At 38.0% G+C, this 565,700-nt stretch overlaps 3 protein-coding genes and 2 pseudogenes across 6 annotated transcripts; 4 read left to right on the top strand and 1 right to left on the bottom strand.

Annotated features, from left to right (window-relative positions):
• The first annotated feature begins 98,127 nt into the window (after window positions 1-98,127).
• On the top strand, window positions 98,128-98,824 carry LOC150002784 (proteasome subunit alpha type-2 pseudogene; annotated as a pseudogene).
• An 8,937-nt stretch (window positions 98,825-107,761) lies between these two features.
• LOC150002783 (ubiquitin-conjugating enzyme E2 variant 1 pseudogene) lies at window positions 107,762-108,110 on the top strand (annotated as a pseudogene).
• Window positions 108,111-121,422: 13,312 nt separating this feature from the next.
• GREB1L (GREB1 like retinoic acid receptor coactivator) lies at window positions 121,423-410,598 on the top strand. The gene is made up of 36 exons (XM_090285750.1): window positions 121,423-121,564; window positions 139,396-139,511; window positions 265,331-265,437; window positions 276,324-276,431; window positions 285,430-285,589; window positions 285,793-285,990; window positions 297,063-297,239; window positions 305,328-305,504; window positions 307,645-307,770; window positions 325,336-325,464; window positions 328,471-328,587; window positions 329,133-329,252; window positions 330,287-330,424; window positions 332,058-332,243; window positions 336,694-337,020; window positions 338,036-338,164; window positions 338,726-338,860; window positions 341,526-341,723; window positions 360,104-360,284; window positions 362,653-362,845; window positions 379,387-379,520; window positions 382,364-382,703; window positions 386,926-387,041; window positions 387,747-387,991; window positions 390,340-390,920; window positions 391,120-391,222; window positions 393,733-393,888; window positions 394,174-394,313; window positions 396,117-396,278; window positions 396,412-396,616; window positions 401,231-401,396; window positions 402,370-402,597; window positions 403,515-403,656; window positions 406,765-406,965; window positions 408,657-408,795; window positions 409,916-410,598. The coding sequence occupies exons 5-36, from the start codon at window positions 285,433-285,435 to the stop codon at window positions 410,077-410,079; spliced, it is 5,910 nt and encodes a 1,969-aa protein (XP_090141876.1). The 5' UTR covers window positions 121,423-121,564; window positions 139,396-139,511; window positions 265,331-265,437; window positions 276,324-276,431; window positions 285,430-285,432; the 3' UTR covers window positions 410,080-410,598.
• A 5,281-nt stretch (window positions 410,599-415,879) lies between these two features.
• Window positions 415,880-487,932, bottom strand: ESCO1 (establishment of sister chromatid cohesion N-acetyltransferase 1). 4 transcript variants are annotated; one of them, XM_090285746.1, is made up of 13 exons: window positions 487,597-487,925; window positions 474,391-474,505; window positions 471,479-471,617; window positions 459,646-459,747; window positions 457,276-459,397; window positions 452,121-452,235; window positions 450,705-450,765; window positions 448,435-448,549; window positions 445,650-445,781; window positions 427,589-427,678; window positions 425,145-425,288; window positions 422,799-422,986; window positions 415,880-417,168 (listed from the first exon to the last, which is right to left on the bottom strand). In XM_090285746.1, the coding sequence occupies exons 5-13, from the start codon at window positions 458,809-458,811 to the stop codon at window positions 417,021-417,023; spliced, it is 2,529 nt and encodes an 842-aa protein (XP_090141872.1). In that variant the 5' UTR covers window positions 458,812-459,397; window positions 459,646-459,747; window positions 471,479-471,617; window positions 474,391-474,505; window positions 487,597-487,925; the 3' UTR covers window positions 415,880-417,020. The 4 variants fall into 4 exon arrangements, with proteins under 4 accessions (XP_090141872.1, XP_090141874.1, XP_090141873.1 ...); XM_090285748.1 differs by lacking the exon at window positions 487,597-487,925 and adding an exon at window positions 487,387-487,562; XM_090285747.1 differs by lacking the exon at window positions 474,391-474,505.
• Window positions 487,933-496,723: 8,791 nt separating this feature from the next.
• SNRPD1 (small nuclear ribonucleoprotein D1 polypeptide) lies at window positions 496,724-510,315 on the top strand. Its single transcript, XM_090285745.1, has 4 exons — window positions 496,724-496,896; window positions 505,881-505,957; window positions 507,715-507,906; window positions 510,136-510,315. Exons 1-4 carry the CDS (start codon window positions 496,883-496,885, stop codon window positions 510,210-510,212), a joined length of 360 nt encoding a protein of 119 aa, XP_090141871.1. The 5' UTR covers window positions 496,724-496,882; the 3' UTR covers window positions 510,213-510,315.
• Window positions 510,316-565,700: the final 55,385 nt, after the last annotated feature.

The following is a 565,700-nucleotide window of genomic DNA, read 5'->3' as shown; positions in this document are numbered from 1 at the left end:
CTAGTAAGTTAATTAGCTGATTTTTCAGTAGAAACTTTGCCAGTCAGAAGAGAGTGGCAGGATTTATGTAAAGTGCAGAAAGAGAAAACTTTACAACTAAGTATACTCTATCCAGGAATGATGTCAATTAGAACTGAGGGACAGATTGAATTCCCCAGATAAACAAAAACGAAAGGAATTCATTACCAAATAAAAAATCCTTAAAAGAAATGTTAAAGGATTGTCTGGAAGTGAAAAATAATAGAACATAACTAGAAATAAGAAAATATATTGCCCTGGTCAGGTGACTCAGTTGGTTAGAGTGTCCTCCTGTACACCAAAATGTTTTGGATTTGATTCAGCACACACACCTAGGTTGGGGTTTGACCCCTGGCTAGGTACATATGGGAAGCAACTGATTGATGTTTCTCTCTCTCTCTTTCCCTCCCTTCTTTTCTAAAAATCTCAATAAACATATCCTCAGGTGAGGATAAAAAAAATAATGAATAATAAATAAATAAAATAGATGAAAAATCTCAATAGTAAATGGAAGTATATAGCAAAGGCAGTGGATCAGCCATTTTAAAGATAGCATGAAGGTTAAAAGTCAAAAGTAATAAAATCAATTATAACTACAATAAGCAGTTGGGAGACACATAAAATAAAAAGATGTAAAATATGACATCAAAAACATAAAATGTGAAAAAGTTGAGTAAAAATATAGTGCTTCTAGAATGTGACCTAACTTAAGCAACATTCAGCTTTAAATAAACTGCTACATATATATAGGTTGATATATATGAACCTCATGGTAGCCACAAACAAAAAAACTACATTAGATACACAAAAATAAAGTGAAGGGAACTCAAACATAATACTAAATAAAATCATCAGTAAGAAGGCAAAAAGTCAAGACAAGAAGAAAGGAACAGAGAAAAACTACAAAAGAAGCAAAAAAACAATTAACAAAATGGCAATAAGTACATACCTATCACTAATTAATTTAAATGTAAATGAACTGAATGCTCCAATCAAAAGACCTAAGGTGGCTGAATGGACAGAAAAACAAAGACCTATCTATATGCCACCTACAAGAGATTCACTTCAGATCTAACAACACCTAGAGACTAAAAGTGAAGAGATAAAAAAGATATTCCATGAAAATATAAACAAAAAGAAATCGGGGATAACAACACTCATATCATAAAAATTAGACTTTCAAATGAAAACTGTAACCAAAGACAAATAAGGGCATTACATAATGATGAGGGCCCAATCCAGGAAGATGGTATAACATTCATAAGTACTTATACATCTAAGATAGGAACATCGAAATATGTAAAGCAAATATTAACAAATATGGGAAATTGACAGTATTACCATATTAGTAGGGGACTTTATACCCCATTTATATCAATAGATAGATCATCCAGACAGAATATTAATAAGAAAACATTGGTCTTAAACAACACATTATATCAGATGCACTTAATAGATATATACAGAATATTTTATTAAAAAATGCAGACTAGGGAACGTGAAAGGTGGCAGCAGAGTAGGTAGCAGTGTTGTCTGCTTGTTCCCAATGCGGAAGGACTTGGAGTACAAACACGGAGTGGAGTGACCAGCCAGCGAGAAAAGAAGATTTGAAACCCATGCAATTTTGACCAGGGGTGGATCCAGAAAAGGAAGACAGCGCCCAAAGCATCTCCACAAAAGAACTCAAGACAAGGTAGGCAGAGAGACTCTCAATCAACTAGCCAGAGGGAAGGTTCCACCAAAGAGTAACTAAAATACAACCAGACAGCTTAAACAAATGGCATAAAGGGCATTCCAAGATCATCAAGCTAAGGAGATCAAAGAGACTGCACCACTGAATCCCCCAGGTCTCCTATACAGAATTTTATACCATGAAGGTGAGAAATCAAAGCAGATAAATCTAAGAAACAAAAACAAATAAGAACCACCCAACATGGGGAGACACAGAAATAACCTCCCAATGAAAGGAAAAGAGGAATCCCCAGAAAGAGAGCTAGATGAAACAGAGGTAGGCAAACTATCAGACATGAAATTCAAAAGAATGGTTATAAGAAAGCTCAATGAATTTGACAAACACAGAGAAAACTACAACAAACTCCAGGGGAATTACAAAGAACTCCAGGGAAACTACAAAGAATTCCAGGAAAGCTACAAGGAACATATGGAGAACTACACCAACATAAAAAAGGACACAGAAACTATCAATAAGAACCAGGAAGAAACGAAGAATACAATTTCTGAACTGAAGAACACAATAGAATCACTCAAAAGCAGGCTAAACGAAGCAGAGGATCAGATCAGTGAGTTAGAGGACAATGTAGAAAAAATTCCCAGACAATACAACAAAATGAAAAATATTTAAAAAGAATAAAGAGGGTTTAAGAGAGCTGCAGGACAACATGAGACAAAAAAATATTTCTATCATAGGGATACAAGAAGGAGAAGAAGAGGAGAATGGGATAGAAAACCTGATTGAAAAAGTAATAACAGAAAATTTTCCTAACTTGATGGGAGAAAAAGTCATGCAAGTCCAGGAAGAACAGAGTCCCAATGAAGGTGAACCCAAAAAGGCCCACTGTAAGGCACATCATAATTAAAATAGCAATATTCAAAGACAAAGAGAGAATCCTAAAGCAGCAAGAGAAAAACAACAAATAACATACAAGGGGGCTCCAATAAGGCTATCAACTGATTTCTCAACAGAAACACTATAAGCCAGAAGGGAATGGCAAAAAATATTCCAAGCAATGAAAAACAAAGGCCTACAACCAAGGCTACTCTACCCAGCAAGGCTCTCTTTCGAAATGGAAGGTGAAATAAGGAGTTTTCCAGACAAAGGAAGATGAAAAGAATACATCTCCACTAAACCAGCATTGCAAGAGATGCTAAAGGCAATGCTTTAAGAAAAAGAAGAAAAAGAGAGAGGGAGAGGAACACAGGTACAAAGGGAAATGAATAAATACTTGCCAATAATAACCTTAAATGTAAATGGATTAAATGTTCCAATTAAAAGACATAGGGTAGCAGAATTGATACAAAAACATGACCCATGTATATGCTGCCTACAAGAGACACACCTCAAAACAGAAGATTTACACAGACTGAAAGTGAAGGGATGGAAAAAAAGTATTCCAAGCAAATGAACATGAAAAAAAAGATGGGGTAGCAATACTTATATCAGACAAAACAGATTTCACAGCAAAGGCCATAAAAAGAGACAAAGAAGGGCATTTCATAATACTGAAGGAAATAATCCATCAAGAAGATATAACCCTGGTAAATATGTATGCATCCAACATAGGAGCACCCAAATATATAAGGAAAATACTAGAAGACTACAAGGAGGATATCAATAGTAACACACTCATAGTAGGGGACATTAACACCCCCTTATCAACAAGAGACAAATCTTCAAAGCAAAGAAACACCAAGGATATTGAGGCACTGAAAAATACAATAGATCAAATGGATTTAACTGATATATATAGAATTTTTCACCCCATAGAAGCAAAATATACATTTCTTTCAAATGCACATGGGACATTTTCAAAGATAGTCCATATGGTAGTACACAAAACAAGCCTCAACAAATTCAAGAAAATTGAAATTATATCAAGCATCTTCTCAGACCACAATGCCTTGAAACTAGAAATCAACCTCAAGGAAAAAACTCAAAGACATTCAAACTCATGGAGAATGATTAACATGATATTAAATAATGAATGAGTTAAGAGTGACATCAAGGAAGAAATCAAGGAGTTTCTGGAAACTAATGATAATGAACACACAATAGCCCAAAACCTATGGGATACAGGAAAAGTATTCCTGAGAGGAAAGTTCATAGCAATACAGCCTACCTGAAAAAGATAGAAGTATCTCAAATAAAAAGTCTAACCCTACAGCTCCAAGAACTAGAATAAAACAACAAATAAAGCCCAGGGCTAGTAGAAGGAAGATCAGAACAGAATTAAATGACATAGAGACTAAACAAACAATTAAAAAGATCAATAAAAGTAGGAACTGGTTCTTTAAAATGATAAACAAAATTGACAAGCCTTTAGCCAACCTCGTCAAGAAAAAAAGAGAGAGGACACAAATAAACAAAATCAGAAATGAAAGAGGAGAAATCACAACCGATATCACAGAAATAAAAAAGATTGTAAGAAATTACTATAAACAACTGTATGGCAAGAAACTTGACAACCTAGATGAAATGGACAAATTTCTAGGAACATAGAATCTTCCAAAACTGAATCAAGAAGAAGTAGAAAGCTTGAACAGACCGATAACAAAGAGTGAAATTGAAACAGTAATCAAACAACTCCTGGCACACAAAAGCCCTAGACCAGATGGCTTCACAGGTGAATTTTACAAAACATTGAGGGAAGAACTAATGCCTACACTTCTTAAACTATTTCAAAAAATCCAAGAAGAGGGAAGACTCCCAAACTCTTACTATGAGGCCAGTATTACCCTAATTCCAAAACCAAGTCAAGACACAACAAAGAAAGAAAACTACAGGCCAATATCGCTGATGAACATAGATGCTAAAATCCTCAACAAACAGGATCCAGCAACACATTAAAAAGATCATACACTACGATCAAGTGGGATTCATCCCAGGGATGAAAGAATGGCTTAATATTCACAAATCAATAAATGTAATACACCACCTAAACAAAATGAAAGACAAAAATTACATGATCATATCAATAGGTGCTGAAAAAGCATTTGATAAAGTACAACACCCATTTATGATGAAAATACTCAGCAAAATGGGAATAGAGGGAGCATACCTCAACATAATAAAGGCTATATACAAGAAACCTGAAGCCAACATCATACTCAATGGACAAAAACTGAAAGCATTCCCCCTGAGATCAGGAACAAGACAAGGATGTCCGCCCTCTCAACTCTTATTCAGTGTAGTGTTGGAAGTTCTAGCCACAGCAATCAGACAAGAAAAAGAAGTAAAAGGCACCCAAATTGGAAAAGAGGGAGTAAAACTGTCATTATTTGCAGATAGTGTACATAGAAAACCCTATAGACTCCACTAATAAACTACTCAACATAATAAGTGAATTTGGCAAAATAGCAGGGTACAAAGTCAATATTTAGAAATCGAAGGCATTTCTCTACACAAACAATAAAATGTCAGATAGAAAGTAAAAAAAAAAAAATCTCATTTACTATAGCAACAAAAAAAATAAAGTTCCTAGAAATAAACTTAACCAAAGAGATGAAAGACCTGTACTCAGAAAACTACATAACAATGAAGAAAGAAATTAAGGAAGATACAAATAAATGGAAGCATGTACCATGTTCATGGATGGGAAGAATCAACATCCTTAAAATGTCCATATTACCCAAAGCAATTTATAGATGCAATGCCATCGCTATTAAAATACCAATGACATTTTTCACAGACCTAGAACAAATACTTCAAAAATTTATATGGAACCAAAAAAGAGCCCTAACAGCCACAGCAATTTTGAGGAAGAAGAACACAGTAGTGGGAATAACAATACCTGATATCAAACTATACTACAAGTCCACAGTAATCAAAACAGTCCGGTACTGGCATAAGAACAGACAGATAGATCAATGGGACAGAATAGAGAGCCCAGAAATAAACCCAGGTCTATATGGTCAACTAATATTTGACGAAGGGGAAAGGAACATAAAATGGAGTGGGAAGAGCCTCTTCAACAAATGGTGCTGGGAGAACTGGACAGGGACGTGCAAAAAAAAAAAAAATCTAGACTACCAACTAACACCACACACCAGAATAAACTCAAGATGAATCAAAGACTTAAATGTATACTGTTACACCATAAAGTCCTATAGGAAAACATAGGCAAGAAAATTTCAGATATCCCACGTAGCAATATTTTCACTGATACATCTCCTAAGGCAAGGGTAATAAAGGAAAGAATAAACAAATGGGACTACATCAAACTAAAGAGTTTCTGCTCAGCAAAAGAAAACATCAGCCAGATGAAAAGGGAACCAACCATATGGAAAAACATATTTTCCAAGGATACCTCAGACAAGGGATTGATCTCCAAAATATATAAAGAACTTACATATCTCAACACCAAGAAGATCGACAGCCCAATTAAAAAATGGGCAAAGGACCTGAACAAACATTTCTCCAAGGAGGATACACAGAGGGTCCATAGGCATATGAAAGAATGCTCAACATCACTAACCATCAGAGAGATGCAAATAAAAACCACAATGAGATACCACCTCACACCAGTCAGAATGGCCATCATCAACAAATCAACAAACAACGAGTGCTGCTGAGGATATGGAGAAATGGGAACCCTAGTGTACTGTTGCTGGGAATGCAAACTGGTGCAGCCACTATGGAGAACAGTATGGAATTTCCTCAAAAAACTGAAAATGAAACTGCCTTTTAAACCAGCGATTCCACTGCTAGGATTATACCCAAAGAATCCCAAAACCCCAATTCAAAAGAACTTATGCACCCCTATGTTCATAGAGTGTTGTTTACAATAGCCAACTGCTGGAAACAGCCTAAGTGCCCATTTGTAGATAAGCGGATTAAAAAACTGTGGTACATTTACACAATGGAATACTATGCAGCAGAAAAGAAGAAACTCCTGCCATTTGCGATAACATGGATGGAACTAGAGAGAATTATGCTTAATGAAATAGGCCAGGCAAAAAAAGAAAAATACCATATGATATCACCTAATACAGGAGACTAATGAACAACACAAACAAATGAACAAAATTAAACAAGGAACAGAAAAATTATCAGGGATGGGGAGAGAAGGGGAGTAAATAGGGGAAGGGTCTAGTAAAGGAAGTAGTATAAATAACCTATGGACATCCAAATCATAGGGTTTCCAGAAGTGAAGAAGAAGAACTAGAAATTGAAAAATTATGTGAAAAAATAATGAAGCAGAACTTCCCAAACTTGGGGAAGGAAATAGACTTACAGGTCTAGGAAGCACAGAGAGTTCCAGAAAAACTGGACCCAGGGAGAACCACTCCAAGACACATTATAATCAAATTGTCAAAAATTAAAGATAAAGAGAGAATCTTAAAAACAGCAAGAGAGAAGAAAAGAATCATGTACAAAGGGGTCCCAATTAGACTATTAGCTGATTTCTCAAGGGAGACCCTGCAGGCAAGAAGGGACTGGCAAGGAACATTCAAAGTAATGAAAATCAAAAACCTACAGCCACGAATACTCTATCCAGTGAAACTGTCATTCAGAATAGAAGGGCAGAGAAAGTACTTCCAGGACAAAATAAAACTGAAGGAGTTCATTAGGTCATAACCACTGTTATATGAAATGTTAAAGGGACTTGTTTAGGAGAAAGAGGATCAAAACTTTGAACATTAAAATGAAAACTGCATCACAAGAACCAACAACAGAAGCTAGGGAATTGAAGCAAAGGCAAACTAAATAGGCAATGAGAGTGGAAAAATAACTATAGGTATGGGGAACATACTGGGGGGAGGTCAGCAGGGAGGAGAAAGGGGGAGAGGGAGGGAGATGGTACAGAAATTAAGAAGCATGGTAGGAGGGAATAGAATAGACCGGAAGAGGTTGAGAAGAACTATATGCACAACCAATGGACATGGACTAAAAGGAGGGGACAACTGAAGGGAGGGGGGCCACCGGGTGGAGGGGAGCACAGGGAAGGGAAATTGGGACAACTGTAACAGCATAATCAATAAAACGTATTTTAAAAAAACAAAAAAAATAGTATTGTACTGACATAAAAACAGAGATATAGACCAATGAAACACAGTAGAGAGCCCAGAAATAAACCCGTGTATTTATGAGGGGGAACTCAAATAACCCAGAATTTATTTATAAAAATTGTGTATTTATTCTCACATGTTTAAACTTCAGTCACCTTCAAAGTACTCTCAATGTACTAGACCTATTGAGATGTTTTTCCACAGCTCAAAAAAGTTTTTGAACTTGTCAATTTTGATGCCTTTTAGTGATTGTGCTGTTTTTTGTTTCACCTCTTCCACATCAGCAAGACATTTCCCTTTGAGGACTTTTTCATCTGGCGAAACAAAAAGTTGCTCAGGGCAAGATTGGGTGAATAGAGAGGATGGGGTCATGCCATTTTTGGTCAAAAACTGCTGAGCACTCAGCAGTGTGGGCAGGTGCACTTGTAAAAACCCATCATGAAATGGGCAAATGCATTGAAAGAGTCTTCAAAAAAATTCACTGTAGCCAAACACAGGCTCTCACAAAAATGCCAGCTGGTATACTGATCCAGATGGGTTCCTAGACACTTATCTAGTGGGGGAAGCCTGTACTACAAAAGACCTTCCCTCCAGAGGATCATTCCAATTTTGGGGTCCTCATATGGTCAATTAATCTATGATAAAGGCAGCAAGAATATACAATGGAAAAAGAATAGTATTTTCAATAAATTATGTTGGGAAAATTGGACAGATATATACAAAAGGATTAAAATGAATCACTATCTTACACCATATACAAAAATAAGTTAAAAATGGATTAAAGACTTTAATCAAGACCTGAAACCATAAAATTTGTATAAGAAAATATAGGCAGGAAGCTCTTTGAATTAGCCTTAGCAATATATATTTTTTGGACCAGTCTCCTCAGGCAAGGGCAACAAAAGCTAAAGCAAACAAATGGGATTACATCAAACTAAAATGCTTTTATGCACATCAAAGGAAACCATCAACAAGTGAAAAAGGAAACCTCCTCAATAAGGGAAGATATTTGCAAGTCATCCAAAAAAAAATAAAATAAAAGAGTGAGAGGACATAAAAATAAAATAAAAATTGAAAAAGGAGAAGTTGCAACTGACACCACAGAAATACAAAAAATTATCTGGTAAGGGGTCAATATCCAAAATATAAAGAACTTACACAACTCAATATTTTCAAAACCTAAACAACCCAATTAAAAAATGGACAGAAGACTTGAAGAAATAGTTTCCAAAGCATATATGCAGATGTCCAACAGGCACATAAAAAGGTATTCAATATCACTAATCATTAGAAAAAGGCAAATCGAGACCATAATGAGATATCACTTGATACCTGTCAGAATGGCTATTAATCAAAAATGTAAAAAATAACAAGTGTTGATGAGAATATGGATAAAGGGAACCCTCATGCACTGTTGGTGGGAATGTAAAATGGTGTAGTCACCACAGAAGACATTTTGAAGTTTCCTTAAAATTAAAAATAGAATTACTATAAAACCCAACAATTCCGTTTCTGGGTATTTATCCACAGAAAACAAAAACATTAATTTGAAAAGATACAGGAAGTGAGGTAAGATGGCGGAGGAGTGAGGAGAGGTTGCGGTTTTAGGCTCCGGAGACCCGTCTGCAGTTTGGACTAATTGCAGACAGAACATCTTAGTGAGCAGCTGGACATTGGCGGGAGTTGAGCCAAGGCACTGCTGGATTAGAGAAAATCCATCTGGGAACAACCTGTTTAGTGAGGATAGCGGAGAAAAAGGGGACGAAATGGGATTCCTGACTGGGGCGGCTGCCCGGGCTGCGGCGGGAAGCACACAAAGGATTTTTGGCGACCACAGGCTGCCCCGGAGAGGAGTCAGGCGGAGAGCGGACCTCTGCCCACTGGCAGAGACGGGACTCGACCAAGTGGCATTGGTGCTGAAGGACAGGAGACAGCGTGCTGCCGGGCAAGTGAGAACATGATTCTCCTTTATATTTTTCTCTAGTGGACGGTGGAGAGGGGAGGAAAGTTTGGGGGTGGTAGGCCGTTCTGGAGGAGCCCAGGTGCAGAGGCGCGCTCATCCACTCCCCAACCCTACCCTTGGGTCGCGGGGGCGCACATAAGGAAGTGCTCTCACTTACTGGCCCAGGTGCGCGGGGCGTGAGTCCAGGCGTCCCTCGGACACTCCCCAACGGACATAAGATCAGTGCCCCTACGGGCACAGGGAGGGCCCACTGAACAGGCAGAGAACCGTGCACAGACACCCCTAGACAGCTCCCTTGGGCGCAGCGCCCCAGGCCGGAAAGCAGACCACTAGCGCAGGCTCTGTTTGTGCCCGCCCAGACAGGTGAGGGAAGGCGGGCGGCTGCAGCACGGGAACAGCGGGAGGCGGCGACCCACGGATGCTCGCTTCCACTGAGCACAAGTGTCCCCGGCCCCACCCTAAGAGGCGAGAGACCAACTCCCGGAGCTTGGCTCAGCGGGACTGAGGGCACAGGGCGGCGCACGAGTGCGAAAGCACCTCAGCCCGGGGTCAGTGGGCGCCAATCCCGGGGAAAGCTCTCGGGCCGCCCACGAGTGCAGGGACGCGCGCAGGGACACCTCGGCGCGAACGCGGAACCGCCGCGGCCCAGCGACAGCAGGTGCCAATCCCGGTGAAAGCTCTCGGGCTGCCCGCGAGTGCAGGGATGCGCACAGGGGCACCTCGGCGCGAAGGCGGAACCACCGCGGCCCAGCAACAACAGGAGCCAATCCCGGGGAAAGCGCTCGGGCTGCCCGAGCGGGCAGGGACACGCGCAGGGATACCTCGGCGCGAACGGGGAACCACCGCGGCCCGGCAGCAGTGGGCTCCAACCACGGGGCAAACTCTCGGGCTGCCCGAGCGCACAGGGGCTCGCGCACAAGGGCACCTCAACTGGCTCCAGCGGGCAGCAAGGGAGCGCGCCGTGCCGGCAACCGCGGGCGCGCACCATAGCGGCAACCGGGGGCGCACACCAGTCCTGCAAAAAACAAGAACCTCTGACCTGCCACACTAGACCAGCTGCGGACCCAGAAAAAGAAGGCAACACACCAAGGCTAAAACGGAGTAAAAACATCGCTTTTTTTTTTTTCCCAATTTTTTTCTCCCTTGTTCTTTCTTTCTTCTTAATTATTTCTTTTCTTTCCGTCTTTCTTTATTCTTTTCCTGGGTTTTTTTGGGGGGGTATATATATATTTTTTTCAATTTTTTTCTCTCTTTTTTCTTTCTTTCTTTCTTCTTTATTCTTTCTTTCTATCTTTCTTTGTTCCTTTCTTTCTTCCCTTTTGGGGTTTTTTTGGGGGGGGGTTTTGTGGTAAATTTTTTATTTTCTTCTCTTTCTCTCTTTCTTCTTTTCTTTCTTCTATTTTCTTGGGGATTTTTTTGGGGGGTGTTTTTCCTTCTCCTCTTCCAATAATAACAAACTTTATCTCTAACGTGTTGCATATAACCTCTCCTTCTCATCCTTTCTCTTTAATCATTGTTTATTCGTTTGTGTGTCTAGCTTAGTTCCCCTATCACTCTAAATAATATAATATAATTACTATATAAACCCAAATACAATACAATCCCACTTTCTTACTATATTATGTATTTTTCTATCCTTTTTTTCTATTTTTATTAACATACAATGTAAATATTACTAACTGGCTTGCACAGTCTCAACTATTATTAATCTATCACCCCCTCTATCAAAAATTATATTTTTCCTCCCCCAAAACAACTCTTATTTATTCTTCTTATAGTATAAAAGCTCAAATCTCTTTACATTTATATTAATACGGGCTAGTTGGCTAACGATAGCAGGATAGAGTGGGGGATACTTTTTGAGGGTGTGGGTCTCCTGCCTGGGCTGTGTGTTTATGTCTTTAACAGCATATCCACAAAAGAACTCAAGACAAAGCGGATAGAGTGACTCTCAACCAACTAGCCAGAAGGAAGATCCTATCAAAGAACATCTGAAATATAACCGAACAGCATAAACAAAAGACATAAAGGGCAACTCAAGAACATCAGGCTCAGGATATCAAAGAGACTGCACCACTGAAACTTCCAGACCTTCGATAAAGAATATTACTCCACAAAGGAGGGAAGTCAAAGCAGACTACCCCCCCCAAAAAAAACAAATAAATAAATAAATAAAAACAAACAAAAAGAATCCAACATGGTAAGACGCAAAAATAACCCCTCAATGAAAAGAAAAGAGGAATCCTCAGAAAGAGAGATAGATGAAATAGACATAGCCCAAATGTCAGACATGGAATTCAAAACAATGGTGGTAAAGAAGCTCAATATACTCGACATCCTTAAAATCAACTATGACAACCTTCAAGGAAGTTACCAGCAGCTCCAAGAAAATTACAGGGAACTTGCAGAGAACTACACCTGCATAAAAAAAGACATAGAAATAGTTAACAAGAACCAGGAAGAACTTAAGAATACAATCTCTGAACTGAAAAACACAGTAGAATCAGTCAAAAGCAGACTAAACGAAGCAGAGGATCGGATTAGTGAGTTAGAAGATAATGTAGAGAAAAACTCCCAGACAATACAGCAAAATGAAAAACGATTGAAAAAATATGAATAAGATGTAAGGGAATTACAGGATAGCATTAGGAAAAATAATTTAAGGATCATCGGAATATGAGAGGGAGAAGAAAAGGAACATGGAATTGAAAATCTGATAGGAGAAATAGTGACAGAAAATTTTCCGAACCTGATGAGAGAAAAAGCTATGCAAGTCCAAGAAGCACTGAGAGTTCCAATCAAGAGGAACCCCCAAAAACCCACTCCAAGGCACATCATAGTTAAAATGGCAACATTCCAAGACAAAGAGAGAATCCTAAAAGCAGCAAGAGAAAAGCAGCAAATAACATACAAGGGAGCTCCGATAAGGCTATCAACTGATTTCTCAACAGAAACATTACAAGCCAGAAGGGAATGGTCAAAAATACTTCAAGCAATGAAAAACAAAGGCCTACAACCAAGAATACTCTACCCAGCAAGGCTCTCATTCAAAATAGAAGGTGAAATAAGGAGTTTCTCAGACAAAGGAAGACTGAAAGAATACATCTCCACCAAACCAGCATTGCAAGAGATGCTAAAGGGAGTGTTATAAGAAAAAAGAAGAAAAAAACAAGAGAGGAGAGGAACAGAGGTACAAAGGGAAATGAATAAATACACGTCCATAATAACCTTAAATGTAAATGGATTAAATGCTCCAATTAAAGGCATAGGGTAACGGAATGGATAAGAAAACAGGACCCACATATTTCCTGTCTACAAGAAACACACCTGAAAACAAAAGATTTACACAGACTGAAAGTAAAGGGATTTAAAAAAATATTCCAAGCAAACGGACCAGAATAAAAAAGCCGGGGTAGCAGTTCTCATATCAGACAAAATGGATTTCAAAGCAAGGACAATAAAAAGAGACAAAGAAGGACATTTCATAATACTTAAAGGAACAATCCATCAAGAAGATATGACTTTGATAAACATATATGCACCCAACATAGGAGCACCCAAATACATAAAGCAAATACTAGAAGACCACAAAAAGGATATCAACAACAACACACTCATAGTAGGGGACTTCAACACTCCATTATCAACAATAGACAGATCATCAAAGCAAAGAAACGCCAAGGGTATACAGGCATTGAACAACACACTAAACCACATGGATCTAACTGATATATATATAGAACTTTTCACCGCAAAGAAGCAAAATATACATTCTTTTCAAGTGCACATGGGACATTTTCAAAGATAGACCACATGATAGGTCACAAAACAAGCCTCAACAAATTCAAGAAAATTGAAATCATATCAAGCATCTTTTCAGATCACAATGCCTTGAAACTAGAAATCAACCTCAGAGAAAAAAATTAGACACCCAAACTCATGGAGATTGAATAACATGCTATTAAATAATGAATGGGTTAACAATGACATCAAAGAAGAAATCAAGAAATTTCTAGAAACTAATGATAATGAGCACACAACAACCCAAAACCTGTGGGACACAGCAAAAGCAGTCCTGAGAGGGAAGTTTATAGCAATACAGGCATATCTGAAAAGGCTAGAAGAATCTGAAATAAAAAACCTAACCACAATGCTACAAGAACTAGAACAACAACAACAAACAAAGCCTAGGGCAAGAAGAAGGAATGAAATCATCAAGATCAGAGCAGAACTAAATGACATAGAGACTAAACAAACAATCCAAAAGATCAACAAAACTAGGAGCTGGTTCTTCGAAAAAATCAACAAAATCGACAAGCCTCTAGCCAGTCTAATCAAGAAAAAAAGAGAGAAGACCCAAATAAACAAAATCAGAAATGAAAGAGGGGAAATCACGACTGATACCTCAGAAATACAAATGATAGTTAGAAATTACTTCAGACAACTGTATGACAAGAAATTTGACAATCTAGAAGAAATGGACAAATTTCTAGAAACATACAACCTTCCAAAACTGAATCAAGAAGAAGTGGAAAGTCTCAACAGACCAATAACAAAAAAGGAAATTGAAACAGTAATCCAAAATCTCCCGGCACACAAAAGCCCTGGACCGGATGGCTTCACAGGCGAATTCTACAAAACATTCAGGGAAGAACTAACTCCTATCCTCCTCAAACTGTTCCAAAAAATCCAAGAAGAGGGGAAAATCCCAAACTCTTTCTATGAAGCCAGTATTATCCTAATTCCCAAACCAGGTCAAGACACAACAAAGAAAGAAAACTACAGGCCAATATCACTGATGAACATCGATGCTAAAATCCTCAATAAAATATTGGCAAACAGGATCCAGCAATACATCAAAAAGATCATACATCATGATCAAGTGGGCTTCATTCCAGGGATGGAAGGATGGTTTAATATTCGCAAATCAATAAATATAATATATCACCTAAACAGAATGAAAGACAAAAATCACATGATCATATCAATAGATGCAGAAAAAGCATTTGATAAAGTACACCACCCATTTATGATGAAAACACTCAACAAAATGGGAATAAAGGGAGCATATCTTAACATAATTAAGGCTATGTATGAGAAGCCTGAGGCCAACATCATACTCAATGGACAAAATCTGAAAGCATTCCCCCTGAACTCAGGAACTAGACAAGGTTGTCCACTCTCTCCACTCCTTTTCAACATAGTGTTGGAAGTCCTAGCCACAGCAATCAGACAAGACAAAGAAATAAAAGGCATCCAAATTGGGAAAGAGGAAGTAAAACTTTCATTATATGCAGATGACATGATAGTATACCTAGAAAATCCTATAAACTCCACTAAAAGACTACTCGATATAATAAGTGAATTTGGCAAAATCGCAGGGTACAAAATAAATATACAGAAATCTAAGGCATTTCTGTACACCAACAATAAAATAGCAGAGACAGAGACAAAAAAGAAAATACCATTTACTATAGCAACAAGAAAAATAAAGTACCTAGGAGTAAACTTAACCAAAGAGATAAAAGACCTGTACTCTGAAAATTACATAACATTGAAGAAAGAAATTAAGGAAGAAACAAATAAATGGAAGCAAATACCATGTTCTTGGATGGGAAGAATCAACATCATCAAAATGGCCATACTACCCAAAGCAATTTACAGATTCAATGCAATCCCTATTAAAATACCAATGACATATTTCACAGACCTAGAACAAATACTCCATAAATTCATATGGAACCAAAAAAGACCCCGAATAGCAAAAGCAATCTTGAGACAGAAGAACACAGCAGGAGGAATCACAACACCAGATATCAAACAATACTACAAAGCCACTGTAATCAAAACAGTATGGTACTGGCATAAGAACAGACATATAGATCAGTGGAACAGAATAGAGAGTCCAGAAATAAACCCAGGCCTCTATGGTCAACTAATCTTTGATAAAGGAGGAAGGAACATAAAATGGAGTGAGAAGAGCCTCTTTAACAAATGGTGCTGGGAGAACTGGATAGGGACCTGCAAAAAAATGAAACTAGACCACCAACTTACACCACACACAAGAATAAACTCAAGATGGATCAAAGACTTAAATGTAAGCCGTGACACCATAAAAGTCCTAGAGGAAAACATAGGCAAGAAAATATCAGATATCTCACATAACAATCTCTTCACGGATACATCTCCTAAAGCAAGAGAAATAAAGGAAAAAATAAATAAATGGGATTACATCAAACTGAAGAGTTTCTGCTCAGCAAAAGAAAACATCAGCAAGATGAAAAGGAAACCAACCATATGGGAAAATATATTTGCCAATGACATCACAGACAGGGGACTGATTTCCAAAATATATAAAGAGCTGATACGACTCAACATCAAGAAAACAAACAACCCAATTAAAAAATGGGCAAGGGACCTGAACAAACACTTCTCCGAAGAGGACATACAGAAGGTCCATAGACACATGAAAAAATGCTCAACATCATTAGCCATCAGGGAGATGCAAATAAAAACCACAATGAGATACCATTTTACACCAGTCAGAATGGCCATCATCAACAAATCAACAAGCAACAAGTGCTGGCGAGGATATGGAGAAACGGGAACCCTACTACACTGTTGGTGGGAATGCAGACTGGTGCAGCCACTATGGAGAACAGTATGGAATTACCTCAAAAGATTAAAAATGGAACTGCCTTTTGAACCAGCGACTCCACTACTAGGATTATACCCGAAGAATCTTGAAACACCAATTCAAAAGAACTTATGCACTCCTATGTTCATTGCAGCACTGTTTACAATAGCTAAGTGCTGGAAACAACCTAAATGCCCATCTGTACATGAGTGGATCAAAAAACTGTGGTACATTTACACAATGGAATACTATGTAGCAGAAAGAAAGAAGGAACTCCTGCCATTTGCAACAACATGGATGGAACTAGAGAGAATTATGCTTAGTGAAATAAGCCAGGCAAAGAAAGAAAAATACCATATGATATCACCTAATACAGGAAACTAAAGAACAACACAAACAAAGGAACTAAATAGAACAAAGAGCAGAATAGCAGTCAATAGGGGGGAGGCGAGAGGGAGAGAATGGGGATAAGTAAGGGAAGGGTTTAATTAAAGAGCCTGTATAAAAGACTCATGGACATGGACAACGGGGAGGGATATGATTGCGGGAGAGGGGGTGGGTTGAGTGGGGGAGAGAAATTAGGGGAAAAGGGGACAACTGTAATTGAAAAACCAAAATAAAAAAAAAGAAAAGAAAAAAAAGAAATATATCCTCGGGTGAGGATTTAAAAAGAAAAAAAAAAAGAAAAGATACATGCACCCTTGTGTTTATTGCAGCATTATTTACAACATCCCAGATATAGAAGCAACTAAGTATCCAGCAGTAGATGAATGGATAAAGAAAATGAGAATATATACATATATATATATATATATATATATATATATATATATATATATATATACACATATATAAATGGTACATTACTCAGCCATAAAAAAGGATGAATTCTTTCCATTTTCAACAGCAGTGATGAACCTAGAGGGTTTTATATTAAGTGAAATAAGTCAGACAAAGACAAATACCACATGATTTCACTTATATGTGGTATCTTAACAAGATAATACAAAACAGAAACAGGCTCATAGATACAGTATGAAAACTGCTGTTTACCAGAGAAGAGTTTATGAGATGGACAAAACTGGTGAAAGGGATAAGAGGTAAAAATTACAGTTATAAAATAAATCATAGAGATGTAATGTACAGCATAGGGGATAAAGTCAATAATATTATAATAACTCTGTATGATGATAGATGGTAACTAGACTTACCATGAGAATTATTTTATAATGTATATAAATATTGAATCACTATGTTTGATATACACCTGAACTAATAGATACTGTATGGGAACTGTACCTCAAAATTTTATTAAGAAAGAAAAAATTCTTAAGACTTGCTAAGAAAAATCGACACATCACATATAGGAGAACAATGATGTGAATAATGATAGTGGACTTCTCAACAGAAACCATGGAGGCCAGAAGACAATAGAACATCTTTAAAATAATAGGGGAGAATTGTCAACCCAGCATTCTATATCCAGCAAAGATATCCTTCAAGAATGAAAAAGAAATAAAGAAAGTCTCAGGAAGCATTTGAGATCTTGCTCCTTGGCATATGTTATCAGTTTGGCTCAAATAAATCTTCATTAAAAAAATAAAAACAACAACAAAAGAGAAATTCTCAGATGAAAGTAAACAAAAAATATATATATATAACTAAAAGAAATGCAAAAGAAGTTCTTCAGACTGAAGAAGAATAATAACAGGTTAAATTTGGAACTTCATGAATGAAAGTAAAACAAAAGCAATAATATCTGGGTAAACATAAATGACTGTTTTTGTTTAAGTTTCTTTAAAATATGTTTAATTGCTGAGAAAAATTTCAACATGTGTCTGATGGATTTTTAATGCATGTGATGATTATAACATAGAGGGGTGAGATCAAGGGACTTACATGGCTGTAAAGTTTCTATGTGATACTTAAAATAGTAGCACATTACTCTAAGTAGGCTTTTAAATGTTAAGTATCTCTATTATAATTTCTAAAGCAGAGGTTTTCAACTTGGGGTGATTTTGCCCACCAGGAGATGATTGACAATGTCTGGAGACAATTTTGACTACCATTTTTGGGAGAGGGTTGCAACTGGCACTTAGTGGGTAGGGATCAGAAATGTTGCTAAACATTCTAGAGTGCAAAGGACAGCTGTCCAGAACAAATAATTATCTGGTCTGAAATATCAGTAGTATTGAGGTTAAGAAACTTTTCCCTAGAACCATAGAGAGAGCCAAAAAGCAATAAAGTAGAATAAACTATCCAAAAGAAGACAGGAAAGGAGGAACAAAAAAGCAGATTGAACAAACACAAAATGTATAGCAAAATAATAGAAAGTCAAAGTAGTCATATTGAATTTAAAAATCTATATGCTGCTCTCAAAAAAGCTAGTTTAAGTATAAGGACTTAGGTTAAGAATAAAAGAATGGGAAAATATATGAACCATGCAAAGAAAGCTGGAGTGGCTATTTTAATATGACAGAGTAGACTCTAGGACAAAGAATAATATGTATTAGGGATACAAAGGACATTATAGATTTATAAAGAGGTCATTTTACCAAAAAGACATGACAAACCTAAGTGGGCATGTACCTAATAGTAGACTTTAAATAAAACACATGAAGCAAAAACAAACCTTGACAAATTTAAATAAATTAAAACACACAAAGTATGTTAATTGGCCATAATAAAATTACATTATAAGTGAACAACAGCTAGACAATGCTATTTCAGTTTTGCATATGGATGTCAAATTGTTTGATCATGAGTTGCTAAAAGACTATTTGTTCACCATTGAATTTCTTTTTCACCTTTGTTGAAAATCAATTGACCATTTTTGTTTGAGTCTATTTCTGAACCTTTACTCTATTCAACTGATGTAGATGTTTGTCTTTACCAGTATTACACTGTCTTGAAAACTGTAGCTTTAAAATGAGTTTGAATCAAGGGTTTTACGTGTCCTATTCTGAAGCTGTTTTGGTTATTGTAGGCCCTTTATCTATGGAAATTTTAGAATCACCTTGTTAGTATCTATAAAATACTCTACTGAGATTTTGATTGAGATTATGTTAAATCTATAGATAGATTTGGGGAGAATTGACATAATAATATTAATTAAGCCTCAAATCCATGAACATTATAGTTTCCATTTATTTGGGTCTTCCTTTATTTCTTATATCAATAATTTATAATTTTAGCATACATTTTGTTAAAGTATATCTAAATATTTTATATTTTATACTATTGCATAAATTATTTGTTTCTTTTTTCAAATTTCAAGTTCTAAAAGCTCTTGCAAGTTTATAGAAATGCAAATGATGTTTGTATATTAATCTTGAATCCTGTGATTTTCCTAATTCACTTATTAGTCCCAGTACCTGTTTTCTATATTCTTTGGGGTTTTCTATATATTGCCAGGGAAGAATGACAGATTTATTTATTTATTTTCAATCTGTATTTATTTCATTTCTTTTTATTGTGTTTTGCACTAGATAGTTTTTTCAGTACAGTGTTGGATAAGAGCAATGTGAATGGACACCCTTTACTTATACCTGGTCATAGGGGAAAGCATTCAGTCTTTCACCATTATGTTAGTTGTAGGTCGTCGGCAGCCGTCCGTCTCGAGAGACTATGGTGTAGCTTCTTAAGAGTCTATCTGCACCGCCGAGAATGGCTGTGCAGTCCGACTCGGGAGTGACACGGTATCTGTCTCCTCCCGTGTTGAATCGACATCTTGCGATGACGCTGGAGTGTCCTCTCCAGTGAAGCTGAAGCTACAAAGCCTGGGCAGGGTGATATGGAGGGTCTGCTGTTGCCCATGCAGCAGACCCCCCCTCTCTTCGCAGCTGAAGGATCCAAGGGAAAGACGGAGTCAATACAGCTTGGCTTCAGGTGCGCCGCAGGAGTTGCCGGTGTTGACTACAACGTCGAACCGCCTTAGGGACTCCGGCTCCGGATTTTCTGTCGGGGTTTACTCCCTTAGCCTTTCCCCTGAAGAGGTATGCCGCAAGGCAGCGGAGGTTTTTTGGAGTCAGAGTTTTCCTTCTCTGTAGTTGTAGGTGCCCTCTAACTAATAAGACCAGTTGTTAATAGAGGTTCCTTTTTACTTTTATTTTTATTTATTTATTTATTTATTTATTTTGGACCAAGTCTTTGACTGGAATGTCAAGCCTAAAGGAAACATACTTGGGCTCAGAATATTACCAAAAAGCCCTGAGGAACTGGGAATGACTCTCAAAGGTAATAAAAACCCATGAGATAAAAGGCCTGGTACCATGGTTGGTTGTGCGGTCCACAGCAATCTTTCCAGGGAAGGAACGAAGGTTGTTTTCCTGAAAGATGGCTAGAAGGGACCTTAAGACACAATGAAAAACCAGAAAGACTTGGAAAAAACAGGTGTGTACAGGCAAGGATGAATGCCAGATATGTGGCTCAGCTTCTGTGCCCTGAAGAACAGACTGAGGGTCACCCCAAATAATCCTTGGGTATGTTCCAGCAAAGCAGAACTAAAGATCATAAGTGATCATTTGCTGCTCTTGTTATGTTTATGCAAACGAACAGGATAAATTAAAAATGGACTTAATGTAGTCCCTTTAAAGACAGGGAGGGTAACCTTAGGGAGAAAAATTATTATTCAAGGAAAATCACAATGATCAGTAGTAGACTATAAAATAGGGCAACTAACCGTCTTAAAAGTTTCTTTTCATTTAAAATATGATTTCACTTGAAAATTAAACCATGTCTGTGATATCATCAAAGTTGATAGGCAAATAGAATTTCAAGTGCCTTGCAACTGGATGTCTTCCCAATAAGACAGTCTTACAGATTTAGAGACTTGTTTGTGGGTTATGTTACATAAATTAACACGTGTTTTTTGTTTTCAAAGGACATAAGCCAATGATCGCATTACCTGAGTGATTGTCTGAACGCATAAGCCTCACTTAATCCTCTCTGCAGCGCTGCCTCCTGAGACTCAACGGTTTGGCTGAACTAAATGGCTGGGTTGGGGAAGAATGGGGTGGTCTGTGGACTTCACTTTAAAACTGGTTTCTCTTTTCTATCCTAATGGCTTGGACAGAAAAGGCCCAGAGGTCTGAGAGGGGGAAAATCTAAACTATTTACCTCAGCCCAAACTAAGTATAATGGGCAAAAGGGTTTTGGACAGGTGAGATGTGCCTAGCATACCTTCTTACAAAGAAGCCCCCCCCTTTTTTTTTTCTTCCTAATATGGAACATTGAAAAATTAATCCCTGCCTTTTGTCATCTAGTGGTTGTGGAGTGAATGATGTCTTTTAACCTTTTTCGCCAAATCTGTTGCCCCCAGAACACAACAAGGACACCAACCTGTTAAACCAAGCACGCCGTTGACTGGAGACAGCCAACTGACCTGGAGTCTGCACGATCCTTCCCCACGTGGGAAGGCCACCCTCCCCTCCACACTCCCACTCTTATTAGGGTTTTCTGGACCCAAGGGTAGGTAGGACGACGACCATGTCCAGCTTGAAGCGGCTAGAGGAGCTTGAGACCTTCGCCCATTGTCCATTACAAAATTACAAAGGGTCCTAATATTTGAGAGGGGGGGGATAGTTAATTTTTACGAACCATGGGTATGGACTTGGGGGGGATTGCTGAGGGAGGGGGGTGCTGGGTGGAGGGGAGCAAGGGGGAGAAAATTGGAACTGTTGTAACAATATAATCAATAATTTAAAAAAAACATGAACATTTCTTTCTATTCTTGGTTTGCTGAGCTTCTTAAAAATTAAAATATGGATGCTTTTATTGGCATCTGTTAATGTATTGTGTGGTTTTTCTTTTTTATTCTGTTGATATGGTAAATTATACAGATTTAAAAATTTTAAACCAATATTTCATTCCTTGGATAATGCCTCCAACTTATCATGAAGTATTAGCCTTTTTATATATTACCAGATTCATTTTGCTAGCATTTTTAAAGGTTTTTGTGTGTGTGTGCACATGTGCACACGTGCATGTGTGCACGTGCATGTGTGCATGTGTGTGTGCTTATATTTATGTTATTTTTCTTTTTCCTTTTTGTTTGTTTTACTATCATGTTTGTTTTGCTAGCCTCATAAATAAGTTGGAAAAAAATTTTTTCCTCTACCATTTGCTGGTAGAGTTTGTATAAAATTGTTATAATATCTTTAAATGTTTGGTATTACTCACTAGTGAAACCTGGAGTTTACTTTGTTGGAAGTTTTAAGCCATGAATTCCATTTCTTTTGTACATATTCAAGTTATTCATTTCTTTTTGAGGGAGCTTTTTTAATTTGCATCTTTCAAAGAATTGTTCTATTTCATCTAAGTTATTGTATTTCTGGAAATTAATTTTTATTATACAGTTGTTCATATAAAAAATAATACAGTAATTAATAAATAATAATACAATTATAAACCATGTTTCATGTATTCATGACAGTAAACCTACTTTAGCCCCACCCTGTATTTTTCTATTGTTCTTGTAGTGTTTGTAATGTTTCTAGTTCATTCTTAATATTGGTAGTTTGTATCTTTTGTCCTTTTTCATGGTCAGTTGGCTAGAGGCTTATAAACTTTACTCAATTTTCAAGGAATCAGTTTTTTGTTTCATTGTTTTTTTTCTATTATTTTTCTGTTTTCAAATTTATCGATTTCCATTCTTACTTTATTATTTTCTTCTACTTGCTTTGCATTTAAAATTTGCTTCTCTTTTTCTAGATTCTTAAGCTGAAAACTTAGGCTATTGATTTTAGACCTTGGTACTTTTTGATATAAAACATTCAGTTCTTTAAATTTTCTTCTAAGTACTGATTACATTCCATAAATTTTTATATGTTGTGCTTTCATTCAGTTCAACATATTATCTAATTTCCCTTGAGATTTCCTCTTTGGCACATGGCTTATTTAGAAATGTGTTGTTTAATTTCCAGATACTTGAGGATTTTCCTGATATCTTTCTTTTGTTTTGTTCCTCAATTCTGTTCTGGTCAGATAACATGTGTATGGCTTTTTTTTCCCAATTAATTAATTTTTTATTGCAGTAAAATATACATAAACATAAAATTTACCATTTTAAACATTTTAAATGTACAACTCACTGGCTTTAAGCACATTCACAATGTTGTATAACTATCACCACTTGCTACTTCTAGAACTTTTTCATCATTCCAAATAGAAACTCTTCAACAATTAAACAACAAGTCCCCTTTCCCCCGGCCCCTGTTAACCTCTGTTTGACTTTCTGTCTCTATAAATTTGCCTATTCTCTGTGTGTTTATAATCTTTTAAACTTGTTAAGATTTGTTTTATAGCCCAGACTGTGGTCTATCTTGGTAAATGTTTCATGTGCATTTGAAAACTTTGTATATTCTACTGATGGTGGAATAGTTTGTAAATGTAAATATGGTCAGGTTGGTTGATAATATTATCTTTTTATACCACATGGATTTTTGAATTATTCTTTAGATTTCCAAGAAAGAAGTGTTGATGTCTCCATTTATAAATTTAGATTTTCCTTTTAGTTCTATTAGTTTCTGCTTCATATATTTTAAAGCCCTATTGTTAGGTACATACACACTTAGGATTGTTACATCTTTTTGATGAGTTACCCATTTAAAATTATGTAATGTCTCTATCCGTCCTAATACTTGTTTTTTCCAAATGTCCTTCAGATTTATGAAATGGAAGTATTCCATCTCACACTCCCCAGCCACATATCTTAATCTAAATTTGTCAGATAACTACAGTGGTTTACATGTTTCTAAAAATAGAACTATTTGGCTTACAGAATAAGTCAAGGGCTGTATAGTGACTAAAACAAGGCAATCTCACATTAGCAAAGGAGAAAATTTAAGAAAGCCTTTTATGGTGGTCAGTTGAAATAGTAGACTGAATGAAATTTGAAATCCTGTATGGAACCCTCTATTGCATTTTTCTTACATTTTGGGACCTCTAGCCTATTTCCTTGTCCTGTACTCCCCACAAACTATTGTTCTAGTAAATATCAGTGGGACTGAGCATCAGAGTGACCCTTAATGCCAGAGTACACAACTCCCACTCCCTACATGCCAACCTAAATTCCTGGGGGAGCCAGGATGGACTTGATATCTATTTCTGGATCTCAGAATAGTGGAGAGTTTTGTTAGGTTGTTTTTAGTCCTAACAAGGCAGCATTAGCCAACACAGCTTGCAGTGTCAATGGTGGAAGAAATAGTATAAACTCGCCATCTATTCTTGACTTACTTTCCTGGCATAAGACTTTAAAAAAACAACAACCTACAAACCAGAAAACAGCTCGTACTGCTTAAAGAAAGGGAACTATCTTCGATGTGATTTAGCAGAAAAGTTAAATTATGAAAATGAGGAGTAGCCTTTCTTAGTCTCAGATTTCTCATCTGGAATATGAGGATGCCGGCTTCAGATTTTTGCTGTGAGAAATGAAGATAATTGATAAAAATAATTGAATAAGCTGTAAAACTCTAATTATTAGAAATTAATATTGCCTTTTATATGAACCAATAAGATATATCATCTTGCCCTGGCCGGGTAGCTCAGTTGGTTGGAACAACATCTGGATATGCCAAGATTGTGGATTCAATCCCCAGTCAGGGTACATATATGAAACAACTAATGAATGCATAAATAAGTGGACAACATTTAAAACCATGTCAGGCAGTGAGACATCATCCTGGGTTGGTCTAGCCAAATCAGAGGAGCCTTTAAAAGAATATGAAGCATTAGAGACCACACTCCCACTGGCCTGGGGCTTATGGGTGCCCTCTGGGACATGGAAGTGGTCCCAGACCAACAACTAGCAAGAAAGCAGGAATCACTGTCTTACAACAGCAACAAGTGAATTCTGCCAATAACCTGAATGATCTTGGAAAAAGACTGCAAGCCTCAGATGAGAACCATTGTCCCAGCCAACACCCTCACCTCATTTCAGCCTCGTGAGACCCTGAGCAGAGGAACCAGCTACACTATACCTGGACTCCTGACCCACAGTAACTGTGAGGTAAACTTACTGTTGTTTTAAACTGGCACACCAGCCAGGGCTGTGCATAACATCTTAAAACCATAATTTCATGTATTTTGTCTGGTTTTTCAGTTGGTTCAGGTAAGAGGATAAATCTGGTTCCTGTCATTTCAGTTTGGCTATAAGAACTCCAGTGTCACATTGTGTACTTTTAAATCTTCTTGGTTCTGTTCACCATGTTGTTTCTTCTAGATTCTCCATCTGGTGAACTTCTTATGTGCCACGGCCAGCTTAAATGTTACCTCCTCTGTATAGCCTAATTCAAACCTCCAAAAAGAAATTAACCATCTCTTGCTTTGTACTCCCATGGGTCTCATTGCATCGCATTTCTGCTGTAAGATGCATCACATTATATCCTAATTGCTTGATTAGGTGACTTACTTTCCTTTTGGAATGTGAAAGGAAATGGTTTTCATTCAATGGATGTTGAGGCTACAATGATGAAGAGAAATGTTTTGTACTATTAAGAAATTTAGGTCAACAAACAATCGCAATTCCATAAGACGGCAGGTTACACAAAATGCTGTGAACTGTGTATAGAAAGAAAAATCACAAAACAGGAACCTGCCCAAGCATTACAGGAGTGTATTCCTCTAGCTGAACCTGAGGGGCAAGTAGGAATCTGCAGGTAAAAGTGTTAGTTAAAAGAAATTCTACACTGAGTAACCATGGGTCAAAATCCAGAGATGTAGATAGAGAACATGGTATGTTTGATTAACAGTGAGTAGTTTTAGCGTGGGTATTTCAATGCTGTTTTTACTTATTTACATTTGCAAATGTTCAGAAAAAGTAAACCAAAGGTCCTTGATCCCTCAATATTTGTTGAGTGCCTATTATATGCCATGCTCTGCTGGATTCTAGGGCTGTAATAATAAGCAAAAAGAGGTCCAATCCATGCTCCTACGCAGCTAATGGCCAATATCAATTGCTATATTGCCTAATACAGGATGCACATGTTGAATAAAATAGCATTTAATGGTCTTATCAAGGCCTGCAATATAGTTCTTATGACGCATACACATTAAGCAAAAACTCCAGGTTGAATTTTTTCACCACTCTATTTGTCCACTTCTCATTACTAGTGGCCTAGGCATCTGCCCTACACTCAGAGATACAAACTAATGCTAATATTAGCTTCCTCGGCACACAGGAATAAAGGATAGAGGAAGGAAGAAAAGAGGAAGGAAGACAAGTCTGCCGCCCCCAAGATAATGAAAAACTTTTTTTTTACCTCCTTTATTTTGTAGTACCCATGCTACTCTTTTCATTAGTCTATTATATTTAGCTTTGTTAAATAATGGCCTAGAGTGATATTGAACAGACTGTGCTTCACATCACTGACTTTCTCTTCTAGCTATAGAGACCTGTATTCATGGAAAGTGGGTTTCTCATGGGAAGTTATTTGTAGTTTGATCAGCAACATGGCTTAGTCAATCAAAAACAGATCTAGAAGAATAAGGGGCCAGGTGTTAGGGATGGGAGAATCTGTTGGACCTTGTCACTAAAGAATTTCTGTTTTCTAAGCATTACATGTGTGTTTCAAATAGATCTCAAGAGGAGTTTGTATGTCATTTTTCAAAAAAGGAGAGGGAGAATAGTTTGATACTAACTTATGGCCCTGATCTCACTGAGATGCCTTTTTCTTTTTTTTTTTTTTTGGTCTACTGTATTCTTCCTCAAAAGGGCAGAATCCAGGCCTGATGCAGTGAGAGAGAAGAGGTTAGTCTGTTCTATAAACTGTTAGAGAGATTTAAAAAATAGGCAATCTAATTGACTCATACATGGCTCATGGCCATTTAAATGCTTGCAAAATTGCTTCTTGCGCAGTAGTAGTGACCACAGAGAAGCAGAAGTAAAATGCAAGTGAGATGAGAACTCTTAGGAAATGTTTTGCAGGACTTTAAAACTTCTTCTGTTAAACCTCATATTTAACCTTGTATACAACTGTCTTTTGGAAAATTAAATGCATTTCAGAGAGCTTACTGCAAGTCAAAATTCACATACTTTGCCAACAAAATAATACCTTTTTGGTTTCTACAAATACATTGTCTTTCAGAAGCAAGTGCTGAAGAGAAACCATTATTTTTTTCAAAAACTACGGCTACATCATTTCTAGGAGATTGGTAATCTGTTTTAAACATGTTGCTAAAATAGAAGTTGACATAACTACTGCGTTTGCTATTTACATTTAATTAAAGACATTATTTAAAATATATTTATTTGGCTGTTTATTTGAGGTATCAGCAACATGCAGATGTGTTACTTTCTATATAGTCACTTTTAACAAAAATTTTCTCTTGCTATTTTCTTCAAGACTCTACCCTTACATTGATTGGCTTCACTGTGGTTATTTCCTAGATTCACCTGATGCTCTGTAGAAACTCACCTCATGCCATCACTCAGCATCATTTGTTTTTCCTTGTTAATCATACTCCAAAAAAAAAAGAAAAAAATTCTTTTGTTTGTGTTTTCTCTTACTAATTAAATGTAATCAGCTTAAATATAATGTAATTGATTTATAATTTTTGTCTCTAAATTGGTTGGTTGGTCACCAACTTGAAGGTAAGAAATTATTTCCATCTGTGTAAGATTTCATTCTAAAAGTCTAAGTTGTCATAATAACAACAATATAGTTACTCACCATGTTCTTTGTTATAAACAATTATCTCCCTGGTTTCCAAAGACATTTTTTTCAGGCATACACTTGAATTTTGACACTAATGTTATAATTTATTTTATTACTCTTGTTAGTTTTCAAAAATATTAACTCACTAGAACTGTATGATATCATTTTGAGTCAAAATAAAAGACTGAATTTCCTTTAGAAACTAAGAGCTGAGATTCATTATTCAAGTGATTTGGGGGGGCTTCTGGTAATTTAGTTATGAAAAATTTCTCAACATTTTGTGTATTATGTGTGAATATGTCTTACTAGACAATGATATCAACTAAATAAGAGTCTTATTTAAGTATTCAATTTTTATGCAATCATTAAAATTATATATCTATATATGAGCATATACATATAAGTATATATAAACACTTTCAGCTCTGGCCTCAAAAAACTTGCCCTATATGCTATGCCATAGCTAGTTCCAATAATTTCAGATTTCCTATGGGGCTCATGAGATATTTTGAACGTTTTTTTTTTTTTTTTCAGATCAAAATATTTCAACTATTTTTATAGAATTTAGGGATTACAATTAAAATATGTGCAAAAAGAAAGCTACAACCTTCAAATCACTACCAGGATATGTTCTGACCTCTTTCCCCTAGTCTTTATGGCTTAAAACATAGAAGCAGAGGTCAAAAGAAGTGTGAGGAAAATACTACACTTCTTAACCCAAAGAAGGCAGGGGGAACAGAGCCCTAAGTCATAGCTTTAGCCACTGCCAACACATTTTTAAATCTTTCCTTTAGAAGAGCCAACAATTAAAAAAAGAAAGTTATGTCTAGCCCATGTAGAGAAAGAGTAAATGTAAGTAAATGTAACTCCTACATTGTTGTTCCTTAAGCTTCCAAATTCTAACTGCTTGGCAGAATGATCCAGTTTCTCCTCCACTTCCAGGTTTACGTATGCAGGTCTAGCTTTACTCTGAAACGGAAAGGCTGTCACTTCAGTTCTGCGGATAAGCCCTTTACCTGTGTTGACAGAGTTCCACAGGGCGGGCCAGGCAAATGAATGTGCTCGTTGCTAGGACACAGGGCTGTTTCCAGGGCAGCAGGCCATTGCTATTTGCTATTCTTCTGACTACTAACACTACACCTGTTCCTTAATAAAGGTTTGTTTTCCTTCATTATAAAGCAAACACTTAGTGGGAAATGTCATAACTGCTTGGTTGCAACTTCTCTGTAGATTTCAAGGAGGAATATAATACACCAAATACAATTTGATTATGGAAGGAGGATTCACATATCCATCCAACACCTAAGTCTTTGTATGTAATGACATGTTTATATGATTGTTTGAGTCACTGTTATGTTTATAGTCCACTATGTGCCATAGAAGATGTGAGGCAATAATGCACATTCTTCTCAGGCCACCCACGATTTGTCCTATATGCGCTCATGAGGTGCTTATCTTTTTATGAGTTTTTCAAAGACTACACATGATGCCTTCTTATGGAATTCCCCTTTTTTCTCCTATCAGCTTCTTGTTGTCACCAACATGGCCATCACTGCTGTCTATGACTGCTAACCAGGGCTACGACTAGGGTGCCTCAGCACAAAATTTAAGGAGGCCCCCACTTTCAGGGTCATGAAAGTGCCCTGCTGCCAACATGTACCCAAAGGTGGTAAATACTTGAGTTAAGGATGCCAAGATCAAGAGCAAGTCCCCTGTTACTGATGAAATCAGTAATTCCAAGGGCCCTTAATTATTACCAAACCACAAAGGAGTTTGGCTGCCTGTTGCCACAAAAGGTAAACTCAAGAGACAGAGGCTGATGAGAAAGGAAAGAGGCTTTATTTGGATGCTGAACAATCTAGGAGAATGGGGGATTCCCTGTCTCAAAGCTCATCTCCTTTGCAAAAACCAGTCCAAATCCAGCTGTTCTCATCAAGAACAACAACAACAAAAAAGCAGTGCCCAGAGTTCAAGCTCCATTTTAAAGTGCCATCCTTTGGAGCCCACAGGCAGCTGCTAAGTGGTCATCCAGGTAGCTTAGCTTGTTCCCAGATGCTGTCTGCCTTCAGGCTCCCTCCTGGAGGCTGCACGTGGAGCTAGCGTGGCCATGGCAATACAGCTGCTAGGGTTGCAAGGTCATGTGCTTCCACATGAAAGAGCATGTGAATACACTAGGGAATGCTCCACTGAGAGAGAGAGACATAGAGAGAGACAGAGACAGAAAGGCACTCCCTCTTGGAGGCCATGGGCCATGTGACTGCTAAGGCCATGGAGAGGACAGGCCAGTGCACCGTTTGAGTGCAGATCCCAAGCAGCTAGAGGAGTAAGAGGGAGTTTCTTTGTACCTCTGGGACTCTATTTGTTTTGGGTGTGGGACAGGTCAGGTGTTTCCTCAAAAATGACCAATTAACTTCCCACGTTTTCATGTGCTTTGGGTAGGTCCACCTCCCAACCAATCTCTTCTTTCCCCAGGCTAAACTGACAGACTTCTTTTGTCCAGAACCTTCCCTGCCACCACTGACTTCCACTACACGTATGTCTGCCTTCCCCTAGTCCCACCCCTCCATCTGCTATTGGAGGGGGGTAGGAGGGCTTTTTTCTTTATCCAATTACTGTCCTAGCCATGTTCATGCTCAGTATAAAAACCTCCCCTTGCTGCCATCATGGCCGATGGGGGAGATTCCTGTGGTGCTCTGTCAACTCCACACCTCCCATACCCTAGTCCCTGTAAGCAGTGAGTTGCCTGCACTCGAGGCCCACTGGCAGAGAATGATGGAACCAAAGGCCTATGTAATCAGACCCTAGAAATTCCATGGGTGCTCAGGAAGTGCCTGAGGATCGCCTCCCCAGGAGGGTCAGGGCATCTGCAGCCAGAAGCAAGACCTCTGCACTGGGGGTGGAACATCCGCAAGACACAAGCAGGATTACTCTGTAACATGGCCTCCCAGTTCCAGAGAAGTGTAGCCAGGCATTGTGAAACTCAATGTCCTTGCCATGACCCAGGGTGGCATTCCTTGTCCAGCTGTACACCCTCATTACTGGAACCTCCAATCTCCAACCTCTGTCCCTGAGGAGCATGGCTCAGTGCACAGGTGGTTCCCAGGTCTCATTCCCATATTCTAACTATCCCCCTGGCAGTCCCTTCTGTTTCTTGCCCTCAGCCCATTCACAGCAATCAGGACAGGCTAGGCTGTTTATCGGTGTCATAATCTCCCAACTCAGTTTTAATTCCATCCTTCAAGCCTAAGTCTGTGAAAACTGCTGGAGGAGAATTTAATTGACTGACACTGCCTTATGCAGAATAATCCCTCTTCCCCAACACTGGGAGTCCAGGAAGGATCCTTGGTCCTCCATGTAAACAAACTTCTATGGGCCAGATACTGTTTCTTGAAACATGCTTGTATATTCATTCACCTTGGATTCTAGGTGAATATGATTCAGGTTCAAGATGAAAATTCAACATCATATAATGTTCACTTTTTGGAAAGCAGCTTCAGTTGATACAGTATCAACTTAATGTGTCAGTAAAAGCTGTTGATTATTAGGATATTGATTAGGTAACTGAGTTTGACCCAGTTGACAAGATTATATAGCGAAACAGAAGAGATTGGGCCCCAGCTGGTATGGCTCAGTGGATTGAGTTCCAGCCTGCTGCAAACAGAAAGGTCACAAGTTTGATTGCCAGTCAGGGCACATGCCAGGGTTGCAGGCCAGATCTCCAGCTGGGGACATGTGAGAGGCAACCCATCCATGTATCTCTCACACATTGATGTTTCTCTCCCTCTCTTTCTCCCTCCTTTCCCCACTCTCTAAAAATAAATAAATAAAACCTTTTTTAAAAAAGGGAGAGAAGAGATTGGAAAGATATGATGATCATTTCAGAGAGAAATAATTATTCTTTCTCAGAGGGTCTCTGCAGTGCCTGAAATAGAGCTCAAAAAGCTTCCCTTCTCCTTGCCCAGTAAGTTCATCTTTCAAATATTTTATTCTTGGGGTACTCTTAGCTTTTCTTACTCTGCTTCAATCAGGGGCAAGACTTGCCTAAAGGCATCTGGACTCCTTTCCCAATACAAATAAGAGGCCCTCTGGTTTGTCAAGGAGGTATAGCAAAGGGTGTGAACACTGTCCTTACAATAAGGGTTGATCCATCTGAGTAGTTAGTGCTGATCCATCTGACTTTGACTTGACCCAAGAATTGCGCTTGCTCCATTTACATGACTACCCAAACACGACATTCTAATTTAGTTTCTTATTATCTCTTACTATACTGATGTGACAGTGCAGTTTTTTTTCATTCTAATGTAACTAACATTATGATCAGATCACCACCCCTTTTAAAAAACATGAAATGATTTCCTAATGCAGAGGCTGACAAACTATCACTAGTGGAGCAAATCCAGCTTCCTGTTTTAATATGGCTTGTGAACTAAGAATGGTCTTAACACATGAACATTTGTAATTCATTTGTTGGTAGGTACACTAACTTTTAGCCCCAATTAAGGAAAATCTGATCCCCCAAAAGAATTTCACACAGTATACCTATATTACAAAATAGTTCTTTTTCTTCTTCTTTTTCTTCTTCTTCTTATTATATTTTGAATTCCATTATGAGAATATGTTTTCTCTCTTGTTGTATAAGTACTACTTAGAAAATATCCTTGATTTTGTCTCTTGGCCTGCAAGACCTAAAACATTTTCTATCTGGATATTTATAGAAAAAGTTTGCTGACCTGTGCTTTATTTAGCACATTCAGAGTAAATTCATATCCTTTAACCTGAGGTTCAAGAATCTGCCTGACTTCCTCAGCCTCGTTATGGTCACACCCTTGACCCCAACCTGTGCTTTCACTGATCTATTTATTATTCTACATTTTCCTGCCTGTTTTCTTTGTGTTGTTCTATTTCCCTGAATGTCCTTCCTCTCCTATCTCTTGATACTGAAGCCCCCCCTTTTCTATAAGGTCTTCCACAGTTCCCAATGTCTAATTATATATTCTCCTTATTTGTTCTATTGCATAATATGACTCAAGTATAATCAGTTCTCAGTTAATTAGGGTAATAATATTATATGTGTAGAGCTCTGGCTAAGTAGTTCAGTTGGTTAGAGCATCGTCTTGAGACCTGATATGCCAAGGTTGTGGGTTTGATCTCCAAACATGCAAGAAGCAACCAGTGAGTGTATAAATAAGTGGAACAACAAATCAATGTTTCTCTCTGCCCCCCATTTCCTGTCTCTCTCTAAAAATCAATAGATAAGATTAATTTTAAAAAAGACTGTGTATTTAGGGCAGGAGTAGAGGAAGAAAAAATATAAGCGGTCACAGTCAAAATATGGTTTGAAGTAAATTTAATGTAATCTTATTGTGCTACAGTTACATCTGGTGAACAGAGAGCACATTTATTACTTACCCTTCCAGCAGCCTTTCACCCGTCTTCTAACCAGTCTGGTTTCCAGTGTCAGGTCACATGACCTGAGAGGAGCTCTGCTCTTGGTCTACGGTAAAGTACATGACCTTGACTTAAGCCAATCAGCGCATTACATATCCTTTGACAAAGTAGTCAGGGTGGATATATGACCAAGGCTGATACAGAGTGAATCTTGGGATATTTACTTGGAATACTTGGAGTTACAAAGTGGAATATGCAGCCCCAAGGCAACCACTTTGTAACAATAAAGTCAGAATAAAGGAAGTGAAGCCAGAATTGGATAGAGAAAAAAAGAAACCAGATAACACTTTTTGGTCCTCTATATCCAGCCACATATGAAACTAGACTTAACTATAGACTTTAAATTTAGCTAGCTATTTAATTCCTTTTTCAATATTAATCTATATTAGTTTTACATGTACAGCATACACCATAGTTTAATTCCCTTTCTTGATTAACTAGTTTGGGTGGGGGTTTTGGCCACTAGAAACCTTAAAATCCTGATAAAAGAACATATTTATCAGTTTTTAAATGTCATTCAAAAGTATGACAAGAATACAAATACAGTTGTCCAGGTGAGAGCGTAACATCAGTGCATCATGTGGGACACTGGCTGTGGTACTCATGCTTCCACCGTTCTATTACTGCCAATTTTTTTCTCTACTAAGCAAACTTCCACTGTCATGCAAAAGCTGACAAAATAAATTTATTGTTTTTAATTTAAAAACAAATGAATCATTTGACCCCCATTCCACATGAAATTCAAGATATCATTTATCTACATATAATTAGAAAAAGATGGATTGTTACTAAGTTGACATAATGTAGCAAGCATTGTAGTTCATTACAACATGTAAAGGTCCTCCCTGAATCATCAGTATTTTCACGCTTTTAAAATATAGATATACATGCACACACATATGTTGATCATGATTAATTTTAAACTGGTTTAAGCCACTGCTGACTTATGGAGAATTAATTGTATTGTATAGAACTGGCCATGGTGGTAATGGGAATAATAGGAAATACTCTTAAAACTAGTACTTATTCTTCTAGCCATAATGCAATAACAGACACTAGATTTACCCTCCTATTTTAAACAATTGGAAAACTGGATAAAATACATAAAACAATGTTTTTCAGATGTTAGAGAATAGGCAGCACAAAACAGCAGCCCTCGAGATAAGGAAACAATTGAGGTGAAAGCTCAAAAAGTACCCTAGCTCACAGGCCATGAAGCAGGGAGGAGAAACAAAAGTCAAGCCCAATAGCTTGACCAGATTGAGGAGCCAGAGCTGAGAGCTTGAGGAGACCAAAGGAATTATCATGTATGAGGCAAAGCATCAGAGCGGATAGAGCTTCATGCAAATCATCATTGGTCTCAGAGATTTTGCAGAGAGGTCCTCTTGAGCTTTAAGCTAAGAGTGAGGAAACTGTGAAGCTGAGGATAGAACCACAAGAAAGGGACAGGAGGAAAAAACCCCTAGAGGGTTATTTGCACAGGGCTGAGAATAGTTCATGTTCCCACAGGCATGGAGTAAGGTCCTCAGAAGGACACTGAGCAAGAGACAGGAGCAATTTATGTCTCATTGCATCAAAAGTAATGAATGCAGTACAAAAAGGGGGAAGAGAGAAGGTGATGGTGGCATTTTAAAACATATTGTATTTATTCAAAGTATTCCTTCCCCTTTTTCATAGAATATTTTCATTCTAAAAGGAGAAAAATATAAGGGGACCTATTTAAACATCCAATTTGTAGCATTAAAAAAACTAAATTCTTCTCAGAAACCAGGACATCTACCAAAAAAAAATCAGAACTATGAACTCTAAAATGACAACAAACTCACAACTATCAATAACTGAATCTAAAAAATAAAAACAAAATCCAACTAAGTAAACCAGAATAGGAACAGAATCATAGGTATAGGGATTATTTGGAGGGTTATCAGCTGAGAAGGGGAAGAGGAGAAATGGGGAAATGGTGCAGGGATTAAGAAGCATAATTGATTGGTACAAAATAGACAGGGGGCAGTTAAGAATGATATAGGAAAGGATGAAGCCAAAGAACCAATATGCACAACCCATGGACATGAACTAAGGGGAGTGGCATTGCTGGAGGGAAGGAGGGTACTGGGCGGGGGGAGCAAAGAGAAAAGAAATTGGGGCTACTGTAACAACATAATTAATAAAATATACTTTAGAAATAATTGATGACTATAATATCATGATACATGATTGGTATTCTATATAAATTTCAATCAATATTAACAGACATTATTCATTTCTTTACTACTTCAGGACAAGATTTGTGTGTTTTTGGTGGCAGAAGTAATTCCATCTTTTTAAATGACTTTTGCCCATAATTATGCCCTATTTTTATTTAGTTCACATAAAAACAGTTATTTTTCTTAGTTTTATTTTCCCCCAAGAATTTAGGGTCAGAGCAATGTTATATTTGAAGTATTTTTTAATGAGTTTTTCTATGTGTGTTTTGATTAAGACCTTAATCAAAGGCAAGATGGGACTGCCAAGAAGTATTCGATTTGTTGAAAGCAAAGAACTACAAACAAGGATACTCTAACCAACAAAGCTATTTTGTACCAGCCAATTATGCTTCTTAATCCCTGTACCATTTCCCCATTTCTCCCCCTTCCCTTTCTCAGCTGATAACCCTCCAAATAATCCCTATACCTATGATTCTTTCCTATTCTGGTTTACTTAGTTGGATTTTGTTTTTATTTTTTAGATTCAGTTATTGATAGTTGTGAGTTTGTTGTCATTTTAGTGTTCATAGTTTTGATCTTCTCTTTCTTAAATAAGTCCCTTTAACATTTCATATGATAATGGCTTGGTGATGATGAACTCTGTTAGCTTTACCTTGACTGGGAAGCACTTTATCTGCCCTCCATTCTAAGTGATAGCTTTGTTGGTTAGAGTAATCTTGGTTGTAGTTCTTTGCTTTCATCAAATCGAATACTTCTTGTCAGTCCCTTCTTGCCTGCAAACTTTCTTTTGAGAATTCAGCTGATAGTCTTATAGGCATCCCTTTGTGGGTAACTCTCTGCTTCTCTCTTGCTTTTAAGATTCTCTCTTCATCTTTAACTTTTGGCATTTTAATTATGATGTGTCTTGGTGTGGTCCTCTTTGTGTCTAGCTTGTTTGGGACTCTCTGTGTTTCCTGGACTTGTATGTCTATTTCCTTCATGAAATCTGGGAAGTTTTCCTTCATTATTTTTTCACATAAGCTTTCAATTTCTTGCTCTTCCTCTTCTCCTTTTGGCACCCCTATGATTTGGATGTTGGCACATTTAAAGTTGTTTCAGATGTTCCTAAGCCTCTCCTCGTTTTTTCCAATTCTTGTTTCCTCATTCTGTACTGGTTGACTGTTTTTTTCTTCCTTATTTTCCAAATCATTTATTTGAACCCCAGTTTCCTTCCCTTCACCATTGGTTTTGTGTGGATTTTTCTTCATTTCACTTAGCATAGCCTTCACTTCTTCCTTTCTGTGTTTGCCATACTTCAGCATATCTGTCAAGTCTGTGAGCATCTTTAACACCAGTGTTTAGAACTCTACATCTGTTACATTGGCTATCTCCTCATCGCTTAGTTCTACCACTGAAACCTTGATCCATTCCCTCTCTTGGGCCATACTTCTCATACTTTTTGGGCGTGCCCTCATTTGATAGGCTCTTGTGTTTGTTTGCCTCTGTCTTAGATAGAGCTGTCACACCTATTATGTTTGAGGGGTGGAGCATTAGGTATTCATCAGTACAGGGCGACCCGTTTCAACACGTTGTGGTGCTTGTGTGTGGGGGAGGGGAGGAGTCTGAGAGGATACAGTGCCACTTGTTTAGCACTCGCCCCTTTTCCAGGTACTTCTCCTGCTTCCCATATAGGACTGGTGCCCCTCTAGCTGTTGCCCTGGTCATCGTTCCCTGAGTGGGTGTGTCTGTGGACATTCTAGAACTGTGGGGGCCCTTTAAACAAACTGACTTTGCTTAGAGACTGGCAGTTTCTTCCTCTGCCCCAACCCCCACTTGTTTTCACAGTCAGAAGCAATGAGGCTTTATTTTCCCTGGTGCTGGTACCATGAGCTGCATGGTGTGTTCTGGTGCTGGGAGTGCTTCCCAGATGTCCCTCCCTACTTTTTAAAATGTGTGACTATGTTTTCCACTGGCCTGCCACTGCTGCCACCACTGTCACCACTACCACACTGCTTCCTTTCTGCCCAACTCTGCCCCTCCTACCTATCTGGATGAGTATTTTTTTATATCTTTGTTTGTTGGACTTCCATGCAGCTCAATTTTCTGGAACTTTGGTTGTCTCTAGTTTTGAGAAAGTTGTATTCCTTCTTAGTTGTGGAGGGAGATGTAGCATGTCTATCTAGGCCTCCATCTTGGCTGGAAGTCATCATGAATTCTTTGACAGTCATCTTTCTCTTGTGTTTTCACTTAGAAAAATTTCTGATACACCACTTTTTCTATACTCTACCCCCACCCCTGCCTCCCTGCTTTCCTCTATTCAGAGAAAAACAAACCCAACTTAATAAACTAATTATCGGAACTTTAAAAATGTCACCTAGTAAAGCTGGAGAAAAGAATTGAAAGGAAGGTTAGTAAAAGAAATTGGGAAAATCCATTTCACAGAAACTGATCCAAATGCATTAATCCTTAGCAATGCTATCTATTCAACCCATGTATGCCAGGAATCTTACTCCCAACACCTCTGCACTAGTGGTCTTTGTATTCAGACTCCACACACATTTGTTACCAGTTCCTTATCTTCTGGCAGAATAAACATGGCTGGCATCAGACCCTTGCTATTCTATCCTGTGCATTTCTGGTCTTTTTCTCCCTTCAGTTTTTCACTTTTTTTTAAGGGAAAAATCCATGGTAAAGTTGCTAAAATTTTGGCAGGATTCCTATTGAAATTAGGGGAAAAAAATAGGATAACTGGGACTATTCTAGTCAATTTTAGTAAAGTTAGTTTGAAATATATTTTCTTTATTAGGACTTATTCAACTTTCCCACTTATTTACATAGCATTAATTATGCTATGTACTATGACCTAATAAATAATGAGATAAGGAATATGTTATAATTCACTTTCAAATCAGTTTGCCTCCGTGTCATCTTTTTTGTCTTCTCTCTTGCTTCATAGAATTATCAAGTAAATGAAGTCGCTATAAACTTCAGATGTTATACATCAAAATATTGAAAATAAAGGCTAAAGGTATCAGGGCTTAAAAACAAAATGAAACAAAACAAAAACAACTAGTGCTCTGGATGGTGTGGCTCAGTTGCCTGGAGCTTCATCCCATAACCAAAAGGTGGCGGGTTCAATTCCCAGTCAGGGCACATACCTAGGTTACAGTTTATATCCCCAGTCCAGGTGCATATGGGAAGCAATCAATGTTCCTTTCTCACATCGATGTTTCTCTCTCTCTCTAAATAGCAATGAAAAAATGAACTCAGATGAGGATAAAAAACAAACAAACAAACAAACAAACAAACAGAAAACCTAGAATTTAGTTTTAAAATAAAAACTATTTCAATGTTGCTCAGTTGATCCCAGTATATTTAGCAACTTAGCCTCTTGGCTTAAATGTCGTTATATGCATATATGTATATATAACATTTAAAAAAATCTTCACTTGAAGATATGCTTTTCTTGATTTTAGAGAGAGAGGAAAGGAAAGAGAGAGAGAGAGGATCATGGATGTGAGAGAGAAACTTTGATAAGTTGCCTTCCACGAGGTCTCAATTGGGGATTGAACTCGCAACTTAGGTGTGGGCCCTGACCAGGAGTCAAACCCATCACTTTTTGGTGTACAGGATGATGCTCCAACCAACTGACTAGGGCATGTAGTTATATATTTTGATACCTCATGTCAACTACCCAATAAACTATAATTATGGAATTCTTTGATACATCCATGGTCTGACTATAGGCACATCAGACCATACAGGCAGGAATAATCTTATATGCAGTTAGGCAACCCTACTTCATGGTATATTTAAGGAGTTCCAGGAAATGTAGTCCTTTTTGAATACCTTCTCCATATGTTGGTTGATGCTTGAAATCCCATTATCCTAATAGTAAGCAGTGGTAGTACTAGTAGTAGCAGTAGCATTAGTAGAAGTAGTGATCACATATTAAGCAACTACTGTGTGCTCGACTGATGTTTTTTATACATTTTGTAATTTAATCTAAAACATTTTCAAAGCAGAGATTATTTACCCCCAATTTACAGACAAGGGAAATTAAGCTCAGGGATATTAAATAACTAGCTCAAGCTTACTCACCAATGGGGGGCAAAGCTAGGATTTCAGCATGTATGTGGCACTCTAAAACTCTTTCCTCTGATTCATCTAGCCTTGCAATAATTAGAATGTCTTTGTCATCTAAAGATACAAACAGGTAGCTTGCAGATGTATGCAACTTGCTGATATGTTAGGCTCAGCCCTCAAACAGTAGAGTCCAATTTTTTTAAACTGAAAAATTTCTCAAAAAATCTGAATTGTAAACAAAATGTCTGAAGATCTGGGAATACTGGAGCTCACACTCCCACTTGGCAACAGTGGGCAGGAGCTGGGTGCTTTCTCTGACAGATTCCTGTGCTCTCCTTTGTCTGGGTCCTGTTACTTCCCTGCTTTCTTTAATGGCCACCTGCTTTGCTCATTTACATCACCTGTCCAGCCCCTGTAACATTTGATTTGATTACCACTGCTTTTGGTTTAGGTTTGGATCCCCTAATTCCTCCCATGAAGGAACATGTGAAGCCATTTTGCCATTTGTATTTCATTGGGAGTATATCTGATATATTCCTGAGAACAGAAAGGAAGAGACTGTCGGGATTAACAAATGGAAAGGACGAGGACCAGAACTAAGGGAAGGGGAGATTATTATGTCAAATACAGATTGTCTCCTTCACAAATATGCCAGAAGTTATTTGTACAAGGAACAGGATTTTTCTCTCTTTTTTTTTTTGGAGGACAGGTGGAATCAATTGTCTGTGACAGCCCAAGCACAGAGCTCTGCCTAGGCTCCTCACTCCTGACAAAGCCATGCCTCCAAATCTTCCTCACTCACATTATTAATAACCTTGAAAAATTACATTAGTAATAATTCCTTACATTTATATATCGCTTCACAATTTGAATACACTTTCACTTTCATAGCTCAATTAATGTGGTTCTCTCAACAACTCTGGAGGTAGGCAGGTAGACTCCCATATTTCAGGTGAGGAAAACATGTCAGCGAGTGAAGTAACTTGTCTAAGATAACACAGCTAGTAAATGATGGAGCTAGGACTAGACCCTAGTCTCCTGATACGGGGCCTGGCTGCCCTTTTGCATTTTACCATGTTGCCTGCCCTGCCTCCTCCCCAGCACAATAATGACCATTTCCTCTCTTAAAAAAATCAGCCTGGTAGAGAGTAATTATACCTATAATATTTACTGGTCTTGCTTTTCCAAAAATTTGTAGCACTTTTTTTCTAAAGAACCTCAACCATGAGACATTTTTCTTGGCGCTGCACTCTTTTTCTCAGGTCATTATCTCGAAGATGAAAAGCACTTGTGTTAAATTTTGAGAATTCTTGTCTACACAACCTCAATAACATTATTTCTGGTCTTAAAAATGTTCTGCAAGTTGAGTTTACTGCTTAAAAGGTTGAGGTCTGTTTTTGTTGTTTGTTGTTTTTTTTCAAAGCTTGTCTCTATCTATCCCAGTAAGATTTTAGAAGCACTCAAATGATGAAGAGGGAAATATGATGGCAACACAGCATAATATGCCATAGTGTATGTGAATGCAAGCCATATGAAAGCAGCTTAATTTCCTAGGATACCTTGTATGGAAGGGAAAGTCAATATAATTTGCTCTTTGAGGCTTTGTTTCCATTCCACACGACAGGCTCATCAACACATTAGAAAAATTATCTGAGCAATGGGGAAGGGTGGCTCAAACATGAATCAAAGCTTATGAGCCTGTGTTAGAAGGAAAGAAAACAGATTTCTCACAGAACATTAGATGCATGGAGTATGCAGGAAATGCCTTATGATAATATTAGATTATATTATCAGGAATTCTATTAGAATTTCTTTAGTTTGGGGCTTTACAATTTAGGAGAAATAGGGAGAAACTTGAAAGTATGGAGTAAAAAGTAAAGACTAAACAAATAGAATTTAGAAAGACGAGGATATGGAATGTTATGGAAGACTGAAAGGCAATTGAGATGGATTCAAAACAAATAGTCACTATAATTAGTAGCCCTCTACTAATATTTGATCTATGAATTTTGTGACAATCAGAGTGACAGGTTAGTACATGTTAAAGTGATATTTAAACATAGTTTTAGAAATTATGCTGCTAAACACTAGTTACTGATTAGACTTAGGATCTATAACTTAGGGTCTGCTACCAGTGATAAATGGTGGAAGATTGCTTCTCAGCCTCTAAAGAAACAGTTATCTTCATACTTTTTTAATTCATTTTTTATTTTGCTATTCTGATTGGGTGTTTTTTGCTTCTTATATTCAAAATAGCTGATTTGATTCTTGGCTTCATCCATTCTACTGTTGATTTCCTGTAAATTATTCTTCATTTCAGTTAGTGTACCCTTCATTTCTAACTGATGCTTCTTTATTGTTTCTATGGGTTTTTTTTTTTTTCATGCTGTTGAATTTCTCACTAAGTTCCTTGAGCATCTTTATATCCACTGTTTTAAACTCTATATCTGGTAGTTTGCTTTCCTTCATTTCATTTAGTTCTTTTTCTGAAGATTTCTTCTGTTCTTTCATTTGGGACCTGTTTCTTTGTCTCCACATTTTGGCTGGTTCCCTATGATTGTTTCTATGTATTAAGTAGAGCTGTTATGTCTCCTGGACTTGGTAGTTTGCCTTATGTAGTTGGTGTCCTGTAGGGCCTATTGGCACAGCCTCCCCAATCACCTGAGCTAGGAATTCCCAGTGTACCCTTTGTGTACACTGTCCTGTTGTAGTTGAGCCTTGATTACTATTGTTGTCACTGGAGTGGGGGGCGGGGGGGCATAGATTGATCCCCAGGCCAATTAGTTATGAGGACTGGCTACAACTATAGAAGAGGAGCTGCTGTGCAGGAGTCAATCCTACAGGGTGGGACTTGCTTCAGTGGGGCTTTGGTGCTCACTGAGTACACACCTTGAGTGTGTTGCTCATGTAGGTGGTAGGGGTGTAGTCCGCTGTGGTCTGAAGCTGTCCATGGGGTTCACTGGCTCTTGGGCCTCTGAGAAGGTGCAAAATCTGCCACTAACTGTGCCCTGGCTGAGGCCAACCACATGAGCTACAGAGTTATCTGAGTCTGGCTGCTACTTGTGTTTGGTTTGGAGGTGCCCAGACAAGGCCACACTGTGAACCAAGGCAGGCTACCACTAGTGCTGGACATAAGGACTCTTAACAAGAGGTAGGGGATACACAGAGACCAGATGCTACTTGTTTGAAAGATTTTAGTAAAGTCTGGACATGAGGCAAGAGAAGTCAGTTGTATGGAAAAGCCACTGGAAATTGTTTGGAAGGGCCCACAAGTAGAGGAGAGCAGGGTCTCAGGGAATCATCAGGATTGGGCAAACAGTGTGAGCCAGTTACTGGAGACTCAGTTATGGCACCCACCTGTCAACTCTGTGAGGAGTGGGGGAATCTCAGAAAAGGAACAATGGCCTCTGTCAGCACTTGTGTCTGGCAGAAAGCTGTCCCCCCAGCACTTTCTCTGATGCCAAACAATTCAGTTCCTCCCCATATGTCTCTGGTTCCTTTCAAGCTGCTGCCATAGCACTAGAGCTCAGAGGGAATGAGTCCAAGTAGGTCCATGTGCGGACCTTTAAGAGGAACTGCTTGGGACTTGAGCAGCCCTCCATCTCACTCAGCCACAACCCCGCTGCCTTACACAACCAGAAGTTATAGGGGCTTGTCTCCTGACACTGGAACCCTGGACTAGGAGTTCTGGTGTGGGGCTGGGACCCCTTGCTCCTCAGGGATGACCTCCACAGCCAAGGTATCCCTCCTGATTTTAAACTGCCACACATGGGTGTGGAACCAGCCCATTTTGTATCTCCACCCCTCTCACCAGTGTCGATGTGGCTTCTTTTTAAATCCTCAGCTGTAGGACTTTCATTCAGCTAGATTTAAGGCAGTTTTGAATATTGGCTGTTCTGTAGTTTAGCTGTGTTTTTGATGTGGTTGTGGGAGGATTTGAGTATTGTATTTACCTATGCCGCCACCTTGACCAGAAGTCCTCAATAGCCAGATGAAGAGACATAGGGCAATGTTCTGAACAAAGGAGTATCTGCCTTCATGGACTTTGGGGCCTGGCTCAGTGGCACATGGAAGCATTCTAATTCCCTAATCTGGAAACTCCAATAAAGTTTTTTTTTTAATTTTGTAATATTTGGTTTAGAAAAAAAACAGCAATTCAGAGAGAAAAGGCACAGTTTCATCAGCCCATCATTAGATGGAGAGTTTCACAATAAGACTAACAATGATAGATTACTATCATGGCTGGAATAAATTTTCCATCAGCAAGAATTATATTTTACTGGTTCGATTCCCAGTCAGGGCACATGACAAGGTTGCATGTCAGGTCCCCAGCTGGGGGCGTGAGTGAGAGGCAACCACACAGTGATGTTTCTCTCCCTCTCTTTCTCCTTTCCTCTCTCTCTAAAAACAAACAAACAAACAAACAAATAAATTACTTTTTAAAAAAGAATTATATTTTACATATAGAAAAGCAAACTCCAACTTTTAAATTTTTGTACACTTTAATTCTTATATTCTTCAGGATTTGTGCACTAAGACATCTGTTGGAATGTTCTTGGGGGACCACAATCTTTGTATACTCCATGACATCCAGTTTACTCATTCTTCAAAATCCAAATCAAAGAAAACATGTAAGTGTAAGAATTCTCTTCATAGTATTACCTATCATAAAAGAAAGTTCGAAATAAACCTAAATATCCTACAGTAGAGGACTAATTAAATAAGAGACGATATTTTCTTATTCTGGAGTACTATATAGCCATTTTTATTGCTTTTGATAGTTAACAATATGGGAAATGTTCATAATGTAATGTTGATTGAAAAGAATGGACAACAAAACTATATATACTCATACTATGTGAACTCAGTTCATATACCTGCACACAAAAAAATACTGCAGAAAGTTAACAGTGGTTTTCACTGGGTGGTGAGGTGTAAATGAGTTTTATTTTCTTATATAGAGTTCTATATTTTAAAAATTATCCACAAAGAATTTGTTACTTTAACAATTAAAAAGAAAGATAATAAATAATATTATAAATTTGAAAGGCTCCAGCTCAAATGTTTCCTCTCTGAGGCCTCACTAACAGGTATTACTTGTTCCCTTTCCATGTTCCCATACCACTCAGTATATATTCCTCCTAATCACTCTCCCCTTGTAGAAAAAATGATCTTCCAAAAAAGGAAGTATTATGACCCAGCAATTCTTGCCCTAGATACTTAAGAGAAGTAAAAACATATAACCATTCAAAACCTTATGCACAAACATTCATAGCAGCATTGTTTATAATAGCCAAAATCTTGGGCAAAACCTGAGACAAATAAAAGGTGATATATTTTTACAAGGGGTGGTAGGCAAGCCGTTGTATTACTATATCTACATCCTAATCCCCAGAACCTATGAATATTTTATACTGCATGCCAAATGGGGAATGAAAACACAGATAAAATTAAGATTGTTAATCAACTGACCTTAAAATAGAGATTATTTTGGATTATCCATGTGGCCCCAATATACTCACAAGGGTCCATAAAAGTGGAAGGAGGAGGCAGAAGGAAACATTGGAGTTATGTAATGTGAGGACAGCCTGCTGTCATTGGTTTTGAAGATGGAGGATGGAAACCACTAGCCAAAGAATACAGACAGCCTTTATAAGCTGAAAGAAACAAGAAAGTTGATTCTCCTCTAAAGCTTCCAAAAAGGAATGCCTCCTGACCAGACCTTGATTTTAACCTATGACACTGTAAGATAATAAATTTGCATTGTTTTAAGCCATCGAGTATATGTTGAATTGTTATAGCAGCAATAGAAAACTAAAACAAATAGATTATTCAACAATAAAAAGAAAAATACTGATACATGACACAACATGGTAAACTTTAAAAACATTAAGCTAAATGAATCAACCCAATCACAAAGACCACATAATACATAATTCCATTTATATGAAATGTCCAGAATAAGCAAGTCTATAGAGACGAAAAGACTAGTGGTTGTGTAAAGCTGGTGGTGGGGAATGGTGGGATGTGACTGTTAACGAGTACAGAGTTTCTTTTTGAGTGATGAAATGTTTTAAACTTGATTACGTTGATGGTAGCACAATTCAGTGAGTATACTAAAACCTGTAATGTTATGTGAATTTTATCTCAATAAAGTACATATATACACACACATATATATGTATGAAAATATGTGTATATATGTATTCTTTAATGAAAAGCCTTCAATGGTTTGAATAAAATGCAAATGCTTAGAACAGCACACACAGCCCTTCATTATCTGGCCTCGATTCATCTTAGCCACATCTCTTGCCACTTTCCAATGTGTACCCAAGGATTCAGACATACTAAATGATTGTCAGTTTTCTTGATCTTTGTACCTTTGCAAAAGTTGTTTTTCTGCCTAGAACACTGTTATCCCTCTTCTTCCTCCTCCTCCTCTTTGTTTTTCAGAACTTAGTTTAAATGTCACCTATAAGGAGCTTTTCCTGTACCATCCCACAAAGTTAGGTTAGGTACCCTTTGGTATTTTCTTGTGTGTTTGCCAGTGTTCTCTGTTAAACCAGAAACTCTTAAAATCTTATGTCTTATTCCTAATAGCTAGTATAGGGTCTGACACATGCTGGCAGTAAATTCATTCAAAAATATTTATTGATGAATTAATATCTCAATAATAGTACCCCCTATATTGAAATATAAGTTGTTTTTTCATCCTTGTCTCTTTGATAGATTGCGAGCATCTCATTCTTATTCATCTTTATATTCCTCAGGCAACACAATTCCAAGTATATAATAGATACTTTATAATAGAATGAATGAATGGATATTATACATAGTCATTTTTAGACACCTTAGTAAATTTATCAGATGTGACTACCCAGAAAAGTTACACCTTAGCTATGGTACTATTTTGCTTAAAAAATATTTATTTATTTATTTATTTATTTGTTTATTTATTTTATTTTTAGAGAGAGGGGAAAGGAGAAAGAGAGGGAGAGAAACATCACTGTGTGGTTGCCTCTCACTTCCGCCCCCAACTGGGGACCTGACGTGCAACTTAGTCATGTGACCTGACTGGGAATCAAACCAGCGACACTTGGCTCACAAGATGACACCCAATCCACTGAGCCACAGCAGCCAGGGTTTTGCTTTTTAAAGACACATTTCAATGACTGTATATGCTGCAAATGTGATTTACATATAGAGCAATTTATTGATAATTCAGTTTACCTAATTTATAAAAGAAAATTTTATTCTACAGAGAAATATTATTTGCAAAGTAATAGGCTCAAGTTGAAGAAAGCTCACACATAATTCAAGTATTATAATTTAACCATTGAACATCTTTGCCCAACAGACACTAATTCAAAACAATCTGTCTTTGTTTGTAGGATATGATCAAATCCTCAGCAGCAAATAGAATTCACTGGCTCATTATATTAACACAAAGGCTGTGAGAATGTGTATGCCTGGTGAGTATTAAGCACTGCCATTCAGGGGTCGGGAACAATAGTGTTTTATAAAGTCAGTCAGTCTTTATTACAGAAGCAGTAACAAATACTTTCACATAAATAATCTCCATGCTCATCACATCACAGAGAGTTCATATAATTCAAATCTGAATGGCCACATTTGAATGATCAAATGTATTTTCCATATGTAATTTTGACAGCAATGCAAGAAGAGTTGATTCAGGAAGATTTATGGGAAATAATGATATTATATAGCCATTTACAGGTGGAGAAACCAGGGCACAGAAATGCTAAATGACTTGCTCAAGGGCACATTAGTAAAAAGTGGCTAAATCTAAGCTACTGCCAAAGTGATTTGGCTTTAAATTCAGGGTTCTTTTCACCATACCATGATGCCTACATCTTTTCAAAACATGCATTGGGGATCCTAAGTCATATGAACTGAAGAGATTATAAAAAGGGTGTGTGGACACCCCACCCCATCTCACATCTGTTGTTTTAGAGTCCAATGACCAACCGTCTAACTTAATGATATTAAGTGCCAGAGTAAATGGACAGCCCTGTACTTGGATTTCACAGACATTTCTTCCTGACCTCATGGACTGAATCAGGCCTCTTTTCCTCCTTGACTGTCAATGGCACTGCTTGCAGACACTCAGAATTGAGTGATAAGGTCTTAAAGGGTGTGCTGCCTAGAAAAACATGTTGTTCCTCCTGACTCTTTTAGACTGGCTAAATTCAGAGCACATATACTAATTTACTGAGCACTTAGTGTGACCAGTCATTTAGTAAGAGTTTTACACATTTACTTTATTCCCACAATAATTCAGTGAACCATGTACCATTTCATTTTACAGATGAGGAAACTAAAAGTGAAGGGAAGTTAAGTAATTTAATTTGCTCAAGATCATGAGATACCAAGAGTAGGATGCAGAATTAAATCTTAGAAAGTAAGACTCTAGAGCCCAAGCTATTTACTCTCTTGTCTTTGAACATGAACATCTTTGAGGCAGTTCTGTGGAGAAGTCCCACCCTCACTCCTTCAGTCATTGAACCCAACAGTTAAGAACTCCACAGAGGTCTTGTGTGGTTTCAACCTAATATGTTACAAACAAATAGCAAAAGTAAAATATACATTTTGGACTTAAATGTTTTTCTAATGTTTATCATGATAACAGTATCATTCAGCAATAAAAATAAATGGACTACTGACATATGCAACAACACAAATGAGTCTAAAAACCATGTGTATGCTAAGTGAAAGAAATCAGGTTCAGAAGACTTAGCATATGGTTTTATTTATATGACATTCTAGAAAAGGTAAAATTATAGTGAGCAGAAGATGTATTAGTGGTTACTCTTGGTTAGAAATAGAGTGAGAGTCTAACTACAAAAGAGAATGGGGAGCTTTTTGGGATGATGAAAATATTGTGTTTACATATGTCAAAATTGTAATGATGTGCACCTAAAAGGGTGAATTTACTGTGCATGAATTATAACCCCATAAACCCAATTTTAAGCAATAAGTGAATAAATACAGTCTCTAAAACAGTGTTTTTCATATCTCCATTAGTAAGACATAAACCATCAATGAGTTGTGAACTCCATTTAGTGGGCTCTGGCTGGCATTTAAAAAAAAGTGAAATAGAGTCTTGGCTGAGTAGTCCAGTTGGTTTAAGGTTTGATCCCCCATCAGGGCACATAACAAGAATCAACCAATAAATGCATAAATAAGTGGAACAACAAACCAATCTCTCTCTCTCTCTCAAAAAAAAAATTAAACTACATAAAAATTAATAATAAAAAGTGAAATAGAATAGGAAATATCAGAGTCACTGCACACAGTAGAAGAAATATTGTTAATGAACCATTGGCTTTAGGAAATTAATGTATCAGGAAAACAGAAACCATTGTCAGTATAATTTTAACAGAGAGAATTTAGTACAGGAACTGTTTACACAAATGCTGAAAAAGTTGAGAAGCCAAATAGGGGAAGGTGAGGCAACCCAGAGGTCAGCAATGACAGAAATCACTAACGTCTTTATAAATTGGGGGGATAAAGGGAGGTGACAGTGTTGCTGGATCTCAGATCTGGGATCATCCAGCAAGAGATCACTGGGGGCCTTTTAGCTGGTGCTGGAACCAGAGAGGAGACTCAGCTACTGTCAAAGATGCACACAGGCAGAGGAAGATGGGGAGAATCACCTTAGTTTTTCATTTTTCCATCCTCCAGTGTCATAGCAGGGTCACACATGGATGGGACCTAGACAGAAGTCGGTTAACAGAAGCTGGGAGTCTCAGAAATACAGTCTCTTGGGATCTGCAGAGAACCGAGCAGGAAATGGATTTGAGAGCCAACAGGCTATGGGCAGACATAGCTGTGAAGTTAAAACCTATTTCTTATTGAGGGTCAGATTCTAAAAGGTTTAAAAGGCATTGCATTGCTTTAGAGGGTAAAGCTACTCTCTATTTTATGCTATTCTCTCTATATATAAAAAAATAAAATCACACATTTGACCATTAGAGGATGCCAAATTATTCCCTACTTTATGTGATTTTAGAAGGCAGTTTGAACAAGAGGTTCAGATTGGGAGGCAGACCCATTTCTCTCATTAATTTTGGAATAGTCATACAAAGTTCTCTCAGTAGAGAAAATAAAACTCCTAGCAGATGTATGTGAAATTTAGTCTAGAAACTACAGAGCAGGAAAGAAATATACAAGTGGCAAATATGTAAGCAAGGAGACTAAATGCTTCTCTCTGATAGCATACAAGGAAAATAACTGGAGTTAAAATTGATAAGCTGGGTACCAAATCGCAGCTATTTGTGTGACAGCTGTATAAAATTGCCTGGATCCACAAGGAACAGCAGCCAAATTTCATTAATACCACCTTATTCTCGACTCTGAAGATGATTTACTTCCTCTAGTTCCAAAACTTTGACCTTGAATCATTTGGGGTTTCTGATCCCAAGAAATGGCTGTCAAGGCTCCCTCATTGAATCAAACCTAATGCTTGATCCCTGTGCTTAAAAACATGGCAGTGCCTACTTTTGGCCTTCTCCATCTATACCAGTTGTGCAGGAGCAATGTACTTCAATCTTTTCTGTCTTGTTTTCTTCAGTTATTTTAAAATATATTTTGATAATACTGTTTTAAACCCAATTATACCAATATCAAAAGTTCTTTTTAAAGACAATAAATATTTGTTGGATGAACACATGTTTGGATCAACAAATGAATGGATGGATGAAAGGATGAAGGCAATGTGAATGAGTCTTAGTTCTAAGTTTTAGCCAGGCTGATGGGGGGAGTCCTCAAGCCAGTTTCCTGGTTCTGGTTGTCCTGTAGACCACCAGAACACCACTGTGCTGCCATCTAGTGGTAGCTTAACCTACTTGTAAGAAAAGTATTGTAGAGAAACAACCTTGAAAGCAAAACCAAAGTATCACAATTCTTTTTCTTATTCCAGCTGTTTATGATTGCATCTCCTCATTTGGCTATCTTTGCTAGTAATCACTTTTCACCTTGATTGTTTAGCACGTGTACAAAGAACGTTCACAGGATTATATAAATCGATGTCACTAGCTCAGGCACCATATTGTGGGGTAGGTCTTCCTTTGTACAATAAATGTCAAAGGTCTGTGTGTATTTTGAAACAGTCAATGGGCCTATTTTTTTTTAAGTGTGATAAACATCTGTTTTTAAGAGAAAGCACGATAATAGTTTTATTGCTTCCATACTTCCGTTTCAATTCGACAACTCCCGTAAAGGACATACTTTTTTTATTCCTGTGTAAACACTAACGTCTTAGTTGGTAGAAACCACTTATCTCAAAACATAAATATATAAAAATAAAATAAAACAATAGCTGAGTTTACATAACCAGGACTATAAAATAAAGACTCTGTAAAAATAAACTATATTGTATAATAAAGTTGGTTAAAGAGATTTGAGATTGAGACAAGCTGGCCTGAGATGATAGGAAACACATCTATCAAGGATCTTATTTTTACTCTCGGTGGGATGTTTGAGACTGTAGAACATGTACCCAGGCATATTTCTACATTTGAATGAAGCTCAGGAGTCCTGTGGGAAAAGAGTTGAACTCCTTTCATAATGAGATATGTCTGATGGACTTTAGGATTAGGAGAGAAATATCACAGAGACCAGATTATGAAGAAGGTAAAAAGCCCCTAGGGGAATCCTCATGAGTATTAAAGAAGTCTAGAGGGACCCTGGCTGGGTAGGTAGCTCAGTTGGTTACAGCATGATCCTGACATGCCAAGATTGCGGGTTTGATCCTTGGTCTGGGCACATATAAGAATCTACCAATGAATGCATAAATAAGTGGAACAACAAATATCTCTCTTTCTCTCTTTCTCTCATGAATAAAAAAAAAATTAAAGAAGAAGTCTGGAGGGTGGGCCAGGCTGTGCATCAATCTATTCAGGACTTCAACTGATTAGATGAGGCCCACCCATATCATATTATGAAAGGCAACATGCTTTACTTAGAAAGCCCACCACTGTAAGTGTTAATCTGATCCTAAATGCCTTCACAAAAACACCCAGAATAATTTTTGATCAAGTATCCTGTTTAGATATCCTGCAACCTCGCCTCATCAACACACAATGTTAATCTTTGCATGTGCCTTGGTGTGGGCCTGTTTTAATCCACTGTGCTGTGTTTTCAATGGACTCTTAATTTGCAGACTCATGTGCTTCAGACCTGAGAAATTTTATTGAATCTTTTCTTTGAACACTGTCTTACACATGTTCTTTGTTCTATATTTCCTGAGCTCCTATTATTAGGATTTTAGACTTTCTAGCTGGACCTCCAATGTTTCTGTCCACTTTTCTTGTTTTTCATTTGCTTGCCTTTACCTTGTTTTCTGGAAGATTTCCATAATTTTTCTTTCAATCCTTTTATTGAGTTTTAATTTTTGCTATCATATTTTTAGTTTCTAGAATTTTTTTTTCTTCACAAGACCTCCACCCTTTTAAAAATAGTATCCTGTTCTTGTTTCATGTGGCAATACTTTTCCTTATCTCTCTCAGGATATTAAAGGCAGCATTTAAAAAAAAGTATTTTTTCTTTTGCAAGGTTTGATTCCTCTAAGTTGGGTTTTTTCTTTTTCTGTTTATTTCTTTGGTTTCTTCCTTTTATATTGGAGACTTCCCTTAGATGTATGGTACTTCTTGGTTGTTTTCAAATCCTTAAGAGTAGGGAAGGGGGATGTGGGGGGGGGGGATGTGTTGAATGTGACCTTCACAATAGGGTGAGCTGGTCAGATTCCGTTGCTGAGATGCAATATGTTTAGATCTGTTTTACTGGGCTGGGCAGATTCCTCAAAGAAAACTCTTCTGGTCTTCTTTCTTAAGGACAGGGCTTCTGGTTGCTGATGTGGAGAAGAGGCCAAGGTATCTCAGGATGTAGGTGTAGACATTTCCTAATTCTCTGTTTTCAGTACTATATGCTCCAGTTTTAGTTATGCCTGGTTCCCCTGTTTTAATCTCTCCTGAGAATAAACCTCCACAGTTTCAGCAGGTTCTTACCAGTTGCCCAGCTGCAGAGTGTGGAAGAGACCTGGGGTCCATTTACTTTAACAGTCTCTCTACCAATCATCCTATCTGCAGCCTCTACTCACTCCACTTCCATACTTTCACATGCTGCCATTATCTGAGCCCAATGGAGACAGTAGAGTACATTGAAATGGGTGCAGCTTTCTCTTCTGCTGACCTAATATTCAATTTTTGGGTGGTTTACTAAGCCATTTATTTATGTTTTCTAACTTCAGAGTCTTGCTCCTATTGCTCCTTTCCCTTTTCTCTGTCCTCGTGGGTTTATGCCTTTATGACAATCACTTCTCTGTGGTTTTGGTGTGGGTGGTGAGAAGGAGCCAAAGTAGATGCCCAAGTGTAATCTACTTTGGTTAACTTAAAGTTCTTCTGTGGGACCTTTAAAAATAATTTCTGTTTATGAAGTTTCTGTTAATTTAAAAATTCTTTAAATATTTTTAAAGTACACATGTTGAGTGAGGTTTTTTTTTTTTGTTTTTTGTTTTTTTGTTTTTTGGTAGTCTAACATTAACTTTGTGTGTATCCTTTCCTTCATTGTTTCAAAACATAAGAAGTCTTTTTTTCTGTGTTGAGATTAGGTAAATATTTACTTAAATTTGTCCTAAGTAAACCTGTCAAGTAGCCATGGGTTTTTTTTTTGTTTGTTTGTTTGGTTTTTTTTTTGCACCAGCTCCTAATCTTCTATTGGTGATAATGTCCTAACCCTACTTCTGGAGTGTCCCCAGGGCCTTTCAGAACTCCCATGATGGCATCTGTTCACTAACATTCTCAGCTAAGACCTTTCTTTCCTTTCATGGAAGCTCCCTGTACTTAGGCCTTTCCCAATACCTTCCATTTCATCAGGACTTAACTTTCCAAGGTCTTATATCATATTTTGCTCTTTCTTAGCTAACAAAAGATATCCAGAACTGTTTTAGAAGAACTTTACATTCATTATTGATTTAATCCTTACAATACCCCTGTGTGATAGATATTACTAGTCCCATTTCATAGATTAATACATGAAAACTAGAGAGGTTAAGCCTCTCTTGTTCAAGATCACTAGTCTGGTAAGTCCAAGAAGGTCTATACTATAGTTCATCAGCTTTTAACCTCTGCATACAGTCTCCTTATACTAGAAAATATTTACTGTGCTAACTCACATAATAAAACATAAAAAATTTTTAATGACTACTTTTAAGACAATATTTTAACCCAAATAGTGAGTCTAATAGTGAAGTTTTCAGATACAACAAAAATTTTAGGCAGTGGAGCCGTTCACTGCCATTTAGGGTTACCTTTCTCCTCCCAGTCGCCCCAACAGAAAGCAGAATTGATTTGGTATTTTTAACATTGTAGCTAAAGATTGTAAAAATAAAGCCATCTATAACCATGAAAAGCTCTGCAGGAGCTATGCTATAAACTACAACACTCAGCCGAGAAAGACTAGTTTTTAAGCACTGTATTTAGATATGTTGATGTGTTACTAGACACATACTTGAGCCCATTCTTCATTTCACCCCTGCATTTTTCAATTCAAAGAATAATTTTTATTCTTCAAGGAAACGAATGATATCAAAATTACAAGGCATCTTCTCTGATTATTTCCATCTAAGGTTATATAAACACATAGCATTTATATTTAATATACATTTTTTATCCTTACTGAACTAAATAGCTTTCCAGAAAGAATAGCAGAGTATTTTTTAGATCTTCTCCAGAGATTCAGTGGTATTTCTCTTCTAACCCAGAGCACTCAGTTCTTCACCTCCAACACCACATTGTGCAGATTCCCATTTCTCCACACAGAGATACACACATTATAGGACTACTATGTGCATTGTATGTGACATAAAAACAATAAGGCAATAACCCTCTCTTCAAAGAGCTCATAGTCAAGAGCAGTGATTTTCAACCAGTGTGCCACATGAATTTTTAAGGAGCTGGAAGCAGGGCAGAAGAGGCACTTAGACTGGTGGGGGCTCAGTGCTGCCCACAAGATGTTCGTGTGTGTGTGGAGGGGGAAGTATGGGGGAGCAGGCTATGGGGGACATGGAATATTGCTGCAGGTGCTTGCCATGAGACACTTCAGGTTTCCCTTACTATGATAACGTGCCAATTCTTTGTGTGTGTGTGTGTGTGTGTGTGTGTGTGTGTGTGTGTGTATTTTATTGATTCTATTGTTACAATAGTTCCAAATTTCCCCCTTTGCTCCCCTCCACTCAATACTCCCCTTCCCCCAGCAATCCCACCCCCCTTAGTTCATGTCTATGGGTTATGCATACAAGTTCTTGGCTTCACCCTTTCCTATATTCTTCTTCTTTTTAAAAATAATTAGTTAATTTTTTATAACAATAAAAAATAACAATTCCCCCCTCTCAGACTTAAGACACTTTATAATCTTATAAAGGACAATGGGCAAAGGTCTCGTGCTCCTCTAGCTGCTTCAAGCTGGCCATGGTCTTTGTCCTACCTACCCTTGGGTCCGGAAATCCCTAATAAGAGTGGGGGTGTGGAGGGGAGGGTGGCCTTCCCACATGGGGAAGGATCGTGCAGACTCCAGGTCAGCTGACTGTCCCTGGACCAGAGTGTGCTTGGTTTAACAGGCTGGCATCCTTGTTGTATTCTGGGGGCAACAGATTTGGCAACAGGGTTTAAAGGCATCATTCATCCGTAGCCACTAGGTGACAAAAGGCAGGGATTAATTTTTGAATGTCCTATATTAGGGGGAAAAGAAAGGCTCTTTGGAGGAAGGTGTGCCAGGTACATCTCACCTGTCCAAAACCCTTTTGCCCACTATACTTAGTTTGGGCTGAGAGAAATAGTTTAGGTTTCCCCCCCTCTCAGACCTCTGGGCCCTTTCTGTCTAAGCCTTTAAGACAGAAAAGAGAAACCAGTTTTAAAGTGAAGCCCACAGACCACCCCATTCTTCACCAACCCAGCCACTTAGTTCAGCCAAACCATTGAGTATCAGGAGGCAGCAATGCAGACAGGATTTAGTGAGGCCTCTATGTATGGACAATCACTTAGGTAATGAGATCATAGGCTTATGCTCTTTGAAAACATAACACACATGTTAATTTATGCAACATAACCAACAAACAAGTCTCTATATCTGCAAGACTCTCTTATTGGAAAAACATCCAGTTGCAAAGCATTTCACATTCTTCTTGCCTGCAAACTAAGCATCTTTGATGATGCCACAGACCTAGTTTAACTTTCAAATGAAAACAAACTTTAAATGAATATAAACTTTAAAGACAGCGGCACTACTTTATAGTCTACCACTGAGCATTGTGTTTTCCTTGAATCACAATTTTTCTCCTTAAGATTACTGTCCTTGTCCTTAAAGGACCGCATTAAGTCCAGTTTTAATTTATCCTGTTCGTTTGCATAAACACAAAATATGCAGAAAATGATCACATATAATCTTTACATCTGCTTTGCTGGAACTTACACAAGAAATCTTTAGGGTGATTTTCAGTTTGCCCTTCTGGGCAGAGGAACTGAGCCACATACCTGCCATTCACCTTGCCTGTAAACACCTGTCTTTTCCAAGGCCTTTGGGTTTTCAATTGCACTTTAGGGTCCCTTCTAGCCATCTTTCAGGAAAGCAACCTTCATTCCTTCCCTGGAAAGATTCCCATGGACCACACAACAAAACAAGGTACAAGGCCTTTTTCCTTGGGGGCTTTTATTACCTTCGAAAGTCAATCCCAGAGAGAAACAAGATGGTGGAAGAGTAAGTGGAAGCTACACTAACCTCCTCCCAGAACTAGCCTGGATTTACAACTTAATTTTGGAGAAATCATCTGGAATAACGAACCGAACACTAGCTGGAGAGAAGTCTTATAACCACGGAGAGACAGAAAAGGCCGCTACATCACAACGTGACCGGTAGGGAGTGCAGCGATGCGGAAGGGCTGGCTGGGCTCACACGGGTGGCAGCTGAAGGGACTGAGAAACAGCTCAGCAGCTGGGTGTTCCCCCTGAGAAGGGCAGGGTCTAAACCCCCAGCTGAGCTTCCCAGCCTACAGCAACAGAGTGGAAAGTAAAATAGTAACCAGCTGTGAAAAGCGAAAAGCCACAGGGTTTCTTGCTAGCTGGAGAGAAACAGCTAGAAAAAAAAAGAGCTTTTAAGTGGATCACGTATGAAAATATTTTGGCATCCACTTGCCCTGGGCTCGAGCGGAGTGTGGGTGGAGAGGGCTGGGGATGCTTGGGGAGGGTTTGGTGTGGTGGCTTTGTGGGGAGAGCTGGGGAGGCGGCCGACCAGGAACCACTGCTGGCTTGTCCCCGGTGCTGCAGGCAGATCATTCCCCCACCTCCAAGTGGCATCAGCCTGAGGGGAAGCAAAAGCCCTGCCTGCAGGAATTAAGCTGCCACACCCACGGTCCTTAAGCCTGACGGCTAATCACAGATTGAATAGACTAACAACTGAAGAAGTCAGACAAAGGCAGTAGATCCTTGGAAGTCTCCAACAGGCTGCCTAGGCCCAGACTGGTACAGGATCTGATGCCACCAGGGGCAGATCCAGGAAGTGCAGATCTTTCTAAGAGCACCAACAAACAATAGGAGTCACAAAAATGGGGAGACAGAGAAACAACCCCCCATTGAAAAGAAAGATAGAATCCCCAGAAAGAGTGCTACATGAAATAGAGGGGAGCAAACTATCGGATATGGAATTCAAAACATGGATTATGGAGAAGCTCAATGAGCTCAGCGGAAACTACAAAGAACTCCAGGGAAACTACAAGGAACTCCAGGGAAACTACAAGGAACTTACTGAGAATTACACCAGCATTAGAAAGGGCATAGAAGCTATCAATAAGAGCCAGGAGGAAATGAAGAATACGATCTCTGATTTGAAGAACACAGTAGAAGGAATTAAAAGCAGGCTAGAGGAAGCAGAAGATCGGATCAGCGAGCTGGAAGACAATGTAGACAAAAACTCCCAGACAGTGCAACAAAATGAAAAAAAGACTGAACAAGACTGAAGAGACTCTAAGACAGCTGCAGGACAACATGAAATGTAATAATATCCATTTCATAGGAATTCCAGAAGGAGAAGAAGAGCAAGCGATAGAAAACCTCTTTGAAAAACTAATGACAGAAAACTTCCCTAACATGAGGAGAGAAAGAGTCACGCAAGTCCAGGAAGCACAAAGGGTCCCAATGAAGATGAACCCCAGCAGGCCCACTTCAAGACACATCATGATTAAAATGGCAACATTCAAAGACAAAGAGAGAATCCTAAAAGCAGCAAGAGAGAAACAACTAATAACATACAAGGGAGCTCCAACAAGGCTATCATCAGATTTCTCAGCAGAAACACTACAAGCCAGAAGGGAATGGCAAAAAATATTCCAAGCAATGAAAAACAAAGGCTACAACCAAGAATACTCTGCCCAGCAAGACTCTCATTCAAAATGGAAGGTGAAATAAGGAGTTTCCAAAACAAAAGAAGGCTAAAAGAATACATCTCCACCAAACCAGCATTGCAAGAGATGCTAAAGGGTCTGCTTTAAGAAGATGAAGAAACAGAGAGACAGAGAGGAACACGAGTACAAAGGGGGAAAATGACAATGAATAAGTACTGAAAGAAAGAAGGAACTTCTACCATTTGCAACAACATGATTGGAACTAGAGAGAATTATGCTTAGCGAAATAAGCCAGGCAACGAAAGAAAAATACCTTATGCTATCACCTACTACAGGAAACTCATGAACAACACAAACAAATGAGCAAAATTGAACCAGAGGTATGTAAACAAGGAATAAACTAACAGTAACAAAGGGGGAGATGGGAGGGAGAGAAGGGGATAAGAAGAGGAAGGGTCTAGTCAAACAACATGTATAAATGACCCATGGACATGGACAACTAGGTGGGGACTGAATGTGGGAGAAGGGAGGGGCAGCGTGCAGGGAAGCAAGAGGGGGGGGAAAGGTGGGACAACTGTAATGGAAAAACAAAGAAAAATATTTTTAGTGGAGGAAAAAATGAAAAAATAAAGAATGGAAATGCAAGTTCAGTGAATATTAGAAGGACAAAGATTTTCCTTCACACTCTATATTTTTCTCCCTATCTGATTCCTCCAGAGTTTGGCATTCTAAAAAAGTAAGTAATGACATAAGTTTCTTTGCATAAAACTAATAAGACCAGTTGTTAATAGAGGTTTTTTTTGACTAAGACTTTGACTGGAATGTCATGCCTAAAGGAGACATGCTTGGGCTCTGGTTGTTACCAAAAAGCTCATTTGTTTGTGTTGTTCTTTAATTTCCTGTAATAGGTGATAGCATAAGGTATTTTTCTTTTCTTGCCAGGCTTACTTCGCTGAGCATAATTTACTCTAGTTCCATCCATGTTGTTGCAAATGGTATTCCTTCTTTCTTTCTGCTACATAGTACTCCATTATGTAAATGTACCACAGTTTTTTGATCCAGTCATCTACAGATGGGCACTTAGGTTGTTTCCAGCACTTGGCTATTATAAATAGTGCTGCTATGAATATAGGGGTGCATAGGTTCTTTTGAATTGGTGTTTCAGTATTCTTCAGATATAATCCTAGCAATGGAATTGCTGGTTCAAAAGGAAGTTCCATTTTTAGTTTTTTGAGGAAATTCCATATTGTTTTCCACAGTGGCTGCACCAGTTTGCATTCCCACCAGCAGTGAACCAGGGCTCCCTTTTCTCTACATCCTCACCAGCACATGTTATTTTTGATTTGTTGATGATGGCCATTCTGACCGGTGTGAGGTAGTATCTCATTGTGGTTTTTATTTGCATCTCTCTGATGGCTAGTGATGTTCAGTATTCTTTCATATGTCTATTGACCCTCTGTATGTCCTCTTTGGAGAAGTGTTTGTTCATGTCTTTTGCCCATTTTTTAATTGGGTTGTCTATCTTCTTAGTGTTGATAATGTGCCAATTTTGACCTATCCTGATTCAGACACCGTGCTCCTCTGCTTCAACATTAGCAGACCTAAAACACGACAGTGTCCTCAAGAAGTAGCAGGGGGAGGCTCAAGAGTTTTGCTTCAATGACCAGGTTGTGCTGATTGGCTGTAAACTAGACATGTGGATGGACCTAGCCACACTGAAGGAGCTGTCCAAGCAGCGGCTTACCCATTACACATGAACAGGGCAGTGTGCTAGCCTAGCAGGTTGGGGACGTGTCCTACCTGGAGTGCTTCTCCCTGTCCTCTGAGTGCAGCATTGGGAATGTTTTCCATGTGGCCAGTGGCCTCTCTGAGCCATGGCCATAGGTAGCTTCGCCCTACTGACTCCGCTGGGGACTGCAGCGATCACCTCAGCAGGCAGCTAGACTTGGGGAAGGGGAAGGAAGGCAAGATACACAAGGGTGGAGCCAAGCACTGCAATCTCATGTGAGGAGCCTGAGAGGGGCAGAGTGTCAGAAGGGGTGGTGAAGGGCACAATTGTTCCCCTGCCTGCACCCTGGTTTCCTGACCTCTGGTTTCTGGCCAGGACTTCAGGGCAGGCTAAATGAGCAATTCTTCCAGGCAAGGGGCCCAGAGGCAGAGGGTGCCACCATTCTGCACATCTTCATGCCCTCCTCTCCACAGGAAGTTGGGGGAGCTAGCAGGGTAGGCATCTGGGCCAGGGGCTGGGCTAGGGCAGGGGGGTTGGGGAAGCTGGCATCAAATAGTGACCTTGGCTGAGTGTCAGTATATGAAGGGTGCCTCCCCCCTCACCCCATCCCCATATCCTAGTCCTGGCTTCCTTCCCTAAGGAAAGTATTCATTCAATGACCTTCCCTTTTCCTCTCCTCTCACTTCTACAGCTGTTCTCACTCATCCTCACCTCCAGGCAATAGGCACTAAATTAAAAAGCAAGATTATAAGACCCTCCCCCCATATATCTATCAGTCCTAGCTCCTCCTTCTCTTCCCCCAACAGGTCCCCAAATAAAGCCCATGTTCATGGCGAAAAAAAAATTTTTTAAAGCAATACCTGACTATTTAGTCAGGGACACTGACCTCACTTCCCTTAAATTGTCAAATTAAAAAATGGCAACAGCCAACACGACAATAACCATCTGGTGTGAATAAATTCAAATTATACCTATTTTTTTCAGGTCACCAAAAAAGATAAAATATTTATTTTTTGGTTGCTGCAGAATTTTAGTAATTAGTTTATGTGTGCCATGAGATGAAAAGGTTTGAAAATTGCTGGTCTAGAGAAGTGATACATACAATATACAGTAAGAATATAAGAAAAAATTTCAATCCATTTCTAGAAGGAGAAGAATATAAATTTTATCTTTTATACTTTCAGGCAAAGAATGGAGGTTCTAGACATTTGCTCCCCCCAAACAACCCTAAATCTTTTCATTGACCCTGTCTTTTCTTCTCAATAAATGGCATTCAGGCAGTTTTTCAGGCCAAAAACTTCTGCTTTTTATCTTAATGTTCATGTCTGTCCCTTTTTCCCATCCCAAATCCAATCTATCAGCAAGTACTGCCAGTTCTAGCTCCAACATGTATTCAGCAGCCAACTGCTTCCCATTTGACTGCTAATGCACTAATCTAAGTGCATTATTCTCATTTAGACTGCTGCAATCCTTCCTGAATTGACTCTGCTTCCATTTCTTCCATTTTTGCTTCACAGAGCAGTCAGAGAGCTTATTTATGTACTTATGTATGTATTTATTTAGTTATCCTGACCCAAGAACGTGCTTAGAGAGGGGAAGGGAGGGAGAAAAAGGGAGAGAAACATGTGTGACTTGGTTGGTTGGAGTGTTGTCCAGTGAACTGAAAGGTTGCAGATTGTATACCCGGGTTGCGGGTTTGATCCCCATTTGATGTCTCTCTCTCTCTCTCTCTCTCTCTCTCTCTCTCTCTCTCTCTCTCTCTGTCTGTCTGTCTCTTTCTCAAAAGCAATGAAAAAAATGTTCTTGGGTGAGATTAACTTAAAAAATATATAAGTAAAAGTGCATACTGCCTTCTGTTTCAGCCATAATGGAGCAACAGGGTCTGGATTTACCTTCTCTCATAACTAGAAAACAGGACAAAATGCTATATTTAACAACTACCTTCAGATATAGGACAACTGGCAGCACAGGACTGTTATCACCAAGAAAGAAATTAAGGTGAACCCTGTGGTTGTTCCCAGTTACCTGAGGTAGTGTTCAGGCTTCATGCAGGCTGTGGAAACCCAGACATATCTCAGAAGTTTTACTGAATAGAACACACAGAGATGAGAGGTTAAGGAGGACAAGGCAGCTAGAATTTGTAGAGCATAATTTTTTAAAGAGACTTTACTTTTCAAATCAAATTATCTTGGCACTGTGTCACAAGTTAACTAACTATATAAGTATGGATCTATTTCTCAGCTTTCAGTTTTAGTTTTCTTTACTTATTGATCATCATATTATTACCACAGTCTTAACTACTACCACTTTATTTTTAAGTATATTTTATTGATTATGTTGTTACAGTAGTTCCAATTTTTTCCCCCTTTGCTCCCCTCTGCCAGGTACCCCGCTTCCCTCCAGGTATCCCCCTCCTTTAGTTCATGTCCATGGGTCATGCATATAAGTTCTTTGGATTCATCTTTTCCTATATTATTCTTAACTTCCCCTGTCTATTTTGTACCAACTAACTATGCTTCTTAATCCCTGCACCATTTCCCCATTTCTCCCCCTTCCCCCTCCCAGCTGATAACCCCTTAAATTATCCCCATACCAATGATTCTGTTCCTATGTGAGTTTGCTTAGTTGGATTTTGTTGTGTGTTTTTTTTTTTAGATTTAGTTATTGATAGTTGTGAGTTTGTTGTCATTTTACTGTTCATAATTTTGATCTTTTTCTTAAATAAGTTCCTTTAACATTTCATATAATAATGGCTTGGTGATAATGAACTCTTTTAGCTTTACCTTGTCTGTGAAGCACTTCATCTGCCCTTCCATTCTTTTATTTTTTAAGTATATTTTATTGATTATATTGTTACAATAGTTACAATTTTTTTCCTTTGCTCCCCTCCACCCAGCACCCCCCCTCCCTCAACAATCCCCGCCCCCAAGTCCATGCCCATGGGTCGTACATACAAGCTCTCCTGCCTCAATCTTTCATATATTCTTCTTCTTCTTCTTTTTAAAATAATTAATTAATTAATTATTTTAACAATAAAAAAGAAAAATCCCTCCCTCTCAGACTTAAGACCCTTTATAATCTTATAAAGGACAATGGGCGAAGGTCTCGAGCTCTTCTACCTGCTTCAAGCTGGACATGGTTATCGTCCTACCTACCCTTGGGTCCAGAAATCCCTAATAAAAGTGGGGGTGTGGAAGGGAGGGTGGCCTTCCCACATGGGGAAGGATCCTGCAGACTCCAGGTTGGTTGGCTGTCCCCGGACAATGGCATGCTTGATTTAACAGGCTGGCATCCTTGCTGTGTTCTGGAGGCAACAGATTTGGCAACAGGGTTAAAAGACATCAATCAATCTATAACCACTAGATGACAAAAGACAGGTATTAATTTTTCAATGTCCCACATTAGGGAAAAGAAGGGCTTCTTTGGAGGAAGGTGTGCCAGGTACATCTCACCTGTCCAAAACCCTTTTGCCCATTATACTTAGTTTGGGCTGAGGGAAATAGTTTAGGTTTCCCCCTCTCAGACCTCTGGGCTCTTTCTGTCTAAGCCATTAGGACAGAAAAGAGAAACCAGTTTTAAAGTGAAGCCCACAGACCACCCCATTCTTCACCAACCCAGCCACTGAGTTCAGCCAAACCATTGAGTCTCAGGATGCAGCGATGAAGACAGGATTAAGTGAGACCTATACGTACAATCACTCAGGTAATGAGATCATAGGCTTATGCCCTTTGGAAACAGAACACACATGTTAATTTATGTAATATAACCCACATACAAGTCTCTAAATCTGTAGGACTGTCTTATCGGAAAGACATCCAGTTGCAAGGCATTTGACATTCTTCTTGCCTGTAAATTAAACATCTTTGATAATACCACAGATATAGTTTAACTTTCAAATGAAAACAAACTTTAAATGAAAAGAAACTTTAAAGACAGTTAGCTACACTACTTTATAGTCTACCACTGTGCATTGTGATTTTCCTTGAATCACAATTTTTCTCCCTAAGATTACCCTCCTTGTCATTAAAGGAACTGCATTAAGTCAATTTTTAATTTATCCTGCTCATTTGTATAAACACAACAAGAGCAGAAAATGATTACTTATGATATTTAGTTCTGCTTTGCTGGAACTTATGCAGGGAACATTTAGGGTGACCTTCAGTGCACAGAAGCTGAGCCACATACCTGGCATTCAGCCTTGCCTATACACACCTGTCTTTTCCAAGTCCTCTGGTTTTCCATTGTGCCTTAAGGTCCCTTCTAGCCATCTTTCAGGAAAACAACCTTCACTCCTTCCCTGGAAAGATTGCCATGGACCGCGCATTGAACCAGGGTACCAGGCCTTTTATCTCGTGGGCTTTTATTACCTTTGAAAGTCAATCCCAGTTCCTCAGTGCTTTTTGGTAACAACCAGAGCCCAAGCAAGTCTGCTTAAGCATGACATTCCAGTCAAAGTCTTAGTCAAAAAAACCTCTATTAACAACTGGTCTTATTAGTTTTATGCAAAGAAACTTTTTTTTAAAGTATATTTTATTGATTATGTTGTTACAGTAGTTCCAATTTTTTCCCCTTTACTCCCCTCCACCCAGTATCTCCCTCCCCCAGCATCCCCCCCAAGTCCATACCCATGGTTCATAAAAAATAACTATCCCTCCCTCTCAGATATTAAGACCCTTTGTAATCTTGTAAAGGACAATGGGTGAAGGGTTCAAGCTCCTCTAGCTGCTTCAAGCTGGACATGGTCCTCGTCCTACCTACCCTTGGGTCCAGAAATCCCTAATAATAGTGGGGGTGTGGAGGGGAGGGTGGCCTTCCCACATGGGGAAGGATTGTGCAGACTCCAGGTCAGTTGGCTGTCTCCGGACAACGGCGTGCTTGGTTTAGCAGGCTGGCATCCTTGTTGTGTTCTGGGGGCAACAGATTTGGCAAAAAGGGTTAAAAAGCATCATTCAATCCATAACTACTAGGTAACAAAAGGCAGGGATTAATTTTTCAATGTTCCACATTAGGAGGGAAAAAAAAAAGGGGGGGGGCTTCTTTGGAGGAAGGTGTGCTAGGCACATCTCGCCTGTCCAAAACCCTTTTGCCCATTATATTTAGTTTGGGCTGAGGGAAATAGTTTATGTTTCCCCCCTCTCAGACCTCTGGGCCCTTTCTGTCCAAGCCATTAGGATAGAAAAGAGAATTCAGTTTTAAAGTGAAGCCCACAGACCACCACATTCTTCACCAACCCAGCCATTTAGTTCAGCCAAATTGTTGAGTCTCAGGAGGCAGCGCTGCAGAGAGGATTAAGCGAAGCTTATGCGTACAGACAATCACTCAGGTAATGCGGTCATAGGCTTATGCCCTTTGAAAACAGAAAAGACATGTTAATTTATGTAACATAACCAACAAATAAGTCTCTAAATCTGTAAGACTGTCTTATTGGGAAGACATCCAGTTGCAAGGCACTTGACATTCTACTTGCCTGCAACTTGAATCTCTTTGGTGATATTACAGATATGGTTTGATTTTCAAGTGAAACCATTTTTTAAGTGAGAAGAAACTTTTAAGATGGTTAGCTGCCCTACTTTACAGTCTGCCACTGATCATTGTGATTTTCCTTGAATAATGATTTTTCTCCCTAAGATTACTCTCCTTGTCTTTAAAGGGACTACATTAAGTCCATTTTTAATTTATCTTGTTCGTTTGCATAAACATAACAAGAGCAGCAAATGATCACTTATGATCTTTAGTTCTGTTTTGCTGGAACTTACCCAAGGAACATTTAGGGTGGCCCTCAGTCTGCTCTTCAGGGCACAGTAGCTGGGCCACATACCTGGCATTCATCCTTGCCTGTACACACCTGTCCTTGCCAAGTCTTTCTGGTTTTCCATTGTGCCTTAAGGTCCCTTCTAGCCATCTTTCAGGAAAACAACCTTCGTTCCTTCCCTGGAGAGATTGCTGTGGACCGCACAACCAACCATGGCAGCAGGCCTTTTATTTTGCGGGCTTTTATTACCTTTGAAAGTCAATCCCAGTTCCTCAGTGCTTTTTGGTAACAACCAGAGCCCAAGCATGTCTGCTTAAGCATGACATTCCAGTCAAAGTCTTAGTCAAAAAAAACCTCTATTAACAACTGGTCTTATTAGTTTTATGCAAAGAAACTTATGTCATTACTTACTTTTTTAGAATGCCAAACTCTGGAGGAATCAGATAGGGAGAAAAATATAGAGTGTGAAGGAAAATCTTTGTCCTTCTAATATTCACTGAACTTGCATTTCCATTCTTTATTTTTTCATTTTTTCCTCCACTAAAAATATTTTTCTTTGTTTTTCCATTACAGTTGTCCCACCTTTCCCCCCCCTCTTGCTTCCCTGCACGCTGCCCCTCCCTTCTCCCACATTCAGTCCCCACCTAGTTGTCCATGTCCATGGGTCATTTATACATGTTGTTTGACTAGACCCTTCCTCTTCTTATCCCCTTCTCTCCCTCCCATCTCCCCCTTTGTTACTGTTAGTTTATTCCTTGTTTACATACCTCTGGTTCAATTTTGCTCATTTGTTTGTGTTGTTCATGAGTTTCCTGTAGTAGGTGATAGCATAAGGTATTTTTCTTTCGTTGCCTGGCTTATTTCGCTAAGCATAATTCTCTCTAGTTCCAATCATGTTGTTGCAAATGGTAGAAGTTCCTTCTTTCTTTCAGTACTTATTCATTGTCATTTTCCCCCTTTGTACTCGTGTTCCTCTCTGTCTCTCTGTTTCTTCATCTTCTTAAAGCAGACCCTTTAGCATCTCTTGCAATGCTGGTTTGGTGGAGATGTATTCTTTTAGCCTTCTTTTGTTTTGGAAACTCCTTATTTCACCTTCCATTTTGAATGAGAGTCTTGCTGGGCAGAGTATTCTTGGTTGTAGCCTTTGTTTTTCATTGCTTGGAATATTTTTTGCCATTCCCTTCTGGCTTGTAGTGTTTCTGCTGAGAAATCTGATGATAGCCTTGTTGGAGCTCCCTTGTATGTTATTAGTTGTTTCTCTCTTGCTGCTTTTAGGATTCTCTCTTTGTCTTTGAATGTTGCCATTTTAATCATGATGTGTCTTGAAGTGGGCCTGCTGGGGTTCATCTTCATTGGGACCCTTTGTGCTTCCTGGACTTGCGTGACTCTTTCTCTCCTCATGTTAGGGAAGTTTTCTGTCATTAGTTTTTCAAAGAGGTTTTCTATCGCTTGCTCTTCTTCTCCTTCTGGAATTCCTATGAAATGGATATTATTACATTTCATGTTGTCCTGCAGCTGTCTTAGAGTCTCTTCAGTCTTGTTCAGTCTTTTTTTCATTTTGTTGCACTGTCTGGGAGTTTTTGTCTACATTGTCTTCCAGCTCGCTGATCCGATCTTCTGCTTCCTCTAGCCTGCTTTTAATTCCTTCTACTGTGTTCTTCAAATCAGAGATCGTATTCTTCATTTCCTCCTGGCTCTTATTGATAGCTTCTATGCCCTTTCTAATGCTGGTGTAATTCTCAGTAAGTTCCTTGTAGTTTCCCTGGAGTTCCTTGTAGTTTCCCTGGAGTTCTTTGTAGTTTCCGCTGAGCTCATTGAGCTTCTCCATAATCCATGTTTTGAATTCCATATCCGATAGTTTGCTCCCCTCTATTTCATGTAGCACTCTTTCTGGGGATTCTATCTTTCTTTTCAATGGGGGGTTGTTTCTCTGTCTCCCCATTTTTGTGACTCCTATTGTTTGTTGGTGCTCTTAGAAAGATCTGCACTTCCTGGATCTGCCCCTGGTGGCATCAGATCCTGTACCAGTCTGGGCCTAGGCAGCCTGTTGGAGACTTCCAAGGATCTACTGCCTTTGTCTGACTTCTTCAGTTGTTAGTCTATTCAATCTGTGATTAGCCGTCAGGCTTAAGGACCGTGGGTGTGGCAGCTTAATTCCTGTAGGCAGGGCTTTTGCTTCCCCTCAGGCTGATGCCACTTGGAGGTGGGGGAATGATCTGCCTGCAGCACCGGGGACAAGCCAGCAGTGGTTCCTGGTCGGCCGCCTCCCCAGCTCTCCCCACAAAGCCACCACACCAAACCCTCCCCAAGCATCCCCAGCCCTCTCCACCCACACTCCGCTCGAGCCCAGGGCAAGTGGATGCCAAAATATTTTCATACGTGATCCACTTAAAAGCTCTTTTTTTTTCTAGCTGTTTCTCTCCAGCTAGCAAGAAACCCTGTGGCTTTTCGCTTTTCACAGCTGGTTACTATTTTACTTTCCACTCTGTTGCTGTAGGCTGGGAAGCTCAGCTGGGGGTTTAGACCCTGCCCTTCTCAGGGGGAACACCCAGCTGCTGAGCTGTTTCTCAGTCCCTTCAGCTGCCACCCGTGTGAGCCCAGCCAGCCCTTCCGCATCGCTGCACTCCCTACCGGTCACGTTGTGATGTAGCGGCCTTTTCTGTCTCTCCGTGGTTATAAGACTTCTCTCCAGCTAGTGTTCGGTTCGTTATTCCAGATGATTTCTCCAAAATTAAGTTGTAAATCCAGGCTAGTTCTGGGAGGAGGTTAGTGTAGCTTCCACTTACTCTTCCGCCATCTTGTCTCTCATGCCCTTCCATTCTAAATGATAGCTTTGCTGGATAGAGTAGTCTTGGTTGTAGGTTCTTGCTTTTCATCACATTGAATACTTCTTGCCAGTCCCTTCTTGCCTGCAAAGTTTCTTTTGAGAAATCAGTTGATACTCTTATAGGTACCCCTTTGTAGGTAACTCTCCACTTCTCTCAGGCTGCTTTTTGGATTCTCTCTTTATCTTTCACCTTTGGCATTTTAATTATGATGTGTTTTGGTATGGTACTCTTTGGGTCTAGCTTCTTTGCGACTCTCTGTGCTTCCTGGACTTGCATATCTATTTCCTTCGCCAAATCTGAGAAGTTTTCCTCCATTATTTTTTCACATAAGTTTTCAATTTCTTGCTCTTCCTCTTCTCCTTCTGACACCGCTATGATTTGGATGTTGGCATGTTTAAAGTTATCCCAGATGTTCCTAAGCTTCTCCTCATTTTTTCAATTCATGTTTTCTCATTCTGTACTGGTTGACTGTTTTTTTCTTCCTTATTTTCCAAATCATTGATTTGAATCCTGGTTTTCTTCCCTTCACTATTGGTTTTGTGTGGATTTTCCTTCGTTTCACTTAGCATAGCCTTCACTTCTTCCCTTATGTATTTGTCATACTCAAGCATATCTGTCAATCCTATGAGCATCTTTATCACCAGTGGTTGGAATTCTGCATCTGTTAGGTTGGCTAACTCCTCATCTGTGAGGTTGGCTATCTCCTCATCGCTTAGTTCTCCAATTGGAACCTTGATCCATTCCCTCTTTTGGGCCATACTTCTCTGTCTCCTCATCTTGACAGGCTCCTGTGTTTGTTTGCCTTTGTGTTTTATGTAGAGCTGTTTCTCCTGTTATGTTGTAAGGGCGGAGCCTTAGGGATTCGTCAGTACAGGGTCACCTGTTTCACCACATTGTCGTGCTGTATGTGGGGGAGGTGTCAGAGAGGGAACAATGCTGCTTGCCCAGCACTCGCCCCTTTTCCAGACACTTCTCCCACTTCTGTATGGGACTGGAACCCCTCTCTCTGCTTCCCTGGCCATCGTTCCCAGAGTGGATGGGTCTCTGGATGTTCTTGGACCATGGGGGCCCTTTAAACAATTGGTCTCTGTTGAGAGACCGGCAGTTCTTCCTCGACCCCCACCCCTACTGGTTTGCGCAGTCAGAAGCAATGAGGCTTTATTTTCCCCGGTGCTGGGACTGTGAGCTGCATGGTCTGGTGAGGATCTTGGAACGCTCCTCAGGTGTCCCTCCTGACTTTTTCAAGTGTGTAACTGTGCTTTCCACTGACCTGCCACTGCAGCTACTGCTGCCACCACCACACCGCATCCTCTCCACCCCATCTCCACCCATCTTACCTGTCTGGATGAGTAGTTCTTCTTTATATCTTTGTTTGTTGGACTTCTATGCAGCTCAGTTTTTTGGAACATGTGATTATCTCTACTTTTGCGGTAGTAGTATTCCTTCTTTGTTGTGGAGGGAAATGCAACATGTCTGTCTACGCCACCATCTTGGCCGGAAGTCACTACTAACACTTTAAACAGTCTTGTTATAAGGTAGCATTCAGTTTCAGCTTAGTTCTTCTTTTGCACTTCCAGAAAAATGTTAGAGTCAGCTTGTCGATTTCTAGAAAAAAAATGTGTTAGAATTTTGGTCAGAATTGTGTTGAATTTACGGATCATTTTTGGAAGACTATTAATCTCCATGAGAGTGTGTCTTCTAATCTATGATCATGATAAAACTTTTCTTTATTTAGACTTTCTTTAATATCTCATCAATGTTTCATATTTATCACTGTCAAAGTCTTACACAATTTTTGTGAATTTAGTTTTAAATAGTTTATAATTTTGATGATATTGCAAATGGTATTTTAAAATTTCACTTTCCAATTATGTGTCAATAAACAGAAGTATAATTGATTTTTGTATACCAAAATTACATTGTATGACCTTGTTAAATTTACTTATTAAAACTACTAGTTTTCCAGACAAGATGGAGGTGTACGTAGACACACTTTGCCTCCTTCCACAACCATAAGAAGGATTACATTTATCTCAAAACAAAAAACAACCAGAACTACCGGAAAATAAAGCTGCATGAAAGTCCAACAACAAAAGAGATAAAAAAGCAATACTTATCTAGACTGGCCGGAGGGGTGGAGCCAGGGTGGAGAGGATGTGGTGTTGTAACTTTGGCGGTGGTGGTAGCAACCATGGCAGCATGGCAGTGGCTGTGGCCAGCCATAAGAAAGAGCAGTCACACATTATAAAAGTTGGTAGAGACACCTGGAGAGCGATCCCAGTGCCAGGCCAGACCACCCAGAACACAGTTTCAGTGCTGAGGAAATAAAGGTGCATTGCTTATGACTGTGCAAACCAGTGGGGACTGGGGTGGTGGAAGAAACTGTCCATCCCTCATTAGAGTCAATTAGAGGCCCCCCAGTACTATAATGTCCAGAAACCCACCCACTCTGGGAACCATCACCAGGGAAATAACTAGAAGGGACACCAGTTGCATATGAGGAGTGGGTGAAATGACGGGAAAAGGGACGAGTGCTAAGAAAGCAGCATTGTTCCCTCTCAGATCCCTCCACCACATATAGCACAACAAGGTGGTAAAATAAGACATCCCCCATTGACAAATAGCTAAGGCTCTGCCCCTTACAACATAACAGGTGCAACAGCTCTACCTAAGTCACAGAGTCAAACACAGGGGGCTGTCAAGTCGAGGAGACAGAAATGTATGGCCCAAAAGAGGGAATAGATCAAGGTTCCAGTGGGAGAACTAAGCAACAAGGAGACAGCCAACCTAACAGACTCAGAGTTCAAAACACTGGTAATAACAATGCTCACAGATTTGACAGGCATGATTGAGTATGACAAACACATAAGGGAAGAAATTAAGGCTATGCTAAGTGAAATGAAGAAAAATCCACAAGGAACCAATGGTGAAGGGAAGGAAGTTGGGGTTCAAAGCAATGATTTGGAACATATGGAAGAAATAAACAGTCAACCAGTACAGAGTGAGGAAACAAGAATTGAAAAAAATGAGAAGAGCCTTAGTAATCTCTGGGACAACTTCAAATGTAACAACATCTGAATCATAGGGGTGCCAGAAGGAGAAGAGGAAGAGCAAGAAATTGAAAAAATAATGAAGAAAAAGTTACCAAATTTGGTGAAGGAAATAGACATACAAGTCCAGGAAGCACAGGGAGTCCCAAAGAAGCTAGATCCAAAGAGGTCCACACCAAGACACATCATAATTAAAATGCCAAAAGTTAAAGATGAAGAGAGAATCTTAAAAGCAGTGAGAGAAAAGAAGAGAGTTACTTACAGAGGAGTTCCCAGAAGACTGTCAGCTGATTTCTCAAAAGAAACTTTGCAAGCAAGAAGGGACTGGCAAGAAGTATCCAAAGTGATGAAAAGCAAGGACTTGCAACCAAGATTACTATATCCAGCAAAGCTATCATTTAGAATGAAAGAGAAGATAAAGTGCTTCCCAGACAAGGTAAAGCTAAAGTTCATTCATCACCAAGCCCTTATTATATGAAATGGTAAAGGGACTTATTTAAGAAAAAGAGGATCAAAACTATGAACATTAAAGTGACAACAAACAACTGTCAACAAATGAATCTAAGAAAAAAACCCCAAAACAAACTAAGCAAACAACTAGAACAGAAACAGAACCATAGACACGGAGATCATATGGAGGGTTATCAGTGGGAAGGGGGAAGGAAGATAATGGAGAAAAGATGCAGGGATCAAGAAGCATAATTGGTAGGTACAAAATAAACAGGGGGATGTTAAAAAGAGTAAAGGAAACGGAGAAGCCAAAGAACTTACATGCATGACCCATGAACATGATTTAAGGGGGCAGAATTGGTGGAAGGAAGGAGTGTACCAGATGGAGGGGGTAAAGGGGGAAAATTGGAACAACTGTAATAGCATAATCAATAAAATATACTGAAAAAATGATTTGCTTTACATATTTAGGTGCTCCTATGCTGGATGCATAAATGTTTACTAGGATTATTGCCTCCTGTTGGATATTTCCCTTTATCTTTATGTAGTGTCCTTCTTTGTCTCTTACTATAGCCTTGGTTTTAAAGTCTATTTTGTCAGATATAAGTACTGCTACCCCAGCTTTTTTTCTTTTCCATTTGCATGAAATATCTTTTTCTAACTCTTTAGTTTTAGTCTGTGTGTATCTTTCAAGATGAGATTGGTCTCTTAGAGGCAGCATATAGGTCTTGTTTTCTTTTTTCTTTTTTTAATGTTTTTTATTGATTATATTGTTACAACAGTTCCAATTTTCTCCCCCTTGTTCCCCTCCACCCAGCACCCCCCTCCCCCAGCAATCCCCCCCAAGTCCATACCCCTGGTTCATAAAAATTAACTATCCCCCCCCCTCAAATATTAGGACCCTTTGTAATCTTGTAAAGGACAATGGGCGAAGGTCTCAAGCTCCTCTAGCTGCTTCAAGCTGGACATGGTCGTCGTCCTACCTACCCTTGGGTCCAGAAAACCCCAACAAGAGTGGGGGTGTGGAGGGGAGGGTGGCCTTCCCACATGGGGAAGGATCGTGCAGACTCCAGGTCAGTTGGCTGTCTCCGGTCAACGGCATGCCTGGTTCAACAGGCTGGCGTCCTTGTTGTGTTCTGGGGGCAACAGACTTGGCGAGAAGGGTTAAAAGACATCATTCAATCCATAACTACTAGATGACAAAAGGCAGGGATTAATTTCTCTATGTTCCATATTAGGAAAAAAAAAAAAAAAAAAAGCTTCTTTGTAAGAAGGTGTGCTAGGCACATCTCGCCTGTCCAAAACCCCTTTGCCCACCACACTTAGCCTGGGCTGAGGTAAATAGCCTAGGTTTTTCCCCCTCTCAGACCTCTGGGCCTTTTCTGTCCAAGCCATTAGGATAGAAAAGAGAAACTCATTTTAAAGTGAAGCCCACAGACCACCCCATTCTTCCCCAACCCAGCCATTTAGTTCAGTCAAACCGTTGAGTCTCAGGAGGCAGCGCTGCAGAGAGGATTAAGTGAGGCTTATGCGTACAGATAATCACTCAGGTAATGCGATCATTGGCTTATGTCCTTTGAAAACAAAAAACACGTGTTAATTTATGTAACATAACCCACAAACAAGTCTCTAAATCTGGAGAAGAAACTTTTAAGACGGTTAGTTGCCCTGTTTTATACTCTACTACTGATCATTGTGATTTTCCTTGAATAATAATTTTTCTCCCTAAGGTTACCCTCCCTGTCTTTAAAGGGACTACATTAAGTCCATTTTTAATTTATCCTGTTCATTTGCATAAACATAACAAGAGCAGCAAATGATCACCTATGATCTTTAGTTCTGCTTTGCTGGAACTTACCCAAGGAATATCTGGGGTGACCTTCAGTCTGTTCTTCAGGGCACAGAAGCTGTGCCACATATCCGGCATTCATCCTTGCCTGTACACACCTGTCTTTTCCAAGTCTTTCTGGTCTTTCCTTGTGCCTTAAGGTCCCTTCTAGCCATCTTTCAGGAAAACAACCTTCGTTCCTTCCCTGGAAAGATTGCTGTGGACCGCACAACCAACCATGGTACCAGGCCTTCCATCTCACGGGCTTTTATTACCTTTGAAAGTCATTCCCAGTTCCTCAGGGCTTTCTGGTAACAATCTGAGCCCAAGTATGTTTCCTTTAGGCTTGACATTCCAGTCAAAGACTTGGTCAAAAAAAAAAAAAAAAAAAAAAAGAACCTCTGTTGACAACTGGTCTTATTAGTTCTATGCAAAGGAACTTATGTCATTACTTACTTGTTTAGAATGCCAAACTCTGGAGGGATCAAATAGGGAGAAAAATATACAACGTTAAGGAAAATCTTTGTCCCAACATTCACTGAACTGGCATTTCCATTCTTCATATTTTCATTTTTCCCCCACTAAAAAATTTTGGTTTGTTTTTCCATTATAGTTGTCTCACTTTTTTAGCCCTCTTGTTTCCCTGCACCCCGTCCCTCCCCTCCCCCACATCCAGTCCCCACTCAGTTGCACCTGTCTGTGGGTCATTCATATATATATATATATTTTTTAACTTGACCCATCCCCTTACACCTTTCTTTTCCTCCCCCCCGCCCCCCTTGTTACTGTTAATCTACTTCTTGTTTACATACCTCTGGTTCAATTTTGCTCATTTGTTTGTGCTGTTCATTAGTTTCCTGTAATAGGTGACAGCATAAGGTATTTTTCTTTTGTTGCCTGGCTTATTTCACTAAGCATAATTTTCTCTAGTTCCATCCATGTTGTCGCAAATGGTAGAAGTTCCTTCTTTCTTTCTGCTACATAGAATTCCATTGTGTAAATGTACCACAGTTTTTTGATCCACTCATCTACAGATGGGCATTTAGGTTGTTTCCAGCACTTGGCTATTGTAAATAGTGCTGCTATGAACATTGGAATGCATAGGTTCTTTTGAATTGGTGTTTCGGGATTTTTTGGATATAATCCTAGCAATGGAATTGCTGGTTCAAAAGGCAGTTCCATTTTTAGTTTTTTAAGGAAATTCCAAACTGTTTTCCACAGTGGCTGCACCAATCTGCATTCCCACCAGCAATGCACCAGGGTTCCCGTTTCTCCGCATCCTCTCCAGCACAAGTTGTCTGTTGATTTGTTGATGATTGCCATTTTGACTGGTGTGAGGTGGTATCTCATTGTGGTTTTAATTTGCATCTCTCTGATGGCTAGTGATGTTGAGCATACTTTCATATGTCTATGGGCCCTCTGTATGTCTTCTTTGGAGAAGTGTTTGTTCAGGTCCTTTGCCCATTTTTTAATTGGGTTGTCTGTCTTCTTGGTGTTGAGTCGTATGAGTTCTTTATATATTTTGGAGATCAATCCCTTGTCTGAGATGTCATTGGCGAATATATTTTCCCATATGGTTGGTTTCCTTTGCATCCTGCTGATGTTTTCTTTAGCTGAGCAGAAACTTTTTAGTTTGATGTAGTCCCATTTGTTCATCCTTTCCTTTATTTCCCTTGCCTTAGGAGATATATCAGTGAAAATGTTGCTACGTGGGATATCTGAAATTTTCCTGCCTACTTTTTCCTCTAGGACTTTTATGGTGTCACGGCTTACATTTAAGTCTTTGATCCATTTTGAGTTTATTCTGGTGTATGGTGTGAGCTGGTGGTCTAGTTTCATTTTTTTGCATGTCCCTGTCCAGTTCTCCCAACACCATTTGTTGAAGAGGCTCTTTTCACTCCATTTGATGTTCTTTCCCCCTTTGTCAAATATTAGTTGACCATATGAACCTGGGCTTATTTCTGGGCTCTCTATTCTGTTCCATTGATCTATATGTCTGTTTTTATGCCAGTACCAGACTGTTTTGATTACCGTGGCCTTGTAGTATAGTTTGATATCGGGTATTGTGATTCCTCCTACTGTGTTCTGCCTCAAAATTGCTGTGGCTATTCGGGCTCTTTTTTGGTTCCATATAAATTTTTGAAGTATTTGTTCTAGGTCTGTGAAATATGTTGCTGGTATTTTAATAGGGATTGCATTGAATCTATAAATTGCTTTGGGTAGTATGGACATTTTAATGATGTTGATTCTTCCCATCCATGAGCATGGTATACGCTTCCATTTATTTGTATCTTCTTTAATTTCTTTCTTCAGTGTTATGTAGTTTTCTGTGTACAGGTCTTTTACCTCTTTGGTTAAGCTTATTCCCAGGTATTTTATTTTTCTTCTTGCTATGGTAAATGGTATTTTTCTTTCAGTCTCTATCTCTGAGTTTTTATTGTTGGTGTATAAAAATGCCTTCGATTTCTTAATATTGACTTTGTATCCTGCTATTTTGCCGAATTCACCCATTAGATTGAGTAGTTTTTTTGTGGAGTCTAAAGGATTTTCTATGTACACCATCATGTCATCTGCAAATAATGACAGTTTTACTTCCTCTTTTCCAATTTGGATGCCTTTTATTTCTCTTTCTTGTCTGATTGCGGTGGCTAGAACTTCCAAGACTATGCTGAATAGGAGTGGAGAGAGCGGACATCCTTGTCTTGTTCCTGATCTCAGGGGGAATGCTCTCAGTTTTTGCCCATTGAGTATGATGTTGGCCTCAGGTTTCTCATATATGGCCTTCATTATGTTGAGGTATGCTCCCTCTATTCCCATTTTGCTGAGAGTTTCCATCATAAATGGGTGTTGTACTTTATCAAATGCTTTTTCCGCATCTATTGATATGATCATGTGGTTTTTGTCTTTCATTTTGTTTATGTGGTGTATCACGTTTATTGATTTGCGAATATTAAACCATCCTTGCATCCCTGGGATGAATCCTACTTGATCGTGGTGTATGATCTTTCCAATGTGTTGCTGGATCCGGTTTGCCAATATTTTGTTGAGGATTTTAGCATCTATGTTCATCAGCGATATTGGTCTGTAGTTTTCTTTCTTTGTTGTGTCTTGACCTGGTTTTGGAATTAGGGTTATACTGGCTTCAAAGAACGAGTTTGGGAGTCTTCCCTCTTCTTGTATCTTTTGGAATAGTCTGAGGAGGATAGGAGTTAGTTCTTTCCTAAATGTTTTGTAGAATTCACTTGTGAAGCCATCTGGTCCTGGGCTTTTGTGTGCTGGGAGTTTTTTGATTACTGCTTCAATTTCACTAGCTGTTACTGGTCTATTCAGACTTTCTGATTCTTCTTGATTCAGTTTGGGCAGACTATAGTTTTCCAGGAATCTGTCCATTTCCTCTAGGTTGTCAAATTTCTTGCCATACAGTTGTTCGTAATAATTTCTTATAATTCTTTGTATTTCTGTGGTATCAGTTGTGATTTCTCCTCTTTCATTTCTGATTTTATTTATTTGGGTTCTCTCTCTTTTTTTCTTGATGAGCCTGGCTAAAGGCTTGTCAATTTTGTTTATCTTTTCAAAGAACCAGCTCCTACTTTTGTTGATCTTTTGAATTGTTACTTTAGACTCTATGTCATTTAATTCTGCTCTGATCTTGATGATTTCCTTCCTTCTACTTGATCTGGGTTTTGTTTGTTGTTCTTCTTCTAGTTCTTGTAGCTGTAGGGTTAAATTTTTTATTAGAGATTCTTCTAGCTTTTTTAGGTAGGCTTGTATTGCTATGAACTTTCCTTTTAAGACTGCTTTCGCTGTATCCCATAGGTTTTGGGTTGTTGTGTGTTCATTATCATTGGTTTCCAGGAACTTTTTGATTTCTTCCTTGATGTCATTGTTAACCCATTCATTATTTAATAGCATGTTATTCATTCTCCATGAGTTTGAATGTTTTTGAGTTTTTTCCTTGAGGTTGATTTCCAATTTTAAGGCATTGTGATCTGAGAAGATGCTTGATATAATTTCAATTTTCTTGAATTTATTGAGGCTTGTTTTGTGTCCTACCATGTGGTCTATCTTTGAAAATGTTCCATGTGCACTTGAGAAATATGTATATTTTGCTTCTTTGGGGTGTAAACTTCTATATATATCGACTAAGTCCATTTGATCTAAAGTGTTGGTCAGTGCCTCAATATCTTTGGTGTTTCTTTGCTTTGAAGATCTGTCCATTGTTGACAATGGGGTGTTAAAGTCCCCTACGATGAGTGTGTTGCTGCCTATATCTTTCTTGGAGTCTTTCAAAATTTTCCTTACATATTTGGGTGCTCCTAAGTTGGGTGCATATATATTTATAAGGGTTATATCTTCTTGATGGATTTTTCCCTTAAGTATTATGAAATGCCCTTCTTTGTCTCTTTTTATGGACTTTGCTGTGAAATCTGTTTTGTCTGATATAAGTATTGCTACCCCGGCTTTTTTTTCATGTCCATTTGCTTGGAATACATTTTTCCATCCCTTTACTTTCAGTCTGTGTAGATCTTTTGTTCTAAGGTGGGTCTCTTGTAGACAGCATATATGTGGGTCATTCTTTCTAATCCATTCAGCTACCCTATATCTTTTAATTGGAGCGTTTAATCCATTTACGTTTAAGGTTATTACTGATAAGTACTTATTCATTGTCATTTTCCCCCTTTGTACTCGTGTTCTTCTCTGTTTCTCTCTCTTTCTTTATCTTCTTAGAGCAGACCCTTTAGCATCTCTTGCATTGCTGGTTTGGTGGAGATGTATTCTTTTAGTCTTCCTTTGTCTGAGAAACTCCTTATTTCGCCTTCCATTTTGAATGAGAGCCTTGCTGGGTGGAGTATTCTTGGTTGTAGGCCTTTGTTTTTCATTGCTTGGAATATTTTTTGCCATTCCCTTCTGGCTTGTAGTGTTTCTGCTGAGAAATCTGAGGATAGCCTTATTGGAGCTCCCTTGTATGTTATTAGTTGTTTCCCTCTTGCTGCTTTTAGGATTCTCTCTTTGTCTTTGGATGTTGCCATTTTAATTATGATGTGTCTTGAGGTGGGCCTGTTGGGGTTCATCTTCATTGGGACCCTCTGTGCCTCCTGGATTTGCGTGACTCTTTCTCTCCTCATGTTAGGAAAGTTTTCTGTCATTAGTTTTTCAAAGAGGTTTTCTATCCCTTGCTCTTCTTCTTCTCCTTCTGAAATTCCAATGATACGGATATTGTTACGTTTCATGTTGTCCTGCAGCTGTCTTAGAACCTCTTCAGTCTTGTTCAGTCTTTTTTCATTTTGTTGCATTGTCTGGGAGTTTTTGTGTACGTTGTCCTCCAGCTCGCTGATCCGATCTTCTGCTTCCTCTAGCCTGCTTTTAATTCCTTCTACTGTGTTCTTCAATTCAGAGATTGTATTCTTCATTTCCTCCTGGCTCCTATTGATAGCTTCCATGTCCTTTTTGATGGTGGTATAATTCTCAGTAAGTTCCTTATAGTTCTTCTGGAGTTCACTGTAGTTTTTCTGGAGTTCTTCGTAGTTTCCGCTGAGCTCATTTAGCTTCTCCATTATCCATGTTTTAAATTCTGTATCTGATATTTTGCTCCCCTCTATTTCATGTAGCACTCTTTCTGGGGATTATACCTTTCCTTTTGATGGGGGGTTGTTTCTCTGTCTCCCCATTTTTGTGATTCCTTTTGTTTGTTGGTGCTTCTTGGAATGATCAGTTCTTCCTGGATCTGCCTCTGGTAGCGTCAGATCATGTACCAGACTGGCCCTAGGCAGCCTGTTGGAGACTTCCAGGGATCTACTGCCTTTGTCTCTCTTCTTTAGTTGTTACTATACTCAATCTGTGATCAGCCGTCAGGCTTAAGGACCGTGGGTGTGGCAACTTAATTCCTGTAGGCAGGGCTTTTATTTCCCCTTAGTATGACACCACTTGGAGGGGGATGGTCTGTCTGCTGTACTGGGGCTGAGTCAGCACTGGCTGGTCCTGGGAGGGGGTTAGTGTAGCTTCCACTTACTCCTCCGCCCTCCTGGATCTCCGTCTGTGTTGTCCTTGATGATATTTCTTTAATCTGTCTGGTTGAATTTCAGCTACTTTTTGGTGGATCTTTTTCTCTGGTTAGTTGATTGAGAGTCACTCTGCCCACCTTGTCTTGAGATCTTTTGTGAAGGTGCTGCTAAAACATAATTACACAACCCAGGCAAGAAACCCACACCCTCCAATGTCTCCCCCAAATACAATCCCACTATAGGCTGCAAATGAGCCCGTGTTAATATACTTGTGGAGATACTGGGACTCTTATTTCGTAGGAGAAACAGAAAGGAGTTGTTTTAAATGAAGGAAGGGTAATTTTTGAGCTGGAAGTTGATAGAGTATTAATATTAGCAATTGGGATCAAGGTTATATAAGAGAGCAATTAACACTTACACTGTCTGTTTGAAAAGGAGGGGAGGGTTACAGTGTGGAGTGTGAAAGTTGAAGTGTATAGTATTAGGATTATATAATCGGTATATACTCTATGATTAGCGTGGGAGGTAGGGTAGACACAACAGACATCCAGGTAGACAGACAGCTTGAAATTGAAAGAGAGAGCTGGGGAGGTTAGAAGGTAGGGAATAGATTGAGAGAGAATTTTTTAAGGATAAAAATACAGAGTAGAAAATAGCAAGACAGGAAGGGAGAGAGGAAAGAGAGAGAGAAAGTAGAGAAGAGAAGGGTAGGAGAGAGAACAAAAGAAGAAGGGGAGGTAGAAGAGAGGGGACTGGATTAAAATTCTTTTTAAAATTATATGTTATAAAAAAGATTAGGAGATTAAAACATGATATAAAGTTGCAAGATAGAGAGAAAAGGTGAATATAGAGAGAGAGGAATAGGAGATATGAAAGCAAGAGGATTTGGGAGGAAAAGAGCTCAGAGGAGGGAAGGAAATCAGGAGGAAGAGGAGATATTAGGGAGGGGAGGATTGAAATTGAAGAGTTGGCAAAAGATAGGATGAAGGAGAGAAATACAAGAGGTAGGGAAAGAAGTGGGGGGATGGGGTAGAAAAAGAGAAGGGGTAAGAATGGGAGAGTAAAGGGAGAGGGGGATAGATTAGAATTATAATTTGAATATTAAGAGATTAGAATATAAAGTGTAATAGGGAGAGAGAGAGATTATGTATAGGGAGAGAAGGAAAATAAAGACAAGAGATGAAAGAAAAATGAATGTAGACTGAAGGGGGACAAAATAAAGAAAGAAATTTAATAAAGTTGAAGGTGCGTAGCGCAGAGAAAGGAGAGGGTGAGAAAGGGAGAGAACTTAAAATTATAAAATTAACTGAGAATAGGATGCAGGGGAGAATGCTAATGGGAGAGAAGGGAGGGAAGGGGAGGGGAGAAAAGGAGCGAGAATAAGAAGGGACTGACGGTAGGGGTAGTTAGAGAGAGAGTGAGAGATAAAAGAATGAGGATTTTAACTCAATTTAACTTTTATGCACAGTCTCTGGGTATTTTTGGTTTGTTTGTTTTTTGGTTTTTCCTTGCTTCCTTCCTGAGTCTGCTCCTATTCAAAATTCCATGAGTTTCAAATCTTTTCTGGTTGGTTGGCTGGCTGTGGGAGGGTTCTGCTTGATTCTGGGGTTGCTAGTCTTTTTTTCGTGGGCCTACCACCGCTCTGCTGTGAGCTGCCTTTAGTTGTTCCCTCCTGAGGCAGCCTCAGCCCTCCTCAGGCTTGTCCAGCTACTCCTTCCCTCTGTTGGTCCAGCCTGTGCCTGCCAGCAATCCCCGCCCTGCCTCCAGTCCTGTCTCTATTCCCAGGCTACAGCTTCTGCTCTCTTCCCTGTCTATATGCCTGCGCACCCTACCTCTCTCCCTGTCTCAAGATCGCCCTTTTGTTCTGCAGGACTCTGGCACAGTCGGTCAAAGTGCCGGGCCCAGTGGCCCTTTCCTGCCCAGGGCCTCTCCCCTAGTCTGAAGCTTTGCAGTGGCTTTCCTGCCTGTGCTCTTCTCCTTGCCCCAAAACTGTCTCTATTCCGAGCTACCGCTTCCGCTGGCTTCCCTGTCTATCGGCCTGCGCGCTCTATCTTTCTTCCCGCCACAGCACGGTCCCTTTGTTCTGTGGGACTCTAGTGTGGTCGGTCAGCGCAGCACTCTCCTTCCCCAGAGCTCTCTGCCGGTCTGGAGCTTCGCAGCAGTCCTTCCCTGCGGCCCCTTCTCCTTGCCCTAAAACCGTCTCCCCTCCAGAACCTCCGCCTCCACTCTCTTCCCTACTTACACACCCTGCACGTCCTATTTCTCTCTTAGCCCCAAACCTGCCTTTTGTTCTGTGGGATTCTAGCTCGACTAAAGAGCAAACACTGATTTCAAGAACACAGTTCTCCCCCGGTCCGGAGTTCCGTAGCAGCTTTTCTGTGCGGCCCGGCTCCTAGCCCCAAAACTGCTCCTTTGTTCTGTAGGGCCCTAGCGCAAGTGCTGGGCGCGCCCGGGATGCCGAGCTTTCGGTAGGAGGTTGCAGCTGAGGATGTTTCTCTCTAGACACAGGTCACACAGTTTTTCCCAGTCCTGGTTGTTCACTGTTCTCTCCCTCCTCTGGCTTTTTCGGCCAAATCCTCTCCCTAGCTCCCTACAAGAATTCACTCGCGGCTAGTGAGCTCTCCGGCTTGATACTGCAAACTCACGGAGTCTCAGAATGACTCAGCCTGCAGTTTGTGATAAACCCCTCCACCCCCCTCCACGCTGCTCCCACGATCTCCTCCCCGTTCACGTTATCAGATATTCCCACTCACTCAGTCATTCCTCCCCGAGTTTGTTCCTCCTGGATTGTCTCCTTAACTGGAGCGAGCTGAGAACACTGTTCCTACTCCGCGGCCATCTTGGTCCCTAATCAGGTCTTGTTTTCTTATCCATTCAGCTACCCTTATGACTTTTGGTTGGAGATTTAAGCCATTTACATTTAAGGTGATTATTGATAGATACATAAGTAGTGCGATTTTATGGTTAAGTCTAACCATAAAGTCTCTCTCTCTCTCTTTTTTTTTTTTCTCTTTTTCTTTTTCTTCTTAAAGCAAGCCCTTTAACATTAGTTGTAGTACTCGTCGTCGGCAGCCGTCCGTCTCGAGAGACGATGGTGTAGCTTCTTAAGAGTCTATCTGCACCGCTGAGAATGGCTGTGCAGTCCAACTCGGGAGTGACACGGTATCTGTCTCCTCCCGTGTTGAATCGACATCTTGTGATGACGCTGGAGTGTCCTCTCCAGTGAAGCTGAAGCTACAGAGCCTGGGCAGGGTGATATGGAGGGTCTGCTGTTGCCCATGCAGCAGACCCCCCCTCTCTTCGCAGCTGAAGGGTCCAAGGGAAAGACGGAGTCAATACAGCTTGGCTTCAGGTGCGCCGCAGGAGTTGCCGGTGTTGACTACAACGTCGAACCGCCTTAGGGACTCCGGCTCCGGATTTTCTGTCGGGGTTTACTCCCTTAGCCTTTCCCCTGAAGAGGTATGCCGCAAGGCAGCGGAAGTTTTTTGGAGTCAGAGTTTTCCTTCTCTGATGTGCCCTGACTGGAAGATCGAACCAGCGACACTTAGCTCGCAGGCCGACGCTCAATCCACTGAGCCAAACCAGCCAGGGAGTTGTAGTACTGGTTTGGTATTAACTAACTCCTTTAGTTTTTTCTTGTGTGGGAAGCTCCTTATTTCTCCTTCAATTTTAAATGATAGCTTTGCTGGGTAAAGTACCTTTGATTGTAGGTCCTTGCTTTTCATCACCTTGACTATTTCATGCCACTCCCTTATGGCCTGAAATGTTTCTATTGAGTAATCAATCTAATTGGTGCTCCCTTGTAGATAAATCTCTGCTGTTCTCTTGCAGCTTTTAGGGTTTTCTCCTTTTCTTTAATTTGTCGTATTAATTATGATGTGTCTCCATGTAGGCCTCTTTGGGTCCAACTTGTTTGTGACTCTTTGGTCTTCCTGGACTTGTTTGACTTTTCCCTTTATCTAATTAGGGAAGTTTTTGGATGTTATTTCTTTAAATAGGTTATTGATGCCTTGCTTTCTCTCTTCTCCTGGTATTCCCATGATGTGGATATTGTTCTGCTTCTTATTGTCCAAAATGTTTCTTAAGCTCTCCTTATTTTTTAAAATTCTTTTTTCTTTCTGCTGCTCTGTCTGGGTGTTTTTTTTCTACCTTGTCTTCCAAATCACTGATTTGATCCTCTGCTTCACCTAACCCTACTGTTTATTCCTTCCACTGTATTATTAATTTCAGATATTTTATTCTTTATTTCTGAATGGTTGTTTTTTTATGATTTCTATGTCTTTTTTCATGTTGTTGAGTATCCTTATAATTATTACCCTAAGCTCTCTGATAAATTGCTTGCCTCCATTTCATCTAGTTCTTCTGGAGAATTCACTTGTTCTTTCATTTTGGGTCTGTTTCTTTGTCTTCCCATTTTGGCTGCTTCTTTTTATTTTCCATCTTAGTTGTTACTAATCAGCCGCTAAACAGATTCATTGTTAATCTAATCAATCTGTAATCAGCACCGGAGTTTAAGCACCACAGGTTGGGAAATAGTGAGTCCTGCAGACTGGGGTAATTGCTTCCCTCGGGCTGATCCCATTCAAAGAGGAGTGCTCTGCCTGAGAGAGATGGCTCCTACAGTATGGGGAATAACTCAGCACAGTGATCCTGGTGGCTGTTCCCTCAGTTCTCTCCCCAGAGACACCAACCCCAGACTCTCCTAAGTGTCTCTAGTCCACTCTGCCCTCCTTCTCCCAGAGCCCAGGGTAAGTGGCTGCAAACGAAATTTTGTGTGTTGGCCCTTTAAGAGGCTCTCTATCTCCAGCTCTCTCCCTATGGCAGACAGAAACCCTGCAGCTTTTCACAGCTGGCTGTTATCTGGTTTCCTTTCTGGCTCTAGTGCTGTGTGTAGGCTGGGGAGATCAACTTGGGGTTTAGACCCCACACTTCTCAGGGGGAAGCCCCTGGCCACTGAAATTTCCCTCTGGCACATCAGCTGCTGCCTATGGAGCCCAGCCAGCACTCTCACTTCTCTTCTGCATTCTGTACTAGTCACATTGTGGTGAAGTGGTTTCTTCTGTCTGTCGGTGGTTATAAGCTCCTGTCCAGTTGGTTATTCTGGGTGATTTCTCTACAATTTAATTGTAATTCTAGATTGGTCCTGGGAGGAGGTTAGTGTAGCTTTCACTTACTCTTCCACCATATTGGATCCTCCTCTTTCATTTCTTTTTGTCTGAATGCTTTTAATATAATTTATTTTTTTTAATCCTCACCCTGAAGACATGAGAAAGGACCCAGAAAACCAGAATTATCTTCTGGAGGGTGGGCCCCTTGTAGTACAGGATTTTCCTGCTAGGTTAGTGTTCTAGGAACCCATCTGTATCAGTGTACCAGCTGGCATTGTTGGAAGAGGCTGCGTTAAGCTTCAGTGAATTTTTTTGAAGACTCTTTGAACGTGTTTGCCCATTTCATGATGGGTGATTTACGAGTACACCTGCCCACACCATACTGAATGTTCAGCAGTTTTAGACCAAAAATGGCATGATCCCTCCATGCCCTACCCTTCTTATTCATCTGATCTTGCCTTGGCAACTTCTTTTTGTTTTCCCAAATGAAAAAAGTCCTCAAAGGGAAGAGATGTGAAAGAAATGCAACAAAAAACAGCAGAAGCACTAAAAGGCATCAAAATCAATTAGTTCAAAAACTGTTTCAAGCAGTGGAAAAAGTCTAATAGGTGTATTGCATCAAATGGAGAGTAAAGTTTAAACATTTAAGAATAAACATACAATTTTTAATAAGTAAATTCATTTTTTGGTGGTCCCCCCTCATATGTTTATTGATTTTTAGAGAAAGAGGGGAGGAGGGGTAGAGAGAGAGAGACAGATCAATATGAGAGAGAAACATCAATGGGTAGCCTCCTGTACTTGTCCAGACCAAAAATCAAACCTGCAATCTTTCTGGTGTACAGGATGATGCTCCAACCAACTGAGCCACCTGGCCAGAGTTCAATATAATTTCTTTATTTTAGTTTTTGGTAGCTGGACTACAATGTACCTAATAGATTTTCTTGTGTTTATCTTGCTTGGAATTTGTTGAGCTTCCTGGATAGGTAAGTAAATTATGTGAAATTTGTGAAAATTTCAACTATTTTTTCAGTCCTTTTTTGTTTCATTCTCTTTCTCTTTTCATTTTGGGATTCAGATTATACTTGTGTTAGATCACTTAAAATGTCCCATAGATTCTGAAGTTCTGTTCTTCATCTGCAATTCCATTTCCCTTCCTTTTCCGGAATGTAATGGTGTTTCTTCAAGTTCATTGATTTTGGTGGTCACAAGAATTGCTACCAGAAACATAACTGGCTGAGGGCCTGAGCTGCCATGCTATGAAACCATCACTATATTTGTGCTAAGGCCACACTTTTCACGGGCTGCTGACAGTGGAACACTGAGACTGGCAGAGGTTCTAAGGAATTATCTGATGGCTCACTTTGTCTTGATGACTCCTTGCTGGCCTTCCTGAACTTTCCTTAGTTTACATGACACCTAACTTTTCTTCCTTCTTTCACTCCAGATCAGAATTGCAGTGGGATATGATGACTATAAGAATTATTTCCCTAAATAAAAGCCTTTTACATTTCATCCAGTCTTAGTGTCTGCTTTGAGGGTGCTTCTGGACTAACACAGGTAAAATCAGGAGTGGTCTAAGAAAATAGGCAGCAAGACAAAAACTTGAGACTGGCTCTCCCACCACCTAGCAGGCAATTAGGATACGATTCTGTTGGCAGATGAAACAAGGGTGGTCCATGGAAAAAGACAGTAGCTAAACTGCTGAATATTTTAACTGGTGGTGAATTAGGAAAACTTATCAGAGAGCAATGTTGTGAAAGGTTTGACGACATAGACATACACAAAGACTATGCTGTGAAATCATTGCTGTATGTACATCAAAGGTAAATCACCATTAATGATAACAGGGAACTAAGCAAATCTTGCCCCTGGGAGACACAGGACTCCTCTGATGACACTTTTAATGAAGGACTCTTCATTGTCTTTTCCAAACCTTCCTTATACTGATAAACAGTTCATCCATCATCTTCCTTCCCTCTCTCCTTGACTCTGAGGCAGACCTGCATCACAGTCTGATGGCTCTCCCAGCCTTCTCCAGCTCCCTCCCCATTTTCTCCTCACAAGTGTTTCCTATAATAACATTCTTCCATGTTTGATCCCCTCTTGGTGTCTGCTTCTCAAAGACCCAGATGAACACATGGACCCTTCTGCTATCTCCAAGCTGTTAAGCTATTGATAAGCTATTAAAACAGTTTGGGGCAAGTGCTTTTGTACCTCTCATGTGTTGTCTATCTGCTGGCTCACCTCACTGGCCTGGCCCAGGCCTGCAATGCTCCACCTTCTCCTGCTTCTTCAGCTTTCTCACTCCTGGAGAGATGTGAGTTTAGTTTCAGGATGAAGGACACCAACTGCTTTACGCAGGACACCCTAAAATAAAATGACTTTCAGGAAGCTTTCTCCAGTGAGAAGATGTTCCTTTCACTGGGCTTCATAGTCTTTGCTTGTATTATAGTATCTACATTCTTCCTTGTATCCAAACTATTTATTTTAATTACTAAAGTACGAATCCCTGAATTAAACAACCTTTCCATGTGATTCTCAGAGGGCTACATAATATACATATGATTTTGCCTTTACTGCTATCATGGTGTGCCATAACCCAGGGTGACCAATCATAATATGTCATCATTCTGGACAGAGTGATTGGCTTAATGGACAGACACATGATTAAAGTCAAGCCATTCAGAGTTTTTTAACGGAGGTCAATATGAGACACTGAAGGGAAAGAGAGATTTGTTTGTTTTTTCTCAGTTGTCATTAGTTTTACATTCAAATTCATCCCACAATCGTTTTTTGCCTTTATGTGAAAATTAAGTCAGCACATAATAAAGTACCTTCTACCCAAGGAAAGAGACCACAGAAGACATGGAGTTTGGACTCAGCTGTGCCTGGAGCAGTCTATTCCCTGAGACTTCAAGTTACATGATAACATGGTAAGGAAGTCTTTTACTTATGCTAGTTTATGTAAAGTTACTTTTTAATTTAATTTAATTTTGCTGAATGAATCTATTTAATATAGTAAATAAATATAATATATATTCATTTGATACTACAAACTATTGTATAGCTAAACCTCAAAAAGCAACCTCTGAAATATTGATCCTTTCAGTGAGTTATACTTTGATATTAAAAAAATTGGATCCTTTCTTTCTAATATACTTTAAACAAACCCAACTCCAAATTTTTCTTTTTTTTCACTAAGCATTAGTGATGTCTTTTCTATCCATGCTCTTATTTTGTATTGTATAACCTTCCTAGGAAATCTTATCCACTTCCATTGTTTCAGCAACCATCTCTATGCTGATAATTCCCTCCTCAAAGAATCAAGAACAGAAAATTTAATTACCTGTTTGCATTGACACATAACTATTTCCCACGTTCCTCAAAATTAACATGTCATCTTTCCTACTAACTATATTATTTTTTTATAATTTAAAAGTATTAATTGATGAACATACAATTTATCTGACCTCTAAAAAGTGACATCCTTGACTCTTTCTTTGCCATTCACTGTCTACACACAATCAAACCATCAAGTCCAATTATTGATTTTGTCTTCCAATTATTTGTTAAACCTATCTTCTTACTATTATTATAATCTATTTCAAAAACATCCATTTTAGTCTCTACCCCCCCCCATTCGTGTACTTCTACAGCTTTATGTGAATCATAAGGCTGTGTGTAGGGTGGCTTCTCATTATGTACAATAGAAAGTACAAACTGTGCTTGATCATAGCTTTGCCTCCTTCTCCTGCTTCACTTCCAGACACTCAGTGTTTCTTGTTTTATGCTGGTGCAGTTGAAATTGCCTCACGATATCATTCATTGCTTGGTTTTCTACTTTGCCTCATGCTGCTATTTTTGTTTGCTTGTTTTGTTTTGTTTTTGGACAACAACGCTCTTCCCACCGTGTCACCTTGATTTTTCCCCTTTTCGTAGCAGTTCAGGAGATAATTACTTCAGGACTCTACTCCTCAGTTTCTGAAACCAGATTAGGGGCTCTAAACTCTCAGAAATATGTGCTTCTATTTTCAATCATTACTATGACTACCACGGTGACCTTTTTCATTTGTCTCCCTCATTTTATTTCTATGCTACATTCAATATCTGTAGGTAGGGTAAATTGATGAGAATAGTCAAAATTACAGATACTCCCAATGAACACTAGAGGTCACTGTTATCTTTTTTTGAACAAATGAGCGTCAACTCAGTTTTTAAATACTGTCTTTTTTTTTTTTTCCTGGTTAAATCATGGAATTAAAAAAAAAAATCTTGTCCTGAGGTTTTTTTTTTTTTTTTTTTTAAACAAAAATAACTTTTTAGACTTCCAGGTTCAACAATGGTTAAATTCCCAAATAAAAACTACTATAGTTTTTTTGTTTTTGTTTTTTAAATTTACCAAATAATGTTTTCAGTCAGCTTAGCATTTCCAGCCCAACTAATAGTGGCTGGCAATCTAAAACATTGATTTTAAAAAGTGTGTAATTAATTGTATTTATGTGAAAAATCATGGAACTTTGGGAAAGGGCTGAAAAATTGTTTTAATATTTTTTTCTAATCTTCACAAAACATAAACTCTTTTAGAATGAGTAATAAACATTTTATCATTTATTATGATTATCTGTAGAACTTTCAAAGCATTAAATAATTTAAGAGGTGTGAAGAATACACCAAAACCATACTGTACCAAGGGGAAAAAAAAATAGAACATGTTTCAAAGGCAAAGGCTTGATGGTGTTTTAATTTTTTTAAGTATTTAAAAATTTCTTATACACAGAAGAGTCACATAATATTAACTTTTATTATTATTTTTTCAGACCTTTCAGTTTACCAGCTTTGTAAATGCCTCCTATCTAATTATTCTAACTTAAAATTTGGTGGTCATCTTTGATTTTTCCTTTTAACAAAGTCTGTTGGTTATGTCTCCAATATACACCTTTAATCTGCCTACTACTCTCTCTCTCTCTCCTCTGCCACTACCCTGGTCCATCCTACTGCCTATTGTGACCACAACAATCTTCTTACCTGTCTCCCTGCCTAAACTGACAAGCCCTGGATCCCTTAACTCTTAGGGGTGAAAAAAGACCAACTCCATTCTAAATTTACTCTGTATGGAGCGCTAAGGAACAACCCCAGGTAGAAACTCCTTGAAAATTTGAACTAATCTAAGAAAGTTCACATGCTGATAAGAACTATAAAACACTTTAGGTGACTAATCCTCGGAACATCACATAGCCATCTAAGTCAGTGCTTAAGGAAGAGAATTCAGCATTGCTATCTTTCTATTACAGAATATGTTACTGGCAATGTTCTGTTCTTTGTTGGATTCTAAATGATCAGAACTGCCAAAATGGGGTTATTTATATTAGTGAAAGAACACTGAGTCTTTAAAGTATTTCTCTCGTGGTAATAATGCTTTTTGTTATACCATGAATGCAGTTTCTGAAAATAATTGAAACTTTTATCTTCTTATTTCAATCAAACAGTTCAGCCTCTTTGCAGTTCATTTTGTTGGAGAACATCTATTTGACAAGCCTCTGCTTCCAAGATGATTTATAGTGATTGAGTTAGAAACAGAGCAACATTTCATTCCTTTCCTCGAAGAGGAGTAATTTCTCTCATAAAATTTACAGGTTACAATATAAGGTTGGCCAATCTATTAAAATTTTCTGGAAATGTAATTTTGGCTTTATTTAACAGATCAACTTTGAGCCTGAAACTGAATAAAATTTGTATTTTGTTGCCTAATCTGACAGAGAAACCAAAAATCATATTTTAAGATTTTGGAATGAAGTGTTCCTGTCATCTTTAATTTTCCTTTGTTTTTGAGTTTTCTGAGCCTACTTCTTTTTTGCCATGTTCTTTGATTTAATATCTTTCTCCATTCTCAGCTTATCACAGAAAAAGAACATTAAATACATATAGCTGTCTGAAAATAATATTTAAGCACAATTTTTAATGCATAGAATGTTTGTTTCTAAATTAAAATTAACTTTTTTCTAATATTTGTGTAAAACTATTTTTAAAAAGCTTTTATCCTAGTAAAGGGGTGGAAAAAGTTATTTCATGCAACTGCAAACAAAAAGTTGGGGTAACAATACCTATATCAGACAAAATAGACTCTAAAACAAAGGCTATAACAAGAGACAAAGAAGGAACTAACAATTTCACTTCTGCATATTTAGCCAAAAAACCTCAAAACACTAATTTGAAAAGACATCTGCATCATAGCATCATTAATTACAACGGAGCAACATAAGCGTTCATCGGTAGACAAACGGATAAAGAAAAGGTGATAAACATATACAATGATATATCACTCAGTCATAAAAAAGAATGAAATCTTGGCATTTGTGACAACTTGAATGGATCTAGAGGGAATTATGCTAAATGAAATAAGTGAGACAGAGACAAATGCCATATGATTTCACATACATGTGGAATCTAAAAAACAAAATAAATGAACAAACAAAGCAGAAGCATATAAATATACAAAGAACATTTTGATGGTTGCCAGATGGAGTGGGGTTGGGGATAAGTAAAAAAAGGGAAGGAATTAAGATGTGCAAATTACCAGTTGTAAAAACATTCATGGGATTATAAATTACAGCATAGGGGATAGAGTCAGTAGGCAGCCGTCCGTCTGGAGAGACGATGGTGTGGCTTCTTAAGAGTCTATCTGCACCGCCGAGAATGGCTGTGCAGTCCAACTCGGGAGTGACACAGCATCTGTCTCCTCCCGTGTTGAATCGACATCTTGCGATGACGCTGGAGTGTCCTCTCCAGTGAAGCTGAAGCTACAGAGCCTGGGCAGGGTGATATGGAGGGTCTGCTGTTGCCCATGCAGCAGACCCCCCCTCTCTTCGCAGCTGAAGGGTCCAAGGGAAAGACGGAGTCGATACAGCTTGGCTTCAGGTGCGCCGCAGGAGTTGCCGGTGTTGACTACAACGTCAAACCGCCTTAGGGACTCCGGCTCTGGATTTTCTGTCGGGGTTTACTCCCTTAGCCTTTCCCCTGAAGAGGTATGCCGCAAGGCAGCGGAGGTTTTTTGGAATCAGAGTTTTCCTTCTCTGATGTGCCCTGGCTGGAAGATCGAACCAGCGACACTTAGCTCGCAGGCCGACGCTCAATCCACTGAGCCAAACCAGCCAGGGTGGATAGAGTCAGTAATATTGTAATAACTATGTATGTTGTCAGATGGGTACAAGATTTATCAGTGTGATCACCTCATCAGTAATATAAATGTCTAATCACTATGTTGTACACCTGAAACTAATATAATATCATATGTCAACTATAATTGAAAAATAAAAACATTATTTTTACGAAGTCTTTATCCTATTCCAAAAGTATTTTTTTAAGATTGGATAAAGGAGATAAGGAACCATTGTCCAGATTATAGTAGCCCACATTATAAATAAGAGTAGTACCTTAGGTATTTCTTCCCTTCTCTGTATTAGTATGTTTCTAATAATACTGGTTAGTATTAAATGTATTCTATGTGCCAGTTGCTGAATTTGGTACTTTCTGTGTTTTCTTACTTAACTTATTTAGTCTTCAATCAACCCTATAAGTTAAATATTACTATCCTGTTTTACAGCTGAGAAAACTGTGGTTAGAAATATTAAGTAACTGAACTCAAAGTATGTTTGCTTGTTTTTAACTACCCTATACTTTATTTTATGTCTTTTACCCCAAATATTCCCAAATAGATAATCACACAAATAACTTACAAGCTTCAAGTGTTTGGGAGATTTTGAACTGTGGGCATTTCTGTCATTTTTCAATGAGCTAGTCTAAAATGCAGTGAAACATGGAGGACTCACCTGAGTCAAGTGGAGAATTTTAGAAAGCACTTACTAGATTGTCTTTTGAAATACAAAACCAAACAAGACATACATACCATTTCTCAAAATTAACCTGAGAAATTAGGTATGCTTTTTAGTAATAAAAAAAATCCTTACCCATTATCTACATTCTGTGCCCATCATAACTAATATAAAAGACAAAATCCGGTAAAGCTTTCAGTTTTCATTGTGAAGTAGAAGAGAATTCTGTAGATGTCTAAGAACCTAACAAGACTCAAGTTTTGTTAGTCCTCTGCTCAGACTACCAGAGAAAATGCTGAAAGTTTACAATGATGGATACACTGTAGGAGCAGCACCTCAAACCCCAACAGAGACTAAATGCTAAAGGATGGATGACCACCAGGGAAGTAACTGGACCATGTGTTAAGGCCCAAAGAGGTGTTATACTGATTGATGATCAGGTCAATTTATGACTGTAGCTATTATCTTTAAAAAAAAAAAGAATATAAACATTAATGTACTGGCAATAGTTAATTCATTATTTTGCTTGCAGGACTTTACCCTTAATTCTGTTATTCTCTAGAAGTTTTGTTTATTTATTTAAGAAATGTTGGATATTAAATGAAAGTTTACCAAAAAATAAAATTATGTTCATTTAAACTGTGACCAGAATTATAGACCATATAACTTAATTTTTCATCTGTTATTTTATCCCCAAAGAAAATTTAAAAATAATATTTATGTTTGATCACCAAGAGTATCTTCACTATATTATCTGTGATATTCAGTCATAATCCTTCTTCCCAAAAAAACTCACAAACAAAACAAAAAACCCACTGAACACTTGAAAACTAGGTGCCACCCAAATTAAAAAGAAATTAATTTTGTCCCAATTATAACTTAAGTTTAGAATTTTAGATTATGCATTCTAAAGGCAAGATCTAAAGAACTTGTGATAACTATTTTGTGTTTCTAATGAGAGCAAATTAAAAACACTCCAAACCACCTAAGTAAGGAGGAAAAAATAGAACATGTAAAACCATAGGCCTCTAAGAAGTTAGAAGATTTAAGAAGGGAAAGTGTATAGGCTTAAAAATAATGGTTGAAACATTATTAAAGCTATTAAATGAGAATTTAACTTTTCCCTTCCCCTTCTGACCAAGCACAGCAGTGCTATTAAGGGAAGTAACACCTACTTAAAGGATGTTAGGAAAGTAAGATTTTGTTTTGTTTCACACGACTAGCCTAACATTGCAGCATGAGGCAGTCAGATGACACCTTCTGTAATTATGGTGGCAGATGCTGGTCTGTACCAAGTCCCAAGAGAAATTCAGGCTTGGTGCTTAAAATCTTGGTTTCTCTTTGATATGGAGGTCTTGAGAAACCTCTCCCCTTTCCCAAAATGCTTCATCTCACCATTCCTCTTCCACAATTCAGGTCCAGCGAAAACCCATAAAACTTTTTACTAATTCTCTCCTTTAATCAATCTTATTTCTTCCAATTTCATTTCTTTCTTTGTAATCTACTTTATTTTTCTTCATATTAGTCTTTACTCATATTCTTTTTAACTCTTGTTTTCCAATAATTTTTCAGCCAACGTGTAATTGTTTAGTAGTTATAGAGTATGTCTTAATTTAAAAGAGAATGAGTAATTTCTCATTCATATTACTTTTGTAATAGTTATGTCATTGGAACCTGTTAAATATTATAGCCCAGTCTCAGTCACTAACTGCTTTTTAACCTTATTTGGAAAGCCTTTAGCTATTTGTTTAAAGCTATTTTATTTTTTTAAATTGCTTTCCTAACATATATGGATTTTTTAATGTTGAAGTTTATTGATTAAAATTAGTTTTTTTGTCACTGTTTTATTTGAAAACAGTCTCAATGAACATTTATGTAATTTTCCCAACTGGCAACCAGTAAGAGAATATACACCATAGTAACACTTGAAAATAAAAGCAACAAGGGAAACAAACCTAAGTACTTAAAGTTACCTGAACAGACTATGACTTATGGAGATTGAGTATGCACTCAGTTGATTTGGATTTGAAAATGAATTGTACTTTGAACCTAACCCCAGCCTCATAGTCTATTCTGCCTCATCCTTGTACAGAGCTCAAATATTCTGGAAGTGACAGTGACATGAAAACCAAAGCTAAATAATTACCTGATAATTTCTAAGGTTCTGTGTGCTGCTAGGATGTTTTCTTCAGGTACAATGACCCCTTATAGACATAGATATTGTTATCATGATCTCTCCTTTTCTAGAAACTACAGACTGTCTATAAAATTTTGATAGTTAGAGAATCACTTTATGATTTCTGAGTGGACATATGTCCCTGATAGTGTACCCTAGAATCATTTTTCCATTCATTCCACTAGTGTGTTCTGAGATACAGGCACATGTGATATAAATGTGAACAAGACACCACAAGCCCCAATTTTACAAAAGGATTCATTCTGACTCTCACCTGCTTGGCAGCCACAAGAGACTTTAATCATTTTTCTGCTAGAGAATCCATCTAGAACCATCCTGAGTTATGCTTGCAATGCATCATCAAGATTTTGAGCCCTTTGAACCCATCCAGGTTCTTTCGAGTTCTGCTTCCATAAAACTGTCATTTTGATGGTTCATCCTTTCCTTCAGAAAACTCATCTTAACAGGCAAAAAAAAAAAACAAAAAAAAAAAAACCAAAAAACAAAGAAACAAAACAAAAAACCAATAACAATACAGAGCAAAGATAGTCTATTCAATAAATGGTGATAGGAATATTGGACAGATACACACAAAAAATGAAACTAAACCACCTCCTTACACCATGCACAAGAATAAACTCAAATGGGTAAAAGACTTAAAAGTTAGACTCAAAACCATAAAAATCCTAGAAAAAAATAAAGTCAGTAAAATCTCAGACATTTCTTTTAGCAATATTTTTTTTTCTGATATAACTTCTCAGGCAATGGAGACAAAAGAAAAAATAAACAAATGAGATTGCATCAAACTAAAAAGATTTTGCATAGCAAAGGAAACCACCAACAAAATGACAAGACAACAACCCCCTGAAGGGGAGAACTATTTGGCAATGGTACATCTGATAAGGGGTTAATATCCAAAATTTGTAAATAACTTATAAAAATCAACACCAAAAAAACCAAACAATTCAATTAAAAAATGGGGAGAAAATCTGAACAGACACTACTCCAAAGAGGATATACAGATGGCCAATAGATATATGAAAAGAGTCTCAGTGTCACTAATTATCAGAGAAATGCAAATTAAAATAACAATAAGATGCCACTTTACACCTGTGAGATGGCTATATCAATAAATCAACAAACAATGAATGTTGATGAAGATGTGGAGAAAGGAGAACCCTCATTAACTGCTGGTGGGAATGAAGGTTGGTACAGCCCCAGTGGAAAGCAGTATGGAGTTACCTCAAAACATTAACAATGGATATTCTTTTTGACCCAGTGACACCACTTCTAGGAATATATATGAAGGAACCAAAAGCATGAATTTAAAAGAACATAAGCACCCCTATGTTCATCGCAGCATTATTTACAATAGCCAAGATCTGGGAACAGCCCAAGTGTCCATCAGTAGATAAGTGGATAAAAAAGCTGTGGTACATTTATACATTGGAATACTACTTGGATGTAAAAAGGAAGGAAATCTTAACCTTTGTGACAGCATGGATGAACCTGAACATTATGCTAAGTGAAATAAGCCAGTCAGAGAAAGACAAGTTTCATATGATTTCACTTATATGTGGAGTCTAATGAACAAAATGAACTAACAAGCAAAATAGAGACAGACTAATGGATGGAGAGCAGGCTGACAGCTTTTTGAGTGGGAGAGCTAAGTGGAGGAGTGGAAGGATTGAGCAAAAAATAAAAGGAGAAAGAACTCATGGACATGGACAAGTGACTGCCTGGAGGAGGTTAGTGGAAGGAGATGGAGAAGGTACAGGGGGCATAAATGGTGATGGACAGATACTTGACTTGGGGTGGTAAACCCACAATGCAGCGCACAGATAATGTGTTGTAGAATTGAGCACCTGAAACCTGTATAATTTTGTTAACCAATGTCACCCCAATAAATTCAATAAAAAGGAAAAATACCTCACCTTAAACATTAATAATAATAATAATAATGTAATATAATAAAGGTGTCTGGTAATTAATGAGCATTTACTCTATATTCCAAGTATTGTGCAAAATATCTCACATGCATTTTCTCACTTAACCCTTAAAACAATCTATATAAGGTATATAGCGTTATTGTTATTTTCTATTTTACAAATAGTGAAACAGGCTCAGAGAGAATGTAAAACTTTGCCAAAGTTATACCCAGTAACTGGTAGAAAATTAAATTTGGACCTCTCTGATTTCCAAGTTCCAATTTTTCTTTTTTTCTATTTCCCCCTCTTCATTCTAAAAATGAACAGAGATGCTTTTTATCATCATGTGAATCACGAACACAACTATTTTAGCCAGGACTTAAATAAAATAAACTCTTGAGGAATAACTCTTTGATTTCTATTCCTATTCCCTGCCAAAAAGACCCAATTTGTTGATTGATTTTAATAAACACCTTCAGTTATTTATCTTCTCACTTAATGCACTACATTTTGTATCACCTTTGAGTCATGCCTCTCATTATATCATATGGTTTCTGCCTTCCACTGAAATATAGTTTGATCCTTTTCCTCCCCTATATTTTCCTTTTGAGGGAAGTGGGAAATTCATCCAAAGTAAATTTTTGATTTTAATTAATAAGGCAGTTCTCAGCAAATTGACCTGTTAATGACCCATTTGTACAACTACATCCATTTTACCATTCAGAGGGCCAGGTTCTCCTCCACAATCTATGTCCTCACTTTTCCCACAGTGACAGCCACCAAAGCTACTGTTCAGTTTTTGTCTGATACCTTGAGGCAGGAGTAGGGACAGGGATTCAGACAATATCTGAAGAGAATAGAATTAAAATATTTTTTACTTCTATGATGGTCAGTAAACATTGAAGCTAAATTATTATTACTTTTTATAAGTAAGTCATTATGACATAACTAAATTTTTTTTCTATTTCAAACTCTTCATAATGTGAATATATTTATCCTTAAAATTCATCAATGTCTAACAGCAGAGGAACAAAGAAAAAAATAAAGGATTAATTTAGTTGAGATGCCCTTTCAAATCTGCCTGCATCAAAGACTGAGGAGGATTCATTTGGTAATATTATTTTACCACAAGTTATACTTGCCATAATTTAAACCCTCCACTCTTCCAGATGCCACATTTTGCCTATCCACAGCTTTATGACAGTGTGTCAAAAATAAATACAATTAATCAGTTCAAGAAAATATACTCTTTTTTTGGTATTTAGAAGAGATTTTTATCGCTTTGACACTCCAGGTAAAGATGGCAGAGTGTGGTTACGGCTTTTCCTTGACTACATTCAGCCCATCTGGTAAACTGGTCCAGATTGAATATGCTTTGGCTACTGTAGCTATTGGAGCCCCTGCAGTGGGAATTAAAGCTGCAAATGGTGTGGTATCAGCAAGAGAGAAGAAACAGAAATCTATTCTGTATGATGAGGGAAGTGTACACAAAGTGGAGCTAATTACCAAATATATAGGCTTGGTATATAGTGGCATGGGCCCAGGTTATAGAGTTCTTGTGCACAAAGCTCAAAAATTAACTCAGCAATATTATCTTCTTTACCAAGAACCCATTCCCTCTACTCAGCTGGTACAGATAATAACTTCCATGATGCAAGAATATACCCAGTCAGGTGATGCCCATCCATTTGGAGTCTCTTTACTGATTTGTGGTTCGAATGAGGGATGACCATATTTATTTCAGTCAGCTCCATCAGTTTGCTTGGAAAGCCACTGCAATGGGAAAGAATCATGTGAATGGGTAGACTTTCCTTGAGAAAAGATACAATGAACATCTAGAACTTGAAGCTGTCATTCATACAGCTATATTAACATTAAAAGAAAGCTTTGAAGGGCAAATTACCAAAAATAACATAGAAGTTGGAATCTGTAGTGAAATTGGATTTAGAAGACTTACTTCAAATGAAGTCAAGGATTACTTAGCTGCAATAGTATAATGATAAAATGACTAAAAAATCTGGAATTTCAGATCATACTTAAACATGTTTAAAGTATGTTTTGTTTTGCAAACTTTTTGCATACTTATTTCTACATGATTTAATAGACTGATGTTTTTAAATGACATTTTTAAATCATAATAAACTGTTAAATTCAAACAATAAAAGAGATTTTATAATACTCTAAATGACATGGGAAATGGGACATGTATGGCAGACATTGGCTTTTCTTTCCTGCCCAGAATCATTTCCATTTCTTCAGGTAATGATGTCTGGATTTTCCTTTGGAAAAAGCATTCCTGTGCCATTCTCTGTCTGTGGGGTCTCTGTCTACATGAAACCATGAGACTGACCCCATCTCTCCAGTTCAAGACTTGATCATGTAACCCAGGCCTAATTAATACGAGTTTCTGTGGGGAGATCCCAGATGGCAGCAAAGTAGGTATAAATTACACTCACTTCATCCCAGAACCAAATCAATCCCCTCCACATGGCATTGGCTTCAGAAGATACACTGGCCCCACTTTCCTGATTCCCTATGATCCTGCCCTGCCAAGTTTTCACCTTGTAGAGGTTTTAGGTAGCTGTGGGCAACCTGGGTCCATAGTGCAGATTTTCTTAAAAGGTTCTCAAGGATGTCCAGGCAGACTCAGGGGGTGTCAGAGATGCACAGGGAAAGGCTCAGTTGTGCTGCTCTGGGGCAAAAGTCATTTTTCTTCCACGTGCTCTGACCAGTTTCACCATTCCTGTGCTGAATTCTCCCTCCACATAGCCAAATCTTAATCTGTTTTAGTCTGATGAAATCTATCGGTTTCATCCTGACAACTCCTTAAGATCCTGCACTACTGCGAAAGTCCACAGGCCCCAGGAGAGCAGGAGCTGGCCTTGGGGTACCATGTGACTTCTGCTGAGTGGCCACAGACAGAGCACTGACACTGAGTTTGAATCTGTATTAACCTGGTGAACACCACTCATCCCTACCTGGTGACTCAGAACCTGCCTCATGCAACTCACATACCACCAGAAGCTCTTTAAGTGGCTGAGCCTAATAGGCAGCCAGCACCAGCACTGTATCACAGGGTGCCTTAGGCCTTTTCTGACCTGCCCCAGGCTCAGTACTGGTGGAAGCTGGCTTCAGTATGCAGCCTGACCCCTCCCAAGCATACCCAAGCTCAACAGAGGCAGCCAACAACTGTAGATCTCTTCATAGCTCCTAACACATAGCCTAGGGCTGGTCATAGACAGTGTCTGACATTGACCTGCATTGGAGTTTCTCCAAGAGGATCCAGAACCAACACACCTGGTGGCTAATTGTAGACCATGTCAGAGCACAACTTGGTTAGCTCTACAAGTGGCATAATCAAAAGAAATTGCAGCAGAAACCAGACCCTGCTGGGTAAATTCTGTTTCATGGGGTCAGACCCCACAAAGCAGCTTATACCCTGTGGTTGGGGTAAATCCTCACAGCTAGCCAGCCTGAGTCAACCTCACCCATGGGTGGGCCAACAGCAGTCAAGACTCAACTATAATAACCCAAACAAGGAAAACTCCTGGAGCACCTAGCTCAGGAGATCAGGGAGATTGCACCACTGAGCCACCAGGACACCTATTACATAAGGCCACCGTACAAAGACTGGGAGACGTAGCAGATCTACCTAATACACAGAAACAAATGTAAAGGGGCAGCTAAAATAGGGAGATGCAGAAACATGCCCCAAATGAAAAAAAGAAAGAAAGAAAAAAAAAGAAAGAAATCCCCAGAAAAAAAAAAAAAAAAAAAAACTAAAGGAAGTAGAAGCAAGCAATCTACCAGGTATAGAGTCCAAAACAATTGTTTTAAGGATATTTAAGACAGTGAGAAGTTTAACGAAGAGATAGCAAGCATTAAGAAGGACATAAAAACAATTTTAAAAAAGACCATTCAGAAATGAAGAATACAATATCTGTGAAATGAAGACCACACTAGAAGGAATCAACAGCAAACTAGATGAAGCAGAGCATTGAATCAGCAATTTAGGAGAGATCCAAGATGGCAACAAGGTAGATGGAGGTTACATTCACCTCTTCCCAGAACAAAATCAAAATTACAACTAAATTATAGAAGTGTCAACCTGAATAACCAATTGCAGACCAGCTGAACAGAAGTCTTGTAACTAAGGATGTACAGAAGAAGCCACATTCATACTGGTATGAAGGGTGCAAATGCAAAAAGGCTGGCACTGCTCCCATGTGCAGCAGCTGAGAATCCGGAGGGATATCTCAGCTGCAAAAATCCCACCTCAGGAGTGAGGCTTCTCAACCCCATGCCAGGCTCTTTGACTCTGAGTGCTAGAGTGAAGAAGAGTAGCCACATACCATCTGGCTGTGAAAATCAGTAGGGTTACCACCCATCAGAGAGGAACAGAACTCCTAGAAACTCAGGCATTCTCTAAATGGCTAGTATAGTGTACATAAAATATTATTTGCAGGGTCTCATGCTGGACTTTTATGGAGGGATGATGGCTCAGAGCAAACTGGAGTCATACAGAAAGAAATTGGGTTGTGTGGCCTTTGGGAGAGGGCTAGAGGGACAGCTGCCGTTGTCCATGTGCTGAGTTCCTCTCCCACACCTTCCATAAACACCATCTTTCTTAGGTTGAGTATCCCCCTCCATACAGCATCAGCCTGGGGAATTGCATTAGCTCCACCCTACCAACTCACTTTGATCCCACCCTGCAAAACTTGTGACCTGCCAAGGAATCAGGTGTCTTCAGGCAGCCTGGGCCCGCTGCAGTCTTTCTGGGAAGGCTCTCAAGGAGGTCCAGGCAGATTCAGCGGGTGTCAGAGATGTACAGGTAGACTGAGTTGTGTGACTATGGGGTGAGGGTTCATTTTTTACCCTGCACAGCATGACTGGCACCATCATTCCTGTGCTGAGTCTTTCCTCCACATGGACAAATCTAATCTGTTTTAGTTTGATGAAATCTATTGGCTTTAACCTGACAATTCCCCAAGATCCCACATCACCACAAAGATCGACAGGCCCCAGGAAGATGGCAGCTGGCCCTAAGGTGCCATGAGACTTTTGTTAAGCGACCACAGACCCAACACTAGCACCAAGTTTGAACCTGTATCATCCTGGTGAACACCACCCGCCCCTACCTGGTGATTCACTGAGATCCAATTTGTATACCACCAGAGGCTTTTTCACTGGATGGGTCTAACAAGCAGCTGGCAGCAGAGCCAAATCATGGGGTACCTTGGGCTTTTTTTTTCCTGGCCTATCCCAGACTCAATACTGGTGGAAACTGGCCTCAGTATGCAGCATGGTCCCTTTCATGCACATCGAGGCCCAACAGAGGCAGCCATCAATTGTGGATTGCTTTGTAGCTTCTAAAAGATAGTTCAGAACAGCTCACTGGCAGCATCTGACATTGATCTGCAACAGAATACCTCCCAAGAAGCCCTAGGACCAACATACCTGGTGGCTGACTGCAGACCTGATTAGCTCCACAAGTGGCACATTCAAAGGGAGTTTTCGACAGACACAATACCCTGCTGGGGAATTTTTTGCTTTGTGAGGTCAGCCCCAAAAGCAGCTTGTACACTGTGGTTGGGTCAGGCCTCACAATCAGCCAGCCTGAGGGTCAACTTCATCCATGGATAGGCCAACAGTAAAGACTCAACTATGATAGAAGGTCTCACATAATCAAACAAGGGACATTCCTGGAGCACCTGGTTCAGGAGATCAGGGAGATTGCACCACTGAGCCACCAGGACACCTATTACATAAGGCCACCCTACAAAGACTGAGAGACATAGCAGATCTATCTAGACACAGAAACAAATATAGAGAATCAGCCAAAATGAAGAGACAAAGAAACATGCCCCAAGTGAAAGAACAAGAGAAATCACCAGAAGAACTAAATGAAATGGAGGCAAGCAATCTACCAGAGACAGTGTTCAAAACAATGGTTATGAGGATGCTCAGAAGACTTAGAGGAAGAATAGATAAAGTAGTGAGAACTTCAACAAGGAGAAAGTAAATATTAAAAAAAGACATAGAAACCCTAAAAAAGAACCAGTCAGAATGAAGAATACATTATCTGAAATGAAGAATAGGTTAGATAGAGGGAATCAATAAAGACTAAATAAAGCAGAAGTCAAATCAGTCAATGAGCAATTTGGAAATAAAGGTAGCAGGAAACACCCAATCAGAGTAACAAAAAGAAAAAAATGAGGATAGTTTAAAGAGCCTCTGGGAACAGCATCAAGTGTAACAATATCTGCTTCACAGGAATAACAGAAGTAGAAGAGACAGAGCAAAGGGATTGAGAACCTATTTGAAGAAATAAGGAATGCAAACTTCCTTAACCTAGTGAAGGAAAAAGACACTCAAATCCAGGAAGCACAGAGAGTTCCAAACAAGATGGCCCACACCATGTGCCCTAGTGAGAAATTGAAACTGTGACCTTTGGTTTAAGGGATGATGCCTAATCAACTGAGCCACACCAGCCAGGGCTCAAACATTTTTCATAACAATATTTTTTCTGATATATCTCCTTGGTCAAGAGTACAAAAGAATAAATAAATAAATGGGACTACATCAAACTAAAAAGTCTTTGCACAGCAAAGGAAACTATTGAGAAAAGGGAAAGACAATCTACTTAATGGAAGAAAATATTTGCCAATGATATGATACATCTGGTAAGGGGTTTATATCCAAAAGTTATAAAGAACTCCTATAACTCAATACAAAAAAAAAGAAAAAATCCAATTAAAAAATGGGAAGAGGACCTGAATAGCTACTTCTCCACAGAGAACATACAGATGGCCAGTAGACGTATGAAAAGATGCTCAACGTCACCAGAGAAATTCAAATTAAAACCACAATGAGATAACACTTCACACCTGTCAGAATGGCTATACCAATAAATCAATAAACAACAAGTGTTGGCAGGATGTGGAGAAAAGCGAACCCTCATGCACTGTTGGTGAGAATGTAGATCGATGCAGGCACTATGGCAAACAGTTATGGAAGTTCCTCAAATAATTAAAAATTAAAATTCCTTATGATCCAATGATTCCACTTCTGGGGACATATCCAAAGAAACTCAAAACATGAATTCGAAAGACTATATGCACTGTTATGCCAAGATATGAAAGCAACACAAGTGCCTATCAATAGACAAGTAGATAAAAAAAGTGGTGGCAATACTCAGCCATTAAAGGATGAAATCTTACCATTTGCAACAACATAGGTGAACCTAGGAAGTATTATGTTAAGTGAAATAAGTCATACAGAGAAAGACATGATTTCACTTATATACGGAATCTAAAGAGCAAAATAAGCCAAGAAAATAGAAACCGATTCATAGAAACAGAGATTCAGACTGATGGTTGCCATAGTGAGGGGTGTTGGGTGATTGGTGAAAAAAGTCAAGGGATTATGGACTACAAACTGGTAGTCACACAATAATCACAAGGATATAAATCATAGCATAAGGAATATAGTCAATAATATTGTAATAACTATGTATGGTGCCAGGTGGGCACTTGAAATATAGGGAGCACCACTTTGTAAAGTACATGATTGTCTAACCACTATGCTGTACACCTGAAACTAATACAAGATAATATTGAATGTAAATTTTAATTGAAAAATAAAATTCAAAAATAAAATAAATTAAAAAAAATAGTTTCTGTGATTGGTTCAGGTGTAAGTATATGACACTCTCCGGGCCAATGAGAGTCAGCCTTGGGTCTTTTTCCATAACAATGTAGAAAAATATGCATCCTTCCTGTTGAATTTACTCAATTATCTAGATTAAGTGCCCAAGTTGCTATTGGCCCCATTTGCTAATACTCATACTTTGCCTGAACTCAGTCTGTCAGATGAAATCAGAGCCAAACAATGAAGAAAGATTGATGACATTTGTGATGACATTAAACACCTAGGTTCAAATACACTTCTAAATCCCATTCTATCCATGGACTCTTTAAGCTAATTTGAATTTGGGTTCTGTCACTGCATCCAGAATAATTCCAACTAATGCTAGAATAAAGGTACATGACAGAGTTAACCTGTTCTCAAGGAAATAATTGTCTGCTTTGGAAAGGAAACATAGCAGAACATATATAAATAAAGCAGATACTTAAATGCCAAATTACATGGTGCAGACACTAAATGCTATATAACTTTAGCAAATGCAGAGATCAACCTTCTCTGAAGTACCTGGAAGAGGCGTAATGAAGAAGGTAGATGCTGAGTCAGCCTTAAAAGACAGGTAAGAATTTGAATAAGGGAAAAGGTCAAGGGAGGGAATTCCAGGAAGAAAATGTCTGAAAACAAAACACTGAGCAAAGGTGCATGTTGAAAATAGGGGATAATAAAGACATTAGCTAAACTGGAGAGGAGGTGTAGTGTTAGAGGTCACTGAAAGTAAAGATGGGGCTTGATTTTGAAGGCCTTGAATGTCCAGCAGAAAACTTGCAGTTTTGGGGACAGACATTAGGGAACCACTATACAAATTTGAATGAGCAATTGACTATTAGACAGGAACATTTATCTGACAATGTGAATGATGGGTAGATTGGGAATACTGTATAAGAGACTAAAGTCAGTGTGACTAGTTATGGTTAAAATATAATAGATTTGCCAATTTATTGTTATTTCTTAATTTGTTTTAAAATAATTTTGGCTCACAAGAAAGATGCAATGATGAAAAGTAAAGCATCATTAAGTTAATTTGAAGTCTTTAGTCAATGGTATAACAACTGCACATTAAAAAACCAACTGAAATAAAATGTAATATTGGAGAACATGAGCACATTAAGCATTTGTACCAAGATCAGAATGTTATAAAGCTTATTGACTAGTTGGCTTTTATATATATATACAAATATATAAGCTACAAATCACCATGATTTACTTGGCTCCCAATATGCCTACATTGCCAGTTAAAGCCAGCTACAGTTCCTATAAAGAATTTCCAACAGGAAAAAATGCAAAAGCAAATTGATAGTTTTTTTTTTAAAAAGAAAGTTTAACTGTTGTCTCTGAAATATCTCCCATCCACGGTTGCCTTCCAGTTTCCACAGATTATGCTTACGTCCAGACCCTCTTACCTCTGCCCTGGGTTATTGAATTGGGTTCCTTCTTATTTCCTTGTGTTCTTTTTTCCTCTTTGCAGTGTAAACCATGTATTGCTGTCAGATAATCTTCTTAAATTACAGCACAGATCATAACAATTCCCTGATAAAAAAAAACTTCATTTTCCATTGCCTTCCAAAAGCTTTCATGGGGTATTCAAGGTCATCCAAATATCTATCCTCAACTTCCCTCCCCAGCCTTGTTTCTCAGCCTGTCCTGCTTGCACTGCACACTGCATCAAACCAGATCGTTCTTTCCTCCCTGGAGAAGAACACAGCTTTCCTGCTCTGTGTGCCCTACTCACAACAACTCCTTTACCTGGGAGGCACACCACCAGATAAATTAGTCTCTACCTGCTAAAATCTCTCATTTTCTTCCAGACCTAAAATAAAACCTTTATGGAAAATTATTTATGTCTAAAGCCTGTATCTTCTCTCCCTTCAGGGTTCCCAGAGGTTTCTGTTTTAACTTTTTAGAGCACATGTCACATTCAGTCTCATACATGATAGTTTAGTGTCTCTCTCCCCCCAACCTGACAATTAAACAATTTTAGAGACCAGATCTTGTTTATTTTTCAATCCCCCATAGCACCAGTATGAACTTTGCTTTTACTTTTGTCAATATTTACATGTATGTAGTTTAAAGATCCAAAGTATTCTATAAGGCTTATTGGGAAAAAGTTACCCCCTCATTACTTCCCTTCTTATCTAAGAATTTTGCTATTTATCTCCACTTATCTAAATAATACACCTATACTGCTATTTTATGAAAATTACAATATAACTACATTGTGAGGATAGGGAGACAGAAAGAATCTAAGTACGTTGTGGGAACATGGAGGCAGGGTGATAGCTAAATTTTCTTTCATAATGGAGTTCCACTCATAATGTCTAAAATTGAAAAAGGTAATTTTTTGACATTTTCATATATATATATATATATATATATATATATATATATATATATATATATATAGCTCTGTTTTATCCAACTTTCTTTCCCTGTTTATTTGTTTTGGTTTTTATCTTTCATCTGAGACTTTTCTCTAATATCTGGTAGCCCTTAGCTATGAATTCACATTTAAGAGGAGAGCAGTAAGAAGCTTATATAAGTCTCTGAGGACATGGGTAGAACTTTAATATAGAATGATCTGACAAAGTCAATTTTGGAGGAATCTTGCCATCAGTACACTTAGGTCTTTCTTCTTGGAGTGGTTAGCTTTCCTCAGGGAATAGCTTCCAATTACCTTCCTAGAGGGTCGTGCCCAGAAGCTAGTGTTCTGTGTGCTCAATGGGGAAAGAGGCTTATAAGAATCAATATATAATTTACAAATGTTCCCTTAATACCCTGTCTTTAGAATAATACCCCCACCATAGCGTGCTTGGTATGCCCTAGGCCTGGGACTCTCTAATTCACCCTCTTCAAGAATAAACCTCTATTATTTCACCAGGTGAGAGAAGACTATTATCCAGCTATGTGGAACTGAGGAGTAGGTCTAGGAATTTAACTGCTTCACAGTTTCAGCTTAGCCTCCTATTTTGAGCCCCAACTTCCAACTATACCTAATGCCACCAATTTCCAAGTCTTTTGGAAAGTCCTTGTAAATTGAGTTGCTTCTAGGCTTTCCCCAGTGCCAGTATAGGAGTTAGGTTCTCAGATCTGCTAGATCAGTTGCCATACATCCACCACTTTTCAGCTCTTGAAGTTTTGTTCCTGTTGTCTCCTCTCTGGTCCTTTATGTCCTTATGAATTTCTGTGTTTAGAAAAAAATCCCTTCATTAGTTTTTTAGTAGAGTTTCAATAGGATGCAGAAACAAATGAATGAAAGGGGCCGGCCTTCAAGCTACAGTGACACAAGATGGCAGCCACCACAGTCTTGGACAATTTATGAACACCAAATATGCAGACTTAAAATATAATGTGTACCTAAATACCCAGAAGCACCTTCTTTTGTAAGATTTGCAACAAAAATTAATATAAATGGGGTTAATAGTTCTAATGGAGTAAGTGGACTCAAGAGTCATATCAGTACTAACAAAATGGCAGAATTCATATAACATCAAAGTTGTCCTGCAGAAGCTTCAGTGCCCAATGATGTCTAAAGAAAATATGAAACCCACTCCACCACCTGAAGGACAGTGTTACAGCAATTAATCAAAAAGAAAACCATAGGTGCTCCCCCCCACCCCCTTCAATTTAAGCAGTCTTCATTTTCCACAGTAGTAAATTTTCTAGACACATCTTGTAGACCTCAAAGTACTGTAAAGGAAGCTTCCACTCAGAGGCAATTTATCTTAATACTGTAAGTGATACTGGATTTTTGTTCTCTTGAAATATCTAAGTTATTTATAACAAAAATAAAGAGTTGAATTTGTCATTTTTACCAATAAATAGACTTCGTTTAAAATATTCTGTTCTCCCTAAAACTATGGTATTTTGTTGTTTGGTTTTTGTACACAACTAAATGTTGAATTTGGGATTTTCCACCAGTGACCATGCTTCATTTTATGGTATTAGATAAACCATTTATCTACCACTATGACTTGAGTTTGGGTTTAGTCAGAAATTTGGATATTAAATGCAATGGAGAAGGGAACATACAATTGGCTCTGACCCTAGACCTATTCTTCTAAACTTCTTTAACCTCCAAATTCTAGGATGCCTCTGAGAAAAGATATGTTCAAGTGTTGCTCTAGTGGCTGCAAATAAGAAGCTGGTAGTCTGGACTTCAGAGACCAGTTTTGTTATAGTGTGTTATGCCTTATACAAAGTCTGTTCAGAAAAAGTCCAACCATTGTTACTGTAACAAGAATAGTTTTCCAAACCTGGACAACCTGGCAGCCAAAGAGAGTGGACTGGAATGTGCATGCATGAATAATGACAACTTCACTGTATTAGTTAGTGGGGCGGTAGACGCCATTGAGTGAGCATGTGTACTGTGTGGCTGTCACATTCAAAATGACTGAGAAAGTAGAGCAACGAATCTGCATCAGATTTTGCATTAAGCTTGAACATTCTTCTGCAGAAACTATTTGGATGATTCAGATGGCCGCAGCTATGGGCCACTAATAATTGGCAGCTTCATCACAACAACATGCCCACCCATGAATCACGTCTTGTGCAGGGTTTTTTGGTGAAACATCAAATCACTCAAGTGACTCAGCCCCACTAATAGCCCAGATTTGGCACTCTGTGACTTTTGGCTTTTCCAAAACTAAACTCACCTTTGAAAGGGAAGAGATTTCAGACTGTCAATGAGATTCAGGAAAATATGACAGGGCAACTGATGGGTTTGGAAGAACTGTGTGAGGTTCCGAGGTGCCTACTTTGAAGGGAATGGAGGCATCATTGTCCTATGTACAATGTTTCTTGTAGCTTCTTCAATAAATGTCTCTATTTTTCATAGTACATGGCTGGATGTCTTCTGGACAGATCTCATATATGTTTTGCCTTATAGCATTCAAGAGTTGGGCCCTCTTACCCTGGCTGGTGTGGCTCTGTGGATTGAGAGTGGGCCTGTGAACCAAAGGGTGGCCAGTTCGATTCCCAGTCAGGGCACTTGTCCAGGTTGCAGGCCAGGTCCCCAGTTGGGGGCACACGAAAGGCAACAACACTTTGATGTCTCTCTCCTTTTCTCCTCACCTTCCCCTCTCTCTAAAAATAAATAAATAAAACCTTTAAAAAAAACCAACCAAACAAAAAGAATTAGGCATCTCAGAAAAGTAACAAAATGATGTTGCCTGAAATGTAATGGATAGCCTCAAATCTTGTCCCTTTTTTAATGTTAATCTCCTGGTCCATTTTCTTTATGAAATCTTTTTTTTAATGACTGAAACTCCCAGTACTTTCCTCCTTCAACAAATTTCTGTTGCAGTTAAAGTCCAAGGCCTCCAAGTCAGCACTGGATCATATATACCACCTTGTATTGTTCACAGGTGTTTTCAATGTTTGTCTTATCTTTAATTTAAATTGTAAATCCCTTGAAGTGGGTAATCTTACACACCTTTATACATCTTCTATAACCCCACAGTGTCTATAACAGTACTGAGAACATGGTACAACATAATGAACACACACTGATTTATTTATGGGCAAAAACAATGACTTAACCTGACAATATTGGTCCATATCAATCCGAGATATATATATAACAGAAGTTGTAATTCATAGGAACAGGAAAATATTCCACTTTGTGGATACTGGGTTTGTTTAAATCTTTTTAGTACAGCACTTGTCTTCTAACCATAGTTGGCCTGGATCATCGTTGACAGAGAAGGATAGGAAGTTTCTTTTTATTTCTTTTCAGCATCTCTAAGGTCTTGCTATAAAACAGGCTATAACACAATTAGGACTACTTTTACTCCAAGATCAGCTTTTCCTTGAGAAAAGCAATTTAACTGAGCATCAAAAAGCCACTGGACTAGTCATTTGTGAGTCAGTCAAAAGTATTTCTTGAGAATCTATTGTGTGTCTAAGGTGACTCAAAAGAAAAGTAAGAATTAGTTCTAGCAGTCTAGGAGCTTGCAGTCTGTTTAGAGATAAGATATACAGATCAGGTACATAACAAAAGAAGACAGAATTTGATTACATGTGGATCAGAAAAGGGCAAAATCATGGTGAATGGAAGTTTTCAGAGAAGACTTTTTAGGGTAGTGGAAACCCTATTGAATCTTGAAAAACCTGTTTACAGTGATATTTTCATAGTTAAGTCATTAACAGGTAACTTACCGTACTCCAAATAATTTAATTTACATCAGATGTCTAGTTACTTGATTTACATAAACCAATTTAAGAGTCAGTGAGGAGTGGAGCATGTAGTATTTGTCACTAAGAGTCTAGCTGCAGAATCCAAGACAAGTTTAGATTGCTTTTGCCTATAATCACTGATAGTTCAAAGCAAAATTTCCATAGGAAGAAATAATTGAAGTTGATTTTTAAATAAAAATACTATGTAGCTTACCTACCTATGTGTCTAAGTAAATAAAGGACTGTTTCCTTAAGCAATCAGTTTACCTCTGGGCCCTCACTTTCTATAAAAATGAGATTTGCTCTAGAACAGTGTTTCCCAAAGGGGTTCTGCAAAATGTTAATAAATATTATGCAAAAAAGGGCTTCATGATCATGTAAGTTTCAGAAACATTGAGTTAAACAAAGTTATAATGGGTTCTTACCATAGAATTCTTGCAGACTTTAATGTGATAATTGAATTATGCATTTTCAAGATGAAGGTATAACACATACCATTTCCCAAACTTATTTGACTATTGAATATCTTTTTAATGAAACATCATGTAGGACTGTATTCAGGAAACTAGATTTTGGAAAATAAAAATGTCTTTTTTTGGCTAAAAAGTGCTGTAATTCTACATTTGTGCATTAAATGTATAATTGTAGATCTATATGAAGCCTAATTATTTTGCTAGTGTTAATTTCACTTAGAATTTATAAGACCCATATGATTTTTATACACTGCAAACTTAAAGAACATGTTCATATTTTCCCCCTCAGGTAACCCAAACCAAATTGCAATTATGACTAAATCTGTATTATATTAATGTACTAAAATGATGCCAAGTACATAATTTAAGATCAATAGTTTTTCTTTTAGTATTAATTTTATAGTTTCTTGATTCTTCAGTGTTTTCTCCGAAGATACTGACTTAAAGACAAGTTTTGTTTTTAAATTTGTCTATTAAATTGGCTCTGTTTGCTATGTGATGGAGAATTATTTGATTAAAATAATAGTTAAGTTTAAGAAAAGTTACTTTTTATTAAATAAGATCTGGAGTTTTATTTAATTATGATTTTGCCATCTGATTACTACTGGAGAGATTTTTTTTTGAAGGAGAGAAAGAAAAAAAGCCAAGTCACATTTGTTTGTTTGTTTCAAGAATCTGCAAACACTCACTTTTACATTAGAAAAAAACTTACCCTGCACTGAGATATCATAGCCTCTGAGATTTTGTAAGACCCCTGCTGATTGACCCTACCCTTGACCTTAGCTCCAAAGCGCAATACCATTCTGGCATGCTGGTGTAGAGAATTTATTTATTTTAACAGTTGGGAGCTGGAATTCCAGGAGTATTCTTACAAAAGCCCCAAGATGTATTTACTAAATCTTCAACTCCACATGACTGGGAGGCCTCCCCTAACACACCGAATGGATAATAGTGAATGGTTGCTGTCAAAGGCTCCATAGATATAGGTCAGCTCTAAGCAATAGGACATAGAGGGGTGTGAAGAGTTTTGTTAGAAATTGCCTTTTTGATCATCAAGGAAAATTTAAAATAGAGATATTTTAATAGCAAAATCTTTTGGTAAAAGAGAGGAGGTCCTATAAATAATTCAGGTAATATTTATCAAAGCAAGGAAGCAGTCCTAGGGTCAATTCTCCATTTGATATGCCTGCTTCTATCTGTTAATTTCAATTCTCTCTCATGAATCCTACTAATTTTACAATAGGACTATAAAGTGAAATTTACTATGCATTTTTACTTTTTAAAAACTTTATTTTTTATTTGAATTGGATAACATGTTGTTTAAACATTTGTAAAATGCTAAAAAAGTACAAAAAGGAAAAAGTTACTCATATAATGTTAACCAAACACAGCTACTATAAATAATTTAATAAATATCCTTTAGTATTTTGGCAGGGGAGGACAGAGTCTCTTTTTATATATTTGTTCTAATTTTTATATACAATTTTCTTATGCTTTTAAAATACATTATATAAATATTCTCTCTATTATTAAATAATTTTTTCTAACATTTTATTATAAAACTTTTGAAGCATTTAGAAGAGTTGCAAAGTGTAGTGTAAACAGCTGCATTCTTACAATCAGATAGATCAGACAATTATCAGGTAAATGACCCCAGAGAAAGTATTAAATCTTTCTAAGGCTGTTTCCTCTTCTGTCAAGTGAAGAAAGTATGTATTACTTGTCTCATAGGGTAATTCTGAGAATTAAATAGCAGGTAAGCAATCTATCTGTATTTCATAAATGGAAGATTTCCCAAAACAATAGTTCCGTTAAAAATTCAGTAAAAAAAATCTCTTGGAGGATTTTCAGTAGGGGAGAGACTTGATCAGACCTGGATTTTAACTGGTTTAAGGGAGAAGAAGTTAGAAAAAGGTAGATTTTATTCACTTAACAAATGTTAGCTGAGTATTTATAAACAGCAAAGCACTATGCTAGATGCCTTGGGAATATAGAGCAGTGAAATCTTGATAGCTACCACAGACTTGTCATGGGTAAAACAATAATGTAAAAGAGCTATAAAACTGAGTAGAACTCATCTGCCTATCCATCCACTGAATATTTATTTTGCTGCTTCTCTATGCCAGTCACAGCTCTAGGTGCTGAAGATAAAGCATGGAAAGAAAGACAAAAGATCTTGCCCTCATATAGCACACATTCTAGTGGAGGAGACATAATATACAAATAAATGAACAACAAAATATAGATAGTAATAAGTTCCTTAAGAAAAGAAATCAATATAAAAAATAAAGCAGTGTAAACCATTGGTGACAATGATATTTATTTTTATGTATGTATTTACTTTTTATAAGAGAAGATTTATTTGTAGAAGTGAGCTGTAGAACAAAGGGCTCAGGAAACAAGTTAAAGAGGCAAAAGAAAGAGTCCTTGGAGCTTAGGAAAAAGAGAGAGGAGGAGTGCCTGGGGAAAGGGGTTGGGAAAGGCACCCATGTGCTCCATAGAGTCCCGAGGGTGTTCCTTTAGATAGCCTCTCTGAGAAACTGCTGTTTATGCAGAGAACTGGAAAAGATTAAGAAGTAAAGTATGTTGCTTTCTGAGTGAACAGATTTCCGGGTAGAGCCAAATGGAATGGAAAAGATAGACTGAACTCAGATAGGATCATTTAGGGCTTGGTCCTACCAAGGAGATTGGATTTTATTCTGAATAACACAGGAGAGCCAACTGAGGTTTTTGACAGAGGCGTGATGTGATAAGTCTCATCACATCAGTATAGACTGGGGCACGAGTGGGGTGTGTGGTGGAGCAGAGCTTGGGAGGGAGGCTAGTGAGTGGAAACTGGGAAGCTACTGCCATTGTCCAGGGTCTCAAAACAAGGTGGTAACAGTGCAGGAGTTAGAAGTAGTCAGACTTAGACATATTATTAAAGCAAAATCAAAATTTCTTGGTGGTTTAAATGTGAGGTGTGAAAGAATAAGCAGAATCAAGGATGAATCTAGATTTTGACATGGAGTGATAAGGGTGCTTGAGCTTATAGAAAAATGAGCAAGTTGTTATTGTAGCATATTGGACAAGCAATTATTTTTGACTGGGATCATCAAGAGACTCTAGATGAACACTGAAGTCTTGAATAGCTTTGTTGCACTTAATGGGCACAAATTTAGGGAGGCCTTCATGCTCAGGGTAGTGGAAACTCAGGGCCGGCACCGCAGTGTGAGTGCCTCCTTACATTTTGCACCCTAGGTGTTTTGTTTGCCTCACCCCTAGTACCAGCTCTGGTACTTGAAGAAGAGGTATGAGCATTTAGGCTGAAGAAACAAAGACAGGACATATAAGAGGCCCACAAAAGATTGCTGTGATTCTCTGGAGAAGAGAAGGTAAAGGTGTTAAGAAACCAGAGAAGCTTCTAGGCTCTTAGGCCCAAGAAGCTCCCTATCCTCTCCTTGTATTTATTTACAGTATTCCCTCACTTATCATGGGTATTACGTTCTAGACCCCCCCGCGATAGGTGAAAATCTGCGAAGTAGAAACCTTACATTTATTTTAGTATTTATATATATTATAAAGTTTTATAAGCCCTTCCCACACACTTATAAACTGTTCCCAGTCCCTTATTAACATTTTCCGCACTTTTATAAACACTACTTATGTTCTTAAACACATTCTACACTCTTAAACCTACATTACTCTAACAACATACATATACAGTACCGCAGAATTCCACAATATAGTGAAAAACCCGTGATAAATAATTAAATATAATATTTTTTAAAATCCTGCGATACAGTGAGGCTGCAATAAGTGAACCACAATATAGAGAGGGACTACTGCACTTATTTTGACAGGCCCCAAGGACAATCTTCTTTCCTTTCTTTTTTTATGTTGCCATTGTCTTTGCATCTGTCATTTCTTCCTCGAGAAAACTGGCTGTAAAGAGAAGCACAGTTTTCATAATTTCCTTCTTGTTCAAATGCACAAAAGAAAACAACTTGGCCCTTACATTTAATGATGTTTACCATTAATCACTAAAGAATCTAATAAACATAGAAAATTGCAAAGTTAAGAAATTCCTAATATCCAAAAAATAGAAAGTAGTTATACAACTTAATAGTAAAATACCAAATAATCCAATTAGTAAATAGGCAGAGGTTTTCAATAGAGAGTTTTCCAAAGAGGAAGCAGAGATGGCCAACAGGTACATGACAGGGTTCTCAACATCTCTAATCATCACGGAAATGTAAATCAAAACCAGATGAAATATCACCTCCACCTGTTACAATGCTTATTATAAAAAAGATAATAGACAACAAATGCTGTTGAAGATGTGGAGAAAAAGGAAGCCTTGTGCAGTGTTGGTAGGAATGTAAATTGGTGCAGCTACATGGAAAATAGTATGGAGGTTCCTCAAAAAATTAAAAATAGAACTACCATATGATCTAGCAATTACACTTCTGTGTATTTATCCAAAGAAAATAAAGCACTAACTCAAGAAGATATATACACCCCTCCATATTCACTGCAGCCAAGATATAAATACAAACTAAGTGACCATTGATGGATGAATAAAGAAAATGTGTGTGTGTGTGTGTGTGTGTATATATATATATATATATGAATATTATTCAACCATCAAAATGAATGCAATCTTACCATTTGTGACAAAATAAATGGACCTTAATGGCATTATGCTAAGTGAAATAAGTCAACAGAGAAAGACAAATACTGTGAAATCTAAAAAACAAAACAAAACAAAACAAAAAACCAAGCTCATATATATAGAATACAGACTGGTAGTTGCTAAAGGCAGAGGGTGGGTGGTGGACAAAATGGGTGAAGAGAGTCAAAACGTACAAATTTCTAGATAGAAGATAAGTAAGCCATGGGGGTGTAATGTATAGCATGGCGACTATAGTTAATAATACTGTATTGCATGTTTGAAAGCTGCTAAGAGAATAGATCTTAAAAGTTTACATCACAAGAAAAAAAATTCTGTGACTGTGTGTGGTGATGGTTGTTAACTGGACTTATTGTGGTGATCATTTCATAACATATACAAATAGAATCATTATTTTGTACACCTGAAACTAATATAATGTGGTATGTTAATTATTCCTCACTAAAAAAAAAGTACTGGCAAAAAATTCCTTAAAGTTTTTAAGTCTTAACTATGACTCCATGCTTGAGATGGTCATAGATATAAAGCCTCTTGAGAAACCTCTGTATTAGCCTGCACAGGTTGCCATAACAAAGTACCATAAGCTGAGTGGCTTAAACAACAGAAATGTATTGTCTTATAGTTCTGGAGGCTGAAATTCCAAATCAAGGTGTCAGGATGGTTCTTTCTGAGGGATGTTGGGGAAAATCCGTTCCATGCTTTTCTCATACTTTCTGGTAGTTTGTTAGAAATTTTTGGTGTGCTTTGGCTTGCAGATGTATTTCCCAATCTCTGCCTTTATCTTCACATGGTGTTCCACCATTGTGCTTGTCTGTGTCCAAATTTCCATTTTTATGAAAACTTCAGTCAAATTGAACTAGAGGCCCACCATACTCCAGCCTGGCCTCATCCTAACTTAACTAATTACATCTGCAACAGCCCTGTTTCCAAATAAGGTCACATCTGAGATACTGGGGGTTAGGACTTCAGCAAATTTGGTAGGACATAATTCAGTCCATAACAACCTCTGTTTGTGATTTTCCATTCCTGAAGGTATATCATCACATAGCCTCTACTTGACTATACAAGCCCATTAACTTAGTCTTTGTCAGAGGTAAAATGAAAGGAGTAGAGAAGTGATGGCCAGGTCACAAGGAAAAGGGCCTGTGACAGAGAAGCTTTACTGAGCACAAGACTATCTTCTTGAATGCCAAGAACTAAAAGGAGACACGCCTATGGGGAAAGGGTATATCAAACTTGGTGAGACTGCATTAATGACAAAAATAAAAATAAAAATAAATCACAGCTGGGACTGCCAAAATTTATCTTTAAAAAAAAATTTACCTTTCCTTATTCCTCCACACTATTCTTCAGCAAACAAAGGTAACTTTAAACAAAGGTAAGTAATGATAAAAAAAAAAAAATCATTGTGGAGCATGTATGTGTATTAAAAAAAAACTGGAAAGTAAGTAAAAAAGAGGAAAGAAACATAAGTGAAAAGATAAAAAGAAAAACCAGCTTCTCAGAAAACCTATCAAAGGCAACAGATGAAAATTCCAATAACTAGTTCTGCATAGTCTCAAAGAAATCATAGATTTCATGATCTTTCTACTAAAAGTATCTACAAAGAGATGCAAGAGTTTAAAGATGATATTATAAGCTAACCTAAAGAGCTTAAGAGCAATTTAGCATAATGCTCTCCAGGTTCATCCATGTTGTAGCATGTGTCATAATTTTTTTTCTTTTTAAGACAGAATAATGTTGTATTCTATGGCTATGCCACCTGTTGTTTATCCATTCATCCGTTGATGGAGATTTGGGTTGTGTCTACTTTTTGACTGCTATGGATAATGCTACTGTGAACATTCATGTACAAGTTTTTGTGTGAATATATGTTTTTATTTATTTGTTTGTTTGTTTATTTATTTATTTTTAGAGAGAGGGGAAAGGAGAAAGAGAGGGAGAGAAACATCACTGTGTGGTTGCCTCTCACTCGCGCCCCCAGCTGGGGACCTGACATGTAACCTAGTCATGTGCCCTGACTGGGACTCGAACCAGCGACACTTGGCTCGCAGGCCAACACTCAATGAATATATGTTTTAAATTATCTTGGGTATATATCTAGAAGTGAAATTGTTAGGTCATGTTATAACTCTGTTCAAGTTTTTGAGGAACTGCCAGACTGTTTTTCATAGTGGCTACACCATTTTACATTTACATTCCTAACAACAATGTGTAAAAGCTCAATTTCTCCATGTCTTTGCTAACATTTGTTATTATATATTTTTTAAAAAGAAGAAGGTATTTTAAACTGCTCAAGAAAGAAGTTTGGTTGTGACTATTGCTACATGAAACTCAGTGGAAGCAAGTAAATATGAAGTCTACTAAGTGTCTGAAGGAACTGTATGATGACCAAACCAGCCACAAACCTGGCCTTTAAAAACCTTTAGCCCTGGCTCGTGTGGCTCAGTGGATTGAGCACTGGCCTGCAAACCAAGGAGTTGCCGGTTCGATTCCCAGTCAGAGCACGTGCCTGGGTTGTGAGCCACATCCCCCGTTGGAGGTGCGTGAAAGGCAACCACATACTGATATTTCTCTCCCTCTTCCTCCTTCCCTTCCTCTCTCTCTAAAAATAAAATAAAACAAAATAAACCTTTGATAGTAAAAGAGCTTTCAGGATCCCAAACTTGTACCAGTAGGAAGTGGGCTGTGAAAATTACGGTCTTCAAGGTGGGCTTACTTCCCAATTCCACTTCAAATGTGGCCATGGAAGATAATGAACAAGGAAGAGTCTTCCAGAGCATGGAACCAAGGGCCACAGAAGTTTATGACAAAGGGTTGAGAGCAGAAGCAGGATATAATGCTAAAATGTCCCTCAGCAAGGCAGAGGAGCTTCACAATAATCACTTGGAAGGTTCTATTATTTATAAGGACCTTGACTGCCACGAGTCTCACGTTTTTCACTGAACTTGGATTCTAATGAAGGTTATCTATGGAGCAGCACTCGGGAATTACTGTTATGGGGAAGACTGGAAGGAGACAATGATAGCTGTTAATATTTTATAGTGTGCTAGGCACAATGCATTGTCTTAATCCACATAGTTTCTCCCTGAGGTATGTACTATTATAATGCTATTCTACAGATGAGGACACTAAGATAGGAGTCAAGTAACTTTATCAAGGTTATATAATAAATAAGTCTTGGAACCAGAATTCAAAATTGTGGGGCCTAACTACAGAGGTTTTACTCTTAACCCTATCAAATTTGATAATCACAGAAATCTGTTGGACATGATAGAGGACATGTAAACTGTGAAAATGACACAAGGCATATACACAAATAAGTTCAGGGCAAGGGAGTTGATTAATAAAGGAGACATTGAAATGTTTCAATCTACCAGAATATAGTAGACTACTATCACTAACTTTTAACCTTGTTAGGGGACTTGTCCTGTTTACCAGTTCCCACTAAACTATGTGGCTCACGGTAGGTGTTCAATAAATATTTGTTGATTGAATGAAGAATGAATACCAGAGTCCTGTAATATTAGTCTAAGGTCCTTGAGCAACTGTGCCAAATTTGCCTTCACATCTCCAGAGCCTAGTGTGCTTGGCACTCAACAACTGGTCCTTGAACTAAAGTGAGAGAAAACTGCACTGTGGTTTTACAATACGTTAAGGCTGTTCATTGTTTCCAGTTTTCTTATCTTTAAAGTGAAGGTGTTCCCCTCCCTAACTATACAGACCTTATGAAAGATTGGGTTTTTAAAAAGATTCTCACCTGCTTTAACCTCTTATGAGCTTAATTCATATTTAACAGGTAAACTTGAAATCTCAGGTTGCTACTATCTTTTCCACATATATGGCCAATTCCAACGGTGAGTCTGCTAACTGACATTGGATTCCTTTTCCATGTTTAACTATACTGCTATTCATCTGCATCTTTCTCTATTGTAGTCATTAAAAAACTATATTGATTTCATTTACTAAACCTGTATTGTGAACAACATCCAGAATTGTGGGAATACAACCCAGATTGAGAAAGCCGCGTTTCTTGCCCATGTGACCCATAAAAGTGTTTCTATGTGTTTTAAAAGACTGAACAATAGCAATTCAATTGCAAAACAAAACAAAAAAATATTTCTGCTCCTTATCCGCCCAAGGAACAAATTGATCTTTTTTTTTTTTTAATGGAACTTGAGTGTGTCTTCCCATTGGAGGAGAGAAGACCACCCAAACCACAAATAAATTGCTTACTTTGCTAGTCACAACTGAACTATGTCTTCGTTATTTTCTGGAGATTCCAACCTTCCAGTCAATTCCCTCTCTATCTACTGAAAGGGGGAGTTGTGCATTTTGATTCTTAAAAAAAACGAGAGGGAAAAAAAAAAAAACCAGGCAAGACAAGCACACACAAGGTATTGACTTAGCGATCATACGAGATCTATCTTAATTAAGGCTATTTTAAAACTATAACTGACAAACGACACAGTAACAATAGAATAATAACCAACCCGCCGAGGTAACATTCCCACTTTCAAGAACACTTACCCCAAAGACACTAAAAACAGATAAACTTTGGTATACCTAGACTCTTCCACCACACCTAGCAAGGAGTTGCTTCTTTCAGAGTGTGGGCAATCCAATTAAGGAGTTTAGTCTTATCTCTGGCAACAACAACAGTTTTTTTTAAAATTGGAGCTACATACATCTCTAACAAAAAAAAACACCAGCTGTGAAAAGTGAAGCTAACTCTGTCACTATCGGGCCGCAGCGTCTCTGGAGAACGTTAGTCTCTGCAGCGCCCTCCAAGGTCCAGGGTCCCCAGAAAGGGGCTGCCTTTGGGGCGGAGGCTCCCTTTTGGTTCGTGAAGTTCGGAACCAGCCGTGGAGAGTCGGCAGCCTCCCTGAGCGTGGGACCGGCGTGCTCACCCAGGAGGTGCAAAAGTCGGCTCAGGCCTGTGCTCGGGGCTCGGGGTTGTTAGGTTTTGTTCACGTCCTGCCCGTGCACTAACCCCCTTCACGCAAAAGGCCAGGGTTTTTGATCACCATTGACCAGGCGGAGTTCACGCTAAGGACTCTTGAGTCGCCGTCCTCTTGACAGAGAAAGCAGTCGCGCTATGAGGCGAGAGCACTCTGACTAAACGCGGGATCAGCGAGAAAACAATTTTTCTTCTTGGCTGTGCGCGTCAGCCGCACTGGGGGACAATCTCGCTTCAGAATACCCCCTCCACACCCCGCTGTGGCCACACCCATCATTTGTGCCGGAGAGTTTGGAAATGGAGGCGTGAAAACAGTAGACTGAAGGCACCACTGTATAAGTGGGGGAATTCTAGGAGGGGGCGGGTAAGGCAGTGTGCGCCCACGACTCTCGAGGACAAGGGAGCTCTAAAGGCGACTCACGGGCGCGGAGGCTGCAGGAGGCCGAAAGGCGGGGAGGGGGAGGAGATGCGGGGGTTCCCGCAGCGGAGGTCCTGGGGAAGCGGGAGGGGCAAGCACCTGAGGAATCCGCCTCCGGCCGCGGCAACAGTAGCCTCGCTCCGCCCCGGGGAACTGAGCGCGCGGCCAGCACGCCTGCCAGAGAGACGCCAGCCACCGGCGGCGCTAGCACCTCGGAGGAGGGCGTGCTCGGCGAGCGGAGGCACAGCGCTGGGACCCGGGCTGGGGGTGGGGAGACGAGCCCCGGCCGAGACGAGGGCCACCCCCTGGTCCTCTGCCCTCGCGCCACTCCAGGGCCAGGTGAGCGGCTGCGGGGACTCTGGGGCGCGGGCGCAGGGAGGCAGGAGGTGAGAGGTCGCGAGCCGGGCGCGAGCTCATGCCTCTGCCCGGGAGGAGCTGCCCTTTGGCGGGCTGTGGACACCCTGCCTGCTCTGGGAAGCGCTGCGACGGACTTATTCTGGAGAGGAGGACTTAGGAAGGCGGAACGGGGATGTGAGCTTGTCTGTTTGCCGAGGGCAGGAGCTGGTGCCAGCCCGGATCCGATCCCATTCTCCCCGCCGCCTCGCGTCAGCTCCCTGAGGGGTCCCAGCCCTTGCGGTCCGAGCTTGGAGGCCAAAGGCCTGTCACCCCGAGCTCTCCTCGCTGCCTTTGTGGCGGGAGCGAGGAAGCCCGAATGTGGGCTGAGGGAGGCTGCGGCGCGGCTGGGAGCTCCGAGGCGGAGGTTGGTGGGTGGCGCGCCCCGGACCAGTCTCCCGGAGCCCGAGGGGTTGTGAGGGGCTCGCGGGGACGCATGGGCAGCAGGTAGGGAGGCGCGGAGGTGACTGGAAGAGGGTGAAGAGAGCTCAACTGGGGAAAGTTGAGAGCGGTCGGCAGTAGCTGGGCGTTTGCTCAGTGTCCCTGGGTTTCTTCGCTCCACAGTAAATGTCACTTAGTCACGAGCGCACGCTCGTGTCTTCCAGTCATCATTTCCATTTTTCGGTGACTGGGTAAGGACCACTCACGCTTTCTGACTGAGACACAAAGGGTTGTGTTGACAGCTGCCCCTGACACAAGTAGGCAACGAAGGGTGTGTGCCCTGGCCGGGCGAGGGTGTGATGATGAGGCGGTTTGCTGAAGTGAATCAATTACTTCATTTTCTCGAGCTCCCTTAAAAGAAATTCTGCATAAATTCAGTTAGTGGGCTTTCTCAGTTAAATCGAGCCCAACCAAGTAAGGTCTAGAACACGATTCATCTGCATGGGAACTGCTGCTGAAGTGGACGCATCCTGGAGAAACTCTCAGTCCTGTTCCTTCCCTCTATGGATGTGACTGCTACAAGGTCCTCATGCACCCCGCCCCAGGCCTCTGTCCCCTGTTGAGAAGATAGAAACCAAATTTTAATTTCCATGTTTCACACCTTTAGAATTCCTTAAGATGGAAAATCTCACATAAATCTTTGAAAAACCTAACCATTTAAATATGGGATAAGATTTTCTGCAAAAGGTTTTTGAATTAAATGGCTCCTCTGCACATTTTCTTATACTTTAAATCCTGGAGTTCTGCTTTGAATTTTGTGACTGTGTTGGTTCTTCTTTTTGAATATATATCTGTGGTTTTACAAATTACAATACTAGAAACTTATTTAAAAGAGAAAAAATTTAAAATAATTGTTTTATTGAAAATATTTAGTAATAGAATTGTATGTATATAGGCATGTGTTTAAAGGGAAATTTTAAATTAATGTATATTGAAAAGTAATATGCAGAGAATAAAAGTTTCTAATTGTGTAAAGTAAGTCCCCTCTCTCCCATACTCCCAGTGCCCTGGTCCTCCTCCCCACAGTTCACCACTGTTATCAGTTTCTTGTATATCCTTCCATAAACTTCCTATTAAAATAGAATTACATTATGGAAATAAAAAAGGAAAGAAACTGAATATAAGTAAAGAATGAACTATGTGTTAATGGTAGCTATTAATTTGATATCTACTCATGATGACATTAAAACCTTTTATTTGGCCTAAGGCAGACTTATTACAGCTGAAGACCAGGTAGAATGCTAAAAATGAGCAAGTATCAGTAAAAAGCAGAACGATAAACTCTTATTCCACCCCATCTCCATCACCACTTTCTCTGCATTTGGTTTTTATAACCTTTGTGGATTTTTTCCTCAATTGGGGAACTCTTTGTGATATAGAGAATGAGAGCTATAATTTGTTCTGTCCAGTGCAGTATATATCTGAAGACATTGGAAGGATATACGTATGCTTCTGTTAACATGACATAATATAAAAATTTTAATGGTAAGGGAAAATATGAAGACCAAGTTTAAGACATTTGTTCACATCTCTTAGTTCCAGGCCTGGTTTGCTCTAGCTAAATGAAGTTACTTTTTTAGAAATGCTTTTGTTTTCCCCTCAGTTGTAGGATTGTGGGGCTTCTAAGGATCTTTCTAACTTCAAAATTCTGTGATTAAAATAGTAGTTTCTGTAGGTTTCCTAAGACTGGCTAAGGATAACTTTCAGTTGGACTTGTGGGTATGAGACAGTGGGGTGACAAAATAAATTCCTGAATAATAGATTCATAAAGAGGAAGTTATACATTTTTAAACCACATTGCTGCTCTTATGAGACTGATATTATTGGAGAACAGCTACTTCACTTTTCCACAAAATGTCTGTTTCGGGTACTGAAAGAGGCCAAACCCTGGACTAAATGGGCCTCTATGCATCAACTTGTGTGGCTATGGAGAGTAAATTTTCTTCACAGCTCATGGTATCATTTTGGAGGAATTACTCTTATGAAAATTTTACTTTTCTTTTTGGTAAAGTGGTAATAAAGTTCATTTACCTACTTCAAAGGGACTTGATGTGACTTAATTAGTAATTCTCAAAAGTATTTAGAATATGATATCCCTTATAGCTAAGATATTTTAGTTCGTTTATATGTATTCACTTAAAGATCGTGTTATTAGTAGAAAACTTTTCTAATCTCTAAAACACCTGCAACCTCTGGGCTAATGATTCCTTGATGGGTGCAGGGAGCTGAGGGGTCATTGCAAGGTTATGAGAGCAAAAAGAATTAGTTTATTTTAGTCAATGTATATGATCTTAATTAAGGGATTTCAAAAGAACAGTGTAAGTGGTGATTGCAAATATCACTGATATTAAGAGAGCTCATACTTTAAATCATCAGAATTAAGAGAGCTCATACTTTAAATCGTCAGAATTAAGAGAGCTCATACTTTAAATCATCAGAATGACCAATAAAGAGTGTTATGTAATTATTTTGAATAAATCTGTAATACAAATTATAGGGAAGTTTTAAAAATTATTATTGGGATGATAGGAATATGAACTAGAAGAATAGATTTATAGGGGTGCTTAATCTTGGTTGGTAAAACTGACGAAAGAAAATTAAGTACTAGTAGTGAAATTCTAAAATGGAATAGTTTTTATTTTTTCCAATTTTCTTACCAGTCTTGCCATATGAGTATATATTTTTACAGATGTGTTATCATATTGCAGATACATTTTTACTATAATTTACCTCCTACTATTTGTAATTAGTTTATCATACCGTAATTTACTTCGCCCTTCCTCTATTTTGAGATATTTTTTCTAATATGTTAAAAATATATAATGACCATTCTCATGAATGTAACTGTCTTCTCATTCTTTTAAAAAACTTCCTTAGGATTGTTTCCCTACAGAGGCAGTATAGTGTAGTTGTAATTCGGTGAGCTCTAAAATTAAGGTTCAGGGTCTAAAACCTAGCTTCATCACTTATTGGACATATTGGGCACGTAACTTACGTTCTTAGAGCTTTCTAATCTGTAAAATGGGTATAGTAATAGCTCTACAAAGTTGTTAAGATTTAAAAGCCACAATACATGAAAACATATATAAATGTTAGCTTTTATTTTTATTAGGAACTTTTTCAGTTTCTGGTAATAACCAAATTACTTTCCAAAAGGATTAGATAAACTTATACTCCATTAACAATCAGTGTGTGTGCTTGTTATTTTAAAACATTTATATTATTGTGGCTAATTTGTGTAATCAGTGTAAAATTTTATGCTTTTGATTTGATTTGTATTTCTTTGGTCTTGTGAGGAGTAAGAGGAATTTTTTTCTGCAGTCTAGCTATAGTTTTCTACATGGACTAGTGGAAGCTTCATCACCTCAGTCATTTTGAACTAAACTATAAGGTGAGCATACAGGACAGGTCAATTTCAGAGCCAAATTTTCTAATAGGTTCTTTCAAGTTAATTTTAGTTTTCTTATATTGTCATAAGTAATTTCATTAGTTATTATTTTTAATCTTAGAAAAGTAACTTAAAATTAATTTTAGATATCAATTCTATTTAAGTGGAGATGCAACCCTCTCTCTTTTCTCTTGAAAGGCTGACTTATAATTACCATTATTGTGATCATAATCTAGTGCATTTTTACTAGGAATGCTTCTCAGAACTTGGGGGGAAAAATCAGAGAGAAGGTTTCACGATTCCTGATTGTGTTATCTTTTGGCTACAAATGGATAATGAAGCTATGCCCTCTGACTTGAGTTCTTACATAGTCAAGGTAATTTAGACTACACAAAAGCATACCCTTGTAACTTCTGGAGTTCCAGCAGCCCTGATATTTCTGGCAAACACACACCCAACGTGGATAACAGCAGCTCTTTGTGCTGATGAGCCCCAGGAGGGCACCCTATTGTGTACTCTTCCTTCCCTCCCATTCTTGACTGACTGGCGATAGCAACTCCTCTAAGTCCAGATGTGAAGCTCCCACAGACTCTTCTACGCAACTCTCTTGTTTACTCCTACCACCCACTCCTTTAGCATATTTGCTTTTGTTTTATGTTGTAGAGAATTCACTAGCTTTTCAAGGTAATGGTTTCAGATTTTATTTTTAATCTTCTATGTTGGATGAATGTCCCTACAGTAGAGATTGTAGGCATGATTAGCATAGATTAACACATAATCAGCACTTGATAAAAGTTTGTTGCTGTAAAACATATATTATATGGTCTTCTGTGTTCCTGGGCATGGTTCTACTTTTATGGTACAAGTCTGGAGAAGCTAGCTGCAGTTGTGTCCTGGATTGCTGTGTTTGCCTATATTACCAAGGTTAGGACTTAGGAAATCTGTTTGTTCTGGCTCTTTTAGCTTCTGTGTGTTTAGGAGAGATTCTTAATTCCTGTACCTTACTTGTCTTCTGTAAAATGAGATTAACAATTACTGCTCTAATTATCAACCTTCTGCATAGGATTGTTGTGAAAATAAAGTGAAATAATTAATGTTGGGAAAAAGGGTGTACAAGTTTATATTACATCGTCAGAATTATACATTATCACTATACTTCGAGGAGTGTCCGCCTCCTTGAGAAAAATCCCATTTCATTGTGGAGCTGAAAATTCTTGGGGCCCAACTCAACCTATTTAATCAGAAACCTTGGGATTCGGGCTTACTGATCTGTATTTTAACAACCCTTCTGATGCTGAACCACTGCTCGGGAGGGTAGGAAATGTCAACAACAACTAGAAAATATTCTTCTGCTAGTTGAATATTAGTTTGAAAATAATCCAGACATGTCATAACATCACTTTTGAATGCTAAGTATGAAATGAAAGTTAAGTATTCTTGTTAGCTGCTGTTTATCTTTTAATCTCTCAAAATTTAATCCAGAGCTGGAATTGTAAACTCAGTTGCTTGTAGGGACCAACCAGGTAATCTGAGTGAGTGAAGCAGGAACTCTGTAAAATAATAGGGGATGATGAGTTCTGGTGGACAAGAATGTGTGAAGGTGGCAGAATTCCTAAGGTTCCACTGATGTTTGCCTGGTGGTAGTGTGGGTCATTGTTGCCAGATCATTTGATTTTTCAGTTGGTGCTGGAAATTTGTATTTTTATATGAATTTAAGTGTTGACATAAAATTGAAAGAAAACATATGGACCCAACAAATCTGGAAGCCAGGTATTTTCAGCCTCTCATTTAATTAATATGATGGATGAGAATATTTGCATTTAAATGAGTATGAGAGAAAAACAACCTTGTTCAACATTATTAATAAAGAAATGCTTATGAAAATCACACAGATATTCTTCAACGTTCAGGTTATAAAGATTCAATAGATTAATAATATCTAGTGTTGGCAGCATGTATATGTTTCTTATATCTTCTTCAATGAATGTCTCTATTTATCATGTTACATGGCTGGATACCTTCTGGACAGACCTCATATATACAACTAAAAATTCAGTTTCTCAGTTGCACTGGCTACATTTCAAGTGCTCCATAGCTGCATGTAGCTGGTGGCTACCATATTGGACTGTGAAGATAGAGAACATTTCCGTCATTAGAGAGTTCTATTGGACAGCACTGATCTAAACTCTTTGACACAGAAATTTCCTTTCTAGGAACTTACTAGAAAGAAATAGACAAAGACATAAAATAAAAACATCATCTGAAACATTATTTATGAGTAAAAAATTACAAATTAAACATCATGTTTTTATTAAAAATTAGGTTTTAGTAAACATCCATGACATATCGTTCAGTGAAAATATTCTTACTATAGAATCATTTGAGGAGATACCTTAGGTACATAGAGATTAGGGAAACAATTTTTTCTGATAAGTTCGTAGAAGTATAACAAAAACTTTCCCTTTGTAGCCTTAGCTGTTTTCATATAGTAGAATAGGTTGATTTTCACCAAACAATGAGCAGAGACACTTGCCAGGTCTCAAAGCTGCATCAGTATCACCTGGGTTTCTGTGAGAAATTTAGAATCTCAGCACAGTATTCACTCAAAGACCACTGACTCAGATCTCTTGCAGCACCCAGGAATCTGTTCATTAAGCTCTTCACTTACTGGCTATATACTACCTTCTGTCACTGAGTCTCTCAAGCTTAATTTGTTTGATCTTGGCCAAATCAAATCCTCGTGAACTCTGCCCAGGTACTGTTCTAGGTGTTTCAGTTGCTGCAGTGAAGAAAACTAGCAAAATTGCTGTTCTTATGGGAATCAAACAATATGAAAGAAATATGTTGTATTTGATATGGTGTGAGGTGCGTGCTAGAGAGGAAAATGAAGTAGCAAGGGGAATTTGAAAGTCAGATGGGAGTTGAGATTCTCTACAAAGCGTCACTGACCAGTGACACCTGAGTGAAGACCTGAGAGCCGCAAGGGACCTGACTCATTGGAAGATTAGAGGAAGAACATTCTTGACTATTGTGAGGGGAGGGGTAACTATGAGGCCAGTGCTGCAGCTGCAGAACAGAGAGGCAAGTGACAGAGTGAGTGGGGGATTAGGTCAGAGAGGTAATCTAGATCTTTTGACTTCAAAATTCTTTGTTCTCTCTAGTATACCACACTGCTCAAATTCTTTGGTTAATCAGTTTGTAAATAGATCAGACATCTTTACATTCACTGTTTTTCATTGTGATCTTCCAACACCTGCCTTATTTGCCTGGGGTGCTTGTTAAATGTGGATTATTGGTCTCTTGACCTGCTGAATAAGAGTTTCTGGGGTGGGACCCTGGAATGTGCATTTTAACAATCTATCCAGGTGATTTTCTTAGACATAAAAGTCTTAGAACCACTCCTTACATTTATCATTCTGTAAATAAAGTTTTTATAGAGCAGGTGTGCCTAAAATTGTCACCACTGCCTGTAGAAGTCATGCTGTAAAGAGAAGATATAATTGGTGTAATGTCTCACTTATTTCTTACAATTTAAATTGATTAAATTAACACTACTTATAGTAAATATATATCTCAGTATTCAGGGAACTGTGAGACTATTACTATAATTCTTACCCAAAGGTTGGGGGAACCTTTTCACTTGAGGGTTCTGTCTCCTTCTCATCTGGTCTGTTCTGTTTTTTGGAAAGGACAACTTTAAATATATTTGATATTTTTACATCATGTTTTCTTCTCTTTCTCTTTTACCTCCTGTTTTTGTTTTTGTTTTTCTTTTTTTTTCTTCATTTTTTCTTGAAATCTAACCATCCTAACTTAAAAACCATTAACTTTTTGGTGGACTCTTTTATGCATTTCTATGCATATTTATATATATTTACCAACACAAATAATTTTACATAATGAGATCATATTTTAAAAAAAAAAACAACTAATCACATCTTTTAAAAAATTTAGGGAGCCTAAATTTCCTCTTTACACTACATTGTCATGCCAACAGTGTGGCCAATCTGCAATTTATTTTGTTATAACTTTTTCCATGACCATGTAACCTTATATATATATTGTATATTCTCAGTATGTTATATGTAACTATCTTTTATATATATGTATATGTATAAGATGTCGATTCAACACGGGAGGAGACAGATACCGTGTCACTCCCGAGTCGGACTGCACAACCATTCTCGGCGGTGCAGATAGACTCTTAAGAAGCTACACCATCGTCTCTCGAGATGGACAGCTGCTGACGACGATATGTATAAGATGTGATACATATATAAAATCATCTTTTTTTCTCTTAGTAAATCACAAGGGATATATTTCTAAGTAAACTGGTATAGCTCTTATTTATTTTTTTAATGACTACATAATATTCTGTAGTATTCATTTTCCATAGTTAAATAACTGATTACTTTATCAAAGGGCACTTAATGTAAGAAACCAAGAAAATAGAGCTAAATATTAGAAGACAAACGTATCTGATTAAATAATTTAAAAACATTTTTGTAAAGCTAAAAAAAAAACCATAAACAAATACCATAGACAAATGATAGATTGGAAAAAAATCTCTACATATACAGAAAAAACACTATTATTTCTGGCTTTTGAGGAATGCCTAACAAAATGATATTAAAATATTTTATAAAATTTAATTTTTAAATATTTTGCAAATGATATGACTAGGTCATTCACAGAAGCACAATTCCAGATGGTCAGTAAATAAAAAAATGCTTAGCCTTATTAGTTGTTTGAAAATACAAGTTAAAAGTAACAATAAGCTATCAGTTGACACCCACTTGATGTTAATATAGAACCTTAATGCATAGTAAAATGTTCAGGACTACTTTGTTTATTCTATGAAAATATATACGGAAACTTTTTTTGAAAGTTGTTTTCAGAGAGTTTGAGGGAGACTCAACTCACATGACAAAGGATGAGATCAGGGCTTAGAAAATTAAACTTTGATGTCAATTGCATGACATTTTAAAATTCAAAGGCATTTCCTTCTATTTGAAACCAGAGATTGTTGCATTTTAGAGTTCTAGAGCAATCCATCCTAAGAAGAAAACAATGCGCCACAGGGTTTACTTGACTTCCCAAGGTCACCCAGCTAGTCCTGCATGCTTTCTGGTTTATCTTATTGTTGGTCAGTATCTGCTAAGACCTTTAATTGCAGCTAATACAGAAAAATAATATGTTAGTAATTTTTCTATTTTCAAAAAAGTATTGAATATACAACATTTTGAGAGACTATACTTTCTGTAATTTGTTTAGATTTTAAGTAGAATAACAGGAAAACAATATACTTGTATAAAATAAAAAAAAAACACCACTACAATCTTATTACCCTTACAACAAGAGCTGTTTCCTCAGTTTTGCTTCAGGTATTTATCTACATGCATTAATGATTTTACATAATAATAATGTTTCTCTAATTTTTCCAAAATCTTTTGGTAACTTTGACTTTCAGGACTTTTAATAAAGGTAGTCGGCTTGACTCTACCTTTCCTTTCTTCTGACATTTTTTTTTATGCATGTTATTTTTAAGCCTTGAACATTGCTTCATATGAGTCTCCAACCTTAAGAAAATGCCTTCAATGGCTATCAGTTGCATTTCCCAGAGGGTGTCTCCCTAAACATTAGTTTCCTGGTATAATGCTGTCAGCTCTATGGGGTAGAACAAAAAACTAACGATGTTAAACAGTAATGTCACCAAGGACCCAAGTTCTTTTGGTCCTCTGCCATCCTCAGCTTCTTAGGATTTGTCTTTCATCTTGTCTCTTCATATTCCCAACATGTCAACACTCCCAAACCTCACAAAGTTTTGACTAAAGTCAGAAAAAGGTTCTTTTTATTCAGGCTAAACACTTTAAAGATGTCCCCAGTCTTGCCAGAATTTAACACAGTGGCAGAAGTCAGCTACTGACAAGAAAAATAGATATGCCATGAGTGATGTAGAATAATCAAGGTTCACTCTCTTATGTGAGCATACAAAAGCTCTGGAGTTATTACTATTGAAGAAGAGAAGGAAATTGCTTGATTAGCCATCCAGCAATGTGTGTCATGAAGTGCAATTTCCTCAGTTCCCTTCAAGGCTCTCAATAATCTGACCTCATGATCATCTAATACAAAACCTCTATTCTAGACAAGCCAATCAGTTCTCTCTCTTGTTCATGTGCATTTCAATCTATGCCTTGGTCCATGTTTCTCCTAGAAATCTCTTGATATTCTCTAAGGCTTGCTGTGGCTATTTAAATTAAAACTGATCAAAGTTAAATAACATTAAAAATTCAGTTCCTCAGGTAAATTGATTGCATTTCAAGAGCTTTATTTTTTAATGTTCTTTTTTTTAAAGATTTTATTTATTTACTTTTTAGAGGGAGGGGATGGGAGAGAGAAAGAGAGGGAGAAAAACATTAATGTTTTTTGCACGCCCCCAGCTGGAGACCTGGCCTGCAACCAAGGCATGTACCCCAACTGGAAATCGAACTGGTGACCATTTGGTTCAGAGTCTGGCACTCAATCCACTGAGTCACACCAGCCAGGGCTGCATTTCAAGAGTTTAGTGGCCATATGTGGCTACTGTATTAGACCTCAGTTATGGAATATTTCTGCCATGGCAGAAAGTTCAGTTGAACAGCACTGCAGTAGGGACTCTTGCAAATTATACTTCTTATTTATCCCCTTTTTTGCCAAACTATGGGTCAGCTATATCAGAATCAACTGGAAATGCTGTTTAAATGCATATTTTGAGCCCTAGGAGTAGGACCCAGACCACCCAAAAGTTGAAGAACCATTGCTTTGAGGTCTAGTTTAGTTTATTTCCTTTAGGGAAATATACTAAATACTGGAGTTTTCATTAATTTTCTCCTACTCCAAACTTCTATAGCATTTATAGTTTATATATTACAGTTTTAGAATAATTATATTTTCTAATTACTTCAGAAAGCATTTGTTCTGAATATTAGAGTAAGCCCCTTGAAAGAAGGTACGACAGCATTTTATAGTCTGTATTTTCCAAAGTGTCTAACAGAATGTTGAGCACATAGTATATACAAAGTATCGGCTGATCAATTACATTTGACAGAAAAATCATAATTCTGTGTGCAGAATTGGAAATATAAGATGGATGATGGTAACAGTTTTTCTACAATATTTTTTCTCAATTTCATTTGTTGGAAATAAACCTGAACATTCTGGTTAGATTTCTAATAAATATTACATGAAGATGTTCCCCATAAGGTTTAGATTCGTAGCATTTTTAAAAATTGGCTATCTTATTATTTTGTTCATTTTAGTGTTTTATTGAATTTATTGGGGGTGACAGTGGTTAATAAAATTATATAGGTTTTCAGTGTACAATTCTATAATACATCATCTCTGTATTGTGGCGTGTGTTCACCGCTGAAAGTCATGTCTCCTTCTATCACCATTTATCCCTCCTTTACCCTCTTGTACCTCCCCTCACCTTCCTTCCCTTCTGGTAATCAAATACCGTTGTCTATGAGTTTTTTGTTGTTGTTTGTTTGTTTAATCCCTTCACTTTTTAAAAAAATTACTTATTTTTTTAACAAGGTTACTTTATTTTATTTTTTTAATCTGTTTTTAGAGAAAGGGGAAAGGAGAAAGAGAGGGAGAGAAACATCAGTGTGCAGTTGCCTCTCATGCGCCCCCAACTGGGGACCTAGTGTGCAACCTAGTCATGTGCCCTGACTGGGAATCAAACCAGCGACACTTGGTTTGCAGGCCATAGCAGCCAGGGCTCCTTCACTTTTTTTACAGTCCCACAACCCCACCTGCTCTCTGTCAGCTGTCAGTCTGTTCTCTGTCTATGAGTTTGTTGTTTTGTTTGTTAGTTTATTTTGTTCACTAGATTCCACATATTTGTGAAATCATATGGTGCTTGTCTTTCTTTGATTGGCTTAGTTCACTTAGCATGATGCTCTCTAGGTATGTCCATGCTCTTGCAAAGGGTAAATTTTCTTCTTTTTTAGGGCCGAGTAGTATTCCATTATGTAAATGAACCACAGAATTTTTTTTATCTGCTCATCTACTGATGGACACGTGGGTTGCTTCCAAATCTTGGCTATTGTAAATAATGCTGCAGTGAACATAGGGATGCATATTCTTTCAAATTAGCATTTTGGATTTCTTCAGATACATTCCCAGAAGTGGAATTGCTGGGTCATAAGGCATTTCCATTTTAAATTTTTGAGGTAACTCCATACTGCTTTCCACAGTGGCTGCACCAATTTGCATTCCCACCAACAGTGCATGAAGGATCCCTTTTCTCCATATCTTCGCCAATACTTGCTGTTTGTTGATTTATTGATAATAACCATTCTGATAGGTATGAGGTGATATCTCATTGTGGTTTGAATTTGGATATCTCTGATGATCAGTGAGTTGAGCATCTTTTCATATGTCTAATGGCCATCTGTATGTCCTCTTTGGAGAAGTGTCTATTCAGGTTTTTAAATTGCAAATGTATTCTCCCATTCAGTGAGTTATCTTTTCATTTTGTTTATGGTTTTCTTTGCTGTGAAAAATAGTTTTAGTTTGGTGTCATCCCATTTGTTTATTTTTTCTTTTGTTTCCCTTGCCCAAGGAAATATATTGGAAAAAATATTGCTACGAGAAATGTTGAGATTTTACACCTTTGTGTAATTCTAGGATTTTTGTGGTTTTGAGTCTAACATTTAAGTCTTTTTAAAGTATATTTTATTGATTATGCTATTACAGTTGTCACAATTTTTTTCCCTTCGCTCCCCTACACCCAGTACTCTCCTTCCCTCCAGCAACCCCACCCCCTTAGTTCATGTCCATGGGTTGTGCATGTAAATTATTTGGCTTCACCCTTTCCTATACTATTCTTAACATCCCCCTGTCTGTTTTGTACTTACCAATTATGCTTCTAATCCCTGCATCTTTTCCTTATTTCTCTCCCTTCTCCCTCCCAGCTGATAATCCTTCAAATGATCCCCATACCTATGGTTTTGTTCCTATTCTGGTTGTTTGCTTAGTTTGTTTTTGTTTTTATTTTTTTGATTCTGTTGTTGATAGTTGTGAGTTTGTAGTCATTTTAATGTTCATAATTTTGATCTTCTTCTTTTTCTTAAATAAGTCCTTTAAACATTTCATATAATAATGGCTTGGTAATGATGAACTTCAGAGAAGGAAAACTCTGACTCCAAAAAACCTCCGCTGCCTTGCGGCATACCTCTTCTGGGGAAAGGCTAAGGGAGTAAACCCCGACAGAAAATCCGGAGCCGGAGTCCCTAAGGCGGTTTGACGTTGTAGTCAACACCGGCAACTCCTGCGGCGCACCTGAAGCCAAGCTGTATCGACTCCGTCTTTCCCTTGGACCCTTCAGCTGCGAAGAGAGGGGGGGTCTGCTGCATGGGCAACAGCAGACCCTCCATATCACCCTGCCCAGGCTCTGTAGCTTCAGCTCCACTGGAGAGGACACTCCAGCGTCATCGCAAGATGTCAATTCAACACGGGAGGAGACAGATGCCATGTCACTCCCGAGTCGGACTGCACAGCCATTCTCGGCGGTGCAGATAGACACTTAAGAAGCTACACCATCGTCTCTCGAGACGGACGGCTGCCGACGGAATGATGAACTCCTTTAGCTTTACCTTGTCTGGGAAGCAGTTTCTCTGCCCTTCCATTCTAAATAATAGCTTTGCTGGATAGAATAATCTTGGTTGTAGGTCCTTGCTTTTCATCACTTCGAATACTTCTTACCAGTCCCTTCTTGCCTGCGAAGTTTCTTTTGAGAAATCTGCTGAAAGTTTTACAGGAACCCCTTTGTAGGTAACTCTCTGATTTTCTCTTGCTGCTTTTAAGATTCTGTCTTCATCTTTAACTTTTGGCATTTTAATTTTGATATCTTAGTGTGGTCCTCTTTGGGTCTAGCTTGTTTGGGACTCAGTGTGCTTCCTAGACTTGTATGTCATTTTCTTCGCCAAATTAGGGAAGTTTTCCTTCATTATTTTTTCACATAAGCTTTCAATTTCTTGCCCTTCCTCTTCTCTTTTTGGCACCACTATGACTCAGATGTTGGCACTTTTGGAGATGTCTCAGAGGTCCTAAACCTCTCCCTGTTTTTTTCAACACTTGTTTCTTCATTCTCTCCTGGTTGGCTGTTTATTTCTTCCTTATATTCCAAATCATTGATTTGAACCCAGGCTTCCTTCCCTTCACCATTGGTTTTGTGTGGATTTTCCTTTGTTTCACTTAGCATAGCCTTCACTTCTTTCCTTATGTGTTTGCCATACTCAAGCATGTCTTTCAAATGTGTGAGCATCGTTATCACCAGTGTTTTGAGCTCTTCACAAGTTAGGTTGGCTATCTCCTCATTGCTTAATTCTCCCACTGGTGCCTTGATTTGCTCCCTCTTTTGGACGATACTTCTCTGACTCATCATTCTGACAGGCTCCTGTGTTTGTTTGCCTCTGTGTCCCAGGTAGAACTTTCATACCTGTTGTGTTGTAAGAGGCAGAGCCTTAGGTGTTCTTCAGTACAGGGTGACCTGGTTCACCACGTTGTGATGCTGTATGTGGGGGAGGGGTTAGAGAGGGAACAATGCTGCTTGCCCAGCACTCGCCCCTTTTCCAGGCACTTCTCCTGCTTCCATGTGGGACTGGCACTTCTCTAGCTGTTACTCTGGTGATGGTTCACAGAGTGGGTGGGTTTGCAAACATTGCAGGACCATGGGGGCCCTCTAAATAGATGGACTTTGCTCAGAGACTAGCAGTTTCTTCTGCCGCCTCAGCCCCTACTGGTTTCACAGTCAGAAGCAATAAGGCTTTATTTTCCCCAGTGCTGGAACCTTGAAATATGCAGTCTGGTGTGGGGCTGGGATCACTACCCAGGTATCACCCTCCAGGCTTTTATAATGTGTCACTATGCTTTTTGCTGGCCTTGCTGCCGCCACTGCCACCACCACCGCCACCACTACACTGCATCCTCTCCACGCCAGCTCTGCTCCTCCTACTTGTCTGGATGTATTACTTCTTTATATATATATATATATTTTTGGCCTTCCATGCAGTTCAATTTTCTGATGGTTCTGTTTGTTTTTAGTTTTGAGGTAGTTGTTTCCTTATGGTTGTGGAGGGAGACAAAACATGTCTACCTATGCCTCCATTTTGGCCAGAAGTCTGACACTTAAGTTTTTGATATATTTTGAGTTTATTCTTGTGTACAGTGTAAGAAGGTGGTCTAGTTTCTTTCTTTTTTACATTTATCTGTCCAATTTTCCCAACACCATTTATTAAATAGACTATCTTTATCCCATTGTATGTTCTTGCCTCCTTTGCCATATATTAATTGACTATAAAGACATGGGTTTATTTCTGGGCTCTTTATTCTGTTCCCTTGATCTATGTGTCTTTTTATGCCAGTACCATGCTGTTTTGTTTAATGTGGCCTTGCATTATAGTATGATGTCAAGTAGTGTGATTTCTCCAACTTTGTTCTTGTTTCTCATGATTGCTGTTGTTATTTGGAATCTTTTGTGGATCCATATAAATTTTTGGAATATTTGTTCTAGTTCTATGAAATATACAATTGCTATCTTGATAGGAATTGCATTAAATCTATGGGTTGCTTTGTGTAGTATTGACATTTTAAAGATTTTAATTTTTCCTTTCCATGAATACAGTATATGCTTCTACTTATTTCCCTCTTCTTCAGTTTCTTTCTTCAGTATCTTATAATTTTCCAAGTACAGGTCTTTCATACCCTTGGTTAAATTTATTCCTAGGTATTTTATTATTTTTGATGCAATTTTAAATGGGATTGTTTTCTTAGTTTCTCTTTCTGATAGTTTATGATTGGTGTATAAAAATGCATTGATTTCTGGATATTTATTTTGTATCCTGCTACTTTACTAAATTTATTAATCAGTTCTAGTACTTTTTTGGTGGAATCTTTAGGGTTCTCTATATACAGTATCATGTTATCTGCAAGTAATGACAGTTTTACTTCTTTCTTTTCAATTTGAATGCCTTTTAATTCTTCTTCTTGTCTGATTGCTGTGGTTAGGACTTCCAGTACTATGTTGAATAGGTGTCTTGTTTCTGATATTAAGGTAAATGCTTTTAGTTTTTGCTCATTGAGTATGATCTTGGCTGTGGGTTTGTCATATATGGCCTCTATTCCTACTTTGCTGTGAGTTTTCATCATAAATAGGTGCTGGATTTTATCAAATGCTTTTTCTCTATCTATTGATATGATCATGTGATTTTTGTCTTCATTTTGTTTATGTGGTATATCACATTTATTGATTTGTGGACATTGTACCAACCTGCATCTCTGGAATAAATCCCACATGATAATGGTGTATGATCTTTTTAATGTATTGCTGGATCCAGTTTGCTAATATTATGTTCAGGATTTTAGCATCTATGTTCCTCAGGGTTGTTGGTCTGTAATTTTCTTTCTTTGTAGTGTTTTTATCTGGTTTTGGAATTAGGTTAAAAGGCTATTTTAAAAGTGTTCTGATCTCTTGATTCTCTTGTGGAACAGAAACAAATCAAACCTCTGGAGACTTAGCTGATAGAGAAACTTCTTGTTGCAACCAAACATCCCACATGAATAAGAATTTATTTCCAGGTAGCTATTCTACCTATTTTGATGATTTAATAATCACCTGAGAATTGCTGGAACAGGAGATTAAGGTCTTGGCATATTATAGAATGACTAGAGGAGTATCTTCACCAGTTGGAGCACAGGGAAGGATCAAGGTAGATTGATAATATTACTATTACCAATGATAGCAATATTAGTAACATAACATTACCAATAATAGTAATATTTATAATAGTGGTAGTGTGAGCATTAGCCTCTCACTTAGGACTAGCATAAGGAATGTTTCTCTTACATTCTCTTTTGCATAATTTCACAAATTGTGTAATTCTGTGGGTTGATGTGAAAACAAACTGCTACATTCTCTGGTAGGCTTATTACCTTATAATACAGAATCAATCTAATTATTTAAGAAATAAGACCTCTGTTGAACAAATAACTATTTTCCTCTGAGGCTCTTGATATGTATTTTTACTCTAAGACAGTTGATTCTTAATTTAATTCCAGAAAAGTCACATTTCTAAGATAATGGATCAATGTACCAAGCACATGATGCATACAAAAGACCCTCAGGAAATGTTAGTTCTTTTTCCTCATCAGACTTTCTACAGCCTTCAGACTTCACCAGAGAGTAACAATTAGTATGAAATTTTGGCATCTTAACTAATGTTACCAAGTTCTTCTTTACTAAGAAAGTTGGACCATGTAAAAATCACCCTTCATCCCCTTGTTTATTTAAATGAAACAACCTAATACTAAGTATGAAATTTTCATAGTATTCTTGATCAAAAGATGTATAAGGAATTATTTGATATTGGTAGGTATTAAATGGACCATCTTCACAATCTACTTGAAGCTTTATTGGAAGCAGGAAGTGTAGTGCCTGGGTTATGGTATTTCAGATATTCTAAATGCTTGAGGGTTTTTTTTTTTTTTTTGCCATCATAAAGACTCCTGAGTCAGTGGTATGCCTTATCTCAACTTCTGCCTCCAGAGCATGTGATGGATCTCTGTAATAATACATAGCACAGTTGCATATCTGGAATTTCAGAGAGAGTATGTATATATGCCAGAAAACGTGTGTATGCATAAAACATAGCCTTTCATATAAGACAACTATAAAGGTCTTTACGACTCATATATGCTTCTCTGTTTAGTCCTTTCCTGCTATTTAATACTTTAATTTATAGCAGTAATTAATAATTTAATTTAATAACCTAATAAAAATTAATGTACACTAGTTTAGGCATTGTATATACATCATTTCTAATGCTACAAGAGCCTTGTAAAGTAGGCATTATGATTCTCAATTTTTTAAATCCTCACCCAAATATATATTTATTGATTTTAGAGAGAGAGGAAGTGGAGGAGAGAGGAAGAGAGAGAAAGAGACATCAATGTGAGAGAGAAACATCAATTGGCTGCCACTCCAACATGTCCCAACTGGAAATTGAACCTACAACCTAGGTATGTGCCCTGACCAGGATGGAACCTACAACTTTTTTGGTGTATGGGACAATGCTCCAGCCAACTATTTCACCCAGCCAGGACTATGATTCTCATTTTTACAGCTAAGAAAACTAAGTCTTAGAAAGGTTTAAGTAAATTTCACAGGTAGTAAGCAGAGAAGTCAAAATTCAAACTTATAGGCTAACTGATTGCAAATCCTTTGTTCTTTCCTTTGTGTCATACTCTTGGGTACATGTCTTGTAACTCAACTGGATTGTAAGATCTAAATGTCAGGAATTGTACCTTATTCTTTACTCATATATTATCCAGCAAGATAACTTGCAGCAAATGTTGCTGCTCTTGCTGAAGGTGGTGTGTATAGGTGCTTTCTCTTTTTTGCTCACTACTCTATCTCCCCACCTAGAACAAGTACAGAGATGCTCTGAAATAAGTATTTTTCAATGAATGAGTGAATGAATGAATTACCTCTCTACCTGTAGGGACGTGTTAGCTTCTTTACATGCCTGTGGAATCCATCCTTAACCTAGGCCAAACTTCTTTCAGACCTAAGCCACTCACTCCAGGGGAGCTGGGAGAAGGGAGGTTAGGTGGAACAACATAAGCTTATCACCTCTACTGGAGATACCAGGTGAGGCCCAGATCCTTTAGAAGCTAGGTCAATAGTATTACCTTTTGAATAAAGGATATTAACAGGGAAAAATAAATTCCAAACAATTCTGTGGAAGAGATGAAAGGAGATACATTTAATTTTTATCTTTTTGAGCTTTACAAAATGATGTTTTTGTAATACTTCATGCATGTTCAGGTTATCATCAGATTTACTTATTTATAAGTTTACTTGCATAATTTAGGCCTATGAGCTTTAAATTTGCCAATTAATATATCTTAGTTAATAAAAAAAAAATGGAATGCCATGTATTTCTAGGATATACTGCATAGTGAGATAGACCCATGGAATTGAGAGTCTGGAAAAAGTGTCCTGAAAAATGTTAAATTTCTTGTGCTGTATAAATGTTACAATTCATTTTGCTTACTAGATTTTAAATTGATAAGACTTCCAAAATCAAAACAGTATGGGCTTACTTTTAGATACTGTTACATGAGAAATTACCAGACATCTGTATGGTGTTTACCCTTGGGAAGCTAAAGTTCATGTATTGCAAACAGACACCATAATTCTATCCTAGAGTAAAGTTTGTGTTTAACCTGTACTGATTTTTTTAAGGCTTTGAAGTAGTACTTGGCAACAGCAATTATAATATCAAACTGCTTCTTAGTCTTCTTTTGGATAAAAACTAATTAGTGCATCAAATACATTTGTCACTTCCTTAAAAATTATTTTTCTTTTCATAGTTTTCCTACTGAGCAAGAAGTTTATGTCCAGTGGGGATAATAGAATTCTCCACTGGGTAGAAAATTAACAATAAAAGTCAACTTATTAAGTCCTTATCAAGTACCTATAATTAAAATGGTGCTGTGGAGAAAGAGAAAGGGAAATAAAGAACTGTCCCTGATCATGGGGAAGCCTGCAATTTAGATAAAACATAGTTATGTGGCTTGTGGTTTTATAGATTTAGATCTTATTTCAACCATGTTCCTCAGATCATTACTAATGTAGTAAAAGATTCATATAATATGTAAGGATGTCATTTGTTCTGTTACCAAATACCAAAATTATGAAATAATTCAGTGTAACTGATATCTAATGGAGATTTAATGTCCATTTCATTTTTTAGGCTAGAAGATGCTTTTAACTTTGTTCAAAAGGCATTGAATGTAAAATTTCAAACAGTGCTGATGATGTTAAGGAAATCATGGTATGAACCTTAAATTTGTTAGTAACACTTCACATACATCAAAGTATCTATAAATAAAACAAAAATATTGTGGCATGTATATTTTGAGAGGGGCATATTAATTTCATCACAATTCAACTTAGATCCCCCCCTCTTTTTTTTTTTTTTTTGTCTTAGAGCAGAGACTAATTATAATAAAAAGCTCATTTTGAGACATTCTTTATTTGGCAAATTTAAGGTATGAGAAAATACCATTTAGACAGAAAATGAATGAAAGCTTATTTTGACCTTCAGTGTGTTTAAGATACATTTATAGTTATATGAAATTACTCAGTTTCTATATTACTATCTTACTAATGAATATAGAAATAATAAACATTTGAAGCCTAGATCATAGAGCATTTTTTATAGATCCAATTTACTCTTTAGACATTTGGATTCTCATCAATTTTTCATCAGTGAAGACTGTGTACACCCTGATTTGGCCCTTGATATATGTTTCTCATTATGTACAGTAATAAAAAATAACACCAGTCAGTGCCATATTTATCATAAACATGCTGTCTTTTTACAATTTTTTCTTTTATTGAATTGAATTAAATTTCCTACCTGTTTAGTGGACCACCAGAGAAAGGAAGATACATGTTAAGGAAAGAAAAATAAGGAGAGAAAAGGCCGGAAGGTTAACTAGAACTCAATACTTATACAGTACAATAATATTTTAGCTTTAAAGTCTGTTACTCCTTTATACTAGGGCTTAATAAAAAACAAGATCATAATTTAGTCTGCTGAATTCTAACTCATTACATTTAGGTAATTTATTGTTGTGAAGTTCTTGTTTTTATCTTATTTAAAAGCTGTTCTTTAAATTACGTTCATGAGAAGTCTGTTCTGAGTTGACTTTCATTAGTAAAATTCTGTTTTGGCCTGTTTAGAGATATATTTCCCTTAACTCTTATATTAAGTTAAATCATTAGCATATAAATCCTATTGCAGTGATATGTAAATAAAACTGACTGATTAAAAATAATTGTGTAGTAACAATTTTCTCTCTCTTAAGAATTAGAGATTTAAATCTCTGAAAACACTAATGTGTGTGGGATGGTTATGATAGTCCAGCTTTCTTTGTATGTCTTTCATTCAAATGTGAATTTATCCTAAAAACTAAGATGAGCTCAGAAGGTAGAGAATTTTAATTTGAATAGTCATTTTCTTCTTTCTCATGAACAGTGAAATAAAATCCTATTTTACACTAAGAAAAAAAAAAACAAAAAAGAAAACCTGTTTAAAAAGCCAGTATTCAACTACCTTATTTTAAATGCTCTTAATGTATTGTTAAGTTTTTCACATTAGCAGTTTTTCTGAGATATAATTATATCAAAAGAAACATATTCTGTAACAACAGTTCTCCAATTTCCAGTATGATGTTGAATATTGTAGTACTATGTAAAGGAAATCAGTAGTAGAAATGAGGTTGTAGAAATACATTTCAAATAATGAAATCTGAGATGTTACAAAAAGTATCAAAGTTAGCAGAAGCACACTGACATATATATTATAACCACATTTACATATCTAAATACTGTGTATATATTTAGACTATATTTTAAACCAGTGCTTAATACTTAGTTTGATACTGTAAATACAAATCAACTGCCAGGAACAATCTCTAAGGACAAGTTTTTGAAAAAGTTTTCACTTATCACTATTTTGTTTAATACAGAAGATCAAGATTCAAAGCTCTGTAATTTGGCTTCATTTTATGCTCACTTGTTGGCATTGTGTAAGCTACCATGAATGTTCTCATAACCTAGGTCACGTTGTATTGACTTGAGCAACTTTTTCTACTTCCCTACAATAAAACAGGCCATTTGTGTGAGTTGCTGTTGATTGCATATTTTGAAGTCATATTTGTCCTTAGCCATTGAATTACCAGCCTGTGATTATCTCTTGTAAAATAAACAAACAAATAGACAAAAATCTCTTTGATCTACCCTAACCTTTCTATATGTAAATTTAGGAACAGTGGCACTGTAGCATGCCAATAAATGTACTCCTGCATTGACATTTCCTAAGTAATTATTAAAAGGATTATAAAATTTACCAAAGGAATTGTTTGTTGTTTGATAAAATTTACTTTGGTAACATAAATGTAAATATTTCCCAAGCAACCACTGTAGAGTCAAGGGTTCTCTTCAAAGAAAAGACCTTTGTTTAATCTAAGTATCTTTATTTTATACAGTTAGAATAAGTAAAGGAATGTTTTCTGAATGCATTTATTGAGAGACCCTGAATTTTTATTTAGGACATTCTTTAATATGTATGTTTCCATAGTGTGCTTACAAATTTTAAGAAATAATTATGTATGTTTTGCTTTAATTTATGGTTACTGTTTAGAATTTAAAACTGAGTTTTATAGTACCCAATAGATTCTGTGATATGCGGTCAGACACATTGGTTTAAAATAAAAATCAGTGATTTCTTTTGTTGTTAGCTTATCATTGGTAAAAAGTGTTTCTGGGTTAAAAACCACAAGACTCTTTGCAAAGTGATGGCCCGGTAGTGAAAATGTAGAAACTGAGTGTCATAAATCAGTTTTCTCTGGGTTCATTTCCATTTTGTGTCATGGTGTGAGGAAAAACAATAGATGAGAACAAATTAATATGAATATTTTTAATCATTTCATTTGGCAAAACTCCATGTCATACCAAGAAGCAGACATTGAGTTTTTAGAGACATTTTCTTTTTAATAACTGCTGAATAACAATTTCTGTTTTAACTTATTATGAAGACTTTCTGTTTTAGTAAATTAGATTGTGTTGAGGTGGTGGGTGGTATAAATAACTATAAAAGGTTTATACCTTACACTCAGGGTTATCACCTAGTTACCAAAAATGCTGCCTGGATCCATTTTTGTAGTGCCAGGGAGGGTAGGGGGTGGGGAGAATGAAACTTGAATCAGTGACCATCTGGCCCAGATTTGGCTGATTTCCTTTGCACTGCCCTTTGTTTCAGCCAGACAATGGATTGTTCCCTTTATAGATAAGAACTCTGTTGATGACTTTGTGCTGAACCAGCAGGTTTGGTTTGGGATTTCAAGCATAGACTCATAATGAGGGGTTTTCTGCTGTTTTAACATCACTATCCTTATCTTAATCTAAATTAAAAAATATTTTTAAGGTCGTTTTCTATAGTTTAATAGTGGTGGGATTGCAGACAAGTCAAATAAAATAATGAGGAATGTAGCTTTCTGGTTTGATATTACCTATCTCAAACATTGAAATTTTCCTTGTCCTTAGTTTCCAAAATTAATATCTCCCTGATTTTGATTTTTGATGAAATTTTTTATAGACTCCTCTATGTCTGAACTTGAATTTTCTACTCAAACCTTTGATGATTTAAACTTAATGTTACCCTGAACATAGGCTAGGCTTTTATAGATGTGGTTATGTAAACATTAAGATTTCTGTGATATCTGTTGCCATATATCTGAAAATTACATCTTGGGATCTTAGAGCTATATTCCTTACTTTAAATGCTACATATTTAACATGAGACAGTTAAAAAAAAATGGTTATTGACCAGAAGCAGGGACCTTTGTTGCCTATTATTCTAAGAACACCAACCGTCAGTTTTAGTAGGTTAGCTCACAAGCTGTAGAGATCAGAGTGTGGTTAAATGTTACTTTTCCAGAAGAAAAGAGGAAATTTCAATGTTGCCATCTTATTATGTAGCCAAGAAACATAAAGATAATTATTTTTACTGCTGAGGTTTTACGAAGATTGTTGGCTGTTTAAGTCAAACTTATAGTTTAACTCATCTCTTTACAGCTGAATTGCCATCTCTCACTCCAATACAGAATTTTCTTCAGACAACTTTTTCTGAAATCACTTATTAACTTTGAAAGCCAGCATCTGATCACAATGGACTGCTTTGAGATCTACTATTGTAATTCTTTTTTGTAGATAAAGGAATGTTCTTTAGGTAGAATCAAGGGCACTGATCGTAAGAAAAAAGCTTCTTAGTAGTTCTACCAGGATCTAAGTATGTAGTAGATGGAACCACACAGTACAGTTCACTGTCACTTGATGTAATTAATTTTAGGTATGCGTGCAGTGTAAGTGAATGTCAACAACTGGCACAAAATCTTAGTTTGCATCCACATGGGGCACAGTCTATTCACATATGTTGCTCCCTTTCTCTTTAATCGACTGCTTGCTCTATTTGATGGTAATAGGGCCTTGGAATTACTTGTTTAGTTTAAATACATGGTTGTGAATTGGAATCAAACATTCAGATTTAGAGAACTGGTTAGTTAAATTGTAGAATAGACACAGGGAAAAACTACAATGACAATACCACCACTAAGACAAGTTCTACTCTACTTTCCTCCTTGCTTTAATCAGACACTAGTTCAGAGAACTAGTTTGAGGTAGAGAGGACGGTCTTATTCTTTTCTCCCCCTCCCCTGTCCTGTTCATCCTTTACCCCCCAACCTCTTACTCTCCTTCAAATCTCACTGAGGAATTATAGTCTCTACAGAGGCTTGGTTGCAGATGCCTGGAAAGTTTACACTGCAGAGAGTTGTTTTGTTTGGCATAGCTAATCAGGAGCCAGGCTGGAATTGCTCATAGCTGTCATTCAGGTTTTGTTTCAAAGTCCAAGGACCTGCTGGGAAAAACAAAAAGCTAATGAAAGCTGACTGTATTTAAGCCTCAAATCTGTGGAATCTGAAATGATGTCCTGACAGTGTATTCTTATTCTTCCACATTCTTGCTGTTACTAAGGTAACAGATTTTTAGAAGCTTTCCATCTTCATTATCAAGTATTTGCTACATTTGTTGTTTTTCAGATTAGAGCAATTCAGATTATCTCCTTTTGAGATGAAGGAAAAGAGAAAATAATGGAAATAAAATGTTTGAATCAGTTACCCTGAATGCTAGTAAGATCAGTTTTTTCCTCAATACCCTACAATTTTATGGATTCATAACACATATTAACATTTAGAACGAGATTAATTTCCCCAGGTTTTTGAGTGCTGTGTGTGTCTGTGGAAATCCCATTTCCTTGTGATGTAAAACAGTAGGTATTCATATAATAACTAACAAATACCTTTTAAGGGAAAAGGATAGTTAATGAAATACTTTGTCTTTAAGATCTTCCTTTTTGAATAATAAACCAAATTATATGAAACATTGATGTGCTTGGATTATTTTCTCTGAATGGGAAAATTAAATAACATGAGGAAAGGGACTTAGATGGACATATTTACCCCCCAAAATCAGACTTTTTATATTTTTTTCACAGGATGTTTTACCTCAGTGGCCTAGCTAGCACTCATATACCTGAAAATGCTCTTGTTTTTACAGCCATAAGATCGTAGGGGGCACATATTATGGGGTGATTTGATAAATGATAAACAAAAGATAATTTTTTAGAGGCAAGGTGTCCTTTGGGCATGCTTTAGATTTGAGATTTCCCAGGAATACTCCTCAGTAGTGTTATAATCTTTATGAATCTTCTTCTCAAGGTGTTGACTCATTGTAAGATGACAGTTTTTTTCTTTTATCACAGATCTACCAAACATCTTTACCAAGTACTTTTTCCTTATGTGGCAATAACTATAATATTGAAATGATCTAGTTTTAGTACTGATCAGATCATGTTCTGATCAGTACATTCATGGAAATAAGATCTGGCTTAATTTTCTTCTGAGAAATATAAGAGAGTGGGCAGCTGGCTGAATTGAAAGAAGAACCAGTAAGGACCTGGAAGGGAAGTCTTCAAAGTGTGTCATATGTCCTCATTTTAATTTCTGTACCTTTGTTCATGCTGACTTCCCAGCTTGGAATTTTATCTTCTCTTCTCTCCATTTATCTAAATACTACATTTCTCAAGGTCCAGGTCAGGTCCTTCTTCATTCACTAAGGCTTCTCCAACTTCTAGTGCTGTCCAGAGAGTAAGAGACACACAGTGTCCTTAGCTGATCACAGTACCTAAAGAATTGTATTCAGATAGGGTTTCTACATTTTTCAGGAGGAGAGTAATTTGGGATCGAGGAAATATGGAAAACAATGACATAAAGGAAATAAACAATTTTTTCTCCGCTTCAAGTTTATTTCTTTTTAAAAATAATTTTTGAAAGTTTTTAACTATACCTGACATACAATGTTGTATTAGTTTCAGGTGTACAAGATAGTGATTAGATATTTACATAACTTATGAAGTGATCACCCTGGTAAGCCTAGTATGCATCTGACACCATACCTAGTTACTACAATATTATTGACAATAAGGGAATAGACAGTTTGAAAGGGGCAAGTTTAATCCAAGATTTAGAAACAAGATAGCTATCTTCAAGGGCTGAGATAGATGTGCAGTTGGGATCAGATTTACTCTAATTACCTTAAAGCTCTTAAAACTGTTAATGTATCCTTAAAGCAGTGGTGTTCAAATTTTGCTCTGCAGAGTTGCAGGCTTTGTGTGGTGTGCCTTGTGCTCCTAGGAGATAGAGGAGAAGGGGCACTAGTTTTGAAAATCATTGCTCTCTAGAATAATAGATAGGTGAGAGTTTTGGTTCAGCGTAGGGATAAGAGACTTTGAAAAATTAAATGGACTGCTTGGTGAAATGTTAGTTTCTCAATATATAACAGGCACTTAATGACCCTGACAAGGATGTTGAAAGATTTTTGCTTATAGGGAGAGGTTGGATTTGATGCCCCCACCCTCTAGGTTTCCTATAGTTCTAGTACTGTATAGTTGATTTCTTATCTTATTGTTAGTATCAGGTGATTTGTCACTGAGCTGTTCTCAATTGGGTTTGGGGTAAACCCTATCTTCCCATTCAATCATGAGGCTCCAGAGAATAAGAATAATGTCTTTACTGCTTTTGGATTCTTCAGATCCCAGCATAGATGTAGGAGCTCAGTAAATACCTAATGATAGAACAAATAATTGCAAGAAGCATGTGCTTGATTACATTATGCCCTCTTCCAATTATAAAAGGTGATAAGGGAAGGCATTTGCAGGAATTTTTTCCTGCTATTGCTTTCTGCCCTCTAGGAGCAGTAGAAATGACAAAGGAGATTTAAGATAAGCCTTTATTATTTTTTTCTGGCCATGATGCCAGAATACTACTGTGTCTGAAAGAGTGGAAATGACCTCTTTCCAATTCTCCTTCCCACCAACCCCTCAACCCCAGGAATGCCTGACAGGTGAAACCTTGGATGTGGAAATCATGACTCCTTATACATATTGAGAAACTGAGACACAATAGAAGGGCAAAGTGAGGTTTTCAGGTATTCCAAATATAGGTAGGAAGATACATTTTCAGATGATCGCATCACCAACCTGGACTTTGTGAAGTGGGGGTGTGGTTTGCCTCAGGATTCAGTTGGTTCTGATATTATTGAGAACTGGAACTACAGGGTATGAATTACAGGGAAAAATTTCCAGGTGCAAGCTTGCAATCTAGTAATCACGATAGAATTGATAAAGGCAGACAGGTGCTTGATGAGCACAGTGTAATCTCAAGTAGCCCTTTCACACATAGGAGACCTTTTATACTTCTCTTTCTACTGGGTAGAAAAGAGCAAGGTTTTCCCCAGTTCTTGGCACATTGCCTTGTGTCTAGTAGACACTCAAGGAGTGCCTATTTAATTGAGCTGGATTTTATTAATGGGACTTTTAGAGCCAGTTAACAATTGTAGTATACGCTATAGCTGGTGACAGTAGTCATCATTGCTTGAAGTCTCCACTATACCTTTACAAACTCAGGAGAGTTGGAGGATGACAAGTTTCATGATATCAATATCTTATAGTTCAAATGGGGCAACTGATCACATATAAAACACAAACAGGCTTGTGAATGATCTCTGTCCAAATGGTTTGTTGTTGATAAATGACAAGGGGAATGCCTGGAGCCAGTGATGATTCCAGCATTAAGGAATTCTTATCATACCCCCAAGAAGAGGAATGTTTTTATTAGGTGAGTAGTTATAAATGCTAACTATGTGTGCTGTAATACCTGAGCACCTGCTGGAGTGAAGATGTCGTAAAGAGACAGAAAGCTAGATAGGGAAGGGCTCTCAAAACAAGTCAAATACCTATTATGTCTGTGTTACTGATGGAGAAGAAAGGGGGGGGCATAGATATTTAAAGAGCCAGGACTAGAACATAGGTTGTTTGATTCCTAAGATATGTGCTTATTCATAATGGTGGAAGAGTATATTTATCCATTGTGTAAATTTTTCAAAATACTTATGAATGGCCTTTTTTCTCAAGACTGTTTTGAAATTTGGGGTTCATGCATAATTCTGAAAAGTGTTACTATATCTGTAAAGCTGCTAAATGTGTCTTAGATCTTTAGGTAACAAGGAGGCACTGCAGGTGTCAAGGTCATCACAAAGCTGCTCGTGTAATATATGAGATAACATCAAAATGCCTTAGGCAACAAGTATCATGATAAAACGGGCAAAAATATCATAGAAGGCCTATGTAAAAATTTTAAAACAACCAAGACAACTGATTTGCAAAGTGTAAATAAAAATAAGTATTGTTTAAGCATATTAAAGCATGTTGGAGCCAGTTTTAAGTCATTTAAGAGAACATGTTACTTTTAAGGGACACAACAAACTTTAAATGATTCTTAGCAACAGTTCATTAAAATATCAATCTATCAATCAACATAGCTGAGTTACGCTGGGTAGTTCCAGAGATCAGAAATAGGATTGGGATAAGCATTTCACAGAGGAAGATTTAAGTAAATAACAAGAAAGAACTTAAAGCATATTTACTTGTTTAATTATTAAAGCAACCAAAGAGTCTAGTAGTGAAAGTTAGATCTTCTTCCACCTCTGTTTTCCAGTCACCCAAGCTCCCCTTCCAGAGATAACTCCAACTTCTTGGATACGCTTCCTGAGATATTCTGGGCATGTACATGCATATAGGGAAACATACTGAACATACTGTTTGGTACTTTGCATTTCACTCACTTCACTGTATTTTTGAGATTGATGAAAACCTTTCTGTTGACTAGCGCTCTTCCTCACTGGAACATTCTGTCTTGTGATGTAGCTGTGAAGTGTCAGTCAAGTGTTCAATAAAGGCTGGAGGATTAGCTCTGAGGAATAGCAAAGGGATTCTATCCTGGGTAGGAGTTGGCAATAGATGACCTCTAGGGCTCCCTTTCTCAAAATCTATGACATGTTTAAGTGCCTACCAGGTGCGGAGCACTGCCAGTCAAGGAAGAAGTGTAGGAACTTACATTTTAGTTGGGAAGATAAGATAAAGCTCATGTATGTACCATTAGTGTAAATGTGAAAAATTCTGTAAGACAAAATTAATGATATTGTAAGCTATATACAAATAGTTGTTGAATGAGCCAGGTAGGTGGCAGTAGTACTGAGTTAAACGAAGAATGGAGAAGTCTGAGGGAACTTTGCTTAGGAAGTGAGACTGTACCTAATCCTTAATTGAATTTGGATTCGTAGGGAAAAGATAAGGAGATCAATCTGGCACTGAGGAACAGTGAACATGAATGTAAGGGTAGTGGTAGAACAGTATGAAAGTGGTGGACATAAGAAGTCGATAGGGAGTAAAGTTGTTGGCTTGAGACTGTGTTATGGATTAGAATTCCAGGCACTGAAGTACTGTCTACATTTAGTGAGTAATGGGGGGCCTATTGAAAATTTCTGAACAGAAATTTGACAATGTTGCATTTTAGAAAGGAGAATCTAAGCTAGTGTATAAATATGGGCTCAAGGTAAAATGGACCTGAATATGAGTATTGGTGATAAAAGCGAAAGAGACTCAAAAATAAAATAAAAAGATCTATGTGACTGCTGATTGTTCTTTGGAGTCAAGGGAAAGGAATGAAAGACTGATGACTCCTTATTTTCTTAAAAAAAATTATTTTATTTTATTTTTAAAGATTTATTTATTTTTAGAAAGAAAAGAAGGGAGGGAGAAAGAGAAGAAGAGAAGCATGTGAGAGTCATCGATTGGTTGGCTCTGCACACCCCAACCAGGGACTTGGTCCACAACCCAGGCATCCCCCAGACTAGGAATGGAACTGGTGACCTTTCGGTTTGCGGGATGAGGTCCAACCCTCTGAACCGCACCAGTCAGGGCGATGACTCCTTATTTTCAAGCCCAATTGCCCCAGAGAAAGATGGTACCATTAAGAGAAATAGGGAAAATAGAACTTGGTGTTTTGGGGAGAGAATTCACGAATTTGATATTGCATTAAGGGTTACTTGATGGGAGACATTAAGATGAAAGTGTATTGTTAAAAAGGTGGGACTAAACAAAACTCTCAAAAAATTAGAATGGTGGATGGCAATATCCACAACTCTGTTCCTTGAGGCCCAGATTGCCCTGAGTGCTCCACTTTATGACCAGTGAAGGCAAGCTGTTTCCTTTAGCAAAACTCATATCAGACTCAGTTTTAGTGGGAGGGAACAATGTATTGTCCACTATAGGGAGATGTAAAAATGAATATACTTTTATTTTTTGACTCAGACATTACATTTCATCTCTATGAGATGTGCTTTGTTGTACTGTGAATGACATTCATTTAAATCCTTGCACACTATTTCAGCTTGTTTAATTCTGAAAAAGAAATCTAGGTGAGTTTCCCTCCAATATAGAATTATTGTTTCTTGTTCTTAATAAATGTACTACTTAGATTTAAGGAGTTTGAAATTAATGAACTCATTTATATCCTATGGCATATTTTACATGCCTCTCTTTTGGCAGTTTTGAGATTGAAATGTAATTATTTGAAACCTCTGTAACACCCCAAGGGAGAAAGTATGGGATACTTTAGGTAATATTTGCCCTGAGGAATTGGTATGCATCTTCTCTGTTGATAAGAGAATGTACTGATAAAAGATCATTGTGTTCCCATTTTTATTACCCTGATTTCCCAGGAGCTACATTTCATGTTGATCTTCTCTCTTCTAGCCCTGAACTTTATTTTAAGATTACATAGTGTATACATACTCCTATTGTAAGTGAGTGCACATCCTGTTTTGGAAGAGAGAAGGTACAAATAAATTCAATTTATTGTAATCATTAAACTATTCCCAAAGAATCAAGACTATGTTCCTTCAGTACATGGGATAATTCCAAGGTCATAGTAGATACTTGAAAAATGTTTTTTGAATGACTGAAGCTCAACAAAGGTTCAGAAAAGTCAGGCAGACTATTTGAGAAGATAAACTAGAGATGCTATCTTGAAAGAGGAGGTATTTATGTTAGACTGAGAAATGATAGGATTTTGACAGACTGGTGGGTTTTTTAGGGAAGGTAATCACATGAACAGAGATGTGGAGGCAGAAAAATGTGGGCTATGTCCTTGAAATGGTGAATAATCCATTTTGGAGAACCATGGGAAGGTGAATGGGGTGGCATCGGGGAGCCTGTTGTTGGGATTATCATCTGTAGCTTTACTTGTTCTTGTCTTTTTATCATCTTGTCTGGGGTGAGGCTCCAGAGTCCGCAAGCACTAGAGTTCACAGGGACAGGAGAGGGCACACAGCCCGCTCTTCTAGTGTCCTCTCTTATCCCGCCCTTGACTCTTAGTCATTGACTCTAATCCTTTACTTAAAACAACTTAGACATGATGTTATTTTAACCCTGCTTAAAACCTGAGGAGTCCAAAGGCTATCGGGCAACCTTATTCTTTGGTTTACTCACCAGGAGGCCCTGAACATAAAGCACACTTACACCCTTAGGAAACAAATACCCCCTCACAGACAATGGATTATTTAATTATTTAAAGTTGTATGGCTGAAACTTGGAGGTAATAAAAATAAATCTTATATTTATTATGTTGATATTATATTTATTAAGCATCATGTGCCAAACACTCTGGAAAGTACTTTATATTGATTGTGTCATTTAATCTTTACCACTGTCCTTAGCATCTGCTGTTATTACCTTTGGTAATAAAAAAACAAACATACAGAAGCTTAGTATCAGTTGTATTTACAAAGTAAGTACCAGAGCTGGCATCTGAATCCAGGCATTAGCCAGTACATTTGACTGGTTTAAAGAAGCACATTAAGAAAATGTGACAGATAAATACTAAATGGTGATGAAAAACTAAAAGTGTTAAATTAACATTTTAAATTTTACCGAGTAGCTATGTGCCTTTTGAGGACTTTATTTTGTCATGTCAATGTTAAATAAAAAATTATCTTTGAATGCCTTTAAATGGGGCATGCACTTTTCTTTTCATGGATATCCCATATCAGACCATAAATTTATGGCATTGGTGAATATGTTATATTATTTCAAAACGCAGCCCCAGTCATATAGGTTTGAGTCAAGAAGAGGAAAGAAGAGATGATGCAATCCATGTGGGTCCCCTTTTATCAGCAAAGGAAAACCTGTCCCAGGAACTCCTGCAGTACACTACCCTTAGGTCTCCTAAGCTAGAATGAGGCTGCTTGGCCATTCTTCACTGCCGGGAAAGCTAGGAAGGTGGGGAGCAGAATTTTTATGATGAGCTTAAACCAATAAGAATCCTTCTGGAACTGAATGCATTAACACCACAAACAAAATCAGGGTGCTATTAACAAGAAGTGGGGGGAATGGGTATTAGAGAAAGGACTGCCCTGTCCAGTGTGGCTCAGTTGGTTGGGCATCGTCCCACAAAGCAGAGGGTCGCTGGTTTGATTCTCAGTCAGGTTTGGTCCCTGGTCGGGGTGTGAGAGACAACCAATGAATGTTTCTCTCTCACATTAAAGTTTCTCTCCTTCTCTCCCTCCCTTTCCTTCTCCTTAAAAAAAAGGGGGTGGGGGGACTAAAAATAACTGTCATCATTGTGTTCTTTGAAATCCTGATTGACTACCTACTACCTTCACAGTGGAATTATTCATTAGGATAAACTAACTGCTGTAACAAATATTCTCAAAATTTCAGCAGTTTAATTAATTCCTCTCTCGCATTGTAGTCTCTATCACAGTGAGGAGCTTCTCCTTGCAGTGGCTCAGGAATCCAGACTCCTTTCATCTTGTTCTGCTATCATCTTTGAATTCCAGCCTACAAGATTGCTCTGGAAGGGGGAGAGAGTATAGGGAAGGCACACAACATTTAGCTGTTTTGGCCATCACATCAGTCACATTCCATTGTAAGAACTAGGAGATATTGTTTGGCCATGTCTCTAGGGAGAGGAAGTGGGTTTGGTGAGCATGTAGTCAGCCTCTGCCACACTGCAATTGAGTGAAATTTAGTTGTCATTGAAGAAGGTTGACAAAACAAATAAATATATGTTTTACAAAAAGGAAGAGTGAGTTTCATAAGAAGTTATAAATAAGAGTTACTATCTTTTGTAATTTCTTAGTTATTTCATTTTATATTCATCTTTATAATCAGTTAAAATAAGGACAGTAAAATCTCAAGCATATCATTTCCAAAAAGCCTTCCTTGACCTCTCCAGACGAAAAGCAGCTGACTGTATTTACTTAAGTGAGTGCTGCTCCTTGGCTGTAAACTGCTTGGATTGTATCTTACTTGGCTGTAAACTCTCAGAAGGCACAGACCATGTAGAATTCATCTTTCAGTTACCAGGGCTTAATGCCTAGAAGGTAGTCAATAAACATGTAATTAAATGAATGATTTGATAAATGCATGAATGAATGTGTTGACATTAGTAAAACTTCAATTCAGAGAGAGGGCTAGTTTTGAATTCACACAAATGTTGATTTATGGAATTTTTATAAAAGTATGTTTTTCTCTATAGCATAGCTGGTCATTTGACTAGCTGCTCACAAATAATTAATATATGTAGGAATAGCACCTAATTCTATAAAGTACTTATGAGGCAAAGATATTTTTTCATAAATAAATTAAACATATAGTTTAATGTTAGCTGCCTTAAATTTCACATCAGTGGAGAATAAGTTAGTGAGATTTTCATTTCACTGGTAAGATTCTTAATACCATTTTAATTTTCTATTCATTAATTCAGCCAATATTCAATGAGTTTCTACTCAAACAGAAGGTAGTATAAATACACTCTAGTCTGTAATTTTATAACTTTATGACTTTATATTGGAATGAGGGCTAGGAAGGCAAAGAGTAACAGAAAGTGCATAATTTATATTGCCGATTTAAGGAAGTTTTTGAGGAGGTATTGTCTCTGTTGAGATGAAAAGGAAGAGAGACAAAGCTAGAGGAGCGTTGGGGAAGAGTACTTCAGACTGTGTGTATGTTCTGAGGGGAAACTTGACATGTGGGAGGAGTTGAGCAAGAAGGCCAAGGCCACCAGGTTGGGGGGCATTAGAAGGAAAGCAGATCATAGGCCATGTTAAAGCATTGGACCTTCGCTTTAAAGCATTAGCTTATGTAATTTAAAAACAACAACAAAAAACCCTTGCTGTTTTAGATGGAACATATAATAAGCCTTACCTTTTAGCTACTGTAAAACATTTTGCAATAAAACATGTAAATACAAAATACAGTTGGTTCTTGAATAACATGGGTTTGAACTGCACAGGTCTACTTATATGCAGATTTTATTCAATAAATACCTGTACTCGATCTGCACTGGGGGGTTTGTAAATGCAGTGGGCTGACTATATGCATTGGTATACAGCATTTTATGTAGGGGTCTTGATCATTTGTGGATTTTTGTAACCACAGGGGTCCTGGAACCAATCCCCCATGGACACCAAGAAACAATATAAGTTTTGGGGGAGTCAAAAATTATACACAGATTTTCAGTGGCATGAGGGTCAACACTCCTAACCTCTATGTTGTTCAAGGGTCAACTACATGTAAATTCAATAAGTACAGTTTTTGTTTTTAAATTTAAAAATAACATACGTGTAGCCCTGGCTGGTGTGACTCAGTGGATTGAGCACCGGCCTGCAAACCTAAAGGTCTCTGGTTCAATTCCCAGTCAGAGCACACACCAAAGTTGTGGGCCAGGTCCCCAGTTGGGGGCATGAGAGGCAACTGATTGATGTTTCTTTATTTCTTTTCTTTTTTGAAGCGACTCAAGCCCTCACATTTTTATTACTATCTTAATGGTCAACCTAAAACTTCTTAGCCCCAGTTCCAACCACTGGTCTTGAATAAATCTATTCCTCAGTCAATAGCTGTGATGGCACTTCAAAAATATAAATTTCTGTGCCCATGCCTGATGTTATTGGTGTTATTGTTTGTTTGTTTTTTTAATTTTTTAAACTATATTTTATTGATTATGTTGTTACAGTAGTTCCAATTTTTTTCCCCTTTGCCCCTCTCTGCCCAGTACCCCCCTTCCCTCCAGCAATCCCACCCCACTTAGTTCATGTCCATCAGTCATGCATATAAGTTCTTTGGCTTCACCCTTTCCTAGATTATTCTTAACTTACCCCTGTCTATTTTGTACCAATCAATTATGCTTCTTAATCCCTGCGCCATTTCCCCATTTCTCCCCCTCCCCCCTCCCAGCTGATAACCCTCCAAATGATCCCCATACCTATGATTCTTTTCCTATCCTGGTTTCTTTATGGATTTTGTTTTTATTTTTTAGATTCATGCGTTGACAGTTGTGAGTTTGTTGTCATTTTAGTGTTTATTGTTTTGATCTTTTTCTTAAGTAAGTCCCTTTGACATTTCATGTAATAATGGCTTGGTGATGATGAACTCCTTTAGCTTTACCTTGTCTAGAAAGCACCTCATCTACCCTTCCATTCCAAATGATAGCCTTGCTGGATAGAGTAATCCTGGTTGCAGGTTGCCTTTCATCACATTGAATACTGCTTGCCAGTCCCTTCCTGCCTGCAAAGTGTCCTCTGAGAAATCAGCTGATAGTCCTATAGGCACCCGCCTATAGGCAACTCTTTGCCTCTCTCTTGCTGTCCCCAGGACTCTGTCTTTATCTTTCACCTTTGGCATCTCAATCATGATGCATCCTGGTGTGGTCCCCTCTGGGTCCAGCTTGCCTGGGACCCTCCGTGCTTTCCAGACCTGTATGTCCATCTCCTTCACAAAATTTGGGAAGTTTTCCTCATTTTTTTCAATTCTTCCTCATTCTGCATTGGTTGACTGTTTTTTTCTTTCTTATATTCCAAATCATTTATTTGAACCCCGGTTTCCTTCCCTTCATTGTTGGTTTTGTGTGGATTTTCCTTCGTTTCACTTAGCATAGCCTTCGCTCCTTCTCTTATGTGTTTGCCATACTCAAGAATATCTGTCAAGCCTGTGAGCATCTTTATCACCAGTGGTTGGAATTCTGCATCTGTTAGGTTGTCTATCTCCTCATCTGTGAGGTTGGCTATCTCCTCGTCGCTTAGTTCTCCCACTAGAACCTTGATCTGTTCCCCCTTTTGGGCCATACTTCTCTGTCTCCTCATTCTGACAGGCTCCTGTGTTTGTCTGCCTCAGTGTCTTAGGTAGAGCTATCGCTCCTGTTACGTTATAAGGGGCAGAGCCTTAGGGATTTGTCAGTACAGGGCGACCTGTTTCACCACGTTGTGTCGCTGTATGTGGGGAAGGGGTCCAAGAGGGAACAATGCCGCCTGCCCAGCACTCGCCCCTTTTCCAGGCACTTCTCCCACCTCTGTATGGGACTGGTGCCTCTCTAGCTGTTGCCCTGGCTGTCATTCTCAGAGTGGGTGGTCTGCAGACATCCTAGGATTGTTGGGGCCCTTTAAACAAGCGAACTCTACTGAGACCGGCAGTTTCTGCCTCCACCCCAATTCCCACTGGTCTGCACAGTCAGAAGAAATGAGGCTTGATTTTCCCCGGTGGTGGGACTGTGAGCTACTAGGTCCGGTGAGGAGCTGGGAACGCTCACCAGTTGTCCCTCCTGACTTTTAAAACGCGTGACTGCACTTTCTGCCAGCCTGCCAGTGCCACTGCTACTGCTGCCACTACACCACATCCTCGCTTCTCCGGCTCCGCCCCTTCTACCTGTCTGGATGAGTATTTCTTCTTTATATCTTTGTTTGCTGGACTTCCATGCAGTTTGATTTTCTGAAGCTCCTGGTTGTTTCTAGTTTTGAGGTAGTTGTATTCCTTTTTAGTTGTGGAGGGAGACACAGCTTGTCTTTCTACACCTCCATCTTGGCCGGAAGTCCTGATGTTTCTATTACACATCAGTGTTCCTCTCGCTCTTTTTCTCCCTCCTTTCTCCTCTCTCTAAAACTAAATAATAAATAAAATCTTTAAAAAGAACATACTTATGTTAATGAAAAAAATCTAAAAATGTTGGTCATGTTTCATAAAGGGAGAAAGGAAACAAAGATTGAGAGAAGTGTACTGGGAGATGGATTTAAATAAACGGGGGTGTAATAGAATTGGATCTTAATCTAACTTTTTATTAAAATTTTTTAAAAATTTTAAACTACAGTGGACATTCAATATTATTTTAAATTAATTTCAGGTGTACAGCATAGTGGTTAGACATTTATATAATTCACAAAGTGATCCTCCTGATAAGTCTAGTACCCACCTGTGGCACCATACATGTTTATTACAACATTATTGACTATATTTCTTATGCTGTACTTTACATCCCTGTGACTGTTTTGCAACTACCAATTTGTACTTATTAATCCCTTTATCTTTTTCACCCAGGCCCCAACTCTCCTTCCATCTGGCAATCATGTTTGTTCTCTGTATCTATGAGTCTGTTTCTGTTTGTTCATCCATTTTGTTTTCTTAGATTCTGCATATAAGTGAAATCATATAGTCTGTCTGACTTATTTCACTTAGCATAACATCCTCTAAGTCCATCCGTGCTGTCAGAAACAAAGAATTCCTTCTTTTTTTAATGGACGGGTAGTATTCCATTATGTGAATGTTACACAACTTTTTATTCTAATAGTCCATTGATAGGTACTTAATTACTTCCATATCTTGACTATTGTAAATAATGCTGCACTGTTCTGGATTTCTTCACACAAATACCCCAAAGTGGAATTGCTGGGTTATAAGGTAGTTGTATTTTTAATTTTTGAAGAACCCTCGTACTGCTTTCCATAGTGGCTGTCCCAATTTGTAGTCTCATCAACAATGCTTGAAGGCTCCCTTTTCTCAACATCCTTGCCAAACTTGTTTGTTGGTTTTTTGATAATAGTATTCTGACAGGTGTGATGTGATACCTCATTGTGGTTTTAATTTGCATTTCTCTGATGATTTGTTGAACATCTTTTCACATGTCTGTTGACCATATCTATATGTCCTTTGTTTTAAAGCCTATTTTGTCTAAGTATTGCTACCCCAGCTTTCCTTTTTGTGTCCATTTGCATGAAACTTCTTTTTCTGTCCCTTAACTTTCAGTCTGTTATGTCTTTTGATCTGAAGTGAGTTTTTTATAGAAAACATATGTATGTGTCTTGTTTTCTTATTCATTCAGCTATTCTGTATCTTTTGATTGGAGAGCATTTAATCCATTTACATGTCAAGTTATTATTGAGAGGTATGTAGTTAATGCCATTTTATTATTATGTCTTCCAATCAATCAATATTGTACATCTTTTCATTTATTTGGCATCTTCCTTAACTTTTTTACTTTAAATAATTTTTATCTTCAATTACAGTTGACCTACAATATTATGTTATTTTCAGATATACAACCCAGTGATTAGACATTATATAAATTACTAAGTGATTACCCTGATAAATCTAATACCCAACTGACACCATAAAGTTATTACAATATTATTGACTCTATTCCCTATGCTGTACGTTACATCCCTGTAACTATTCTGTAACTACCAATTTGTACTTCTTAATCTCTTCACCTTTTTTACCCCCCCCCCCGAACCCACCTCCCATCTTAAAAGAGACCCTTTGCCATTTCTTGTAATACTGGTTTGGTGGTAATGAACTTCTTTAGATTTTTCTTGTCTGGGAAATTCTTTATCTGTCCTTCCATTCTAAATGACAGCTTTGGGTGATGTAAGAGGAATAATGGTGTGAGAGATCCCCTTGGACTCTCCTCCTGAAATTTCAACAGTTTGAGCAGCTATAATTCAACAAGGGATTCTCTTCTCAATGCACAAACATGTCTGAGAAATACGCACATTGAAATATCTAAAGGTGGGCAAGTGGGAGCAACCAGGGAAGTGAGAAGTAAGGAAAGTTGAGACAAGCTATGGACACAGCCCTGCAGCCTGGAGGGCACTGCAGGTCTCAGCCCAGAGAGAGGAGGAATCAGGTTGTGGCTGGCACACCCTTCAGCTGGAAAGAGCAAAGAGATTCAGTGAGCATTTCTGCAGGAGAGGGCAGTACGAAATGTGGCTGAGCCCAGCGACCTGGGCAGGGACGAAGCACAAAGGTGAGACAACAGTTGTTTGACATTTGGCTTTCCAGACAGAGAAACAAAGCTATGGGCTTGGCCGCCTTCCCTAAACCTCTCAGAGCTTGCCTCCCCTCATGCTTCGTGTTGTGTTGCAGAGCGCATTATCTGCAAACCCAAGAGCTGGTACTATAGAAACACTTTTTTTCCTGATTGAAGAGTGCACTCTGACTAATCCCACGGTTGAGTGGAGGTGCAGGATGGACTCCTCAGAAGTCTGGGGTTACTTTTGCTGGAAGGGCAAAGCAACAAAGGAGGTGGCCACGTTCCCCCAGCTCATCTCATCCCCACACATTGTGGCTGCACTGTCAACAGCCTGTGGATGCATAAGGCAGCCCTGGGATTTCACAGATTTGGAGCCCCATGGCCTACCATGCTCCCCTGAGGGCCCTGTCCCCTGGGACCAGGGCCACAGATCACATGAGAGGCTCCCACCCTCCCAGGGAGTACAGGTCATTTTCTACCACCTTGCAGAGACCTGAAAAGCCAGAGAAGTGCAAGAGAGCTAAAAAACAAACCAACCAACCAAACAAAAAATCTTGTGATTCAGCGCCACCTACTGGAAAACAACAAAAGATGATTTCTTATCAATCTATTAGAGATGTGCCACTCATACATAGATGCCTAGACCAAGAAGGAATCCATCAAATACCATGAATAACCAAGGTAATGAAGCAGCTCAGAAAGAAAATGAAAAATCTCAAGAAAATAATTTAAAGACATGGAAATATGTGATCTAAATGACAGAGAATTCAAGATTGCAGTTTTGAAAATACTCAAGATTAAAAAAAACACAGGTAGGCTGTTTAATGAACTCATAAACAAAATCAACGAACAAAATGAGTACTTTACTATTGAAATTGAAACTTTAAAAAAAACCAATTAGAAATTCTGGAGATGAAGAACTCAATAAAACAGATAAGTAATGAACTAATGAGCATAGAAAATAGATTTGACCAGATGGAAGAAAGAATTAGTGTTATTGAAGATAGAAATCTAGAAATGGTTCAGAAGGAAGAAGAGAGAGACTTGAACATAATAAAAAAGAAAGAAATAAAAGAAAGAACTCTGTCACTTCATCAAAAGAGCAATATAAGAATAATAAACATGCTGGCTGGTGCAGCTCAGTAGTTTGAGTGCTGGCCTGCAACTCAAAAGGTCACTAGTTCTATTCCCAGTCAGAGCATACGTCTGGGTTGCAGGCCAGGTCCCCATTTGGGGGCACGTGAGAAGTAACCAGTCAGTGTATCTCTTGTGCATTGATGTTTCTCTCTCTCTCTCTCTTTCCCACTCCCTTCTCCTACCTCTAAAAATAAATAGACATACCAGAAGAAGAAGAGATGGAGAAGGGAGCAGAGAGCTTATTCAAACAAATAGATGATGAGAACTTCCAAAACCTATGGAGAAAGCTAGATCCTTGAATCCAGGAAGCAAACAGAACATCTATTTACCTCAATCTAAAAAGGCATTCTCCAAAGCACATTGTATTAAAACTGTCAAAAATTAATGACAAAAAAAGAATTCTCAAAGCAGCCAGGGAAAAGAGTAAAGTAACCCATAAAGGAAAGCTCATTAAGTTATTAACAGACTTCTGAGCAGAAACTCTACCAGCTAGAAAGAGAGTGGGACCAAATATTCAAACTACGGAAAGAGAGAAATTACCAGCCAAGAATAATATATCCAGCAAAGTTATCCTTTAGATATGAAGGAGACCTAAAGACTTTTCCAGACATACAGAAGCTGATGGAATTTATTGTCAGAAGACCTCTATTGCAGGAAATTCTCAGGGGGTTATTCTACCTGAAACAAAAAACAAAATGTCACAAAACTACAAGATTACCAACAAACTCCAGAGAAGGAAAACTCTGACTCCAAAAAACCTCTGCTGCCTTGCGGCATACCTCTTCAGGGGAAAGGCTAAGGGAGTAAACCCCGACAGAAAATCCGGAGCCGGAGTCCCTAAGGCGGTTTGACGTTGTAGTCAACACCGGCAACTCCTGCGGCGCACCTGAAGCCAAGCTGTATCGACTCCGTCTTTCCCTTGGACCCTTCAGCTGCGAAGAGAGGGGGGGTCTGCTGCATGGGCAACAGCAGACCCTCCATATTACCCTGCCCAGGCTCTGTAGCTTCAGCGTCATCGCAAGATGTCGATTCAACACGGGAGGAGACAGATACTACCATGTCACTCCCAAGTCGGACTGCACAGCCATTCTCGGCGGTGCAGATAGACTTTTAAGAAGCTACACCATCGTCTCTCGAGACGGACGGCTGCCGACGACGACGACGCCGACGACCAACAAACTCAACAGCATAAAAAGGGGTAACTTGTAACAACAAAAACATAAAAGGGGAGGGGGTAAAAATCTGAATTTGAAAAAGGGGATAGAGCTTTGATGCATTCAAAAGAAAAAGGACTACTGTATATATGAAACTTTCTTTGTTATAAACCTAATGGTAACCACACAAAAAAACAGAAAACTGAGACACATAACTTAAAGTGGAAATAGAGGAAAAAAGTATGGAGTACGACCAACAAAAACAATAGACAGAAACAGAAAGGAAAAGAATCAGTGGAGGCACAAAGCTCCCAGAAAACAAGATAAAATGGCTATATGAACTCCTTATATATCAATAATTACCATAAATGTAAATGGACTGAATTCACCAATAAGAAGACATAGAGTCTTAGACTGGATAAAAATGAAAAAACAAAACCCCAACCATATGCTGCCTTCAGGAGACACATCTAAGCTGTACAGACAAAGATAGACTCAAAATGAAAGGAGGAAAATGATCTTACAAGCAAATAGCATTCACAAGAATGTGAATGTAGCTATATTTATATCTGACAAAACAGATTTCAAGATAACAAAGGTAACAAAAGACAAATATGGACATTTTGTAATAAGGGGGATACTACACTAAGAAGACATAACACTTCTCAATATATATGCACCCATCAGGGAACACCAAAATATGTAAAACAACTACTAACAGAACTAAAGGGAGAAACAGACCAAAACACAATCATAGTTGGGGACCTAAATACTCCATTGACAACTATAGATAGATCGTCGAAACAGAAAATCAGTAAATATCGGCCTTAAGTGACATATTAGATCAAATGGACATAACTGACATTTACAGATCTTTTCTTTGCAGAACATCAAATTATACTCCAGTGTACATGGAATGTTCTCAAGGACAGACCATATGTTAGGACATAAAACTAACCTCAACAAATTTAAGAAGATTGGAATCATACCAAGCAGATTCTCTGAGCACAATGATTTAAAATTAGAAATCAACTGCAAAAAAGAAGTAAAAAAAAAAAACATAAATGTGGAGCTTAAACAACATACTACTAAAAAGTGACTGGGTCAAAAAATAAAAGGTGAGGTCAAAAGATATATAGAAACAATAAATGACGCATGGACATGGACAACAGGGTGTGAATTTACCATGGGAGTGGGGGGTGGGGGGCAGTGGAGAGCAACAAAGAAAAAATTGGGAAAACTATAATAGAATAACAATAAAAAATAAATATAAAAATAAAAAGATACATAGAAGCAAATGAGAATGACAATATGACATTGTAAAATTTCCAGGATGGACCAAAAGCATTATTAAGAGGGAAGTTCATATCATGACAGGCCTATCTCAAGAAACAAGAAAAATCTGAAGTAAATAACCTAACACTATATCTATAAAAAGAAGAACAAAAGCAGCCAAAAGTCAGCAGAAGAAAGGAAATAAAAATTAAGGCAGGATTGAACAAAAGAGAGTACAAAAAGACTATACAAAAAATTAATACAAAGAGTCGGCTCTTTGAAAAGATTAATAAAATTGACAAACCTCTGGCTAGTGTCACTAAGGAACAAAGAGAAAAGTCTCCAACAAAATCAGAAGTGAACAAGAAATTACCAAAGACATCACAGATATACAAAGGAATATACTAGAATACTATGAAAGACTAGATGCTTCCAAATTCAATAACCTAGAAGAAATGAATAAATTCCTAGAAATATATAATCTTCCTAGACTGAATCATGAAGGACTGGAAAATCGAAATAGACCTATAAACAGCGAGAGAATTGAAACAACCATCAAATCCATTGCCTCAAGTAAAATTCCAGGAACAGATGACTTTACTAGTGAATTCTACCAAACATTCAGAGATTTGATACCTGTTCTTCTCAAACTCTTCCAAAAAATTGAAGAAGAGGCAGTACTTCCTAACATGTTTTATGAGGCCAAAATAACCCTCATACCAAAAATTGGCAAGGATAATACAAAAAAAATAAAACTACAGACCAATATCTCTGATGACTACAGATGAGAAAAATTCTAAACAAAGTACAAGCAAATTGAACACAACAATACTTTAAAAAATAATACATCACAATCAACTAGTGTTCATTCTAGGGGCACAAGGATGGTTCACATACACAAATTGATTGATGTAATACACCACATCAACAAAAGAAAACATACAAATCATGTGATATTATCAATAGATGCAGAAAAAGCATTTGGTAAGATTCAATATCTGTTTATGATTAAAACACTCAATAACATAGGTATTGAGGGAAAGTTCCTCAACACAATAAAGGCCATATATGCCAAACCTCAGCTAATATATTAAATGGTGAAAAACTGAAATGTTTTCCTCTAAGATCAGGAACAAGACAAGGATGTCCACTCTCACCACTTTTATTCAACATAGTACTAAAAGTTCAAACCAGAGCAATCAGGCAAGAGAAAGAAATAAAAGACATCCAAATTGGGAATGAAGAGGTAGAAAGAAGTGTCACTTTTTGCAGATGACATGATTCTTTATATAGAAACCCCTGAAGACTCTGCCAAAAAACTATTGAAAACAATAAACAAATATAGTAAAGTTGCAGGATACAAAAATCAATGTACAAAACAATTACTGCATTTCTATATACTAACAAGGAAATTTCAGAAATAAAACAGCATGGTATTTGCAGAAAAACAGACACACAGACTAATGAAGCAGAATTGAGAACTCAGAAGTAAAATCACATGTATATGGGTAAATAAGTTTTGGCAAAAGAGCCAAAAACACACTGGAGAAAAGAAAGCCTTTTCAATAAATGGTGCTGGGAAAATTGGAAAGCCACAGGCAAAAGAATGAAACTAGACTACAGTTTTTCCCCATATACAAAAATTAATTCAAAATGGATAAAAGACCTAAATATAAGATCTGAAACAATAAATTACATAAGAAAAACATAGGTTCTAAACTTCTGTACCTTGGTCTTAGAGAAGATTTTATGAATTTGACCCCAAAGGCAAGGGAAGTAAAGGAAAAAATGAATGAATGGGACTATATCAAACTCAAGAGCTTCTGAACAGCAAAAGAAACTGCCAGTAAAATGAAAAGGCAACCAACTGAATGGGAGAAAACATTTGCAAACAACAGCTTTGACTGGGGTTAGTATCCAAAATACATAAAGAACTCATATGAATCAGCACTAAACAAACAATACAATTAAAAAATGGGCAGAGGACCTGAACAGACATATCTCCCAAGAAGACATACAAATGGCCAACAGATATATGAAAAGATGCTCAACTTCATTAGCTCTTAAGTAAATGCAAATCAATACTACAAAGAGATACCACTTCACAACTGTTAGAATGGTTATTATCGATAAGACAAGTAGTAACAAGTGTTGGAGAGGGTGTGGAGAAAAAGGAATTCTCCCTCACTGCTGGTGGGAATGTAACTGGTACAGTCATTGTGGAAAACAATTTGGAGGTTCCTCAAAAAATTAAGAATAGAGTTACTATATGACCCAGCAATCCCTCTTCAGTTTCTACTGGAAAATTTTGAGAACATTTACTCACAAATATATATGCACTCCTATGTTTATTGCATCATTATTCATGGTGGCTGAGACATGGAAACAACCAGAGTGTCCTTTGATAAAGGATTAAATAAAGAAGATGTGGTACATATATACAATGGAATACTACTCAGGCATAATAAAATATGAAATACTTCCATTTGTGACAATATGGATGAACCTTGAGAATATATGCTAAGCAAACTAAGTTAGTTTGAAAAAGCTAAAACTTATATGATTTCACTTATATGTGCAATATAAAACTGAAACTCTCAGACACAGACAACAGTATGGTGGTTACCAGAGGGACAGGGTGTGGGGGGTTATTAAAGGGTAAAGGGAGACAAATATATGGTGATGAAAGATAATTTAACTTTGGATGATGGAAACAATGCAATATACCAATCATGTATCATGAAACCTATATAATCTTATTAATCGATGTCACCCCAGTAAATTTAATTTTTAAAAAAGATATTAAGAGAGAGAAAACACTACTGTTTATTGGCAGGAAAACTTTGCCTTTTTAAAATAAAATCTTGTTTCATAAACTGTAAAAAAAAATAAATTATACCTTTGCTGGGCAGAGTAAATCTTGGTTGTAGGTCCTTGTTTTTCATCACTTTGAGTATTTCTTGCCAATCCCTTCTGGCTTGCAAAGTTTCTGTTGAGAAATCAACTGACAGTCTTATGGGAACTCCCTTGTAGATAATTAACTGCTTTTCTCTTGCTATTTTTAAGATTCTCTCTTTGTATTTAACCTTTTGCATTTTAATTACAATGTGTCTTGTTGTGGGCCTCTTTGGGATCATCTTGTTTGGGACTCTGCACTTTCTGGACTTGTCTGTCTTTTCCCCTCACCAGGTTAGGGAAGTTTTCAGTCATTATTTCTTCAAATACATTCTCAATTCCTTGCTCTCTCTCTTCTTCTTTTGGTACCCCTATGATGTGAATGTTGTTATGCTCAATGTTGTCCCAGAGGTCACTTAAAGTATCCTCATTTTCTTGGATTCTTTTTTCTTTTTGCAGTTCCAATTGGGTGTTTTCTGTTAACTTGATGTCTAGATAGCTGATTTGATCCTCTGCTTCATCTTGTCTGTTGTTGATTCCTTCTAGTGGATTCTTCATTTCAGTTATTGTGTTCTTCAGTTCTTACTGGTTCTTTTTGTGAGTTCTATGTCTTTTTTATTTTTATTATCGATTTGTTGAAGTTCTCACTAAGTTTTTTGAGCATCCTTATAACCAGTACTTTGAACTCTGTGTCTGATGGATTGCTTGCCTCCATTTTGTTTAGTTATTTTACTGGAGTTTTCTCCTGTTCTTTCATTTGGGTCATGTTTCCTTGCTTCCTCATTTTGTCTGCCTCTCTGTGTCTGTTTCTGTTTATTACATAGATCTTCTATGTCTTCAGTTCTGGTAGGGCGGCCTTATGTATTAGGTGTCTTGTGGGTCCAAGTGGCACAGTCTTCCTGATCACCTGTGCAAGTGTTCCAGGCTTGTCCCTGGTGTGCATTGTGTGTGCCCTCCTATTGTAGAAGAGCCTTGATTGCTGTTGGCAGGCCAGTAAGTGGGGTTGATCCTCAAACCAACTGACTACGAGTATTGGCCACAACCACAGAGTATGATCTGCTGTGAGGTGGTTGGCCCCACAAAGTGGGATTTGATCCAGTGGGCTCTGGTGTCTGCTCAGACCATCGTTTGGCTGTATTGATTATAGAGCTAATTGGATGGTACTTCATTGTGGTCTGAAGCTGGCCATCAGGTGTGTTGTTTGTGGGCACTCTTGAGAGGGGTTCTGGGCTCTGGTGCAGGCCAAAGTCAGCTGCTACCTGTAACTGGCCAGATGCTACCTGGTAGGAGCCACAAAGTGATCTGTGGTTGATTGCTGCCTGTGCTGGGTCTGGAGGCATGTGGGAAAGGTCACATTGTGAACTGAGGCTGACTGAAACCAGTACTGGGCCTGGGACTGCTTAGCAAAAGAGCACTGCAAGGCCTGCTGCTGCCTGCCAGCTGTCTGTAAGTCTCAGCCACTGAAAGAGCCTTGGGCAGTATGTGAATTGGATCTGATGGAGTCTGTGGGAGTCACCTGGGTGGAGAAAATGGTGTTCACTAGGTTAATGCAGATTTAGATTTGGCCGCATTGGGGGAGGGCTCACACACAAAAGATGACATCTGCCTACTGCCAATGTGGAAGGAGGGCTCAACACAGGGACAATGGCAGCTATCTCTCTTCCACTCACCCTGAAGCCACACAATTCAGTTTCTCCCTATATGTCTCTGGTGCTGTCCCTCCATTGGAGCCCAGGGTAAGTGCCTGAAAACAATTCTGCATGGGCCTTTAAGAGGACTCCTGGGTCTCCAGCAGCCTTTCATCTTACCTGGAAGGACAAAATTACTGATTTTCACAGCCAGTTGTTATGGGTATCCTCTTCCTGGCACTGATTCTCTGGACTTCAGAGCCTGGGTTGGGGCTGAGACCTCTTGGTCCCTTGTGGGGGACCTCTATAGCTGAGATTTCCCTTCCAATTCTCAACAGCCACATGTGAGTGAGGGTCAGTGTGCTTCAGATCTCCACCTCTCCTACCACCAGCCTCATCATGGCTTCTTCTTTATAGTCTTAGTTATAGAATCTCTGTTCAGCTAGTCTTTAGATGGTTCTTCAGGTTGATTGTTCTATAACTTAGTTGTAATTTTGATGTGATCATGGGAGGAGGTGAGCATAGCAATTACCTATTTTGCCAGCTTGACTAGAACTCATCAATCTCACTTTTTAAATCTAAATCAGAATACCTAAGCCCTGGCTGCTGTGGCTCAGTGGATTGAGCGTCGGCCTGTGAGCCAAGTGTCGTTGGTTCGATTCCCAGTCAGGGCACATTACTAGGTTGCATGTCAGGTCCCCAGTTGGGGGTGCGAGTGAGAGGCAACCACACAATGATGTTTCTCTCCCTCTCTTCCTCTCTTTCTCCTTTCCCCTCTCTCTAAATATAAAATAAATAAACAAATAAATAAATTATTTAAAAAATAAATAAATCAAAATACCTTTCAGATAACTTAAAAGAAACCACATAATAATAGTTGACACTTATTTAGCTTGTATTTAGCCCTGATTTAAACATTTTTTTCATTATAGTGTCCATATTTTACTCATTCAATTTTTGGAGCAGCCCTATAAATTAAGAGCTATTTTCCTCCCATTTTAGGGCAATGGATACTTTGAGAGATAATGAGTCGTGCTTCAGGCCCTATTAACGTAGGCATTCTGACTCCAGAGTATGCTTTGTCACATGCATACTGTCTCTAAAAGTTCTAGGAGGAAAAAGATAAATATTTATTGGTGTAGGGAAGATCATTCTAACCATGATTATAAAGCCAAAACCAAGGGAAAAGATTGATAAGTTTGACTACATGAACATATTTATTTAAACTTTTATATTTTCCCCAAAGATCCAAATATAAACAAGAAAAATACTGGCAGTGTATTTAATAGACAGGGTGTTAATATTATTTGTATATAAAGCTTGCTTATAATCAGTAAAAAAGAACAATTCCTTCCAAAAAATTGTCTAGGGCAAAGGTTAATAAACTGGTCTTGGACTAAATCCAATTCACCATCTATTTTTTAAAATAAAGTTTTATTAGAATATGGCCATTCTCATTTGTTTGCATACTGTCTATGGGTGCTTTTGAGTCACTACACATTGTCGAATAATGTGACCTTAAAGCCTTCAGCGTTTACTATCTGGTCCTTTACAGAAAAAGTTATCTGACCTCTGAATATCCATTTTGGTGGTTTTAAAAGACAATATGGAGTCTCTTCTCTTTGGAAGGCTTTGGATGGCAAAAGAAAGGATCAGTTGGCCTCTTGAGGTCAACTAACCTCCATCCTGTTTTGTCTTGAACTCATCTTAGGTCAAGTTAGTACACATGAATGTTTATAGGCATCTGTCCTCCTTTATATAGTTATTCCTGTGGATCAATTTCCTAGTGACCTATCTACCCTTTCCTTCTTCTGTAGCTCCATCTCTTCCATGGTAAACAAACTCCAGAGTCCTCAGTGTTTTCAAGAGACATTGTTTGGCCTTTATCAATAAGTGACTCACCAACCGTCTACTTTTCTCTGCTCTTGCAACCACGTTGATGACTTGCTGGAGAAATCCACACAACTAGGGCAATTATGATATAACTACATATAAGGCCTCTCAACTCTGCTAGGAACTCTGTCCTGAAATCCTATGTGATCCCAAATTTGCTCCTCCCCAATTATGTCTAATGGCTGTCCCACCAAAACTTCCTTCTCTTACTTCAGCATCCCTGTTTCCTTTCTAGCTCTTTGAAAATGAACTTGCCTTCTATTTCACTGAGGGAAAAAAGAGGTCTTCATGCAGTATATACTGAATCCCAACCTCTTCTGATTCCTCAGTGTGAATCCATTTGTGATACTTTTATTCTGCTTTACTTTCAACCTTTTTCCTTTGAACTATTTTTATTCCTATAACTTATAGACCAGTTCATCGCTATTATTTCTGAAAAAAAGGAAGGGAGAGACAAATAAGAGAAAAAGAAAGAAGACATAAAGACAGAGAGTGGAGGATTAAGGGAGGGAGGAAGGAAAGAAGGAAAAAAGGGAGGGAGAGAGGGAGGGAAGAAGGAAGGAAGGGAGGAAGAAAGAGGAGAAAGGAAGCGCTTTGGTAATGGTTTGGATCCTACATTTCACCCTTTGACAAATGTCTCTGGACATCTCTCTTTCCCTTCACAGCCCAGTTTCCCCCAACTACTTTAATTGAAAAATAAAAAACATTCTCCTTATTCTAGGGCCTGTTGGCAAAACACAAAAAAATCTCATGAAGTCTGTTGAAACTGATAAAACAGCTATGACAGATAACTTTTTATTTAATATTAAAGCCATTTAGGCTTGTAAATTATAAATACTGAGACTACCACAGCATTCTCCTCAAAACATGAAGTCTAGTAGTAAACCTTGAAGATTCTATATTTAGCACTTAGCATAGTTTCACTTAGTAACAATTCTTTGTACTCAGCTGTACTAAGAACACTTAGTGTAAAATGTTCTGGCATCAAGTGTCCTTAGAATGTTTAAGTTAGAATACTAATTCTCAAGCAATTCATAACACCAACTATAAAAATATGTGGGAGAGCCCTGGATGGTGTGGTTCAGTGGATTGAGCACCAGCCTGCAAACCAAAGGGCCATGGGCTCGATTCCCAGTCAGAGCACATGCCTGGGTTGCAGGCCAGGTCCCCAGTTTGGGGAGCGTGAGAGACAACCACACATTGATGTTTCTCTCCCTCTCTCTCTCCCTTCCTTCCCCTCTCTAAAAATAAATAAATAAAATCTTTTAAAATAAATAAATAATATGTGGGAGAGAAAACAGCAGTCACATTGTATTATAAAGAAATTATGATCTTCAGAGTACAGATTTGAATTGATAAAGGAGCAATCAGAAATCATATGCTATACTCAGACCAGAAACTGATTCATTATATACATAAAACTCAAATTGTCTTAATGCCAGTGATAATGTTTAATTAAAGAAAAAGTCAACTCGAGACTTTGGAAATTTGAAATTAATGAACATTGGAATATCCTAATAGTCACATTATAATAGTAATAGTAATACAGCTGAACACACGTCCTATAAAGTAATGTTATCTACAGCTAACTCCATGTTCCTCTGATTTTTTTGACAACTATTTTATTGTAAAAATAACTATTCGAGGTTCAAATCTTCCATAGGGCAAAAAGTATCATTAAGACATTATCAAATCCAATATTTATATTAAAGTAATACTAACAGTGTAGTTTGCCTCATCACTTCAAACTCCTTCCTTGTTTACATTTTAGAAAGTTTGGAAATTGAGAAAAAGAAAATTTATAGGACCACCAAATTCACAGCTTTTTACAGAAATGTATTTTTCAATAGTTGTAATTATATATATAATTTTGTAGTCTACTTTTAAAATTAGTGTTTCTTTAATATTTGTGATGTTACTAAATAATTCTGATTATAATTTTTGTAGCAGCATAATGCCATCTAATAATATATTATAATTTATTTAGTCATTTACATATTGGATAATTTAGATGAGATCCAATTTTTTACTAGGTGTTTATGGGTCCCTCCCCACCATACTTTGTACTTTTTTCTTATTGTAAATTTTTAAAAAAATTACTCACATGAAAGTTACACTTTTAGATACACGTTAGCATAATGGTTTCCCAAAGGATTCTTCCAATTCATAGTTCTCCCTGGAATGTAAGAGTGCCAATTTTATTGCTAGTTTAGCAAGTTTTAAAAGAATACTTCATTGATTGTTTTTTATTTGTTTCAGTTAAGAGACTTTATTTTTTGGAGTAGTTGTAGATTTACAGAAAAATAAAGCATAAAGTACAGAGTGCTGCCAGATAACCCCTCTGGCATACTTTTCCCCCTAGTTTTTTATATTATTAATATCTTACATTAGTGTATATTTGTTACACTTGATGAATGATTACTGATACTTTATTAACTAAAGTTCTTAGTTTACATTAGGATTCACTCTGTCTTGTACAGTTAAACATCTTGTGTTGACCATTACTGTATTATACAGAATAGTTTCACTGCCCTAAAAATCTCCTGTGTTCCACCTCTTCATCCTTCCCTCTCTCTTCACAAGCACTGGCACCACTGATCTTTTTACTGTGTCTGTGGTTTTGCCTTTACCCAAATGTTATATAATTGGAATCATATAGTATGCAGCCTTTTTAAACTGGCTTCTTTCACTTAGCAATATGAATTAAGTTCCCTCTGCCTTTTTGTAACTTGATAGCTTGTTTCTTTTTATCATTGAATAATCTTGAACTCCATTCACCTTTTGAAGAACATCTTGGTTGATTCTATTTTAGGCAATTATGAATAAAGCTGGTATAAATGTTTGTGTGCAGGTTCTTGTGTGTGTGTGTGTGTGTGTGTGTGTGTGCAAACATAAGTATTTGACTTATTTGACTCAAGTATATGTATATCTACCTGTTACTGTTTTTCATATGTATTCTCTTCTATCTCAGAATATGTTAATGAAATGAACACTTTTTCTCCATGCATGGTCTTTTTTTCTTCAGGTTGCTCTGTTTTATTAGTTTTGGTCTCTGTCTTCTATGTCTAAGATGTCCCTCAGTTGTCTGATGATCCTGGTTGTCTGCCTCTTACCAAAGAGCTGTGCCCCATAAAGCTGATAAGAAGTTCTGGTCCCCTGGTGAGGCTTGTCACTTGTGGGCGATTTCACTAAATATTGCTCACTGTTGGTATGTTAAGTCTTTTCTCTTGGGCTCATTAAATTCTCCAGAGAAGTCCTCAGATCTTCTGCCTTGATGGTATAGGATTGGTTACTATCTTTCTGGAAGCTGAGTTGGAGAAGAGGCCTGGAGGTGGGTAGACTCAGCTTTTAGTACATAAAATGTTCACTTTATTCTTCTGTTTGCATAATGATACCCTCACTCTTACCTGTGAGTGGCCAGCTTTCTGCAGAATCGGGAAGGTATAGTTACATGCTTGGACTTGGGGAAGGGATCTGGGTATTCATCCAATTCTTTAAAGATAATTTCAGGTAATTTTCTAGTTGTTAGCCTTACCTTTATCCTCATACCTAGAACCTAACCTGGAGGTGCCTTTGGGAGGTATGTGGTTTACTATGTAAACTGGTTGTGTCTAAGCTTGACTTGAGATTCAGTTTTCTCAATTTGCTGAGGTCATCTGCTTATCCATCTGCTTTCCAGTTTAAAATTTTTGTTGCTATTTTCTTTGCCTCTGACTTTTCTGTTTGAATACATAAACATGTGATTTTTATTTTTTGTTTGTGTCAAAAATACAGTTTTGTGTACAGCAATAGAAAGCAGATCATTGGGGAAGGGAGTAGGGATTGACTGGAAACAGGCTTCAGGGAACTTTTTAGGGTGATGGAGATGTTCTAAAATTGAACTGTAGAGATGGTTGCATAACTCTACAAATTTACTAAGAATTACTAATGAGTATGTTTTATGATACATAAATTATAAAAACAATTTTGCTTTAAAAATTACCTACTGACCAGCAAATCCTCTCAAAACATATTATAATACCATACATATCATACATCTTTGTTCATTTAAACATTTGTTGTGAGCACCTTTTATGTCAGCAAATTTAGACCTATAAAATAGAAATCATAAGTGTATAATTAACAAATTGTATTTTCCCCATTCTTTTTTGTTCATCTTATAAAATATCAGGTAACAGCCCTGATGGGGTAGCTCAGTTGGTTAGGGCATCATCCCAATACACCAAGGTTGTGGGTTTGATCCCCAGTGAGGGCACATACAAGAATCAACCAATGGATCTATAAATAAATAGAACAACAAATCTCTTTCCCTCTCTCTCTCTCTCTCTTTCCTCCCTCCCTCCCCTCTCTCCTCTTTAAAATTGATAAAAAATATATATGTATCAGATAAAATACCTGCTCATACTACATATTTTTGCTTGCCGTTTTACATTCTTGTTTATATGCTTACATATTGTTGCATAGTTGCAATTATTACATAATTTATCACTGTGGTTATAAAGCAGTCTCCTAATCATTTTCCTATATGCTACATAATTGTTGGCAGTTATATAATACTCCATAGGGCACATGTGTCATACACTAATTACAATACCCTTATGCTAGAACATTTAGGCTGTTTCAAAATTTATACTGCTAAAAATACATAAGATGTAATGCATTACTTTATGCATATAGCTTTTTTTCATTTTTTGTTGTTGATTATTTACTTAGGATACATTTCTAGAAAGCCTCTACTGCTCTTGAACAAACACAGTAACTTAGGAGCAAAACAAATGGGCTTTTATATAATTCTCTTTTAATGTATTTCAGAAGATTCCATATATGGGGAACCTATCATTTGTTACTATTACCTTTTAAGTCATTCTACATTATGACTGATATTTTGTTGAATGTACTTTATAAAAAATCAGATATGCTGATTTGAAGAAGTAAAGAAAGGCAGGAATTCTATGAAATAAAAAACTCTAGATATTGTTTTTTCCTGCAGAAAGGCAGCAACAACCTCACAGTATTTTTACTCCAGTTGAATTTTCCAAATGGAGTGGTATAGTACCCACCTTAGGTTGGGCAGCCTCAGATTTCTAATGCCTATTTATTGTAAATAACTGTCTGTGTGGGGATATCTCATCACTGTTTTGTAGCTGTGCTTTACAGGATACATGCTGACAAGCCTTCTTTTAACCCTTTGAGTGCCAACGTTGCTGTGAGCGACTCTTGACAAATTTTCCCAGAAGTGCCAGCTTCGCCTCCCAGTGACTCTTTTTTCGATGGCTATAAATGTAAATAACAATGGAATAATTCGTATTTTATGTTTTGTTCTCTTTTTTTTGTCCCTCAGGTTATATATTGATATAACTTTTTCTCATGTTGATCCAAATTTCAAATTATGCATGGCACTCAAAAGGTTAAACCAAAAACTAAATACTTGGCCGAGTGGGGAAGTGACTGTTCATTCTGGAGAAGTTTCCAGGAGTTCTCAGTATCCAGGAAGTACACCTCACTCTTTACACAAGCAGGTACTCAGGCCACCAGAGGCAGGGCGTTAGAAGGTTTCATTCTTCTGAAATGACTGGTCACCAGCAGGCTGAATTAACTGTCTTTAGGGCACCATGCTCAATGGACAAGTTAGGTGGTAAGCTTTCAGGAAGACCAAGGTCAGGTTAGTTCCTGAGAAACAACCCATGCTTCCTTCAACCTTCCCTGTACTTCTCTCTGTGCTCTAACCAGGGCATGACAACTGAGACCTTGTCACCAACACTTTAAAAGATAATTTTAAGATTGTCCACATTTTAAAGTTAGCTCCCTTCCTTGACAACAGCTTCCCTTTCTCTCCCCTCTTTAGTCCTTGGGCAGCCAGGAAAGCCCAACATTAGAGGCAGGAGCACTCCATTTCTTGGCCTTTTGTGTGTGTGGTACCTGTCAGCCTTTCACCTCCCCAGATGAATCAAGGGCCTGCTTTTTATAAACAGCTTTATTAAGATGTAATTTACATACCATAAATTTACTCATTCAAAATCTACTGTCCATAGAATAGTGCACTGTCACCGCTGTCAATTTTAGAACACTTCATCACCCCAAGAAGGAAATCCATACTCATTAGCAGTTACCCTCATTTCTTCCCAAATCCCCCAGTCCTAGGTACTCACTAATCTACTTTCTATCATTACAGATTTGCCTATTCTAGACTTTTCATATTTTAATTCCATGTTTTCAAGGTTCATCCATGTTTTTTAAATTTTAATTTCCAATGCTATTATTTTATATGAATATGCCACATTTTTCTTACCCATTCTTTAGCTGATGGATATTTGGATTGTTTCCTCTTTTTGGCTGTTGTGAGTAATGCTTAATGCTGCTACAGACATTTATATACAAGTTTTTGAGTAAATATATGTTTTCATTTCTCTAGGGTATATACATAGGACTGGATTTTCTGGGTCAAATGCTAACTCTGTTTAACATTTTAAGGAACTGCCAAGCTGTTTTTCGAGGTGGCTGCAACATTATGTTTCCACCAGCAATGTATAAGGGTTGCAATTTCTTCAACACTTATTATTATCTGTCTTTTTTATTTTATCCATCCTAGTGGATATGGTATAGTATCTCACTGTGGTTTTGATTTGCATTTCCCTTATTGCTAATGATGTTGAGCACTTTTTCATGTGCTTATTGACTCTATGTCTTCTCAGGAGAAATATCTGCTCAAATCCTTTGCCCATTTTTTGATTGGGTTATTTTACTTTTTTGTTGAATTGTAAGAATTGTTTTGTTTTTTTTTAACATCAAAATCAGTGACTTTTTATTATTTTTTAGTTTTTAGTTTTTATAGTTTTTTTTTTGTTGTTGTTCTATTACAGTTGTCCCATTTTTTTCCCCATTGCTCTCCACCGCCCCTCTCTCCCACTGTCAGTCCCCATTTAGTTGTCCTGATATGCCCGCACAGGGACCTGGTTCACCTGGTGTTGATTAGGATATTTGTCTGACTAGAATGAATTCTAAGGGGTAATGGGAGAAGATGCTTGTATCTTGAGGTGAGACCAGGTCAAAAATTGATCTTGTTCTTCATTCTGTAGAGTGAAAATTTCACATTTGAGCAGAAAAGAGAAGGCTGTAATGTAGTTCAAATGGTACCTTTGGAAATAATTTTCATATTTAAGGTTGATTGTAAGGGTGAAATAAAACAGTGAGACTTTCAAGAAATATGATGTGAGGCTATGGGATTGAAGATGGAACATCAGCAGAAATATTTACTGGGCCCCTATTATGTAGAAAATATAGGACTAAGCCCTTTATGTATGTTGTATCACTTAATCTTTATAACAATCCTGAGTGGTGGTATTATTATTATTTTTTTATTTTATTTTTTACAAATGCACCAAAGACAAGTTTAATACAAAATCGTTAAGGATCTTACTCTCAGTGACAGTAGCCCAGAACATCTACTGTCATGACTAACACTGTTCAGGCCTCAAGAAAATGCTGTTCTTCATCTCTTGTTCTGTGTCCTGAAAACACAAGATGATACTGAATGCTGGAAGGTTAGTGTGTCAAACGCTGTCATCATTAGAGTGCAATAAGGATATAAGCAGTTCAAGCATGGAGGTGAGAGAAAAGACAAATGAATTAACCTATCAAATCCTTCTTCTCAGCACGAATACAAAAGATTCTTCAAAATCTGAAGTGCTATTTTCCAAGACTGCCAAATGTCCATTTTCCTGATCTTCTTTGTGTTCCAACTGGTAGTTTTTCAGGTAGTCACAAATGAACATAATCAGTGTGTTCAATTGAAGGTCTACCTTGAGGCTTTCAGGACTATGTGATCCTGGCAGGGAGGGGTTTTCTCTCACTCCTGTCAGCCCCGTGGAGCCACAACAGCTGTAACTCTTGGGCCACAGGGGCTATAGAGAGCTGGAGTCTTGTCTTATTCACCGTGGAGTCTCTCTGTAATGCCTATGATAGAACACGAAGTTACTGTCCGGATGAGTATTTCTTCTTATACCTTTGTTTGTTGGACTTTCATGCAGCTCAATTTTATGTAACTTCTGGTTGTCTCTAGTTTTGAGGCAGTTGTATTCCTTCTTAATTGTGGAGGGAGACAGGCGCAGCATGTTTGTCTAGGCCTCCATCTTGGCTGGAAGTAAAAAAAAAAATCTTGAGTGGTGGTATTATTTAACCTTATTTTTTCAGATGGGGAAATGTGCTCCAAGAAGTTGAATAACTTGCCCCAAGGTCACATGACTCTCAAATGGGTGGAGTGTGTACCCCAGAATCCATATTTTTTGGCTCATAAATGAGTGTCTAAATATAGTAGTTTTTGATAAATCTTGCTTGGCATTTTGGGCCATGGACTTGAGAATTATCGCTGTTTTGGGATACTAAATAGCTTGTTAACCACGCTTCTCAGCCCTTCCACTGTTGTTTGTCTAAATTTTTTAGAGATTTGGCCTTGAATGAAAGCGATGAAATGGTTTGACAGGAGACAATTCTGAGGGTTATGGCTGAAGCAACATAACCACTTGAAGTGGATTGAACCTGGGTTGGATGCTAAGACTGGGCCAGAGATTCTTAATTCCAATTTTTCAGTAGCATTTTATAAATCTAATTCTAATCATGTATTGATAGTTTTGTAATTACTCCACTGTATATGATAAAGTATTTTATTTAGGTTGCTTTAAGCTCTATTGATGCCATGGTTTTCCAAATGAATTGACCCTCTAAAAACTAATTATATGAAACATATTTTTGGTGTGAGTTTTGTGTTTGTGTATTTAAGAACTAGAAAGAAAATATAATAGAGCATGTAATTAGTCAAACATGCTGTTTTTTTTTTTTCCTACACGAGAATTTAGAACAAGAACTTGAACACATTTTTTTCTGAAGAACTGCACACTCTACTTTTCTGTGGGTGCTCTGTAAGTGTTGAATAGCAACTCCTCAGGGAGGGGAAGTCTTTTATTAAAATGGAGTACAGAGTTCATTGCCATTTGAAATACATACTTTCTAGTAAGTGACCCAAATATTTGTAATTGTCTATTATCATACATTGAGATTTAGCCCTGTTACCCGCTCTTCATTGAAATTATTGATTTTTCTTACATATTACTAAAAATAAATTTTAATTTAAAACATAGAACTAGTATTTTTGTTCCCCGTAGCAGCCAGATATCTTTTATATCTTTTGACTCACTCCTACCTTTAACAAGAGAAACATTGCCCTTGATATAGTTCTATACCAAGCATGAGAGTCAAAAGTTACAATTTTTTTCATTTGAGTTGTTACTAGTCAAGTGAAGTGGAGGAAAGGTCTGTAATAGGTTTTAGCAGCCTTTTGATAAGAGGAAAAGAGTATCAAAATCAACTTAAACCTATTGCATGAAATAAGTTATAATTTATTTTAACTTATTAAAAGTCAGTTTAATATTACTGCCTTCTTTGTTATTGTTGTTATTATTATTATTTGGTGCATAAGACATTTTGGGTTGAGTTAGCTGAAAATAGTCCATAAGGATTTTCCCCCCAGATGAACAAGAATGCTATCCAGAAAAAAATAAAAGCTATAGTCTTTCTTCCACTTGGGGGAAATGGGTGTGTGTCTATCTGTGGAAAAAAAGTTCTGCAGATCCCTCACATCTCCAGTGATCGTATTTGTGCCTGCAAGGTTATGGCCAGATTGTTGCTTTTGGATCACATACTACTCCTCTGAGCTGACAAGTCAGAGCTGCATAATAATGAATGGTGGCAAGCTCAGCTTTGAAAAATGCCCATGGGGGTTATTGCTTCCTTTACAACATTAAATAAAAATGAAAAGGGTGTTTTTCATCTGAATTGAATATGATTGCATTCATTGTTTTTCTCTGAACATACATTTAGGAGATTTTTAAGAGCCTTTTGTATAGGTTCAAATTTTTAGATAAATTCTGAGGATATGTGAGAAGTTTATTTTAAGCAAAGAAGCTCTCCTCTACTTTTCTGGCATTCTCTGTATGACATTTTACCTGTCTTAACTTCAGCAGAGAGAATTACATTGTAAAATAGAACTTTGGGTAGTATTTAAGAGGTTGCTTTTTGGTCAGTAAATATTATAGCACTTATGTAAATGAACAATAATAATCACTATATAGTTATTTTTCAACAGTCAAAAATAACTACACCTGGCTGGTGTGGCTCAGTGGATTGAGCGTTGTCCTACGAACCAAGTGTCGCTGGTTCAATTCCCAGTCAGGGCACATAACTAGGTTGCATGTCAGGTCCTTAGTTGGGGGCACGAGTGAGAGGCAACCACACAGTGATGTTTCTCTCCCTCTCTTTCTCCTTCACTTTCCTTCTCCCTAAACATTTAAATTAAATAAAATCTTTAAAAAACAAAAAAAGCTTTAGATACGGAAATGTTTTAACTATGTAATACATACTTTGGGAGATTGATAAAATATAATGCCAATAATGATGAAATAAATGCCTGCTTCAAGACATTGTTATACTCATAAATAACATTTGAGGTGATGCCTTATAGTTCAAATAAGTTTTTACTTTAAGCTATTCCTCATAGCAACTCATGTGAAGTAGATATTATGTCCCCATATTCAAATGAGGAAACAGAGTCAAACTCAGCTTATCTGTAACAGAGCAATGATAGCTATGTCAAGCAAGTTCTAATTAAATAGAACACAAACACATGCCCATAATCTTCTGTGTCCCAAGACTGGAGTAATGAGGATGGTTAGGGCTATGTGTTAATATGAGAACAAGTTGGAAATATACCAGAAGAGAGGATAGACACAGCTTCTCAAATGGAAGGTACTCACTCCCACTTCTTGTCATTCTTCCTTCTTTCAGAGGGCAATGGATGTGGGCACCTTTATTCCCAGACTTCTTCCTCCTATTCCCAACTTCATATCAGGCAGGGATTTTGGGGACAACCCCTGATTTAAGCAGTTTGCCTTGATTTTAGAAATTACTCATTTTATTACTTAATGTGAGTCACCATAATTAATTTATGTAGCCTTAGTTTATGGTAGCTTCTTCCTGATGGAGAAATTGAAACAAGTGGCATAGAATTTTGTAAGACCTCCATACTTTCTTTGCCTCTCTTGTTCACTCTGCCAAGATCGAGGACAAGAAGACGAAGATTTTGCATCGCACCCTTCAGTAAGAGTTTAAGCCACCCAACTGTACATTGAAGGGACTCTGAATTATTGGAAGGAAAATATTAATAGCTGTCTCTCTTTTCTTCTGTTTCCCTAAAGTACAATGGTAAAGATTTCCTAGAGGGGAGCTTCAGTAAATATGCTTTTTAGTGTTGTCTTTAATATATGTACCTATTTGAATAGAATGTAAGTTACCATTTTGCTGATATTGGCTTAAATAATTATTTTGTGAAGGTTGATTTCACTTCATTTTGCATTCAGTCTTTCCCTTGATTTAACATAGAAAGGGGAATAATCCATGTTTATCCAGATGATAAAAGTACAGTCATTGTGATAACCTGGATTAGTTTCTACTTTATCTAGTCCATTAGAACAGAACAGAATATACTTGTCCATGGGTGATAGTTGATAGTGATATGCCATTAAGATAGCAACAAGATACAGTCCTGGTCATTACTAATTGTCTCCAAAATAAGGAAGGTTTTCCTGTTGACAATGCATAGTGTTTGTAGAAAATGCAAAAGTGCTCTATCAGAGCCACTTTATTTGGAACCAACAACTCACTGGCTACAGTAACTGAAACAGATCGGTTGTAAGAGTTGACCAGTGACTTACTGCCCTGTCTCTGTGACAGCTGACAAATGCTATGCTGCTAACTGGCTTCTGGGAAATGGAAATGGTAAAGTGGGCTTTGGCCTTGGAGTGTTTCTGTAGAAAAAATAATAGCATGATAACTTGGTTTTCTATCCTAGTTCTTCATTTAAACCAGATGGATCATTTTAATTACCTTCCAGCCAAAAACAAGAGTAGTAAAGAGGCTTCAGTCAATGCTAACTGCACTACCATATTACTTTCAAGGATAAAGTAAGTTTTTTTTAGCCTTTATTTTTTCATGTAAGTTGCTTTTATCACTCAGTTTGTTTTACCTCGATATCACAATGATATCTAATATAAATGTTGTTACTTTAAAAACTATAGCGTATATAAGTATTTATCTAATTCCTAACTGGTGGACAGATGGCTCCATTTCCCTTTTCTAAATTGTGATTTGGATTTTTCAAAAAAAAAGTTTATTTAAAGTAGAACATCTCAAGTTTATGGTGGAGCTTTACTGTAGGCTCAAGGTATGTTGACGCCTAACAGACCTGTACAAGTGACACCATTAGCTGTCATTTATATAAAGAGACTTTCTGTTTTGAAAGTGCTTTATAACAAGCAATATTGGTTCTGCTGTAGGATATTTTTTCTGTGCAAGCAATTTATTCTCTAAACAAGTAGCTTTATTATTATTTTTTATCATTCCACTGATATCATTAATTAAAAGTGATTTCTAGGCCAATATTCTTCATCCAAGTGGTCACACTTTATAATCTGGCCCTGTTTCACCTCCTCTCCCACGTCCCCAGGCTTTGCCCTAGCTACACTGAGTACTTGCCCCATTGTCCCTGAATCCCAAGCCTTCTCACATCTGAGTGACTTTGCACATTCTGTCCCCTCTGCTGACCTGGAATGTGCTCCCTGCCCCTGCTCTCACTGACTGTTTGCCTGAGGACAGCCTGGCTCAATTCAGCTCCAGTGTTACAGTCAGTGATGAAGCCTTTTCTGACTCACTGTCACCCCCATGTTAGGGACATCGGGGGCATTTCCCTGTTGGGCACATGTCTGTTTCACCACTACAGAGTAAGTCCTTTTCCTTTTTTGTGTTCCTGGTGCAGTAAGTACCAGGTACTCAGTGTATTTTGGGTAAATGAATACAGGGTGAGAGACAGCCAGCATCACTTTTATTCCTTTATACTGCTAAAGGAGAGAGGAAGGGAGGAACCCATGCTACTTGAAGATAATGTGAACATGATGGTGTTGTATTAAACAACATGCAGAAATTGTGAATTAGCCAAACCTGGACAAAACTGTGAAGTAGGTGAAATGGTTGGTCTCCTAGGCTTCCCTCATAAGGCTGAATTCATGCATTTCACTGGGGAATAAAACCTTAAAGAAAATACATTAGTTAAGAATAACAGAACCCACAATGTGATGTATGAGTCACTTGTCTACATAGTTTACTCTGAATATTTCTATAATATGAACTGTAAAGTATACAGGATGGATTTCGATGTTTCTTTCCGTTTCTTCTTCTCTGAGAAGTTAATAATACCCCTTACCAAGTAGCTAGGGAACATTCTCTGTCATGATCTGGGCTGAACTCTCTTTGCATCCACATCACCGACTCACAAGTCTGTGTGGGGGATGGTCTGCCCCTTGCTTGAGAGTCTTAATCACATCATTAATAGTAGAAAAGTCCTTGTCTTTTACTGATTGACTTGCTCGGAGGAGTCTCAAATACCATTCCCCCACACTAGATTTTTAGAAAGGCTGTCCCATGAGGTGCTTTGCCCAGTGCTAGTTGTTCACGTTATCATTTAATGGGGCTGCCCTTCTGTGCCTCTTTCTTTTCAGTGGTCTTTTGGTTAGATGCCTTTTTCCTCTGTGGGATGAATGTACTTTGTACACTGTGGCAATAGGAGTGGTGTTATAGCCATTTCTGAGTACAGTGCCATTTCCCATTTGTAATTCAAGTTGAAAGTGGATCCCTCATTGCATAGAATCGTAATATGTCCTGTTTGGCACCATTATACCTGCTCCAACAGCTCCTGAGCATCCTTGTTTAACTCTTCTGTGATCAGCACCAGCTTAAGATAGTATTTTTTTGGTATGGTGGAGACAGGTGGACAAGTAAAGCTATATTTGTACATTGGTTTTAACTGTAGATCAACATTTGAAAAATTAATTCTTTGCCAAGGCAGTTTTATGATAAAATTTCAAAAGACACAGAACTGAGGGGCTCTAGAGAAAAAGGTGAAAGCAACAGAATGAAAAGGAAACAAACTAGGGATTAATGTGAACGAAGACAAGGAGGGATGATTTACTTGGGAAACCTTGTTAGATACTACTGGGATCAATTAACTTACTCTATCCAAAGTGGTTTAACTAGTTTCCTTGAAGATATGATTTACAGTATTCCCTCACTTATCGTGGGTATTACGTTCTAGAACCCCCCTCAATAGGTGAAAATCCATGAAGTAGGAACCTTACATTTATTTTAGTATTTATATATATTTTAAGGCTTTATAAATCCTTCCCACACACTTATAAACCATTCCCAGTCCCTTATTAACCTTTCCAACTCCCTTATTAACCTTTTCCACACTTTTATAAACACTACTTATGTTCTTAAACATATTCTACATTCTTAAACCTTTGTAACTTTAACAACATATGTATACAGTTCTGCAAAATCTCTCGATATAGTGAAAAATCCACGATAAATAATTAAATATAATATTTTTAAAATCCCATGATACAGTGGGGCCATGATAAGTGAACCATGATATAGAGAGGGACTACTATACCTTCGATGGCTCAGAAACTTGTATAGAAAGCTGGACTGACAGTCAAAGGCAGAAACTTAGTTCTTTTTAAAATTGAGATATAATTTACTTACCATAAAATTCACATTTTTAAACTGTACAGTTCAGTGGTCTTTCATATGTTCATAAGGTTGTACAACCATTACCACAATATAATTCCTGGACATTTTCATCAACCCCAAAAGAAACCCATACCTGTTAGTTACTCTCCATTCCTGCCTCCCACTAGCCTCTGGCAACCACTAGAATGTTCTATCTCTATAGATTTTCCTATTCTGGACCCTTCATATAAATGGAATTACATAGTATATGGCCTTTTGTGTCTCACTTCATTCACTGAGCATAACATTTTCAAGGTTCATCTATGTTGGAACATGAATCAGTACTTCATTCTTTTTTATAGCTAAATTGAGAAACATTTGTTACTTTTCGCTATGGAAATTATTATAGTGTGAAATGAATGCCATTACAGGATAGGTCCAGAAGTTTGGTCCCAGGGAAGGACTGTGAGAATGCTACTGTAATCATAGTTAGGGTTATTAACTTGATGCAGCAAGGGACAGAGCACAGCAAGGGGACTGGGGGAGATCCAGTAAGATGAAGGGCTTTTTTGTAGTATTTGGACTTGTGCTGAATGATTCTAAGGAGGAACCAGGAAAGACACTGGACTAGGGGCATCATGAAGCAGTGGCAGTTTAGTAATTGGGTATCTCTGTTCAAGAGAGGCACAGAGACAGGCTGGGGAAGTCATTGGGAAGAAAGCAGGATTCACAAAAGGAGTGGTTTAGCAACTTTGGTTTGGCCTTGGGGGAAATGTTTTCTGTTGGCCATGCCGCTGGCTTTGTCTGAGTCTGTTTTTCCTGCTGTCACAGGAGAGGGATACTCTCTGGTTTGGAGATTAAGGGCCAAGTAGATTTGCCAAAACTAGGCAAGTGAGACCCTCAAGCTACCAAATAGGATTGACTGTTCATTCATGCATTGCAGTCAAGTCCCTTAACATGAAATCTTAATAATCTTCTGGCAGAATAATAACTATGAATTATAAGGAGACAAGGAGTTGGACCTCTCAACTCGCTCATGATGAACGCCTTTATTCATTGCCTGCCTTGTGATAGCCTTTGTGCTAGGTAGTTGAATATATTTTCTGTATTCCTTAGTAGGGTTTTATTTGTGTGTGTATATAAACTTGTTTATACAGTTTTAATTATTAAAATATACATTTCAAATTTCATTGAATACTCAAATGAGTTTGCCTGAGGTTGGAATATAAGCTTGATCTTTTCATGCAGCATATTCTTGGATTTATTTTTAGTTTTCCTTTCTTGTAGGTTTATATGTTAATGAATAATTAATTAACCATTTCTCATTCAGCCAAAAGAGTATGTATAAACATGCCTATATTTGTCGATATCATCGTTCATTTACAAACTCACTATGGTAAGTGCTGAGCTCTAGGAATGAATAAGATGTGGTCCCTGCCCAAGATATTGGACAGTGCTGTTCAAGAGAGTATCCAGTGATGACAGCAATATTTTGTGTTATCCAACACAACAGTCATAGTCATATGTGCCTCTTGAGCACTTGAAATGTGGTTCTTGGGACTAAGGAACTGAATTTTAATTTTTAGATATTTTAAAATTAATTTAAGTATTAATAGTAGCACATGAAGCTTATGGCTATCATGTTGGACAGCTTGGCTCTGGAAGGTCACCAATGAGAGAAAGAAACACAGGTGCTCACAATTCAGGGTGTAAGGAATACTTCAATACAGGTCCCTATAAAGTACTCTAGCAGCTCAGGAGACAGCCTCTGATGGCACAGGTGACCAAGCAAATACCTAGAGAAAAGAAAACTTAAATACAAAATAAGTGAGATTTAAAAATAAAATAAGAGAAACTAAGGAAATTGAGAGGGTTTATTCCAGGCAGAAGGCATAATATTCAGAAGCACTGAGGCATTAAAAACATGTATGCAAGTTCAAGAAAAGGTGTGTGGCATACTAGGGTCAAAGTGTAGGTTACTGTAATATTACCACTATATGACCTGGCTCTTATGGTAAAATCCTGACTAAAAACAAATTTAACATATTTAGCATTTACTGTATAATATACGTTGTTTGAAGAACTGCCACATTTATCATTTAAAATAGATTAATAAATTGTCATTTATGATCCCCATTTCACAGAAATAAAAACTGAGGCTTAGAAAGATAAAGGAATTTGCCTGATGACATACTGAATGGAGAGAGCATGGATTTGAATTCATACCTATTTGACTTCTGAGATCAATTCTTCATCAATGACTCTACATCTCCCAATATAAATTTTTTTTAGTTTGTAATTATGATAGATTTCCCCAGGTGTGTCTTCCATGATTTCTTCTGACCACTAGAAGTCTACTAGTTTTATTTTTCTTTTTAATCTTCTGATTGTATATTAAAAATGGTTTCTGGTTAAGAGACTGATGTTATAAGATAGTCTATTCTATTAACTAAACATTTCATGAACTCATGAAAATAGCTATATTGACAATTTCAATTTTTTCTGTATTTTTATGGTACTAGGAGCCTTTTATATCATATAATGGAATGGTTGGTGAATTAGTTAAATTGGAGTAACCAGTCCATTCATTCCCAGATTGAATGGTCTCCTGTGACCATCATGACCAGAGAATTCTTCCATGTGGAGGGGAATGGCTTGTTATTTGAGCCTCTCCACATCTTACCCTAAAGGTCACGACCCCAGACTTTGACTTCTTTCTTCCTTTTTGCCCTTTCCTAAAGAGCAAATCTTAGTGACTGGATGGAGGCTTTGCTTTTCTTAACCAAGAGGAACTAGATCTCTGCACCTGTTTGAGAGGCATGGTCAAGTCCTGAAATATCCCTTCCTGGCTGAGAAAGTACTTGTGTGCTATGGAGACGTTTTTGTTTTGTTCTGTTTCTTTTTGGACTCGAAAGAACTTACTTGCTGTTATTTGCTGAATTTCCTTAAACATCCATCTCAAAGTCATAACAATGTACTTCTAACATTTGTGTGTACTTGCCTTGAGAGTTTGAAGAAATACAATAAACAGTACCTGCTTCAAGAAGTGCACACTGCACTGCTAACGCAGAACAGAGAATCAAGAAGGGGACAGGCAGTACTAGAGGGTCTGAGAGGATGTCACCAGTGTTCAGAGTTGGTGATGTCTTCACAGAGGGAGTACTGGCATCAGGACTTAAAAGAGGGCAGGACTTAGGGAACAGAGAGGAGGCAGTGTATGTGTGGAAGGTACTAGGTAGTAAGAGAATGGTTTGGCTGAAGTAGAAAATGTGACATGGGCTGCACATGAAGGTCACCCGGAGATCTTTAGAAACAATTTTCCTAAAGATTCTGATTGTATTGAGGTGTAGCCTGGGCATCCAAGCTTTTTAAGTTTCACAGGAGATTTTAATGTACAGCTGAGGTTGAGGACCATTGCAATAGAGTCTTCTTGCTCATAGCATGGTTCTCAGACCAGCCTAGCACCACCTGGAAGTTTGTTAGAAATGCTGAATCTCAAGAATCAGAATGTGCCATTTCACAAGATCCCAAGTGGCCCATGTGCACAACAGAATTTAATAAGTACTGCAGTAGTGAAAAAATGAGAAATACAGTTGCAGAGGGCAGATCACCTAACCAGCTTTTTCTAGCCTTCGTGCTGGCCTAGGAATGAATTACATATTGTCAGTGGTGTTGCTGTCCCCTCAAGCCATTAGGCATGCTTTTTCTGTGCTTGTTAGCAGGAAGTTCCCTCTGGTTATCTGTGTGTGCTCCACAAGTATTCTCACATTTTTCTCTGGGTACTTTGAGGGAAGCACCAGCTAAAGTTGGACTGTACTCTCAGTTGCGGAGATCCCCTGAAGATTTTTGATTGAAGGATGTTATGTGTACAATTTTTGTGGTCTAGGAAGACTGTCCTGACAAAGTCATATAGAATACTGGGTTGGGGGTAGGGGGTGGTGTTATAGTGTCTTTGAGACATGTTAGAGGACAGTTGCAATAAGTCACACACAAGGTAAAAGAGACCAAGAGTAAAGACCATGGTCATGCTTAAGGATCAAAATTACATTAAAATCCCCATCCCCAGATCATCAGATAAAAGCTTGGAAGGAATTAAAAAAGATTTCTTTGTACCTTTTTGGAGACACCTTCTAACTTTTTGTTTTGTTTTAGTTTATCCTTGTGTGGCATTCCCTCAAAGAGTAAGGGGAGTTTCTGATGATTAGAATCTACTTGGCACAAATAAGGTCATAAACATTCAGCTCTCACTCTGCAGGATCCCTAGTTCTTGGTGGGTGGGATCATCTCACTTGAGGGTTATTAGTGATTTCAAAGGAGAAAGGAAAACAATGATGGTCATCATTTGGCGAATAGGCATTGAAGGAAATTTTCAGAAAACAGAGAGGTTAAAAGTCCAAGTATGAAAGGCTTGCTGTTGTAGGGGACTCAGAACCATACATTCTAGCTGGGGCAACATTTATAGGGGAACCTGTATATTCCAGAAGGTTATTTTGTTTTGAAAAAAAAAATGGAAGTATCAGTATGCTAAATTGCTTATTCTTCAAGGCCAAGCTTAAGTTGTCCCATCCATGAATTCTTCACACCTTAGTTTTATTTCCTCTCTCTCTTTCTTTCTCTCTCTGTATCCTAAAATTCTCTTTAAGTCAACAAGTATTTTTTTTTAGCCCTGACATTTGAAAAGTACTGTGGTATATGCTTATTTTCTAAAAACTCACTTAAGGTTTACTTACTTATTGGTGAATGTATCCTCTCTCCCTAAATAGAATATAAGCTCCTTAAGGACATGGACCCCATCTAATTCTTCTTTGTCTCCCTTGGGAATTTATAACTGTTTTCAGGGATGCTCATAATTGAATGAAAACAATTAAATAATATAATTTGCCATATAATTTTTGTTTTCCATGTTTACTGATGTTTTTTCTGCCCCCCCCCCAAAAAAAACAAGTGGTGGGGTTGATGGAACACGTACTGAAGTCTTTAAAAATACTGTGCGCGTTTGAAACTACATTCTGTAGTTTAAAATTAAGCCAAAACAATACTATCAGATAACTGTTAGAATTTTTATGTATTCAGTGATTCATTTCAAAAGAGGAGTTTTTAAAAAAAATTATAGCAAAATAATTTCTGTTTTCCTAACCTTTTTTATATGGTACCCATTTTCCTTAGTTGCTTTTCTCATCTTGCCATTTGGGTTTCTTTCTTTTTTTTTTCTCTCTCTCTCTCTGTTTGGAAGTGATACCATTTGTTGTAGGAAGGCAACTCCTGGCCATGTTTGTAGTCAAGAGTGTCAGTAGTCATCTGGATGTGACCTACTAACACATTTTAAACCATTACATTGTACTTACAGGAAATTTATTGAACTAAAGTGCTTTAACAATTTTACTTAGTTTCAAATCATGACATGCTATTTTTATGCCTTTTCTTGGAATTAGGAAACCTAGAGTTTTTCCAAATTCAAAAGATAAATATTTTGAAACTTGGGATACTGAAAAATAGTCAGTGTCACCTAACCTTGAGGGGAGTGAGAACTTATTTTAATTGTAGTCTGCCATGATATATGACATTATGGTGAAAGAAATCTGTATTACATATAGAAAACCAGCTAGATCTTGACCAAAAAGTGAAACTTCTTTATCAAGATTAAATTTTAAAAAATAAAAATAAAGCCTAACATGAGAAATTTTTTAAAGGAATTCCTTAATGGATCAATCAGTAGTTTGTATTCTTAAAGAATTTTTTATGGTATAATAATGAACCTTTATAGCAGAACAAAAATAACCCATTTCCTAACATTAGCCTCTGTGCCTACGGAGGTCATAAAACTTGTTAATGCAGATGAGGCTGCCTTCTGTTGTGTGATGCTAATAGGAAATGGATAATTGCAGTTTATGGGGCACTTAGCCATTTTGGTTCATGATAAATGACTGACTTCAAGTGACATTCCTTCACGGATTTCCCACTATTCATCACCTGAAAGAATGGAACCCAAACATGAAGTTGATTTTGAAGTTGTCAGGAGTTTCACTGTGGTGTAATTCCATCATAAGCCAATGTTTTAATTGATTTAGGAAGAAATTGTGTGAGTGAAAACACTCATAAATGTTTTATGCTCCCATTTTCCTTTGTTCAGCAGCCAGTTGAGTAACTCTATTTCACCCTGCTCTAACTTGTGTTGTCTCTTCCCCTCCTCCTCTCCAAACATTCTCCTCTGTTTTGAAAACTTTTTAGGTTTTATCTTTACAAATGCTTTGATGTAATTATGTTGTTTTGTTTTATAAAAGCATCCCAAAATAAACAAAAAGAATGGAACGTATTTTGAACTGGTATGTCCACCTATGTGCCAGGCATTATATAAAACCAGGATGGAAAACTTCTTTTACTCCTGTGTTCTTGCTATTATCTTTTTCCTTTTTCAGCTTTTCTTGAAATGCTACCTCTTAATTCCTCATACCCGTAGAACACACATCACTCCTGAGTAGGGAGAAAAAAGGCTATCTATTTGAATAAAATCACATTATCCTATAAGTAGGCTCCTGTTAGAAAATTATTCTCCACTTTATTTCAGGGAGGCCTTGCTGGCACTGTAAGGGTTACCCAAGTCATGCCTAATGTATGCCTAAAGGATGTTTGAGGCTTTCCTGTGTTGTCTCCACATTTGGAATGTAGGCCCTGTGTTTAATTTAGCACACAAAATGCTCTCCATGTTGCTGGTATTGGCTGTTTGGAAAATAAATGTAAATGTTTTTAGAATCATTTAGTGTAACTGAGATAATTTGCCATTTATTTCATTGGTTCTTAGAAAAGGAATTTTGACCTCCTTTATCTATATGTATTGTTAGAGTGAGGGAGACAACAGGTTATTTTGTTTGCTTTGTAAAACATAATAGAAGGAAGTGTATCCTTGGCTTTACTGGTGGTGCTGGTATCCTGGAAGGGAAGCCTGTGAAACTCTTTCCCAGACACTTTCCTTTGACACAGGTTTTAGTTCCTAGTCATTTCCCCTGAGAGCCCAACTACCCCTTTTAGCAAATGGTTGGCATATACCTTGTTCACAAACTTTTGCCCAAAGAATTGAAAGCATTTGAGTTATCTGAATTCTTTTCATGCTCTTGAACCCTAGACATTGGTGAAATTTGGGGAGAAAGCCTAAAAGTGGTGGAACTTAAATATTAATTAGGTCTCCTATGGTCATTTTCCTAAATAGTTCGTTTGATTGTGTGGTTTTAGAAAAGTCCTATCAGTCTATTTTAGCAATTGTGATATCTGATTGGAAAGAATAAAATAATTTTTTTGAGGTTGTTGAATGAGGAATCACTATTTGTGTAGCCTGGTTCAAACCAATCACCAAATCTTTAAAATGACCAATTCTAATATGCTACACTCATCTATTAAGACTGTTGAAACATATCCATAATTTTTTTTTGCCTGCTTTTGCACGGTGTGGCCATTGGTGGCATAGAGGCTGGCAATGGGAGGAGGTTGCTAAGGGGAGGAGAACAGAAGACAGGAGATTGGAGGAGGAACCTGCAAGAGAGAGACTGAGGATGGATACCCTGGTAGACAAACTTTTGACAGCATTTACCACTTCTTGACTCTGGCATATTAAACTGAACATTGATGGCCTTTTATTTTCCTCCTTCCCTTGTAAGAGCAGACTAAGATCTAAGATGCACAAATTTTCCTAGGAGGAGGAGGTGGGAGATTGGAAGAAACTTACCTCACCACCCAAAACATATTGTAGGAATGAATTGTAGTGCAGTATTATGCTTTTTTTTGAAGAAGGTGGGGGTTCTATATTCAGGGTGTTATAAGTATCACTTTCAGTCTAGCTGCCAACCCTTTTGAATGCAACGTGTTCTTGAGGTCTAGGTCTTCAAGGGGATACCGTTAAGGCACACCTTGAAGTGCTCATACACTTTATTCTCACCTCCCTGAATGCAGTTAGACTTGAACAGAAACCACTAAATAATCCCTCAGTATTTAACTAAAGGTAGAAAAAGAATTTTCTAAATGAAAAGTATTGTTCTTTGAGACTTTTTTATTCTGAATTTTATTGGAAATAAATTTTTAGAAGAACTAAACTATTAAGCATAAATAAAACATTTTTCAGGGACTTTCAAGTTGGTTTTGAAATTCTCACTAAAGAATAGGTTAGCTGTTAATGATTTTCTCTCTTCACTTACTGATTCAAAGGTGTGATGTTAGTTTTATCCTGTAGGCTGTTACTTTGCTTCTTTGCACTTCAAAAAGATCTGAGATCACTGATTATGACTTTGCCACTTCCTGTCATATTGTCCTTAGAAAGGGGTATTGTGGGTCTAGACCTTACTCTAAGGATATCAGCCTAACTAAAAATTCTTGATATTAAATTCAACAGGTTTTCTTTTCAGTTGAACCTGCTTAATTGTATAATTATAAGGTACTACTTACTGTGACATTAGTTTCTCTTATGAGAACTGAAATGCCTTTTGCCTTCCTTTTCTTACACGGATTGATGAATCATACAGCTGAGTAAGACAGCCAATCAACCAGGAGCTGGGACTGTTAAAGAACAATTCCTGGGAAAGTGTTTAAATTTCTATGAAATTTTGTTGACCTACATGCCCCCAACCAGTAAAAAAAAAAAAAGGAATTAGCACCTTTTAGTTAGTTACCCTTCATAAAATTTGCTCTTTTGATGTAGCAGTACTTACATACCTTTCCTGCAGTTGCCATGCCTCTTCAGAGACATCATCTGTGAGTCACTGTTCAGGTTTGAGTTAGCAAAGCAATGCATCTGGTTCTGAATTAGTGGAATATTTCACATCTTCATTAGCTAAGCTGCATTATTGTTTTCCTCATTGTGGTAATTCTCTGCTACAATTAATTGTCAGTCATATGATTTTTGGTAGAGGAATACTTGAGCTAAGTCGGTAGGAGCATCAAGCAAACAAATCAAAGATGATATTTCAGTTTCTGGTTTTATGGTTACTACTTCACATCATCCTGTGTTTCTTCAGCACTTCAGTATGTGAGGCATAATAGCTTACAGAGTAGATTAAAAGACTCAGTCCCTACTTCCCTTGAGAATATTTTTCCAGCAGTATTTTTCATTTGGATTTTAAAAAACATGTACCTTACCTTTCCCCAGAACTCCATACTACTCTACTTTATACCTCCATTTAGATATCTAATAGGTATCTCAAATATTGTATGTACATAACTTTCTTTCCTCCACATAACTACCCCCCCTACCTCATACCTGCTTTTCTGCATTTCTTCCCTCTTTCCATTAATGATAATACCTAGTTGCTTAGATAAAAAACCTAGGGTTTTTTTTTTTTTTCCTTCCCTGAACATACCCCCCATACACATTCAGTCTGTCAGCAGGCCTATCTCTGGAAAAGGTCCCTAATCTGTCTACTTCTTCCCACATCCATTTTCCCACTGTAGTCTGAGCCACCATACTCTCTTGAATGTCTGCAATGGCCTTCTCCCTCCTACAGTCCCTTCACCAGTCTGAGCCAGAGTGATCTTTTAAAATAGCGATCAGATCCTCTCCATCTCAAAACCCCATGACAACTTCCCATCACTCATGAAACAAAATCCAAATTCCTTGCCTTACAAGGCCCTGGATGGTCTGGTTTCTACCTAGCTCTGCTGTCTTATCTCCTATCATTTTCCTCTCAGTTACCAACTATCTGACTTTCCTCCAGCATCCCCAGCTTGTTCCCACCTCAAGGCTTTTACCTTAGCTCCTTTGTCCTGAAATGCTCTTTCCCCAGGTCTTCATGTGGCTGACCTCTTCCTGTTTAAGCCTTACCTAAAATGTCAGTGCCTCAGAGAGGCCTTCCCTGAATGTGTCACCTGAATTATGTCCTTCCACTCCTGTTACTCTTCATTCTATTACCTATTTTATTTTATTCCTAGCAAAGATCACTATCTTTATAAATGTCTTTTTAAAATATATTTTATTGGTTATGCTATTAGGTTGTCACTATTTTTCCCCTTTGCCACCCCTCCACCTGGTATCCCCCATTCTCTCTTGCAATACCCCCCTTAGTTCATCTCCAGGGTCATGCATATAAGTTCTTTGGCTTCTACATTTCCTATACTTTTCTTAACATCCCCGTCTATTCTGTACCTACCAATTTGTACTTGTTAATCCCTGTAACTTTGCCCCCGTTATCCCCCTTCCCCCACCAAACTGGTAACCATCCAAATGATCTCTGTATCTATGATTCTGTTTTCATTCTACTTGTTTGCTTAGTTTTTTTTTTAGATTCAGTTGTTGAAAGTTGTGAATTTATTGCCATTTTAATGTTCATAGGTTTGACCTTTTTCTTAAGTAAGTCCCATTAACATTTCATATAATAATGGCTTGGTAATGATGAACTCCTTTGGCTTTACCTTGTCTGAGAAGCACTTTATATGCCCTTTGATTCTAAGTGACAGCTTTGCTGGGTAGAGCAATCTTGGCTGTAGGTCTCTGCTTTTCATGACTTGGAATATTTCTTGCCAATCCCTTCTAGCCTGCAAAGTTTTTTTGAGAAATCAGCTGACAGTCTTATGGGGACTCCCCTGCAGGTAACTATCTGTTTTTCTCTTGCTGCTTTTAATATTCTCTCTTTATTTTTAATGTTTGGCATTTTAATTATGGTGGGTTTTGGTGAGTCCTCTTAGTGGGCATCTTGTTTGGGACTCTCTGTGCTTACTGGATTTGTATGTCTATTTTTTTTGCCAAATTAGGTAAGTTTTCTTTCATTATTTTTCAAATAAGTTTTCAGTTTCTTGCTCTTTCTCTTTTCCTTTCAGCACCCCTATGATTTGAATGTTGGAATGTTTGAAGTTGTTTCAGAGGCTCCTTAGCCTATCCTCATTATTTTGAATTCATTTTTACTTCTTGCTGTTCTGATTGAATGCTTTTTTCTTCCTTATGTCCCAAATCATTGATTTGATTCTCGGCTTCATCCCCTCTACTGTTGGTTCCCATAAATTTTTCTTTATTTCGCTTAGTGTAACTTTAATTCCTGCCTGGGTCTTTTTTATGCTGTTGAAGTACCCAGTGAGTTCCTTGAGCATCCTGATAACCAGTGTTTTGAACTCTGCATCTGATAGATTCCTTATCTCCATTTCATTTACTTTGTTTTTCTTGAGTTTTTTTCTGTTCTTTCATTTGGGCCATATTTCTCTGTCTCCTCATTTTGGCAGTATGAGGTAGAGCTGCTTTGACTTCCTGTCTTGGTAGCGTGGCCTGTTGTAGAAAAGTACATCCATAATTGCATAATGTGGAACCTTGGGTAATCACCAGGGTGGGGCAAGCCATGTGAACCAGGTTGATGGAGTCTCAGATATGGTGACTCTGCTCTGTGGCTCTGTGTAGGAGGCCCCGGAAAAGGGACACTGGCCTCTGCTGGGCCTCTGGGGTTTTGTCCAGTAGGAAGCTGTACTCTGGCACTCACCCTGATGCCAGCCACTTCTGTTTCTCCCCATTTGCCACTGCTGCTTTTCCAGCTGCTGCAGTGGTGCCAGAACCCAGAGGGAGTAAGTCTGCATAAGTCCTAAGTCCATTTCAGGCCTTTTAAAAGGAGATGCCTGAGAATCCTGCAGTTTCTTCCAATGCCTTAACCCCTACTGTTTTTTACAGCCAGAAATTATGGGGATTTATCTTCCTGGCAGTGGAACCCTGGGCTGGATGGTATGATGTGGGGCAGGGATCCCTTACTCCCAAGGTATCCCTCCCAATTTTTATCTACCACACATGGATGTAGGACTGCCCATGCTGCATCTCTGCATCTCCACCTCTTCTACCTGTCTAGATGAATGCGACTTCTTTAATTCCTTGGTTGTCACTTTCATACAGCTCGATTTTCTGATGATTCTGGGTGATAGTTGTTTTGTAGTTTAGTTGTAATTTTTTCTATAGTTGTGCGAGAAGGTGAGCTGTTTTTACCTATGCCTCCATCTTGACTGGAAGTCTAAAGCTCTTATTTATTTCCTCATTTATTTAAATTCATCATCTTCCCTATAATGTCAGCTCCATGAGGGCAGGGATCTTGTCTGTCTTGTTCACTGATGTGACCTCAGTGCCTGTAATATTGTCTGGTATGTGCAATAGGTGCTCACTAAATGTTTATAGTTGACACTTCCGGCCAAGATGGAGGCTTAGACGGACTCGCTCGGTCTCCCTCTACAACTAGAGAGGAATACAACTACTTCAAAACAAAAGATAACTAGAAATTCCAGAAAATAAAACTACATGGAAGCCCAACGTACAAAGTTATAAACCAGCGGCACTCTTTGGGCAGGTAAGAGTGAAAGCAGGCGGTGCTGTTTGCGGTAGCACCAGGGACAGCGGCAGGGAGAACAATCCCAGCTGCAGTCAAACCCCAGCAGTTCCCGACCCCAACGCTGGGAAGAACAACCACCACATCGCCGAATGGTGAGGCCCAGAGGGTGGGAGGACGGATCCCGGTCTCCTAGCGGAATAACTGCAGGAATCCATCTTGGACCCCCACCCCCACACAAAGCGCCACAACGCTGCGAAATAGGTTGCGAATCGCCACTGGTCACTGGGCAGTGACGACAAAGCACCACAGCGCGGTGAAAAAGGTTGCTGGTCCACCGCCGGTTACCGGGTAGTGACCACAAAGGGCCACAGCGCAGCGAAAAAGGTTGCGGATCTCTGCCGGTCACTGGGCAGTGATGACAAAGCGCCACAGTGCAGCGAAAAAGGCTGCAGATTGCTGCTGGTTGCTGGGTTGTAACGAGTACACAGGCACTACCCCCTATAGCCGGCCCAAGAAAACAAAACGCATCTGTCAAAATGAGGCAGACAACTATAGAAATCCCGGTGGCGCAGCTCACCAGGCAACAGATGAAGAACCTGACAGGTGAACAAATAAGAAACCTGGCAGAGGCTCAGTTTAGGGCTATTGTTATCAGGTGGCTTACAGAATTAACAAAAGATCTGGAAAAAGATGAGAAAGAACTGAAAAACACTCATACTGAAAGGAACAAAACCACATACAAGACAGATGGTGAGGAAATAAAATCCAGAGTTCAAATCAACAAACCAGAACATAGTGAAGGAACAAACAGTCAACCAGTGCAGAGAGAAAAGATGGGAAGCAAGGAAAATGATGAGAGGATCAGAAACCTCTGGGACAGCTATAAAAGACCAAACGTAAGAATAATTGGTTAGCCAGAGGGCGAAGAAGATGAACTAGAAATTGAAAAATTAAGTGAAAATATAATAAAGCAGAACTTCCCAAACTTGGGGAAGGAAATAAACTTACAGGTCCAGGAAGCACAGAGAGTTCCAAAACAACTGGACCCAGGGAGAACCACTCCAACACACATTATAATCAAAATGTCAAGAGTTAAAGATAAAGAGAGAATCTTAAAAGCAGCAAGAGAGAAGAAAAGAATCATGTACAAAGGGGTCCCAATTAGACTATCAGCTGACTTCTCAAGGGAGACTCTGCAGGCAGGAAGGGACTGGCAAGAAATATTCAAAGTAATGAAAATCCAAAACCTACAACCACGAATACTTTATCCAGCGAAGCTGTCATTCAGAATAGAAGGGCAGAGAAAGTGTTTCCAGGACAAAATAAAACTGAAAGAATTCATTAGATCCAAACCACTGTTATATGAGATGTTAAAAGGACTGGTTTAGAAAAAGGAGGATCAAAGCTATGAACACTAAAATGAAAACTGCATCACAAGAAACAACAACAGAAGCTAGGGAATTGAAACAAAGGCAAACTAAATAGGCAATGAGAGTGGAAAAGAACTATAGGTATGGGGAGCATATTGGGGGGAGGTCAGCAGGGAAGGGGAAGGGGGAGAGGGAGGGAGAGGGAGGGAGATGGTATAGGAATTAAGAAACATCGTAGGAGGGAATGGAATAGACAGAGAGAGGTTGAGAAGAACTATATGCACAACCAATGGACATGGACTAAAAGGGGGGGACAAGGGGAGGGAGGGGGGCCACCGGGTGGCGGGGAGCAGAGGGAAGGGATATTGGAACAAATGTAACACTGTAATCAATAAAACACATTAAAAAATGTTTATGGTTGAATCAATGAATAAGAATATTTAGGCCCATGAAGAATATAAACTACTGAATCAGTATAGATTGTATTTTAATGAGAATATTTCCACCAAATATTCCTGACAATTAAGTGGTCCAAAGTCAAATATTCCTGACAATTAAGTGGTCCACCGGGTGGCGGGGAGCAGAGGGAAGGGATATTGGAACAAATGTAACACTGTAATCAATAAAACACATTAAAAAATGTTTATGGTTGAATCAATGAATAAGAATATTTAGGCCCATGAAGAATATAAACTACTGAATCAGTATAGATTGTATTTTAATGAGAATATTTCCACCAAATATTCCTGACAATTAAGTAGTCCAAAGTCAAGGAAATGGATCTTTCTCTTCTAGTTGTCCCATTAACTTGTGACCTGGCAAAAGAAATTGGCAATTGTAGTCAGTTAGTTTTTGTTCTTGCAGTATCTGTGCATAGAAGCTGGTCATCATTTATCACTTGTGTATATCTTTTATTTTCAAATTGTTGTGAGTGTTACATGCTTGAACAATAGTACACAGTGTACTCCTTGCAGATAAGAGTCTGAAATTGTGGTAGGTACTCATTATGATGAGAACAGTCTGCACTGAACAGGCAGTAACCATGCATATGTCTCTCAAGAAAGAAAACATCAAATTCCAGACTGAATGTGGTAAACAGCAATTAATTCAACTGTAAAGATTTTGAGTATATAACGATTTTCAAAGGAATTGATGAACATATAGATAATGAAGATTTACTTATTTATTTCATGACTGTAAGTCTCTGCAAATCAAGTATAATGAGTTGGATAGATGCCTATGATGAAGACAGAAAAGAGGAGAAAAACAAAAAGATCTTTTTCTTTCCCTTACTGTGATGTAGTAATAAATGTCAATGGATCTCAGGCCATAGACTCATCAAAATTAAAAGATATAAAAATGTTTTGTTTTTGTTTCTTTTGTTTCTGAAGCCACATCAGAATTCTCCTTAGCCTCTTCCTTCTAGTATCCCATTGTGTTATTTTTTGTCATTTGATGGATGCTTTCCTTTCCACTTTCCTAGGAAAACTACAACCTTCAAAATTAAGAGCTTTTCTCACTGACTTTCATCATAAATTTCCCAGCCCTCAACTTTCTGTGTTGTACTGAATGGTAGTAATTTTTCCCTTAGGAGTTTGGGCACCTTTTCTTCCACCTATTCCACTGGCAAACCCCCAAATACTGAATTCTGTAGTAGTCTCTAACAATTGAAGCTTTAGTTATATGCACTGTTACATTATTCCTTTGATCAATTGCCCTGATAGAAAGAATCACCACCTTAACCTGTAGCCAGGAGTACAGAATTGGTGTATTTGTGGTTGACCTTCAGGTATTGCAGAATTAAAGTTCACAGTTTCTCCATTGTTTGTACTTAATCTCCTTTTAATGGGGATTTGATTTAAAATTCTCTTTAAATTGGAGTAGTAGTCCTAACACTCAGATTTCAGTCAATAGAGAATAAGATTTTCAAAATGATTCTTTTTCATTAGATCATAGATAAATTGATCATGAATTGGAATCTTAAAGATTTCCAAACACCACCACTTCAGGGATAGAGCTCACCTATCGTTAAGGGTTATCTTCCTTTTGTCCTTTCTAATCTATTCTCCACCCCTCTCTACCCTGCCTCTATTTTCCCTGGAGCCTGCCTGTGAGGACTACACAAGAGCTCTGTGCCCTCTGACTTCCTCCAATGGCAGAGTCCCAGCAGGAGTTCCAAGGGAAGGACAGAGTAAGGTCAGGCTATTCATTCTCCTGGCTCTCTCCTTGTGGGGTCGCCTTGGGCTGCCTGTGCCCCTCGACCTAAGGTCATGGTGCATCACTATAAGACTATCTCCTTTTGGGTTTTTGTAATCAATCCTTCCTCTCTTTCCCCTAGGAGTGGCAGCAGTGCCACTGCTACAAATCTCAGATTAATGCAGTATCCTTATAATTCCCCTGCACTGTGTCCATATCTTACAAACAGTCCCTTTCAAATAAGTCTTCTCAGATTATCCTAATTTGAATGTACCATCAATTTACTGTTGGAATCCTGTCTGACGCAGAAGTTATCATTTTGTGCATTTTGTATACTATCAACTGGTTTTGATAAAGCATAGGTATCACTTGGATAGGCAATTGAGTGGGCAAAAAATAAAAGAAAAAAGAACTGCTTTCTGGGAGATCTACTATGTGAGATAGACCTTTCAGTATTCAGACAACATTTTTGAATAGCTACAGTAAACCAAACAGAGTGTATGGGTCTCAGGCAAATACAAAGGGGAGCACTATTTGGTCCCTGCCAATATATAGCTTTATCTTCATTGTGTATTTATAGAACATTGTAGGTGTTCAGATAATTGTAATTCACAATCCTGGACTGGGCAAAGACGAAGTCCCTCCATCCCAGTCTCACACATTTGCCAGAATTAAATAATGGGTTAATACCACTACCACTACCATCATCATTGGTCCATAGGGAGCTGATCATGAGCTCAGAAAGGGGATGGGCTTTGCTTTACTCATCTCTAGAGCATTAGCACCACACAGTGCCTTGCTTCAGCCTGCAGGAGACTTTCACCCTGGAATTTGTTTTGTATTGTTGGGTCATACCACTAGTTTTGTAAACCTCTCTAATGTCCTGAATCCCTGTCATTATACTTTGTGGCCTGGACTGTGCAGGGAGGTATTGGCATGATTTTTGTGGCCCTACAGCCAGTGGTCCTGTAGACCTCACTGGTCCTAGAAGTCTCCTGCCCCAAGAGCTTGCTAAGAAAGCAGAATATCACCAGCCTGTCTGGTTGTGCTTGATGCCTGGTCCTGGCCTATTCTGTTCTTAGTTCCCACCAACTAGGTCTGTACAGTGACCTCTGTGATTCTCAAGCATGACTGTTCCCTGAGCCTATAACAGAACTTCTTTTGTGCTTTCATCTTTCTGTATGGGAATCCTGTAGAGTGTTGATGAAATCCTTCTTTTCTTTATATTAGCTTTGGATAAAACATACTCAGTGGGTGTACTTCAGGAGAAGGGGCCTATGGTTAAATAGATTTGGATAACAGTCTTTAAATTTTTTCTTTACTGTGTGACATGTCTTAGGACTGGTGGCTACATTTGGCAGAAACCTGCTTTGCATAGTTGAGTTGCATGCACTAGAACCTCAAGACTGTAGTAACTTTTCCCTAGTGTGCTCTCAATGCTTGCTGACCCTGAAGAGCTGTTAAAGTCAGAGGACACAGAATTTGGCAGGTCAAGAAAGATATGGCACTCCCTATCCTGTGCCAGGGGGAGGAATATGTGTGAGTGATCCTGTTAGGAGGGCCTCCTGGTTATCTATAACATCATTATGTGATAATATTTTGGCAGCCGGGCATTTGAATCGTAATGGGAGGCATCATCAACCTGCACAACAGCCAGAACTCTGTGATATTTTCAGGTTGTGTGGCGGGGGCATCATACCTTGTAATGACCCTGCTTGAGCATTCCAAGTGCTATGGGACCAGCCAGAAGAAAATTCACTGAACCTCATTAAAAGACTGGGACTTGTTATTTAAAAGTTGTAATAAATGGCACAATGGTTTTGTAGCTTCCTCTTACTCTCTGGCCTTCTTCTCATTCTATCTCCTACTCCAACTGTATGTCACCTCTTGCTCCAAATGCATCTCAACTTTTTTTTTCTTCCTTTTTAAAAAATCCTCACCCGAATATAGGGGAAAGGAAAAGAGGGAGGGAGGGAAAAAGGTAGAGAGAGGATATCTAGAGCCATTTTTGGTTGTCACAACTTGAAGAGTGCTGCTGACATCAGTGAGTAGAGGACAGGGCTAATACTGAACATCCTACAATGCACAGGATAGCTCTTTTTCCCCCCAAGGAAGACTCATCTGGCCCAAAATGTCAATAGTTCTAAGATTTAAAAAACCCTAATATAGACCCTAGTCTGTCAAGTAGAGCTTTCTGTGATGATGGAAATGTACTCATTACTATATATGGGCATTGAGCATTTGAAATGTAACTAGTGTGAATCTAGAACTGAATTTTTAATTTAAAGTTAAGTTAAATAGGTACTACACTATAATTAGAGGCTACCAGACTAGACAATAAAAATCTAGACCATAGGTTCTCTGTCCCTTGAATGACAAATGATAGGCAGTAATGGTTGGTACCCGAGAGGAGGAGGAGTGAAGGAATTTAGAGGGTGCTACAATGGGATTGTTTTCGAAGATGCCATGAGACTGATGGCGGCATTGGTCTCCTGTGGAGAAGACAAAAAGTTTGCAGAGGCCCCATCATCAGGAAGTTTATATGAAGCAGGGCGCAGAAAACCATGTGATGCCTTGGGTTGAAGATGAAGCCCGTATTTATTTCAGAATGGACAAAGAGTTGGAGGAAGAAGAAGCTTAAGTTAGTAAATTAAAAGAAATGGATGAAGGAACAGAAGGTAGTGGATAAAGTAAAGTGATCGGGAAAGTAGATAAAGAAACGTGGAAGGAGAAGGTAACTTAAGATGGAAGGGGGGCTGGAGGAAGAATGTGGCCGAGATAGGCGAAGGCATGTTTCATGGAGGAAAATTAATTATCTTCTCTTATTCTTCTTCCTTTTTCTCCTCTTTCCCTTTATTTAGTTTCACTGATTTTTTTTTTTTTCTGTACTATGTGTATCATTAAGGGTCCCAGCAGGAAATACATAATGTACTTAAATCGGAATGGTTTGAGTAGTTCATTAAGTGACTGTTTACAAAGGTGTAGGCAGGAGGTAGAGCAGCACAGGGGTGGTGCAGGACCTCAGGACTGGTGGCAGTTGGGGTGTGCTTACTAGCTGGAGGCCCAAAGTGCTAGCAAGGAGCCACTACTAGGACCCAGCACTGTGCAGAACTGAGGACAGGGCTTCCTGACAGGAGCTGTAACCTTCACTGGAGGATTCAGGCATCCATAAGAGATCTAACCCACAGGAAAATACTCTGACTTCACTCTCCCACTTCCTCTTTACAATCTCCCTCCCTCTAGAACTTCCCTAGGCCAATGCCAACCAGAAGCCAAAGCACAGGTAACCTTGGGGGATGTGGTACATACAGGTCAGCCTCCTAGCCCAGAGCTGTGCAGAGATGGTTATAGATTGGATCAAAGGGACAAACAGGAGATATCCATCATACCTCGCATATTCTTTTTTTCTTCAACCTTCTTCCCTTCTCACTGGCCCTACATGTAACATTTTTCTCCCACTGTTACTCAGCCTTCCCTTGTCTACCCCAATCTGTTCTTCCCAGCTAAGACTATTTTAACTCCAGCAAGTGTATGTGTAATATTGGTGTTATAACTCATTAGGATGATTTCTCAGTATCTCTGCTGTGCCTGCCTAGCAGCAGACTCAGGCTTTCTCGCATACCAAAGCTTTGCTTCTTCTTCCTGTCCCAAGGTCAATTTTTAATGCTGAACACTGCATCCATACCGATGACAAATGACAAATGACTACACAACAGTCTCCAAAAGAACTTTCCAAAAGTGTTATGTAATATGCAGTTAGGTGGCATTAGAAGTCATAGGGGTATTAAAAGGTGGTGGTTTTCAAATCACTGAGAACTTGAACTTTTTGACAAAGAGAAAGGATTTAATAACCTAGGACAGAAGTAAGAAGGCCAAAACTAGTTTGGAAATGGACAGGAGAGATACTAGTGATGTTTCAGAAATAGAGGATATAGTCCTGGGCTCCTAGGTAGAGCAGGGAGCAATGGAGAAGTGAAAGGTAGTCCACATTTGAATGTGATATCATTAACTAAGGAAAGACAACAGAATGAGTAACAGATTTACTTGAGAAGTTGAGGAGTTGTGTCTAGGGCATGTTGAGCTTGAAGTTGTGGCAAGATAGCTATGGAGGTATCATAGGAGCATTTTAAGATGTATGTCTTGAGCTTAAGAGAACAACTGAAGCTAGAGAAACAAAGAAGTATTTAGAATTTGGAAATAGGAGAGATCCCCAAAGGAGAAAGGATTAGAAGCTTCTCAAACTTAAGATCATCATAAGAATCCCCCTGAATATTAAAAAGTTGACTACCCACTCCAGAAACTTCAGTAGGTTTGGGGCAATACAACTGTCCTAGGAATATTCACTTTTAATAAGCACCCTGAGTGATTCTGATGCACTTTGAGAAGCACAGTATTTTAGGAGAGAAAAGTTTCGCAGACTAAATTAAAAGAGTGTTACTCTATCAGGTTAGAGGGAAAATGGGAGGGGTGAAGAATAAGGATGAAATAAGTAAAAGGGAATTCTGTGTTGTTCTGTGTTAGCCAAACCAAGAGTAGGCAGAGTGAGGGGGTGAAGAGGTAGGTGAGGGTGTAGAAGGAATATCAAGAATGTAGCAATTAACAGTGTTAAATGCTGTAAAGCAGAAGTTCCCAAATTATTATTATTATTTTTGTCTTATGAAGTCTTTACATTCTTAAAAATTATTTAGGATCCAAAGAATATTTAGTGAATTATATCCAGTGGTGTTCTGGTAAAGCAGTTCTCCAAAAACATGTAGCATTTGTTGATTTCTGTGGTGTACACTCCCACCATGGACTATTTCGAGTTATTAAGAGCTATGTTGCAAACTGGTAGGCGCCACATTAGTGTATATCTATTGAATTTACTGTAATGGTATTCAAATTTTTTTATTTTAACACAACAATAATTATTAATTACATGTTAATATAAATAAAATTCTATGGAAACCAGTTTTTCTAATACAAGAAGAAATTTAGTGACAAAAACATCATGGTTTTACACTTTAATGTCTGGCTTAATAGAAAACAACTGGGTTCTCATATCTATTCTGCTTTCAGTTTTTTGTAATATCACATGCCATGTAGTCTCTTGAAAACTCCACTGTATAATCATGAGAGAATGAGTGAAAAAGATAAGTTCCATCTTAGTATTATTATGAAAACAGTTTTGACCTTGCAGACATGCTGAAAGGATCTCAGATAACCCTAAGAGTCCCCACAGCCATTTTTTGATAACTATTGCTAAACAGGAGTGAACCCCCAAATTTTATTGATTACATGTAGTATTAATAAGCATTTGAGTAATTACTCCCCACTATATGGATATGTTGTATGCATTGTTAAAGATACACAAAATAAAAAAGTTTTAATTAAAAACATTAATGAAAGTTAAAACCATGACCCATTGTTATAGAGCAGCAGTTCTCAACCTGTGGGTCGCGACTCCTTTGGGGATTGAATGACCCTTTCACAGGGGTCACCTAAGACCATTAGAAAACACATATATAATTACATATTGTTTTTGTAATTAATCACTATGCTTTAATTATGTTCAATTTGTAACAATGAAAATACATCCTGCATATCAGATATTTACATCATGATTCATAACAGTAGCAAAATTACAGTTATGAAGTAGCAATGAAAATAATTTTATGGTTGGGGGTTACCACAACATGAGGAACTGTATTAAAGGGTTGCAGCATTAGGAAGGTTGAGAACCATTGTTCTAGAGGATAGTTTCCAAACTATCCTGTAAATCTAAGTATCATTTTCTAAACAAATTTGTATTTGGATATTTAACAAATGTCATATGGTACCCTGGCTGGTGTGTCTCAGAATGGAAATAAGACAAAGTCTGGTGAATGGAGTGCCTATGTTGCCAAACTTTGAGAAACCAATATTCCTGAAGTAGTGAAATATAACATTAAGGAGTGAAGGGAGTGAGGAAGGATGATGAAGTAGAGACAAACTGCTCTAACACATGGTGAGGGACAATTGATTTTCTTGGCCAGGCAAAGACTAGGTACTTTTATTGGGTTGGCCAAAAAGTCCATTACCTTTTCTTCCATAAAATAAGACACATTTTTTACTTTCACCAATAATTTTCTTGATTTGGATATTTTGAGTATGTTGTCTATCTCCCGCTATTGGCTTCTAGTGGGTGGAAGCCAGGGGTGCTGCTAACCATATTCCAATGCAAAAGACAGCCCCACAGCAAAGAATTATTTGACCAAAATGTCAGTAGTACCAAGAAAGTTTGTAAACCACTTTTGACACATTTGATCAGTCACAGCACCTTCTCTGTACACTGCACAAATATTTTTGTGTTTCAGTTGAGTTTTTACCTTTCTTGAAATTATAAAGTATAATATGCTGAAAATGATGCATATTTTCTTCCATCTTCAATATTAAAATGGCTGCACAAAAATTCACCGATTTTGATAAGTTTTTTTAAAAAAACGCATGCTGATACGACAGCTGTCACAATACAATCCAACAAAATTATTTTGAATGAAGTTAAAGACAACTAAGCACTACTAGAGCCATTGTACAGAAAAAACATAACAGATTTTTTGGCCAACCCATACATTTGAAGCCCTTGAAAAGAAGTTAAGCCATTTAGCAACGCAGGCATGAGTTATCATTGGCTCCTCTCATAAAAGCAGAATGAACGAAACAAAGTCCTTGGCAAATACTTAGGAGATTTTTTTGTAAACTGCTTTTTATTTTTTTTAATAGCAGAGGCAGACAATAGTTGTAAGGAGCTTTGTTTAATCTGAGTAGGTCAGAACAAGTAATTCTAATGATTTTGAGTTGGCATGAACAGGAAGGACTGGCCTCTCTTTTTGCAGATAGGTACTCCTCTTCAAAGATGAGCATATTTCCACAAATGAGCCATTGAAGATAATCCTTGGCAAAATTATAAATTGTGCCCAAAGTGATACCCACCCACCTGCCTGCTATATATTACTTTCTCTCCTCCAAGCACATGTGCTGCTCAACATAGGACCTTTATTCTAAAGACATGCTTAGCTAAATACCTCCTAATCCCCAGACAGGGCTTAGTTGATAACATATTAAGCTGTCAAGCATGTGGGAGGCATATGCATTTTTGCTGGCCACTCCCAACTCTCAGTGGGTGAGAAGATTTCAATAGCCAAAGGAAGACACCTCTGTTAGAGTTTTAGTGACTGTGAAACAAACATAGGAGCAAAGCAAGTAATTGCTAAGCCAAACCATGGAGGCAAGTATCTACCCTGCCAACATCAGAGCTGTTTTGGGACTTTACCATATATTGTATATTATAATGACAACAAAAATTATTTTATTCAATACCAACTAAATGTCAATAGTTCTGTTATGAACTGACTGAGGTTACCTTACTGAGTCCATGAGAGAGCACAGCAAACACAGGAAGGCAAGTGGTATTATCAACATGTTGCAGAGGAGGAGGCTCTGAGAACTGAGGAAATTTACACAAGGCTGTTGAGCTAATAAGAGGAGGAATGTAAACCCACAGATAATCTTTTCTCTTTTACCCCAGTGATATAAGGTAGCCACACCAGTGATGACCCAAGACAACAGAGCGAGTATTCAAGACATTTGCTTTTGTTTTGTAGTCTCCTAATATAACTTTTATAACAAATTAATTATGCCAACAAAAAGTGACAAAGTATCTGGATCGTAAATAATTTCTCCTCCCTTTTATCTTCCCACTAAAACTAAAACAAACAAACAAACAAACCTCCAATTTGTATCTAAACTGCATTTCTTAGAATCCTGTGAAGTACTTGGTTCAGGCTTATGTCCTCTCCCAAAGCGAAATTGCTGTTATTTCCCCTTCTTTATGGAGAGTGAAATAATAGCAATGGCTTCTTTGATTTCTCTCTTTCCTCAATACACACATATGGGATTTTTTTCATATATAGGAATTTTAATTTAACACATGCTCTTTACACAATGCATTCTTAGAATCTCAGAGGTGACAGAAAATGGTCTAGGAATATTGGAATGATCCCCTTGGCTTTGTGAAAGCTTGAACACACACATTTGGAAAACAGCAAACTTTTTGAAGCCAAAAATGAAGAATTATTCTTCCGTGAACCTGGCACAAGAACTGATAAAACATAGTAGGCACATTTATCAACTTCTTGAGTCCAGAAATGATCAGTAATTCTCCCATGAGCCAGCACTTAGTACAAAATCTGCTTGAGGACTTCTGGTCAAGATGGCAGTGTAGGCAGACATGGCGGGTTTTGAAAACATGAGAAATACCTTTAAATTATTATATTTTTAAATTTTTTAATATGCTTTATTGATTATGCTGTGACAGTTGTCCCAATTTCTTTTCCCTTTGTTCCCCTCCTCCCAGTGACCCCCTCCTTCCAATTGTCTCCCCACTTAGTCCATGCCCATTGGTTGTGCATATAGTTCTTTTCAACATCTTCCTGTCTACTCCGCTTCCTCCTACTATGCTTCTTGATTCCTGTACCATCTCCCTCCCTTACCCTCTTCACCCTCCCCCTGGCCTCCCCCCATAATGTTCCCCATACCTATAAGTCTTTTCCCATTCTTGTTGCCTACTTAGTTTGCCTTTGTTTCGATTCCCTAGCTTCTGTTGTTGGTTGTTGTGATGCAGTTTTCATTTTAATGTTCATAGTTTTGATCCTTCTTCTTCTAAACAAGTCCCTTTAACCTTTCATATAACAGTGGTTTGGATCTGATAAATTCCTTCAGTTTTACTTTGTCCTGGAAGCACTTTCTCTGCCCTTCTATTCTGAATGACAACTTCACTGGATAGAATACTTGTGCTTGTAGGTTTTTGCTTTTCATTACTTTGAATATTTCTTGCCAGTCCCTTCTTGCCTGCAGAATTTCTTTTGAGAAATCAGCTGATAGTCTTATTGGGACCCCTTTGTACATAATTCTCTTCTTCTCTCTTTCTGCTTTTAAGAGTCACTCTTTATCTTTAATTTTTAACATTTTGATTATAATGTGTCTTGGTGTTGTTCTCCATGGGTTCAGCTCTTTTGGAACTCTCTGTGCTTCCTACCACCTGTAAGTCTATTTCCTTCCCCAAGTTAGGGAAGTTCTGCTTCATTATGTTTTCACATATTTTTCAATTTCTAGTTGTTCTTCTTCACCTTCTGGCAACCCTATGATTTGGATGTTGGCCTGTTTATAGCTGTCCCAGAGGTTTCTGAGCCTCTCCTCATTTTCTTCACTTTTTGTTTCCTCTTTCTGCACTGTTTGACTGTTTGTTCCCTCTCTATGTTCCGATTTGTTGATTTGATCCCTGCTTTTTTCCCCTCATCACTAGTTTCATATGTGTTTTTATAGATTTCAGCATGACTAGTCTTCATTCCTTCCCTATCTTGTTTAAGATCTGCTGTTAGGTCTGTAAGCATTTGTATAACCAAAGCTCTGAACTGTGTCTAAGAAAGATTTTCTATCTGCTGAGACATTAGATTAGATATTTGCTGTCTGGTCAGTTGTGTCACCAGGATCTCTATCATGATCTGTGCCATCCTGACAGTTTTGTGTTTACCTTTGTTTCCTTGGCGGGGCTGTCACACCTCCTACACTATAGGGGGCGGAGCCCCGTGCACTCATCACTACCGCGTGACCCTTCTCACCACACTGTGGCGCTTTGTGTAGGGGCTGGGGTCCAAGATGGATTCCTGCCGTTCACTCTCCGCTGAGAGACTGGGAGCCTCCTCCTCTATCCCCACGTCCTCCAGCCCTCACAGTCTGAGACAATGGGGGTCTTCCCTTCCCTGGCATTGGAATCGTGAGCAGACGGGTTTGGTCTTCAGCTGGGGGTGCTCCCCAGGCACTTCTCAACTCCCCTTAAATATGGGTGTCTGTGCTTACCGCTGTCCCACCACCACCGGCACCGCCACCAGCACAGCTTGACCTCTCTGTCCTGGCTTCGCCCCTCCTACCTGTCCAGAAAAACACCACTTCTTTATAACTTCATACATTGGACTTCCATGTAGCTTTATTTTCTGGAACTTCTGGTTATTTCTGGTTTTGCAGTATTTGTATTCCCTCTTAGATGTGGAGGGAGATGGAGCATGTCAGTCTAGGCCTCCATCTTGGCCAGAAGTCCTTTAAATGATTTTAGATGAAAGAGGTTTAATAGTAAATATGCAGACAGATCTCAAATATGTGAAGAGAAAAAGCAAAACTAGAAAAAAAATTTCTGAAATTTAAAATATAATTGTCTCTGAGTGCTGAAATTAGAGTGATTTTTTTTAAATACTTGAGCCCTGACTGGTGTCGGTCAGTGGGTTGAGTGTCGTCCCACAATTCGAAAGGTTGCAGGTTTGATTCCCAGTCAGGGCACATGCCTGGGTTGTGGACCAGTTCCCCAGTTTCTCTCCTCTTTTATCCTCCCTGCCTCTTTCTCAAAAAATAAATAAAATCTTTAAAAAAGGAAGAATGATCTAAAATTGAACTTTAATTAAAAAAAAAACTTGAACTTTTACAACAACCAAAGCCCAAAGTGAGTAGAACAAATGAAATAATAACTATCAGAGCAGAAATAAAGAAAAGAGTCTAAAAAAAAATACAAAAAACCATTAAAACCAAGAAAAAAGAGAAAGGACCCAAATAAATAAAATTAGAAATGAAAGTGAAATAGCAACTAACACCAAAGAAATACAAAGGATTATAAGAAAATATTACAAATGACTATATGCCAACAAATTGAACAATCTGGGCAAAATGGATATATTTCTAGAAATATATAATCTTTCCATACAGAGAATGTGAATAGACAGATTACAACTAATGTAATTGAAGCAGTAATCAAAACTCCCAACAAGCAAAGTCCTTGACTGGGTGATTTCACATGTGAATTTTACCAAACATTCTGAGAAGAACTAACACCTCTTCTTTTCAAACTATTTCAAAAAATTCAAAAGGAGGTAAGACTCCCAAGCTCATTTTATGAGACCAGCATTATCCTAATTGTAATATTAGATAAAGGCACTACAAAGAGAGAAAATTATAGGCCAATATCCCTAATGAACATAGATGCTAAAATCCTCAACAAAATATTAGCAAACCAGATCCAGCAATACATTAGAAAGACCATACACCAGATCAAGTATGATTTATTTTGGGGGTGCAAGGTAGGTACAATATCTTCAAATCAATAAATGTGATAGACCACATAAACAAAATGAAGAAAAAAACAGCATGCTCATATAAATTGACGCAGAAAAAGCATTTGATAAAATTCAGTACCCATTTTTGATGAAAACTCTCAGCAAAGTGGGAATAGAGAGAAAATACTTCAACATAATAAAGGCCATATATGACAAACCCACAGCCAATATCATACTCAAAAGGTGAAAACTACAAGCGTTTCCTTTAAGACCAGGAACAAGACAGGTATGTCTGCTTTTACCACTTTTATTCAACATAGTACTTGGGTCCTAGTCACAGCAATAAGATAAAAAGAAGAAATAAAAGGCATTCAAACTGGAAAGAAAGAAGTAAAATTGTTATAATTTGCAGTTGACATGATACTATATACTTGTATAGAGAACCCTACAGATTCCACCAAAAAATTCCCAAAATTGATAAATTCAATAAAGTAGCAGGATACAAGATAAATATCCAGAAATCAGTTGCATTTATATACACCAATCATGAACAATCAGAAAGAGAAACTTAAAAAAAATTCCATTTACAATTGCACCAAAAAATAAAACAAAATACCTAGGAATAAATTTAACCAAGTATGTAAAAGATCTCTATGCAGAAAATTATAAGACCCTAAAGAAAGAAATTTAAAAAGATACAAATAAGTGGAAGCATATCCCATGTTCATGGATAGGAAAAGTTATCATCATTAAATTGTCCATGCTACTCAAAGCAATCTATAGATTCAAAGCAATACATATCAAGATACCAATAGTACATTTCACAGAACTAGAACAAATATTTCAAAAATTTATATGAAACCACAAATACCCAGATAGCCACAGCAGTCATGAGAAAAAAGAACAAAGTTGGAAGAATCATGCTACCTGTTATTCAGCTATACTACAAGACCATAGTAATCAAAACAGCATGATACTGACATAAAAACAGACATGTAGACCAATGAAACAGAATAAAGAACCCAGAAATAAATTAAAACCTTTACAGTCAATTAATATTTGACAAAGGAAACAAGCACATCCAATGGGTTAATGATAGTCAAGTCAATAAATGGTGTTGGGAAAATTGGACATATACGTGCAAAAAACAATGAAACTACACCACCTTCTTACACTGTACACAAAAATAAATTCAAAATAGATTAAAGACTTAAATGTTAGGCTCAAAACCATAAAATCCTAGAAGAAAACATAGGCAGTAAAATCTCAGACATTTCTCGCAGCAGTTTTTTTTCTGATATGTTGCCTCAGGAAAGGGAAACAAAAGAAAAAAATAAACAAATGGTACTACATCAAATTTTTGCACAGCGAAAGGAACTATTAACAAAATGAAAAGACAACTGAATGGGAGAATATATTTGCCAATGATACAGCTGATAAGGGGTTAATATCCAACGTTTATAAGGAACTTACAAAACTAAACACCAAAAAACAAACAATCAAATTGAGAGCAGGCTGACAGCTCTGAGGGAGGAGGTGGGGGGATGGAGGGATCAAGTAAAATAAAAGAGAACTCATGGACAAGGACAACAGTGTGGTGATTTCAGGGGTGGGGTCGGGAGGAGATGGGCTGATAGTGGAAGAGAGTATAGGGGCAATAAATAGTAATGGAAAAAATATAATAAAATAAAAATCTTGAAAAAAAATGGGTAAAGGACTTGAATAGACTCTGCTCCAAAGAGGACATACAGATGGCCAATAGATGTCAATGTCACTAATTATCAGAGAGATGCAAATTAAAACTACAATGGGATATCACCTCACACCTGTCAGAATGGCTGTCTTCAATAAATCAACAAGCAAGAAATATTGGCAAGGATGTGGAGAAAAGGAAACCCTTGTGCACTGTTGGTGCAGCCGCTATTGAAATCAGTATGGAATATCCCCCCAAATTAAAAATGGATCTGCCTTATGACCCAGTGATTCCACTACTGGGAATATATCTGAAGAAACTTAAAACACTAATTCAAAAGAATATATGCACCCCTATGTTCATTTAAGTATTATTGACAATAGCCAAGATTTGGAAACAGCCTAAGTACCCATCAGTAGATGAGTGGATAAAAATATATGGTACATTTACACAATGGAATACTATTTGGCCATAAAAAAGAAGAAAATCTTACATTTTGTGGCAGTATAGGTGGACTGGGAGAGTATTATGTTAAGTGAAGTAAACTAGTCAGAGAAACAAGTACCATATGATTTCACTTATATGTGGAATCTAATGAACAAACTAAACAAACAAAATAGAAGCTGATTCATAGATACAGAGAACAGACTGACAGCTGTCAGGGAGCAGGGTGGTTGGGGGGCTGGGTAAAAAGGGTGAAGGGATTAAACTCCCCCCCCAAAAAAAAAAACCTGCTTTGACACAGAAAAAGTTTGGTGATTACTGGAGTGAAAGTTGGATGGGGGAGATAGAAGAAGATGGAGGTGGAGTAATTGGTGTTAGAAGGAGACTTGACTTTGGGGTGGTGAGCACACAAGACAATATACATACAACTTAAACCTTTGTAATTTTATTAACCAATGTCACCTCAATAAGTTCAATAAAGAAAAAATGAACTTGAACACTTGAACTTTTTCTTTACTCACCATATTTCTCACAATGAGCATGTATTACACTGATAATCAGAAAAAAAGTAATATAAAACACCTCCTACAGTTTTGACCAAAAGTGTTAATAAATGCAGCATAATACTACAATAAGTGGTTTTCTTTATTGTAGTTTTCAGGAGGCTGAAAAAGATTTTTTTTACTCTCTTTTTGATCTTTAAAACAGCATTTATTGCCTTTCTTAGGATAAAAGTCTTCACAGTGAAGTTCATCCTAAAAATTGGTAGAGGAAGTCGGTGTAGGACAGTGAGGATAGATCTTGGTTTGGATTGCATCCTGACTATTTACTAACTGTGTAACATTGGGGAAATCTCTTAATTTCTCTGAATCTCGATTTGTTGTTGTTGTTGTTGTTGTTGTTGTTTAATGAGGGATAAAACAGCTATTTCCTAAGACACTGTGGGGTGTCATGGTAACAGCACAAAGACTTGGTATGCAGTAGGCCATTGGTATTAGTTTTCTTCCTACTAGTCCTCCTCACCCCCTCCACTGCCCCACCTTTCTATGACTTGTGAGCCAGCAGTAGAACAGATAGAAGTGCTCTGTCTCTTGGGATGTTTGCACATTAATGGAAAACATTTATAGCAGATATTGATGAGCTGAGAACAGTATTCAAACGAAGTACAAAGAGTGAAACTAAGGTGGATATATTTGTGGTTTGGGGAGCATTGTCAATTCATTTTTTTAGTCTGGTGAGAGTTTCATCCAAATGAATGATGTTTAAGAATGTACATTAAAATAACTCAAGCCAAAAAGTTGAAATAACTCAAACCAGACCTTCCCAGATGCTATACTTGGAGCTTTTATGATCTGGGAAACATTTGTTACCTGGATAGAAAGGCACGCATCATAGACAAATCATTTCAAAATTCACTTAGAGGCTTGGGTGGGGGATATATTAATTTTACTACAGAGTGGGTTCCTAGCTATAGTCTTCTTATTGCAGTAAGCCAGAGAAACATGTTTGTGACAAGCAAAAAGCAAATCTGCCCCCTTTAGCTCTGGTGTTATTGAAGGGGCATCGGCAAAACTAGGACATGAGCAATTTCCTTTTGTTAGTCTTTGTGTAAGTGACTGAAGAGAGCGATGTGGCTCAAATTACAGAAAGCCTGAAAAGGTGCAATATTATGTTTAAAATGCTCTTAAGATTACAGCTGACAGTTTTCTCCCAAATATATATATATATATATATATATATATATATTGCTGACAAATGACAGTGACTCATTTTGATGGTGGCTGAAGAGATAAGTTGAGATTATTGGACAGAACACCACATGCTTCTGTGTTCTTGGGACTTTCTGAGCTTGCTCTCTTCTGTTCTAACTGGCAGTAACAACCACATCTTGCTACTGGTCTCTTGTAAAAAATAGTAGGTAATGTTTCCAGAAGTTGCTTTAAGTTGTTGAAAAGACAGTGTCTACAGAAATACAAAATTATATTGTCATTATTGTTATCATTACTTATTATTATGACTTTTTAAAAAATTGATCTTGATTATTACTGTTTCTTAGCAACTTTTTAAAAGAATATTTTATTTATTTATATTTTTGAGAGAGAGGAAGGGAGGTAGAGAGGGAGAGTAACATCAGATGTGTGAGAACAACATTAATTGGTTGATCAATTGCCTATTCCATGCCCTCAACTGGGGACCTGGCCCGCAACCCAGGCATGTGCCCTAACTGGGAATCGAACTGGTGACCTTTCAGTTTGCAGGCTGGTGCTCAACCCATGGAGCCACACAAGCCAGGGTGCAACTTTTTAAAATAAAATATATATTTAATATAAGGGACGCACTTATCCTAAAAAATAATGTTGTCTATCTGAAATTCAAATTTACCTGGGCATCCTTTTTTTGTGTGTGCTAAATCTGGCAGCCTTGTTCCTGGCCCCAAAGGGCGTTCTCAGACAGCTCAGGTGGGATGTGTAGTGGCGCATCTTAATGAGGATTGAGTTTATTGTGGGGGTAGTTGTATTCCCCCTGCTCCGGTGAGAGACCCTAAAAGTTCACTCTGTAATCCCTCTGCAGCAATGGACTAGCTTCTGCCACAGGGTGAGGCAGGGGGTGAAGAGGCTGGTGTCTGGGGAGCACTCTAAGGAGGCAGGGCACCAGCTCTAGGGAGAAGGAACTTGGTCCTGGGGGTGTTGGCCTGGTCAGGACTTGTGGTCAGTGAAACAGCGGTGCCCAGGCTGCCCTCACTCTTGAGTGTCTGGGGCCTGCTCAGTGGCCATGAAAATGCTGGTGGAAGTCTTTTAGCAACTTTTTTGCTAACACATTTTAAAAATCCCCCTGTTCCAAATTGTATAATATTTTTTAATAATTGTAAACTCACTATACAATAATTTTGTAATTGTAAAACAAATATCAGTTTATCGGGTGTTTTTCATTCAGCTAAGAAGTTTGACCTTCTACTCATATTCCTTTCAGCTCTAAAGTAAAAAGCTATTGAGCCAATGTGGAGTCAGTTTTTGCTTTACTGCTTATACCTGGGTAACCTTAGTTAAGTCTCCAACCCATCCTATAGAAAATGGAGATAAATCATGTAAAAGCTAAATAAATGGTACCTGTGAAAATAGCTATTGCAGAACTTAGTTTGTCGTAAGCATTCAACAGATGTCTAGAGAAACTAAATCTGTTTGATTAGGCCACAGCTAAAGAAGGAAGTTAAGGCTAAAAACAATAAATAATAGTAAACTAGACCTTAAATTCAGATGAAGTCCCCATGGTCCCTAGGGTGTCTTATCAAGTTATTTGCTTTTGTTTTTCCCCAGATAAAGACAGCAGACTGACCTTAAAGGCTCTGCCTTATCCTTTCTAGATTATTTTAATTATATGCCTCTTATAAACTGGTCTAGATTGTTTCAAAGATCTAGTGTGATCTTGACCAGGCCCACATCTATGGATGGAAACCCAGTTATAATTGATCTATACCTTCCATATATAAGGTTTTGAAAACTCAAAATAATATAAATCTAATTAGTGTGAAATTCAGATACTTTTTCTTGCATATTCTGTTCTTTACCTTCATGTCAATGTTATAGATTTATTCCAAAAACAATTTGTGGGATGTGTCAGATTCAGATTATAGTGATAACTCTTTAAACCTCATAGGAGTAGCTAGGGCTCTTCATTCCATATGAGAAACATGCTCACCAGGTGCCTATGGACAGAACTGATGGCTGAATGGTCGTGGCTATAATCCAGTAGCCCAGGCATTTCCCTATTTAGGAGTTATTTATTTTTGTTCCCAATCATGTATTTGCCAAATGTTATTATAAATGCACAATTAATTAGACATTAAACAACAAATGAAATATAAATTTTAAAAAACTAAGATAGTTATTGTTTCTATAACAACTAGGGTAAACAATTTGGAAAAGACTTGATAAAGGTCATTTGCCAAAAACAATTCTTATTAAAATATGTGTGGTGAAAGTACTGTTAACGATATTTATAGAAGGAATCACGAAAATCTACAAGTATTCTGAACTTATTGTTTCATAAGTATTTTTAAATACTTATTTCGCTCTAAATAAATGACTCCTAGAAATTATAGATAATGCATTATGGATGTGGTTCATCAAAGGAACCTCCAAAAGGTTGACTTATACTCAAAAGAAAAGCCTTCATCATTCTTTCACAGATTAGCAAATGAATTCACATTTATATATTTTAAGTTAAATGTATAAATGGATCTTTATGTGTATGTGTGTGTGAGTCCCCACTTGATTCAGTCAGAGTTTAATCCGGGAAATAGAGGCACTATAAGTATGGGAATAAGGAATTTATTTTAGTAATTAGAAATTACACAAGTGTGGGAGGATTTGGGAAAATGAAGTTCTAAAAAGGGGGGAGTCAGGGGCTCATGAGGAGTCACCAGTCATTCTGAAACACTGCTGTGGTTACTGAACCTGGCCTGCTCTCGATCTGTTGGAAACTGTGACCTGGGTGTAGAGCTGCTTCTGTGAAGCCACAGCCAGTTTTGGATGGCCAGCCTGGAGTCACTCTTGGCCAGCAGTCAGGACAAAAAGTTAGATTTGGCGAGGAGAGTAAGAACAAGTGGGGATCCACTTTGCCACCTGTGACAGACTGCAGTGACAATCCTAGATGTTTTCATGAGACAATTCTATTAAACTTCTAAGACATAAAAAATTTAGTTTTATTTAAGCTATGGAAAGAAGGAAATCTTTAAAATTCTTATTATGACAGTGGTATCAAAACCCAACAAAGACAGCATATAAAAGACAACTACAGATAATTCAAAAGCATTTTAAAACAGTGACATACAATTACCAAGTGGGGCTTAGGAATTCTAGAATTACTTGAGTAATTTTAGGCATGAATGAAAAAACATAAGATCATCTTCATAGATGTCCAAAGGTCACTTTGTAAAGCTAACATTTGCCCTTGTTTAAAAGCTCCTTAAAAATTTCAAGAGACGGATATTTCCCTTGCATGATATACTGTTCCTTTGCATGATACACTATGTATCCAATCCCAACTCAGTATCATGCTTAATGGGGAAATATTAGAAGTATTCAAAATAAGGTTTTGTGTTATTAGCAACTTGATTTATCATCACTGTGGATTACTAGACAATGCCGTTAGAAAAGAGAAGAAGATAAAAATTTAATAGAAAAAGAAGAGGTGAGATTACTGTTTTGCAGATGTGATTATCTTTCTCATAAACTCATTAGAATCAACTGAAAAGCTGTTAAACAACAAGAGAATTCAGAAAGTGGCTGTATATATAATTTAAATGTGAAAGTAAGTAGTGTTTATATATAAAAACAACTAACTTAGGTGACATATTAGAGAAAATATACCATTTAGATTAGCAAGAAAAGAAAAAAACATGGTATTTAAACCTAAAGAGAAGTATGCTTGATCTATCTACATCAGTGGTTCTCAATTGGGGCTGACTTTGCCCCTGCAGGTCACCTGGAAAAATTTAGATACGTTTTTTATTATTCAATGTCAATAGTGCTGAGGTTGAGGCCTGATCCAGGTGCAGACAACTTTAAAGTGCTCCTTAGAACTTTAAAGGAAAGCTATTCCATGTTCTTGAGTAAGAAGCTCCAAAATGGTGAAATATGTATTTCACTAAATTAATGTATAAATTTAATAAGATCTTAATAAAATTTTTTCGAACCAGAAAAGCTGATTTGAAAGGTCATATATAAAGTTAAGCAAGAAATTCAAGAAAACTTCTGAGTAAGAATAGTAGCAGTGTGAAGGACAATTTCTGTAAAGTATTAAAACATGAGGTTATGACAAGTATAACATTGAAGTCATTATAAGAGACTGAAATACATACTGGAATTTAGACTATAGTAAAGACTTTTCAACTCAGAGAGAGAAAGACGCAGTCAGTATTCAGTAAATGGGCTTAAGGTAATTGGATGCAATTGGGAAAAAAATTATCCATGTTCCATATCTTATACCAAAATAAATTTAAAATCTATAAAAATTATAGTAGTAAATATGGGTTTTCTTCCTTAATCTAAGTTAGGAAGGACTTTTTAAAATATTCATTTTTAGAGAGAGGGGAGAGGAAGAAAAACATCGATGTATCAGAGAAACATCAATTAAGTGCCTCTCGCACACACTCAACCTGGGACCTGACCCACAACTCAGGCACGTGCCTGACCAGGAATCGAACCAGCAACCTTTCTGTATGCAGGCCGGTGCTCAATCCACTGAACCACACCAGCCAGGACAGGAAGGACTTTTTTTTAAATCATCACCCAAGGACTTTTTTTAAAGAGGAAGGAAGGGAGAGAAACATTGATGTGAGAGAGAAACATCAATCGGCTGCCTCCCCTACATTCCTGGACTGGGGATCGTGCGCACCTGGACCAGGGATGAAATCTGCAACCTAGGCATGTGCCCTGACTGGGAATTGAACCCATGGCCTTTTGGTGTATGGGACGATGCTCCAACCAACTGAGTCACACTGGCCAGGGCAGTACTTTTAAAGTTTAAAAATAAAAGATTGATAAATTCAACTACACAGAAATAAAAATTGCATCATAATATAGTTGAAAATGAGAAGACAAATGATAAACTGAGAAAAATATTTATAACATATCACAGACAAAATGGCTAGTTACATCAACAAAAAACAGGAAAATAGGCAAAGAACATAGACATTTGATAAGAAGGAGCTTAAGTGGTTCTTAAACTTGAGAGGATGTTTAACTTCACTCATAAATAGAGGAGTACAAATTAAAACTGCAGTGGGCTACTGTTTTTTCAATTTATTTTTTTTCATTTGAATTTCCAATGAAATAATACTGTGGCTTTTTTTTTCAATTCAACTTCTAATTAAATAATCAAAGATTTAAATGTTATAATTCTGGCTCCGGCTGGTGTGGCTAAGTTGTTTGGAATGTCATCGCATATACCAAAAGGCTGGAGGTTTGATTCCCAGTAAGGATACATAACTTAGGTTCAATCCATGGTTGGGTTCAGTCCCCAGTTGGGGTGCATATGAGAGATAACCAGTTGATATTTCTTTCTCACATAGATTTTTCTCTCCTTCCTTCTTCTCTCTCTAAAATCAATGAACATATTTTTAAAAATTGTAATTCTGTGCGTAAAGGTATAGTGAAAAAGGCTCTCTCATGCATTGTTGGTGGAAATTAATTTCTATGAAGAGCAATTTGACAATATCTATCAACATTTTATTTATTTATTTATTTTTCAGATTTAATGTGTTTTATTGATTAAAATATTACATTTGTGCCAATTTCCCTTCCCTTTGCTCCCCTCCACCCGGTGGCCCCCCTCCCTCCAGTTGTCCCCCCCTTTTAGATTATGTCCATTAGTTGTGCATACAGTTCCTCCCAACCTCTCTCCGTCTATTCCATTCCCTCCTACCTTGATCCCCAATTCCTATATCATCTCCCTCCCTTTCCCCATTCCCCCTCCCTGTTGACCTCTCCCCAATATGCTTCCCGTACCCACAGTTCCTTTTCCACTCTCGTTGCCTATTTAGTTTGCCTTTGTTTCATCTCCCTAGCTTCTGTTTTTTAAACCAGTCCCTTTAACATCTCATATAACAGTGGTTTGGATCTAATGAACTCTTTCAGTTTTATTTTGTCCTGGAAACACTTTCTCTGTCCTTCTATTCTGAATGACAATTTCGCTGGATAGAGTATTCGTGGTTGTAGATTTTGGATTTTCATTACTTTGAATATTTCTTGCCAGTCCCTTCTTGCCTGTAGGGTTTCCCTTGAGAAGTCAGCTGATAGTCTAATTGGGACCCCTTTGTACATAATTCTTTTCTTCTCTCTTGCTGCTTTTAAGATTCTCTCTTTATCTTTAATTTTTGACATTTTGATTATAATGTGTCTTGGAGTGGTTCTCCCTGGGTCCAGTCTCTTGGGAACTCTCCTTGCTTCCTGGACCTGCAAGTCTATTCCCTTCCCCAAGTCTGGGAAGTTCTCCTTTATTATATTTTCACTCAATTTTTCAAGTTCTAGTTCATCTTCCTCATTCTCTGGCAAACCAATGATTCTTATGTTGGGCCTTTTATAGCTGTCCCAGAGGTTTCTGATCCTCTCATTGTTGCTTCCCATTTCCTCTCGCTGCATTGGTTGACTGCTTGTTCCTTCTCCATATTCCAGTTTGTTGAAATGAACTCTGGATTTTTTTCCCTCACCATCTGTCTCGTATGCAGTTTTGTTCCTTTCGTTATGAAAGTTTTTCGCTTCTTTCTTATCTTTTTCCTGCTCTTTTGTGAATTCTGTAAGCCACCTGATAACAATGGCCCAGAACTGAGCCTCTGACAGGTTTCTTATCTGTTCATCTGTCAGGTTCTCTATCTGTTGTCTGGTGAGCTGTGTCACCAGGATTTCTATAGTTGTCTGCCACATTTTGACAGATGCGTTTTGTTTTCTTGGGCCGGCTGTCGGGGGCAGTGCCTGTGTACGCGTCACAAGTCAGCAACCGGCGCCTGTCTGCGACCTATTTCGCAGCCCTGTGGTGCTTTCTTTCTTTGGGGGCGGGGGTCCAAGATGGATTCACACAGTTATTCAGCTAGGAGACCGGGATCCGTCCTCCCGCCCCCCTGGGCCTCACTGTTCAAGGCGATGCGGTGGCCGGTCTCCCCAGCGCTGGGGTCGCGCACTGCCAGGGGCTCGACTGCCGCCGGGATTTTTCGCTGCCCCGCCGCTCCGCAAACAGCTTTGCCCTCTTTAACTCTTACCTGCCCAAATAGCACCGCTGGTTTATAACTTCATATGTTGGGCTTCCGTGTAGTTTTATTTTCTGGAATTTCTAGTTATCCTTTGTTTTGAAGTAGTTGTATTCCTCTCTAGTTGTAGAGGGAGACCTAGCGTGTCCGTCTAAGCCTCCATCTTGGCCAGAAGTCTCTATCAACATTTTAAATGCACATGACCAGCAATTCCACCTATAGAAATTTATCCTACTGAGATACATGTTTGAAATGATTGTGTATACAATTAATCATTGCATTATTCTTGGTAATAGCCAAAGATTTGATAGTGTTTAGTGACTGGTTAAACCAATTATGTAATACTATACAGCCATGAAAAAAAGAATGTGGAAACTCTTTACGTTCTGATATGTAAAGATCTCAAAGATTTATTGTGAAGTGAAAAATGTAAGCTACATTAGAGTGTAGTATGCTATGACTTGTATCAATGCATACATACATATATACACGTGTATATTTATATTACAATTATATTCCATCTTTCTTCAGAAGACTAAATATGAAACTGGTAATAGTGGTTGTTCCTAGGGAGGTGTACTGAATGCAAGAAAAGTTACTTTTCATTATATATATATATATATATATATATATATATATATATATATAGGCTGTGGGTGTACACTGCCCACTAACTTCTTTTAATTTTCAGGGAAATATACATAACCTACATCATTGGGGAATAAAGAGTGCCTGATTTTTTTTCAGAGAATCATGAATACATAGAATTTTTTAGTTGTATAGGACCTTTAAAATTTATTCCTGAGATGCTTAGGTTTTTAAAAAGTAACAATTTTATTAAAATCTTCCTAAAGGTGATTATAAATTAATAATTGCTTAGTACATATACCTTTATCTTGATTATTCTGGTTATTTTCAACATCTTAGTTTTGGACCAAACTATGGATTAGAACCATGTACTCCTAATATAAAATGGTTCCAGATTGTTATATATTTTTAATTCTCTTGTTCTTTTTTAAAATTATTTTCCTGTCTTCATTGTTAGTGTCAGATTTAAACTTTTTATTGTCATTGTCCTTGCCTTTGGCATCAGATCTAACTCCTTTTTATTTGTAAAAACCTTGGAATCATATAAGCAGATTTCTTTAAACTGACTAAAATGAGAGGAAACAAGTTTGGGCAAGTGACTGAGTGGCTCCTTTGGGTGAAGTACAAATAATTTTAAAATGAACTTTGTGGTGTCTATTGTGTCTGTTTGTATACTTATGTGCTTGCTTTTATTTTATTTTTTTATTTTTAAAAAACCTTTTATTTTGAAGTAATTGTAGACTCACATGAACTTGCAAAAACAGTACATGAGGTCTGTACCTTCCTCTAGCTTCCCTTAAAGGTAACAGCTTACATTACTACATATCGGTACATTGTCGAAACCAAGAAATTGACACTGGTACAACAGAACTAACTAGTCTACAATCTCTACTTGAATTTCACCCCATTTATATGTACTTATTATTTTTAAAAAATTCTATATCTATATAGTGATAGATGTAGATAGACATATATTCTACATATCTTTGCATATCAGTACTCTTACTGAGTTTATTTGGGTTATATTGGTTAATAAAATTATGTAAGTTTAAGGTGTGCAATTCCATAATACATCATCTGTATATTGTGTTATGTGTTCACCAACCCAAGTCAAGTCTCTTTCCATCCCATTTATCCCCCTTTTACCCTCTCCTGCCACCCCACCACCCCCATTTTCCTCTGGTAATGACCATTCTGTTGTCTGTCTATGAGGTTTGTCTTTCCTTCCTTCCTTCCTTTCCTTTCCCTTTCCTTCTTCCTTTCTTCCTCCCTCCCTCCCTTTCTTTCCTTCCTTCTTTCCCTCCTTCCTTCCTTTACTCCCTTTCTTTTCTTTCTTTCTTCTTAATCCCTTCACCTTTTTCAACAAGCCCCCTTATCCCCTCTACTCCATAGCTACAAGAAATGTCCAAGATTTTACTGCCTATGTTTCCTACTCAGATTTTTAAAAAATCCTTACCCAAGGATATGTTTATTGATTTTAGAGAGAGAAGAAGAAAGAGGGGGACGGGACATTGATGTGAGAGAGAAACATCAATTGGTTGCCTCCTATATGCACTCGAACCAAGGAATGAACCCTCAAACTAGGTATGTGCACTGACTGGAAATCAAACCCACAACCTTTTGGTGTACAGGAAGATGCTCCAACTAACTGAGCCACCTGGCTAGGACTTTTTAGGATTTCTGTGGTTTCAAGTCTAACTTTTTTTATCTCTAATCTATAATATTTTGAGTTTATTACGGTGTATAGTGTATGGTGTAAGAAGGCGGTCTAGTTTCATTTTTTTGCATGTATACATATCCAGCCATGTAATAAGAAAAATAGAGACACTGAAGAAGATACAAGAAGCATTGTATGTAGGACAATCACTCCTTCAAAGTAGGCACCTTGGGACCTCACACAGTTCTCTCAGCATCATTAGCAACTGCAGCACAATGTTCCTTATGCTCTGATAATAGAAGCTGCAGAACAAATTTTGCCACAACATGTTTCATGCCAAGATCCTGCATAAAAATTCCAGACACAGTAGTTTTTGAAATCCCCAGATCAGCTTCTACAAAGCTCTCACACTGTCAGTCGCCAATCTTTGTTGATTGCAGCCCTTACACGTTAAGCATTCTCAGGTGTTCTGCTTGTTGCAGCCTTCCAGAATGTGGATCACTTTCAAAATATTCTCAACCATCCTGAAGCATTTGTGCCACACCTTTATTTGTGCTGCACTCATTGCATCATCCCCAAAAGTCTTCTGCATCATCCAAATAGTTTCCATGGAGGAATGTTCAAGCTTAATGCAAAATTTGATACAGATTCATTGCTCTACTCAATCAGTCCTTTCTAAAAAATTCTTTTTCTATGACAGTTGACCCATTTTTCCCCTAATGCTCTCCCCTGCCTTGCCCACCTCCCCCCCTCTCCCACAGTCAGTCCCCACCTTGTTGTCCTTGTCCATGGGTCATTTATACTAGTTCCTTGGCTAGACCCTTCCACTTCTTTCCCCCCTTCCCTTCCTCCCCCCTTACCTTGGGTCACTGTCAGTCTGTTCCTTATATCCATGCCTCTGGTTCTATTTTGTTCATTTGTTTGTTATATTCATTAGTTTCCTATATTAGGTGAGATCATATGCTATTTGTCTTTTGCTGCCTGGCTTATTATACTCTCCAGGTCCATCCCTGTTGTCGCAAAAGGTAGGAGTTCCTTTTTTTTTTTTCTTTTATTTTTTTCTTTATTTTTATTTTGGTTTTTCAATTACAGTTGTCCCCTTTTCCCCTAATTTCTCTCCCCCACTCAACCCACCCCCTCTCCCGCAATCATATCCCTCCCCGTTGTCCATGTCCATGAGTCTTTTATACAGGTTCTTTGACTAAACCCTTCCCTTACTTATCCCCCTTCTCTCCCTTTCCCCTCCCCCCTATTGACTGCTATTCTGCTCTTTGTTCTATTTAGTTCCTCTGTTTGTGTTGTTCTTTAGTTTCCTGTATTAGGTGATATATGGTATTTTTCTTTCTTTGCCTGGCTTATTTCACTAAGCATAATTCTCTCTAGTTCCATCCATGTTGTTGCAAATGGCAGGAGTTCCTTCTTTCTTTCTGCTACATAGTATTCCATTGTGTAAATGTACCACAGTTTTTTGATCCACTCATCTACAGATGGGCACTCAGGTTGTTTCCAGCACTTAGCTATTGTAAACAGTGCTGCAAGGAACATAGGGGTGCATAAGTTCTTTTGAATTGGTGTTTCAAGATTCCTTGGGTATAATCCTAGTAGTGGAGTCGCTGGTTCAAAAGGCAGTTCCATTTTTAATCTTTTGAGGTAATTCCATACTGTTCTCCTTAGTGGCTGCACTAGTCTGCATTCCCACCAACAGTGCAGTAGGGTTCCAGTTTCTCCACATCCTCGCCAGCACTTGTTGCTTGTTGATTTGTTGATGATGGCCATTCTGACTGGTGTAAAATGGTTTCTCATTGTGGTTTTTATTTGCATCTCCCTGATGGCTAATGATGTTGAGCATTTTTTCATGTGCCTATGGACCTTCTGTATGTCCTCTTTGGAGAAGTGTTTGTTCAGGTCCTTTGCCCATTTTTTAATTGGGTTGTTTGTTTTCTTGATGTTGAGTCGTATCAGCTCTTTATATATTTTGGAAATCAGTCCCCTGTCTGTGATGTCATTGGCAAATATGTTTTCCCATATGGTTGGTTTCCTTTTCATCCTGCTGATGTTTTCTTTTGATGAGCAGAAACTCTTTAGTTTGATGTAATCCCATTTATTTATTTTTTCCTTTATTTCTCTTGCTTTAGGAGTTATATCCGTGAAGAGATTGTTACATGAGATATCTGATATTTTCTTGCCTATGTTTTCCTCTAGGACTTTTATGGTGTCACGGCTTACATTTAAGTCTTTGATCCATCTTGAGTTTATTCTCGTGTGTGGTGTAAGTTGGTGGTCTAGTTTCATTTTTTTGCAGGTCCCTATCCAATTCTCCCAGCACCATTTGTTAAAGAGGCTCTTCTCACTCCATTTTATGTTCCTTCCTCCTTTATCAAATATTAGTTGACCATAGAGGCCTGGGTTTATTTCTGGACTCTCTATTCTGTTCCACTGATCTTTATGTCTGTTCTTATGCCAGTACCAGACTGTTTTGATTACAGTGGCTTTGTAGTATTGTTTGATATCTGGTGTTGTGATTCCTCCTGCTGTGTTCTTCTGTCTCAAGATTGCTTTTGCTATTCAGGGTCTTTTTTGGTTCCATATGAATTTATGGAGTATTTGTTCTAGGTCTATGAAATATGTCATTGGTATTTTAATAGGGATTGCATTGAATCTATAAATTGCTTTGGGTAGTATGGCCATTTTGATGATGTTGATTCTTCCCATCCAAGAACATGGTATTTGCTTCCATTTATTTGTATCTTTCTTAATTTCTTTCTTCAATGTTATGTAGTTTTCAGAGTACAGGTCTTTTATCTCTTTAGTTAAGTTTACTCCTAGGTACTTTATTTTTCTTGTTGCTACAGTAAATGGTATTTTCTTTTTTCTCTCTGTCTCTGCTATTTTATTGTTGGTGTACAGAAATGCCTTAGATTTCTGTATGTTTATTTTGTACCCTGCGATTTTGCCAAATTCACTTATTATATCGAGTAGTGTTTTAGTGGAGTTTATAGGATTTTCTAGGTATACTATCATGTCATCTGCATATAATGAAAGTTCTACTTCCTCTTTCCCAATTTGGATGCCTTTTATTTCTTTTTCTTGTCTGATTGCTGTGGCTAGGACTTCCAACACTATGTTGAAAAGGAATGGAGAGAGTGGTTATATTTCAGATGTTCTTTGATAAGATCTTCCTTCTGGCTAGTTGGTTGAGAGTCACTCTATCTGCTTTGTCTTGAGTTCTTTTGTGGATATGCTGTTAAAAACATAAACACACAGCCCAGGCAGGAGACCCACACCCTCAAAAAGTATCCCCCAATCTATCCTGCTATCGTCAGCCAACGAGCTCATATTAATATAAATGTAAAGAGATTAGAGCTTTTATACTATAAGAAGAATAGATAAGAGTTGTTTTGGGGGAGGAAAAATATAATTTTTGATAGAGGGGGTGATAGATTAATAATAGTTGAGACTGTGCAAGCCAGTAGGTAATATTTACATTGTATGTTAATAAAAATAGAAGAAAAGGATAGAAAAATGCATAATATAGTAAGAAAGTAGGATTGTATTGTATTTGGGTTTATATAGTAATTATATTCTATTATTTAGAGTGATAGGGGGGCTAAACTAGACACACAAACGAATAAACAACGATTAAAGAGAAAGGATGAGAAGGAGAGGTTATATGCAACACGTTAGAGATAAAGTTTGTTATTCTTTTTGGGAGGGGAGAAAAAAAACACCCCCCCAAAAAACCCCAAGAAAATAGAAGAAAGAAAAGAAGAAAGAAAGAAACAAAAGAAAGAATATAGAAGAAAGAAAGAAGAAAGAGAGAAAAAAAAAACACAACCCCCCCCAAAAAACCCAAGAAAATAGAAGAAAAGAAAGAATATAGAAGAAAGAAAGAAGAAAGAGAGAGAAAAAAATAACCACAAAAAAAAAATCCCAAAAAAACCCAAGAAAAGAGAAGAAAGAAAGGAACAAAGAAAGAAAAGAAAGAATAAAGAAGAAAGAGGAAAGGGAGAAAAAATTTGAAAAAAAAAGCGATGTTTTTACTCCGTTTTAGCCTTGGTGTGTTGCCTTCTTTTTCTGCGTCTGCAGCTGGTCTAGTGTGGCAGGTCAGAGGTTCTTGTTTCTTGCAGCACTGGTGTGCGCCCGCGGTTGCCGCAATGGTGCGCGCCCGCGGTTGCCGGCACGGTGTGCTCCCTTGCTGCCCGCTGGAGCCAGTTGAGGTGCCCTTGCGCGCAAGCCCCTGCGCGCTCGGGCGGCCCGAGAGTTTGCCCCGTGGTTGGAGCCTATTGTTGCCGGGCCGCAGTGGTTCCACGTTAGCGCGAGGTGTCCCTGCGTGTGTCCCTACATGCGCGGGCAGCCCGAGAGCTTGCCCCGGGATTGGCATCTATTGTCCCAGGGCTGAGGTGTTTTCGCACTGGCGCGCCGCCCGTGCCCTTAGTCCCACTGAGCCGAGCTCTCGCCTCTTAGGGCAGGGCCGGGGACACTTGTGCTCAGTGGAAGTGAGCATCTGTGAGTCGCTGCCACCCACTGTTCCTGTGCTGCAGCTGCCCACCTTCCCTCACCCGTCTGGGCGGGCACAAACAGAGCCGGCGCTAGTGGTCTGCTTTCCGGCCTGGGGCCAGGCGCCCACTGGAGCTGTCTAGGGGTATCTGCGCACAGTCCTCTGCGTGTTCAGTGGGCCCTCCCTGTGCCTGTTGGGGCACTGATCTTATGTCCGTTGGGGAGTGTCCGAGGGACACCTGGACTCACGGCCCTGCGCACCTGGGCCAGTGAGTGAGAGCACTTCCCTATGTGCGCCCCCGCGACCCAAGGGTAGGGTTGGGGAGTGGATGAGTGCGCCACTGCGCCTGCGCTCCTCAAGAATGGCCTACCACCCCCAAACTTTCCTCCCCTCTCCACCGTCCACTAGAGAAAAATATAAAGGAGAATTATGTTCTCACTTGCCCGGCAGCACGCTGTCTCCTGTCCTTCAGCGCCAATGCCACTTGGTCGAGTCCAGTCTCTGCCAGCCGGCAGAGATCCGCTCTCCTCCCGACTCCTCTCCGGGGCAGCCTGTGGTCACCAAAAAGCCTTTGTGTGCTTCCCACCGCAGCTCGGGCAGCCGCCCCAGTCAGGAATCCCGTTTTCGTCCCCTTTTTCTCCGCTATCCTCACTAAACAGGTTGTTCCCAGATGGATTTTCTCTAATCCAGCAGTGCCATGGCTCTACTCCTGCCAATGTCCAGCTGCTCACTGAGACGTTCTGTCTGCAATTAGCCCAAACTGCAGACGGGTCTCAGGAGCCTGAAACCGCAGCCTCTCCTCACTCCTCCGCCATCTTACCTTCCTCCTTTTTTATTTCTGCTGCGTAGTATTCCATTGTGTAAATGATCCACTCATCTACTAATGGGCACTTAGGCTGTTTCCAGCACTTGGCTATTGTAAATAGTGCTGCTATAAACATAGGGTTCTTCTGCATTGGTGTCTCAGGATTCTTTGGGTATAATGGAATCACTGGATCAAAAGGCAGTTCCATTTTTAGTTTTTTGAAGAAATTCCATACTGTTTTCCATAGTGACTGCACCAGTCTGCATTCCCACCAACAAAAGGGAACACTAGGGTTCCCTTTTCTCCACATTCTCACCAACACTTATTTGTTGATGATGGCCATTCTGACTGGTGTGGGGTGGTATCTCACTGTAGTTTTAATTTGCATCTCTTTGATGGCTAGTGATGTTGAGCATTCTTTCATATGCCTATGGGCCTTCTGTATGTCCTCCTTGGAGAAGTGTCTGTTCAGGTCCTTTTCCCGTTTTTTAATTGGGTTGTCTGTCTTCTTGGTGTTGAGTCATATAAGTTCTTTGTATATTTTGGAGATCAAACCCTTGTCTGAGGTATCATTGGCAAATGTGGTTTCCCATACAGTTGGTTCCCTTTTTATCTTGCTGATATTTTCTTTCACTGAGCAGAAACCTTTTAGTTATATGTAGTCCCATTTGTTTATTCTTTTTTTTTTAATTTCCCTTGCCCTGGGAGATATATCAGCAAAAATATTGCTGTGTGAGATACCTGAGATTTTACTGCCTATGTTTTCTTCTATAACTTTTATGGTATCATGGCTTACATTTAAGTCTTTTATCCATTTTGAGTTTATTCTGGTGTATAGTGTAATTTGGTGGTCTACTTTCATTTTTTTGCATGCCCCTGTCCAGTTCTCCCAGCACCATTTGTTGAAGAGGCTATTTTTACTCTATTTTATGTTCCTTCCCCCTTTGTCAAATGTTAATTGACCATATAGACCTGGACTTATTTCTGGGCTCTCTAGTCTATTCCATTGATCTATATGTCTGTTCTTATGCCAATACCAGGCTGTTTTGATTACTGTAGTCTTGTACTATAGTTTGATATCAGGTACTGTGATTCCTTCTAGTTTGTACTTCTTTCTCAAGACTGCTGAGAATATTCAGGGTCGCTTTTGGTTCCAAATAATTTTTTGAGGTATTTGTTCTAGGTCTGTGAGATATGTCATTGGTATTTTAATAGGGATTGTGTTGAATCTATAAATTGCTTTGGGTAGTATGGATATTTTAATGATGTTAATTCTTCCCAACCATGAACATGGTATTTGCTTCCATTTATTTGTATCTTCCTTAATTTCTTTCTTCAGTGTTCTGTAGTTTTCCAAGTACAGGTTTTTTACCTCCTTGGTTAAGTTTATTCCTAAGTATTTTATTATTTTTCTTGTAGAAATAGTAAATGGGATTTTTTCTAGTTTCTATCTCTGATATTTAATTGTTGGTGTACAGAAATGCCTTCAATTTCTGAATATTGACTTTGTACCCCACTATTTTGCCAAATTCACTTATTAGGTCAAATATTTTTTTGGTGGCATCTCTAGGGATTTTTATGTACACTATCATGTTGTCTGCAAATAATGACAGTTTTACTTCCTCCTTTCCAATTTGGATGTCTTTTATTTCTTTTTCTTGTCTGATTGCTGTGGCTAGAACTTCCAAAACTGTGTTGTATAGAAGTGGAGAGAGTGAACATCCTTGTCTTATTCCTGATCATAGAGGGAAAGCTTTCTGTTTTTGCCCATTGAGTATGATGTTGGCTTCAGGTTTCTCATATATGGCCTTTACTATGTTGAGGTATGTTCCCTCTGTTCCCAGTTTGCTGAACATTTTTATCATAAATGGGTGCTGAACTTTATCAAATGCTTTTTCTGCATCTATTGATATGATAATATTGGTTTGCTTCATTTTGTTTATGTGGTATATATCACATTTATTGATTTTTGGATATTGTATCACTCTTTTACTCCCTGAATAAATCCCAGTTGATCATAGTGTATGGTTTTTTTAACATATTGCTGGGTCCAGTTTGCAAATATTTTGTTGGGAATTTTAGCACCTATGTTCATCAGGAATATTGGCATATAATTTTCTTTCTTTGTAGTATCTTTATCTGGTTTTGGAATTAGGATACTACTAACCTCATAAAATGAGTTTAGGAGTCTTTCTTCCTTTTGAATTTTTGGGACTAATTTGAGAAGTATGGATGTTTGTTCTTTGAATGTTTGGTAAAATTCTTCTTTGAAGGCAGAATTTTTGTTTGTTGGGAGTTTTTGATTACTGCTTCAATTTCACTAGTTGTAATCTGTCTATTCAGATTCTCTGATTCTTCCTGATTCAGTTTTGGAAGATGTTTTGTTTCTCAAAATTTTCCATTTTGTCCAGATTGTCTGATTTGTTGGCATATAGTTGTTTGTAATATTTTCTTGCAATCCTTTATATTCTATGGAGTCAGTGGTTACTTCTCCTCTTTCATTTCTGATTTTATTCATTTGGGTCCTTCTCTTTTTTTACTGATGAGTATGGCTAAAGTTTTATCAATCTTGTTTTTTTTTTTTTTTAAAGTACCAGGTCTTGGTTTCATTGATCTTTTGTGTTTTATTTTAAATTGTGTGTTTCATTTTTTAGGCCCTTATCTTTATTATTTCCTTTCTTTTACTCACTTTGGGCTTTGTTTTTCTTTTCCCAGTTCATTTAAGTGTAAAGTTAGGTTGTGTGTTTATTTTTCTTCTTTCTTGGTAGGCTTGTAATGTTATGAATTTCCCTCTTAGGACGGCTTTCCCTGTATTGCACAGATTTTGCATTGTTATGTTCTCATTTTCATTTGTTTCAAAGTATCATTTGATTTCTTCTTTCATCTCATGGTTGACACATTCATTGTTTAGTAACATACTGTTTATCCTCCATGTCTTTGTGTGATTTTTAGTTTTTTTCTTATGATTGATTTCTAGTTTCATACCATTATGGTCAGAGAAGATGCTTGATATGATTTCCGTCTTCTTAAATTTATTGAGACTTGTTTTATGTCCTAACATGTGGTATCTCTCAGAAAAAGTTCCACATACACTTGCAAAGAATGCTGCTTTATGGTAACATACTCTAAAAATATCATTTGAAAACATGTGCTTTAGTATGTCATTTAAGGCCACAGTTTCCTTGTCAATTTTCTCTCTGGGAGATCTATTCATTAATGTCACTAGGGTGTTAAAATCTTCCACAGTGACTGTATTGCTTTCAGTCTCTTTCTTTATGTACATCAATATCTGCTTCATATATTTAGGTGCTCCTGTGTTGGTGCATAAATGTTTACAAAGGCTGTGTCCTCTTCTTGGACTGCTCCCTTTATCATTATGTAGTATTGGTCTTTGTCTCTTACTATACAAATTGTTATAGCCTGTTCTTTCAGATAAAAATATTGCTACTCCAGCTTTTTATTCATTTCCATTTGCATGAAATACATTTTTCCATCCCTTTACTTTTAGTCTGTGTGCATTTTTTGTTTTGAGGTGGGCCTCTTGCACACAGCATATATATGGGTCTTCTTTTCTTATCTATCAGCTACCCTAAGCCTTTTGATTGGTGCATTTAAACCATTTACATTTAGAGTAATTATTTATAGGTGCATATTTTTTAAAGTAGATTTTATTGGTTATGCTATTACAGTTGTCCCAATTTTTCCCCCTTGCCCCCTTCCACCCAGTACCCTACTTCCCTCCAGCAGTTCCCCCGCCCCCTTAGTTCATATAAGTTCTTTGGTGAGGCGGAGCTGCCTCCAATGCCCTGGCTCAGTTGAAAACTACTCTGTCCAGCAGAGGTTTCATGACCACAGCGGAACAAATTTATTCAGGACACTGTATTTTATCTGGGGGGAAAGGGAGGTGGCTGATCCCTCTAGTGAAGAAAGTGCAAGATCTCCATTCCTCATGCTTTTTATTGAGAAGGGTATGTGTGGGAGATACAAGGTCAAAATTCATAAGTCATTAATAGCTTTTAGGCACCCAGATTACAGTTGACAATTACAGATTACAAGTATCAATGTAGAGGGAACAGTGACCAGTCTGTGTTAGGGTCTATTAAGCATCTTGATGCCACACTGGCATTAGGTGCAAGGTTTCATACATTCCTTGCTAGAGATTGTATATAGTTAACTAAGAGATAAGAAAAGCAGAGCAAGCTCCAAAGCATAATAAGCATTCTTTAAATCCAATTCCCATGGAAACCCCCTGAATGGCCTTTGGTCCTGTCTCTCACATAGCCTTCCAGTATTCTGTTGAGACTTAAAGACTTCTGGGGGTGGGGGACGGGGGGGGAGGGGAAGCCTGGCTCATAGCTGGGGTTTCAATTCTCAAAACCACTAGGAGCAGCTCCTCACACTTTGGCTTCCCCGTTTTCTTTACTATTCTTAACATCCCCCTGTCTATTTTGTACCTACCAATTATACTCCTTAATCCCTGCACCTTTTCCCCCATTCTGTCCCTTCCCCCTCCCTGCTGGTAACCCTCTATATGGTCTCCATTTCTATGATTCTGCTCCTGTTCTAGTTGTTTGCTTACTTTGTTTGTTTTGTAGATTCACTTGTTGATAGTTGTGAGTTTGTAGTTATTTTAATATTTTTGACCTTCTTTTTCTTAAGTAAGTCTCTTTAACATTTCATATAATACAAGCTTGGTGATGATAAACTCCTTTAGCTTTACCTTATCTGGGAATTACTTTATCTGCCCTTGAATTCTAAATGATAGCTCTACTGGATAGAGTAATTTTGGTTGTAGGTCCTTGCTTTTCATCACATTGAATACCTCTTGCCAGTCTCTTCTTGCCTGCAAAGTTTCTTTTGAGAAATCAGCTGATAGTCTTATAAGCATGCCTTTGTAGGTAACTCTCTGCTTTTCTCTTGCTGCTTTTAAGATTCTCTCTTTATCTTTAACCTTTGGCATTTTAATTATGATGTGTCTTGGTGTGGTCCTCTTTGGGTCTAGCTTGTTTGGGACCCTCTGTGCTTCCAGGACTTGTATGTCTATTTTCTTAGCCAAATTAAGAAAGTTTTCCTTCATTATTTTTTCACATAAGCTTTCAATTTCTTGCTCTTCCTCTTCTTCAGAAACCCCTATGGTTCAGATGTTGGCATGTTTAGAGTTGTCCCAGACGTTCCTACGCCTCTCATTTTTTTCAATTCTTGTTTTCTCATTCTGTACTGGTTGACTGTTTTTTCCTTCCTTATATTCCAAATCATTGATTTGAACCCTGGTTTCTTTCCCTTCACCATTGGTTTTGTGTGGATTTTCCTTCATTTCACTTAGCATAGCCTTCACTTCTTCCCTTATGCATTTGCCATACTCAAGCATATCTGTCAAGCCTGTGACCATCTTTATCACCAGTGTTTTGAATTCTGCATCTGTTAGGTTGGCTATCTCCTCATCGCTTAGTTATCCCACTAGAACCTTGATCCATTCCCCCTTTTGGGCCACACTTCTCTGTCTCCTCATCTTGATGGGCTACTGTGTTGTTTGCCTCTATGTCTTAGATAGAGCTGTCGCTCCTGTTACATTTAAGGGGCAGAGCCTTAGGTATTCGTCAGTACAGGGCGACTTGTTTCACCATGTTGTGGCGCTGTATGTGGGTGAGGGGTCAGAGAGGGAACAATGCTACTTGCTCAACACTTGCCCTTTTTCCAGGCACTTCTCCCACTTTCGTATGGGACTGGCACCTCTCTACCTGTTGCCCTGGCTGTTGTTCCCAAAGTGGATTGGTCTGCAGATGTTCTAGGACAGTGGGAGCCCTTTAAACGAACGGACTCTGCCAACAGACTGGCAGTTTCTTCCTCCGCCCCAACCCCCACTGGTTTGCACTGTCAGAAGGAATGAGGCTCTATTTTCCCCGGTGCTGGGACTGGGAGCTGCATGGCCTGGTCTGGGGCTGGGAAAACTCCCCAGATGTCCCTCCCCACTTTTAAAAATGTATGATTGTGCTTTCCACTGGCCTGCCACTGCCGCCGCCACCACACTGCATCCTCTCCACCTGAGCTCTGCTCCTCCTACCTGTCTGGATGAGTATTTCCTCTTTATATCTTTGTTTGTTGGACTTCCATGCAGCTTGATTTTTTGGAACTTCTGGTTGTCTCTAGTTTTGAGGTAGTTGTATTCCTTCTTAGTTGTGGAGGGAGATGCAGCGTGTCTGTCTAGGCCTCCATCTTGGCCAGAACCCTGTGGATACTTTTTTATTTCACTTAGTGTAGCCTTCATTTCTTCCCTTATGCCTTTGCTGTATTCAATGAGTTCTCTGAGCATTTTTATCACCAGTGTTTTGACCTATGCATCTGAAAGGTTGACAGTCTCTGTTTTGTGTAGTTCTTTTCCTGGGGTTTTGTTCTCTTCTTTTATTTGGGCCATATTTCTTTGTCCCCTCAATTTGGAAAACTCTCTGTGTTTGTTTCTGTTTATTAGGTAGAGCTGCTTTGACTCCCTGTCTTAGCCCACTTATTGAGTTGTATTGGGTGGAGCCTTAGGTACTCACCAGGGTGGGGCCATCCACCTCACTGCTTTGTGGCCCTATATGTATAGGAGAGATCAGAGAGGGGACAGTACCACTGCCTGGCTGCTGGAGGCTTGCTCAGCGCCCTCCCCATTTTGTCGCTTCACCCCCCCTTCCTCCAGGCAGCTGGCATGCTTCTGGCTGTTGCCCTGATGGCAGTTCACAGACTTGGTGGGTTTGGGTATGTTTTTGGACCATGTGGGCCCTTTAAATGGACTCTCCTGAGAAACTGGTAGTTTCTTCTGTCACCCAAATCCCTGTTGGTTTTTAAAGCCAGAAGTTATGAGGCTTCATTTTCCTGATGCTGCGATCCTGGGCTGTGCAGTCTGGCTTGGGGCTGGGATTGCTCACTCCCAAGATATCCCTCTCAACTTTTTATTCACCACACATGAATGTGGGACCACCCATTCCACCAGCTGCTGCCACTGCTGCCACCGCACTATGTCCTCTCCACCCTAGCTCTCTACCTCTGCCCCTCCTATCTGTCTGGATGAATATGGCTTCTTTAAACCCTTGGTTGTTTGACTTCAATACAGTTCAATTTTCTGGCAGCTCTGTGTTTTTTTGTTTGTTTATTTGTACTGAGGTTAGTTGTGATCTACCTATGCCTCCATCTTGACTGGAAATCTAAAGTTATGTATTTATTGCCATTTTAGTCTTTATATCTATGTTCCTCTTTTCTCCTCCTCCTCCTCCTCCTTCTTCTTCAAAAAGACCCTTTAAAATTTCTTGTAATCCTTGTTTGGTGGCAATGAACTCTTATAACTTTCTCTTGTCTGGAAAGCTCTTTATTTCTCCTTCAAATTTAACTGATAGCCTTGCTGAATAAAGTAGTCTTGGTTGTATGTCTTTGCTTTTCATAAGTTTGAATATTTCATGCCAGTCCCTTTTGGTCTGAAATGTTTCTGTTGAGAAATCAGCTGACAGCAAAATGGTAGCTCCCTTTTGGGTAACTAAATGTCTTTCTCTTGCTGCTTTTAAGACTCTTTGTCTTTTACATTTTACATTTTAATTATGATGTGCCTTGGTGTGGGCCTTTTGGGTTCATCTTACTTTGTAATTAGCTTCCTGGACTTGTGTGTCTTTTTCCTTCACCAGGTTAGGGAAGTTTTCAGTCATTATTTCTTCATAGGTTCTTGATCTGTTCTCTCTCTTCGCTTTTGAAACCACTATGATCAGATGTTGTTATGCTTCATGCTGTCCTAAAGGTCTCTTAAACTATCTTCAGTTTTTAAAAATTATTTTCTCTTTTTGCTGCTCTGATTTGGTGTTTTTTTGTTTTTTGTTTTTTTTACCTTATCTTCCAAATTGCTGATTTGATCCTCTCCCTCATCCAGCTAGTATTTATTTCTTCTAGTGTAGTCTTCATTTCAGATATTGTGTTCTTCATTTCTCACCTGTTCTTTTTCATGTTTTCTATGTCCTATTTTAAGTTTACTATCTCTTTAAGAAGACTTTATTTATTTTTAGAGAGAAGGGAAGAGAGGGAGAAAGAAAGGGAGAGAATCATCTGTGTGCAAGAGATACATCGATCAGTTGCCTCTCACACGTCCCCAACCCAGGGACCTGGCGCATAACCCAAGTATGTGCCCTGACTGGGAATTGACCTAGCAACTTTTCAGTTCTCAGGTCAGCACTCAATCCACAGAGTCACACCAGTCAGGGCTTAAGTGTAAGTTTACTATCTTTTGGGGTAAGTTCTCATTGATTTTATCCATTCTTCTCCTATGTCCTTGAGCATTCTTATAAATATTGGTTTGAACTCTATATCTGCTAAATTGCTTGCCTCCATTTCACTTACCTCTTTTTCTGGAGATTTCTCCTGTTCTTTCATTTGGGACATTTTTTTGTTTGTTTTTTGTTTTTGTTTTTCTTGTCTCCTCATTTTGGCTACTTTTTGTGTGTGTTTGTTTCTATGTGTTGGGGTGATTTTATGTAGCAGGTGGCCTGTGGTACCCCGTGACACAGTCTCCTTGATCATTAGTGCTGGTTGCTCCAGGAATGTCCCTTGTGTAGGTTATGAGAGTCCTGAAGCTGTAATTGAGTCTTGACTATTATTGGCCTTCACACTGGCTGACTGTGAGAATCCACCCTGACCACAGTGTACAAGCTGCTGTGCAGGTACTGACCACTCAGAGCAGAATGTGCCTCAGCTAGGTTTGATGACTGCTGAGATCTCTGTTTGTGTATGCTACTTGTGAAGCTATTGGATCCTGCCCTAATGTTGTCTGAAGCTGGGCACTATGTATGGTGGTTCTGGGACTCCTTGGGAGGGACTCTAGTGCAGCTCAATGTCATATGCTACCTGCAACTGGCCCTGGACAACCTTTTTGGAGCTACAAAACAATCCACAGTTTGTGGTTCCCTCTACTGGATCTGGGTATGAGCAATATGGACCTAGCTGCACACCAAGACTAGCTTTTACCTGCACTGGACCCAGGGGCAAGTCAGCAAACATCCCTAGGAACACCAAGTTCACCTCCACCTGCCTCTGCCTGCTGGCGGCCTCTCAGTCTCAGCCACTGAAAGAGCCTCTGGCAGTACTCACATTGCATGTAATAGGTTCTCAGTGAGTCACCAGTGAGGGGCTAAAGGTGTTCTCAAGATCTATATGGGTTCAATCTTGGTGCCAATGCTGGGTCTGCAAATGTCCCAGAATATACCAAGTCTAGCTGCCACCTGATGGGTGTTTGCACACCTTTGTGGTGGGGCGAGGTCTCAGGAAGTTGTCCAAATGAGGCCAGTGGAGTTTATCAATCCTGAAACGACCAAGATTTAGCCATGTGAAAGTAAGACTCTGCTCCAGTCGAGTGTGTAAGGGAAAAATTTCCCCTCTCCTAGAAGCACACAACTCAGTGTGTCAGATTCACCAGACGCCCAGTCTCAGCAGGGCAGGGACACTGGGAGTTGAAAGGAGAAGGTGCTGGTCAGGTTTGGCGGACATCGGGGGTGTGGCCCACGTCTCAGAGCCACAAGATTCAGACTGTCCTGGATTCTTCCCAGACCTTGGTAGGGTGGTGCAACCAAGAGTCAAGAGAGTGGGCTTCCAGAAGCTTGGAGAGTGGGGCTACCACATCTACCATGTGAGGGAGGTGCCAGTCAGGATCATAGGAAATTCGGTGGAATGGCCCCCACCCCTAAGCCAACAACTCAGTAATTGACACCCCTTGGGTCTGCTGAGATCTCTAGACCCCAGCCTGGAGCCACTGACTCCTTATCAGGGTGGAAGCTTCACAGCATTTGGTCTACAGGGAAACCAGAAAGTGGGGCAATTGCATTCCCTCACATTGATGCTGCATGGATGGGCATGAGTTCCACCCAATAAGGATGGCATCTGCGGTATGAAAAAATGACTCTGGACAGAGGTTCCCAGCAGTTGTCCTCTCAGCTTTCTCTCCAGATCCACACACTCCAGTCTCTCCTAGCATGCTTCTAGTCTGCTCTGCCAGAGCCCAGGGTGATTGGCTATGAAAGAGATTTTTTGCATTGGCGCTTTAAGAGAGTGTCTGAGTTTGTAGTGGACTCCTGTCTCTCCTTGGCAGACAAAAACCCCGCTGCTTTTCACAGCCATATGTTATGTGAGAGCCTCTTCCAGGCTCTGGTGCTCTGACTGGGAACCCAGCTTGGGCTTAAGAATTCATACTTTACTAGGGGGAACCCCTACTGCTGAGATATCCCTCAGGGACCTCAACCGCAGCCTGTGGAGTGGGGCCAGCCCTTTTCTCATCTCTGTCCTTCCTACCAGTCTCGATGTGGCTTCTTCTGTTAAACTTTTGTTATAAGATTTCTCTTCAGCTAGTCTTAAGTTGTTTATTCAGGTATATTGCTCTACATTTTAGTTGCACTTCCAGTTTGGTCCTGGGAGGAGGTGAGTGTAGGTTCCATCTCATCCACCACCATCTTGGAAAATCTTTAATTTACTGACTTTTAGATAATGGATTGTATTTCCAGAAGTTGAGAATTCTGAGTCAATGACTCCTAGAAAGAGAAGTTGTTACTGTATTTGAATTGTGGGGAAAATTGGGCCTGTATATACTTATGCTTCTTATAAATACAATTTAATAAAATGACTATACACTCAGCACATAGATATTTAATTCATGTTTACTGAACCTAACTAAAGAAGCCTTATATTATCTTATCATTCTGGAAAAGAGTGAAAGCTGAATTAGGGAGCTTAGTTTGTAGGAGGTTGAGTGCACGTGTATCCTTATTTCTGTGCTGTCATTTGGCTCATAGCAGAAAGTTAAATCTTGATTAAATATGAAAGGCATTATTCACACGATAAAATAACAGGTAACTGGAAGTTCTAGATAACTGGCAATTTTTGTGTCTCTATAAATCAATCAGAAAACAATTTTTGTTTTAGCCCTTATTTTGCAAATGTGCCTCAGGGGAATTACTCCACTCTTCTGCTCTAGAAGGAGACCATATCTAGGATAAGCTTATTGCTGCATATCAGGATTCCTCCTGGGTCCTAGGGTTACAGTTATCAACAACACTTCTCACTACATCATGATATAGTTGTATATTCTGATGACTTGATACACAAAACTGACTTTTCATCACTCTTAGGACACTCACTGGAAATTGAGAAAATTTTTGAATAAATTTATTGGTAAGAGCTTGTTTATTGATATTTATTTTATGTAAAGTTTAGACATAGTTTTATAACCTTTGAGCTTCCTAATGTCACCAAAGTCTTTTTAGTAGAGAACATTTACCTGTCTTATCTGTTTCTGCCCAATTAGGCAGAGAAGTTGCCATAGAGCTGATAAAGATAGTGTTTTTGGGGGAGTGAAACTTCTTTCTAGTCTGACACCTTTTGATAAAATGATAGTACATAACAACCTTACAATATAAATGGTAACATTTTTTTTTTTTGTAAAATGAAAGTAGAGTGGTAGAGAGATTAAAGAATTTTCCAAGTTTACATAACTAATGAGTAGCATAGCTGGAATTTGAACTTTGGTTATTCAACTCCAGAACTGTACTTCTCAAACACTTATTCTGTATCATTCACTGGTGACATCAAAAATAAGTGAAATGTGTTCACTGGGGGCAAATGTTAGTTAAAATAAATGTACACAAATGGCAACATTATCTACTATTCACCTTCGGTAAACAACCAAATATCTGCTTGTACCTCTCTTCTATAGTCAAATGCAACCTAGAAATTGAATTGAGTGAAATAATAGCTACACTGCTCAACACTACATAGCAGAGAATATTTATCATTCTGGCTTATTGTGAAGGTATAGCTGTATAATTTTTGGCCTACTATTAGCTAGTAAATTATAATAAATTGGGAGAGTCCACTGATAAGTAAAATTACTTAATAAATGTCTCCAAACAGAGAATTGGATATAAATTGTGGTGGGTACATTTATATTATAGAATTCTGTAATAGTCTTCAAAGATTGTCATACATTTTTTCTAGCATAAGAAAATACAAATTGGTAAATAAAGAACAATAGTGTATACAACATAATTTTTACTTTTGTGAGAGAAATTACACATACATATACCAAAACAACAAAAACTAAGATAATGTAGGGAAAAATGTTGAAAGGAGTTGTTTTTGTTAGAATTAGGTTGTACGTGGCTTCCATTCCTAAGTACACTTTATGGTCCAAGGCCAATAGAGCTCCAACCATCTTGTCCTCAGTCCTTTCTCATTTTCAGTAGTAGTTTTATATTCTTTTTATAAGAATGAATGTCCTGGGTAATCATGTACTTTAGTGAATAAATCATATTGCTTTTCATTAGTGTCATATTGATTTTATTTATATTTGTAATAGTTTAGTTAATTCTTAATGCAAATCATCTTTTAATCTGTTAGAATAGGTTCCCATAAAACAATAGTATGAGAATAAGACTGCTGCTATTTTCTAAAAAGGATTTTTGTTCTCTTGGACCTGATCATTAAAGTTCTTCCCATTTAGAAGCTTCCCTAGCAGTAAAAGAGTGGCATTAACCAGCCTGTTGTTTCTCTGAACATGCTCTCATTTCCCATTTGGCACATGGAGCCTTTTGGCAGATGTCTGCTCTTTTTTTTCTTTTTGCACCTAGCTGTCTCATACTTATAGACTGGTCTAGCCACAAAATCCAGTGAGCCATTCGGTTTATGAAATAAACATGAAACTTTGAAATTCTGGGCCAATTTTAAACATAGAGTTTGTAGTGGGTGTCATAGGATTCCTTTGAGAGGAAGTAGAAGTAAAAAAAAAAAACCTTATTAAAAACAAATTGAAAATCTTATTTTCCTAAGGTATCAATTTATTCTTAAATTCCCTCCTATGGGGTCCAGGAGTTAGTGACATAGCATTAAAATAAATAAATAAAAGACCTTCAGCCTGTGATTCTACAGGCTGTTTTTTAAGATACTTTCATTTTGTTCATGCATTATTTTCCTGATTTTCCTTAGTTGTCTGTTTTCTCTCGAAGTTCATTGAACTTATTTAAGATGGTCGTTTTTATTTTTGTCTCATAATTATTAGGTCTTCATTTCTTCAAGGTTGTTTCTGTGCTGGCTTAGGGGAGGGGCTCTCACGGGTGAAATAATTTTTTTAACCATTTTAATGTAGCTGGTTTTGGCTTTGCACTTTCCTGGGATATTATGACTTTTTAACTGGTTTCTGGAGTTCTCTTAAAGCGTTTTTAGACAGTATATTGTTAAGTTCGTGTCTCTGTGGAAGAACAAAGTGTGGGGCTTCCTATTTTTCTAAAGGATTGGGCTGGCCTGGCAGAGGGTCCCTGGTTTATTCGTTGGGTGCTCTAGAGGGAACAGGCTATGAGGCAGAAGCCTGTCATTCTTCCAAAGTTGTGTAGTTTTTGTATTTTATGCTGTTTTAGTTTGTAACTAGCCCTATAGAAATAAGGTGATTAAAACAGGGGAAATGATAGCAGGGCCCAGGTGTTAGAGTTTAGCCTTAATTGATAGGCTTAAGTAATTGAAGCTGTGACTGGATAGACTTTCTTTATCACCAAACCTTTGCTTCTGGAATTTTGTCTAGAGGGTGGCAGCAGGCAGCAGGACCCCAAATTGCTTTTCGGTAGCATAACTACTATTGAATCAAGATTAAAGCATTTCCATCTCCCTAAAAATTATCCTGTGTCTTGTTGTATCATCCTTTCCTCTAGCCCCATAGCCCAAGGCAACCAGTGATCTACTTTCTGTCTCTATAATTTTGCATTTTCTAGAACTTCATGTAGACTTTTATGCTTTTCTTCTTTCACTTAGCGTAATGCTTTTTGAGATTCATTTGTGTTGTTTTGTGTATCAGTATTTTGATCTTTTTTATTGCTGTGGATGTCTGTGACGCGATATTCTAGCGTCCGCATCGTTTAGAGCTGCGACTCAGAACATGGCGCGTTCCTAGAAGCCGCTTTCGGCATCAGTGGGCGGCGGCGCGTGGACTTGCAAGCGTGGGGCGCGGGACCAACCGACGCCACTTCGTGTTGGACAGTGGAAGCTGGAGAGCCGGGCTATTTGGACTGAGCCAATTGGTTTCCATGGATCTCAATAGTGCCAGCACTGTTGTTCTTCAAGTCTTAACTCAGGCCACCAGTCAGGATACTGCTGTGTTAAAGCCAGCTGAGGAGCAGTTGAAACAGTGGGAAACACAGCCAGGTTTTTATTCAGTGTTGCTGGTAAGTTGCTTAAAAATAGTTATTATTTTTAATAAAATGAGACACTATTCTATTGTTTTAAAAACCTACTTGTGTTGGTGGTTTACTTAGTGAAACTGATCCAAATGTTTGGCTGCCATTGCACTGCCATTTACTAATTCGAGGCATGGCACTTGGAGGACATTTAAGAGATGTTTATTGTTGGGTGAGTATACCCAAGCAGGGTATTGGTAGTATCTGCTTAGAAGGTTACACTGCCAGTTTTCTATTTTAGCCTGTAAATGCTGCCCTCAAGACTGTAAAGGAGGAAAGAGGAAGGACATCTCTAAAATCAGAGAAGGAAAACTCTGACTCCAAAAAACCTCCGCTGCCTTGCGGCATACCTCTTCAGGGGAAAGGCTAAGGGAGTAAACCCCGACAGAAAATCCGGAGCCGGAGTCCCTAAGGCGGTTTGACATTGTAGTCAACACCGGCAACTCCTGCGGCGCACCTGAAGCCAAGCTGTATTGACTTTGTCTTTCCCTTGGACCCTTCAGCTGCGAAGAGAGGGGGGGTCTGCTGCATGGGCAACAGCAGACCCTCCATATCACCCTGCCCAGGCTCTGTAGCTTCAGTTTCACTGGAGAGGACACTCCAGCGTCATCGCAAGATGTTGACTCAACACGGGAGGAGACAGATACCGGTTATAAGCTCATCCGATTGGCGAAGGAAACGAGCGCCAGGGGTCTCCTCTGACGGTGGGAGAGGTCATCGCACCTCACTGGACAGCTACCGTCTCGCCATGGCTCGCCTGCCCCACTGGGTGCGTGGGGATCAGAGAGGCGCCTCTCGAAAAGTGGGCCACAAAACACCCGCACCAGTTAATTCCAAGCAAACAACAAGAAAGAAGCCTCCGGCTCTTCGCCTCGCTAGCTGGAACATCAGGACCATGTGCCCCGGACTTACTGCAGACCTTCCGTGGATCAAGGGTGCCAGGAAAACCGCTGTCATCGATAGGGAACTGGCACGACTAAACATCGACATTGCGGCTCTACAGGAGACCCGGTTGGCCGACAACGGAACTATCAGAGAAACCAACTACACCTTCTACTGGCAAGGGAAGTCTCCGGACCAACCAAGACAGCACGGTGTTGGGTTTGCTGTGAAGAACACGCTTGTTAACTCCATAGAGCCACCCACAGGAGGCACAGAGAGATTACTTACCCTCCGATTGTCAACAACTTTCGGCCCAGTCAGCATTCTTAGCGCGTACGCCCCAACCCTCTGCGCCACCACCGAAGAGAAAGAACAGTTCTACCATGCACTGGACGAAGCGTTATCCAAGATTCCCAGAAGTAACGCTCTCTATCTCCTTGGAGACTTCAACGCAAGAGTAGGAGCCGACCACATGGCCTGGCCCACCCGCCTCGGAAACTTTGGGAGAGGAAAGATCAATGAGAATGGTCAGCGACTGCTTGAGCTTTTGTGTCACCACGGCCTGTGCGTGACAAACACATTCTTCAAGTGCAAAGAGATCCACCAGGTGTCATGGAGGCACCCCCGCTCCCGTCATTGGCACCAGCTTGACCTCGTCATCACCAGAAGAACGGATATTGGCAGCACCCTCCTCACCCGCAGCTACCACAGTGCAGACTGCGACACGGACCATGCCCTCGTGGTAAGCAAGGTGCGCATAATGCTGAAGAGGTTGCACCACTCCAAGATGAAGGGTCGCCCACGCATCAACACCAGTTGTGCCAGCAACCCAGTTAAGACCCAGCAATTCATCAACAAGATGGAAGATGCACTCGGCGAGGGAGTGGCGGCAGATGACATTATCGAATCCAATTGGCCACGTCTCCGCGACGCCATATACAACTCCGCCATTATTGCTTACGGGAAGAAAGAGCGGAAGAACGCTGACTGGTACGAGGCTCACTGGGAAGAAATGGAACCCGTGATCGAGGCTAAGAGGAAGGCCCTACTGGCTTACAAGGTCACGCCCACTCCCAGTACACTTCAAGCTCTACGGGCTGCCAGGAACAAAGTCCAGAAGACCGCCCGCCACTGTGCCAACACCTATTGGCTAAACCTGTGCAGAAGCATTCAGGAAGCCACCGATATAGGCAACGCACGAGGAATGTATGAGGGTATCAAGAAGGCAACAGGCCCAATCCCCTCCAAGATCGCCCCCCTTAAGTCCAAGACAGGTGAGGTCATCACTGACCAGGAACAGCAAATGCGGCGGTGGACCGAGCACTACCTCGAGCTGTACGCAACGAAGAACACCGTAACAGACACTGCTCTTAACGCCATCCCAGACCTACCAGTCATGGAGGAGCTAGACACCCCACCTACTGCGGCAGAGCTCGGCAAAGCCATCGACCGCCTCGCTTGCGGGAAAGCACCAGGAAGCGACGGAATCCCTCCAGAAATCCTAAAGAGCGGGAAACCAGTCCTGCTACAGCCGCTCCACCATCTACTCTGTCTCTGCTGGAAGGAGGGTTACATCCCCCAGGATATGAGAGACGCCAACATTATCACCATGTACAAGAACAAAGGAGACCGCAGCGACTGCAACAACTACCGGGGCATCTCTCTCCTCAGCATCGTCGGCAAAGTATTCGCCCGGGTCGCTCTTGCCCGCCTGCAGACCCTTGCTTCCCGCGTCTACCCAGAGTCCCAGTGTGGCTTCAGAGCTGGCCGATCAACAGTGGACATGATCTTCTCCCTACGCCAGCTGCAGGAGAAGTGTCACGAGCAGCATAAACCACTCTACCTCGCCTTTATCGACCTCACGAAGGTGTTTGATCTGGTCAGTCGAAGCGGACTCTTCAGCTTGCTACGGAAGATTGGCTGTCCACCACATCTGCTTGCTGTGGTCATGTCCTTTCACGACAACATGCACAGCACGGTGTCCTACAACGGCGCAACCTCTGAGGCCTTCCCAGTCAGCAGCGGAGTAAAGCAGGGCTGCGTCCTCGCACCTACGCTGTTCGGAATCTTCTTCTCCATGCTCCTCCAATACGCCTTTAAGGACTGCAGCGAGGGTGTCTTCATTCACACCAGATCCGATGGCAAGCTCTACAACCTGGCCCGTCTACGAGCCAAGACCAAAGTCAAAGAGGTGCTCATCCGTGAGATGCTCTTCGCCGACGACGCAGCTTTGACATCACACTCCGAAGAGGGACTCCAGCAGCTAGTCACTTGCCTTTCCCACGCATGCAAGGAGTTCGGACTAGCCATCAGCCTGACGAAGACGAATGTTATGGCTCAAGGCACGGGGACTCCCCCATGCATCACCATCGACGGATACACCCTGGAGGTTGTCAACGACTTCACTTACCTCGGGTCCACCATCTCGAGCTCTCTGTCAGTCGACTTGGAGGTCAACCAGAGAATCGCCAGGGCAGCCACAGTTATGGCCAGACTGAACCGGCGAGCGTGGAACAATTCCAGCCTCACTGAGAAAACCAGACTGCGCATCTACCAAGCCTGCGTACTCAGCACTCTCCTCTATGGCAGCGAGACGTGGACCACCTACGCAAGGCACGAAAGGAAACTCAACAGCTTCCACATGAGGTGCCTGCGACGCGTCCTGCATGTCGCCTGGCAGGATAAGGTCCCCAACACCGAGGTGCTGAAGCGAGCCAATATGAGCAGTTTGCATGCAGTTCTTAGCGAGAGACGCCTCAGGTGGCTCGGCCATGTCAAAAGAATGGATGCAGGCCGTATCCCCAAAGACCTCCTCTACGGCGAGCTAGCAGAAGGCAAGAGGATGACAGGGCGCCCAAAACTGCGGTTCAAAGACATCTGCAAAAAGGACATGACACAATGCTCCATCAATCTCAACACATGGGAAGTTCAAGCAGACGACCGCCTAGCCTGGAGGCTCGCGGTCAGGCAAGGTACGTCACGCGCGGAGGCTGCGCGCAACGAGGAGGCGGCCCAGAAAAGATCGAGGCGGAAGCAGCGTCAGCAGCAGCAACAACAGCCATCTGCCTTCACCTGTACCAAGTGCGGCAGGGATTGTCACTCCCGAGTCGGACTGCACAGCCATTCTCGGCGGTGCAGATAGACTCTCAAGAAGCTACGCCATCGTCTCTCGAGACGGACGGCTGCCGACAACGACGACCTTATATCTTATGTCTAGTGGGTCACTAAGTTCCATCATTTCAACATCCTACACAAGTCTTGAATAAATAGTCTTTCGTTATCGTTTGCCAGACCATTTAAATCATCTCCTTTCCAAGCTCTCTAATTTTTGTCTGTTCTTCTCTGTTCCCATTCCAGTGTGTTCCAGTTGGTCCAATGAATTATCTTTTTGAAAAACAAATTTGATCATATCATTCTTTTGCTTACACTCTTTAAGAACCCACTCACTATGTATTAACAAAAAACTTTTTTTTTAAAGTCTAATTGCCTTTCTTAACCTAGCTTCACTCTCCAGCCTGATTCCAGCCATTCTGCCTTCATTTACTCTAGGACTCAGGCATGCTAAGTGACATCTATTTATTTTGCCCCACAGTTCCTTTAGGTGGGATGTCTTCAGCCCCATCCTTTCTCTGTCATACAAACTTGTGTTCACCTTTGAAGTCCTAAGTGCCACCGCCAGCCACCTCACTCCCAGGCTTCTTCTGTGTTCTCTGTTATACTGTGTTCTCTAGTACATGGTATGTAGTTTTCACAGCAGTCCCTCTGAGCTGTGAACTTCAGGATGGTATAGTCTTATTCATGAATGTATCCTTGACATCTCTCAATGCTTGGCACCTATAGGAACAGAATAAGTATTTGTTGAATTCAGTGGCAATAAAAAGAACATATGTCTTGTGGATTCCAGTAAGACCCTAACCTGCAAATAGTGCCAAGACAGCCAGGAAACAAGGAGGTAAAGCTGAGTCAGAGGGGACAGAATGAGGTGCACACAGGCCGGCAGTAGTTTAAGTAGATGCTTGAGAGATGGTCTGTTTACAGCCCTTGTGTAACTCTGCCTGCTCTGTTCTTTGCTTTTTCTGCCTAATTTCCTCATTCTTTTTTGTCAATCACTCACAAGTGTCAATTTAGCTCAATCTATTAGGCCTGTTCCTTTCTCAGCACCCAAGACTCCCAGATTGAATGTATGTTTGTGCCAGGGCATTTGTGTGTTTCTCAAGAAATAGAGCTGGATGTTTCTGCTTAGAGAGTTGAAGTGGGGAGGGGCAACAGAGAATGAATAAGTAATCAGCTGCTATGTGCTGAGTGTTTGCCAAATGCCAGGATTTACATTTAATCCTTTACAACACCTTGCAAAGTGTACGCATGATTATTATCTCTACTTTACAGATGAGATAACTGAGGCCAAGGGAGATTGAATTTCATACCCTTTTGGAAGTGGAAAAGCTGGGATTCAGTCAATGCATGTCTTAATCCAAAGTAAATTCTATTAACACAATTATAAATATTTGTCATGGATCACATTACAACTGATCCTTTTCTTACAAAGATATCTCTGAAGGGCAAAAGAATGAAATGTTTTTTTTTCCCTGAGTTTTTGTGAGCAATAGTGGGTTTTATTTTGTTTTGTGTTAGGCTTTTTTGTTAAAGACTTAATTTTTTAGAGAAGTTTTAGATTTATAGCAATATTAAGAGGAAGGCATAGAGATTTCCTGTACACACTGTTGGGGTTTTCTCACCAAGGATTACTATAGGCAAGAGGATATTCTTTATTTTTTATATTTTTATTATTGATTATGCTTTTACAGTTATCCCAATTTCTTTCCCTCCTGCTCCCCCTCCCTCCACTTGTCCCCTCCCTTAGTCCATGCCCATTGGTTGTGCATATAGTTCTTTTCAACATCTTCCTGTCTACTCCACTCTCTCCTACTATGCTTCTTAATTCCTGCATCATCTCCCTCCCTTTTCCCCCTTCCCCCTCCCTGCTGACCGCCCCCCAATATGTTCCCTGTACCTATAATTCTTTTTCCTCTCTCATTGCCTACTTAGTTTGCCTTTGTTTCAATTCCCAAGCTTCTGCTGTTGGTTGTTGTGATACAGTTTTCATTTTAATGTTCATAGTTTTGATCCTCCTTCTTCTAAACAAGTCGCTTTAACATCTCATATAACAGTGGTTTGGGTCTAACAAACTCCTTCAGTTTTACTTTGTCCTGGAAGCACTTTCTCTGCCCTTCTATCCTGAATGACAGCTTCGCTGGATAGAGTATTCATGGCTGTAGGTTTTTGATTTTCATTACTTTGAATATTTCTTGCCAGTCCCTTCTTGCCTGTAAAGTCTCCTTTGAGAAATCCGCTGATAGTCTAATTGGGACCCCTTTGTACATAATTCTTCTCTTCTCTCTTGCTGCTTTTAAGATTCTCTCTTTATCTTTAATTTTTGGCATTTTGATGATAATGTGTCTTGGTGTGGTCCTCCCTGGGTCCAGCCTATCAGGAACTCTCTGTGCTTCCTGGACCTGTAAGTTCATTTCCTTCCCCAAGTTAGGGAAGTTCTGCTTCATTATTTTTTCACATAATTTTTCAATTTCTAGTTCTTCTTCACCCTCTGGCAATCCTATAATTCGAATGTTCATTCGCTTATAGCTGTCCCAGAGGTTTCTGAGCCTCTCATCATATTCCTCACTTTTTGTTTCCTGTTTCTGCACTGTTGACTGTTTATTCCCTCCTTATGTTTCGATTTGTTAATTTGATCCATGGCTTTCCCTTCCTCACCACTTGTCTTGTATGTGTTTTTGTTCATTTCAGCAGGACTAGCCTTCATTCCTTCCCTGTCTTGATGCAGCCCCGCTGTTAGGGCTGTAAGCTGCCTTATGACTATAGCTCTGAACTGAGCCTCAGAAAGATTCCCTATTTGTTCATCAGTCAAGGCTTTTGTTTGTTTTTTCATTAGCTGTGTGATTGATATTTCAATCATTAATTCTGCCATTCTAACCATTTTGTTTATCTTTCCTTCTTGGGCGGGGCGCTGTCATGCCTCCTACGCTATATTGGGCGGAGCCCCATGTGCTCGTCACAACCTGGGGACCTTTCTCACCACACTGTGGTACTTTGCATGGGGGCGGGGGTCCAAGATGGATTCCTGCTATTACTCTTGGCTGAGGAACAGGAAGCTGCCTCCCAATGCGGTCTGCCTTCCCCAGCGATGGAGTCGCAAGCCGATGGATCTTGTCTGCAGCTGGGGCCGGGGCAGCTCCCAGACACTTCTCTCCTCCCCCCAAATACAGGTTTCTGCTTACTGGGTCCTGCTGTTCACTGCTGAGGCTGCCATGGCTGCCGCCTCCAGCATAGTTCAATCTTTCTCAGCCGCGGGTTCGCCCCTCCTACCCATCCGGATGAGCACCGCTTGTTTATGACTTCATACGTTGGACTTCCATGTAGCTTTATTTTCTGGAACTTACTATTATTTTTGGTTTTGTGGTAGTTGTAATCCTTCTTAGTTGTAGAGGGAGACAGAGTGCGTAGGTCTATGCCTCCATCTTGGCCGGAAGTCCCCAAGAGGATATTCTTATTGAACTTGGATTTGAATCTCACAGACCTCATTGCTTTTTCCCCCAGGGGCCCTGGGGTGGAAACAGGAAGATTTGCCTGACCCTTTCGGGATATTACAAAACTAACTGGTCTAGGGCAGCACCTAATAACTTCTTACTCAAGTTCTATTCTAACCAGTTAAGTGTTTCCTGGCCTTGACAAGATGCTATATATAGTGTATAATAGGCATACAAGAATGACAAGGATTGGTTCTTGCCCCCCAACCCCCACCAAACACACACACACAATCCTGTTGGTAAGACTAGCCATTCACAAATGCCTGTGAAGAATGTGGAATTGATGATGTGAGCCCTTGAGAGATTTCTGGGTCCTGGGCTAGTGAAAGAACACTTTAGAGGCCCCTCTGGGATATCTGCCTGCATTCCCCATTTGGCCCTCTCTTCCATATTACTTTCACTACCAGTTAATTCTCTTTGGGTTTCCAGCTTCTCTATATGTAAACTCTGTCTTACATTCTACATTCAAAATGCTTAGCACCCCTATTTACCCACAAGAATTTTCCCAGGTCTTTATCCTGGATATAACTCTCTTTTTTTCTAGGTCTTGAAAGGGGTGATCAATCCTGAATATAGCTTTGTAATTTAAGAAAAACCAAAACTAAGGCACTCATTGTACAACATGTGGGTCTGGCTATGGGCTAGTCATCGGTTGCTCTTCTTAGCTGGAGGAGCAGCCCCAGGATGGGTCAGGCAGTGGCAGTCTGTCCTAATAACCATGCCAAGGGGAGCACCAGTGTGAGGGCTGGCCTCACTGTTTGGGGATTGAAACGATAAACAAATATTTTCACAGGGCTGGTCCAAAACTGAGTAATCAAGGTCACTGTGGTGCAAACAGAACTCATAGTGTTAATGTGTCCTGGCATCTGGGCTCTAGGGGCCTTTTTTGGCAGATCTATAAAGAACACAGAGCATGCTGTAACCTCCAGTGATAATACTGGGTGTGCACTTACCAAGCTTAGTGAGATTTCTATATCTGTTTCCATTTCATGTAGATTGCTTTGAAAGTGGAACCAGGTTTGCATTTTCTGTGGATTGGTCCTTTGCCCATTATGCTTTGCTCCTCCACTTGAAACTGACCTTTAGTGCTCTGGGTTATTCATTCCACCCAAGGAAAAGGTAGGTAGTCACAAGAAGTCTCAAGTGGGTTTTGTTTTGTTTTGTTTTCACAGATGGGGGTAACAGGACATAGACACACGTGAATCTCTCTTTGAGAAAACTTTACTGTGATGAGTCTGAAAAATAAAAATTTATGGAAGTGTTGGGAGCACTTTCTTCTTTGAAACACCTGGTATTTTTGGATGGCAACATATGTAGTTATGGTGAATTTTCCCCCCAAATAACCATGATGTAGGCAAGAAGTATTAAGTGACTGTTAAGATAAAAAGTATCAGACTTTTCTTATTTTTTAATGGAAATGTCCATCTATATACAATATAGAATATAACACTTTCAACAGTATATATCACTGTTGCATGGCTTTGAGAATTTTCTTCTTTTAAAGTAGACATCAGGCTAATTTATCTGGAGAGTTTTTATCTGGCTTCAAAATCAGTGCCTTGTCATTAGCAAACTTCACTTACTAGTTTTAGTCAAGTCTAAGCCACACAATGGTTGAATTGGTGACTATTATATTTGTTTAACTGCTGTAAAGTAAGTATGCAACAATAGATGCTTGCACTTAAATAGGCCTTCAGAGCATTGGGGCCCTATCAATCATGCAGAGATTTCCCTCCTGCTGTCTCTTCTGATGGACAATTCTGCTGATGTGGATATTCAAAAAGAAGGGATCAGGAAGAACAGATGATGGATAAAGACAATCTTCTGTCTTGAGAGGAAATCAGAGAAATCCTTTTAAGGAATTTCTTTGTCATGGTGTCAGAAGATTAATTATGCTCGTGTGAGAACAGCTTTCTCATTGGGTGAAAAAGACATTACCCTTCTGACTTGTGGCAGATTTTTCAAAGAGAGTTAAAGATTTCAGCTACTCTGAAATCTTCTTATTCTATTGTCTTTTCAGCATTCTCCAAGACTGGTGGATTACATCCATGACATTTTGATATTTAACAAGTAATTAATGAATCAGGAATTTTTATTTCAAGCAACTCCTTCTGTTCCTCATGCATATTTCTTCAGAGGCCTTAATACCTGAGTTAGTATATTAGATTTTAAAATAACATAATTATAGCATAGATAAAACTTATTACAAGCCAGGAATAGTATCTTGTTATAATAATGTACAAGAAGAGATACTTCAGTACAACCCAAAACTTGTACAACAGATTAGTAAACACAGTTTTTAACAAGGTAAATAATACTATAATCTGAAAAGGTGTCCCTAGAAAATTCAACTCTTAATTATATAATCTAGGTGTAAATAGTGACAATATTTAAGATACTACGTTCCACATAACCTCTCTAAGCATAACAAAGCAGTATTTAAAAAAGCCTTTAAAAGTTAGAGACAAAATACATTGTATAAAACATAACAATAGTAAAGTTGTTTCAAATAACTTTATTTTCCAGATAACTGAAGGCCTAAAATTTTTTTAAAAGTTAGTTTAGTGAAGGATCTTCCTGTAATACATTACTTAATACTGTCTTTTAAATCAGTGGTCCCCAACCTTTTTGGTATCAGGGACCAATTTTGTGAAAGACAGTTTTTCCACAGACCAGCGGTGGAGTTGCGGGGAGATGGATTCGGGATGATTTTCAAGCATATTACATTCAAGCTCACCTCCTGCTGTGTGTCCTGGTTCCTAATAGGCCGGACCAGTACCAATCTGCAGCCCAGAGGTTGGGGACCCCTGTTTTAAATAATGCACGTTAATTGACCCAGAGTTCTAATTATAAAGATGTGCTATTGTGTTACCCTAAGATACAGTAGTGTCCTCAGTGACTGAAGTATTGAGTGCAGGGCTGTTTGCTCCTATGCTAAATGGACTGAGCAGCCATATTTGTGTTTTTATAGACTACTTCTTTTATATATGGAGACTGTTATCTTCAGAAGATTTATCACTTCTACCAGAATCTCTGTATCTTGTTGCTATTTTGCTTTATACTTGAGGGTCATACCTAAAATACAAATCAATCACATTTCTTTCTGTTTTTTAAGTATATTTTATTGATTATGCTATGACAGTTGTCCCAGTTTTTTCCCCTTTGTACCCCTCTGCCTGGTACCTCCTTTCCCTCCAGCAATCCACCTCCCCCCTCAGTTCATGTCCACGGGTCATGCAAATACATTCTTTAGCTTCTCCATTTACTTTACTATTCTTAACATCCCCTGCTTATTTTGTACCTATCAGTTATGCTTCTTGATCCCTGCACCTTTTCTTCCATTCTTCCCCTTCCCCTCCCCACTGATAATGTCCCATATGATCTCCATGTCTGTGGTTCTGTTCCTGTTCTAGTTGCTTGCTTAATTTGTTTTCATTTTTTTAGATTCATTTGTAAATAGTTGTCAGTTTGTTGTTTTATTCACAGTTTTGATCTTTTTATTTTTCTTAAATTAAGTCTCTTTAACATTTCATGTAATAATGGCTTGGTGATGATGAACTCCTTTAGCTTTGCCTTGTCTGGGAAGCACTTTATCTGTCCTTTCATTCTAAGTGATAGCTTTGCTGGATAGAGTAAGCTTGGTTGTAGATCCTTGCTTTTCATCCCTTTGAATACTTCTTGCCAGTCCCTTCTTACCTGCAAAGTTTCTTTTGAGAAATCTGCTGATAGTCTTATGGGAATTCCATTGTAGGTAACTCTTTTCTTTAATCTTGCTGCTTTTAAGATTCTCTCTTATCTTTAACCTTTAGCATTTTGATTATGATGTGTCTTGGTATGGTCCTCTTTGGGTCTAGCTTGTTTGGGACTCTCTGTACCTCCTGGACTTATATGTATATTTCCTTCATCAAATTAGGGAAGTTTTCCTTCATTATTTTTTCAAATAAGATTTCAATTTCTTGCTCTTCCTTTTCTCCTTCTGGCACCCCTATGATTTGGATATTGGTATGTTTAAAGTTGTCCCAGAGGTTCCTAAGCCTCTCCTTGTTTTTTTCAATTCTTGTTTCTTCATTCTGTACTGGGTGACTGTTTATTTTTTCCTTATGTTCCAACTCATTGATTTGAACTCTGGCATTCTTCCCTTCACCATTGGTTTCATGTGGATTTTACTTCATTTCACTTAGTATAGTCTTCACTTCTTCCCTTATGCGTTTGCCGTATCAATCATTTCTCTGAACATCATTATCACCAGTGTTTTGAACTCTGCGTCTGTTAGGTTGGCTATCTCCTCGCTTAGTTCTCCCCTGGAGTCTTGATCTTCTCCCTCTTTTGGACCATACTTCTCTGTCTCCTCAACTTGACAGCCTCCTGTGTTTGCCTCTGTGTCTTAGGTAGAGCTGTTGGACTTATTATATTGTAAGGGGCGGAGCCTTAGGTATTTGTCAGTAAAGGTTGAACTGTTTCACTGCCTTGTGGTGCTGTATGCGGGGGAAGGGTCTGAGAGGGAAAGATGCCACTTGCTCAGCACTCTGGTCACTTCACCATATGCTACTGGCACCCTTCTAGCTGTTGCCTTGGTTGTAGTCCCCAGAGTGGGTGAATTTGCAATGTTCTAGGACATGTAGGGACCCTCTAAATGGATTCTCCTGAGAGACTGGCAGTTTCTTCCGCCGCCCCAACCCCCACTTGTTTTCACAGCCAGAAGCTGTGAGGTTTTATTTTCCTGGCGCTGAAACTGTGAGCTGCACAGTCTGGCCTATGACTGGCATTGCTCCCCAGGTGTCCCTCCTGGCTTTTATAATGTGTGACTGTTCTTTCTACTGGCCAGTAGCCACTGCCCTGCCACCACTGCTGCCATATCCATGTCCTCTCTGCCCTGGCTCCCTATCTGGATGAGAATCACTTTGTTTGTTAGACTTCCACTCAGTTTGATTTTCTGGTAGTTCTAGTTGTTTTCTGTTCTGAGATAGATGTAATCCTTCTATGGTTGTGGAAGGAGGCAAAGTGTGTCTACCTATGCCTCTATCTTGGCTGAAAGACAACAGTTCACCATGAGTCTGGAGATGATACATGATACCATGACGGGCAGCACGGCTCAGGCGGCTGCAGGATGTTGGGCAGCTGGGCAGCTGTGACACTCTAGGCATGTCCTTTCACTCTTGACTGCTGCTGCCAAACTGAGCGCATCTACCATGCTGCCCAGTGCTCATGCATTGGCATAGCCACGGCATGTTGTGGCTGGGGCCCTAGCCCCTCAATCATATTTCTTTAATTAATTCACTGTACAAATGTACTTTTCTCTTACTTCCAGATACTTTACTGGTTCTAGACTAGGTTTCCCAGAGTCTGATATCTGGAAGGTTGCACTACTGTGTACACACGTACATGCACCTACAGGCACACACATGCACATATACATATGTTCATTTATTAATTGTATCAAATATTAATACCATGTATATTATTTCAGTGGCTCTGTGAATATGTATCACCAATTGCACACTTTTACGAATATTCGAGCCTTAAAATAGATTTTCAGTGACCATCCCACTCTAGACACTCCTTCCCTACTTACCTGAGCACCCAACACTACTGCTGTGAAATGGTAGCTATACTAAATAAATGTCAACTACTATATTTCAGGGGGGGAAAAATCTTTAACTGAGCATTAAGTATTAACTGATGTTAGTAATTGTAAGTTTTGAAGGAAGTGTAGTAATTGTTGGGCAGGATTCAGATTATTATGACAGTCACAGCCAAGGACAGCTGAGTAAGTGAGTCTTATTTTAATTCACACTTGATTGTGACACTCGGAATAGATTTAAGTTCAAAATGTAGGGGTCTCGGGTTTCAAGCAGGATATAAAATTTGATATATTACCAATTCTATTTTCAGTTTGAGTTTTGAAGATGATAAAGGGATAATTTTTATGAAACACACAAAGTATTTAAGAAATATGTAGTTCCAGGAAATGAAAGTCTGAGAGTAGATGCAATCCCTTTCACCTTTCTTTACAAAGAGGAACATTTTGCATGTTGTCTTCCTGAAAGAAAAATCAAGTTGTTATGCCACTCTTGCACTCTCTTAGCAGAATGAGGTAACTTGTGAGGCAGCTTTAATCAAAACTGGTGGTGATTCTTCTTGATGACATATAACAGTTGAAGACAAAACTGTTTACTAATTAATAAAAAATATAGCCAGTTATAGAAAGTACTTCTTTTTTGTCTTTCTCACCCTTTCATTAAAGGAGAACAATCAATTTATCACCACCAGCTGCATTAATTCAGTGGAAAAGAACTTCAGGGTTTCTCCTTCCTAAATTCTTGCTGAGTTGTTCTGGCACTACACATAAAAGTAGGTCATTTGTACCTAAAATATGTTACCAGTGCTCTATTAATCTTAGTGATAATGTTCTCTCTTTTCCTACAAAAAGCAGGATGAGGGGCTATTATGAGGAAAGAAGAGAAAGTATGTGTTTTTAAAAATGGATGTGTAAATGAATAATAGAGGGAAGTCATTTAATATTTTGTAGGTTGGCCTTTATGATAATGAACAAATACAATTAATTGCTTTGTGGTGTATTTTATATTATTTGCTAGTAGCATATAATAGCTTCAGCATTAAGAGGAATGTTTCAACAATTTGTGAAAAAGATATTGTGTGTCTTTTGGATATATACCAAGAAAATCTTCAGTCTAGAAACAAATGGTGTGTCAGACCAAAATAATGTGAGAAAAAATAGATGAGTCAAGGACAAAAGATGTTTTTCTTTGGTTATGTTGTTGTAAATGTATAAGCTCTATCACTCTGCTTCTTATACACAATGATTAAAAGGGAAAATACACTAATCTAAGACTTGAGAGTTTCTTAGCTGTTAAACAAATGTTAGGAAGACCTTGATTTTAGTCTCTATAATTGATTCACATTTCTTAAAATAATTCCCTTAATAAATCATTTTCCATCTAAACAGTGAGAGGCTGCTAGATGGGCAAGGCTGCATTGACCTTCCCTCTTTATCTTCGCTGGTGATTGGCAGGTTTCAATTGTTGAACTAGCTACGGATGAAATGTAATCATTAGTGACTTGGTTGCTTTCCATATCCCTCTGCAAACTGCAATAGCCAACTTTGTTCATTTATAAAGAAAAAAAGAAAAAAAGGTCATTCCCTGAGCAGTTTGGAATGGGAAGCAGCCACAGTCTCCTTCCTTCTTACTTAAATAAACAAGCTAAATGGAAAAATAAACTTTACTTCTTCACATCTGGTACAAAGCTTCCTCTTTTGTTGAAAGTTCACATGCTCCCTTTGCTATGCCTGGTCATGTGAATCAGGTGTCTTCCTTCCTTCTGTAAAGTCACTCTTGTAGCTATAATAAGGAAAAAACCCTGACTGTCTTAACAGTCCAAAAACATCATTATAATGCACTTGAATTGGGAAAGACATCAGATGAAGTTCAACCCAGTCTTCTACATATCTGTTAGTAGGAAAGCAGCAGGACCGAATGACAGTGATACAGCCAAAAAACATGGGCAAACAAATTCTGCTGTGTCCCCCTTACATAGAGTCATATTATACTTATTTGTTTGCATGAACTCTATGTGACAGGTTCTTTAATTTGTTTCCATTTATGGCATACACTGACTTTGGTAACCCAGAACAGGATGTTTCAGGCTGCAGTATGATGATTTCTGAGGCACGGCCATTTACTAAGGACCAGGATACTGCTAGTTATCAGAATTTATCTCTGCAGCCTTCTGCTCAGAACTCCTCTTCCTTCTGGCATCCATTCTCTAATAAAATACTTTAATAATTGGTATTAAATAATATTGCAATTCTTTTTGTCTAACTTTTTTGTGAAATAGTATCATTTGCAGCAGAATTTTACAGACTAGATGGCTTTTAGTACATAGTTGAACATTCCACAATATGAGTGTGAAGAAACAGACCCTTTGTATATCACAGGATCCAATTTCAATATTTAAAACTTGATTAGGAGACATTTCTGAGGGGAAAGCAAAATACAAATCTAGAGGAGTTGGGCTTTTTCTTTGCATTTTAAGCATAATGCCATCCCAATGATTTTGATGAGAACAATATTTTTACAAAGTTATTGGCATTCTTATGTTTGTTTTTAGTGGTCCAAATGATTATTTTTCTAAGGTTTTACAGTTAAAACTTAGTCAATGAACAGTGTTTAATTTTTTTAATGCTTCAGTTTCTCCATAGGGCCAGCCCGAAAGGAACAGGTAAAGGTCAAAGGCCACAGGCAACCACGAAGTAGTGGGAGGTGGATGTGATGCTTATCACAGAAGCAAGTTGCTATTGTCATGGCACAATGTCCTTTCCTAACTCTCTTGTCCTCTTAAGTACCTCCTTGGCAATGGGGTTAGTGGATACCATTATTGGTTTATTTACATTTTCCAAAGAAGGTGATTGAAGCACAAAGCAAACAAGTATCTAGTCTTAGGATCAGACTGCAAAGTGTTTTTCTTTTCCTTCTTTTTAATGTGTTTGGTTAATTGTTGCAAACAAGCATCCTGTTTAATAATCATACACAGTTTTAAACTCTTCTCTTTTTTATATCCAGATAAGTGGTTTTCAAACTCTAATGCCATAGAATCATCTGGGGTTAGGGTTGGTTTCTAAACCTGAGTCCTTCCTTAAAACCAGTGACTCATAAACTTCTGAAAGATCCCTAGAACCAGTGATTCATAAACCTCTGAAAGAGAGGATAAGGGATCTATACAGTAAACATGTTCTTCAGATGGTCCTGATCCAGCTTTTGAACTAGACTTTGTGCAAAACATTGATCTGAATCATTCTAAGCTTAAAGGGGCCTCAGTATCCACGTTGGTTTCATCAAGAAAAATCAGTAGTAATTGCAGCCAGGTTTTCTGTTTTGTTACTTTGAGGTCAAATACAGCAAATGCTGCAGCAGTTGATGAAACAAATGGGAAGACTCCTTCCCTTCTTCCTCACTATGACTCCTGATTTATCATACAGCACTTTTCACTACTTCCATCATCACCATCTGCCCAGAAGAATGGTTTTTAGAGCCTCTCTGGGCACCCAAGTCAGCAGGACTGACCCACTCCACCTCACTTGACTCCATCCATAGCTGTGACTGCTGTTTCTTCCTAGGATTCTCCTTGGTTTCTTCATTTTTATCCAAAAATAAAGAGCACTTTTTCTTCCAATTCATGCTATTTGGTCCTCAGACCTCAGCTCCATTTGAAGGTTATTTAAGTTTTGTTTCTCAACAAAACTTTTCCCAGGGTAGGTAAATGAAAGGTTATAACAGAGAGTAAAGATCTTATTCCTGGATGAAACTTTGTTATCCTGGGTTGTTTTAAACCTCCCATATTAGAAAATTTATAGTTTAAAAATGCCAATAGCAAAGTCAAAATTTACTTAATTATATAGAGTCATATAAGAATGAAGTAGAAATCCCAGTTTTTTTTGGTTTGACTTATGTAATAGACCAGAAATAATTAAAAAATTGTTTTCAAATCATCCCTGGCTGGTTGGCTCAGTTGATCGGAACATCATCCCATGCACCAAAAGATTACAGATTTAATTCCTGGTCAGGGCACATACCTGGGTTGTGGGTTCAATACTTGCTCATGGAACATATGAGAAGCAACTGATCGATGATGTTTCTCTCTCTCTCTCTCTCTCTCTCTCTCTCTCTCTCTCTCTCTCTCTCTCTCTCTCCCCCTACAACCCCCTTTCCCTCCTTCCCTTCCTCTTTCACTAAAATCAATTAAAACCATATCCTTGGATGAGGATTTTCTAAAATTGTTTTCAACCAATTCTTTACGATGTCATTCTGACCTCAGAAATCTCTATTTAGGGATTTTTACAATTTGTATAAGTAAACTCATGTTTAACCAACCTAATAGTCATTAGTTCTCTCTTGAGTTTTAAATAAAATTATAATTATAGTTTGGACCATTTCATATATTCTTTTCTAGAGAACATAGTGTAACTTAGCTTGAAGAACACAACATACAGGGTTTAAAGCATGTAGGATTAAACCTCAGCATTGCAAATTTCGTCAAACAAGTCACTCAGTCTTCTTGATCTGTATTCTCATGTAGTGAATACAATATGTATCTCAGAATGTTATTGTGATGATTACATGAAGTGTATCAAAAGTCCTGGTATAGCTCTGAGGAGTTGTTTAGAAAATTTTAGTTAATTTAAATGTTGGTTTCATCTAATGACAGGAAACCTTTCTCAGCCTTAGAGGAATATAATATTTTGTAGGTCTGTTATTTTCATAATTATTTTTTGGCCTGACCTAAAATGATCACAGTCCTATAAAGAACTAGACCCTAAGACATCATAATATTTCATTTTTATTCTCACTGACTTTTTTGATCAGTAAAGGATACTTTATTGATGAACCCCAATGGCAGCTTATCTTTCTGGCAATTGCCCTACTAAGTGGTATGGGTTCATTTGATTGTATATCTATTTTCTGCTTCTTTTGCATGCTTCTAAGACCCCTGCCAGTTCAGCTCATGCTCCCCACCCCCACCCACAGGAGCCTAAGATACAAGAATATAATGGGGTCTCCACTACAGCCCCTCACATCGCAGCACAATAGAAAAAAAATATTGGTTCTGGAGTCAGAGAAATGCATTTGAGTTGTTGGCTCCTTATGAGTGTAGTAATCATATATAAAGATTAACTGAGATAATTTTCATGAAAGAATTCTATAAAAGCATTATTTTTCCTGTGGTTAAGAATTTATATAAGGAAGAGTATAACATTTATTGTATGCCTAATATATGCCATTACCTTCTCTGTAACTCTTTGAGGTAAGAGATATTATTCCCATTTTAGAGATAACTAGCCTCAAGCCACATGATTGTAAAGTGGTCGAGCATGATTTGATTTAGATCCAAAACACTGCCTGGTTTCATTGGAGCAGCAGAAGTCAGGCCATTCTTGGTCCTGCCTCTTGGCTATCTAGGAGAAAGGGAAGGAGCAGATGAGACAACGAAAGGAGACACTCCACGTATACAGTCAGCAAACTAATACGAGCTCTCTGAGAAAATACACAGCTACTGACTTGATGGGGCATACTTCTGCCATTTTCTATGTGATAAAACTAAAAAGGCTAGAGAGGCCACAGCACTGGGGAGGGTTTCTTCAGTTGAGAGTTTGTTGGGTGGTGGTTGGGGGAAGGTTTGCTTTTCTGCAACCTACTTGAAATGTCACTTAGACATAGGTCCCTTTATCTCCACACTTCCTTTTCCCTCTGTCAAACAGGGAAGACTGACTTCTATTTAAAAATTTTAAACCTTATTATAGTTTTATTATTATATCATTTTAAACCTAGAGGAGTGGTAAAGCCAAAAAGCTTTTCTGAGTTCAGACTCATTGAAATTTTCCAGTGTTTTTCCACTTGAACACAAATGAAGTCAAAGTTGTCACCTGGCCTGAAGGCCCCATCAGTTGGCCCTGTTAGGATTTGACAAAACAATGTATCTCTCAAAGGGAAAGTGAGAGCTAAATTACTTTTGTTGTTGGTGAAGGGAGATTATTATAATCAAACAAAACTGAGGATATATGAAGAGAAATTAATTTTCAAAAAGTAGAAATTAAAGGGAAAGTTCCTTATTATTATACAATACCTCAGTTTTAGCTTTAAGTGTTTAGGACTATTTAAAGTATCAGAACCATTTTTGTTTATCTGCTTACCTGCTCCTGATAAGGGGTCTCTAAATACATTTGTAAAATTTCAGAATGACTGATGGTATGTACACCTGAAAATGTTAAGTGGAAGGCCATTTGATCGAAAATTACACATCGGTGCCCATGTCTTCTTACAGGACTTTAAATAAGTAATTATTTATATTTTACATCAGCATTTGTCAGCTTAGCAATATGGATACCTTAATGAATAAAACTGGCAAACAATATTGGACGTTACTAAATTTGTTTAATGTAATTCCCTAACCCCTTCTCCCTAAAAAAGAAAACAACAACAAATGTCAATCTTCTCCTCGTGGAAATAAAGGTTTTTCTTCCACATTTTCAAACTTAAGCATCTAAATTATATATGAGTTTAAACTTTGCAAGAAAAGCAAAACAGACATGTGAAGTGATGGAAATTATACTTTGCTTCTTTTCATTTTGGCAATTCATACCCAAATGTGTAACTTATTTTCTTTGTAAGTGATGCGGCAATGTGGAAGAAAAATCACTTACAGTTAGAGAGATCTGAGTTTTTCTGGTTGTGTATAACAAATTTTAAAGTCACTACAGACCTTTAAAATGTCAGGAAGATTGAAAGGGAAAAGGCTGGTTCATGAATTTTGGTCATGAACACATTGTATTGTAGAACCATTTTTAGGTCTCTGTTCTTCTAGGCCTCGCTGCTTCAAACACAACTTAGGTGAAAAAAAATTTTTTTTTTTATGATTATACTTAAGTACCTGATGATCTAATGAAGACCGTTTCTTAATGTGTCAAAATGAGTTCTTTGTGTCTTAGTTGCATCTTTTGTTGCCTTCAGCTAATCTGTTTTAGGATTCTGAAATCCAGGCAGTTTACAATGCAGACACTAGCAATGGCATTCATTTGGAATGCTGTCCTTTGTTTACTAGCTTTCCCAGACACTCATGGCTTCCTTTGGTCATCTGGTGTCCTCACTAATGTGATTGGTACTCCAAGGCTCTGCAGGTAGCCATGAGCCTTTATAAGTGGGATTTACAATGGGACTCACCATCCTGGCTGCTAATAAAGGGAGACACAGGGATTTTGTTTTGTTTTGTTTTTCAGTCTGTCTTCCAAAAGAGTGAAGGAAAATTGTTTGCTGGGTTTGCTGATTCTCCTTGTTTTCTGTTTACTTAATTTTTACAATTGATTTACTAACTGTGGTGCAAAAATACAAATATTTTTGTTTAGGAGTCAGAATGTTTCATCTGCCAGCCTTTTACGCCAATCACTAGAATTGTTTATTATTGAACCTGGAAAGAACAAAGTAGAGTTTCTGTTTAAACTCAACCAATTGGCATTTCACCTTCATCTGTTTTTGTCTTTCAGGAGATTTTTGATCAATTTGGTTGTTGTAAAAAAAAAAAAGGAAGCCTATGACTGGGAGCCTTGGACACTAGTACCAGCCCTGCTACTTCGTACCTCTGTTATCTCGAGTAAGCCACTTATACTCTTTGATTTCTCATCTTAAAAAAAATAAGGGAAAGTGTTACCAAGGTACACATGAGATCCAAGATGATATATCATATTCTTCCAGCTTTCTATTCTTTTTACTACCAAAGTGAACTGCAGCGCCCTTTCATTTGAATTTTTGATAAACCTTCCATGGAAAAACAAAACTTCCATCTGCTAAAATGCTTTAACGAGCAGTCAAAGCAATAATTAAATATAAAGTACCCATATCATTATTTTTGAAGTAATATATGCTTTGTAAATTATAACTCAGTTTTATAGAGAGAGGATTTATTTGTTCATTTTCCAATAATGAAACATGGAGCCCATGTTTTAATTGCTCTTTATAAGGCAGTAGTTCTCAGGTGTAGATTAAAGGTCATGGACTCTTTGGATTTTAGAATGATAAGGAATATCAGCAATCAACATGTCCAATCACTTGAGTTTTATTAACAACGGCTCAGTAGGTCCAAAAGTGCTTAATAGCTCATCTGTGGTCACAGAGCCTGTAGAGCTGCCAGTAAGGCCCAAACTCCAAAGGCAAAATGACATGAACCAGGGTGTTGCTGCCCTAATTTCCTCTTAATGAAGAACAGAGAATGAAAGACTAAGAGGAGGGATTGTTTATTCCAAGTCTGAAAGCTTAAAAATCATTGCTTAGTAGTATGAGATAGTTGGTTAATTTATACATTTTAGCTTCCATGTTAAAGTTAGTCCAATCCCACAAATGTTTAATAAGGACATACTGTGCATTGAACTGAGATGATGCTCCTGCAGAACTGCGCAGTCGCAGCTTCTGCATCTCAGAGACTTACAGTTTAACCTGGAAGTAGAACAAGTGTACAAGTACTGATGTGCAGGTTGCCAGGAATAAAAATGATTTAAAAAACTGGTTTTCAAAGTCTCAAAGGACTTTTTGAGGACTTCAAAGTCCAACGTGAAATGGACTTAAGTAGAACCTGATAGGTCAAGTGTTCATTAGCATGTCAAAGGTAAATTCGGGGTGCTTTGGGAACTCATAGGCAAAGCCTTCAATCAGACTAGGAGAAAATAAAACTAGTAAAATAATAAAATTTTGGCAAGTTTTCCTATTTTTGAATTAATGATTGCTACTGTAGAAAATCTCTCAACCACACAGATTGATATCACTATAAATGCATTGATCCTAACCCTAAATACAACTTAATTGTATTTTTGACTGCCCTTTGCTGATTCCCTTTCCTTTTCCTCCGATGAATTATTCCAGATCTGCTCTATTCTTCAAGCCTGTACCCACTGCCCTTTTCTCAGCAGGGTGCTCCTCTCTTTTCTAGAAGCCCCTGCAGAGTCCCAGTAATTGCCTTGAATTCAGCTAAACTCTAAGAGCTAGTGATGCTAAGTGCTTTTATCTCCAACCCTGCTTCCCCTTTAACTTAAGATTCATCTATGAAATTACTGTGATATATCCATTTGGATATGTCACAGCCACCTCAAAATCAATATACCTAAGACTGGGATGCATCACCTTCCATTCAAAACCTCATCTTCCTCCTCAGAGTACCCTTAACCTGAGAAAGTGCCATCATCCTCCTCAATTTGCATTTTGGAAAAACTGGCTGGCTGGAACATGCTAAATGTAGAAAGAATGACCAGTTAGGAAGCTTCAATAATCCAAACCACTGTACTCCTAGTCATAGCACTTAACATATCGTATGCAATTGCATGAGAGATAACAGTGATTAATCAAATGATTAAAAACATGCTTTGAAGTAAGATGGTTCTGTGTCTGAATTCTGGCACCACCACTTAGCTAGCTAGCCATGTGACCTTCAGCAAATTATTAAACTTTTTAAGACTGAGTTACCTCACCTGAAATATCGGGACAATAATAATACTTATAAGGTGTTCTGAGGATTAAATGGGATAGCACATATGAAACTTTCAGCACTAATATCCCTAACTAAGATCTTTGAGGGCAAAGACCATTTCTAGCTTGTTCACCACTTTATCTGTAGGACCTAGTACAGAAGAGGCACTCAGTAAATATTTATTGAATAAATGTATGAGGTAATAGCATGCTTGAATTGAAGTACTAACAGTGGGAAAGAGAAAAGCAATGCAAAGTAGAGACCTAGGCCTTATCGTGAATCACCTGCCCATGTCATTAGTCACCAGTTCCTAATGATCCATTTCCAACCTGCCACTAGAATAATCTATTCAAAGCTGAAATGGGAACCTGTCCTTCCTTTGCTTAATACCTTTTTGTGTGGCTACTTTATATCTACAGGATCCAGTCTCAACTCCTCACACCTGGGCCTATATTTTCATCTTCCCTTCCTACCAGTCCCTCTCTCACTAGTGGTAGTCTAGTAATGCCGAATTGGTCTGATCTTCTGAACATCCTGTGCTATTTCAGAGAGGTGCTTGCTTATTTTTTTCAACACTCTTCTCTCCTATATCAGTAATGATTACATCTGTCTGCAAATGACAGGAAACACCAAACAGCAAGTTGGAAGTTTATTTCTTCCCCACATAAACAAAGTTTGGAGGAAAATTTCTAAGGCTGATAAAGCATCTCTACTATCATCAGGGATCCAGGCTCCTGCCTTGTAGTTCTGCCATCCATGTGTGGCTTCCATCCTTTCCTCTCTCCCTTCTTACCTGCTCTAGAACCTTATTCCATTAATCACCTCCTCTCTTCTGTACCCTTCCTTTTCTTTGAGGGAAGAACCTTACCTTATAAGCACCCCTCCTTCTAATTATTTAGTCTTTTTTCCTGCAGCTACCAACTTATTACCACCCTAATTACCACACTTCTTGAAAGAGTAATTGCTACGTGCCATGGTGCATTTTCATTCTTGATCCTATTTTAACTCTTTTACCTGTTGAAAATGTTGACCACCTCCCATTCCTCCAAACTCTGTTGTCTCTTGACTTTCTCAAGCCGGTTGGTTTCTGGTTTCTTTCCTGCTTCTACTGTTCCTTTTCCATCTGCTTCGCTGAGTTTTCCTCTTCCTTTGCTTGACTCTCCCAGTGGCAGTGATTCTCAGGCTTCTCTGCTTGACCCACTTAACTTTACATCCTTTGTCCACAGGGGCTCATGGACACAGACAACATTGTGGGGATTGCCAGGGGAGAAGGTGGGTGGAGGTGGGAGAGAGTAAATAAGGGGGGGAAATGGTGATGGAAAAAAATGCAATAAAAAAGAATGAAGGGAATTTAAGTAGCTAAAAGTAAGATAGGATGAATGGTATTACAGGCAGAGGGACCATAAGTATTTAAAGGTTGGTCAGTGTTGCTGGAGCATAGTGTTTAAGAAGAAACAGTGCAAGCTAAGTCTGGAGAGATAGGCAAGGATATTTACAATATTGATTTTTATCCTCTGAGCAATAGAAAATCACGAAGGGCTTTAGCAAGGAGTTGACATGATTATATTTACACTGTAATGTAGAGAAGCGATTGAAGGGTACCAGAGAGGAGGCAAGGAAAACAACTCGGCAAGTTGGTGATGGCTCCTAGGAGGAGGCCTTTGTTCCTACCCATAAGGACCCCTCCATAGAGCTGCTTGAGTGTCCTTACAGCATGGTGATTGCCTTCTCTTAGAGCAAGTGATCCAAGAGGCCAAGGCAGAAATGGCAACATTTTTTATGACCCTAGAAATCACACACTGTCACTTGTTCGATATTTTATTGATCACACAAATCAGCCCTGATTCAATATGGGAGGGGATTACACAGAAGGTGAAAATCATTGGGAACACCTTAGAAGATGGCCACCATTGACAAAACCCTGTGAACGCCCTGCATTTCATAGCTGGACATTGTATTATGGGAGTGCAGAGGAAATTGAGAAGCAGCGTGGAGAAGGAGGAAAACCAGAAAACTTGTGAGAGAAGGAAAGAAAGTTTCAAGAAATTGACCAAGAGAGCATGTAGATGAGAACTGAAAAATGTTCATGGAATTTAGTAACATGATTATCACATGGCCAAAAGTGCTTCCTTTGTAACATAACGTTTATTTTGATTCACCTCCTCTTATAACCTTTTTTTGAAGTTTTCTTCCCATCTTTGATCGATCTTATGAATTTATGGATGTTTTAATAATGCTCCTCCAAAATTCTGCTGATATATTTTTATTGGAATTGTGCTGTTTATTATTTTGTTTGAGAAAGATATTCTTACAGTGACTAGGCTTCTCTTTAAGAAACCTAGCATATACTTTTGAGCGTGTAAGTTTCCACTTAGATCATCTGCATAAAGTTTGACAATTTAGAAAATGATGTTATCACACTCATGTCATTAAGAAGACTTTTCCTGGGTATATTTTTGTTGTTGCTGTCGTGAATGGAATCTCTTCCCCATCCTCATTACCATCATAGTATTTTCAATCTAGAAACGTATTACCTTTTATCCCCCATTTTATGGGAAAGGTAATAGGCCCAGAGAACATAGATGATGAGTATGTATAGAGTAGAAGAGTTGGTAACTATAGACCTTGAACATTCAAGTTTTATTGTGCTACATTAATAGAAAATCAAGTTGCTTACCTTGTCAAACCTTGTTAAAATTAATAGTCTTAAGTATCACTTTCTTTGTATCAGATTTCAAAGTAGTAATATACATTTTGTAACACATCTTCAATTTTTAGCATTGTCATTTTAAATATAGTGTTATGACTTTGAGGAACTGCTTCTCATCTCCATTCAATTCTCTCAAGACCTGATTCCTACCAGACAGGAACTATTTCTTCTTTGAGGTCTAAATAGACCTAACAGCCTATTGCCCTGAATAAATATTTAATGAAGATTGAATATTTCCTCTGTGGTGAATCAATTATTCTTGTTGATTCTCTGAGGAAAACTTTATTTTAAAATGTCATGTAGTAGGTTAAGAAATTTGTTTTCCTGAATATTGTTATTAGTGCCAAGGTTTGTTTCTGTGACATAAAAATTAATGGACCTTGGGTTTTTTTCAGCTGTCTATTTTTCCTGGTTTATAAAAACAGTTTGAATTTTTATGTTATCTCAAATACAAATCTGAGGTTCATTGACCTGGTAGCATGCAACAAAGTCATTTGCTGTGTGAGGGTTTGTTTGTTTTGTTTTGTTTTTAATTTGTAAGTATTTGGAGCTCTGAAAATGGAAAATATTTCCCGATGAGATACACAAACATTAGTGGTATATTTTTTAGTGGAAGAAATATCATTTTATTGGTAAATATCTCTAAAAACAAATAAGTTTTTTTCTTTTAATTGAGAAAAATTTGTATTTCATGTATGTTTAACTATCAGCCATATATTTAACTTTATTCTTTTAAATTTTTTCTTAATTGATATTAGGTTTAAATGAAATACATTTATATTTGTCTATGGACTCTGATTTATGAAGTTAGTGAAACAGCTTGAAAAATTTCAACTTGTGAACTGTAATTACTATTGTGGTATCAGCTAGTGCAAGTTGTGAATATGGCATTCAGGTGGAATTTATCACGCATCAATGAGAAAAACAGAAAACAGTGAACACATAGGGAAAAAGATGCATATATTTTTCATTCTCTTTTTATATTAGAAAGCATATGAACATAATTTTGAAATAGAGAATTCATGCCTTGTGACAAAATATCCTTTGTTTTTAAGGACTAATTTCTTTTGCTGTGTTTCACATTTGATAAGTTCTGGGACGTATATTTCAATTTAAATAACTTGACATTGTTTGGTGTTTATTTTACTAGAAAAAAATTGTGTGTTTGTGATGAGTTAGTACATATTTGATAACAAGGGTATAATAAATCAGTTCAGTCATAGTGATCTGTTATCTGTTTTTAAGGTCTTTTTGACCCAGAAGTTTGTGACCTGTGAAATCTCCACTTTTTTGGATTAAGATATTTTACCATGCAAAGATTTAAATTTAGATGAATACCACTGCAGGAAGTTGCCTGATGTGGCCCAAAGTGTAAAGGATATGATGGTATAAACTAGAAGACATTTAAGAAGTTCTCACATTTTCCACGTGAGAAGAGAGAATCTAATGTTAGGGAAGTTTCTTTTCTTCTTCAACTTGTAACAAAGAGAACTTGAAATTTAACCTGGTATTTTCAACGCTCTGATTACTCAGCAGTGAAGCATTGCCAGGAAAATGTACCCAAATCTTAAGTTACAGATTGTTCTTGCATCTAATTGGAAGGGGCATATGAGTTGTTTATAAGGTATTGCAGATCTAAAGCTGCACAAATGAAGGTTGAGACTTGGGGGAGGGTTTGAGTCAGTGAAGGGAAGCTTGGTAGACATTACAGCTCTGTCCAGAGGCCAAATGGGAGATAAATCACTGCTGGCCACCTCTCTTATTATTGAAATGGTTCAGCCCTGGGGTTTAACTGAAGGACTTACAGGTTTTTGAAGTGCAAATAGGATGGTGAAGGGTAAACCCTTTTAGGGTTTCATTTTGATGGATTTTTTTTTTCCTGTGTGGATTTCTGGCACTGACTGATCTGTAAGGGGCCCTTAAAAAGGAAAAGTTTTGTTTTGTTTTTGATCAATCAGGCAATAAGAACTTTCCACTGGGGTGTACTTTTCCTGCATGCATATTGATCCTATTGTGTTTAAAAGTAGGTCATTTAATTGGGTCTTTTTTTAGCCTTCTGCAATGTAACTGTCATTCCAAAGTCACCACTCTTTCTTGGTATTAATGCTAAAGTTTGAGAATGTTGAGGATGTGGTACTTTTGGATCAGAAGTTTTGGGGGTTACTTAGGGTCAGTTTGTTAAAGTTGTCTAGTTAAAGATCAAGTCCATATTAGAACAAGTTCTTTATATATTGATAAAGTCTATAATTATTTAATCTTTTTCCCACTGAGTTCTTTAATTTTACATATTCACTTAATTATTTTGTATGTATTCTGTTTTGCCAGAATAAAATAAAAACAAGAAAATTCTGAGATTGTGTAATAGTTGTACAGATGCAATGAAGTGTTTAAGGGAATCAAGGAGACATAAAAATGTTAAGAAAGAGATATGTTGATTTATCAAGTTGAAAATTTTTCTTTTACTCCACAAAACACGAGATAAAAATATCTTTTAAATTTTACTATTTTTAGTAAAATGGGGAAGAGAGGAGTCATTAATGACTCCAAAAAATTATAATTTCAAGGCGTTTGTACAAACATTTTAAAGAAAAATTTAAATATTTGTTTTAAAGAAATGTCATTATAAATCCTTACATTTCTTCTTAGAAATATACTTGACAGAACTTTTCTTAAGCATTTGACTCTTAATGTTAGATTTAACAGATGTTTGTATCATTTACCCTGTTTGAAAATGATAATGTATTTAGCTGCATCAGAGATTTTTCTCTATGGTGCTTGATATCCTTTGTAAAAACAGGTTGTTAATCTCCATAATTGACATTGATTACACAATACTCTTAATTGCATTCCAAGTCAGTTTTTGTTTTTCTGTCTTCAAAATTTTTCCTTACTGTATTTACTAAATGTTGAGTTAAAAATGAATGTTAGAGTAAATTATCCTATTGCTGGATGAAGATTTTAAATAAGATATTTTTTAAAACAAAAACAAAGAACACTAGATAGCATCAAGCAGAGTCCTCTATGTCTACAGCATCCCTGTCATTAGTTTGTTGCTGGGAGATGTTAAAATGACCTTTCCTTTGTTAGAAGAGATCTGTAGTTCTTCCCAGAATCCTCTTGTTAACTGTCTTTTTAACCCAAGTCGCAGGCTGTGTGATGAATGAATGGTGAGCTTTTTTTTTTTTTTTTTTTATGAGCTACACATACTGTTGACATTGTGTCACATGTTGCTTTTTAATTTCTAATGTATTTTTAATTTGCAAAGCCTACGTTTGCCTTTCACAGCAGTAGAATTGAGTCAGCATTTCTGAGTCCAGATATTACTTTACACGAACAAGACACGTCAGGTTTAAGAATGCTGTATCTTAAGCCTTGGATGAACTGAAACACATGTGAATGAATTTCACTTTGAATATTGTTCAATAAAAGAAGGTACTTGAGAAAGGCTTTTTTTCCTTTAAGAACTTCTCTTGCCTCTTGGCAAGTGAATTGCCGCAATATAAAAGCATTGAGGGAGGAAAAGTGAGCCACATAGTGAAAAGGCAATCCACAAATAATCGCTCTTTTCTGCTTTTGATTGTGTCAGATTTTTTTTTTGTGTGTGTGTGTGTGTGTGACAATTGTTTTCTTTTTTGCTTAGGAGAGGTTTACAGTCCAATGTCTGTCAAGTCAGCCTCTGTCTTGAGGTTGCAGTTGTATTTCTCTCTGGAGTTCCTAGAGGTGATGTTATCTTTTGTTCACTCTGCAGTGTGGTGGTTCCTGAGAGCATCTGTCACTTTAGGCATTATAAGATGGATGGGTCTCCAGTGAACTGCTGGTTGAAGCAAATGGTGAAAATAAGAAAAGACAAGGGGCTTCAGGGTCTGCAGAAAGGACCAACAACAAGGAAATACTGTTTGTTAGAAATCAAGAGTAAGCTGAGCAATAGAGGAAGAGAGAGCAAAGATGGATCATTTGTCATTTTATAAGCAGCTTGGAAATCAAAGTCTTTTGGTGGCTGTCGTGATCTGAGGGGGCAGCTGCATCATGGTAAACAATTCTGTGCTTTGGATTTGCAAAATGTGTTTGGACATTAACAGAAAAGTCTGGGGAAGTGCTGGGAAATTATAATGATATGGAATGTTTTATGTGAAGGTGTTGCTCTTTGTTGAATTAGTAGTCTTTTAAAATGCAAAGATTTAAACATTTTTTAATCTTTAAAATTCTCTTTATATTTTATTTTCTCTTTTTCTTTCATTTATTTTTTCTTGTAAGAAGCTATAGATATAAAAATGTTTGAAAGGCTTTAGTCACATAACTGACATTCTTACTGTTTATATTGCAGCTTCTTTGACATTTTTGCAGAGGGATTCTGAAAATCCTGTGCCTATGCTTTATGGATGTAGGGGCAGATTTTAAGTATTTCAAGGAACATTCTATTTAATTCAGTGGGCTTTTTGATGAAAGAAAAAATATAATTGTTATTGATCTGTCAGAACAAGGTGGAGAGCTTTCTATTATATTAAGAAGTTCATTTTATTGGCAGAAGTCTAATTTGTAAATCCTGGCTGGTACAGAGTCCCTCCTCTGTCAGCGAAGGAACAGGAAAGAACTTGGTCACAGAGTAGGAAAGGGGAAGAACAGTTGGGGGTGAGGGGAAAGTGGTTGAAAAAAATGATTTTGTCAAACTTTTTGGCATTTGTCTATGAAAAAGACCATAGGTTGAAAGGCAAAGAAATTAAGATGATTAGAAGCTTTAAGCTATACAAATGGTAGAGTATCTTCCTTCTCCATGGGTGTAAATAATAGATGAAAGAGTAAGAGTGACAACAAAGGATCAGGTCGTTTAAGAGAATGTGTGCAGCCTGAATAGGGGTCTGTGGCCCAGGGCCAAAGGTCTTAGCTTTGAGTGTAATTAGAAGAAAATACAAAAATGTCATTACTAGCAGGTGAAGTGTGCAGCACGTGGCCAAAATTTAGCAATTTTAGACTCTGAAGCTATTGGAATTGGATTACTGACCTTTTTTAAAAATCATTAAGGTCCTTGTGGAGTCATACAGTTTCATTGGCAGTAATGCAGTTTGACCTTGTTGACCATATGGGGTAATCTTGGGTTTAGATGTAGGTAGCAAAATTCCTTACTGACAAAAGGATGTCTATTTGTGTGTGGGTTGGTGGGAAATACATGAGTTTGAAAATCTGAGTCTTGCATTTTTAATTGTTCTTTTGCCTGAAGACATTCTTCTGACACTAAGAGAGGTAAGATAAAGATTCTTATTTCAAAATCTAAAATGGTGCTTTTCTCTTTTTTTTTTTTCTTTTGAGTTGGTATAAAAGGAGAGTAAAATTAAAACTTTTTTTAGAAAACATAAGTTAATGTCACTTTAAATATTTTAGTGCTATAAATAAGCATATTGAAATTAGTACATTCTTAGGAAAATCTTGTTTTCTCTTTAGACACAGTAACAAAGGAATAGAAACACTTCTAAATTATGTATAAAAATCAGTAAAAAACAGTTTTTATTTCATTTGATGCTTTATGACTATTTTCCATGCAATAGTTTATATTGACCATAATCAACGTAGAGAACAGGATTATATGCACACTGTAATTTTCACCCAGTTATATAATTGTATTATTTAATCTAATTTCTTCTAAGAATACACCACTCAAAAGAGTAGGAAAACAGTAGCTCTTTTTCTTCTGACAGGCTTTTTTTCTTATTAAAGCATTAGTTTCAAAAAGTAAAGAACAATTTTAATCAACATTAGCTATGTTTAAATTTTTGATATTTCTTTGAAGAGGTAAATTCTGAGAAACATCAGCGATTGCAGAATTTAAATTTAGAATAAGAAAATTATCTTTCACTAATTTTATTCCTAAAAAGAAAAAATAAAAAAGGTCTCTGGGCATTTAGCATTATGGTAACACCTGTTTAAAACGCAGATTTGCAGTGGAAAGTAACGGGGAAAAAATTAGGGCAAATGTAATAAGAACAACAATAAAAAAAATTTTTTTTAATTAAAAAAAGAAACTAAAAAGAAAAAATGCAGACTTGACAGAATTATTAATTTTACACATAGTGGAGGGAATCTTAAGAACAACAGAAATTTTTTTAATACATAATTATGAATGATTATTTTGGGAGCATTTAAGAAGGAGAAATATCTGTATTTGGCAGTTATGATGTATATGAAGTGTAAGATTTTGGTAATTAATTTCTCATAATTTTTGTAGAATTGTAAATATTTAGATTACTGTATTCTGGAATATAATGCATTTAGAAATTAACTCACTTTTATGTATATATTTTTATTTTCATGTTTTTTGCAGGTGCAAAAATACTTTAAACAAGTAAAATCTAGGCATCAGGCTCCCTGAAGTGTTGACATCCCAACTTAATCATGAACGTGATTCAAAAATGTTAATAAATAAACCAAGGTATTGTACAATTATAATATGCCCCCCCAAATTTTTCAAAATCATATTTGTGTTATGAAGTTATATTTAGTATTTAAATAAAGCTACTATATTTGGTCCTTAAACTGATTAACCAGATATTTCTATGACCTCCTCTTTCATTTCCTCCCCTTTCTGCTTTCCTCTGTCCTCCATCCTTTCCACCAAAAAAAAAAAGAAAAGAAAAACACTATTCAGCAATGTTCTTTTCCCCTACAGCAGCCTCTGTGTTTTATTTCTTATATACCTAAATTAAGATTATAAGAACTAATTATTTTGATTCCCCTTTGTTGATTCTGGTTTTATCTTTCAAATTGTCTAATAAGAGATTATTAATTATATATATTATTGTCCTCTGTAGACAAACCCAAATCATATCTAATGACTGCATATATTTAAAAATTTGATCATACTACACTATCCTGAGATGTATGTTTTTAAAATTTTATGGAAGTATTTTTTCTATGTTTAGAAGGCTTGTGATTTAGAAAAGAAAAAAATGGTTATACTCACTGCTTTTCTTCCTCCTATGTCAAAGAAAATCAAAAGTTTACTTAGAATTGAGCATTTATGGTTACTATTTTAGCTAACCCTCATCTGTCAGGGCATAACCCAATACTGTCTCTCTCCTTTTGGAAGTTACAATGTGCTTAAATAACCTGGCATTTCCAAGAGAGTCCAAAGATCTTTTCCTCTTTTATAACCCGTCGTATCCTTTTGAGGCCAGAAAGAACAAGAGGGTCATTGCCACTTCAGCCTGGTCCCTGTTTGTTCCCTCATGGTGACCACACAGATCCTGATCCTGAAACCTAGTATTGGCTTAACATTTGGGCCTGGAACATCTGGAAAATGGTCAGAGAGAGAGCTGAGGAGTCAGAAGAGAGAGAACTGTTGCGTTTTGTTACACCAGGTGCTTTGAGGAAGCAACATTCCCCTTTTTGATATGGGAGGCAAATTCTGTGGGCCCTGGAGTTAGGCTTCAACAATTGAAGAGGTCAAAGGACAGCTGAGTGGGGTCAGTGAGACACCATGGGGTGTATTTTGTTACTTAGTAAAAGGAGCAGCTTCCTAAAACCTTAAAGGATTCTCTTGAAAATCTGTGTTGTGAAAAGGTTTTATGAGTCTCAAGGCAAAAACTCCTGATTTATCTAAGGAATGCTTGCTTTTGTCTAATGGAAGTATAATCCTTACCAAATGTTGGCAACTACTGTAAGAGTCAATATAGGTCTGAAAAAACAGTTAGGGTTTGAGGTGTACTTTGCTTTCCAAAATGTTTATCATTTTTCATATTTATCTCTCAGTGAAGAATTTCGCACTGTTGAAATAGCACCATTTTCTTTCTCTGAATGAGAAAGTGGGGGAGAGAGGGGCAAAGAATGAGCCTAGATTAATTTCAAAATTATTCTAACAAGCTTTTGAGTAACCCACAAACAGGATATTATAAACCTTTAAAGACACCAACACTTGTTAACTTTTAAAAAGTTATCTTTGAATTTACTTTAATATATGAAAGGAATAAGTGGCACATGAATTTTAATGTTTCTGGATTATAGAAGGATTTTTTTTTTAATTTAGGTGTATTTCATAGAAGTGGGTAACAGTTGATGAATAACCTTAAACCTTGTGTTTTTCCCTGAATGTGTACCTTACCCATTTTGTAGTTTAAGAAGAAAATAAATGCTAAAGTCAAGAATAAAGAATTTAAAAAACAAATATAATAAAGAATTTTCTCTTTGAAGGGAAGTGGAGAAGGCAGGGAAAATCTTAATGTTGTAAGAGCTTTCTTTCCTGCAGCCCGTGACCTCAGTACACCACTTATATGATTGTAGATACCTTTGAAAGGTGTTAGCCTCTGGTAGACAGGTGGTAAAGGGTCTGTTAGAGGAATTTGGCAGCTGTTCCAATTTATACACTAAGTACATGTACATATCCATAGAAAGAGTGTATATTACAATATGTACTAATAAGAGAAAAATGGTAAAATGATGAGAAGTTTACCATATATAGGCTTTGTTTAGCATTTTCTTTCTAATTTATAAATTTACAATATGTGAATTGTGTGTGTGATTTTTTTCAATTTTTAATAATTACTGATTTTAAAGCCACATATACTTTAATGTAAGGCTTAGTGTACAGTGTGTCTATGTACAGTGTTCTTTGTCTATTTTCTCGAGGTTAAAGTGCCTTTCAACAACTAATTTAGAAACCTAAGTGTAGTGACTGATAATTGCCTAGAGAAAACCTACAGCTGTTTAAGTAGCATTGAAATTGTGGCAAACCTGACAAATACAATTAGCAATTTAATAAGAAGTTGGAAAGACAGAGGCAGATGACAGAGTGGAAAGATGAAGGTAGTAGTAGCAACAAATCCATATAGGAACAGAATGTTCAATTTGGTTTGAATTTCCAGTGCTTTTACTTTTAAGCAGAATGGGTGTTTTGTTTTTGCAAGTTAGGTAATTCAGCATCATTTGTTCAGTCCCTAACTCACATCTGATTTTGAAAGATGAAAGACAGCTGTTTAGCAGTCATATCTAAGAAAAACAATCAGATTTTCTGATTCTAACACACAATTTTATTTGTGGTGCTTTTTAAAATCAGTTTTAAAGGTGTTTCTGTTTGACTGTAATTACTGAGTGGAAATTCCTTTACCCCTCTTTGCACCCTTATAATTCATCCAAATACATTACAAAGGAGACTAAAGCCTTGTTTCTAGAGTTAGTGACCCAGTATTACCAAAACAAAACCTGCAGAAGTCTTTAATGTGTTATTACTAATTATCTGGAATGTATATAGCTCACTTTCCAGACAACTTATTAGGAAAATTAAATGGGGATAGGTAAGTAAGAGAAATTAGATGAATATTATATGAAAAATATTTAATCATCTGTGCCCTTCCCATGATACTTTTAAAGCATCCAGCGAAATGTGGAAAATTACTGTAATACCCTTAGAAATTTCTCCTCTTCACTTGGGAAATTGACTTTTGTCTCTGACATTTTATGCAGATTTTTAAAAATTATTGTGATAAATCCCCAGAAGTTTGTTCCCTGAAACCATAGAGATTGGGAACTCTCTGAATGTGGCACCCTTGATGGATGTGGTAAGCCACACTTTGGAGCATTTCTCCTTATTTAATGTTTTCTGTTCTGGATTATTGACTCTTCTCCCTGTTGAAAAATTGGTCTCTGGTGACACAGTAGAGGTCACACGTTGCCTATTATTGTTTTGCTTCTTTGATCTTACACAGGGATTGCCTCTGGTAATTATACTAGTTCCAGAGAGTCTTGACGAGATGTGTTTATTTTACGAAAGAATTTCTGGTATTTCAAGGAACAAGAAAGTAAAGATTTTGAGTAGTTACATTTAACTCTTTGTTACAAAGAAATATAGCGTTGTATTTTATCTTTTAATTATGACAGTTTTTAATAATAATTATTAAACTAGTTGGCATATTACAATTATTTCTGTAACTACTTAAGATGTAGTACATACCTGTGTGTATGTTGGTAAAAATGGTTAATTATAGAATTGCTTTTGAGGCTGGGTTTTTATTTCAGTCGCAAAAATACTTTTGCCTTCAGAAATTGTCAAAAGAGATTCATCCACATTTAAATGTACAGAACTATTAAAAAAGATTGGAAATTTTATCTTTTAATTTGTTCACATTTTCTAAAGATTTTCAGCAAGGAGAATGATTAAAAATAAAATAAAACTTTTGTTTTGAATACATGGTTAGCTTTGTGCTTTTTTGGAATGTGCTTGGGAAGAGATAATATCTCTTCAAACCCACAATGTATAATTGGATAAGACACACAAAAAAGCTCAATGTGTTCATTTTCTTAAATGCAGTTCCCATTTTTAACAAAATATTTTCTCCCAGGAACTCACAATCCAATAGAAGAATCAGATAAATAGTAGACCCAACTATGTATTAAGAGGGACAAATGTCAATTTAAAGAATAAATGAAATGAAAAACAGCACAAAAGAGAACTGTGAATATATGATTGTTTTTAATTTTGGATTATAGAATCTACAAGAAGTTGCAAGAATCATGTTTGTTTTCTTTGTCTAGTAGTCACATATTATCACTCTTGTCAGTGAATATTTTTAAGAGAAAAGGTGTGCAAACAGTGATGCCTATAGCAAGTAATTTTCTTACATGAAGTCAAAGAGTGCTTGCTAGAAGGGACAGTAATGTTGTGTATATATGATTGTAAAATTTCCTAATAAATAAATTATATATAATATCAAATAGCAGCTTTTGGAACTTTTCTGTTGATGATGGTCATTTGTTCCTAGAACAATGTCCCAGAATCTACTGTAGTGCCCAATACATACAAGGGAAGGCATGCATCTTAGTTGTCTTAGTATCCTCAATGTAGCATAATACTTTTTTTAAAACACACTATTACTTCTAATATCACCTGCATTTTTATTTTGTGCCAGGAACTATACAAAAGAACTTTCTCTGTGTACAAAATCTCATGTATTCTCACAAAATCTATGGCATTGTTTGTATTACCCCATTTTACAGATGAGAGACTAAGTGAAGTGTCCAATATCATACAGGCTAGTGGGTGCAGGATTTGAATTAAGGTCATCTGACTCCAGGGCCTATGTGCTTAACCACTTTAATAGTGGGATTTCTATAAATGCTGCCTGGCAGGGTGGATGATTGCTAAAGTTTGGAAAGTGGGTGGCCATATCTGTAGAGAAGAAGGTAACAGAAAACTGGCAAGTTACACAAAGTTGTCTTTTTAATACTATGCCTGGCACATAGGCAATAAATTGTGCCTTTGAAAAAAAACCCTCAAACCCTAAACAACTGTACGCACACCTCACACACAATTTATCATCTTCACTTTCATCTTTTTTTTTCTATTTCAAATAGCGTATTTTAGTAGGAAAAAACATGGGTATTTAGTGGAAATAACAAACTAGTTCCACCATTTACAAACTAGATAGCTTTGTTTGTTGCAGAAATTAGATCACTTGCTCTGTCCACTTGTCCCTCATTCTCAATCTGCTTGTTTCCTTGTGATTTCATTTACTTGTTCCTTGATCCTATATATACAAGTTAGCTCTAGAGGTTGGGCTATAATCATTATACCTATTGGCAGGAATACTTCCTAGGTAGTGTGCGTGTGTGTTTCATATTTCTCCCATGGAGAGGCACACAGCCTCTCAATGTCTCACTTTTAGTGATGCTAAACTTGATCAGTGGGTTTAGGAGTTATCAGCTTCATCCCTTAGTTATAAAGGTCCCCTTTAGCTTCTTATCTAATGGTATCACTTATTATCATTGTCAAATCGAATTTTGAATTAAGGGTTGCAAAGTGCTAATTTTATAACTGTCATTCTTTCCACATTTATTATAGCCAGAATTCTTTAAGATTTTTTTTTTTAACTCTCAAACACCAGGACTATTTGGTTACTTTGAAATACAGGAAGAGCAAGATAAAGCCTTCACCTTCACTCTTTTTCCTTATAGTAGGGTTCAATTAGGTACTTTGTTTTGGTTTTGTTTTCCAAAAGGAGTGCTCTCCTTTTCTCCTTGAATATAAAAATTAATTTGTGAGTTTTTACATTTTAAATATGCTTCAGTCCATTGCATTTATTCTCTTTTATGTTGAATTTCTCTAATCTTTGGCCCATGGGAACACTTCATGTTGACTCCTACATCTTCTGACATGACCCATTCATCCTTGATAGCTTCTTTGCTTTCTGGCACAAGATGTTCAAGGCTCATCCTGTGTATTTCCTGCCCTAGACCTGGTTTTGATGATACCTTCAAGGAGCCTGGACTCTTTTCAGTAGGAATGGTATGAATAAACCACAATCAGGGTACTAGAAAATGCTTATTGTTATTGAACTGTCATTGCTTCTTGGACTTTTTCAGTAGATAAAGCTTGTAAATATGAATCTGAAACCTTTTAAAAAATGAATTATGAATATTTAGGTTTGCCTAGTTTAACAGCTAGTTAGGCTATATATCCCCAGCTACCTTGCTCCATAACCTAAAAAATAGCTGTTAAACTAGGCAAACTTAAATAGTATCTTAGATTCAGTTCTTTTTCTTTCAGCATGTACATGATTAAAAAATTTTTATTTATTTATTTATTTTTAAAGAGAGGGGAAGAGAGGGAGAAAGAGTAGGAGAGAAACAATGTGTGGTTGCCTCTCTCACACCCCCAACTGGGGACTTAGCCCGCAACCCCGGCATGTGTCCCAACTGGGACTTGAACTGGTGACCTTTCAGTTTGCAGGCCTGCACTCAATCCACTGAGCCACCGCAGCCAGGGCTGATTTTTTTTTAATTAGTGTTTTTCTTGTTCTTTCTTGTCATTAACTGTGATGATCATTTTAAAAAATTAATGTTCATGTCCTTCAGATAGTTATTAAAAGTCAACTTTTTTTAATAGCCCAAGTGCAGTGCCTTGAAAATATTTATATTTGGTCAAAAGAGAAACTTGTTGAGGGAGTACAGTTGAGTCAGTATAAGTGTACCATAACTGGGGGAAGTCATTTGGAGTATCATGCTAGAAGGCTATAGTAGAAATTGCCACTCTTAATAAGAGGTTCTCAGTCCAAGCACAGGAATTAATTTTATTTTCCCTGAAATCCTTAAGAACCACAAAGTGGTGGAGGGCTGTTCACTTTGCAAATTCACTTGTCTTACCATCTTTTTAAATAATAATCTGTTTTTCAAAACTACAAAATTAACAAAATAGAATCTTAGAGAACAGACTGACAGCTGTCAGAGGGGAGAGGGGTTGCAGGGCTGGGTCAAGAAAGTGAAGAGATTAAGCCATAAACAGGCAAACAAACAAAACCCTCATAAACACAGACAACAGCATAGTGATTACTAGAGGGGAAAGAGGATGGAAGGAGATAAAAGAGGGTATGGGGGGAAAATGGTGATGGAAGGAGAGTTCACTTAAGGGTGGTGAATACACAATACAATATATAGTTGATGTCTTATAGAATTATACACTTGAAACCTATATAATTTTATTAACCAATGTCACCCCAAGATATTCAATAAAAAATAAAATAAAGAATAGCAGAAAAACCCTACATGTTCAAGAAAAGCATTGAACTGTCGATGGGAAGGGACAGAACTTCATAGTCAGCATTAAAGAAGTCTAGGGTCAGTTCTGTAATTCTTCACATTATCCTCACCATTTTTAACAATGCCCAGTTATGTTTTCATTTGGAGTAAAGTCAGTCAGTTCCTTTTACTCTACTAAGTCTCTTCATGGTTACTTTTCTTTGTCTTCATCTGAGTATTGCTAATGCTCTTGTAGGATTATGTGTATCTTCTGAGTCATCACCACTGGATCTTGGCTCCTCCTGCTGAGCCCAGATGCATAGCATTCAGTATTCTTCTCAAGCAGTCCTCCAGGGACTTCCTTCTGGGAGTTAATCCAGGTTGGAATTCCAGATGAAATTTAATATCTGTCCCATACTTCGTTGGAAAAAGTGGGGCTGAGATACTCTCAAAATTACCTTTCTTATAATGAGATTTACCCAAGTTGAGTTTATATGGTACTCTAGGAGTACAAGATTTGTCATCACATGGCTAGATATTGAGTCCTTGTTCCAACCTTTACCAATTGGGTGGTAATGGGCAAGTCATTTACCTTCCCCAAGCTTTAGTTTTTTTTATCTATGAAGTGGGAAGAGGTCATACCTACTTCAGAATACTCAGGATCAGATAAATAACCTTTATGAAGTGCTTAGTATACTGCCTAGTCCAACAGTTCTCAAACTTTTCATCTCTAGAAAAACAGAGTTATTTATGTGGATTATATTCATTAGAATTTTATACTCTAAAAAACTGAGATTTATGTGAATTATACTTATTAGAAATTAAAACTAAGAAATTTTAAAATATTTATTGATCAAAAAACAATAAACCCATTATGTATTAACATAAATAACATTTTATGAAAATAACTATTTCTTTTTAAAAAGTGAGTGAGAATTGTAGTCTATCTGCACTCAATCTGTTGCAATGTTACACATTATGCAGCATCTGGAAAATTTTACTGTACACATATGAGAGAATGAGAGTTAAAAAAGGCAAATAATATCCTAATAATGGTTTGAAACAATTTTGACCTCCTGGACCCCTAAAAAGGTCTCAGGGACCTCAGACCATATTTTGAAAATTGTAGTCAATAGTTAACACCTGGTGAGTTGTAATTATTATTGATAAACGTGGAAAATTTTGTAGCTAGCAAGTTCTATACAAGTATTAGTGATGAGAATTAAAGGCCATGACTTTAGAATTTCTTACTATAAACTTTTCCTGAAGAGTCTCAAATAAGATTGTGATTCAGATGGAATAAAAGACACAACGGTGTTTTTCAAGTAAATGCTAGTAATACATAATTGAGTCTTCTGAATTTAAAAGGCTCAAATCTTGCTTTCAGAAATTTGTCAACTAAATATGTCATCCTAAAAGCTTTCGTTTTTGTTTTTCCTTCCCTCAAGAGAAGAATCTTTCTTTCCCCCTAGGGTAATAAGATCTTAGAAGATAGAGAAAAGTAATTAGAGATTTACTCTGAAACAATTGATAGAGTTGGTATGAGGTTCCGGTAGTGCAGCAGTTTTAAGGTAGAGGTGTGGTCCAATTGTCACAAGGTTGTGCTTCACAATTGCCAAGTCAATCTTGATTTACTGGCTGGAGAACCTTAACATAAAGCATTTATTACTGTTTGATTATCAGATACAAGATCCTTTAAAATGCCTTTTGTAATGTATTGGGACTGTAAAAACAAAAAACAAATGTGATATAACATAATTTACACAAATTGTAATAAGAAATATATGTATAATTCATATAGTTTATATCTTAGGATACAGGAATAAGGTTTATAATGGCTATATATGCACTTTGCAAACATATGTTCCTCTAATTATGTCGATTTTCTCCTTCCTTCCTCTTTTTCTTTGGGGGTGGTGGTACAGACCATGGGGAATTCATATGCTGGGCAATTGAAATCTGCTCGATTTGAGGAAGCTCTCCACAATTCCATAGAAGCCTCTCTGAGATGTAGTAGTGTGGTACCACGGCCAATTTTTTCCCAGCTGTACTTGGACCCTGACCAGCATCCATTCTCATCTGCAGGTAAGTTTCTTAACCCCACACATTCCTAGACTCCTTTTAAAAGAAGTGGGCTTTCTCAATGGGGGACCTTTGAAATAAACTGGTTGTTAGAAAATGCTTGTCTACTTTTCTTCAGATGTCTTTCAGACCTATGAATTTTTCTTTTGGTCATCGTTCCTAAACATCATTTTATTAAATTAGCTATGATTTATTTGCTTACCCAGATGTAAAACCCAAGGTGGAGGATCTGGATAAAGACTTGGTACACCGCTACACTCAAAATGGAAGCCTGGATTTTTCTAACAGTCTAACAGTTAATGAAATGGAAGATGATGAAGATGATGATGAAATGTCTGATTCAAATAGCCCACCAATTCCCTATTCACAAAAACCTGCCCCAGAAGGGTCTTGCACTACAGATGGTGGGTTTTAATTTTTTTTTCATTCCCTCTGATATTGCCTGGCTAGTTTCCAATAAATCATTAGATGTGGTGCTCAAGGCTAGAAAATAGTAATTTCAGAAAGGAATGAGGGATAATTATGCTCTTACATTATCTCCTATGACTTCACAGCATGTGTCTATGAGAAAGGCAAGTATTATCACTCCATCATATAGATGAAGAGACTAAGATTCACAGTAGTTGATGACTTTTTAAAATGGTATGTAGCAATGGCAAGCCTAGATCCAGGTGAAGGTTCTTCCAGTATTTCAGGTACTTCCTGCAAGAGCGATACTACTTCCAGAACTTTTTTAGTGTTTTCTTTTCTACTTCTTTATTTTCTACCATCAAAACAATAACAGAGATATCAGATGCTCTATATTTCCCTTTTCCATTTATTTTGAACACTCATTTAATATATTGTTATCTGTAGAAGAGGAAAATGTACATATTTTGATAATCCCGTTTTATTTATTTTGTCAATCACCTCTTCTATCAAATTTATAACCACACTTTTAAAAAGAAAATCCTAATATAAAACTTTCTCAGTATTTCCTGGTTTTCATGATGTAACAACTTAAATTACACTCTATTCCCTCCATTTTGTGGTATACAGTGCTGTTTCTTTGGCTTTCCCACCCTAACTAGTATGTGAATTCTACTTTATCCATTATTAGCCAGAGTATAACTTTTATATCCAGACTGACTTGGACCTGGGATGATTCCACTGCATGAAAATGCTGGGGGTGGAGAGAAAAGAGAAAGAGAGGGAGGGAGTAAAATTTCAGGACGTTTCCTCTACAAAGCTTGAAGTGCAAATAATTTGGATGAACTAGAGATTTAAATACGCAAAGCCAGAGTAAAGAGTTTGCAATGTTTGGAAGTTTTTCTCCTTGGTTTCTTTCTTTCCCTTTCCCTCTCCTTCTGTCCCTCCCTCCAAGTTTCTCATCTGATAAACTACCTGGGGGATTTGGAAACCTGAATAATCTTCCTGGTAGCTTATCTACGCCTGCCTCACTACAGGTGGTCTCTAGCAATTAAGTGCTCATGCTCTTGGAGTTGGGCCTGCTTCTGGCACACACCATTCCTTATGAATTTGCTTCCACATGACTGGTTTCTTTTGCCTTGACTTAATATAGTACAATATATATCGATTTACTCATTATTGATGTAATACAGGCCTTTAAACCTGTGGAGGTGTGGGAGGTGACTAGCATTTGATTTCCACTTAGCTGTTTTATATCCATTTTAATGCCTTTTATTTCATTAATCAGTCAAGTAACAGCTAGAAGTGGAAATAGTGCATAAAATATTGTTGGACTGTCATCAAAAATCTTGTTCTACATAAGAATTAAATAGAACCCAAGTAAAAGCTTTAGAGGATTATTGTGAAATAACAAATTTTATACCAAAAATAGGGGAAGGGTTCCCTTGTTTTTCCTGTGCCCTTGGCATGGCTTTAGGTATATAACCAGATTTGGAAAGTTGTTTCAGACTCACCAAGGTATAAACTTAGTGATCTAGCAGATAGCAAGTGATTCTGTGAGGTATAAGGGAAGGGTAATAGTTAAAAAATAATGAAAAGCTTAGAGGAACATTTTTCCTAAGTAAACAGGTCTCACCTGGGCACAAGATTCAACCCCAAAATACTGGCTACACTTAGATTCCATCAGCCTCTTTGGTTCTTATAACTAATTCATTTGTTTTCCCCCTTTAATTCACTGGAGGGTGGCCATTAAAAACAAAAAGCATAGTTTATAGTTTGATAATTTACAGTTCATCCATGACTCTTTCAACTTGGCTCGTTCTAAGGTAGTTCTAAGAGTCTTATCACTCAAAGCTCTGAAATTTTCCCTATAAAAAGGTCAGTGAAATAGGGCAATATAATACTGGACTTGCTTCAGTGGACCACCTTCCTGTCATGGGAAATCCTCTATTTACCTAAGGCTTAAAGAAGCTGAGCTATTTTTAGAGACAATTTAGATAAGCAGATACTTAACACCTGATGGGCTTCTGTGGGTTACCATTCAGATGTAAATTTTGGTTGCTAATTTCTTATGTAAATTATTGGAATAGTGTAGGTTCTTACCCTGCTGGGAGACAGTTGGTTGTCTAAAAGGGTGAAGGGCAACCAGATTTTAGGCCCACAAATACTGCCTTGATTACTTTAGTTTGTGTTTACAGCTGTTTCAGTAAACTTTCCCTCCCCCCATTTAGATTACCTTCAAGTTGGAGATAATTGGAAAATGCAAATCTGGTTCTGTGAAGGGAAAACCTTGCTATTTTCTTAAGGAAATGCAGATAAAGTTTATAAAGAAGAGCCCTCTACTTTCTTTTATATTAAAATAATTTGCTGCAAGAGTCTTGGTTTTAGGCAACATTTTACTTTTACTCTCAGAACATGAAACTATTGAGGAGGCATGTTTGTCAAATAAATTATTTGCATGCCCACCTCAATGATAACTTATTTTTCTTGCATACTCTTTCCCAGGTCTTGCAGTAGCTTCTTTTGCTTCTAAAAGAAAGATTAGATCTTTCTTTCAGGATTAGTTCAGAGGTAATCTGAAATTATCCTACAGGGGAGTAGTAAGGTTTCTTTTCATTTTGTTTGAGATTTTAATTGAGATTTAATATTTGATCTTTATTAGGTGACTAATTTAACATTTCTAATAGTGGAAAAATAGAACCACCCGCTACAACAAATATTTGGATCCTATAGGTTTTGAAATATAAATCACATTTCATGGATCCTTTAGCTACCCACTCTTTACAGACACAGCTAATTTTCAATCTGTAAAAATAAATAAATATAGGTCTTTGCATAATGTTTTTCTTAATTGGGGATCCCTGATGGTATGTTTTATATGTAATTAGCTGATCTGAATTCCAAGAATGAGGGTTTCCAGGAAAATCAGGTAATAAGTATCACAAAAATAGGCTTGACCCTACCCTGGCTGGTGTAACTTATTGGATTGAGCACCGGCCTGTGACCTAAAGGGTTGCCAGTTCAATTCCCAGTGAGGGTACATTTTTGGGCTGCGGGCCAGGTCCCCAGTTCAGGGTGCATACGAGGCAACCACACACTGGTGTTTCTCTCTCCTGCTCTTTTTCCTTCCCTTCTCCTCTGTCTAAAAATGGATAAATAAAAAAATTTTTTTTAAACTTAAAAAAAAAAAACAAAAAACCGGCTAGACCCTTGGCAGGTGAGCATGCTCTTAGAATAACTTCAAACTGAATTTAGGAACTTTTGTTTGATTTTGCAACTATTTTTTACTTCAGTTGATATCTTCCTGACCTGTTCTGAGGCTTAGCCTTCCCTTCTCTTTCTCACCTATTCTCTTTTCTCTTAAAATTAGCTGTGCAGCCCTGGTTGACATTGCTCAGTGGGTTGAGCCCCAACCTGTGAACCAAAAGGTCGCTGGTTCGATTCCCAGTGGGGGCACATGCCTGGGTTGCAGACCATGTCCCTGATTGGGAGCGTGCAAGAGGCAACCAACTGATGTTTCTCTCCCTCTCTTTCTTCCTCCCTGCCCCCTCTTTGAAGATAAATAAATAAAATCTTCAAAAGAAAAAGAGAAACATAGGAAAATAATTTTAAATAAATAACCTGTGCAACTTGTTTTGTAATTAACTAGAAGGCAAGAAGAGAATAGGACATTTTAGAAGAAGAATTTTTAAAGAATAGTTATAGACTTACAAAAAAATTGAAAGAAATAGTAAGAATTTCCACATATCCCTGCAGTTCCCCCTATTGTTAACATCTTACATTAATTTTTATAATAATTAAAGTCTATAATTTATTTGGACTTCTTAGTGTTTACCTACTGTTGTTTTCCTGTTCCAGAATCCCCAACCAGGATACCACATTAAATTTTGTCATCATGTTTCCTTACATTCTTCTTGGCTGTGAGTTTCTCAGACTTTCCCTGTTTTTGGTGGCCCTGACAGCTTCAGGAATCATTGGTCATGTATATTATGTTATAGAAGACTATTGGAATTTGCCTGATGTTTTTCTCTTGATGAGATTGGGATTATGGGTTTGGGATAGGAATATTTCAAGGGTAAAGTGGCATTTTCGTCATATTATTTCAAGGATACATGCTATCAACTTGATTTATGACTGTTAATGTTGACCTGGATCAGGTGGCTGAGGGAGTGTTATCTTCGCTCTTCCCCTACCCCCTCTCCAAACCATGAAAAAATGTCACTGCTCAACCCACACATAATGAATGGGGAGTTATGCTCTGCCTCCTTGAGGGTAGAGTATCTACATATATTATTTGGAATTATATTACACGAGAATTTTTTTCTCCTTTATTAATTTATTCAATCATTTATTTACATCATTACATACTTGTGGATATTTAGTTTATAAATAAATACTACCTTATTTTATTTTGTTGTTCACATTTTTCCATTGGGAGCAATTACAGTTGATTCCTGTGCCCCTTCTACATACGTCCATCATTGTGGTATTTTTAGCATAAAATACAATAGTTCATTTTTTCATTGTCACAAATATTTCCCAAAAAAAATTTAAGAGGAGGAGACTAAAATACATGCATCTTATAGAATCCAGTCACTCTTAAATAATGATTACTTATGAACTCTTGGTGTTCTTTTATCATGATGAGGAAAACCTCGAAGTCCATACTACTAAAAACTATGTGAGGTATAATCTGGACTTCCAGCCAAGATGGAGGCCTAACAGACATGTTGCATCTCTCTCCACAACTAAGAAGGAATACGACTACCTCAAAACTAGAGACAACCAGAAGTTCCAGAAAATCGAGTTGCATGGAAGTCCAACAAACAAAGATATAAAGAAGAAATACTCACCCAGATAGGTAAGAAGGCCAGATAGGAAGTGTTGTGGTGGTGGCAGCAGCAGCAGCTCAGTGGCAGCGGCAAGCCGGCAGAAGGTGCAGTTGCACGTTTTAAAAAGTAGGGAGGGACACCTGGGGAGTGCTCCCAGCACCAGACCAGACCACACAGCTCACAGCCCCAGCACCAGGGGTAAATAAAGTTTCATTGCTTCTGATTGTGCAAACCAGTGGGGGTTGTGGTGGAGGAAGAAACTGCTGGTCCTAAAATGTCTGCAGACCTACCCACTCTGGAAACAATGGCAAGGGCAACAGCTAGAGAGGTCCCAGTCCCATATGAAAGTGGGAGAAGTATCTGGAAAAGGGGCAAGTGCTGAGCAAGCGTCACTGTTCCCTCTCAGACCCCTTCTCCCTACACAGCACCACAAGGTGATGAAATGAGTCTCCCATACTGACGAACACCTGAGCTTCACCACTTACAATGTAACAGGTGCAACAGCTCTACCTAAGGCACAGAGGCAGACAAACACAGGAGCCTGTCAAGATGAGGAGACAGAGAAGTATGGCTCAAAAGGGAGAACAGATCAAGGTTCCAGTGGGAGAACTAAGCGATGAGGAGATAGCCAACCTAACAGATGTAGAGTTCAAACCACTGGTGATAAAGATGCTCACAGGCTTGACAGATATGCATAAGTATGGCAGACGCATAAAGGAAGAAGTGCTATGCTAAATGAAATGAAGGAAAATCCACACAAAATCTATGGTGAAAGGAAGGAAACCAGGATTCAAATCAATGATTTGGAACGTAAGGAACAAAAAAACAGCCAGTACAGAATGAAGAAACAAGAATTGAAAAAAAAATGAGAGGCTTAGGAACCTCTGGGACAACTTCAAACATACCACATCCAAATCATAGCGGTGCCAAAAGGAGAAGAGGAAGAGCAAGAAATTGAAAGCTTAAGTAAAAAACAATGAAGGAAAACTTCCCAGATTTGGCAAAGGGAATAGATATACAAGTTCAGGAAGCACAGAGTCCCAAACAAGCTAGACCCAAGGAGGGCCACACCAAGACACATCATGATTAAAATGACAAAGATTCAAGATAAAGGGAGAATCTTAAAAGCAGCAAGAGAAAACCAGAGAATTACCTACAAAGGGGTGCCTATACGACTATCAGCTGATTTCTTAAAAGAAACTTTGCAGGCAAGTAGGGACTGGCAAGAAGTATTCAATGTGATGAAAAGCAAGGACCTACAACCAAGATTAATCTATCCAGTAAAGCTATCACTTAGAACGGAAGGGCAGATGAAGTGCTTCCCAGACAAGGTAAGGCTAAAGGAGTTCATCATCACCAAGCCATTATTATATGAAATGTCAAAGGAACTCACTTAAGAAAAGATTAGAATTATGAACACTAAAATGACAACTATCAACAACTAAATCTAAAAAATAAAAACAAATACAATTAAGCAAACCAGAATAGGAACAGAATCATAGGTATGGGGATCATTTGGAGGGTTATCAGCTGGGAGGGGGAAGAGGGAGAAATGGGGAAATGGTGCAGGGATTAAGAAGCATAATTGGTTGGTACAAAATAGACAGGGGGAAGTTAAGAATAGTATAGGAAAGAGTGAAGCCAAAGAGCTTATATGCACAACCCATGGACATGAATAAGGGGGGGTGGGATTGCTAGAGGGAAGGGGATTATTGGGCAGAGGGGAGCAAAGAGAAAAAATTGGGACTACCATGACAACATAATAAGTAAAATATACTTTAAAAAAAACTGTGATTCTTAATTTGAGTGTACTGTGTAGTTTTCATTTTGCCACAGAAATCACTTGAAAATAATCTTTATTCTATAGAAAATTCTACTTTTCTTTACAGATATTTCCACATTGTGTCTTCTCAGCTCTATTTATATTTAACCCAGAACCAAAATTGTTCTGTTTCCCAGTAATTTTCCTTTACTGTAATATATTCCTTTGAGAAGTTTCATCAGAAATGTCACTTTCTAACAATGGGTCACCTTTGGGGCCTGGAAAACCATGAATTTTAAGGATTCACCAGCAAGTATGGGATAGGTAGATGCTATCATAGCCCATGGAGGCAGGGGTGGGTATATCAGGTGCTCCCAGGATACAGCCTGTAAAGTTGGGTGAAAGGACTCAGCAAAAGTAGGCAAAGAAGAAGCTATAGGAGGGAAGATTACTCATTATGTGAGTCAGAGAGATGTTAATGAGAATGAAGGAGCATCTAACTTGGGAGTCAAGAGGCCTGGGTTCTAGTCCCACCTTTTCTACTTGCTGGGTATTTGACTCTCGGCCATGTTCCCTCCCTCTCTTCCTCCCTCCCTCCCTTCCTTCCTTCCTTCCTTCCTCCCTCCCTCCCTCCCTTCCTTCCTTCCTTCCTTCCTTCCTTCCTTCCTTCCTTCCTTCCTTCCTTCCTTTCTTCCTTCCTTCCTTTTTAAGATTTTATTTATTTGTTTTTAGAGAGAAGGTAAGCAAATACTACTGTGAGAAAGAAACATCCATCAGTTGCCTCTCACATCTGCCCTGACTGGTGACCAAACTGACAACCCAGGCACGTGTCCTGACTGGGAATCAAACCAGCGACCTTTCCATTCGTGGAACGATGCCCAACCAACTGAGCCACACTGGTCAGGGCTGGGCCATTTTCTTAACCTATATGGATTCTAGTTTCCTCATTTACATACTAAAGAGATTGGAGTAGTTACATAATCTTTAACTCATAAATCTCTCTTATATATGATCTTTTGAAACCCCTGGGGATTTAATGACTAATAATTATTACATGGTATATGATGAACTGATTTTAAATAAAAAGTATTTTAGATAAATTTATTAATATACTTTTATATTATTCATTTATACAAAAATGTCTATCTTATCATTTATTAATTGCTGTTTAATTTGGTTGTGTAAGAAAAAGCATGTTTTCTTGACAAATTCAAAAATGAAATGTTATACTTCTTTGTGGATGGAGAAAGGTAGCTAAGTGTATTTAAATGCTTTCCAGCATCAAAAAAGGTCAAAATCTATTTTAATACCCAAATTTTGGAACTTCTACATTTTATGATTAAAAGGATGTACTAGTTTATTTTTTTTATAATTTATGCATTTTTGCTCTGTGTGGTGAAAAACTTTCAAGCTGCTGTTTGCAAAATTTCTCTACAAATGACATGCTTCTCTCATACATGAAAAGGCAAACTGAAATATAATCACTAAATGTTTATCTTAACATTGCTTTTTTGTGTGTCCTAGAAACATACTGGTGCATTTTATATAATCTTATTTGATGAGTGGGGATCTAACTTTCATATCTAGTGAACAGCATCTTTAAGCATATTTGTAAAATTACTTTTTTGTGTGTTCAAATAATAGACTCAGTGTTCCCTGAGCTTTCCAACAAACCATCATGAGTATAAATTAAGCAACATATCAATACACATGACAATAAAAACAACTTAAAATTAGCAAAAACCACACACTAATATGGTGTTCAGCTGAGTCCTGAGTTCATTAACATGTGTAGGATGGAAAGTTCTCAAAACATTCTCTTTTTAAAATAGGATATTAAAATAGTTATTTATTAGGTTTTAAAAATTGGTAATGGTATCTAAGTTCCACTTATAATTTTCAAGTACTTGGAATACCTTGAATCCCTGGGAGTTTGATAATTATTTGTTGGGGAATGCGTATCTGATGATCTTGAGGTTCTATATAGCTCTGATGTTCTAAAAAGGCTTATAATAATTTGCAAATTGGTACAGACTTGTGGTTCATCTAGTTCCCTTTTTCTAACGTAGGGTGAATCAAGGTTGTAGAAGGGTGGTATAACTACTAGTGACACAGAGAACTCCCCAAGCATTCTGCTTTCCATCAGCAGGCAATTGTGAACCTCTCGTCACTGAATTTGGGAAGATATTTTATGTATTCTGCCTTTTGGAACAAGTCATAATAAAGGTGTTTCTAGGTTTATTGTGTATATGTAAATTAATAATTCTTTTGATTAAAAAATTAGTGCTCCTTTTAGGACTTTAAAATGCTTCCTAGATTTGGTATTTTAGAATTTGGTGGAAAAGTTTGTGTTCACCCCTCTGGATTATAACTGTTCTTAGCTTTTCTTTTGCTGAATTAAAGAGTATGCTTTTTGTCCTTTTCCATATAGTAAACTTCCCATGTCTTAACGTCATTAAACCGGAGTCATTATGTAACCTTGGGCTAGTTCCCTAAACTTTTTGAGCTTTAATTTCTCTATCTATGAAAAGGAGATAGTACCTACCTAGAGTTGTTGAGAGGATTAAATAACATAATCTAAACAGAATTTAGCACTGTACCAGACCTTTGTGAAGTGCTCCATAAATTTTAGCTCTCATCAACAGCTGCCATAATCACCTCATCATCATCATCATTATCAATGTCCAACTTCCAAAATTCAAAACAAACTGTGAGCCCTGTCCTTTATTGAGGGCAGGGTCAGCAGAATTTTTTTCAAGGAGTTTATGTATCCATAGGCTCCAGAAAATGTTTGGAGACTGAATAAATAATATGACTGACATCTATAAGTGACTATTTTTCAAATAAATATGGATCATATTCTGAATAATAAAGTACAAATTTATCTAAAATTGTTAAAGAATTCATAAAAATTTTTTGATATTATTTTTCTTAATTCACAAACACTAAAAATTAAATTTGATTTTTTTTATTGTGAAAAGAGTATCTACAAGCTTGAAATAGTTGAACTCCATTGTCCTTATCATTTTAGACTTTCTTTGGACTTTTTTCAATTTTATTATGTCTGCTTTTGCAGTTTGATTATCCAGACCATATAATAGCTTTGTACGTACCACAGCTTCATATACTAACTGATGGCATCTAATTGTTTGTTTGCATTTGGTTAACATCAAAATATGAATTGATGCTGGAAGAATCTAGCATGGTTCTTCTCTACTTTATATTGGGAAGTGATGATGGTGGTCACCTCTAGATTGTGTGTAGTTAGGTTCCATCCTCCCTCTCACATAACTCCCTCAAATAGCACCTTTCTCGCTTTTATTCAGCCTCATTTGATTGCACATGACAGAAACCCACCTCAGACTAGCTTAGGTAGAATAAAGAAGTTATTGAAAGAATTCCACAGCAAAAGATGTCTTGATCAAACAATGGGAAAGGCAGTCACAGCTGGTCTTCAGAGATCCAGACTCTACCAGAACATTCCTCCTGCCCCTCCTGTCTCTGTTGACAGAATTCTCTCACAGGATAAGAAACAGAGCTGCCACAGAGCTAGCAAGTCATGCTCTCTCTGGTTCTTTCAGGATTCTTAAGGGAAAGGCTTTGATTGGCCTGGTTTATGTCAGGGGCCCATCCCTGGACTGATCAACTACGGCCGGAAAGGTGGGATGTTACAGTGGCCCAACCTGGGTCAGGAATAACACAACTCTCCAGGGGGATCACATGATTAGAAAGCAAGGAGGATTATGTCCCCTAAGTTGTGGAGATCTGTGATTTATAGCAGAAAATAGTAGTCCTCTGGAATATTGTTTTGTGATTATCAGTTCCTTATACATTCTTCCAAGTACCTACAATGTGAGTTTTTAGAGGAAGATATCTGTATCCCCAGGCCTGGGACAGCATCTGTTGTAAAAGATTTTTAATAAATCATGAGCTAATGAATTACTATAATATGGTATTCAAAGCAATTATATAAGATTTTTGTCATATCTTGTCCTTTCGTGTAAGAACCAATGAAAAGAACCTAACAGTTCTGAGTCTCAGTTCTGGCTCATTCATTTGTGAGTCACCAAACTCCAAGTTTCAGTCTCTTCTGTGTGAAATGGAGAGCATCTCTGTTCTTTCATCATCCCTGATTAGAGATGTGAATTTAAATTGAAAGTTAAAACACTATATTACATGCACATAAAAATTACATACATTTTTTTCAATGTTTGCTGTATATTTATTCTGTCCTTACTTATGGACAGAAAATGTAAAAGTTGTAAATATTGGATGCACAAATCAGAATAACTCCTTTTAGTCTTTTCAACTCTGCTCAGAGGGGCACATATAATAAATTTGTCTTCTTTCTGGAGTATATGGACTTCTAATTAGTCCTTAATAGTGACTCCTACAGATAAATTTACCCTCCAAATGGATTATAAAGTATTTTAACCTCCCTAAACATTTCTGTGTCCTTTTTCCTAATTTTTAGGTTTTTGTCAAGCGGGAAAGGATTTGCGTTTGGTATCTCTCTGTATGGAACAAATTGACATCCCAGCAGGATTCCTTCTGGTGGGGGCAAAGTCTCCCAATCTTCCTGAACACATCCTAGTGTGTGCTGTAGACAAGCGATTTCTACCAGATGATCATGGAAAAAATGCACTTTTAGGTGAGTATCACCTAAAATTCCTTCCAATGTGAAGGAGTTAAAATACGAGTTTATTTTAAATATCACAGCACTTTTTTAAAATTGCAGAATCAGTTAAGGAATATTGTATAGTTTAGTTCCAGTATGAAACTTTTTTTCTTTTAGTAACTTCTTAAAAGTTAGCTTTTATTTTTTACTCATTCTGAAAATATTTGCTTTAATAAAGAGACCTTTTTTTAACCAGTCATTAAAGGACAGCATGCAACTTATCAAAAATTAATAACTTGTAAAACAAAGCAGGATTCGCTTTCTGTAGAATCATTGATCTGGACCTGATGTCACGTCAACTCTCAATTATCCACCTGTGTATTATCTAGTTTTTAAGTTATTGGAATTCATTATTTATAATTACACTCAGTTGATGTGATTTTCATTTTATATTTAGTATTAGTTCACCCAAAATAACTAGGAATATATATTTATATATACAATGTAAAATAATGTATAGCTTTATCTCAGAGTTGTTTTACTTTTTTGTAAAACATGACCAAGTAGTACTACTTATTCCCTTCCCCTTTTCTACTCAGCTCCCCAACGCCCCTTTCCATCTGGCACCCTCAGTTTGTTCTCTGTATCTACTTGTATGGATTTTTTTTCCTTTACCAGTTAGGGAAGTTTTCAGTCATTATTCTTCAAATAGGTTCTCCATCCCTTGCTCTCTCTCTTCTCCTTTTGGTACCCCTATGATGCAAATGTGGTTATACTTGATATTTCAGAGGTCCCTTAAACTATCTTCATTTATTTGATTCTTTTTCTTTTTCTGTTCTGATCTATTCTTTCATTTGGTCCATGTTTCTTTGTCTCCTCATTTTGGCAGCCTCCTTGTGTTTGTTTCTGTGTATTAGGTAGAGCTGCTTTGACTCCGTGTCTTGGTAGTGTGGCCTAAGTAGTAGGAGCCCTATAGGGTCCCGTGGCACAGCCTTTCCTATCACCCCAGAAGGGTACTCGAGGTGTGCCCTTTGTGTGGGCTGAATTCACCCTCCTCTTGTAGTTGAGCCTTGGTTGCTTTGTCAGATCAATGAGAGGGATTTACCTAGGCCAGTCAGCTGCAGGGACTGGCTGTGACCACTTACCACCAACCTCCACGCTCTGTGAAGGATCAACTGTGCAGGGGCAGGGTGGTGGAGCTCTGACATGGTCTGTACCTGTCCACTGGGTGCGCAGGCCCTGGAGTTTCCTGGGTAATGCAGGCCAAGGTCAGCCCCCACTTGTGTTTTGCCCAGGGCCACCCTGCTTGATCTGTAAAGCATTATGAAATGGCTGCTACTTGTGCTAGGGTTGGAGGTTCCCTGAAGAAGCCAAGCTCTGAATCTAGTCTGGCTATTGCTAGTGTCAGGTCTGAGACTCACTGAGGCCAGCTGTTGCTTGTTTGAGAGGATTTATGAAGTTGTGAAGCATAAGCCAAGACCAGCCATTCATATGGAAAAACAGCTTGGTTGGGCCCAAAAGTTGGGTGAGGCAGAGTCTCTGGGGATCTCCAAGGGGCTCAAACAGTATTATCCAGGTTCATGGTGTCTCCGACATGGCACCAGTTTGCCAGCTCTGTGGAGGAGGGTTTAGAAAAGGGACTATGGCGTCTTCTCGCCTTGATTCCAGACACTTCTGATTCTCCCTTCATACCACAGGTGCCTTTCAGTTGCTACCCTGGTACTGGTATGAATAGGTGAGTCCGTGTGTAGGTTCATTAAGGGGAACTGCTCATGCCTCCAGCAGTTTCTTCCACCAACTCAATCCCTGCTGGTGTTAGAAGCCAGAAGTTCTGGTAACTTATCTTCCTGGCACTGAAACCCTGGGCTCGTGGACCTGGTATGGGGCTGGGACTCCTCACTCCTGAGATATTCCTCCCGAATTTTTATCCACCACACGTGGGTGAGAGACTAGCCCATTCTGCATTTGCTCCCCTCCTACCCATCTCAATGGATGTGGTTTCTTTAATTCCATAATTGTCATACTTCCATTCAACTCAATTTCTGGTGGTTCTCGCTGATGGTTGTTCTATATTTTAATTGTAACTTTGATGTGGTTGTGCAAAGAGGCCAGTCATGTCTACCTACATCACTATTTTGACCAGAAGTCCTGGCCTTGCTTTTCACGTCAGAGAACAGGCAAAGGAAAAGATTAAAAAATAATACCTCACACTAATCTTTTACCAACTACTTGGTCATATCAAATAAGCCTCCTTTTTTGACACTGTCTTTACTTTAGCTGAAAGATTTTTATAGATTTTAACTGTGTTTTGGATGGACTACAGCTGCCTCATAAGTCAGTCAGTTTCCCATCAAAGCACCTCAGTGTAAGTTACACAAAGGTAGTGGTTTTGTCTTCCTTGTTCCAAGCTGAAAACCTGACACCTGAAACAATGCCTAGTACACAGGGTAAACAATGATTTGTTGGGTAGCTGGCCAGATGGATGGATGTGTGCATGGCTTTAGACAACTTTTAGGCTTACAGATCAAAGGTATTAGACAAATAGCCAAATGCTTTCAAATGCAACCCATCTCTGAATAACTTACCAAAATTTTATTAATGTTTATATTGTAGAAAGTAATGGTAATAATCTAATTACAAAGAATTACTAATTTTATGGAACTTATCACAGGTTATGACTATCTCTTGTTCACCACTGTTATTTCAGTGTTTAACACAATGCCTGGAATGTGGGTATGTGGTCAATAAATAACTGTTGAATAAATAATAATAAATTGGACTGCCATAATTAAGTGCTCTGAATTGATTGTTAGCATTCTGAGACTGGAACATTGTAAAATATTCTGTCTTTAATCTTTGTGCCTTTCTCTTTTGTCCCTATCTATGTTTGCCAAGTATGTAATAGATTCATTTTGGGGGTTAGAAGGAATGTATCACTTCATCAGTGAATTTATTTCCAGTTAGTAGTTGTTTTTATATATGCATACTGTATTTATGAAATTTGGAATGCCGTTTTCCATTAATAACATTTTTGTCCTTGTTGACTATATGATAGTACATGTGTTATGTCCTCATCAGTCACAACTAAAGGAACTCTCTTCCTGTCTGCCTTTTCCTTTGTTTATTAAGGGGACTAAAAAAATTCATTTCCAATCAAGCAAAGCATGGCCTCTAATCCTCTGAGCCTTCTCCTTTTCTTCTTCTTTCTGTGTCCCCTGCTCCAAGCAGATCATTGAAAGTTTCATTTTCTTTGATTAACCTGACTGAGAATTGTTTGGATCTTAGATCTAAAAGAATCATAAAGCTAGTTTGAGTAGAGAGGTTGAATAAAGAGGAAATGGGACTCTCAAGGAGCTAATGCCAGATAGTACAACTAGATCTCAAAGAAATGGGAAGCTGACAATGCCCTGAGATTACACATCACTGCCCATGCTCCTCTGTCTGCACAAACTTCTTTGCATTTCTGTTTGTTCTCTCCCACACCTCAGCTGACCTGTGGTTGACACAGTCCCAACTTGGGTTCTAATATTACAAAGACTCTTAAATTCCATGTCCACTATTGTCTGACTCTTTGTAGTATTTCAAAATTTCAGGAGAAAGACACTGACTATCTGAGATTGAGTCACATATTGGCCCACAGCCTAATTAGGCAAGTCCACATGATGGGCAGGACAGAGAACCAGGACCAGCAGGTTCTCCAAATAAGGCGAATGTGAGGAAGAAATAATGGACATCTCTAGGACCAAATCTTTTCCTATTTTATGTCAATTATGTACATACTTCTAAATATATTTTATTGATTATGCCATTACAGTTGTCCCAATTTTTCCCCCTTTGTCCCCTGCACTTGGTACCCACCATTCCCTCTAGCAATCCCCCCTCTTAGTTCATGTCCATGGGTCATTGATATAAATTCTTTGGCCACTCCATTTCCTGTACTGTTTTTAACAACCCCCTCTCTATTCTGTACCTACCAATTTGTACTTCTTAATCCTTGCACCTTTCCCCACTCTCCCTTTCCCCCTGCCAACTGATAACCTTCCAAATGATTTCCATATCTACAATTGTTTCTGTTCTGCTTATTTACTTAGTTTGTTTTTTAGATTTGGTTGTTGAAAGTTGTGAATTTATTACCATTTTAATGTTCATAGTTTTTATCTTCTTTTCCTTAATAAATCCCTTTAACATTTCATATAATAATGGCTTGGTGATGATGAATTCCTTTGGCTTTACCTTGTCTGGGAAGTACTTTATCTGCTCTTAGATTCTAAATGACAGCTTTGCTGGATACAGTAATCTTGGTTGTAGGTCCTTGCTTTTCATCACCTTGAATACTTGTTGTCAGTCCCTTCTACCTACAAAGTTTCTTTTGAGAAATCAGCTGACAGCCGTATGGAGACTCCCCTGTAGGTAACTCTCTACTTTTCTCTTGCAGCTTTTAGGATTCTCATTTTATCTTTAAACTTTTCCATTTTAATTATATGTGTCAGTTTGGTCCTCTTTGGGTCCATCATGTTTGGGACTTTCCGTACTTCCTAGACCTGTATGTCTATTTCTTTCATCAAATCAGGGAAATTTTCTTTCATTATTTTTTCAAATAAGTTTTCAATTTCTTGTCACCCTTATAATTTGGATGTAGGTATGTTTGGAGATGTCCCAGAGGCTTCTTAGCCTGTCCTCATATTTTTGGATCTTTTTGTTCCTCTTGCTTTTCTGATTGAATTTCTTTTCTTCCTTATGTTCCAAATCATTTATTTATTTGAATCTCGGCTTCATGCCCTCCACTGTTGGTTTCCTGTAAAAATTTCTTCTTTTTTTTTAAAGTATATTTTATTGATTATGTTGTTACAGAAGTCCCAATTTTTTCCCCTTTGCTCTCCTCTGCCCAGTACCCCCTTTCCCTCTAGTAATCCCACCCCCCTTAGTTCATATCCATGGGTCATGCATATAAGTTCTTTGGCTTCACCCTTTCCTATATTATTCTTAACTTCCCCCTCTCTATTTTGTACCAACCAATTATGCTGCTTAATACCTGCACCATTTCCCCATTTCTCTCCCTTCCCCCTCCCAGCTGATAACCCTCCAAATGATCCTGTTCCTATTCTGGCTTGCTTGGTTGGATTTTGTTTTTATTTTTTAGATTTAGTTGTTGATAGTTGTGAGTTTGTTGTCATTTTAATGTTCATAATTTTGATCTTCTCTTTCTTAAGTAAGTTCCTTTGACATTTCATATAATAATGACTTGGTGGTGATGAACTCCTTTAGCCTTACCTTGTCTGAGAAGCACTTCATCTGCCCTTCCATTCTAAATGACAGCTTTGCTGGATAGAGTAATCTAGGTTGTAGGACCTTGACTTTCAACACCTTGAATACTTCTTGTCAGCCCCTTCTTGCTTGCAAAGTTTCTTTTGAGAAATCAGCTGATAGTCGTATAGGCACCCCTTTGTAGGTAATTCTCTGCTTTCTCTTGCTGCTTTTAAGATTCTCTCTTTATGTTTCACCTTTGGCATTTTAATTATGATGTGTCTTGCTGTGGTCCTATTTGGATCTAGCTTGTTTGGGACTCTCTCTGCTTCCTTCGCCAAATTTGGGAAGTTTCCCATCATTATTTTTTCACATAAGCTTTCAATTTCTTGCTCTTCCTCTTTTCCTTCTGGCACCCCTATGGTTTGGATGTTGGCATGTTTAAAGTTGTCCCAGAGATTCCTAAGCCTCTCCTCATTTTTTTCAATTCTTGTTTCCTTATTCTATACTGGTCAACTGTTTTTTCTTCCTTATGTTCCAAATCATTGATTTGAAACGCGGTTTCCTTTCCTTCACCATTGGTTTTGTGTGGATTTTTCTTCATTTCACTTAGCATAGCCTTCACTTCTTCCCTTATGCATTTGCCGTACTTAAGCATATCTGTCAAGTCTGTGTTTTGAACTCTACGTCTGTTAGGTTGGCTCTCTTCTCATTTGTTAGGTTAACTATCTTCTCATCGCTTAGTTCTCCCACTTGAACCTTGATCCCATCCCTCTTTTGGGCTGTACTTCTCTGTCTCTTCATCTTGACAGGCTCCTGTGTTTGTTTGCCTCTGTTTCTTAGGTAGAGCTGTCACTCCTATTATGTTGTAAGGGGTGGAGCCTTAGGTATTCGTCAGTACTTGGTGACCAGTTTCACCACGTTGTGGCGATGTATGTGGGGGAAGGGTCTGAGAGGGAACAATGCCATTTGCTCAGCACTTGCCCCCTTTCCAGGCACTTCTCCCACTCTTTTATGGGACTGGCTCCTCTCTAGCTGTTGCCCTGGCCGTTGTTCCCAGAGTGGGTGCATCTGCAGATGTTCCAGGACTGTGGGGGCCCTTTAAACAAGCTGACTCTGCTGAGAGACTGGCAATTTCTTTCACCACCTCAACCCCCACTAGTTTTCACAGTCAGAAGCAATGAGGCTTTATTTCCCACAGCACTGGGACTGTGAGTTGCACAGTCTGATTTGGTGTTGGGAGCGCTCCCCAGGTGTCCCTTCGTACTTTTTAAAACATGTGACTGCACTTTCTGCCAGCCTGCTGCCACTGCCACCATGGCCACCACCACACCCAGTCCTCTCAGCCCTGGCTCCGCCCCTCCTACCTGTCTGGATGAGTATTTCTTCTTTATATCTTTGTTTGCCGGACTTCCACACAGCTCGATTTTCTGGAACTTCTGGTTGTCTCTAGTTTTGACGTAGTTGTATTCCTTCTTAGTGTGGAGGGAGACACAGCATATCTGTCTAGGCCTCTATCTTGGCCGGAAGTCATGTTCCCTGTAAATATTTCTTTATTTCACTTAGTGTAACCTTCATTTCTGCCTGGGTCTCTGTCTCTCTCTCTCTCTGTCTTTCTGTCTCTCTCTCTCTCTCTCTCTCTGTCTCTCTCTCTCTCTCCCTCTCTCCTTGCTGTTGATGTACCCAGTGAGTTCCTTGAGCATCCTAATAACCAACGTTTTGAACTCTACATCTGATAGGTTGCTCATCTCCATTTCATTTAGTTCTTTTTTCCTGGAATTTTGTTCTGTTCTTTCATTTGAGCCTTATCTTTTTGCCCCCTTATTTTGACAGCCTTCCTGCCTTTGTTTCTGTGTATTAGGCAGAGCTGCTTTGACTCCCTGTCTTAGTAGTGTGGCCTATTGTAGAAATGTGCACTGGTAAATTGGATAAGGCGGGATCTTAGTTAATCACCAGAGCTGGATAATTCATGTTGCTGCTCTGGGGCTCTGTGTGGGGGTGGACTCAGAAAGGGGACAATGCCACTATCTGACCTCTGGAGTTTTATCTGGGAGGAAGCTGTTTCCAGGCACTCGCCCCACTGCCATTCACTTCAATTTCTCCTCCTATGCCACTGTTACCCTTCCAGCTGTTGCCATTGTGCTAAAGCCCAGAGGGAGTGAGTCTGCATAAGTCCCAAGTCTGTTGTCTCCTTTAAGAGGAGACTCCTGAGATTCTCACAGTTTCTTCCACTCCCTAACCCTTACTTGCTTTTACAGCGAGACGTTATGGGGACTTATCTTCCTGGCAATGGAACCCTGGGCTGAGTGGTCTGGTGTGGGGCTGGGATCCCTCACTCCCAAGGTATCCCTCCCAATTTTTATCCACCACACATGGTTCTGGGACCTTCTGTTCTGCATCTCTGTGCCTCTCTGCATCTTTGCCCCTCCTACCCATCTGGATAAATGTGGGTCCTTTAATTCCTTAGTTGTCAGACTCCCATACAGCTGATTTTCTGACAATTCTGGTTGATATTTGTTTTGTTATCTAGTTGTAATTTTTGCTGTGGTTGTGCGAGGAGGCAAGCAAGTTACATTTCCCTATGCCTCCATCTTGACCAGAAGTCAATTATATAAGTTCTTCCACATGGTATTATCTACATTGTTCCCCAAACCATTATCTTTTTAGAACATTAAACATTCTTTAAATTATTTTCAGTCTTTAAATGTTATGTAATAACTGCTAAAATATTGCACTTGTTTTTTTCCCTTTGAATTATTTCCTTGAAATTAGGAATTTATTGCGTCAAAGACTTTTGGTATTTTCTATTCTTCTTATATGTACAGGTATTGTATCACTCTACAAGGACACCAGTAACTTTGGTTTTCCTCCTTTCAGGGTTTTCTGGAAACTGTATTGGCTGTGGAGAAAGAGGATTTCGGTATTTCACAGAATTTTCCAACCATATTAACTTGAAGCTCACCACCCAGCCAAAGAAGCAGAAGCACTTAAAGTACTACCTAGTCAGAAGCTCCCAGGGTGTATTGTCGAAGGGACCTCTTATCTGCTGGAAAGGTAACATCAGCTTCTGGGAGGGAAAGGCAGGGGAAGGGAATGAGGATGCTAACATAACGACAAGTGGCCCTTGCAGAGTTCAACATTCAGGGGTGATACAGATAAATGTCCCAAGTTCAGAATGCTGTTCAAATATCCAAAGTCCTCTGGCAGGTTATTTGACTTGATTTTGATCTTTTAATAGAGCCTATTCAAGTTTCGGAAAGTGCATATCTTTATGTATTTGTCTCTTGGGAGTGTGGAGTATAGCTCTTGGGGAAAAAAAGAGACTCTTTCTACCTCATCCACCATTTGGAATGGTCCTCAAAGTGTCCGTTTTCTGATTACATGCTCTTTCTCTTTATTTAGTAGGTTTATTTGGTAATTTTCAAGCATTTATATTTTCCAGGTTTAATTAGAACTAAGCATACTTTAGAATAAATAATACTCTCTTCGTAATACCTGGGAAAATGCACTGTTCAGTTGACAGTTTTATTTCTTCTTAGTTAGGAAGAACTTAAGTAACTTATTTGTGGAAATGAATCCAGTTGATACTTCACATCTTCATGTGTTTGATAGAATTTAACACAAGTTCTATTCATTATTCTAATGCAGTGGAATATCTAATCCTTACTCTTTGAGCAGTTTCTTAGATGCTGAGATTTTTCTCAGTTATTCAATTACTAGTTTAAAGACAATATAATAATTGTATTTAATGTTTCTATTTGTTATCTGGGCAATATTTTGACCTGGCCATGAAAAATAACATAATAAATCCAAATTACAACTGCAGATTTGCCTCTGAGTCTTTCACCATAATTACTCTTGGTTGCATTTGAAGTGACATTATATAACTCCTCTGGAAATGTCTTTGTGTTCCAAATCAGGTATCATCAGAATTTAAAGGTTATGACCACTGAATCATAAGCATAGTGTATTATAAATAACTGAGTATTCTAATAAAGTCTAAAGAATTTGCCTCTAGGAAAATTGTTTTAAATGTCATGAACCCTTATAAAAGAGCAAAAATAGGATAGGTGTTGCCTCCCTGCATCTTAACTGCCTTTCTAAGCTTTTGTTTTGGTTGCATAAAATATTTTTAACTTCTTATTTAGTGCTCAATGACAGTTCATCTTTCTGGGGAAGAATATCTGTGAAGTAGTTTTTTATACAATGATCCTGGGTGTTCTCTGAAGCCTCACATTTATAGCAGTTACTATTTTGGAATTGGAATTGTACAGTTCTGTCTACACATATATACAAATATATGACTTCAATTTACAAATATATGTACATACACATAATGTGGAAATATCCTCTAGCACAGAAGGTGATAGAAAACTATCACCTTGCATGTATCTGATAAACTTGGAAACTCTCTAAAAAACCTCTATAATTAATTTTGTCAATTTATAACCATTTATACCTTTTTACATGTTACCTTTAAGACTAATATGGTATAACATACAGTATATTTTGGCTGGAAGTTACAGCCCCACACATTGCCATAGTTTCTGCTATCTACTTGAACCAGTACAAGTTATTATTAAAATACATCAAAGATCCATATCAGCTTAATTGAATTGAAGCTTGGTGTAGACAACTTGAATGTTGTCTACCTATTTCCTTTAATAAGAACTGAGAATAATAATAATTTGGGCATTTCTAATTTTTTCTTTGCTTCTACTTTTAAACATAAATTGAGGTTGAAGTGAGAAAGTTGAAGGTAGATAGACTCTAGGTTACTGTTCCACACTTAAAACAATCCTAGACAGCAAATTAATTGGAATTTGAAAACTTATTAGATTTTTATAAATTATTGATAGGTTAACCTCAGTCTTACCCATAAAACTAGTATGCCTATATTGGTTTATGAGTGATTTTTCCCCTGTGAACTAGTCTGTGGGTAAAAAGGCCTGATAGTTCTTTGTAGCCACTTCTTTGCCTTCTAAACGTGATATGTGGCCCCAGGAAGACAAACTGCTCACCATGTTGCGCATTCTGTTGGAGTCAGGATTAAAGTAAGGGGGATCTCAAATAAGGAAAGTAGTTGTCATTTAAGGAGCGGCAACTTATTTTAGATTTATGGATTGTGTCTCCATCATCAGTTTTAACAGACTTTGGGGTCTCCTCACATAATGTGATTTGTACTCTTTTACAGAATGTAGAAGCCGACAATCCTCTGCTATTTGCCACTCTATTAAACCAAACTCTTCAGTGTCATCAACTGTTACCCCAGAAAATGGCACAACTAATGGGTACAAATCAGGAGGATTCATTCAGACAGGTAATGGGATACTTTGGGGTGGGGAGGTTTCAAGCAATAGAGATACAGTAATCCCTCTTTATATCGTAGTTCACTTATCACTGCCTCACTGTATTGCGGGATTTTTAAAAATATTATATTTAATTATTTATCGTGGATTTTTCGCTGTATCGCGGGATTTTGCGGTACTGTATATGTATGTTGTTAAAGTTACGTAGGTTTAAGAGTATAGAATATGTCTAAGAACATAAGTAGTGTTTATAAAAGTGTGGAAAAGGTTAATAAGGGAGTGGGAAAGGTTAATAAGGGACTAGGAACGGTTTATAAGTGTGTGGGAAGGGTTATAAGCCTTAAAATACATATAAGTACTAAAATAAATGTAAGGTTCCTACTTCGTGGATTTTCACCTATCGCAGCGGGAGGGGTCTAGAATGTAATACTCGTGATAAGTGAGGGAATACTGTATATTTAATGAGGCATTTAAAACTTACTGTTGGCTGGTTTAAATAGAAATATTTTTAAATAGGAATACATTTTTTTAGTTACTATTAGAATTAGAACTCAGCATTGAGAAAAGTCAGTCTGTTGGTGACCCAGAACCCCAAGTCCTGCCAGTGCTAGGACAGGGCTGGAGAAAGGAACTGATAGTTGGTAGGAAAATGAGCTCAAGCATAGGGCCCATTTCTAGAGGAATCTGAAAGGAGGCAATAAGTAGAAATACAGACATGAGGAAAGTCTGTCTCATATTCATCAGTTGACATGTATTGGGGACATAGTCATGAAGTCTCGAGTTCCAGAGTAGGACTCTAACTAAGCCCACAGAACATTATAGGTATGATTGTTTCAACTGGGATACAGAGTACAGCCCCAGGGTAGGACTGAGGATCACAGAAGAATCCAGGCTCTAGTTTCTAGTGGTTCAAGGTAAGAGTTTGGATATAAATAACCAGATAAAATTTTAGTGCCTGAAACGAGATTACAGTATCAGAGCAGGATCAGCAGAGTGGACAGTTTGGTACTGAGCAGATAAGTTATTAGTCTAAGGCTTCTAAAAATTCCTTCAGTAGACAAAAGACCACACTGGCTCAGGCCCTGGGGTCAGAAGAAGGCTCCAAGTGAGAATTAATGTTTCCAGGTGGCTCAAGGGCTGGAGGGCCATACCAAAAAAGATCACTGCAGATAGTATTTGAGAACATTATTCAGAAGCAGTCTGAATAATCTTAGGCAAAAAGGAAAGTATTTTAAAAGAATTTGTGAGTTTAATTTAGTTTACTTGTATTTTGCGAAGTACCATTTTACTCATCTGATATGCAGACTTCATATGCACTTTGCCAGTGTCCAACCATAGATAAAGGATTGTAAGCAAAAAAATTGTTTGCAATATTGGAAGAAAAGGCTGGCCCTGGCTATGATGTTGAATTTACTCCTAGCTCTGGGTGGTTTGAATAGAGTAGGAAGCTCAGCATGCTGCTTACCTACCTGCCTTCAGCCCTCCTGAACACATGTTCATATGCACACACTCATACACTTGTCCCCTACTTCCTCCTCCTGCCCCCACTCCTTCTCCCCTCCTCCTTTTTATTATTTCTCTGGGTCTCTTTTCATCTTTGCCCTTCCTTACTTTCTCCTTCTCTTCCTTCTCTCCCTTCCTCCCTCCCTCCCCACTCCTGCTGACCACTCTCTCCAACAGCACTTCCCTCCACACCCCTCCTTCTATCCACCCACCCCCAATGCACATATGCACACTTTTATCTTTTGTACCATACTTTTACTGTACATTTTCTATGTTTAAGTATGCTTAAATACAATCGTGCTACAATTGCCTGCAGTATTCAATATAGTAACATGCTGTTCAGGTTTGTTGCCTAGGAGCAATAGACTATAGCATATAACCTTAGGTGTGGGCTGTACCATCTAGGTCTGTATAAATGCACTATGTGATTTTCACACAACAACAGAATTTCCTAACAACACATTTTTCAGAACATCCCTGTCATTAAGCAACACATGACTATATACAAGGAAATAAGTTTTAAAAACAAATATTGCTCTGATACAGAGGAAACCAAGAATCAGGCTTTAGCACAGACTCTGTCAGTTACCATGAAGAGACACAGGCAAGTCACTGACTGACTCACAGTGAACACCAGTGGCTAAGATTTATGCCAACATTCTTGTGTAACTCTGTCATGATAAAAGTGGCATTTTGCCCATGAAATTAGCTATTAACAATTTTAGGTACAATCCAGAGGATTTAATAGAAGAAAGTGCCCTTAAAAGGGAGATTTTTATCTAAAACTTTCTTGTTAATGAATTACGTTTACAAAATTTTCAACATTTTTTTCTTCCTTACATATGTTGAAAGTAATAGGCTGTAAGAATTTCATGTTAACATTATGAAATCATTACAAACATTAGAGTATGCAGCATCTCCTTAGTTGATAGAGATTCATCCTTCTATAGGAGATTGCTTTCTTAGTCTGTGATCTGTAACTGCCTATAATCAGCAATTCTTAGCCTGAAATCTAAGCACATGCACATACATTGCATAATTATTTAAAGAGGGGATTACTGACTATTTACACAGCTTTATCTTAAATTCTACCTGCCAAGCTCTGGATGTTCTATTCTGGCTGGCTTGCAGTTTATCCTTGCATATTTTCTTTCAACAGATTTATGTCATTGATAATTCAAATTTTAGTCAACAATCCTGGTAAAATGTTTTATTTTGACAGAAGGCGTCTGTACAGTTATCTACCTACATTATGTACATATAACACACACACAGAGGTATTGTGTTTAACCTGGAAAAGAATTCAAGAATAGATGAGAAAAATCTTTCCCTAAGTTCATTTTTTACATATGGATATTCAGTTATCTCAGCAGCATCTTTTTTTTCTCTTTATATTGAATTTATTAGCATGACACTGGTTAACAAAATTATACAAGTTTCATGTGCACAGCTCTGCAACACATCATATGCACTCTATATTGTATGTTCACCCCTCCTAGTCAAGTCTCCATCCATTACCATTTATCCCGTTTATATCCTCCTCCACCACCTGCCACCCCCCTACCCCTGGCAATCACCACACTGTTATCCATGTCCATGAATATTTTTTCCTTTTTTTTCAATCCCTCTATCCCCCACCCACCCCCATCCTCAACAGATGTCAGCCTACTCTATCTATGAGTCTGTTCCTATTTTGCTTGTTGATTAATTTTGTTCATTAGAAGTTACATATGAGTGAAATCATATGGTACTTGTTTTTCTCTCACTGGCTTATTTCACTTAACATAATGCTCTTCAAGTCTATCCACTCATGTGCTGATGGGCATTAAACTGCTTCCAAATCTTAGCTATTGTAAATAATGCTGCAGTGAACATAGGTGTGCATGTATTCTTTCAAATTAGTGTTTTGGGTTTCCTCAGATAAATTCCCAGAAGTGGAATTGCTGGGTCATAAGATAGTTTCATTTTTAATTTTTTGAGGTAACTATATTGCTTTCCACAGTGGCTGCACCAGTCTGCATTCCCACCATCAGTGCAGTAGGGTCTCCTTTTCTCCACATCCTCACCAGTATCTGTTGTTTTTTGATTTATTGATGATGGCCATTCTGACTGGTGTGAGGTGATATCTCATTTTGGTTTTAATTTGCATTTCTCTGATGATTAGTGACATTGAGTATCTTTTCATATGTCTTTGGCCATTTGTATGTCCTCTTTGGAGAAGTGTCTATTCAGATCCTTTGCCCATTTTTAATTGGATTATTGGGGTGGGGGTTTAGCGTTCAGTTTTATAAGTTCTTTATAAATTTTGGGTGTTAACCCCTTATCAGATGAATCATTGGTGAATATGTTCTCCCATTCAGTGGGTTGTTTTTCATTTTGTTGATGGTTTCCTTTGCTGTGCAAAAACTTTTTAGTTTGATGTAGTCCCATTTGTTTCTTTTGTTTTTGTTTTCCTTGCCTGAGAAGATATATCAGAAAAAAATATTGTTATGAGAAATGTCTGAGATTTTACTGCCTATTTTTTTCTAGAAGTTTTATGGTTTTGAGTTTATCATTTAAGTCTTTAATCTGTGTTGAGTTTATTCTTGGAAAGACTCAAAAAGTTAAACATAACTTACTGCACAACCCAGCAATTCCACTTCTAAATATCTACCCAAGAGAGAGGACACATGTCATCACAAAAACTTGCACACAAATGTTCATAGCAGCATTATCCATTGTGGTTGGCAACTAGAAACAACTGAAATGTCAGCCAGCTCATGAACAGATAAACAAAAATGTGCTGTGTTCATATAATAACATTGAACAAACAGTAAGAAATGAATTACGGCCTATGTGGTCCTTTCTCCCTAGAAAAGTATAAATAATATTTTTATGACTGTGTCTTGGTATAAAAATGAATATTTAGTATTATATTTTAAAATTCTTTGACCAGAAGCTTATTGGTTTTTTCTTATTTTAAAATTAATTAAAACATTTTCATGAGCCCCTAAAAGTATTATGGACCCTGTGCCTAATGGAGAAGTTGGCCCTGTTATTGGAGATAGAAGTATTGTCCACGAAATGGGATTTTCCTCTCTGTGAGCCACAGTAGGCTTAGTGTCTTATGCTTGTGTATTAAAGAAGTTAGAACAGTAACAAGTGAAAGGCCTTCCTCTATCATATGTCATGCTCATGAAGCTTTACTAATAAAGACAAGGATGGAGAAGGCACAGGAATAGACACAGAGTAGAAAGGTCAAAACCAGATTCACATAACATATGGATATTTCATATTAACAAAAGTGACTTCCAAATCAATGGGACCTTTGATTTCAAAGTGCTCAGAAATTGGATATTCTATGTAGGAAAAATGAAACTGAGTCTCTATTTCACACTATTCACAAAAGTCAATTCCAGGTGTCTAGATCCAAATGTAAAAGGCAAAATTGTTGAGCTTTTAAGAAAAAATTTAGAATACCTTAGATATTGTAGGTAGCTTAAAAGAAGAGAAAATTGACAAGTCCAAAAACTGTTCTGAGCAGTAGAAAAAAAATGTCTCAATAGGTGTATTGCAGCAAATGGAGAGTACTTTGAAGGTGACTGAAGTTTAAACATGTAAGAATAAATATACAATTTTTAAATAAATAAATTCTATTTTTTTCCTTTTGGTTACGCCCCTCATATTGTATGCAGTCATCACACTGTGACAGCGATATGATAGGCCAGGGATGCTATGGTGTAATAATAATGTTTTGGTCCTTTTGAGTTTTTATATTTTCTGCTTTGGTGATTCTCCTGTGGGGTCGTTGCTGCAGTAGCACAGCTGCGAGGGGAAGCCTCACAGCTGACTTTCGTCTTCAAGAACTGAAAAGGCAGAGCCAACCCTAATAGAAATCTCTTAAGTGCTCAATATTTTTCATTCACTTCAACCTCTGGTTTCCTCTTTGCCTCTTGTGCTTCCTTCCCTCTGTTTGTGAAGAATACTTCATGTTGTCCCATGTCCAACCCAGGCCTGCCTTGCTCAAGTAGTCTTATTTTGTCTCTATTTTCCCCTCCCCTTGCCTAGTACAACTCCTCTGTCCCTGGTGACAGCTGTTCAGAAAGCAATTTCCATTAAAACGTGTCATTTAACTGCATGTGTCTCTTTTCTGCTGGGATCTGTCTTCCTTAGCCACTAACCTTCCTCATTTTCAGGATAATCAAAAGTTCCTTATGCAGGTTTTTAAAAGCTTAATTCCTCATGATTTTCAAATTAACTCTTTACTACAACATAGTCTCCTTTTCCCAAATGTGGTGGGAACCCTTTGACTGGCAGATTTGCCCATTCCCAAGCAGACATTGAGAACATGTAGGCTCTTCCTTTACACTGTAAACTCTTTGGGTGGAAGTTGTATCTGCCTCCTCTCCCTATTCTGTCCCTGAAGCCTAGCATAGTACCTGGCCTGCTGAAAGGGCTCAGTAAACCTTTGGTGAATGCATGCATGGGTGGGAGAGGAAAAAAACCAGTGATCACACCCTTCTGAGACAAGGCCATGAATGTTCTTGTGAGCCTTCTCCTCCTACCCCACAAAACAGAAAATACCACTATTTAGCAAGTGTAAGGAAGAATGGTCCACTTTTGGGAAATGAAGAAACTGTAAGTAATAACAATGAAGAATCGTTTGCACTAATTACATTAGCTACCACATTCCACTTTAAATGATAATATACAATGCTGGCAAGGTTATGGTAAGACTAACACTCTTGGCCAGGCTTGTGGGGGTGGAAAGTGGTACATACAACCTTTTAAGAAACTAATTTGGTGTCCTGACTAGCATGGCTCAGTTGGTTGGGCATTGTCCCACAAAGCAGCAGGTCATTGGTTTGATTGTTTGTGGGTTCAAGACTGCATTTGAGAGGTAGTTGGTCCATGTTTGTCTCTCACATTGATGCTTTTCTCCCTCCCTTCCCCTCTCTCTAAAAATAAATATATATTTTTTAAAAAGGAAAGCAATTGGCAATATATAACAAGAACATTAAAAATATTTACATCCTTTAGTAATCTAGCTTCAGGGGCTTAGCTAAGAAAAAAAGCTAAAAAAATCAAGACATTCTCTGCAGTTATTTTTTATATTAATTAAAAAGAAAGTCAATCAATATAAAAACAATTGAATAAATCATAGCATACTCACATAATGAAGATGTTAAAAGAGAAATTTGACACTATGCAGCCTCATAGGAAATACTTATGTTAAGTAAAAAGGTTATATCAACTCTGTATATTTTTGTTATATCATGTAAGAAATATAATGTGGATAAAACATACAAGGGTGTATACTAAAAGAAAAAACAATGGTTTGTAGGAAAGGTGAGATGTTAGCATGTTTCTTTCTATTCCTGAGTTTTCTTTTATATGTGTCATAGTTAAATGACCTCAGGGTTAAGTCAAATGAATAACTCAGTAGAAAATATCTGCATCTTATTGATCTTTCTTCAGCATTCCTTGCATGTAGGAGAATAAGGGCCAGTACCTAACATAGTCGAGTCCAAGAGACAGCTTCAAAGGTGATAAAGCCAGAATTTGAACTTTCTCTGCTCACTGCTAACAATTTTATTGGGCAGTTACTGGAATCTAGGATCTGGTGATATAAAAATGATTTTATTTCTATTTAGAATTCTATAAAGTATTCATGTGTCTCAGATTCCAAGAACAGAGTAAGGGGCAAAAGGAGTGGGGAAAATGGATGTGGGTACCAAGGTTGAAAAATCAACAGCAGATCAACTCAACATCTGCTTCTGGCCAAAATGAATAAAAATGGACTGAAGTTACCTTGTCATCTGAAACAGCTAAAAAAAAAAAGACAAAACTATGTGAAAAACAATGTTTAAGATAATGTACATCGGGCAACAAAAGGCAGTGATCCCTGAGAGATGGGAAACAAATAATGTGGGTCTTAACATTGCTCCAGCTTACTGTTTTGAGCATTTTCAGACCATGATACAGTGAGGGGGAACTGTGTTGGAGCCCAGTAGGTACCCTAAATTGGGTAGAAGGAACTGAGAGTGCAGGGAGTAAAAAACAGCTAGAGTTCTTAAGACCAACTGTTGGAAGGGAGAGAAATGAACAAGAGAAAACTCCAGAGATGTGCAGAGAGTCTCCTCAAATATTCAACATAGTACTGATTGATGCATGCCTGTGAGGAAATGACTCAAAATAAAAAGTACCATCCAAAAGCTTGAGAAGAGGACTTCCAGCCAAAATGGAGGAATAGGAAAACATGTTTACCTAGTACACACAGCTACAGCAAAAATTACAACTAGACTACCAAACAAATTTCACCCAGGTTCATTACAAAATCGAGTTGTATGGAAGTCCAACAACCAAGTTTAAAGAAGCCACATTCATCCAGACAGGAAGGAGGGGCAGAGATGTGGAGATGGGTGGAGAGTTGCAGGCATGCGGTGTGGTGCAGAGAGGCAGCAGAACCGGTGGTCCCACTTTCACTTGTGGTGTATAAAAATTGGGAGGGCTACCTCAGGAGCAATCAATCTCAGCCAACATACCACCCAGCCCCGGGTTTCAGTGCCAGGAAGATAAGTCCCCATAACTTCTGAGTGAAAAAAACAGTGGGAATTGGGGCAGCAGAAGAAACTTTCATGAATTCTCAAGTGACTTCTTTTAAAGGGCCCGCAACAGACTTTGGAATCACTCAGACCCACCCCTTCTGGGATTCAGCACCAGGGCAACAGCTGAAAGGGTACAAGGCCATACAGGGAGAAGGGGGAAAAAGTGAAATGACTAGGAATGGGGCAACTTCCTCTTGGGCAATATCCAGAGGCCAAGCACTGGCATTGTTTCCTCTCTGAGCCCTTCCCCACCGAAAGCCACAAAGCAGCATAATAAGTTGCCCTGCTCTGGTGAATACCTAAGGCTCCCACATACACAATTTACAGGTGCCTTTTCTACAGTAGGCCATGCTGTTAAGACAGGGAGTTAAAGCAACTCTACCTAATACGCAGAAACAAACAGAGGGAGGCTGCCAAACTGAGGAGGCAAAGATGTATGGCCCAAATGAAAGAATAGAACAAAACTCCAAAAGAACTAAATGAAATGGATTTAAGCAACCTATCAGATGTAGAGTTCAAAACATTGATTATCAGGATGCTCAAAGCAATCATTGGTTATTGTGACAGCATAATAAAGACTGAGGCAAAAATGAAGGTTTCATTAAGTGAAATAAAGAAACATCCACAGGGAACCAACAGAGGAAGGGATGAAGCTGAGAGTCAAGTCAACAATTTGGAACATGAGGAAGAAGAAAGCATTTGATCAGAGCAGCAAGAAGGAAAAAGAATTTTTAAAAAAAATGAGAATAGAATAAGGAGCCTCTGGGACATTTCCAAACATACCAACATCTGAATCATAGGGGTGCTAGAAGGAGGGGAGGAAGAGCAAGAAATTGAAAACTTATTTGAAAAGTAATGAAAGAACACTTCCCTAATTTGGTGAGGGAAATACACATACAAGTCCTGGAAGCACAGAGTCCCAAACAAGATGGACCCTAAAAGGACCACACCAAGACACATCATAATTAAAATGACAAAGTTTAAAGATAAAAAGAGAATCTTAAAAGCAGCAAGAGAAAAGCAAAGAGTTACCTACAAAAGAGTTCCCATAAGACCGTCAGCTGATTTCTCAAAAAAAACTTTTGCAGACTAGAAGGAACTGGGAAGAGGTATTTAAAGTGATGAAAAACAAGGACCTACAACCTAGATTATTCAGTCTAGCAAAGCTATCATTTAGAATTAAAGGACAGATAAAGTACTTCCCAGACAAGGTAAAGCTAAAAGAGTTCATCATTACCAAGCCATAATTATATGAAATGTTAAAGGGGTTTATTTAAGAAAAAGATCAAAACTATGAACAGTAAAATGGCAACAAATGCATAGCTGTCAATAACTGAATCTAAAAAACAAACTAAGCGAACAAGGAGAACAGGATTAGAATCAGATATGGAGATGATTTGGAGGGTTATCAGCTGGGAGGGGAAGAGGGAGAATGGGAGAAAAGGTACAGGGACTAGGAAGTACAAATTGGTAGGTACAAAATAGATGAGGGGATGTTAAGAACAGTATAGGAAATGGAGTAGCCAAAGAACTTATATGCATGACCCATGGACATGTACAAAGGGAGGGGACTCCTGCAGGGAATGGTGGGGGTGGGGGCAAAGGGGGAAAAATTGAAACAACTGTAATAGCATAGTCAATAAAATATATTTTTTAAATATTTAATTTGTTTACTTTTAGACAGAGGGGGAGGGAGGGAGAAAGCGAGGGAGAGAAACATCAGTGTGAGAGAGAGACATCGATTGGTAGCCTCTTGCACATCCCAAACTGGGGACCCAGCCCGCAGCCCAGGCATGGGCCCTGACTGGGAATAGAACTGGTGACCCTCTGGTTAGCAGGGCCACACCAGCTAGGGCTAATATATATATATTTAAAGTATGTGAAGAATCAGTGACCACTATTCACACAGGAAAACCTCATAGTTCATCAGACATTGGGTAGAGTACTTAGAAAGGTCTTATCTCAGTAAGGGAGGATACTACATTGAGTACTGCTTCAGAGCATACCTAAAAATATCAAAAAACAAAACCGAAAAGGATCATGTTGTTTCCATGTCCTTTAACTGCAATTCAGAACAAAGTTCATGAATATTTATAGGAATACAAACATATCCAGAATTTAACAAGATAAAATTAATAATGCCTGCAATCCAATCAAAGATTACCAGGCATGTCAAAGATGTAGGAAAACGTAACTAATATTGATGAAGCTAATCAATCAATCAAAACCAACCTAGAACTGACACAGATGTTAGAATTAGCAGGGAAGGACATGAAAACAGTTATAACTATATCATATGGTCAAAAAGTTAAGTAGACTTGGAGGATATAAAAAAGAACCATATCAAATTTCTAGAGATGACAACTACAATGTTTGAAATGAAAAATACAATGATTGGCATCAACAACACATCAGTCATTGCAAAAGAAAAGATCAGTAATTTGAGGGCATAGTAATAGAAACTATCCACAATGAAACACAGAGGGTAAAAAAGAAAATGAAAAGAGCGTCAGTGAGCTGTGGGACAACCACAGGCAATTTAATATACTTGTAATTGGAGTGCCTGTAAGGGGGGAGAAAAAAAATAGTTGAAGAAGTAATGCCCAAAAACTTCCAAAACTTGATGAAAAGTATAAACCCATAGATCCAAGAAGTTCAATGAATCCCAAGCTTAAGAAACATACAGAAATCTACACCAAACCATATTGTAATAAAATTGCTTAAGACCAACAATAAAGAGAAAATCTTAAAAACAGCAAGAGAAAGAAAAAAAAAGACATGTGTACAGAGAAATAAAAATAAGCATGACATCATATTTTTAATAGCAAACAATATAAATAAGAGGACAGTGAAGCCACATCATTAAAGTGCTAAATGCTAAGAATTATCAACCCAGAAGTCTGTCCTTAGCCAACATAGCTTTAAAAATGAAGGTGAAATAAAGATATTTTAAGACATGCAAAAAATGAAAGAATTCAGCACTAACAGTTTCACACTACAAGAAATACTAAAGCAAGTTATAAGGTAATTTTAGGGGGGAAATATATTTATGCTTTCATTAGATTCTAGTTCAGTTGAGTCAAAAGTAAAACATGGCTGATATATATAACGAATGCAGCCTCAGATTGTATTAATTAATACCATAGTATCTTATTGAAAAGACATTAATTGTAGTCAGAAGGTGAAAATAGGTCCAGTATGCTTTACTTGGGAAAAAAAGAGCTAGTAACTGGCAAAATCGGAATTCAAATTCTTCTTATGTAACTACTTAAATGGCTCCCTTTTATTTTTAATTTAAAAAAAAATCCTCACCTGAGGATATGCCTATTGATTTTAGAGAGAGGGAGGAAGAAGGAGGGAGGAGGAAAGAGAGCGATAGGTTGGTTGCCTCCCATAGGTGCCCAGACTGGGAATTGAACCTGCAACCTAGGTATATGCCCTGACCAGAGATCAAACCCACAAACTTTTGGTGTACAGGATGAATGACATTCCAACCAACTGAACCACTTGGCCAGGGTTTAAATGGCTCCCTTTTTAAATTTTTTAAAAATTTTATTTTTAATTACAGTTTACATTCAATATTATTTTGTATTCATTTCGGATGTACAGTATAGTTGTTACCCAGTCACATACTTTACAAAGTGGTACCCTGATATTTCAAGTACCCACTGGCACCATACATAATTATTACAATATTATTGATTATATTTGATATGCTGTATTTTACATTCCTGGGACTATTTTGTGAATAATAGTCTGTAGTTCTTAATCCCTTCACCTTTTCACCCAGTCCCTCAATCCCTCTGCCTCTGGCAACTCTCAGTCTGTTCTCTGTATCTATGAGTCTTTTTGGTTTTTTGTTCATTTATTTTGCTCTTTAGAGTTCACATATAAGTGAAATCATATGGTATTTGTTTTCTTTACCTGACTTAATTTCACTTATTGTAATACCCTTTAGGTCCATTTATGCTGTTGCAAGTGGTAAGATTTCATTCTTTTTTATGGCCAAGTAATACTCCATTGCACATAATGTACCACCACATTTTTATCCACTCATCTATTGATAGGCACTTGGGTTGCTTTCATATATTGGTTATTTTAAATAGTGCTGCCATGAACATAAGGATGCACATATTCTTTCAAATTAGTGTTTTTGGTTTCTTTGGATATATACCAAGAAGTGGGATCTCTGGGTCATAAGGCAGTTCCTAAATGGCTCCCTTTTTTTAGAAAGTTGTTTTTTTTCCCCAAGAGATTTTGGGCTAACAGTTTTTGAACTACTGCATAAAGAAGATAAGGAGATTGTTTTGGCTTTCTTCCCCCCTTTTTGTTTCTTTTGTTAACATGTGACAGACATTATGCCAGGAGCTGGGAAAATCTTCAAGGAGCTCATCACCTAGTTGGAGAACAAGAAGTTACAAACTACTACAACATAGAGAACACAGCTGTCACTTACTTGCTCAAGGAACTTTCCCAAGTTTGTGAATCCTCCAGTGCTTACAAGTTCCTCCTTTAAATGGATGTAAAATCACTAATCTAGAGAATCAGGCCTTGTAGAGATACAAATGCTGGGCAATCAGCTGCTTATTCACCATCGAAGTACCAGCTTCTGCACAAGAGTTCACTTGCAGTTCAAGTTCATGTCTGAGAAAGATCACAGGCTATCATATTTTTGGACATTTGGGGCTGTTCCCAAATAAAACCACTAGTGTTAAATATTAAATATGCCAGTGCCACCATATATATTAAATTAAAGAATAGAAGCATGTGCATGGTGGCAAAGGTTAGGGAATGACATAATAGGATTGACATTTCGTAAAGTTCACTCTGACCATACATAATGTTCATCTGTGCTTTCTGATTATTCTGTAATTGACATGTTTCATAATTTATATGTTAATGAAATGAACAAGACAATATAAATGAAGTAAATTTTCAAAAATTAAAAATTAAACCATGGAGTCTGATCAGATTGTCTTGAGATAAATATAAGTGTTGGAGAACACTGATAGTAGACAGAGGAAAAGTTGCATAAGAATAGTGCTTGTCTTGTTCACCGTTTTAGCTATAGATCCCAGCGAGGTTAATGACATGGTAAGTGCTTGATAAATAATTGCCAAACAAATACATATTTAGCCACAGGATTCAGTATGACAGGGATGAAAAGTTCTTCCTGCTTTGGGAATTAGGTCATTGGTAACTTTGCAAAAGCAATTTCATTCAAGTGAAGTTAACCTTTACAATCACTATGTGTAATCTAATACTGAAGGAAATAATCACCTTGTACATTTGAGAAGTACATCTGATACTATTCATCAATCTGCATGTAACTATTTTTAATCTTTATTTTTTTAACTTCATTTATTCCACTATTTTGAAACATTTACATTTCTAAAAGTATGCTTGTACATGTGTGTATACATATATATATAATATATTCATACATAATACAGTGAAAAGTTTCTCTTCCAACCCATGTCACTACATGCCCCCTCCACACAGGTTACCACTGTATGAGTAGTTTCTCGTGTATCTTTCTACATTTTCTTTATATCTATTCAAGCAAACACAAATATAGGTTCTTATTTTTATACCTTTGTTTCTCCAAAGGCATCGTTTTGTACATACTCTTATGCACCTCATTTTTTCATGTTGCGATTTCTTGGAGATCTTTCAAAAGTGATAGTTTCCTCATTAATGTTTTACTGTTGCATAGTTCTATACTGTGTGGATGTGACATAATTTATATAACCTGTCCCCTATTGGTGGGCATTTATATTGTTTCCAAACAATGCAGCAATGAATAACTTGAACATATATCATTTCCCACAAGTGCCAAAATACCCAGGAATTGCCAGGTCACACATGTACTCATTTGTAATTTTCATAGATGCTGTCAAATTACTCTCTATTAAAGTTCTTCCAGTGTATGTGTGTCACTACATATTTCCACACAGACTCATTAACAAAGTTTATTATTGAACTTTTGGATTTTTGTCAGTCTGATGGGTGAAAAATACTATCTGAATGTGGTTTTAATTTGCATTTCCCTTATCATCAACATTCAGCATCTTTAAAAACATTTTTTTCTATGAACTCTGATTTAGATCCTTTACCCTCTAGTTACTGAGTTATTTGTCATAGTTTGGGTTCTGCTAGAATCAGAGCCTAAAGGAAGGACTTGGGTGTAAGCAGTTTATTTGTGATGTGATCTCTGCCAACAGGAGGAAGCCAGCACAAGAGTGTATAGTTGCTGTAAACCAGGTCCTCTAAGAAGCATGCAGAATGTCTCCCAAAATGATCATTCAAAAGAATGGAAGGTAGCTGGCACCATTATAATTTTGTTCAGATGACTGCAGGACCTGGAAAAGCTCTTGCTGCTATTGATGCATAACATACTACTATTGATCTTTTCATATAAATAAATAAATATATATATATATATATATATATATATATATAATTTGAATTTTTGGAAACTAGCTGTGCTGTGAACTTTGGAAGAAGTATCCCAGTTGTACCTTGTTGGGTTGACATTGTGCAGAAGTTAACAACCATACTGGTCTAGAAACATTAAACATAATTTTCTGTATGTACAGAGGTAATTAATGTGCTATATTAAATATGAAAGTTCTTTATCTACATGGGTTTGATTATAGAAACAAAGTATTCTCTAAATTAAAAAAAAAAAAAAAAAAAAGAATGGAAGGCTAGGGCATTTTTTTATGTCCCCCACTAGTGGCCAGCTTTCCCAGAAGTGTCAGACTCCCTTGCACTGCTGGACCACACACAGAGCTAAGAGCTTTGTGGTCTTGGAGAAGGCCCTGAGACAAAAGGTTAAAAGAAGTTAGATGTGAGCCTGAGGTAAGATGTGTCCCCAGGAATCTGAGCTCACCCAGCACTGTTCAGCTCCTGCTGAAATCAAAGATGAGCCAAAGGGATGTGATATGGGGCTACAAAGTATCTGCAGAAGTAGTCTTTTTTCTTATTGATTTGTGTTGACAGGAGCATAGAGTCTAATTGTCTGTGACTTATACATATTTTCCCTTGTTTATAAGGGGATATTAACCCCTTTTCAGATGTATTGGCAAATATGTTCTCCCATTCAGTGGGTTAACTTCTCATTTTATTGATGGTTTCCTTTGCTGTGCAAAAACTTTTTAATTTGATGTAGTCCCATTTGTGTGTTTTTTCCTTTGTTTCTCCTGCCTAAGGAGATATAACAGAAAAAAATATTGTTATGAACAATATCCGAGATTTTACTGCCTATGTCTTCTAGGATTTTTATGGTTTTGAATCTAACATTTTTAAATTATATTTTATTGTTTATGCTATTACAGTTATTCCAATTTTTCCCCCTCCATCCAACCCCCATCCCCACTCACTCAGGCAATCCCCACACCATTGTCAATGTCCATGGGTCATGCATATATGTTCTTTGGCTACTCTATTCCCTATGCCACACTTACATCCCCATGGCTCTGTAACTACCAATTTTTACTTCTTACTCCCTTCACTTTTTTCTCCCATCCCCCAGACTCCCCTCCCAAATGGCAACCATCAAAATGGTCTCTGTATCTATGAGAATGTTTCTGTTCTGCTTCTTTATTTTGTTTTTTAGATTCAGTTGTTGATAGACTGTATTTATTTCCATTTAATTGTTCATGTTTTCCATCCTCTTCTTGAAGGAGACCCTTTAACATTTCACATACATACAGTATTCCCTCACTTATCGAGGGTATTACATTCCAGACCCCATGCCCCGCCCCCCGGATAAGTGAAAATCCACAAAGTAGGAACCTTACATTTATTTTAGTATTTTTATATATTTTAAGACTTTATAAACCCTTCCCACACACTTATAAGCCATTCCCAGTCCCTTATTAACCTTTCCCACTCCCCTATTAGCCTTTTCTACACTTTTGTAAACACTACTTATGTTCTTAAACATATTCTACACTCTTAAACCTACATAACTTTAACAACATACATATACAGTACTGTAAAATCCCGCGATATAGTGAAAAATCCGCGATAAATGATTAAATATAATATTTTTTAAAATCCCATGATCCAGTGAGGCCACGATAAGTGAACCGCGATATAGAGAGGGACTACTGTAATACTCATTTGGTGGTAATGAACTCCTTAAACCTTTTCTGGTCTGGAAAGCTCTTTCCTGTCCTTTGATTCTAAACAATTGCTTTGGTAGGTAGAGTAATCTTGGTTGTAGGTCCTAAGTTTTCATCACTTTGAATATTTCTTGCCAGTCCCTTTGAGCTTGCTTATTGTCTATTCTGGAGAATGTTCCCTGTGCACTTGAGGATGTGTTTTCTGCCTTTGTTCAGTGAATGGTCTGTTTATATCAGTTAGGTCTAGTGTGTGTATAGTGTTGTTCAACTCATCTGTTTTCTTATTAACCATCTCCCTAGTTATTCTATTTATTGTTGAAAGCAGGTTATTGAAGTGTCCAACTATAACATTGAATAATAGATCTTAAAATCACTCCCTGGTGGTATGTTAGGCCCTTAGAGAGGTACATTAACTCCTCTGATCCAGTAGAGGACTATTTCAATTTTTTGAATTCTTATGAGAAACACTGATTAGATGTATAAGGAATTGTGTTGTGGTATGAATGTAATTTTTAAGATAATTTCTACTGTAGCACCATCATCAGTATCCTGGTCTTTAAAGTGCCTTTTTTTTTTTTTTTCTTTTTTTTTTTTCTACCTCTCAGAGAATTTTAACAGGCCCTTTTGATACTTTCCTGTATAAATTGATTAAGTTTTTCTGCAGGGATTTGGGGATTATACTCATTTTAGGAAACTCTAGTTGGCCTGAGTCTTTATCTCTCCCATAGCCTGTCTCTGAAATGACACATATTTTCTGGGCTGAATTATTTTCTGAACCCAAATAGGAAATTTCTTTTGGATGTATTTGGTATCATGTAAGTAAATTAACTCTAGTTTATTCCAAAAATTAAAGCAACTTTCCTTCAGAGAAAAGTGTTTTCTCCTAGATTTCAGTGACTTAGTTTGCATGACACCTTTTAAATGACAAACTCATGTGGATAAAGATAAATATATCATTAAAATATGTGTTGGAGGGGAATTGTGGAGACAGTTTTAATGTGATATGTAGTGATATCCTTGATGCCACATCATCTGCCTTTGACCAAGTTAAATGACTCCTACTATTTAAGGTGATAGTATCTACCTCACTGAGTTTTTAGAGGGATTAAGTGAATTGATATATTTAAAGTGCTTATACTAGTTTTCTGCACATAACTTCTAACGAGTGTTTGTTAAATAAATAAAAGTAAAATAAAATAAAACCTGAATACCGAGAAATTGACTTTCCTAAAATGGGTCAAGGAAAAAACTAAAATTCCACAATCTGCTTTCTCTTACTTCACTCTTGTTGAATGAACTTCCTCCCTGCCTATCTAAATAGTAGCTAATTTGAACAACGTTTTTCATTTCAAAGATTCACCGATTCTCAGTCCAGCTAATTCTGCAATCAATTTAAGTGGAGCTCAGGACCTGACCCGGAATAAGAATGTTGTGAAGCCACTGGCTTTATCTTTGCAGGTTGTAGGGAAGACTTTTGCTGCAGGTGATGTTTTCCTCATTTATATTTCTTTGGCAAAGATATAGTCTATAAAAGACTTGTGTGAAATTTAATTGACAACTTGGTAGAAAACAAGATGCTGCTTTGCCAGTTGAGGACAGAACTGGGGCTGTCTATCTATAATAAGGTATTATTATACATGGCTTTGTGTTCTCTGTGTTTCAACCAGAAGAGTCAAAGAATGACACTTGGCACACAGGGGAGTCAGAGTAGGGTGATTTCATTCAATAAACATTTTGGGGTACCTGTTATGATGAGGAACTGGGGACATGAAGATTAAATAAAGCTCAATCCCTGACCTCCAATGTACTTGTAATATAATAGGGGAGAGAGACCCATAAGTAGATATTTTCAGTGCACTGCAGTAAATATAACAGTGTGCTAGGGGAGCACAGAAAAAGGGGTTATAGCCCAGCACTTTTGGAAGTAATCAAGAATGAGTTATTGGAGGAGCTTAGTCTTTGAATTATGAGGGGATATTTACTATATAAAAAAGTTTGGAAAGATTTAAAATTCAGAGAAACATGAGCAAATCTTCAAAAGGAAAGGAAAGGAAATAAGCAGTGTAACGTGCGCAGGAACACACAGCAGTTTGGACTTGTTAGAACCATAAAATGTAAAACTCAGGAAGTAGGAGGAGGAAGTAGCAAGTTGTGGACGAGACAAAGGTCACAGGAGGGCAGGCAAGAAGCATGTATTTTACTCTGTAACTTAGGGAACAGATGAGTGACCTGGTCTTATTCGAATCTGAGCTACATCATTTTGGCAGCCAAGAAAATAAGAGTTCAGAAAACTAGTTAAAGGCCATTTCAGTAATCTGGGTGAGAAATGATGAGGCCGTTGACTAGGGTAATAACAGGTTGGCGAGGAGGAGACAGATTAGAGCACTACTCAGGAAGTAAAATCAGCAGGACTTGACTGATTAAAGAGAGCGTGAGCAGAAGGGGCTCTTGGTTTATGTCCATCTTTCTGAGTGAATGCTGGTGCCATTACTTGAGACAAGAAATACAGAAAAAGGAGTGGGTTCCCCTGGAGCAGATTGTGAGTTCGGTTTTGGATATGTTGAATTTGAGATACCCATGAGACACTCAGGTGGAGAGTTGCTAAACAGTCATTTAATTTATCATGGGGAAAATCAGAACTGATAATGTAGTGTAAAGTTAAGTCACCAAAATGTGATTAAAATCATCTGAGTAAATAGTATCAGTCAATGAGTTAGTCAGGGTAAGTCTAGTATGAACTAAAGATAGAATCCTAGACAATTCCAGTGTTTAAGGGAGAAAAAAGGGTCAGCAAGGTAGAAGAAGAATGAGGACAAAGAGAACACATGATTCTTAAGAAAACTTTCCAAGTTAGGCATCATGATTTGTCCAGATCACTTTTGTTCTTACGCTGGTCCAACAATTCTTGAAGGATCTACTTTCTGGTTAGATTATAGACTTGAACAAACTGAATCCAATTTTTTGCAGCATTAAAACAATTAATGAAATTATGGATCTTGGCAGTAATCTCATGATTGCTAAAACCATCAGATGAAAGGCTGATGAACAACTTTATGAGTCAAGAATTAGACTAATAACTCTTGAACCCACTGATCAATCTTAACATCATAAGAGATAAAAACAGCTATTCTGTGCCTCCTGATGGAAATATACAATAGTATGTCTAGCCAAAAAAAAAAAAAAAAAAAATCAAACCTGAATCTGAGCAAGCCTCTACATCTAACAATTAGTTTATTAGAAATAGAGGAGACGTTAACTGACACCATGGATACCCAATAAGCAAAATCTAAAAAATGAGACATTCTGCCAGGTTTTCACAAATTAATTGTAAGAAAGAAAAAGAAGAAGGGGAATTTGATATATTAAAGAAACTTAAGGGACAGAGCAACTAAATTCAATGTGTGGATCATTTTTGAATTCCAATTCGAACAAGCCAAATGTAGAAAACCATTTGTCAGCTAATTGGGGAAATTTGAATACTAATGGAATATTTGACATTAAGAAATTATTGTCCTGACTGGTGTGGCTCAGAGAATCGAGCGCCAGCTTGCAAACCAAAAGGCTGCATGTTCGATTCCCAGTCAGGGCACATGCCTGGTTTGCAAGCCAGGTCCCCAGTTAGGGGCATGCGAGAGGGAACTGATTGATGTATCTCTCTCTGACATCGATGTCTCTCCCCTCATCCCCTCTCTCTAAAAGTAAATAAATAAATCTTTTTAAAAAAGAAATTATTAATCATTGTTAATTTTAAGTGTAATAATATTATAGTTGTTTTTAAGAGGGATTTTTTTTTCACTTAGAAATACATATAGACTATGGATGAAATGATATGATAAATGAGTTTGCTTTAAAATAATCCAGAGAATGTATGTATATATGTGAAGTAGGGGGAAGAGATAAGTGTATATAAAGCAAGACTGATCATGCATTTATAAATGTTGAAGCTTGGTGGTGGGTACATAGTTTTTTATGCTATTGCCTCTACTTTCATATATGTTTGCAAGTTTCCATAATATAAAGTTTTTAAAAAGTTGTCTTCCACCTACCATCTCTAAAGACTTCACTGAAAATGATTCAAAAAAATCTCTTGAGGTCCTAGAAAATTATTTTTAGGTGACATTTCTTTCTTTCTTTCTTTTGTTTATTTATTTATTTTTTTCTATTATGGTTCATGTTTCTGGTATCCTTTTATTTACTTATTTTTGGTTTTGAATCCTTTTTAATTTTTTATTGTTATTCTATTATAGTCGTCCCAATTTTTCCCCCTTTGCCCTCCTCTGCCTAGCCCATCTTCCTCCCCACTCCCACCCCATTCCCACAGACATTTCATGTTAATGAAGGTACTACTCTGATGGCGGTAATTGGCTGTATCTAACTGGGCTGTCCTGTCAGTGAGATTTTTTTCAGTTCTAGAGTGTGAGGTTTATCAGAGAAAGCCATGTCCTTCCTGCCTAGCCTCTGTTCTGTATGGTTCCTCTTGTGTCTACAGATGCTGCCAATGGAAACAGTAGTCACGGAGGGAAGAGCAGTACATCTAGCTCCACTCCAGCCTGCCCAGGGAATTTCTCTTTTTCACCAAGACCTAGCTATGCATCAGGAGATCAAGGTACAATACTCATCTTAGAGTTTTGAAATAATGCAATTTCATTATGGAAGAAGTGCTACAGAGTTTGAAATGATTAATTATCTGACAGTGTACTTTCCATTTTTCCTTAGTTTCAAACATGCTGTTTTGAAAGATTATGATTGGTGTGAGCAGTAATGATTAAATATCTTGGTGATTCTACAGGATGAGCACTTATCTAGGACATAATGTTGAAACCTATGTATAAGGAAATGTCTTGAAAAACTGTGGGCTTTGCTAACCAAAGTACAGGGTTCAAAGTTCCTCTCTATTGTGTGACCCTGGGCAAATCTGAGCCTTCCTTTCACCATCTACAAAATGGGTATAAAAATATACTTGTCCTACAACCTCACAGGAATTTTGATAGAATGAAATGAAATAATCTGAGCAAAACTATAAATTGTAAAACAGTTAAGTAGTATTGTTAGTGTGACTTTTCCTAATCAAATTAAAGGTTCTGTGTTTCTTTAGTTTCTTTCCTTTCTTCCATTGCTAAGGACAAGGCTCATCTTTCTTTTTGCCTTCAGCTACCATGTTCATTTCTGGGCCACCAAAGAAACGACACCGGGGATGGTACCCTGGGTCACCTGTCCCCCAATCTGGTTTAGTTGTACCTGCTCCTACAGTTCGGCCTCTTTCAAGAACTGGTAAGATTTCAACAGATGATAGGTTTTAAGTTTTATTGAATTAGCAGAGGTATCTCCTACTCTTGTTCTTTCTTTGAACCCTTGAAGATAACTAGCTATTGTGTCCAATATTATGTCAGAATATTGATAGTAGCTAATATTTGTCCCAATCACAATTGAATTTACTAGAAGCACATGTGCTGTCACAACAGATCTTAACTCATCATCTGGCTTTGTTGTAGCCATTGTATTGATAGGCCATTCTTTACACAGTGTATGATGCTACCAATCTACCATTCTAGAGCACAAATGAACTTGCTTTGCCAATGGTGGTGTTAGATGTGTCCTTCAAAGATCTGGTACCTTATGTGACCCATACTCACTATTTCTGACCTGGATGGTTCAGTCTGTGACTAGAATCCTGAAAAACCAACTGGTTCTTTAACCCAGGCTGTGGTCATTTGGTGCCTATGGTAAAATATTCAAATGCTCACTTACCTTGCTACACTAAACACAGACAAATATAAACATACCAATTCTAAGACATAGCTGCAGTTCTTTTAAAATTTAAGTTGTTTAAATAAATAATTTTAAAGAGAGAGAAATATATACACAGAGAATTATGCCAGTATGTTACTGTGGTTGACTATGGGTACTACTGATTAATGATAAGCTGATCCTTCTTCACACTTCTCTATACTTGTGAAGATTTTTATAGTGAGAAGCTATGCCTTAATATTCTGGTGGGGAAAGATAAAATACAAAACAGAACCCAAAAGATTACATGTGGAAAAATAACTAGAAGGAAAAACCACCAAAAATGCTAAATAGTAGTTATCTCCAGATGATGTGATAGTGGTTGAACTTTTTTCCTTTTGTTTTTCTTACTTCTAATTTTATACAATAAACATGAATTACTTTAGTGGAAAACAACAACAACAAACCATTAGACTTCTAAAACTTCCATATTAAAAGTATTAACACTGCATTGACTTCAGTTGTATTGCCTTTAGCTTTTATGTCTAATCCTTTCTGTTAAACAACTTTTTTCCCAGAGTCCCTTCTATCTGCCCCAGTTTCACAGATCCCATTAACTGGAATTTTACAACCTCGACCCATTCCTGCAGGAGAAACTGTGATTGTTCCTGAAAACCTGCTGAGTAACTCAGGAGTTAGACCAGTAATTCTGATAGGTAAGACAAAGGAATTTCAAATGGCCTGTGTCCTCTGGAATCTAGGGATGTTTCTCCATTGCCTTGTTTGTGTGTTTATTCATCTATTCATGATTATATTTATTTATCCAAATATTGATTCTTTCAGCTTTTATTGGTCAGCTCCATGCTACACTAAACATGTGACTATAAGTTCGGAATAAGACCAAGTCTTTTGGCCCACAAGGAGCACTGTTTGTGAGGGAGTCTGTCATGTAAATAACAATTACAACACTGATACTTGAGCTGGTAGAGGTTCACAACCAAGAACTACAAGAGCCCAGAGGAAAGAGAGCTTAACTCTGCCTGAAGGAGGATCTGAGCTAGATCTTGAAAAGTGAGCAAGAGTGGAAAAAATAGGGAAGTGGACATTTCAGTCAAAGGGAGCCAAACCACAGAGAAAAGAAACAAGCTAAGCCAGCTAATAGGCCCCACTCAAAATAACTAAGAGGTCCCAGAGTGGCAGATCTGAACTATGGGAAGCATTTGTGAATCAGTATCTTTAAGCAGTCTGAGTCTTCCCAAGCTGTCTGTAAGTGGAGATGTAGAAATCTAGGGGTCCCTAGGTTCCAAGACTAATTTAGTACCTTTCATACCCACTCAAGAGCCCCCTCATTTGGGGACTTATTCCGACCAGAAGGAGACTGTCTGCTTTACTTTGGGACTTAACAGATAGGGTGTTTAAGACGCACTAGGTCTTTAGAGTATGACTATGTGAAGTGTTATCTGTTTCTTGCCATTGGCTTGAGCCTACTGACATGAATGGTCAGGTGTCAAGCCTTGTACTTTATCAGGCTTCCCTATCCATTGATCTTAGACCTGTAGCCAATGGAGGAAATCCTAGTTATTTAAATTCCATATGTCAGGAGGTTCTTATTGAGCATCTGAGTTGCATACATAGTGCAACTAAGCCTTGGAAAGATAACGTAGAACATGGGGACACTTTGGTGTCTGCCTTTTAGAAAAACTCATAGAGGGATTGTCCTCCCAACCATACCACCAAAACAGGGTATATTTTAAACATGTTTTTGTGCTATCTGCTTCTAAGATAATTTGAGGCTTTTATTAACATTAGAAAGAGAACATAAAAATAGCTAAGAAAGCAAAAGGAGTGGAACCTCCAAAGACCTGTGACTGGTGAAATGTTGTTCTTGATCAATGAGTTTAGCGTTAAAAGTTTTTAAACTTTCAGGAAATGAAACATGTTATTATAGTTTTTTTCTTTCTTTTCTGACGTATCTGAAAGCAAGCATGATCAGGAATTTTATGGGGAAATTTTTATTATTGCTGTTTTACAAAAGATACAGAGACATTTTGCAAACTCTCATCAATCCTCCATGACAGAGATATAATATTGACATCTTCTTTCTGTGGAAAACAGTAATAGTATAATTTTTTAGTATTTTGCTTCCTGTTCATCTGATGTAAAATAAGGGAAGAATTTGGAGCATCTGAGTGAATTCCCTGGGATTGCTGTATTTGAGTGATTTGTATGGTAACCATCTCAGACAGCAGCGACCTTTGTTACGTATTTTTTATCCTAGTTGAGCAAGTGTACCTGATTAGACCTCAGGATGAAATATTGAACTTTATTGACCTGCTTCTATTGGGGCAGGCTATGGCACTTTACCCTACTTCTATGGAAATGTTGGTGACATTGTTGTGAGTCCTCTGCTGGTGAATTGCTACAAGATTCCACAACTGGAAAACAAAGATTTGGAACAATTAGGGTTGACTGGCAGCCAACTCCTGAGTGTGGAAAATATGATTCTTCTGACAATACAGTATCTTGTGCGGCTGGGTAAGTTATTTTCAAGAATCATTTGATGGTGATAATTTTTATTCATTTTCATAACATACTTTTTTCCCTTTTTTTCTCCACTTTTTCACATGCATCCATCTATTACTAACTTTCCCTTTCATTTCTAATCTTCCTTTCCTTCAGTTCTCTGTGACTTTCCCTTTCCTCTCCTTCATTTCTTTTCTACTCATTTCATTCTCTTTCTACCGCTTGCTTATTTCCTTTTTCTTTTTTTCCCCATTTCATTTAGCATACCTTACTTTGATTCTTTGAGCCCTAGAAGAGATAAATTGCTCCACCTAGTGTCCAGTCTCATGATGGACCTAAGGTCTCTAAAGTTGTTTTGTTTTGTTTTCAGATTTTATTTATTTACTTTTAGAGAGAGGGGAAGGGAGGGAGAAAGGCAGAGAAACATCAGTGTGTGGTTACCTCTTGCATGCCCCCAACTGGGGATCTGGCCTGCAACCCAGGCATGTGCCCTTACTGGGAATCGAACCAGCAACCCCTTGGTTTGCAGGCCAGCACTCAGTCCACTGAGCCATATGAGCAACGGCGGTCTCCAAAGTATTTAATGACTGAACCTCAGGGCTGTGCCATGGGCACCCCTCCTTGGGCAAGTCACCTTTCTGAAAGTGCAGTTACCATATAGAATGCAAATGTAGCCATTGACAATTATTTTTTCAGTTTTCTACTTAGCCTTTTTACCTTGTTTATCCACTGTCCCTACATCCATTTTTCTTTTCTTCTCAAGCTATATCTCTTTGATGTAGTCCCATAATGATTTCCTTCATTGTGGTAGTCCCATAATGCTTTCCTTCACTGAGGTAGTAACTAGACCTCCTTAGAAGCCTCTAAACTTTAGGGTAAGGTGGATACATAGGTCATGAACCCATCACTTCCTCTATTTGATATTACCTCTCAGCCCCACAGGGGGTGTATGCAGGTGCTTTGACAATACTATAGTGATTCAGCATCATTTACATTGCAATGTCCTTTATTTTGCAAACTGCAGTAGGTCATCTAATATGCAGCCTAATTATACACTCACTCTAGGACTTAAAGCCACTGATTTACTTAGGAAGATGTTCAAGATGTAAATTTACACCTAAAAATTTTTATATGCACTCGTCTGAATTTTTCACATGTTTTGATATTGAATAATAAAAACACTGGGCTAAACAATGTTAAGAAAGAAAAAAGAAAGAAAGAAAGAAAGAAAGAAAGAAAGAAAGAAAGAAAGAAAGAAAGAAAGAAAGAAAGAAAGAAAGAAAGAAAGAAAGAAAGAAAGAAAGAAGAAAGAAGGAAGGAAGGAAGGAAGGAAGGAAGGAAGGAAGGAAGGAAGGAAAGAAAAAGAAAGAAGAAGGAAGGAAGGAAGGAAGGAAGGAAGGAAGGAAGGAAGGACGGAAGGAAGGGAGGGAGAGAGTGAAAGAGAGGGAGAGAGAGAGAGAGGAAAGAAAGAAAGCAGGCCAAAATCAGTCTTTGGAGCATCAGCTAGCATCTGTGACTGTAACTGTTGGTGCAATAGAGCCCAAAGACCTGCTTTGACATGGGATCTACTTTTGCAGAGGCGTTTGAAACTTGCAAGACTTCAGATATCTCATGAGCCACTTTCATGATAAACCTAGGACATGTAAATCATGCTTATTAGTGGGTAATAAAATTATAAAAACCACCTATGTGTGCAGCTCATGTGATGTCATAATTTTCATTTCTATGTTCAGACTTTGGACTATATTCCAAGACCTAAAATGAGCTTTAGATATATTCAGAGTCAGTAAAATAAAAACATATAGCAAATGCAAACCAAGGCAATCAGTGTAGCATTTTTTTTTTCAATCTTAATGACAGGTAAAAAATCAAAGTCCAAGTTAATCAAATGAACTGTCTTCACTTAAATAACTAAAAGCTCTTATCTTTAAAAATAGAAAAATCTCCATTCAATTAGATAAAATTCTTCTCTGCCCTGCAGGACCAGTTCTCTCTAGAGTTTTACTTGTGGCCAACTAATTATGTCTCTTAATGTGCAATGTGAATAGCTATTTCTTTTTTTAATCTAAATTTTGTATGTTGGGACATTGCTTCTCCTCCACAACTAACTCTTATGGAGTCACTGAAAAAATTTTTTTGCATTTGGAAAAAATCATATTTTCCCATATGCTGTAGAATATGCAGGTAGATAGACATTTTTTAAAAGTAAATCCAAATTCTAAAAGGACAGGTCTAAAAATTTGATGGTTCAATTACCTGGAGGTAACAAAAGAAGAAAAGCAAGTTTCTTCAGAAAGAACAGGCCTTTCAACTAGTCACTTTAAAAAACAAAAACAAGAAAAAACCTCTGTTATTTCACAATCTGAAAATCTTTTGAAGTAGATAATAAAATCAGCAAATCAGCAAATGCAGAGATTCTTGGATGGCTCTGAGTCTGTTGGAATCTTGTCTTTTCCTATTAAGTTAGTTCTATCTGAAAAGCCATCAGAACTGACGCCTGAGCTCAGCTGAGTTACTGGAAATCAGCACTTGAAGGAGCAAATTACTATTATCAAATTTGGGGAAAGTAAAGAAAAGGCTCCTGCAATTTAGCTGTAAAGGCTGAGGACAAAATGATGGGAGGTGATTGGAAGCAAGGCATTTTACTCTGAGAAGTCTCTTACCTCATTTAAACTGTAATACATTTTTCCATTTCCCAATTCCTAACAGTAATTCAGTCAAAATTCTATAAGAGTTCTTTTAAGGCCATGGAGAATGCTATGGACATGTTCAATGATTTTATTTTCCCAGAATGCCTTTATATTTGGAACTAATTACGCTGCCGAGAAGAACATGTTACTCAATCATGCTTTGGAGTGGGTCTTACGAACACACCTATTAACCAGGCCTTTGAGCCTTCAGGTTGTCTGGGAGAGGCAGTAGAGAAATTGGAGACAGTCAGAGCCATGTGCTTTTGAGCTGTCATTTTTTCTGATGCAAGAAAGCGTTAAGTAGATGACCACCTTCCCTTCATCTCATGCAGTCAGTGTGAATCTATCCACTTTTAATTCACCACCAAGTGTGTACCTAGAGACCACTAAGCATGAAGCTAGTTTGATAAAGCCAAAGGAAGATCAGATGTCCTGGTGGCTCCTAGATGATAAGACATCCACGTCCCTCTCACAAGTGACTGGGGAGGACATAAGAAACATCAGTACAGTGTCAGCATTGCAATTTTCTGGCCCTCTTCCCATATATAGAAGAGAAAAATCTGTCTGTTAGAATTTCACTCTCCTGTCTTCCTCTGGCCTCCAGCCAATCCTGGAAAAAATGTATAATATTTACTTTAATTTTTCTTATCCTAACAACATTACTAAACCTTTGTTTTCTTATTTTCCCAGAGAAGATGGGTAGGAGCCAGGGAGGCCATTTCAACTCCTATTAGAGGAAGGAAAGATCTCTGACTCACTCGAGGTGCCTCCTTCCCATATGGAAGTCCAGTCCCTTATCCCTGTATTCTTTCGCAAGGGGCTTTTAGTGCTGAGTTCTGAGACTATTGCTTGATCTCAGATCACAGACTCTGAGGAGCCTGTATCTGTTTACTGGAGCCTGAGTTACAAATCTCAGGTCTGCACAGGAAAAAAAAAAAGACTGAACAGTGGAAGTGAACATAGTTTTATTGGTTTTAATTTAAACTAAATGTAGGAATTCATTTGTGTCACATGGATGCCTAACATTGACTTGCTTGCTTTGCCCTAAAGACTGGTTGGGTTTCTAAAGAGAATAAGAGAAGCAAAATCCCCCTAATTCCAGAGGCCACAGGTCACAACCACAGCAGGGGGGAGAGGGCTATGTGCCATACTTAACTACCCATAATACTGGGAATAACCAGGCGATGAGAACATGCTCTAGCTGGGGAAAGTGTGAGGCTTCTTAACTATAAATTGGGAGTGAAAATAATTAAGCTTAATTTTCTTTTGGACAGTATTCTCAAAATTAGGTATCGAGGCAATACATGAAAATGTTTTATATAGTGTCTGTCAACCAAATGAGAAATGAGAGAAATCTAAGGTTGATTATAGTATACCAGTAGGTTAAATTCTTCATTAGTCATTAACCATTTTTCATCATGCCAAGTTTAATAAGCCAGACAGTATTCCACTTTTAGTGACCATCTCCTAAGGCATACAATGGAATTAATACTATGTCTCTGTACTACCTCTTTTAAAGATACCAAGATTAGAATAAAGGAGAACAGAAGCCTGAATTTTTTTTAAATATTGAGGCATAAAGAGAAGAGAGAAGGTAATTTCACAATGGAAAGTGGTTAGTAGGGGCTCTATACTTTTGGCCAGCACAGGAAAAAGCTTATTTGCCAGTTCAAGTATGTATGGTGGGCTTAGAAGGACTACACACTGATACGTGTCTTTCTTTTCTAGCTGTGATTTTTAAAAAATTCTAGCTGTAATTCTCTTCAATTTAGGTCCTGATCAGATACCTCTCAGGGAAGAATTTGAGCAAATTATGCTGAAAGCTATGCAGGAATTTACTCTGAGAGAGAGAGCCCTGCAGATGGGTGTTCAGTGTATACCAGTGTCCACAGGACAACTACCCTGGCTTGCTAGACTAATTGCCAGCGTATCTCAAGACTTGGTTCATGTGATTGTGACCCAAAACTCCTTGGCGGAGGGCATTTCAGAGACATTGAGGACTCTCAGTGAAATGAGACACTATCAAAGGCTACCAGATTATGTGGTGGCAATTTGTGCATCGAAAATAAGAGGAAATGAATTTTGTGTGGTAGTATTAGGTGAGTAATATTTCTTTTTTAAAAAAATCCATTTATTTAATCATTTGTTCATTTGAAAAATATCTATTGGGGGATTCATTAATCTATGGGTAAGTGCTCCCACTTGGGTTCTTCCTCCTAGTTTTAACTTTCCATTTCCTCCTCAGATCAGATTTTTGCAGCTCTTACTTTGGCTGGTGTCCTTGTCAGCTGGTTGTGGGAGCATTATTTCAAAGCATACCCTCGTAACAGATACCCTTGTCTCATGTAACTTCTGTCCCTTAAAAAGTTTTGGAAATGTTACCACTCTAGCATGTGATGAAGCCACTGCCACAGGTGGCCTAAGCCAGTTAATCAAACTTGCCAGGAACTTAGCTCATGTTTGTTCACCTCCTCACTGAAGAGGATAATGTTGACTATTAGTAAAAGGTTTAGAAAGTTAGTTCATTAAGAAATGTATTTTTGTTTTTGTGTTGATTTTCTATCAGGCACCATCCTGAGTCATCATTTGAAGTAAATTTTGCTTTTCTTCTTTAGTCAGTGGTTCTCAGCTCTTCTGTCAAAGAGGCCAAGCACCCTGACTTTGACAAAACCTTCCTGCCCATCTCTCTATGATATATGTCTCTTCCAGAAAGTGTAATACATTAGGTTGTTTTTCATCTTCATTTGTAAAATCAACTTAACAACATACGTTAATATTTTTGAGACAGATGTTCATTATAACCAAGCAAACACAATTTTTAAAGGTTTTCAGATTCCTCTTTAGTCTTTAAACACAAATATGGTATGTTTTCACAGTAAGAAATATAAGCCATGTCATCTTTTCCCTTGATCACCTAATATCACATTATAAACATTTTATGTTTAAAACTGTCATTTCAAATGCTGTTAATTTTTCATCTTTTGATCTCCCATAATTTTTTTAAACCAAGTCCTTATCATTCTATACTGTAGTTATTGCCAGTTTTTGCTGTTATAAATCACATCTCAGTGAACATTCACTCACTGGCCCATCATCTTTCCTCCTGTTCTTCAGGTCATCATCAGTCCAGAGCTCTGGCAGAGAGCATGCTCACCACAAGTGAGTTTTTAAAAGAAATAAGTTATGAGCTCATCACAGGAAAGGTCAGTTTCCTGGCATCGCATTTCAAAACCACATCGTTAGGTGAGTGGTTGTAGGACTCAGCCACATTGCCAACCCTGGCTGTGGGGTTTCTGAATTTTAATCTTTGCATGTCAAGGAGATAAATGTAGAGCCTAAGCTTGCCTGCTGAGCTCCCTTCATCCTTGCTTCATCTGAAATGGTTTATCCTCAGTATTTTGTTTCTGACACAGCAAAGGGGTCCAGAGGAAGATACAGGGGTACCAGAATGGGAGGCCTCAGCTCAGCCACTACTTTGTTGTCTGACCTTGGGTGAGAGTGTCTCTCCCCAGGTCTCAGTTTTTTAATATGTCAATTAGAGATACAATGATCCCATCCTGCCTGCTTTAGCATTATGGAGGTCAAGAGATTCAGCATATGAAAGTGTGTGAACTGTAAGCACAATATACAGGAGGGTAGCTCTGGCTATGGAGACTGCTGCAGGTATGTCCAGGTGTAAACTCAGGCATGAAAAGCTGGCAGACTGACAAATCTTGATCACAACCTAGCTTAACTGCCCTACTTGGAGACTGATGAAGACATCATTCTTTGTAATCTTCTTATCTCTGCTCTATTTTGTAATAGGTGATGACCTGGACAAGCTGCTAGAAAAAATGCAACAAAGAAGAGGAGACAGTGTTGTTACCCCTTTCAATGGAGGCCTTAATGAATATGTGTCAACTCAGGAGGCTGCTGCTATGATTCCCACGCAAAACCTGGGTAATGTCACCTCAGACCAAATGCAGGAAATCAGCCCTCAAGACAGACATTATAGAGGCTAAGTCATCCGTAGGGTTTGAGGGTCTCATCTTCAAATCGCAGACTATGAAAGGCTTTTCGTCATTATCTACATGACAAATCTGGCTCAAATTAAAAATAACTTCCAAGTAGCCTGGATCAAAGATCTTGTTCTTCATAAACATCTCCTAGAATGTAAATCAAAGTCAAACACTTTAAGCATTCTCTCTTTTTTCCTGGAAAGATTCCCGGGTCCTTGGTGTACTTTCTTTCCTTAGCTCCCCTAGCTGTGCCTAGAGAGCTGGGGGTGCTCATGAAGGCCTTTAAAGAACAGCTTGAAGTAGTCTAGACTGCAGTCTCTGCAGGGCTTCTGGCTCTCCATTCCCTCATTTACTCTTGGATGTGTAAAACATGCATAATCAGGGGTAGCGAGGCCTTCCTGGCAGATGGAACAGCTATAGCAAAAGATCATCTGCCCTGTCACAAGCTTCTGGGGTACAAAGGGGGATGGTGGGGCCAGGGGTGAGAAGGTCTTTCATTATATTGGATTCCTTTCAGTTCAGATCCTTTCCCCAATTCCCTGTTTGATAGGGATATCATAGGAAAGAATGGAAAAAAAGAACAGCAGAAAGCATAGATACAAAACAGATCCATATAAACTGCTGCCAACAGCCTTTTGGCCTCCACTTGATAGGAATGCATCATGTATGTATTAAGATTGCTTCAGCAATAGAAGTAGCAAGGCTTGGCATCAGTTTGGCCATAAAAACAAATGCAAATGTAGGCAATAAAACTTTTTGACTTCTGGACATTATTTGGTACTAAAGTGATCATTCAGATGATCTAAAATGTGTTTATACTGTCTTGAATTACTGACAAAGTTAGAATTTATAATTTCTCAAAGGACTTACAGATTCACACATACATATCCTTGATTCCTTGTTTAAGAAGCATTGCTTAAAGATTTTTTAGATTTCCTTGAACTTCAAAATGTGCTAAGTTAAATTCTACAAAGTTACGCCATTTTCTGTGGAAGCCCACACCCATCTAACCTGTGCAATGAAAAAAAGAATAACCTAATGATCAGAAGACAGACTTATTTTGATTGGTAATCTTTGTGGATCAGAAACTTTTGGGGTTACTATTAAAAGTGGCAGCTTTGGGCTTTTGTAGTGGGTTCTCTCTGCCAGGAGGGAGACCACCTGTATAAATCTTCACTTACTGTCAGGGTTCTGTGGTGGCTGAGGCATCATAAACTACAGTATTTCCTCACTTATCGCAGGTATTATGCCCCCACGATAGGTGAAAATCCACGAAGTAGGAACCTTACATTTATATTAGTATTTATATATATTTTAAATCTTTATAAACCCTTCCCATACACTTACAAACCATTACCAGTCCTTTATTAACCTTTCCCACACTTTTATAAACACTACTTATGTTCTTAAACATATTCTTCACCCTTAAACCTACGTAACTTTAAGAACATACATATACAGTACTGCAAAATCCCACGATATAGGGAAAAATCCATGATAAATAATGAAATTATAGTATTTTTAAAAATCCAGCGATACAGTGAGGCCACGATAAGTGAACCGCAATATAGAGAGGGACTACTGTACCATCTTTGTGTTGGCCATATCGCATTTGATTTTAAAGAATATTAATTAGCACCAGTTAATTGGGCCCTTGAGTGTGCCAGTCAGACTTCCACATGTGTTCCTGATAAAAAAAACAGCTGTTTAAAGAAGTATTGGATGTTGCCTATCCAGGCATTTAGCTGACTAAGCCTGTTCATTGTGTGCATCCACACATGCACATACAGGAAAGATTGATTGCTTGTTTATAACTTGTAATAAAAAGCTACTGACATACGGAGTACCAGGGCAATGTTTTTCTCATACGTCACCTACTGAGTGGCCAGCTGGCCATGTCGTGAATTGAGTCTCTTCAGATAGTACAGGCATCAGCACTAGAGTTGGCCACAATCACCTAGACCTGTCAGGTCACAAGTACTGGCAAAGTCAAGCATAAAAAGGTGAAGGTAGTGTCTCTGTGACCTACGTTATGCAGTCACAGGAAGTAGTATTTTAAATCATGTTGCAGTGGACTTGCTGGAGAGGAAATGTTTACTGTGGTGCCATCCAGAAAAGCTCAAAGGAACTCAGTATTGTTACCATTAGGACATTGCCTCCTTCCCTGAACTGGGTCTGGGCTGGGGCACCTGACCTGTGATGATAGTGCTAAAGAAAACTGGAAACTCCTTCCTCCTCTTTCCAAAGATGAGTCCTGGCTCCAGCTGAGAGAGTGTGGTCAGTCCCCCCACCAATTCCTGCGTGGGGGAGGGGTATTGATTAGTGATTTGTGAGACAATTGATTTTAAACTAATACATTTGTAAAATTATCACATCCACTCTTGAGCACATCCTTTCAGCCAAGTTTCCAGAGAAAGCAGGCAAATCTGTTAAAACGTAGTAGAGAGTGAAAATAGAAAGTGAGAACTCTTGGTGATAGAGTGTTACTTTGGGGTGTGTGTGTGTGTGTGTGTGTGTGTGTGTGTGTGTGTTTGGGCCCCATTATGGATTCACAGTGATCATCACAGAAGTGAATTAATCTTCTTTTTATGACTTTTTTATTTTAGATTTAGATAATGAAACCTTCCAAATTTATCAACCACAGCTTACAGTTGCCAGAAAACTCTTATCCCAGGTGTGTGCTATAGCAGACAGCGGCAGCCAGAGCCTGGACCTCGGCCACTTTAGCAAAGTGGACTTCATCATTATTGTCCCAAGATCAGAGGTTCTGGTCCAGCAAACTCTTCAACGGATTCGACAATCAGGTAAGATTGAACTTTTAAAGAGGACCCTACATAGATTCAGCTTTAGGTTCCGTCCTTTTTTGCAGTAATAAAAAGAGCACTTTAAATATTACTTAAATTTATCTGTAAGTTTCCCCTCGAACTATTCTGGCCTTTTCCCTCCTTGGTCAAAGATAAATTGATGTACATGTTTGCCTGATAGTGACATCAGTGGACTAGAAACTGGTCATTCTTTATGAAAAGAAATTTTCTCAAGGCAAGGATAGCCCAGCATGTGACAATGGGGTCTATGCCACCTGAACTCTTTCTATGACTCAGATGGGTCAAATACCCCTACGTGGATTCTTAGTAATTTAGCAACATTTTCAACTTAGAAACCAGAGCACCATCCTCCATGTCAACAATGAGAAGCCTCGTTAAAAAATAGTTGGAATTTCTCCTTATTACTTTAAGAGAATAAATATAAAGGAAAAATATTTTCCCAGAAAATATGAAAAGGTAGAGAGCAAAAATCTAGAAGTCTGTGGTAAATAATATCCCTTTCAAACATATAAACAAAGAAAATTTGCTTAGAATGATAAGAAGCAATAAAGAATTTAGAAAATTGGGACAGCAGAAAATTCTTGCCTTTGTAAACTAGGTTTGAAAAGGAAATCATAAATGTGAAGTTGTTTTTGAGTACCTCAGCTGGGGAAAACACATAGATACACATATACACAAAGATTTTAGTAGGAGAAGGAATCTTTTGCCACAGTAAAAAAAAAAAAATTATTTTCAATGTATTTGCAAACAGGTATAGGAAACAGAAGAATTCAGAAGAGCTTAAAGTGTAGGTTATGTTTCATGCCTATCATACAGTTTCTCCATAAACTTTAGTATGGATTCCCCTTCAGAGAGTCTGCGTGAACTACAGATTCTGCATTTTTAACAAGCTCCTAGGAGATGCCAGTGCTGCTGTTCAGAGGACCACACCTTGAGTAGCACAGCTCTGTAAGAAATCCTTTGTTGTTATCTCCATGGGCTAATTGAGCTGACTGTCTGTAGACTTTTCTGTCTTTAACACTGATGCATATAAAGTCCACATCTTCTGGAGGCCCAAATGCCTGGTAACAGTGCAGTCTTCTTTTAGCCTCTAAAATTCTGAGTTTCGAGTTACAAAATGACCTGTTGCCCTGTTACAAAAACTGTTGGATTGATTTATACGTGATTAGCCAGAGAAGATCTAACACCTTCTCTTGTAGTTCCCTCAGGAAGCAGAGTGAGTTCTAGGCTCCCTCAGCTACTGGCCATTTCTGCATTTTCTTTCTGCCCATTTCATGGAGGGAAATGGATGGGCTTTAGTCACACCAAGCATTGACCAGATGTTTTATTCTTATGGATTTTCCACTTTAATAATATGGAGTGAGTGCCTTCTCTTATAGGCATTTTACTTGTACCAAGTGGCATTTGTGGCTTTCCTGAGTTTGTGATCTGATATCCCAAATCGTGCTTGAGCAAACTCATCGCACCTATTTCACATGGTGAGGTCATCCATGGTCAGCAGCTGTGCTCTCTGCAGAGCCTTTTCCTGAAATAACCTTTTGATGATTTCACCTCTCTTGATAAATGCAAGACCTTAAATAAAACTGTACATTTTTGACAGGTGAAGAGGTTATATAGGTCTTTCCTTTTCCCTTCTCAGTGCCCTCAGATTTTTCTAAAGTGATTATTTAAGATTATCACTCCTCAGAAAGGCACCAGAATTTTACTAGTTACATAAGCATGGAATCTAGAAAATCAATGTTATGGATAGATTTGGAAAAGTCAAGGCAAAACATATTTTAAAAATTATTCACACCTGGCTTTGCATGCATACTGAAATTTTTCTGCCAAAACAACTACTTCTATGTATTTTTAAATAACTGTATTCATTTTATTGTAGAAAAACATAATTATAGTATTATTTACTTTGAAAAAATAAAAAAAAGTTAAAACATTTAAACATTTATAATCCCACCATTCAAGGATAACCACTGTTAAAATCTAGGTATTAGCAAATGACTTAATAGCTAGTGCTCCAGGCTTTCTTCTCTGCTTGTGTCTTTTTTTTCACTCACACTATAACATGTACATTTTCCCACATCCTGAAAAGCTTTTGTAAGCATCATTCTTAATGAATGCATAATATTTTATATAATAACGCCAGAATTTACTTGCTTTGACATGTAAATACCTTTATATTGTTGGAACACATAACAATTGATAGGAAGGACCATAAGAATATTAAGATGTAAAGAGGAATTATCCAGAGCAAACAGTTAGCAAGAGATTATATATTAAAACAACTCTGAAAACTAACAGCTGTAAAAACAGAAAGGATTCTCAAGAAATCATCTGACTCAGTTTTCTCATATTTTGCCACATGAATTGAGAAGAGCTTCATTTGCCTAAGGTCACAAAGGGCAGGACATTAGGGACAAGAACCATTTTTTCATCTCTGTTTGCCTAGTGCCTGAAAAGGTGCCTCTCTCAGGCCTGCCAGCAGGTGCTCAACTAACATTTGAATGAAGGGTTGAGGGAGGAGATGGAGGTTCCTTCCTCTTGCTCTCCATTTGCCTTTCCCTACAGTAAGTATTTCAGCAGCCAGCATGCCAGGAAAAGCACCAGGCAGACAGGAGCAGCCAGGGCATGCAGAAAGGCCACATCCTTGGCAGCCCTTGTGCGGCTGAAAGAAAAAGGTGAAAATAGAAACCATCACATTGCTGCAAACCGAGCACTAAGGCAAAGCACTTGATACCTCAACTACATTCTAATTAAGGAAAGGAGGCAGGGAGGAAAAGAAAATGTTATGAAAAGAATTTGAGGATAAAAAAGAAATGAAATGTGTTGAACATTTGTAAGTTTTCCTAAAATGGACTTGTGACTACTGGAGTGATCAGTGGAGAAGAAGCATAAAGAATCTTTAGACTATAGAAAATGCTTTTGTTTCAGTGTCATTTAAAAATTTTTCATGTTGTGGAATAATTCTTCTAATTCAGGAGACTATAAATTAGAATACTAAGTTCTATAAATTAGAATACTAAGGGGGTCGGTGCATTAAAAATGCAAGCTACGACTTCTGGTCAAGATGGAGGTGTAGAAGGACATGCTTTGTCTCCTTGCACAACCATAGAAAGAATTACAACCAGAACTCAAAAATAAATAACAACCAGAACTATCAAAAAATTGAGCTATATGGAGTCTCACAATCAAGAATTTAAAGAAGCCACATTCATCCAGATGAGTAGGAGAGGCAGAGTTGCAGAGACAGGGTGGAGAGGCAATGTGTCTAAGACAAGTGACGGTGGTGGCAGTGGCAGTGATGGTCCCACATTCACAGGAGGGATACCCTGGGAATGAGTGATGCCAGCCCCAGGCCAAACCACAAAGCCCAGGGTTACAGCACTGGGAAGATAAACCCCCATTGCCTCTGGCTATAAAAACCAGTGGGGGTTGGGGCGCAGAAGAAACTGCCAGATTTTCACCATTTAAAGGGCCCACATGGTCTTAAAAAATACAGAAACCAGACTTCTGGCCAAGATGGAGGCATAGACAGACATGCTGCATCTCCCTCCACAACTAAGAAGGAATACAACTACCTCAAAACTAGAAATAACCAGAAGTTCCAGAAAATAAAGCTGCATGGAAGTCCAACAAACAAAGATATAAAGAAGAAATACTCATCCAGACAGGTAGGAGAGGCGGAGCCGGGGCAGAGAGGACCTAGTGTGGTGGTTGCAGCAGCGGTGGCAGCACCAGGTTGGTAGAAAACACAGTTACACATTTTAAAAAGTCAGGAGGGACACCTGGGGGGAGCATACCCAGCTCCTCACCAGACTGCGCAGCTCATGGTCCCAGCACTGGGGAAAATCAAGCCTCATTGCTTCTGACTGTGCAAACCAGTGGCGACTGGTGTGGGGGCAGAAACTGCCAGTCTCTCAGCAGAGTCTGCTTGTTTAAAGGACCCCCACAGTCCTAGAACATCCACAGACCCACCCACTCTGGGAACGACAGCCAGGGCAACAGCTAGAGGGGCACCAGTCCCATATGGAAGTGTGAGAAGTGCCTGGAAAAGGGGCGAGTGCTGGGCAAGCAGCATTGTTCCCTCTCAGACCCCTCCCCCACATACAGCGCCACAACGTGGTGAAACAGGTCGCCCTAAGGCTCCACCCCTGACAACGTAACAGGAGTGACAGCTCTACCTAAGACAGAGGCAAACAAACACAGGAGCCTGTCAAGATGAGGAGAGAGAGAACTATTACCCAAAAAAGGGAAGGGATCAAGGTTCGAATGGGAGAACTAAGTGATGAGAAGATAGCTAACCTAACAAATGAAGGGAGAGCCAGCCTAACAGACTCAGAGTTCAAAACACTGGTGATAAAGATGCTCACGGACTTGACAGATATGCTTAAGTATGGAAAATGCATAAGGGAAGAAGTGAAGGCTATCCTAAATGAAACGAAGGAAAATCCACACAAAACCAATGGTGAAGGGAAGGAAACCGGGTTTCAAATCAATGATTTGGAACATAAGGAAGAAAAAAACAGTCAACCAGTACAGAATGAGGAAACAAGAATTGAAAAAAATGAGGAGAGGCTTAGGAACCTCTGGGACAACTTTAAATGTGCCAACATCCGAATCGTTGGGGTGCCAAAAGAAGAGGAAGAGCAAGAAATTGAAAACTTTCGTGAAAAAATAATGGAGGAAAACTTTCCAAATTTTGTGAAGGAAATAGACATACAGGTCCAGGAAGCACAGAGAGTCCAGGCAAGCTGTACTCAGAGGGGACCACACCAAGACACATCATGATTAAAATGCCAAAAATGAATGATAAAGAGAGAATCCTAAAAGCGGCAAGAGAGAAGCGGAGAGTTGCTTACAAAGGGGTGCCTATAAGACTGTCAGCTGATTTCTCAAAAGAAACTTTGCAGGCAAGAAGGGACTGGCAAGAAGTATTCAATGTGATGAAAAGCAAGGCCCTACAACCAAGATTACTCTATCCAGCAAAGCTATAATTTAGAATGGAAGGGCAGATGAAGTGCTTCCCAGACAAGATAAAGCTAAAAGAGTTCATCATCACCAAGGCATTATTATATGAAAAGTCAAAGGGACTTACTTAAGAAAAAGAAGATCAAAACTATGAACACTAAAATGACAACAAACTCACAACTATCAACAACTGAATCTAAAAAAATAAAAACAAAATCCAACTAAGCAAACCAGAATAGGAGCAGAATTACAGGTATGGGAATCATTTGGGGCGTTATCAGTTGGGAGGGGAAGAGGGAGAAATGGGGAAATAGTGCAGGGATTAAGAAGCATAATTGGTTGGTACAAAATAGACAGGGGGAAGTTAAGAATAATATAGGAAAGGGTGAAGCCAAAGATCTTATATGCACAACCCATGAACATGAACTAAGGGGGGTGGATTGCTGGAGGGAAAGGCGGGTACTGGGCAGAGGGGAGCAAAGGGGGAAAAATTGGAACTACTGTAACAACATAATAAAAAAAAATTTTTTTTAATGCAAAAACCCCAGGGCAGAAACTGGAAGGGTGCTAATCACATACGGGAAGTGAGTGAAATGACTGGAAATGGGCAAGTGCTGGGCAAATCACCAGAAGCCAGACAGTGGCATTGTCCCCTCTCAGAACCCCCCACCACAAACAGAGCCACAAAGCTATGAAGTGGGTGGTCCTAACCTAGCAATTACCTAAGGCTCCACTCCACACAGTTACAGGTGCCCTTGTTATGTAGGCCGTACTACTAAGCGAGTGAAAGCAGCTTGACCTAATGCACAGAACCAAGCACAGGGAGGCTGCCAAATTGAAGAGGCAAGGAAATATGACCCAAATGAAAGAACAAAACAAAACTTTAGAATTGTACTAAATGAAATGGAGATAGTCAACCTATCAGATGCAGAATTCAAAACATTAGTGATAAACTTGCTCAGAGAATTCATAGAGTATGGCAAAAAAATAAAGGAAGAAATGAAGGTTACACAAAGTGAAATGAAGAAAAATATACAGGGAATCAATGGTGAAGGAAAGGAATCAGGATTCAAATCAACAATTTGGAACAAAAGGAAGAAATAAACGTTCAATCAAAACAGAAAGAAGAAACAAGAATGAAAAAAAAAAACCACACACACACAGAAAAAAAATGAGGAGAGACTTAGGAACCCCTGGGACAACTTTAAACATACCAACATCTGAATCATAGGGGTGCCAGAAGAAGAAGAGGAAAAGCAAGAAATTGAAAACTTATTTGAAAAAATAATAAAAGAAAACATCCCTAATTTGGGAAAGGAAATAGACATACAAGTCCAGGAAGCACAGAGAGTCCCAAACAAACTAGACCCAAAGAGTACCATACCAAGACACATCATAATTAAAATGCCAAAGGTTAAAGATAAAGAGAGAATCTTAACAGCAGCAAGAGAAAAGCAGAGAGTTACCTATAAAGGAGTTCCCATAAGACTATCAGCTGATTTCTCGAAAGAAACTCTGCAGGCAAGAAGGGGCTGGTAAGATGTATTCAAAGTGCTGAAAAACAAGGACCTGCAACCAAGATTGCTCTGTCCAGCAGAGCTACCATTTAGAATGGAAGGGCAGATAAAGTGCTTCCCAGACAAGGTAAAACTAAAGGAGTTCATCACTCCAAGCCATTATTACATGAAATGTTAAAGGAACTTAATTTAAGAAAAAGAAGGTCAAAACTATGAACAGTAGAATGACAACAAATTCATAACTACCAACAACTGAATCTAAAAAACAAAAACAAACTAAGCAAACAACCAGAACAGGAGCAGAATCATAGGTATGAAGATCATTTGGAGGGTTATCAGCTGGGAAGGGGGAGGGGAAGAATGAGGAAATGGTGCAGGGATTAAGAAGCATAATTAGTAGGAACAAAATAGACAGGTGATGTTAAGAATAGTATAGGAAAGGGAAAAGCCGAAGAACTTACATGCATGACCCATGGACATGAACTAAGGAGGGGATTGTTGGAGGGAAGGGGATTGTTGGGTAGAAGGGTGCTAAGGGGGGAAAATTGGGACAACTGTAACATAAAAATATAAAAAATAAATAAATAAAAATGCAAGCTACTTTCAATTTAAGGTGGGTGGGATTAAAATAGGAGTATTACTGACTGTTCACACTTTCCTCCTTCCTGCTTTTAAAATGGTGGCGATGGGAGCACCCCGCAAATGGGAGTTGATCTGGCAGTATCTAGTCAAAGAAGCTTTATCATGCTCCGGGAATGACACAAATTTGACACCTTAACACATGCCTAATTATAAAATAACCAGAGAGACATTTTCATCTGCTGATAGGTAGATTATTCTATCCAAATGGAAGTAAGGAAGTTCCAAGGTGGTGGTAGAGGTTAGAAGGGGAGTGAAAACATAGAGGAAGGCATTTTCACATTCTAAAATATATTTTTCTTGGTCTTGTCAACTTTATACCTCCTTGTCAGTCACCTAAAGTTTAAGCAGTATTTATTGGTCAGGGACAAAGGTGTCAGGAAAGGGATCCCAGGGAAGAAAGGGCTAGGAACCCACTCTGTCCTGAGGTGAAATAAGGAAACACCAGAGATTCCTTGTGCAGATATAACTGAAGAAGTACCTAAAGTTAGCATTCTTAAAGTCATTTTCAACTAAGTAGTTAGCTACCCAGTGCCCAACTCTGGTTTATAGAAGATGTTGGCACCTGGCTCACAGTCTTCTCTGATTCCCAATCTGCCTCCATCCGAAGGTACCTTCTGTCCAGTTGGACAACCAATATTAACCAGCCAATATCCTAGCTTCTCAGTACCATACTCTCCTCATCCTCAGACACCCTTACCTGCATTCCTCCTCAGTTATCTGCTCCCTAGTCATATCCAGACCTGGCTGGGTCCTGGATTCTTAATGCTAATATCCCCAGTGTCAGACTCCTTTTCTACATACATTGAAGGGAGGGGCAGGAATCAGTCTTTCCGGCTGATGCCATCATAAATTCTTTTTTGGTTCTTTAGCTGGATCTCTTCTGCATTCTCCACAGTGGCTATTGCAGACTCTTGTCATTCACTCAAACTTCCGATATCATCCTTCTCTCTTAGCAAATGACCATGCCACCAACTCCCGTCCTCCCCCACCCTAATGGAAGAAAACTTCAGATAACTGTGTACAAATCCAATCTTTGTCCTTTCTGTCTTGATTGGTGAAAGAACCATCCTCCTCTATTTCAGTGTAATTCTCCCACCTTGTTCTAAATGCCACTTCTCCTTCTCAGGAACTTGCTATAATTTCTTCTCCCATTGTCACCTTCTACTTATTTCTGTCCTGGGGCTCATTCCATCTGTTTAAACTGGCCCCACTGCCTGGAAGACAAAACAAGCCTCTCTCAATCCTATCTAACCCTCCAGCTCATCCTCCCCTAGTTGATTGCCAAATGTATTGAGAAAGTTGCCTGTTGTTAGTTATCTCCATTTCCTTGCTTCCCAGTAGCTCCTCAGTACCCTGGAAACTGGCCTCCACTTCCTACCCCCACCCTTATAGGACTCTCATCAATGCTACCAATGACCTTTTCTGTCCCCCTCTGAACTCTTTACAACACAGGTCACCTCTACTCCTTCCCTGCAGTGTCTTCAGCTTCTAAGACACACTCTTTCTCAGCCTTTCTTCTCAGCTCTGTTCCAGTGCTCCTCTGTACCCCGTGGTTCTCCTGCCATGGTGCTCAGCACTGTGCTGTGGCTATGTGTTAATTAATGCTCTTTCCCTTCAACTAGAAAGTAGAAGATTCAGAAGAGATCTCTGTCTCATCTATGACAGCAGACACTTAATATTTATTGAACTAAGTTTTGTACAACATTTTGTTGAATTGAATTTTAAGTTAAAATCTATTTAAAAGGAAAACAGAAGTAATATTTAAGATTTTGTAGTCCTCTGGCAAAAACATATTAAGTCATCTACTTTAGCCAAGAGTAGAGACCTTAGATACATATCAGGTGTATCTGTCAGTCAAACAGGACTTTGAAGTTGCATAAGTGTGTTCAGAATGCTGTTCTGTGAAGGTCTAGTGCTACTTCTCTCCTTGACCCAACCAAACAGCACAGGAGTACACAAACCTACAAATACAGGTCTCACCAGACCCAGATTAAAAACTCCCCTTTTGGAAAGACAGAGGAGAGCCAGCTGAGCCACCAGAAGACAAAGGGATCACCAGTGCAATGGGCACGGAATGTGATTAGCAGGAATTTTAACCAGCCTTTTCAATTTCCAGGTTATTTATTTGCTGAAAAGAGATTGCCAGAGTGAAATAATAGCTGTTGTTATCATAATGCTTAAAAAAAACTTAGCATGCTCTAATGGTTTAATATTTTCTTGATTTTCATACCCTTTCAAGCATTAGAATATATTTTTTACATAACACACCTTTGGGGAAATTAATTCAATCCACAGAGGAGATTAACAGCTGAAACTGAGTGTTTTATTTTCTTTAGGATATCTTCTTGATTAGAAGAACAAGAAATAAAAATTAGAGATAAACATTTAGAAATAAAATTCTTTATTTAAAAAAAATCAACAGATAAGAACATTCAGCTTAGACTACATTGTTGTCTCCAAATAAACAGGCAGGGTAGTGAGACATTGAGATGAGTAATGGATCACCTTTAATGATACCTGGACATTTTGGATTTCTTTGATCATTATAGGTTTTACTTGCTATCAGGACCCATTAACTCCTTCTAGTGATGGGTTCTGTCCACTCAATTGGACTTTTGATCTTTGTGGAAAAGCCTTAACACTAGTGCTCACGAGGTATTGTGGACTTCATGTGTGTTCTTGTTTTTATTCCCCTTCAAGTCCCTTAGATGTTTGAAACATTGCTGTTTTTCTTTTGAAGTTCTTAGAGGAATGGCCTCAGACGACAGGATGTTGTTTTTCTTGAATCTTATAAAGGGCTAAGGCTTAAGTTTTCCTGAAGTCCATCTAGATTCTGTAGCGTTCAGTAAGGAAAATGGGACACAAGGGGCTACACTTGATCTGCTTGGAGTCTTTGGCTGTCCAAGAAGGTTCTCTCCAGGGACATTTCGAGTTGGTTATTCTTGTGGAAGATATCCATGACCAGGGCACCTCCTGTGTCAGCTCTCCAGATTGAGATTAAGCACCTTGAGGTAGCGCAGTAATTCCCAACTACTATGGGCTCTGTTCTAGATCTCAGTGAGTTGCAAAATGTCATAAAAAAAGAGGTACTATTGCCTCCTAAGTTCCGACTCAGATCAAAAGTAAGGTTTAGTATTCAGTTAGACATGGCCTTCAATGTCTTCGTGCTGCTATCAGTACCCCAGGTGGAAACTGCTAAAGCCCAATTTTTATTGAGTTGGAAAAATGTGACATATTTGCTCATAATTTATTAGAATATAAACTTTTCTTTAATCCTATAGAACTCTGAGAAACAAATTATGAAGAAGACAAAAAGTAACCTTAGATAAGCCATTTCACAGCACTTCTGACTATTTCAGATTACACACTTCTGTGCATATTTTTGAAAAATAAATGAAACATGAAAACTAAACAAGAAACTAATGAAAAAGCTTTTCTGTATGGGGTGGAAGAGATGGGGATGGTCTGAGTATAACTTTTTGTATAGTTTTGACTTTTGATCCTTATAAATGAGTTTCATATTCAAAAAATTAAATTAAAATGAAGGGAAAACTTAATATTGAATGCAAACAGAAATAAATGAACCTAATTCTATATTAAGTTGATAACCACACACCAAAAAAATTAATTCAGGTATTTTTGGAATACAGCTTCTTATTGTATAATCTCAATGTGGTTTATCCTAAGGGCAAAAAGAATTGCAAATAAAACTTGAATTTTAATCGTCATGTTATTGGGAGTGGTATTAATGATTTTAAAACTTTTGAGTATTTCATAGGATGTAGCAAATGGATAAATATTTTAATGTTGTTGGACAGCAGAGTTTTCACATGAAAGAAAGGTGCCTCAAATATAGAATGGGGAAAAATAAGGAATATTCCTTGTAGATTTATATTGGAGATAGAAGTATGAACTCATAACTTGGAAAAATTAAATGTTTAATTAATTTAATTTAATTAATACATCTGTCACAGTGATATTTCAGTATCAATGTGAAGATTTAGCATCTGAATCTTGGCTTATAAATATCATTCCTGATTGTCCTAACTCTGAGGTGGAATATATTGTTCTAGAAAGTGAGGATGTACTCAAAGATTGATAGAGACATTTCAAAAGGACATTAACAGCCTGTTTGAAGGGGATTTTATTGGCCAAATTTGGTAATTTGGGGTATCCAAAGGAATGATGGCAATAGATTATAACCTATTGAACCATGAGTCCATTGTACTCGTCGTCGGCAGCCGTCCGTCTCGAGAGACGATGGTGTAGCTTCTTAAGAGTCTATCTGCACCGCCGAGAATGGCTGTGCAGTCCGACTCGGGAGTGACACGGTATCTGTCTCCTCCCGTGTTGAATCGACATCTTGCGATGACGCTGAAGCTACAGAGCCTGGGCAGGGTAATATGGAGGGTCTGCTGTTGCCCATGCAGCAGACCCCCCCTCTCTTCGCAGCTGAAGGATCCAAGGGAAAGACGGAGTCAATACAGCTTGGCTTCAGGTGCGCCGCAGGAGTTGCCGGTGTTGACTACAACGTCAAACCGCCTTAGGGACTCCGGCTCCGGATTTTCTGTCAGGGTTTACTCCCTTAGCCTTTCCCCTGAAGAGGTATGCCGCAAGGCAGCGGAGGTTTTTTGGAGTCAGAGTTTTCCTTCTCTGAGTCCATTGTACTACTAAAGAAATAAAAGGGGCAGGAAGGATCCAAGATGGCAGAGGAGTAAGTGGAAGTTACACTAACCTCCTCCCAGGACCAATCTGGACTTACAAGTTAATTGTGGGGAAAAGGGGTAGGAGACGTAGGGGTTGGGGGACAAGCTTTTCTTTACAAAAGAGTGCTACCTAATAAATGTAGGAAACTGACAGAATTAGAGAATCCCTAGTTTGTAATACCAATGTAATTATTGATTCTGACAGGTATTATTAATGGATACTAAAACCATTGGGTAAAATGTCATTTGGGAACAAATTTTCACACAGTCCCAAAGTATCATACACATATTAAAAATTACCAAAAGCAAAAAGCATCTTTAGAGTGGAGAGATCTGGCAGTAGATACCACCATAACCAATAATCCAACTTTGCCATCTCCACTTATGGGGCAAGTTGACATTATGAGCAAAGGGTAGTACACAATGAGGTATAATTGCCAAAAACATTTAACTTCAGTCTAATAACAAGGACACGCCCGGAAAAATTCAGATTCTATGGCATTCTACAAAACAGCCTGCATTTTAAAAAAGAAATCAATGAAAAAAACTAAAAGAAAAAAGGCAGGGGTGCTGTTTTAATTATGGAGAATAATGAAACATGATAATCAAGTGCTGTGGTTAATTATTGATTAGATACTAGACCTAAAGATAAAAAATAAAAAACACAACTCTGGGACAATTATTAAAACTCAAATGTGAGTTGTATATTAGGCAACATTATAATGACTTTAGTTACTAATGACAGACATTTGTAGTTTTTCACTGTTTCAAACAGTGCTGGTACACATATACAAAAGTTTCTCTGGGAGTAGAATTGTTGGAACATAGATTATGTATTTTTTCAACTTTACTAAATAATGTTAACTTTTTTGTACTTTTTCAACTTGACTAAATAATGCTAAATTATTTTCCTGAGGTGATTATATTTACATCCTCATCAACAATGTGTGTGTTTTAGTTGCAAATATTTGATATGGTCATGCTTCTTTTAAAATTTTTTATTTTAGATCTATAGAAAAGTCAAAATATATAATTAAGAAACGATTTCCACTTATAATGGCATGAAAAAGAATAAAATAGGGATATATTTGACAAAAGAAGTGTAAAACTTACACTCTGAAAACTAGAAAGCATTGTTGAAAAAGTTAAGGAAGAGAAGATCTTAATAAATGGAAAGACATTGTATGTTCATGATTGGAAGACTAATTAATATTTTAAGACAGCAGTATTCCCCAAAGTGACCTACAGATTCAATGCATTCCCTCTCAAAAGCCCAGCTGGCTACTTTGCAGAAATTGACAAGCTGATCCCTAAAATTCATATGGAAATTGAAGGGATCCAGACTACTCAAAAAAATATTGAAAAAGAAGAACAAAGTTATAAGACTCTCACTTTCCCATTTTAAAGCTTTATACAAAACTATATTTATCATAGCAGTATGGTACTAGCATAAAAACAGACCTATAGATCAAGGGATAAAATTGAGGAAGTCTGGAAATAAATCCTCCTATTTATGACCAACTGAATTTTGCAGGTTCCAAGACTATTCAATAGGGGAAAGAATAATCTTTATAACAAATGGTTAGGGGGCAACTGGATATCCACATGCAAAAGAATGAAGTTGAATCCCTACCTCACAAACAAGAAGTAACTAAAAATAGGTCAAGGGACAAATGTAAAAAGTAAAACTATAAAATTCTTAGAAGAAAATAATGGTGTAAATCTTCATGACTTTGGATTAAGTGATGGTTTTTTAGATATAACTCCAAAGCACAAACAATAAAAAAGAAAAAAATAGACACCATCAAAATAAAAAATATTTATGCTTCAGAGGATACTACCAAGAAAGTGAAAAGAGAATGCAAAGAATGGGAGAAATTATTTGTGAATCATTTATCTGGTAAAGGACTTATATTTACAGTATTTGAAATCCTATTACAGCTCAATAATAAAGACAAACAACCTAATTAAGATATGGGTAAAGGATCTAAATCAGCATTTATACAAAGAAGACATACAGATGGCCAATGAGCACAAGAAAAGATGCTCAGCATCACTAGCCAATGGGAGAAATGAAGATCAAAACCACAAGGAGATATTACTTCACACCCACTAGGATAGCTAATCAAAAAGACAGACAATAACAAGTATTGTTTAATATGTGGAGAAATTAGAGTCCTCTATACTGCTGATGGGAATGCATGAGAGGGGGGACCAAAAAACAAAACAAAACTCATTATCTTCTGGAGGGTGGGCCCCTTGTAGTATAGGCTTTCCCTGCTAGGTGAGAGTTCTAGGAACCCATCTGTATCAGTGTACCAGCTGGCATTGTTGTGAAAGGCTGCATTCAGCTTCACTGAATTTTTTTTTAAGACTCTTTCAACACGTTTGCCCATTACATAATGTATGATTTACAAGAACAGCTGCCCACACAGTGCTGAGTGTTCAGCAGTTTTTGACCAAAAATGGCATGAACCCATACCCCACACAACCTATTCACCTGATCTCACCCCAGGTGACTTTTTTTGTTTGTTTCCCTGGATGAAAACAGTCCTCATAGAGAAAAGTTTTGCTGATGTTCAAGAGGTAAAACAAAGAATGGCAGAAGCACTAAAAGACATCAAAATCAATGAATTCAGAAACTGTTTTGAGCATTAGAAAAACATCTTGATAGGTGGATTGGATCAAATGGAGAGTATTTTGAAGGTGACTGAAGTTTAAATATGTAAGGATAAATACACAATTTTCTATAAATAAATTCTGGGTTTTTTTTTCAGTCCCCCTCATAAATGGCATAGCCACTTTAGAAAACAATCTTGCAGTTCCTCAAATGTTTTAACAAAGTTATCATATGATCCAGCAACTCCTCTATGCTTAGGTATGAAATGAGAAAGAACTGTAAACATGTCCACTCAAAAACCTGTACACAAATGTTCATAGCAGCATTAACTGGAAACAATCCAAAAGTCCATCAACTGATGAATGGATAGACAAAATGTGGTATATCCATATAGTGAAATAATTATACAACAATAAAAAGAAATGAACTATTGATGCATTCTACAACATGGATGAAACTTGAAAACATTGCTCCAAGTGAAAGAAACTAATCACATAAGATTGAATATTGTAATGAGTCCACTTATATTAAATGTCCAGAATAAGTAGGGACTAAGGGGGGAATTGAGGGCTGACGGTTAAAAAGTATGAAATTTCTTAGAGGTTATGAAAATGTTGTAAAATTGATTGTGGTGTTTGTTATAAAACTGTGAATATATTAAAAGCCATTAAATGGTGCATTATAAATGAGTGAATTATAAGTGAACTATATATCAATAAAACTATTAAAATGCGTACTCTTCACCATCTTCTCTTAAAGTTAACAATTTACATAACCATGGTAAATTATCAAAATAGGAAATCAATCCTGGAACAACACCATCAGCTAAAAACCTCACCTGTCTTGCCCTTCATGCCATGTTTCTGTTCCAGGATCCAGTGCAGGATCACACATTGCATTCAGTTGTGTGTCCTCTTACAAGATTTATCCCTAGAATCTTAAGTTTTTAATTTTATTATAAATGTCTTTAAATACATTTCTTCACTACTTCTGGTATATAGAAATGCAACAATTTTTATAGAGTGATTTTGAATCCATTAACTTAGCTAAATTCTTATTAACTTTATTTATTTATCTGCATTATTTTGTGTTTTCTACACAGACATATATTAGTAAAGAATAAAAGTTTTGTTTCTTTTTTTTAAGCTTTGTTTCTTATTTTACAGTTTTAAGAGAAAAAAATCAGGATATAAAATTATAGAGTATTACCAGAGTAGCACAGTATGCATATAAAAACACAGGAAGTAATGCACAAAAATGTTTTCAGTGGCTTATTTTGAGTCAAAGAATTATGGATAAATTTTTCTTTTTTAATATATCTCTATACTTTTCAGTTTTTCCAAGATGAGTATCTATCACTTTCATAACCAGGAAAGAAACAAAACTTAAAACTAAAAGCAAGTCTAAAACAAAATTTAAAGGTAAGGATGACTTACTAAAAATGCCCAGTTAGGAATAAAACAATCAGTTACCTGTGATATGCCTGCTCCCAACCCAAATTCACCCCTGCAGAACCATCTCGCTGCACAGTTACAGACTAATAATATACCATGTTACATCTAATATAATTGCCTCTTAGATTTGATCTGTCAAAGGTCTTTATTTCATTTGTTTTGAACTGTAATCAACTCTTAATGGTCCACAAGATATTTTTCCTCTTTATGAATTAATTATGGTCTTTACATATTAGGATTCCCTTAATTTATACTGCTTATTTCCTGAAAGTAAACTTAGGAAATATTGACTAACTTTCAACTGATTCTACTCTCTCCATTCTACAGATGAGGGAACAGAAACCCCCAGAGATTAAGTAGATCCTCTATGCCTCTGCTCACCTCCTCTACCCCAGAGTATTTTGTGTCCCATGACGACACTTGTCAGAATTATCCATCTTCTCCATCATAAGGTTCATGGGATTAAGATCTTTGGCTTGCTGTCCTCTGTATTCCCAAGCTTAGCACAATACCTGACAGGGTATTGTGCATAGTAGGTGCTCAATAAGTCACTATTGAATATTGAATGAGTTTTACAAGCAATCCACATTCAGAAAAATGAGAACAACTGCCAAACTAAATGTTTGGGTAGAAACTGAAAATAATCTCTGAGGAAAGTCTAATGAAAAATGTTTGCAGTCAGGGCACATGACTAGGTTGCACGTCAGGTCCCCAGTTGGGGGCGCGAGTGAGAGGCAACCACACAGCGATGTTTCTCTCCCTCTCTTTCTCCTTTCCCCTCTCTCTAAAAATAAAATAAATAAGCAAACAAACAAATAAATAAATTATTTAAAAGAAAAAAAAAGAAAAATGTTTGAAAGCAAAATTATCTTCTGTTCACCTTTCCTTATGGAATGAATTTTTCACATGGTAAAACATTTTTTCTTTAAAAAAATGTAACATAGAGCTATTTGTATTACAGCATCTAGATGTTCATTGCATGTGGTTGTTAATTGAGCTGGTTTATATGAAAAGAAAAGCTAGATAAATAAAACTAAGTCAATAATTAATTCAAGTCTCTTTGTTTTATTTTCTAATTTATTTTCTTAATTTATTTCATACCATTCAGGCTGGTAGGTGTGGCCAATAACAGAGTCTAAATAGATGTCCGTCAACCCTTGAAATAAAGGCTGGCCCTCAAGGACCACATCTAACCCCCAAATCAATCTTCTGGTTCCTTTTCCTGCTTCTAGGGCCCTGGGCTTGAGTCAGCAGTTCACATCTGAGATGCCTTAGGCCTCCCTCAGTGCTGCTAAGTGTTGGAGGGGGAGGAGGGGGCTTTTGTGCCCTTCTTTTCTTTCTTTTTTTTCCCCCAGCTTTACTGAGCTATAATTGACAAATAACCTTGTATAAGTTTAAGTTGTACAATGTGATGACTTGATACATATATATTTGTTATGTATTTACCACACTAAGGTTAGTTAACATATCCTTCACCTCACATAATTACCATTTTGTTTCCATTTTAGAGGAGGATTTGGTGTTTTAATTAATAATCCTAACAACAGTTTCATGTGCCTAGAACTATTTTAGGTGTTTATATGTAGAAATAATTTTATTATAGACAGAAATAATGATACAGTACTGAAGTTTCACAATTTCTAACATTTTGACAATTTATTAATCTTGGGTAATTTAGTTCATTTTATTAATTTGGTATATAATTCAATATTATTGAGGGCTTCCCATACTCTAGATACTATGCAGAATGTCAGTGTATAAAAATGAGTAAAATACTAAATTAAAAAGCTCATGATCTAGTTTTGGTTTCTTTAGACTTTGCATACTTTTTTCTTACATTTGTTTTGTTACAAAATTTAGGGTAAGGAAGGCTTATATTAATTTGGCCAGGAGCTATAGCCCAAATTTTTACTTTTTAGATTTTACTTGTTTTTAGAGAGAGGGGAAGGGAGGAAGAAAGAGAGGGAGAGAAAGCTTAATATGTAGTTGCCTCTTATACACCCCCAGTTGAGGGCCTGGCCCACAACCCAGGCATGTGCCCTGAGGGGGAATCAAATCAGTAACCCTTTGGTTTGCAGGTGGGTTCTCAATCCCCTGAACCACACCAGGCAGGGCAAGAGTTTCACTTTTTCAAGTGACTAAAGTAGCTGTTAGCAGCAGCACCTCATATATAAATAGAGTTTAATTAGACAGAGGGTTCATACATTAAACTGTTTCTACTTAATGTATCAGATCATTTCCTGTTGTCTCTTGTGAGAGGTGTGGGAGGTAGGCTGGGGTGTTCTCAAGAAAAGGAACTCTGATATTTCCTTCTCAAAATTGTGGTGGGGAATGTGAAAAAGGAAAAGTATCTGCGTATACTGATATACCCAGGATACCAGTTGACACTGAACTTAATTTTATCTCCTTTATATATACATGTATGTAAAATGCAAACTTTTTTTCTTCTTCGCAGGTGTCCTTGTAGACTTGGGTCTGGAGGAAAATGGGACAGCTTATCAGAGAGCAGAGAAATACGTTGTTCGTCTAGACAATGAGATTCAAGCCAAGTTTGAAGTTTTCATGAGAAGAGTGAAACAAAACCCATACACACTGTTTGTGCTAGTTCATGACAACTGCCACGTGGAACTAACGAGGTGATTGCTTCAGAGTGAGCAAATGCAATATTTCTTCGACAGCAGCAGTAGTTATGGAATAAATTATTTAAAAGGCAATGATTTGAAAACCCAAGTCATTTGGAACCCTTATTGATAACTTATTCTTACCCTGTCCTTGCTCTTTTAACTTCTTTTACCACTTTAATGTTGATTTTATTTCAACTTTACTGTGGGTGGATTTCCACTTTACTGTTAAAAATGCGATCTTAAGAGCACTGTGAAACTTGGCTGCTTCAAAAAAGCGTGGCATCGAAGAGGCTGAGGTTTGTGAGCTCCCAGCAGGGCCACGTGCTTTCCTTCTCGCCACCATTCCTCCTCCCCAGTTCTTCTCCTGTTTTCTTTTTCTTTCTCTTCTGTTCCTACCTCCACTGCCACTTCTTTTTCTTTGCCCTTCTCTCTTCTCTCTTACCATTAACAGCAGCAGAGATGCCACTTTAATGATCTGAGAGCTTGTCAGTGAAAGGACAGTGCATGTGGCATGATGGCTCCAGTTTTGCTCTAGATCAAATTACAGTAACAATCAGGTAGGGGGTATCTTTGGTCCTATGGATTAATAAGGCAAAGAATTTCAAAGAAGGGGAGACGAGACTCCTCAAGTGTGTATAGATTTTCTTTTGGGGGTACACAATAAGGCTAAGAATCTGGAAGTATTTTGGTCTCTGCTGGAAATCACAAAAGTGCTTGTTCAGAAGCCAGAAAGTGTTTGGTATTCCAGGATACAAAATTTAGAGCCATGTGTATGTATAAGCAAGATCTTGCATGACTTGTTAGATTTAGCAAGGGAAAGAGAAGGAAGAAGGGAGGGAGGTGGGGAGAGCCAAGGAAGAAGGAAAAAGGAAAAGGAAGTTTTGCCCACATCCTGTTTAGTTAGCACTAGTGTTTTATTGAATTGAACAAAAAGTTTGTTTAGTTTTTTCCATACAATGACTCTAGTAGTGCTTAGTTGTCTTTAACTTCATTCAAAACAATTTTGTTAGATTCTATTGTGACAGCTGTCATATCAGCATGCATTTTTTAAAAACATCAAAATTGGTGAATTTTTGTGCAGCCATTTAAATATTGAAGATGGAAGGAGATACACAACATTTTTGGCATATTAATGCTTTATTGAGTCAAAAAGTTAAAAACACAACTGAAACACAAAAAAGAATTTATGCAATGTATGGAGAAGGTGCTGTGACTGATCAAACGTGTCAAAAGTGGTTTGCAAAATTGCTTGGTACTATTGATAATTTGACCAAATAATTCTTTGCTGTGGGGCTGTCTTATGCATTGGAAGACATTCAGCAGCCCCCTGGGCCTCTATCGAAGCCAATAGCGGGAGATAGCTGACATACTCAAAATATCCAAATCAGTAAAGTTATTAGTGAAAGTGAAAAATATGTCTTTTAGTTTACAGAAAAAAATAAACAGACTCTTTTGGTCAACCCAATATAAGCAAAAATAGCTCACTAGATACCTAGTCTTTGAAAGTTTGGGGTAATAGCTCTGAGGATTATGCACTGGGTCTCTGTATTTAATTCCCCAGAGCAACCCAGTACATCCAAATTGAACACAACAAAAAAAATGATTCAGAGATATAAAAACTTTGGTCATGGGGATGGGGTAGGAGGAACCCTCCCTATAATCTATTAAAGTAATTTTCAACCTTTTTCATCTCATGGCACACGTAATTAATAAAATTCTGTGGCACACCAACAAATACATTTTTTGCTAATCTGGCACAAAAATAGGTATAATTTTGACTCATTCACACTGGACAGCTATTGTTGTGTTGGTTATTGTCATTTTTAATTTGACAATCTAAGGGAAAAGAGGTCAGTACCCCTGACTAAATAGTCAGCTATTGCATGTTTTAAAAATCCTTGTAACGCACCAGTTGAAAATCGCTGATCTAGCAGCCTCAAGGGAGGAAGGGAAGTGGTATTAACTCATGAGGGATCCCTGTGGCTTTGGAGCCTCTCTGAGGGTACAGATCATTGCACAGTGATAAGCATCATCCTTTGATGGAGAAGCTCCCTCATTCAGGTGAGCTTTCAAACGAAAATGATCCATTTCAACTAGATTTAAATATCCTTGGCTTGGATAATCGAGTTTACACTTTGATGTGTATAGATCAGAGGCAATCTGAAAGGGGATGGGGGAATCCCTGAAATCTTTGTGAAAGGCGTAAGAAGGAAAACCCTTTTCGGTCTTCCAAATCAATTGTTCATTGCTTCTACTCCTGCTCCCAATCAAAAAGAACTAGAAAAGAAGGGAGCTAAAAAGTTACTTCCATTATGATATCTGCTTCTGTGTCTCATCAGTTTAATCAGGATGTCTTAATGTGACTGTCAGTATTTTACAGTGTCATTTCAGGCTCTTTGTCACATGGTGAACCTACTCATGGATTGGCTGATAGAGTCATTAATTGCAGAGAAGTTCTGGAAGCTTTCAACCTCTTGGTGCTCCAGGTTAGCTCCTTCCCATACACTCTACAGACCCAGCAGTCCCGAATCAGCTCCAGCAATGAGGTTCACTGGATACAGCTGGACAGCATGGTGAGTCTCTGTTCTTAGTTCCCTGGGGCAGAATCTTGTAATAAAATATGGCCAAGGGCTTGTAAAATATAGCACATAAGTTCAAGAGTCTAAGTAACATAATGTTTTATGTTCAAACAATTACAGTTATCATAACATTAAAAACTAGAGAATACTGCCCTGGCTGGTGTGGCTCAGAGGCTTGAGCACTGGCCTGCAAACCAAAGTGTCGACAGTTCAATTCCCAGTCAGGGCACATGCCTGGGTTGTGGGCCAGGTCTCCAGTTAGGGGTGTGCAAGAGACAACCACACATTGATGTTTCTCTCCCTCTCTTTCTCCCTCCCTTCCCCTCTCTATAAAAATAAACAAAATATTTTTAAAAACGTTAGAGAATAATGTCTTACATAAATTTGATTAGGTGGTTCTCTTTTAGGTTATCATATATATAAATTATCCATTTTATATAGTTCATCCCCCCCAAAAATGATGCAATCTGACACCATCATCAATATTATGAATTGTCTTTGTGCCTTAACTGATTCATTTCAATCTGAGACCTGGAAATTTTATTGTCCTGCTGGGTGGCATGACTGTCATGTGTCAATCTTGCTCATCTGCTTCACTGCTTAGTAACTCTCATGCTCCCCCACCAATTAGGTTTTTCCTTAAGTTTTTTTTACTTCAATCCCAATGACCTATAAACTCTATGCTAAATATACTATCAAAGAAAAGAAATGAGTTTCATTTAAAAAACAATGAAGATTAGCCATTAAGCAATGGATCCTTTGTTTTAAAATATTGACATATTGGATATTTAAAAATAAACATGTTTAAGTAAAAGATGCCAGAAATACCTTACATAAGAATGACTATTTATTCATTAACCCAGTGCATTTCATTGTTATGAAGTAGGTAAGTTTTCCCTGACTTAGAACTCTTCTTTCTGAGTATTGGCTTGTTCTTTGCAGTCAAGCAAGCTCAGGTCACTGATTCACATTGGCATCAACAGTCCCTTCCTTCTGAGAACTGTTCCAATGTGTTCACTATCACATACAAGTTTCTTTGAACTTTCGCTTTGCTGGTCTCTTTTCCACCCAAGCTCCATCCATTGAATAGGTGGCCAAGTTACAGGTAAGATAAGAGGCAATAGAGAAAAGAGATCGGCGGTTGCCAAAGGCAGAGGGTTGTGGGGTAGGCAAAGTGGGTGAACAGAGACAAAAGGTATGCACTTCCCGTTACGACATAAACAAGTCCCAAGGATGTAATGTTGACTATAGTTAACAGTACTGTATGGTATATTTGAAAGTTGCTAAGAAATTAGATCTTAAGTGTTTTCACCCCCCCCCCAAAAAAAACAAAACAAAACAAAAAAGAAACAAATTGTGTGCTGGCCAGGTGGTTCAGTTGGTTAGCACATTGTCATGTACCCAAAGGGTTGTGGGTTCGATTCCCATCAGGGCACATACCTACATTGCAGATTCGACACCTGGTCAGGGCGTGTACAGCAAGCAACCAGTAGATGTTTTTCTTTCACATGGGTGTCCGTCTGTCTGTCTCTCAAATCTATAAACATCTTCGGGTTAGGTAGAGTGAGGATTAAAAAAAAGAAAAATATTGTAACTATGTGTGGTGATGGATGTTAACTAGACTTATTGTGGTGATCATTTCACAATACTGTATAGGCAAATATCAAATCATCATGTTGTACACCTGAAACTAATATAATGTTATATGTCAGTTATATCTCAATTTTTTTAATAATTTTTATTTTTCAGAAAAAAATATAAAACGAAAAGAAAGTAAGATAATGTCAGAAAAAAAACATTCTCTGGGAGTCGAAGGGAAGGAGCACCAGGAAAGGTGGCATGGAGAAGAAGGACAGAGCCAGTAGACAGGGAGAGCCAGTCCAGGCAGCAGACAGCTTGGGCAGGGCCACAGAGGAGAAAACATCGGCATTTTTCAGAGAATACTTAGTGGAATTAAAAGGAACCTGGAAATATACATATGGAGGCTTAAAGTTCCAGGCTGGCAAAGTTTACACTTAATTATACAAACATTAACAATTCCTTATCAAAGGCATAGCATTGTTAGAATATCAGAATATACATATTTCTTTTATTTTTACATTAATAATGTAAATATACAGCTTAATAAATTTTCAGAAACTGAACACACCCATGAGACCAGCACTCAGATGATGAAACAGAATATTACCACCACCCCAGAAGCCAGGAACTCTCTCACCAAAGGGAGACACTCATCTGGCCTTGCCCAGTTTTGAACTTTATATAAATGGAATCATTCAGTATACACTCCTTTGTGTCTGGCTTCTTTTGCTCCTATTGTTTGGGAGATTCTACTGTATTTTGCATGAGTCATAAACATTCATTCTTATTGCTGTATATAGATTTCACTGTGTGACTCCTCCACAATTCTTTTATTCATCCTCATTTATTTCAAATAGTGCTACTATATACATGCTAACACATGCCTTTTAGTAGACATATGTGTGCACTTCTGTTAGTTATATGCCTGGGAGTGAAATTGCTGGGTCTTAGGGTATGTATGTGTTCAGCTTTGGGAGATACTGAGAAGCTGCATTTTAAAGCAGTCCATTAACTGCAGAGGCAAAGTCAACATGATTAGAAATGCGGAGATCATTCATCTGGCTTTTTTGATGATTTGGGTTAGAATTAAACGCATGAATCAGAATAGTGGTCCTGAAAATAAAAAAGAATGGAAGAAATTATAACTTTTCTAGGATTTGCTTATTGAGAAGAGGGAGAAGTCAGAGATATCTTTGAGGTGATGTCTTCAGTTGGAAAGAAGTCAAGAGGAAGACTGATTATGGAGAGCAGGTGAGACAGATTTTGAATGAACTAAGACAGATGCAAGGGCATCATAGCAAAGGCCAACTTGGAGTTTGGGGATTTATGATGAGGATTTGGAATATTTTTTCAAAAGCAATCATTACTGAAGCAGCTTGTGTAGATAAAATTATGAAAGGAAATAAGAAAACTGCCAAGAGGGCAGTAAGGCTGAGAACTAACAGTGAAGGCCGCTGTGTTTGGCCTCTGGAGTCGGAGGAAAAGCAAAGGCAGCAGTGGGAGGACAGGGAGCATTGCAGCATTGGGTCACTGAGTGGACAGGACTTCGGGAGGGGGGGAGATTTTTTTAAAGAGAAGGAACATTTCCCCCAAAGACTGAAGGACTCAATAAATAGTATGATTTATATTTGGGAATATATTTTTTTAGAGCAACATCATTCAGAGTTCCGTAACTCATATTTTCAAGCGTGGTCCCATTAATGACAGCTTTTGTAATACTTACAAAACTACAGTCACAGTTTAATGCAAATATAACATTGGAAAAACTATTCACTTCTAATTCCTGTTTTTAGTAGCTCTAGTTCTTTTTTAAGTTTAATTTTTATTTATTTTTAGAAAAAAGGAAAGGAAGGGAGAAAGACAGGGAGAGAAACATCAATGTGCAAGAGAAACATTGATCCGTTGTCTCTTGCATGCCCCCAACCGGGACCCAGCCTGCAACCCAGGCATGTGCCCAGGCCAGAAATCGAAGCAATGACCCCTTGGTTTGCAGAAGCCACTGAGCCACACCAGACAGGGCAGTAGCTCTGGTTCTTTAAACCAATGTTGTCTCCAACTGATCATAAGCCATCCATTTAAAAACTTGCCCCATTATTTTACTAAGAAAAAAGAAAGTGAAATAAAAATGCAGACAGGTGGATGCATTCTATACAGCAAGTTAAAATGCTGTATCAGGAAAAGGAGCAGGCTTGAAGTAGGATTTTATATTTCCCCAAAGAAATACGACCAATGATGAGAAGGAAATTGAAGACCAAGTTCATACAAATACAGCTTTTCCACTAACGCTGTACCAGCAGTCCAAATTTGGAGGGAAACTCAGATGAATGAATTTTTTTTTTATCCTAAGTTACTTATTTGACACAACTATCCAGCACACAGCCAAGAACACAGAAGGAAACAAGCAAACAAATAGACCACAGATGATACTCAATCTATGCTCTAAGGTTCTGGATTTATAAGAACATACTCTGGCCTTCTCATAAAACATATTTACTCTCAAATAAGACCATGTTCCAACAAGCACAGTTTGGGAGACCTCAAAAAATTAAAAACTATCAATTAAATACTGCCTTATTTTTATTTTATGGACCTTACAAATCACACAATTGCTCATCTCTTTGGACGGGTAATCAAAAGCTCAGGACCAAATTTGTAGCCCACTTTAACAAAACATGCAAAAGCTTCTGGTATGCGTTTTTGAGAAAACTGACTTTATTCCTCTTTATTCTTGGCAAAATCTTACTTCTCTTACACTTGCTTTTTCTTCCTCTGATCACCTAATATAATTCTATTTTATACATTTTAAGCTACTATATAGCCTTTATGAAATCAATTGGAGAGTGCTTAAAGAAAAATGTCAATAAGACTAAAATGTACAGGCAACATGAAAAGAAGAAATGACTGAAAAAATAATGTACAAAAGAGGAAGGAAAGCTATTTTTTAAAGAAAAATAGATACATGAGCTCAGAAAGCTTACTGAATATTCTGAGACTACTTAGCTTAAGCACAAGCAGCTTGTCAGACATTTCAGGATTTTTTTAAAACATTTTTTAAATTGTTTTTCTATTACAGTTGTCCCATTTTTCCCCCACTGCTCTGCCCCCACCCAGCCCACCCCTTCTCCCACAGACATTCCCCATCCCTTTGTCCATGTGTCATTTATACACGTTCTTTGACTAGACCCTTTCTCTACTTACCCCCCTTCGCTCCCTCCCCCCTCCCCCCTATAACTCTTATTCTGTTCCTTGTTCAATTTTGTTCATTTGTGTTATTCATTAGTCTCCTGTATTAGGTGTTATGATATGGTACTTTTCTTTCATTGCTTGGCTTATTTCGCTAAGCATAATTCTCTCTAGTTCCATCCATGTTGTCGCAAATGGCAGGAGTTCCCTTTTTTCTGCTGCATAGTATTCCATTGTGTAAATGTACCACGGTTTTTTAATCCACTTATCTACAGACAGGCACTTAGGCTGTTTCCAGCACTTGGCTATTGTAAACAGTGCTGCTATGAACATAGGGGTGCATAAGTTATTTTGAATTGGGGTTTCAGGATTCTTCTGGTATAATCCTAGCAGTGGAATTGCTGGCTCAAAAGGGAGTTCCATTTTTAGTTTTTTGAGGAAATTCCATACTGTTTTCCATAGTGGCTGCACCAGTCTGCATTCCCACCAACAGTGCACTAGGGTTCCCATTTCTCCACATCCTCAACAACACTTGCTGTTTGTTGATTTGTTGATGATGGCCATTCTGACTGGTGTAAATTGGTAACTCATTGTGGTTTTTATTTGCATCTCTCTGGTGGCTCGTGATGTTGAGCATTCTTTCATGTGTCTATGGACCTTCTGCGTATCCTCCTTGGAGAAGTGTTTGTTCAGGTCCTTTGCCAATTTTTTATTGGGCTATCTGTCTTCTTGGTGTTAAGATGTGTAAGTTCTTTATATATTTTGGAGATCGATCCCTTGTCTGCGGTATCATTGGCAAATATGTTTTCCCATATGATTGGTTCCCTTTTCATCATGCTGATGTTTTCTTTTGCTGAGCAGAAACTCTTTACTTTGATGTAGTCCTGTTTGTTCATTCTTTTCTATATTTCCCTTGCCTAAGGAGATGTATTGGTGAAAATATTACTACGTGGGATATCTGAAATTTTCCTGCCTATGTTTTCCTCTAGGACTTTTATGGTGTCACGGCTTACATTTAAGTCTTTGATCCATCTTGAGTTTATTCTGGTGTGTGGTGTGAGTTGGTGGTCTAGTTTCATTGTTTTGCACGTCCCTATCCAGTTCTCCCAGCACCATTTGTTGAAGAGGCTCTTCTCACTCCATTTTATGCTCCTTCACCCTTTGTAAAATATTAGTTGACCCTATAGACCTGTGTGTATTTCTGGGCTCTCTATTCTGTTCCATTGATCTATATGTCTGTTTTTATGCCAATACCAGACTGTTTTGATCACAGTAGCTTTGTAGTATAGTTTGATGTCAGGTATTGTGATTCCTCCTGCTATGTTCTTCTGTCTCAAGATTGCTTTGGTTAAGTTTATTCCTAGGTACTTTATTTTTCTTCTTGCTATAGTAAATGGGATTTATTTTTTAGTTTCTGTCTCTGATGTTTTCTTGTTGGTGTACAGAAATGCCTCGATTTCTGAATATTGACTTTGTACCCTGCTATTTTGCCAAATTCACTTATTACAACGAGTAGTTTTTTAGTGGAGTCTATAGGTTTTTCTCTGTACACTATCATGTCATCTGCAAATAATGACAGTTTTACTTCCTCTTTTCCAATTTGAATGGCTTTGATTTCTTTTTCTTGTCTGATTGTTCTGGCTAGAACTTCCAAGACTATATTGAATAGGAGTGGAGAGAGTGGACATCCTTGTCTTGTTCCTGATCTCATTTGGAATGTTTCAGTTTTTGAGGATGATATTGGCTTCAGGTTTCTCATATATAGCCTTAATTATGTTGAGGTATGCTCCCTCTATTCCCATTTTGCTGAGTGTTTTCATCGTAAATGAGTGTTGTACTTTATCAAATACTTTTTCTGCATCTATTGATATGATCATGTGATTTTTATCTTTCATTTTGTTTATGTACTGTATTACATTTATTGATTTGCAAATATTAAACCATCCTTGCATCCCTGGGATGATTTACACTTGATCGTGGTGTATGATCTTTTTAATGTGTTGCTGGATCCTGTTTGCCAATATTTTATTGAGGATTTTAGCATCTATATTCATCAGCGATATTGGCCTGTAGTTTTCTTTCTTTGTTGTGCCTTAACCTGGTTTTGGAATTAAGGTAATCCTGGCTTCACAGAAAGAGTTTGGGAGTTTTCCCACTTTTTGGATTTTTTGGAATAGTTTGAGAAGGGTAGGCATTAGTTCTTCCCTAAATGTTTTGTAAAATACGCCTGTGAAGCCATCTGGTCTAGGTCTTTTGTGTGCTGGGAGTTTTTTGATTACTGTTTTAATTTCACTCTTTGTTATTGGTCTATTCAGGCTTTCTGCTTCTTCTTGATTCAGTTTTGGACGATTATATGTTTCTAGAAATGTGTCTGTTTCATCTAGGTTTTTAAGTTTCTTTCCATACAGTTGTTTGTAGTAATTTATTACAAACCTTTGTATTTCTATGATATCGGTTGTGATTTCTTCTCTTTTGTTTCTGATTTTGTTTATTTGGGTCCTCTTTTTTTCGTGATGTGGCTGACTAAAGGCTTGTCGATTTTATCTTTTCAAAGAACCAGCTCCTACTTTTGTTGATCTTTTGAATTGTTTGTTTAGTCTCTATGTCATTTAATTCTGCTCTGACCTTGATGATTTCCTTCCTTCTACTTGCCCTGGTCTTTGTTGTTGTTGTTCTAGTTCTTATAGATGTAGGGTTAGATTTTTTTATAAGTATATTTTATTGATTATATTGTTACAATAGTTCCAATTTTTCCCCTTTGCTCCCCTCCGCACAGCACCCCCTCTCCCCCAACAATCTCCCCTCCCCAAGTCCATGCCCATGGTTCATACATACAAGCTCTCCTGCCTCACCCTTTCATATATTCTTCTTCTTTTTAAAAAATAAATAAATAAATAAATAATTATTTTAATAATAAAAAATAACAATCCTTCCCTCTCAGACTTAAGACCCTTTATAATCTTATAAAGGACAATGGGCGAAGGTCTCAAGCTCCTCTAGCCACTTCAGGCTGGACTTGGTCCTCGTCTTACCTACCCTTCGGTCCAGAAATCCCTAATAAGAGTGGGGGTGTAGGAGGCGGGGGTGGCCTTCCCACATGCGGAAGGATCATGCAGACTCCAGGTTGGTTGGCTGTCCCCGGACAATGGCATGCTTGATTTAATAGGCTGGCATCGTTGCTGTATTCTGGAGGCAACAGATTTGGCAACAGGGTTAAAAGACATCATTCAATCCATGACCACTAGATGACAAAAGGCCGGTTTTAATTTTTCAATGTCCTACATTAGGGAAAAGAAGGGCTTCTTTGGAGGAAGGTGTGCCAGGTACATCTCACCTGTCCAAAACCCTTTTGTCCATTATACTTAGTTTGGGCTGAGGGAAATAGTTTAGGTTTCCCCCCTCTCAAACCTCTGGGCTCTTTCTGTCCAAGTCATTAGGACAGAAAAGAGAAACCAGTTTTAAAGTGAAGCCCATAGACCACCCCATACTTCACCAACCCAGCCACTTAGTTCAGCCAAACCATTGAGTCTCAGGAGGCAGCGATGCAGACAGGATTAAGTGAGGCCTATACATACAGACAATCACTCAGGTAATGAGATCATAGGCTTATGCACTTTGAAAACAGAAAACACATGTTAATTTATGTAACATAACCCACAATACAAGTCTCTAAATCTGTAGGACTGTCTTATCGGAAAGACATCCAGTTGCAAGGCATTTGACATTCTTCTTGCCTGCAAATTAAACATCTGTGATAATACCACAGAAATAGTTTAATTTTCAAATCAAAACAAACTTTAAATGAAAATAAATTTTAAAGACGGTTAGCTGCACTACTTTATAGTCTACCACTGAGCATTGTGATTTTCCTTGAATCACGATTTTTCTACCTAAGATTAGCCTCCTTGTCATTAAAGGGACTGCATTAAGTTCATTTTTAATTTATCCTGTTCATTTGCATAAACAAAACAAGAACAGCAAATGATCACTTATGATCTTTAGTTCTGCTTTGCTGGAACTTACACAAGGAACATTTAGGGTGACCTTCAGTCTGCCCTTCAGGGCACAGAAGCAGAACCACATACCTGGCATTCAGCCTTGCCTATACACACCTGTCTTTTCCAAGTCCTTCTGGTTTTCCATTGTGCCTTAAGGTCCCTTCTAGCCATCTTTCAGGAAAACAACCTTCGTTCCTTCCCTGGAAAGATTGCCATGGACTGCACATCCAACCAGGGTACCAGGCCTTTTATCTCATGGGCTTTTATTACCTTTGAAAGTCAATCCCAGTTCCTCAAGGCTTTTTGGTAACAACCAGAGCCCAAGCATGTCTCCTTTAGGCATGACATTCCAGTCAAAGTCTTACTCAAAAAAAAACCTCTATTAACAACTGGTCTTATTAGTTTTATGCAAAGGAACTTATGTCATTACTTACTTGTTTAGAATGCCAAACTCTGGAGGGATCGGATAGGGAGAAAAATATACAGTGTGAAGGAAAATCCTTGTCCCTCCAACATTCACTGAACTTGCATTTCCATTCTTTATATTTTTATTTTTTCCCCCGCTAAAAAAACCTTTTTTTGTTTTTTCATTACAGTTGTCCCACTTCTTTTCCCCTCTTGCTTCCCTGCACCCTGCCCCCACTTCTCCCACTTTCAGTCCCCACCCAGTTGTCCATGTCCATGGGTCATTTATACATGTTCTTTGACTAGACCCTTCCTCTTCTTACCCCCTTCTCTCCCTCCCATCTCCCCCTGTGTTACTGTTAGTTTATTCCTTGTTTACATACCTCTGGTTCAAATTTGCTCATTTGTTTGTGTTGTTCATTAGTTTCCTGTAATAGGTGATAGCATAAGGTATTTTTCTTTCATTGCCTGGCTTATTTCGCTAAGCATAATTCTCTCTACTTCCATCCATGTTGTTGCAAATGGTAGAAGTTCCTTCTTTCTTTCCGTACTTATTCATTGTCATTTTCCCCCTTTGTACTCCTGTTCCTCTCTATCTCTCTCTGTTTCTTCATCTTCTTAAAGCAGACCCTTTAGTATCTCTTGCAATGCTGGTTTGGTGGAGATGTATTCTTTTAGCCTCCTTTTGTCTTGGAAACTCCTTATTTTACCTTCCATTTTGAATGAGAGTCTTGCTGGGTAGAGTATTCTTTGTTGTAGCCCTTTGTTTTTCATTGCTTGGAATATTTTTTGCCATTCTCTTCTGGCTTGTAGTGTTTCTGCTGAGAAATCTGAGGATAGCCTTATTGGAGAGCCCTTGTATGTTATTAGTTGTTTCTCTCTTGCTGCTTTTAGGATTCTTTCTTTGTCTTTGAATGTTGCCGTTTTAATTATGATGTGTCTTGAAGTGGGCCTGTTGGGGTTCATCTTCATTGGGACCCTTTGTGCTTCCTGGACTAGCGTGACTCTTTCTCTCCTCATGTTAGGGAAGTTTTCTGTCATTAGTTTTTCAAAGAGGTTTTCTATCTCTTGCTCTTCTTCTTCTCCTTCTGGAATTCCTATGATACGGATATTATTACATTTCATGTTGCCCTGCAGCTGTCTTAGAGCCTCTTCAGTCTTGTTCAGCCTTTTTTCATTTTGTTGCACTGTCTGGGAGTTTTTGTCTACATTGTCTTCCAGCTCACTGATCCGATCTTCTGCTTCCTCTAGCCTGCTTTTAATTCCTTCTATTGTGTTCTTCAATTCAGAGATCGTACTCTTCATTTCCTCCTGCCTCTTATTGATAGTTTCTATGTCCTTTTGCATGCTGGTGTAATTCTCAGTAAGTTCCTTGTAGTTTCCCTGGAGTTCCTTGTAGTTTCCCTGGAGTTCTTTGTAGTTTCCGCTGAGCTCATTGAGCTTCTCCATAATCCATGCTTTCAATTCCATATCTGATAGTTTGCTCCCCTGTATTTCATTTAGCACTCTTTCTGTGGATTCTACCTTTCCTTTTGATGGGGGGTTGTTTCTCTGTCTCCCCATTTTTGTGACTCCTATTGTTTGTTGGTGCTTCTTAGAATGATCTGCACTTCCTCAGATTTTTTTATTAGAGATTCTTCTATCCCTTTCAGGTAGGCCTGTATTGCTATGAACTTTCCTCTCAGGACTGCTATTGCTGTGTCCGATAGGTTTTGGGTTGTTGTGTGTTCATTATCATTAGTTTCCAGAAACTTCTTGATTTCTTCCTTGATGTCATTGTTAACCCATTCATTATGTAATATCATGTTATTCATTCTCCATGAGTTTGAATGTCTTTGAGTTTTTTCCTTGAGGTTGATTTCTAGTTTCAAGGCATTGTGGTCTGAAAAGATGCTTGGCATTTCAATTTTCTTGAATTTGTTGAGGCTTGTTTTGTGTCCTACCATGTGATCTATCTTTGAAAATGTCCCATGTACATTTGAAAGAATGTATATTTTGCTTCTTTGAGGTGAAAAGTTCTATATATATCAGTTAAGTCCATTTGATCTAGTGTGTTGTTCAATGCCTCGATATCCTTGGTGTTGCTTTTGTTGATAATGGAGTGTTAAAGTCTATTGTTGATAATGGGGTGTTAATGTCCCCTACTATCAGTGTGTTGCTGTTGATATCCTTCTTGTAGTCTTCAAGTATTTTCCTTATATATTTGGGTGCTCCTATGTTGGGTGCATATATGTTTACCAGAGTTATATCTTCTTGATGGATTGTTCCCTTAAGTATTATGAAATGCCCTTCTTTGTCTCTTTTTATGGCCTTTGCTGTGAAATTTGTTTTGTCTGATTGCTACCCCAGCTTTTTTTTCGTGTCCATTTGCTTGGAATATTTTTTTCCATCCCTTCACTTTCAGTCTGTGTAAATTTTTTGTTTTGAGGTGTGTCTCTTGTAGACAGCATATATATGGGTCATGTTTTCATATCCATTCTGCTACCCTATGTCTTTTGATTGGAGCATCTAATCCATTTACATTTAAGGTTATTATTGATATGTATTTATTCATTTCCCTTTGTACTTGTGTTCCTCTCCCTCTCTCTTTTTCTTCTTTTTTCTTAAAGCATTCCCTTTAGCATCTCTTGCAATGCTGGTTTGATGGAGATGTATTCTTTTAGTCCCCCTTTGTCTGGGAAACTCCTTATTTTACCTTCCATTTTTAAAAAGAGCCTTGCTGGGTAGAAAAGTCTTGGTTGTAGGCCTTTGCTTTTCATTGCTTGAAATATTTTTTGCCATTCACTTCTGGCTTGTAGTGTTTCTGTTGAGAAATCAGTTGATAGGCTTTTATTGGAGCCCACTTGCATGTTATTTGCTGTTTTTCTCTTGCTGCTTTTAGGATTCTCTCTTTGTCTTTGAATGTTGCCATTTTAATTATAATGTGCCTTGAAGTGGGCCTTTTTGGGTTCATCTTCACTGGGACCCTCTGTGCTTCCTCAACTTGCATGACTTTTTCTCTCATTGGGTTAGGAAAATTTTCTGTCATTACTTTTTCAATCAGGTTTTCTATCCCATGCTCCTTTTCTTCACCTTCCTGTATCCCTATGATACAAGTGTTTTTTCATTTCATGTTGTCCAGCAGTTCTGTTATGCCCTCTTCATTCTTTTTCAGTCTTTTTTCATTTCGTTGTATTGTCTGCGAATTTTTTTCTACATTGTCCCCTAACTGACTGATCAGATCCTCTGCTTCATTTAGCCTGTTTTTGATTGATTCTAGTATGTTCTTCAGTTCAGAAATTGTATTTTTCATTTCTTCTTGGTTCTTATTGATATTTTCTATGTGCTTTTATATGCTGGTGTAGTTCTCCGTAAGTTCCTTGTAGTTTCCCTGGAGTTCTTTGTAATTCCCCTGGAGTTCATTTTAGTTTTCTCTGAGTTTGTCAAGTTCATTGAGCTTCCTTATAACCATGTGATTGACTTTCATGTCTGATAGTTTGCTTACCTCTGTTTCATCTAGCTCTCTTTCTGGGGATTCCTCTTTTCCTTTCACTGGGAGGTTGTTTCTGTGTCTCCCCATGTTGGATGCTTCTTATTTGTTTTTGTTTCTTAGATTTGTCTGCTTTGATTTTCCACCTTCCTGGTATGAGATTCTGTATAGGAGACCTGGGGGATTCAGTGGTGCAGTCTCTTTGATCTCCTGAGCTTGATGCTCTTGGGATGCCTTTATGACATTTGTTTAAGCTATCTGGTTGTATTTCAGTTACTCTTTGGTGGATCCTTCCCTCTGGCTAGTTGATTGAGAGTCACTCTGCCCACATTGTCTTGAGTTCTTTTGTGGAGATGCTGTTAAAACATAAACACACAACCCAGGCAAGAGACCCACACCCTCCAAAATATCCCCCACCCACAATCACACTATCAGCAGCAAATGAGCCAGTATTAATATAAATGTAAAGAGGTTAAGATTATACTGTAGGAAAAACAGATAAGAGTTGTTTTAACTGAGAGAAAGATGATTTTTGATAGGAAAGATGGTAGAATAATAATAGTAGCAAATAGGGTCAAGGCTATGCGAGACAGTAATATTTACATTATATATTGAAAAAGGGAGGGAAGTGGAAGTGTATAGTATTAGGTTTATATAGCAGTTATATGCTATATATTTAGTGCAAGGGGGAGGGTAAACAAAACAGACAAAAAAATTAAAGAAGAATAGGAGGGAGAGAAGGTAGGAAACAGATTAAAGAAAGCATTTTTCCCCAGTACAACCTTTGGGTGCTGTCTTCTTTTTCTGGATCCACCCCTGATCAAAATTCCATGGGTTTCAAATCTTTTCTATCTGTCTGGCTTTGAGGAGCTCTAGCTGGATTCTGAGGTTGCTATTCTCTCACTCGTGGGCCTGCCGCAGCTTTGCTGTGAGCCGCACTTAGTTGAGTCCCCTCCCCCCTGGTCCTGCGGCACCCTCAGCCCTCCTCAGGCTTGTCTAGCAACACTGTTTTGCTGGTGAGCCAGTGTGCCTGCCAATAGTCCCTGCCCAGCCTCGGGTCCTGTCTTCATTCCTCCTCCAAAAAAGTTTCTGTGTTGCCTCCATGCTGCAGCACCAGCCTGCATCCCTGCCTGTATGCCTGTGTGTGCCACTTGCCTGCCTGGGGTCCCTACCTAGTCTGCAGTTCCACCAAAGCTTTTCCATGTTGCCCCTCTCCCTAGCTCAGTTCTGCTTTTTTGTTTGGTGGAGCCCTGGTGCGAGCACCTGGGGCACAGAGTTGCCAGCCCAGGGAGTCCCCACCTAGACTCAGTTCATGCAGTTTCTCACAGTCAGGCTGTTCACGGTCTTCCCATGCCTCCAGCTGTTTCAGCCAAAACTTCTCGCTGACTCCCTCCAGGACTTTGCTGGTCGTGGCACCTATGGCAGGGGGAAGTTTCCAAGCAGATCCTGGCTAATGAGCCTGTCAGCAGCTGCCCCTTCCAGGTGCAGTGCAGCAGAGGCGCTGGGCTGGGAGGCCCAGGACTCCACTTGGAGAGCTCGGGCAGAGCTTTCTGCCCTCTTTCACACTGTTCCCACACTCCCTTCCCTGTTCACCCTATCTTAAATCCGCACTCACTCACTCCACCCCATGTTTGTACTCTTAAGTCCTTTCGCGATGCAAGCAAACAGACAACACTGCTACATATTCTGCCACCATCCTCCTCCTTAAACCTCAGGATCTTTTGAGGAAACCTTTGTGTCACATCCTGAAGTAATTATTCACTTTCATAGTGATGACCAAATCATCAAGAGGAGAGATAGACTAAATACTGTATATTGTGTTTAAGAAGGCAGAAAAGTATACATTCTACTTTTAAAATAATTTTTTTTATAAAAGAATAAGCTTTTAGGGATGACCATCACTAAATTCTGTCGGAAGAGTTCTGTAATAGAGTTTATTCATTTGTTGATCTCCAGAGAGTTTTATAGATATCATCTGTATCAGAGAGAGCTATTTCGAGAAGGGGGAAATTTGACCTGTGACAGTACCAGCCTTAAAAATGCTATTTTTCCAAAATTGTCTGAACAAAAGAAAGAGACAAAATACCATCTATCTAGTTACCCTCTGCCTTAAGAAAGTATGTCAATATTCCACTAATCACATATTAAGTTTATCTGAAGTGAAAAGAAATTTCCATTATACCTCAGAGATGATTGTAGAGTTAGTATCAGATTATATAATGAAATAATTTTTCAGCTTTATTAAGGTATAATTGACAAAATTGTAAGATAATTAAAGTATACATTGTGATGATTTGATATGTGTATGTATATATTATGAAAGGATTCTTCCCATCTAGATAATTAACACACCCACCACTATATGTATATATTTTTGTTTTTTGTTTTTTTAATTTATTTTTTAACAAGGTTACTTTATTTTATTTCATTTCTATTTATCTGTTTTTAGAGAGAGGGGAAAGGAGAAAGAGAGGGAGAGAAACATCAATGTGCAGTTGCCTCTTACGCGACCCCAACTGGGGACCTGGCATGCAACCTAGTCATGTGCCCTGACTGGGAATCGAACCAGCGACACTTGGTTCGCAGGCCAACGCTCAATCCACTGAGCCACAGCAGCCAGGGTTATATGTATATATTTTGTTAAGGGCATTTAAGTTCTGCTTTCTTATCAAATTTCAGTTACAAAATATGTTCTTTAGTATAGTCATCATGTGATACATTATATCCTCAGAGCTTATTGATCTTATAACTGAAAGTTTGTACCCTTTGACTAAGCTATCCCTATTTCACCCACCCCTCAATCCCTGGCAACCACTATTGCTCCCCTCTGTTTCTTTGGGTTTGATTTTTTTTTTTTCCGTCCCACATATAGGTTACATAATGAACTATTTGTCTTTTTCTGTCTAATTTCACTTAGTGTTATGCCCTCAGGGTCCATCCATGTTGTTGCAAATGGCAGGATGTCCTTTTTCATGGCTAACTGACTAATATTCCTATATATGTGTGTTTATGTACATACATACATATATACAGGGTGGGGCAAAAGTAGGTTTACAGTATGCGTACACAAAATAATTTATTCTTGTATTATTTATTAATTATTGTTTTATTTTCCATACAACTGTAAACCTACTTTTGCCCCACCCTGTATATCACATCTTTATTTATTCTTCCATTGACAGACACTTAAGTTGATTCTATACCTGGCTATTGTGAATAATGTTGCAGTGAAGATGGAAGCGCAGATAAGACATCCTGTTTTAATTTCCTTTGAATATATAACCAGAAGTGGAATTGCTGAATCATATAGTAGTTCTATTTTTAGTTCCTTCAGGAACATCCATACTGTTTTCCATAGTGGCTGCATTAATTTATATTCCCACCAGCAGTGCACAAGGGTTCCCTTTTCTCCACATCCTCACCAACACCTGTTATCTCTTCTCTTTTTGAAGACAGCCATTGTAGCAAGTGTGAGGTGGTATCTCATTGTGGTTTTGATTTGCATTTCCCTGATGAGTAGTGATGTGAAGCACCTTTTCATGTACCTGTTGGCCATTTGTAGATATTCTTTACAAAAATGTCTATTTAATTCCTCTGCCCATTTGTTAATTGGATTTTTTATTATTGAGTTGTGTGAGATCTTTATATATTTTGAATATCAACCGCTTCCTCACCAGATGTATGATTTGCACATATTTCCTCTCATTCCTTAGGTTGCTTTTTCATTTTGTTGATGGTTTCTTTTGCTGTGCAAAGCTTTTTAGTTTGCTGTAGTCCCAACTTGTTTATTCAAAATTTTTAACCTTCCAGGAAATAACCTATTACAGGGTTTCTCACCATAAAAAACAAGACACATTGTACCCTGTCCTCACTTGGTTTCGCTCTGTATTTTGAATCAGGAGGACATGAGCTGCGAGGGAAAGCTGTACTTTGGCTTGAATGAGTACAGTAAGTCTCTACAGTGGGGGATCACAAGCCCACTTCTGAGATGTGATGAGACTTTTGAAAAAATGGTGAACACGCTCTTGGAGAGGTAAATAAAATCTTCAACCTTTTCTTTAGCTGCACTTGCATATCTAAAGCAGCCAGAAGTCTTTTGTGTCAGTGCCACAGGGGATGTGCAATTGACAAGCAACAGCAGAATAAAAATAGCCTTTCCTAAGATGACCTTTTACTCATATGGGTTTTCAATGACCATCCAAGCCCAACAAAGGAAATCAGAGACTCACAGTGAGACTTAGAGCCACTTTTCGTGCCTTGAGTCATCTCCCAAGCATGCTTCATTGCTGCCACCCGGAGATTACACAGGCAGAGAGGGATTTGCTCATTGAAAACCATTCCTCCGAGGTCTGGCCTTCCCCACCATACGCCCCACACTTTTACATTTTTCCCTTTTTTTCTCCTCTCTTCACCACAGGCAAGTACCCTTAGATGACCTGGTAAAAGCTAAACTTGACTGTGGGACATTTGGAGTGTAGACTCAAGAAAATTAAGGAACAATCAGATTATTTAAGTGAGTTCAGTTCTTAGTACCCCTTCTCTAATCCCTGACCTTGGAAATTAAGGATCATGACTCTTCTGTCTCCTCTGCCTTCTTTTTATTCCCCAATTCCAGATCAAACTCTGGGAGAGTAAAGGGTTTTCCTATTTTCTCTTCTCTGATCTTGAATCATGGACTCAAAGAGTAGATAGAGGCATTAGAATTTACCTAACCTAATAGAAGTCCCCTCCTCCCCCGCCCTCCACAATGTTCTTTATGACCACCCAACGATGGGACAAGTGGCTCTTTTTGATGAGGCACATTCTAAGTTTTAGCAGCTCTAGTTCTTAAAACTTGCTCCAGTTGATCACAAGCCATCTATGTAACAATCTTCCCCGTAACTTGGCTAAGAAAAAAGAAATAAATAAAAAGGAGGGCAGGTGGATGCAGCCTGTCCAGCAAGTTAAAATGCTGTGTCAGGAAAAGGAGCAGGCTTAAAGCAGGGTTTTATTTTTTTTGCAGCTGCTGGATTTGAGAAGACTTAACTGACACTGTGACATTAATCCTTTCACAGCACATGTGATTGTAGATTTCCAAAATCAGCCCATGAGCTTTCCCTTTGTTTCCCACCCACCCAGTACATCTGCCAGCTTGGAGTATATCTTTTCTTCCAATAACATCATTCAGTTTCATAACTTGTATTTTAGCGGGTGATCCCATCAACTTACATTACAACTTTGGTAATACAAAACTACAATTGCAATTTAATACAGACATAACAGATTGGGAAAATATCCACTTCTATGTTTATGCTTCTTTCAGAGTGTGAGATCTAAATGCTTCTATATCAAAGTTACCATTTGTTCTAACTCTGGCTTTCCTGCATGGCCCAGCAAAAAACATCCAGCTTTAAATTGGATCATCTGGGCTTACTTCTTCCAACCCAGTCACCCAGTCTAATAATGACTATAATTTATTGAATACTTGAAGGGACTGACCCAGGATTGATGGAAGGATTTCTTCACTTTTCTCCAATCTACTAAATCCTTGCAATGTAAGAAGCCATTGTGAGAGACCTGAGTGAAATCTAGACCCGGCTGTGTCTCTGATGGTTGGACAAGCTTGGGCAAGTAGCTGAATTTCTCTGTGCCCCTTAACTCATTCTTTTTTTATGAGAAGGTGGAGTGGTCAGGGCCCAGGGCATCTGTGACCCTTTCAGGTTCTAAAGTACTTTAAAACCACACAAATCATTTGATTGCCCTAGTTGGTATTTGACCCTGGGTTTTTTTGTGCAAGGCCAGTGAACCACTTGTTTTACTTTAAATAGAATTATAAAGTAGAACAAAGGTGAAATCCTTCATTGGCCTACCCAGCTGCTAGGCAGCTCCATGTGCTACCAGCTGGCAACCAGAAAGAAAGTTCACATACTCCCACTCATTTTGCCAACACCTACTTTCTTGACCAGTTCCTCTTAATGCCTGCAAGTGGGTCCTCTTTGCCCATTTATAGTCATTTTATCAGCAGGCCTGGCTTTCTGAGGAATAGCACATAAATAAGAGATTTATTTTCTGCCTGTTCTGTACTTGTAGAAACTGCCAGTTTGAACAAAGAGATCCTCTTACCTGGCAATCCAGGCTGGTGGTGGGGGGCGGGGTGGTGGTGATGGATCAAAGGGCATTTGAGCAAAGCCAGGACACAGCCCTGCTCCTTGCCAGGCTCCCTTTACAGAGCAGGCACAGATGATAGGAGGCCACACCACTAGGGGATGCTGTTTCTCCAGTCAGCTCCAAGTTTCCAGCACCAAGGCACATTTCATGGGAAGACACAGCTACTGCTATCTGCGGGGCTAACCTCAAATTAGTAATAGTAATTACTCTTTTTATGTCTGATACTCTACAGACATGATATTAACGTCTCAATTTCCTTTAGTGCAATCATGAGTATAAGAGATAGTTGACAACATGCCACCATTCTAACTCAGTGCCATCAGAAAGTGGTTAGGATTCAGGGATAATCCATTATGACAACCTGACCAGACCAGTGCTTCTCAAAATTTAATGTGCATACAAATCACCTGGGAATCTTGTCAAGATGCAGATTCTGATACAGTACATGTGGGGTGGGAGACCTGGCATTTCTGACAATCTCAGGTGGTGCTGCTGCTGGTGCACAGACCATACTTGGAGAAGCTGGGGTCGCTAGACCGTCCCTAAACCTCTTTTACTTACTTGCCTATACTAACAGGTTCTGACTCAAAGGCATTGGAATCTCAACTTTTCCTTCTAGCGCTGTGGGCTCCAAGTTCAAGCCCACTACTGATCACTAACCCCTCCTGCCGTGGCTGGCCTGCGTTCTGGCAGGTAGCCCGCATGCTAGCCCCCTGTGTTCTGTTGAAGGTACCCCAGGCTGCACAGCATGGTTGTCCGCTGCTACCTTCTCATCCAGCAGTACTCGGAGGCTCTGATGGCTCTCACCACCATGGCGTCCCTTCGAGACCACAGCACACCAGAGACACTCAGCATGATGGATGACCTCATCAGCTCCCCAGGAAAAACCAAGAGTGGGAGGGGACACATGCTCATTATTAGGGTGCCCTCGGTGCAGCTGGCAATGTTAGCCAAAGAACAGCTGCAGGAGGTGCGCGACAAGCTGGGGCTGCAGTACCGCTTTGAGATCATCCTTGGGAACCCTGCCTCTGAACTCAGTGTCGCAACTCACTTTGTGGCGCGATTAAAGGTTAGCAATGGACAGATATTTCTCCTTCGAAATTCTGTGTGTTTCTGATTTCTAGGAATCCCACATAGGTGGCTCAGAGGCCTGAGTTTAACATGGTTTTGCACCTGTGTCAATCTGATCTTCATGACAATGTTAAGGCTAAGCTAAAGGACATGTTCACTTTCCTAGTTGGAACCAGTTTATTAATATTCTGTCAAGCTCCCCACCCCCGCCTTTTTAGCACATACATGCAGTTGGTCTTCCATGCTCTCCAACTGCAGGTGCAAATATGAGATGACCCAATTTGACCCCATGTTTATTGACCTTGTTCAAGATGCATCTAGCCCACGGCCATCTGTTTTCTCAGTTATAAAAAGGTAAGTTGCTCTCTCAGACCTCTGTGGGGTATGCCTCTAAGTATCATCAATTCACTAATTCTTTTCTGCCCATCTAGCCTGTCAGCTCATGTCAAGAGTCCGTAAAGTATTCTCTTTTATCTTCAGCACTCATGTAGAACTATTCCTCACCCTGTTGCATGGGAATTCTTCAAGTTTATTGTTTCTTTGAACCTGCTTTGATCCTCAGCCCCAAGGTTTGGGCTAGAGTGAGACTCTCCAAGGACCCTGCACAGGGACTTAGTGCATGAGCAAGCTCACTCTCCTCTGCACGGCCAGGGGATGCCTGCTTTTCCTAAGCACCTGCTGTTAGGCATGGGATCTGGGGGAGAATTCATAAATCAACTAAAAGCCTACTTTATGCTCTGATGCTATGACCTGCTCAGGTTTTTCTGGGAACTGTCATAATCTAGGGTGTCCTAGCCATTTAAAAGCATTTAATAAAATATTGCATACCTGTCAGTATGGCACTAATCTAGATATTATATGTCTGACTTATACCAACAATGGTATCTGTACCCTGCACACTAAAAACAGAACTAAATTGAGCTTACAGTTCTTATTATAAATTGAGTTTACAATTATGGGAAAAGAATCACGTAGTCTTGAGGGATTTGCATTTTCACACTGGGCTGCAGTTTCCCGCCTGCAAAATGAGAGAGTTGGACTGTAGGATCTCTAAAGGCTCTAATTTGGGGGTTATTATTTAGTGCTCACAAAGCATTTTGCAAATATAAACCTTCTTTTACATTCTATTAGCCAACCCAAATTGAATAATTCAAAATACAATGAAAATATCTTGTATTAGCTTGCTAAGCAACAGGAACAAATAAATCTAAAAATAGAAGCTCCTATATTTAGTGGAAATTCTAACATTTCTATTTCATATGTAGATATAATGTTCACAATTTTAAATTATAGTCGTGGACCACATTACAACAGAATTCCTAGGATGACTAACAAGTAGGAGTCCTAAAACTCTTCTTAGAGTAAAACTCATTAAGACATAGGTCTTGAGACCATATGAATGGTACTAATGATGAAGAACCTGGAAAGGCAAATCCCCCACACCTGTTGCAGGAAGATGGTTTTAAAGGATGTGAGGCTGCAGGATCTTCACTGGGTCTTGGCTGACACTGATCAAGTGTAGCTATTAATAAAGTGTTAGGTCACTTGTTCAGACAATTCAAAGGTGCCAATTACTAAGTATAAATCAGCATATACTAGTAATTTGCCCCTCCGGGCCATAGTTTGAAAGCCACAGTCAAGACCTGAGGCTCTGAACCTGGTTGTCAGCACCTCAGAATCATCTGCAGGGCCTATAGGTTGATTGGTCTACACATTTTCTGTTCCAAGAGCTGCCAGAATCAAAGGGGGTCTCAAAGCTGCTCTATCTCAGTTCATTCGAGTAGCTGCCGGGCACCAACCACATGAAAGATATTTCATATTTCCAAAACCACTGGATTACATTAATCCATCCTGTTGACACTCTATTTGTGTGGAAGTGAAAATATGAAATCCTGTTATGTTCACATGCTAAACTTAGCACTGCCACTTGCCAGGTGGTCTTGGCTTCCCCTATTGATTTCTAGGTTACCAATCTCCTTTGCCATTGTTGGGATGGCATGGCTGTGCCTTTCACCTCTAGCCTCAGTTAAAATCCAATGCCTCCTCTTCTATGAGATGGCCTTATTTTTGTGCTTTCCTCTAATTTTCTTTTTGCATTGTGGTTAACTTAGAAGTGATGACATGCACTTTGAAAGGATACAAGGTTTAAATCTAAATCAGTTCCTCCAGAAGGCCTGTGATGCTCCCTATTTTCCTTGAACTCAATGCTCACCTGTCTTCTGTGTTGTGTTAAATGTCCCTGCAGTGACATCATCCTGGGCATGGTCAGTGCACCTAAGAACTGCAGCCGTCATTCATCAGGAGTAGCAATATGACAGAAAAGCACTTTATAGTGGTTTGGCTAGCTCTGATTGGTCGAGAGTAAAAGCCAGATTTGTGTAATAAGCTTTTGAAAGTAAACCTTTTGTAGTAAAACCTAACAATCCGTTATCCCATCATCGTAACCTGACCTCATTATTCTTGGAGGAATCATGGCCTACAGATGGTTTCTGGGAGAAAAAATATGTTCAGGGAGAGCCCCAGTGTCAGGCATGGCATGAGTCCAGTGTGACAGCTGTAAGTAAAATGAGTGCTGTTTCCAGAATTATTTGCTTTAGATCAGGTAAAGTCACGGTTCCCTTTGACATGAAAATGTGTGAAAAACTGAATTTTCTTCTAATATTTTTTTAAAATCTTTTTGATAGATTGGTGTTCTAAGACATTGAAAGTCTCTCAAATTTGTCAACAGTTATGTAGATCCACTGATTTCCCTTTCGCATGCAAATATGTGATAAAAGAGTTGTCAACAAGGTTATGGTTCTTCCAGTTTTACAAATTATATACATTTTATTTGAATAATTGTGAATACACTTATTTCTCAAGACTGTTATTTCTAGACATCAACAAATTGTTAATCAGATCCTGTCACACTGGCCTGCGAACCAAAGGGTCGCAGGTTTGATTCCCAGTCAGGGCACATACCTGGGTTGCGGTCTGGATTCCCAGTTTGGTGTGTGTGAGAGGCAACCACACATTGATGTTTCCCTCCTTCTCTTTCTCCCTCTCTTTCTCCCTTCCTTCCCCTCTCTCTAAAAATAAATAAATAAAATAATTTAAAAAGTAATTTAAAATGAAATAGCATACCTCATGAAAAAAAATGCTGTCATTTCTTGCTTGTTAGATTTCTTTTGATCCCATGCTGTGTTTAGCAAAGAAGATGCCAGTCTATTTTAAAATAAAATTGCATGCATTACTTAACACCTCACTTCTTAGTCATTATTCTCCAAAGCATTATGAGAAATGTCAGTTCATTTCTTATAACTCGTGCCAAAAAGCTGATATAAAGCATAGGTAGATGCTACATAATTTTTAAATAGTAGAAACCGCTTTGACTACTTAAGAGATGGTCTATTTTTTCTGCACTAAATTAGCAGAATCTATAAGATCTTTTCACTTTTGAACACCTTTCAGGTTGGTGAGATTTTTTTCATTTCATTGAAATAGCTCTACTTTCAAGATTGGCATTCCACTTAGTAAAGATAAACATGTAGGTATGTGTATATCTGTGTTGCTATATATGAGAAGTTGATACTTAATAGTCTTTGTGAAATCATGAGCTAATTGCTTTACTCTTCTAAAGGAGCGACAGGTTTTTTTCTTAGCCCAAATTTGGTTCTACTTTTAGCCTCCTTGAGAAAGACTTTTTGGGGCCATAAGCCAGTTGTTATTTGTCCATTAGTTTGAAAGTCAATAAAGGGAGAAAGGAAAAATAACCATCAGGGGTGGCTAACTTCATGATTTTCTTGGTGAAAATGTCTGTTTTCATGGAGTTTGAGATTCTTTTATTAGTCATTCACAACTGAAACTTTCTTTCAATCAGTCTCAACAGTCTGTTTATTATATGAAGAATGTATATTTAAGAGCCTTGAATCAGGTGGTTTAAGCAGGTGTTTAGCTGTAAGGCTTATGGGCTATTTCACATTGCTTCTTTGGCTTGTGTGGCTAATGCATGACATATACCAAGATCACCTGTTTTATCCTGTTCAGATAAAACTAAAGGCCACATTCTTCTAAAGCATTTTGTGTGTGCTTTTTAGTAGCAACTAAAATATGTAAACACACTTATTGGCAGTCATTTGGAAGCACAAATGTGTATTAGAAAGTCTGGACCTAGAAATATTTAAAAAGGTAGACACTTAAATAAGGGGTTTTAATTATATCATATGGGTCCCTTTCTACAGACTTGGAGAGGAAATGAGCCAGAAGAATGGGTCCCTCGGACATACCAAGATTTAGAAGGTCTGCCTTGTATTGTGATATTAACTGGCAAAGATCCTCTTGGAGAAACCTTTCCCAGGTACAATGTGAATAATTAGTCCTCATTTTTTTATTAGTTGCCCAGCTGAGCTGATGGCTAACACTTGGCTGATGCTTAACTTTAACATCATCTTCATTTGGCATGTGGGAAGATAATTTTTTTTCTGGGATATAAGAAATATAGCCTTCCTTGACTCCTTCTTTATTACTTTTCAGAGATCACCTAGCAATTTTGGGAATGAAAGATAGCCACAGATGGGAAATGTTTATTCATTAAAGCAGGGCAGCCAGAGAGGCAGAGAGGAAAAGCATCTATCCAAAACCAGGGTTTATTTTATTTTATTTTATTATTTTTGGTGAAGACTTTTTGCCTGCTGTTCCCAATCCCTTCAAGGATCTAAGGCCTGCAGATTGGAAGACAACAATAGCAATAATAATAGCATTAATTGACTGTTTATTGTGTCAGATGTCACCATAAATACCTTACATGTGTCCTGCCATTCATTGTTTACAGCAACTGTGTTAGCCAGGAACTGTTATTCTATTTTATACTTGGATAAAATGAAGTGACTAGGGCGAGGTCATAACAGCTAGGAGGTGACAGAGCTAAGGCTTAAATCAAGCACTACCTGGCACAGAAACCCATGATTTTAACTGCTGAGCTACAGACCAGCTGTCCAGGCATACACCAACACCGCATGCACGGCCAGATGGACTCACCAAAAACATCATTACTTTCGCGCAGGTCTTTGAAGTACTGTGACCTCCGGTTAATTGATTCAAGCTATTTAACTCGCACAGCCCTGGAGCAGGAGGTGGGTCTGGCGTGCTGCTATGTCTCAAAAGAGGTCATCCGGGGGTCCACTGTTGCCCTAGACCTTAGCGGGAAGGAGCAAGAGAGAGTCACTGTGAGTGAGAATGACTCTGATGAGCTGCTGATCGATCTGGAGAGGCCCCAGAGCAACAGTAGTGCCGTCACCGGAACCTCGGGTCAGTACTCTTTTCTCTTTTGAGGGATAAGGGACAGGAGTGAGGAGGTGGGTAGGCATGTGGAAGGCAGAGGCATCTACTGACACCCCTTAAGGCTGTCAGAGGAGCCTTTGGAGACTCAGGCACCAGGTCCAGACCTCAGTTCCCTGGGACAATACTTAGAAAGCATGACTGTTGAACAGCCACAAAATACTTCTCTGGGTAAAGATTTAATGAAGAGCTTAGTAAAAGGCTAAATATAGTAAATGAATATTTATCAACCTTAGTTTACGTATTTCCCCTAGTCTCTCCTACCCTAATCATCTCATAGATATTGTGCACCTGATATTTGCACAGAGGCCCTCTCTTCCTTCCAGATCCTGAAGCTGCAAGTTTGTGTTAGTTGGGTTAGTACCTGGCACAAAGTGTTTGTTTGAGTGGATGGATGGATGGATGGATGGCTTCTCTTAATATTTAATAGCAAATGTTTGTATCCCAAAGGCTTCTCTGGAGCCACTGGCTGGCTATGAGGATCCACAAGGCAGCCTGCCATCCTCTATTGCAGCGTTACTGTATGGCCTATGACAGTGCTCCACGGGCATTTTCTTCTGATCAAGTGTATTACAGCAGATGATGCAGCAGTACTTGAATTTGTTTCTGACTATAAAGTAATAAAGCTTAACAGAGAAAACTTGGGGAATGTAACAAATATAGAGAGGACAGTAGAAGTGAAAAGCCCCTACCAGAGGTAACCGCCAATCCCATTCCTTCCATCCCACATTTCCCTTCAGTCACTATGACACAGATGTGCAACACACAAAGATTTCATGACGGAAGCAGCACTGGTCTCTCTGTTCCTTCTGTCAGCCCTTGTTAGGTGGCTCCCTGTAGGAACTGAAGAGGCCGTTATTGGTGGGGTTTTCTGTCTTTTGACAGTTGTCCTCAGCCTGGAAGAGCATGAGGGCCATCCTCAGGCAGGGATCGGGGCTGGGTCTCCCTGCCCACCACTACAGACTCCCCAGGTTTCTCTCTGAGACCAAGTCAGAATAAAGGCGAGAGGTTCAGAGGATAGGAAAGGGTGACAGATGAGAGGAGGAATGTCCCATCTAGAAGCTTTGGGACACCAGCATCAGTGAGGGAGAGGCAAGGAGGAGAGGGGACTTCATCTTCCTTCCTGTGGCTCTTTAAGCAGACCCCCTCCTGTCCCTGACTGTTGGAACTGCCCCCACCGGCTCACATAGTCTTGGCCTTGCTCTGATGAACTCACACAAAGGTCATGGTTTGCCCTCTGCTATTGAGAGTTTCTTTCCTTTCAGGGACAGCCCTATGTGCAGGCTATGTTCACACCACTGATCACACACTGCCTAGCTGTGGGCTGGCTCCGAGGATCCTCAGAGAGGCTCACTGCTAAAAGTACACAGGCATATAGACTCTGAGGTCAGCGCTGTGAGGGAAAGACACAAAAGTCAGATGAGCAAGTGGAGTGACTTGGTTTCAATAACCTCCAGTTACTGGCTATTCATCTAAAATCTCCCAAACTTGAGATTTGACTTCATGCCTGGGAAGCATCAATCTGAGCCCAGAGAGGGCCTTCAGTCCTGAATGTAATGAGCTTTTGGTTTGTCCTCAAACCAAAGAGTGGCTGCCCTGTTAGGGGGGAAACACATCTGCAACGAATTGGCCAAATGTGCAGGGTGCTCTGGGCGAGAGCAGCTCCTCACTGGGAACATACCTCATGCTGGTTTGGGTGTCCATAGCAGTGGCCACAGCCTAGGGGTCACCCACAGCCCTGGGGGTCACCCAGAGCCTGGGAGTCACCCACAGCCAGCAGTGTGAGGTCCCAGATCAAACCGCAGAAGGTGGCGAGTGCCCCTTGAGCAGGACTTGAGTGTGGAGCCTGTAGTGGTCAGGGTTCTGCAGTGAGTCAGATGGCATAGCCAGTGAGATAACTGAGAAAGGGTTAATAATGGAAGTGTTTACAGAGACGTGGTACAGTTAACCCCAGGGTGCCCTGAGCACGCTGGGCCTGAAGAAGCCAGAGGAGCTGGTGTGACACGTACCACAGCCCTCATAGAGAAAGGCATCCTACCCTGGTGACCATGCAGGGGGGGACCTGAGGAACAAATACCCGGTTTCCTGCTAGTGTCTCCCATTGGCCAATCCCACCCTGGCCCAGCAGGCAGGGCGGCGGGGAGAGGCATGGAGAGGGAGGGCAAAGGGCAGCTTTCTGGCATAGTTTCTGGAACTGGTGCACAGAACCTACCTAGTTTCCTGGCCTTTCCCTCCTTCCCAGAGGTGCCAGGAGCCCGAGGAGCACACCTTGGCATTGGTAACAGGGTGGGTACAGGGTAGACTCTGCCCTTTTTCAGGCTCCGTCATGGAGAATGGGGTGAGCTCTTCCAGCACCGTGGACAAGTCCCAGAAGCAGTCCCTTACCCCCAGCTTCCAGAGCCCAACCAACAGCATGGGGCTGGAGGAAGGGGTCTTCACAGGCACAGGGGCAGCTGGGGAGACCCTGAAGCAGGAGTGTGATTCCCTGGGCTCCCAGATGGCAAGCAGCACCACCTCCAAGCCTTCGTCGTCATCCTCCTTGTCATCGGGTCCCCGGGCCCTCCCGTGGCCCTGTGGGCCTGTCCGAGGTTGCAGGGGCCTGCATGCTGCCCTGCCTCCAGTAGTGATCCTATCAAAAGCAGCCTACAGCCTCCTGGGCTCCCAGAGGGCAGGCAAGCTGCCGTCCTCCTCATCCCTGCTGCCGCACGCCGACGTGGCCTGGGTGAGCTCCCTGCGGCCGCTGCTGCACAAGGACATGAGCAGCGAGGAGCAGTCCCTCTACTACAGGCAGTGGACCACGGCTCGGCAGCACCACGCCGACTACGGCAACCAGCCGGACCCCGCCTCGGGCGCCTGGGCCTGCCACCCCCGACGGCTGCTGCTGACTGGGCCCCCGCAGGTAGGGCTGGGGTAGGCCCTGTCCTGGGGGTCCCCAAAAAGGAAAGAAGCCAGGGAAGCTCTGGTGGGTGAGAGGGTGTGGGGCGGGACCCGAAACAATGAGGACCTCACTCAGGGCTGTCAGAGCAGGAGACATGGAAGAGCTCAGGTATGAAATCTCTTTTCCTTCCCTCTGTCCCCAATTAAAATACTTCCACCAGGTGGGAAAGACTGGCTCCTATTTGCAGTTCCTCAGGATCCTCTTCCGCATGCTCATCAGGCTCCTGGAAGTGGACGTGTATGATGAGAGTGAAATCAACACAGGTGAGACTGAACCTGGGCGAGGCAGGGGCAAGACGTGGGAAATGAAACGCCAAATCCAGGGTTTTCTTTGCCTTCCGGGATTTTTGCAACACCCAGTGTGCAGGGTTCCTGTGCGGTGAAGGGTGACATGCCAGCAGGTGGGTGGAAGTAAACTGTGGATGTGTTCTTTCCTCTTGAGGTCTGGAGTGCAGTCTTCCCCATCTTTTGGCCTCCCCCTTCTCAGGGTACAGCCAGACCTGGGCAAAAAAGGCATTTTATGAAGCCTGTTCGGTGGATTAATTGCTTAGATGGTGAAATCATTCAGGTTTAAAATTCAGTTGCGGTGCTGCTCTTAATGGTCTGGGGCACATTTCACGTTCTGGTACTAGGCCCTTGCTCATGAGTGAGAATATCTTCTCTGTTAACCGCAGGCTCTTAAGTGAAGACATACGGATTTTACTCTCATGAAATGAAAACTTGTAGGTGCAGAAGAGAATGCTGAGCCATAAACAAACTCCTTCACGTTTGCAGTGACATGCGGGGCTAGTTGTGCCTCATGGGGCTGTGAGGCTGGGCTTCAGGAAGATCAGCTCCAGCCCTCCTCGTCCTCTCTCCCTTCCCGTCCCTTCCCGAGCTGTCACTGGTGAGACAGTCCCACTCAGCAGCCCATCCAGCACAGCCACAGAGTGGGTGTGAGCAAGGATCAGCCAGCATTAGTTCTGTGGCTAAGGACAGTGTGGCCTCAAATCTATGGCTTCACGTCTCAGAACAACTCTCTGTGCCAGAGGGAAACAGGGCGGAAGCGGGGGGGCAGAGTAGAGGTAAACAGAGGCAATCGGGTCAAGCCTGAAGCATTTCCTCTCAGACTGGCCTTGGAGATCTCACCGCACTTGCTTTTCCTGAACAGCTGCCCTGTTCTGTGACACACCGAAGGACTAAGTCCAGAGCAAGACTAGGAAAAGTCAGCCATATTTAATAATTTTAAATCACTTTTGGCCCTATTTCTATTGTTTACCAGTTCATACATATGGTTCCACACTCACAGTCCCGTCCTCCCATCCACAGTGAAAGCAGCGACGTGAGCCAGTCAGAGGGAGAGCCTTGGCCTCAAAACACCCTTGGCTGCCTGGAGGGGGCTGGGACCAAGAGGGCAAAAGCACAGCCAAGCGGACCAGGAGTGAGGGACCCTCCATCCGCTGACTTTCCCACAATGCCCTTCTCTGGCACCACACAGAGTAGTCCCTTTCCTTTTCTCCTCAGAGCCCATGACAGTGTTCATGGGTCTGAATCTGTGCCGTGGGCTGTGAGTGACAGCCCATGAGAGGCAAGCCTAGACTCTATAGTGAGAAGTTCTGTGAGTTAGGCCTTATTCCATCTCCCTCATTTCAGTGCGATGAATGTGATGGTGCTCTGGGGAGGCACAGCAGCACCTTTTTTAAACGCCAGAAAAAGTTTTAGCTTTTAAATAAAATGTGCTCTGGCTGGTGTGGCTCAGTAGACTGAGCACCAACCTGCTGACTGAAAGGTTGTGGGTTTGATTCCCAGTCAGGGCTAGCCTGTGTTGCAGGCCAGGTCCCCAGTTGAGGGGTGTGCGAGAGGCAACTGATCGGTATTTCTCTCTCTCTTTCTCCCTCCCACCTCTCTAAAAATAAATATTTAACATAAATAAATGCAAACATCAGCTCAGGGACATAAAAATAAACAGTACTGTGTCAAAAAGGCAAGAGCTGTACTTGTAGTATTTAGGCTTTTTTTTAAAAGTGTCTTCCTTTTTCTCTTGGAAAGCTGTCAGGTTTTTTGAGCTTACAAATTTAAATAATAACAATAAACATCATCTGTTGCATACCTGCCCGCTGCCTGCCACTGCCTGAGCACTTTAAACTCACCATCTAGATCCCTCACAACAATCAGGGAACCCTGAGACTTAAGGGTGGTGCCTGTGGGTGGGAGTGAGTAGCATGGAGCAGACCCTGAATTCAAACCCAGGGCTACTGGCTCACAACCTTGCCTGCATATCGGATCTCAGGAGCTTTAAACACCCCGACAGGTGCTTGGTACTGAAGGCAATGGGAGGAGATGTTGCCCAAGGACAGGGAGTTTTAAAGCTTCCCAAGATTCCAATAGGAAGCAGACTTTGGGGGTCTGGCTCAGCATATCCCTAAAGTCTCATAGGCTGTCAGTGTCTGAAACCCCCACAATTAAAACTCTAAGAACTCAGATCATCCCAAATTAAACAAGCTTTTAGGGCAATTTGAGGAGCTCAGGTGGGAGACTAGTTGATCTCATAGAAGTGGAAGTTTGTGGCCTGGGTATGTAGAGGCTAATGCTGGGGGCCAGGGAGGGCAAGCATCCCTCGCAGGGTATGAAGGGACAGCTCTGGATCCCTCCACCCTGGGACATGGGAGCTCATTTTCCAGAAATGCCTTTATCCCCTCATCTGAGCTTTATTTTTCATAAAACCTCTGTCCCTGACACTTGGGAGGGAGGTGAGTCCATCTGCCTGCTAAGCACGTTCCTTCTCCTTGTCCTAGATCACAGTGAAAGCAGCGCAGTGAGCCTGTCAGAGGGTGGGCCCTGGCCTGACGTGGAAAGCTTCAGTAAAATGCCCTTTGACGTCAGTGTGCATGATCCCAAGTACAGCCTGATGAGCCTGGTGTACACAGAGAAGCTGGCAGGTCTCAAACAAGGTCAGTGCACGCAGAGCCGGGCTTCCTCCTCTGAAGGTCAAGGGGAACCTAAATTGGAGCAGGAGGCCTGGGGCAGTTTAGTCATGCAGGGCATCCGAAGTAATTCTCTGCTCTACTTTTCTCTTCTCTTACACACATGCATGTCACCTTTTAATTTCCATACCTCCTCTCAGAGTGTAAATGACAGAATTTTTGGAAAAACCCTTTCAGGGAGTCAGGGACTTCCTCCCAGGTGTAGGGGCATCATGCCTCTCCTGGGAAGGTGTTCTGCCTCTTTGTACACAGAAGCAATAAAGGAATCCAAAGCTGAAGAGCCTGGGAAGCGAGAAACTGTATCCATGATGCTGACCAAGTATGCGGCCTACAACACCTTCCACCACTGCGAGCAGTGCCACCAGTACATGGACTTCACCTCTGCCGTCCAGGTGCAGCCCTTTGCCATTGCTGCTCTTCCCCACAAGACTTTGTATTGTATGTAAGGGATGAAAAGGAAGACTCCCGGTTTCAGGCCCTAGACAAAGAATAGCTTATTCATGAGATGGAGCCACTCATTTGTGAACAAGATGCATGAAGCAATTAACATTACTTTGAGCTTTTTAGGGTTGTAGAGGATGGGGAGAGGGAAAGAAACTGGGTTTTAGTGTCTTTGATGAAGTCACTTCATCAAAATGGTTACATGTGTCAGAGAATAGCTGAGACCTGGAAAAAAACTGATTCTGAAACAAACTGGATATTATATTTAGTGAAATCCCCTTTGGGTTGTTGATGAAAATGGTGCTTTATCTAACAAATTCATAGGATGTGCCCTGTAAGCTGTAAACAAGCTGTTGATTTGCACCAGCCTAGTCGTGTCCTTACTGTAGCATGGGGTGGTTTTGACTACTAGGCATACCAAGGAGTCAATGTTTGCTCTTTTATTTAGAAAGAACTGAAAGGTTTGGAACAGAGAAGGTGAGCCGGTATTGCATAGTATTTGACTTGTTTTCCACCAGAGCATCTTTAGGCACAAATGATGGGAAAGGTAGCAAATGAGAGTAGTATCCAGTGCCTATTTGGGAGATAAGTTTTGTGTTGTCTTCCCCAGTTTATCCTCTGGATTTTTATTATTTGGCTCTTAACACCTTCCTCCAGGCTATGCTGCTGGGTGTCCCCAAACTCGCTTCTGTTCTCAAGAATCGTTTTCCCCCAGGGAACTAGCAGGGATAGGTATTGCAGTGCTGGATTGACCGCTCTGCCCTTCTGATACAAGTTCCCTTTCAGACCCCATTTGCTTACTTGGTGTCACTGAAAACTTTTGATGGGCTAGTTTGAAATCAGCCCACTATGCTTTACAGAATTGAAGATTCAGTCCCCTGATCTATAAATCATAGACTTTTAGAAATTTTATTTATTGAAAACCTTCTACTTATATAGGTTCTATGTGATTATAGTCCTCACTTAGTGTATTCTCACATTTGTGAGGTAGAGTGAACTAGAATTTAAGGGAAGAGTTATAATATTGTTTTTCTATGAAATGTAATATTTAGGTTAAAACTCCTGGGAAACCTACCTGGATTCTAGTTGCTGCTGAAAATTGATGCTGTCCTTTCATTGAGCAAAGCATTGTCTGAACTGTAAAGCACGTAAGGCCTTGATGCAGTTCTTCACTGAGATGAGTTACTGAAAGTGTGTGAACTTGCCAGCAATTTAAAAAATAGGTTAGATTTGGCTTTGGTGAGTCAAATGGTTTCTCCTGGAAGCCAAACTTCTAGGCTCAATGACTATTCAAACCTCTTCAGCTTGCACTATGGGCCACAGAGATATTTTAATTATATCAGTCCTAATATTGTACTTAGAAAAATAATATTCATTTGACCTGACCCCCATAGAGAAGTGTTTCCCCCCTAGAACTAGGCACCTTTAGAAAGGTTTATAGAGCAGGACTTCCATAGATATACTTAACCTGTGCATAAAACTGAGCAGTAGTGGTTCTAAGAACATGAGGATCGCAAAGAGCGCCAAGCCACCCACAGAGAGGCTGGGTAGGGGGAAGATGCTTGGCTCTCGTGTCAGCGGCAGCTAGTAAAGGATGAAGTGTTTGCCTTTCCAGCCCTTCTCATGTTGCACACACAGCAGGTCCTGTGGCAGGCATAACTAGTTTGCCTCTCTTAATAATAACCTTAACAAGTGGCCTGGAAGTTCGCAAACCCTGAGCTTACATTCCTCCCCTTTCTTCTTTGCAAATGTAGGTGCCTGACTCTACCCTTCATGCATTCACGTTCTCCTCCTCTATGCTGGGAGAAGAGGTGCAGCTCTATTTCATCATTCCCAAATCCAAAGAGAGTTACTTTGTCTTCAGCAAGCAAGGCAAACACCTGGAGAGCATGCGGCTGCCCCTGGTCTCAGACAAGGTGGGTGCTCGTGTCTGGACACAAGGACTTGCAGACCCTAGGGACCCTATCAGTTCTCTAACCTTCTTACACCTAAGGGTTTTAATTTTCCTTTTTGGTCTCTGGTTTTTGTTTTTGTTTTTTCTTTGAACAGAACTTGAATGCAGTCAAGAGTCCTATTTTCACTCCTTCCAGTGGTCGCCACGAGCATGGACTCCTAAACCTTTTTCATGCCATGGAGGGCATCAGCCACCTGCATCTCCTAGTGGTCAAAGAATACGAGATGCCGCTGTATCGCAAGTACTGGCCCAACCACATCATGCTGGTGCTTCCTGGCATGTTCAATAATGCAGGCGTGGGTAAGTCCACTCTGCCCCCAGGGTAGGGAGAATCGCTGAAAGATAGACCAAGCTCCACTCTCTGGTTTCAAACTTTCAAAGGTTTCCCTGCCTCTGGAAAGTGCCCTGTCCTCCTGGGTTTTGACTCCTCTTTAACTGTTTATTTTTCCTTTATCTGCAGTTTTGCAGAACTTTTAACTATTAGTAACTAACAAAGTCACTGGTATATTGAGGCCCAGGAAGGGCTTGAAGTGTAAATGCTCCTGGGCTGGGCACTCTGGCAGCAGAAATGTAACAGTGTGGAGGATGGTCAGAGCAGAAGAGGTAATATTCACTCCGGGCTAGTGGCATCTGGAGGGGTCTCTGAGATATCACTCGTTGGCAGCCGTCCGTCTCGAGAGACGATGGTGTAGCTTCTTAAGAGTCTATCTGCACCGCCGAGAATGGCTGTGCAGTCCGACTCGGGAGTGACACGGTATCTGTCTCCTCCCGTGTTGAATCGACATCTTGTGATGACGCTGGAGTGTCCTCTCCAGTGAAGCTGAAGCTACAGAGCCTGGGCAGGGTGATATGGAGGGTCTGCTGTTGCCCATACAGCAGACCCCCCCTCTCTTCGCAGCTGAAGGGTCCAAGGGAAAGACGGAGTCAATACAGCTTGGCTTCAGGTGCGCCGCAGGAGTTGCCGGTGTTGACTACAACGTCAAACCGCCTTAGGGACTCCGGCTCCGGATTTTCTGTCGGGGTTTACTCCCTTAGCCTTTCCCCTGAAGAGGTATGCCGCAAGGCAGCGGTGGTTTTTTGGAGTCAGAGTTTTCCTTCTCTGATGTGCCCTGACTGGAAGATCGAACCAGCGACACTTAGCTCGCAGGCCGAAGCTCAATCACACTAATCATTGTTTTTATCATTGCAAGTGTTTCTTTCTTTCTTTTTTTAAATACTGCTAATCATTTTAAAGGCACATGGCAAGTTCTAGGGGGTTCTATCCAATGGGCAATTGAAGCATCATTACTGCCTGTGGCAGTCATCACAGAAGTGCCTGGAGTAAGTCTTTCCTGCTTTTCCCCACAAGGTTTAAGAGCAATGGGCTGATTCCTGCAATGGGAGCGCATCTGGTTGCTGAGTGTGTGACAGTGCTGTGGGAGGCCCTCAGGATATGTGGGGCTCCTTCCTCTGCCTTCTTCAGGCAGGAAAGCTCCAACTGGATTGGTGGTTTAGAGCAGTACTGTCCAGTCACTTCTTGTATTGGAGTTCTTAACTCTTTTTCCTACTCTCTTCTGTGGGTGTCTGACTCAGTGCGGGGTGTCAGAAGGGGAGGATGGAGAGCTGCTAAAGGACACTTCAGAGGGAAGTAAGAACATCCAGCCCAGAGCTGGAGTGAACAGCAGAGGAGACCCAGGAATTTCCCTCGTGTCTCCAGGGTCCTTCTCTCCAGGTCCTTGCACTTGCCCTTCCCTTCTTACTTCTCTTCTGTCCGTGCCTCTTTCTGTTCACCTCTCTCCTTTCCTTTGGAAATCTCATTTCTTGGTCTCCCTTCCACCCCTTTTCATGTCCTTAAACCTTAACCTTACTGTGAGATTAAAGTATTTTTAAAAGCTGGTTTATTATTTTGATGCAATTGTATTTTTTGTTTATCACTTCATATCAAGTGAATTAAGACTTTTACATATTTCTGGCCCTTTATCCTCCCCCAAACCACATATCCCCAAACTAAAACCTTTTTTTTTTTAATGAATATGACTCTCAAATTACCCCCTTCTGTGCCTTACTGACCTTTAGGTGAAAAAGTTTCCTCACCCTAGATCTGCCTGAACTTTGTTTAGTGCCAGTTTTGCCATTTTTGAAAATTTGGGGACAGAGAAGCCAACATATATTCAAATGAAATAAATACAAATTACTTTTTAAATATTTCACTTGTGGTAACAAACACATACTTTAAAATTGACCAGCTGAGCCATTTTTAAGTGTACAGGTCAGCAGTGTTTGGTATATTCACATTGTTGTGCAACCAATCTCCAGAACGCTGTCCTTATTGGCAAAACTGAGTCTCAGTACCATTAATTCCTTTTTAAGGCTGAATAATATTCCATTGTATGTCTACACATTTTCTTTACGCATTCATCCATCAATGAACATGGGTGTACAAATATCTTTTTAAGACACTGTTTTCAATTATTTTGGATATACCCAGAAGTGGAATTGTTGAATCACATACTGAAATTCCATTTTTAAGTTTTTGAGGAATTAGTGTACTGTTTTCCATAATGGCTGTACAATTTTACATTCCTACCAACAGTGCAAAATAATTCCAGTTTTTCCATGTCCTTACCAACACTTTTTTGATAACAGCCATTCTAATGGAGCAAGGTGGATCTTACTGTGATGTGATTTGCATCTCCCCAATGATTAGTGATGTCATGTATCTTTTCATGTGTGCTTTGGCCATTTGTGTATTTTATTTGGAGAATCTATTCAAATGCTTTGCCAATTTTTTAATCAGGTTGATTTTTTTGTTGTTGACTTATTGTTCTTTATATATTCTGAATATTAATGCCTCATCATATATATGGTTTGTAAATATTTTCTCCCAATTTGTAGGTTGCCTTTTCACAGTTGTACCCTTTGCACAGAAGTTTCAAATTTTTATGTCATGTTTTTTTCTTTTTTTCTTTTGCTGCCTGTGCTTTTGGTGCCATACTCAAGAAATTGTTGCCAAATCCAATGTCATCAAGATTTTCCTCTGTTTTCTTCTAAGAGTTTTATAGTTTTGGCTCTTGCCGTTAGATCTTTGACCCACTTTTTTTTATATAGTGTGAAGTAAGGCTCCACCTTCATTCTTTTGCATGTGGATATCTAGCTCTCCCAAAATCATTTGACCATGTATGCAAGAGTATATTGCTGGGCTCAGTATTTTTATTCTCTTTGTCTATGTCTGTCTTTATGCCACTACCACATTGCTTTGATTACCATGGTTTTGTAGTAAATTTGAAATCAGCCAAGAGACCTCCAACTTTGTTCATTTTCAAAGTTGTTTTGGCTATTCAGGGTCCCTTGAGATTCCATATAAATTTAAAGATGGCCTTTTCTATTTCTGAAAAAAGGAATTGTTGAGACTTTGATAGGGATTGTATTAAATCTGTAGATTAATTTGGGTAATATTGACATCTTAACAATATTATGTCTTCCAATCCATGAACGTAGGATGTCTTTCCATTTATTTTCATCTTAATTAATTTCTTTCTGCAATGTTAAATGGTAAACATTTATTTTAATAATCTAATTCTTTTTGATACTATTATAAATGGAATTTTCTTAATTTCCCTTTTATATTACTCATTGTTATAGAAACACAACTGGCTTTTGAGGCTGACTCACTTTACTTCTAACAGCTTTGTGTGTGTGTGGTATCTTTAGGGTTTTCTACATACAAGATCATGTTGCCTGCAAACAAAGGTACTTTTACTTCTTCCTTTCTAACTTGGATACCTTTTATTTCTTTTTGCCTAATTGCTCTAGCAGTGATTTCCAGGACCATGTTAAATGGTAGTGATAATGGTGGGCATCCTTGTCTTATTCTTGATCTTGGAGGAAAAGCTTTCAGTCTTTCACCACTGAGTATAATGTTACCTGTGGGCTTTTTGTATATGATCCTTACTGTATGTTGAGAATGCAAACTATTACATCCATGCTCTTTGAAGATAGATTTTCTTAAATCCTATTACCCTTGATCTATTCTAACTGTTTTCCTGGCTCCTCCATAGACTTAGTAGTTTTATTAGCCTCTTTATTTCATTATCCACAATTTGTTTTCATTTTAGGGTGGCCCACTCATAAAATTTGACTAATGCCTAGTGATAATCATCTTAATTACTAACAGTCATTGAGTACTTAGCACATGGGAGGCACTATCCCACACTGTCAGTGAAGTAGATGCCCTCCCTCATTGTCATTTTACAGGTGGAGAAGCCAAGGCACAAGTGTCACAGCTCAACAGTGCTGGAACCAGGATTCAAATCTAGGCAGCTTGGCTCGTCTTTTCTATTATTCACTATACCACACAGCCTCTTGCACCACCACCACCCCCAAAAAGAAAAGAAAGAAAAAGAAAGAAAAAAAAAAAGGCAGATTTAGAAAAAGAATGCCAGTGTCCAGAATCATCTTCAGAGAAGATGCTGTTACCAATTTCCTAAAGGGGACACCTTAGTGTAAATGGCACACCCACTTATTGCAGCCCTGGCTACTTCCTAGTACAGGATATGTGAGATGCTGCTTCTGAGACTGAGATAGCTTCCTATCATGGCTCTAAGGAACTAACAGTAACCAGTTTCCTGCATGTAGAATCCTTCATCCTATCAGGGAAACTGGATTCTTGCAGTATTCCTCAAAGTGTAGTTCATGAATCATCTGTATCATCAAAAACATCTCTGATTTCTGTCCCCTCATCATATCTACTCAAGTGAATCTCTGGTGAAAGACTTCCTCCCGATACTTATCTACACTAAAGTTTGCTCTGAATGCTTAGCGGACCCTGACCTACGCTGGTGCCATGTGAACAGGTGTGCCTGTGTAGAGAGAGGGTGGAGCTGTCTGTGGGGCTGCGGCCGGGTCTGCGTGCAGCTGTGGATTGTTGCCTTCCAGGTGCTGCCAGATTTCTCATTAAGGAGCTATCATATCACAACCTGGAACTGGAGAGGAACCGTCTGGAAGAACTGGGAATTAAACGCCAATGTGTCTGGCCTTTCATCGTTGTGATGGATGACTCATGTGTCCTGTGGAACATTCACAGTATTCAGGAGCAGAGCAGGTAGTGGTACTTTCCAAGCAGTTCCAGGGGAGTGTGACACATGCTTTGGGTAAGACACTTCCTGGGCTGCAGTTATGCATGGAAGCAGATGAGAGGTATAGCTTTCCAGAGCAGAAAGATCTTCCATGAGACCACCCTCCCTAGCATGCTTTTTTGTTTGTTTGCTTGTTTAATTTTGACATTTAGTATGCCATTAAATTTCTGGACCATTTCTATGTCATGGTTTGGTTAGCTATAAAAGTCTGTGGAGAATATGGTTTATTTAGAAAGTCCACTGGCTTCTAAATCAGGAAACCTGCTTTTTAGCCCAGCTCTGCTATGTTATCTGGATGAAAAGGAAAAGTGATTTCAACTGTCTCAATTCCATCACCTGTAAAATTATGGCTGGACCAAAATCAGTGGTTTTCCTCCTGGGGCAGTGGTGAGGGGATCAATGAGAACCAGGGAATACTAAAACTAGAAAAGTCCAAAACTAGAAATGCCCCCAAAATGTCAATAACACCCTCACTGAAACATTGAGCCAGATCCCTAGGCCCTTCCAACTCAAACACTGTGATTTTGTGTCCTTATTTTTCCACTGTGGATTTGAAGCCAGCAAAGTTCTCAAATATTTCTTTGTTATACCATAATTACCAGAACTAGGAAGTCTACTTTATACTTCTAACCTCTGGCTGCCTCTCTTTGGTAACTCCCTGTTCATTATCCAGTTTGAAACAAGGGCTGGATTTCTTTCCCAGCCTTGAAGTGATGAGCCCAAACCCCAGCCCCAGCAGGCAGCTTCCTGAAGTTAGCAGTGTTTGCAGCAAGAAAACTGAGCCTGAAACAGTCCTCCATTCCACGCTAATAGAAAGTAAAGGAGCTAATCATATCTTACAGATAGTAATACTGTCTAGTAGTGCTGGCCCTTCATAAATGGCCCTATCTTCAGTAATATTTATTGATATCTTATATCAACTACCTTTACATTTCATAGCCAGCCCACTGAAGCAAGAGTTTCCAGTAAGAATGTGTCCTTGAAGAGTGTCTTACAGCACATTGAAGCAACACCTAAAATCATCCACTATGCCATCCTGGGTATACAGAAATGGAGCAGCAAGCTGACCTTCCAGAGTCTGAAGGCCCCATTCTCTAGGTGCCATGTGCACGACTTCATTCTCCTCAACATAGACTTGACTCAGAATGTGCAGTATGACTTCAACAGGTAAGTCAAACCTCCTGGGGGTGAGTAATCCTAGTCATTTTTCTGCCCAGCTCTACCCTCTGTGATGTTTTTTATTCCTGTTTCTGTGTTTAATTGAAAACTGAGAATCTCTTTATATGGACAAAGAGAAAGTAGGAGATATCACAAGCCCCAAAGTGTCCCTTCATCATCCTTCAAACTAACTCAAATCTTAAAAGGTGTTACAATATAAAGTGCTTAGGAAACATATTTTGGTAAACTCATTATTTAACAAAAACTAAAAAAGGGACAAAAATTGTTGAATCAACACCAATCAGTGAGTGGACCCATAAACTCACTGAACGTTAATTCTTCATTCACCCTCAAAACTCAGAAGGTAATCACTTTTGCCAAATGTTAGTAAGACCCTGAGGAGAAAAACCAGTGAATGGGAATGAGCAAGCTCACCTAGGCCTTGTCTCTTGAGTAAATTATGTCCATATCCTAGAATACGAAACAGCCAAGCAAAGAAATGCTAGGGACCATAAAGTTCCTCCTGTGTCAACTCCCAACCTTGTAGCTACTAGAATATTCTGTAGCTGTTTCACTTGTTTTAAATTTGGCAGACGCTTCATCCTTTTTGTAGCCAGGATTTAAAAACTGGGAGCACCTATGCACTCCTATCTTTTAAGAGTATACAGAATGTGCAGTCCAGTTCAGCTCAGGAATGCCTATGGCCCTGGGGAATGTCTGGGACCAAAGTCACCTCACTCCTCCATTTAATGGCTGTAATCCCCAAATCAGGGCATTCACACAGGCCAGTGTTAAGAGGGCCAGCTCCATGAGAAGGCAAGATTAATTCTGTTTGAGGCTGTGTCCTAACAGCTGCTGCACATTTTTTATCTGTGTGTAATTATCATGGTTGAGCTATTTCAGGTTGAGATGTGATTATGATTTAGGTATTTCTGTGAAGACATTGACTTTAACCTGAGAACAAACAGCAGTGGCCTGCTCATCTGCCGCTTTAATAACTTCAGTCTCATGAAGAAACACATTCAGGTTGGAGGGCAAAGGGACTTTATCATCAAACCAAAGATCATGGTAAGTTTGCAAACTTGATTCTACTGCTGAAATTAAGACAACACTCTAATTAATATCTTTGTTATATACTGGCATTAAGCACTTGCCACTGGATTAGAAAATGGGGTAACACAAAGAAGTTGGTCCTTAATGCCAAATTTGCAGTCTCATTTCCCTCACTGAGGACGCATCTACAGCAAGGCATAAAATTGGAAAATTCAACAAAATCACCTCTCTTTATATTTAAGGCTTAACAATTCCATCAAAGGCTCAGTTTCAAACTTAACATTTTGTAGTCTTAAACTGAAAAAGTTAACACTTTTTATATTCTTTATATAATACATGAGAAATATAAATCAAGATGCTTGTCAAGAATGTAACAGTTCAGAGATTTCTAGCCAGAGTGGTGGCATAAGTAAATGCAGTACTCAAATCCTCCCACAACCACAAAAATTACAACTAAATTACAGAACGACCATCATTCAGAACTATCTGAAATCTAGCTGAATGGAAATTCCACAACTAGGGATTTAAAGAAGAAACCACACTGAGACTGGCAGGAGAGGTGGAGACGCAGAAGAGGCTGATCCCACACCCACAAGTGGTGGATAAAAATTGAGATGTTGACTTCCAGCCAAGGTGGAGGCCTAGACGGACATTCTGGGTCTCCCTCTACAACTAAGAAGGAATACGACTACCTCAAAACTGGAGACAAACAGAAGTTCCAGAAAACCGAACTACATGGAAGTCCAACAAAGATATAAAGAAGAAATACTCATTCAGACAGGTAGGAGGGTGGAGCCGGGGCAGAGAGGACATTGTGTGGTGGCAGCAGCGGCGGCAGCAGCAGCAGCAGTCCAGCAGAAAGCGCAGTCACACGTTTAAGTCAGGAGGGACACCTGGGGAGCATTCCCAGCTCCTCACACGACCTAGCAGCTCACAGTCCCAGCACTAGGGAAAATCAAGCCTCACTGCTTCTGACTGTGCAGACCAGTGGGGGTTGGGGTGGAGGCAGAAACTGCCAGTCTCAGCAGAGTCCGCTTGTTTAAAGGGCCCCCATGGTCCTAGAACATCCGAAGACCCACGCACTCTGGGAACGAAGGCCGGGGCAGCAGCTAGAGGGGCACCAGTCTGGTGCGAAAGTGGGAGAGGTGCCTGGAAAAGGGGAGTGCTGGGCAGGCGGCATTGTTCCCTCTCAGTCCCCTCCCCCACATACAGTGCCACATCGTGGTGAAACAGGTCACCCTATACTGATGAATCTCTAAGGCTCCGCCCCTTACAATGTAACAGGAGTGACACCTCTACCTGGGACTCGGATGCAAACAACACAGGAGCCTGTCAGAATGAGGAGACAGAGAAGTATGGCCCAAAAGGGGGAATGGATCAAGGTTCCAGTGGGAGAACTAAGCAACGAGGAGATAGCCAACCTAACAGATGAGGAGATAGACAACCTAACAGACGCAGAATTCAAAGCACTGGTGATAAATATGCTCACAGGCTTGACAGATATGCTTGAGTACAGCAAACGCATGAGAAGTGAAGGCTATGCTAAGTGAAATGAAGGGAAATCTACACAAAACCAATGGTGAAGGGAAGGAAACTGGGGTTCAAATCAATGATCTGTAACGTAAGAAAAATAAAGTCAACCAGTGCAGAATGAGGAAGCAAGAATTGAAAAAAATGAGGAACACTTCCCAAATTTTGTGAAGGAGATAGACATTCAGGTCTGGGAAGCATGGAGGGTCCCAGGCGAGCTGGACCCAGAGGGGACCACACCAGGACGCATCATGATTGATATGCCAAGGGTGAAAGATAAAGACAGAGTCCTGGGGGCACAAGAAGGAGGCGGAGAGTTGACTATAGGACTATCAGCTGATTTCTCAGGGGACATTTTGCAGGCACAATGTGATGAAAGGCAACCTGCAACCAGGATTACTCTATCCAGCAAAGCTATCATTTGGAATGGAAGGGCAGATGAAGTGCTTTCCAGACAAAGTGAAGCTAAAGGAGTTCATTATTACCAAGCCATTATTATATGAAATGTCAAAGGGACATACTTTAAGAAAAAAAAGATTAAAACTGTGAACACTAAAATGACAACAAACTCACAAGGATCAACAACTGAATATAAAAAATAAAAACAAAATCCAACTAAGCAAACCAAAATAGGAACAGAATCATAGGTATGGGATCATTTGGAGGGTTATCAGCTGGGAGGAGGGAGGGGGAGAAATGGGGATATGGTGCAAGGATTAAGACGCATAATCTATTGGTACAAAATAGACAGGGGGAAATTAAGAATAATATAGGAAAAGGTGAAGCCAAAGGTCTTATATGCATGACCCATGGACATGAACTAAGGGATGTGGGATTGCTGGAGGGAAGGGGGGTACTGGGAAGAGGGGAGCAGAGGGGAAAAAACTGAAACTACTGTAACAACATAATCAATAAAATGTACTTTTTGTAAAAGTGGGGTAAAAAACAGCATAGGGAATGGAGTCAATAATATTCTAATAACTATGTATGATGTCAGATTGGTATGAGATTTATCAAGATGATCTCTGAGTATGTTATATAATGTCTAATCCCTGGGGTGTACATCTGAAACTAATAATATTGTATATCAACTGTAATTGAACATTTAAAAAAAATTTTTTTTAAGTAACAGATCAAAACCTTTTAAGGATGTGAGTTCCATGGGCCTACCCTTTTCTTTTTAAGAGATTTACTGGTATCTAATCATTTATAACATATGGACTCCCCAGGAGAGCTTAGATAGCTTTGGTTTTTTATTTTCACGTTGTTATGGGATGGGATTTATCCCATCCACATCCAGAGCAGTATAAAAGGCTTCCTATTGGTCCTCACAATGTATTTGCTAAATGCAATAATTTCAACAAAGCCTACTTTTCCATTGACTGTTCTTGCTGTGTGTAAATTATGTTAGATCTGACAGTACTGTTCTGTACTAAGTGAAAAAAATTTCAGAACCCCAAAATGACAGACTTACATTTGAGCCTAGCATCTGTCACTCATGTACTGCTAGTATTTGGGGACTTTTAGGATGTAATGCAGTGTTTGTTGCCTGTTTCACCCAGTGACAGACACATTTCTCGGCTCTGATTTCAGGTGTCAGAGAGCTTAGCACCCATCTTACCCCTTCAGTATGTCTGTGCTCCCGACAGCGAACACACTTTACTGGCAGCCCCTGCACAGTTCCTCCTGGAGAAGTTCCTTCAGCATGCCTCACACAAACTCTTCCCCAAAGCCATCCGTAACTTCAAGAGTCCTGTGTTAGCTGTTGACTGCTACCTTAACATTGGACCGGAGGTAAAGGGCAAGTGGGTTAGTACTGTGCTTTACCCGCTTCCATCGATTTCTTTCCCTTTGTAGCTCCTATTTGAAAGCTTAAACGGAGGGGAAAAAAAAAAGGAATCTGTGATGGACTCATTTATGCAAAGGCTCAAACAAGATACAGTGGTAAATGTCCCTCCCCATTGTACACTCAAAGCTGAGCTCAGAGGTCAGCTCTGCTGAGAAGCCTATCTCATCGGGGCATAAACAGTTGTTTGCTTCTCCCTGTCATAACATCAGATGATATTTTAATCATGTGATGATGTTTCTCCCCAAGACAGTGAGTTCTTCAGAGGCCCGCTATGCTTTGGCCACTGTTTTAGGCATATAAGAGGAGTTCAATGATTGCTGAGCAATTTAGGATATCACAGGGAACCTTTAATAGCTCTCATTTCTGTTCCTGGACTTCTTTCTCTTCCATGATTTCCCTATTTTTTATTCTCTCTCCTCTGTCTCCATCAGATTTAGTTTTTCAGAGATGCAACTTGTACCTTTAGGCTTCTTAAGAGCTTCTGCCACTAAACTTTCCCTTAGGATTATTAGCATTGTTTTTTAAGTATTCTATTTTATTCTATTCAATACCATATCCTCTTTGTAAATAATTTAAAATAAAAGGTATAGATTAGAAAATGAAATCACTTGTAATAGAAACAATAACATTTTGGTATATTACATTTCCCTCAGCTTTTTTTCTCTGAAAGTACTGACAATCTCTTAAGACTGAAATCCAATTGTATTCAGTTTTGGAAACTGATTTTTAAAATTTAACAGTATAAACATTTTACATTCTTACAGTCTACACTGTGGATTTAACATGACTTGTAGAATTTTAGAAGTAGAAGGAACCTAACAATATTATATCAGATGTAATAATGCCTTTCATGATATCTATGTAAGTTACGTGTCTAGCCTATGTCTCCCGATTCCTCCATCCCAGGATCTAGGGCCCCAGGTGCTGGACAATAAAATCTCAATGCCACTACTACTAACAGCATCTAAACATTCACTGAATACTAAGTGTTTATACTAATTCACACAATAGTCCTATGAATCAGGCACTACTATTACTACCCTACAGACAATGAAGATGAGGTATGGAGAAGTGAAGGAGGAAAACTGCTCAGTCACACAACTACTGGAGGATACAGTATTTGAACCCAAGCATTCTGGTCCACACTTTAAGCCATTCATTTAAGCCAAGGTCTCCCAACTACCTTGTTCACTCACCTATAAATTTTTGTAAATTTACACACACACACACACACACACACACACACACACACACAGAAGCCATATAGAGCTAAAAATTTAAATTCATGCAGTTTGAAGCTTCTATCCAATTGAAAACTTAAGGAGTATCTACATGAAAAGCTGATTTAAAATTTTTATTCTTACTAATAAGGTAATCTAAACATTTAATCTTTCCTCAGTATGCTTTTTTGAGAAAGGTGGATTTTTTATTTTATTTTGTAAACACTCTTAGATAGAGGGGCTTATTTTGTTTCTTACTACTAATTCTTTCATAAGCATCCTTTATTATGAGAAATAAACAAGAGAAACTTTAAATAGGTAATAGCCAAAAAGGAAGCTACTGACACATTCGGCTACAGTTCAGTTACTTTGCTTGCTTTTGAAATGCCTATGCTACTTCTGCTTGATTTTTCCAGGTGGCCATATGCTACATCAGCTCCAGACCCCACTCCATCAATGTCAACTGTGAAGGGGTGTTTTTCAGTGGACTTCTCTTGTACCTCTGTGACTCTTTTGTAGGTGCTGATCTTCTTAAGAAATTTAAGTTTCTAAAAGGTAAATCAAAGTTAGTATTTTGCTTGTGAATGCTACTGGTTCTCACTGGAGAAAATACAGAGGTGAACGATGTATTCTAAAAAGCACTTTTTTTAACAGCCATTTTTTGCCAGTAAATTGAATGTCTTGGTTTTAACTGAGGAATCAAAACATTGATATACTAAGACTAAATATGGAGCCCTGGCTCAGTGAATTGAGCACTGGCCTGAGAACCAAAAGGTCACAGGTTTGATCCCTTGGTCAGAGAACATGCCTGGGTTGTGGGTAGGTCCCCAGTTGGGGCCGTGTGAGAGGCAACCGATAGATGTTTCCCTCCCTCTTTTTTCTCCCTCCCTTCCCGTCTCTTTAAAAATAATAAATAAATAAAAATCCAAAAAACCAAATAAAGATGAATAGCCAGATTGTGACATTAAATGTTTTTACTACTATTATATATTCTTATATAATTTAATTTTAATAATCAGGTTAATGAGTTGTGACAGGTATGTACTATATAAAGAGTTGGATTTGCCTAAGAACTATAGATTTAGACATCACAAGTAATCCTGACAAGATGAAAAACGTAAGGTTCAGAAAACTGTGTATAGCATACTCTAATTTTTATGAGTATAGGCAAAATTATGTATTTATACACACACACAAAAAAAAACACATATCTGGAGCAGTGGGAGGGGGGGAACTGCCTTGCAGGGGACATTTGGCCATAGACATTTAAGGTTGTCACACTGCTGGTGGTGGCAATATAGTGGGTAGAAGCCAAGGATGCTGCTGAACATCCTATAAGAACAGAGCAGCCCCCACAACAGAGGATAATTCTGTCCAGTTGTGCTGAGGTTGAGAAACCCTACTTGAGAGAACACATGAGAAATATAGCACTGGGAAGGGAAGGTGTGATTGGGAGATTTTTTCACTTTACACTCTTTTTAAACTTTTTAATCTGTAAACTACTTATTCAAAATAAACAATAAAATTAAAATTAACAATTCTGGTAGGTTACTTACCTAATATGTTGGTTCTCAGATGTGTTAGCTTAGGGATATAGTCTTAAGTAGTAAGATTCTTCATCATTTCATTTCCTGAGCCTAAAATGTACTTCTTCACTTCTTTTGTTTCCCTGAAGGTGCTACCCTGTGTGTCATCTGCCAAGACAGAAGCTCCTTACGCCAAACCATTGTCCGCTTAGAACTAGAGGATGAGTGGCAGTTCCGCCTCCGGGACGAGTTTCAAACTGCTAACAGCAGTGATGACAAGCCCCTTTACTTTCTTACTGGACGTCATGTATGAGCTTTTGAAAAGACCAAAGATAGCAAAGGGATGCCTAGGTGGGGTGGGCCAGAAACAATTACTAGGGTAGTTTTTTTTTTTTTTTCCTTTAAAGTACAATCACTGTGGAGCGAAGTGCAACATATTTGTCTGTTCTCCAAAGAAAGCTCCAAATCTGACCCAGGTGTTTGGGGTCATTGCTCTCTTTCAGTTCCATTTCAGGACCTTACATTCAGGTTAACTCCACCCTAGGCTATTACGCAATTACTTAAGGCAAGGTCTGCCCACAGAGCCTGAGGAGGATATACTTTGGAGAATGAACATAAGAGTTTGCATTGTTTTTTCTACTACGCTATGTTAGGGGGAAAACCGACTCAGCATTAGCCAGCCTGAATGCATTACATGAGACACCGTTGGTGTGGAATTAATTGAAGATTAATGTTTGAGGCCTGAACCCTCAGTTTCTCTTCAGTTCTGTACTTTGGTACAGTATTACTCAGGGGTCTGAAATGATAGAATGTAGAAGATATTTGTATTTAAAAAAAAGTAGCTTCGTCTTTCTCTGTGCAGTGTTAGTTTAAGATTTATAATCTTATATGTATTGAAACTTTTGGCAGAATTTCCACAGGAGTTAAAAGTTTACTATTCAAACTGAACAAACGAATCAGTAAATGCAGAGTAGACCTTGTGTGTATACAGCAGCTTCTCCTTGCTTAAATTCCTTTACTTTTTCCATTCTTTAAAAATGTTCCCATTCTCTAAGCACACCGTATCTATGAGAACATGGAACAGAGATTACTCTTGTACAAGGAGAACCTGATACAATAGTTGAGCCAGATTAAGCTTTTGGCAGTCACACCACACTAATCCTATTTGGCTGGAATCAAGCAGTTGGCACCAGCAAAGATAAATGTCAAGCTAAGGGTCTTTGTAGAGCAGAACTAGTTTGTTTCCATTCAGGGACTCAAGAAAGCTTCCTTTAAAAGATAAACTGAATGAGTATTTTAGCTGCCTTATACTGACCACAACACAGAAATTGCTGAAAGGGGAAATGAGCCATAGAAAAAGACAGAACTGTTTTTACTCAATCCTACCAGTGATTGTTTTCTAAGGGGTAAGGAAATGTCCATTAAAAAGTCTTGACTCATTAAAATCAGCAAAAGGTGTTTGTTCAGTATCAATAGTAGGAGGCATAAATTTCTATAAATTTCTCACCCTATTTTTTTAAAATCAAAACCAGATTTTTAGAAAACGTTCTAGAACTAAGTCTGTTGGAAGTTTACTCTTAAATTACTTCAGTTCTCATCGCACAATCTGTTGACATTTTCCCCATTATCCCATATGTATTACTTTAACCCCACTTAAAAAGGCCATTTTTACTTGAATCGATTATCTTATTTGTGGCTTGAAACTACTGCAGGAGGAAGGAGGGGTTGTCTACCAAGCCTGTATTTACTTAGAACAAATAGTGCTAATTTACCGGTTTTATTAGCTCATGATAACAAGTTTACAGTTAGTGAAAAGATAGAATGTACTAATCTGAAAATGGTTTGCAGGTCTCTTGGTTTTAATATAGCTACTTATGATGTCTTTAAATATATTTTGAATAAACAGTTCTTTTAAACCCATTTTTAATTGTCCTTCAAGGAGGATCTGCCTTATATAATGCTTTAAATATTCCTTAATTTTAGTACAGCAGAATTTTGGGCAGAGGTACGTTTTGAAGCAAGTTGATTTAGATATGAATGTATTTCAATTGCTCCTATTTGGTTGAAAGGGCCTAATAGAGGTGATATGAAGAAACCCACTGTGCAATATCCCAATAATATTACTACATAGGGCAAATAAAGTACTTGAAATAATTCTAGAACAGTTGTACCTGGGGCAGTTGGCCTCTCAGGGTTTCTTCTTGCTTTCTGACTTCCTAGTGTGAAGAACATTTTTTAAAAGTAGTTACTTTAAATGCAGGTACTCCATATTATTGTAGTTAGGGCTGTACTCTGAAAATCAAATGATTATAATCTCTTAAATACTATTTAACCCTGTGGAAAGAAATACCAGAATAAAGCCAAAAGACCATCACCCCAATGATAGACAATTTAAATTGACCTGCCTATTCTTTCAATGCCTATCTGGATCTTCTAAAATCATCTTACAAGTATAATTCTTTAGAGAATGTTAGGTCCTTCTCCTTTAAGGATAAAATTGCACAAGCACAGGACACCATGATTTGTTAATATATATCCTGGTGTGTTCAGCTTTGAGCCTTGCCATTCCTTAGAACATTGTGGTATGAGTGTGTTCACTAGGCCTCCATAATTAACCTATAGACCTGTTGAACCTTGCCATGTGTGACAGTTCACACAGGTTAATACTGAATGTAAACTAAAATTAGAATGACAACTGTGGTATTCAATTTTTTGGCTGTAATTTATGCAATTGCTGTATCTGATTTTTTAGAAAAGGAGGCACCTGTGTTAATTTTATTACTGTAAAATTTCTTACCGAAATTTGGTGAATTTCACTAGTCAGTCTACCTCACATTTTGTTTATGATTTTAAATTGAAGTTGTGTCTACAGTATGTTCTTGTCCTTCCATTTAATTTGATGAATGTATTAAAATTCTCTCACACCCAAAATAAAAAAGTATGTCTTCTTTAAACTAATTTTCTGGTATATTCACAAATGGAATGAGCTCCCTGACTCTGACAATGTCCATAAAGGCTGGAAGTCCACATATTACAGGTTTGATGACTTTAAGATTCTACTATCCTGGCCTAACAGTCCATGAAAGAGCTAAAATATTTGTTGAATGAAAATCCGTAGCTTATACAAAGATACTGTATCTACACACCATGCCCATTTGCAGAGTTCCACATAATTAGGAAGACAGATCTAGAATTGATTATTAAAGAGATGTTAGAAATATTCATTGTATACATATCCCCAATCTTTTATTTTATAGATGGCAACTATACTCACTTTGCTGTGTGGCAAGAACTGTTTCGTTATGACATACGGTGTTAATCTCCAATTTATTTCTAAACTATCTAATTTTACCAACTTTTGAAAGTAACTTATTCCAGAAAAATGTTTAGTTCTAGTATTTTATAAAGAGTGCTAAAATAATAGACTTTTGATATAGAACCATGAAAACACTCTAGGCCAAAAGCCCCTAAGTGTTACCTAAGGAGGAACCATAAGTATCTGTAATATGATGACAGATTCAGGAGCAAGTAGAAACTGCTGGTGCCCCGCTACATATTCTAAAGCAGCTGCCTTGGAAAGACTAAAACTGTGAAACTGTCATGCCTTCATATTTAGCTACCTAGACTGGGACAACATCCAGGGAACAAACATTCCTCAGAACTCTTCAGTCACAGAAACTGGCCCTTACGCTTCCTCTGGGGCTAAGAGAATATTGCTCTAACACTGAAACTGGCTTCACTGAAAAAACCATCACTAAAGATGATTCCAGAAAAGGTCTCGGAGGCCAAGGGAAAAGCCAACACACAATAAATTCCCTGTGTTCAACTGTAAAGTACTTAGCTAAGAAAAGCATTTTCTTCAGTGATTATGACAAAAGGTGGACTAAGTTATATAAAAAAGAAAAAGCAACAGTAAAGTTTTCTACCCATTTTTTGTTTTGTAAGCAGTGCAATGTATTTTATTTTTTACTGGAAGGTGAAGGGGCTATTTTAAGACAGAATCTTCCCTTCATCTGCCAGAAGCTCAAGAGTCATGAGAACTGAAGATGTACTATGTAGTCACTACCCCAGAAATTAACTCAGCAATCTTCACCCCTGATGAATTATGGTTAGGCAGGAATATGGCTGTGTTCTTATCCAAAGGCCCGACCTGGGAAGCCATGCAAAGTCAGCAAGACTAATTAAAATACCACTGCATGTCTATTGTACTTGACTTATGATAGTCATGCTTTTAGTAGATACACCAAGGTCCCTATTTAATATTCTGAACTGGTAAAATAGTGATTTTTATAGTTCATAAAAAATAAAATCACTGCATGTCCATGCAGACAAGAGCATACCCCATATAAAATTTCATGGTTCCTGTTTATACTTGTGATTCCTATAATGTCTATATACTAGGCATTTTTATAATGAACCAACAACTATTCAAAGGCAGGTGACAAAATTTAAAGGTACATTTATATAACCAGTTAATTATAGAAGCAACCTCTTCTGAAACTTGGTTGTAGCTATGAGAGCATACTCACTGCGCCCAGAACAGTCTCCACCACTCCATAGACCACTCTTCTTTTTCTCATGTCACTCTTCAGCCTTCAATTGTGGTGTGACAGTGTTGACCATTCTTTGATCCTTGAAACTCTTTCTTGGTTTCATCACTCTCTTCTGGTTTTCTCACCTTGGATATGCTTTCTCAAATATTTTGAGACTCTTCAGTGATGGTGTTCCTCACAACTTTATCCTACCCTTTCATTTTATAAACCCAAGAGAGGTAAGCTTGTCTAAACCTTCAAATAACTACATTTATAATTTTCTTTAATTCAATCTTTTTCTAAACTCTAGATCAACATATCCAATTATTTACCAAATAGGTTATCTCGACTTGGAAAATATTCAACTGCATTCAAATCTTGACCAAACTTGAGCTCATCCTTCCACATCCAATCCTCCCAACATAATTCTCCAATATTCCCTTTTCAATCCATCTACTCAATTACCCAAATCAAAATTCCCAATCACCCTAGATTCTTTGCCATGACCCTTCTCTGGTCAGTTATCAACTCACACCAATTCTTCCATTGTATTATCTCAAAGTTTATCCATCTCCTCTATAATCTTCATCCATTCACAACAGCTTTAGTCCAATGTTTCAAAATGTTTCACACAGACTACTATCATAGTCTCTTAATTACCTTTTAAGTTCCAGATTCCTTACTTGTGAGCTCTAATTCATAGGGTTGTCATGATAACAAAATAATGCAGCACCACACAGAGGGTGTGGCATAACAAAAACTCAAATGTTAGATATTATTAATACTACTCTTCCAGAAATACCTAGATTGTAAAAGTTATTTGAGGGACTGCATCTTCAATATAAACAGGAAAATAAACTGCTCTCCTAATAATGGTAACATTTAAATCAACGAATCAGTATATCTATCCTCTCTATCCGCAGGTCTACTTGAAATTACCAAGTTTGGCTCCCCAAAGAAGCACACTATGGTTTGTATGGAAACTGGACCTGTGTTATGAGATTAACAGTTACTAAAGCAGCTACACTACACCTGAAAATTTCATTGTTTTAAAATAATTATGGTCCCTTTCAGGCAAACAATGAGACCAAGTATAATCACAAGAGAGTCAATCAAGCCCAAAGGGAATGGGAGTGTCGGAAGTCAGACCATCAGGATAAATTAGAGGAAAATAGTTATACTGCCTTATCGTTACACCCATAATGAGTATAGAGCCTTACACTGCTCTATAAATTTAAAAAGCACTTCTCTATAGAGGGATAAAATGTACCTGTCTCTTAATCTTAATTGAAGGCCCAAGATTTTAGCTGTTTTTTTAAATGGAGATATGATCATTGTAGCTCATAAAAATCTATGTTAAATAACAGTGGTGCTTCATTCTTGGGCTAAGGCTCTATCTTTATATTCTCATGTCAGGATTTTGCCTTTTGTTAGAGATAACTTCAGAGTAGTTGTTGCTAACATACTAATCCTTTGGCAAACTGGTGAAAACTCCGTTTTAGAAGCCATTGTTTTTATCATTTTTCAATGTAACAAACTCCCTGAAAAAGCACAAATGACAGTACACCATTCATTTATCACTTAGAAAAAGCTATCAAGTATTTTATTATTTTATTCTACATTATATACAAGTCATAAAAGGCCACAGCAGTTTATCAACATTTAAACCCTTTAAAATTAGAGGGCACTATGAAGGATTGACAAGTATCAAAATGAAGTCCAGTAATGAGGGCATATACTCAGTGTAGTATTTCTGAGGAATAACAAAGCAGATACCAAGTCATTAATATTTAGCTTGCAACTATTCCTAAGCATGCCCAGTTGCCATTTAAGAAGTGAAACCAGAATGAAAGAATAATAAACTTTAGAGGGTACTTTCCTAATTCTAGTCACTTACAGATCTCTAAGAAGGAAAGACTCCATTCTTTACCACCTTCCATTTCTTCCTGCCATCAAGAACAGGGAAAAGAAATGGAAGGAAAAGCTCAATATTCCAAATTCCTCCTGTTTATCTGGAACTTTGCTTTTTGGTGGGGGTTTCATCAAAGTATTTCAGCCCGGGCCAGTTGACTCAGTTGGTTGGAGCATCATCCTATACAGTGAGAGGTTACGGGTTCAATCCCTGTCCAGGGCACATACGGGAGGCAGCCAATCAATGTTTTTTAAGTCCTTTGGTAAGATTTTTTTTTAAGTGTATTTCAGGCCCTTCAGAATTAGCTTTGCATTCCTAAAGACATAATACTGCACCCTCCTTGAATCATAGCTCAAAAACACTGGTTTCCACCACTTTGTGAAAATACAATCTTTAAAACTGTAACTGGTATCAGTAGATCAATATTAAAAAAATACAGTACCTAACTACACTGGTATATTTCCATATTAAGAACTTCAAAATATACTTATCACTGAGATCATAGTCCTTGCATTAGTTTTCAGTCCACTATGAACAATTATCTGCTGCATGTAAACATGTCTAAATAACTATAGATAAAATACATTAATCATAAATTTCTGTAAAAGATAATAAAATATCTTCTTTAAAAAACAAAACAATAATAAGCTATTACTGCATTGTTTCCAATTTTATGAAAATGGGAACAACCTTATGGCTGTTGCCAGTCCTGAGTTCTTTGTAACAAAAATGGCCCTAGTTCCTGGTTAAAGTCAGCAATCAATCCACTCTTCAGTAGATGTCTTCTAGTACTGTAGGCAAGAATCCGCTTTAGGTGTTATTTTGTCCATTAATAAAATTATATACCAGAAACTGTCCAGTGCCACAGTATTGTGTTGCAAACAGTTTTCCATCAGGAGTGGGATCTGAGAAAGCAATTTCTTCTTTACTCAAGTATGAGCCATATATAAAGTTACTCCTATTTTAAAAAAAGAGAGAGGGGTGGGGAAATGGAAGGGTTAAAAAATTATTAATATTTGTATTCATTAAAATTAGAAAAACATGTTAAATACAATTTGCTAGAAAGACTAGGTAATGTATATTCTGAAAATTATTGAAAATAATTATTCATTTAAAGTATTATAATTTGTGGTAAAATATGTATGAAAGCAACAAGCATTTTAAAAACATTTACCCAACACCTTTTCTGTCTACTCAACAGCTTTTGAGTAGAAGGAACTTCCTCAAACTGATAAAGAGCAGCAGAAACACCAACGTTAATGGTGAAAGACTAAAAACTGTCTCCCAGAGATTAAGAACAATTAAGACTATTTATGCACATACCTCTACTATTCAAAACAAAATACTTCAGATTCTAGCCAGGGCAATTAGACAAGGAAAAGAAACAAAAAGCAACCAGATTGAAAGGGAACAAGTAAAACTATCTTTCTGTAGATGACATGATCTTGCATTTCCAAAATCTTAAGGAATTAAAAAAGAAAAACTATTAGGTCTAATTAAAAATGAGGTCTGCAAGATTACAGGATACAAGATCAATATTTTAAAAATTAATTGTATTTCTATATACTCATGGTGAATAATCCAAAAACAAAATTAGAAAACATATTCACTTACAATAATATCAACGGAATACTTAGGATTAAACAAAAGAAGCACAAGACCTATAAGATGAAAATTAGAGAGCACTGCTGAAAGAATCAAGGGAGATTTAAATAGAAACATATCCCATGTTTATGAATTAAAAGACTTAATATTAAAATGGCATTACTCCCCAAACTGGTCTACAGCTGTCTTCTTTGCAGAAATTGACAAGCTGGTCCTAAAATTCATATGGAAATGCAAGAATAACCGAATAGTCAAAATAACTTGAAAAAGAACAAAATCAGAGAACTCACACTTCCTTATTTAAAACATACTACACAAAGCTACATTCAAGAGTTCCAAACAGTGTGCTACTGAAATAAAAAATAAACTAATGGAATAGAACTGAGAGTCCAAATACCAACCTTCACATTTACAGTCAATGATTTTGACAAGGTGCCAAGACTATTCAATGAGAAAAAAAGTCTTTTTAACAAATTGGTGCTGGGACAATTGGATATCCACATGCAAAAGGATGTCATTGGATCCTACCTCACATCATACATAAAGATTAATTTAACATGGATTGAAGACCTATATGTAAGAACTAAAATTATAAACTCTTGGATGGAAATATAAGCAATAAATCTTTGTGGATTTAGATTAGTAAATGACTTCTTAAATGACACTAAAAATTCCAAGTGACAAATGAAAAAGATATATTCATTTGGAGTTCAAAATTTAACACTTTTGTGCTTCAAATACACCAAAAAGATAAAAAGACAGCCATGAAATGGTAGAAAATATTTGTATATCATATATCTGATAACAGACTTGTCTCCAGAATATATATAAAGAACTAGTAAAAGTCAACAAGAAAAAGATAAAGCAACCAATTTAAAAATGGACATAGGATTTGAATAGGCATTTTTCTAAATAAGATATATAAATATTGAGCACATGAAAAGATGCTCAACATCATAGCCATTAGGGAAATGTGAGAAAAAACCACAGTGAAGTGCCACTTCACACTTATTAGGATGGCTCAAATTAAAGAGACAGACAATAACAAGTGTAGGTTAGAATGTAAAGATATTAGACTCTCATATAATGCTTGTGGGATTGCCACTTTGGAAAATAGTTGGCAGTTTCTCAAAATGCTATACAGTAACCACATGACTCAACAATTCTACTCCTAGGTATATACCAAGAGAAATAAGGACATGCAAATATTTATCTATTTATCAAGAGAAATAAAAATTTGTACAGAAAAATTTGTACATGAATGTTCAAAGCATTATTACTCATAACTGCCTAAAGGTGGAAATAACCCAGATGTTCAACTAATGAATGAATAAACAACATGTGGTAAAGCCACAGAGTAGAATATTACTTGGCAATAAAAATGGAATGATGCGGGACTTCTGGCCAAGGTGGAGGCCTAGACAGGTGCACTGGGTCTCCCTCCACAGCTGGGAGGGATGCAACTGCCTTGGAGCTGGAGAAGTTCCAGAAGTTCCAGAGCATCAAGCTGCATGGAAGTCCAACGAACAAAGATATAAAGAAGAAATGCTCATCCAGACAGGTGGGAGGGGCGGAGCCCGGGCAGAGAGGATGCGGTGTGGTGGTGGCAGCAGCGGCAGAAGGCCAGCGGAGGATGCAGCCACACATTTTGAAGGGTAGGGAGGGACACCTGGGGAGCATTCCTGGCTCTTGACCAGACCATGAAGCTCACGGTCCCGGCACCAGGGAAAATCAAGCCTCATTGCTGCTGACAGTGCAGACGAATGGGGGTTGGGGCGGAGGAGGAGACTGCTGGTATCTCAGCAGAGTCCGCTTGTTTGAAGGGTCCCCACAGTCCTAGAGCATCCGTGGACCCACCCACTCTGGGAACGACAGCTGGGGCGGCAGCTGGAGAGGCACCAGTCCCGTATGAGGGTGGGAGAGGGGCCTGGGAAAGGAGCAAGTTCCTTCTCTGACCCCTCCCCCATATACAGCTCCACAACGTAGTGAAACAGGTCACCCTGTACTGATGAATACCTAAGGCTCCGCCCCTTACAACGTAACAGGAGCAACAGCTCTACCTAAGACACAGAGGCAAAAACACACAGGAGTCTGTCAAGATGAGGAGACAGAGAAGTATGGCCCAAAAGGGGGAAGAGATAAAGGTTCCAGTGGTAGAACTAAGTGACGAGGAGAGAGCCAACCTAACAGATGCAGAATTCAAAATTCTAGTGATAAAGATGCTCACAGGCTTGAGAGATATGCTTGAGTACGGCAGATGCATAAGGGAAGAAGTGAAAACTATGCTAAGTGAAATGAAAGACAATCCACACAAAACCAATGGTGAAGGGAAGGAAACCAGGGTTCAAATCAATGATTTGGAATATAAGGAAGAAAAAAACAGTCAACCAGTACAGCATGAGGAAACAAGAATTGAAAAAAAAATGAGAGGCTTAGGAACTTCTGGGACAACTTTAAACATGCCAATGTCCAAATCATAGGGGTGCCAAAAGGAGAAGAGGAAGAGCAAGAAATTGAAAGCTTATGTGAAAAAATAATGAAGGAAAACTTCCCCGAATTGGCAAAGGAAATAGACATACAAATCCAGGAAGCACAGAGAGTTCCAAACAAGGAAGACCACACCAAGACACATCATAATTAAAATGCCAAAGGTGAAAGATAAAGAGAGAATCTTAAAAGTAATAAGAGAAAAGCAGAGACTTATCTATAAAGGGGTGCCTGTAAGACTATCAGCTGGTTTCTCAAAAGAAACTTTGCAGGCAAGAAGGGACTGGCAAGAAGTATTCAATGTGATGAAAAGCAAGGACCCACAACCAAGATTACTCTATCCAGCAAAGCTATCATTTAGAATGGAAGGGCAGATGAAGTGCTTCTCAGACAAGGTAAAGCTAAAAGAGTTCATTATCACCAAGCCATTATTATATGAAATGTTAAAGGGACTTACTTAAGAAAAAGAAGATCAAAACTACGAACACTAAAATGACAACAAACTCACAACTATCAACAACTGAATCTAAAAAATAAAAACAAAATCCAACTAAGCAAACCAGAATAGGAGCAGAATTATAGGTACGGGGATCATTTGGAGGGTTATCAGCTGGGAGGAGGAAGGGGGAGAAATGGGGAAATGGTGCAGGGACTAAGAAGCATAATTGGTTGGTACAAAATAGACAGGGGGAAGTTAAGAATAATACAGGAAAGGGTGAAGGCAAAGAACTTATATGCATGACCCATGGACATGAACTAAGGGGGGTCGGATTGCTGGGGGAAGGGGGTTACTGGGCTGAGGGGAGCAAAGGGGAAAAAAACTGGGACTACTGTAACAACATAATCAGTAAAATATACTTTAAAAAAAGGGAATGATGCACGTGGATACATTTTACAATGTTAAGTGAAAGAAACCAGTCACAAAAGGTCATACACCATAGATATCCATTCACACGAAATGTTCCGATTGGGCAAATTCATTGAAACAGAAGGTAGATTAGTGATTGTCACAAGATAGTGACTGTCACAAGATAGTGAAGAGAGCAATGCGGAGTGACTGTTAATGGGTATGGAGTTTTTTTGAGGAATGATGAACATTTCCTAGAATTAAACGGGTGACAGTTGCACAGCCTTATATATATATACTAAAACCCCCTGAATTGTATACTTTAAAAAGATAAATTTTATGCTGTTAGTTGTATCTCAATAAGATGTCATTTTTGAAAAATTATTTTTAATTTAGCCAGGATATAGACTAGTAGCATTTTCATAATGTAATCTTTTTTTTTTAAATCCTCACCCCAGGATATTTTTTTCATTGCTTTTAGAAAGCGAGGGAGAGAAACATCGATGAGAGAATAAAGCATTGACTGGTTGCCTCCCATACCCGCCTGGACAAGGGTCTCAGGAGCCCGCGCCCATATTGGGGATTGCCACAACCAGGAACTGAGCTCGCAACCTTTTGGTTTACAGGGTTATGCTCCAACCAAATGAGCCACACTGTCCAGGGCCACAGCGTAATCTTAACTAGGTGAGCTGGGTACATAAAAAGGATCAATAAATGAAAAAATTAAAAACTCTATATGCTTTAACAAGAAGCTTATGGTGTCAACCTATCACAGAATAAATAAAATGGCTATACTGCTCTGTTTTTATAAAATAGAACAATCTTATGATTGTTGTATAACCTAAACCTGGGTTTTGTTGTTTAAGAGCTCAAAAACAGACTTGCCTCTTGTCACAAAAAGGGTGGATAGGTCTGAGCCCTTCTCACTTCTCAGTGATAAAATAAGGGGGAGATACCAGAAACACATTAAGGCTCTAAGATTCCAGCACCTTAGGATCTTACTTAAAACAATGATGGGTTATTATGAAAGCTATACCTACAGATACTAGACAGGGATTCTATGAATAAACAAAAGCAAGAGACTGACCTAAAAACCTCATTTGCATGATTAATTTTAACCTACTCCATTAACCCTTTAGCAATGGTGCTTTAAAGAACAAAAACCAAAACATGCAATTTGAGTCTTTTCTTCAATAACTTTGATTTAAAAACCAAGTGGTAAAAGCAAAAGGAAAAACTAATAAAAGGCTTAGAGAATTTATAAATAATATTATTATATTAAGGCAATTTTTCCTAAAAGCTAAATTCCCAAGAAATTTCTCACTTATTTTATTGTCTTTAAAATTCTCCAATAGTAAGCACAATTTGACATAAGTGGGTTATTTTGGCTTAATTATATTTACAAATAAGTAATTTTATTTAATTTTTCATGAATAAGTAATTTTGAAAGATTTAATAATATTTAACCAATACTTTCTTCCCCCCTCAGATTAACTTCACATACAAAGAACAGATCCAATACACTGACAATTTTATGCAAGTTTAAATTAACTTAAATAAAGGTTATACATTTATGATTAATTAAATAACAATCTTTATACTAAAACTGTTTAAATCCTAAACTACTGAAAGGATTACATTCAAGTTACCTTAGGCATTCAATCATGCGAGAAGCAATTTTCTTCCGACGCATCATGCTGAATACCCATATTCGACTGATCCCACAGATTGCAGGCTCTGGCAATGTTGAACAACACCAGGCTTTTTGCCTTTCGAATCTGACTTTTTCTTCTTCTGACCTGATAACTGGAAGCTTCTCTTCTATAACTCTGTAGCCCTATAGGTATCAAAATTAGAAAAAAATTTAAAGTGAGAATATTACTTAGCAATTTTCTAATACTGACCTTAGTGAGGAGGTCACTACATTTGTCTGGCCTCTTAAGAAACTTATGGGGATCATGTACACTTTCCCTCTCATTTTAGGAAATAGGTCTGGATCTACATTTCTGTTCTAATTTACTTATCAGTTATGTGATCATGAGAGGAAGTTACTTAATTAAGCTTTGTGTTTCTTACCTATTGGAAACAGGTACAAAACACCGTGTCATCATAATAGGAACTGAATGTTAGTTTTCTCTATCTCCCACATTCTAAGGACCACCAAAAGTACCTACTAAGAACTCAGCAGTCATAACAGCTGTTTCTGTGATTGCTGCCATAGTTCTAGGGTTCATATTTGTGTGAAAACTAGAACAGGGATGGGAGAGAAATCAAGGATTTAGAGGAGGCGGGGGGGAGGCGAGCCCAAAGGGGCTTTCGTTTCTGGCGCCAAGTGCCCGGCGGCTCCGGCACAGGTCGGGCAGCACGGGAGCAGGAGTGAAAAGTGTTTAAGTGTAAGAAGCTTTTAAACCAGTGGGAAAATATTTAGCAGTAGAGGGCAAATATAATTAGAGGGGTTTCTCTAAGCCAGAGTTAACAATACTAGCATTAGAAAAGGGGCATTCCGAGGCTCAGCACAAATGCCTCTTGAGAACAGGATATCCAAACTCTAAGGGGAGGACGTTCGTTACTAAACCTTAGGAAATGGGAAAATGTAGCTAGGCAGCCCCCTTGGTCCTGTGCTGTGCTGAGAGGTGCCGGTTTGTGAATAAATGTTTTGGTTTTTGCTATAAAAAAAAAATTTAGAAAGGTCCTTTCCTCACATTCCCATCTCCTTAAAAATAGAAATTGCTTTAAAAAACATACATCTCTGCCAATCTAGATGCAAAAAGGACTCAGCCGGCCTTCTGATGGGACACAATATTAAAACTTAAAACAACTGGACAACAAAACTGAAAATTAACAACTACATCAAAAGCAAGCATTACACATAGCTATCTTCTAGTATAAATACTTTTACAAGTCATTTTTGGAATGAGGTTGAATAGAGGGGAAAAAACCCAAGGGTTTTGTACTATGTAAAATCAACTCAATTTCAATTTGGCAAACTTTCACGAGTTAGTCATTTTATATCATATTTATATCCCCAAACTACCCTATCAGCTATTGATTTAAAACCATTTTGTTATTATAAGTATGAAGATTTATAACTATACAATTTCAGGCTGAATTTTCTTTTTAAAAAGGTAGCTTCACATATAGAAACAGACTTATTTTGACTTTTGACTTTATTGAGAAACTTCATGAGGAAGCACACATTTGCAGGAAAACTATTAGTATACTAAAAGATATAAAGTGAATAGAAGTCAAATCAAATGTGCACTGAATTTATCAGCAAGAACTCAGCTGAAAGAAGAAAAGTCAAATGGAGTATGCCTCAAAGTGAACATAATTCGGGAGTTCAGAATCTTCTGTTCTCTTAAATTGGTCTGTTATTACTTAACTCTCATAATGTGAACATATCTATCTCCTTTACTGTGATTCTCTCGTTTGTTTTTTGTACAACTTGTATCCTAAATACAAGCCTACCACTCATCTAGAACTCAACCAAAGAAGCGGTGTCCTACTCTGGACGTGGGCAACTTTTAATAAAGGCCAGATAAGTATTTTAGGATTTGCAGCCCACCTGGTCTCTGTTGCAACTACTTAAATCTTTGCAGTGTGAAAGAAACCATAGACAATATTTAAGCAAATGGACATGCCTATGTTACAATAAACATTTATTTACAAAAACATGCTGATCTTTTTTTAAGGCTATATTTTGGCAACCCTTTATTTATTCCAATGCTGAAGGGACTAATTGAGACAGACATTATATTAGCATCCAACACAGAAACTTCCTAAATAAAATTTAACAGTAGTTTTGACTTATAGATTTTTTATCCTACATACTGAAAATACAGCTTTATTAGTAAAGAATTACACACAGGAATTCTTGCATTCGTAGCCTTCGTTACATAAAATGTTGATAAATTTACTAGGGTTATGTTACTTAAGATTGCACAATAAACTCTTCAAACGCCAAACTGCATATGAACATTCTAAAAATCACTTACCCATTGGATATGTTCTGCAATTAGACAGCCAACTACTTTTTTGTCATTAGAAATAAAGAGAAGTGTTTTAGTTCTGGAATAGCACATTAGTGGAGCCTGCTGGAAACCTAAATCATTATCAACCATCTCTCTAATTTCATCCACCTGCCAAATAAAGAACAGTATTTTTTTTTAAATAATGAAAGCATTGTATATATGTAAAAATACACAATTTCAATTCAGTATGTTGAGTGTATCATTCCAAGTAGGACATCCTCTAATGAATTCTTTTGAATGATTGTGCTACCAATAACTTTTTCAAGCCCTGTGGACCAATTTGCAACATGAGGAAGTACTGCAGAGTGATATGAACTAAGCCAAGCAGTCAGGGAGCAAGAGAAGTGAGAGGTCCTAAAACAGGCAGTAAGAACATTAGGGCTTCCTAGGAGAAGCTTCACAGAGGGAACTTCACTGGAGTCTGAGCCAGGAAAGCCACTTTTCTTCCCAAACCTTAACTGGTACTCTCATCAGTAAAATGGAGGTGGGCACAGAAAAAAGAAACAAACACGTTTATTCCTTGTCAACCATTTATAGGCCAGACATTTATGCACAGCACTTTATGAATATTATTTCATTTAAATCCAACATCTGTTGAAGGTCCATGGTTCCTCACTTTACATAATGGAAGCAGAAGAATTCAAAATTAAGTAACCTTCCCTGTCAGATATTGGGTATCTAGAAAAACCAAGAAGCAGAAATTTGAACAACTAATATTAATTTGGCAAACTGTGCTTCTTCTAGTTTACCTCCTAGAACTGTGGTCAAAGTCAATGATAAGCTCAAACTTTTAGAGGCACTTAAAGTCAAGACTTTTATGAGCACTTAAACATTAGTTCCTTTCCTAGTTACAAAATGATCTGCAAATATTCAGTCTAATAAACATGGGTTTGTGTTACCAAATTTAAAACGCAAATAACCTCTAAAAGTTAAGTATTCAGAATACCATATAATATATCCCTTATTCAGTGATGAAAACTCAAATCTTCCTATTCCTGGAATGGTATCCCATAATACAACTCCTGATTTGATTCCTAAAGGCAAATGACTCACAATACCCTAAATTTTAATTTTTAACCTGTTATGGGTTACAAACTAGTAACACACTGAATTGTAGGTTATTAAGATTTTGCCCCAAGAGGCTAAAATGAGAAAATCAATGTTTACTGAGGATTCTTACTAATAAGTAAAGTCTGGATGCTGCATATGGTAGTTTAGCAAATTCCTACTGTGTGTTTCCAAATGATCATAGTTGGAATCCCAAAAATTCCATAATTTAATTTTCATGGAGTCAATCACTAATCCAACACTAATTCAACAAGTATTTGTTTTTGTACTGGATCAATGTTTCAAATACAAGAGAGGTGGCAGATTTACATGCCATTCTAAATGCTAGTCTATACTTATTAGGCATTGGTAGTATAGAAGCTTATTTGGGCATCTGAGATTGTCCAATCATATATACAGCATTATCTAAAAAGTCGGGAAGCACAGAATAAACTTTAAGTAGAATGCTAGCTATATTTTCAAATAATAGTTCAAAGTATTTCCCTTTAAGCTCCCTTTCAGGTGATATATTCCTAAATTTAAAGAGATCCAATTGTTAACCTAAAAAAAAATTATGTAATTTTCCTTCTATTTCTAGACATTTTAGAAACACTCAAGTATAATTAAGTTTTTTGGATAAATGACTAGACTCATGCTTTACAGTATGAGGCAATTCTGAAAAAGCATCTGGAGATTGAAGAAAAATACATTATTTAAAAATAAGTTTATCTTATGGTTTCCTGACTTGTAAGATATTCAATAAAATGGTTCTAGTTTTCATTTTCTCTCTGGTTCATTTCTCTGAACCCTTAAGTATAGAATTCTAAGTTAGACTAAAACTTGGCTCACACTAGGTATGAGGTTTTTCTTTAAGGTTTCTGAATAAATCAGAATATATCATGTTTTTTTTCCCTCTTAACATTATACAACTACCTCATGCTTAATTTCAGAATTACTAAGGCCTATACTATTAGATCCCCTTCTGCAATAACTTTTTATTTAGAAATGTATTCCCAGAATGAAACTTCACATTAATTTTAATTTTCTAAATCGAGTCAAATTTTAATCCTGATTTTTATAATCATTTATGTGCCATTATTAATTAACATGCTTTCTACACCATCACTCAAATTACTGATAATATGAAATAGTAATTAAGTCACTAAAAATTCATTTTACATATGCTAAACACACAACAAAGTTTAAGCATAATTTTTCAGTTGAGTTGTAATCTTTAAATGCTTATTTCTTGTTTTCAGTATAGGTGTTTAAATTGTGCTATGCTAGCAATGTGTTATTCTCTGAAAATCAACTGCAAAATTATTTTATCTATTCTACATGAAATTTCACTAGAAATTTACCTTTTTCAGGGCATACTTTGGGTCTTCAGGAAGAACCATTATTATCCTGCCATCAGGATATTCAGCCAGAATTCTTTCTTTTTTCCAGCCCTAGATTTAAAAAATAAAAAATAAATGTGTTTTAAGTAATTTCATTCATCATACTCATGTACAAGAATAAAAATATATTAATGTGCCTAAAAATTGCAAACATGAAAAAATATATGCTCATTAATATTTAACTAATGACAAAATAAATCAGCTATTTTGTTAAGCATACAATAGGTACAATGCAAGCTAATTTCTTTATACTACTCACTCAGAGATACCACAGGAATATTTCTAATTTATCATTTCCCATTTAATTAACTTTGAAAATCACATACCAAAAGAAAGCCCCTTAATGTCAGTGATTCCCAGAACCTAAAGGATAACTCTCCTACTTTCTTGATAAAAGAAATACTCTTAAATTTCTTTGGAACATGGTTACCTCCACAAACAAACACTCATGGTTTTATGTCTAGCATGCCAAAGACCTCCAGGAGGCTTTAAATGAACTGATTTGCATGCAGTAGTCCAACATGTAAGGAATAAGTGTTCATTCTTATTGATCACAACTATCAAAGTCACAAGAATGAGACTATAAAAATATAACTACCTTCTAAGAATCTAATAGGGAAGGAGAGGCTACGTTGTGTGTATCTGAAGTTAAACATACTCAAAAAAAGAGGTAATAAACTCTTCTTCAGATCCACACTCATGGTGATTAATGAGCAGAACCTGCATGAAAAAAAAAACAAAACAAAAGCCACTTAAATCTAGTAAGATGGGACTGAACCAGAGGTTAAAACTAGGAGCTTTGAGGTTAATAATAAGCACAGAAGGAATGAGCTTAACTGGTTGTTTCAGTTGTCTTACCCAACCAACTTCACATAAAAAAGCCTTTCAAGAAGCAATATGCACTTCTATTAGAGAGAACCGTCATCTTCTTTGTGAAATGTTTCTTTTAAGAATATAAAAGCTCAATGAAACCAAGGAAAGGCAACTGCATTTTTAAAAAGTAACATGGCAAGTCTGAAAGAAGGTTGATTTTCTTAAACAATTCAAAATGATTATTTTGGGAGAGGGGTAGGATCTTAGCTGGGACAAAAAGTCCAGTAACAAGCTTGATGTATGTAACAATTTGGATTGAAGTATTTAAAGTGAGAGTTTCTAAAAAAAAAAAAAAAAAATCTAAAGATAAAGTGAAATTCACATGATGAAGTGTTCCAAGACTTGCAAAGAAGGAGCAGCAATAATAGTCACGTCATTTTTTTCAAATTAGAAATTAAATTTAAATCATAACTAAACCTAAATATAGGTAAACAGTTTTTGAAAGGCATTAAAAAATTACCTCTTTAAAACAAATTCATGTTAATTTTACTTTAGGAAAAGCTTTAAAAATAAATCTCATGGACATGAAAAACAGAATGGGGATTGACTGGGTGGGGGGGGCCAGGACAGGGGAGAGAAATGAGGGGGAAATGGGACAACTGTAACAGAACAATTAAAAAAAAAACAGTAAAAATATAAAAAAATAACTTTTAAAGTAAATAAGTCAATCTATTTTCCATAAAATAAAAATGGAGACTTTTCATTTTAAAAGTTAAACTGGAAATTTAAGTAAGCCCAACTTATACGAAAGTAATACTTCCTGAACTGAATTATCTAAAGATAATTTGGTAAGTTATTTTCCTCCTACCTTTAAAAACAAAAATACTGGTCAAATGTCATTATTATTGCACCACAGGAACCAAATTATTTTGCTTTACTTACTTTTCAGTACAAAATTTTCTTTTAAAACACCCTGAGACATGCATGTTCATAGAGAAAATTTTATCACAATTGGATCTGACATAATTTTGTTTTAAATGATTGTTTTTTCATGTACATGGAAGGAACAGGAATTGCAAAGGACAGAGTTACTACTGCTTAGGTTTCTGATATTCATGAAGGCAGCATATTTTCATGAAAACTTAAGAGTTCTGGAGTAAAAATTCAGAATTTAAATTCCTGTTCTGTGTAGTCACTAGCTGTATGACCCTGGGCAAATTACTCAACTCTCCTTTTTTCTGAAGCAGGCTATGCACAAAACGGCTATCTAAAGAATGGAAGAGATTTTGTCTCTTTTTCTATTTAAAAAAGATAACAACTGAAAACAAAACACACTGAGTGGGGAATACACTGATGTGTACAATTCATCAACTACTTAAAATCTGTGAGTTTAAGTGTATGTAAATTATACCCCAAATTTACAAGTTCACACTAATCACTATCATAAAAGGTTGAATGAGAACAACCATGAAAGTATACTCTGAGAAATTAAAACTAACAACCGGCTTCTAAAAATAATTATCAACAAATACTGCAAGAAAAAAAAGACAGTAAGGGAATAACCTTTAGATTAAGAGACTTAAGAGATATGCCAACCAATGCAAGTATGAACTTAATTTTTTTTTTTAAAGTATACAAAATTGTACTTGAGGAGTTTCGAACACTGAGGGAATATTTGGTATCAAGGAATTAGCTGATTTTTAAAGGTGTGGTTATAGTATTTAAATCATTTTATGGTAAAAAAATTAATTTTTCATCTTTTAGAATACGTATTTCAAAATATCTACTAAAACAATAATGTCATACTTGAGGTTCACTTCAAAATAACTGGGAAGGTTGGATGAAAGAAGACTGTCCATGAATTAACTGTTGAAGCTGGGTGATGATACATGCTGTATGTGTGTACACTGGGCAATGAGGACATTGGTAGGGGGAGGTGCTGTGTGTGTGTGCATTGTACTTAAATTTATTTTGAAAAATTCAAATCACCATCATCAAAACTGTAACAATGGCCCAAGGCTTGCTCAAATACCATTTATTTAGAAGTGAAAAATAAACACAAAATGAATCTAGTTAGCAAAGCAGTTATACCTGAGGTGGGGAAAAGCAGTGACTCCAGTGGGGGCAACAAAGGGGCTTCTGGGATGTTAGTAATGTTTCTTGCTATGGGAGTGTTCACTTTGTTAAAATATACCATTATGCTGTATGTTCATTATTTGTGTACTCTTTACAGCTGTATTTCAATAAAATTTTTACTTAGAAATAATTACTAAAGGAGTTTGAAAAACAGACATTTTAGTTCAATAACAAGTCTCATAGTGGTATGTTAAAATAAATATTTTTAAAACTGTATGTTTTTAAAATTGTAACTCCTCAGAAACAAAAGAAAATTAAAACTGGCTCATTCAAAATTCAGTCACCAGCTAGCTGTATGTGACATTATCCAAGGCAGAAAGCAGAAAAAAATGCATAAGAAAAACAAACTATAGACTCTTGAAATATAAAGATATTTTGTTAAAATGGATTTTGAATGTAAATATTTGTATTTATGAATATTTTTTAAAAATCAGCAAAGATATAAATCAAAATATAAATAGAAGTTATCTGAGTAATTTAATTTCTTTTCCTTTTAGCATATTGTATTTCCTATTTTTTTTACTTTAATAAAATGGTATAATGAAAGTATTATATTAAACTATCCCAAGCAGCTGTTATTAGTGCATGTTTGGACATTTCTTTGCAAAAATAATCTTGAATTAATAATAATGATAAAGATGTGCAGTGTGACTTTTACTGAACTTTAAAGTGCTGAAAACATCAAATAATTAGATGGAAAAAGTCAGTCAATTCAAGAAATATGTATGTACTGACCACCTACCATGTGTGACACCTATAATCTAAGCAGTACAGCATAAAAGGGAAAGAGCATTTTAAAAAATCAGAAAGACCTAGATTTAAATCCAGACTCTACTACTTACTAGCTGTGTTGCCTTGGATCAATTACTTAACCTCTCTAAACGCTGGTTTCCTCACCTAAAAAAATTATTGAGAAGCTGAGAAAACACTATAAAACATTAAGCACAGTGTAGCACAATAATATGTACCCAATAAATTTATGGTAACTAAGCATTTTCCTATAGGTTTTTAAACCTTCAATACATCCATGTCTTACGAGGTCATTGAACATTTGGCCCCACCTACCTCTTCAAGCTTCCTCTCTAGAAGCTTTCCCAACACAGGTCATAATGAAATACTTAAAACACAACCTTTGCACATACTATTGCTCTATACCCTTCTGGGGACAAGGTAATTCATCATTTTCCTCTGACTCTATTCAGGTGTTAACCTCACTTTTCCAATCTTTGTCAAATATCCTTGCTCTATGTTCAGACAATTTCATGTATTTATAACTATTTCAGCATTTTCTATACAATTTAAATATTTACTTAATACTGCCTCTTGCACTGACCTGTGATTTTACATAAAGAAAAAACTTTATGTTTTTAATAATTCTTAAAAGCCCCTGTAGCCTGGAACATAGTAGGTAGTTAATAAACATTTGAATACGTGAGCCTAGAAAAATTACCCCATGAGATATTTTTTTAACAGATTTTTTTAAAACTAAATTGATAAAAGTTGTATAACTTTCTATGGTCATATATTGAATAACTGGCTCTCTAAAAAAAAATAAAATAAATAAATAAAAGAATAAAAGCCCTGGCTGCTCTGGCTCAGTGGATTGAGCGTCAGCTTGTGAACGAAGTGTCACTGGTTCGATTCCCAGTCAGAGCACATGCATAGGTTGCATGCCAGGTCCCCAGTTTGGGGGCACATGAGAGGCAACCACACATTGATGTTTCTCTCCCTTTCTTTCTCCTTTCCCCTCTCTCTAAAAACAAATAAATTAAATTAAATTAAATTTTTAAAAAACCCACATCTTCCTAGTTTAATTAAGTTCATATTCTTTTCTATTATGCCACACTAAGCTCAAGAATATTAGAAATCTAATAGAGAAATAAATAGCACTCAAGTGTTTGTAATACAAGGTGCAATCCATATACTTCTATGCTTAAAAGGAAGATTTTTTGACTCAACCTAAGCTTTTTTAATACTTGGTTGCTTCCGAATCTAGAATTAGTCTTATAATCAATGTGCGTATTTAATGTATTTCTTAATTGTCAAAAGAGTAGCTATCAAATTTAAGCAGGAACTTCCATGAGAAGGCAAAAATAATATAAGCAAAGCGTTACAATCATTTTAAGAGGAGAAAACCCTTAGTGGAATTAAAAAGAAAGTAAAAAAACTTTCACAGAACAGACCCTGAGCTTGAAAGGTACAGATGAGAATGGGGAGGCATTCCTGGTGATGCTACCTAGAAACTAAAACAAGAGGCAAGAAATTATGAGCCATGCACAAAACAGTGAGTGGATCGGTTTTGCTTAGAGAGAAAAGAATTTATAATTGTGAGAAATACATTTAGAAGGACAGACCAAAATTATAAGGCAGAGGACCATAAATGACTGGGTAAAATAGAAATCAAGCAAGGTTTTAGATAGGCAGATTTCATGACTATAGTTGAACATAATGAAGATATATTTAAGCCAACGTACAATGGCAAAAATACATTATAACTTGGGTTTTAATTTCCAATTATAAGTGCAATAATATTCTAAAATGTATCAACTGTCACTCAAAACCTTGGTGCAAATGTTAAAAATTCATAAATTTTTTATTTGAGAGGACTCTAAAAGTGACTGTGTTCAGTTTATTTCTATGAGTTAAATTATAGATTTTGTTGAAATCCAAATAAAATAGTAAAAACCTAGTTTATTATTCAAGGACTCTAGAGCCAACTCCATTACTTACTAGCTATATGACTTTAGGAAAATACACATCCTTTCTTGTTTCCTCACTTATAAATTAATTTTAACTATTTCAAGATTTGCTAAAAAAATTAAGGTGTTAAATATAGATAAAATGCTTAAATCAGCTCCTCGTACACATAAAGTCCTTAATTAATATCCGTTATTATTATTTTTGTCTAGCTGTAAAAATGACTTAATTTGTGTAATTTATTTATCCACCCACCCCCCCAAAAAAATCCCTCTGGGAATTTAAAAATCTATAAAAATACCTTACACGTTGATTCATGTTCAGTCAACAAGGCATGAATGATATAATTAATCAATCTATTTAAGAATTAAATCTAACTGCTATACTGTATACCTGAAACATATATAATATTGAACGTAAACTGTAATAGAAAAATAAAAATTTTTATGACAATTAAGAACAATGCTATCTAAAGTTAGCCTTCCAATCTATTACATGTATTTATTATCCTATAGTATTTCCAATATACAGTTTCCCATCTTGAATGACTTAACCACTAAAAACAAACTTGTTTAAATTAATTTTTTATAGTTTGAAAGAAAATACTCAGAGAAACAAAAGTCCCCTGGCACAGTAATTTTTTTCACTCAATATAACTCCTTTAAGTTATATATCAGGCATATCTGACTCAATTCTAAAGGTGCTTTATGGACTTTCATTTTTAAGTATGCCATGATAGCAGGATCTTTTTCAGTAATACTTCTCTGGTTCTCTGCAATAGTTAAACTGAATGAACAGAAGCTACAAGCCCTAAAAACTCTGGTTCCTCCAATAAGTGTTTTGGTAAATCCTGTATCCTAGGACCATTCTCTTTGATCCAAAATTAAGAAAACTACAGGGATCTGGAGTTTTACAGTGATTAGATCATCCAGATCTAAAAGGAGACATACTATATAGACCATGAGCTGCAAAAGCACAAACACTTTGTTTGACATAACAATAGTGCAAGCTCAAAGTATAAATTAAATATCCAATAAATATTTATTTTTGAAAGGCATGCTTGAAGGACTAAAGTCTGTATTTATAAAACCAAGAACTTAACTCATCTGTGCCTTAGTTTTGCAACCAATAAAAGAGGAAGGAAAACTACATCACTGGGTTATAGTGAACTAAATCAGTTAATACTTACAGAACACTTAAAATACTTAGTTACAGTGAGAAATTTGTAGGAAAAGAGGGCGAGAATGAAATCATAGAGAAGTCAAATGTCATTTATAAGTATTAAAGGCAACCACCAAAACTAAACATAAAAATATAATTAATAAAAACTGGGAGGAGAAAGAAAAATTTTACACAAATACATTTATATATAACTTGAGATACAGAAAGCTATATACGTACATAGCTTGATTTATTTAGTTATGTTGGAAACAAAGAGACTAAAGTGCTTAACCACAGAACAATGGGACTGGAAACAGGATAGAGGGAAAGGACACTTTTACTTTTCATTTTATATCTTACAATAATGGTTAAGTTGTCATTTCTAGGTACATACACTGCTTTTATACATTTTTTAAAAAGACAAGTTGAAGTATAAAAAAAAACCTGAAGGCTACCCTTTAATTCACATAAATTAAAAATTTTTAAGGTAAAGAATATGAAAAGAAATTTTCTCAACAAGTAGGTTTGAAGACCAAATGCCCTTAAAAAAAGTGTTAAAAGGAATGTATTTAAATGTTCTTTCTTGCAGGTAATACAATAATATATAATAAATTTTTTTCAATAATGCCTTTTCATAAAGATCATATGACACTAAAATGCAACTTAAAAATTACTTTGGAAGGAACTCAATATGCATTATTAAGAGAGCGACATCTATTTTTCAACAGTTATTTTTCCATCCTTCAGACATCCTGTATTTATTTATTTTAATGATTATCTCACCATTCCCTGAGAAAAATCTAAGTCCTAAGAAATAGGTTTTCATGAGAGACACATAATATGTTTTGTTCTTAATAGCTTCTGCTTAAGAAAAACAAAAAAATATAAAAGAGAAGTGATGAAATCTGGTCTTTATTAAAGCAACCCAATTTACCATTCAGGAAAAAAGTCTAGAGCTCAGTTTGTGCTATTAGATATTTTAATATATGGCAGTAACATTCTTAAATGTTATCCACCTAATCAACTTGCTGGATTAACCAATGTTCATTTTTCTTTGGTTACCACAAGCAGATGCCTGGGGCACACCAAACAACTCACAACCAATAAATTACTTTGGTACTCCACAACTGAGTGACATAATCACTAAGAGTGATTTGTTTGTTCCTGGATATGCCAATTTATTATTTTAACTATACAATACAATCAAATATTCTCTAAATCAAAATAATAAAGTGCAAAGATAGTTGCTTTAGTGAAACTGGAAAATACTCTGGCATAAAGCAAAATAGGCCATCTCTTTTGAAAATAAGAAATATAATAAGAATTATTCTGTTCCCAGATTCTCAGATTATCTTGCAATGTCTATATTCTTGCTCTATTTTTTTTTAAGTACATCAAAGAGGATAGCTGTAAGTGTGATTTATTTATATGAGAAGAAACAAAGCTAAATTAATCAGGGAATCCATACTCGAAGAAATAATTTCCACACATCAATTACATTTAGTACACATTTATATGCTTCAAATTATAATATAATGTTTAAACTATGTAATGATGACACTGTCCTTTGCCTATCCCACAGCCATTCCCTGCCTTTTTTTTTTTGTCCCGTTTTGTTTGGGTGGTAATATACGCATTCCCAACAATGAATTAAGAGTAGTTTAAGCCAGAAGCCAGTGTTTATCAATAGAGCTTTTACTGACATTTTAGGTTAGACATTCTATCTTCTTTGGAACTGTCACATGCATTGCAAAATGTTTAGCACCCTTACCCCTGCCCACTAAATGTTAACAATATTCTCCAGATGCTCCCTAATAGAAGTTGTTACAAACATCCCATTGCCCTACTTTGAGAACCACTGCCATAAACCAATCATCATCTTTTTATTTTTTCCAGATTCTTGCATTCCTACTCCCCTAGAACTAAGGATGGCTACGAGGGCCATTTCTGGTAAGGAGACAAAAGGAACCTTTCCAGAGCTTCAGAAAAATGCTATCCTTCACTGATACAAGGAAAAAGTCACTTGAAGGGCACTGTCTGAAAGAGTTCTCACCCCAATCAACATTCTTGCTTTAAATCTAAACATGGTATCTGGATTCCAGCAGCCTACTCTAGGACCATGAAGTTACAGCTAGAAGCCAAAAAGTCAACACACTAAGGAGAGGAGAACACTGAATAAGAAATAGCCAGCATTCATAATGACATACTGAATTGCTGCATAGAACCCTAACACTACATACCTACAGACTTCTTGTTAAGAAAACACAGCCTTATGATTTAAGCCACTATTAGTTGGGTATGTGATAGGATTTCTAGCTGAATCAGTTTTTTAAAATTAACTGATGTCACTCTCCCAATTGTATCAGTGAAGAGAACTTCTACTGTAATTACTTCAAAATCTATTATTATAGGAATAATATATCTCATAACATATACTTGGATCAAACCTACTAAAATGTCAAACGAGAAATTAGAAGATTCTTTTCTCTACTGTCGTTCTCAAATACTAAGGAAATCTAAATATCTCTGTATTAGGATGTATCAGTTAAGCACTTTTCAACTTATAACAATAATTTCTTAGTATATAAAAATATTTTATTTGACGTATATCTCACCTCAAGGCCATTTGGGGCGTAGTGAGCAAATCTATTGACCTCATCAATACTGCTCATGATTTTAAAAAACTCATGGTCGAAATGCCACTCCACCTCTACATCCAAAAATATAAATACAACCTCCAAACCCATTGCTGAAAAATGTTCTCAAAAGATACATCTTTGGGAGCTCTACTCCCAGTAAGGATCACAAAAGATCGCTGTTCCTGTTGTAGCAAAGAAAAACCCAACAAACTAAAAGGCTTGTTTTCTTTAAAGGCACTCAAGAGCCATGGATTGACTTCCAGAGACGAGCTAGCCATTCCTAGCTGAGCAGACACTGACCAAATCTGGGAGCATGGGCAAAAAGTAGAAATGCCATAGGTAGAGATGAGGACAAGAGTCTCCTATTCTGGTACAAGGAAAACACAATATAATTTCTAATGGCCACAAATGAGCAAGCATGGCAGTTTGCTCCAAACACAGAGCTAATCCTCCACCAATTTTCTCTACCATGGGATATCTGCCAAGTTGGGCTGGAAGGTAGAGAGGTATTTGCATCTCCTGAAGTTTTAGATTCTCAATTTCTGTTGGAGAGAAGTGCTTGATCCCAAATTTAAGACATTAAAAATTAAGATGGCCCTGGCTGGTATGACTCAGTGGGTTGAGCACCAGGTAGCTGAATGCTGGCCTGTGAACTGAAAGGTCACCAGTGCCATTCAGGTCAGGGAACATTTTTAGGTTGCAGGCCAGGTCCCCAGCTGGGGGTGTGCGAGAGGCCATTGATCAATGTATCTTTTTCATATCAATATTTCTCTCCCTCTCTTTCTCCTTCCTCACTAATAAATAAATAAATAAAATCTTTTTAAAAAGAATCATTTTCTTCCGACCAAGATGGAGGCCTAGACAGACACACTGGGTCTCCCTCCACAATTAATAAGGATTACAACTACCACAAAACTAGAGACAACCAGAAGTTCCAGAAAATTAAACTGAATGGAAGTCCAACAAACAAAGATATAAAGAAAAAATACTCATCCAGACAGGTAGGAGGGGCAGAGACCGGGTGGTGAGGATGCAGTGAGGTGGCGGCAGAGGCAGTGGAAGCAACAGAAGCAGGCCGGCGAAAAGTGCAGTCATATGTTTTAAAAAGTAGGGAAGGACACCTGGGGAGCATTCCCAGCTCCTGACCAGACCGAGTAGCTCACAGTCCCAGTGCCAGGGAAAATCAAGCCTCATAGTTTCCCACTGTGCAAACCAGTGGGGGTTGGGGCAGAGGAAGAAACTGCCAGTCTGTCAGCAGAGTCTGCTTGTTTAAAGGGTCGCCAGGGTCCTGGAACATCCGCAGACCCACCCACTTTGGGAACAACGGCCAGGGCAACAGCTAGAGAGGCGCCAGTCCCATACGAAAGTGAGCGAAGTGCCTGGAAAAGGGGCAAGTGCTGAGCAAGTGGCATTGTTCCCTTAATGCCCCCACCCCCACATACAAGTGCCACAACATGGTGAAACGAGTCGCTCTGTGCTGACAAATACCTAAGGCTCCACCCCTTACAATGTAACAGGTGCGACAGCTCTACCTAAGACACAGAGGCAAACAAATACAGGAGCCTGTCAAGATGAGGAGATGGAGAAGTATGGTCCAAAAGACGGAATGGATCTAGGTTCCAGTGAGAGAACTAAGCGACTAGGAGATAGCCAATCTAACAGATGCAGAATTCAAAACACTGGTGATAAAGATGTTCACAGGCTTGACAGATATGCTTGAGTAGGGCAAACACATAAGAGAAGAAGCGAAGGCTATGTTAAGTGAAACGAAGGAAAATCCACACAAAACCAATGGTGAAGGGAAGGAAACCGGGCTTCAAATCAATGATTTGGGAAATAAGGAAGAAAAATATAGACAACCAGTGCAGAATGAGGAAACAAGAATTGAAAAAAATGAGGAAAACTTCCTAAATTTTGCAAAGGAGATGGACATACAGGTCCGGGAAGCACAGAAGGTCCTGGGCAAGCTGCACCCAAAGGAGAGCACACCAGGACGCATCATGACTGAGATGCCAAAGGTGAAAGATAAAGACAGAGCCCTGGGGGCAGCAAGAGAGAGGTGGAGAGTTGCCTACAGGGGGGTGCCTATAGGACTATCAGCTGATTTCTCAGAGGACACTTTGCAGGCAGGAAGGGACTGGCAAGCGGTATTCAATGTGATGAAAAGCAACTTACAACCAAGATTACTCTATCCAGCAAAGCTATCATTTGAAATGCAAGGGCAGATGAAGTGCTTCCCAGACAAGGTGAAGCTAAAGGAGTTCATCATCACCACGCCATTATTATATGACTTATTTAAGAAAAAGAAGATCAAAACTATGAACACTAAAATGACAACAAATTCACAAGTATCAACAACTGAATCTAAAAAATAAAAACAAAATCAAACTAAGCAAACCAGAATAGGAACAGAATCATAGGTATGGGGGTCATTTGGAGGGTTATCAGCTGGGAGGGGGGACAGGGAGAAATGCGGAAACAGTGCAGGGACTAAGAAGCATAATCGATTGGTTCAAAATAGACAGGGGGATGTTAAGAATAATATAGGAAAGGGTAAAGCCAAAGAACTTATATATGCACGACCCATGGACATGAACTAAGGGGGGTGGGATTGCTAGAGGGAAGGGGGGGTACTAGGCAGAGGGGAGCAAAGGGGAAAAAATTGGAACTATTGTAACAATATAATCAATAAAATATAATTTTTAAAAATGCCTATTAAAAAATAAACTTTAATGAGACCATGGACAGAAACAGGAAATTATGAATCAAAAACCAAGAGGAAACAAGTCAACAGGAACAGGTCCCATGATGACCCAGATGTCTGAGTAGTAGGAAAGCTTTACAATTTCTATTATGAATGTGTTAAAGATTTAAAGGACAAGATGATCACACTATGTAAAAAAGTAGGATTTCAGCAGAGAAACAAACTCTGAGAGATGAATATCCTGTAACAAGATTAGAAACATTATTTTCATATCCAATGAAAAGATATCTTAAAGAAAATGTTAAATACAAACTAAATAAAAACCTCTAGTATAAAATGACATATAATAACCTCTTACATCTCAGTAAGAAAAAAAGTTAAATTATTTTTCTAAATGAAGAATGAACCACGTTAGCACCTAAATTCAGTCAAGTATATAATTCTATATGCAAACCTAGTTACCAGACCTCTGATTGCCACAATAAGTACAATTTGACGCTGCTTTTCATATTTTGAAGTACTTTACTAATAATTTTATTTTACCACGCCTATATCAAATTTACACTGTATATTCTATGTCACCCAAAAATATTTATAGTAGTAATTTCCAATGATTTAAACAAATATCAGAGTTGCCAAAGCCCAGGAAAATCTTCTGGTTAGTCTAATTTTATTTGAGATAACTGAAACCACTATTCTGTGGTTTCAGATCAAAATTCACTCTTTAATTCAATGTTCTTGTTGAGCCCCTGCTGCTCACTGGCAGGAGCTCTTTAAGCATGTTCAACAGATTATTTTTAAAAACTGCTTTGAACAAACTTCTATTTTAGTGGGAAATTTTGAACATAACACATTTTCAGAGTGTGATAAATGATACAGAAAAATAAAACTAATATAATAGAGTAAGGGTGGGGAGAACTGTGTTGTGCTCGGTAATGAAGGAGGGAATCTCTTAGATGGTAAGATCAGTCTGAATAAAGAGAGCACGTATGTGAAAATCTGAGAGAATACTCCAGGAAAAAGTAAAGGACAAATACACTAAAAATGGCATGTGGTTGGAGAGGTTTAAGAACAGAAGGAAGAACTATATTAATGGAGTATATCAAGTAAGAAGAGTGTTAGAAGATGGATTAGAGAAGGTAGGGTATGTGAAGCCTGGATGCCACAGTAAATTCCTGGAATTTTAGCCAGTGCATGATGAGAGTTCGCTGGAGAATTTTAAATAGAGAAAGGACATAATCTGATTTAAGTTTTTAAGGCTGGTGTAGACACCATGGAGAAGGACTGCAGGGAAACGTGGAAGCTGGGAGACCTGTTAGGAAAGCATTACATGAGTGGTCCAGGTAAGAAATGATGGCAGCTTGGTTGAGAGTGGTTAGAGTGAATGTGACAAAAGTGGGGAACTTGAAATCTAATTTGAAGGTGAGCTTTACTAATGTATGGAGTATAAGGAGTAGGTAAAAAGAAAACTAAAAAATTATTCTGAAGTTTCCAGCATGAGGTAATGAGTATAGGGAAGTAGAGAAAGAACAGATCGGAGAGGTTTACATTTGACACTAGATATGTTACAGATTTTTCCTCCCCAGGGTTTATGAAGTCTTTTTAAAAATGTAAAAATGTGTTACAAGTAATATTTATTCTAAAGACATTTTTCCTCCATTATATGCCCTTCCATCCCCAAGCAAAATTATTTTCTAAGATTTAAAGTGCTGCTCCCATCCTATATTTATATACCATAATATTCTAAGTCACAATGAAGTGGAAAAATGAGAAATCAGGGTCAGGAAAGACAGAAACAAAAATGAGATATAAAATGTTGTTACTTTTTATGCAACAAATTCCTACTTGTTTCTAAAGACTATTTCTTTATTTTCAACAAGGTATCATAGCCTTACCTTTAAGCAGGGAAACTCAGACCAAATTCTCTAACCTGGCTCTGAGTCCTTCCTACCTAGTTTCCAGTGATGCCAAAATATAGTTCTAAGGGCCATGGCTATTTTACTTTAGATTCCTTTCCATTTCTAACACTTTAAAATCTCTATTCCTGCTCTACTATTTACTTCTTTTTTCTCTAATACCCAGTTTTCTCTTTTTCTCAATCATCTTTCAAAGGTAGAAAACATATTCAGAAGTAAATGTATATGTATTCAAATTATAGGTTAAGCAAGAGTTACTGGATCATGGTTTCCCTGACTTAGCTCTGTACAGCAGCACTGTCCAAAGGAACTCTCTGTGACAATACAAATGTTCTATATCTACACTAACATGGTAGCCTGAGCACTGGCTAGTGTAACTGAGAAACAGCATTTTTAATTTTATGCTTAGTGCTACTATACTGAATAGTACAGCTATGTAGCCAATCAGGGATCTGTCAAATCTTTCTTCAAAGTTTTCCTTGTCATAAGTTTTTCCCCATTTCCACCAATGCCAAATTCAGCACTACACACACCTCATACTACTTTCTCTATATGCTACTGAAATATTTCCTTCCCTACACTCCACCAAAATATTATTTCAACATTTAAACTTAATTGTCTGATTCACAATGCTCAAAATTCTTCAACACCTAAAAGAATAGAAAGAACATCCACATGACATTCAAAATCAAAATACCACAATCTGATTTGATGCATTTTTCTAGTGTTATAACCTACATAAATCTCTGATTCAGTAAAAAAGATCTACTCGTTATTCCCCACAATGATGTTAAGCTTTCTCATTAGCTGTACTATGCTACCAACCATAAAAAAAATCAAATCTTAATTCTTCTTCACCCATAGAAATAAGCTCCCCTCTCTGATCACTGCTCTAAATTGTCACTTCTAAATTACAAAGCTAATTTACATTTTATCTAAATAGTTAACACTGATTTATTGCTTTAATAGTTTACTTAAATATTTTATTGTTAAATTTTCATTTCTTTCAGGTTTTGTTGCTAAACTTGAAGGCAAGGGCACATCATATACCCTAAGAGGAGGGCCCTCCACCTCCACAGAGCATCAGTCATACGTTAATTCGAAAAAGAACAGAGAAAAAAGGATTAAGTTAGGAGTTTCTCTGCAAAAAACCCAAACATTACTCCTCTTCTGCATTACTAAAAGCTCAAAATACAGCTGAATCCTGGATAGGTTATTGGCCTGGCAATATAACTCAATGGTTTAGGGATAATTTTCCCTGCTTTTTCTTCACACCTTTAGGAAACACTGCCTTAGTTCATGAAGGGAAACTAAAGTATTCCCAGGTCTAAACCAGAGTCCAGGTCCCCCTGATGTATTAAGATGCTCCTTCCTAAATAGTTTCCAGTAAGTCAGATAAAATACATTTCCTCAAAAGCCCTGGCCATGTGGCTCAGTTGGCTGGGGTGTCATCCCATAGACAGAAAGGTCCCAGGTACAGTTCCAGGCCAGGGTGCATACCCAGGTTTTGGGTTCAATCCCCAGTAAGGGTAGGAGAAGACAACCAATCAATGTTTCTCTCTCTCCCTCCTTCTCCTTCTAAAAAGCAATGAAAAAAATGTCCTTGGGTGAGGATTAAAAAAAAAAGCATGTCCTCAAATTATGTCAATGAGATAACTGGAATACAATGAAGGAATAGAGAAAAAGCACCATTCCTCTCTCCCCGACCCCAGATCAAAGAGGATAAGGAAAAGAAGACTGTATTTTAGTCAACCATAAATGAGTTTTGTGGACATTAATTTTTACTATGACTATATAATTTAAATACTATTTTAATCTTTTGAAAATAGGTCTTCAGCCATTTTAATTGTCATAGACATTTACCATGTCTAAGGGAAAATTCTTACCCTAAGGAAAAGCTACTTATTTTCTAAAGAATGTTTGGTTAAAACTTTAAATGTAAAACTCTTTGTTCTAATTTATACTATTTTTATATAGTCTTAAGTACAACAAAACTTCATTTCAGGTCACTGAACGCTATTTAAAATGAATTAAAGCCAGAGCACCAAATGACTTCTCTATGTGCTGCTCTCCAAGAAACAAACACAACAGATATAATTGGCATTAAAAAATTTAGGTTATCAAACACTTAAGAGTACTTAATTCAATTATACCTTAACAAAAAAGGGGGAGTGGACACAATGCTAAAACATAATACTAGGTACCCAATCAGTGTTTAATGTCAAAACCTAAAATCCAAAGCTGAGATCACAACAGAACATCTTTAATATGGGCATGTTTTTATTCTCTTTCCATACACTAAAAAAAGAATGCTGCAGTGTTGTGGAGAAGTTTCTACCTTAGACTCTACCTACATTTGGAAAAAGCAAAAGAATAATGACCTTGATGTTAGCAAAGGATGGCCAACTGCTAAACTCAATTCCTTCTCTTGAGCTTATTTCAAAAATAAATAAAATAACCCATAGCTCTATCCCATCAAGGAATAAGGGGGAGGTGGAGGGAGGCTGGGGCACAAATCAATTTTCCCTAAATTGCTACATTGCTTTATAATTTACAAGAGCTAGAATTTGTTTAGATGACTCTACCTTGTTCCATAAACCAATTTCCCTTGATACTATGGAGAGCAGAGTACATACTTCCTAATTGATTCATTTAATGTGTCTCTCAGAAATTAAGAAATTCCCTTAAGATGAAGAATTAAGCCTTTTTAGCCTAATCTTTTATAATTTTAAAAAAGTGCTGACAAGAATCAAATAATGTAAATTAAGCAGAACTCATTTAAACTAACTTCTATCAGATTCACGTATGTAAAATAAACTGAAATAATTTTTATCCCTGAAGTATTCTATAATTTAGCTACCTGACAAATATTTTTCTTATCAAGTTGTAAGGCTATTAATATAGGCAAATTGGAAAGATACAAATTTCAACTGATAAATCAATATCTAAGCTATAAATATTCTATGTCCATATACCTCATATTTTATTTAGTCAAGTTGCAGGAGGGGGTGTGTGTGGAAAAGGTAAACGAAATAAGTAATATAAAAGATTGCCACAGTAAGGAGCCATAAAAAGAACACCCCACCTATCTTGGGTAGAAGTAACTGGATAAATGAAACAATGAATATGAACCCTTCAACCAAAGGTAATGATACAATTTAACTGAAGTCAATACAGATCTTTAAATAATCTAACATCTGGTGCCTATATATATATAAAAGGCCTACATGAAATGAATTGGTGATCTCAGTTCAGATATCCTGGAGGTCTTATTAATGTGAGTGTACAGTACTGAAGGTAACATGTATAATATAAAAATAGATTCCATTTCAGATACAGGTAAACAGCAATTATATTTAATTACTATTGTCATAAAATATCTAAAATAGTTCAAAATTGTTTAAAACTGCTGTTTACAGAAACAAATAGTAAATAATACCTATTATGCCTCAAGTGTACATCCATTAAAATATATATACTAAAACATATTTACTTTGTGGGATTTTTTTTTAGTATACTACAAACTCTGAGGTCTTAACCTTCTTTTTAAATTTCATAAAGAAAACCTTCATGATTGCAAAAAAGAGAAGGTAAAGGAAATCCCAAAACCATCTATTTGGTATAATAGCACTATCACCCCAAATAAAAGGTTGTGTCAAGACATGTAATATTAAACAGACTGGTCAATAGTTAATAATTACTAAAATTAAAGGAAACTTTAAAAAATACTCAAGTTGAATAGCATTACTTATTAGTAGAAGAGATACACTAACTACCTTAAAAACATAACTTAAATAAAAAATCCCACAACATAAACCAGACAGAATAACTTAGCTGGTTTTTATGTTTGGCTTTGTTTTAAAATAAGCCCATATATATACAAGGGCTCAGTGACTTAAATTTGGCAGTTTATCTCATCAAAACCCTGCATTTTACAGATCATGAACTGCACTTACCACATACTTTACAGCACTTATAAACTGGTTGTGGAAGAGCAGATGCTGTGTTTCATCTTCTGGATTTGAAGCTGTATAAAGCATGCCACAAACATTACAGGAAACTGCTCCAAATCTTTTTTGTCCTGCATCCTATTTATAAAAAACAAAGGGGTTTTTGGGGGGTTATTCTCTCAAAAGAATAATTCTAGGACATTAGCCTCTAGAGCTATGGTGTGAAAATAAAGTGAGAAGTATTTACTCTATAATAAATAACATATAATGTTGGTTACAAAAATGAAGACGTTAATCTTTGAAATCTGTGTGCAATTTTGTCATGAACTGTTTCCATTTTAGTAATCTGATCCCTCACTCCACAGCACCTAATAATAATTGAAAGGAACTGAGAAATATCTTAAAACATTAACTACAATCTTAGTCCTAAATACCCAAATAGCAAAATAGTCTACAAATGAGTATTATTTTTATCTGCAATATTTATACTTCTAAAGTTTAGAGGAAATAGTGTTGTATAGACTCTTTTTAATACCTTAAAAGTCTGTTCTCTTTAATGATTTTAAGTTTGTAGATACTAAAGAGTATTTTGATGTCAGCTGAAAATCTTGAGAAAAGGTAAAATTAAATCTTCATATTAAGTACAAAAGACTGACTACAATCACCTGTTCTCCAGTAATTCATGCTGCACAGTAGAATAGTAATTGTTTACAAAATGTTTTCTATTCTTGGCCTTATTCAACAAGAAAAGTTCAGCAAAATAATCTAACTTAAGAATAAAAGTGTTTAAAAAATCCTTTTACTTTCTGCTTTAAAACTGTGCTATTTGAACTAATTACTAAAAAATAAATAAAATAAAATCTAAGATAACAGTATCTCTAGTGCCTTAGAACTAGGGTTAAATAGCAAAGAGAAATCAAATGGTAAAGATTGTGTATAAAACTAAAGGGAAGTTACTTTTAAAAGACTCAAACTATTGAAAAAATTAGTTACCTGCAAAATCATTTCAGACAGAAAAAACAATTTGTAACTGTGGTTAAGATAATATATACAACATAATATTTACCATGTTAACCATTTTTTAAGTATACAGTTCAGTAACATTAAGTACATTTATAGTGTTGTACAATCTCCAGATTTCTTTTCATTTTGCAAAACTGAAACTCTACACCCATTAAATTAAACAACAGCTCCCCAATCCCCCTTCCTACCCAGCTTCTGGTAACCACCTGGTTCTTGAAGACTTCCCTCAGAATGATGATGAAAAGGAGTGTCTACAGTGAAGGCACTCCAGGGCCTTTGACCTGCGCAGTTCAGCACAGATTTGCCTGGTCAGCTGTCCTCCTCATTCAGTCAGTGAATGTGTTCTAGGCCTTTCTGCCTCTATGAATTTGATTCCTTGAGGTACGTTGCAGAAGTGGAATCACACAGTCTTTGTCTTTTCGTGACTGGCTTATTAACTTAATATTCTCAAGGTTCAACCATGTTGTAGCATATGTCAGAATTTCCTTCTTTTTTAAGCCTGAATAATATTCCGTCATGTGTATACATCGCGTTTTGTTTATTCATTCATCTACTTAGTTTCACAGTAATGAGTAAGCATTTCTACCCCAATTTCCTCACTATCAATGGGAAATAACAGCAGAACTGATCTCATGCTTTTAAAATATGGCTTAACTTAATTAATATGAGTGGAGTGCATTGAAAATATATTCAAAGTCTTAGTAGTTATTATCATTATCACCACCACCACCACCACCACCTGACCAGCACTACCCAACAGAAATGTGATCCACAAATATAATTTTAAATCTTCTAGTAGCCGCATTAAAGAATGCAAAAACAAAGTGAAATTAATTTTATAATATATTTAACAAAACATATCCCAAATATTATATTTTTATCATGTATTAAGTATTCTTACAAAATTATTAGCGGTATACTTTACATTCTTTTCTGTACCCATCTTTGAAATGTAGTATATATATTTACACTTACAGCACATCCCAATCCTGATGGGCCACATTTCAAATTCTCAAAGCCAGATGTGGCTACTATATTGGACAGTGCAGCATTAGGTTCTGCTTCTCTAATCCTGTTTCGCTATCATACTGATTTCACAACAGAAACATTTTTAAATTGGATAAAACAAATTTTTCCACTAATCCTTCTCAAAAATTTCTAGATAATTCTTGCAGAGTTATTATCCCATATTAAACTTAGAATCAATCATCCAGTCCCTCAAATCCTACTGATTATGTTGACTGAAACTACATTAAATGTTTCTATTATTTTGTGTCCTTTCATTTTTTAATATTGTGCTCATTCATTCAAATTAATTTTTAATCAATGAAAACATCTTCCTCTTTTCCACTTTGCAACCCAATTGTAAAGTACCTATGTTCTATTTCAAATTAATTATTGATTTATCTTTCTGTAAAATGTAATTTTAAAATTATAGTGTCTATGAAAATACAGATATTTAAAATCATTTTATGTATCAAGCTCCATGTTATTTTAAAATTTAAACCAAGTACAAATATTAAATAAAGTATCAATCTGTTATAAATAAATGTGAATTTTTATTATTTTATTTTTTGTTATGATGGACTCACTACTTCGGGGTTATTGGAGATATCTGATATGATATCAGGTATATTTCGATAATGAAGATTTATGGTGACAAAAAAAGGCTCTTCAGAAAAAAAGAAATGAATTCATTTTTTAACAACATGCATAAACAAAATGCTTATGACAACATTTCACCAAAAAGGTCAAGTTGTATACTTACAATGATCAACTGTTTTTCATCAACTTTCTCTGCTTCTTTTAATTTCAAGTCTTTTGGAATTGTTATCTCCAAATGGGAATTACTCTTGGGCCAAGAATGATTTGGTGGTGTCTCCCTTTAAAAAAATAAAAACCTATTAAATACTATAGCTCTGTATCACTTCAAATTACTGGAGGGGAAAAATATAATTTATTTTCTATATAACACTGACAATTTTAACTTCAAGGGGGAAAAAATCAAAGATGAAAAACCCAAGAATACTACTAAAGTTCAAAAATAAAAAACTGCAGCACCTACTACAGTTTGAGTAACTTTTATAATTTTAGCCACCAGAATAACTACAGTTTGTCTTAGACACTGTTTTCAGTAATCTGTAAAGTAAAATAAGTCAGATTTAACTTAATTCTGACATTAAAGACAAAGCAAAAAGCTTCTGAGCTATAGTAGTCCCTCTCTATATTGTGGTTCACTTATTGCAGTGGGATTTTGCGGTACTGTATACATATGTTGTTAATGTTACATAGGTTTAAGAGTGTAGAATATGTTTAAGAACATAAGTAGTGTTTATAAAAGTGTGGAAAAGGTTAATAAGGGAGTGGAAAAGGTTAATAAGGGACTGGGAACAGTTTATAAGCATGTGGGAAGGGTTTATAAAGCCTTAAAATATATATAAATACTAAAATAAATGTTAAGGTTACTACTTCGTGAATTTTCACCCATCGCAGGGGGGTCTAGAATGTAATACCTGCGATAATGAAGGAATACTGTACTTAAAACACAGAATTTCCAGCGTTTGAGGGAATGAGTTTTCTCAAACACTTGCTCCAAGAATAAGAAGATAGAACCAATTGGTAGGGAAATCTGGCAATGCAGGTTAAGTCCTATAGCTATGAAATTTATCCTAGATGTAAGATACATAAGTGGGTAAAGATATATGTATTTCTTACAGGACTTTTTTTTTTTTAATATATAGAAATAAATTAGAACCAACCAAAATGTCCATAATGTAAACTGTTAAGTAAGGAATGAAATCTAATGCAGATTTTTTAAAAAAGAGGTAAGATGGTAAAAAAAAAAAAAAAAAAAAAACGACCAATAATATATTAAGTAAAAAAAAAAAAGCTATAAAACAGTATATATAGGCATAGAAAAATATATATAATGAAAAGAGAATTTGTGAATATTACTGTCTATGTGAAAAGTTGGGGGTTATAAGCACAAACTTTTAGGAAAAACAATCTCTCAAACTCAAAACTTACAGGTTAAAATCCTTAAAGTCTGTAAAAACAGGATGGCAGACCAAAAATGGAGTGGCTTATGCGAAGCCCCAAGTCATCAAGTTAAAGCTTAAATAGTTTTGGCCCTCCCAGAAATAGAATATTAAACCAATCAATGAGGAATCACCTGATCTGCCTGGTAGACCCTGCCATCCCCTAAGGAAAGTAACTCTGCATAACCAACCCACCTTTTCTGCCAGTATAACTAACTTCCTTGCTCCCACTCTCTTCTGCCTATAAAAGTCTGTCATTTCTTACAGCTCCTCAAAGCCTTTCTATCTGCTAGATTGAATGTTGCTATATTTGAATTAACTTTGCTCAAATAAACTTAAAATTTTTAATACACATTAGTTTAACCTTTTAGCTGTTGTCATATTTACACTTACAAAGGCAGACCAAAAAAGCAAACAAACCCTGCAATTATCATCTGGAGGGCAGGCTCCTTGTAGTGCAGGCTTCCCCCACTAGGTGAGTGTTCTAGGACCCATTTGTATCACTGTACCAGCCAGCACTGTTGTGAGAGGCTGCATTCAGCTTCAGTAAAATTTTTTTAAGACTTTCAGCGTGTTTGCCCATTTCATGATGGGTGATTTACAAGCACATCTGCCTGTACCACACTGAGTGTTCAGCAATTTTTGACCAAAAAACAGCATGAACCTCATGGCCCACCCTCCCTATTCACCCAGCCTCGCCCCAAGCAACTTCTTTTTGTTTCCCTGGATGAGAAAAGTCCCCCAAAGGAAACATTTTGTCAATGTGGAAGAGGTAAAACAAAAAATGGCAGAAGCACTAAAAGGCATCAAAAGCGACACGTTCAAAAACTATCTCAAGCAGTGGAAAAAAATATCTCAACAGGTATATTACAGCAAATGGAAAGTACTTTGAAGGTGACTGAAGTTTAAACATGTAAGAATAAATACACAACTTTTTACACACAAGTTCTGGGTTTTGGGGGGGGGGGTCCCTCCAAGTATATTAAACAAATTATCTTACCTGTTATCAATGGTCTTAGACGTTTGGTTATTGAGTATACTGTGCTGTTTGGGAGGTGAACCTGTAATTTAATCAAAATGGGTTATACATTAAGCTTTATATTAGCTCTCTATCTAATAGTTCAAAATCATTCTACAGAAGAAAAAAAACTCAATACATTAAATGCTTTATATTTATTAAAGATCATTTGATAAAATTAAGAGCCACCTTCCTAGAAATTACTCTTCAGAGAAGAAGCAAAAGGGTTCCACAGAGCCACAAAGAGATCTAATGGTGAATTAATAGTATGCCTCTAGTTTTACCAATAATTACCAGCACTAAATAATAAAGGTAATTACTTAAATGCCTGCATAATTCTATAACCTCTAAATGAAAATAAATAAAAACATTTCTGCCCTGGCTGGTGTGGCTCAGTTGGTTGGAGCGTCGTCCCGTAACTGAAGGTTGCGGGTTCAATTCCCTGTCAGGGCACATGCCTGGGCTGCAAGTTCTCTCCTTAGTCAAGGCACATACAATCCCTGATCAGGGCGCAGACAGGAAGCAACCAATTGCTGCTCCTCTCTCCCTTGCTCTCTCTCTAAAGAAGAAATGAAAAAATGTACTTGGGTAAGGGTAAAAAAAAAAATTTGTTTAAAAAACTGTAGTCTCTGTAGTTTTAATCCCATTAATAAATAATGGAATAATCAATTCATTTTATTTTGTAATGCATAAATGCATTTCTCATGTTCACTATATACTTCCCCTTTCCCCACTAAGAGAAAGGGTTAAATGACATCTAATGGAAGAAATTATCAGACCTCAGTATTTTGCTCCAAGTATACCTTTCCTTTAGCAGAGAAACAACATGAATTAGTAATTTCTTTTCTATGTATCCCCTGGTGCTTCGTCTGATATGGGTGAGCAAATCCCCATCAATACTTCAAATAGCATAATCAAAAATTTTTTACAAAGTTACAAAAATAAATTTTTGTGTAGTATAAGTGAAAAATTGCAGCATTTATTAAATCTTTAACTCAAAGATAGACTCACTAAAATGGAAAATTGAGTAACTGAGGGTTGAAGATAAAAACCTGAAATAGTAAAGCACAGTCATTTATGTAGTATAGTGAGAAATATGTTGCTACCACTAATTTAACCAATTCATTAAATAACACTTCTCCAGAGAGTAAGTCACAAACAAAACAAAAGATTTAAAATAAAGAACTTCTGGTAGGAAGTCAAAGAATTATACTTAAGTTTTTTAAACAAGCCAATCAACAGAAACAATTCTTTCTCAGACAATGGTGATTTGAAAAACACAAACAATGGTTAAGAAGGATTTAACAGGCCTATCTGGTAACCCATATGGTTTCCTGTTATACTGAAAAACATATCTCTGAACACTATGAAATCCAAATAATATTTTCAAAGTGTTACCTGGAAATTTACTCTCCCCTGTATCAATTTTTGCTTGACTGAGCAGAGTTGAAACAGTAGTGTTATTTTCCACTGGACTGTTTTCCAGCTTAGATTCCAAACATTGGCTGAAATTCTGAACACACATAATTCAAAATGTTAATATTGGCTTTTATGTCAATCTTTGGGTCTTAGCCCAAAACACTTTCAGTGAATTTTAACATACTAAGAAAATTTAAGGCCTGGCTAGTGTGGTTCAGTGGACTGAGGACCTGCCTGCAACCCCAAAGGTCACTGGTTCAATTCCCAATCAGGACACATGCCTGGGTTGCGGGACAGGTCCCTGGTTGGGGGACGTGTGAGAGGCAACCAACTGATGTTTCTCTTGCACACTTATGTTTCTCTCTCCCTTTCTTTTTCCCTCCCTTCCCCTCTCTTTTAAAATAAATAAAATCTTTAAAAAAAAAAAAGTTTAAGGTGATTGCATTTTTTTTTAAGCTTTTATTTATTTATTTATTTTTAGAGAGAGCGGAAGGAAGGGAGAAAGGAAAAGAAATGTCAACATGTGGTTGTCTCTTGCACACCCCCCAACTGGGGACCTGGCCTGCAACCCATGCATGTGCCCCAACTGGGAATCAAACCGGCAACCCTTTGGTTCACAGGCCGGCACTCAAACCACTGAGCCACACCAGCCAGGGCTAAGGTAATTCTTTTTATTTGAAGTAATTAACCTAGATATGTCTTAAAAGTCTCTTCATGATCTCCCCATAAGCTACCCTCTCAGAATCAGCTCCCATTATTCCCCTTCATGCTAAACTGAAAAACTTACCTCTCCCACAGTATATTCCCATTTGCTTGGCTCTATACTTTTTCTGAGTTTTACCTACCTAAACCTTCACTGCCCAATATAGTAGCCACTACCCATCTGACTACAGAGCACTTAAAATGTGATTAGTAGGTTGATTTGAAATGTTATAAATGTAAATCACACATTGGATATTTAAGACTTAGTACAAAAAATAAGGGTAAAATGTCACAATTTAAAAAACTACATTTAAAAACAAGGGTATATTTGTATGACAGTAAATAGAACATATTAATTTTGCCAGTTTCTTTTTTATTTTTTAAAGTGGCTACTAGAAATTTTTAAATTATATATGTGGTTCACATTATATTTCTATTGGATAGTGCTGATCTATAACACCTTTCTCCCTGTATAAACTCAACTCATTACTTAAATATTAACTTCCTCCATGAAGCCTTTTCCAAACTTCCTCATCCCTGTTCCCAAAATTTGTAATAATTCTCCATCTACTTCATATCTACCTCTTTCATGACCTTATTGAGGCAGGATAAGAAGCTAGGAAAATTCCTCAGCAAGCAGAATGGGGAAACTGAGACAAGATAAACAAGGCCAAACAATATGAATAACTTACAGCCAGCTAGTGAATCACAAGACCTTATCTTCCCTAACAAAGGACACTTGAGAGCAAATTGTTTATACCTCTCCTCCCTAAGCAGAGAATACATAGCTTAAATCACCCTGGTTGGGAAGAGAGGACAGAGACCCAATTAATGTCATTTGTGCCACCTAAACCCAAGGATGGATGAAGTCAGGGGAACAAAGAACAAAACCTCGATTAGAGCCAGACAGACCCAAGATAAAACAGTAAAGCAGATCAAAGAATAATCCCAAACATGCCTATATGCTCATTTTAATGTATCAGTATAATAAAAATGCATCTGGAAAGCTGATGAATATTCTGCTGAAAACCTCCCCTAAGATTCTCCCCCATAGGAGATAAAACCCTCAAGACAAAGGATACCAGTGCGGGCTTACTCTTCAGCACATGAATGCCCCTTCTTGGGCATGAACTTTCTTACTTCCTCCTAAACTCTAAGGGTCCCCACGAGACTTGCAACCAGGAGAGCAGTGGGCAGCAGCAGCTATTCCCAGGCTTACCCTCAAATTCTTTCTCCAAAGCCCGGTTTTTCTCTTGACTTTCCAGTGAGCTAACAGCAGCCCCACCTTGGCTCACTTCTTTCCTATAACATTTCTAGGGAGCCAAAGCAGAGCACCACCTATGCTCTCTCCTGTTGTTTCTTCTACCCCAAGTCCTTCCTTTGTTTCACTGTCCCCAGCTTTAATAAACTTAACTCTCAAAATCACCAGGACTCGTACTGTGAAATCTTTCCTGCACAAATTCAAGAATCCACACACTACCGGCTGGCCTTATGTAGACCTGGCTCTAGGCCTGGCACCAGTCCAGCGACATTATCATTTCTATTTTGAATCAGTTATTTGTTTTTGATTAATCTCCTATAACACTTAAGAGCAAAGACCCTTATTATATTTATCTCTCCATGCCTAAGAGCCCCTAAATCAAAATCTTGTCTAAACAGATACTCAATAACTTTCAAAAGAAAATGAACTCCAATCTCTATCAACATTAGCTATCTCAAAAAAATGTAATAAGGAAAACAATTAACCTTATATGTGTGCATTACATATCTATCTGTATTGAAACTGTTAAAATGAATGTGTAATATTATCTTTGAACATTTTATTTTTGAAAAAGATGAATTTTTTTATTAAAAAAGCAGGAAAATTAGAAACGAGAACAGTGTGTTACTAATTAATCTCCATTAAAAGGAACTTAGTAAGTTACTAGTTTAAAAAACAAATCAAAACATAATTGAGCTTTATAATTCATATAGTCCAAATAATTTAAATTCAGCCCAAAGAATTCACAGAAGGCCCATCAAATGAGATGCTTAGCCTTATCAGTCATCATTTCTGAGTACAGCTGGTACCAACACTGTATAATTAAAAAAGCAAAATTACAGAGAGCCATAGAAAACGTTTTCAAATGATGTAGTTTGTTTTTACATTCTCCTACACACACAGTTAGCATTTATGTAAACATTTAAAACACACTCAGTGCTGAGTATTCTTTATGGCTATATACAAATACACATTAAAATCATAAAAATAAAAATAGAAAAACATACACCAACTTCAGGAACATGTCTAACTCTGGGAAGAGAGGTGAATGGAAAGAAGAGAAAGTATTGTCTTTAACTCTATCTGTACGTAATGTACTTTTCTTACTTTAAAAGACCCAAATTCAATAAAATGTTAATTTTTGTCAAATTGGAATGGGAGATAAGAATGCAATGTTAATCTCTGTAGTACTCTGAAAATTCGAAATGTAATTTTCAAGTGTAAATAAAATTTTTAACACAAGTTTCATAGGACTGTTTCTCATAATGTTCAAGACAGAGGGACTATGTAAGTCCAAAGCACATTTTAGTAAAAGCAATAATACAGGTTAAAATAATGTGGTCTAATTAAGCATCTCTATTCTAGTACAGTTTAATCCAAAGAAATAAATTACATTTCTTATTCTTCAACATATTCTATATAAACTGTCTGCCTTCTAAGTTCTGCAGGTATTTATGTGTCAAGGAGTTAGATGATACACTCTCCAGCAATACCTAGAGTATAAGCTATAAGTTTGCTGACAAAACACACTTTAAATAGAAACCCACCCCTTCTCTACAAGCAGCCACACTTATTACTCATACTACCACTCACTACTTACTTCTAATTACTAGCACTAAATAATTATCTTCTTATTGATGCTTTCATTCCCATTTGTTGAGAAAATAAAATCTAAGCATACCACATGATGTATGTTCCCTTTAATCTCTTTGATTTAGTCCACAAGAATAGACAATAATCTATATTTTCATGGCTTCTGGCATAAAGCCCAGACTTCTCACTCATTCAAATTTGCTCCTAGACCAAAATGCCTCTAAAGAGAACTTTAAATCACTCTCAGAACGTTAAGATGACTTGACTTTTTTCTCTACTCATGATAATTTTTTTCTCAAATCATCTTCTAATGCTCAAGAGTATGTTGCTAAACAAAGAATGCTGGGCTGAGATTCAGGACACCTGGATTTTAATCCTATTTGTGCCGCCAAACATGTGACCTAATCACATTCCTCTATTTCTCCCAGTTTTCTTATTTTAAATTAAAATAATTGAAACAAATTAGTGGAGTTTTTAAAAGTTGTATTATAGACGTCCATGTCTCTATTCACATAAAATTTCTGCTTGTTGGTTTTATATATTGATATTTACCTATGATTTAATTCAGAAAGAAATGGGTTTAGCTGCAGTTAGAGAAAGATAAATACCATATGATCTCATTTATATGTGGAATCTAATGAACAAAAGAGTCATGGAGACATGGAACAGACTTATAGCTGTTAAGAGGGGAGAGAGGACAGTGAAGAAGGGAGGGGGAAGGGATTGGATGAAAGAAGATGAAGGGATTAGGCAAATAACATACAGTACATGCATAACCCATAAGACACAGATAACAGTGTGGTGAGGGAAGAGGACGAGGACTGGGTAAAGACAGATGAAGGGGCAGAAAATGAAGATAACAGTAATAGTGTCAACAAAAATAAAGTTAAAAAAAAAGAAATGGTCTTAGCTGCTTTTATAAAGTTTCAAAACTACTGCCTTAGATAATTCATTAAAGTTTCTTTTGATCAGATTGTTTTTCATTTACTTTTCCATTTTAAAAATTCTAAGCCACTATAATTTTGTTCTTAGACTGAAGACTGAATTATTTACATCTTTCAGACATATTACTTGCCAACTGTTCAAAATGGCAAACCAAAGGCATCCTTACCAATAGAAATGTTTAATTTTAAAATTTTATCAAGTGAGGAAAGTAGGTTGATTTGCACCAGCTAAAATTAACAGCTTCGTCAGAATTAAGCCTATCTTTAAGTTCTACATTTTAGTCACTATGAAACAGTTTCTATGATTACAATTAATAGCAAAGTGAAACATATCACTGTGTTAACTGAAAAAGAAAAGCTAGAATTCAACAAGTTTAAGCTTCAAATAGAAGTTAAAATGAAGGTTGAAAATGAGGACAAAATGAGAAACATTCATGTAAATGTGAGACATGTGAAGAGCTCACTAAGTTCTGACACTCACCACAAAATTGGATTAATAAAACTTGCTAACAACAAATAGGATAATTAACAAATTACTCTTCAGTCTTTTGATTCCTGATACAAAATATGTTGTAAACACTTTTTATTGGAAAGTAATCAGAGAACTCTATTGTGCATAATGAAAACAGATTACCTTATCTGGTGTTGATTCAAAATAATCTTTCATCTTGTTATCCAATGAGTCAGGAGGTGGTTTTATCTGATTATCCAAATGACAATTTTCAGGAGCCCTTTTTGTGGTTTTATTAATTTCAACGGTAATATCACTAATTTTAACTTCTTCAAAATTAATTTTTTTCTCTTCTTCCTGCTGGCAAGCTATATTTTTATCATCATGTTGTTTTGTCCCTAAAGATGTACTTTGAGTCACTGGCTGAGGCATTTCTAATGCTGGTAGTGAAAAACTAGTTTGTAATAAACCCAATTTAGGGGAAACTTGAGAGTCCAACTTATTTTGCTGCACAGAGTTAAATTTTGAGAGTTTAATTTTAGTCCAGTTGGAGTTCTTTTTAGTTGAGCTGTTTATTCCATTTAGTATACATTTCACAGGCTTTGTTTTTCTACTGGGGAAGAAACGATTACATTGAACATCCTGATTTGTTTCTTTCTGATGAAGTATTTGTCTTTCAGTAGCAGCCTGTTCTAATTTTATTTCTGTAGGCTTCTCCTCCTTTACACTTTCTGTTTGTGAAGATTCCTTTTTTACCTCTACAGTATCTGACTCGATTTCACCAGCAATTTCTTCACAGAGCTGGAGAATGCTACCTCGTTTGCTCTTTCCTGCTTGCTCATTATCTACACTTTGTTCAGGCACTGATGGCTGTGGACTTTTGGGGGATTTTGAACTAGTTATCACTTGTGAATGAACTGTCTTCATCTCATTCTTTTTAGAGACCGCTGTAGTAACCATTTTTGATCTTTGTATCTCAGAAGATACAGGCACAGATTTTGTTTCCTCTTTTCTAGTATTCTTCTGAAGACAGTTTTCAGATCCTTTTACGCACTGAGAACTACAAGCATAAGCTGTCTGATGTTCTACTTTGCGTTTTTTTCCTTTCGGGGAATTTATTACTTCATTAATGACTGGATTTTCGTCCACTCTAGAATCACACTTTATTTCCAGTGCTTTCCTTTTTACGTGTTTCTGACTTGTCTTAACTTTATTAGATTTACTTTGAGTGTTACTACAGTACTCTTTTCTTGTTGGTGGCAAACTCTGTTTAACTGCTTGACCTTGACCCTGAATTTCTCTACTCCGCAGAGACCTTGTTGAAACCTCCATTAGTTGCTGTAGTCTTTGTGATCTCCGGTTAAGCTGTTCATTTGATTTAGGGATTTCGTGCATTGATTTTTTCTGAGATTTCTTCTTTTTTGTAGATTCTTGTTGTGAATGTCCCTTCACAGCCACCATATTTTTATTAATGGACTTACTAGCCTTTTCATCATTGAATGTTGCCGTTGCTGACCTTGTACTCATACATAATCCTAATTCAGGCAGATTTATTTTACTTTCATTGGAAGACTTAACCAGTGATTTTATATCTTCCTTTGGACCTGATTTTTTTGCTAGATTCTTTTGAGAACATTGAATATGTGCTTCTAAATTCTTATCATCACTTTTTTTAATAACATTGGAGGGATTTTCTTTTGCTTTCTCCTGAATGGACATCGTTCCTGAGTCAGGTCCTCCTTTTCTGAGTAGCTTATGAGAGGATTCTTGTGTCCTGGTAGGTGTGAATGCTGAATGTCCAGTATTATTACTGAGAAGCAGGTCTTAAAAACTGACTTTGATGCTGACACACATTTTCAACAAAAATACTACTTTACTTCAAGTAAGGTTTCTGTCATCCCTTGGATATGAGAAAAGCTGGCATCAAGGCTGAAAGATATCTACTTTGTTCTGCGCAAGGCAATATAAATTTGAAGAAAATTTAATTCTAATTTGATGTTTTTAAATTTTTTATGAAAAAAATTTAGTTCAATCTGTTTCGTTAATTTTTCAATTAATATTGGATTTCAGGCCTAGCCCTATTACTGGAGAAGTTATTTATCACTGACCTGTCTGTTCTGACAAAGTTTTTGAAAACTTTTGTCTTCTGGAATCTACAAATATTGGACTTTGATTCATTTGAAACATGTCTTACAGCTAACACGTTTCTTCCCTTGTTTGCTGAGTCTGCTGGTTCAAATTTCTTATATAACCTCTTTCGTTTAATAAAATATTTTATTAATGTAGATTTCCTTTTGTGCTGTTTCTGAAAAATGAAAAACATCAAAATTAAGTTTTGTACACATCAAGAAATATGGTAATGCTAATACTATATAGAAATAATATTTTTAAATATAAAATCTAACCTCTCCTTTTGAATTACTTAGTCTGTATAATTAAAGCTAACAGAATAAAGTATCCTAAGTACATTTCTATAAATAATCAATGATATGTCTTATATAAGCATAGATGTTGAAAATCAGTTTGATCAGTCTGTTACTGGAGATTACTTACAGTTCTTTTCCCACAAGACAGAATTGATGTTTCTGCCACCATAACTCATGAAAATCTGGTAAAATCATTCCTTATTATATAGTTCAACACATTATATGGCACCTAAAAGAAAAAGTATTTTTGAAGGTTTAAAAGGCCCAAAAGAAAAATGTAATCATTCACCCCTCATTAAATATAACACTCCATAATTTTACCATCCTATCATTAGTCTTCAGAGCTCACTTTATACACAGCATAATTTCAAATTTCTAACATGAAGTTAACTGATATTACATGCACTGAACAGAAGAGCCTGCATTCATTCTATGTTGTTAAAAAATCATAAATACAAAAACAATTGTCGTATGTGCATATAATACATTAAACTGGTAAAATAAAATCCTATTTTGAGGAAAAGCATTGCTACATTAATAACTCTATACACAGAAAAACACCAACAGTTAAAAAAGCAAATTTAAACACACATATTAACCTCTACTTTCATGAAAAATCTACTAAAAAAAATACAATACATTAAAACAAAACTGGGAGGCCGGGGGCGGGAAAAAAAAAACAAAAAGAACTAAAAATCCAAAGGAAAAGGACAAAAGAGAAAATGATAAAATTAAAAGTATAAAAGCTACAAAGAAGGACAAATAATAATAAACCTCAGACTCGAGAAAACCTGAATCCCAATTTGGAAATTGGGAAAACTGAGAGGCAACTAACTCTATGTAAACCACAGAATCCTCCAGGACTCAGGAACTGGGAGTACCAGGCTCCATAAGAGATGGTGATAAAAATGGACTAAAAAAATAAAAATAAAAGGAAATGCTCCTAAACTGCCTTTCCAATTACTAGCACCCAGAAAACTGATCTGCATCACCACCTGAAGACTGGAGGTTAGTTACCTACAAGGGAGCTCTCATTAAGACTATCAGCTAATTTCTCAACAGAAGCTTTGCAGGCCATAATGGACTGGCAAGAAATAGTCAAAGTGATGAAGGACCTACAACCAAGATTACTCTATATGAAGAGCTTCACAGACAAGAAAAAGCTAAAGAATTCATCACCACCAAACTAATGTTCAAGAAATGTTAAAGGGTCTTTTTTAGAAGAAAAATAAAAAATATGAATAATAAATGACAATAAATACATATCTATCAACAACTACTTTAAATGATGAAATCTTGCTATGTGCAAAAATATGGATGGACCCAGAGGGTAGTGTGCTGAATGAAATAAGTCAGACAGAGGAAGAAAAATGCCATATGATTTCACCTTTATGCCAACTCTAAGAAAGAAAACAAAATAAACAAAGAAGCAGAACAGAAACAGACTCATAGAGAACATTTCGCTAAATGGGAAAGGGATTGAGGGAGGGGGTGGAAAGGTGAAGGAATTCAGAAGTACAATTTGGTAGCTACAGAATGGTCATGGGGATATGAAGTACAGCATAGGGAACAAGTCAGTAATACTGTAATAACTATGTATGGTGTCAAATAGGTACTAGATTTACCAGAGTAATCACTTAGTAAGTTATGTAATGTCTAATCACTGGGTTGTACACCAACTCTAATAGGAAAATGTAAATTACTGAATGCAAAAAAAAAAACCCAAAAACACCACACACACACACACAGTCACCTTATAATCAGACTAGCAGCTCCCCCCACCATTTCAACACAGACAACATCAGTTTTTAATATCTTAATTGTAACCATGATCAAATAAACAAGGATTTCCCCATACATGAAGAAAACCTTAAAATAAAAAACAAAACAAAACAGGAAACAAGTAGCTTGGAAGAAAAACTATGCAGTAACAAAAACTTTAAAAAGACCTAATTCAGCCATGGCTGCTGGTGTGGCTCAGTGGACTGAGCACCAGCCTGTGAAACAAAGGGTTGCTGGTTCAATTCCCAATCAGGGCAAATGCCTGGGTTGACGGCCAGGTACCCAGTTGCGGGTGCATGAGAGGCAACCCAATTGATGTGTCTCTCACACATCAATGTTTCTCTCCCTCTCTTTCTTCCCTTCCCCTCTCTCTCAAAATAAATATTTTTTTAAAAAAGAAAGCTAATTCGCCCATGAAATACACAAACACATTCATAGTACAAAAAAGATGTCTTAAAAATAATACAAAAGAAATTTGAAAGTCACTAGAAGCATTACAAGATAAAGGTTAAGGAGATCTCCTATAAAGCAGAACAAAAGACGCAGATGGTAAATAAGAGACAAACGATAAGAAAAACAGAGGACCATCAATGCAAGTCCAATAATCTAGCAACGGGGGTTTTAGAAAAAAAAGAGCAAAAACACTAAAAAGAAAAACAAGAATGCAAGAAATTTTCCAACACTAAAACACACGAGTTTCCAGGTTAAAATGGCCAAAAGCATCTAGCACAATGAGAACAAGATTTTAAAAAGCATAATATGAGGGGAAAAAAAATTACCCTCAAGTTTCTAGAGGGAGAAGAAAAATCTCAACCATACACATCTGATTAAGAATCAGAATTCCATCAGACTTCTCAATACCAACAGAAGAGATAATGGGAAAACCCTTCAAAATGCAGAAAATTATGTACAAAGTAGAATTCAATGTCTAAATAATTAAGTGTGAGCCTCGAATAAGGATACTTTCAAACATGTAGGGTTTCAAAAAATTTACCTCCCATATGTATTCTAGGAGCTACCAGAGAAAAGTGCAACAAAAATGAACATATTAAAATGAATCAAGAGGGAAAGGGGAAAAGAGGAGTTCGAAAGCAAAAACAAACAAAAAAAAAATGTGCCCTTACTAAATTTCATATAAATTAGATAATTAAAGATTTTATAAAAAATTTTCTATTCATAATACAAATACCATCGTCGGCAGCCGTCCGTCTCGAGAGACAATGGTGTAGCTTCTTAAGAGTCTATCTGCACCGCCGAGAATGGCTGTGCAGTCCGACTCGGGAGTGACATGGTATCTGTCTCCTCCCGTGTTGAATCGACATCTTGTGATGACGCTGAAGCTACAGAGCCTGGGCAGGGTGATATGGAGGGTCTGCTGTTGCCCATGCAGCAGACCCCCCCTCTCTTCGCAGCTGAAGGGTCCAAGGGAAAGACGGAGTCGATACAGCTTGGGTTCAGGTGCGCCGCAGGAGTTGCCGGTGTTGACTACAACGTCAAACCACCTTAGGGACTCCGGCTCCGGATTTTCTGTCGGGGTTTACTCCCTTAGCCTTTCCCCTGAAGAGGTATGCCGCAAGGCAGCGGAGGTTTTTTGGAGTCAGAGTTTTCCTTCTCTGATGTACCCTGACTGGAAGATCGAACCAGTGACACTTAGCTCGCAGGCCGACGCTCAATCCACTGAGCTAAACCAGCCAGGGCTACAAATACCATACTCCCTCTCTATACAGTGGTTCACTTATCGCAACCTTGCTGTATCGTGGGATTTCTTTAAATATTATATTTAATTATTTATTGCGGATTTTTTGCCATATCACGGGATTTTGCAGTATTGTATATGTATATTTTTAAAGTTACGTAGGTTTAAGAGTGTAAAATATGTTTAAGAACATAAGTAGTGTTTATAAGTATGGTAAAGGTTAATAAGGGAGTGGGAAAGGTTAATAAGGGACTGGGAATGGTTTATAAGTGTGTGGAAAGGGTTTATAAAGCCTTAAAATATGTATAAATACTAACATAAATGTAAGGTGAAACTCGCGGATTTTCACCTATCGCGGGGGTGGGGGGGTCTAGAACATAATACCCACGATAAGTGAGGGAATACTGTATGCTTATATAGCTACTCTTGATTGTCTACTCATGCCAATAAAAGGAATGAGTTGGCAATTGAAGTATTGAGGATTTTTGCAAATATTTTTCTTAGTACTATTAACTTTTGGAGTATACAAACCAAAAAAGCAAGTATTATGCTTATGGGGCAACACAAGAAGTTTCCCACTTAATTCAGCAAATATTTTTAGGAGTGTGGCAGAGATGATACAATTAAACACAGAGAAATAAAAAATATTTGAAAGACAGAAAATTATTTGCAAAAAAAACAAACAAAGCCCAAGATGATTAATAGAAAAAGATCATACACCACGATCAAGTGGGATTCATCCCAGGGATGCAATATGATGGTTTAATATTCGCAAATCAATAAATGTAATACACCACATAAAAAAAATGAAAGACAAAAACCACATGATCATATCAATAGATGCAGAGAAAACATTTGATAAAGTACAACACCCATTTATGATGAAAACTCTCAGCAAAATGGGAGTAGGGGGAGCATACCTCAACAAAATAAAGGCCATATATAAGAAACCTGAAGCCAATATCATACTCAATGGGCAAAAACTGAGAGCATTCCCCCTGAGGTCAGGAACAAGACGAGGATATCCACTCTCTCCACTCCTATTCAACACAGTCTTGGAAGTTCTAGCCACAACAATCAGACAAGAAAGAGAAATAAAAGGCATCCAAATTGGAAAAGAGGAAGTAAAACTGTCATTATTTGCAGATGACATGATAATGTACATGGAAAACCCTATAGACTCGACAAAAAATCTACTCAAACTAATAAGTGAATTCGGCAAAATAACAGGGTACAAAGTCAGTATTCAGAAATCGAAGGCATTTCTGTACACCAACAATAAAATCTCAGAGATAGAAACTGAAAGAGAAATCCCATTTACCATAGCAACAAGAAAAATAAAGTACCTAGGAATAAACTTAACCAAGGAGGTAAAAGACCTATACTCAGAAAACTACATAACACTGAAGAAAGAAATTAAGGAAGATACAAATAAATGGAAGCATATACCATGCTCATGGATGGGAAGAAGCAACATCATTAAAATGTCCATGCTACCCAAAGCAATTTATAGATTCAATGCAATCCCTATTAAAATACCAATGACATTTTTCACAGACCTAGAACAAATACTTCAAAAATTTATATGGAATCAAAAAAGAGCCCGAATAGCCACAGCAATTTTGAGGAAGAAGAACACAGTAGGAGGAATCACAATACCTGATGTCAAACTATACTACAAGGCCACAGTAATCGAAAGAGCCTGGTACTGGCCTAAGAACAGACATATAGATCAATGGAACAGAATAGAGAGCCCAGAAATAAACCCAGGTCTATATGGTCAACTAATATTTGACAAAGGGGGAAGGAACATCAAATGGAGGGAAAAGAGCCTCTTCAAACAAATGGTGTTGGGAGAACTGGACAGGGACATGCAAAAAGTTGAAATTAGACCACCAACTAACACCATACACCAGAATAAACTCAAAATGGATCAAAGACTTAAATGTAAGCTGTGACACCTTGAAAGTCCTAGAGGAAAACATAGGCAGGAAAATTTCAGATATCCCACATAGCAACATTTTCACTGATATATCTCCTAAGGCAAGGGATATAAAGGAAAGAATAAACAAATGGGACTACATCAAACTAGAAAGTTTCTGCTCAGCTAAAGAAAACATCAGCAAGATAAAAGGGAAACCAACCATATGGGAACATATATTTGCCAATGATATCTCAGACAAGGGATTGATCTCCAAAATATATAAAGAACTCATACAACTCAACACCAAGAAGACAGACAACCCAATTAGAAAATGGTCAAAGGACCTGAACAAACACTTCTCCAAAGAGACATATGAAAGAATGCTCAACATCACTAGCCATCAGAGAGATGTAAATAAAAACCACAATGAGATACCACCTCACACCAGTCAGAATGGTCACCATCAACAAATCAACAAACAACAAATGCTGGTGAGGATGCGGAAAAATGGGAACCCTGGTGCATTGCTGGTGGGAATGCAGACTGGTGCAGCCACTATGGAAAACAGTTTCGAATTTCCTCAAAAAACTAAAAATGGAACTGCCTTTTGAACCAGCAATTCCATTGCTAGGATTATATCCAAAAAATCCTGAAACACCAATTCAAAAGAACCTATGCACTCCAATGTTCATAGCAGCACTATTTACAATAGCCAAGTGCTGGGAACAACCTAAATGCCCATCTGTAGATGAGTGGATCAAAAAACTGTGGTACATTTACACAATGGAGTTCTATGTAGCAGAAAGAAAGAAGGAACTTCTACCATTTGCAACAACATGGATGGAACTAGAGAGAATTATGCTGAGCGAAATAAGCCCGGCAACAAAAGAAAAATACCTTATGCTGTCACCTATTACAGGAAACTAATGAACAACACAAACAAATGAGCAAAATTGAACCAGAGCTATGTAAACAAGAAGTAGACTAACAGTAACAAGAGGGGAGGGGGGAGGAAGAGAAGGGTGTAAGAAGGGGAAGGGTCAAGTAAAAAAAAAAAAAAAAAAAACATGTATGAATGACCCACGGACATGGGCAACTGAGTGGAGACTGAATGTGGGGGAAGGGAGGGGCAAGGTGCAGGGAAGCAAGAGGGATAAAAAAGTGAGACAACTGTAATAGAAAAACAAACAAAAAAATTTTTTTTAGTGGGGGAAAAATGAAAATATGAAGAATGAAAATGCCAGTTCAGTGAATATTAGGACAAAGATTTTCCTTCACGTTGTATATTTTTCTCCCTATTTGATCCCTCCAGAGTTTGGCATTCTAAACAAGTAAGTAATGACATAAGTTCCTTTGCATAGAACTAATAAGACCAGTTGTTAATAGAGGTTCCTTTTTTTTTTTGGACCAAGTCTTTGACTGGGATCTCAAGCCTTGGGCTCAGGTTGTTAGCAAAAAGCCCTGAGGAACTGGGAATGACTTTCAAAGGTAATAAAAGCCCGTGAGATAAAAGGCCTGGTACCATGGTTGGTTGTGCGGTCCACAGCAATCTTTCCAGGGAAGGAACGAAGGTTGTTTTCCTGAAAGATGGCTAGAAGGGACCTTAAGGCACAATGAAAAACCAGAAAGACTTGGAAAAAACAGGTGTGTACAGGCAAGGATGAATGCCAGGTATGTGGCTCAGCTTCTGTGCCCTGAAGAACAGAATGAGGGTCACCCCAAATATTCCTTGGGTAAGTTCCAGCAAAGCAGAATTAAAGATCATAAGTGATCATTTGCTGCTCTTGTTATGTTTATGCAAATGAACAGGATAAATTAAAAATGGACTTAATGTAGTCCCTTTAAAGAAAAGGAGGGTAACCTTAGGGAGAAAAATCATTATTCAAGGAAAATCACAATGATCAGTAGTAGAGTATAAAATAGGGCAACTAACCATCTTAAAAGTTTCTTCTCAGTTAAAATATGGTTTCACTTGAAAATTAAACCATGTCTATGATATCATCAAAGATATTCAAGTTGCAGGCAAACAGAATGTCAAGTGCCTTGCAACTGGATGTCTTCCCAATAAGACAGTCTTACAGATTTAGAGACTTGTTTGTGGGTTATGTTACATAAATTAACACGTGTTTTCTGTTTTCAAAGGACATAAGCCTATGATTGCATTACCTGAGTGATTGTCTGTACGCATAAGCCTAACTTAATCCTCTCTGCAGCGCTGTCTCCTGAGACTCAACGGTTTGGCTGAACTAAATGTCTGAGTTGGTCAAGAATGGGGTGGTCTGTGGGCTTCACTTTAAAACTGGTTTCTCTTTTCTACCCTAATGGCTTGGATGGAAAAAGGTCCAGAGGTCTGAGAGGGGGAAGACCTAAACTATTTCCCTCAGTCCAAACTAAGTATAATGGGCAAAAGGGTTTTCGACAGGTGATATGTGCCTAGCACACCTTCCTCCAAAGAAGCCCCCCCTTTTTTTTTTCCTTTTCTTTTTTTTTTTTCTTCTTTCTCCTAATATGGAACATTGAACAATTAATCCCTGCCGTTTGTCATCTAGTAGTTATGGATTGAATGATGTTTTTTAATCCTTTTCACCAAATCTGTTGCCCCCAGAACACAACAAGGATGCCAGCCTGTTAAACCAAACACGCCGTTGACCGGAGACAGCCAACTGACCTGGAGTCTGCACGATCCTTCCTCATGTGGGAAGGCCACCCTCCCCTCCACACCCCCACTCTTATTAGGGTTTTCTGGACACAAGGGTAGGTAGGACGACGACCATGTCCAGCTTGAAGCAGCTAGAGGAGCTTGAGATCTTCGCCCATTGTCCTTTACAAGATTACAAAGGGTCCTAATATTTGAGGGGGGGGATAGTTATTATTTACGAACCAGGGTTATGGACTTGGGGGGGGGATTGCTGGGGGAGGGAGATGCTGGGTGGAGGGGAGCAAAGGGGAGAAAATTGGAACTGTTGTAACAATATAATCAATAAAAAACATTAAAAAAAAAAAAAAAAAGAAAATGGTCAAAGGACCTGAACAAATACTTCTCCAAAGAGGACATACAGAGGGTCCATAGACATATGAAAGAATGCTCAACATCACTAGCCATCAGAGAGATGTAAATAAAAACCACAATGAGATACCACCTCACACCAGTCAGAATGGTCACCATCAACAAATCAACAAACAACAAGTGCTGGTGAGGATGCGGAGAAATGGGAACCCTGGTGCATTGCTGGTGGGAATGCAGACTGGTGCAGCCACTATGGAAAACAGTTTCGAATTTCCTCAAAAAACTAAAAATGGAACTGCCTTTTGAACCAGCAATTCCATTGCTAGGATTATATCCAAAAAATCCTGAAACACCAATTCAAAAGAACCTGTGCACCCCAATGTTCATAGCAGCACTATTTACAATAGCCAAGTGTTGGAAACAACCTAAGTGCCCATCTGTAGATGAGTGGATCAAAAAACTGTGGTACATTTACACAATGGAGTACTATTGAAAGAAAGAAGGAACTTCTACCATTTGCGACAACATGGATGGAACTAGAGAGGCCAGGCAACGAAAGAAAAATACCTTATGCTGTCACCTATTACAAGAAACTAATGAACAACACAAACAAATAAGCAAAATTGAACCAGAGGTATGTAAACAAGGAGTAGACTAACAGTAACAAGGGGGGAGGCGGGAGGGAGAGAAGGGGGTAAGAAGGGGAAGGGTCTAGTCAAAGAACATGTATAAATGACCCACGGACATGGGTGGGGACTGAATGTGAGGGAAGGGAGGGACAGGGTGCAGGGAAGCAAGAGGGGGAAAAAAGTGGGACAACTGTAATGGAAAAACAAACAGAAAATTTTTCAGTGGGGGAAAAATGAAAATACGAAGAATGGAAATGCCAGTTCAGTGAATATTAGAAGGACAAGGATTTTCCTTCACATTGTGTATTTTTCTCCCTATCTGATCCCTCCAGAGTTTGGCATTCTAAACAAGTAAGTAATGACATAAGTTTCTTTGCATAAAACTAATAAGACCAGTTGTTAATAGAGGTTTTTTTTTTTGACCAAGTCTTTGACTGGAATGTCATGCCTAAAGGAGACTTGCTTGGGCTCTGGTTGTTACCAAAAAGCCCTGAGGAACTGGGAATGACTTTCAAAGGTAATAAAAGTCCACGAGATAAAAGTTCTGGTACCGTGGTTGGTTGTGCGGCCCACAGCAATCTTTCCAGAGAAGGAATGAAGGTTGTTTTCCTGGAAGATGGCTAGAAGGGACCTTAAGGCACAATGAAAAACCAGAAGAACTTGGAAAAGACAGGTGTATACAGGCAAGGCTGAATGCCAGGTATGTGGCTCAGCTTCTGTGCCCTGAAGGGCAGACTGAAGGTCACCCTAAATGTTCCTTGCATAAGTTCCAGCAAAGCAGAACTAAAGATCATAAGTGATCATTTGCTGTTCTTGTTGTGTTTATGCAAATGAACAGGATAAATTAAAAATGGACATAATGCAGTCCCTTTACTGACAAGGAAGGTAATCTTAGGGAGAAAAATTATTATTCAAGGAAAGTCACAATGATCAGTGGTAGACTATAAAGTAGTTCAGCTAATCATTTTTAAGGTTTCTTTTCATTTAAAATATGTTTTCACTTGAAAGTTAAACTATGTGGTATCATCAAAAATTTTTAATTTACAGGCAAGAAGAATGTCAAATGCCTTGCAACTGGATGTCTTTCCAATAAGTCAGTCTTACAGATTTAGAGACTTGTTTGTGGGTTATGTTACATAAATTAACATGTGTTTTCTGTTTTCAAAGGACATAAATCTATGATCTTATTACCTGAGTGACTGTCTGTACTTATAGGCCTCACTTAATCCTGTCTACAGTGCTGCCTCCTGAGACTCAACGGTTTGGCTGAACTAAGTGGCTGGGTTGGTGAAGAATGGGGTGGTCTGTGGGCTTCACTTTAAAACTGGTTTCTCTTTTCTGTCCTAATGACTTGGACCGAAAGGTCCCAGAGATCTGAGAGGGGGGGAAACCTAAACTATTTCCCTCAGCCCAAACTAAGTATAATGGACAAAAGGGTTTTGGACAGGTGAGATGTGCCTGGGACACCTTAATCCAAAGAAGCCCCTTTTTTTTCCCCTAATGTGGGACATTGAAAAATTAATCCCTGCCTTTTGTCACCTAGTGGTTATGGATTGAATGATGTCTTTTAACCCTGTTGCCAAATCTGTTGCCCCCAGAACACAACAAGGATGCCAGCCTGTTAAACCAAGCATGCTGTTGTCCAGGCACAGCCAACTGTCCTGGAGTCTGCATGATCCTTCCCCATGTGGGAAGGCCACCCTTCCCTCCACACCCCCACTCTTATTAGGGATTTCTGGACCCAAGGGTAGGTAGGACGACGACCATGTCCAGCTTGAAGCAGCTAGAGGAGCTTGAGACCTTCGCCCATTGTCCTTTATAAGATTATGAAGGGTCTTAATATCTGAGAGGGAGGGATTGTTATTTTTTATTAAAATAATTAATTAATCATTTATTTATTAAAAAAGAATAATAATAATATATGAAAGGGTGAAGCAGGAGAACTTGTATGTACAAACCATGGGCATGGATTTGGGGGGTTATTGCTGGGGGAGGGGTGTGCTGGGTGGAGGGTAGCAAAGGGGAAAAAATTGGAACTATTGTAACAATATAATCAATAAAATATACTTAAAAAAAAAAAAGAAAAACTATTAGTGTGTGATTCAGTATGGTAAATAGGTAAAAAATAAATAAATAAATAAATAAATAATCCAAAAGGTTTAAATAAACAACTATCAACTGAAATATATAACCTAAGAAAATATCACATGCTAGTTCCAATACTACACATATGTATAAATAAATAAAAAATGTAATGGGGTATAGATTTGTGCTTGCTGATATTAAAATACTTAGTTGAAATAATTAACAATTCAGTTTCAACATATTGATAAGAGGCTCTAAAAAAAAACCCAAATGCATAAGGAAATTTAGTACATATTTATAAAGGTGGTATTAATTTCATTAATTTCAAATTCATGAAGAAAAGATCATTCAACAATTGGTGTTAAGACAATCAGGTAATCATCTGGGTTATTTTGTCTTAAGAATAAGATTATGTCCAGGAAAAATTTAATCATTAAAACACTGTGTGAGGATTTTAATATTTATTTTCAGAGAGGGAAAGTTTTCAAGCCTTGTCACAAAATTCAGAAGCCAAGTTTGAGAGACAAAACTGGGGTAAAGATACTGGCAAAAAAATAGCAAAAGTTAATACATACTATATTCATAAAAAAGAAACCACAGATAGCTAGTGTGATAACAGAAATATAAAAATTAAGGAACTACAGGACCAAGTTTCACGAGTGTGAAAAAAGCTTACTTTTCACTATATATCCACGTAAATGTTTTATTATATAAGCAAATAATCTTGTCAAAAACTTAAAATAGGAGTTATATTTCTCTCTGAAAATATAAAGTACATTTGGCACACTGACTAATTATCTTGGAAGGCACCAGATTATAAAAGTATAAACTGCTTACCTTAATAAAATTGATATTACATATCACTTCTTTCTTTAAGTTGACTGATGATGCTTCTAATGAATGATGCTTCTAATAACTTCCTGTATATTTGGAAATTAATCTTTAAAAGGAAATCCTATAGCTAAGATAAAACAATCTATTAAAAAATGAGAATACAAAGTATTATTATTCATTAACTGATATATTAAAACAACTTAGACTAAGTAAACAATGGCTTAATGACAATTTTCACAATTACATGCAAAATATCACACAGCTGCAACGTGGGTACCATCTCATTTTTACACCAGTTTAATAGATATGGGTTTTCTTCCAAAATAATCATGACATCCTACCCCAAACCCCACCTCCATGGGAGTGTATTTTCCTTCCCAACTGATGCTGAGCTTGTTCACATGCCTTACTTTGGCCTCATGGTGAGCAAAGTGTATTTCTCTGCCCCCAAAGTCTTGGCCATTTGACTTGTTTTGGCCAAAAGTATGTCAGCAGAAATGATGCAAACAAAGGTCTGAAATGTCTTTCTACAGATGGACTTGCCCTCTTATACCTCTGCCATCACCATGAAAAAGCTACGCCAGATAGACACTGCCCCTTCAGCCTAGGCCCCAGAATAAACAAGTAGAACTAAGCCAAACCCCAAATAAGGTGCCAAGCCCAACCTACAATGAGAAGTAAAGCACACCCACACCCACAGGTTCCCTGACAAGCCTAACCTAAGTAACCTAACCTACAGCTGCTCTACAAATGTGTAAGCAAGATTAATTAGAGTAATTGCTGTTTGAGGCCACTGAGTTCTAGTACAGTTCTGCATACAGCAATACCTATTAATTTACATATTGTAGTTAATTTTTATTTTCTGGGAAGCTCCAAATTTACCAAAGATTAAGCCTCTGAGGGACAATAACTTGAAAAAACAAAGTTCATTTAATTTCCTTTATTACTTTAACACTAAGAATTCTAATTTTTAAAATGATGAATTACATCATTGTACTTCTTTTCCTCTCAATTTTAAGTATTTAATACATTTGGCAGTTGGAATCTACTTTAGAAAAGAGGTAAAGTGATATACAAGTCTGCAGTAACTGAATCACCTGTTCAGGCATGCTAAGGATAATTTCACTTTAGTTTGCCCTACATGTTAAATCATTATGAATCTAGTATTATACATCTTCATAACTCCCTTTCCGTTACATAAACCTTGAAATCAAGGACCAAAATGCATTCTCTAACCTGTTAACAAATTAAGAAGCTACACACCCCTGACCACAGTTCGCTTATTAATATAATCCTAATAAAATCAATATTGGGACCAAAAAACAATAATCAAACTTTACATAAAATGACCACTTTAGAAAATCCACAATACCATTTTCATTTTACTACAGATATTTAGAAGATACATGTTAGAAAGTACGTACCCAAGAATTTAAAATTATATCCAATTTCCCACCGTGCTTTATAATAAAATGTAATCAAATTTTAATCAAAATATTTACATTGCACATCACATTTTAAAGTGAGTTTTTGAAAAACATTTTATAATTGAAATATAATTCCTATACCATTAAATTAACCTCTTCACAGTGTACAATTTAACAGTTGTTAGTATATTCGGAGTTGTGCAACAATTACACATATCTAATTCCAGAATATTTGCATAAGCCATCTCTAGCATTAGGCCGTACCACCCTGAATGTACCTGATCTCCAGAATATTTTCATTACCCCTTAAAAGAAACCCCATATCCATTAGCAGTCACTTCCCATTTCCCACTCCTTCCAGCCCCTTGCAACTACAAATCTTTCTGTCTCTACAAAATTGGCTATTTTAGATGTTTCATACACATGGAATCATAAAATGTTCAGCCCTTTGACTGGCATTCACTTAGCATAACATTTTCAAGGTTCAAGCACCGTTGTAGCATGTATTACAAATACCTTGTTTTTTATGCTGAATACTATTCCATTGTATGAACATGCCGCTTTTGTTTACCTATTCATGAATTGATGGAATGTCTGATGGACTGTTTCTACCTTTTGACTACCATGAATAATGCTGTTATGAACAATCCTGAATGAGGTTTTGTGTGTGTTTTAGGTCCCTTGGATATATATATCTAAAAGTATAATTGATGGGCCAGATGCTAACTCTATGTTTAACTTTTTCCAAACCAGTTGCATCATTTTAAATTTCCACCAGCTTTGTATGAAGGTTCCAATATCTCTACCACCTTGTCAGCATTTATTATTATTATCTTTTTTAACATTTTAGTCATCCTTTTGGGTGTGAAGTGCTATTGCACTGTAGCTTTAATCTGCATTTTCCTTATCAGTAATTACACTGAATATCTTTTCATATGCTTATTGGCCATTTGTATTTCTTCTCTGAAGAAATATCTATTAGAATCCTTTCTTTATTTTTAAGTTAGCCATTTTCCTTTTTATTATTGAGATGTAAGAGTTCTTTACCTGAATATTAGACTTTCATCAAGTGTATGATTTACAAATGTTTTCTCCAATTACGTCAGTTTTCACTTTCTTGATATAGAGTCCTTTGATACATAGGTAATTTTAATTTTCATAAAATCCAATTAATCTATTTTTTCTTTGGTTGCTTGTGACTTAGGCATCATTTCTAAGAAACTATTACCTAATCCAAGACCATAAAGAGATATATACATTTATAGTTTCAGCTTACATTTAGATCATTAATTCATTTTGAGTTCATTTTATATATGGAATGAGGCAGAGATAAAATCTTCATTTTTTAAATATGGATAGCCAAATGTTCCAGCACTATTTATCAAAAAGACCATTCTTGCCCCACCCAGTGTGGCTGAGTTGGTTGGAGCATCATCCAGTAACTAAAAGGTTGCAAGTTCCAATTCCCAGTAGCGGACACATACCTACCTGGCTTGCAGGTTTGATCCGCTGTCTAGGCAAGTACAATCCCAGTATGACAAATATGGGACGCAACCAACCAGTGTTTCTCTCACTCAATGTTTCTCCCTCTCCCTTCCTCTCTCTAGAAGGAATGAAAAAAAAAAAAAAAATGTCCTTGGGTGAGGGTTTAAAAAAAAAACAAAAACATTCTTAATCATTGAACTGTCTAGGCACTCTTATAGAAAATCATTTGTCCATAAACATATGGAATTATGTCAGGACTCACAATTCTGTTCCACTGATCTCTATGATCTTATGCCAGTACCACAAAGTCTTGATTACGGTAGCTTTGTAGTAAGCTTGTTATTAATTGAAGCACATTGTACAACAGGATTTGACATTTTCACTATGAAATGATCACCACAGTAAGTCTAGTTAACATGTCATCTTACAGTTATGAAATTTTTTTTCCTCGTGATGAGAATATCTACAATCTACTCTTTAACAACTTTCAAATATGCAATACAGTATTATTAACTATAGTCACCATGCTGTACATTACATCCCTATGACTTACTTTTTTTTTTAAAGAGAGAAAGAAGGGGAGAGAAACATCAATGTGTGGTTGCCTCTCACACACCCTCAAGTGGGGACCCAGCCTGCAACCCAGGCATGTGGCCCAACTGGGAACCGAACCAGTGACCCCTTGGATCACAGGTCAATGCTCAATCCACTGAGCCATCCCAGCCAGGGCTTATTTACTTTATAACTGGAAGCTTGCAGCTTCTGACCCTCCTTCGCCCATTTTACCAACCCCTTTCTGACTCTGGCAAGCAATCTATTCTCTGTATCTATGGGCTTGTTTTGTTTTTTTTTTTTTGTTTTTGGGTTCTTTTTTTTTTTTAGATTCCACATATAAGTGAGATCATATGGTACGATATTGTGATTTAAAAGAAAAATACAAGGTTCGGCAAAAGTAGATTTACACTTATGAATACTCAACAGTTTTTTATTGTTTACTTATTATTGCATTATTTTCCGTATGAACAACTGTAAATCTACTTTTGCCCCACTCTGTATTTATTTGGTCTTCATCCTGGCTCACAGCTCTCAAAACCCATGGAATTTCCTAAGTGTTGAGAGTGATAATGGTGTCTTGTTGTTAATTAGGTGACTTTTGGAAAGCACCTAAGGAGGGGGCTGGTTGCCACTAGAGCTAACCATGTGATTAGAGGGTTAGAACTTTCAGTTTCACTCCCTGGACTCAAAAGAACAGGGTTTAGAGTTTCTGGGTTGGTCAATACATGGAGATGTGGCGAGAATGAGAGGCTCAAGAGCAATGGAAGCCCAATGCCCATTCCCCATACTTTGCTCTATGTACCTCCTCCATCTGGCTATTTCTGAGTTAAAATGTTTCCCAGAGTTCTGTGAGCTGCTTTAGCAAATTACTGAACCCAAGGAAAGAGGTCATGGGGACTTCTGATATATAGAAGTACAAGTAACAACTTGGACTTTGCAACTGGCATTGAGTCGAAGGTCATCGGAACCTCCAGTCTGTAGCTGGTCATTCAGAAGCACAAGTTATGACTGGATTTTGAAGTGAGTGTGTTGAGTGTTGTATGTGTTTGGGGGGCGGGGAAGGGGGGAGGTTAAGACTGAATCCTTAACCTGTGGGATGTGACACTATCTCCAAGTAGATAAGTGTCAGAATTGTGTTGAACTGTAGGACACCTTGGTGGTGTCTGAAATTGTGTGGTACTGTACAGGAAGCCCCCCAACGCACACACATACAGAGGTACAGGTGCAGAAATTGGGTCTAAGAACCTAACTGACATAGTATTTGTCTTTCTCTAACTTGTTACACTGAGCATAATGCCCTCCAGGTACATCTGTGTTATGGCTTCATTATTCCTCTGTATATATGTACCACATTTTTATCCATTCATCCAACGAGAGACTTAAGTTTCCATATTTTGGCTATTGTAAATAATGCTGCAATGAACTACAATGAACACGGGATGCATCCATCATTTGAAGTTATTGCTTTTCATTTTCTTTGGATAAATATGCAGAAGTGGAACTGCTGGATCATATAGTAATTTTATTTTTACTTTTCTGAGAAACCTCCATACTGTTTTCCAAAGTGGCTGCACCAATTTACATTCCCACCAACAGTACACAAGGGTTCCCTTTCCTCTACTTCCTTCCCAACACTTTTTACTTCTTGTCTTTTTGATAAAAGTCATTCTAACAGATGTGAGGTGATATCTCACTGTGGTTTTGATTTGCATTTCTTTGATGATTAGTGATTTTGAACATCTTGTCATGGACCTGTTGGCCATCTGTACATCTTCTTTGGAAAAATGGCTAGTCAGATATTCTACCCTTTTTAAAAAAAAAATAAATTTATTTATTTATTTTATTTTTAGAGAGAGGGAAAGGAGCAAAAGAGGGAGAGAAACATCACTGTGTGGTTGTCTCTCACTCGCACCCCCAACTTGGGACCTGACGTGCAACCTAGTCATGTGCCCTGACTGGGAATCGAACCAGCAACACTTGGCTCACAGGCCGACGCTCAATCCACTGAGCCACAGCAGCCAGGTCTACACATCTTTTAACTGAATTTTTTTCTTTTGCTATTGAGTTCTACAAGTTCTTTATATTTTTTGGATATTAACCCCTTATCATATATATAATTTACAAATATTTACTCCCATTCAGTAGATTACATTTACATCTAGTTGTTGGTTTCCTTTGCTATACAGAAGTTGTTTAATTTGACATAGTCCCCACTTGCTTATTTTTGCTTTCATTGCTTCAGCTTTTGTTTCAGATTCAAAAAATCGTTGCCAAGACTGACATCAAGGAGCTTACCATCTATATTTTCTTCTAGGAATTTTATGGTTTCAGGTCTTATATTCAAGTCTTTAATTTATTTTGAGTTAATTTTTATGTACGGTGTAAGACAGGGGTCCAGTTGCATTCTTTTGCATGTGGCTTTTCAGTTTTCACAACACCATTTACTGAAGAAACTGTCCTTTCCCCATTGTATATTATTGGCTTTTTTTTCAAAAATTATATTTATTGACTTTTAGACAGACGAAGGGAGAAGGGTAAGAGGGGCAGGAGGGAGAGAGACAAAGAAAGAGAGAGAGGAGGCGGGGAGGGAGGGAAAGAGAGAGAGAAGGAGAGAGAGAGAGAGAGAGAGAGAGAGAGAGAGAGAGACTGACTGATTTGTTGTTCCACTTATTTATGCATTCATTGGTTGATTCTTTTACGTGCTGGGAACAGGATCAAGCCTACAATCTTGGGGCATTGGGATGATGCTCTAACCATCTGAGCTACCTGGGGAGGGTTCTTGACTTCTTTTGCAGTAAGATTTTTAATGAGGAGGTGTGAGTCCCTCAACTTTGTTATTGTTTTTCAAGACTGTTTTGGCTATTCTGTGAATTTTAGGACCGACTTGTCAATTTCTGCAAAAAAATGAGCTAGGATTTTGGCAGGGATTACACTGAATCTCTAGATCAATATGGGATATTGCCACCTATTAATTAATAGTAAGTCTTCTAATCCTTACACATGGATATCCCTTCATTTATTTAAATTATCTTTAATTTTGTAAGAAACGTTCCAATTTTTAGTGTCAAGCCTGGCACTTCTTTTATTACATTTATTTGTAAGTACAGTAAGTTAACATTGTAAATAGATTCTATGATTTAAAGGGGAAACAATGTAAATGAAACCAATTTTATCACAGACATAGGCTAATTGATACAAAAAAGAGTTAAGTTCCTATGGCTCCTCATTAACATTGTTAAGAAAACTACCTTGAATGAAACATTACCAAGAACCTACTGTACTTTATTCTTTTCAAAATTCTATTAAAAAATGATTTTTTTTCTTAATTCCCTTTTTGGATGGTTCATGGGTAGTATACAGAAATACAAATTATTTTTGTAAATTGACTTTGTATTCTATAATCTTGTTGGATTCATTTATTAGAATAAGTTTTTTGTGGATTCCTTAGGATTTTCACCATATAAGATGATGTCATCTGGAAACACAAATAGTTTTATTTTTATTACTTTCCAACCTGGATGCCTTTATTTCTTTTTCTTGCCTAACTGTTCTGGCTGGAACCTCCAGTACAATGTTGAATGTTAAGTGGCAAGAACAAACATCCTTATCTCACCTATAAGTGGAATGTAATGAGCAAAACAAACAAATGAGCAAAACAGACTAGGGACATGGGAATAAGGAACAAACTGACAACACCAAAGGGTAGGGGGAATAGGGACAACAGGGAAGGGGATGTGGGGGCAGTTTAGGAACAAGTATAAAAGACCCATTGCTATGGACAACAGGGTGGGGATTGACTGCTGGAAGGGGGTAGGCAGGGCAGAGGAGAGCAAAGGGGGAAAAATTGGGACAACTGCAATTGAACAATGATAAAATAAAATAAAAGAATAGACATCCTTGTCTTGTTGCTGATTCTAGGGGGAAGCCTTCAGTCTATGGAACTGTACCCGTGTTATAATGACTAATATAAAACAGCAACTCTGACAAGCCTCTCCATTGTAAGAGACTTCTGGCCAAGATGGAGGCGTAAGCAGACACACTTCACCTCCTCACACAACCATAAGAAGGATCACAACTAACCTCAAAACAAAAAATAACCAGAACTGCCAAAAATCAAACTGTAATGAAGTCCGACAACAAAGGCTTTAAAGAAGTCAAATTCGTCCAGAAGGGTAGGAGGGGCAGAGACAGGGAGACGGGGTGGAGAGGACATGGTGTGGTGGCAGCAAGGCAGCAGCAGCTGTGGAATGGGCAGTCCCATATTTATGTGTGGCAGATAAAAGCCAGGAGGGACACCTGCGGAGTGATCCAAGCCCCAGACAAGACCGCACAGCCAGGGTTCCAGCACCAGGAAAATAAAGCTTCAGAGCTTCTAGCTGGAAAACCAGTAGTAGTCTGACAGCAGAAGAAACTTCCAATTTCTCAGCAGATTATGTTTAGAGGGCCCCCACGGTCCTAGAATGCACACAAACCCACCCATGCTGGGAACCACCACCAGGGCAACAGCTAGAGGTATGCCAGCTACATATGGGAAGTGGGTGAAGTGACCGGAAATGGGGTGAGTGTCCAGCAAGTGGCACTGTCCCCTCTCTGACCCCTCCCTCACATACAGCGCCAAAAAGCAGTGAAAGGGGAAGTCCCACCCTGGAGAATACCTAAGTTTCCGCCCCTTATAATGTAACAGGTGCGCCAAGACAGAGTCAAAACAGCTCTACCTAATACATAGAAACAAACACAGAGAGGCTGCCAAATTGAGGAGACAGGAAATATGGCCCAAATGAAAGAACAGAACAAAATTCCAGAAAAAGAACTAAGGGAAATGAAGATAGCCAACCTACAAGATGCAGCCTTCAAAACTCTGGTAAGGACACACAGAGAACTCACTAAGGCAAATACATACGGGAAGAAATGAAGGCTACACTAAGTGAAATAAAGAAAAATCCACATGGAACCAACAGTGAAGGTAAGGAAGCCAGGGTTCAAATCAATAATTTGGAACATAAGAAAGAAATAAGCAGTAAATCAGTACAGAATGAAGAAACAAGAAATGAAAAAAACAAGGAGTAAGACAACTCTGGGACATTTCCAAAAGTGCCAGCATCCAAATCATAGGAATGCCAGAAGGAGAAGATGAACACCAAGAAATTGAAAACTTATTTGAAAAAATAATGAAAGAAAACTTTTCTAATTTGGTGAAGGAAATAGACATACAAGTCCAGGAAGCACAGGAGTCCCAAACAAGCTAGACCCAAAGAGGACCACACCAAGACACATCATAATTAAAATGACAAAGGTGAAAGAATCTTAAAAGCAGCAAGAGAAAAGTTATCTACAAAGGGGTCCCCATAGACTGTCAGCTGATTTCTCAAAGGAAACTTTGCAGGCAAGAAGGGACTGGCAAGAAGTATTCAAAGTGATGAAAAGCAAGGACCTACAATCAAGATTACTCTATCCAGCAAAGCTGTCCTTTAGAATGGAAGGACAGAAAAAGTGCTTCCCAGACAAGGTTCATCATCACCAAACCATTATTATATGAAATGTTAAAGGAACTTATTTAAGAAAAAATAGAATCAAAACAATGAACATTAAAATGACAACACAAAGAACTTATATTCATGACCCATGGACATTGAACTAAGGGGGATGGGACTGCTGGAGGGAAGGGGGGCACTGGGCAGAGGGGAGCAAAGGAAAATATTGGTACTACTGTAACAACATAATCAATAAAATATACTTTAAAAAATGACAAGAAACTCACAACCATCAACAACAGAACCTAAAAAAATAAAAACAAAACCAAACTAAGCAAACAACCAGAATAAGAACAGAATCGTGGGTATGGGGATCATCTGGAGGGTTATCACCTGGGAGGGGGAAAAGGGAGAAATGGGGAAATGGCGCAGGGATTAAGAAGCATAATTGGTAGGTACAAAATAGGGGGAAGTTAAGAATGATATAGAAAATGATATAAGAAATGATAAAACCAAAGAACATAAATGCATGACCCACAGACATGAACTAAGGGGGGGGTGGGAGTGCTGGAAGAAAAGGGGTACTGAGCAGAAGGAGGCAAAGGGAAAAGAAATTGGGACAACTATAACAGCATAACCAATAAAATATACTTTAAAAAAAGACAAGAAAATTCCACAGGGAACCAATAGCGAAGGGAAGGAAGCTGGGGCTCAAATCAATGATTTGGAACATAAGGAAGAAATAAATAATCAATTAGTACAGAATGAAGAAACAAGAAATGAAAAAAACAAGGAGAGAATGAGACTCTGGGACATCTCCAAAAGTGCCAGCATCCAAATCACAGGAATGCCAGAAGGAGAAGAGTTAACACCAAGAATCTGAAACCCTGGACTTCCGGCCAAGATGGAGGCACAGACCGATATGCTCGGTCTCCCTCTACAACTAAGAAGGATTAAAACTACCGCAAAACCAAAAATAATAAGTTCCAGAAAATAAAGCTACATGGAAGTCCAACGTATGAAGTCATAAACAAGCGGTGCTCATCCGGACAGGTAGGAAACGCGAATCCGAGGCTGAGAAAGATCAAACTGTGTTGGTGGCAGCAGCTGCAGCAGCAAACAGTGGGACCCGGTAAGCAGACACCTGTATTTGGGGGGAGGAGAGAAGTGCCTGGGAGCCGGCCCCGGCCCCAGTTGCAGACAAGATCCATCGGCTTGTGATTCCATCGCTGGGGAAGGCAGACCCCATTGGGAGGCAGAGAGTAACAGCAGGAATTCATCTCGAACCCCCGCTCCCACGCAAAGTGCCACAGTGTGGTGAGAAAGGTCCCCAGGTTGTGACGAGTACACGGACTCCGCCCAATATAGCATAGGAGGTATGACAGCGCCCCGCCCAAGAAGGAAAGATAAAATGGTCAGAATGGCAGAATTAATGATTGAAATACCAATCACACAGCTAACAAAAAAAAACAAACAAAAGCCTTGACCAATGAACAAACAGCGAATCTTTCTACGAGGCTCAGTTCAGAGCTATAGTCATAAAGCAACTTACAGGCCTAACAGCAGGACTGAATCAAGACAAGGAAGAGATGAAGGCTAGTCCTGCTGACATGAACAAAAATACATACAAGACAAGTGGTGAGGAAGGGAAAGCCATGGATCAAATCAACAAATTGGAACATAAGGAGGGAATAAACAGTCAACAGTGCAGAAAGAGAAAACAAAAAGTGAGAAATATGAAGAGAAGCTCAGAAACCTCTGGGGGAGCTATAAGCAAACGAACATTCGAGTTATAGGATTGCCAGAGGGTGAAGAACTAGAAATTGAAAAATTATGTGAAAAAATAATGAAGCAGAACTTCCCTAACTTGGGGAAGGAAATGAACTTACAGGTCCAGGAAGCACAGAGAGTTCCGGATAGGCTGGACCCAGGGAGGACCACACCAAGACACATTATCATCAAAATGTCAAAAATTAAAGATAAAGAGAGAATCTTAAGAGCAGCAAGAGAGAAAAGAATTATGTACAAAGGGGTCCCAATTAGACTATCAGCATATTTCTCAAAGGAGACTTTACAGGCAAGATGGGACTGGCAAGAAATATTCAAAGTAATGAAAATCAAAAACCTACAACCATGATTACTCTATCCAGTGAAGCTGTCATTCAGGATAGAAGGGCAGAGAAAGTGTTTCCAGGACAAAGTAAAACTGAAGGAGTTTGTTAGATCCAAACCACTGTTATATGAGATGTTAAAGGGACTGGTTTAGAAGAAGGAGGATCAAAACTACGAACATTAAAAGGAAAACTGTATCACAACAACCATCAGCAGAAACCAGCGAATTGAAACCAAGACAAACTAAGTAGGCAACGAGAAGGGAAAAAGAATTATAAGTACGGGAAACATATTGGGGGGAGGTCAGCGGGGAGGGGGAATAGGGAAAAGGGAGGGAAATGATGCAGGAATTAAGCATAGTAGGAGGGAGTGGAGTAGACAGGAAGATGTTAAGAAATATATGCACAACCAATGGGCATGGACTAAGTGGGGGACAACTGGAGGGAAAGGGGGAGCAGGGGTAAAGAAATTGGGACAACTGTAACAGCATAATCAATAATAAAAAAAATTAAAAATAATAATAAAAATAAATAAATAAAAAAAAATTGAAGCCCTGGCTGCTGTGGCTCAGTGGACTGAGCGTCAGCCTGCGAGCCAAGTGTCGCTGGTTCGATTCCCAGTCAGGGCACATGACTAGGTTGCACATCAGGTCCCCAGTTGGGGGCGCAAGTGAGAGGCAACCACACAGAGATGTTTCTCTCCCTCTCTTTCTCCTTTCCCCTCTCTCTATAAATAAATAAATAAACAATTTTTTTAATAAGATTTGAAAACTTATTTGAAAATATAATGAAAAAGCTTTTCTAATTTCGTGAAGGAAATAGATATACAAGTTCGGGAAGCACAGAGTCCCAAACAAGCTAGACCCAGGGAGGACCACACCAAGACACGTCATAATTAAAATGTCAAAGATTAAAGATAAAGAGAATCTTAAAAGCAGCAAGAAAAAAGAATTACCTACAAAGGAGTTCCGATAAGACTACCAGCTGATTTCTCAAAAGACACTTTGCAGGCAAGAAGGGACTGGCAAGAAGTATTCAAAGTGATAAAAAACAAGGACCTACAACCAAGATTATTCTATCCAGCAAAGCTGTCATTTAGAATGGAAGGGCAGATAAAGTGCTTCCCAGACAAGGTAAAGCTAAAGATGTTCATCATCCCCTAGCCCTTATCATATGAAATGTTAAAGGGACTTGTCTAAGAAAAAAACAAAGGTCAAAACTATGAACAGTAAAATGACAACAAACTCATAACTATCAACAACTGAATCTAAAAATACATAAACAAAAACCTATTAAGCAAACAACTAGAACAGGAACAGAATCATAGATATGGAGATCATGTGAAGGGTTACCAGCTGGGAGGGGGAAGGGGAAGAATGAGGGAAAAGGTGTAGGGATAAGGAAGCATAATAGGTGAGTACAAAATAGACAGGGGGAAGTTAAGAATATAGGAAATGGAGAAGGCAAAGAACTTACATGCATGACCCATGGACATGAACTAAGAGCAGGGATTGCTGAAGACAAGTGGGGTACTGGGCAGAGGGGGGCTAAGAAAAAAACTGGCAACTGTGATAGCATGATCAATAAGATATACTTTAAAAAAAGAATAATATATGCCAGAAAGACTTCACTATCTGTAGAGGAAAGAAGTTAAATTATATTTGCCTATCTCTTAACCATTACTATAGATGACACAACAGAAACACTTCTAAATATGAAGTCCTTAAAACAGCTCCTGGCACAGCATAAGCACTTACACAGTATTAGCTATAATAATAATACTGATACAACAACATTTTTGATGAAAAGAAAATATGAAGAAGAAAAATTTACCTTAGTTACTCCTAGTTTCACTTAACTACTTGACAACTTCACTTCCATATTATCATTATCTTTTTCAGCCTCAGTAACTGCATTAATTCTAAACTGTTTAATTATTTACATTAAAGCAGTAGTTTTCTAAATGTGGTAAGGGACCCTAAGGACACCAGAGATTCTTTCAGGGGGTTCCTGAGATCAAAATTATACATGGGTAGAAGATCAATGAGAAGTGTAAAACATACCAATGAATTTTAATGCAATATTTTAAGAAAAGTATATAGATATGGTTTCAGATTCCACACTGCAACTAACATTTTAAAAATTACTATTTGTTGAGTTTTGTTGTGGAATCAAAGACTGTCACAATTACCTGAAAAGGTTATTAAAGTACTCCCCTCAACAGTGAAGCTAGATTTTCTTCATGTAAGTTCAACTAGAACGACATATAAGATTAAATGCAGAAGCTGATTAATTTTTTAAAATTCACAAAAATGTAAAACAGTTGCCATTCTTTAAAATTTTTTTGTTTTGGAAAGTAGCTGTTTTTCATTTTTAAAAATGTTATTTATAATAACCTGCAACTAGTTTACTAGTTGTTCTTTAATGAGTTAGTAAATATATTCTATTTCAAATATAGTAACTGTCAGTAAATATAACCCATCTATACAAAAGCTATGTGGAGTCTTACATATTTTTAAGAGTGTAAAGTGATCCTGACAATTAGTTTGAGAACCTCCACATTAAAAAATACATGCCCTGGCTGGTGTGGCTCAGTGGCTTGAGCACTGGCCTGCAAACCAAAGTGTCGACAGTTCAATTCCCAGTCAGGGCACATGCCTGGGTTGTGGGCCAGGTCCTCAGTTGAGGGCGTGCCAGAGACAACCACACATTGATGTTTCTCTCATTCTCTTTCTCCCTCCCTTCCCCTCTCTCTAAAAATAAATAAATAAAATATTTAAAATATATACTTAATACCCTGTTTTTATTTATATCCTGAGTTATTTCTGTTGACTCTCACGTATACAGCCATAAATGTTTACAGTACACTGAAGAGGGCACGAACATAAATCTTGCTTTTTTCAGTTGTAAGTATAAGATGTAACCCCCTGAAAAAAGACAGGATGATTGGGTTAACAGAATAATATATTTGCCAAAAATAACTATAGTAATATAATGTAACTATAATACAGAACTTATGCAGAAAGAGACCAAAGAACTTTCACTATGCAAAAAAAAAAAAAAAAAAAATGTACAGAAAAAATAGTCTGGGCTTCAAAGTGTTAACATGATCTTTAAGTGAATTATCTATGGTAACAATTTTACCAGAGTTGGTTTCTAACCATCTAAACTTGGTATCACCTTCAGCAGAGGTTATTCAAAGAACTCTGTTAAACATAAATCTGCCAATGAAAGTGTTGAAAAAATTTTTATTTAAGCATCTATTATTTTGAATTGTGCAACACTAGTCACCTTTATTATTAGAATAAATACAATACGCTTGGTCCTATAATAAATTACCAAGCTACAAAATGCAAAGGGGGTTAATGGCATTCATTAATTAGGGTACTTTTCAGTTCTTCTGGAGGCATAATTTATAGATTTAAATGCCTAGCACAAAACCTTGTATGGGTCTGATGTTAAAAATACTATTGTTCACTACAGAATTATAATGCTGATCAATGAGAAATGGCAGCATATACCAGGACTGAATGATTAAGGTAGGCAGAAGCTCATAAGCCAGGGCAAAGTTTGTTCTAAAAGGGTACTTCCAAAGTCACACATCTGATTCAAGGAGGCATATACTGCGTTCTACCTAGAAGGCGGAAGTATCTCTGTTAGTTTACTTATTTCCTCACATGCTGTAAGGCCTGAATTTGCAACTTCCAAATTAGGCATTTTTAAGCGCTTTTCACCCTATTCTCATATCTAACTCCATGGTGAAAATTTTCAAGTTTTTCAAATTAAAAAAAAAAAAATTCCATTGGTGTTAGAGCCCTGTGTAAAGAATCTAAGAACCAAATCAGAAGAAAGGGTGACTACAGCAAAGTTCACTGCAACCAGATTGCTTTAAACTGAACCAGTATTTTACCCAGTTTTTAAAAAATTAATGTTTAGGTGGGGAAATACAAAACCCACATTCTACTATTCCACTAAGTAGCATTCTTTTACTGGTTTCTGCAAAAACCAATTATTTACTGAAATACCACTTGATAAAAATACTTAAATACTGTATGTTGCAAGTACTTCCTGCTGAAAGTATCCCATTTCAATGATTTAAGTGCTGCAGAAAACAAGTACTTCTCAAATCAATGATTCAACTCCTTCCTCCTCCCCCGCTGCGCCCCCCACCCCAGCCCCGGAAAACACTGTACGTGCTGGGTTTTCAGAACTCCACGTTTAGAAGTGGTAATGAGAGGTAGCGGGGGACAAGGAGGTTGGACTTGCTATCTCATTCTGCCCGAGTAAAACAAACCCCAGCTGTCAAATCATTTTAGGAATAATGACAAAAATCGAGAACCCAATTCCCTTCTGATCGCATCTATCTCTATAAAACTTCATTATGGCCTTCATCGCACCTACATCTACACCCGGGGGAACTCTACCAGTGCCCAGACCCTCATATTCAACCCGAATTACTCTATGTCCTTGGACCCAAGCCAAGGTTCCCATCCCAGGCTAACAACTGTGAAACCAGGATCCCCACATCCCACCCTGCAGAATGCAGAGGCCTCAGGGTTCAGGCAGTATCGGCGGGTGGCGGCTGGTAGGGCAGCCAGACGCTGGAACCACAGCTCCGCGAGCGCAAGCCGCTGGGGGCAGGAACAAGGCCCTGGGCTACCTGCGGGCCACCATCAACGCCACCCATAGTCTCACTCAACAGATGCTCGCCACCCCGGGGCTCTGGCGCCCCAGCGGGTGCCGAGGGAGCCCCTGCCTGACCCGGTCGTTGGTCATTGCCCCTTTTTACTGCTGACCGGCCAACAAGCAGCAGCAGGTGATGGGGCCACTAGACAGCCGAGAGGCGCAGGTTGTTTGCGTACCTCAGGGGACGGCGTGTTGGAGCTGCTCACTGCCTCCCAGGGACGCGAGGAGCCGGGAACGAGAAGGAAGAAGAGAGCAGGGCAACACGACGCGAAGGTGAGACAGAAAAGGGGAGAGCCGTCCAGCTCTTTGGAGGGGTTGGCAAAAGAGAAAAGCGGACGCAGGCGGCCCAACAGCAGGCGGCGGAGACGGTTGGGACGCTCGCGTACCTTCCTCACTCCTGGCTGAGGGATTCAACGGGAGCCGGCAGTCCGCCTCACATCCGGGTATCAGGAGACACTCAGCTGCTCCTGCCGCGACAGCCACCTCCCCCGCTGCGCTTAAACGCCAAACTTCCGGCGACAACGGCGACGCCTCGCCCCATCAGATGGGAGTTACCTGCGACTGTCTTGGGCGCGCTTGCGCAGCATTCCTCTTCAACCCTAAAGGGCTCAGCTGACGTACCCTGAAGAAGATGGCCGCCACGCTCGCTGCGTGTCACGCAGTTTTTCACCCAGGCCGAGGCGGCGGGACGTCGGAGAAAGGCGAGCCAGCATCCATCCTAGGCGCAGGCGCGGTGGGAAGCCTCGCGTGCGCGCACCGCGGGTGGGAGCCTCACGGGGAGGTGGCTGCGCCCCCTGGCGGTAACCGCTTGTCCTTCCCGGGGTCCTCTATTGGAATACAGCCCCCAGCGCCCCCAGCGGTAGTGGTTTGTCTAGGAAATACGTTGCCGTAGATTCCTGTGCGGATTGCAGGTTCTGTTCTCCAAGTCAAATACCTTTAATATTCTAAAGGGGCTAATGGTAAGAAAAGGGTATTAATTGGCCCTTCTCTCTCCTTCCCCGGCATTGCACTCCACCGACCCCAAATTCACAACTATCCTCTTTGTAAACAAGAGCATAAGAACTCATGAGAAATTGTAGAATATTCCACTGGTAGTCATGGCGGGTGTTCAAAGCTTTAGTTCTTCAAAGCCTCCAAAGATAGAATCTAGGGTTCTACCACTAGATTCTCGTTGGACACTTCTCTATGCTCCTCTTTCTTTATTTGCAGAACTGTGAGGAGGGATAAATCGGTACTCTTGCTTTTAAGAATCTGAAGAGGGTCATAGGTGAGCTCTTCCCTTCCTGACCTTCTCTTTTGAAACCCAGTACAACCAAGACGTGCTTTAAGTTTGTCAAGCCTGATATTTTTTCTGGCAATACATCTTCCACAAAACTTTATTGAGCTGCTTGTCAATTTAGTCTGGCAAGAGTCCATGGTTTAAACATAAAAACAAAAACAAAAATGAGCCCTGGCTGGTGTGGCTCAGTGGATTTGAGTGCTGGCCTGTGAACCAAAAGGTCACCAGTGCAAATCCCAGACAGGGAATGTACCAGGTCCCCAGTCGGGGATGTGCGTGTGGCAACTGATGGATGTTTCTCTCACACATCAGGTTTCTCTCCTCTTTCTGCCTTCCCCTCTCTAAAAATAAATAAATAAGTAAATAAATTTTTAAAAATTGTTTTGAAGGGTGAAGCCATTGCCCACATCACCATACATTATGTTACTTGTCAAAAACCTGCCTACTGTCCCCACTCCCATCCCCAGTCCCTGATAAATATACTTTAATGGCTTATGCTAAATGGCTTAAAATGGGAGAAAAGAACTCAGTAATAGACTGCTGACCTCGTTAGAGCTGGTTATCTATGACAGTATCTGGCCTTTACCTTTAGACTGTCAGACAACTGATGGATTTCTTTTCCTCTGTAAAGCACTTTAGTAACTCAAATTATGCTATACAGACACACAAACCATAATTACAAGTTTAACTTGCCACAAAATAGGCCTCTGCTTCTGAGTGATCTATTCCACATTATTTGTTTTAATGTATACTATCAGGAGCATAGGACTCCTTACAAATGTCAAATCGTATGAAATTATATGTGCTTATTTTTGATACATCATGTTTGATGTGTAATTCATGTCTGCAATTCATTCTGGATTTTCTTTTCTAAATATAATCAGCTCCTTAAACATGCTGTGAAAGTATAAAATAATTTGCTTTTACAACACTATGTAACTTCAAAGTTGCTAAGATACTAGATTTTAATTGTTCCTACCCCCAAAAATATAATTGTGTGGCATCATAGATGTGTTGGTTACCATGGTAATCATATTGCAATATATAAATGTATCGAATCAATATGTTATACACCTTAAAATTATACATTTTAAATGTCAATTATATCTCAATAAAAACATTTTTAAAGTATTTTGCCTTTATGGATAAAAATAACTTTCCCAAGTATTATTCTTTATCATTTTAAATATATTTTTTTGCTTCTGATTAATTAATGCCAAAGGTCTCAATTTATAGTTTGATTAAATCTTAATTTTGTAATATGTTTGACAAAGTTTGTGTTGCCTTTCATCAATGGTTTTCTTTTAGAGCTATCTATGAACTTTAGAATCTGGTTCATTTAATTTTGTTGTCTACTAAAAAATAATTATGATCAACTGAATAAATTATTTTGCTTGACTGAACTTTCAAAATTATATAAGGTCACAGTGAACTGATCCCAGTAAAAAGAGAGGCCTCTATTCCTAAGAGCTCCTGAGAAAGTCTTGGGGAGAGCTCTGATTGGTTCACTGTTTGCCACGTGCACGTGGTAAAAACAAATGCTGTGGTCAGATGATGCATTTGGTGCTTAACATATGGTTCTGTAAATTGTAGTATTTAAACTGCAGCAATCCCTTTTTCACAATCCTACACAAAGAACTATAAGTCCTTACTTGTAGGTTCTCTTGCTAAACCCAAAACTGAAAATGTTGTCTCCTGGATTTAAGATGCTTGTTTTCCTTCCTGACACCAAACTGCAGAATGTACTTTTCTACACTTGCTTACCATTAGAATACCTACTTATAAAATCTAACAATGGAATAGTTGCATTCTCCCACACACAACATTCTCATTTCCTTTTTCCTTTTCTTTCTTATGACCACTCTAAATGTCTGTAATATATAAAACCTCTGCTAACTCCCAGAAGACAGGGTAGTCTTATTTTCAGACTGACCCTCCTGCTAGCAGCAAATAAAGGCTTTTTGTTGTTGTTGGTCCACTCTTGGTGACTTTATTTCAGGACTCTTAACAGTTTTATAAAATGAGAGTAAAAATTCTAAAAAAATTCAAGGTAGAAAATAAAAACAGAAAAATTATACCAATTTGGTATAAATCACCTGACAGTGACATTTCATTTTGCCATCTTCTGGGAGACCTACCACTAATACATACAAATAATAATGCTGGCCTCACATACTTGAGAGGGGATAAATAGGTGTTAACCAGATTAAAGAACTGAATGTACAAAAGTCTAGAGACGACAGTGAGATTAGTGAGCTGCTGGCACTGAAATATTCCAATTCTATTGAGGAGAAAAGGGATTAAGAAGTAGGCAGAGCTCAAAGTAGGAAGAGCCTTGAGGATAATAGGAGTACCCTGTGCTCAGTACTAGGAATACTGCAATGAACAATACACACATGCAGCATGCAGTCAAGTGGAGGAAACATTTAGTTATTTCAAAAATATTTGAGGGCACAGTGTGTGTCAGGCACTATTCTAAATAATGGGAATGCAGAAGTGAATAGAATAGATACAATTCCCTGCCTTCATGCAGTTTACATGCTTGTATCAGACAATAAATAAGTAAACACATAATTAAACACAAAGAAGGAAATAAATATGGTGATTAACAGAGCAGCACCGTCTAATCAAACTGTCTTTGAAGATGGAAGTCATCTATACCTACACTGTCCAAAATGGTAACCATAGCCACATATGGCTATTGACTCCTTGAAGTGTTATTATTGTAACTGAATTTTTAATTTTACTTAATTTTCACTTAAATAGTCACATTAAGCCCTGGCTGGTATGACTCGGTGGACTGAGTCTCCCTCTCTTTCTCCCTTCCTTCCCCACTCTCTGAAAATAAATTTTAAAAATATTTTTAAATAATAAAAAAATATTTAAAAATAAATAAGTAGCCACATTTAGGCACTATTTTTAATCAAGGGGCTCATCATGGATTTTTTTTTTTTTTAACTCTTAAGACCTGTTATTCTCTTAGAGAGTTTCCAATAACTACCTCTCTATTCACATCCAAAAGAAAAGAGTATTTCCTGCAAAGATCTGAATGATCAGCTTATATCCCAAGCTCACTGTGGACAAGTAATGGAATGTGATTATTAACATAAGCATAGAATCAGCATCCTTAAGGCCACATGAATCACCACAAGATTATTAGAAACTGTAAGAAAGAGAAGGGAATAAGTGTTGAGAAGGTAAGCACACAAATGTTCATTACAATCTTGCTAATCAGTTATGGTCCAATGGACTGGGGGCATCTTCATCAACTGAAGGCTTGTTAGTGTTAAAAAAAAAATTCAAGTAAAGTTGAGGATTGAATTGGCCTTATTAACCAGGCAGAGAGTGCGGCTGATCTGAGAGACGCAAACAAATATTGTTACATGTGTCAGGTTGTGAGAAACGCTCACAATAAAAACTGGGACACAGGACTTGAGCAGTAAAACGAGGCCTTTATTCATGAGTCTGCAGAGCCGGGTGCACCCTCACAGCCAGGAGAATGTGCGTGCCAAGTAGACAAAGGAAACTGGTTTTATAGTCTTAGCTTCCCTACCCTGAAATTGCCCTGAAAGTGATTATCTTCTCCACCCTAAAATTGCCACCCTAAAGTGATTATCTTTTGCACCCTAAAATTGCCACCCTAAAGTGATTAGCTTCCCCGCCCTAAAGCAATTAGCTCCCCCTCCCCTCTCCTTCTTCCCCGTTTCTCCATTACTGGTTACTCCAGAGTTACAATCTAACACAGTTATCTAAATGCCCCTTCTGTGATTTGTAGATATGCCAATGCTGTCAACTCCCTTCTCAGAGATTCTTTAATTACATTTGCCCTTAAGACCCTTTAATTACATTTGCCCTTTGTTACTAATGACTTTCTCCTGGTTTGGGAGTCACTATGTCCTTGTTTCTAACAAGGTGCATAAATTCGAAGTCATGATTAGCTGTGCCTTTGTATGTGACTAATGTTAAGCCATAACCTTTAAGCCATTGGTTTGGTCATAACGTGTTTCACAAGGGTGTGTGATATTCAGTAGTAAATTGTATCTGAGAGAACCCTCGAACTCTGAAGGCAGTGTTGGTGTACTTTTTTTTGAGAACTTCTAAGTCAGTGCTGTGGTTTTTTTTTTTTTTTTTTTTCATTAACCATTGAAGTGGCTGGAAAAATATATCGATTCCATAATGCAAGAGATGTTGAAGAACTATAGTAAATGCTACTTGAGTCGTTTATCAAAATAATTTTGCAGTGTTGTGAAAAGTATCTATGTCTTGAGCATAGTAATATTGTTTGTAATGACTGTTACAGTTTGCAAAACAAACTATTGAAGATTCTGATTGGTAATATTAAAGACATTTTTTTGGTTGTATTTTTTAGCAATATCCATATTTCTGTTATTTGAAAAGAAAAATGTTTATTCTTTGTTTTTATATTTTAATAATTTTTAGATTGTAACTGAAAATAAATAAAAATATATTTTATTATAGAAATATAGTAAATGCCAATTTGCATTGTTTTAAATTTTTTGCATTTCAGCAATGAATGCATCCCTCAGATACACATGACCTACACTGTCATTTTTTTTACCACGATCTCTGCAGGGTTATATAATTCATGAATCAGGCAGCATCCCATTTAGAAACTAGAAGGGCACTGTACCAAATGGAAACAGGCTGGGGCAAGGAAGCTATTTGTAAAAGAAAAGAAGGTGGGACATCTTTAGGGGAAGAGAAGTGGGAAGGTTGTTAACATGTAGAGTGCTTCTTTCCAGGGAGAATGGAGAGAGCCTAGGTGATAGGACAGATTGCTGATGCTTGACCAGAAAATTCAAAACTGGTTAATTTAAGATTAGGTTTCTGGGAAAGATTGAAACTACAACTAGATCAGGTATTAAATCTAGGTTTGGTATTATAGGCTGTTAACACAAGTGACTCCATTTTAGGCCTGTATTTTTTTTCTTTAACATTAGAAATGCAGAATTTCAGACCCCACACCAACTGAATAAAAATTTTCATTCTAAAGTTTCATCCATCTGAGTCCTATGCATATTAAAGTTTGATGAGCATTGCTGTACAACATCGAAGGTTTTGATGATAAAGGATAAAATCCAGGCTGAAGATACAAATTAAAGCCACTTTGTAGGAGATCACCTAGCTAAAGGAGAAACGACTACACCTAGTGTAAGCCCTGAAGCACCCCAATATGTAATGGTTCAGTAGAGGATGAGGCAGCTGAGACCTAAAAAGAGTAGCTAGTGGGATAGGAAGAAAACAAGGTATGCTTGGTATCCTGAAAGCCAAGAAAGGAGAGCATTACAAAAGGAGAGTATCTGTGTTGAATGATGCTGAAATGTTGAGTAAGGTGAGGACAGCAGTTTGTATTGGAGGTTTTTGATAACCTATAGGAAAGCAATTTCAGTGTAGTTTGAAGAGTGAATTGGAGGTGATAAAAACAAGTATAGATAGCTCATTCAAGAAGTTTTTCTGGAACTTCTGGCCAAGATGGAGGCGTGGGTAGACACACTGTCTCCCGCCACAACTAAGAAAGAATACAACTACCTCAAAACGGAGACAACCAGAAGTTCCAGAAAATTGAGCTGCATGGAAGTCCAACCAAGATTTAAAAAGAAATACTCACCCAGACAGGTAAAAGGGGCGGAGCTGGGGTGGAGAGGAAGTGGTGTGGCGGCAGTGGCGGCAGCAGCAGCAGCAGCAGACTGGCAGAAAGCACAGTAACACATTTTTTAAAGTAGCAGGGGACACCTGGGGAGTGCTCCCAGCACCAGACCAGACCAAGCAGCTCATGGTTCCAGCACCGGGGAAAATAAAGCCTCATTGCTTCTGACTGTGAAAACAAGTGGGGGTTGGAACAGAGGAAGAAACTGCCAGTCTCTCAGAAGAGTCTGCTTGTTTAAAGGGCCCCCATGGTACTAGAATGTCCACAGACCCACCAAGTCTGGGAACCACAACCAGGACAACAGCTAGAGAGGCGCCAGTCCCATACAGGAAGTGGGAGAAGTGCCTGGAAAAGGAGCAGGTGCTGAGCGGGTGGCATTGTTCCCTCTCAGACCCCTCCCCCAACACAGAGCCACGATATGATGAAACGGGTCGCCCTGTACTGAAGAATACCTAAGGCTCTGCCCATTACAACGTAACAGATGTGACAGCTCTACCTAAGACACAGAGGCAAACACAGGAGCCTGTCAAGATGAGAAGACAGAGAAGTATGGCCCCCAAAGAGGGAGCAGATCAAGGTTCCAGTGGGAGAACTAAGTGATGAGGAGATAGCCAACCTAACATACGAAGAGTTCAAAACACTGGTGATAAAGACGCTCACAGGCTTGACAGATATGCTTAAGTATGGCACATGCATAAGGAAAGATGTGAAGTCTATGCTACCTGAAAGGAAGGAAAACCCACACAAAACCAATGGTGAAGGGAAGGAAACCAGGGTTCATATCAATGATTTGGAACATAAAAAAGAAATAAACAGTCAACCAGTACAAAATGTGGAAACAAGAATTGAAAAACAATGAGGAGGGGCTTAGAAACCTCTGGGAAAACTTTAAATGTGCCAACATCTGAATCATAGGGGTGCCAGAGAGAGAAGAGGAAGAGCAAGAAATTAAAAGCTTATGTGAAAAAATAATGAAGGAAAACTCCCCACATTTGGTGAAGGAAATAGACATACAACCCCAGGAAGCACAGAGAGTCCCAAACAAGCTAGACCCAAAGAGGACCACACCAAGACACGTCATAATTAAAATGCCAAAGGCTAAAGATAAAGAGAGAATCTTAAAAGCAGCAAGAGAAAAGCAGAGTTATATACAAAGGGGTTCCTATAAGACTATCATCTGATTTCTCAAAAGAGACTTTGCAGTCAAGAAGGGACTGGCAAGGTATATTCAAAGTGATGAAAAGTAGGGACCTACAACTAAGATTACTCTATCCAGCAAAGCTATTATTTAGAATGGAAGGGAAGATGAAATGCTTCCCAGACAAGGTTAAACTAAAGGAATTAGTGATCATCGAGCCATTATTATGTGAAATGTTAAAGAGACTTATTTAAGAAAAAGAAGATCAAAACTATGAACATTAAAATGACAACAAACTCAGAAGTATCAACAATAGATTCTAAAAAAAAAAAAAACTAAATTAGAATAGAAATAGAATCATAGGTATGGGGATAATTTGGAGAGTTATCAGCTGGGAAGGGGAAGAGGGAGAAATGGTGCAGGGATTAAGAAGCATAATTGGTTGGTACAAAATAGGGGGAAGTTAAGAAAAATAGAGGAAAGGGTGAAGCCAAAGAAGTTACCTGCACAACGCATGGACGTGAACTAAGAGGGGATGAGATTGCTGGTGGGAAGGGGGGTACTGGACAGAGGGGAGCAAAGGGAAAAGAAATTGGCACAACTGTAATAACATAATAAAGTATACTAAAAAAAAGAACTTTTTCCTGTGAAAGAAATCTGGCAGTAGCTGGAGCTGCATCAGAAAAGAACTTTGTTTTGTTTGTTAGGCAAATTTGTATGCTGATGGAAAAAAACCAATAGAGAGGGAAGAAGTGATGATTCAAGTTAAATGGGAATAAGTGGAGTAGTGGAATTTTTGAGAAAATGGGAGATGGGATCCATAATACAACAAAGGGGAGTTTGCCTCTGAAAGGAGCAATAATACTTTCACCTTTGTAACAGAAAAGAAAGGAGGATGGCTTCTGTTTTATCCAAAACTTGGGAAACATTAGCAGAGCGTGATTTGGAAAAGGACTTGAAGACTGTAAAAGGTTGGAGAGGGACAGAAGAAAGAAGGTATGTAATCGTTTTTGAGCTCTTTAAAAAAGTATAACATGCTCTCTGGGCAGTGTAGGGTACCCTTAAGAAGTTTATGACCAGAATTTAAAGTAAAAAATAATTAGCTGAATTGTGGGATTTTCTTTAAGTACATTAAGTAGTGCTTAAGTTCCTGACTTTGTAGCAGAATTTCTGTAATCCTTTGGGCTTCCTTCTCTCAGAACTTCCTTTCACTCTTGGGTATATTTGGAGCTGCATAATTCGAGGTGAACTGCCTTGCCAAAGTGCCTGTTAATTGAATGGAATCTCCTCAAATCTCCCTCGAAGAGGCCATTTCCTCCTAGATCACCTCTAAACGATCTCAGAAGTCGCAAGGCATACCTCCAGCCGCCAGGGGCCGGCAGTGGCACTCCTCCGGACCGGAAGGGAGTGCTACGCAGCGCGGTCTCGGCGTTTCCGCTGTGCGGCTGCTGCGCTCCGCGCGCTCTTTACATCCGAGGTCTGGGAGTAGGCGTTTCCGGCCATTCATACTCCAGTTTGTGGGCCCTCGGTTGATTTTGTGTGTGTGTGTGTGCACTCTCGCACTGAAAACGTGACTGCTCCGTTAGGATGAAGCTCGTGAGGTGAGGAGGTGATCAAATGGGATGGGGGCCGTGAAGGGACGGTTTGGGCCGGTAGCGGGAGGGTAGGCTAGCCAACTTGCAGGAGGCGCGAAAGCCGCGTGCTCGGCCTGCTAACTGCCTCCGGCGTCCGCCGCTCACGCCCCGTCAGGACTGCGCGCTCGCGGGCTCTCTTGGGCCTGGCGTTCAGACTGGGTCGCGAGAGGGGATAAACTCCTGTCTTCGAAGAGGTGAATGTAAAGGCCGAGCCCTTTCTTTCCATCCGTTATCTTAGACCTTAAAGGTACAGCTTCATGTTTACAAGGTCTTGCTTTCGGTTCCTTACCGATTTTTAGTTGAGGTTATTTCTCGGGCTCATCTCAGCCCTCAGAACGTGGGAGACATAAAAATTGCATGCCCTGAGTAAGTAGTTTGAATTAATGCGCTTTAAAAAGAATACTTACAAGCTGCAGGTGTTTATCTGAAAATGAAGCCAATTTCCGAAATGTTTTAAAAAAAGGGATGGACTTATGACTTCTTAAAAGTTTTTTTCTATTTTAGTTCATTTTTGATATTCTCTAGACTTAAGATTATTTAACCTACATTCCCCTTTAAAGTAGGCCTTTCATTTAGGAAATATCGCCCAACTTGAGACAGAATCACTTTCTGTATTTGTGACTGACCACACGGATAATTTTCCGTTTTAGTTCTTAAACTTGGTTGGTTAAACCTACTGAAGAGTTGTTTGAGTAACTTTTTTTACACTATCTGCCAATAGCTTTGGTTTTGGTGTTTTTTTTTAAATTGAGGCAGAGAGCCTAAAGGTTTCTGATAAGTAAGCCAGCAGTTATAAATATTTCGGTAGTTTATTGCCTTTTGAGTCAAGGATTGCAAATGTCGACCAAACAGTTATTGGGCACCTGTTAAACTGTGCACTGATAATGGACCTTTTTATTTAAAGTAGCGTCCCTGCCTTGTTGGAGGTTTCTGTTTTGTGGGGAAGACAGACACGTAGACAATTTGTAGTGTGTTTGCAATAATATAAACCACTTCTGGTTGGAGAAGGCATTTAAGCTTAACTTTTAGTCCATTTTTATTTGAACTATGGATAAAACCGTCTCAGAATTTAAAGTATATTGCATTTTCTCAATACCTATCTGTCTGAATCTAGTTAAATTTTATGTAATACTCTTTGAAATCAGTTTGTCTCATTTAAAGGTTTCAGTGTTGTGACAATTTTCCTGTAAGTTTTAATGACTCTTGAATCCTATTCTGTCTTAGAATATAGAGACAAAATTTCTTCTTATGGGAGAATGTATTTTGCACCAAGAGAAGGGGTGTTTGTCTAACTGCTTTGCATTTCACTTGACTTATTTGTACCTTAGTTGGTGGCACTGTCTTTATCTTACTGTCACTCTAAACAACCTGAGAGTCTTGACTTCTTTCTCTCGATAATCCTGATGTCTGAAAAATTTGGCATTTTTGTCCACCATATAGAAGTATCTCTAATTATTGAATTCTCTTTGATTTTTTAATTTAAAGAGTGTGGATTGATATACTGAAGGATAGATACCATGTTATCTGAATATTTGAATATCTAATTTTCAGTAGGTAGGAAATTCTGATAGTAAAAGATTCATCAGAAAATAATTCCTATCTATTTGGTTTCCAGGCTCGGACTCTTATGTCTCTTTTCTCCTGCCCCCTACCCATTCCAATTGCTACCATTGAACTGTTCAGGCTCCATTTTTCACCCCTGGTTTTTTTTCAAGACATAATAATCTCTTGAGGTAAATATTTCATACGATGAAATTTAGTGTGTATTTCCTGATCTTCAAAACTGTATATGTCTGTGTAACTTAAACCCTTGTTATCAAAGCCTTAGTTTCTTCAAGCCCTTCTCTGTCAATCTCTGATCCTATACCCCCAGAGGCAACCAATTTCCTCCACCATAGCTTGGTTCTACTTGTACTAAAATTTCCTATATTTGGAATCACTGAGTGCCTTCTTTTTGTGTAAAATTTGTTTACTTGGCGTATTTTTAAAATTGTTTACATTGTGGCTTGTATCAGTAGTTTGTTTCTTCTTATTAGTGATTAATAGTCCATTGTGTGTTTAAACGTTATATATTTAAAACTTATTTGAACTTTATTGTGCAAGTTATTTTTTTCCTTTTGGGTAATTACTTAGGAGTGTAGTTGCTGGATCATGACATTGATATACACTTAGTTTTATAAGAAACTGCCATACCATTTTCCATAGAGGTTGTACCACTTTACAATCCCACCAACAGTAGATTGGAATTCCAGTTGCTCCATAAACTCCCAACATTATTTGCTGTCAGTTTAATTTTAGCCATTTTAGTGATTGTGTAGTAGTGTCCCCTTATGGCTTCAGTTTTCATTCTCCTAATGACTAGTGATGTTGAGCCCTTTTTCATCTGTTTATTGGCCATTCACATATATTTGTGAAGAGCTTAATGTGTCTTGTGTTCTTTTAATTATTGAATTATAGGAATTCTTTATATATTATGCATACTAGTCTTTTGTCAGATATAATTTCTCAGTTTACGACTTGCTTGTTCATTTCCTTAATGTCCAGAAGTTTATTTTGAGGGAATCTTAACTTACCAGCTTTTTCTTTTATGGTTATTGTTTTCTCTACGCTGTCCAAGAATCTTGTCTACCCTCAAACCATGAAGTTATTCTGTTTTTCTCTAAAAGCTTTTTAATTTTAACTTTTTGGTTTAGGTTTGTGATTTACCTTCCAATTAGTTTTGGTAAGTTGTGTAAGTTAGGGGTTCAGGTTCTCTCTCTTTTTTTTCTATATGGATTTCCAGTTACTCCATACTATTGAATATAAATCCTTATGATCGATCTCATCATTTGTTGAAAAGGCTTTTCTTTGCCCATGAGACTGCTTTAGCAATCCCATATGCACTTTTGTAGAAAGTAGACTATGTAAATGTGGGTCTGTTTCTGGGCTTTATTCTGTTTCATTGATCAATTTGTTGTGCCCATGTCTTGATTACTGTAACTTTGACTTGTATACTGCTCTAGCCACCTAATTTGTCTCCCATTGTGAATATAACCAAGGCATTCCACTTAATTGATGAAAACCCTTCAGTAGCTCTCCTAGGGGAATTCTTTGATGGAGCTCGGGCTCACCTTGAAAGGAACCTGCCTAACTTCCTTATTCATTTTCTTGGACTTAACTTCCATCAATAGTACCTATCATTTATCAACGTGGTATTTCTTATTACCATATCTTTGCTCTTATTTGCTGCGTATTTTTAACTTTTCAGACACCTTACTACATGTCCACTAAGATTTGATTCCCTCCTATCCGTGCTATATTACTTGCCTGGTTAAAATCTGCATATCCCTATTGATTTTCTAATTTAGTTAATTTTTAAAAATCTTTTGTGTCCTTCCTACCGGAATTTGAGCTCGTTGGGGGCCTAGTCTAACTTCCAAAAATGATTTGAAAGAACTTTTTTGAAAGTAAAAATTATTGAGTGGGTCAGTTAAAATAAAAGTTCCTTTTTAAACCCCAAAACTTGATAATGGAAGTAAGCTAGTAGGTGAAAATTCTAGGCTAATAGAGTTATAAGTGATTGTAAATTTAGAGCTCAGTTGAAGAATTCTTGTCTGGTTAAATAAAGTATTATCAATTCATTAAGAGACTTTTCTTGACAGCAAACAAAAAAGGGTGGGGATTCAGCATATCAATCTTCATATGAGGACAGATGAACTGTTTTAAAGTTTGGGCCCCGGCTGGGTTAGATCATTTTCTTAGAGCATTGCCCCAATATGCCAAGGTTGTGGGTTCGATCCCCCATCAGGGCATCTACAAGAATCAACCAATGAATGCATAAATAAGTGGAACAACAAGTTGATGTTTTTTTCTCTCTCTCCCTTCCTTTCTCTTCAAAATCAATTTAAAGGAAAAAAAGTTTTAGGAATTGATATATCCTAGACCAATTATTTCCCCTTTTTAGATGGCTGCCTATACCACTAAAAAGGGTATTTTAAGGCTGCCTTCCCTGTTATTGAAAAACTTGACCAACTGTTATTCAGTGCCTTTTACAATCCAGAATTAGATTAAAGATCATAAACCTTACCCTCAGCAGCAGTCTAACAGAGGAGAGAAATAGCTAATCCTGCATGTATAAGAAAATGTGAATGTGAACTGCATATTAGATCACATTGTGAGATTATTGTCCATTTTTTAAAGATGTGATATGGTTATGTGGGAGAATGCCCTCATTAGAAAATGCATGCTGAAGAGTCTGCAATATATTTTTAGATGATATGGTGAAAGTGTAAATTTTGTGTGTAAGAGGGACACACACGGCAACATTTCAGTAATTTGTCAACCCTTCAACTTTTCTTCCTCTGCAATATTTTGTAATAAAAGTTGGGGGCAAACAAAAGACTAGGTGAAGTATACTAAATGCAAAACTAGATGAAAAGAGATCATTTTGAGATGGGAGATATCTTCCTAAATAAATTACATACCTAAGAAGTTCGCAAATTTAACATTATAAAATGGAAAAAAAAGTTGTATGACTAAAGAAAATCACAAATAAACTTGAATGGCTGTGGCAAACTGGTAGAAAATAAAATAAAAATTTAACCAAATTGAAAATGTGTGAATAATGTGAATAGGCAATTCACAGAAGAAATACAAATTTCTCATTTCTTAAAAGGCATTCAATCTCACAATGAATAGAAAAAGACAGATTGTCTTTTCCTATCAAACTGACCAAAAAATTTTTAGAAGATTTGTAACAGTGTTGGTAAGGATTTGCATAAATGGATTTGTGATAGGAGTACATAATGGACATGGAAATGTCTCTAATATAAAATGCTAAACGAGAACTACAAGTTAGAGAAGTCATTAAAGTATGGCCCAATTATGTAAAAAATTTTATGTTTATGCTTATGAATGCATATAAAATGGTCTGGAAGAATAGCCTCACAAACATGGAGGGCGTTAGAATGGGAGACTTTATTACTTGTTATGTATATATAATTGAAATCTCTTACTACCAGTTAAAATTTATTATTTTTCATTTATTGTTTAAATTAGTTGACATACAGCACTCTTTAAGTTTAAGGTGTACAGCATAGTGACTTGACTTACATATATTTCAAAATGATTGCCACAGTAAGTTAATATCCATCATCTTTATAGATACCAAAAATAAAGGTTTCTTTCTTTTAAGATCTACTCTCTTAGCAACTTTCAAATATACCACACAGCAGTGTCAACATGTAACTGGGAGTTTGTACCTTTTGACGACCTTCATATAATTTCTTGATTTCAATCATGTGGCTTATGACTTTAGAATTTGTATGCATGGATTCTGTACAGTGGCTTTGAGAATCAGAAATGTCTAAATGACTGTGTCTGTTGTTATTATGCTCCTTCATAAATGTTAAGGTGTTTTTTTTTTTAAGTATATTTTATTGATTATATTGTTAACAATAGTTCCAATTTTTTCCCCTTTGCACCCCTCCGCCCAGCACCACCACAAGTCCATGCCCATGGGTTGTACATACACTGCCTCACCCTTTCATATATTCTCTTCTTTATTTTAATAATTAATTTAACAATAAAAAAGAATAATCCCTCCCTCTCAGACTTAAGACACTTTATAATCTTATAAAGGACAATGAGCGAAGGTCTCAAGCTCTTCTAGCTGCTTCAAGCTGGACATGGTCGTTGTCCTACCAACCCTTGGGTCCAGAAATCCCTAATAAGATTGGGGGTGTGGAAGGGAGGGTGGCCTTCCCACATGGGGAAGAATCGTGCAGACTCCAGGTCAGTTGGCTGTCCCCGGACAACGGCATACTTTATTTACCAGGCTGGCATCCTTGTTGTATTCTGGAGGCAACAGATTTGGCAAAAGGGTTAAAAGACATCATTCAATCCATAACCACTAGATGACAAATGACAGGCATTAATTTTTCAATGTCCCACATTAGGGAAAAGAAGGGCTTCTTTGGAGGAAGTTGTGCCAGGTACATCTCACCTGTCCAAAACCCTTTTGCCCATTATATTTAGTTTGGGTTGAGGGAAATGTTTTAGGTTTCCCCCCTCTCTGACCTCTGGGCTCTTTCTGTCCAAGCCATTAGGACAAAAAAGAGAAACCAGTTTTAAAGTGAAGCCTACAGACCACCCCATACTTCACCAACCCAGCCACTTAGTTCAGCCAAACCATTGAGTCTCAGGAGGCAGCAATGCAGACAGGATTAAGTGAGGCCTATACATACACACAATCACTCAGGTAATGAGGTCATAGGCTTATGCCCTTTGAAAACATAAAACACATGTTAATTTATGTAACATAACCCACATACAAGTCTCTAAATCTGTAGGACTGTCTTATCGGAAAGGCATCCAGTTGCACGGCATTTGACATTCTTCTTGCCTGTAAATTAAACATCTTTGATAATACCACAGACATAGTTTAACTTCCAAATGAAAACAAATTTTAAATGAAAAGAAACTTTAAAGACGGTTAGCTGCACTACTTTATAGTCTACCACTGAGCATTGTGATTTTCCTTGAATCACAATTTTTCTCCCCAAGATTACCCTCCTTGTCATTAAAGGGACTGCATTAAGTCCTTTTTGGGGGGGGGGTTGGTTTTTCAATTACAGTTGTCCCCTTTTCTCCCAGTTTCTCTCCCCCACCCAACCCACCCCCTCTTCTGCAATCGTATCCCTCCCCGTTGTCAATGTCCATGAGTCATTTATATATGTTCTTTGACTAAACCCTTCCCCCTCCCCCCTATTGACTGCTATTCTGCTCTTTGTTCTATTTAGTTCTTTTGTTTGTGTTGTTCTTTTATTTCCTGTATTAGGTGATATCATATGGTATTTTTCTTTCTTTGCCTGGCTTATTTCGCTAAGCATAATTCTCTCTAGTTCCATCCATGTTGTTGCAAATGGTAGAAGTTCCTTCTTTCTTTCAGTACTTATTCATTGTCATTTTCCCACTTTGTACTCGTGTTCCTCTCTGTCTCTCTCTGTTTCTTCATCTTCTTAAAGCAGACCCTTTAGCATCTCTTGCAATGCTGGTTTGGTGGAGATGTATTCTTTTAGCCTCCTTTTGTCTTGGAAACTCCTTATTTCACCTTCCATTTTGAATGAGAGTTTTGCTGGGTAGAGTATTGCTTGGAATATTTTTTGCCATTCCCTTCTGGCTTGTAGTGTTTCTGCTGATAAATCTGATGATAGCCTTATTGGAGCGCCCTTGTATGTTATTAGTTGTTTCTCTCTTGCTGCTTTTAGGATTCTTTCTTTGTCTTTGAATGTTGCCATTTTAATTATGTGTCTTGAAGTGGGCCTATTGGGGTTCATCTTCATTGGGACCCTTTGTTCTTCCTGGACTTGTGTGACTCTTTCTCTCATGTTAGGGAAGTTTTCTGTCATTAGTTTTTCAAAGAGGTTTTCTATCCCTTGCTCTTCTTCTTCTCCTTCTGGAATTCCTATGATACGGATATTATTACGTTTCATGTTGTCCTACAGCTGTCTTAGAGCCTCTTCAGTCTTGTTCAGTCTTTTTTCATTTTGTTGCACTGTCTGGGAGTTTTTGTCTACATTGTCTTCCAGCTCGCTGATCTGATCTTCTGCTTCCTCTAGCCTGCTTTTAATTCCTTCTATTGTGTTTTTCAATTCAGAGATCGTATTTTTCATTTCCTCCTGCCTCTTATTGATAGTTTCTATGTCCTTTTTCATGCTGGTGTAATTCTCAGTAAGTTCCTTGTAGTTTTTCTGGAGTTCCTTGTAGTTTCCCTGGAGTTCTTCGTAGTTTCTGCTGAGCTCATTGAGCTTCTCCATAATCCATGTTTTGAATTCCATATCTGATAAGTTTGCTCTCCTCTATTTCATTTAGCACTCTTTCTGTGGATTCTACCTTTCCTTTTGATGGGGGGTTGTTTCTCTGTCTCCCCATTTTTGTGACTCCTATTGTTTGTTGGTGCTTCTTAGAATGATCTGCACTTCCTGGATCTGCCCCTGGTGGCATCAGATCCTGTACCAGTCTGGGCCTAGGCAGTCTGTTGAAGACTTCCAGGGATCTACTGCCTTTGTCTGACTTCTTTAATTGTTAATCTATTCAATCTGTGATTAGCTGTCAGGCTTAAGGACTGTGGGTGTGGCAGCTTAATTCCTGTAGGCAGGGCTTTTGCTTCCCCTCAGGCTGACGCTACTTGGAGGGGAGGGAATGGTCTGCCTGCAGTGTGGGGATGAGTCAGCACTGGGACCCAGCTGGCTGCCTCCCCAGTTCTCCCCTCAAAGCCACCACACCAAACTCTCCCCAAGTGTCTCCAGTCCTCTCTGCCTTCCCTCCGCTCAAGCCCAGCGTAAGTGGGGGCCAAAATATTTTCGTATGTGATCCGCTTAAGAGCTCTTTTTCTCCAGCTGTTTCTCTCCGGTTATCAAGAAACCCTGTGCCTTTTCACTTTTCACAGCTGGATACTATTTTACTTTCCACTCTGTTGCTGTAGGCTGGGAAGCTCAGCTGGGGGTTAGACCCTGCCCTTCTCAGGGGGAACCCCCGGCTGCTGAGCTGTTTCTCAGTCCCTTCAGCTGCCACCCATGTGAGCCCAGCCAGCCCTTCTGCATCTCCGCGCTCCCTACCAGTCACGTTGTGATGTAGCGGCCTTTTCTGTCTCTCCGTGGTTATAAGACTTCTCTCCAGCTAGTGTTTTGGTTGGTTATTCCAGATGATTTCTCCAAAATTAAGTTGTAAATCCAGGCTAGTTCTGGGAGGAGGTTAGTGTAGCTTCCACTTACTCTTCTGCCATCTTGTTTCTCAAATGTTAAGGTTTTAATTCAAGGAAATCTGAAACTCTTGTTCAGATTATTAACAGGAATTGATGCAGATATCTAAGAAGACCTTTAACAATTAGAAATTTTATCCCTTTGACATAATAAACATGATTTTAAAGTTTTAAAGGTAAAAATGTATTTTTATTCCTGCTATTTTTATAGGTTTTTGATGAAATTGAGTCACGAAACTGTAACCATTGAATTGAAGAATGGAACACAAGTCCATGGAACAATCACAGGTATGGAGGTTAGGCTACTTTTTAACACTTCTTTTCTCCCTGTCTCTTCTACCTACTGGCCAAAATTCTTTTTTGGTTGCTTAATGAACATTCTTGTAGTAGGGATCTTATTCTTTTTGTCTAGATTATTTCATTGACTTTCTTATTTCAGCCTCAATTTAAATACTTGTGCTAAGACCAAACTGGGTTCCCCAGATTGCCCTATCTGTGACTTGTTTTCCTGCTTTCATGCTTTTTGTGCTTTTGTGTGTGTCCTTTTGCCTGGAATATTGCAACTCCCAAAATACATTTTATTACTTTGATTATAATTTTGTGTCCCCTGTTAAATCACAAAGACTTTGAAGATAGAGGGTGGACATCTATGTCTGATTATCTTGGGTAAGAATATATGTTGGGAGATGGAGGAGAGGGCAGTAAGAAACTGTAAAAGCATCTGAGTGAACCAAGAAAACCTATAGGATTAAACAGATATTATTGGTGAGCATACTAGAACTTTGCAATGCCGATTGCTGTGAAAGGAAATCAGTGCAGTGTAAGGTTTTGCCTGCTTTCTCCTAAGGTCTGTTATTTTTAGGAACTCAAAATCTAGGTCCACATTCACAGAAATGTAATGCAAGGTTTGTCTTACATATGGTAGGCACTTAATAGATGATACTGGGAGTGGGGAGTTGTGGGAGCAAAATCTAGTAAAAGATCTAATTTCCTCTTCCGTTGACAACCACCACTACAAATTTCTTGTATCCTTTACGAATACATATTTTAGTCTGCATAGTAGAGATAATCATACTGTCTACCCATAGGGGTTTTAAGAATTAAATTCAATGTCTATCATGGAGTTCTTGGAACACAGAAAGAACTTATAGATCTTTTTTTACCCCCTTTTCTGTTGATGGATCAAGGTCCCCAAGGAGATGGAATGTATCAAAAGTATGTAATTTTGGGGAAAGGAGTGGACCACCTCTACGACTGGAATGAGGGAGGAAAGTATTAGTAATAAGATTAGTAAATTCAAGATGGATATTGGGGAAGTTGAGAGAATTTATGTTTTTTGGCCTTAACTTTTTAGGGACAGAAATTAACTAGCTCTTTAGTTATCCTTGTTTGGTTATATTGGTAAGGACCCCAAGAATTGAGTATTTTTCTGTCCTGCTGTATAGTTGTTATAGAAAACCTTGCTTTTTATTTTGCAAAATCTCATACTAAAAATGACTAATGGTAAAAATGGTTTGAGGCACACCACTCAAAACTTGTGCAACTTTGGTAATCAAAGTATTAATGAAAAACAGTAACACTCATTTTTTAAAAACTGAAAAAGACGTTAAATTTCTTGCAATAAGAAAAAATAGTACTGTGCATCTAGGTCTTTATTCTTAAAACAAAAATGAAGATAGCTTGGTGGAGCAGGGTGTAAGGAAGTTATGGAGACAATGGGAGGACCCTGCAATAAGCATTGCCTGAGGGTATGAGGACACATGGGGACAATGGGAATAAATGGTACCATTTAGGGTTTTTCCTTTGCTTACTGCATTCACTTCTGTAAGGAATTCTGACATGGTAGGGAACATCTCTGTAAAGGAAAGATTTCTGATTTGTACTAACAGTATCCCTCCATTTGCCAGTTTACATAATTATGTTGTAGACACTTGCACTTTAACAGAAAAGTACTTTTTTTAAATACGGTATACACTGTGACTTGATATGTATTAATTGGTTGCCTTCCTTATGGTGCTAATAATTACCTTCTTTTTTCCCTTTAGGTGTAGATGTCAGCATGAATACTCATCTTAAAGCTGTGAAAATGACCCTGAAGAACCGAGAACCTGTACAGCTGGAAACACTGAGTATTCGAGGAAACAACATTCGCTATTTTATTCTGCCAGACAGCTTACCTTTGGATACACTACTTGTGGATGTTGAACCAAAAGTGAAATCTAAGAAAAGGGAAGCTGGTAAGTTAGAAGGATTATAAATGTTTTTGTGAATGTATTTATACTCTAACCCATTATTCAAAATATAAATATTTGCAAACATCGCAGGGTTTTTTGGTGGGTTTTTTGTTGTTTTTGTTTTTTTAATTGTACTTGCCATGAATGCGTATAGTATTTATTATTGTTACTGGTGTTGTTATTAAAAACACTGATTCCGTTCTTGTACATTTGTGCGTGGCCTTGTCTCCCACCTTATACACACTTTGGAAGATTTGGAGATTGGCTCTTTATTTCTGGTATTCTGAAATTTCTTAATGACTCAGCATAGGATCTTGGCTAGTCCTCCCTTTTTTCCCTTCATTTTGTTGTTCTGGGTACTTGGTGGGTCATTTCAGTATGGATATTTTTCTTCTTTCTCTCTGTTACGTTTCGTGAGAAATATCCTTGACCTTATTTTCCAATCTAGCATATACTTAATTTTTAAGCCTCCTTGTTCTCTGATTACTTTTCATAGAATTCTTTTGTTTTAAGAATATATTTTTAAGTTTTATTGTGTATTTGGCATTATTTTCACTTTTTATTTGGTCTCTTTGTTTTGTACTTCACATTAAAGGCTTTACTTAAGTATCTTGCTCTTCAGCCATCTGTTATTTGACAAGGACCCATAAAGAGAAGTTTTGGGAAGGGAGGCTGCACTCCTCAGCTGGTGGGTATCAGAGTAGGGAGATTCAGAAGTGAGTTGCCCTTTCACTGAAAACACTCAAATTTCAATATATGGAAGTATTTTCTTGAGCTGGTTTTCTCACAAAAAGATTCTAGTCACCTCCTATTGGAGACAAGTGCCTGACAGCCAGCATTATAAGAGCAGGAAGGAGAAAGGGACTGCGTGTTTATTGTAGACAGTCACTTAATGTGATGATTTTGAGACTTTTTGTTTCCACTCACACTAAAAAAATATACTTTGCATCATAACTCACTTAAACAGATTACTAAAACAAAAGTTTCAGGACCATTGATTAACCTTAATCCATGCAAATGCCCTTAAGTTTTCTAACCTGTTCTCTTTGAGTTAAGAATTTCAGGTTACAACTAAAGCTTAAAAAACACTGACTTAATACCGCTTCCCATCAGCTCTGTGTGCCTCTTGCTGCTATTCACCTTGCAAGTGTTTTCAAATATGAAGTCTTTTTGTTTCAGTGTCTTTAGGTTCATTTTACTTTTTCTTTCCTTCCCTGCCTGTTAGTGAGATCATCATTAGCTATGCAAGGTGGGGAAGAGGACTGGGCAGTCTACTGTTCCACATAAGAATTATCAACCATTTTGTTCTCTTTTCAGCCCAGTATCCTCATCTTACCCTTAGTTCCCAACGTCCTAGCTCTCTTGGAAGTCATTCTTCCTTTACTGAACATTTACTGTTCTTAGACTACTTTCTAACTTAAAAATTTGGTGAAATCTTTCAACCACTATATTTTCTCTATATTTTTTATTGTCTTTTTGTTTTTCTTTATAGGCATCTACCATTTTTATTCCTTTTCTATCATGATTAGTGTTTCAGAAGAAAATAAAGATGTGTGGTTAATCTGCTTTGTTATAACAGAAGCCCTAGACTTATATATTTCTTTGAATAGTAAAACTGAAAATAATAGGTAGAAATTTAGAATGTCAGGATTTTCAAACATTTATAGCTGTCCAAGATAAAATTAAGTTCATTTGGATAGGAGTTTTCTGTCACTGATATTCAAGTAGAATTAGGATGACCAAGTTACAGGGATACTGCTGTATGGATTAAAGTACTAGGTTATGCTTGGATCAAATGATTTCAGATTCTGAAGTCATGAGGTTGTTACTTTATAAAATACGTTTTTTAACTTTCTTAGCTTTGAACTAACTTGCTTGGATTCTAATCAGTAACAATACATCTGGCATGTGGTGTTCATGTTCTGTTCCACTGATATATCTCTTCTATCTATGAGGTTTTGGTAATTTGCATTTCATTTTGTCATGAATTTGAAACAATACGAAGAAAAATATTTTGAAACTTGATGAATTTTTTAGTAAATATATTCAGACAAACAAATAAAATAAAGTGTAGGCCAGCAGTTCTTGGTTCTGCATGTAATGTGTTGGAAAGGGTGACTTGGAGGTTATGTTTGACAGAAACCAAGTTAGTTTTCTTAACTATAGATTCTGGTTGAGATGGCCAGGTAACATCGCACTGAAGAGAATTTACCTTGCCTTATTTTTCTGCAGTTGCAGGAAGAGGCCGAGGCCGAGGAAGAGGAAGAGGACGTGGCCGGGGCAGAGGAAGAGGGGGCCCTAGGCGATAATGTCTCTCAAGATTACTGTTTCAAAGTGATGTGTGCATTGGGCTATTATTTGTAAAGGTTTTATTTGTTTATGTCAGTTTTTAATAAACATAAATGTAGGCCAGCTGTCTATTGACTATATCAAGTTTAGTTTTAATAATTCATTAATACTCATGACATTAACATAGGAAGAGCTGAGCATTATTACATGGCAGTCCTAGAATAATTATTGTTTTATAATATTTTGACTTTGCTCTATAAAACATACTTACAGGAGAAATGGGTTTTGTTTGTTGTTTCAGAAACTCAAGTCCTATGGAACAGGGTTTAAAATTGACCTTTTCTGAGTCTTACTCCATGGAGACTTGGGTACTAAGTAAAAGGTGATCGTCATCTTCTAATTCAGAAGTCCCTGGTTTTGTTGTGATAAATTTGGGGTTTTTTTTTTAATAGTTTCTCAGTAGAATATAGTTTTACATTCTCCCGAGTTGAAACTTCAGATATTGTTCACTAGGTTGAATAGTGTTAATGTCGAATGTACCTGTCAATGGTTCCATTATTGAACACTTTTACAAGAAGTCTTTTGAGAACAAAAGGAAAAAGACCTATTTTATGGGATGGTAAAACTGGTTTCTTTCTAGTAGTTAATAAGGATTTTTTTAAAATTAAGCTTAGAGAAAAATACCACTTTATAGTTTTTTGTAAAGCTTACTACCATTTGTTTATATGCTAAGGAAAAAAATGTAACTTTGAGGATTGGGAGGAATTAAGTCTGTATTCACTTAATGATGCTCGTGGAGTTGTTTTTTAAATGAAATTTTCTGCGGAGACTATCTAGAAAGGTTTTAGGCCCTGTAAATTAAGAGATAGCAAGAGCATTTTTATGTGGTATGTATGTGTGTTTCAGTCCTTTCTACCCACTGATCTGTTGGTATTCCTTTTATTTGAATTTAAGCAGAAGTCAGGGAAGCCCAATGAAGCAGCAAGGTTGAGAGGAAATTTAAAAGAAACAAACGGAAGAGACCTAGCATAGGTGAACAAACATAAGTTGACTCCTGCGCTTATGGACCTTATAGACTAATAAGAGGGAAGCAAAATTAAATAAAACAGTGGTGCATAACTGCAAATTGTGGCAACTCTGGTAAAAAGTACTTCGTGTTGTCTGTTTTAAAAGCAGTGTGTACTGGCTTCTCATTTTGATTTTAAGTCATATGCCAATGTAATATTGAAGGTATTTAACTGGTTTATTTTGTGAGTTTTAATGTCTGAATGTTTGCACCATAAAACTAGTAACAGTTCAAGTGTAAGGCTAAACCACAGTGCTTACTAGATTGACATTATTCCATTAGAGGTTATTATTTCATTTTTATGTGAAAAGAAACTATATGAAGAAAAATTTGTTTGAACTGATTGCTGTTATTGGCGATAAAGAAAGCATTGCAGAATGAGTAGATAACATACCAGGCTTTAATATGCTCCCCTTGCCTCATTTCCCCACAAAAAGTATATAAGGATCTTTGTCCTGCATTTTGTACACATCTGATATCTTTTAAAGCTTAAGATTTTGTGAAATTCACTTTTTCTAAAGAAATTTATTACTCATTTGGGTAGAAAATCATAAGTGAAATAATAGGAAATCAAATTTCTATTACAATTATGTTCATTATACAAGGACGGCTTAGTTTTTTGAAATATATTAATATAGTAAACAGAATGGACCTGATTATACTGTTGGGATGACATGTAATAAGATACATCACTTATTTCTAAAAACCTAAACTGGAAGATATTCTTCAACATGATGAAGAAAATCCATCTTAAACCAATAGCAGGCATTTTCTAGAGACATACAATTAAAACAACAACAAAAAGTATGTCTGATGTTGGTCTTTATTATTTAATGTGAAAATTCTTATGGATCCAAAAAATTAAGGGGCATACTTTCGAAAAGGAAGGGAAATTTGCAATATTTACTACTACCGTGTAGGAAGATGGTAGTTACATTTATCTGAACCAGCTTTTCCTCTCAGTAAAGTATTGAAGCGTGTATTTTATTTTTGGAGTAAGGTTAACAACATATGTATGAGATTGAATTTACAAAAGAATAATAGCAAAGGTTCTAGATGTCAAATGCAGTAGATTTTTGTTATTCACGGTAGTTGTGTTCTGTAAAGTTGTTGCAAACCCAGAGTTAGTAAATACTGACCCAGTGTTCTAGTGAAAGTACAGGGTTAGATTCCTATGAGGCTCTGGTCACATTTTCATCAACTGCTCAGTACATAGCTTTGTTTTATGTGTGTTTCTGTTTAAAGACATCCTGCTTAATACATGTTGTTTCATTTACATTGAATTCACAACCAACAGCATAAGTCATGTCTGAATGAAACTTTCTAACACATGTATTTTCTTCAAAAGGTGCATGACAACCTTGTGCATGTTTAAGCAAATGAAAAATACCCCTCAAAATTATTAAAATTGTGGCACTAAGTAGACCATGAAAAGGACATTTGTTTACAGTATGAGAGCTGAAGTATAGCAAAATTTCTTTCTTTAGTCTCAGCTGGGAATATGCATGTCAGGTGACAGACTTGCTGTTCTGTGTGTGCAGGTCCATGCAGGACCATGAAGGCACCATGAGTATTGGTTTTGGAGTTACAAATTTTAGCAAGTAGGTGACTTTCTAAATACAGGCTCCGCAAATTGAGGATAGACCATACATAACATTTTGATAAGACTATACTAAAGTATTTTATATATTTTCTTAGCTATAGTGAAAGGTTACTAAGATGGATTTCTTAAATCTGTTTTAATATCTTAAGATGCATCATAAAGGGTGTCAATTTAGATTGGATATCAAATCAAGCTTTTTTTCTTTGTTGGTACATAAAATAAGTGCATCTATAAATTGATGTCTTAGACTTAATGAACTGCCAATATTATACGGTGATTGGCTGTTAAGTAGAGCCACAAGAGTAACTACAATTAGTTGGAGCATCATCCCTACACCAGAAGGTTTGATTCCAGGTCAGGGCACACCTAGGTTGCAAGTTCGATCTCCAGGCAGGGTGCATGCAAGAGGCAACCAATGTTCCTTCCTCTCTTAACATCAAGTAAAAAACATCCTTGGGTGAGGATTAGAAAAGATAACGTGCATTGTGAATCTACAAGAAGAGTAAAGATTTTTCATGTTTTCTAGATCTTTGTAATCTTTCTCCTTCAGCACTTACAGAACCATAGCAAAATTAGTTCTAGCTTAAAAAAAAATAGTCCTGAGTCAAAGTCTGTTTACAATATTCCAGGGCGAGAAGACTGAACAGTGTGTATGTAGATCACCAATTTTCAACAGTATGCCTCAAGACCTTTGAGTGCCATGCGTACTTGCTAAAATTTGTATGGGAAATGCCAGGCTATTTTGCTGAGAAACGCAGAGTTTATGAAAAATATCTAAAAACATTATTATTCGTAATTGCTGAAAATTTCACAATATATAGTAAATACACTTTTGTAAGCAGTGTTCTTTGATGCAATTTAGCAAAATTATTTCATTAAAATTTTATAACTATTTTAGAAATTCTTTACTTCAATATGGCTTTTGAAGTATAATATGGCATAATATAAAACCTATGATTATAATTTGAAAAAACACATAGCAACATGGATAACAAGAAGTATGCCAACTATTACATAAGTTTTTGAAAAAAAGTACAAAAAAAAACCACAAACAGCATTCACACTAGAGATATATCAATAGATACCAACAGCGAAAAAGTTTATAAACAAAATGCTGATGCTGTACTGTGAAGCAATGAAAATGTCCATTAGCAAAAGCTTCTTTATCATGCACATTGCACAGTTTCAATGATTATTGCAAATATAAATGAAATTAAAAGGACCATTTAAAATAAAGCAAAAATATGTCAGTATTTGAACAAGCATAAAAATTTGAAATTTGGGATAACATGAGAAAAAGTTATATCAATGTCTAACAAGAACAAAACAAAATATGAATTATTGCATTGTTATGTTTATTGCCATCAAAAAAAGTCACTGGGAGCAACGTTGGCACTCAAAGGGTTAAAATGCGATATCTAACTAGTCAGAGGGGCACTGACCTCTTTTCCCTTAGATCGTCAAAAATTGACAGCACAATAGCCATCCAGTATGAGTGAACCAAAATTATACCTATTTTTGTTTTTGTCACATTGGCAAAAAGTAATGTATTTTTTGGTGTGCTGAAGAATTTTAGTAAGTAGTTTATATGTGCCATGAGATGAAAAAGGTTGGAAATTGGTAGATAAGTGAATTCTCCCAATTCATAGGTTTAACGCTATTATCCTGATGAATTTTTCCGTAATTTCTTGAATTCAATGCTTATTCTGTGCCAGGTTTTTCTGATTATAGATGCAGTTGCCAAAAAGATTTTTCTTAAGTTAATATTAAGTACTGTTGTCAGTTGTTGGATGGAGTGTTTATTTTACTCTGTGCCAGGTTCTGTGCTAAACCCTTTACATGTTATTTTAACCCTCACAGCAATTCTATGTAACAGATGGTATTTTCTGTTTTCAGAAAAAAAACATGCCCAGGGAGGTTAGGTAACTGCCAAAGTCCCAGTTTTTAATTGGCAGAACTGAAATTTAGAGGCAAGTCTATCCAAAAACCCTGTGTTCTTAAACTGGTAAATTGGCTTTGAAGTAAATTCTGAAGAACAATGAGACTAGGAGGAGATTCATCATCATTTTAGAAAATAGAAAAGTGGGATAACTTACCTTATACCAAATGTAAGATATTAAAAGCAGAGGAAATTAAACTGCAGTTTTGAGACATTTCATTTATGATAAAGTAATTTTTAAGTAGTGCTTATTGTACAAGATAGTGGCATAGATAGACATGGCTCGCCTCTTCACACAACCACATCAAAATTACAACTAAAATCTAGGACCATCAGAAATCTAGTTGAATGGAAGTCTGGCAACTAACAGAATGAAAGAGAGCTGGTCTCTTCCCCACATGTGGATTAAAAATTCTGGAGGGATGTCTTGGGAGCAAGAAGTCCCAGCCCCACACCAGGGTTCCAGTGCCAGGAAGATAATTCCCCACAATTGGCTGCAAAAAACAGTGGGGAATGAGTCAGTGGAAAAAACTGCTGGAGCCCCAAGCAGTTCCTACTCAGACTCCCTCCCTCTGAGCTCCAGCACCGTGGTAGCAGCTTGAAAGGCACCAGTGATAAATAGGGAGAAACTGAAGTGTCTGCCATCAAGGCAAGTAGAGGCCATTGTCTTTTCTGAACCCTTCCCCCACAGAGCCAGCAAGCTGATGCTGTATCTGAGACTCCATCAACCTGGCTAACCCACCATGGATATTCCCAGAGACTCTCCCCAACCCAATTTATGGGCCCACTCCATATGAATGGTTGGTCTTGGTTCATGCTTCACAACTTCCTAAATCCTAACAAGCAACAGCTGGCCTCAGTGAGTTCAAGGCCTGGCAGTATCAACAGCCAGCTTAGATTTATAGGTTGGCTTCACCTGACAGTCTCCAAGCCCAGCACAAGTAGCAGCCATCTCAGCAAAACACTGGTGATCAGGATGCTCAGAAAAATGATTATGGCCACACAAAAAGGAAGAAGTGAAGGCTATGCAAAGTGAGATAAAAATATACAGAAAACCAGCAGTGGGGGACATGAAGCCGGGATTCAGTCAACAATTTGGAACATGAAGGAATAAACATTTAACCAGAACACCAAGAAAAATATTTCAAAAAACCGAGGGTAGTATAAAGTGCCTCTGGGACATCTCCAAACATACCAACATCTGAATCAGGGATGCCAAAAGGAGAAGAGTAAGAAATTGAAAACTTATTTGAAAAAATAATGAAAGAAAGCTTCCCTGATGTGGTGAAGGAAATAGACATACAAGTCCAGGAAGCACAGAGAGTTCCAAACAAGTTGGACCCAAAGAGGACCCCACCAAGACAGATCACAATTAAAATGGCAAAGGTTAGTTAGAGAATCTTAAAAGAGGAGAGTTACCTACAGAAGTTTCTACATGACCCAACAGCAGATTTCTCAAAAAAAAACTGCAGGCAAGGAGGGGCTGGCAAGAAGTAGTCCAAGTGATGAAAGTGAAGGACCTAGAACCAAGATTACTCTATCCAGCAAAGCTATCATTTAGAATAGAAAGGCAGGTAAAGTGCTTCTAAGACAAGGAAAAGGAGTTTATAATCACCAAGGCAACAAATTTCAACTGTCAACAACTGAATCTAAAAAATTTGTTTAAAAAAGAAAACTAAGCAAATAACGAGACATAAACAGAACAACAGAAATGGGGATTGTTTGAAGGGTTCAGCTGGGAGGGGGAAGGGGCAGAAAGGGAGAAAGATGTAGGAAACAAGTAGCATATATAACTGTTAGGAACAAAAGGGAATGTTAAGAATAGTATAGGAAAAGGTGAAGCCAAAGAATTGACATTCATGACCCATGGACGATAACTAAGGTGGGGTATTGTGGGAGGGAAGGGGGGGTACTGGGCAGAGGAGGGCAAAGGAAAAATGGGACACCTAACTGCATAATAAAAAAATTTAATAAAAAATAGTGCATATTTGTATGTAGGTAAACTGTTAGGAGTAGGCTGATGGGAAGATGAATTTAAAAACATTAAGCAGTTTGTCAGGGTATCTCAAAAGCCTTAACATTTTTTTTTTCTTTGCTTTGATCCAGGATTTCATCTGAGACTACAGGGGAAAATGTTAACAGAAACTGAGTCATAAGGAAGTCCATATTTCTTCCTTTTTATTTATTTTAAATATTTTTTTTATTTTTAAGTATATTTTATTATGTGGTCATAGTTGTCCCAATTTTTTTCCCGTTGCTTCCCTCACCCAGTACCTCCCTTCCCTCCAACAGTCTCATGCCCCCCCATTAGTTCATGTCCATGGGTCGTGCATGTAAGTTCTTCGGCTTCTCCCTTTCCTATACTATTCCTAATATCCCCCTATTTTGAACCTACCAATGATGCTTCTTAATTCCTGTACCTTCTCCCCCTCCCAGCTGATAAGCCTCTAAATGATCCCCATACCTATGATACTGTTCCTATTCTGGTTGTTTACTTAATTTGTTTTTGTTTTTATTTTTTAGATTCTGTTCTGAATTTGTTGTCATTTTAATATTCATAGTTTTGATCTTCTTTTTCTTAAGTCCCTTTAACATTTCATATAATAAGGGCTTGGTGATGATGAACTCATTTAGCTTTACCTTGTCTGAGAAGTACTTTATCTGCTCTTCCATTCTAAATGATAGCTTTGATGGATAGAGTAATCTTGGTTGTAGGTCCTTGTTTTCCATCTCTTTGAATACTTGCCAGTCCCTTCTTGCCTGCAAAGTTTCTTTTGAGAAATCAGCTGATAGTCTTATAGGCACCCCTTTGTTAGGTAAGTCTCTTCTCTTGCTGCTTTTAAGATTTTATCTTCAACCTTTGGTATTTTAATTATTATGTGACTTAGTGTGGTCCTCTTAAGGTCTACCTTGTTTGGAACTGTGCTTCCTGGTCTTGTATATCTATTTCCCTTGCCAAATTAGGCAAGTTTTCTTCCATTATTTTTTCACAGAAGTTTTCAATTTCTTGCTCTTCCCCTTCTCCTTCTGGCACCCCTATGATTTGGATATTGACATGTTTAAAGTCCCAGAGGTTCCTAAGCCTCTCCTTGGTTTTTTCGATTCTTGTTTCTTCATTCTGTACTAGTTGGTTGAATATTTCTTCCTTATGTTCCAAATTGTTGATTTGAACCCTGGCTTCCTTCCCTTCACCATTGGTTTCTTGTGGATTTTTCTCTGTTTTACTTAGCATAGCTTTCATTTCTTCCCTTATGCATTTATCATACTTAATCTTGTCTGTCAAGTCTGTGAGCATCGTTATCACCAGTGTTTTGAAGTCTGCATCCATTAGGTTAGCTGTCTCCTTGTCACTTAGTTCTCTCACAGGAACCTTGATCTGCTCTCTCTTTTGGGCCATACTATTCTGGCTCTGCAACTTTACTGTCTCTTGTGGTTGCTTGTGTGTCTTAGGTAGAGCTTTTGCACCTGTTACATTGTAATAGGTGGAGCTTTAGCTATTCACTGTGGAGCAACCTGTTCACATTGTGGCACTGTATTTGGGGGAGGGGTCAGAGGGAACAATGCCTCTCACTCAGCACTCACCCCCTTTCCAGGCACTTCTCCCACTTCTGTATGGGACTGGCGCCCTTCTAGCTGTTGCTCTGGTTGTAGTTCTCAGAGTGAGTGGGTTTGCAGACATTCTAGGACTGTGGGGGCCCTCTAAACAAATGGACTCTGCTGAGAGACTGGCAGTCTTGTCTGTCACCCTAACACCCACTGGTTTTCACAGTCAGAAGCAATGAGGCTTTATTTTCCATGGTGCTGGAGCTATGAGCTGCGCAGTCTGGTCTGAGGCTGGGGTTGCTCCCCAGGTGTCCCTCCTGACTTTTACATGTGGCTGCTCTGCTGCCAGCCACAGCCACTGCCTTGCTACTGCCGCCACCACTGCCACCATCACAACACATCCTCTCCACCCCTCCTACTTGTCTGGACGAGTATTGCTTCTTTCTATCTTTATTTGTTGGACTTTCATGCAGTTCAATTTTCTGGTAGTTCTGGTTGTTTTTAGTTTTGACATAGTTGTATTTCTTCTTATTGTTGTGGAGAGGCAAAGCATGTCTACCTACTACTTTATCTTGACTGAAAGTTCTATTTTTAAACATTTTTATTGTATGTTTTCCATTACTATTTAATCCCCTTATACTCTCTTTCCCCAGCAATCACCACACTGTTGTCCATGTCCAAGAATCCTTTTTTTCCTTTTTGCTCAATCCCTCCAGTCCCTAACCCTCTCTTTGCTATCCCAAAACACTAATTTGAAAAAAACATAAGCACCCCTATATTCATTACAGCATTATTTATAATCACCACGATATGGAAGTAGCCCAAGTGTCTCTCAGTATATGAGTAGCTGAAAGAACTGTGAGTCACTTATACAATGGAATACTACTTGGCCGCATGGATGGACCTGGAGAACATTATGCTAAGTGAACTAAGCCAGTCTGAGAAAGACAAATACCATACAATTTCACTAAAGTGGAATCGTATGAACATTTCTTAATTAAAAGTAAAACAAACCTATGTGGGGAATGGTTAAGTAAATTACTTATGGAGTAATCTCGAAGACACCAAGCTCACTCTAAAAAGCCAGATAGTATTTTAGATGTAGGCCAGTGATTTCCAACCACTGTGCCCCAAGAATTTTTAAAACATGCCGTATCTGACTAGTCAGGCACTGACCTTATTTCCCTTACATTGTCAAATTAAAAAATGACAACAGCCAACACAATAGTCATCCTGTGTAAATGAATAAAAAATAAACCCATTTTTTTGTCATATTGGCAAACTACATATTTTTAGTGTGCCACTGAATTTCTGTAATTAGTTCATGTGTGCAATGAGGTGAAAAAGGTTGAAAATCACTGTTGTAGGCCATATGGTGTCTCTATTATTCAGCTCTTAAATCAGCTGTAAAGAAAACCAATGGGCATGGCTGTGTTTCAAACAAAACTACAAAAATAGACAGAAAGCTAGATTTGGCCCACAGACCTTATTTTGCTAGCCACTGAGAACACCATAATGCCATTGTTAAAAAAAAATTTTTTTTTGGCAGTCTACTGATTTGGAAAAGATAATTGCATAGCATAGACAAAGGATCAATATCCAAAATATAAAATACAAGGTACATGATTTTATTGTGCCTTTTTTTATTGCACTGGACAGAAGGTATGTGTTTTTTTACAAATTGGAGGCAAGACCCTCCACCAGCAAAGAGATTACAACTCACTTTATGTGGTGGTCTGGAACCAAACGTGCAATATCTGTAAGATATACTCCTTTAAATTATTAGGAGATCCAATAGAAATAAGACTACCAGCTTACACCAGAATAAACTCAAAATGAATAAGACCTAAATCTGTCATAATACTATAAAAATTCTTGTGGAAAACATAGGCAGTAAAATTTCAGATTACCTCACATAGCAATATTTTTGCTGATCTATCTCCTAAGGCAAAATAAATAAATAAACAAACAAATGGGACTACATCAATTAAAAAGCTGTACTGCTAAAGAAAACACCAGCAAAATGGAAAGGGAACTGAATGTATGGAGAACATATTTGCTAATAATACATCAGACAAAGGGTTAATCTCCAAAATATATAAAGAACTCATATGACTAAACACCAGAAAGACAATCCAATTGAAAAATGGGCAAAGGACCTAGATAGACACTTTTCCAAGGAGGACATACGATAGCCCACAGACATGGGAAGATGATCAACATCACTAGCCATCAGAGAGATGCAAATTAAAACCACAATGAGATACCACATCACACCTGCCAAAATGACTATCATTAATAAATCAACAAACAAATGCTGGCAAGGATGTGGAGAAAAGGGAACCCTAGTGCAACGTTGGTGGGAATGCAGACTGGTACAGCCACTATGGAAAATAGTATGGAATTTCCTAAAAAAAAATTAAAAATGGAACTGCCTTTTGACCCAGCGATTCCACCGCTAGGAATACACCTTAAGAATCCTGAAACACCAACCAAAAAGAATGTATGCACCTCTATGTTCACAACAGCATTATTCACAATAGCCAAGATTTGGAAACAACCTAAGTATCCATCAGTAGATGAGCGGATAAAAGTTGTGGTACATTTACACAATGGAATACGTACTACACAGCAGGAGAAAAAGGAATTCCCGCCTTTTGCAACAGCATGGATGGAACTGGAAACAATTATGCAAAGTGAAGTAAGTCAGTTGGTGAATGACAAATATCATATGATTTCACTTATAAGAAGAATGTAATGAACAAAGTAAACTAATTAGCAAAATAGAACCAGAGGCATGAAGTCATGGAATAGACTGACAGCTGTAAGAGGGGAGGGAGAGGTAGGGAGTGATTGAAAGGAGGTGAGTATTAGTCAAAGAACATAAAACTCATTAACAAGGACAACGGTATAGAGATTGACTATGGAAGGGGAGGGGCAGGCTGGGTGGAAGAGAATGAAGGGGGGAAAATGGGATAACTATTAGCATAAACAAAATATTAATGAAAAGAATATAGACAGGCAATTCACACAATAGAAAAGTCCAATAAAATGTAGGGAAAAGATGCCTAATGTCCCAAAATTTGGGAATGCGAAGTTTAAAATTTGCTACCCAAGGGGACATGAGTTTTGCAGTAACCTTTATAATAGAAAAGAAAAAACCTACCTAACTACCTACAATAAAAAAAGTTAATTGTTTAGGGTACGAAATGAAAATTATCTAAAGCTGCATTTATCAACATGGATGTCCCAGTACTGAGCAAATAATTTGAGTAGCAGAATACATGTAACGACATCATTTTTATATAAAATATTACATAGTTTTTGAAGTATACTTGAACATTTGACTAAAGGAAAAATATTAATCTAAGTATTATCCCTTCAACTACATTATCTCTGAAAATGACATTGGTGAGTAGGCACAGGAGGTGGACATTTGCCATATTTATATTTAATAAAATGTCAAGCTTGCTAGAAAAGTTTCAGAGGCCATCCACTGTCAGCCTGTGGTGTGCTGGGAAATGTCTAACAATTCGTAGCATTTGCTGATTTCTCTACCATAGCAATTTCAAACAACCAACATGCTGTAAACCAGCTCAACCTTTCTAAAATTTTGAGAATGGGCCTTGTACACAAGTAATGTACACCATGATCATCTTTCCACCTCCCATGGGGGAAAGAAAAGTTTTTCTCTGTTCTTACTTGAAGGATAAACAGCTCTTTGTTTATATATGAATTGGTAAACTAGACCTCTTTTGCTATGGTCATGACAAGATGAAGCTGCAGAACTGGAGATAGGCTTGGGATGGTTGGTTGATGCCAGTTGGGAGAGTTCCAGTGACGGGTATAGAAACCAGTAAAACCCTAGCTTTAAGTGGTTCACATGGTCTTCATGTGTAGACTGACCAGCTTTCAATTCTTGACTCCCTGGGTCAAATTTTCTTGATACTAACTGTCTGAGGACAACCTATGTTCTCATCCCCTTAATGCTTCTACAGTCTAAGTTTTACCCACTTTGTTACCTATGGCTGCCTGTTTTAGTGATAGAGAGGCAAGAGATATCTTTCACTTACATTATAAGTGTACCAAGGTTTATATCTGTCTGCTGAAGTGCAGGATGATAAGAAAACTTTCTTAGTATTAGGAAGTTCTGTTTGAATATGGTTGTATTTTATTAATATTGGGAGTCACATTCCTGAAGAATGTAGAAAAACTGGCCATTTCAGAATAGGCCCTGTGGATCCATGTGTGAATGACAAACTCCCATAGAATATAGACCTTTAGTGTTTATTTCTGGTGAATACTTTGCCATAATGTGTTGCAAAGGATAATTTAGTTGACTGGGTATAGAGAATTGCATTTGTCAGTGTTGGGAGATACTTTGCAGTTCAAGTTAATATACCAGAATAGACTTTTAAAAATGATTTTAATGTTTTCCTCTATATTTTAGGACAGTTTTCCTGAAATTTCAAGTATTTGAATATACTTGAATTTTTATTGAGATTGGATTTTTAAAAACAGCTTTCTGAAATCTAATTCATATCATATAGTTTACTCATTTAAAGAATGTAATTTAGTGGCTTTTAGTATATTCACAGAGTTGTGTATGTATCACCTCAATCAATTTTAGAACATTTTGTTATCCCCCCAAAAGAAGTCCCATCACCTTTAGCACACACCGTCTAATTTCCCCTTGTCTCCATCTAACCCTAGGCAACCACTAATCTACTTTCTGTCTTTATAAATGTGCCTGTTATGGGCATTTCATATCAATAGAGTCATAATGTATCGTCCTTTGGGATTGATGTTTTTGGTTCAGCACATTTTCAAGGTTTATCCAAGTTGTAGCATGTGTCAGCACTTCATTCATTTTTATTGCTAGTAATATTCTGTGGTCTGGATATACCACATGTTATTTATCCATTTGTCAGTTGATGGACATTTGGGTTATTTCCAATTTGGGATATGAAGAGTGAATATTTGTGTAAGAGCTGTAACATATTTTACATTCTCTTGAGTATACACTATGAATAGATCTCCTGGATCGTATGGTAGCTATTTTCAACACTTTAAGGAACTACTAGACTGTTTTCTCAAGTGGCTACACCATTTGACATTCCCACCAACAATGTATAAAATGTATAAAGGTTCCAATTTCCACACCCTCACCAACAGTTAATTATCTGACATTTAGATATTCTTATCCTGTATTGCCATAACAAGAAATGCAATATCCATGTGCCAAATTAGACTAAACACTGTATGTTCTGTATTTGAATGGCAAATTTTTCTCTCCAAGAATATTGCTACAATTTAAAACATGACAATCATATTAAAATCACTATAAGATAGCATTTCCACCTGCATACGTGAGGATCAGGAAAATTAAACATCAATTATATTTTTACCTACGTCTACGACTATTAGTGAGGAACACACCACACAGGGTCAGCCTGAAGGTGAGAAGCCATGCAATATCTTGAAGACTGAACTAGGATTCTAACAAGCTATATGCTTCTGGAAACAAAACCTTCCTATCAACACTTGTCCCAAATCATTGCCATAACCTCATAATAATTGTTCCCTGTTGACTGACTGCAGGGAAGAAGTAGGTCCCAGACAGTGGGAACTGCTGGGCAGCTAAGGCCACAATTGTTCTGTCTTTACTATAAACAGCCTTCATAGTGGCTGGTGAGGACAGAGTTGTCCCTGAGCCTTCTACTTTGGGGAACATCTTGGATTGACTTCATGCGTTTGAAAAAATCAGCCTTTCTTTCCACAACAAGAGAGGATTTTCATTCTAGGAGCCAAAGTATATGAAAAAGCAATTGGTAAGTTCCAAGACTAGAGCTTCAATTTTCTTTTGTGTCTTGATCCTTGGGGAATTTAATGTCATTCAGCAGCTACCTTTTTTTCCAGTAACACCCTTCTAAGTCAGGGAGGAGATTTAAGCTCCAGAAGGATGTTTCCAACTAAACAAGAGTCACTTCCACGTATGCTTGATGCAGGCTGGTCTACAGCTCTGCACAGTCTAACTCTGGGTTCTATTCTGCAGTTTTAAGATTTGAACCAGGGGCCTGGAATTTGTTTTTATTGGATATTTCCCCTTAACTGTGGACAGATAAAGCATTTGGCAATTATTTTTTGTTTCTTCCTGCTGGAAATAGTGTACATCATCTGAGGAGTTTGGCTAATATGAATCTTAATATACTGTTAGATTAAAAGAAACCTAATAAACTGTTTTAGAGAACTATTTTAGGGTTCTCTAAAGAAACAGAAAACACACACACACACACACACACACACACACACGCATGTCCAGAAAGTATCCAGCCATGTTCTATGAAAAATACAGACATTTACTGAAGAAGATACAAGAAACATTGCACATAGGACAATGACACCTCAGTTCCCTTCAAAGTAGGCACCTTGGGACCTTATACAGTTCTCTCAATCACCATCAGCTGCCCCATCATATTTTCCAGAATCTCATCAATAGTCTGAAATCTCTTCCCTTTCAAAAGTGATTTTAGTTTTGGGAAAAGCTGGAAGTCACAGGGTGCCAAATCTGGGCTGTAGAGGGGCTGAGTCACCTGGCTGATTTGATGTTTTGCCAAAACTGCACAAGACGTGATGCATGAGTGGGTGCGTTGTGATGAAGCTAACAAGCACCAGTTGCCCATAGCTGCAGCCTTCTGAATAATCCGAATAGTTTCCGTGAAGGAGTGTTCAAGCTTAATGTAAAATTTGATGCAGAATCATTGCTCTACTTGCTCAGTCCTTTTGAATGTGACAGCCACACAGCACACATGCTCACTCAATGGTGTCTACCACCCCCACTGACTAGTACAGTGAAGTCATCATTGTTCACATATGTGCATTCCAGTCTACTCTCCTTGGCTGCCGGGTTACATCAAGCTCGCACAAACCATTCTCATTATATTAACAATGGTTGGACTTTTTCCAGACAGACTTTATATATATGATTTATTATAATGAACTGGTTCATAATTATGGAGGCCAAGAAGTCCTTAATTTGCCATCTGCAAGATGGAGACTCAAGAAATCCAGTGGTATAGTCCCAGTCTGAGTCCAAAGACCTTAGAACCAATGGTGTAAGTCAAAGTCCAAAGGCTTGAGCATTAGGAGAGCTGATGGTGATGGAACTTCCAGTCTGAGGGCTGCAGAAGGCTGATGGTCAGCTCAAACAGTCAGGAAAAGCAAATTCTTCCCTGGCTGGTGTGGCCCAGTGGACTGAGCGCCAGCCTGTGAAGCAAGAAGTCACCAGTTCGATTCTCAGGCAGGGCACATGCCTGGTTGCAGGCCAGGTCCCCAGCTGAGGGTGTGTGAGAGGCAACCTATTGATGTTTCTCTCTTTCTCCTTCCCTCCCCCTCTTTCTAAAAGTAAATAAATAAAATATTTTTTAAAGAGAGAGAGAGAGAGAAAGTGTTACTTAGAAAAATAAGAAAAAGAAAATTCTGTCTTCCTCCACTTTTTTCTAGTCAGGCCTTCAACAAATTGGTTGAAGCCCACCTTCACCGGGCAGGGCAATCTGCTTTACACAGTCCTCCAAACTCAAATGCTAATTTCACGCGGAAACAGCTTCACAGACACACCCAGATATAATGGTTAACCATATAACAGCACCCCATGATCCAGTCAAGTTGACATAATAAACCATCACAGGGACCAATTCTTTACATCTATCTTGATCATCTCCTCACTTGCATATCTACTCTTCACCACTATTTACCTTCATCTCAAATCCAGTTTCTCCTACCCACTAAACTGCAACCTTCCCTTTCAGAGTGTATCTGCTATGTGTATACTTAAACTTATTTTGTGTAACATTGAAGTTTCTTTATGCATAGATCTTTTGTTGGCATCCAACTTAGAAAAAAAACGCATTCTACTAAAAACATTGTACTTCAGTGAGAAGCATGTTTATTTAGGCCAAATTTTCTTTGGATTATTCTTTATATCAGATTTCTCGTAGATTACATTTTAGTAAAAAACAATGTCCTTGAGCTTCCTAATTATATTTTTATAGTCAGTTGCCAACTTTAACTAAATTTTCTCATAAAATGACAATTCTCAGGGAATATCCATGAAAATTTTAACCTAAAAATTAGGCACAACATGTCTTTTCCTCTTTCCACATTCCTGCCTGAACCCATTAAATAGAATAGAACACATAAAATATTGAAGGTCAAAGAGGCTTGGTCATTTTGTTTACCTCATTCCCTTAAGGAGCATGCTTCCTGTTGACATTCCCTCTGAGCATTAGCTGAAAGAAAGATATGGTGATTTTCCACACTATGCGGTTTTCTGTTCTGTGTGGGATCCATACAATGGGTAAATTGTTATTTTAATCTACTTTTACCACTAACAAAGCAGGTAATCTGACCCTATCTGTCTTCTCAATTTGATTCAAAACCCAGAGGTAAGGTATGGTTTATTAGTACTTTTAAACCCCCAAACATCACAATATAGATACAGATTGAATCCTAATAAATTAATTTGGTCACAAATTTCATATGTATATTTGTGACGTACATGCTTACATACATCTACCTGTCTACTCATCCTTGCTTTATTTAAAAAGAGATTGAGGTCAACCATGGGCCAGAAAATTAGAAATCTGAAATTTTGGAGATCTCAGGTGAAATGGGTTCTGTCACATACATTGTAAGTTACTAACCCAATATCCATTTTGTCTGCTCTTGACAGGAACCAATTTTGTTGGAAATAGAAATGTGTCTAGCTTCAAAAGCTTTATTTTCCTGCCCACCTTGTACTTAGGGAGGAACCGTTTGACTGATCAGTGATGGATAAATGGAAGTCTCTCACGAGGGCTTCTAAATAAAGGAATTACTTTCCGTTAAAAAGGGACAGACTCATCTGAGTTGGGCCTTTTACTTTTTAATTGAAGTATAATTAACATACATTATATTCACTTCAATTGTGTACATAACACTAGGGAACACAATTTTCATAGAGTTAGATCTGACACTTGTTTTTGACTAACTTTTGACATCTGAATCCAAAAATGACCCCCCGTTTTCTCTATCACATCAACTTTTTAAGGTACAGGACACCCTCCCTTTTTCCCAAAAATCATACAAAGTGTACACACATAGGAAAATAAAGAAAAAATTACCTGAATATACTCTTTATTTAGAGTTATTTTATTCATATAAAGGCTATTTATTGTTACTTGAAGTCGAATTGTGTACAAGTAGTAAAGTTCTGCTACCAAACATACATATTAAGGTATTTTATCTTTTCAAATGACAGGCTAGGAAATGCCAGAATGAGATACTTGAAACAGTCTCCTTCAGTTGGCAAAGCTGTAACAAATTGCTTCATGAGACCCAGTTTTATGTGCAGAGGTAGGAATATAATGTTCTTTCTGTCAACAAGTGGCTCATGTAGAATGTTTGTATCACCAGGTTTGAGGTCAGATCTTGGAGGCCAATTCGACTCCACCCAGTGCTTCTCATGAGCTCTGCTGTCCCACATACACAGAATACAGAGATACCTGGTGTATCCGTGTTGCTGACCATGAAGGAAGCAGACCATATTGCAACAGATCAATGACTCTCTTTATGTTTTCGTATTCTTCACAAAAACAAACTGAATGGCTGATTGGGACTGCACCAAATAAGTTACCAAAGCTCTGCTTTGAGCTATCGATGAACAGTTGCCATTCAGTTGAGTACTAGATTGGAATTCTCAATCCCTCCATTAAACCATGTATGTGATGGCAATACACAAAGCTACCGTCACTTCAAAAGTACTGCAGAAATGCACTTTCTCTTGATAGAAAGTAGCATATCTTTGCTCCTTTTTCAAGCAAGTTTTTTTGCGTGTGTGTGCAGTCTTGATGTTAGGAGTTCTGAAGCCTTTATGGATAGTCCCAAATCTTGTGCCAAATCATTCAACTCATGCTGATCAAATTCCTTATGAACTGAGTCATCTTCAATTTCAAAATCTTCATTGTTGCTGTCATTTTGTTCTCCACCATACTCCTGTTTTTCAAAAGAGGGTAGTTCAGTGAAAACTGGCACTGGAATTTCAGCTGAATGAGGTACTGGGCATATAGCTGATGGTAGACTAGGATATTCTATTCTACATTTATTTTTCTTGTTCTATCCTGATGTTTTCACTATACAAAAGTAACAGTCACTTGAATGATCTCTGGGCTCTCATCAAACCACAGGTATACCAAATGGCAATTTATCACGTGTTCCCTTCGTCCACATCCGTAAACTCTCGACACACTGCTTGCACACCTTGTGAGGGGCCCAAGACTTATCTTGATCACCAAGTTTTACTTTAAAATATGCAAAATAGGCTTGTCTGACAAATGCGCTGATGATTGTCCTTCGACTGGGAATGGTGAAACTGCCACAGTTATAACAAAACAAACCAGGGTTGTTTAGGCACTTATGACAAGAAATAGCAGAGGCAGACATGATCTGAAGGAAAGGAAATAAGTACGTATATAAATGAAAAAATAAATTCTGCTAACTCGTATACAGACAAGAACTCGGACTACACTTCAGAATGCGATTCACTATATAGAGTGGCACACAGGCTCTCATCACACTGTCTCATGTGTAACTGAATAGCTTAGACAAGTATGAACCTGTAGCTGTTCCCCAAGGTTGTCCCTCACCCCTCCCCACTCAAGGGAGGTTTGCTCTCAGCCAATAGGAGAGCACTAGTGCTTCCCTTGATCCAGACTCAATCCAGCCTAGAGTGGTTGCATTAAGATAAGCTGTAGAGAAAAAACGATGTGATAGAAGAAAACTGCAGTTTTTAAATCAGCATGACTATTTAAGTCTAAAAGAGCTGAAAAATTGAACTCAACAGGAATTATGTTAAAAATTGTTCCCCTGTGTAATAAATTGATATTTGTACATAGTATTGTGAAATGAACATCAAAAGTCTAGTTAACATCCATCACCATAGAGGAATTTTTTTTGTGATGAGAGCTTTTAAGATTCACTCTCTAACCGACTTTCAAATATACAATATAGTATTGCTGACTATAGTCATTATACTGTACACTATCTCCCAATGACTTACTTAGTTTATAACTGCAAGTTTATACCTTTTGACTCCCATCACCCATTTTGCCCACTCCCCACCCTCTGCCTCTGGCAACCGCAAATCTGTTCTCTGCATCTATGAACTTGGTTTTCTGTTTTGTTTTATTCTATTCCATAAATGAGATTATTTAGTAGGTATTTCTATCTGACTTATTTCACTTATTGCTGCACTGACTACTTTCAGTAAGAGTTTGAAGTAGTTTGTAGATGGTGATAATTATAGTTGGTTTAGAATAAGTATCTCCTAGAAAAATTATGTACCACTTTAATTATGGCTGTACCTTTCCAATAGATGCAAAATAGAATGGTACACTGAGCCCCCATATAGTTACTACCCACCTTCAACAAAAATCAACTATGGCCAAGCTTGTTTCATCTATTCCCACTCATCTCCCTACCCTTATACCACCCCACCACCATGATTCACAGGATTACATTGAAGCAAATCTGAGATATTTCCTCTATAAAAATTTCAGTATATATATCTGAAAGATAATAGCTATTTTAAAAAATTTAACCACAAAATCATTCTCATGCACAAGTATATTATCAAATATCAAAGCAATATTTTAATTTCTCTAATTGTTTTATAAATGATAATTTTTGCAGTTGATTTGCTTTCTTACTCCATTTCTTATTTTGTTCTTGAAATTTTTAGTTTCCTTCTTGATTTTGCTGATTGCACCTGTATGTGAGCTTTTAGCATTGTTCCTTTGTTCCCTGAATCCCCAATAAACTGGAGGTTCAATCAAGTTGGATCGATTTACTTCAAGGTTTTTTTTTCTCAAAAATATTTTGTAGGTAGCATTCATATTCCTTTTCATACCTGTGTTCTTTACAGCTTTCTTTCTTTCTTTTTTTTTTTTTTTTTACAGCTTCTTAAGCAGTATCACATAGTGGTTAAAAGGGGAGTCATAGAGCTAGAGTTTGAATACTGGCTCTACCCTTCACTCTTGGAGTGACCTTGGGAAAGTTACCTAAATTTGCTGTGGCTCAATTTCCTCAAAAATCAAACATGATAGATGTATTAGGAAAATTTAAAATAACATATACATGTAAAAGGCTTTGAATAGTTTGGCATAAAGTGAAAGGTCAATAAAAATTATTATAAATTTTTTGTTAAAAATTGACCCTCAGAAAGTAAGGTTAGTAAATATTAATTTTTAGAGTATTAATACTTTAGTCACAATAATGGTAAGTTATAATATCTTACATTTCTCTTAGCACTTTGTTGGTTAATAACATTTTCAGCCCTGACTGGTGTGGCTCAGTTGGTTGGACATCATCCCACAGAGTGAAAGTCCTCTGGTTCAATTCCCAGTCAGGACACATGCCTGGGTTGTGAGGTTGGTCCCTGATAGGGGTGCCTGCAAGAGGCAATCAGTCAATGTTTCTTTCTCACATCTATCTTTCTCTCCCTCTCCTTCTCCATCCCTTCCCCTCTTTCTAAGAATAAATAAATACAATCTTTAAAAAGTAAACATTTTCATGTACTTGGTATAATTTGATTCTCATAATAATTCTCAGTGATAACATGGCCTATTATGCCCATTTTTGGAAGACAACACTAAACTTCCTAGGGCTCACATTTCATAAGTGAAAAGGGCAAATCTATCTAGTTTCCCAATGCAAGTTTAGAATATTTTTTTCAACACTCTCATACTGTTCAGAGGAAACAGTATGCCATTCTAATAGATTGATTACAGTAATTAATTGATGGACCATTTTGCTACATATCTGGCCATGATGGAGTGTTTTCAGGAGCTGTAGAATTATGTGGCTCCTCTCCAAAACAACCAGCACCCCTTAAAGTGGCTGGTAAATATTTATGGCAGTTTCAACAAGCTCTCACATTTAAGTGAGCTGTTTTGAATTCTAAGCAGATGCTTTAACCTTTCTACTCTTAGAGTAGTTTATAGGTCAGCTACTCTGAGCTTTCTTTGGAGGACTTTGGGGACCGAAGCAGGAACTTTAGAATCATAATAGTTCACCTTTCACTGTTTTCTACCCCATTCCCAAAGATTCAGATAAGGTGAAAACATGAAGGAAATATTTCCCAATAAATGAGGTGTACAATAGGTGGGGATTGTTTTTGCTATGTAGAAATAGGGTTTAAATAAGCAGTCAGATTCTTTTGGAAGAGTAATGATTTAATTAAAGGAAAAATGGAGTGAGAAGTCTATAGAGAACCAAAAAAAAAAAAAAAAACCCTAAAGATGAATGAAAATAAATTATTTAACATCACTTCACAATGTTTTCAGCTTAAGTTTTGGGGATGAGAAGGAAGCTTTCTAAAAGCCAGCCTTTCCAACTCCATTTTCCAGATGCCTTGTAAGTGGTTCAAAATATGTAACTGAAAAATATTCTAACATTACAGCCAAGAACAAATTCCTTTTACTTCACTAGTTTGCCTTTGGTTCAAGCAAGTGCACAGATTCTAAATACTCTGTTTGGGCAAAAGATATTATTTATAATGTAATAAACCTAAAAAGCATATTTATGAGTTTATGAATGCAGGCCAGCATTCAATCCACTGAATCACACCAGCTAGGGAGAGAATGGATGGTTTTTTGCACTGTCACTAATATATAGTGTTATCAAAATCAAATTCCTTTTTTGTCTTTGCCAATCTGATATATTAAAAATATTTCATAGTTTAGTTACCATTCATTAATGAGGTTAAACATTCTTATCATATTGTTTTATATGTGTGTGTGAACTGTTTGTCCACGTCTTTTGCACATTTTCTCACTGTTCTTTTGATTAGTTAAATACTAATATAGATTGGGGTTTCATTCTAGTTCTTTGTTCTGTTTGAGTGATCTGACAAATTTTGCACCAGTACCTGTTTAAAGATATTGCAATCCAATTCACTACTCAAAATTTGTAGAACAATATCTCCCTCTTTTTAAAGATGCCTTTGATTATTCTTTCTGTTTCTTCTTGTAAATGACTTTGAGAATTGTTTTATTGATTTCTAAAGAAATCCTATTTGGATTTTAGTTGGAACTTCATCAAGCTTATAAATTAATTTGGAAATAATTTACAATATTCATTTTTTTGCCATGCTGAAACATGTTTCTTGGTTTATTCAAGTCATTTTTCCTATTTCTTAGAAAGTTTCATAATTTTCTTCACAAAGAATCATTCCATTTAACATTTATTTTCTCAGTGTAGTTGAACACTAATAAATAACTACGTAAATAATAAGAGAATTTAATTTTCCTTTTAATTTAATTCTTGGCTTAAACCAAAGATAAAATAGAAGACAGGTACCTGGTAGAAAGGAAGATCTGGTCCTTGGAAATAATTTTTCCTCAGCCTACTATTCTTTTTATCTTTAAATATAACTTGCTTTATTTTTTTATTTTTAAACATTATATTATTGAGTATGCTATTACAGTTGTCCTGATTTTTCCCCCTTTGCTACCCTCCACCCAGCATCCCCACTCCCTCAGTCAATCCCCACACTATTGTTCATGTCCACAGGTCATGCATTTAAGTTCTTTGGCTACTCCACTTCCTATGCTGTACTTTACATCCCCATGGCTATATATTTGTACTTATTAATATCTTCACCTCTTCACTTATTCCCTACCCCCCCCAAATCTGGCAACCAACCAAATTCTCTCTGTATCCATGATTCTGTCTCTGTTCTTCTTGTTTGCTTAGTTCATTTTTTAGATTCAGTTGTTGATATGTATTTATTACCATTTTATTGTTCATAGTTTTGATCTTTTTATTTTTTTTAAATACATTTCTTTAACATTTCATATAATAATGGTTAGTTTTCCTTGTCTGGAAAGCTCTTTATCTGCCCTTTGATTCTAAATGGTAGCTTTGCTGGACAGAACTGTCTTGACTGTAGGTCCCTGTTTTTTATGACTTTGAATATCTCTTGCAAATCCCTTCTAGCCTTCAAAGTTTCTTTTGAGAAATCAGCTGACAGTCTTATGGATACTCCACTGTAGATAACTAACTTATTTTCTCTTGTTACTTTTAAGATTCTCTCTTTATCTTTAACCTTTGGCATTTTAATTATAATGTGTCTTGGTGTGGTCCTTTTTGGGTTCAACGTGTTTGGGACTCTGTACTTCCTGGACTTGCATGTCTATTTCCTTCACCAAATTAGGGAAGTCTTCTTTCATTATTTTTTCAAATAGATTTACAATTTCTTGCCCTTTCTTTTCTCCTTCTTGCACACCGATTATGTGAATGATGGACCTCTTGAAATTGTTTTGAGGCTGCTTATACTATACTGATTTTTTGGAATCTTTTTTCTTGTTGTACTGGTTGGTTGTTTTTTTGCTTACTTATGTTGCAAATCATTGATTTGATTCTCAGCTTCATTCACTCTACTGTTGTTTCCCTTGTAAGCGGTTCTTTATTGCAATTAATGTATCCTTCAGTTCTTTTTTCTAAATTTTGATTTATTTATTGTTTTTCTATTACAGTTGTCCCACTTTTCCCCCCATTGCTCCCACCTACCCAGCCCACTCCTTCTCCCACAGTCAATCCCCACCTCATTGTACATGTCCATGGGTTATTTATACTGATTCCTTCATTAAACCCTTCCCCTACTTACCCTCCTTCTCTCCCTCACCTCTCCTCCCTGGTAACTGTTAGTCTGTTCCTTGTTTATATGCCTCTGGTTCAATTTTGCTAGTTTGTTTGTGTTGTTCATTAGTTTCCTGTATTAGGTGATATATGGTATTTTTCTTTCATTGCCTGGCTTATTTTGCGAAGCATAATTCTCTTTAGTTCTATTCATGTTATTGCAAATTATAGGAGTTCCTTCTTTCTTTCTGCTGCATAGTATTCCATTGTGTAAATGCAACACAGTTTTTGATCCACTCATCTACAGATGGGCACTTAGGTTGTTTCCAGCACTTGGCTATTGTAAATAGTGCTTCTGTCAACATAAGGGTGATAAGTTCTTTTGAATTGAGGTTTCAGGATTCTTTGGGTATAATCCTAAGAATGGAATTGCTGGTTAAAAAAGCAGTTCCATTTTTAGTTTTTTGAGGAAATTCCATACTGCTTTCCATAGTGGCTGCACCAGTCTGCATTCCCATCAACAGTGCACTAGGGTTCCTTTTCTTTCACATCCTCGCCAGCACTTGCTGTTTTTGATTTGTTGATGATGGCCATTCTGATTGATATAAAGTGGTATCTCATTGTGGTTTTTATTTGCACCTCTCTGATGGCTAATGTTGTTGAGCATTCTTTCATATGCCTAGGGATCCTCTGTATGTCCTCTTTGGAGAAGTGTTTGTTCAGTTCCTTTGCTCATTTTTTAATTGGTTTGTCTGTCTTCTTGGTGTTGAGACATATAAGTTTTTATATATTTTGTAGCTCAATCCCTTGTCTGAAGTATCATTAGCAAATATGTTTTTCCATGTGGTTGGTTCCCTTTTCATCTTGCTAATGTTTTCTTTTGCTGAGAAAAACTCTTTAGTTTGATGTAGTCTCATTTGTTTATTATTTCCTTTATTTCCCTTGCCTTAGGAGATATATCAATGAGAATATTGCTACGTGGAATATCTGAAATTTTCCTGCCTATGTTTTCCTCTAGGACTTTTATGGTGTCACAGCTTACATTTAAGTCTTTGAACCATCTTGAGTTTATTCTGGTGTATGGTGTAAGTTGGTGGTCTAGTTTCATTTTTTTTTGCACGTCCCTGTCCAGTTCTCCCAGCACCATTTGTTGAAGAGGCTCTTCTCACTCCATTTTATGTTCCTTCCCCCTTTGTCATATATTACTTGACCATATAGACCTGTGTTTATTTCTGTGCTCTCTATTTTGTTTTATTGATCTATATGTTTGTTCTTATGCCAGTACCAGACTGTGTTGATTAAAGTGGCTTTGTAGTATAGTTTGATATCAGGTATTGCGATTCCTCCTACTGTGTTCTGTCTCAAGATTGCTGTGGCTATTTGGGGTCCTTTTTGGTTCCATATAAATTTTTGAAGTATTTGTTCTAGGTCTGTGAAATATGTCACTGGTATTTTAATAGGGATTGCATTGAATCTATAGATTGCTCTGGGTAGAATGGACATTTTAACGATGTTGATTCTTCCCATCCATGAACATGGTATATGCTTCCATTTATTTGTATCTTCCTTAATTTCTTTCTTCAGTGTTATGTAGCTTTCCGAGTACAGGTCTTTTATCTCTTTGGTTAAGTTTATTCCTAGGTACTTTATTTTTCTTGTTACTATAGGAAATGGGTTTTTTTTTCCTAGTTTCTATCTCTGATATTTTATTGTGTACAAAATGCCTTTGATTTCTGAATATTGACTTTGTACCCTGCTATTTTGTCAAATTCACATATTATGACGAGTAGTTTTTTAGTGGAATCTATAGGGTTTTCTATGTACACTATCATGTCATCTGCAAATAATGACAGTTTTACTTCTTCTTTTCCAATTTGGACACTTTTTATTTCTTTTTCTTGTCAGAGTGCTGTGGCTAGAATTTCCAAGACTATGTTAAATAGGCATGGAGAGAGTGGACATTCCTTGTCTCGTTCCTAATCTCAGGTGGAATGCTTTCAGTTTTTGTCCACTGAGTATGATGTTGGCTTCAGGTTTCTTGTATATGGCCTTTATTGTGTTGAGATATGCTCCCTCTATTCCCATTTTGCCAAGCATTTTCATCATAAATGGGTGTTGTACTTTATTGAATGGTTTTTCTGCATCTATTGATATGATCATGTGATTTTTATCATTCATTTTGTTTATGTGGTGTATTACATTTATTGATTTGTGAATATTAAACCATCCTTGCATCCCTGGGATGATTCCCACTTGATCGTGGTTTATGATCCTTTTAATGTGTTGATGGATCCTGTTTGCCAATATTTTGTTGAAGATTTTAGCATCTATGTTCATCAGCGATATTGGCCTGTAGTTTTCTTTCTTTGTTGTGTCTCGACCTGTTTTGGAATTAGGGTAATACTGGCTTCATAGAAAGAATTTGGGAGTCTTCCCTCTTATTGGATTTTTTGGAATAGTTTGAGAAGGGTAGGCATTAGTTCTTCCCTAAATGTTTTGTATAAATCACCTGTGAAGCCATCCACTCCAGGGCTTTTGTGTACTGGGATTTTTTTGATTACTGCTTCAACTTCACTCTTTGTTATCAATCTGTTCAGGCTTTCTGCTTCTTCTTGATTAGGTTTTGGAAGATTATGTGTTTCTAGAAATTTGTCCATTTTATCTAGATTGTCAAGTTTCTTGTCATACAGTTGTTTGTAGTAATTTATTATAATCTTTTGTATTTCTGTGATATCGGTTGTGATTTCTCCTCTTTCATTCCTGATTTTGTTTTTTGGGTCCTCTCTTTTCTTCTTGCTGAGCCTGGCTAAAGGCTTGTCAATTTTGTTTATATTTTCAGAGAACCAGCTCCTAGATTTATTGATCTTTTGAATTGTTTGTTTAGTCTCTATGTCATTTAATTCTGCTCTGATCTTGATGATGTCCTTCCTTCTACTCGCTCTGGGCTTTGTTTGTTGTTCTAGTTATTGTGGCAGTAGGGTCAGATTTTTTTATTTGAGATTCTTCTCTCCTTTTCAGATAGGCCTGTATTGCAATGAACTTTCCTCTCAGGACTGCTTTTGCTGTGTCTCATAGGTTTGGGGTTGTTGTTTGTTCATTATTGTTTGTTTCCAGAAATTTCTTGATTTCTTTCTTGATGTCATTGTTAACTCATTTGTTATTTAATAGCATGTCATTCATTCTCCATGAGTTTGAATGTCTTTAAGTTTTTTCCTTGAGGTTGATTTCCAGTGTATCCTTCATTTATGACTGAATCTTTTATATGCTTTTGAGGTCCTCACTAAATTCCTTGAGTATCCTTATAACCAGTGTTTTGAACTCCCCATCTGATAGATTGCTTATCTCCATTTTGTTTTGTTTTTCTTTTTCAGGAATTTTGATCTGTTCTTTCATTTGGGCCATGTTTCTTTATGTCCTCATTTTGGCAGCCTACCTGTTTTTGTTTCTATGTGTTAGGTAGAGCTGCTTTGATTCTGTGTCTTGGTAGTGTTGCCTAATGTAGTAGGTTTTCTGTAGGATCCAGTGGCACAGCCTCCCCAAACACCCAAGCTGGGTACTCAAGGTGCCCCCTTTGTGTGGGCTGAATATGCCCTCCACTTGTAGTTGAGCCTTGGTTGCTGTTGTCAGGTCAATGAAAAATATATACCCAGGCCAATCAGCTGCAAGAACTGGCTGTAACCATTATCCACCACCTTTTCGCCTTCATGGAGAATCAGTTGTGCAGGAGCTGGGTGGTGGTGCTCTTATGTGGTGTGTAGCTGCTCAATGGATGTGCAGGCTCTGGGTTTTCCTGGGGATGCAGGACAGGGTCAGCCCTGACCTATGTTTTGTCCAGGGCCACCCTGCCTGAGCTATAATACAATCTGAGATGGCTGCTACTTGTCCTGGGCATGCAGATTCCCAGGCGGAGCCAAGCTATGAATTTAGACTGGCTGCTGCTAGTGCTGGGCCTGGGGCTCACTGAAGCCAGCTGTTGCTTATTTTAGAGAATTTAGGAAGTTGTAAAGCATGAGCTGAGACAAGCCATTCATATGGAAAAGCAGCTTGGGTGGGCCCATATGTTGTGTGGGGTGGAGTCTCATGGGTTCTCCAGGGAGGACATACAGTGTTAGCCAAGTTGATGGAGTCTTAGATATGGCACCAGCTTGCTGGCTCTGTTGAGGGAGAGTTCAGAAAAGGGACAATGGCCTCTGCTCACCTTGATGTCAGACACTTCAGTTTCTCCCTGTATGTCACTGGTGCCTTTCAAGCTGCTACCCCAGTGCTGGAGCTCAGAGGTGTAAGTCTGAGTAGTTGAGTTTGTGTATGGGTCTGTAAGAGAAACTTCTTGGGACTCCAGAATTTTCTCCCACTTATTCAATCTCTACCAGTTTTTGCAGCCAGAAATTGTGGGCATTTATCTTCCTGGCACTGGAACCCTGGGCTGGGGGCCTGGTGTGGGGCTGGGACTTCTTGCTCTCATTATACCCCTCTCAAATTTTTATCCACCACACGGGGATGTGAGACCAGCCTATTCTGTGTCTGCACCCCTCCTACCAGTGTAGATGGATGTGGTTTCTTTCATTCCTCAGTTATCAGACTTCCATTTGACTTAATATATCTGATGGCTCTCAGTGATGCTTGTTCTATATTTAAGTTATAATTTTGATGTGATTGTGGGAGGAGAAAAGCCATGTCTGCCTACACTGCCATCTTGACCAGAAGTACCTACCATTCTTAAGTGTTAGGAATTTAGATATAATTTTCTGTAAACACACATACAGAAAAGTACACAAACCTATATGAATCATATGTAATTAGAACAAGAGACAGATCATTAACAGCAACCCAGAAGCCCCCTTGTGTCCCTCCCAGTCTCTATTCTTTCAAGAAGGGTAATGGGTATCCTGATTTCCAACAGCATTCCTTATGTTAGCCTGTTGTTGAGAGTGGTATATCATTTTTGTTGGTGTTTTGGGTATTTCCACTTTCATCTGATAACATAGGGACTACATATATGGGAAGTATCCCCCAGACCTTTCTACCCCCAGAAGGTGTCACTTGTTGTTTATCTTATGTAGGCAAAGTCCAGTAATTTTTGTTGTGAGAAATCAGGGAAAATAAAAATAGGCTTAAATCTAGCCTTCCTGCTGTTACTGAATGTTTCTGATATTTGAAACTTTAACTCAATTTTCTTATCTTTTTGTAGAGTGACTTGCCTATTATTTAATTATAAAGATATAATTTATCTGTCCAGCATTTTGAACATAAAAAAAATATGAAAGAAAATAAGAGTATAAAAATACCTTAAATTTACTATTTCATTACCTTCTTCTGCCTCAGTTTCTCATATTTTAAAGGTATTTTCACATTTTCTTTCATTCAGTTGAAGTAATGGCAAAATTCACACATCTATGTAGTTTGAATATCTTCAGCTGACTTATTTAGTTTTAATATCTACCTCTTTAACGTCTATTAGAATGTCTAAAATTTTTTTAAGTATATTTTATTGATTATGTTGTTACACTAGTTCCAATGTTTTTCCCCTTTGCTCCCCTCTGCCCAGTATCCCCCTTCCCTCCAGCAATCCCACTGCCCTTAGTTCATGTCCATGGATCGTGCATTTAAGTTCTTTGGTTTCACCCTTTCCTATATTATCCTTTAAAAAAAATAATTTATTTATTTATTTGTTTATTTATTTTTAGAGAGAGGAGAAAGGACAAAGAGAGGGAGAGAAACATCACTGTATGGTTGCCTCTCACTCACGCCCCCAACTGGGGTCCTGACGTGCAACCTAGTAATGTGCCCTGACTGGGAATCGAACCAGCGACACTTGGCTCATAGGCCGCTGCTCAATCCACTGAGCCACAGCAGCCAGGGCAACTCCTATATTATTCTTAACATCCCCTTCTCTATTTTGTATGAACCGATTATGCTTTTTAGTTCATGCACCATTTCCCCATTTCTCCCCCTCCCCACTCCCAGCTGATAACCATCGAAATGATCCCCATACCTGTGATTCTGTTCCTATTCTGGTTTGCTTAGTTCAATTTTGTTTTTATATTTTTAGATTCAGTTGTTGATAGTTGTGAGTTTGTTGTCATTTTAGTGTCCATAGTATTGATCTTCTTATTCTTAAGTAAGTCCCTTTGACATTTCATATAATAATGGCTTAGTGATGATGAACTCCTTTAGCTTTACCTTTTCTGAGAAGCACTTCATCTACCTTTCCATTCCAAATGATAGCTTTGCTGGATAGAGTAATCTTGGTTGCAGGTTGCCTTTCATCACATTGAATACTGCTTGCCAGTCCCTTCCTGCCTACAAAGTGTCCTCTGAGAAATCAGCTGATAGTCCTATAGGCCCCCTCCTGTAGGCAACTCTTCACCTCTCTCTTGCTGCCCCCAGGACTCTTTATCTTTCACCTTTGGCATCTCAATCATGATGTGTCCTTGTGTGGTCTCCTATGGATCCAGCTCACCGAGACCCTCTGTGCTTCCCAGACCTGTATGTCCATCTCCTTTGCAATATTTGGGAAGTTTTCCTCATTTTTTTCAATTCTTGCTTCCTCATTCTGCACTGGTTGACTATTTTTTTCTTCCTTATGTTCCAAATCATTGATTTGAACCCTGGTTTTTTTTCCTTCACCATTGGCTTTGTGTAAATTTCTCTTCGTTTCACTTAGCATAGCCTTCACTCCTTTTCTTATGTGTTTGCCATACTCAAGTATATCTGTCAAGCCTGTGCTCATCTTTACCACCAGTGTTTTGAATTCTGCATCTGTTAGGCTATCTCATCATCTGTTAGGTTGGCTATCTCCTCATCGCTTAGTTCTCCCACTGGAACATTGATCTGTTTCCCCTTTTGGGCCATACTTCCCTGTCTCCTCATTCTGACAGGCTCCTGTGTTTGTTTGCCTCCACATCTCAGGTAGAGCTGTTGCTCCTGTTACATTGTAAGGGGTGAAGCCTTAGGAATTCATCAGTACAGGGCGACCTGTTTCACCACATTGTGGGGCTGTATGTGGGGGACGGCTCTGAGTGGGAACCTTTCCTCCTGCCCAGCACTCGCTCCTTTTCCAGGCACCTCTCCCACTTCCGCACTGGACTGGCACCCCTCTAGCTGCTGTCCTGGCCGTTGTTCCCAGAGTTGGTGGGTCTGCGGATGTTCTAGGACCGTGGGGGCCCTTTAAACAAGCAGACTCTGCTGAGAATGGCAGTTTCTGCCCCTACCCCAACCCTCACTCATCTGCACAGTCAGAAGCAATGAGGCTTGATTTTCCCTGGTGCTGGGACTGTGAGCAATGAGGTCCGGTGAGGAGCTGGGAATGCTCCCCAGGTGTCCGTCCTGACTTTTTAAAACATAATTGTGCTTTCTGCCAGCCTGTCTCTGCTACCGGTGCTGCCACCATCACACCGTGTCCTCTCCGCCCCAGCTCCACCCCTCCTACCTGTCTGGTTGAGTATTTTTTCTTTATATCTTTGTTTGCTGGACTTACATGCAGTTTGATTTTCTGGAACTTCTGGTTGTTTCTAGTTTTGAGGTAGTTGTATTCCTTTTTAGTTGTGGAGGGAGGTGCAGCATGTTGGTCTATGCCTCCATCTTGGCCGGAAGTCTCCCTGTCTCTAAAAAAAATTTTTAAGTGAGAATACCAAATGCTGTGAGTATGCAGAGTGACTAGAACACTCATAAATTCTTGATGGAAAAGCATGTAGTACAAACAGTTTAGAAAATAGTTTGTTAGTTTCTTAAACAGTAAAACATACACCTACAATATTATTTAGCAATCCCACTCATAGGTATCTACCCAGCACAAATGGAAACTTATGTTTACACAAAAATCTGTATGCAAATGTTTATAGTGGCTCAATTCATAGTCACTGAGAATTAAAAATAACACAGATGTCCTTTAACCAGTGAGTGGATAAACAAAGTATGGTACATTCATATAGTAGAATACTACTCAGAAATAAAAAGGAATGAACTACTGAATAGATATTTGAATTGTATATGAATTATATGAGTATAGATGAATTTTAAAGACATTTTGCTAAGCAAAAGAAGCCAGACCCAAAAGGCTTAAACAAAGTATAATTTGATTTATATTACAGTCTGGAAAAGGCAAAACTGTAGGGAGGAAAACAGATTCATCGTTGCCAGGGTTTGTCAGGGTGGAAGGAATGGTTTTCTATAAATATCATGGGGGAATTATGCAGGTGATTAAAAGATTGCATAAAAAACTGTGGTAGTAGACACACAACTCCACGCATTTATTAAAACCCACAGAACTGTTTGCAACAAGGAGTAAACTTTATGTAAATTTTAAAAATCCACCAGGATGTGGAGAGGAGAATGAAATGCAGATGGTGACAAATGAATCTAAAATGTGTTACATACAGATGAGTCATATAACCACACAGAAAAAAGTTGAATAACTGAAAAACTGTTTTGACTGAATATTGTGAGTCTGAAGACTAAAAGAATCGTATACAAAAAGAAGTACATACTGTATTTAGTAAATTTGTTTTTTACAAGAGTATAGATTAGGAATTCTGTAACTACTTTATTTGTAATCTACTTCATTTGTATTGTTTAACAAATAAATGAATTATAGATAATCAGAACCAGGTTTCTCACTGGGAGAAGTTACAAATAAGGAAAGAGAGGAGCCTAGAATTCATTTTATGTTGCTAAATTGGAGTCAGGGGTGTCATTATTGACTCATGTTTATCTATAGATGATAGATAAATGTAGATGTCTGTGCATTATATATATAAGTTTCTCCTAACTCCAGTGATGGGGACAGTAAGTAGTGAGATGCCAGTAGCAATCATTATATCTAGCAGCCAGATTCTGTTCTTTAAGTGCCATTATTTAATAAAAGGAACCAGGGCTTCTTAAAGAGCTAATTGATTCCAGGCCTGAAATGGGGAAAATACGGTGGCACCAGAGGGCTTGGGCAGGGGCAGTGAGCATATCAAAGGGACATAGCAACCAACCAGAGAGAACTCCAAAGTTGGAACAACTTGCCTGTTGATATATTCTGTTGATTAGTGAAGACATATCCAGATGAGTGACATTCCGCAAGGCTACATAACACATCTTCACATGAACTAAGCACTTCTAATATCCCACCTACACCTCAGACTTACATTGTTACCTTCCACAAATCCACCATTTCTGCTTTCACCATTACTGGGAGAAACTTGTTTTGACTCTTTAAAAAAAACAACAGTGCTCTTTATTTATTTTTTTGTTTGTTTAATAAGGATGCAGCTTTCTAAAAAAGAAAATAATTTTACTTATTTGTTTTCTAGAGGAGAAGGGAGAGAGAAGGAAGAAGAGAACATCAATGTGTGAGAGATAAATCAATTGGTTGAATCTCATGTGCCCTGAACTGGGCTCCTGGCCCACAAACCCAGGCATGTGCCCTGACCAGGAATTGAACCTGTGGCTTTCAGTTTGCAGGCTGGCACTCAATCCACTTAGCCACACCAGCCAGGGCTGTTTTGTCTCTTGTCTGATTCTACTAGTCAAGAATGGAGCAAAAATTTGTATTTCAGGCCAGAGTCTGCAGTCTCAAAGACTAGATTTAAATGGAATTTGAGGTGGGTAATATGTAAAATTAAAATCTTTAAAGTTTTTAAAGTAAAAAGGAAATGGACAATTTGAACATTTCTCTTCTACTTGGAGTACTGGGATTGCTTTGCTTTCAGAAACCATCTCTTTTCTAGGTATACTGTATTTTTACCAAGAAGATTTTGAGCTTCTAAACACTTAAAAATTATTTTTGCCGGTCTGAGAAAGAAGTAAAAAATAGCAGGTAAAAAAAAAAGAAGGAGAAAGAGGAGGGGGAAGAGGAAGGGGAGGGGGAGGGGAAGGGGAGGGGGAAAGGGAGAGGGAGAGGGAGAAGGAGGAGAAGGAGGAGGAGGAGAAGAAGGAGAAGAAGGAGAAGAAGCCTGATCAACAAAATAATGATAGTGTTTAATTATAACTCAAAGACAAAATTCATAAGTCTGTGGCAGCGATTTTCAACCTTATCTCATGGCATACATGAACTCATTTCTAATATACTGAGGCACACATCAAATAATATATTACATTTTTTGCCAGTCTGACAAAAAATAGATATAATTTTGACAGATTTAGAACAAAAAAGTAATTACCTACCTTTTTGCTCTGAAGTCCCTTTTTACAAAAATCAGGTGCCTATATTTCTATATAAAGATTTCTGGCACCAAGAATTGACCAAATGCAAATTTATTATGTGATGCAACCAATAAGATGCAACTTTGTTATATGGCCTATATATATATGGCTCAAGACAGGCCATTCACACCAGACAGCTATTGTTGTGTTGGCTGTTATTATCTTTTATTTGACAATCTAAGGGAAAAGAGGTCAGTGTCCCTGACTAAAATAGTCAAGTATTGCATGTTTAAAAAATTCTTATGGCACACTGGTTAAAAATTGCTGTTATGCTGATATAAATAAATTAATAAAGAAATGGGCAGGAGAGAGAAGCGATGACTCTTCCTTTAAGAATTCTAGTTATAAACATACAAGGTATGTAGGAAATAGAAGACAACCATCAGAACATTGCAGTATTTGCTGCAGTAGGATCTACCAATGAATGGACCAAAGTTTAAACATAAATACATAAGATATTTGCATAATCCCAAAGTATCTCCCTCCCACCCTACCCCTCAAACATTAAGTAATTAAAAATGGGAAATTAGTAACTTTATAGTGGCAAATTTTGGCAGGCACCACATTGGCCAATGACACCATACAGATCAACATGTACTTTTTTCCCCCTCCCCTGAACCCAGTGTGTTTTTGATAGAGAAAGCTACTTTAGTAATAAAAATGTTATTTGGTTTTGATTTGGTTTATAAAAGTAGACATCTTCTCATAATAACTTTTTACATTTCTATAGCACTTAATAGTCCACAAAGCATTTATACATATATATATATATATATATATATATATATATATATATAGTCTCTTTAAACCTCATGCTAACAATGTAACATTGATATTACCATATGCCTTTTATAGTTGAAGAAATCGAAGCCTAGAAAGGATACATGATTTGCCTCAGGTCAAATGGTAGATTAATAGCATAACTCAGAATCACATGCAAGTGTTCTGAATTCAAATCCAAATTTCTTTTCCCATAAATGATATTAAAAGTACTAAGAACTACTTCCAGTCTAGATGGAGGCATAGGTAGACATGCTTCAATGCCTCATGCAACCACTAGAAGGATCACAACTCACCTCAAAACAAAAAATACCTAGAACTGTCAGAAAATTGAACTGTATGGAAGCCTGACAATCAAAGATTTAAAGAAGCCAAATTCATTCAAATGGGTAGGAACGGGCATAGACAGGGAGTCGGGACAGAGATGACACAGTGTAGCATGGCAGTGGTGGAATGAGTGGTCCCACATTCATGTGTGGTTGATAAAAATCAGGAAGGATATCTTGGGAGTGAGTAATCCCAGCCCCAGGCCAAACTGTGAAATCCAAGGTTTCAGCACTGGAAAGATAAACCTTCATAATATCTGGCTATAGAAACCAGTGAGGGTTTGGGCAGCAGAAGAAACTGCCAGTTTCTCAGGAGAGTCCATTTAAAGGGCTTGCATGGGCTTAGAATGTATGCAAACACACCCACACTGGGAATCACCACTAGGGCAACAGCTAGAAGGGTGTCAGTTGCATATGAGAAGTGGGTAAAGTGACTGGAAATAGGGCTAGTACCTGGCAAATATCCAGAGGCCAGGCAGCGGTATTGTTCCCTCTCCAACCCCTCTCCCTCACAAAGAACCACAAAGTGGTGCAGCAGGTTGTCCTACCCTGGTGAATACCTAAGGCTCCACCCCATACAACTTAACAGGTGTGCTAAGACAAGGAGTCAAAGGAGCTCTACCAAATATGCAGAAACAAACACAGGGAGGCTGCCAAATTGAGTAGACAAAGATATATGGCCCAAATGAAAGAACAGAATAAAAATACAGAAAAAAAAAAAAACCCGAAACAAAATGAAGATAGCCAACCTCTCAGATGCAGAGTTCAAAATACTGGTGATAAGGATGCTCAAAGAAATCATTGATTTGGCAAAAGCATAAAGGAAGAAATGAAAGCTACTAAGTGAAATAAAGAAAAATCCACAGGGGACCAACAGTGAATGGAAGGAAGCCAGGATTCAAATCAATGATTTGGAACATAAGGAAGAAATAAACGTTCAACCAGCACAGAATGAAGAAACAAGAATTCAAAACAAAAACAAGGAGAGTATAAGACTCTGGGACATCTTCAAAAGGGCCAACACCCAAATCATAGGAATACCAGAAGGAGAAGAGAAAGAGCAAAAAATTGAAAATTAACTGAAAAAAATAATGAAAGAAAACTTCCCTAGTGAAGGAAATAGACATACAAATCCAGTAGCACAGAGAGTCCCAAACAAGTTGGACCCAAGGAGGACCACATTAAGACACATCATAATTAAAATGCGAAAGGCTTAAGATAAAGAGAGAATCTTGAAAGCAGTAAAAGAAAAATAGAGAGTTACCTACGAAGGAGTTCCCATAAGATTATCAGCTGACTTCTCAAAAGAAACTTTGCAGCAAGAAGGGACTGGCAAGAAGCATTCAAAGTGATGAAAAGCAAGGACTTACAACCAAGATTACTCTATCTAGCAAAGTTGTCATTTAGAATGGAAAGGCAGATAAAGTGCTTCCCAGACAAAGTAAAGCTAAAGGAGTTCATCATCACCAAGCCATTATTACATGAAATGTTAAAGGAACTCATTTAAGAAAAAGAAGAAGATCAAAACTATGAATATTAAAATGACAACAAACAATTATCAACAACTGAATCTAAAAAACAAAAACAAACTAAGCAAACAACTGGAACAGGAACAGAATCTTAGGTATAGGGATCATTTGGATGGTTATCAGCTGGGAGGGGGAAGAAGGAGAAGGGAGGAAAAGGTACAGGGATTGCAAAGCATAATGGGAAGGTACAAAATAGACAGGGGGAAGTTAAGACTAGTACAGGAAATGGAGAAGCCAAAGAACTTACATGCACTACCCATGGACATTAACTAAAGGAAGGCTTGCTGGAGGGAAGGGGGTACTGGGTGGAGGGGGCAGCAGGAGGAAAATTGGTACAACTGTAATAGCATAATCAATAAAATATACTTAAAATTTCCACATTTATTTCCCTAATAAAGATGTGTTCCAATTCAAAAAGAAAAGGTACTAGAAATTATAATTGATGATTATAAAGAGCTCTAGGTAAATATAGAGAATATTATGCATTTAATATATATAATATAAATATATAATAATAAGTATACTATATATAACATATTTCAGAATATATCATGAAAATATTAGTATATGTTTATCCTACATTATATTTCTCTAAGATAAGAAAACCTAGGTGTTTCAAAGGCCATACTGGAACATGTCTATATGGTTTAGGAGAAATAGACTATATTGAGGGTCCAGAAATTAAGTAGTATGCATGCTTTATATTGAGCTTGGAAAATAGAGGAAAAAAGTCTGAAATTCTTCTGTCTGCTCATAGGTAAGGAAGAGCAGATAAATGGGGTATTTAAAATTTACAGATACCAGCCCTGGATAGTGTGGTTCAGTGGATTGCGTGCCGGCCTGAGAACCAAAAGGTTGCCAGTTTGACTCCCTGTCAGGGCACATGCCTGGGTTATAGACCACGCTCCACAGTTGGGGGCATCCAATAAGCAACTGATCAATGTATCTCTCACACATCAATGTTTCTCTCCCTCTCTTTCTCCTTCCTCTCTCTCTAAAAATAAATAAATAAAATCTTTAATAAAAAATAAAATAAAATTTACAGGTACCAAATAGTAAACTGATAGTTTAAAACAAAATAATGTTTTCTGTGATCATCAGATCTATTATTAGTCTGCTAGCCTGTCTGTTCATATCCAGCTGATACTGAGTCCTTGGTCATAGGATCAACAGTAAACTTCAGTACAGATGAAATAGATAACTATTGTACTGCTTGCAAAATTTGGGTACCAGTGTCTACCTCTGGGGGAAGATAACCCTTTATAGAGGCACAAATACACAAGTGTCCTGTAATAATTTAATGCTGTGTTATGGTCTTAACTGAACGTGAAGTCTTACTTATTTGATTGAAGTTATTATCTTTTTTTAAAAAGAGATATTCAGAGATATAAATTATTCTTGTCAAATTCTTGCCTTTCACTATTTTCAAAGTAATTCCCACATTTAGGTGGTTAAAGGATAGAGCCAGGAAAGATATCTCTTAATTTCAATACTGAAAATAGGAATAATGAACACTATTGAATAATTCACAGCTTTATAATGTATATAACAAAAGTAGAAAACATTTTTATCATCACAAGGCCCATGAATATAAAAAAAATCAGTCTTTTCTTAGCAATAAAATTTAAATGAAAAAGAATAAAATCAGTTACATAGAGCAATTTTTACTGAGCTAGATCTCAATGCTGAGGCCAACATTATATTGTAGGAGAAGGAACACCAGGTTATATTCTATAGCTTGGCTGGTTTGTACAAAAGAAAATGTCAGGGCCAAAGTACTGCCTTTACAAGTGAGAACTGGAGTTACAATTGCACATTTCCTAAGTATTCTGTCTTCCTGACTTCAAATTAAATTATAAAAAGTTGAGTGTTTGCCTTGTGACCAGTGCCATGTTAGGTTCAGAGCAACTGTGAGATTTAATAAATTACCATTTGACTCAGAAGCCTGCAGGGCAAACAGGCTACTTTAACACATGTTCTGATTTAGAGAGAAGTTGCAAAAATCCCTCCTCTCCCCACTCCTAATTTGTATGTAAGTTTTACCATTCTCTCAGGGTCAGGGTGGAAAGTTCAAGTCTTATTAAGCATTATTAATTATAAATAAACCTAATATGAGGTAGATACTGTCCTGGCCTCAGGGGATAAAATGGAGAGCAATGAAGATATGTTTCCTGTCTTCACTGTGTTTGCAGTATGCTGGAGAAAAGCAGGTAAGTAAAGAAACTATTACAACCAAGTGTGACAACTGCCATTGACAATAGTTACTTCTTTCTTTAACTTTTAGGATTCCAGTGTTTTTCAAACTGCAGATTGCAACCCCTTAGTGGGTCTCAAAAAGTGCATTTTTAGAGGAATATTTTTAAAATGATAAAAAAGTTATGCATAAAAGTAGAGAGAATAATGCAATGAATCCCATATGTATATCCATCCCTTAAATTTAACAATCAAGAAGATTTTGTGGTCTGGGTCGCTGGTTGGGGGTGTGCGAGAGGCAACCAATCAATGCCTCACATCGATATTTCTCTCTGTCTCTCCCTCCCTCCCTTCCCCTCTCTAAAAATATATAAATAAAATCTTTAAAAACACAGGATATCTAAAAAAGTAAAATAAAATACAACAAACTAGAACAAAATATGATGGCATATTGTACAAAAAAAAGAATAAGTATTGTTCCACAAAACTTGTGTGCATGTGTTTGTGTGTATATATTTACTGAGTTCAAGATAAAAACAACAAAAAAGTGAAACTGTCAAGAAGGAAAGAAAGAGAAGAAAATCATTGCATCCATTTGTATCCCTATTGCAAATATAATGCTCTATAAGAAAGCTTTGGATAAATGATTAATGATGACAATAACAAACAGAAACATGAGGAGATAGAAAACTCCAGGATATACACATAAAATTAACTTTTCAAAACAGGAAGCTGGCTTACAAGGTAGAATTTTTGTGCTTATAACCACTGTTGCTCAGCTAATGTGGACTAAGGACCTGGCCTGTTCCAGGCAATGTGTTAAGTGCTTGGGATGTAGAAACAATTCAAACATAGCCCTTCTTTTTCAGAGCTTGCTACAGTGTGGAGAAACAGCTGGGGAAAAGTCTACCCTCCATGTAAAAACTATATGCATGTAAAGCTGTATTTTATTTTTGTTTATACTGAGATCATATACATATGAATCAATAAATATTTTCATTAAAAAATCTATCAGAAATACCTTTATAAATCAATATCAGGCTACCTCATTTTTTTTGATGGCTACATGATGTGAATGTCATAATCTACCCATTCCCCTGCTAAATAGGTTGTTATCCTAAATGTCCTACAATGAGCCTCTATCTTTATAAAACCTTGCTAGCTTTTCTATAGTATAGATTCTTCAAAATGGGGACTGAAAGGTGCCGGTTCAATGTTTCTCTCACACATCGATGTTTCTCTCCTTCTCTTTCTCCCTTCCCCCCTCTTTAAAAATAAATATTTTTTTTTTAAAAAAGGACCAAAATGAGATTGCTGAACATGGTTGCTCTTGTATTTTAAAACTGTCAAGTATTGTTGTCTTCCGATAAATGATTGCAACAACAATTTGAATAACTATTTCCCTAAACTATTACCAACATTGTGTAATATCAATTCTGCATGTTTTTAAAGTTGCAACTTGATGATCACAAATATTTTTGTTTTTCAATTTTATATTTCTTAAATTACTAGTGAAATTGTTCACCTTTTAATATATTTATTGGCTATCATTCTGTGAGTGTTCTTTGTAATGTTAGCCTTTTATATACTGCAAATATTTTTCTCAGTCATTTGTATTTAATTTGTTTATTGTGGTTTATAGAATTGAAATTTCTCCTCTTTATATAATCATATTTGCCACTTTTTCTTTATGGCTTCACATTTATTTATTTATTTATTTATTTTTTCTGTTTCTTCTTTTTCTTTTTAATGTTTTTTATTGATTATATTATTACAACAGTTCCAATTTTCTCCCCTTTGCTCCCCTCCACCCAGCATCTCACTCCCCCAGCAATCCCCCCCCAAGTCCATACCCCTGGTTCGTAAAAAATAACTATTCCCCCCCTCTCAAATATTAGGACCCTTTGTAACCTTGTAAAGGACAGTGGGCGAAGGTCTCAGGCTCCTCTAGCTGCTTCAAGCTGGACATGGTTGTCGTCCTACCTACCCTTGGGTCCAGAAAACCCTAATAAGAGTGGGGGTGTGGAGGGGAGGGTGGCCTTCCCACACAGGTAAGGATCGTGCAGACTCCAGGTCAGTTGGCTGTCTCCGGTCGACGGCATCCTTGGTTTAACAGGCTGGCATCCTTGTTGTGTTCTGGGGGCAACAGATTTGGCGAAAAGGGTTAAAAGACATCATTCAATCCATAACTACTAGATGACTAAAGGCAGGGATTAATTTTTCAATGTTCCATATTAGGAGAAAGAAAAAAAAAAGGGCTTCTTTGGAGGAAGGTGTGCTAGGCACATCTCACCTGTCCAAAACCCTTTTGCCCATTATACTTAGTTTGGGCTGAGGGAAATAGTTTAGGTTTTCCCCCTCTCAGAACTCTGGGCCTTTTCTGTCCAAGCCATTAGGATAGAAAAGAGAAACCAGTTTTAAAGTGAAGCCCACAGACCACCCCATTCTTTACCAACCCAGCCATTTAGTTCAGCCAAACCGTTGAGTCTCAGGAGGCAGCAATGCAGACAGAATTAAGTGAGGCTTATGCGTACAGACAATCACTCAGGTAATGCGATCACAGGCTTATGTCCTTTGAAAACAGAAAACACGTGTTAATTTATGTAACATAACCCACAAACAAGTCTCTAAATCTGTAAGACTGTCTTATTGGGAAGACATTCAGTTGCAAGGCACTTGAAATTCTATTTGCCTGCAACTTGAATATCTTTGATGATATAGACATGGTTTAATTTTCAAGTGAAACCATATTTTAAATGAGAAGAAACTTTTAAGACGGTTAGTTGCCCTATTTTATACTCTACTACTGATCATTGTGATTTTCCTTGAATAATGATTTTTCTCCCTAAGGTTACCCTCCTTTTCTTTAAAGGGACTACATTAAGTCCATTTTTAATTTATCCTGTTCGTTTGCATAAACATAACAAGAGCAGGAAATGATCACTTATGATCTTTAGTTCTGCTTTGCTGGAACTTACCCAAGGAATATTTGGGGTGACCTTCAGTCTGTTCTTCAGGGCACAGAAGCTGTGCCACATATCCGGCATTCATCCTTGCCTGTACACACCTGTTTTTTCCAAGTCTTTCTGGTCTTTCCTTGTGCCTTAAGGTCCCTTCTAGCCATCTTTCAGGAAAACAACCTTCGTTCCTTCCCTGGAAAGATTGCTGTGGACTGCACAACCAACCATGGTACCAGGCCTTTTATCTCACGGGCTTTAATTACCTTTGAAAATCATTCCCAGTTCCTCAGGTCTTTCTGGTAACAATCTGAGCCCAAGTATGTTTCCTTTAGGCTTGACATTCCAGTCAAAGACTTGGTCAAAAAAAAAAAAAAAAAAAGGGACCTCTATTAACAACTGGTCCTATTAGTTCTATGCAAATGAACTTATGTCATTACTTACTTGTTTAGAATGCCAAACTCTGGAGGGATCAAATAGGGAGAAAAATATACAACGTGAAGGAAAATCTTTGTCCTAATATTCATTGAACTGGCATTTCCATTCTTCATATTTTCATTTTTCCCCCACTAAAAAATTTTTGTTTGTTTTTCCATTACAGTTGTCTCACTTTTTTAGCCCTCTTGTTTCCCTGCACCCTGTCCCTCCCCTCCCCCACATTTAGTCCCCACTCAGTTGCACCTGTCTGTGGGTCATTCATATATATATATATATATATATATATTTTAACTTGACCCATCCCCTTACACCTTTCTTTTCCTCCCCCCCGCCCCCCTTGTTACTGTTAGTCTACTTCTTGTTTACATAGCTCTGGTTCAATTTTGCTCATTTGTTTGTGTTGTTCATTAGTTTCCTGTAATAGGTGACAGCATAAGGTATTTTTCTTTTGTTGCCTGGCTTATTTCACTAAGCATAATTTTCTCTAGTTCCATCCATGTTGTTGCAAATGGTAGAAGTTCCTTCTTTCTTTCTGCTACATAGAATTCCACTGTGTAAATGTACCACAGTTTTTTGATCCACTCATCTACAGATGGGCATTTAGGTTGTTCCCAGCACTTGGCTATTGTAAATAGTGCTGCTATGAACATTGGAGTGCATAGGTTCTTTTGAATTGGTGTTTCAGGATTTTTTGGATATAATCCTAGCAATGGAGTTGCTGGTTCAAAAGGCAGTTCCATTTTTAGTTTTTTGAGGAAATTCGAAACTGTCTTCCATAGTGACTGCACCAGTCTGCATTCCCGCCAGCAATGCACCAGGGTTCCCATTTTTCCGCATCCTCACCAGCATTTGTTGTTTGTTGATTTGTTGATGGTGACCATTCAGACTGGTGTGAGGTGGTATCTCATTGTGGTTTTTCTTTGCATCTCTCTGATGGCTAGTGATGTTGAGCATACTTTCATATGTCTATGGGCCCTCTGTATGTCTTCTTTGGAGAAGTGTTTGTTCAGGTCCTTTGCCCATTTTTTAATTGGGTTGTCTGTCTTCTTGGTGTTGAGTCGTATGAGTTCTTTATATATTTTGGAGATCAATTCCTTGTCTGAGATGTCATTGGCGAATATATTTTCCCATATGGTTGGTTTCCTTTTCATCTTGCTGATGTTTTCTTTAGCTGAGCAGAAACTTTTTAGTTTGATGTCGTCCCATTTGTTTATTCTTTCCTTTATTTCCCTTGCCTTAGGAGATATATCAGTGAAAATGTTGCTACGTGGGATATCTGAAATTTTCCTGCCTATTTTTTCCTCTAGGACTTTTATGGTGTCACGGCTTACATTTAAGTCTTTGATCCATTTTGAGTTTATTCTGGTGTATGGTGTGAGTTGGTGGTCTAGTTTCATTTTTTTGCATGTCCCTGTCCAGTTCTCCCAACACCATTTGTTGAAGAGGCTCTTTTCACTCCATTTGATGTTCTTTCCCCCTTTGTCAAATATTAGTTGACCATATGAACCTGGGCTTATTTCTGGGCTCTCTATTCTGTTCCATTGATCTATATGTCTGTTTTTATGCCAGTACCAGACTGTTTTGATTACTGTGGCCTTGTAGTATAGTTTGATATCGGGTATTGTGATTCCTCCTACTGTGTTCTTCCTCAAAATTGCTGTGGCTATTCGGGCTCTTTTTTGGTTCCATATAAATTTTTGAAGTATTTGTACTAGGTCTGTGAAATATGTTGCTGGTATTTTAATAGGGATTGCATTGAATCTATAAATTGCTTTGGGTAGTATGGACATTTTAATGATGTTGATTCTTCCCATCCATGAGCATGGTATATGCTTCCATTTTTTTGTATCTTCTTTAATTTCTTTCTTCAGTGTTATGTAGTTTTCTGTGTACAGGTCTTTTACCTCTTTCGTTAAGTTTATTCCTAGGTATTTTATTTTTCTTGTTGCTATGGTAAATGGGATTTTTCTTTCAGTTTCTATCTCTGAGATTTTATTGTTGGTGTATAAAAATGCCTTCGATTTCTTAATATTGACTTGGTATCCTGCTATTTTGCCAAATTCACTTATTAGATTGAGTAGTTTTTTTGTGGAGTCTAAAGGATTTTCTATGTACACTATCATGTCATCTGCAAATAATGACAGTTTTACTTCCTCTTTTCCAATTTGGATGCCTTTTATTTCTCTTTCTTGTCTGATTGCTGTGGCTAGAACTTCCAAGACTATGTTGAATAGGAGTGGAGAGAGCGGACATCCTTGTCTTGTTCCTGATCTCAGGGGGAATGCTCTCAGTTTTTGCCCATTGAGTATGATGTTGGCTTCAGGTTTCTCATATATGGCCTTTATTATGTTGAGGTATGCTCCCTCTATTCCCATTTTGCTGAGAGTTTTTATCATAAATGGGTGTTGTACTTTATCAAATGCTTTTTCCGCATCTATTGATATGATCATGTGGTTTTTGTCTTTCATTTTGTTTATGTGGTGTATCACGTTTATTGATTTGCGAATATTAAACCATCCTTGCATCCCTGGGATGAATCCTATTTGATCGTGGTGTATGATCTTTCTAATGTGTTGCTGGATCCGGTTTGCCAATATTTTGTTGAGGATTTTAGCATCTATGTTCATCAGCGATATTGGCCTGTAGTTTTCTTTCTTTGTTGTGTCTTGACCTGGTTTTGGAATTAGGGTCATACTGGCTTCATAGAACGAGTTTGGGAGTCTTCCTTCTTCTTGTATCTTTTGGAATAGTCTGAGGAGGATAGGAGTTAGTTCTTTCCTAAATGTTTTGGAGAATTCACTTGTGAAGCCATCCGGTCCTGGACTTTTGTGTGTTGGGAGTTTTTTGATTACTGCTTCAATTTCACTAGCTGTTATTGGTCTATTCAGACTTTCTTCTTCTTCTTGATTCAGTTTGGGCAGACTATAGTTTTCCAGGAATCTGTCCATTTCCTCTAGGTTGTCAAATTTCTTGCCATACAGTTGTTCGTAATAATTTCTTATAATTCTTTGTATTTCTGTGGTATCAGTTGTGATTTCTCCTCTTTCATTTCTGATTTTATTTATTTGGGTTCTCTCTCTTTTTTTCTTGATGAGCCTGGCTAAAGGCTTGTCAATTTTGTTTATCTTTTCAAAGAACCAGCTCCTACTTTTGTTGATCTTTTGAATTGTTACTTTAGACTCTATGTCATTTAATTCTGCTCTGATCTTGATGATTTCCTTCCTTCTACTTGATCTGGGTTTTGTTTGTTGTTCTTCCTCTAGTTCTTGTAGCTGTAGGGTTAAATTTTTTATTAGAGATTCTTCTAGCTTTTTTAGGTAGGCTTGTATTGCTATGAACTTTCCTTTTAAGACTGCTTTCGCTGTATTCCATAGGTTTTGGGTTGTTGTGTGTTCATTATCATTGGTTTCCAGGAACTTTTTGATTTCTTCCTTGATGTCATTGTTAACCCATTCATTATTTAATAGCATGTTATTCATTCTCCATGAGTTTGAATGTTTTTGAGTTTTATCCTTGAGGTTGATTTCCAATTTTAAGGCATTGTGATCTGAGAAGATGCTTGATATAATTTCAATTTTCTTGAATTTATTGAGGCTTGTTTTGTGTCCTACCATGTGGTCTATCTTTGAAAATGTTCCATGTGCACTTGAGAAATATGTATATTTTGCTTCTTTGGGGTGTAAACTTCTATATATATCGACTAATTCCATTTGATCTAAAGTGTTGTTCAGTGCCTCAATATCTTTGGTGTTTCTTTGCTTTGAAGATCTGTCCATTGTTGACAATGGGGTGTTAAAGTCCCCTACGATGAGTGTGTTGCTGCCTATATCTTTCTTGGAGTCTTTCAAAATTTTCCTTACATATTTGGGTCCTCCTAAGTTGGGTGCATATATATTTATAAGGGTTATATCTTCTTGATGGATTTTTCCCTTAAGTATTATGAAATGCCCTTCTTTGTCTCTTTTTATGGACTTTGCTGTGAAATCTGTTTTGTCTGATATAAGTATTGCTACCCCGGCTTTTTTTTTCATGACCATTTGCTTGAAATACTTTTTTCCATCCCTTTACTTTCAGTCTGTGTAGATCTTTTGTTCTAAGGTGTGTCTCTTGTAGACAGCATATAGTGGGTCATTCTTCCTAATCCATTCAGCTACCCTATATCTTTTAATTGGAGCGTTTAATCCATTTACATTTAAGGTTATTACTGATAAGTACTTATTGTCATTTTCCCCCTTTGTACTCGTGTTCTTCTCTGTCTTTCTCTGTTTCTTTATCTTCTTAGAGCAGACCCTTTAGCATCTCTTGCATTGCTGGTTTGGTGGAGATGTATTCTTTTAGTCTTCCTTTGTCTGAGAAACTCCTTATTTCGCCTTCCATTTTGAATGAGAGCCTTGCTGGGTGGAGTATTCTTGGTTGTAGGCCTTTGTTTTTCATTGCTTGGAATATTTTTTGCCATTCCCTTCTGGCTTGTAGTGTTTCTGCTGAGAAATCTGAGGATAGCCTTATTGGAGCTCCCTTGTATGTTATTAGTTGTTTCCCTCTTGCTGCTTTTAGGATTCTCTCTTTGTCTTTGGATGTTGCCATTTTAATTATGATGTGTCTTGAGGTGGGCCTGTTGGGGTTCATCTTCATTGGGACCCTCTGTGCCTCCTGGATTTGCGTGACTCTTTCTCTCCTCATGTTAGGAAAGTTTTCTGTCATTAGTTTGTCAAAGAGGTTTTCTATCCCTTGCTCTTCTTCTTCTCCTTCTGGAATTCCAATGATACGGATATTATTACGTTTCATGTTGTCCTGCAGCTGTCTTAGAACCTCTTCAGTCTTGTTCAGTCTTTTTTCATTTTGTTGCATTGTCTGGGAGTTTTTGTGTAGGTTGTCCTCCAGCTCGCTGATCCGATCTTCTGCTTCCTCTAGCCTGCTTTTAATTCCTTCTACTGTGTTCTTCAATTCAGAGATCATATTCTTCATTTCCTCCTGGCTCTTATTGATAGCTTCCATGTCCTTTTTGATGCTGCTATAATTCTCAGTAAGTTCCTTATAGTTCTTCTGGAGTTCACTGTAGTTTTTCTGGAGTTCTTTGTAGTTTCCGCTGAGCTCATTGAGCTTCTCCATAATCCATGTTTTAAATTCTGTATCTGATATTTTGCTCCCCTCTATTTCATTTAGCACTCTTTCTGGGGATTCTACCTTTCCTTTTGATGGGGGGTTGTTTCTCTGCCTCCCCATTTTTGTGATTCCTTTTGTTTGTTGGTGCTTCTTGGAATGATCAGTTCTTCCTGGATCTGCCTCTGGTAGCGTCAGATCATGTACCAGACTGGCCCTAGGCAGCCTGTTGGAGACTTCCAGGGATCTACTGCCTTTGTCTCTCTTCTTTAGTTGTTACTATACTCAATCTGTGATCAGCCGTCAGGCTTAAGGACCGTGGGTGTGGCAGGTACCAGGCCTTTTATCTCACGGGCTTTTATTACCTTTGAAAGTCATTCCCAGTTCCTCAGGGCTTTTTGGTAACAACCTCAGTTCAAGTATGTTTCCTTTAGGCTTGACATTCCAGTCAAAGACTTAGTCAAAAAAAAAAAAAAAAAAAAAAAAAGGAACCTCTATTAACAACTGGTCCTATTAGTTCTATGCAAAGGAACTTATGTCATTACTTACTTGTTTAGAATGCCAAACTCTGGAGGGATCAAATAGGGAGAAAAATATACAACGTGAAGGAAAATCTTTGTCCTAATATTCATTGAACTGGCATTTCCATTCTTCATATTTTCATTTTTCCCCCACTAAAAAAAAATTTTTGTTTTTCCATTACAGTTGTCTCACTTTTTTACCCCTCTTGCTTCCCTGCACCCTGCCCCTCCCTTCCCCCACAATCAGTCCCCACTCAGTTGCCCATGTCCGTGGGTCATTCATACATGTTTTTTTTTTTTACTTGACCCTTCCCCTTCTTACACCCTTCTCTCCCTCCCCCCTCCCCCCTTGTTACTGTTAGTCTACTTCTTGTTTACATAGCTCTGGTTCAATTTTGCTCATTTGTTTGTGTTGTTCATTAGTTTCCTGTAATAGGTGACAGCATAAGGTATTTTTCTTTTGTTGCCTGGCTTATTTCACTAAGCATAATTTTCTCTAGTTCCATCCATGTTGTTGCAAATGGTAGAAGTTCCTTCTTTCTTTCTGCTACATAGAACTCCATTGTGTAAATGTACCACAGTTTTTTGATCCACTCATCTACAGATGGGCATTTAGGTTGTTCCCAGCACTTGGCTATTGTAAATAGTGCTGCTATGAACATTGGAGTGCATAGGTTCTTTTGAATTGGTGTTTCAGGATTTTTTGGATATAATCCTAGCAATGGAGTTGCTGGTTCAAAAGGCAGTTCCATTTTTAGTTTTTTGAGGAAATTCGAAACTGTCTTCCATAGTGACTGCACCAGTCTGCATTCCCGCCAGCAATGCACCAGGGTTCCCATTTTTCCGCATCCTCACCAGCATTTGTTGTTTGTTGATTTGTTGATGGTGACCATTCAGACTGGTGTGAGGTGGTATCTCATTGTGGTTTTTCTTTGCATCTCTCTGATGGCTAGTGATGTTGAGCATACTTTCATATGTCTATGGGCCCTCTGTATGTCTTCTTTGGAGAAGTGTTTGTTCAGGTCCTTTGCCCATTTTTTAATTGGGTTGTCTGTCTTCTTGGTGTTGAGTCGTATGAGTTCTTTATATATTTTGGAGATCAATCCCTTGTCTGAGATGTCATTGGCGAATATATTTTCCCATATGGTTGGTTTCCTTTTCATCTTGCTGATGTTTTCTTTAGCTGAGCAGAAACTTTTTAGTTTGATGTCGTCCCATTTGTTTATTCTTTCCTTTATTTCCCTTGCCTTAGGAGATATATCAGTGAAAATGTTGCTACGTGGGATATCTGAAATTTTCCTGCCTATTTTTTCCTCTAGGACTTTTATGGTGTCACGGCTTACATTTAAGTCTTTGATCCATTTTGAGTTTATTCTGGTGTATGGTGTGAGTTGGTGGTCTAGTTTCATTTTTTTGCATGTCCCTGTCCAGTTCTCCCAACACCATTTGTTGAAGAGGCTCTTTTCACTCCATTTGATGTTCTTTCCCCCTTTGTCAAATATTAGTTGACCATATGAACCTGGGCTTATTTCTGGGCTCTCTATTCTGTTCCATTGATCTATACGTCTGTTTTTATGCCAGTACCAGACTGTTTTGATTACCGTGGCCTTGTAGTATAGTTTGATATCAGGTATTGCGATTCCTCCTACTGTGTTCTTCCTCAAAATTGCTGTGGCTATTTGGGCTCTTTTTTGGTTACATATAAATTTTTGAAGTATTTGTTCTAGGTTTGTGAAATATGTTGCTGGTATTTTAATAGGGATTGCATTGAATCTATAAATTTCTTTGGGTAGTATGGACATTTTTTTTTTTTAATTTTTAATATGCCTCAGTTTATCTTTTTTTATTTTTTGGTATTTCAATTACAGTTGTCCCATTTTTCTCCCAGTGCTCCCCCCCACCCGTCCCACCCCTTCTCTCACAATTATATCCCTCCCCGTTGTCCATGTCCATGAGTCATTTTTACATGTTCCTTGACTAAACCCTTTCCTTACTTATCCCCATTCTCTCCCTCCCCCCTCCCCGCTATTGACTGCTATTCTGCTCCTTGTCCTATTTAGTTCGTTTGTTTATGTTGTTCTTTAGTTTTCTTTATTAGGTGATATCATATGGTATTTTTCTTTCTTTGCCTGGCTTATTTCACTAAGCATAATTCTCTCTAGTTCCATTCATGTTATTGCAAATGGCTGGAGTTCCTTCTTTCTCTCTGCTGCACAGTATTCCATTGTGTAAATGTACCACAGTTTTTTGATCCACTCATCTACAGATGGGCACTTAGGTTGTTTCCAGCACTTAGCTATTGTAAACAGTGCTGCAATGAACATAGGGGTGCATAAGTTCTTTTGAATTAGAGTTTTAGGGTTTTTAGGGTATAATCCTAGCAGTGGAATCGCTGGTTCAAAAGGCAGTTCCATTTTTAGTTTTTTGAGGTAATTCCATATTGTTTTCCATAGTGGCTGCACCAGTCTGCATTCCCACCAACAGTGCAGTAGGGTTCCCATTTCTCCACATCCTCGCCAGCACTTGTTGTTTGTTGATTTGTTGATGATGGCCATTCTGACAGGTGTAAAGTGGTATCTCGTTGTGGTTTTTATTTGCATCCCTCTGGTGGTTAGTGATGTTGAGCATTCTTTCATGTTCTATGGACCTTCTGTATGTCCTCTTCGGAGAAGTGTTTGTTTAGTTCCTTTGCCCATTTTTTAATTGGGTTGTCTGTTTTCTTGATGTTGAGTCATATAAGCTCTTTATATATTTTGGAGATCAATCCCTTGTCTGAGGTATCATTGGCAAATATGTTTTCCCATATGGTTGGTTTCCTTTTCATCTTGCTGATGTTTTCTTTTGCTGAGCAGAAACTCTTTAGTTTGATGTAGTCCCATTTGTTTCTTTTTCCTTTATTTCTCTTGCTTTAGGAGATGTATCTGTGAAAATATCATTACGTGGGATATCTGAAATTTTCCTGCCTATGTTTTCCTTTAGGACTTCTATGGTGTCACGACTTACATTCAGTTTATCTTTTAACATAGCTAATATTGTCTGAGCATTAAGTACTGATATTATATTAAGGATTTTACCAATACCACAGCATTTCATTCTTACAACATCTCTATCAGGAAAGTAAAATCAGTATTCCCATATTTATTTGTTTGTTAGTTTGTTTACTTGTTTTTTGTTATTCCCAGTTTAAACCTGAGGACGACAGGTGCCTAATGAGTGTCCTTTTATAACAATGATGTTAGTAGTATTGACAACGTTAGTGTTGGTTAAAGAGAATTTATCTTTGAAATAAGTTAACAAACCAAATCTAGTATTTTAACATCAGTTCTACCACACTGTTCTTACATAATCCTACTGGGAGCTCTACTGTTAAAAAGTAACTATGGAAGTATTTTTCAGAAAAGCTCAAAAACTTTGAATGCTGCTTTATCAATTAAGTGGATGTGTAGGTGGCAGAAATGTCCAAAATATTTCACATTTTTTTCTTTATGTTAGCTTATAAAATAGGTTACCCAAAATATAATAATAATATCATATATAAAACATTTAAGACAACAGAGTACCTTATTTCACAGATTTTATCTCAGTTAATTCTTATGACTCTACAAATATTATTGTTCCCATTTTAGAGATCTCAAAACTGAGATTTTTTTTAATGTTTTTTATTGATTATATTGTTACAACAGTTCCAATTTTCTCCCCCTTGTTCCCCTCCACCCAGCACCCCCCTCCCCCAGCAATCCCCCCCAAGTCCATACCCCTGGTTCATAAAAATTAACTATCCCCCCCCTCTCAAATATTAGGACCCTTTGTAATCTTGTAAAGGACAATGGGCGAAGGTCTCAAGCTCCTCTAGCTGCTTCAAGCTGGACATGGTCGTCGTTCTACCTACCCTTGGGTCCAGAAAACCCTAAGTATGGACATTTTAATGATGTTGATTCTTCCCATCCATTAGCATGGTATATGCTTCCATTTATTTGTATCTTCTTTAATTTCTTTCTTCAGTGTTATGTAGTTTTCTGTGTACAGATCTTTTACCTTCTTGGTTAAGTTTATTCCTAAGTATTTTATTTTTCTTGTTGCTATAGTAAATGGGATTTTTCTTTCAGTTTCTATCTCTGAGTTTTTATTGTTGGTGTATAAAAATGCCTTCGATTTCTTAATATTGACTTTGTATCCTGCTATTTTGCCAAATTCACTTATTAGGTTGAGTAGTTTTTTTGTGGAGTCTAAAGGATTTTCTATGTACACTATCATGTCATCTGCAAATAATGACAGTTTTACTTCCTCTTTTCCAATTTGGATGCCTTTTATTTTTCTTTCTTGTCTGATTGCTGTGGCTAGAACTTCCAAGACTATGTTGAATAGGAGTGGAGAGAGCGGACATCCTTGTCTTGTTCCTGATCTCAGGGGGAATGCTCTCAGTTTTTGCCCATTGAGTATGATGTTGGCTTCAGGTTTCTCATATATGGCCTTTATTGTGTTGAGGTGTGCTCCCTCTATTCCCATTTTGCTGATAGTTTTTTATCATAAATGGGTGTTGTACTTTATCAAATGCTTTTTCCCCATCTATTGATATGATCATGTGGTTTTTGTCTTTCATTTTGTTTATGTGGTGTATTACGTTTATTGATTTGCGAATATTAAACCATCCTTGCATCCCTGGGATGAATCCTACTTGATCGTGGTGTATGATCTTTCTAATGTGTTGCTGGATCCGGTTTGCCAATATTTTGTTGAGGATTTTAGCATCTATGTTCATCAGCGATATTGGCCTGTAGTTTTCTTTCTTTGTTGTGTCTTGACCTGGTTTTGGAATTAGGGTCATACTGGCTTCATAGAACGAGTTTGGGAGTCTTCCCTCTTCTTGTATCTTTTGGAATAGTCTGAGGAGGATAGGAGTTAGTTCTTTCCTAAATGTTTTGGAGAATTCACTTGTGAAGCCATCCGGTCCTGGACTTTTGTGTGTTGGGAGTTTTTTGATTACTGCTTCAATTTCACTAGCTGTTATTGGTCTATTCAGACTTTCTTCTTCTTCTTGATTCAGTTTGGGAAGACTATAGTTTTCCAGGAATTTGTCCATTTCCTCTAGGTTGTCAAATTCCTATGGTATCAGTTGTGATTTCTCCTCTTTCGTTTCTGATTTTATTTATTTGGGTCCTCTCTCTTTTTTTCTCGATGAGCCTGCTCAAAGGCTTGTCAATTTTGTTTATCTTTTCAAAGAACCAGCTCCTACTTTTGTTGATCTTTTGAATTGTTACTTTAGACTCTATGTCATTTAATTCTGCTCTGATCTTGATGATTTCCTTCCTTCTACTTGATCTGGGTTTTGTTTGTTGTTCTTCCTCTAGTTCTTGTAGCTGTAGGGTTAAATTTTTTATTAGAGATTCTTCTAGCTTTTTTAGGTAGGCTTATATTGCTATAAACTTTCCTCTTAGGACTGCTTTCGCTGTATCCCATAGGTTTTGGGTTGTTGTGGTTCATTATCATTGGTTTCCAGGAACTTTTTGATTTCTTCCTTGATGTCATTGTTAATCCATTCATTATTTAATAGCATGTTATTCATTCTCCATGAGTTTGAATGTTTTTGAGTTTTTTCCTTGAGGTTGATTTCCAATTTTAAGGCATTGTGATCTGAGAAGATGCTTGATATAATTTCAATTTTCTTGAATTTATTGAGGCTTGTTTTGTGTCCTACCATGTGGTCTATCTTTGAAAATGTTCCATGTGCACTTGAGAAATATGTATATTTTGCTTCTTTGGGGTGTAAACTTCTATATATATCGACTAATTCCATTTGATCTAAAGTGTTGTTCAGTGCCTCAATATCTTTGGTGTTTCTTTGCTTTGAAGATCTGTCCATTGTTGACAATGGGGTGTTAAAGTCCCCTACGATGAGTGTGTTGCTGCCTATATCTTTCTTGGAGTCTTTCAAAATTTTCCTTACATATTTGGGTCCTCCTAAGTTGGGTGCATATATATTTATAAGGGTTATATCTTCTTGATGGATTTTTCCCTTAAGTATTATGAAATGCCCTTCTTTGTCTCTTTTTATGGACTTTGCTGTGAAATCTGTTTTGTCTGATATAAGTATTGCTACCCTGGCTTTTTTTTCATGACCATTTGCTTGAAATACTTTTTTCCATCCCTTTACTTTCAGTCTGTGTAGATCTTTTGTTCTAAGGTGTGTCTCTTGTAGACAGCATATAGTGGGTCATTCTTCCTAATCCATTCAGCTACCCTATATCTTTTAATTGGAGCGTTTAATCCATTTACATTTAAGGTTATTACTGATAAGTACTTATTGTCATTTTCCCCCTTTGTACTCGTGTTCTTCTCTGTCTTTCTCTGTTTCTTTATCTTCTTAGAGCAGACCCTTTAGCATCTCTTGCATTGCTGGTTTGGTGGAGATGTATTCTTTTAGTCTTCCTTTGTCTGAGAAACTCCTTATTTCGCCTTCCATTTTGAATGAGAGCCTTGCTGGGTGGAGTATTCTTGGTTGTAGGCCTTTGTTTTTCATTGCTTGGAATATTTTTTGCCATTCCCTTCTGGCTTGTAGTGTTTCTGCTGAGAAATCTGAGGATAGCCTTATTGGAGCTCCCTTGTATGTTATTAGTTGTTTCCCTCTTGCTGCTTTTAGGATTCTCTCTTTGTCTTTGGATGTTGCCATTTTAATTATGATGTGTCTTCAGGTGGGCCTGTTGGGGTTCATCTTCATTGGGACCCTCTGTGCCTCCTGGATTTGCGTGACTCTTTCTCTCCTCATGTTAGGAAAGTTTTCTGTCATTAGTTTGTCAAAGAGGTTTTCTATCCCTTGCTCTTCTTCTTCTCCTTCTGGAATTCCAATGATACGGATATTATTACGTTTCATGTTGTCCTGCAGCTGTCTTAGAACCTCTTCAGTCTTGTTCAGTCTTTTTTCATTTTGTTGCATTGTCTGGGAGTTTTTGTGTACATTGTCCTACAGCTCACTGATCCGATCTTCTGCTTCCTCTAGCCTGCTTTTAATTCCTTCTACTGTGTTCTTCAATTCAGAGATCATATTCTTCATTTCCTCCTGGCTCTTATTGATAGCTTCTATGTCCTTTTTCATGCGCGTGTAATTCTCTGTGAATTCCTTGTAGTTTTTCTGGAGTTCCTTGTAGTTTTCCTGGAGTTCTTTGTAGTTTCCGCTGAGCTCATTTAGCTTCTCCATAATCCATGTTTTAAATTCCGTATCTGATATTTTTCTCCCCTCTATTTCATTTAGCACTCTTTCTGGGGATTCTACCTTTCCTTTTGATGGGGAGTTGTTTCTCTGTCTCCCCGTTTTTTGTGATTCCTATTGTTTGTTGGTGCTCTTGGAATGATCTGCTCTTCCTGGATCTGCCTCTGGTAGCGTCAGGTCATGTCCCAGACTAGCCCTAGGCAGCCTATTGGGGACTTCCAGTGATCTACTGCTTTTGTCTCTCTTCTTTAGTTGTTAATATATTCAATCTGTGATTGGCCGTCAGGCTTAAGGACCGTGGGTGTGGCAGCTTAATTCCTGTAGGCAGGGCTTTTATTTCCCCTTAGTATGATGCCACTTGGAGGGGAATGGTCTGTCTGGTGTACTGGGGCTGAGTCAGCACTGGCTGGTCCTTGGGGGAGGTTAGTGTAGCTTCCACTTACTCC

The sequence above is a fragment of the Furipterus horrens genome, unplaced genomic scaffold (assembly GCF_987537825.1).
Source record: "Furipterus horrens unplaced genomic scaffold, mFurHor1.1.pri manual_scaffold_8, whole genome shotgun sequence".
Lineage (NCBI taxonomy): Eukaryota > Metazoa > Chordata > Mammalia > Chiroptera > Furipteridae > Furipterus > Furipterus horrens.
The sequence above is the reverse complement of the archived record's forward strand: the minus strand, read 5'-3'. Positions and strand labels throughout refer to the sequence as shown.

Bases quoted from the DNA above. Each gene is read 5' to 3' on its own strand.
- ESCO1 (XM_090285746.1), bottom strand. From the start codon at position 458,811: ATGTCCATTCAGGAGAAAGCAAAAGAAAATCCCTCCAATGTTATTAAA. The intron at 427,679-445,649 runs GTAAGTGCAGTT...TTTTAAATCTAG, and splicing joins TAAGTGCTGTAAAGTATGTG to GGCTGGAAAAAAGAAAGAAT. The intron at 422,987-425,144 runs GTAAGTGATTTT...TGATACCTATAG, and splicing joins TTGCAGAACATATCCAATGG to GGCTACAGAGTTATAGAAGA.
- GREB1L (XM_090285750.1), top strand. From the start codon at position 285,433: ATGGGGAATTCATATGCTGGGCAATTGAAATCTGCTCGATTTGAGGAA. The intron at 362,846-379,386 runs GTGAGTCTCTGT...ATTTTGAATCAG, and splicing joins GGATACAGCTGGACAGCATG to GAGGACATGAGCTGCGAGGG. The intron at 387,042-387,746 runs GTACAATGTGAA...ACTTTCGCGCAG, and splicing joins CTTGGAGAAACCTTTCCCAG to GTCTTTGAAGTACTGTGACC.
- SNRPD1 (XM_090285745.1), top strand. The intron at 505,958-507,714 runs GTATGGAGGTTA...TTTTCCCTTTAG, and splicing joins AGTCCATGGAACAATCACAG to GTGTAGATGTCAGCATGAAT. The intron at 507,907-510,135 runs GTAAGTTAGAAG...ATTTTTCTGCAG, and splicing joins ATCTAAGAAAAGGGAAGCTG to TTGCAGGAAGAGGCCGAGGC.